Raw genomic sequence first — 576,716 nt, forward strand, 5'->3', positions numbered from 1 at the left:
CAGCTTTTTAAAATAAGATTTTATTTATTTATGAGAGAGAGAGAGAAAGAGAGAGAGAGAGAAATAGAGCATGCATGTGCATGAGCATGGGAGGGAGAGAGGAAGGGGTAGAGGGAAAGGGACAAGCAGACTCTCCACTGAGCCGGGAGCCCAACTCAAGGCTCAATCCCAGAACCCTAGGATCATGACCTAGCCAAAGGAAGATGCCCAACCAATTGAGCCACTAAGGCATCTCTCAATTCTAGCTTTTATTTTTTTTATTTTTTTTAAATTTTTATTTATGATAGTCACAGAGAGAGAGAGAGAGAGAGGCAGAGACACAGGCAGAGGGAGGAGCAGGCTCCATGCACCGGGAGCCCGACGTGGGATTCGATCCTGGGTCTCCAGGATCGCGCCCTGGGCCAAAGGCAGGCGCTAAACCGCTGCACCACCCAGGGATCCCTCTAGCTTTTATATTTGGCTACATTAGCTGCCTCTGTCCCTAAGTAAGCTGCAAGTGTCAGACTCTTCTGTAACAAAATCTTAATGAAAGGGAGAGAGACACAGTATGATCAAGTTTTCTTTTATATCTTCTCTCCTTTCTGCTCCTTCAAGGGCAGATGGCTAGGACTTAAGACAATAGGCAAAAGGGAGGGGCCTGGATGGAAGTGAAGAAGAAATCGAAGTTGTTCATTCCAAAGCCTTACAAATTGGATGGATAACTGCACCTTGATAATCATCCGTTGACAGCATGTAGTTTACTTTGTAGGATTCAGATACAAGGTTATTTTGGATATGAAATTTTCTCAAGGTTTTTTGTTTTGTTTTGTTTTAAATAAAATCAGGGACGCCTGGGTGCCTCAGCGGTTGAGCATCTACCCTTGGCTCAAGGAGGAATCCCAGGGTCCAGGATCAAGTCCCAACCACATCGGGCTCCCTGCAGGGAGCCTGCTTCTCTGCATATGTCTCTGCCTCTCTCTCTCTTTCTCTCACTCTCTGTGTCTCTCATGAATCAATAATTAAAATCTTAATAAAAAAAAAAAGAAAATCATACTGTGAATTTAGTTTATTGAATGAAGGGAGCCATCTCAATTACTTGGTATGATCAACATGATTATTCTGTTTAAAAACAATGCTGAGAAAATAGTCAACTTTTGAGAATATGCTAAATTGTCTCTACATGTCCTGGTTCCTGACAGCCCTTGTGGTGGCTACAGTCCCACCCTGAGAAGCAGCCCTTTAGGGAGTAATGATTATAGCAGCCCCCCCAAAGGGGGATGTGGGCAGTGGCAGGCAGTAGGGAGTTAACACTTTGAATTTTAGAAATTTCTCAGCTCAAAGTGGTGTTTTTAAGCAAGATAATAAAAATGAAGGTTCTTTTCTCTCCAACTCTTATACACAACGGTTATATTGCCACTATAACAAATTGCAGAAACTTGGAAGCTTGAAACAACATAAATCTATTTTCCAGAAGTCAAAATTCTGAAATACCTCTCACTGGGCCCAAATAAAAGTGTCAGTAGTGAAGAATCTGCATTTTTCCTGCATTTTCTGGCTTCTAGAGGCCTCCTCGTATTTCCTGGTTTGTAACACACTTCCATCTTTAAAGCCAGCCAACAGCCAGTACATTCTTTCTCCCATGGAATCATTCTGACACTGATTCTCCTTCCTTCCTCTCTCACTTATAAGGAATCTTATGATTACAATGAACTCACCTGGATGATCCAGATGAATTGCCTTGTCTTGAAGTCAGTTGATTAGCAACCTTAATTCCCCCTGCAATCTTAATTTCCCCTTGCCATATAGCCTATTCACAAATTCCAGGGATGAGGATGTAGACATCTTTAAGGGCCATTATTCTGCTTATCACAGTACAGAAGATGACTTAACAAAAATTCTGTTTATGAAGAAGAGTTTGTGATGAGAGCAGTCATGGGAAATACCTCTCAAAGATTACAAGACTTGTTGAAACAAAGGCTTTGATACTTGGCAGAGCAGAAAAGCAAGAATAAACTAAAGATAAAGGAATCAGTTCAGAGAGAGAGAGAAAGCTCATGTGACTGCCTTGTCCTAATGTGGGCTTTATAACATGTTATAATCAGAGTCATGGTTTTCAGATTCAAGCATTAATAAGTGACTCAGAGACTTCTGTTTTGTGTCTACTTTAGTCTCTCCCCTCTGGGTGCTCTCCACATGAATAAGTAATTAAAAAAACTCCTTTGTTTCCAGGTTTACTAAGTTTTGAAACTATTCACCCACCAAAATATTTTTCCTGGTCTTGCAGGGAAAAAAGAGAAAATGAATCACCAAGGTCAATGCATTCTTTTTCTGGTCACTTCTGAAATCAGCTAGCATCAATGGCTGTTGTATTTTTAGCCTGATTTTCTACCTGAAGGAATCAGATACTAGATTTGGCCAAAGGGATTTTCTTCTTGAGTGCTGGCTGCATTTTTTGTCTTTTCAGAAAGAGAGAGGGGGGCTCTGGAGGGGCAGAGGGAGAGAAAGAGAGAGAAACTCAAGCAGGCTCCACGCCCAGCACAGAGCCTGACACAGGGCTCAATCTCACCACCCTGAGATCATGACCTGAGCCGAAATCAAGAATTGGACTGAGCCACCCCGGTGCCCCATGCAAACAATTTGTGACATGACTCTTCTTCTGGAGTTACTGGCTACATTTGAAATTCAAAAGAGTAGTAGGTATAGAAACATACGCTTATCACACTGTTGAAGTCCTAGTTTCTCTGTATTTTTAGTGTGACAGGAACATGAGACATGGAAGTTTGTTGTGTGAATGCAGAAGCAAAGAGAAGTGTGCTCCTTTCCTTTCCACCTTTGGAGCCCACAGAATACTGGGACAGAGAAGGGAAAAACAGAATGCGTCCATGGAAAAAGAAAGGAAGGAGGGACCAAAATAGAAATCTGAATGGACTGTGGCTTCTAGTTTTATGATTAGGGATTATCTAGAAATATTTCAGAATACTGGAACAAGTGCATTGTGCTCATTCATTAGAGATCAATTGGAAGCCCAAGAAAGAAGCTAGAACAGAAATCAAAAGGGGTTTTAACTGTAGAAGAAAGGCCAGGAAACTGAAGCTAGAACAGCATCTCAGCTCTTTATTCTTACACCTAAATTCAGTTTCTTCTCAATGAAAATTTTAAACTTCAGATAGAATTTAATTCAACAAACACTGGTAGTGGTCTAGTTTTCTTTGTAGCCATTCTCCACATTCGTTGGCATGAATGACAATCTGTGACCTCAAAGGAGCATCTGATCTTATTGAGAAGATATTAACCTAGAACAGGTAATAGTGTGAGACGCTGTGTGAAACTTTTTATTCTGGAAACTTCCAAACATACACAAAAGTAGAGTGGCATAATCAACCTCCATGTACCCATTACTTGCTTCAGTGATCATCAATATATGACCAAGCTTGTTTCATTCAAGCTGCTAGAATCAAATATCTGCTGGATTATTTTAGAACCGATCTGAAATATCCCTGACGTGTTGCATTTAAACTAAGTCGCGTAGATAGAGCTAAAGGAATTCAGAGAAGACTGAGATGTAGAGAAGTCTTTATGGAGAAAGTATGAGCTGACTTAGTCTTAAATGCTGAGTGAAGCTGGATAAGCAGAGCATGGGGATGGTACATTCCAAGTAGGAAGGAATAATATGAATAGAAGAGAGAATATTGAAATGGAATGGCGTACTGATGCCTGCTACAGCATGGACGCACCTTGAAACCCTTCTGCTAAGTGAAAGAAAGTGGACACAGAAAGTTCCATATTGTATGAAATGTCCAGAAGAGGCACATCCAGAGAAAGAGAGCAGGTTGGTGACTGCCAGGGGCTGCAGGCAGGAGAGAATGGGTGGGTGGGGGGTCACTGTTCAGTGGATACCGGGCTTTATGTTGGCATGATGAAAATGGTTGGGATCCAGATAGCGGTGGTGGTTCCCCAACATTGTGAATGTACTAACTGCCTCTAAATTGTTCACTTTAAAATGGTTGATATTATGTTATGTGAATTTCACCTTGATTTTTAAAAATTATGATTCTTTAAAAAATGTGAATGATTAGTTCCTCGAGGCCCTTTACCAGGTATGCCAGGAATGGTGCTAGGAACTGAGGATAAAAAGAAGAAGGAATGTGGTTTCTGGGGCTTGCAGTCCTGTCTGAGGCAACAACCCAGGAAGGAAGTGTGTGCAGGTGCTGAGAAGAGGACCATGTTAGGATGCATAGAGCAAGGGCACAAAAAAAGGGGCTATTCTTTTCCATCCGGGTAGTGCTGTTCCATACAAATATAATGTGAGCCACAAATGTTAATTTAAAATTTATTGGTAGCCATAGTAAAAAAAAATTAATGAATAACAGTTGAAATTACTCTAATACTATGCACTGTTTAAGTCAATATATCTAAAACATCATTTCAGCATGTAACCAATGTAAAATTATTAACAAGATCTTTTACACTCTTTGTGTCCTGTAGTCTTTGAAATCCAATGTTTACTTATAGCACATGTCCCGTAGACCAGTTCCTTGCAGGCACTCGCTGGCTGGTGTAGTGGACAGCAGTGCCATAGAGGGACCAGAGAAGCTTCTCTAGTGGGTGAGGCTTGGCCTGGAGCTTGTGCTGCTCCAGGCAGAGCAAGTTGTGGAAGCCACAGCCCAGAAGGGAGCAGGGGCCAGAGGGGTGCCGCGGTCTGCCAGCCGTGAGGGTGACATGCAGTCAATGGGGAGGGTCCAGCCTGATTTTGATGGAAAGAGAGTGTAATAGGGAGTATGTTTTAATGCACATCTGGTATTTTTTTCTGTGACCGATTTCCCAGGAGAGGAGATAAAGGAGAGGTTGAGTTGTCAGTACACATAATTGATTTAATGACTGTTCCCTGCCCCCAACACCCCGACTGTCAGGCTCCAGCTTCTTTTCAAAGTGGAAATAAATCTTGCAAAACTTAGTTGTAAAACTTGTTCATCTCAACTTAATAATCAGTGTCTTGCTCAAGGTAATGTTTCAGTGTTAGCCAAGAAGGGAATCTCTCAAGGCAAGTGATTTCAGAAGTGTAATTTTAATTTCATTTCAAAATAATTGCAAACACACTGAAGAGTTACAAGAAGAGTACAACTCCTATATGCCCTTTACCCAGATTTACCAATTTCAACATTTTGCCATATGTGTGTGCGAGCTTACAGATACTTGTGTGTAGACATTTATGCAAGAAATTGTTATTATTAGTATTTTTTGTATGAAACAAATTGTAGACATTAAGCTCCTTTACCCTTCTTTTCTTCAGTTGGTATTTCCTAAAAACAATGGCAATCTGTTAACAGTAAGTACAGTCCAATTATCAAAATCAGGAAATCTAACGTATACCATCTAATGCCTAGTTTATTTTCAAATCTTCCTTGTTATTCCAATAACATTCTTTACAGCAATTCCCCTCCCCCATCCCCCATTCAGGATCCAAACCAAGATCTTGCCTTGTATTTAGTTGTCACACTCTTTAGTCTCATTTAAACTAGAACATCCCCTCAGGCCACTTTATCTTTCACATCGTTAATATTTGTGAAGATTATTGGCCAATTTTTTATGGAGCGCCCCTCACTTTGGAGTTGCCTGATGCTTCCTCATGCTTAGGTTAAGGTAGTACATTTTGAGCAAAAATACCACCTAAGTAATCGTCCTCCCTTTTCAGTGCATGTCATCTTCCAGTATGATTTAAGCAGAAATACATGCAATCTCTTAGCACAGGGCAAGGCATGGGGTAGGCTCTGGAACATTGTTGAGGTTTGGAGGCCTTATGTCAGTGAGAGAGGCTAGTCCAATTGTTACATGAAATTTATAAAACAAAGTTTCATTTGCATAAAAAGCAGCACACTTGTTCTGATTTTAGTATATATGAGGAAATGCCCAACGTGTTTAGAATGTGACATCATTGAAAATAATATTTATATAGATGTAAGGGGACATAGCTCACATACACAAGAGCCGTCTCTTCCTTGTTTTAGCAGATCAGTTTTTCTAAAAGGCTACATTCCAGAAGTTTCCCAGCTCACCCTGTTTACCTTCAGCATTCTCTTAGTTCATTAGGTTTGGACAATAACACCCTCACATATCTACTCACCATTCATTCATTCATTCATTCATTCATTCATTTAGTACAAGGTAGTGAGTGGGGTGACTAGAAGGAGAGGGAAAGAGAATCTTAGCCAGGCTCCATGCCTAGCACAGAGCCTCATGTGGGGCTTAACCTCAGGACCCTGAGATCATGACCTGAACCAAAATCAAGAGTCAGATGCCTAACTGAATGAGCCACCTAGGTCCCCCTCTTTCTTTTATTAATTGTGTGAATTGTAAAGCTCTTTTAGCTTTGTTGCTAAATGGTATATATTCATTCATCCTTTATAAAATGAAAGAGGGTTTTTGCTCAATACCTCTAACTAAATATGGAAATACAAAAGTAACATGGCTCAGCGCAGACTGCCCAGCTGTATAAAATAAAACAGGATGGTGTTCCTGAGACCTCTGAGCAGAGTCAGATTTAAGGCCCAGCACCACCGCAGCCTCATCCTCGCTTCTCCCAGAATCCATGGATCCCAGCTGGGAGATGGGGTAAGCCTGGAAAACCAATGCCAGCTCTCTCAGCTCCCTTTCTTCTCACCCATTCACCACGGAATGCAAATTCTTTTTTTTTTCCGGAATGCAATTTGATTACGATTTTGAGTGTGTGCATGCGTGTAGGTCGAGGGGGCTGATAATAATGGGTCATGAAAAGCGCAATGTTTGAAGCAGAAAGGACCTCCACAGCTGAATTGAATTTCTGGGAGAAGTTTGGATAGACCAGCTTCCTTGCAGTCACCAATGCTTTACAGTTTAAAAAGTTTAAACATGTCTTGTTGTTCTTTTGACCAACTCCTCACTACTTTCTGACATTAGGAACCATCTACAAAGTCAGGGCTATGCACCCGGCTGGTCAAGGCAGCTGCTTTTGTGAAACAAAGTGTTTTATTTGCCATGTATGAGTTTGTAATGTCTCATCACACCCCTATTTCCTCCTAGTTTCTGTGAGGACTGTGTGGATTGACTTATTTATGCCTTATGGCTCTAAGGCAGGTGGGGCTGCCAGAGCAGGACAGGGAGAGAGAGTGGGGACAGATCCCACTGAAGTCACAGGCTGAACAGGATTTGGGAAACAGTGATACAGAGCAAGCAGTGCAACCAAAAGTTTCCCAAATATAAAACCCGCCGTATCATAACTCTCTCTATATGGAGTTGGCGTCTCAGGATTTCTTTTCTTTTTTTTTTTTCAAAGATTTTATGAGAGGCATAGAGAGAGAGAGGCAGAGACATAGGTAGAGGGAGGAGAAGCAGGCTCCATGCAGGAGCCCGATGTGGGGGACTCGATCAGGGACCCCGGGATCAGGTCCTGAGCCCAAGGCAGACACCCAACCGCTGAGCCACCCAGGCGTCGCGGCATCTCAGGATTTCTATCTCTAAAAGTTGTATTTCCTTCCCTGTTAGTCCTTGACAGTGCCCTCATTTGCACCTCTGCTGAATGGAGTGCGCAGAAGCGCATAAACAGCACGTGTGGCCCCGGAGTCTGGAGAATCAAAGGAGCCACCTGTCGCGGCACGCTCGCCTGCCCACGGCTCTGACTCACCAGGCCCCCAGTCACAGGCTGGGCCCCGCTCCTGTCTCCTCCACGCCTGTGTGTTCACGTTCAGGTCTTTCTTTTCTACATGCAGCAGTGAACTTTCCTTGTAAGTCATTACTTACATTTGCACATTATGGTTCTGTTTGATTGCTGTTTAACCAAGAGATGACTCCAGTAATTCTGATGAGCCAGTCATTGGGAATATGAGCACAAGGGGGTCTGTGGGACACTTTTCAACCCACGAGGGTACAGCGGCAGAAGGCTCCTGACTGCGAAACATTACATTTTATTAGAAAACGCCAGGCAGAGGGGTTCCTGGATGGTGCAGTCAGTTGGGCATCTGACTCTTGTTTTTTGTTTTTTAAGATTAAAAAAAAAATTTATTCAGAGAGAGAGGCAGAGTCACAGGCAGAGGGAGAAACAGGTTCCATTCAGGGAGCCCGAAGTGGGACTTGATCCCGGGTCTCCAGGATCACACCCTGGGCTGAAGGCAGGCGCCAAACTGCTGTGCCACCCGGGCTGCCCCTGATTCTTGGTTTTGGCTCAGGTCCTATTGCAGGGTTGTGAGATCCAACTTTGTGCAGGCAGGGGCACAGCGCAGAGTCTGCTTGGGGTTCTCTCCCTCTCCCTCTGCCCCTTCCCACCCTGTCTCTCAAATAAATACATCTCAAAAAAAAAAAAAAAAAAAAGAAAGAAAGAAAAGAAAAAAAAAATAAGGCCAGCTTGAGCTTGTAAAAGCTACTCAGTTGATTCTGGTGCTTCTATGGTTTGAAAACCATCTAAAACTATTTGGGAAAGCTACACTCTTTTTAAAATGAGTTACAGTCTTAGGAAAGATTGGAATTAAGCTACTGCTTGGTTCTCCACACAACAAATCCTTCAAATTTCTGGGTTGCCTTTCTAAGGTGAAAACTCAACCTCACCATTGGCCTGGGGGTAGACACTATTTATTGCCTATCCTAAAGGCATTCTCCTATTCCTGGCTCCCTGATGCTGTTTGAGTTCTGCGGGGGCAGGAGGGGGGTGGAGGGGAGGGGATCGCTACTTCTCCAGGACCAGGAAGTCTGGCCTCTGGTCCAGCATGTGATCCACTTCTGGCTCAAGCCATGAGAGGAGGGCTGCTGGGGAGCCTCAAGGAATATTTTCCTTTCCTATTAAGTGGAGGGCATACTAGGTCAAGTTCGTTGTTTAAAGACACTGAAATTTGTATTTTGTGTATTGTTCAAGTGTCACAGAATATTCTTTTTTCCCTCAACCATTTAAAGATGTAAAAACCTGGGGATCCCTGGGTGGCTCAGCGGTTTAGCGCCTGCCTTTGGCCCGGAGTGCGATCCTGGAGTCCCGGGATCGAGTCCTGCGTCGGGCTCCCGGCATGGAGCCTGCTTCTCCCTCCTCCTGTGTCTCTGCCTCTCTCTCTCTCTCTTTCTGTGTCTATCATAAATAAATAAATAAATCTTTAAAAAATAAATAAAAATAAAAAGTAAAGATGTAAAAACCTTTCTGTACTTAACAAGAAGACAGGCTGGATTTAGCCCATGATTACTGACCCCTGTGCTGCGCAAAAGGGGCACCTACAAGAAAGAAATCTTTTTGATTTACAGGAAGGAAAAACTGAAAGTAGGGAAACGACAGGCTTTAAAGTTGTGTTGTTCTACTTTTTTCCTTATGCAGAAGAAAACCTCTGGGCAGTTGTGAAGGGCTAAGAGATAGGAGAGGACTGGAAACCAATGTGAACAGAAGAAATGTTCAAGGACTATTATGTTTTGTTTTTGTTTTTTTTTAATTCAGGAGAGACAGAGAGAGAGGCAGAGACATAGGTAGAGGGAGAAGCAGGACTATGGAGGACTCGATCCCAAGACTCTGAGATCATGACCTGAGCCAAAGCCACACACTCAACTGCTGAGCCACCAGGTGCCCCAGGACTTTTATGTTTTTGAGGTATGGCTGAAGCAGCTCTCCCTCCCTGCCAACCCAGGCCACTGAGATATCTACCCACATTTTCTTTTATGAATCCCATTGTTTCAGCTTTTGGATTTAGGTCTTGAATCGAGCTCCAGTTCACTTTGTATGCAGTGTTAGGTGGTGATTCCATTTTATTTTTATCTATGTAGTAGCAAGATTTCCCAAGATCATCTTCTTTTTACCCCAATTTGTTGTGGAGGATGGTTGGGGGCAACCTGGCTGTCTGTCACCCAGGGTGGAGGGTTGTCAGATGTCAGGATATGCACCCAGCAGCACGGAGAAGAGAAGCCTTGAAGTCCTCATAGGATCTTAAGACCAGAGGGACAAGGTACAGGCAACACTTATGTAACCAAAGGACACGTGCATTCACCAGCACACCCCCTTTACCAAACATCGGGAAACTGGGAGTCACTTTAAACATAGAACAGTGTGTCGGGGGGGATATGGTAGTGAGGAAAGTAAGACAAGACATAAATAAATCAAGCAAGGGAATGAACATGTAGAGATTAGCCATATACCTCAAACAGAGGAATAAAATTAACTCTCTTTATATGGGTCAATATATTTTTAAAAAGTACTCAGCATCTTGGGGCACCTGGGTGGTTCAGTTGGTCAAGCTCCTGCCTTCAGCTCAGGTCATGATCTTTGGGTCCTGGGATTGAGCTCCACCTTGGGCTCCCTGCTCAGTGGGAAGCCTGCTTCTCCCTCTATCCCTCCCTCCTGCTCGTGCTCTCTCTCTCTCTCTCAAATTCCTAAAAAAACTCTTAAAAAAAAAAAAAAAGTAATGAGCATCTTGAAAAACCAGCTCTAGTTCATGTTGTGACCTGGGATTTCCTGATCATGCCTGCCTTCCAGTGGAAGTTTGCTAGTTTACCATGCCACCTCAAGGCAGCTTCCTCCTAGGGGGAGCAGCAGACCACTTGAATGAAACAACACCAGAGGTTTTCATGAGACACAGATAGGTGTTAGGAAGCAAGAGTGTGAAGTAGGACTGGGGCAGCGTTGCGGGAGGACCACTCTGGTAGGGGTGTGAAGCCGGATCAGAGAGAGGGAACATTCATTTACCCAAGATGTTAGTGACAGCAATGACAATGCTGGTTGCTTTTCACTTGCTAGACCTGTAATCTGTTTTACATCCTCATAGCAACCTGCCTGAGGTAGGCTTTTGTTTTTTTGTTTTTTAAATTTTTTTAGAGAGGGGAGGGGAGAGGGGTGGAGGGAGAGAAGGAGAGAGAAAGAGGGGGCATCTCAAGCGACTCCCTCCTGAGTGGAGCCTGACACAGGGCTCCATCTCATGCCCTGAGATCATGACCTGAGTTGAAACCAAGAGTTGGAGGTTTAACCAACTGATCCACCCAGGCGCCCCTGGCGTAGATTCTTTCTTTCTTTCTTTCTTTCTTTCTTTCTTTCTTTCTTTCTTTCTTTCTTTCTTTCTTTCTTTCTTTCTTTCATTTATTTATTCATGAGAGACACAGAGAGAGAGAGAGGCAGAGACACAGGCAGAGGGAGAAGCAGGTTCCATGCAGGGAGCCTGATGCGGGACTCGATCCCAGGACTGGATCACGCCCTGGGTTAAAGGAAGACGTTCAACCACTGAGCCACCCAGGCATCCCCGGGGTAGGTAATTTAATTGTTCTGATTTTTCAGAAGAGAAGGCCAGGGCACAGAGAGGTGAAGTAATGTGTCCAAAGTCACACAGCTAGTAAGTACTGGAACTGGAATTTGAACCTCTGCAGTCTGGTTCTAAAATCCGCCCCTGAATCCTCTCCCTGCACTGAGGGTTTCACTCTATCACCTGCATTACTTATACCATTAGTGGTTTAATTATAAAAGGCTTAACTTCTTGAAAATATGGAGGCATTCAGTATTACACGGACAATACACAATTTTTTCTGCTTTAAATTTTTTTCAAAAAGACTTGCTCCATGGTTTTATTTTTCAATAAATTAATATACTACTAATTTTAAGTAAAAAAATATAGAGGGCTGTGTTCTTCACTGGTGCCACATATATACTATAGCGTGAATATTGAGAATGACAATGGGGAGAGGAGTCCAGTTTGATGGAGTTATAAATATGACAAGTTAACAAGTTAGCTGGAGCTTTTAATCTCGAATTGTATCATTTGTAACTCAGTCCGTGGAAAAGACCTGGCATGTCTTCATTAGTCTTGAAAATAAATGATTGCATTTTACACAACCAAACAGATAAAAATACTGTCAGTGAACAGAATAAAATGAGGAGAAAAGAAAACGATTAGAATAATGCCAGCGAGCTGTATACAAGGGAAAGTTAAAGATTCTTGTATTCAGGGCTCTCCAGCGTTAAATTGATCTTTCAGGCCAATGCTTTGGAGTGTGTTCAAACCAGGAAAAAAGAGCGACATTCTTCATTAGCTGGAGATAACAAGAGGCATTTTCAGTGAGATTTAATGCTGGGTAGAGACTGCAGCAAGCATGGAAATATTTGAGAGTCTGAACTCATTGAACTGATTTGTGCTGTTTACTGATGTTCAAAAATAAAAAGACCCCATTGATTCAAGTTCTCTGCCCCTGAATCCTTTCATCAAGTGTGCAAGGAATTGGCATGACACTCAAGGCCAGAAAGAGTGACACCATGAGAAAGAGACGCGTAAAGGAAGTGGACTTTTCTGGCAGGAACACCTCTGAGCCTGTGAAAGGGAACAGTGAGCGTCTGTGGGGCCAGGCCAGGGGCCACAGCTGTCAGATGGGGCCCGAGTGGAACACGTGGCTTCTGCAGAAGGAATTGGGTTTCTGAGAAAGAATGAAGGCCCTGGCTGAGGTGGCGGAGGAGAGCTCAGAATGGTGAAAAAGACAGCTGGGCTTGGCACCAGGAGAGCACACCAGCCTCCTGAAAGGCGTCCCTGCTGCGAATGAGGGCCATTGTTTCGGGACACGTCAGCCCCAGGGCCTCAAGCAGACCTGCTGCAGGGAGGTGCCTGTCCCTCTGGGTCAGCTCACACCAGACTCAGTGACACACAGGGCTGCAGTTTAAAGGCTTGGTCCAACTTCTAAGAGGAGAGAATTATGAAAATGTTCTTTAATAGGTACATCCTTCAGAAAGACAGCAGGCCAAAGGGGGACCCCCTCATAAGGGAGACAAATTAAAGGGACAAGAAGGAAGCGATATGAAGGAGGAGGAGGAGGGGGAGAGGAAGGGAAAGAGGATTTAAGACTGAACTCTTCCTCTCTAAGCACACATATCTATATGCACATATATTTATATTTTATTATGAAAAATTTCAGAAATACATAAAAACAGAATAGCACAATGATTCCCTGTATATCCATCACCTGGGTCTTATACCAACAAGATTATGCCCTATTTTCTTCATCTATTTTTCATTTATTCATTTCTTCACTATTATTTTTTAAAGATTTTACTTTTTTATTTGGGAGAGAAAGAGAGAGTGTGCAAGTAACAGGGGAGGGAGAGAGAGAGAGAGAGAGAGAGCACCTCAAGCAGACTTCCTGTTGAGCATGGAGCCTGAGGTGGGGCTCCATCTCAGGACCCTGAGATCATGACCTGAGCCGAAATCAAGAGTTGGACACTTAACCAATTGAGTCACCCAGGTGCCCCTCTTTATTATTATTTTAAAACAGATCACAGACAATTCCTGAATACCTCAATATGCATCACTAAAAGAAAAAAAAAAAGAACAGTTTTTTGTAATTCCCAATTGCAATAGTTATAGTAATTCCTTACTATCGCTTTATACTGAGTCCATTGTATTAGTTATCTGTTGTTGCGTAACAAATTGCCACAGACTAGTGGCTTAAAACAGGGCAAACTCATCGTCATCCAATTTTGATGGGTCAGGAGTCTAAGGCTTACCTGAGCCCTTTGCTCTGGGTCACACAGACCTCGATTAAGGTGTCAGCTGGACTGCATTCCTTTCTGGACCCCAGGGTCTTCTTCCAAGCTTGTGTGGTCGTTAGCAGAACTCAGTCCTTTGTGGTACTAGGACTGAGGTTCCAGGCTTGCTGGCCAGCTGCTATTCCAGTTCTCTGCTGCTCTTTGTAGCACAGCTCCTGGAAAGCATGTCCCTATTCACAGCATCCACCACTTTCCTCTCATTCCCTTCTGAAACCATTTCAATCAGGGTTTTTACCTCACCATATGTTGGAACAGCTCTTATCAAGGTCACCATGACCTCCATGTTGTCAAATCCGATGGTCCATTCTGAGTTTTCATCTTATTTTACCCAACAGCATCATCAAACGCAACTGATCCCCTTCTTCCTCTGTGTACCATGTTTTCTTGGAGTCCAGGACCCCACCGTAGCTGTCACAGTGCTCCAATCCTCTACCTGCATGCACTCCTTAGGTGAGCCCATCTACTCCCATGGCTTTAAAGGCCTGCTGCATGCTGATGTCTCCAAATGATCTCCAGCCTGGTCCTTTTTGCTAAACTTCAGATACATAAATAACAATAGTAATAATAATGAGAACAGCAACAACAAAAATGAATAAAATACAGTGTATTGTACATTTGCATTTGTTATATTACTAGTTAAAACAATTATTATTCTATAGAAAATGCAAACACATATACAGTGCTTATTTTGTGATAGGTACTGTTTTAAACATTTTATAAACGTTAACTCCTGTATTGTGTTCTTGTCAGTTTCTCCCATTTTTCATGAGAATATTCATCGTGCCCAGGGCTGTCTTCGTAGGTGTGTGACTTGTGCAGTCCCACAGGACTCCATCCTTACAAGGGCACTGTGGTTGCTTTATTGCTCTGCTGTTGCCATCTTGAAAGTCTTAATTTTTGAACAAGGGGTTTTGCGTTTTCACTTTGCACTTGGCCCACAGATTATATAGCTGGTCCTGATCCTGCCTCCAGCCAGGGCCTTAGAGCACATAGCAGGCTGTGTCAGAGAGGGCTTCCTTGAACTCATTGACACTGACGAGTTTGCCGAGCTGGCTTAGAGAGAATGGCTTTGGAGTTACAGTCAGACCACCCCGCTAGCCCTCCAAAGCCCGCCTGAGACGTGTTCTCACAGAGCATAGTCTTGGTTCCCTGTAACATCGATTACCAACACTTGCTTTGGCCTGAGGCCCTCTCCTCTGCTTCAGCATGCTGTACAAAACAGTCCTGTGAAGCCACTATAGGGCATCCCAGAGAAATTATTGAGGACCCTGTTGACCGCATCACACATACACCAGAAACTTCTTTTTGGTGTCAGCACATGGGATGGTTAGCTTTCTCCTGAGCAGTGGTTTGTGTTCTATTTTTAGAAGAAAATGGTAGGGTCACCACGGACCACACACATCATTGTTCCCTTCGTTGTCTTGCTGTGAGAAAGCTGAGCCAATTCGGCTACCACTGCTCTACATTATTTTGGTGACAGTCCTCATTCTTGGCTCCACTTTATCCTTACTGCCTGCTTTCCTTGGGCCCATTTTCCTCACCTGTTGAAGTTTTATCTTATTGTATGTATTTTTATAAGTCATTTCATATCCTTTCTAGAAAAAAGTTATAACTCAATAAATTAAATGACAAGTGTTACAATAAATCAAATCCTATAAGATCAAGTGCCCTCTTCTCATAAAATTCCTTTAAGATAAAAATATTTTTCAGGACCTACTCATCTAAGCAGTATCATTCACAAGAACATTCTGGCACAACAGTGACCCAGGCAGTCCTATGGAGTCATGGGATTTGCTTTGCAAGGGCCTGAGCCTGGCATTGAAAGGCTGCCAGGCCAACAAGCCCGTGACACTGAGTCAGCTGTTCAGGGCTCCTGGGGAGAGGATCACTACCACCCTCTTCCTCTTTCTCAAAAATAAATCAAATCCAAGTCAATTCACTGGCCACAGAATCAGATAAGTGCCTGACAGCCCTCTCTGATCCACAAATGTAGCACATTTAGTGCAGCAGGTGGGTTCTGCTTTATGGCACCAGCTATGAAAGAGGGGGGGTGCACAGAAAGCCAGCCCCTGGGCTACCCTGCTCTGCCTATAGCAGCTTATTTAGAATATCGCTGGAAGAAGTATGGACAAGGGTCAGGCTCACATTATTGGACTCTGACAAAGCACCATTCTCATACTACCTTTGTGGTTTTTCTCATATCTATGCACTTTTTATTATGGTTTTTACTTAATATTTATCTTTGAATCTACATCCATACTTTAATCCTCTCCTTACCCTGAATATAGGAGTCTGATATACTAATTATTTTTTTCAATCTCTAGAAAAGTAATGTACTGTAATCTATCGTAAAATAAATATTGAAAACTTGCTGAAATAAAACAAATGTGTTCATGAACCTTCTAAAGTCTTCTTATTACTTCTAGTGGTAGGTGTACCATACCCTGGGACACACTGAAAGAGAAACTAGATTCGGGGTTTCATATGGCTGCCCAGAACAGTGTTGGCTATGGTGGAATTTGGGAGGAGCAGAGAACCTGTGCTGTAAGTGCCATACGTACATACACACATTATTATAGATTGAAAAAAATTCAGGTTTTGAGAAACCAAAATAATCATAAGTTAGGATCTATAACTCGTACACCTTTCCTGCTTCTGTTTCAAGGCTTCTTTGGGTAAAACTGTCTTTAAAACAAATATATTGGAGCATCTGGTTGACTCAGTTGGTTAAGTGTCTGCTTTCGGCTCAGGTCATGATCCCAGGGTCCTGGGATCGAGCCCCACATGGGGCTCCCTGCTGAGGGGAAGTCTGCTTCTCCCTCTCTTCTGTTGCTCTCCCTGTTTATGCTCTCTCTCTCTGACAAATAAATAAATCAAATCTTTAAAAAAATAAAACAAAGGGATGCCTGGGTGGCTCAGCAATTGAGTGTCTGTTCTTGGCTCAGGGCATGATTCTGGAGTCCCGGGATCAAGTCCCACATCGGGCTCCCTGCTTGGAGCCTGCTTCTCCCTCTGCCTGTGTCTCTGCCTCTCTCTCTCTCTCTCTCTCTGTATCTCTCATGAATAAATAAATAAAATCTTAAAAAAATATATGTTTACTAATGCCAATAGAGCAGCATTTGTAGGGCCCTTTAGAAACAATGCTGGCAGTTATAAAAAGTTCTATGTTGTATGAGTTGCACTTGTTCATTCAGTTTACCAAGCACCAGTAAAAGAACGTTTAGTTATAAAATACAGGCAAATGTGGCCAGCAGGAAGACTGTATTCTAGAGTGGTCTGGGGCTTCCTCTGGGAGCCCCCATGGAGCTGAGCATGCTGGGAAAAGGATGAGGATCTCATCAGGGAGAGGTTGGAAGGAGACTATTTTAGGGCTGTTTTCACTCCATGCTGGGCATGGGTGGGGGGAAAGGAGGTGAAAGAGAACCTCTGTTTTAAGGGTTAGCAAATAGTTGGAAAAATTAATTTTCTGCAAGGTCAAGGAAGAGAAAGTTTATTTGTGAGCAACAAAACAAGGATGGGAAGTGTAACTGGGTCTTAACTGGAGACCTGGTCAATGGGAGAGCTGGGTACTAAAACTTCAAAACTGAGGCTAGCCCAGAGAGGTTTGTGAAGTGACTATCTTTTTTAAAATCAGGCATCAGAAGCAGAAAGGACACATGACATACTTCTGAGAGATGCTGCATTCATTTAGCCAGAAGTGCTGATTCATGGCTTCAAGGTGGTAGGTTGGCAGGATAAGGGCATTCTGGGGCAGGCAGGGCCATTCCCTACAAAGCCAGGGGACCAAGACAATCGCTGAGAAGTCAGGTATTTGTCTGGGGGTAAGGTCACCTCTTTGGGGATGGATGTTGGAGGGTCGTGGTAGTGGCTCTTTCTTTGGCTTGGGTCATAGTAGCCCTTAGACAATGACAAAAGAAGAGAAATGGGAAATTTCAAGGCTTTTACAAGTTCTTTTGAACTGTTATGGTAGGAGTAGAGGCAGAGAAGTTTAGGAGAAATTTTCCCCCACCACTTCTACCATCTTGACTCAGAGAGATTAGAAAGCGAATGGGACTTCCACAGAGATTTGAAGCATTTTTTTTCGTTCTAACTTTAGGGGAAGCTTCAAAGAGCCCCTCTATTAATAGCTGGACTACATTTGGTGAACTGAAGACAATGACAATGAAGAAAATGTCTAGAAATTGCAGCCTCCAGGGTCCCCTGGCCCTTCTTCTTCCTCAAAGTGGTCACAGGAACATACATTGTGACATGCTGGTGGTGTGATTGGAAGTTCCTTAAAATCACAAAAAGCACAAATCAGCAGTCATGTGCTTGATGAAGTTGATAAACAATTGTATTATGTGAGTGTGTAAGTAGGTGGTCAAGGTCCTAGAATGTGCATCCTGTACAACATTATTTGTGTTAGAAAATTGCTAGAAAAATCCAAAGGTCCTTCACCAAAGGAGAGGTTAAATAAATTACGATACATTCATGCAATGGAACATTATGCATTCTTAGACCTTTGTATCAGAGTTTGGTCAGGTCATCAGAAGAGTCTCTGTGTATTCTGCGACTGACTTAGTTAGGATGGGCACACAGTCTTGATCAGAGCCAGTGAGAGGCTGTGAGGATTTTGCTGGGAATCCTTTGAAGGAGACCCCTTTTCTTCACTAACTTGTTAAGAGCTGTAGGGTCTGGAGCTGTTGTAGGAATATTCTCAGGGGGCAAAGGGAGCCTGGAAAGAAGCCTAACTGGTATTGAGAACTTAGCAAGGCTAGTTTCAGTGGAATGAGCAGTGAGACAAATTGAAATGGATTGAAGAGTGAGGTGAAAATGGGTGGGGGAGGAGAGTGGCCAAATGAAACAATGTTCAGAGAAGTGTGGCTTTACAGGAAAGAGAGCTGGGGTATTTGTTTTGGAAGACAAGGTCAAGAGCATTTTTCATTTGTTTTCTCCCAGCAGAGATGTGCTACAGTATGTGTGATGTTTACTCAGTGAAGGGGAGCAGGAGAGTGGACAATTGGAGGTGTCCCATAGCATGCGTGGAGGGCTGGCTTCAGAGTACAGAAGACAATGACCAGTGTCCTGTCTGAGGCTTCTGATTTCTCACTAGAGGATGAAGAGGGTCATTTCTTGAGAGAAGGCAGTATAGACAGTTTAGAAAAGGTAAGGAAAAGCTTAGGTGGGGGCGCCTGGTTCAGGGGACCAGGAGACTCTTGATCACAGGGTGGAGAGCTGGAGTCCCATGTTGGGTGTAGAGATGAAAGAAAGAAGGAAGGGAGTAGGGGAAAGAAGGAAGGAAGGAGGAAGGAAGGAAGGAAGGAAGGAAGGAACGAAGGAAGGAACGAAGGAAGGAATGGAGAAAGGGAGAAAGGCTTAGGTGGGAGCAGGTGCTGAGCCCCCTGGAGGAACTCTGTGGCTTTCCCGGCAGTGTTACTGAGATGTTTAAGGTCATGACTTTACAGTGTTGCTTTCTATATCAGCTACACTGCTCGGTGAGTGTGCTGGTCACAGAAGCCAGCCTTCCGGTTGGCAGGCAAGCCCCTAGAGGAAGGCATACAGAGGAATTGCAGTTATGTATCTTCAAGAGTGATTGGACTGATGTGCTGTGGAGTCTAAGCTAGAAGAAGAAACAGGTGAGGCCCGAAGTGCCTCAGTGACTTGTGGATAGATCCGCCCCCCCCCCCCCCATAGAGTTTCATTTTCCTTTCCCTTTTGCCCATTTTGGTCTCAGGTTTGGCTTGTGAGAAGCTGCTTGGCCAGTGAGAAAGCTGGAGCCGTTTCTTAGAACTACATCTCCCTACTTCTGTCCCCACAGCTGAGCTACCATAGGTGGTAATTTCCACTAATGTTTCTTTTTTTCTTTGTGTTTTGATGAGATTCATCTCTCTGGTCAATGAAAGGCTTGTACATTCAGCCATCAAACATTATGAAAACCTATCTACAGGATAGATGGCATCTTCAGAGCACTTGGAAATCCAATCTCTCTGGGTCTAATTTTGATGGAAAAAACCCACTAAACCTGAAGCACTGTCCATAAACTAGGGGATCCAGGGAGCTCACTGGAAGGGATTGAGGAAAGATTGCTGATCTAGCTCCGACTCCTCACGGCTCTTATTGGTGTATATAGTCAATGACAAGAAATTCACTACCTTTGAAATATAAGTAGGTTATATCTTCTGTTTTCAGGACCCACATGGTGGGAAGGATGGGGAAGGGGAGGGGATAAATCAATAAGACATTTCAAAGATCAATTTAACACAGTCTATTAAAATAAAAGTATTCGTACTTTCAACCCAGCATTTTCACTTCTTACAAAACACTTGCATAATGGAGCAAAGCTATATGTTCTAGAATGTCCTATTGAAGCATTGTTGGCAATGAGTAGAGGCATAGTTAATTAATTAAGCAATGGATACACAATGGAATACTATCTTTAAAAATAACAAGGTAAGCCTATGCATGCTGATTTGGAAGGTTCTTGGTCTAAATACTTGGTCAAATACTTGGTTAGGCGACAGGATGAAAAACAGTATGATAGCACTGAGAGTAACTATTAGAATGTGCATAAAGTATGAAAATGAGAGAAACATACACAATAGTGTTAAAAACAATGCTACAGGGTGGGTGGAGAATAATTTTCCTCTTATGAATGTCTATGTGGTTTGAATTCCCTATTGTGAACAAACATTATTTTTGCTCACTAATGGAATTATCAAGCATAATTTCTCTGCTAAGGATGTTACATTCATTACTGATCCATTAGGTGGTAGACACACCTGTTCTACAGATAAGAGGATTGAAAAAGTTAACCTGCCAAAGCTCATCCGGTTAGTAAAGATTCCTTATCTAAAGAGATAAAGCAGCTTTTCAAACTCTATATAATAAAGTAAATGTAATCTTCCTGGACTCAGCTTACCTCTAAAAGCTCACTTCTGACTGTTTTGGCTATTTCTCCTTCCCATTATGATTTCACTTCCATCTCAAAACTATTAAAATTCATTTCCTCTGGGAAATTACCACAGGCTGATGATGGCTCCTTATGATTCATTCTCTTTACTCTAGCATTCTGATGTCCTCATTGCATGCCTTTGTATACATGCTACCACCTGAATTTACATAGATGACTCGATTCTTGTCTTCATCTTGATGATGAACTCCTTGAGAGACTTGACACTTTGTTTGGAACTATCCATAATTCTCCAGGGTCATTTCCAAACCTGCTCAGTAGGCCTTAGGATTGAATCCTCTGTGTTGCATTTGCATTTGGTGGGTCCTTAATATCAGAGAACAACAATTCCAATAAATCAGGCAATCTTTTTCTTATACAAGACTGTGTTTTCTCTACTGAATTATGTAAATATCCCTGAGTTGAATAGCTTCTGGATTAATAAATAATTTCAGTAATGTCTTCACTTGACTCTTTTTTTTTTCCTGGTGGAAAGGAGATGTGAGTCATGCAGTCACTAGAAGCTTTCCAAATAGAAAAAGCTTGACAATCACTATGTCAAAAGAAACATTAATGGCAGAGAATCTCTCTATTCCTCTGCTTCACCATGGAAGAGATTGAATAGTGTTTACATTATAAAAGACAAGGAAACAAGACGAGACTTTCAGCTGGTTGATGACATGTTGAAAACAAGAGCTTCAGAGTAACTGGTTAACATGTAGAATCTAGATTATCTTCCTTGTCTGGTGTTAAGTAGAAAGACAAACTAGTGTATCAAATATAATTTTCATTTTGCTCCACAAATATTTGACTGTGTACCCTAAACCTTTTATCAGGATGGCAGCAAAAATTACATTGTCTACATCCACAGTTTTCCTTTCTGTGCTTCAATATTTGAAGACAAGTTTCACCAAGGTGGCATATTTAATCAAAAAGACTTGGATACAATTTGACAAACCAGTTCATTCAGAGTGATTACTTCACAAATCTAAAAGCTACTTGATAACTTACAATTTAGGGTGGAAAAGAAGGCATTCCTTTTTTTTTCCTAAATAAAATCTTTTTTTTTTTAATTAAATCTTTATACATGTATAACTTATTTCAAGTATGTGGAGAAGTATAGAAAATAACAATGAATAACTATGTACTAATCATCCAATTTATTAAATATTACCATTGTTATATTAAGTTTAGGTTAAATGTCACAAAGATAAAGCACCCTTATGTGTCTCCAAAATCTCATTCTTTTTATTTCCACCCTAATCAAACTCTATTCTGAATTTGGTTCTTATTATTCTCATGCTGTTATTCCTTTACTATGCTTATATATTCACAAATAATATGTAATACTATTTTGCATTTTGTACTTTAAATGGTATACAATACATATTTTGTACCTGTGCTTTTTTGGTTGTTTATACATGTAATTCAAATTGTTGTACAGATATATCCTATTTTATCAAGTATCTGTTCTCCTGTGAAGGGACTGGTGGTTTTCAATGGTTTCCTACTACAAACAATACTGTGTATAGATTTGCACACGTTTTCCCACATACAGTTGCTTCTCATATATTCAGGACCATACAATCAATCATCTGGCAGATCTTGTTAACTGGCAGACTCTGGTTCAGTAGATTTGGGATGGGGCCTGAGATTCTGCATTTGTATTAAGTTCCCAGGTGCTGTAGGTCCCAGGACCACACTTTGAGGAGCAATGGTCTTATAGAGGAGTGGAAGTACTAGGTTGTAAGATGTGTGCATCAACAACATTACTAGATATTGCCAAGTTGCTCTCTCACCTGCTTGTACCAACACACACCTGTATCAACGGCTCATAGAGTCTATACGGTATTATATCTTCCTCAACACCTCTTATCATCAGACATTAATTTCTGCCAATTTGATGGGCATGAAGTGGTATCTTGTATTAATTTGTCTTTCATGAGTATTTTTGAAGTTGGACCACTTAAGTTTCTTTTTATGTAATAATTCTCAACATAAACTAATATGTGGAGCAAAGAAAGTATCTTCCTCCATCTGTTTCATACTTTATTGATATTTTTAAAAAGATTATTTATTCATGAGAGACACAGAGAGAGGCAGAAACATAGGCAGGGGGAGAAGCAGGCTCTTCGGAGGGAGCCCCCATGTGGGCCTTGATCCTATACCCCAGAATCATGCCCTGAGCCGAAGGCAGATGCTTAACTGTTGAGCTACCCAAGCATCCTTGATTCATACTTTAAAGCATCCTTCTTAAAAGATCCCCTCACATTTTTAAAACCTTCAATTTTTCTTTTTTTTTAAAGTACTAGAAGGAAAAGTGGAAAGGAAAAATTGAAAGAAGGGGGCTGGAAAGAAGTAAGGAGAAATGCCTACCATCACTCCAACTGGAAGATCTTTTTCTTACACTATTCCTTGGTTGAGGGTAAGAGAAACAGAATTGGAAGCTTATGGAGGGAGTAAGGGGTAAGAAGTTTGTACTTTCTGAGTACTTCATTTATCTTGAATTTTAGGGGAATGAATTTGACTGCAGCAACTAATCCTGCTAAAATTAAGCCTTTGCCATATAAAAATGCTAAGCTCCATCCTACAAATTGCAAGTCTATAAGAAAAATAAGAGATAACATGTATTGCCAAGGTAATACAGGTATATTGTAGAAAAAAGCAAAAGGAAAAAAAAATCGCATAATCTAATCTAATATAGCAGGGTAGTTTAAAAGCATCCACTTGTAAGTCCTGTGTTTGAATTCCAATTTAATCATTTGCTAGTTGAGTGACCTTGAATAGGTCATTTTCTTACTTAGAAAATGAGGATCATGATAATAGTACCCAGATCATAGGGTTATGAAGGTTAAATTAGCTAACAGATGTAAAGTACTTAAGATACTATCTGAAACATTATAAAGTGTCATAAAAACTAGAGCTATTGGAAGTGACATCAGCAAGATGATGAAATAGGAAGTCCTCCACCCTCCTTCACCTATGGAGATAGATTTAACAGCAACGAATGGACCAACTGTCTAAAAAATCTAGAACCCAGTGAAGAGATCCTGTACTCCAGGTGAGTGCAAAGCCAACCACATTAAAGCCTGGTAGGAAAGTTCATGGCACCAGAGTCTGCAGTACCAGAAGTAGATACTAGGTGGAGCTCCAGTACCATGGCGTACTAGAGCACCAGTGAGGGATCCCTGGGTGGCGCAGCGGTTTGGCGCCTGCCTTTGGCCCAGGGCGCGATCCTGGAGACCCGGGATCGAGTCCCACATCGGGCTCCCGGTGGGTGCATGGAGCCTGCTTCTCCCTCTGCCTGTGTCTCTGCCTCTCTCTCTCTCTCTCTGTGACTATCATAAATAAAAAAAAAAAAAAAAAAAAAAAATAGAGCACCAGTGAGGCCACAGTAGCGCAGGCAAATATTGGTGGGGAGTACTGAGTAGAAATAAGCAAACCTCTTCAATTAGGTTAGCCCAAAAAGGACACACCCCCAGAAAAGGCTTGAGGAATCTCCAAAATCTCTAGCAGCGCTGAACTGAGACTGTCACTACTGTACAAAACCAGACTGTGATGTTGGGGGGAGGAATGGCTGATTTTTCAAATGCCAAAATCCCAACAATAGATGATAACAAAACATACAAAAAAACAAGGAAATGTGGCTCATTTAAAGGAAAAATTAAATTTCCTGAAACTTACCCTAAATAAATGGAGACTTATGAGTTGCCAAAGAATTTGAAATAGCCATCATAAATGCTCAATGAATTCAAAGGGAGCACAGACAACTAAATAAAATCAGGAAAATAATGCATAAACAAATTGAGAATATCAATGATACAACAGAATTATGAAGAAGAACCCAACAGAAATTCAGAAATTTCTGAACCCAACAGAAAACAATAATAACTGCACTGAAAAATTCACTATTCAACATCACACTTGACAAGGCAGAAGAAAGGATCAGTGAACTCAAAGATAGGACTTCCAAAATCACTTAGGCAGAGGGGCAAAGTGGAAAAAGACTGAAGAAGAAAGGAGAGAACCTAAGTGACTTATGGATCACCATAAAGCAGAACAACACATACATTATGGAAACCTCAGAAGAACAAAGAAAGGGGTACAAAGCCTAATTGAAGAATACTTAATGGCCATAAATCCCCTAAATTTGAGACTAGAAATGGACATACAAATTCATGAAATTAAAAAAACTCCAAGACAAACCTAAAGAGAACTACACCAGGGCACATCATAATCAAACTGTCAAAAATCACAGAGAATCTTGAAAGCTACCATAAAATATCTTAGCCTGGGTGGCTTAAACAGATATTTATTTCTCACAGTTCTGGTGGAGACTGAAAGTCCAAGATCAGGGTGCCACCATGGTCAGGTGCTGGTAAGAACCCTCTTCCTGGCTTGAGATAGTTGCCTTCTTGCTGAAAAGTCTCAGTGGCCTTTTCTTGGTGCATATTCATGAAGATAGAGACTTCTCTCTTTTTGTTATATGAACATCAATCTCAACATGAGGTTCTCACCCTCAAGACTTTTTTTTTTTTTAAATTTTTATTTATTTATGATAGTCACAGAGAGAGAGAGAGGCAGAGACACAGGCAGAGAGAGAAGCAGGCTCCATGCACCGGGAGCCCGACGTGGGATTCGATCCCGGGTCTCCAGGATCGCGCCCTGGGCCAAAGGCAGGCGCCAAACCGCTGCGCCACCCAAGGATCCCTCACCCTCAAGACTTAATCTAAACTTAATTATTCCTCAAAGGCCCCACCTCCAAATAACATTACATTACGAATTAGGGCTTCAATATATAAGTTTTGAACTTGAGGGGAGACATAAACATTCAGTCCATAACACCAACTCTTGATTTTGTTGGAATTTTTTCTATTGTTTTTCTATTGTCTACTCTAATCCTTATTATTTCTTTCCTTCTAAATTTGGATTTAGTTTGTCTTTTGAAAAGATTGACAAAATTGACAATGCCCTAGTTAGACTAAGAAAAAGAGGTAGAAGACTCACATAATTAAAACTAGAATTGAAACAGTGCATATTACAAAAATTAAGAGGATAATTCTATAATAACAAATTGGATAACCCAGAAGAATTGGATAAATTCTCAGAAATACGCAACCTATCAAGACTGAATCATAAAAAAATAAAAAAATCTGAAGAAATTTATAACTGGTAAGGAGATTGAAGCAGTAGTCAAACACCTCCCAACCAAGACCAGATGACTTACTTAAGGATTCTACTAAGCAATTAAAGAAATTAACACCAATCCTCCTTACAATCTTCCAAAGAATTGAAGAGGGAACACTTCCAAACTTATTCTATGAATCCAGCATTATTTGACACCAAAACTAGATAAAGATCAAGAAAATAAAACTATAGAAAAGTATTCCTGAAGAGTAACAACGTAAAAATCCTCAACAAGGGGATCCCTGGGTGGCGCAGCGGTTTAGCGCCTGACTTTGGCCCAGGGTGCGATCCTGGGGATCCAGGATTGAATCCCACATCGGGCTTCCGGTGCATGGAGCCTGCTTCTCCCTCTGCCTGTGTCTCTGCCTCTCTCTCTCTCTCTCTGTGTGAAAAAAAATCCTCAACAAGATACTAGTAAACTCAAGTAAACCGCACACTACAAGGATTATACACCATGATCAAATGGGATTTATGTTTGGAATGGAAGAATAGTTCAACAATAAACAAATCAATATAACACACCACATTAACAAATGTAGGACAAAAATCCATATGATTATCTCGGTTGATGCAGAAAAAGCATTTGATAACATATAACACTCTGGTATGCACACATATTGCTGGTTTCTATTTGTAACCTTTTTTTTTTTTTTTTTAGATTTTTAAAATTTATTTCATTCATGAGAGACACGGAGAGGCAGAGACATAGGCAGAAGGAGAAGCAAACTCCCTGTAGGGAGCCCAATGTGGGACTCTAACCTGGAACTTGGTATCATGCCCTGAGCCGAAGGCAGACACTCAACCACTGAGCCACCCATGTGTCCCATATTTTGTGAACTTGCTTTAGTTTCTCACACTTTTAAATAGCCCACACTTATTTGTGCTTTTTGACAACTATACTATTTGACCACCTTGATCTAAGTTCACCACATTGTGTGGGTGTTAGTGCACAAGCACATAAAAATAGACTTGGTAATTACAACAAAACTCCCAAATTGCGTATTACTAGCCTAAATGCAGCTAGATAGGCTCCTATTTCCCAAACTTGCTTTATAGAATCTCATGAAACACTTGGTAAAAAACACATCCCCAGGCCTAGCCTAGTGGATTCTAAATAGGGAATTCAACAAATACCTCATGCGATGCTTATAATCAGGCAAATTTAGAAACACTATGTCCTTAATCTACATCTTTGGAGCCTCCAGGACACTGGGAAGTTCAATTGGGACTCATAGGGGACTGGTAAGCCTGGTAGCATAGGGTTCACTCCATCGGGTAGGAAAATCCTGGGAATCAACTCTAAGTTGGAATAAACATTGGAAAGCCTTTAGAGCTTGAGACCAAAGCAGGAACTTAGCATCTTTTTACTCTTTTCTACACCAAGGATGGTTTCAAACACACATCCCTTGGCTGTACAGATTCTAACCCAAATTTTGAGTTTCCAGAAGTGTCCTACAGTTCTTTGAAACTGTATGACAGGGAGTCATACAGTTCTTTGAAAGAATATAGAATCTGGATCCTCTGAGGACTGAATTCTTTGTATAAATACTAAAATTATTTGGGGTACATATATTTTATTAGGTAAGGTTCTATTTTCACATAAAAAATTCAGCTCAATACCAGATCTGTATCATGTAACTATTCTGTAGTGTGAGCTATGTCATTATGGAGGCTTGAGAGAGGAGAACAGAACTCTGACACATGCCTCAACTCATGACAAGTCTTTGGCTTCTTGGATCAATTGTATTTAAGATATACAAGATATTACTCTTTCAATCTGAGGGCATAGGGAGATCAAAACATATCTGAGATTCTAAAAGAAACTCACCAGAGCTGGTGAATCCTGACCCCACCACATACACTATTCACAAGAGACCACAATTTCCATTCCTCTTACAATCTACTAACTTGATGGGATAGAATTAAGTATAAATAGAATTATACAAAAATTAGGCCCAGATAAAAATCTATCTAAAATTGTTGAAGAGGGCCCCCTGGGTGGCTCAGTCAGTTTAAGTGTCTGCCTTCGGCTTAGGTCATGATCCCAGGGTCCTGGGATTGAGCCTTAAGTCGGGATCCTTGCTCAGTGGAGAGTCTGCTTTTCCCTTTCTTTCTATCTCTGACCCCTACTTGTGCTCTCTCAAATAAATAAATCTTAAAAAAAATTGTTGAACAAAACTCAAATGGTGGCCCATGAGAGTCAAAATTGAAGGGGAACAAAATTGTGAGGGGAAAATGCCTTCTAGGTCTGAAAAATAGAAGTTCTTACCCTTTAAAAACTGTTATCTCTCTAAGAGAGTTTTATTTAACGTGAAGGACAGTCATGCTACTGATTTGTTAAGCTAAATAAATACTTAAGCATTTCTCCCCTTAATGGCTTTAGAAATGATTTTTTTTTTTTTTTTTGTTAAAGATTTTTATTTATTTATTTCCAGAAAGAGAGAACACAAACAGGGGGAACAGCAGGCAGATGGAGAGGGAAAAGCAGGCTCTCTGCTGAGTAAGGAGCTCAATGTAGGTCCTGGGATCATGATCTGAGCCTAAGGCAGATGATTAACTGACTGAGCCACCCAAACAACCCGAAATGATTCCTTAAAAAAAAAAAATAGAGGCAAACCTTTAAAAGACAGTAAAGTGAGATAGAATGAAAATAGCACTTTATTCAGTGCACAATGACAGTTTTTTTCAGTTCCATTCATAATTAAAGTAAAAAAAAAAAACTTCTTGCTGAGTATTTCATATACTTTACTTAGAAAAAAATAATTGAATTTCAAATCCCCTAAAGTTATTATTGAAAGTTTATATCCCGTGTAAGTATATGTACGTATACATATATACGTATATATTTGAACCACTCAAAGCAATTTTATACAAACCACTCAAGACAATTTTAAGAGCTGTTCTTTTCTGTATTTAGAATCGTCCTTTCAAATATTTAGAAGTTCCATAGGTGGTGGCTTTAAAGGAATTTTTCCCAGAGTAAATTTCTTGGATTGAAATTGATCTAGTTCTTCTGTTGTTAGTTGATCCTTCGGTGTGAATAATACATTATCTGTTATGGTGCTGCCATTTGAGGTTGGGAGAGAGGTGGATATGCTACTATTTCCAAAGGTGTCGTTGGATGACTTGGAAAAAGCAGTGTGAGAATGTGAGCCTAGATTACCAAAATTAGCCACAGAACTGCCACTTCCAAAGGCTGGGGCCCCTGGAGCTCCAACAGAGCCTGTTGCCATGGAAGCTGGAAATCCTGAAAATCCAGGTGACCCAAAACCAGATGCTGCAGGACTTTTAAAAGAAAACGAAGCAGCAGATGTGACTGAAGATTTCCCAAATCCAAACGTTGGAACAGAAGTAGTGATGGCAGAACTGGCAGAGGATGCAGCTCCAAATGCTGGAGTATTCCCAAATAAAGAAGGACTTCCAGAAGAGGCAGAGGAAAACCCAGAGCTTGGTTTAAAACTAAAATTCTGAGCACTAGTACTGCTGCTATTTCCTGGAAAACCTACAAAAAAAAAAAAAAAAAAAGGAAAAGGAAAAGGAAAAAAATAAGCTACAATAGTCAGAAAATGTAGCCATATTAACCACCCCTCAGTTTTTTCTTATTTCTGCCATGTTTAAATGTGAGAAGCTTACTGAATGGAAGGAAAAGTGAAAATAAGAAGCTAGGACAAATCTACTAAACCTGTTGTTCTTTCTGCATACTGATCTCATTTGATTATCCTCACTGGATGGAGATAGCTTTCAGAAACCTCTGGGATTAGGAGGTGGACTTTCACTTTCTGCCTCAACCCCATATAAATCAGCTATGTCAATTATCAAAGAAGTTGACTCTTTCCTTAGTTATATTCTTTTAAGCAAATGTAGTCACTTCATGTCAGTTTCCTCCTGTATACACAAATAGAGTGATTCTCGAGGCCCTTCTAGCTTTCAACTAAGATGAATCTGATGAAATCCTACTCTAATAACTGACATCTTTAGTTTTCGGCTAAAATACTTCCTGAGTTGCCACTTTTATTTTCATACTTTTTATGACAGTACAAACTCCTCAGTCCTAATTTGCCTTTTTATTGGTCTCTGAGAACCACTATTTTTACCCCTGTATCTTAAACAATTTTTCTTTTAAACTAAAAAGAAAAAAAAGTGACATATTGTCACTTGAGACAAAACTATGCTGTTATACTCAGTGAAAAGGAGGTCCTCAGTGGTGCTGCTACATAGTAGCCATAAACTTTTGAAAAACCATTTTCAAAATATACTTTGAAAGCCTGAGCCATGGGGTCTTTCAAAAATCATGCCGTCTGACCCCTATTTCACAGATGACTGATGAGCCAAATTCTTTGAAGCTACATTATGGAAGGTAGTAGAATCTGCAAGGATGATTTAAAATGCCACTTAAGGAGAGGGAGGAAGATGGCAGAGGAGTAGGAGACCTAGTTTTGTCTGGTCTCAGGAATTCAGCGAGATAGCTATCAAATCATCTGAACACCTGTGAACTCAACTGGAGAAAAGAACTGTTGCAATTCTACAAATAAAAAAAGCAACCACTTTCTGCAAGGTAGGAGGTGCGGAGAAGTAAATCCAAGGCACTATATCGGAAGATAAACTGCGGGAGGAGGGAGCCTCTGTAAGCCAGCCACCAGAAAGCCAGCTTTATCAATTTTGCAATATAGCTGGGGATCGCAAAATCGGAACTTTTAGAAGTCCGCCATGGTGAAGGATGTCCCCGTCTGAAAGGCACTCAGGTGGTGAAGTGGGACAGAATCCTAAGTTGGGGTAGTGTGGTCAGGATCCCCAGGGTCACAGGAAGATACAGGCACAGGGGTGCCTGAGTGGGGCAGAGTTCCCAAGCACTGGAGTAGGGAAGCTGGCTGCAAACAGCGAGCTCAGGAGTGGGCTTTCTGCTCAGTGTTGCCATAAACTAAGAACCAACCATGGCATGTTCAAGTGACTGCTCTTGCAGCAAGAGCCTAGCAAGGGGCAGACCTGTAGTGAGACTTTCCTTCCTCCTCACAGGGAGGTGCAGTGGGTATGTGCACTGCAGGAGTCAACAGGGTTTGGAGACTCAAAACAGTTGTGTGCCTGAGCAAAAAATGCTCAGTCACAGGCTGGGTGAGCACAGAGTGTGACAGAGACCAGGGAGATGGGAGTGACTGATTGATTGCTTTTTCCTGAGGGTATACTGAGGAGTGGGGCCCTGAGCTTTCCGGTCAAGATTAGAGATTGGGAGGCTGTCATTTTCATTGTCATCTTCTAAAGCAGTGTGGACAGACTTCATGGAACAAAAGCCCCATAGAACAATCTGGAGCAGATTACGTAGGCTGGCCCCCAGGCAAGGGCTGTGCAGTTCTGCCCAGGGCAAAGAAATCTGAGAATCAATGCAACAGGCCCCTAACCCAGAATTTCACCAAGAATATCTGGCTAAGACCAAGTTTACGGATCACACAGAACTGAGAAACTCCAGCTCTAGGGGAAAACAGTATATAGAATTCATGGTATTTTCTCATGATTTTTCAGTCTAATTTTTTTCTTTTTCCTTTTCCAATTTCTTATTCCATCAACTCTTAAAGTCTTTTTTAATTTTCATTTTTACAGTTACAACGTCTTCTTTCATTGTATTTAATTTTTTTACATATATGTTTTTCTTTCTTTACAATTTTGGGATCTAGTTTTCTAACAAAGAGACTAAAATACACTCGATATATTGTATTACTCTATTATGTTCAGTTGTTTGATTATATATTTTCTCTTTTTTTAAAATTTTCTTTTCGGTTTCAGGTCTCTTCTGATTTGTGTATACTTCTCTGGGGTCGTTGCTATTTTAGCATTTTGTTCTCTTATTCATCTACTCTATGGACAGAATGACAAGACAGAAAAACCTCAAAAAAGAGACAAGAGGCAGTACTGACTGCCAGGAACTTAATCGGTATGGATATAATAAGTAAGACATCAGAACTAGAGTTCAGAATAATGATTATAAAGATACTAGCTGGGCTTGAAAAAGGCACAGATGACACTAGAGAATCCCTTTCTGGAGAAATAAAAGAACTAAAATTTTACCCAGTTGAAATAAAAAAAAAATGAGATGTGTTAAAAAATGGAGACTCTAATTGCTATGATAAATGAGGCAGAGGAGAGAATTACTGATATTGAAAACAAAGTGATGGAGAATAAAGAAGCTGAGAAAAAGAGACAACTACCGGATCATGAGGGGAGAATATGAGGGATAAGTGATATTATAAAGCAAAACAGTATTAAAATAATTGGGATCCCAGAAGAAGAAAGAGAGAGGGAAGGTCAGAAGGTAAACTGGAGCAAATTATAGCTGAGAACTTCCCTAATCTGCAGGAAGGAAACAGGCATTCAAATTCAGGAGGCACAGAGAACCCTCCCTTAAAAATCAATAAAAATGGGTCAATTACCTTGAAATTTAATAGTGAAACCTGCAAATTTCAAAGACAAAGAGCAAATCCTGAAAACAACTGGGGACAAAAAGTCCTTAACCTATAAAGGTAGAAACATTAGACTGGCAGCAGACCTATCCACAGACCTATCTACCTGGCAGGCCAGAAAGGACTGGCATGATATATTCAGGGTGCTAAATGGGAAAAGTATGCAGCTGAGAATATTTTATCCAGCAAGGCTGTCATTCAGAATAGGAGGAGAGATAAAGAGCTTCCAGAACAAACAGAAATAAAATAATATGTGATTCCTAAACTAGTCCTGCAAAAAATATTAAAGGGGATCTTTTAAGCAAAGAGAGAGCCCCAAAATAACAAAGACCAGAAAGGTAAAGAGACAATATATAGAAGCAGTGACTTTATAGGTAACATAATGACATTAAATTCATATTTTTCAATAGTTACTCTGAATGTAAATGGGCTAAATGCCCCAATTAGAAGACACAGGGTATCAGACTGGTTAAAAAGCAAGACCCATCCATATGCTTTCTGTAAGAGGCTCATTTGAGACCTAATGACACCTTGAGATTGAGAGTGAGGGGGTGGAAAACCATTTATTATTCTAATGGAAATCAAAAGAAAACTGAGGAAGCAATCCTTATTTCAGACAAATTAGAATATAAACTGAAGACTGTAATAAGAGATGAGGAAGGACACTATCCCATAATTAAGGGTCTATCCAACAAGATGATTTAAAAATTGTAAATATTTATGACTGTAACAGGGGAGTACCCATTTACATATAAACCAATTAATAACAAAATTAAAGAAACACATTGACAATAATGTAATAATAGTAGAGGACTTTAACGCCCCACTTACAGAAATGGACAGATCACCTAAGCAGAAGATCAACACAGAAACAAGGGCTTTGAATGACACACTGGACCAGATGGACTTTGCAGATATATTCAGAGCATTTTATCCTAAAGCAACAGAATACACATTCTTCTCAAGTGCACATGGAACATTCTCCAGAACAGATCACATCATGGGTCACAAATTAGGTCTCAACTGATACCAAAAGACTGAGATCATTCCCTACATATTTTCAGACCACAATACTTTAAAACTGGAAATCAATCAAGAGGAAATTTGGAAAGAACTCAAATACATGGAAGTTAAAGAGCATTCTACTAAAGAATGAATGAGTCAACCAGGAAATTAAAGAAGAATTAACAAAATTCATGGAAACAAATGAAAATGAAAACACAACTGCTCAAAGCCTTTGGGATGCAGAAAAGGTGGTCCTAAAAGGGAAGTACATGGCAATACAAGCCTTCTCAAGAAACAAGAAAGGTCTCAAATATACAACCTAATCTTACACCTAAGTGAGCTGGAAAAAGAACAGCAAATAAAGCCTAAAGAGAATTAATAAATCCTGAAGCAGAAATCAATGAAACAGAAACCAAAAGAACAGTAGAACAGATCAATGAAACTGGAATCTAGTTCTTTGAAAGAGTAAGATCGATAAGCCTCTGGCCAGATTTATCAAAAAAAAAAAAAAAAAAAAAAGAGAGAGAGAGAGAGAGAGAGAAAGAAAAAGTGAGAGAGAAGAGCCAAATAGATAAAATCATGAGCGAAAGAGGAGAGATCACAACCAACATCAAAGAAATACAATTATAAGAACATATTATATGAGCAACTATATGCCAAAAATCTGGCAATCTGGAAGAAATGAATATATTACTAGAAACACATAAACTACCAAAACCGAAACAAGACGAAATAGAAAACCTGAACAGAGCCATAACCAGCAAGGAAATTGAAGCAGTAATAAAAAATCTCCCAACAAGAGTCTAGTTCCAGATGGCTTCCCAGGGGAATTTAAACAAACATTTAAAGAAGAATTAATACTTATTCTTCTGAAGCTGTTTCAAAAAATAGAAATGGAAGGAAAACTTCCAAACTCTTTCTATAAGGCCAGCATTACCTTGATACCAAAACCAGACAAACACTCCACCAAAAAGGTGAATTACAGACCAATATTCCTGATGAACATGGATACAAAAATTCTCACCAAGATACAAGCCAATAGGATCCAACAGTACATTAAAGGGATTATTCACCACGACCAAGTGGGATTTATCATACACTGTAGGGATAGAGGGAACATACTTCAATATCATAAAACCCATATATGAAAAGCCCACAGCAAATATCATTCTTGATGGGGAAAAACTGAGAACTTTTCCCCTAAGGTTAGGAACATGGCAGGGATGTCCACTATGACCCTGTTGTTCAACATTGTAACAGAAATCCTAGCCTCAGCAATCAGACAACAAAAAGAAATAAAAGGCATCTGAATAGGCAAAGAAGTAGTCAAATTCTCACTCTTCACAAATGACTTGAAAGTCTATGTGGAAAGCCCAAAAGATCCACCCTAAAATTGCTAGAACTCATACAGGAATTCAGCAAAGTGGCAGGATATAAAATCAATGCACAGAAATAAGTTGCATCTCTACACACTAACAATGAGACAGAAGAAAGAGAAATCAAGGAGCTGATTCCATTTATAATTGCACCAAAACCCATGAGATACCTAGGAAAAGAACTAACCAAGGAGGCAAAAGATCTGTACTCAGAAAACTGTAGGACAATCATGAAAGAAATTGAGGAAGACACAAAGAAATGGAAAAATGTTCCATACTCACGGATTGGAAGAACAAATATTGTTATAATGTTTATGCTTCCTAGAGCAATCTATACCTTCAATGCAATCCCTATTAAAATACCATAACTTTTCTTCACAGAGCTAGAACAAATAATCCTAAAATGTGTATGGAACTAGAAAAGACCCTGAGAAGGAATGTTGGAAAAGAAAACCAAAGCTGGTGACATCATATCCTGGACTTCAAGCTCTATTACAACACTGTAATCATCAAGACAGTACGGTACTGGCACACAGAAACAGATACATAGATCAATGGAATAGAAGAGAGAAAACTAAGAAATGGACACTCAAATCTATGGTCAACTAATCTTTGACAAAGCAGAAAGGAATTTCCAATGGAAAAAAAGACAGTCTCTTCAACAAATGGTGTTGGGAAACTTGGACAGCCACATGGAGAAGAAAAAAACTGGACCACTTTCATAAGTCATACACAAAAATAAAATAAAAAGGGATTAAAGATTAAATGTGATATAGGAATTCATCAAAGTCCTAGGAATCCATCAAAATCCAACCTCTTTGACCTCGGCCACAACAACTTCTTGCTAGACAAGTCTCCAAAGGCAAGAGAATCAAAGGCAGAAATGAACTATTGGGACTTCACTAAGATAAAAAAAAGTTTTGCAGGGCACCTGGGTGGCTCAGTGGTTGAGCATTTGACTTTGGCTCAGGTGGTGATCCTAGGGGCCTGGGGTCGAATCCCATAACAGGCTCCCTGTGGGTCCGGGTAGCCTGCTTCTCCCTCTGCCTATGTCTCTGCCCCTCTCTCTGTATCTTTCATGAATAAATAAGTAAAATTAAAAAAAAAAAAAAAAGGTTAAAAAAGTTTGCACAGCAAAGGAAATAAATAGTTGACAAAACCAAAACACAACTGAGAGAATGAGAGAAGATATTTGCATACATCTTATCAGATAAAGGGTTAGTATCCAAGATCTATAAAGAGCTTTCCAAATTTAGCACCCAAAGAACAAATAATCCAATCAAGAAATGGGCAGAAGACATGAAAAGACATTTCTCCAAAAAAGACACACAAATGGCCAACAGACACATGAAAAATGCTAAACATCACTCAGCATCAGAGAAATACAAATCAAAACCACAATGAGATACCACCTCACACCAGTCAGAATGGCTAAAATGAACAAGTCAGAAAATGACAGATGTTGGCCAGGATGCAGAGAAGAGGAACCCTCTTACAATGTTGGTGGGGAATGCAAACTGGTACAGCCACTCTGGAAAACAGTATGGAAGTTCCTCAAAAAATTGAAAACAGAGCTACTCTATAACCCAGCAATTGTGCTACTAGGTATTTACCCCAAAGATATAAATGATCTGAAGGGGCACCTGCACCCCAATGTTTATAGCAGCAATGTCCACAATAGCCAAACTATGGAGAGAGCCCAGACATCCACGAATAGATAAATAGATAGAAGATGTGGTATATATATACACACAATGGAATACTGAAATCTTGCCATTTGCAACAACATGGATGGAACTAGAAGGTGAAATTAGTCAATCAGAGAAAGACAATTACATGATCTCACTCATATGTGGGATTTAAGAAACCAAACAGAGGATCATAGGAGGAGAGAGGGAAAAATAAAACAAGACAAAATCAGAGAGGGAGACAAATCATAAGAGACTCTTAATCATAGGAAACAAACTGAACGCTGCTAGAGGGGAAGCAAGGATGGGGTAACTAAGGAGGGCATGTGATGTTATGAGTACTGGATGTTATACAAAGACTTATGAATCACTGAACTCTACTTCTGAAACTAATAAAACACTGTATGTTAATTAAATGAATTTAAATTTTAAAAATAAATAAAATTATAAAATAAAATGCCACTCAACCTTCATACTTTATGTTTATGATCTAAAACTTAAAAATCCTATGTTTCTAAAATTAATGAATCTTGCATTACTTTATCATTTACCTGGTGATCCAAATGTTACTGCTTGTGTACTGCTGAATCCAAATGCAGGTGCTGCTTGATTTATTCCATCCTTTAGATCTGAGAGCTATCAAAAAAAAAAAAAAGTGGGCAAATAATAAAGTAATTGATGAGTAGTTCTCAGTTACCTTTTCTTTTTCTTTTTTTTTTTTTTCAGTTACCTTTTCTATACACTTTACAGCCAAATTCAATTTTAAAAATGAAAAAAAATAAAAATGAACACTTAAAAATATGTTTAACATAGAAAAGTGCTCACAATATGAATATGCATAGAAAAAAATGGACAAATCTCAATGAAGTAAGAGCAACTGGCTGATGAATTATGGGTGATTTTATTTATGCTTCTAAAATATTTTCTAAATTTCTTCAATGAGTATATATTAAAATCAGAAAAAATATTTTTGTAACTTCTTTTCTTTCTCTCTCTCTCTTCTTTTCTTTTCTTTTCTTTTCTTTTTTCTTTTCTTTCTCTCTCTCTCTCTCTTCTTTCTTTCTTTCTTTCTTTCTTTCTTTCTTTCTTTCTTTCTTTCTTTCTTTCATTCATTCATTCATTCAAGATTTTATTTATTTATTCATGAGATACACACAGAGAGAGATAGAGAGGCAGAGACACAGGCAGAGGGAGAAGCAGACTCCATGCAGGGAACCTGACACGGGACTTGATCCTGGGTCTCCAGGATCATGCTCTGGGCTGAAGGTGGCGCTAGACCGCTGAGCCACTCAGGCTGCCCACTGTAATACATTTCAATGTCTATAGGTTGATTACCAAGAAATCTAGAATTCAGGTAAAGGGCCTTTAGAGACTACCCACTCTGCTTAGTCTAATACTTGAACTGAAGCTGATTCACAATTACATTATTAAAAGCTTACTATTAAAATTAAACATTTCCTATTTCCTGAGAATACTTTCTGTTTTTGCTATTTTCTACTCTAGAAATGTTTTTCATCTCTGCATACTGAAATCCTAATCTCCCTTTCAAGGAACTTTTCCTTTACTCCTTATCTCCAAGAATCTTTTCCTAATCAACTCAAAACAAATATGATTTCTCTCATTTGGAAACCTTAAAAGCATTTTTCAAAAATCAATTTCATTGAGGCATAGTTTATATGCAATAAAATGCATCCATGTAAAATTTATATATATATATTATTTAAAACATATACATATAAATTTTGATGAGTTTTGACAAACTTATAGCCACCGCCACAATCAAGATTTAAAATACTTCTATCACCCCCTAAAAACTCCCTTGTGTTCTTTTTCAGTCAAAACTCTCCAAATCCCTGGGCATAGGGAACCACTCATCCTTTTCTGTCACTATAGATGAGGATTATTTTCTTTTTTTTCCTAAAGATTTTAAAAATTTATTTATTGGAGAGAGAGAAAGAGACTAAGCAGGAGGGAGAAAGAGAGAATTTGAAGCCGACTCTGCATTGAGGGTAGAGTTGCTTCTCAAACTCAGGGCTCCTGAGATCAGGACTTAGGCCGAAATCAAGAGTCGGATGCTTAACTGACTGAGCTACCCAGGCACCCTGATGAGGTTTTTCTTTAGTTTTCTCTCCTTCAGTGTAATATTCATTGATGGGTATATAGATAAACATATTATACACAAACACTGAATTAAAAGAACAAAGAATGAACTATTGATATATGCTAAACTCACTGTAGGTGGACTAAGATAAGATCCTCACCTATGGAGGGTCCCCTAGAAAGCTGGCAAAGAGCAAAGAACTTCTAACCCCAAGGGAAGTTCTGCAGTTCTTTGGACTCAGTTACCCCTTCTACATTAGCAGTAGGGATGGTGGGCCACCTCTCACATGGGGAGAGAATACTTCCAAGAAGTCCTACTAAATTTAAATGGCATTATAACAACTAAATGGTGAAGAAATTAGCTTTCCCAAGAGTCTGTCTAGAAAGTACATACTTAAGGCGTGGAATGCTGGAACGGTCACCCAGTCATTTACTAAGTTAGGCAGCTACAACTCTCATAGCCTTTTCAGAAAGTAGAAACATAAATCGCCTGGGAAACTGTAAATTTATCTTATTTCAAAATAAGGTTCTTAAGAAATTTTTATGGGAATAGAAACATCATAATTTTATTGACAGAGATAATACAGTCAGAGATAATATCTTTGGAAACAGGTAGGTATATATCTACTAAAAGTATTTCTGTATAAGTCAGGGAACATATGGTGAGTGTTTTCCAGTCATAAAAGTATACATTAGTCTAAACTTATATTCAGATCATTTTTCATAGCAATTTCTTTGTAAATGTTGATAATCTGGTATTCTTGAATTTATGTGATATTTTCAAAACTAGACCACCAAAGTAAAAAACTTTACCCTAAAAATCATTTTAGGAAAGCAAAGTTATCTGAGCTTTTCTGACTAAGGAACAGAGAGAAAGCAATTCTAGGGCTGTGACTTTAAATGATGATAGTCTTGAGAATGTGTGTATCATAATTCTTGACAGAGAATTTTAGCCTTGCTTTCCAAATCCAAAGTGAAATTCTCTGCAAAAAAAAGCAATAGATAAGATACTTCCCACAGAAAATTTTTCAATACTCACCAAAGCTATATTAGCTGATGTATTCAGACTTTTCAGTTCATTTATTCTGTTTCTCCATTGATTTACTAACTGTTGAAGGGAATTCAGCTGAAGAGAGAAGACAGAAAAATAACGAGTCAATATTGAGTGTTTAGAAGTTTGTTTCTCCAACTTTATGTCTTTATTTGCTCAAATCACAAAAAGCTGATGAAACATTTTTATGGCCCATAACTTATACATAATTTGTCCAAGATGTTCCAGCTGTAGTTCCCTCCCTGTTCTCCAACTCCTTGTGTCACCTGGTTCAGAACCTCAAGTATGTGAAAGCACAGAGAGTTTTATCTGGATGGGAGGCAAACATGTATACTAGTTGAAATGCTTGATCATGACTGTAGAAAACACAAAAATACAGTTGATGTTATTTCCTTTAAGCACCAAACTTATTCAAGCCCAACTTTTTTATTTTTTGACATCTGATATGTGAGAATGTTAATCTGTACAAACAGATTGTGTCCTATTTCACTTTGTTTTTCTAGAATTCATCATGGTGTCTGTCGGCACCTAAGAGATGTTCCATAAATATCAAATGATGAAATGAAAGAGTCTGACTTCTAGGACTGATTGCTGGATAATTTGTAATAAAAATATGACATTCCTACTTGTATAGTCAAAATATACTATTACCATTTTAGATAACCAACCAATTTCAAAGAAATTAATTTAGAAAATAAAAATAGCCTTGTCTTGAGAAAAATTATAGACCTCATCCACTCTGCCAACATACAAGCAAGCCACTACAAACAGAGAAGACAGTAATTAACAGCTAATCTGGTATCAAGGTAGATGAATAGGAAACAAACTTACATAACTCTGTAAGTTATTGCTGGTTAAGAAGTTATGGTATTCAAGCCTCAACTCCTCTGGTGAAATGTCTGTAAAACCTGAAGTGAGGAATCAATTGGAATCTTTAAAATAAATGTCAATACTTTTAATAGTAAAGCTAGAAGTGCTAGACAAAATATGATGTTGATCATAAGAAAATTTTCATTATCATAAAGAAAAATTTCAAAGCCTATATTCTAATGTTTAATAAAGTATAAAATTAGAATAAAATATGGTTGGATATTTGATCTTCAAAGGGGGAAATTTTCTAAAGATAAATGGAGTGGAAGGAATGACAAAGAAAAAGAGTTGACTACATATACATTCAAGCTTCTTGTTTAATAAATATTCTGTATGCCAGAAACTGTAATAACCAAAATTAAAAGACAAATGGTAAACTGAGAAAACTGTAACTGCAACATATATGACAGGAGAAGAGCTAATGTCAATGTATAAATAGTACTTACAATCAATAAGAAAAATAAGTTAATATGGGCAAAGATAATAAACATCCAACTCAAAAAAATTCAAAGAGACAGCAAATAAATCAAATAAAAAAGGTGAATTTAAAAATCAACTAAAAATGGAGATAAAATGCTTTACTTAATGGCAAAAATTAAAAATGGATGGTATTTATCGTTATGAAGGGTGTGGTAAAATGGATACTCTCCTAAACTGTCGTTAAGGAATCAAAAAGGTACTTTTCTGGAGGAAAATTGTCATTAAGCGTCAGATGCCTAAAATATGTTCATACTTTCTGTCCTTAATAAAATTTCTAGATTTAACCTCCAGAAATATAGACGTATAAACAAAGAGTTTAATGTATGAAAATGTTCATTCTAGCATTTTTAGTAGTAGAGACAAACTGAAAACAACAAAGTATAATACAAAACTAGATTATGATCCTAATTATATGTATTTTATATATATATACAGAAAATATGATTATACTTATTTTTGAAAGAAATAACTCTAAAATGTTATCATTGTTTCCTCTGTGATCAGGTGATCTTTGTTTTATTTACATATTTCTGTGTTTTTCAAGTTTTCTATAGTAACAGCTGTAAATTTATAATTAGAAAAACTTTTTAAGAAAGGAAAAACAATGTTCAGGATATTTTCTACAGAGAATTACTTGTAACCCAGATATCATTAACTCTATGGACATCTACACCCCAGTGGGGTGTAAAGAAAAAGACTAAACTTTCAAATTAGAACTTTGGATTCCTCAACACTTTGTCTTTATACCATCTTGATTAACCGTTCAGGCCAAAAAACCTAGGAATCCTCCAACATTTCTCTTTCCTCACATCTAATTAGTCAGCATCCTGCCGGTTCTAACTCTAAAACAGAACACGGATTTGACCAATTCTGTCTCCTCTGCTAGTAACTATAACCCTGTCAGTCACCAGCATTTGTCTCCTAACTCATCTCCTTGTCTCTATTTTGCTTCTTAGGCCCTACCACTCCCTACAGACCGTTTCTTTTCATACAACAGCCTGAGTGAGTTTTTTCTAATCAGATCATATCCTTCTCCTGCTTACAGCTCCACATGGCTGCTCAGTACAATTAGGTCCAACATGACCTGGCTCCTGGCTAACTCCATGGCTTTACGTCTAGGACTCTTTCCCTTGTTCACTCTCCTCCAGGGTTTCAGGCCTCACTAATCCTCAAACTTGCCAACCTTATTCCTACAAGGGCCTATGCATTAGCTATTCCTATTGCCAGGAATGTTTTACCCAAATATTCCCAAAAGTGACACCTTCTTTTCACTTAGGACTCAACTTTAATAGCTTCCTAAGAATGGAAAACCACTCTAACTAAAGGAATAATATCCCTCTAGTTACTTTCTCCTTCTTCCAGTTGTTCCTCATCTGAAATCACAGGACATGGAAAATTATGTGACTATGTTCTCAATTCTCTCAAGGGTGGTACAAAAGCAGTATCATTTTAGATGCATAGGAAATTGGTATCTAAGGACAGTAGTTCTCCAACTTTTTTTGGCCCAAGACCCATCTATATTCTTAAAAATCATTAAACAGTCCCAAAGAACTTTTGTTTACATAGGTTATATACATCAATATTTGCCATATTTAAAATGAAAAAGAAGAAATATAGACCATATGTATTAATTCACATAAAAATAAGAAACCAGGGGTGCCTTGGTGGTATAGTCAGTTGAACATCCAACTCTTGGTTTCAGCCCAGCTTGTGAGCTCAGGGTTGTGGGATCGAGCTCCATGTCGGGCTCCGTGCTCAGCTTGTAGTCTACTTGAAATTCTCTCTCTCCCTCTCCCTCTGCCCTTCCCCCTGCATGTACTCTCTCTAATAAATAAATATATCTTAAAAAAGAAACCAATTACATATCAACATAAATAGCCTATTTTTAAAGCAAAAAATAAACATTTAGTAAGATGAATAGCAATGTCTTATGTTCGTAGTATTTTTAAACATACCTTTATTTAAAAATATTTTATTGCTAAAAATCTTGACCCTCTTCTGAACTTTCAGTGGGTCACTGGCTTTTTGCTGACTGAGGGACTGTAAATTTTTTAACACTTGACTTTAAGAGAAGATTGCTGGATTAAATCTGCTTCTACATTCAATCTGTTGCAATATATTGCCTGGTTAAAATATATGAAGACAATCTGTTCTAACATAGATAAGTAGCTAGAAATAGAAGACTTTAATAGCTTTTTCAGATAATTGTCGATATTCTTCTCTGACACTACCCCAAAACTTGACAGGTTGTAATTCCTTAAAAATTAGCTAGAATGCAAACTTGAACCATACTAATTAACTTTCTGCACTATTATATTAAATCCAGTGGTTTATCTTGCACTTAGAATGGATTTTCAACCATGCATAATTTTACAATATCATACACTGGTCATTTGGAAAATACTGGTCCATTGAGTCACCTAGAACTTCTAAAAGCTGACATGTGCCATCTTACAACATAAAAAACTCATATTTGTTAATATCACTATCCATCTCATCAGAAGAGACTTTAAAAATATTAAGAAGTCATTAAGCTTACAGTGGCAGAAAACAGTTTTCTATCTAATTTTCACTAGAAAGTTCAAATTTTGTCACTGGCAATAGTCAGTTGTTTTCTTTGAAGTGATAGACTCACTTCATTAGTTTAAAAAAAAAATGTTGCCAAGTACCTTTCAAGTAAAAAAATATGAAAAAAGTGGCTAGTTCAGTTTACAATCCATATAACTTCAGTGTCTTCTCTAAAAATAACCATCATATGTGAGTTTGTGGCAGAAGCACTTTATGTGCACTTCTCATTTTTTTTTAAAGATTTTATTTATTTAAAAAAAAAAAAAAGATTTTATTTATTTATTCATGAGAGACAGAGAGACAGAGACATAGGCAAAGGGAGAAGCAGGCTCCCTGCAGGGAGCCCCATGTGGGGCTTGATCCTGGGACTCCAGGATCATGTCCTGAGCTGAAGGCAGACACTCAACCACTGAGCCACCCAGGCAATCCTGTGTCCTTCCCATTTTGTCACAAAGATTAAAAAGGTATGCACTCAAGAGTCAAAATTAATAAAACAAGTATTTTTACCTCTTCATCAAAAATTTTAAGTGAAAATGCATTAAAAATTTTTTTTATTGGAGTGCCTGGCTGGCGTGATCCAGAAGAGCATGTGACTCTTGATTTGGGGTTATGAGTTTGAACCCCATATTGGCTGTAGAGATTATTTAAATAAAACTTAAAAAAAATTTTTGTATTGACTATTCTAGTCTGCTAGTACAGTGTGTTGCCTCTGCCTTGATTCATGCTAAAACACAAGTTTTACTCATGAATGCCTTTGCACAAACAGTGCAAATGTCATCAGAGTGACATTTATAATGTCTTAGTACTATTATGAAAATATGAATTTGTATAGTTTTTAAAAGGGTCTCAAGGATAGGGTTGCCAGGTTGAGCAAATAATAATACAGGTTGCCCAGTGAAATTTGAATTTCAGATATACAACAAATAACTTTTTAGTAGAAGTATGTCCCAAATATTATATGGAACATTCAAATACTAAAAACATTATTTTTTAGAGGAGCCTGGGAAGTTCAGTTGGTTAAGCATCCAAATCTTGGTTTCAGCTTAGGTCATGATCTCACAGGTTGTGGGATCAAGCCCTACTTTGGGGTCCCCACTCAGCAGGGAGTCTGTTCCCCTCATCCTCTTCCTCTGCCCCTCCTCCAGCTTATGCAGACTCTCTCTCAAATAAATAAATAAATCTTAAAAAAAAAAAGGAAAACGTTACTGAAAATTATTTATTTGTATTATTTATTTTCTCCTTCTCTCAATTTTTTTTTAATTTTTTATTTATTTATGATAGTCACAGAGAGAGAGAGAGAGAGAGAGAGGCAGAGACACAGGCAGAGGGAGAAGCAGGCTCCATGCACCGGGAGCCCAACGCGGGATTCGATCCTGGGTCTCCAGGATCGCGCCCTGGGCCAAAGGCAGGCGCCAAACCGCTCTGCCACCCAGGGATCCCTCTCCCTCTCTGAAGAACATAAGTTTTGTAAGGGAGGGACCTTGTCTGTCTTGCTCATCACTATATCCTTAGATCTTAGAAAAGGGCCTGACACAAAAATTCTGTATTTTCTTGAACTGAGTGAATAAATAATGACTGGTGTGACATCACTGCTCACAGGGAATGAATAGGTAGAGCTGAGAGAGAGCAGGGATCCCAAAGTTCTGAGGGACTGCAAGGGCTCTCATTTGTTAGGTACCTGCTGTTTACTCAATAGGGCAGAGGCCCAGGACCACCTGAAGTGGGATTAGAAACGTGTGGCACTTTAGGTTTCAGTTCAGAAGGGGCTTAGGGACTAAGGACCAAAGAAAACGGGAAGGGAAAAGAGCATTCTAAAGAAATGCTATCTCTGTAGCCCAGCTAAATCTCTTTATCTTCACACATTATCTCTAGGATAGGTCTCAACATGCTTTATGAAAAATAACTATCTTTGGAAGAAAATATAAAGAAAGGGAAAACAGAATCAGGTAGCCGAGGCCTTAATGGCAAGTAGGATGTGAATCTTCTATTCACTCCAGGTAGCTAAGAGGTTCTGAAGTTGTACCTACAGGGAACCCAGAAAGCAGAGATTCTTTGGGCGCTTACCGAATGGGAATTGTGGTGGGTACTGATTTCAGTATTTTTTCATGAGAACCAGGTATCTTAAAAGAATTGTATCTTCTAATCTCTGTTTCTGAATTATGAAGTTCTGCCAGAATACTGGGATACTTTAAACAATGTCCAAACTCTCCTAACAGTGGCTAAGTTTGTGGTTAGTTTTTTTGGCACGATCTTGGTTTTAGAAAATAAGAGTTGTTAAGTGTATTTTAAAAACACAAAATTTCTCAATTACCTGAAATATTAGGTTTCTTTTTCATTGGTGAATAAACAGAAAACATCCACTGCCCTGATGATTCCCAAATTTCCATATCTTTTATAATTCCTTCCCTGGGGGAAAAAAAAAAGAGCAAAGGATCTTTTTTATCTGCTTGTTAAAATGTATCGTTTACAATCTTCAATGACTAAAATTTTAAATTGTAGTAAGTATGTAATTTTAGTTTTTTAAAAATTATTTTTTAAAAAGTTTATCTGAGAAAGAGTGAGAGAGAAAGCACAAAAAAGGAGGGGCAGTGGGAGAGGGAGGAGCTGACTCCCCACTGAGCAGGGAGGTAGCCTGTGGGGCTTGGTCTCAGTACCCTGGGCGAAGCCACCCAGGTGCCTCCCCCACCCCTTTTTATTAAAAGATTTTATTTATTTTTATCGAGAGAGAGAGAGAGAGAGAGAGAGAGAGAGAGAGAGAGAGGAGGGAGGGAGGGAGGGAGAAGAGAGAGAGAGAGAGAGAAAGAGTACACATGCAAGGGTGGGGGAGGGCAGAGGGTGCAGCAGACTCCTCCGTGACACAGGGCTCAATCTCTGACCCTGAGCTCATGACCTGAGATAAAATCAAGGGTTGGATGCTTAACCGACTGAGCCACCAAGATGCCTCTAGATTTTTCCACTGTATTTTCTGAAGAGTATTCTTTAAAGCAGAATTTATGGAATAAGAACTCTATTTCATGATTTTAAATATTATAATATCAAAAGAGTTCATAGTTTCAGTTTTCCAGTAAACTAAACCATTAACATTTAGTCAGTGAGAACTATTAAACTATACATATTTTAAAGAACTATAATATTATAAAATATACAATACTAACTCCAATCTTTCTTTGTTCATTACCATAAACATCAATGATAATTTAACTGGAAAAAGACAGAAAGCACCATAAAATAGAGAACCATAAAATTTTTAAAGTGTGTAGGACTTTAGAGATCATTTTGTCCAATTCTCACTTTTGGAAAAGGGGAAAACAGACCCATGTCCATAGAGCTAATTTATTGGCAAAGCTGTGGTTAGATCTGACTCTAAATTAAATGTTCCCCTCCCCCATCCAGAATGCTACAATTAATAAAACGATAGTTACCACAGAGGTACTGGATTAAAATCAGGATTTTTAGAACATTGAATATAGGAAGGAGGGCTTTGTTTGCTCTTTGACCTTTACAAAAAAATCAACTGTATATGGTACATGGCTCAAAATGTTTACCATTCATTCTAATTTATTAAGGGAAATAAAAGACTAGACTACATTTAAGTTCTGTCCCAGGAGCCAAGGCAACAGTTACAGAGAGAGAGCCAGGGACTATTTTGGCACCAGTCATACATTCTACCATTATTAAAAATGATAAGGAGGGAGGATCCCTGGGTGGCTCAGCGGTTTGGTGCCTGCCTTTGGCCCAGGGCGTGAGTCCCGCCTCGGGCTCCCTGCATGGAGCCTGCTTCTCCCTCTGCCTGTGTCTCTGTCTCTCTCATGAATAAATAATAAAATAAAATCTAAAAAAAGATAAGGAATCTGTGCCACAGTAATGAAGGAAATCAAATGAAACTTTTTTCAAGAAAGTAGTTGAAGTTTTAGGATGAAAAATACCAGATATTATAAGTGATCACCAAGAGTACAAATTGCTTTAAATTACCTATATTTTGTAAAGAACTAATTATTACAACAAACTTAAGCAGAACTACCTTAAAAGATATGCACAGTGTTGATAGTGTTATCAATGTTGATAGTGTTTAAAAAAATATTGATAGTGTTATCAATAGAAAAATGGAAAAAGCATAATTAGCCCTGAGAAGTCAATGTGCTGGTTTGGAAGGGTGACCTATTTTTAAGTGAAATGAAGTGTACTATGACATATGCAAAACAATGGTTCTCTCTGAGTGATAGGATCATGGGTACTTTTTCTTGTCTTTGCTTATTCTGATTTTTTAATAATGTATTACTTTTCTTAAAGAAAATATTGTAGGTATTTTTGAAAAAAGAGCAAATGGGTAGTAATTTTTTCTAAAGACTTTCACTTACAGAAGTTTCTTTTCATCTTTCTGCCCATCAGAACTGGGTGAAGCAAATGGGTTCTGGGACAATCCAAACCCCCTGTTCCTGCTAGTTGAAGCTCCAGAATCGAAGGAACCAAAAGATGGCTTTTCTTGATCTCTGCTGCCCCCCCATGGTGTTGATTTGGAGAAGCTGGATGGCTGAATAACGCTGGAATATCTTTGGCTGGTGGTATTCCATCCACGTCTGTTACTACCTGAAAATAAACGATAAAATAATTTTATTGGCAACTTCTCTTTTAAGTCTCAAAAATTTTCATTATATTGTCTTATTATGTGCAGACATGATGCAAAGATTCAACAAGCACCATACTTCCACTCATTTTAAATCACAAAACTCTTCATTTTTGATTTATATAGTTACTTGTAACCAGCAAATCAAGTAATGGTCTAATGGTATTTTTTGTTTAACAAGATTGAGAGGACTGTAAACCCATCGAAAAATAATGATATATTACTAAGTTCAGTGATATAAGTTTATTAAGTAAACAACTGCTTGATAGTGGGTTTAGGATGTAACCTAAGTCATAAGCTCCTTCAGGATAAAAAGCTGTCTTTACCATTCTTTGCTTTCCCACTAGGCCCTATATAGCAGTAAAGGCTGAAAAATGGACAATGTATTAAAGAGTTGCTGGACATAAAAAATTAGATTCCACCCTCTGTCCTTGAATAGATGCTTAAATCTAGTTGATTCAATCTTCTCTCAGGGAAAACACTTACCCACCTATCTTTCATAGAGAGATTGTAATTTACACATGAATAAAATGCACTCAGTTCTTCTATTATGAGCAGATTCTAATATTTCATAATTATCACAATGAGCCAACAGGACTCTCTCCTCTCTATTTAAAAAAATCTTATCACTTAGACTACCTCATTTACTCATCACTCCCTAGTTGGGGCCAAGATAATTTGCCTTGTTTCTGACTAAATTAGGAGACACTCCATTAGATTATATTAAGAACTAGAATGATGGGAGATATACTCCTTCATGAAAGTTCATCTCCCAACTCTACAACTACCTAACAAGAAAACAGATCCCTCGTGTGAGGGTCAATGGTATTTTATTTTTCTTAAGTTCCAAATCCTTTGAAGAAATTCATAGCTTTTGGCCTTCACTGATTAATTATAGAACATTCGTTTCTGGGAGATAAATACTGTTTACTTGATGAGTTTTATCTATGCTTTCTTCATCCATCAATCCCATTCAATATTTATTTTCTAATTACTACGTCTAGAGTGAGTCTCTATAGAGTGCCAAGTATTAAGCAGCCCCTTCCCAGGAAATACACGCACAATGATCAGACCCCAAATCCTAAAAAAAGAAAAAAAAAAATTTGCTTTGGAATATTTCACGAGGTGAAGTGTGGGTGATGCAAAAACGACTGTCTTTCAAGAAGAGGCATCGGAGGTGAAATCACACTGCAACATAGATTATGGGTCAGATGGACAATCCTGAAAGAGGGAAGGGAAGAGAGTGGGGTCAGCATCTTGTGACAACTTTAAGGACTTAAGCTTCGATCCTAAACAAAGAAAAACCTGACTGTTCATCTGACCTTTAAAACTTTGTATAAACAAACAAACAAATAAATAAAACCTTGTGTTGGTTTCATTTCTGGTTCCTCCTCTCCTTGAGCACAATCCTTCCGCATCATGCACAACTGGCTTAAATACTCCAAAACCTCTGACGATGACTCAGACCCAGCTGGTGGGTCCACACGGTCCTCCGACACCCCCTTCCCTCACAGCCCAGAGTTCTTAACTGGGGCAACACACTCTTCCGATTTTACCTTCAATGTTACGAGCACGTACATTCGCCAGAGCAAGAGCTTTGTAGCTGACATCACACGTTCAAAGGAGTCTGCGACTTCCCCAAAGCCAAGAATCCAGACTTTGGCCCCCAGCTGCGAGCCTCTCTCTCTCGGGAAAAGTTTCGTAAAAATTATACTTAGAGTGTCAAGGGTGAAGAAAAAAACAACAAGCACCCAGAAGGTGGGGTTTAGGTAAAGCGAGGCGGCGTCTGGGTCGACCTAGACCAGTTCTCCGGACCTTTACCACCCACAGACAAGGCAGTTACGACACGTACTTCCAACTTAGAAACTCATGGTTTCGCATTAGTACCAAAGGCCAAGACTCTGTCTTCATCCCCACGGCAGAAATCAGCGGGACGCCCACACAGCGGGTAGCGGCGCCGGGGAGAGCCTGCGCCGGGCCCGGGGGGCGGGGCCGAAGGCCGGACGACGCGGGCACGTCAGCGTCACTCGACTGCTGCGCCGCCGCCGCGCTGCGCCGAGCGGGCCCCACGCCGGACGCCCGTTCTCCGCCCGACGGCCCTGGCGCCAGGCCTTCCCCCGCTCCGCTAGCGGCGGCGGATGGAGGAGAACGTCACCTGAGGGCTGTTGCTGCCGTCCTCCGCCCGCACCCCCGGCGCCGGGATGTTCGTTCCAGCACCGGTCTCCAAAGCGGCACCGGCCTTGAAGGAAGAACTGACAAATGGTCATTGCGACGGCGTCGCCCACGGAACGGTCTTCTGTCAGCACCCTGAGCGGACGGAGAGCCCGAAGCAACCGAAGGTCCCTCCCCGCTGCCGTGACGTCATCTTCTCGCGCCCTTTCGTCTCTCTTGCCCGGCCCCGGGATGAGAGGCGTGGATTTTGCCCAATAGGGTTTGAGAAGAGCGGGGCGGCCCCTGCCCTCGGGTCGAGCTTGGGAAAGCTGAATGCTCCGAGAGTTAGCGTGGCTGCGGATTTCGAGGGCGGCTTGAGGGTGCGAGGTGATAGGGAAGCGAGTTAAGGGAACTGCGGTCTTCAGCGGGGACCTGGAGGGGAGGGATAGCTGTGGCTTGAGAGACCCGAGTTGTGTATTTCGTTTGCACCGTTGAGAAAGCAGAGATCTGCGCAGCCACTCATCAGGCGGGAAACAGGAAACACCGGTTAGAGGGCAAACGGAAAACTGTTTCCTTTAAGGGCAGACTGCAACTGAAAAGTATCCTCACAGCCCCACCTTTGGATGAACACTGCAATTCTTACGCTCTTAGAAAGCCAGTTCTTTAAGGGTCAGGTGCGCGCTGCTGTTTGAAATTGTATCAAAGAGAATGAAACATTCTCACTCTCGGCCGGAGGAACGAAGTCACTTGGACACCGGGAAGCAGCTTCGACTTGTGCCCAGGTGCAGAGCTTCCGATCAGGCGGCGTTCCTGAAGGGGGCATTCCTTATTTTTCTTGAATTGGTAATTTCCGAGGAAACACGGTCCTACCTCCACTTCTCAGTCCAGATCCGAGGTTGATGCCTTCACCCACAGCTCAGCTTTGCTTTGAGCTTATCATTTTACCTAAGCTCATGCCCACAAGTCTTCGTTGTCTTTTTTTTTTTTTTCCTTTGTACGGTGAGACACCCTACGGGTTCTTCTGGTTCGCGGTCTCTGTGGTTTCCCAGAGGCAACAAATAGGACTTTGGTGGATCACAGGTTTGTTCCTGCTGGTTTAGGATGATTGGTCATTGTTCTTGCTCACATCTTCGGATTTTGGATACAGTGGAATCCACAGGAGCACTGGGAATAACTGCTAAAATGTAAAGTTCTTATTTAAGTAATCTCTAAGCCCCAGGTGGGGCTGGAACTCCCCATCCTGAGATCCAGTTGCATGCCCTTCTGACTGAGCCAACCAAGGTGCCCTGACCTAGTTTATTAAAAAACGAAAACAGCCATGTGGGGCACCTGGCTGGCTCAGGCAGTAGAGCATGCAACTCTTGATCTCAGGGTGGTGAGTTCAGGATCCACGCTGGGTGTAGAACTTACTTAAGAAATTAAAAAAAAAAAATTCGCTTACTTTGAAACTTACTGAACATTTACAAATGCAGTATAAGAGACTATAATGCAGACATGATGCTCCATCACCCAAATACTTTTATTTCCTACGTAACCACAGTACAATCACCAAAATCAGGACGTTTGTATTGATACATTACTACTATCTGATCCTTGGATTGTCTTGCTTTGCCAAATGTCCCAGTGTCTTTAAAAAAAGGATCCAGTTTAGACTTATTGTTGCCTTACTCATACTTTTATTTAGCCTTACTCATATTTCTTTCTTTAGTCTCCTTCATTCTGGAACATTTCCTCAGTCTTTCCATGACACTCAAGACATTAACACTATTAAAGATCACAGCTGGGCAGCCCTGGTGGTGCAGCGGTTTGGCACCGCCTGCAGCCTGGGGTGTGATCCTGGAGACCCGGGATCAAGTCCCACGTCGGGCTCCCTGCATGGAGCCTGCTTCTCCCTCTCCCTGTGTCTCTGCCTCTGTGTGTGTCTATGAATAAACAAATAAAATCTTAAAAAAAAAAGATCACAGCTATTTTGTAGAAGTTCTTCAATGCAGATTTATTTGATATTTTCTTGTGACTGGATTCAGATTAAACATCTTTGGCAGGATTACCTCAGAAATGATGCCATGGTCTTCACATTGCACCTCTCAGGTTGTGCACAGTTTCAAGTTGTCCCATCACCTGAGGTGTTCACTTCGATAACCTGGTTAAGGTGGTGTCTGCTGGGCTACTGCAATGACTCTTCGTCTTTGTTATTAATAAGGACTTTGTGAAGAGATACTTTGAAAGTATAAAAATGCCATTCCTCTTCAAGCTTTTTGGTTCACTAATTTATTCCTATCAGTATGGCTTGATTTCCGTGGGTTATAATCTATTACTGTCATTATCTTGAAGTTCAAATCCTCTTCAATTTTGCCAGTGAGAGACCTGTAAGCTTCTTTGTGTTCAGATGCATCCCATGATTCTTTGAGCACTCTCTACTCCTTGGCCCAGAAGATGCTCCAGGCTCACCTTACACCTTTCCCTGGTCCAGTCCTGGAATCAGCCATTTCTCCAAGGAATGCTGGGTCTTTCAATGATACGTAGAGGCCAAGATCTGAGCTTTAGGTTTTCTCATTGTGAGGTCTTTGCTCCCAAACCCTTTCATGGGCATTGCTAGGAAATATATACTATAGACAGACATATACATCTGTACAGATTTCTGTATCTATATTAGAAACTATGAGTTTACACTGATAACCACCAGTTCGAGCCCAAGATTGCAGGATTTTATTTTCCTCCTGTATTTGTAACTTCCTCCTTGGATAGTGAGAAACTTGGCTCCTACTGTTTTTTTCTAAAGATTTTTAAAAAGATTTATTTATTCATGAGAGAGAGGCAGAGACATAGGCAGATGGAGAAGCTCCCTGTGGGGAGCCCAATGTGGGACTTGACCCCAGGACCCCAGTAACATGACCTGAGCCGAAGGCAGTCACTCAACCACTGAGTCACCCAGGTGCCCTTTGGCTCCTACTGTTTATACTTATTTTGAGCAGTTCCCTTGTATTAGCCAATTTTTAATTGTGGCCACTGACTTCTTGTCTTATGCAAACACCAATATATCGAAGGACCCTGCTGGGATCAAAGACCTAAAATAATTTCAGTGGTGGCTGAAGTTTAAATGAGAGTGAGCATGGTGCTGTGTGGAAGTGGAGGGGTAGGCAACACCAGATCTTAACTGAAATAATCTAAGTGGAGTGCTGCATGAGGCAATGGGAGACAATGGGAATCTAGGGCTGAGGAATGCAGAGTTCAGTAGTGATCAGTTGGGGGAGGGGTAGGTGAAAATCAGGAGTGGGGTCACAGGAAGTAAACTTCTAATTTTAAGATGGCAAAGTAAATATATTTCTGCCTCCCTTTCCTCTTGAGAATCCTCTCAAAGTAAGAGAGGAAACAAGATCTTTGATTATACCAGGAGATAACCACAATCTCAAACCACATTTTCTGAGGACTGAATTGCACATGGAGGAACAGTAATGACTTAAAAGAGCGAAGTAAGGTCAAATTCCTAAAAGGTACACACTGATATCCCTAGAGAAGGCTGAAAAGCCTCAGAAATTAAGAGCCACCAGGTACCTACCATAGAAAGGTAGACTGAAAATCTCTATGTGATGCAGTTAGAATCTCATGTTGAATGATGCAACCTGAAAATGTCTTTTCATACTATCAAATTATTGGGATTGAGTTTGGTGCCATGTTCGAATGGATTGAATTGTATGACATTGTTGGTGTATTAGTTAATGGTCACCCTTAAAAAGCAAAATTTCTGGGGCACCTGGGTGGCTTAGTTAAGTACCCAACTCTTGATTTTGGCTCAGATCATCTCAGGGTCGTGGCATTGAGCCCCATATCACACTCTGAGCTAGGCATGGAACCTGCTTAAGATCCTCTCTCCCCTCCTCCCTCTGCCCTTCCCCCATTTCTCTCCCTCTCTTAAAAAACAAAAAAGCCCATTTCCTTTAAATACTCCTTTAACCTGGCCTATGCAGGAAATTTTCAATTTTTGCTGTTAGTAGTATATAAGGTAAAAGGAATATAGACTGCTTGGCTAATAATTGTTTAGTAAATGGCTCATTTTTGTGATTCAAAATTTCCTTAAAGACTATAATGTCAGGTTTCTGAAAGCTAGGTCAGAATTGTAATTCAGTACTTTTTAAAATTTTTCTATATTTATTTTAAAGATTTTATTTATTTATTCATGGGAGAGGCAGAGACATAGGCAGAGGGAGAAGCAGGCTCCCTGTTGGGAGCCTGATGTGAGACTCAGTCCCAGGACCCCAGGATCATGACCTGAGTCTAAGGCAGACGCTCAACAACTGAGCCACCCAGGTGCCCTAGGTACTGTTTTTTTATAGCAAGTTTTTTTTAAAGACACTGAATTTTCAGGGCGTTTGGGTGCCCCAGTCCGTTAAGCATCTGCCTTTGACTCAGGTCATGTGATCCTGGAATTCCAGGATCCAGTCCCACATCAGGCTCCCTGCTCAGCAGCGAGTCTCCTCCTCCCTCTGACACCTCTCTTGTGCTCTCTTTCAAATAAATAAAATCTTTTAAAAAAAAAAGACATTAAAGTTTCATGTTCAATTTGTGATTTTTAGAAGTATATACTAAAAACTGCTGTGTCTTCAAATAGTGTCACTGCGAAGGATGAACATTAACATATCACATGCTTACTAAAAAGAAAGTAGAGCTCTTTATATAAAGGACAGGAATTTTGTGAGGGGAAGAAAGGAATAGAAAAAATACTTGCTAGGGTGTCGGACTTTGGTTTTGGTTTGGGTCAGGATCTTGGACTGGGGGATAGAGCCCTGCCTCTGGCTCCTTGCTTGGACAGAGGGTCTGCTTGAGGAGTCTCTCCTTCTGCATCCACCCTGCCCTCCAGTGAATAAATCAATTTGAAAAACAACAATTTGCCAATATATTGTGCCATTATCATGGGAATGACCATCATAGAATATTTCCAAGGCAGAAAATAGGTATTTACTAACTACTGAGATTACTAACGCCCCCCTAATAACCCCCACAACCCCCCCAAACCCACTTTATTATAACCTACATCATACCTGTCTACATACTTATCATAGTGTGTTCTAGTCAGTTTACACAGCCTAAAGAAAAGGCTAGTCCATTTAAAATATTTCCAACAGTGCTGCACATTCCACATGGGAAGTATTGTATTAATAGAATTAAATTATAATATGACAAATGTTCTTCACTCAAAAAAATTAAACTGGACATTTTTTCAGTGGAGTACAAAATTGAAAACCCAATATAAAAATGTTCAAAATAGGCAAATCTAGGGACAAAGATTTAATGGTTGTCTAGGGCTAGGGTGTCTGGGGGGTATAACTGGGTTGGATAATATCCCCCCAAAATTCACGTCCACTTGGAACTTCAGAATGTGACCTTATCTGGAAACAGATTCTTAGCAGATGTCCTTAGTAAGATAAGGTCATACTAGATTGGGAGGAGGGTTGGGTAAATCCAATGACTGCTGTCCTTATCACACCATATGAAGACACAAGGGACACACACAGGAAAGGCGGACATGTGAAGACAGAGGCAGTGATTGAAGTGCCCTGGTTATAAGTCAGTGAATGTCAAGGATTGCCACAACTACCAGAAGCTAGGGGAAAGCTGGGCAATTTTTGCCTCAGAACTCCATGAAGCAATCCTGCCAACATCCTGATTTAGGACTTCTGGCTTCCTGAGTTGTGAAAGAAGTTGTTTCTGTCGTTTTAAGTCACCAAGTTTGTGGTAATTTATTTCAGGAGTCACAGGAAACTAATATAGAGGAAAATGGGGAATGATTGCTAATGAGTATGGGGTTTCTTTCTGTGGTGATGAGAATGTTCCAAAATTGGGATGATGATTACACAACTCTGAATATATTAAGTACCACTGAATGATACACTTTAAATGGGTGAATTGTATAATACGTGAATTATATTTCAGTAAAGCAGTTTCATGCATAAAAACCTCAAATAAAAAATATATTATGCTTTTTTAAAAGACATTTATTTTTTAGAGAGTGAGAGCGACAGAGAACGTGCATGCATGCGTGCACGCAGAGGGAGGGGCAGAGAGACAGGGAAGAGTCTTAAGCAGTGGAGGAGCCCCATTTGGGAGCATCACTCCCAATCCTGAGATCATAACCTGAGCCAAAACCAAGAGTTGGATGCCTAACCGACTGCACAATGCAGGCACCCCTATCATTATGTTTTTTATTATCTCTTTTTCATTTAAACATTTTTAGGATTTAAGATTATGACCCCTATATAAAAAAAAGAATGAAAATTAAAATAGAAACACAGCTTCACAAATTTTAAAAGCAACCATTGCCTAACACGTTTAAAATGTAGGATGAATAAAACTTAGCAGTCTATTTTAAGTTAAAAAATATTTAATATTGTTGGATAAAAACACTGATGGTGACAGCTTTACATGGCTCATTCCATACATTCTGTAAGGTAAAAGGGCAAAACATTACTAGGAAAGAAATGAGTAGTTGGGTTTGTAAAAGATTTATTGACCACATAAAAGCAATTAATACGAGATGACAAACATTTAACTCAAATCATTACAAAACTTTTATGGGATAATGGTCAAATCTCTCTGATGTGTCCTGCTAAGGAAAAGAAATCATGTATATTTTTAATCCATAAGAAGTTCAAAGTCAACATTGATATTGTATAACTATCAGTGCTATTCTAGTAACCTAGAAATTTGCTATAAATAGCTTTGTCTTTTGCTAATCATTCTTACTATGATTTTATTTTATTTAACAGTGAGGACTGAAGAGGCATAATCATTTTTTAACCACTGGATAAAACAGTACTATAAATTAATGAGGGTGCTAGGCTTGGCATTTTGTGTTTAAAAGATGGAATATATTTAATTGGATTGAATATATTTCATGAGGACTTGGGTACATTTTAAGCCCAAAATGTGTTTATGAAGCTCAGTGAGAGAATATGTATACTTGACTCACTGGCTTGCTTTTAAAATGGAATAAATTTGGCACTAAATGGAACAAATGAAGACAAGCAAAATTAGGTGAGACGAAGATGCTTCATCAGGGTTGCCTGTCTTGACTTACAATTCATACTATTTCTTAGTTCTTGACTGAACAGAAACAAATAGACCTAACTACATAGCACTTCTATGATGTATGAAAATAGAATCTAGAGCTAAGATGAGATCGCTTCACTGATGAGCCAATCCCCCACTCTGCCATAATCATAGTTACAAATGTGAAATTCATTCAAGAATTCATATTTTCACCAAATGCTTATGATTTTTCAAGTTTTCTTGCTAGATACGTCTTGGTAGTGGCCAGCTAAAATATGGTCTTTGAATTAAGCAAGGAAATTCATATAAAAGAAACATCTATCTTATAGCGATCTTACTTTACTTGAAATTTCCTTTAAAAAAACAAAACAACAGAAACACCAAACTAAAACTTCGTAACCAAACTCTTGGAACAAAGCACTGTTGGCCATATTTTTGAGTCTCCGATAAATCTTGAAGTCCATTCACTTTTCATGTTTCAAGTGTTTCTTCATTTGCTCCACAAGTATCAACAACACAAATTAAACAACTTGTTACTGGGAAAGCTCGGACTTTGGAGTTGGCAACCCATTTGTCTGTCTCAGTATTATATTCAAGGATGTGTCCTAATCGACCCACACCTTGAAAACCAGCCAAGACATAAACTATAGAGCCAACTGCTGCACACTTCACTGTTACACCCTTCCATGGCATTGGCGAGACCATCTTCCACTCGTTTAATTTAATATCATAATATTCCACATTGTCCAGACCACCTTCAAAAGAATGAGATAACATGAACAATAGTATTAACAATTCTAAGATCTCTTAAAGTAATAATTCTTTGCATCTTCCCAACATTTTATTAGGAACATTTTCAAACATGCAGAACAGTTAAGAATCTTACAATGAATGCCCATATCTACCATCTATTTTTATTTTTACTTTAACAGAGTAAAAACTTAATTTTTACTTGAATCCTAAATATGTATATTTATTTTACAAAATGAAAAATGTTCTATCTGTTCTGGGAAAGTAAACAAATAGTGGATTTTCTCTCTGATTAACTTTGACTATAATTATTCAAGTCTTTATCCTGCCATTTATCTTTTAGCAGTTGATGGAAAACAGCAATGGCAAGAGATAGAAGGGAAGGAAGGTATTTGTTATACATAAGTAATGCCTAAAGGTATTGACTAAAATGAAGTTTACGGACTATAGATTCAGTTCAGATTCTTTTTAAAGAAATTATTTAAGATTTTTTCTACAAACTATTTAAGAAAATAAAAAATCAAATTTACTCATTTAAATAATAGTGATATCGATATTTTCATGCAATGTTTAAAAAATTCAAATGTTTCTGTGACTTAACAGTTCTTTAGCTAGTGTGATACTATCAGCCAGGAGGTATTTGGAAATGTGTGAAGCTGAGACTGTCACAATGACTGGCCATTACCTACATTTCATGGATAGGGATGTTAAACATACTGCAATGTTTCATAAAATATATTAGTTCCCAGAAAATATAAATATAATCCCATATGTGACAAATGCTTATATTTAGATTTTAAGAAATGTTTCAAAGATTTATGAGGAGAGATCATGCAAACCACTAGGTAAGTTGAACAGTGAATAAATGTCACATACCCAAGCCGTTCTGACCACCTACAGCAAATATCTTGTCTTTTACAAATACCAGTCCATGATTCTTCCTGGCCTCAATCATTGGACACAGCTCAGTCCATCTGGAAAATAAGCGAAAGCTTTTAGAGTACTTGTTCCCAGGAAGTGAAGTACTCATACTAATTCATTAGAAAGGTTTGTTATCCCAATTAAGTACTCATTTACTACTCACATGTGTTCACACCCATGCACCTCTGAAACATTAGAAAAAAAAAGGTCGATGTGGTTTTGAGTAATTTATTTATAGGTAGGTAAATGGGGATTTTATTCCTTTCAACTCCTGCAGAATATGAGAAATAAAGAATATCTAGAGACGACTAGCACATCTTTAGAAGAAATCCACTTCCTAATTCATAGTAATTTGTTAAGATAGTAACAAAAAAGAAAAGAAAGATACTTAATATAAAATACGAATATCATCACATACGGTTTTAATTAATATTTATGTATGAGTAAAACACAAATTTAACATTGGGCCCTAGCAATCAGCAAATTAGTAGTATCTGTTACTATTCATATGTCCACCTTCAAATGTACACTTACAACTTTAGGCAGCACTAGTAACAAAAGTATTTATTCTGTCAAATTTAATAACTTACTAGCATGTTGTTTTGTTCATGGCCACTATTATAAATAATGAGATTCAGAACATAAATGTGGACATTTAGTGTTGAAGAACACTAATTTAGGGATGCCTGGGTGGCTCAGTGGTTGAGTCTGCCTTTGACTCAGGTCATGATCCCAGGGTCCTGGGATCAAGTCCCACATCAGGCTCCCTGCATGGAGCCGGCTTCTCCCTCTGCCTGTGTCTCTGCCTCTCTCATGAGTAAATAAATAAAATCTTAAAAAAAAACAAACAAACAAACACTAATTCATAGGTAGCAGCCTCATATACAAAGACAACTGTATTATTATTTTTTTCTGTGAGACTCAATCCCTTCTTTTATATTCAATCCCAAACACACAAGTGACATTTGTGGTTGTGAAGGTAGTACTGGGACACAGGCTTGTTTCTCAAGAGCTAACATAAACCAAAACTAGCCAACAAAAGGGTAATATGACATAAGCGTAACTCTCTAATATGGTCATTTATCTCTCTTTTAAATAATTTACTAAATTTAACTTTTCAAAATATAATTAAGACATAATGATTAACTCTGAAATATTAACAACTGTTTGCTTTATATTAATAAAATTTTGTTTTAAAAGTGGTTTGACAGTTGCCACATTCATTTTCAGAGCACTCTGTAAGGTGAGGTGGGCAACACTGTTCCTTTTTTTTCCCTAGGGTCAACACACGTGCTCCTCTAAGTAAAAAAACCAGCATATAGCTCAGAGGTGGGAGCCAGTACGGGGCCTCCACTGTTTCTCTATGCAGTGAGCTTCAAATGGTGAGCTGTCAAAGTGTATTAAATACAGTCTTTAACTTGGAAAAATTCAAAATATATACCCCTTTCTTCTACACACATGTCCATGATATAAAATAAGAGCGTATTTTTAATGTAGGGTCATCTTTGACTTATGATGGTTCAAATTAGGATTTTTTGACTTCATGATAATGCAAAAGTGAAACACATACAGTAGAAACTGTACTTCACATTTTGAATTTTGATCTTTTTCTGGGCTAGCTATATGTTATTCATGATGAGCCATTCTGTACCAGCCATTCTGGTACAGAATGGAAAAAATTGGAAAGAATTCCTATAAAATTCCTTTCACTGAAAGTGAAAGCCATTCACTTTCAGTAGTCAATACATTACATGAGATATTCAACACTTTTTTGTAAAAGTTTTTGTGTTAGATGATTGTGCCCAACTATAGGCTAATGTAAGTATTCTGAGCATGTTTAAGGTAGGCCAGGCTAAGCTATGATGTTCAGTAGGTTAGTTGTATTAAATTTATTTTCTTTTTTTTTTTTAATTTATTTTCAAGGTAACAATATTTACAACTTACAATGGGTTTATCAGGATGAAACCTCATTATAAGTGGAGGAAACTCTTGAAGGTTTAGAGTTTAGGTCCTTGCTCTCCCTGACCTGAACTTCATTTTTTAAATTTTTAAAAATTTTAAAAGATTTTATTTATTTATTCATGAGAGACACACAGAGAGAGAGGCAGAGACACAGGCAGAGGGAGAAGCAGGCTTCATGCAGGAAGCCCGATGTGGGACTCGATCCTGGGACGCTGGGACCACTTCCTGAGCCCAAGGCAGATTCTCAACTGCTGAACCACCCAGGCATCCCCCCGACCTGAACTTTAGTGTTTAGAAGCTTTTCTTAAAATTCTGACTACAGAAACTGTCATGTTATTTCCAAAGGTTTCGATTCTTAGTAGCTTCCAATTAAACCACTATAGTTACAAAACACTTAAAACGCAAAAAAGGGGCAGCCCCGGTGGCTTAGCGGTTTAGCGCTGCCTTCTGCCCAGGGTGTGATCCTGGAGACCATGGGTCGAGTCCCACGTCAGGCTCCCTGCATGGAGCCTACTTCTCCCTCTGCCTGTTTCTCTCTCTTTCTCTCTTTCCCTCTCTGTATCTCTAATAAATAAAAAATCTTAAAAAAAAAACAAAAACGGAAAAAATTGGAAAGAATTCCTATAAAAAATAACTTAGGTGGGCAGATCACATATTAAAAAAAGGAAATCATGGTAGCATATTACTTTTCATTTTGACATCTGGATAATTATAGTCACACTAGCTTTTTACTTAGGAAAATTTAAAAGCATTGAAGAGAATTTAAGTTTCACACATAAGCTCAATATATACAAAAGAAATGCAAACTTGTGTGAGTTTTAAGATATTCCCCAAATTAAATGTATTCACCTAGTTTTAAAAAATATTGAAGTTACAGAATTCCTTTATACTTTTCCCCTGCTACTACGAATAAGAATATATTGATTTACACTCATAGTGTCTGATTAAAGATCTTAAAATTTAGAATCCTAGAGTTTATCTGATATGTGTTCAACTTTAAGAGATTTTTTTATAAATGAAAAAATAGGAAGCAGGACAAAGAGACTAGTTTTCCAACTAGTATGTTGTAATACTTTTTGAGCATAAGGTGTCTGAGAGACTGCCATAGGAGGGTAAAGAGTTGGCATATAACTCTATAGTTTGGGACAAGATGGGCCAGATAGCTCAACTGATGGATGACAGAATGAGATAAGGGGTATTCTCAGCATGCCCTGGCAAGTACTAAAGATACATTCTGAAAAACACTGAGTAGTAGTAAATGTGATGATCTCAAAGACATTTTCTAGTCTCAATACTTTTTTAAAAGATTTATTTATTTTAGAGAGAGAAAGAGAGGGAGAGGATCTCCAGCAGACCACCTGGTAAGTGTGAAGCCCGATTTGAAGCTTGATCTCATGATCTTGAGGATCATGACCTGAGCCAAAATCAAAGAATTGGAGGCTACCTGACTGAGTGAGGCACCCAGGTGTCCCTAGTCTAAAAAGATCAGTTTCAAGATAAGCTGCTTTCCGTTCTAACACTGGTAAGTAACCAGTTGAACAAAAAAATGAGAAAAGAACAATTGTAACTACAGTTTTGTTTGGGAGAGAAGTTATTGATTTTAAATCCTTTAAAAGTAGGTGGGAAGCATAAATAATTGCACAATGGTTAATCATAGTTTATAATTAAATTCTTACTTTTCATTAAAAAAAACAAAACCAATACCTGGATTAGAAGACTTCTATGTTTTGTAATCTGGCAATACTTCCTAAATATAAAACTTGAGCATAAAAACTTTGGCATAGCATTTAAGTTGAACATATGTACCCAATAGCTTGTTCTGGTAAAGGAAGAACAATCCTTTCAAATCAATAAATAACTTTTCTTATCAAATCTCTTTGGATGTTTCTGAGTATCAACAAAAAATCTGACTGGGGTATTACCTGTAGTCATTTCCTTAGAAATGTACTTACTCCATCCCTCACCCCACCCCTTTCTGTAATTGGCATATCACCTTTGGCTACATTGAACAAGTTCCATCATTAACTACAAGGTCAGAAAATCTGGCTAACCACTTATTTCGTTAGCATTTTGCCTTTTAAAAAGCAACTATTTACATGCCAGATTTAAGAATAATCATACTGACTAAATATGTATCCAAACATACTTTAGTAAGCATGAAATCAGAATTAAGACATTATACCTAGGGGTATGATTTATTAATGACACTAATCAATATATAGTATTTCCAATTAAAGGCAAATTTACTACCAATCATAAATTCTTGCCCCTCCGTCCCTACATTTCCTGACCTCAAACAAAAATATTTTATGAATTTGATGAATCAGTCAGAATTGTCTCATTCATAGGCAACTACTGCAATATTGCAATTATATGCAGGAACAGAAAGAGAGGGGCTCCCACAGGGTATATAAGACAAAACACAGAGGAAGGGTCCAGGCCATAAACATGTCCCTAAACCAACACATTCAAAAGTGTGTGTGCATTCTTAATACAAGAACTAAATTTTTCTGTTGAGTCCTTCTGCTTTTTGCCATCTTCTTCCTCTGAACTTACAGAATACATTTAACTGTGAAATAAGACTTTTTTTGTTTATACACAGTGTAGTTTTAATGAGTTATGCATAAGGTTAGTCCCACACACTTCCACAAATAAGTTTATAAACACTTAAATCTAAAGAAAGAAAGAAGTTATTTGAAAGGTGAATTATAAACATTGTAACTTCACTGATTTAAGAATAGGTCCATTCCCATATGATTTTAAAATTAAGACTTTTAAATGGATACATACGTTTCTGTGGCAGGATCATAAACCTCACAGGAATTCAGCACTCTCCCAGAAACATTGTTCCCTAAACTTCCACCACAAACATAGATCAGGCCATTGGCTTCCACCATCCCATGGCTGCAGCGCTGAGTCAACATGCTGGGCTTTGTGTGCCAACTTTCAGTTCTGGTGTCATAGCACTCAAATAAATATAGAGCTGAGTTTCCTGTTTAAAAAAAAAAAAAAAAAAAAAAAGACTCCATCATGCTTAATTTAGTGTATGTGTGGGTTTGGAGCAAGCTGATGGTAGAGCCGGGTCATTAGTTCCTAGAGGAAAGAATTTAAAGTTATAGTCTTCTCTAAACTTAATTTACACTAACAGCAAAATGGAGGAATAGCTTAAGAAAAAACTAACCCTCAATTTCTTTCAGAAATGGGCCCTCAACTTTATGGTCAACTAATATTCGATAAAGGAGGAAAGACTATCCACTGGAAGACAGTCTTTTCAATAAATGGTGTTGGGAAAATTGGACATCCACATGCAGAAGAATGAAACTAGACCACTCTCTTTCACCGTACACAAAGATAAACTCAAAATGGATGAAAGATCTAAATGTGAGACAAGAATCCATCAAAATTCTAGAGAACACAGGCAACACCCTTTTTGAACTTGGCCACGGTAACTTCTTGCAAGATACATCCACGAAGGCAAAAGAAACAAAAGCAAAAATGAACTACTGGGACTTCATCAAGATAAGAAGCTTTTGCACAGCAAAGGATACAGTCAACAAAACTAAAAGACAACCTACAGAATGGGAGAAGATATTTGCAAATGACGTATCAGATAAAGGGCTAGTTTCCAAGATCTATAAAGAACTTATTAAACTCAACACCAAAGAAACAAACAATCCAATCATGAAATGGGCAAAAGACATGAACAGAAATCTCACAGAGGAAGACACAGACATGGCCAACAAGCATATGAGAAAATGCTCTGCATCACTTGCCATCAGGGAAATACAAATCAAAACCACAATGAGATACCACCTCACACCAGTGAGAATGGGGAAAATTAACAAGGCAGGAAACCACAAATGTTGGAGAGGATGTGGAGAAAGGGGAACCCTCTTACACTGTTGGTGGGAATGTGAACTGGTGCAGCCACTCTGGAAAACTGTGTGGAGGTTCCTCAAAGAGTTAAAAATAGACCTGCCCTACGACCCAGCAACTGCACTGCTGTGGATTTACCTCAAAGATGCAGATGCAATGAAACGCCGGGACACCTGCACCCCGATGTTTCTAGCAGCAATGGCCACAATAGCTAAACTGTGGAAGGAGCCTCGGTGTCCACCGAAAGATGAATGGATAAAGAAGATGTGGTTTATGTATACAATGGAATATTACTCAGCCATTAGAAATGACAAATACCATTTGCTTCAACGTGGATGGAACTGGAGGGTATTATGCTGAGTGAAGTAAGTCAATCGGAGAAGGACAAACAGTGTATGTTCTCATTCATTTGGGGAATATAAATAATAATGAAAGGGAATAGAAGGGAAGGGAGAAGAAATGGGTAGGAAATATCAGAAAGGGAGACAGAACATGAAGACTCCTAACTCTGGGAAACGAGTGACTGGGTGACGGGCACTGAGGGGGGCACTTGACGGGATGAGCACTGGGTGTTATTCTGTATGTTGGCAAATTGAACACCAATAAAAAATAAATTTATTATTAAAAAAAAAGAAAAAACTAACCCTGTTTGTATAGATCTTAGAAAAAATTTTTCAAAAGGATCTGCAGGAGAGATTTATTCATTGGTAATTAATTTTAAGAAACTGGTTTGACTTCAGAAGAGAAATTAAATAAGTAACATTATGAATGTCTTCAAGCCCAGTACATATGAAGATAATTATTTAAGCTTCAAATGTTTATAGAGGAGAAAAGTGTAGTGATTTATAGATGGTAACTCCATACCTTAAAGTCTGAAAACTCCTATCTGATAATATTCTAAGGCTTATCATTTAACATTCTATAATAATCACTGCACCAGTAACAAAACTATTCTTCCTGACTACTCTCTGGCTCTGTGAGTAAGCCCTGAAGTCCTGCTGGCCCGTTTTTTTTTTTTTGTTTTGTTTTTTTTAATTTTTATTTATTTATGATAGTCACAAAGAGAGAGGGAGAGAGGGAGAGAGAGGCAGAGACACAGGCAGAGGGAGAAGCAGGCTCCATGCACCGGGAGCCCGACATGGGATTCGATCCCGGGACTCCAGGATCGCGCCCTGGGCCAAAGGCAGGCACCAAACTGCTGCGCCACCCAGGGATCCCTGGCCCGTTCTTAAATATACTCTCAAGGTTGTATCACTGCATGTCTCTGGTGTATTTTGATTATATACATTAACGGCAAAACATATACATCCTGTCTTATAACTTCTATACATTATAAGGGCTCAATAAAGAGTTTTAGAAATGATACCAAAAGGGACACCTGGGTGGCTTGGTGGTTGAGTGTCTGCCTTTGGCTCAGGGCGTGATCACAGATTCCCAGGATCGAGTCCCACATTGGGCCCCCGGTGTATGGAGCCTGCTTCTCCCTCTGCCTGTGTCTCTGCCTTTCTTTCTCTGTCTCTCTCATGAATAAATAAATAAAAATCTTAAAATAAAACAGTTTTAATTTGGTAGATTCAGTTGATACTAAGAGGAAATAGGAAGTATATGGCAGACATAAGAAACTAAGGAAAACACTGACTTAGTAATTGCTGAAGAAATAGTTACCTACCCTACTTTTTAATAAAAAGTGTTTCTATAGAACAGTTACTTTCTATTTTCTTTAGGATTTATTGTATTTGAAATATGCTTCATTAGACATTGTATAAAAAAGGCTTTTAAAGAGGAAAAGAGTCATTTCTTAAGTCACATTTTTAAAAATCTTTAATTCTTCCCATATTAATTTGATATCTTATGAGGGGAGTAAAAACTTAAAACAGACAAGTTTGCTGAACAAAAGTAATACATTCTTTGGCCTAATATAAAAATCATCAAAAAAAAAAAAAAAAGACGGGGTGCCTAGGTGGTTCAGTGGTCTGCCTTTGGCTCAGGTCATGATCCTGAGGTCTTGGAGATCTAGTCCTACATCAGGTTCCCTGCATGGAGCCTGCTTCTCCCTCTGCTTGTGTCTCTGCCTTTCTCTCTGTGTCTCTCATGAAGAAATAAATAAAATCTTAAAAAAATAAAGAATTAACACTTGAATTCCATACCATAGGTTTATTTGGTCTTCCTAGTTTTCATTATAAGCCCATTATTTAACTAAAGAAATTATATGAAAAGGTGAAAGCATGTTAAAGCTATTATGTATCTAGTCTACACCTAGAATATCCATTTAGAAAAATTATTCATTTAGAAAAAGATCACCACTGGACAGTAACAAAGTACCCATCAATGAGAAAGATTTTTTACAGCCAAACCCATACCTTGTTGTGATCAGTAAGCATAAAATACCACTACCAGTCATTATATTAAATAGTTAAAGAATAAAAGCAAATGAGAAAGATCATTCTTACTTTTTTTCTGATATAAAGAAAGAAGAGGCAGTAAGGTATAAAAAAATCTTAAAAGCATGAATGTAATAAAGAGATTTTAAAGGGTCTATTAGTAAGCCAAACTCTGAAATCTTTAAAGTAAATAATAATACGTATCTAAAACTAATCTAGGGGCGCCTGGGTGGCTCAGTTGGTTAAGTATCTGTCTTTGACTCAGGTCATGATCTCAGGGTCCTGGGATCGAGCCCCATGTGGGGCTCCCTGCTCTGTGGGGAGTCTGCTTCTCCCTCTCTCTCTGTCCCTCTCCTCATTCTCCCTTTCCCTCTCACAAATAAAAATACAATCTTTAAAAAATAAAAAATAAACGAGGGCAGCCCGGGTGGCTCAGTGGTTTGGCGCCGCCTTCAGCCCAGGGTGTGATCCTGGAGACTGGGGTTGAGTCCTACGTCGGGCTCCTTGCATGGAACCTGCTTCTCCCTCTGCCTTGCGTCTCTCATGAATAAATAAATAAAATCTTTAAAACAAAAACAAAAACAAAAACGAATCTAGATAGAACTAAAATCCAGATGGTATGAGAAAAAAACGGGACAATTAACGTAATCTAGGAAGCTGAAGTTCTTGTAAAATGATTTATAAAAAAAAAAGTAAGGTAAACCTTTAGGGAAATAGGCTCTAAAATATGACAGATATGTATTTAAATTATGTCAAAAAGACAATTGTTTATGTAAATATGAAAGCCAGGAAACATACTTGGTAAAACACCTTCTCCCAAACAAAAATACTGAGTAAATCCTTACCGACTTCGGAACCTCCAGATGTGTAAATTTTGCCTTCTGCAGCACAGGCAGCCAGGCTGTCTCGAGGTGTGGGAGGGCCCAGTTTAGAATACCAGCTATCCTTCACAACATTATAGCAATCCATTCGTTTTATAGGGAAAAGCTGAGAGCCACCCAAAATATATACTACATTGTCCCAAAACACGCATGCTGCATCTCTTCGTTTTTCAAAGGGGCAGCGGATGTCTGTCCAGCTATAATCCTGTAACAGGAATGGAGGAAGCAATCAGTAATGAAAAAATATAATTGATACAGATGAGACAAAGATATAGTTGAGAAAGTACAAAATGTTAAGAGTATGTTAATTTGCTAGAGTACATATAACAATGTTTGGCTTAAGACAAAATCTAATTTAATCTTGTGTGATTTCTTCAGAATGTTGGTTAGTTAGGGCAGAGGGCAAGAGGAAGATGGTGACTGCTTTGGGTGTTTTCTGGTTCCAGATTAAACTCTAATACATTTGGATGTATCATTATTATCACTAAGTCTTCAATTCCTTCTGTTATTAAGGACGTTATTAATACAAGAAAATTCTAAAACAAGTTTTGTTATGTAGAAAAAAGCTTCTTTCAAATGTAAATTGGGGTGCCTGGGTAGCTTAGTTGGTTGAGCATCTGACTCTTGATTCTGGCTCAGGTCATGATCTTGGGGTTGTGGGATGGAGTCCCATGTGGGGCTCTGTGCTCAGCAGGGAGTCTGCTTGGGATTCTTTCTTTCTGCCCCTCCCCCTGCTCGCACACTCTTTCTCAAATAAATAAATCCTTAAAAACAAAAACAACAAAACCCCAAATGTAAACATACCCAACCCCTTCCCGCCAGATATATAGTGATAATAACCATTGGCAGGGCACCTGGATGTCTCAGTCGGTTAGGTGTGGACTCTTGATTTGAGCTCAGGTCATGATCTTGAGTCGTGGGATCGGGCCAGGAGTCCAGATCCACGGTCACTGTGGAGTCTGCTTGAAATTCTCTCTCCCACTCCTAACTCTGGGAAACGAACTAGGGGTGATGGAAGGGGAGGTGGGCAGGGGGTGGGGGTGACTGGGTGACGGGCACCGAGGGGGGCACTTGATGGGATGAGCACTGGGTGTTATTCTATATGTTGGCAAATTGAACACCAATAAAAAATAAATTTTTATATATATAAAAAGAAATTTTCTCTCCCTTTCCCTCTGCCCTTCCCCCAGCTCTCACACACGTGCACTCTCTCTAAATAAATAAATAAAATCTTTTTTTTTAAAGATTTTATTTATTTATTCATGAGAGACATAGAGAGGCTGAGAGATAGGCAGAGAGAGAAGTAGGCTCCATGCAGGAAGCCAGATGTGGGACTCGATCCTGAGACTCTCAGATCACACCCTGAGCCAAAGGCAGATGCTCAACTGCTGAGCTACCCAGGCAGCCCTAAATAAATGAAATCTTAAAAGAATCATCAGATAATATGAAGCTTAAACTGCTGTTATCCTACTGATGTCTAAAGCTAGAAGGTATTTTGTGGACTTCTGTGATATTAACTTTTTTAATGAAGATTTTATTAGAGACAGCAAGCAAGAAAGAGAACATAAGTGGGGGGAGAGGTAGAGGGAGAATGAGAAGCAGACTCCCCAATGAGTGCCGGGAGCCCAATGCAAGGTTTGATCCCAGGACTACAGTATCATGACCTGAGCTGAAGGCAGAGGCTTAACTGACTGAACCACCCAGGCATGCTGTGATATAAATTTTTTAAAAATATTCAGTTGAGCCAGTATATTCAGCTGAAATCTTAAAGCCGTGATATTTACTATGAAATATTAGACTGGTCTGGAAACTCACTTTTTTCTTCTGGATTAGAGATGAGCATGTATCAGTACTTCACAATAATGGCTGTTTGTTCACATTATCATTTAGTTTCCTTATTATGTTTGGTACATCCAAAGATACCTTTTTCTATGTAAATGTATGGGGATTTCTCCCAAAGCCACAGTATCTTGGATCCTCCCCTTTTTTTTTGAACAAGGCGGCTACATTGTTCCTGCTGCTTTCTGAAAATATCTGAACACAATTAGGGTCAGACAGAAATCCAAACAATTCCTGATCTCATTGAGCAAAGCAGTGGTATGATTATTAACACTGAGTTCCCTTTGGGAAAATCTGATGGATATCTACCACACTAGTATCCAATGTTTCATCCATTCATTAGATTAGATCAAAGCATCACAGAATATAAAGAATGGTCTCAGGAAAAAAAAAGAGCCTGTCATATGGAATACTTGACTCCTAGTGATGATAAACATTTTTAAGTGACCAAAAAAATAAAAGTCTTAATCCTTGTTTTATTCTCAGATTAGGATCTATGTGGCCCCCTCGGTTACTCAGTAGTATACCTACTGGCATTCACATAAAACTATAGGGTAAATATAACATTTTTCTAAAGTTTTACTCAATGGATACCGAATAACCGGGGAAAATTATTATTTTAAGATCTTATTTGAGAGACAGCGAGAGAGAGAGAGAGAGAGAGAGAGAGAGTGAGAGAGAGAGCATGCACAAGTGAACACACGGAGGGGAGGGCAGAGGGAGAAGCAGAATCCCTGGTGAGAAGGGAGTGTGACTCTGAGATCATGACCTGAGCTGAAGGCAGATGCTTAACCAACTGAACCACCCAGGCTCCCCCTGGGAACAATTATTGTTAAAATTTGTTTTCTTAGAGTTGCATACCACAGAATGAAAAAAAAAAAATAAGAGAAAATAATGACCATACTCTACAAAGAGTGATCCCTCAAGAGTGAACTAATGCTTCTCTTACATATTCTATAAATCTACTCATAATTCCTACCTGACCAAGATCATTAGCAGAGATATAAAATTATTAAGATAGTGTTAACTCAGTGAATCTCAAACTCTTGCCACTCTTACATCCAATTTGTTTGATACTGATCATTAGAGAGCAATATGGAAACTTTTCTATAGTTTCTAAAGATATCCACAGGAACACTATCTTTCCTTGCTCTTCCTTAATTTCAGGATTAGAAAATGGGTGACATATTCTTTTAAATGATCTCTAAGACCTGCTACTCTTCACATTAAAAATAATTGCTGGGATACCTGGGTGGCGCAGCAGTTGAGGATCTGCCTTTGGCTCAGGGCCTGATCCCAAGTCCGGGGATCAAGTCCCACATCAGGGTCCCTGAGAGGAGCCTGCTTCTCTCTCTGCCTGTGTCTCTGCCCCCCTCTCTCTCTCCGTCTTTCATGAATAAGTAAAATCTTAAAAAAAAAAAAAATTGCCGATGTAGGGGCTGGAATTAAAATACAAACAAAATACATTTAAAAAAAAAAAAAACAAAAAAAACAAAATACATTTTAACTAAATGCACTTAACATTTAGATACTAGGATACGGAGTTCCAAAAAAAGGGGAAATAACTCCCCAGAATTTGGCAGAAATAATTCCCTTAATTTTCAAATACTATTCAAGAGTTTTAGAAAGGAATAAGTGAGTGCTCATATGTACCTGTCATTTAGGGCTTTGCTAGGCTTCAGATTTAAGAATTAAAATAAACTGAATAAATTGCTCTCTTGGAACTATAAGCCCAAAGGAAAAATGATTAGCCAGTGTGCGCAGTGTGTACGTGAGTGCATGTGGGACAAGAAAAGCACATGCTTCTACTAGTAATTTGGGCTCCATTTCCTTAGATATCCTCAAGTTTTTAAATCTTTTTCAACTCTCCAAACACTGTCATTAGTCAAAGTACATGTTAGACACTAAGCGTGATCAATTGTGACATTTAATATTCTGCCTAATAGTTTTCTTCTAGGCAGATGAAACGACCTTTGCAAGAATTTTACTTAGAATGCAAATATGATTTCATTTTAGCTAAAATTTAATGTTTTACCTTGAGCTCATTAAATACACCCGTCAGGTATTAACTGCACCTGTGTTTGAAAATACCTGGCTTTGATTGTATGCCTGTATGTAGGGGAGCTTTTTTCCTGTATGTATAGGTAGATCTCACTGGAAAGTCTAATTCTCCCAATCTATACCTCACCCAAAACAGAATACCAAGAAGGTGATCTGATGTTTACCCTTTAATAATTTGTACTGCCTAAAAGATAACATATGTGTAGTTGAGGAAGCAAGCAGAGAAGCAAAAATATAGATGAGAAGTCAGACTTATAGGCTCCATAGATTTGAATGCCAGGTTTTATCTTAGTAGTGATGGGACTACCCCCAATCTGGGGCCTGTTTACCACTCCCTGAGCTCCAAGGTTACACCTCAAGCTAGAGGGAAAGGTAGCTTTCCTGTTAGCAACTAGATAGATACATAGCAATAGCAGTAGAGTTACAGTGTATGTGTGTGGGCAGGGAACTGTTACTCTAAAAACAATTTAATTCAGTTAAGTTTTATTGAGTATCTATTTCATGCAAAGTTCTGTGCCTGGCTGAGCAAAAGATATGAAAATGGTAAAACTGGAAAGCCTGGAAAAGACAGAGGTAGGGGGCAGCCCTGGTGGCTTAGCGGTTTAGCACTGCCTTCAGCCCAGGGCGTGATCCTGGAGACCCGGAATCGAGTCTCATGTCAGGCTCCCTGCATGGAGCCTGCTTCTACCTCTGGCTGTGTCTCTGCCTCTCTCTGTCTCTAATAAATAAATAAAATCTTAAAAAAAAAAAAAAAAGACAGAAGTAGAAGGAACTTTTGATATGTTACCTGTCTATGCATCCACATACATACACATTCATGTATAAAGTCCTGTCTTCCCTGGTCCTAGTCAGACTTTCTTGTCTCTGCTGTGATATACCAACACTCTAGACTTTTTTTTTTTTTTTTTAAAGCTGAAGGCTCTTTTTCTTGTTGTAGGCTTCCCTGACTGCTTTTTTCTAAATCCCCACCACACTAAAGTCTGGGCTTCAAGAATAAGCATTCCTATATCTTGCTCTGTGTGATTTTTCTAGCAGTAGTACAATGCTACAGGATAGTGAAATGCTTCTTGAGGTAAGGAGCTGTAATAGCTCTCTAAATTCCACAAGGCAAAAATATCAGTCTATTTTCCTTGAGAGTAAGGACTGATTTTATACTAATCCACATTCTGAAAACACATGAATCTTCAAATAATAGAAATGGCACAGATGGATTTTAATAAGACAACCAAAATCCAAAATAAAAGAAATACTTATTTTTAAGGCTTGAGAATTTTATTTTGGATCATTTTGAAAGGATACCAAAGATAGGGAAGACTGGTCTTAGAAAAAAAAGGAAGCAAAATGAACAAAAATGGCAAAACCTTAAGCTTTCTGGCAGAAATTTCAAGGAGTCCATCTGAGTTTAAGATGACCAAATCATAAGCACTTTTTGTTAAGCCATTATCTGATTTATTTTAGTTTCTAAAGGCTGTTTAAAAATAATCACAGAACTATGGCAACAATCTATATAGAAAGCAGGCTTATGCCAGATGCAAGAATATTCCTGGAAGTAGTTTCATGAAAAATACATAAAAACAGTTCTAGCTTCATTCATTTCACAAAATCACAAAGAATGGACCTCTAGGGAGTTGGGAAACACGGGCACTGAGCAAGGCTGTGGAGAAGCCTTGGGATGCAGAGTCACTTATCTTTCAGGGATGTTAGTTCACTTCCCTGTAAAACAAAAAGCCTGAACTGGATGAATTTAGGGCTTCTCCCTTTCAGCCCTAAAATCCAATGATCTTAGGGTCCAAATGTTTTAGAAAGTACCTCTGAACAAAGAGCTACTAATTAACTTATTCATTATCAAGCACTTCCCTTTCCAGGAATTATGCTGAAATATCTTAATCATTATTTTAAAAGATACCTGAGTGGCTCAGTCTGTTAAGCATCTACCTTCAGCTCCGGTCATGATCCTGGGAGCCCTGATTCTGGGCTCCCTGTTCAGCAGGGAGTTGGCTTCTCCCTCTGCCCCTTTCCCCACTTACGCATGCTTGCTCTCAAATAAAATCTTCAAAAAAAATTTTTTAATACAACAACTAGGCAAATGGTACCAAAAGTATGGCACAAGGAAAACAACTTCTTAGAGCAAATGCTTTTAATAGTGCTAAATATCTTAACAAAAAGGTCAAAGTAAAACTAATTTAACGTTTTAAGATCTGAAAAACAGCTACTTTACTATGAGGCTGCATTTCAGCTACAAGACAGATCAGAATCAGTCTTTGCCATCCTTCCAAGTGGCACACTTACTAGGGCATTCTGGTTTTCGGAAGTAAACACTTGATCATTCCCAATAATTTCACAGGTTTTACCCATTTTGAAATACACTAATTTTCAAGAGGGTCATGCAAATATCACTGGAAACATATTAACCTCTCCAAGTACAGAAAAGGGTTTCATAAATCAGCCATTAGAAGAAAACATTTTAGTAACCCAAGTTCTTCAAGAAATATAGCATTGTAGTTAGGAAAAAAGGCTTCCACAGTGGAGGCTGGATGGGGTGGGAAGGCATGACTGTGCTATTGTAAACTGCTAGATAAAATTAGGAACAAACCCGTAAGTGGTCATTTCTCAGCTGTCAGTGATTATTAGCATTGACAAGGAGTCTGAATAAGGCCAGAGACCAGCTTAAAGGGAATTACTGGTGCTTTATCGGATCACAAAATGTTCTTGCCTTCCACTCTCAAAAGAAAACCATACTACCAAAAACCAAAAACTCAAACCTAAACTACTCAGAAATTTAAATATGAAATGAAATTCGATCCAAAAGTGAAATCTAAGAAGGATTATGCTTGATAATACCACTTGTCCTTTGAATACAAAATAAATGAAATAGGAGGGAAGTATCCCTGTGTTAGCACTCTGCCAGGTATTTCAACACAAGATTTGCCTTTAGATGAACTCTGCTTTGTTATTTTAATTCTTGGCACAAGAAGGCATATTACCCCTTAAATGACTATCCTGAATCTTAAAATGAAGAACTTTCACTTTTAAATATGGAAAATGAGGAATCCTGAAACTGAATTAAGATCAAAGATGGAGGGATCCCTGGGTGGCTCAGCAGTTTGGCGCCTGCCTTCGGCCCAGGGCGTGATCCTGGAGTCCCAGGATCGAGTCCCACGTCGGGCTCCCTGCATGGAGCCTGCTTCTCCCTCTGTCTGTGTCTCTGCCTCTCTCTCTCTCTCTCTTTCTCTGTGTCTCTCATGAATGAATAGATAAAAATCTTTAAAAAAAAAAAAAAGATCAAAGAGGGAGTCAAGTGAACATAACTGATATTCACATAAATCCTGAGATTTCAACTCTGTTAACAGACCAAAAAACTGACCTTTAGAAAGATAAACTGATTTGCCTAAGCTCATCTAGCTAAACTTGAAAGGCTCCCTGTGGGGGAGTCCTATGTGGGACTCTATCCTGGGCCCCAGGACCACGACCCAAGCCAAAGGCAGACACTCAACCACTGAGCCACCTGGGCACCCCTCTAATGTCTTTCATTTTTTTTTTTAAAGCACAAAACTATTAGATTCCATGCGGTTAAATAATACTTGAGAAGCTTATATGAAAAATTTTAATAACCATACTTATCAAGCCAAAAAGATGCATTCATACTTAGGATTCAATATATTCTTGTCTTTTCTCTTTCTTCCTATCCAAACTCTACCAATAAGTTTCCTTCAAGAAAACCTCCATGGACAAATTCAACTCAGAGTGAGCTCTTCAAATTAACAAGGCTGTTACTGCCTGTCATATTGGGGCTTTTTTTTTTTTTTTTTTTTTAAAGTAGGCTCTCCACTCTGGGTGTGGAGCTCAACATGTGGGGCTTTGAACTCAATCCTGAGATCAACACCTGAGCTGAGATCAAGAGTCAGATGCTTAACCAGCTGAGTCATCCAGGCATCTCCGTACTGGTACTTCTTTTTTAAATTAATTAATTAATAAACAAATTAATTAATTAATTTAAAGATTTTATTTATTCGACAGAGAGAGCAAGTGCACAAGCAGGGGTAAGAGCAGAGAGAGGGAAAAACAGGCTCCTCACGGAACAGGGAGCCCAATGGTGGGGCTTGCTTGATCCCAGGATCTTGAGATCATGACCTGAGCTAAAGGCAGATGCCCAACTGACTAAGCCACCATACTGGGACTTTTAAATGGCTATGTTCAGTCACTGCCTCAGTGACCTCAGCCTCTAACTGCGTCATGCTTCTATACATACTCCATACAATAGGCTCTGTTGTTTATAACAGCTGAGGATAATTATCTCATACTGATGATCCATATTCAAAGAAAATAATCATACCAAACTTATTTGGACATGTTTTAATACTTCTGTGATGACAGATCTTATTGTGCCTCTGTGTCATATGAACAATTACCAAGGTAGCTAAGAGAAATTTTCAAGTGACATGGTATAGTAAATAGTGATAATTTATTTCCTTCTCTGCTGGTTATCCTTAGCCTGACCCTTACCCCTGTAGCCCTGTGTTCATATGCCTACTACTTTCCAGTTAATTCCAGGATGGCTGGAGTCTTTTAAAATATCACCACACTGAGACCATTTTTAGTTTCCTCATTCCTTCCCACTTATGGCCCTCACTCAAATACCTACAGTTCTATTTCTGCTCGCTCCCCACTTTTTTAGGGGACTGATCTGTTAATTTATGATAATTATGGCTTAAAGAGAATGAGTCTGACATTACCACTCCCATGGTTACTCATATTTCCCTGGGGTTTCTTGCAGATGGAGTGACAAAACGAAACAGATCCTTGAAGGGGAACTTCGTGGGATGCAAGGGGCTGTCAGGTTGATTTTATTTTATTTTATTTTTTTCTAAATGGAAATTTATTTATTTTAAGATTTTATTTATTTATTCATAGACACAGAGAGAGAGGCAGAGACACAGGCAGAGGGAGAAGCAGGCTCCATGCAGGGAGCCCGATGTGGGACTCAATCCCAGGTCTCCAGGATCACACCCCAGGCTGCAGGCGGCGCCAAACCGCTGCGCCACCGGGGCTGCCCTGTCAGGTTGATTTTAAAATAAATCTACAAAACAGTGTGTGGTGGAGATGCCTGAAAAAAGAATAGAGGCTTCCAATATTTTGGAAGACATGTTAGGAAGGCAGAGCACTCTGCTGAGAATTTACTTCAGAATGTGTTCCAATCTCTCCTACCAAATATGAGGACCAACCGTCTAACCAAAATGCCTGAAAACAACCAAGCTTGAGGAATGCTTACTATGCATCCACTGCAGAGGACACTGTTACCACTGGGTGCCAATTATAATGACAAGTAAGGAAGCTTACAGGAAACGCATGATGACCCACACTTGCATTGTAACAATGTCAGTCCCTGAGCACACAGCTAGAGGACCAATCCACTTGGGATGACTGCTGCCCACATTGGATATTTTGTTCCTTTAGACACTCCTGATCATTTTAGCAGTGCCCATCTTCTTACCTCAGTGTACTGCTTCTATAGTACTCTTGAAGGTACCAAGGACTACTGATACACTTTTATAAAAAGACTTACTAATTTTTTAACTTAAGGTTTACATTTCTCTGTGCACATCTTTCACAATCACATGCAATGTATAACTGCCCATTTCCACCCTGATCACAGAGTAGGACCATCTCTTCAGGAGAGGGCTGTTTTAAGAGGTAAAGTGGCTATGATACTGTGAGAAAAAGGACTGTGATGCCTTTATTAAACAATATTTCCAACAGGAAAGTGTGTTCTGAGTTGAAGGTAACTTCATTTCTTTTGATTTAGGGACCACCTAATTTTAAATCCAGTTCTATAAAATTGCTTGTGAAATGCTATATAAAGTTATACTGGTTTATTCATCCTTTTGAATTTGAGTATCTACACTGGGCCAGACATTAAGCTCAGTGATGAGTCTACTTAAGAGTTATGAATAAGAAAATGTACTCAGGGTAAACCTTCCAAACCTGAGAGTTCCATGTGATACAGCACCATATGGTTTTCTGTCTTTGTAATTTGCAGATTTTGACCCTTACCCTACTGGTCTTAGTCTTTTTTTTGTTTTTGGTAGGGAATATGCAGAATCCCCTTTTCTCTAGGGCATAGTATCCTATTTCTCCACCATATTAGAGTGGTGAGCCAAAATCCTTACAAAGTTCTAAGTCCTTAGAGCTCATCATTTCATTTATAAAGTCCAAATAAAAACTGATCAGTTAAGTCAACTTTTATTTAGGCATCAATATCATAAGACATTCTCATCCTACAATTTGAGAATATCAATACTAAGAGAATAGAGCACTGGGTATACATAAACAACTTTTTTAGTACTTACTAAGCACTTGAAAACTTTAAAAACAGGTACAGGTGGGGAAAGGGAGGCTCAACAAGCTCTATATGGACCATAACAAGAATTACATAATTTCAATTTAGACACAGCAACCCATAACTTCTTTTTCTGTTAATACTCAGAAAAGAAAGTTAAGATTTTTATCATTTTTCAGTCAACAATTAATACAAATATTTGCCTCTTCTCACCAGTCATATCCAAGGAAAATTTAAAGATAATAGCTTATAGGGATACTGTTTTAATTCTGGATAATTCTATTAAGTAACGCTACTTAAAGTGCCCCCCTTTGAAGGAGATCAATTCAATAAAAACGGTAAATTTTTGGCTAGTATAGGGCACAAATGGGTCCCACTTAATGAAAGTCAAATCTGAATTTATGAATTCTGAATTCTAATTTCTGAGATTAAGTTCAAAAACTTTAAAATAATTCCAGTATAGTACTTTTCATTAAGCAATCTATTTGAATTGAATAATGAAATAATGTTCTCTTTGGCAGAGTCAAGATAAATAATAACATATAATAACTTATAATGAAATCAGCCTTCTCAATTATTTTATTAGAATAAAGACTAATCAACTTGTATTAAGATACACAAAAATAGTAATGGGTGAAAGTTTTCTCAAGGTAAAGTTTTAAAAGAAGGGAGGGCCTGGTATTTCTCACAGACACATTTAATAAATAGTTAAGTGGGATTATACTTATGTTAGCTTCAGGACCTAAGAGATATTTGATATAATCAATCAATGGATATTTTTATTGGTAGTTATATCCTCAATTTTTTGAATTCTTCCATTGAAAGTCTAAAAAATTGTGGTTGAGTATACAAAAGAGAAGTATGTATGGGCCATTGATAATAGCCAATAGGAATTCTGAAGTTACAGTCTCACTTCCAGGCTTGTAGAGAATACGCGTCTCTTTTCAACTGTCCAATAAAAGAAATAAAAAAAATAAAAATCAAGGAAAGTGTTAGAACTACAGACCAAAAATAAAGTGCTAAGAGTCATTCCACGTTTGCCATATACTAGAAACAATGCTATGGTCTCCTAAATGAAATCATGATTCTCCTGTCTCTCTATACATCAAAATAGCCACCTTTATTTTAATTTAAAATATTTTATATCAAAATGTAGTTTAATTACTTTTTTAAAAAAGATTTATTTACTCATGAGAGACACAGAGAGAGAGAGAGGCAGAGACACAGGCAGAGGGAGAAGCAGGCTCCATGCAAGGAGCCTGACGTGGGACTCAATCCCAGGTCTCCAGGATCACGTCCTGGGCTGAAGGTGGTACTAAACTGCCGAGTCACCCAGGATGCCTGTTTAATTACCTTTTTAAAAAACTGAAGTATAGTTGACACACAATATTACATTAGTTTTAGATATACAACATAGCAATCCAACAAACCTGTATGTTATGCTATGCTCACCACAAGTATAGCTAGGTTTTTTGCTTTTAACTGTAAAAATAAATACTATAGTTAGGCTTTGGAAAGCTGTAGTATATATAGACTTATAAACTATGATTTCAATTTTTAAAAAAATATTTTATTTATTTTAGAGAGAGAGAAAGAGAGAGAGAGCGCGCGCGTGCACACAAGCAGAGAGAGCAGCAGAGGGAAAAGGAGAAGCAGGCAGGGAGCCTGATGTGGCACTTGATCCCAGGACTCTGGGATCACGAGCTGCACCAAAGGCAGATGGTTAACAGACTGAGCCACCCAGGTGCCCTTGACTTCAATTTTTGCTTGGAAAGAAGCATCATATTTATAGATTCCCTGCTCTTGATTCAAAAGGATCCTGAAAAATTAAAAAAAAAAAAACAAAAAACGCTGAAGTTAAATAGCTACTTAAATGTCAAGAGTCTTAACATTATCTGGTGTGAAATAGATGAGTAGGTATATCAATCTCTTAAGTACAATGCCATTTGTATTTATTGGACTGTGCTGCATAGGCCATGAAGCCTTGGGGTACCTGCCAGATACCCAATCTTTACTGAGAAAGGAAGCCAGATGTCTTTGTAAGAAAATCAGCCTACAGAGATGGAGGAATGTGCCAGAGACAGATGAGCTGAGAGCAGCCCAACAGATGGTGTTTAATCAATCCAACTCTGATCTTCCTTACTTGGAGAGGTCTTTTTGTTATCTGCCAGCATATTTACTCTATGAATCATGGTGTTAAGTATTACAGTAAGAAGGAGAAGCCTTCTTTGGTAAGTCCTTCTCTCCCAAAATAGAGGAGGAACTGCTGCTTTGTAAGAACTGTCAAGACCGGTACTTCTAATTGCTGTGGCAGCACCAGGCCTGATCTTACTGGACCAGACTGAAACGACGACTAAAACTTGGCATACAGCTAACACTTTGACTAATGTGGATTTCTGTTAGTCTACTCAGATAATTAAATGGGATTTCTTTTCAGCTGGCAGGGAAAATAAAATAATTTCATGGTCTGACCTCAAGCATCTCTCATGGTCTGACCTCAAGCATCTCTTGACTCCCTATATGCTATAATCTAAGCTGCAGTAGCCTTGGTCTATCTCACTTTACCAAAGGTAGTCATATATGGTTTTGTATATTCATGTCCATAATATTGATCAGTTCTGGAGAACAGGACATGGTAAGACAGAGGTTTATCCTAGAATACAATCGTCACTACAAAGTTCCTAGATGTCCACAGGTCTAGAGATTGGGTTGGCAAATTATGACCTGTAGACCAACTAGGTCTAGCCCACTGCCTGTTTTTGTCAATAAAGTTTTATTGGAACACAGCAATGTCCATTTGTTCATGCAGTTTATGGCTGCTTTCCTGCCACAGCATCAGAGTTGAGCAGTAATGACAGAGACTGTGTAGCCTACAAAACTGAAAATATTTATTAAGTGGTCTTTTACAGAAAAAAGTTTGTCAAGTTCTGCTATGGCATGCTGGTATATAGCTCCTTGGAAACAAAGAATATACCTTGTTGCCCCAAGTATCTCCTACATATTACAGATGGCATATCCTGTAACTGGATGTCCCACTTATATACTTTTACTGGGTAAACCAAAAGGCTGCCAGTTGCAAGTAAAAGCAAGAGCAGGAGACAGCTAAGAGGGACAGGCTACAGTAAAATAGCTTGGCTGCTCAGATTATTTTGTGATCTCGGGACATCAGGATGCTGCTTAGTTTGGGTCATGTTCCAACAGAACTACAGAACGTGATGGCTTGGATTCTGGAGCCAGGCCTACCTCCTTTAAGCAGCTACTATTTTCTTCAGTAAATAGCCCCTGGCTAGCCACTAGGTCTTGACAGACAGCAAATGTTTGACCAAGGGAAACCAGATGGCCATATTATTAACACATTTGAACAGTTTTACCTAATCTACCAAATCACAAATAACATGCCTTCGACTAGTAATTTGGGATTTAAACATAACCCTGGGCTTTTGGAGGTCTCGAAGGTGCAGAATACAAAATGAACTAATTCTACCCTTTCCTAGGAGGCCTTCTGCCTCAACCAGGGCTGTGTATTCATAGAGGCAGTCCCTATAAATCAGCTGATAAACATGAGACTGAGCCCAGTTCCTCCGTGACAGTACTAGCCAAGAGTAAACTGCTAGAGCATTATAGTCTGTTCCAAAGTGGTACTGAAGGATGATTCAGAAGCAACCTTCTGACCTGGCAGAATTTTAAGCAGTGCCTTTGATCTTCCATTATACCATTCAGGAGGGAAAGGCTAAGGTCAGTTTTTACCAATTCTAGATAGTGGCTAATGGTTTACCCAGATGGATGCAGACCTGAAATAAGTAACAATGTAAGACTGTGGACAAAAAGATTTGAGGAAGGATAATGTAGATGACCCTTTAAAAAGGACACAAATTTGCATCTCCTATGAATTCTTACCAGAGTGCCCACAATTGCAGCAAAGTCTCTTAATAATCATGTGGATAGTACTGCATCTCTATCTTCCTTCATCAATCTGAGGCTTGCTCAATGGGTTTATGAGTGACTACAGGGTAGTGATAGAGGCTGCATAAGCCAGCCGCTATGGAAGCTAATGTACTTCCTCTCCCTAAGGCCACTGTGGCTATCCACTACTGGACAGTGCCCACTTTGTCAGGAATACTGACCAAGCCTGAGCCCTTGATTTGTTACCCCATCTTGAGGGAACCAGTTAGTCACCCAATACCAGGCTAACTATACTGGGACCCCCCCCCCCATTGTTAAAGGGACAGTACTCTGCCCTCATTGGAGTTGATACTGATTCTGGATTTGGATTGGCCTTTACTCTGTTTTACACTCTTGACATCACCATATGTGTTTTTATAAATGTTTTGTTCATTGCTACTACAGTATTAAGTATCAGATAAATACGTGATATGAAGAGGATGCTCTGGACTCATCAAGTATCAACCAAAATGGGCCAACAAAATGATGAAAGAGACCGTTACATGCTTAGATTCAACACCAGTTACAGGTGATATCTTTTAGGACTGTGATATTTGCTTTGCCTCAGCAATACATGCAGTACCAGCAAAATACGGTATTATCTCTTTCATAGCCAAAACACACAGGTCTAAAAATCAAGGAGGTAGTAATGTGAGTGGACTCAAAGTTTTAACTAATAATCCATTAAGAAAAATTGTTTCTAGACCCATGACTCAGACTTTGCTGGCCTAAATGGCATAACATATACTGGAAAACACATTAAAATTGGTGATCATTTCTAGATGGTGGAGTTAGAGGTAACTTTATCTTTTTGTTATTTTCTAGGTTTTCCAATTTTTCTAGAATAAGTACATTATTTTACATTAAAACATAATTACTAAAGAAAAAATAAACACATATAGCTTCATAATAAATTCATTGAAAATAGCACATGAGGAAAGCAAAGAGTTGCTAACAAAATGAGATAAAATACAAGAACTAGTTTTCCACTTTCTCTGATAGTGGTTATTATGCAGTGCTCCAGGGCAATTATGGAAACATTTAAAATCTGACTAAGCCTCAATTGCCTTATTTGTTAAATGAAGAGAATTCTATATCTCAAAAGATACGTGAAAGAACACATAAACTAACTTCTCTAAAGGAAAGAGCTATTATTACTAGTGGTGGGTGAGTGGTTATGTGCTCAGAGCTTTCAAAAGCATAAACAATAAAAAGAAGTTACCTTTGGGTTAAAATATCTACAAGACTGTGGCTGGGAGCCTCCAAATAGGGCTATGCGGTAGTCATGTTTCTTTCTTCTGGGCCTTGTGCCTTCTACCAATTCTTCTCGATCCTCTGGAGACAGCAGATGATACCTCATTCCACCTGTAGAAAAACACATGGCAACTTTTCAAGAACTTCAGGTAGTTTAATGCTTTGAAAAGGAAATAACCAATATCCTAGTGCTTTCGTTTCTGTAACTGTTTTTCTATTATCTCTCTATTGCATTTAAGGAAAGAGTGAGGGGCAAAGAGGCAGGAAAACGTGTAATGGGTTCTGAGTCCTAACCAGTTTATTATTCTCAGCAGTCACTAAGAACTCCCCCCCCCCATCCACTTACTACATACTGGTCAATTATCTGGCTCTTCAAGCAATAGCTGCCAAAATAATAATGACAAATTTAGATATCCTAACCTAGTAGTTTCTCAATATTAACTGTGCATTAGAATCACCTAGAAAATCTTTGAAATGGCCACAGACTCATCAAATAAAAAATTCTGTTGGTAGGGTCCAGGCACTAGTATTGTCACTTAAAATGTGGTTCAAAGGCCAGCAGCTTCAGCATCTGGGAGTTTGTTAGAACTACTGAATCTCAAAATCTACTAAGCTTAGTGAATCAGAACCTACATTTTTTTTTAAAGATTTTATTTATTCATGAGAGAGAGAGAGAGACAGGCAGAGGGAGAAGGAGAAGCAGGCTCTGTGTAGGGAGCCTGACGTGGGACTTGATCCCGGGTCTCCAGGATCATGCATGCCCTGGGCTGAAGGTGGCGTTAATCCACTGAGACACCCCAGAATCTATGTATTTATTTAACAAGATTTCAAGGTAATTCAGATGCACATAAAGCTTTCAGAAGTAGATGCCTTAGATGATTTTTTTATATTTATTTATTTATTTGAGAGAGGAAGTGAGAGAACACATGAGAGTAGAGAAATTAAGCCATCAACTCTTGGTTCTGGATCAGGTTTTGATTTCATAGCTGTGAGATTGAGCCCTGTTGTCTGCTGGAGATTCTCTCTCCCTCTCCCTTTGCCCCCTCCAGCTTGTACTCTCTCTCTCTCTCTCTCTCTCAAGTCAATAAATAAATCTTAAAAAAAAAAAAAAAAAAAAAAAGACCCCAGGGGAAGCTAAGGCAAAAATCACAGCCATGAAAAAAAATTCAAACCACATAAAATCTTAAGTTAAATCACTGCATGCTGCAGAAAAAACCAAACCAAAAGACAATAACTAGCAAAATATTAATCATATAACAAATTTGAAAGATAATCAATTAATAAAATTAAGACCAGTTACTAATAGAAAATTCCATTAAGTAACTGAACACAGTTACAAACAACTCTTAGCCATATGAAAAGAACTTCAAGCTCTAGTTAGAGAAATACAAGTTAAATCACACTTTTTCACTTAATAGATTGGCCATGATCAAACTGTCTGGAACACAGGGTATAATATACATGTGGGGAAACATACAATGTTTCCTACACATTGCTGGTGGGGACATGGACAGGTACAAACTATTTGGAGGGTAATATATTATGATCCCCTCAAATTACAAATGCATATACACTTTTTTTTTTAAGGTTTTATTTATTTATTTGATGGAGAGCATGAGCAAGCATGAGCAGGGGGAATGGCAGCAGGAAAAAGCAGACCCCCTGCCAAGCAGGGGCCTCAGAGCAGGGCTCATCCTAGGACAGTGGGATCATGAACTGAACCGAAGGCAGATGCTTAACCAACTGAACTACTCAGGTGCCCTGAAATGCACACACTCTTTTGTCAGTAATTCTTCTAGGAGTTTATCAACCTAAACTTCAGTCAGGGAAGTGGTTAAAAATTACTGTATATTCATACAATGGAATATTATATGTGGCTGTTAAGAAAATAAAAAAGAGTAATATGTACCCATGGAATGATCTCTAAGACCTAATCTGGTATGAAAAAAAAGCAGTATGTAGCAGAGTACACAGTAAAATAACATTTGTTTTAAAATTTTATATTTTATGTATATATACACATAGGTATAGATATAATTTGTACAAGTATATGTAAGCAAATGTATATGCAAACTACCTGTGGAAGGATATATAAGATAGCAATAGTAACCTTCAGCATGAGAGGATAAGGGAGTAGAGAGCAGGAGTACTGGAGATATCTACTTTTCGCTATATATCCTTTTGTGTCTTTTTGAACTATATATGATGTGCAGTATTACTGATCCAACAATAAAATAATGTCAACAATTCTTAACACATGCAAAAAAAACACTCTGAAAAAAAAAGAAATATTTAATTACTATTCAAAACTCATTAAACAAATGATTAGAAAAGAAATAGATGAAAGAAGAATTAGTGAGCTGGAATATAGATTTCAAGAATTATCCCAAATGTAACACAGAGACAAAGAATGAAAGGAAAGACTTGCCAACTTTTCTAATTAAAATTCCCAAAGTAGTGGCATTATTTGAAATGGCTGAGAATTTTCTAAACGATGAAAAACACAGATCACTGGACTCAGGAAACAAAGAAATATCAAGCAGGATAAACCAAAGAAATGAATGTCCAGAAGCATTTGGTGCTAAACACCAAATATGAAGAAAAGCTCTTATAAAAAGCTACAGAAAAAAATTCGGATCATGTACAAAGAATGACAACCAAACTAACAGCAAGGATCAACAAGAATGATGAAGGCAGGATGAAATAATATCTTCAAAGTATTTGATCTAGAATTACATGCCCAGTTAACCTTTAAGAACAGCATGAAAAAAAAAGGCATTTCCAGATAGCCAAAACAATTTATAACAAATAGACTATAAAATGTATGAACTTTGTGAAAGATGTTCTTTAACAATTCTTTAGTATTTACTGAAAGTTGTGAAATTTTGTAAAATTGTCATTTGTATTTTTTATGATCTAATTTTTTTATCTAGTTAACTTATCAGTCACTGACAAAGTTGTATTATATTCACCCACTGTACTAAATTTGTTTCTTCTGTAATTCTGATAATTTTTCTTTTATATATTTTGTGGGCTTAAACTCAATATGAGTTTAGCAATGTTTTCTTCCTAGTGAATGGAACCTTTTCTCTTTATGTAGTGATCTTTTTCCCTAATAATGATTGTTGCCTTCCTATATTTTATTAGATGGTTATATAACTAACCTATCTTTTTATATGGTTAGTGTTTTCCTGGCTTATTTTTATCCTTTTATGTCTTTTCAAACACTTTGTGTCTTTATGTTTTAGTTAGATCTTTTGAAAACAATATATAGCTTGATTTTCTTTTTTAAACCCTATCTTTTAACAGGTAAATTATATTCCATATAATTTAAAGTACTATTTATAATTTTTTCTAATACCTTATTTTGCACTTTTGGTTCATCTCAAGTTTTCTATGTTTCTTTCTTGTCTCCTTTTGGGTTGAGGCTTTTTCTCTTCATTTTTCCTTCTACTAGAGAATTTTTATATACTGTGTCAGTCTTTTTAATAGTTATCTATTTTAATATATGTACCTTAGACATTAATATTTCTACCCTCCTCCAGAAGAAAACAAGGATCTTAGGACAATTTAATTCAATTTATATATTTATGTGTTTAGTTGTTCTGTATTTTTTTATTTAAAAAAAATTTTTTTTTAATTTTTATTTATTTGTGATAGTCACAGAGAGAGATAGAGAATGAGGCAGAGACACAGGCAGAGGGAGAAGCAGGCTCCATGCACCGGGAGCCCGACGTGGGACTCGATCCCGAGTCTCCAGGATCGCGCCCTGGGCCAAAGGCAGGCGCCAAACTGCTGCGCCACCCAGGGATCCCTGTTCTGTATTTTAGTTCTCTTTTTTAACCTTCCAAATGGGGCATGATAATTTCATTTTTTAAATTTTTAAATTAATTTTTAAAACGATTTTATTTATTCATGAGAGACACAAAGAGAGAGGCAGAAACATAGGCAGAGGGAGAGGCAGGCTCCCCATGGGGAGACTGATGCGGGACTTGATCCCAGGACCCCAGAATCATGACCTGAGCCAAAGGCAGATGCTCAACCACTGAGTCACCCAGGTGCCCCTATTTTTAAAATTTATTTGACAGGGAAGTGAAGGAGAGGGGACGTGAGAGAGAGAGAGCGTGTACAAGCAGGGGCAGTGGCAGACAGAGGGAGAGGGAGAAGCAGACTCCCCACAGATCATGGAGCCCGATGCAGGACTAATCCCAGGTCCCCAAGATCATGATCTGAGCTGAAGGCACATGCTTAACTGACTGAGCCACCCAGGCACCCCTAAATGTGCCATTTTAAGACCTTTTTTCTTTTTTCTTGAAAGCCATCCCAAACAAGGAAGCAAGAAACAAACACAAACTCTACCTTTTTGATAACAGAAGATCTGTAACCCTAAAACTCAGTTAATGAAGAGAGGTAGCAGATAGAATGCTAAACCAAAATGGATATGGAAGGAGATACCAATAAGCAGCAAGCCAAATTATCCTGCAGAACTCTGGAAAGATTTATAATTAGAGATAGGAAGTACCCCAGAGAGTGTACTGGGGATGAAAATAAGAGAACTCTAAAATTCTGAATAAACAACATTTGAACTGCCAGTCTCCTTCCCCTCCTACACAGTCAGGTAACCTGCCATGACTTTTCCACTGTAGGATATGAGGACTGGTCTTTAGAGATATTCCAGTCTCGAGGAATCACACAGAGAAGGGTATGAGCCTGAAGACAAGGATTAAGTCAAAGTTTATGTATCAAAATATTCACTACCCAGGTCTCAAATGCCTGCACCCAGCTACCTGAGAAAATATCTACAGATACTGACACTTGAGGGCTCCTCAATTTAAAAACTGTGTTTACACGGATTATTCTATGGTTCAGCCCAAGAAGTGAGAAGCCCATTCACATATACAGCGTTATCTACTGATTTTATAATAACTTACTCTTATAACTATGACTCACAGATGATACCAAACATTTAAGAAAACCTTCAATAGCAATGAAGAAAAAAACAAAATTCAAAAGTAATATAGAAAAGGCAGACAAGGAAGCATGAAAGCCAACATAATGCTATTTCAGAATAAGGTATTACAGCCATGAAATAAGAAGTTCTAGAATAAGTTAAAGCTCACAGAAATTAAAAATAGCTGAAATAAAAGTGTTGACAGAAAAATTAACGCTATCTCCCAGAAGACAGAACAAAGAGAAAAGATGGATAACAAGGGAGACAAGAAAAGGGCAGCCCCGGTGGCACAGCGGTTTGGCGCCGCCTGCAGTCCAGGGCGTGATCCTGGAGACCCTGGATCGAATCCCACATCAGGCTCTCTGTATGGTGCCTGCTTCTCCCTCTGCCTGTCTCTGCCTCTCTCTCTCTCTCTGTCTCTATGAATAAATAAATAAAATCTTAAAAAAAAAAAAAGAGAGAGACAAGAAAAGATTAGACTCATCTGCTGAAGAATCACAATAATAATAGAGAATAGAGAAATCTATTGAAAAGATAGAGAATACCTAACATGATAACTTAAAAAAAATGCATACCCAGTTACCTTATTGTGAACTTCCAAAACATCAGGGATATGAAAAAAAGATTTTTTAAAGATTTGTTATTTATCTGAAAGAGAGAGTGTGCATATCCATGAGTAGTGGGGTGAGGGACGGAGGGAGAGACTCTTCAAGCAGACCCCCTGCTGAGTGCAGAGCCTGAGGCCAGGCTTGATTTCAGAACCCAAGAGATCATAACCTGAACAGAAACCAAGAGTTGGATGCTTAACTGACTGAGCCACCCAGGTGCCAACCGCCCCCCCCCCAAAAGATTTGAAATGCTTACATAGAAGAATAAAAAATAAAATGATCAGATTTCTCAATAACACTGGAAGCTAGTTAATAATGGTACAATGCCTTCAAAATTCTAACTGAAAATTATTTTCAATATAATTCTATACCCCATTTAAGAATCCTTCAATGTTTTATGATAAAATAAAGATAAGAGATTCATCAAGTCTCCAAATATTTACTATCATACCTACTTTCTCAGGAACCTTTTAGGGGATATATTCCATTCAACAGAGAGAATTAAGAAAAGGGAAGAAATGGGGTCCACAAAGATAGTGGGTCTAAGTAAAGCAGAGGTGTGATAGGACATCCCAAGATAGAGAAGGGAAGTCCAGGACAAGTGTGCCTTAAGGTTAGAGTGCAAACAGTCCATACTGTAATATGTAGAAGGCAGTCTCTATCAAGGATGTTTCTAAGAAATAAAAGAAAAACAACAGACTGTCTAATTGTACAATTTTATTAAGGAGCATTTTATAGAGGGGTTGGGACTTAGCCTGCAAATCAAGAAAAACTAAGTAAAAAATATCACAGTTATTAACTCTGGGCCAAAAAAGAAAAAAGAAAAATGATCACAGTATACTATCTGGCTGAATATAAAGGAAACACTAGAAACAAAAGTGCACGAAAGTTATCATACACAAAAGAAGATAAGGTAGAAGTAATTTTTACCTTCTATCACACACGTCCCTAAAAAATAAGGGCTAGGGCTAAGTCTCCTCCAAGTAGACAGCTGAGAACCCCAATGGACTAATTATCTAGAAGAGCTAAGTCTTGAATGTTTCCCCTGGTGCCGAGTCTGATCCATTCTAAAGGGCTGAAGCTCAAAAGAAACTGGCTACAGGATCAGGTTATAAATGGACAGTAAGGCAACTTACTTATGACCATCTTAAGGCATTCAGGATTGTCTTGAATAAGTGGTTCAGCTTGTACTGTTTTACTTAAGAAATTCTTTGATATAAGAGGAAACCTGACTTTAGCAAGGATATCAACCATAAATGGCTGGCGATTAGGCTCATCGTATTTCAACCATCTGACAGCAGCATCATAAACCTAAAGGGGGAAAAATAGCATAGTAAAGTTCTTAGAAGGTAGCAACATTTCCAATGACCTACATTTACTCTTACACTGAAGGTTGGAGGAGGATATCAAAGACACAACCATTTATTCCCAATATTTTATTCAGATATTTTCTTTCATTCCCAAACACTTGCCTGTACTTATATACTGTTCTACTGATTCTCATAATGTTTTTTAGAACAAATTATTACTATATAATGTAATGATAGGAAGGATACTGAATTTATGATTTTTTAAAATATAGCTTTTCAGAAGGAGCTATGATGTACATTTCTACTGGAAAAAAATCTATTGGTCAATGACAGTTTCAATATATATTTACTTGGTACCAGGAAAACAGGTTAATTTCTTAAGGGGACTTCTATTCCAAAAGATATGAAGGTCATCTATGATTTTATTTTAATATGATATTCCTGAACTGTGAATTGATAGACTTAGCTGCTTTCCAGAAACTTTAAATTTTAAAATTTAAAATTAAAAAAAAACATCATAGGATATTTATATTTGAATTATTTTCAAAATAGTACTATAGCATTCATTTACCTTTACCAAACAAGTCCAAGTTTATCAACACAATTTAATGTGTAAATCACTCACTTTTTGTTTTTGTTGTAAGTAGGCTCCATGCCCAGGGGTCCCTGGTGGTGGTGCAGTCAGTTAAGCATTTGACTCTTGGTTGTGAGCTCAAACCCTGGGTTGGCTCTGTGGTCGGTGCAGAGTCCGCTTAAGACTCTCTCCCTCTATCACTCTCACATCCTCTGTCCCTCCCACTCATGCGCATGCTCTCTCAATAAATCTTTTTTTTTTTTTTTTTAAATAAGTAAATAAAGTAGGCTCCATGCCGCCCAACATGGGACTTGAGGTCATTGCCCTGAGATCAAGAGTTGCATGCTCTACCAACTGAGCCAGCCAGGCGCCCCACAAATCATGAATTTAAACACAATGAAAACATAAATATACATATCTGCTACATACATACATGTCTGAGCTGCTTAAATTGGTGTTAATATGGCCTAAGTTCTAATCTCCATATGAATTTTTAATAGGGATTGGCCTATTTTTTTTAAATAAACTTTTAATTTTGGAAAAATTTTAGATTTACAGAAAAGTTGCAAAGATAGCACAGAGTCCTCAAATACCCTGGACCCAACTGTTAAAATGTTACACTAGTATGATACTCTTATCACAACCAATAAATCAGTATTGGTCCATTACTAACTAATGTCCATACTCCCAAAACTTCAGTTTTTTATCCAATTTTTTTCCTCCATCTCATAATCCCATAACAGATACCACATCACATTTACTCATCATGTCATCTTAGAATCTTCTAGACTATGACAGTTTCTCAGACTTTCCTTTATTCTGATGACTTTGACAATTTTGAGTTCTGGTCAGGTATTTTGTAAAATGTCACTCAATTTGGGTTTGTCTGATGTTTTTCTCATGATTAGATGGGATTACAGTCTTCTGGGAGGAAGACCATAGAGATGCCATGCCATTCTCCTTACATTATATGAAGGGTGCATGATATCAACATGACTTATCACTGAAAATATTAACCTGTGAGTAGTGCTCATCAGGTTTGATGACCTGTATGTAGCATTTGCCAGCTTTTCTTCAAACTCAAGTGACTTTTTAGTTCGCTTTCTGTAATGCATATAAGTCAGTTAATTTTAAGGTCATAGAACTGAGGTGATTTTTGTTTTTTGCCTCCAGATTCAACCTGTCAACGAATATAACTTATGACTGCGCCATTAAGAAGACCAAAGAAAAATGGCTCAGTGCAAATCTCTTATCTTTAGAACAAAAGTAACTCAAACCATATGATCTTACAGAACCTCTATTAGTTTTCTATTGCTGATGTAACAAATTATCACAAATTTATTGGTTTAAAATACAGAGAAGGATGTGGGACTGCAAATAGGAATTAACTGAATGTCAGAGTGTCTGTGTTAGTCCACCTAGCTCCCAAATGCCTGTGCCAGCTTATACCTCTAGCAGTTTATTTGACAGTTCTGGAGACTGAGTCCAAAATGGCTCACACTGGGTTAAAATCAATGTGTCAGCAGGGCTGCCTGAAGGCTCTAGAGGAGAAAGTATTTCCTTGTCTTTTCCAGACTCTAACAGCTACCTGCATTCCCTGGCTTGTGGCCTCTTCCTCCGTCTTCAAAGCCAGCAATCACTGACTCTTTCCCACTCTTGACACTGACTCTTCTACCTCCCTCCTCCACATTTAAGGACGCTCATGATTACACTGGGCCCACCTGGATAATCTCATCTCAAAGATCTTTACCTTAACCACATCTGCAAATTTCCAGTAGCCATGTAAGGTAACACACTCATAGGTTCTGGGGAGTAGGATGTGGACATCCTTGGAGGGGAAGCACTGTTCTTCCTATCATGGTATCCAATAGTTTTATTTCTATCAAATGGCCTATCTCTCAAATAGAAAGCCCGTAAAAGCACCGGAGAGTTACTTTTCCTATGTAAGAGATTTTGGAATATTCTGTTTAATGTAAAGAACACATACCCTCCTAATATGATTCTTTTCCTTGTCAGGTATCCAAACATGAAACCTAAGAAATCAATAAGGATATTTTTACTAAGAAAAACATGAGAAGACAATTTAGTCACCTGATCCTCTGCTCTCACAGTCAGAGTGTCCTGATTGAGGAGATGTGTAACTCGCTTGACATCAAGTTGCAGAAATTCATCAGTTTTATAAACTTCAGTAAAATGCTGATGGATAAAGTCATCTGCAGTTGCTTTCAATTCAGGACAATCCAGACACTCAGCTAACACACTTATACCTAAATACAGAAGAAAATAAATGAATAGAAAATCACTTTAAAAAGCCCCCAAACATACACTGAAGAAAAAGTATGACTCTGGGAAAGTGAGGCTGAATGAATTTCATAAATTTGGATCCTTTTCTGTTCTACTGATTTGTTTATTCTTATTTCAATAGTATACTGAGTTAAGTATGGCTGATTTTGTTACTTTGTAGGAAAAGTCCCTTCAATATTTTTTCACATTTTTCTTAACTGTTAAACATTTTCTCTTGAAAATAAATTTTAAAATAAGCTTATAACATTCTACTGTAAAAAATCCTGATATGATTTTAATTAGGATTGCACTGAATTTCTGGATTACTTTAGGGACAGCTGATTGTTCCACAACATGGAGGAGCTACTCTTAGGAACATGGCATGGATCTCCATTTATTCAGATTTTTTATGATGTTCAATGTAATTACACAGCTTTTTTAGGATTTATTTTTAGAGAAAGAAAGGGAGCACGAGTAGGGGATGGGCAGAGGGAGAAAATCTTGAGGAGACTCTCCACTGAGCACAGAGCCCAAAGTGGGGCTTGATCCCATGACCTGAGATCATGACCTGAGCTGAAATTCAGAGGAGGACACTTAAGTGACTGAGCCACCCAGGTGCCCCTATACAGCATTCTTTTTTTACAAGTTTTTATTTGAATTCAATTTAAATGACATATACTGTATTATATATATATATATATACTGAACTGTGTATATATTATATATATATATATACTGTATTTTTACAAGTTTTTATTTGAATTCAATTTAAATGACATATACTGTATTATATATATATATATACTGAACTGTGTATATATTATATATATATATATACTGTATTTTTACAAGTTTTTATTTGAATTCAATTTAAATGACATATACTGTATTTCGAGGTAGAATTTAGTGATTCACCAGTTAAATATAACACCCAGTGCTCATTACTGCAAGTGCCCTCCTTAAAAAAAAAAAAAATAATGCCCATCACCCAATTACCCCATCCCCCCTCCCCACCTCCCTACACAGCTTTCTTTATATAAACGCTTACACATTTTCCATTCAGCCTTTTCCTAGCTATTTCGTTTTTTGTTTGAGAAGGAAGTGTCCCCTCAATTAGTTGTTAATATTAAGGAATCTGAAAAGTGCTGTCAATGAACCAAATCCAGCCCACAGCCAGCTATAGGGGTCAGCAGCTGAAGATAGTTTTCGTATTACTAAAGGGTCATTAAAAAAAAAAAAAAAAGTGAGGCAGAGGGAAAGGGAAAAGGAGGAATAGTGACAAGGACCACATGTGACATGTGCATGGCATAGAGTCTAAATTTTTTACTATCTGGTCTTTTACAGAAAAAGTTTGCCAATCTTTCTAAATAAAGTCACTGATAATTGTGTGTGATCCTTTCGCAGGCCTCCCTTCAAAGTCATAAGTCGAATTTTTTTCAGTTCATTATCTTTGATTTTCCGTGTTTCAACTCATGTTGTCTTCAGGTATAAGTTTTGATGTTTTCAGATTTATACCATAGAGGTTCTCATAACTGATGCCTGCCAACGAACTTGTCAAATCACTAGGCATTTTCGAATACTAGTCAATGCCATGGCATGCTAGATGCTCATGGTGAGGAGTCTGCTATATCTGTATACTTATGCTATCAGCAACAAGATGGTATTTTCACCAAGAATCAGTATTTGTTTACTAACTAATTTATGGCAGTTGAATGTGTTGTCATTATACAACCCAAATAAATACCATGCAAATCAATAAAACATGAATGTGAAAAGAAAGTAGTTACTCCTATGAAAATTAATCTTAAGGTTTCAGACAGACTTGAGAAAAGCTCAAATTAGAAATGATGAAGATAAGTAATAAGATCTGAAAATATTGCACAATTCTAGGGGGATTCTTTTTTTTTTTTTTTAAAAGCTTTTAAGAGAGAGTGAAAGAGAATGAGTTGAAGGACAAGCAGGGAGAGGGATAAGCAGACTCCCCGTTGAGCAGGGAGTCTAAAATGGGACTCAATCCTGGGACCATGAGATCATGACGCAAGCCAAGGTCAGCCACCCAGGCACCCCTCTAGGGGGATTCTATACTCAGACTCTCTCACTAAATTCTCAATTCATTTCAAGGAAACTAAAAATTTTTTAAAAAATTATATATATCACTAGTGTGATTTATGAAAAACAAACACAGATAAGTATTGAAATAATAGGTATGGCCTCAAAGACTGGAAGACTGGTATGTAATATGTATACATAAGTATTAACATAATAACGTTAATACATAAGTATACACATTACGTTAAAGTAACACCTTCATAGCAAAGAATAATCACTCACTGTTTTAATGGCATTTTATGGATTATATGTATGGAGGCTCCATAGGGATTGAACTCACGACCCTGAGATCAAGACTTGAGCTGAGATTAAGAACTGGACACTTAACTGACACAGCCACTCAGGCATCCCTAACAACATTTTAATTTTTTTTAAAGATATGTATGTGGTAGGTAGGTATTCATTCATTCATTCATTCATTCAGAGATGGCAAACAGGGTAAGGATAGAGGGAGAGGGAGAGAGAATCCCAAATACAGTCTTTACGGAGTGTGGTGTCCCAGATGGGGCTCGATCTCACAACCCTGAGGTCATGACCTGAGCTGAAATCAACAGTCAGCTGCCCAAACAACTGACCAGGTGCACTGCTTAGTGACATTTTAAATTAGCCAACTATTGTTCTGATTATGCCTGATAAGGAAACTTTTATTGTTATTTTTTTCTCTTGACAGATTGCATTTATAAACTTTCCTTTTAAGAAATACTTCAGTCACATTCCAAAGGTTTTGATTTATTCTGTGCTTATTGTCACATATTTCTATATAGCCTGTAAGTTCAGTTTTAATACTTCTTTAAAAATACCTTCCTAAAAAATAAAAATAAAAAAAAATACCTTTCTAAACAATTCTTCAGTTAAGGATCTGAGTGTTCTGGATGGAGTAGGAGGAAATAGCTTTCCTTTTGACGTTAGTTCAGCTTTATTGCACTGTAAGAAGCAGATGTAGCCTGTGTCTCTTCTCTTTGAGGTGCTCCAGATTTTCTGTGGCTGAAGTATTTGTAAACACTCCAAGGGTATCCAAGAACTATTTGTATTCTTTGATTACTGGGTAAAAAATTCCATGATATCTACCTAAACAAGTCTGTGTTGTTCAAATCCTTATACTTTTTCTAAGCTTTATTTTTGAGATTTCTAGGCGATTCTTTTGTGTATGTTTAATTTTTTAAGTGAACTCCATGCCACACGTGGGGCTCAAATTCATAACCCCGAGATCAAGATTCACATGCTCCACCGACTAAGCCAGCTGGGTGCCCCTCTAGGCAATTCTATAAGTAACTCAAAAGCGTTCACTAAATTTTTTTTCTGTGTAAGTCAGTCAGTTTATTTTGCTTGTAACTAGGGAAGCTGACCAGCAAATCCCTATCTTGAGATCTTTATTACCTCTTTCTTTGCTGTGGTACTTCCCCTAATACTTTTCATAGAAGGCTATAGGTGGATTATAAGCTGTCTTTGCAATGTCTCAAATGAATGATGTTTTAAAATGTAATTCTTTTTTTCTACCTCCACCATTTGCATCTTATGCTATTATCTTATAACTTCATACTGCAGATAAAAAAGTAACATCATTCTGATTCTCTTTCTTTTCTAAATAAACTTTTATATTACTTATCTATTGCTACAGGAAAAACCACCCCAGAACTTGGTGGCTCAACGTAACAAAAATGTATTATTTCTTGCAATTCTAGGAGTCAAGTGGGTAGTTCTTTTGATCTGGGCTGGTTGATCTGTAGTTAGCTGGTTGCTCAGTTGGGAACTGGATGGTCTAGATAGGCCTCATTTACTTATCTGGTAATAGAAAAGCTGATTGGTACAGACATCAGTTAGTATAGCTCTTCTGTGCCTCAAATGGCCTCTAATCTGTTCATGATGGCAGAAGAGCCCCTGGCAGAAAGAAGGGCAAGCCCCAATGCACAATCATTTTTAAGGCCTTTGCTCATGTCACATTTGCTACATGGCCAGCCTAGACTAGGCTTGATGGAGGAGCTACAAAGTCACATACATAAATGGTTATACATATAGGGATGGAAAGAACTGGTGGCCAATTTCTGGCTAACCTACCATACCCCCATACCCTTTCTCTCTAAAAGCTTATAAATTCTTTTTATATTAATTTTTTAAAAAGTATGGTAAAACTGGGCCACTTGGGTGGCTCAGTGGTTGAGTGTCTGCCTTTGACTCAGGGTGTGATCCCAGGTCCTGGGATCAAGTACTGTATCAGGGTTCCCACCGGGAGCCCGCTTCTCCCTCTAACTCTGCCTCTTTCTGTGTCTCTCATGAATAAACAAATATTAAAAAAAGATTATAGTAAAACACTTGCAACATAAAACTTACCATTAGTGACATTTAGTTCATTCACCATGTTGTGCCACCACCATCACTATCTAGTGCCAGAGTATTTTTATCACTCCAAACAGAAGTTGTCTCGATTTTGGAGGCAAAAAAACATCACTAGGATATATCTAGGAGAGGAGTATCTTACTTCATCAGGTCTGTATTAGCATAATTTACTGTGAAAGGTAACGTTTTTTTTTAAGCTCAAATAAGTTTTATTATTTTTTTGATATTGCTTTTCCTTCATCTGTTCCTTCTGGACTTCCTACTTCATATCCGTGTCTTTCATGCTTTCACTAATGATCTCCACTTCTCTGCATTTTTGTTTTGTTATTATGAAGCAGTTTTCTCTGTTTAATCTTCTTTAAGTTTGATTTTTAGGAGTATTCATTCTACTTTTCAATGCAGTTGAACTTCATGGAAAATCACACCCTCCTCTCCACCCTATTCATATGCATTTTAAGTTCTCCATTTCTGGGGAATCCCTGGGTGGCTCAGGGCGCGAGACTCAGGGCGCGAGACCCGGTCCCACGTCAGGTTCCCTGCATGGAGCCTGCTTCTCCCTCTGCCTGTGTCTCTGCCTCTGTGTGTGTCTCATGAATACATAAATAAAATCTTTAAAAAAAGTTCTCCATTTCTTACAGTAATCTGTCTACAGGAGACATTCATTTCAAGCTGTTTAGCTTGATATTCTGTCTCTCAAACTACTGGGTTTCCTTTAATCTAGTATGATCTTTGCCCAATTCCATCAGGTACCATGGGCTCCTTTAGCATTCAAGGAAGCCAGCTTGTTGGGATCTTCTAAGCAACAGAGAATTGATAAGTGGTAAAAACAGAGTTCTCTGATCAGTTCAGGGAGAGCCATGCTCAGGGCTAAATAGAAAGCAGGCTGAATCAGTTCCCTTAGGTACTGAGAGTGCAGTTGGCAACGGGCTGGGCCACTATCTTTGCGCCAGGCTCAGTCAGAGAATCAGGCTCCCTTCTAAGCTGTTAAGCTCTTTCCTCTCAGCTTGAAAACAATGACAGAAGGCATCCAGAAGTAAAATTCCTAAATGGTCTCAGAAGCCCAAAGCCTAAGACATGGTTAGCACAAACCTGCTCTAGGTTCCACAGTATGGTTTGTACCACCACATCCACTCCCTACTCTGGCTGTTTTTCTTTCTAGTTGAATCACCTGGTTAGAAATTTAGAGTGCTAGGGAATTAGGGAAAAATACTTAAAGTCATCATCTTCCAAAAACTTCTTTGAATTCTCTCTTTACAACAAATTTTCTGAGAATATTTATTTATATAAGGGGAAATAAGTAAAATCTCAGGAACACAAATCTTATTGATAAATGGAACCTGAGACTATGGTCCAGAGAAATAGAGGGACTCATTCCAGAATGTTCCTGTTGCACAGGTGAGATTAGAGACTGGTCTTTCTAAAGATTTTATTTATTTATTTATTTATTTATTTATTTGGGAGGGGGAATGCATGAGGAGGGGGCAGCAGAGGGAGAGGGACAAGCAGACTCCGTGCTGAGTGTGCAGCCTAACATGGGGCTCCATCTGAAGACCCCAAGATCATGACCTGAGCTGAAATCAACAGTCAGATGCTTGACTGACCCACCCAGGCACCCCCTATAGCAGTCCCTGAATTAGTATCTTAATTTATATTCTAGGATTTTTAAGTCTTCTAGTATACAACAGTTAGCACATCTGACAATGTGGAGAGGCAACATAATGTAGTAGTTAAGAACAAGATTACCTAAATTCCAACCTCAGCACCTCCACCTCCACATACTAGCTATTAGACCTCAGGCAATATAAACAACCTCAGTTCTCATCCAAGTCAGACTGCAGCAATCTTAAGTGCTTCAACAAAGGTGAACATTCATATTAATGATATCATATTTCACACCACCACCAGATGCAATCCTTACTCTTCATTCTAGATACACAAAAACTCATTATTAAAGCTATTTTATATTTTGGAAAATGTTAACACAATATTTAATGGGCTTGTTGCTGCCCAGGTTAATAGGTATCCCCCCAAGCATCTCTTAAAATTTATTTTGAGTGTATTTTCTAGTGGACAGTGTCTTTGAAATTAAATGAGGATGTTCATAATAACCACACTTTTTAAAATTAAAATACACATTAAAATTTGGTTTTGTTTTTGGTTTTGTTTTTATTATTTTTTTTTAATTTTTTTCATTTATTTATGATAGTCACACAGAGAGAGAGAGAGGCAGAGACATAGGCAGAGGGAGAAGCAGGCTCCATGCAGGGAGCCTGACGTGGGATTCGATCCTGGGTCTCCAGGATCGCGCCCTGGGCCAAAGGCAGGCACTAAACCGCTGCGCCACCCAGGGATCCCTGTTTTTATTTTAAATAGGAATCTGATTTCTTACCAAGACAATTTGAAGCATCAACTTGTTCTTTCAAAAAATCGACACACATTTTCTTCACAGGTTCAATCTGGTACTGGTTTGCTGCATCTAACAAAGACTGAACGTTGTTGCTATTCACAGAAATTCTGCAAAGAAGTTAAAGTGAATATTAACTTCCTACAATTCTTTTTTATTATTTTAATAATGCTATTATAAAACGTATCCTACTAACCCCTGAAATTAAACAGAAAATTAAGCTTTTCAGTCCTTGCATCAGTATGGCATTAAGTTCCTCAAACATCCATCCCTGTTCTTGTAGTTTTTCATGTTGAAGAATTTGGAGCATATCAATGTGTCACCACAATGCTCTCTGCACAGTAGATCCCAATCTTACCTCTCTACAACAGAAATGATCCTTCTTAACTTACCTAGCAGTATAAGCAAATTCCACAAGCTGTTCGATAATGTCAGGTTCAGCATCTTTGAGTTCAACTTCAAAGGACTTTGATTCAAGCATGTTAGCTAAAATGAAGAGAAGAAATATAAATGGTATGAGTACTATCACCAGTTTAACTGAGGACTAGATCATTCCAGGCCATGTTAAGTATAGAAAACAGTAATAGGCAGAGATCTGAGAAAAAAAAAATACCCAGAAGGCCGGCCCAACATTCCTACAATAAATGTATATTGATTCTCAACATTTATGTGCCTTAAAATAAGCTTAGAAATTAGTGAATTAGTGTACTTCTTTAAAAAAAAAATAAAAAGGACCATGTAAACATATGCATAAAACTAGATTTAGTATTTCCCCAAGTCCTATAATAATTTAGTAGCACTCTTCTAAATTGCTATGAGAAAAACTACATCTGACATAGCCAGCAAAAATCTACAAGAACGACGACAGTTATATATAAATATAGTAAGCTATAGTTAGCAAAGCTCTCATTCTTTACCAAAAACCTCATAGGTAGCCAGAGCACCAAAGAGAAAATTTGAGGCAGATATATTACATAATATTATCAAGCTCATAAAACAGTACTAAGCAGAGGAACCAGGACTTGGACCCAGTTCTCAAACTCTAAATCTAGAGTTCTTTCTAGTATGGTATGCTATACCTCATATTTCATTTTTATTTAATTTACTGATAAATTATTCTAACATTTATTTTCTTCTTTGCCTTTCCACCTGAGGTTAAGAAGAAAACTGGGCATTCAAATAGAAACTGTATCTTCATCCATAAAGGGCCTGGGCCTGCAGGGCTAATGAAAGGATATTTTTCTTTTGCTCAATCCTCATCATAACCACTTTTCAATCTCTTCATTGTTTTATGGCCTTAATTTCTAAAGAGCTTTAAAAACGAGGAAGATATTTTCATTTAGACTCTACTTTATTCTGATGGGAAAAATACTATGTTTTACTTTAAGATACTTACTTGTGAACATTAAGTTAAAAAAATGACTGGCTGCTGCAAGGACAACTCGATGAGCAGGTATCTTTCTTTCCTGGACCATAAGGATTACATCACACAACGTTTTCTAGTTAAGAGAGATATAAATGAAATTAAAACGGGTTCACTGGGCGTGGCTTAGCAAATACACAAAATCAGCACTTGCCAAATGCTTTATTTCTATTTTCTATTCAAATCCAATCTTTGTCCAGCACAGACTTGGTTCATAAGACCCATTTAAGAAGGACTTACAGAGTTGCTATCATGATTTGCTGTATCAAAATGGCATTGAGCAGTATAAACAGGGGAAAATAATCTGAGAAGTAATCTACTAATCCCTTAAGGAAACCATTTTTTTTTTCCTGACACAAATTCTAAGGTATTTCTCATGGTGAGATTTTTACAGGGACATTAAATAACATAAGAGCAATGCCCTTGATGGTTTTTCAAACACAGCAATCTGGATTTTTAAAAAATTATCTATTCTTGATAGGATCCAGAGTGCACACTGTATTTCCCAAGAGAGTAGCCTACACAGATCTAATTTGAAACAAGAATAACTCTGAATGCACAGAGTGGACAAACTAAGTGACCATTCAGTACTCTTTCCTTAAGTAACACTTCTTTCAAATGCACGTCTGATAGGAGCTGGATAGCAACCACTTTTAAATTGTTATTTCTGTCCAAGGCCAAAATGGTATCTGTCACTCTAGGTTCCTGAAAGAAGGCAGGTATAACGTACAGGACAGTCTCAGAGAAAATTTGGAGCTTGCGATAGGTTAGGCACTCCTTATAACATTGGGAACGTGAGACAGTATTTTCAGCGTAAAAAAAAAATTTATCACAAATCTAAATATTGGCTTAGTAGCTCAGAGGATATGGCATTTTGTAAATGTTAAGTATTTACTAAAACTATTAATATAATTTCAGATACGTAAGTCATTACATTCTACTTTATAACTCCACGAATAAAAATCCAAATGAGATGGTAATGCTCAGAACAACAAAGGAAACAGGCTTTATTTTTTATTTTATAATGGGCCAAAAGATGAACAAAATTTTACTTTTTCAGCTATGTCAAGATTTTTCTATAAGGCCTAGGGCCTACTGCTTAGATATTACATGCAGATTACTTATAGCTTAAGCCATTATTATCTGAGTAGTGTCTTGAATTTTTAAATTTTTATTTCCTTTGACTTGGTGGGAGAGGTAGAGTAGGTAGGCATAGTTCTCAGGTGATTTTGCCACATACCACACCCAAAATAACAGGTAGCAAAACCAAGTCAACTATTTGATTACCACCAAAACAAGTGGATCTAGTTGCTAAGGGGAAAGAAAGAAAGAAAAAGAAAGGTGGAAGGAAAAGAAGGAAAGGAGTGAGAAAAAGAATTCTGACAGAACAAGCAAATAAGCAAATTAGATAAGGGAGGAGTCTATGGCTGCTGACAGAAGTTCCGAAAGATGTATAACTATTCTGAAATGTAGCAAAAAACCTTGCCAAAATATATATTCAGCAATAGGGAATTTTAGTTGCATGAATACATAGGCACTTCAGTAAGTTAAAGAAAGAAATCAGAGAGATCTCTGCACAGCAATTTAGTTAAGAATAGTCTCCAGCTAGATATTAACATTGTGGAAGGAATGGGAGGTACTTTTTGTATCCAAACGGTACATCTGACCGTGCTACACTAGATTAACAGGTTTCAACAAGAGATGGGATTGATTTAAAGAGTAGAGACTCTTCTCAGGAAGAGTGTATCTACAGACAGAAAATGGGAAGAGACAGAGATCTGGGTTACATTGGAGAATATATGAAAGGTAACAAGTCCTATGTGAATTGAAAAGAAACAAACAAAACTACCTTTTGTACATGTTTACTGGATAAAGGAAAAGAAAACCTTGCAATTTGTTTATATCCCCCTATTCTGTTACATCTTTAATATTTTTAGCATTTGAATTTTAGTCTCTTAAAATTGCACACAGATTTGTGACTTAATCTGAAATTCTCACCATCTAAAATAACTTTTAGTAGGATTTAGATCGAAGGATTTATTTATTACTGATGACTTATGTTTCATCATACATAGGCCATCTTCTTTTACACTATTTATTATGGTTCCTTGTCTTCTTTTTTCTTTAACTACCAGGTGCTATTTTGGTCACATTTTCTTTGCACTTTTGTACTTTTTTCTTGTTTTAGGAACTTACTTATAGATCTGTCAAATATTTGCAAAGTGAATTCAGCAGGGTTATTAGTCAAATATTCTAGGAATGCAAGAAGGTTCAAGAACAATAATCCTTTAATGCAATTCAGCATACTGACAGGTTAAAACTTTATGTAGAAAAACTTCAATAGATGGCAAAATGAAAAATTCACTTCCTTTTACACTCTTTAACAAAGAAAATGATGTATATGTATGCTGAAGGTGATTTGACTCAAGAGCAAACATCACATTTAATGGTGACACAGAAGAGGCAATTTCATTTAAGTCTGAAACAGAGAAACATATGCTATCATTACTATTATTCAATTATTATTCTGGAAATTTTAGCCAAACTGAAGCCTCTGCCTCAGCCACTCTGGCCAATTTACCAGTCTTTAAGAGTTAGCAAGCACCTTTAGCCCTTGTGATTAACTGAACCTTTCTTTGTATGGGAACCAAACCCTCTTGTACAATCCCCCCTACCCCTCACTCTGGGGCACCAATACACAATCTCAAACACTGCCATAATGTCTGTAGCTGGTACCACTGAGTCTAAACGCAACCAAGAAGTGTTATAGATCACTGTGCTTCCCTTTTACTGATTAACTGCCCTAAAATTCCTTTAAAAATCTTTGGGCCAGGCAAAAACCTCAGTGTTGGTTTTTAGACAAAAGTCTGCCTTCTCCCCAGGTGGCCAGCCTCCTGAATAAAGCTCATAATCCTTTCCAATCAAAATTTGTCTCTTCAGTATCAGCTTTTTGAGCAATGAGCAGCTGAAACTGGGTTTTTAGGTATTAAAATTGGTAAGAAAGTAAAGATAAACTTAACATTCGTAGAATTAAATAAAAAGTCAGTAAGATGGCTAGGCATAAATAAGATAAATATGAAAAAGCAATCAGCTAACCTATATGTGAGCAGTAAGCCATAAAGAAACATGAATGGGGGATAAACAACAACCCAGCATAGCAGCAACAAAATAATTAAATATTGAGAAATAAACCTAAGAAATGTGAGGGAGCTACCTTAAGTAGGAATTTGATAGATGATAAAGATACTATTTCAAAAATGTGTCAAGAGGGTGGAGCCCATGCAATGTTTAGGTCAGTGAAACTATTTCCTATGATACTGTAACAGTGGATACATGTCACTATACATTTGTCAATATCCACAGAATGTACAATACAAAAAATAAACCATAATGTGGACCACAGTTCATAATAATGTAACAATACTGGCTCAAAAATCTTAACAAATGTATCATGGCTATGTTAGCAAGTAGTTAACATAGGGAAAACTGGGAGGGGGAGAGGGAAAATGGGGACTCAGTACTTTCTGCTCAATTTTTTGGTAAACATAAAACTACTCTAAAAAGCAAAGTCTATTAATTTAAAAAATGTGATGTGAGAATGGATAATTGAAAAATGGCATTAGTATAACTGTTACCCACTGAGGGGAAACATTAGATTTCTCTTTCATAATGTAGTCGCTCTTCCTCTGGGCAAGTTAAGTACTGGAAAGGAAAGTTCAGTCCTTTTCTCCACTGTCACTTGTGGAAGACGGTCTATATGATGAACGAGAGTGAAGGAGAGGTCACTGACCACACACTGCCAGGCCTTCTGGTAGATTTTCTTTTATAAGTCTGCCCCAAAGTAGACATAACTCATCTCAAAGGTTTGGAACCAACAGTGGAAGAGAGCTGCTGAAACCCATATTCAACGCAGTAAAGAAACTTTGGTGATACTTTAGTGCCTGCAAATATTAGGGATTTCTTCAGGAACAGTTCTTTGGTTAGGAAAGATTTCACTTCAAAACAGGCAAGCATTTGAGGCAAGTGTTGGTAGAATGACCTTCTGCTGTCTTTACATGTTTGCCAGGTAAAACTGCAAAAGGCAGTAGACTCCATGTAAGCCCTACAGCATTGTAAGAGGTTCTATCTTTTAAGAATATGTGTTGGCGTTACTAGGAGGCATGCAATCATCTAATTCTATTCCCAAATTCTATTCTTCATCATATCCCAAGAAGAGGACTGAGGAATGACTAACCTTTGGATTTAAGTAGCTTGTCAACAAGGTTCTGCAATCAGTCCTGCCCAGCGTGATTTCAAGCTGGCCCTGGGTATAAATCCCTGAGTAGACTGTAGATTCAACTATAGTTGGGTGGTGGATTTAAATCACTGAAAAAATAAAGGGAAATGCAGCCCTTATTATATGGGGATAAATCATCTTCTTGGATTGAGATACTAGGAAAGCCTCAACAAAGCCATAATAAACTCAAAAGCTAAGAAAAAAATTAAAAAGCCCTTAGCAATCTTAATTGCTCAGAAAAACAACAGTGGATATACACATATATAATCACAATAAGGCAAGTGAGAAAATGAAAGAAAAACAAAGTTAGACATAAGATTAATAGAGGAAAAGGGGAATTTTTTTCTTTAAGGGAAACATGACAAGTTAGGTCAAACAGCTTTAAAAAGGAAAGAAGATACAGTTCGGTATAAATGCTCTTTAAAAGACGGGACTAAGAAAAAAAAAAAGTTACCTTTACTGTTATTTATTCAAGTAGGGTGACATATAAGCCAAAAAGACACATGGAGGGAGAAAAGTAAAGTTCAGCAGTAGACTAAAACAGTTCTCAGAAAAAGCCTGGATTGAAGAAATTTTTGTTAAGAGCTCTCTTAAAGCCAAAGGTAAGATATCAAACACGTAATCAGAGGACTGCCCTTAAAAATTGGGACAGTTGTAACAGGTGATTACATTAAATTCAAATAGCTTTGTACAGTTTCTGAAAAGGAAGATCAACTATAAAGTAGTTCATCCATTATGTATGTAATTTGCAAGGTGATATGGGTAGAAAGACAGGAAAGCTACATATATAGTGGAACATATCAGGGAAGTCTGTGGAAATAAGACTGTAAGGGAGAGTACTAGGTCATACTAAAGGGAAGCCAAGTAATGCAGATATAATCCAAGCCTAAGTTAGATGCTGAACTTGTCCATAATTGGAATTACTTTACTGTGGGTTGTGAAGACTGGCAGCAGCTCAATCAATCCTGAACATATGGACCTCTTGATTTCCACTATGACCGGGTCTGTAAGAAAGGCACTAAGAGGAAGAAGAAAAACATTTGGGCCTCAAGTCAAAAGGAAAAAAAAAAAAAGGAAGGAAGGTATTCTGGTCTAAACAATGTTAGCTCTTGGGATGCCTGGGTGGCTCAGCAGTTAAGTGTCTACCTTCGGCTCAGGGCATGATCTTGGAATCTGGGATCCAGTCCCGTATCCGGCTCCTGTGGTGAGCCTGCTTCTCCCTGTGTCTCCGCCTCTCTCAGTCTCTCATGAATAAATAAATAAATCTTAAAAAAAAAATGTTAGCTCTATACTATGTAGAAAGGAAAGGATTCAACTTGAACAGGTTAACAACTAAGCTGAGGATCCCTGAAAGGAACAAACAGAGGACAGAGACACAGCCCATTTTGACACACATAGGTAGCAAAAAGGAGTATGTCTGCTACCACTTAGTTTCCAAGGCCTGGAAAACTCAAATAATGAGGAAGGACAAGGTTTTGAGAGTACACTGTAAAGGCCATGTTAGTCCCTAAAGGGACCATAAACTTTAGAACAAAGGTCATTCTCCAGCTGAAATAAATGGAAAGGAAAAAAGACCCTCCCCAAGAGATAGGATTAGTAGATACAAGGAATTTCACTAAAGGACAGGATCATAATGGGGACACAAGGGTGCAGAATAACAAGGTGGATCAGAACTGTAGAGAATGCAAGGCCACAAACTGCTCTGCACGACTGCCTGCTACAAACGTGGATCATTCTCGCAAAAGAAAATACTTTGTCACTAGACAGAACTCAACTACTTCAGCACTGGGCTACCTAAGGTTCAAAAAAGAAATAAATATTGAGCTTTAAATGCACAGGACAGACAACAGGGGAAAAAGGGAAACTCTAGAAGACCTGGCAGCTGAGTAAATCCCCCTGGCAAATTTCTCCAAGAACAAGGACTATGCCAGTGAAGCAGATGAAATTCCTTCCCTATATGGTCAAGTGTCTCTATTAGCCTCTTGATAAGTGATTTCTCTCATCTGAGTTCAGAGTCTGCAAATTACAGACAGCCAACAGTCTGGCAGCAATCTGTGCAAGCAAAAAGCCAAGATATCTTTATGTTTTCTTTGAAGATTCTCTGTTCCCTAGAAACCAGAGTTTCTGTTGTTTTTGTCTGAGAACAATAATGTGGGTTAGGACTTTATAGTAAGGTGTCAACATCTGCACTATTTATTATAGAGATGGGAGATTTGCTTGTATCTTTTCAGATTTGTGGGGATGATGATGCTGCTGTGCTGATCTTAAGAGTCCTAGGAATCCTACAACATTCTGAAAACACATGGCACCAACTACTTTGAAATTAGAGAAATTCATCTTTGGAAGCACTAAACTAAATATATTCCAATGGAAGAAAGCTTCCCCAAATCTATCCAACACTTAAGAGAACGCCTTCTGGCTGAGATTGAGCAGCGAAGAAACCAAGGAAAGCACATATTTGGAAAGACCTTTAATTTTAACTCAGAGGGAAATCACAGGTGTGGGAATTTAATCATGAGTGGGTTCACAAGAGTCAAATTTGGGGGGATTTCATGTTGCTAGTATAGAATTAAGAGTCTAAGCTGTCATTTGGTTGTTCACTGCAGATAATCTGGAGAGCTATGAATGAAATCTTGGCTGAAAAAAATTTGAGATGGGAAATAGAAGTAAATTTCCAATCAGGAGTTAAGAGATCATCTACCCATTTAAAAGATTTCTGGAGTAAAAAAAATTAAACTTAAAAAAAAAAAAGATTTTATTTATTTGAGGGCAAGTGAGCATAAGTGAGTGAGAGACCAAAAGTGGAGGGGCAGAAAGAGAGGGAGAAGCAAACTCCCTGCTGAGCAGGGACCCTAATATGGGACTCACAGGAACCTAGAATCATGACCAGAACTGAACCAACTGAGCCTCCAGTTGCCCCTTAAATAACCTTTCTAAACTGGTCTACAGAGGATACACAAAAGAATAGTTATTGATAAAGGATCCCCATGGGATGCCTGGGTGGCTCAGTGGTTGAGTGCCTTTGGCTTGGGGCGTGATCCCAGATACCCAGGATCAGGTCCCGTGTTGGGCTCTCTGCATGGAGCCTGCTTCTCCCTCTGCCTGTGTCTCTTTCTATCTGTCGTGAATGAATAAATAAAAATCTTAAAAAAAAAAAAAAAAAAGGATGCCTTTAAGATAAAACAAAATGCTCCCTGTGCAGGGAAAAAAAAAAAAAAAACAGAAAAATCTTAAAAAACAAAATCTTGGAAATATGAATTTACAGCTAATTGGTACAGTTACCTTCTGCTGGGAGTTGAGATGGGGCTTTGATGCCTGAATTCTACCATCCAGCCATTTGAGATTCTCATCAGGGAGTTTATACAAAGATTAATAGCCAAGTGAGACATAATAAAACACATTATTGGGGTGCCTGGGTGGCTCAGGTAGTTAAGCATCTACCTTCCGCTCAGGTCATGATCCTGGGGTCCTGGGATGGAGCTCCATGTCTGGCTTCCTACTCAGTGGGAAGTCTGCTTTTCTCACTGCCCACTTCCACCCTGGCTAGTGCATGTGTGCCTGCTCTCTCAAGTAAATAAAATCTTTAAAATTATAAAACATTAAAAAAATACTATTGATAAATGGGTAAGTACTGGGTAACCCTCATCTACTCACACTCGTATATCCCAATCTAAATTTTGGAATTTGCATATTCATATGTTCAATAGTGGAAAAAAAGGATAGCTGGGCCCAAATCCAACTTACAGAGTCCATCATACGACATACTTTACATATCCTCTTTAGTAGGCGGAGACCTTAAGCAGAAGTATGTGAATTTCAAAATAGTAATCCTACCATTAATAGAAAATTTGTAGGAGAGAGGGATGAGCTCGTTATACCTCATTTTCTTTCCTTTGGGTGAGGTGAAGGTAAAAAATGTTTTCCCAGCCCCGGCCCCTTTGCCTGCTGTTCCCCACACCACATATAGACATATGTGTATATGTATATATATTTATATATATTTTTTCTCCTTTCAGGGAAAAGCCTTATAACAGTGGTTTTCAGACTTTTTAAGCGGTAGAATCCATTTTCAAATGATATGAATGGTTTCTATATAGTTAGGCTCAGCCTGGCAACCAAGGGATGGAAGAAGCCTCCTCACTATTTTGCTTAGATTCACTCACAAATATTTTGCTTCTGATCTCAGTAATTAGTCTTTCTGGAGGTGGATTCTGCTCGTTTAAAGATATGAGGACCCAAAAGAAGAATGCTTCAATCAAGCAACAGAATAAAGTGTCTATAGAATTAGAAGTTAAGACTACAACCTGGGCGTTTTGGCTTCTACTTGCCACTGGGTAAAAGTTACTACATTTGGCTAGGTGCCTGAACCTGGTCAGGAAGGGAAAAAAAGGTTGCTGTTCTCTATGGGACAGAAGATAGCTGGAGCTTACAAGATGACCTTGGGTACCTTCTGGTTGTTGGGAGAGAAGAGTTCTCCATGGGTCTCTTGAATTCCTACATATCTTCCTGGACATGCCAAAAAGGCAAGGCCCTGACACTTTTTACCTGGGCCACCACTTCTGAAGGTTATGTTGCCAGCAAGCAACCCCTAGGAATGAGATACTGTCTTCCCACAAGAGTTAAGGGCCAGGTTTGCTTATTGTTTGCTGTAAAATGGCAGATTCCTTAAGCTTGTGTTCATTCCGCAGCTACAGAACAAACACATTTTGTGTATGACATCCATCTGGGCCCCAGTGGGTCATCCTCATAGTACTCAGGAAATAAGGGGAACTGACACATACATGTGGATGCTCATGATGGTGTGCTTTGAGTAATCAAGACTGCTGTCTCTAACCTAGGAGTCTCATGTCTCCCGCCAGCATCCATTAAACAGTAACAGGCTAACTAATCAGCTTATAAATAACGTAAAATCAAATTCCAAGCCCATTGCTGGTATTGCTAAATCTAGTAATAAATGTTAATGAAAGACTAAAGTGACCCTCTACGACAAGACCAAAGGTTCAAGATACCTAGGAATAAAGGTCACCCCACCAGATAAAGAACCTTGAGGAGCTGTCTAAAGACAAAGAATAGGAACAGTGAAGGAAGAAATCATGAATACAATGCATAAAAATATTAACAAATAAATAACAGTGAAAGTGGCTATTTTTATTTTCATCCTTGCTCTTATATTTGTTTTATATAACTTATATATAATTTTTAACTATGAAACTTTTCCCTCCACAAAGAATTTTCCCTCCACAAAGAAATTTTCTCCATATAAAGAATCTATTAAGACTTAGGGGGATCCCTGGGTGGCGCAGCGGTTTGGCGCCTGCCTTTGGCCCGGGGCGTGATCCTGGAGACCCGGGATCGAGTCCCACGTCGGGCCCCCGGTGCATGGAGCCTGCTTCTCCCTCTGCCTGTGTCTCTGCCTCTCTCTCTCTCTCTATCATAAATAAATAAAAATTAAAAAAAAAAAAAAAAGACTTAGGCCTTAGAATCTTGACATAAGGGATGCCTGGGTGGCTCAGTGGTTAAGTGCCTGCCTTCAGCCCAGAGTGTGAACCTGGTCTGGGGATGAGTCCCACATCAGGCTCCCTGCATGGAGCCTGCTTCTCCCTCTGCCTATGTCTCTGTCCCCGTCCCCACCCCTGTGTCTCATAATAAATAAATAAATATAATCTTTAAAAAAATTTAAAACAAAATTAAAAAAAAAAGAATCTTGAATCTTGAAATGACTATAGAAGGAATGGTATCACACCACGTAATCTTGAACTTGAAGTTAGATATGGTAAGTGAAAAAACTTGATGACTTTTTTTTTCCTATGGATTCTGCAATCTAGCATCCAATTTCCTGCCTATTAGAACCCCAAACTCCCATTTCTGAAAAAATTCCTCATTATGAACTATGTTGGTGAGAGGGCAATTCTCAGGGTCTCCCTCTCATTATGGAAGCTAAAAGTCAGTTATTTCTTCTGTTCGCTTGGCAGAGCCAAACTTTGGCAAACCACCTAAGGCCAGCCAATTATATATCTACTTTCAGGATTTTGAATTTTGAGCAAATAACAGAAGATGGAGGAGATCTTTATGGCAGTGGCAGCAGCAACAACAGCAAGTAGTCAAGACTGCTCCTGCAATGTAATGGACTCCACGGTTTCTGAAGCCTAGCTAACAAAGAATGTCTGGTTTCTGCTTGTTTGTCCTGCTTGCTCATCTTCCAGCCTATGGTCAATACGGTAAGCTCCTGATAGATATAGATATATATATAATTTGTTTTGGGTTTTTTTTGGTTCTTATTTATTTATTCATGAGAAACAGAGAGAGAGAGAGGCAGAGACACAGGCAGGGGGAGAAGCAGGCTCTGTGCAGGGAGCCTGACATGGGACTCAATCCCAGGTCTCCAGGATCACACCCTGGACTGAAGGCAGCGCTAAACCGTTGAGCCACCTGGGCTGCTCGCTCCTGATATTCTTATAAATAAATTTTGACTTAAGAGAGAAGGTATTTCCATTGCTGGTAACCAAGAATTCCAGTAGATTCACTGTGATAATAACAATACCAACAATATTTGACAATGCTGAATAATTTATCAAGAGTTTTCACATTCTCTGTCTCACTATCCCCAACATTAGTAAGATAGGTCAGTATAGTATTATGATCATTGTCATGTGGATACAAACATAAAAGGCTAAAGAAGTTATGGACTTGCCCAGTGTCACACAATTAGTAAGACGACAGAGCTAAGATTCAAACCTAGATCTGTTTAATTACCAAATCCATGTTAGCTCCACTAGAGTATACTGTTTCCTACAGCAATAAGTGACTAAAGACAACACTACTAAAAGAAGTTTTATAAATGATACAAAGCCACTTTAGAATAATTTTTCATGATAAAAGCTTACAGTATTATGTTGTGATTCAATTTAAGTGCAATTCAAAGAGAAGGTCTAAAACAGAACTCATTTAATCCTGACACACCATTTTTCCAGTAGGCTAACCAGAAATTAAGTATAGAATTTATGATATTTAACACAGATTGCATATTCTTTTTTTTTTTAAGATTTTATTTTTTATTCATGAGAGACACAGAGAGAGCAAGAGAGGCAGAGACATAGGCAGAGGGAGAAGCAGGCTCCATCCGGGGAGCCCGACGTGGGACTCGATCCCGGGTCTCCAGGATCAGGCCCTGGGTGGAAGGCGGCGCTAAACTGCTGAGCCACCCGGGCTGCCCCCAGATTGCATATTCTTAAGAATGTCTCTCTTAAATATTAATCAACCACATTTTTGGCATTTAACAGAATGTAACTAATTATACGCTGTATATTATTACCTACTAAAATGTATTAATATGCCAACTATTTCAAGGACACGTATCTTTGTAGCAGATGTCAATTGGAGTAGCTACCTGACTTGTATTCTCCCTTCACAGGAAAGGAGTGAAGGGAGTATCAGTATATAAAAAGCCTTTCAAGATGTTTGTGCTCCATGACCTTGTTCTCCTTACCATAGAAAATTGATTCAAAGGGCTAACACTCAACCCAAATTAGGTCTATCACAGCCTCTCTATCCAGGATTTGAAACTCTGAAAGAGAAATAGATTAGCAGTAGTCAGAGCTTAAGTACAATTAAGGCAGCTCCTACAGAAAGGGTAGAAGCCCTTAGGATTGGAATAGTTCTTACATCTCCCAAATCTTGATTGTCTTCTCTGCAGAAGGAAATTTTTTTTTTAATTTTTTTTTTTAATTTTTATTTATTTATGATAGGCACACAGTGAGAGAGAGAGAGAGAGAGAGGCAGAGACACAGGCAGAGGGAGAAGCAGGCTCCATGCACCGGGAGCCCGACGTGGGATTCGATCCCGGGTCTCCAGGATCGCGCCCTGGGCCAAAGGCAGGCGCCAAACCGCTGCGCCACCCAGGGATCCCCCAGAAGGAAATTTTAATATAATCATGTCTCCCTTACGATATGCTTCTGTATTCATTCATTCAATACACATGTGGTAAGTGTCATGCTGTCAGTATGCACTTTATACTACTGGAGTTTATTTTTTAATTTTTTTAATTTGGAGATATATATATTTTAGTTTTTATTTAAATTCCAGTTAACATACTGTGTAATATTAGTTTCAAGTATACAATATAGCGATTCATCACTTCCATACATCACCTGGTGCTCATCACAGTAAGATCACTCCTTTAGGGCAGCCCCGGTGGTGCAGAGGTTTAGCGCCGCCTGCAGCCCAGGGCGGGATCCTGGAGACCCTGGATCAAGTCCCCACGTCAGGCTCTCTGTGTGGAGCCTGCGTCTCCCTCTGCCTGTATCTCTGCCTCTCTCTCTCTGTGTGTCTCAATGAATAAATAAATAAAATCTTAAAAAAAAAAAAAAGACCACTCCTTTAATCCCCATCACCCATTTAACTCATCCCCCACCCACCTCCCTTCTAGAAACCATCAGTTTATCCTTTATACTTAAGAGTCTGTTTCTTGGTTTGCCCCTCCCCTCTGCTCATTTAAAAAAATGTGCCTGCCTTCAGCCCAGAGTGTGAACCCTCCCCTCTGCTCATTTGTTTGTTTCTTAAATTCCATGAATGGCACCTAGGTGGCTCAAATATCTGCCTTCAGCTCAGGTCCTGATCCCAGGCAGCAGCAGCAGGCTTCCTGCTCAGCAGGGAGTCTGCTTTTCCCTCTGCCCTCCCCCCCAAATAAATAATTTTTAAAAATTCCATAAATGACTGAAATCATATAGTATTTGTCTTTCTCTGGCTTATTTTGCTTAACTTAATACTCTCTAGCTCTCTCCATGTTGCTTGCACATGGCAAGATTTCAATCTTTTTTCTGGCTGGGTAATATTTGAGTGTATGTGTGAGTGTAGGTGTGTGTGTGTGTGTGTGTGTGTGTGTGTGTACACATCTTCATCCACTCATCAGTCAAGGGGCATTTGAGCAGTTTCCATAGTTTGGCTACTATATAGATAATGATGCTATAAAAGTTGGGGTGCATATATCCCTTTGAATTAGTATTTTATATTCTTTGGGTATATACTACTGGAGTTTAAAGAACATTAATCCTATTCTGAAAAGCCTGGGCCAAACACAGGAGGCAGGTCCCTCTCCATGTACTCACCATTCTATCCATCCTTTGTCCTCTAAAATCTGCCCCTTCCCCCACCACTCCATTAAAACTTAACCATCACTTTTCAAACCCAGGGGACACTTTATCTTTTTTGGCCTCTCTACTACATTTGATACTCCTGTCTCTCCTTTGTCACCTGTATCTTGGTTTTAGTGATATTATTCCCTGCTTTCTTGCTTCCGTACCTTAATCTCCAATGTACTTTTCTTTCTATCCTTTAAAACATTGGTGTTCCCCCAGAGTTTCATCCTCTGTCCACTTTTCTCCTTACTCTGCCCTTAACCTCTGGGTGTTATCAACCATGACATCAATTATTTACTTAACAAATATTTGAGCACCTATGTGGTAGATGTTGGCAATACAGCACCAAATGAGACAGTGTCCCTGTCCTCATGAAGCTTAGAGCCTAGTAGCAAAGACATACATTACAATAAGAAGTGTTTCTTGCCTTTATAGAGATGATCAGTGCATGAACAAAAGGAATAGAATCTATATAATAGAGGCCCTTGACATAAATAACGTAGGGCATTCTGGGAGGAAGTGGCATTAAAGTCAAAACTGAAGCATGAGTAGGAGGGAAAAAGAATTACAGGCATTGGTACAATATTGCAGGCTCTGAAGGAAGACAGGTGCCTGGAGTGAAATGGCTGAGAAAAGTGGTATGAGATCTGACAGAAATAGGTTGGGATCACATCAGACAGGGTTGTAAAGGCTTGGTTAAGGATAAATATTCGTTAGAAATCCATGATACCTAAATTCAAAAAACCTTCAAAAATACTGCCAGCCATCATACCAATTCTACTCTTCACAAAAATTACTTTCCTCAACCTCTAGCTTCATCTTCCTCCTTCATTTTAGTGAATGATCTCATCTCCTACTTTTCAGAGCAGAAACACCTTTATTCTGATTCCTAGTGTTCAGTCCTCCTTAATGCCCATCACCCACTTACTCCATCCCCCTACCCATCTCCTTTCCAGCAACCCTGTTTCCTATAGTTAAGAATCTCTTACTGTTTGCCTCCCTGTTTTTGTCTTATTTTTCCTTCCCTTCCCCTATGTTCACCTGTTTTGTTTCTTAAGTACCACAAATGAGTGAAATCACAGAGTATTTGTCTTTGTCTGACTTATTTTGCTGAGCAGAATACCCTTAGTTCCATCTATGTTGTTGCAAATGGGAAGATTTCATTCTTTTTGATGGTTGAGTAATATTCCAGTGTGTGTGTGTGTGTGTGTGTACACACACATCTTTTTTATCCATTCCTCTGTTGATGGACATCTGGGCTCTTTCCATAACAAATGAATTCTTCCAGTTTTTAAGCACATTCGTACCTCTCCAATTTAAACAAAACCAAATGACCTTTATTTGACTCCCTTACTTCCTTCAGGGCCAAATTTCTCCAATAAAGCTGTTTCAATTGTTTCATATCGTACTCATGATAATCTGACTTCCATCTGTCTCCCATCAAAACAACACTCACTACAGTCAATAACTCCCCTGTGTTGCTATATCTTGACTTCTCATTGGCTTCAAAATTTGCCATGCTCCTTCCGAAACAATTTCTTCTCAGATTCTGAAAACTGAAACTCCTTTTCCTCTTACTCTTCTGGACATTTTTTTGGGGGGGGGAACGGGGCTCCTTATAGACTCATTCCCCATTTATCCTAGATTCTCCACGGTTTTAACAAAAAAGTTATCTAACATCTGCAGATAATCACAAATTTACACTTAATTTTTTTTTTTTTTTTTTTTAAGATTTGAGAGAGGGAGAGCGTGCGCACATGCAAGGGTGGGAGAAGGGGCAGAGGGAAAGGGAGAGATAATCTGAAGCAGACTCCCTACTAAGCTCAAACCTGACAAGGGGCTTGATCTCACCACCCTGAGATCATGACCTGAGCCAAAATTCAGCCAGACACTTAACTGAGTCACCCAGACACCCCTAAAATAAATAAGTAAATAAAATTTATTCACCTGAGAGAGCATGTGCATGAGTGGTAGGAGCAGCAGAGGCAGAAGCAGCAGCAGGTTCCTGCTCTCCTGAGTCCAATGTGGGGCTAGATCCCAGGACATGGAGAGCATGACCTGAGTCAAAGGCAGATGCTTAACCATCTGAGCCATTCAGGTTACCCGCCTCACCACCACCAAAAAGAGTATTTTATTTTATTTTATTTTATTTTTTCAATTTTTATTTATTTATGATAGTCACAGAGAGAGAGAGAGAGAGGCAGAGACACAGGCCGAGGGAGAAGCAGGCTCCATGCACCGGGAGCCCGACGTGGGATTCGATCCCGGGTCTCCAGGATCGCGCCCTGGGCCAAAGGCAGGCGCCAAACCGCTGCGCCACCCAGGGATCCCCAAAAAGAGTATTTTAAAGTAAACTCTACCCTCAATGTGGGGCTCGAACTCATGACCCCGAGATCAAGAGTTGCACATGGTATGACTGAACTAGCCAGGTGCCCCATGAATTTACACTTTTAACCCACAACTCTCCAGACCTGTCAATTCATCATATATACTTTAATGTCTCATAAGCACTGTGAATTGAACATACCTAAAATACAAACTATAATCCTTTCCCCAAAGCCTTGATCCTTTTCCAGTATCTCCTCTCTGTGAATAGTGTCACTATCTCCCTTGCTATGCATTCTAGAACCCTAGAGGTCATAACTGAAAATTTGTATTGAATCCCTCAGCATCCAGTCAACCATAATAACAGCAACAAAAATAGCCAACATTTATTGGGAACTTATTATCAGGTCCTGTTTTAAGTCATCTTAATTTGGTTATCTAATTTAGTCATCACATCCACAGGTGGAAGTTATTATCACCAAGTCCGGTGGATTTTACCTCCTAAATTTCTTGAATATGTCATCTTTTCTTCATTTCTATTGTAGCTACCACCTTAATCCAAAGGACCATCTCACTGAGTTACTGAGTAACTTCCTGTTTGGTTTGCCAACAACCACTCTGAGAGCTCTCTCATTTGCCACGGATCAGACCATCTTTTTCAAAAGAAAAACACTTGCAGATCCCTCCTCTTAGAAACATGCATGCACAACATACATCTGAAGGGGCTTTAGAATAAAGGCAACCCCTCCACCCAACTTGACTTATGAAACTATGCCTGGGCAGGTCTCTAGCTACTTCTCCAGATTCATCTTACACTATCATCCCTCTTATGTTCTGTGTTCCAGTCACACTGGCCTTAAGTCAGTCTCTTGAATTTGCCATTCTATGGTAAGCAGGTCTCTGACTTAGGGCCTCTGCATTTGCTGTTCCATCTACCTAAGAGGCTCTTCCTTAAGGTGCCTGATTACCATGTACTCTTTTAAAAAAAAGTTTATTTATTCATGAGAGACACAGAGAGAGGCAAAGACACAGGCAGAGGGAGAAGCAGGCTCCATGCAGGGAGCCCTATGCAGGACTCGATCCTAAGACTCCAGGATCACGCCCTAAGCCTAAGGCAGACACCCAACCGCAGAGCCACCCAGGCATCCCTTAACATGTACTTTTATTTCAGCTCTCAGTTCATTCACCAGTTCCTTGGGGGAAATTTTCCTAATGGTCAAATCATCCACTCATCTGCCCTCATTGTATCATGTTCTTCTCTTCAATAATACCTACCACTGTTTCAATTTTACATTTTTTTGTGTGACTGCTTGACAAATGTCTCACTCTCCTACTAGACTAAAACTACATCAGGGCAGAGATTGTCTGGTTTTGCTCATCACTTGCAAGTACAGAATCTAGCAAAATGCCTAGCATGCAGTGGCTCACTAAGTATTCACCCAAATGGATGTGTTAGAAAGCCAAACTGAGCTAGATGAATAAGTCAATAGTGAGCTAAAAGAAAAGGGGGCAGTGAGTCTACCCATCCTCTGGTTTTAACAGGGAGGAGAGAGGTATTATTTATAGGGGAGTGTTGAGACTAAAAATGGATGGACTGGTTTGGGTGGATGGTTAAAAAAATTAAAGAAGTTAAAACATGCCTAAATGCTAGACTCCGGTAGAGAAGAAGTTAAAGATGCTCAAAAGAGATGTAATAACAAACAATGTAACTTTTCTGACTAGGCTAATATTGAGGGATTCAAAGCCCAGGTGAAAACACTGGCTTTAGATGAAAAAGAGGCAGCTTCTCCATTGTAGCAAAATAAAAAATTGTCAAAATAGGTGTATAGATTTGGGGGTAGAAATCTAAGAGTTAGTTCCAAAATAATGTCTTCTATTTATTTACACTATCAAAAGGGGGATGATCTATTGAAAGCAAGCAAATAGAGGACTCATTTTAGAGGAAAACAGTAAAATTAACAGAAAGCAGGACTGATCACCAGTACTGACAGCTGAGTTGAAATTAAGACACCTGACAACGAACTGCCTAGTAATGGGATATATTCCAGCTGTGCTTGGAAACCTTGCACAAAAAAGGTAAATAGTCATCAATGCTTTTTGCCAGACAGATATGAAGAAAGGATGGAAGGTCAAGAAAGCCTGGGGGCATTGGAAGGAAGCGAAGAGAGAGATGATTATCTCCTAAACTGGGCAGACAAAAGAAGACAGCCTGGAGTCAAAAATAAGAAAGTCTGGATAATGGGAGTAGTCAATGGATGTTGTTGGTGGAATTAAATGAGACAAAGCATGTTAAACACATTGCAGAATGGCTGGTAGAAAATAAATGATCAAGAAGTGTTTCTATTACTGAAAATTTAATGCAGGAAGTTGTATTATTCACCCTAAAGATTAATGGCTAGTAGTAATTTACAGTCTTGAAGAGGTGAGTATACAGAAGTCATTTTAGTTAGTAAGTAAGCCTAGTTGACTGCTCAGCATCCAATCCTTAAATCAGCTTTTTTGGTTCTCTTAATTCTCAACAGGGTTTTAACATAAGGTTTTAAATTCTAATTATACTTTAATTCACTTAAGAGGGGGAAACTGTAAACTATAGTGGTACTTAGGAAGATCTTACGACATATCCCTTAAATGTTAAGGTTCTCCTACACTTAATTAACACAAGAGCAACAGCAATTGGACATGAGCAGTAGTGATTATGATCCAGCCCTACTTTGTAGAGCTCCTCTATAGTGTATCAGGTAATAAAATTAATATAAACAAAAAGGGAGGGTGGCGCAGCGGTTTAGCGCCTGCCTTTGGCCCAGGGCGCGATCCTGGAGACCCGGGATCGAATCCCACGTCGGGCTCCCGGTGCATGGAGCCTGCTTCTCCCTCTGCCTATGTCTCTGCCTCTCTCTCTATCTCTGTGTGACTATCATAAATAAATAAAATTAAAAAAAATAAAAAGGGAAAAAAAAGTGCTCAACCTATTTAAGTAAGATGCTCCTATATACCCAATATAATGGCTAACGTTATAAAGACTGACAATATCAAGTGCTGACAGGATGTAGAATAAAAGCCTAATACACAGCTGGCATTAGCATAAACTGGCACAACCTTCAAAACATTATGACAGTTATCTATTAAAGTTGAGTGTAGCATAGCCTGTGACTCCACAACTCCCAACTCTCAGGAGTACTTCCCAACAGAAATGCATACATGTGCACATCTAAAGACATGTACAAAACATACAAAAATGTTCAAAGTAGTACTATTCTTCATAGTGCCAAACTAGAAATAACTCAAATGTCCATAATGATAGAATGGATAAACTGTGGTGTATTTATACAATGGAATACTAAATAAGTAAATACAATGAAGATGAAGTAGAGCCACACGGAACATAATAAATCTCACAAAAATAATGTTAGCTTTCAGAAACCAAGACCCAAGAGTATGATTCCATTTATAAGTTCTAAAACAGGAAAAACAAATCTATGGTGACAGAAGTTAGAACAGTGGTTACATTTAGGGGGTGGGTAGTGATTGAGAAGAGTGTAAATGGAGACCTCTGGTGTGTTCTTCATGTTCTACTTCTTGTTGGTGGTATGTATATTTTGTGATAATTCATTGAGTTGCATGTTTATGATTTATATCCTTTAGTGAATCCTATACTTCTTTGGAAAGTTTACTTGAAAACTAGAAATGACTGCAAGGATGATGAAGGAAAAGGCTCCGTAAGAAGGAAAAGGCACCAGCAGAGACTGCTGGCTCTGAAGAACCCCCGTTCACTACTACACATAAAATTGGCTATTAGGCTATCAAGAGATGAAATGACCTAAATCATATTTATCTAAGATCACAAAACTAGTTAATGGTAGAGCAGGATTGGAATTCAGGTATTCTAATTTTACCATATGCTCAACTTCTTGTAAGAATGTTTCTGGGTGTGTACAGAGGGGTCCTTTTCATCCAGGCACTCGTTACTCTGATCCCCAAAGTGATGAGGTCATATGGGGAAGCAAAAATAGTCACAATATAATATTCACTAAAGAACAAAAACCCTCATAAAATTGGTTCTCACTCAAACATTCTTCCTCCGGCTCAGACCAGTTTCTATTTCTGCCAATTCCCAACAACTGCCCTTGTCAATCATTCTTGGTGAGTCTCTACTGTTATGATGTTAAACAAAACAAGTACAATGTAAATCAACTGCAAAGTGAAAACTGAAAAATCACACAAATCTTGCAAAAGATGCAAGATTCCACCAAGTTGGTAAAAGTTCTACTGGAGAATACCCGAATGACATGTAAAGCTATTGACAAAAAGAGAATCCAACAGATTAAGGTCAGTTAACCGCTGTGAAAGAGATCTCTGGTTGTTCACCCAGCTTCTATTTCCCCCTTCCTCCTCAGTAACAGTAACAGAATCCTGATTTTTTCAGTAACTTTATTTCTAACTTAATAAATAAACAGATGTTAATATAGTCTAACGCTAAGTATAAGAAAGGGATATGAATCAGAAATTTTCAAACCCAAAGAGCTAAGCATCCAGTTTCAGAAAATCACCTCTTCTTTCAAGTAAACAACTGATGCTGCAATCCCGTTGCACCCTATCTACATAAGGAATGAGGCAATGCTTTACCACGCTGGAGTCCACAGACAAAAACCACATATCTGGAGGGGAGTGGGAGGACTGCTGGAAACAAATGTGAGCACTGGTGAATGGTGTTGGACCTTTAGAAGCCAACACTTGTTAAATGCACCAGTAATTTGAAGCCGTTGGTGTTGTAAATGTAAAACGCTTTACATGAAAGGAACTTGAATGGATACGTGAAAGTTACACATAATACTGAATTCAGAGGTCCACAGCTACTTCAGCACCAAAGCCAGGAAAGGTTTAAAGGCATTTGGACAGATACCTACTGCATTCATGCACCACGCCAGCCGCTGATGAACAAAGACAAGCTCCCAGCAGTGAGAGTTTGCTTAATGAAACCAGAAGCCTCGGGTCTTCACACAAATCTTCAATCCCTGTACCGTTGTCCATATTCTCATCAGAATCACTAGATAAGCAAACCAGCTTTTGCCATTATTCATACTCACATCCTGCTTTTGTCCTCTTTAAAGACAGGACCACGATCACAAAACAGAAACACTCCCACGTCTCCTCAGATACGTATTATTATTATTATTATTATTGAAATAAAGCTTACGGAATAAAAAAAAAAAAAGTAACCAAGTGACTTTGATATGCTCTTTGGTAAAAGACGTCAGGGAATTAAAAGACAAACAAACAAACAAAACCCTCTCTAGTCTACATTCTCCCTGTTAAAATCCATTCTTTTCATAACCCACCTTTTTGCCAACGCGGAGACTTTCATTAATGCGCCATACATCAAAGGCAGAACAAAGAGCTCCTCTTAATCACAGAGGCGCACAGGGGCCTTAAAACACTGCGCGGTATTTATTTACCCGTGACTGTGTTTGGCTTTAAATGAACACGTACGGGAGGATTTGTCTTTGACTACCTCCACCGGGTGACACAGAGGAGGGGCGGGGAATCCTTATTTAAGACTAGCTGATTTCAGGCCAGCGATGCTTTTTTTTCCCCCCCTTCTTCGGGGGCCTGGGATTGGGCTGTGCCAATGGGCTCCTTCGCACAAGATCTCACGACACCTTGGAGCGGCTCTCCGAGGGAGGGATCCTCGCCTCACAAAGAGATAATAAGTAGGGCAGAGCTGTTACACAACCGACGCGCTTTGCCGAACGCCAGCCCGAGGAGTCAGTCCCCCGCAGCATCAGCAGACGGGCACGCTAGCGCTCGAGAACGGCCTAACGAGACCCGCCGCCACCACACCGCACACCGCACACCGCACACCGCAGGGTGGCTGGCGTGCGGAAAATGGCAGGAAGGGCGAGCACCGCGGAGGAGAGCCGCGGTCCCCCGGGCGCGAGTCCCGGACCCCCCCCCCCGGCGCCCGTCCCTCCCACAAAGGCGGTACCTGTTTCCGCATGTTATTCATGACGCCCATGAAGCCCGCCAACAATTTAGCTTCTTCTCGAGCAGCAAGTTTCTTCTCGGTCTTCTTCTTGCTGCTCTTCTCCACCCCGGAGGCTGCCATCCTCCGTCAGCTCGGTTCACGCCCGGGGTTGGCCGGGCCGAGCGAGGGGTTGGTCGCACGCTGCGGGCACGCTGGGGCTTCTGTTTACCAAACACCGCGGCCGGGACTGCGGCTGCAGCGCCCTACTGCCGGCGCGGCCACGGCGGAACGACAAGGCCTGGCGGGCCCCCTCAGAAACTCACCGGGAGGCGACGTCGCGGGCTCGGCGGCGTCCCGACAGAACCGGAGCCGGGCCGAGGAGTCTGCGCACTTCACTCGCGGAGGGGGCGCGGGGGCGGGGGCGCTACGGCGGGAGCAGGGGGCGGGGCCTGTGCGTCACAGCTGCGCGCGGCTCCCGGGCGGCGTGACGTGACGTGACGCGACGCGACGCGACGAGGCGAGGCGCGGCGCGGGCGTGTTTGTCGCCGTCGGGGGCCGGCGGGATTTCGACTTGCAGCGGCTCCAAGGGCGTGCGTGCTCTTCCGTTTGCCCAAGTCAGGTTTGACGAATTTAGATTTTTGTAGCGAAATTTTCTTTTCTTTCTTTCTTTTTTTTTTGGATACGTAGGCGGTAGGACGCAGGAGGATGTCTCCCGTTAGAGTAAGCACCGGAGGAACCGGGTTGGTGTTTTCTTCCCTGCAGCATCAGACACTGGCAAATTGTAGGCGCTCGATGTATACTTATTACAGGATGAAAGATGATCACGTACTGCAAACGAAAGGCATAATATATGCAACACGAGAGTTATTTACTTGGGATTCATAAAGCAAAAGCACCCAGTCCCGACGGCGTCTCCTTGATGTGGAATGCCTGCTTATTTAGGCTGGTTTACCTGCTGTTTCAGGTGTCAGCTCCAAAAAAAAAAAAAAAATCTTAAATTAGTCCAGTGTGTCTTCCCCAAGGATTCTACCGGGACACGAAGCTCAATCACAGAGCTCATGAAAAGGCCTTAAAAAACAACAACAACAAACTATAATAATTTCTTTCCAGTGTATGGTAGTATACAAGATGATTTGAAATGGTACATTATTTTACATTCTGAGCATTTTCTACATATCCTCTTAATTTTCTACCTAGGTCTATGCAGGTATAGACGGAGACATGCTTTATGGGAAATAATTTACACTACTGAAGTATTATGCTTTCTCTTGAGGACAAATGATACACAGTAACTCAAATGAAAGAGCAAGTGGCGCCTCCATTTTTATCAAAGAGTAAGGCATTTATTTATGCCTATGTGCTCTTTATCTTTCTTCTCTTAATCTAGAGGTTCTTAGATTTTCTATTTTAACTAGTCAATGGCTTGAGGTTCTGGAGTGGACCCTGGAGAGAGAAACCATTCGTTCCTCATGAAACGAGAAACAAGGAAAATTTTGTTTACTTTATTAAATGACCCAGAACGCTGAAGAATAGGAGTGTGTTTAAACATTTCTTTTAGGGATGCCCGGGTGGCGCAGCGGTGGAGCACCTGCCTTTGGCCCAGGCGGTGATCCTGGGGTCCCGGGATCGAGTCCCACATCGGGCTCCCTGCATGGGGTCTGCTTCTCCCTCTGCCTGTGTCTCTGCCTCTCTCTGTTTTTCTCTCTCATGAATAAATAAATTTTAAAAATCTTAAAAACAAATTTCTGTTAAAAATTGAAAGGAAGTGGATAAGCCCTTGGGAGACACTAAGGATCCATGATTCAAAGGTAGAAATGTGAGAGATGAAATGGAATACTATTCTGTAACAAGGCAAAAGAAACAAGGAACAGCAATCATCCTACTTGAAACATTTCTTTCACATACTGCAGAATATACCTCATTTTATTCTTCATTATACCTCACAGTTATTGCCTTTTTTTTTTTTTTTTTTTTTTACAATTTAAAGGTTTGTGGCAACACTTGTACTGAGCAAGTCTATCAGCAATATTTTTCCAACAGCATTTGCTCATTTTGTGTCTGTGTGCCACATTTTGGTAATTGTAACAGTATTTCATATTTTTCATCATTCTATATTTCTTATGGTGCTCTTGATCAGTGATCTTTGACGTTACCATTCTAATTGTTTTGGGGTACCACAAACCACCTTTATATAAGATGGTGAACTTAATAAATGTGTGTGTTCTGACTATTCCACCAATCAGCTGTTTCCCTGTCTCTCTCTTTTTAGACCTCCATATTCCCTGAGACACATCAGAATGGGAATTAGGCCAATTAATAACCCTATAATGACTTCTAAGTGTTCAAGTGAGAGGAAGAAGTCACAGGTCTTTCACTTTAAATCAAAAGCTAGAAATGATTAAGCTTAGTGAGGAAGGCATGTTGAAAGCTTGAGATTGGCCCAAACCTAGGTCTCGTGTACCAAACTATTGGCCAACTTAGGAATGTGAAAGAAAATTCTTAAAGGGAATTAAAAGTGTTACTCCAGTGAACACACAAATGGTAAGAAAGTGAAACAGATTTACTGCTTATATGGAGAAAGTTCTAGTAGTATGGATAGAAAATCAAACAAGCCACAGCATTCCCTTAAGCCAAAGCCTAATCCAGAGCAAGCTCCTAACTCTCTTCAATTCTGTGAAGGTTGAATGAGCTTCAGGAATTTTATGCTAACAGATTGGTTTGTGAGGTTAAGGAAAGAAGCCATGTCCATAACACAAAAGTGTAAGATGAAGTAGTGATGATGTAGAAGCTGTAGCAAGTTATTTAGAAGATCTAGCTAAGATAATTAATGAAGGTGGCTACATCAAACAACAGATTTTTCGTGTAGGTGAAACAGCCTTCTATTGAAAGAAGATGCTATTTGGGATTTTTATAGCTAAAGAAGAAAAATCAATGCCTGGTTTTAAAGTTTCAAAGGACAGAGTTACTCTCTTGTTAGGGGCTAATGAAGCCGGTGACTTTAAGTTGAAGCCAATGCTCATTTACCATTCCGAAAATCCTAGGGCCTTCAAGAATTATGCTAGATTTACTCAGCTTGTGCACTATACATGGAACAACAAAGCCTGGGAGATGAGACATCTGTTTACAACATGGCTTACTTAATATTTTAGGTTCACCTTTGAGATCTGCTCAGAAAAAAAGATTCCCTTCAAAATATGATTTCTCACTGACAATACTCCTGGTCACTCAAGAGCTCTGATGGAGCTGTAAAACAAGGTTAATGTTTTCATGCCTGCTAATACCACATCCATTCTGCAGCCTGTGGATCAAAGAGTAATTGTGACTTTTAAGTCTTATTATTTGAGAAATACAATTAATAAGGCTATAGCTGCCATAGATAGTGATTCCTCTGATGAATTTGAGCAAAGTAAATTGAAAATGTTCTGGAAAGTATTCATCATTTTAGATGTCATTAAGAGCATTTGTAGCTGAGTGAAGTAAGTCAATCGGAGAAGGACAAACATTATATGTTCTCATTCATTTGGGGAATATAAATAATAGTGAAAGGGAATATAAGGGAAGGGAGAAGAAATGTGTGGGAAATATCAGAAAGGGAGACAGAACATGAAGACTCCTAACTCTGGGAAACGAACTAGGGGTGGTGGAAGGGGAGGAGGGCGGGGGGTGGGGGTGAATGGGTGACGGGCACTGAGGGGGGCACTTGACGGGATGAGCACTGGGTGTTATTCTGTATGTTGGTAAATTGAACACCAATAAAAAATAAATTTATTTTTAAAAAAAGCATTTGTAACTCATGTTTTAGAAAGTATTTCTGAACAATGAGCTACTAAGTAACTTATTCATTATAGAGCACTTTCCTTTCCAGGAACTATGCTGGGACACCTGGGTGGCTCAGTGGTTGAGTGTTTGCCTTTGGCTCAGGGCGTGATCCTGGTCCAGGAATCGAGTCCCACATCGGGCTCCCTGTGAGGAGCCTACTTCTGCCTCTGCCTATGTCTCTGCCTCTCTCTGTGTCTCTCATGAATAAATAAAATCTTCTAGGAACTATACTGAAATATCTTAAAACATTATTTTAGAGGTGCCTAGATGGCTCGGCCAGTTAAGTGTCTGCCTTTGGCTCAGGTCATGATCTCAGGGTCCTGGGATGGAGCTCCATGCTCAGCAGGGAATCTGCTTCTCCCTCTCTCTCTGCCCCTCCCCTCTCCTGCTTGTGTTTTTTCTCTCTGTCAAATAAATAAAATCTTTTAAAAAATTTTTTAAAAGAGCATCACATGCTACAGAGAAATCAGCTGTGAAAGGAAGAGTCCATTGAGGCAGCAAACTTCATTGTTGTCTTATTTTAAGAAATTACACAGCCTTTAGTAGCCACCACCCTGACCAGTCATCAACCATCAACATTGAGGCAAGACCCTCCACCAGAAAAAGATTTTGGCTGGTTGAGAGTTCAGATGATGATTACCGATTTTTAGCAATAAAATTATATTTTTAATTTTTAAAAAAGATTTATTTATTTTTGAGAGAGAATGAGAGATCATATGCATAAGTTGGGGGAAGGGGCAGCAGGAGAGGGTGAGAGAGAATCCCAAGCAGACTCCCCACAGAGCACAGTCATACAGAGCTCAATCCCAGGACCCTGAGAGGAAATCCAAGAGTCAGCTACTTAACCAGCTGAACCACCCAGGTACCCCAATAAAAATATTTTAAAATAAGGTATGTATGTTGTTTTTTAAGACATAATGCTATTGCACACTTAATAGACTTCAGTATAGTACACAGAGGTTAAGCATGAAACTTTGCCTGATGCCAGTCAAGCACCCCCACTCTTTACTCATTCAACTTTGGGCAAATTGCTCAACTTCTCTTATGCCTCAGTCTCTTTATTTGTAAGAATATAACCTGCCACACAGAACTGATATAAAAATTACAAAAATGCTTAAGTTGGTGCTACCCTGAGACAAATAATATTACTTCACCGAGTTAATAATTTCACTATTCTTATTTAATCCAGAATTGCCAAAATGTGTTCCTCAGAATACTAATGCTATGAACCATCCCTACCTCCCCCTAAAATAGGATCCCTGTGATTACAACTTTGGGAAATAAGATAGCTGTTCTTAGAGAAAATCTACAATATATTTGCATATGAAGTGTTCGGCAAAGACTTTGCTGTACCTATTGCTTGAACCTAACCAACTTTGCCACAGTATTCTGTCTTTTGAGGCATCGGGTTAGCCCATTCTTATTTTCCATGAATTACTCAATTCTCCATCTACTTATAGTATGCAGCCTAAAGATGCACTTGTTCTACGGGACCTTACTTACACTTGGTACAGCTTATTGGGTCAAAGTTGAACACCTGAACCAAAGGAAGCTAATTAATAAAGTGCTTGGGAGTTTTTTTTAAAAAGTAAGCATATGCCCACTAGATAAATCACTCATTCAACCTATAGGTATTTACACCAGAGAAGTGAAAGCATATGCCCTATAAAGATTTATTTAAAAATATTTATAGGGATCCCTGGGTGGCGCAGCGGTTTGGCGCCTGCCTTTGGCCCAGGGCGCGATCCTGGAGACCCGGGATCGAATCCCACATCGGGCTCCCAGTGCATGGAGCCTGCTTCTCCCTCTGCCTGTGTCTCTGCGCCTCTCTCTCTCTCTGTGACTATCATAAATAAATAAATAAATAAATAAATAAATAAATAAATAAATAAATAAATAAATAAATAATATTTATAGAAGACTTATGTATAAACCCTGAAACTGGAAACAATTCCATGTTCAACTGTGAAGATATTAAAAAAAAAAAGAGTGATATATCCATACATTGGAATACTTTGCACCAATAAAAAGGAACAAATTTGGATACATGCAAAAAATGGATGAATATCAAAATAATTTTGCTCAGTAGAAGAAGGCAGGCAAAAAAAATGCATTGTATGAGTCTGTTTATATAATTCTAGACAATGCAAACTAGTCTGTATTGATAGAAAGCGGATCAGTGGTTGCCTGGGCTATGGGTTGGGGTCGGGGAGGGACAAAAGGGAAGGATTACAAAGGGGCATGAAGAAAAATTTGAGGAAGCTCTAATGGCGATGTCAGCAAGATGGTTGAATAAGACTTCCCTTACTTATATTCCCTCCTCAACAACGACAATTTGATATCCATTCATGAACAAAAGTGCCTTTGTGAAAGCTGCAGGATTCAGTTAGGAGATTGTAAAACTCCTATGCAGTCCAAGAATTAGGAGAGCTGTTTTGGGAGGACAGGCCTGCAACTAGACAGCTGACCTACATACTGTAGTCCCATACCTCTGAAGACTTAGCTACAGCCTTGTTTGGCTTTGGTTCTGTTACCAGCACCATACCCCAAGGGATCTGGGAAGGAACTTGCCTACTTGTGGGTTAGGTAATAGCCATACAGCCCTCAGTCCAGGCTGTGAAAACTGAAGTAGCCCTTGAACTGGCTTCTGCCTCCCTTATCCACAGTCAGGAACTCCTGGAGAACATCGATTCAAGCAGATGAGAGAGCCTTTGTGGAAGTCCAAGGGTCAAGCAGATAAGATCTAACACACTTTGGAGCCCAAACAAAATTCAAGACTGAATGCGTTGGTGAGGTTAAGAGGAACAGTTTGACTCTATTTGCATCAACTGTCCTACAAGGTAGTGCAGCTCAGTACTAAGAAAACCCATCTCAGCTCCTGATTTTCCCCCACAGGGGAAATTAAAAGTATGTGAGTGAACACCTAGCTTTTCCATCTGTGTAGGATGCTGCCAAAAAGACTCATTTATCCCTAATCCCAATCCAGAGTACTGAGTCAGGAGCTGCATGAGGGTGGTCGGTGGTGGTGGTGAGAGGGTAGAAGTGGTGAGTAGCTGGGAGAATAGCAAGCAGGAATCGGGATGACTGTAAGGGACACAGATCCTTTAACCCTGACATGGACTCCATTGGGAGGCTTTCCCATGAACCACTGGGGATGTCTTGTTTGCAGATCCCCCACAGTTGGCTCACAGGTACCCCCAGCACTCTCTTTGCCTCACCTACATACACTTATACCCCATGGCCAGGTCCCTGAGCACACTCCCGATAGTAGTGAGAGAAAGCTTTTGCAGACAGCTAGTGAGCACATACAGAAAGCCCAGATCTGTAAGCCTGGGAGAGACCACAAATTTGAGAATTTAGTGCTTCCTTTGGGAAAACATAAGGGAGGCTGTCAACACTTGACCAAGACAAGGCATATGAATTTAAGAATTCTGCCACAAGAGGGAGCAATAGACATGAAGCAAGCATATTCATAGAAGGTCTGAGACAGCCTCAGTATCCCTAGTATCCCTAGCAGCCTCAGTATCCATAGCAGGGCCTAGCAGGTACGGCTCTTCCAGTCAGTCAGTAAAGACAGGGGGAAGGGGACTGCCACTTCAGATGTAAAGATAGCAACACAAAACTTCAAGAAACATGAAAAATCAAGGAAACATGACATCACCTAAGATCACAACATTTTTTTAAAAATTTTATTTTTTAAAGATTATTTATTTGAGAGAGAGTGTGTGAGCACAGGGAGAGAGGCAGAGGGAGAGAATCCCAAGCAGACTCAGTGCTAAGTATGGAGCTTGATGCAAGGCTCAATTTCAACCTAAGAACAGAGCCAAAATCAAGAGCTGGATGCTCAACTGACTGAGCCACTTAGGCACGCACCTTTTTTATTTTTTATAATTTTTATTTTTATTTTTTAAAGATTTTATTTATTCATGAGAGACACACACACACACAAAGAGAGAGAGGCAGAGGGAGAAGGAGAAGCAGGCTCCATGCAGGGAGCCCGACGTAGGACTTGATCCCGGGTCTCCAGGATCAGGCCCTGGGCTGAAGGCGGTGCTAAACTGCTGAGCCACCTGGAGTGCCCACCCACCTTTTTAAAAAAGTAGGCTCCATGCTCAGTGTGGAGACCAATGTGGGGCTTGGACACACGACCCTGAGATGAAGACCTGAGCCAAAATCAATAGTTGGACGTTTAACCAATGGAGCCACCCAAGTGCCCCTCACAACAATTTTTCAGTAACCAACCCCCAAAACATGAAGATCTGTGATTTACCTGATAAAGAGTTCAAAATAACTTTTTAATTTTTTTAATTTATTTTTTTAAACATTTTATTTATTCATGAGAGACACAGAGGGAGGAGAGAGAGAGAGAGAGGCAGAGACATAGGCAGAGGGAGAAACAGGATCCATGCAGGAAGCCCAATGTGGGACTCAATCCCGGGACTCTGGGATCACGACCTGAGCCAAAGGCAGATGCTCAACCACTGAGCCACCCAGGCATCCCCAAAATAACTTTTAAAAAAAATATATTTATTTATTCATGAGAGACACAGAGAGAGGGCAGAGACATAGGCAGAGGAAGAACCAGGCTCCCTGCAGGGAGCCCAATGCAGGACTCCATCCCTGGACCCTGGGATCACACTCTGAGCTGAAAGAAGATGCTCAACCACTAAGCCACCCAGGTGTCCCTCAAAATAATTTTTTAAGGAAGCTCAATGAGCCAACAGAAAACACAGAGATAATTCAATGAAATTAAGAAAACAATACATGAACAAAATGAAAAGTTTACCAAACAGATAGAAATCATAAAAAAGAACCAAACAGAAGTATTAGAGGTGAAGAATACAATGAATGAAGTTGGAAAAACTGTAGCAACAACAACAGAGAACATCAACAACAGAATGGATCAAACAGAAGAAAGAATCTATGAAGTGGAAGACAAGACCTTTGAAATTATCCAGTAAGAGGAGAACAAAGAAAAAAGAATGGAAAAGATGGAACAAAATGTACATGAACTATAGAATACTATCAAAAGAAGTGGTCTGTGAATTACTGCAGTCACAAATAGAGAAGAGAGGAGAAGAGGGGTTGTGGGGGAGAAGGCTTATTTAAAGAATTGATGGCTAAGAACTTCTCAAATCTGGGGAGAGATTTGGTCACCCAAGGCATGAAGCTTTATAGGTCCCCCTAAGAATTCAAAAAGATCTCCAAGATCCCTGGGTGGCTCAGCGGTTTAGCGCCTGCCTTCGGCCCAGGGCGTGATCCTGGAGTCCTGGGATCGGGTCCGCATCGGGCTCCCTGTGTAGAGCCTGCTTCTCCCTCTGCCTGTGCCTGTGCCCCTGCCTCTCTCTCTCTCTCTGCCTCTCATGAATAAATAAATAAAATCTTTAAAAAACAAAACAAAACAAAACAAAACCCAAAAAGATCTCCAAGACGCAGTGTAATAAAAGTGTCAAAAATCAAAAATAAAGAGACTATCTTAAAAGTGGCAGGGAAAAAGAAACTTGTCTCTTACAAGGGGACTCCCATGAGTCTATCATCAGATTTCTCAGCAGAAATTTAATCTAAATTTAAGTAGATTTAAAGTAATTTAATTTAATCTAAATTTAAGTAGATTAGATTATCTAATCAAAAGGCATAAAGTGGCTGAATGGATGAAAAAGCAAGACTGGACAATATACTGCCTACAAGAAACTCACTTCATTTTTAAGGACACACATAAGCTCAAAGAAAAGGGTTGTAAAAAAATTTTGTGCAGATGAAGCCAAAAGAATACAGGGTTAGCTGTACTTATTATATCAGATTTGGTCACCCAAGGTCATAAAGCTTTTTAGGTCCCCCTAAGAATTCAATTCAAAAAGATCTCCAAGACACAGTGTAATAAAATTGTCAAAAATTAAAAAAAAAAAAGAGACTATCTTGAAAGTGGCAGGAAAAAAGAAACTTGTCTCTTACAAGGGAACCCCCATAAGTCTATCAGCAGATTTCTTAGCAGCAATCTTAAAATAGCAAGTAGGATGATATATTCAAAGAGCTGAAAGAAAAAAACCTGCCATCCAAGAATACTTTATCCAGCAAAGTCATCCTTTAGAAATGAAGGACATAAAGACTCTCAGACAAACAAAAACAGGGAGTTCATCATTACTAGACTTGCCTTGCAAGAAATGCTGCAAGGAATTTTTTAAGATGAAATGAAAGGATGCTAATTGCTAATTGGTAACATATGAAAATATACAGCATGCAGGTAAAGGTAAGTATGTAGTCAAATTCAGAATATTCTAATAGGATAATACAGTGATGTGTTTACCATTTAACCCTCATAAAAAGGTTAAAGGATAAAAGTATTAAAAATAACTATAGCTACAATAATTTGCTAATGAATAAACAATATAAGAAATATGTGACATCAAAAACATTAAAGGCTAAAAGGGTAGAGTTTTGGTATGCAATTGGAGTTAAGTTGCTATCAGTATAAAATATACTATAAATATACTATCAGATGTTTTATATAGCCTCATGGTAAAATGTAGAAACCTACAATAAATATACAAAAGACGAAGAGAAGAAGTCAAAGCATACCACTATGGAAAATTGTCAATTCACAAAGAAAGTGAGAGAGGAAGAAAAGAACAAGAGAATTACAGGGGCACCTGGGTGGCTTGGTCGGTTGGGTGTCTAACTCTTGATTTTTGTCTCAGGTCATGAGACAGGTCCTGGGATTGAGTCCCACATCAAGCTCCAATTTCAGGGGGAAGTCTGCTTAGGATTCCCTCTCCCTCTTCCACTGCCCCTCCCCCCTCAAGTGAATAAATAAATCTTTTTTACAAAGAACAAGAGAACTACAAAATAGCCTGACAACAATGAGAAAAATGGCTTTAGTAAGTCTTCTGTATGAATAATTAACTTTAGGTAGATTAAATTATCTAATCAAAAGGCATAAAGTGACTGAATGGATGAAAAAGCAAGACTGGACAATATACTGCCTACAAGAAACTCACTTCATTTTTTTTTTAAAGATTTTATTTATTTATTCATAGAGACACAGCTAGAGAGAGAGAGGCAGAGACACAGGCAGAGGGAGAAGCAGGCTCCATGCAGGGAGCCCGATGTGGGACTGTATCCTGGGTCTCCAGGATCACGCCCTGGGCTGCAGGCGGTGCTAAACCACTGCACCACTGGGGCTTCCCAACTCACTTCATTTTTAAGGACACACTTAAGCTCAAAGAAAAGGGTTGTAAAAAAATTCTGTGCAGATGAAGCCAAAAGAGTACAGGGTTAGCTGTACTTATATCAGACAAAATAGATTTTTACTCAAAAGCTGTGACAAGAGACAAAGAAGGTCATTATATAATGGTAAAGGAGAAAATAAATCCAGAGTATATAATGATTGTAAATACATATACACTCAACATTAGAGCACCTAATGTATTAAGCAAATAATAACAGATCTAAAGGGGAAAATAGACAAAACAAAAAAACAAAAAAACCACAATGATACTAAGTGACTTCAATACCCTCCTTTCAACAATAGATAGACTATTAAAAAGAAAATTTTGAACTTAAACTATACATTAGACCAAATAGACAAATAGACCTACTAGTATATAAAGCATACACAGAGCATTCCATCCAGCAACAGTAGAATATACATTCTTTTCAAGCACACATAAAACATTCTCCAGGATAGATCATATGGGAGGTCACAAAACAAGTCTTAGCAACTTAAGAAGATTGAAATCATACCAAGTATCTTCTCTGACCACAATAATATGAAAACAGAAATCAATAACAAGAGGAAAATTGGAAAATTCACAAAGAAATGGAAAGATATCCCACACTCATGGATTAGAAAAATTAATATTGTTAAGTATTCCTACTGCCCAAAGCCATCTATAGATCCATGCAATTGTTGTCAAAATTCCAGTGGCATTTTTCACAGAAATGGAAAAAAGAATGCTAAAAATTTTATGGAGTCACAAAAGACCCTGAATAACCAAAGCAATGATGAGAAAGAACAAAATTGGAGGGACCACACTTAGCAATTTTGAACTGTCCTATAAAGCTGTAATACTCAAAACAGTATGGTACTGGCATGAAATATGCTCATAAAGCAATGGGATAGAATTGAGAGCCCAGAAATAAATCCTTACCTGTAAGGTCAACTAATAGTTGAAAAGGGAGCTATAATAAGTGTCTTGAAAAAGAACAGGATAATCTCATGCAGAAGAATGAAATTGGACCCTTAAATTTCACTACTGATAAGAATTAACTCAAGGTGAACTAGGGAATTAAACATAAGCGTGGAAACTATAAAATTCCTAGAAGAAAATGTTGGTCAAAGATTCCATGACTTTGGTCTTGACAATAACTTTTTTGGATATGACATCAAAAGCACAAGCAATCAAGGCAAAAATAAGTAAGTGGGACTACACAAAACTAAAACGTTTCAGCACAGCAAAAGAATTAACAAAATGAAAAGACAATCTACAGAGTGGGAGAAAATATTTTCAAACAAACTAGTTGATATTAATATTCAAATTATATAATATTCAAACTATATATGTAATAACCATACAACTCAATTGCAAAAAACAATCAGATTTTTAAATGGGTAGAGAACCTGAATGGACATTTTTCCAAAGAAGACATACAAGTGGCTAATAGATACATTAAAAGGTGCTCAACTAAACATTAGGAAAATGCAAATCAAAACTGCAGTGAGGGATCACATTACACCTGTTAGAATGGCCATCATCAAAAAGACAAGTGATAACAAGTTGCAAGGATGTGAGAAAAGGGAATCCTCTTGCACTGCTGGTGAAAATGTACAGCAACTATAGAAAACAGTATGAAAGTTCTTCAGAAAGTTAAAAATAGAACCACCATATGATTCAGGAATCCCACTTCTGCATATATATCCAAAGGAAACGAATCAGGATTTCAAAGACACATCTGCACTCCCACATTCATTGAAGCATTAATCACAATAGCCAAAGATATGGAAACAACCTAAGTGTTCATAATGTGATATATATATATTTGGTATTAGTATTATTACATATAAATTATCAAATTGTATACTTTAAATATGTGCAATTTATTACACATCCATTATTCCTCAGTTGTTTTAAAAAAAAACAACTATGAGGTCATGGAGATTTTGTATACATGTGAGCAAAACACTGTTATTTGAACTGCTCAGTACTTTTATTTTTATTTTTTAATTAATTTTTTTGAACTGCTCAGTACTTTCAAAGAGTATCTGAAGATTTTTTTTCTCTTTAAGTGGGCATCTGCTTTGCCTGGTATTTTATTTTTCAACTTAAAATCATATTCATTTTTTAAAAATTTAAATTTTTTAAAAATTTATTTATGATAGTCACACAGAGAGAGAGAGAGAGAGAGAGAGAGAGGGAGGCAGAGACGTAGGCAGAGAGAGAAGCAGGCTCCATGCACCGGGAGCCCGACGTGGGACTCAATCCCGGGTCTCCAGGATCGCGCCCTGGGCCAAAGGCAGGCGCTAAACCACTGCGCCACCCCGGGATCCCCATTTAAAAAAAATGTAAAACCAATTAACATATAATATATTACTAGTTTCAGAGGTAGAGATCAGTGATTCATCAGTCTCATATAATACTTAGTGTTCATTACTTCAAGTACCCTCCTTAATGCCCATCACCCTAGTATCCATTTCCCCACCCACCCCCCTCCAGCAACCCTCAATTTGTTTCCTATAGTTAAGAGTCTTTTACGGTTTTTCTTTCTCTCTGATTTCATCTTATTTTATTTTTCCCTCCCTTCCCCTATGTTTATCTGTATTGTTTCTTAAATTCCACACATGGGGGAATCATATATTTGTCTTTATCTTAGTTATTTTGCTTAGCATAATATGCTCTAGTTCAATCCATGTTGTTGCAAATGGCAAGATTTCTTTTTTTTTTTTTTTTTTGATGGCTGGGTAATATTCCATTGTATATATATAGCACATCTTCTTTATCAATTCATCTATCAATGGACATCTGGGTTCTTTCCATATTTTGGCTATTGTGGACATTGCTGCTATAAAAAAAAGCATCTAAAGACTTAACAGGTTTGCATATTACAGCTTGTTTACAAGATAATTTCTCAAATATAATGTTAATTGGGTGCATACTCTGTGTCAAGAACCATACTACCATCTCCCCATTTTACAGATAAGAACACAAAGCTTAGGAAAGTCGAGAAGCAGCTAATAAATGGCAATATCCAGATAGGAAATTAAATCTGCCCAATGCTGGGCTTCAGGTGCTTAACAACCATGCTATCTCTACACCTTTCTGAATTAAATTTATTTTTGAAATTTTTATGCTGTGTGGAAGGTAATCAAGAAATGAATGAACATTTATCTCACATCTTCTGTGTGAGAAATACTATAGCAGAAGTCAAAGATATGTAACATAGTCCTGGGCTTCTTCCACCTTCCCTAAAAAGCTTAGATTCTATTAGGATTACAAGACACCTGAAAGCATCAAAGACATCATGGTAGCAAGTGAAAATAGTCAGGTGAGTGTTTGTAAGAGTGTCTTTTCAGCTCTTATCCAGCTCTTCCACTGCTCTCAGGAGAGAGTGAAGTAATGAACATTTAGAATATCGGTTAATTTTGTTGGACCCATACTGTTTTCTTAGCTTTTCTAAAGTGTCAGAAGACCTCCTTTGATCCTTTTGTGAAGATACTTGATGAATGGAGGGATCATTCACCTGGAGAGAAGAGTCCCAAGTGGACAAAGGAAGCTGGTAACAAGCTTGCAGACATTGGGATCACCTTTTTAAAAAGAGCTTTAGATTTGAAATAGGACAGTGGAAACGTAGGTTTTGGGGAAATCCTTATCAATATGACAGGCAGAAAGAATATTTTTCAGTGCTATTTAAAAAATTCCTAATGAGATTGAATATCTTTTCATATGCTTATTGGCCATTTGTGTTTTTTCTATCATGGATTGCCTATTTATGTCCTTTGTTCACTTTTTAAAAAAATTTTGTAAGCATTTTCTGCTGAGGTGAGTTTTAGGCAAATTGAGTTTAAGAGAATGTAAATCATTGAAGATGCATAATGAAGTCTCCAAGAAAAGAATACAAATGAGCAAAAGTAGATTACTGATTCATAGCTCAAAGAGAAAAAGGATCCTGCAGAGGCAAAAGGGAAGGATTTAGAGTGACCTGGAAAAACATGTCCCTATATGATCCTTCCCAGTCACATTTCCTTTTACTAACAATTTAGTGTGCCATGCATGACTGGGGGAGGTCCAGTCTTTTTGAGTTTTCTTCCTTGAGTATATGCAAGAAGCCCCAGGGGTGCCGATTTATGTCCAGATGTTTGTCATTCTAACTATATATTTTTTTTAAAAAGATTACATTTATTTACTCACGAGAGACACAGAGAGAGACAGGGACACAGGCAGAGGGAGAAGCAGGCTCCATGCAAGGAGCCTGATGTGGGAGTCGATCCCTGGTCTCCAGGATCACACCCCGCGCTGCAGGCGGCGCCAAACCGCTGCGCCACCGGGGCTGCCCTATAATTTTTTTTAAAGCAAGCCTAAAAGTCAGTGTACCATGGATTCCATGGTACACTAGAGGATTCCATGGAACTGCCCTGATGCTGTAACTCCAGAATGAGCTGCTGATGCAGGGTTGGCTAAGACACCTGGTATACTGTTTTCTGGAATCACAGCAGTTTGAAGACATACCTTGACTAGGTTATGTTTCTGGCGCCCAGTGATCATATGTATCATCATTACTGTTGCTGGAGCTGAACCTCAGCAGTGCTGCCTGCTGACCGTGGCCAAGACAAACAGCTGTGGCTCAGAGCTATGGCTCTAATTATGCCACCAAGGATATTGTAGATCCTAACCCAGACTATGGTTGTTCCTCATTGTACAGGGGAGAAGAGAAATGCACAATTCATTGTCAGATGGGATCTATGCAATATAACCCAGCCTTACCACCTTCAAATGCTTATGGTACACGCAGGCCCAAGTCTGCCTCCCGCTGGCTGTGTTAGGGTACATTCAGTAATGAATCCAGATATGGGATTCACTTTTCCCAGCTCATCTCTTCATCTGTCTTTCCCTGTTCTCATGGTAAATTACCTCCTAGGGAACCTTGTTGCCTAATTTGGGTTGGGCTGTTTAAGTTCATCAAACAATTTTGATTCTTTTGAACTTGAGAGGGAAAGTTCTCACTTCCATTCCTCCTAAAAGTACTGTCAGGTGTTGGTCAATACACTGTCTTTCCCAGCAGCATCTAAGTTTTCAACAGCAGTGAATACCTTTGGGGATTGGAGGGTACTATCAAAACATCCTGTGGCATTACAAAAGCACCTTCTCTCGCTATTAATCAGGCAAAGTTAACCTGAAATGTTGAATTCCCAACAGAGAGGGGCTATATCTATGATGTTAATGAAGCTTAAGTGTTATTTACTCTGACCCCTTCCAGATGATAGGAAGGGCCCTCACAATATATTCACATGCTTGTATATTTTTATAAAAATTGCAAAAGATATTTTTGTATTGTTTTTCTTAAAGAAGTTTTCTCCCGCCAATTATATGACCATTAGACCCTGGATCTATCCTTGATCTCAGGCAAAACTTTTTTGTTGTTTAACTTTTAGGAAGCAGAGTGGCATAATAGCATCAAGCCATTCTGATTCCATCCTGGCTTTCACTTCTTACTAGCTGTGCAATCCTAGGCATGTTCCTTAACCTCCCTGAACCTGAGGTTCTTCAGCTAGAAAATGGGGATGACAATCTGTGTCTTGCAGGATTGTTGTGGGAATTAGAGTACCTAGTATGGTGTTTGGTACATAGTAATTAATCAAAACCATTGTGTGTTATTACTTTGTCAACTGCAAAAAGATCTTTGCTTTGGTGGAGTGGATACTTATTTCCCACATTTCTTACATATCTCTTTATTCTCTCGTCATACCTACGGCTGATCAAAAAGAGTCTTGAACATGATAGGACAGGCCAGGTGAATGGGGCTCTGCTCTGAACTCTTAACTGAGTAATTCAGTTGCCAAGCAGTATTCTTTTTTCCAATCTCAAATTTGAGGTTTTCTGGGTGGCTAGATTGCCTTAACTCTCTCAATGTTATATTACCAAAAAATTAATTAATATCTGATGTAGAAGAGATGCTAGGGATTGAAGCCAATGGCCAAGAAAGAATTCTTGAGACATCCTTTGGTGCAAAAAGGCAATTTCATTAAAGCATGGGAACAGGACCCACAGGCAGAAGGAGCTGCACCAGGGTTATGAGGAGAGGCCAATTACATACTTTCAAGTTGGGAAGGGGCCAGGGAGAGTATAAATCTCTCAGGAATTTTGAAAGCAAGGTTTCTAGGACCTTGGTGTGTGTGTGTGTGGGGGGGGCGGCTAGCTATTATTGGGAAAAAGTCATTTATTACCGTCTAATAAAACCTTAGTCATGAGATCCTTCAGATGTCTATCAGTGAGCCATATGCTTGGAGGATGATTGCCAACACGTATCTTGGGGGATAGAGATAAAGAAAGCTTCCAAAGGAATTTTTTTATATTAAAGTAAACTACAGGATCCTGGGGATTGGGCTAAGATCGCCTTATGTCCTTAGCAAACTATTGACATCAAGGCAGGTGAATCCCTACAGGAAGGTCACTCTGCCTGTTTCAAGGATTTGTCAATGGGCTGTAAGTAGCTAGGAGACTTAATAATTTTTCTTCTGCCATTGTTTCCCACATCAATATCTAGGCAAGAAGTTTAGAAAATGTCTTTCAAAACCATTTATATTGGGTCTAAATCTCAAAGAGAAGATTCGATATTGAAAGTATTATTAAAGAGTCAACGTTCTTTCGAATGTGTTGGGAAAGGGACAAGGCGGTGGTCTTCAGCCCATATGCCAATAGGTTTATTCAAGTGGCCATGACCAGGAACACAGTTGTTCTTTTTTTTTCAATTCAAGTGCCAAACATATTTAGTCTTCCAAGCTATATGATGGTAAAAAACTATAGTCACACCCTCAGTTTAAAAAATATGAAATATACACATAGGTGCTCTAATAAAAAAGACTTAGGAATCAAAGAAAATATCTCAAATGCACTCAAGGAATTATTTGGAACACAGGAAATACAAGAAGATTGGTACATTTCTTATAATTGCTTAATTGACTGTTATGCCTGTGGGTCACACTCTAATTCACTGTAACTATAGCTTGTAATTGAAATGTTGTTTTAGTTAAGAAGACAACATGACAATGAATCCTTCTATGAAAGGATTTCTGCCTGAGGCATTTAATTCTGCCTCAGAACTCAGGTCAAGTGGGTAGAAGAAGCACATGCTTCTGAATTCCTTACTACTGAGATTTAACATCTTTGTCTGGCTTGTTCTGAATATGCATCTGCTGTCTCTTTCTCCCAGTGCACATTCCCCGCCCCAATAATGGTTGTTCTCCTGCACTTAGATTTATCTTCATTCTTCCTCATTGCCCTCCTCTCTACCCTACAAACACACAGGAGAGTGGCCCTATAAAGTCAGTGGGAATTCTGTCCCCCAACTCCCTTCTCACTGGGATCTTGCAGACCAGACTTCTAGGTAGCACTTTCCAGCTTCTCTAAACTTATTTTCTATTCTTTTCCCCTCCACTTCCATCTATCTTTCCCCATATTCCACAAGCATTTCCAGCAATAGGCACAACAACTGGAAAAAATACAATGATTTTCTAAATCCCCACAAAGGATGAATTCAGTCTTCAAGTGTTACAATGCTGTACCAACATTCAAAATTTGTTGGGAAAATCTTTCATTATTGGGATGCCTGGGTGGCTCAGTGGTTGAGTGTCTGCCTTTGGCTCAGGGTGTGATCCTGGAATTGTGGAATCAAGTCCCACATCGGGCTCCCTGCAAGGAGCCTGCTTCTTCCTCTGCCTATGTCTCTGCCACTCTCTGTATATCTCTCATGAATAAATAATTAAAATCATGAAAAAGGAAATCTTTCATTATTGTGAAGAAGTGGTTCAAAAAGAACCTCTTGACATGGCAAGATAGCGGAATATATTGAAAATACATAGGAAATCTGTCTGGAAACCAAATTATAAACCAAATTGCTAACAACGCTTAAATAAAAGGGATGAGAGATCTTAGAACAGAAATAAAAAAAGGAAAAATATTCTCATAACTCCTCAACATAAGCTCCTCTTATTTTAAGTTTTGCCACTAATTCTAGGAAAATGAATAAGAAACAGAAATAGCACAACCACAAAGGCATCAACACTATCAAGAAAGCAATACTCTGGGGATCCCTGGGTGGCGCAGCGGGTTAGTGCCTGCCTTTGGCCCAGGGCGCGATCCTGGAGACCCGGGATAGAATCCCACATCGGGCTCTCGGTGCATGGAGCATGCTTCTCCCTCTGCCTATGTCTCTGCCTCTCTCTCTCTCTCTCTCTCTGTGACTATCATAAATAAATAAAAAAAAAATAAAAAAAAAAAAAAGAAAGAAAGCAATACTCTGAAGTGAATGTTAAGATGGTTCCCTTCTTCATAGTCAGGGTGGGAGCTAAGAAGAAAATGACATAGGTTAAGTACCTATGAACCTCTGTCAATTTTTTTTTTTAAAGATTTATTTATTTGAGAGAGAGAGAGAGAGAGAGAGAGCAGGCGCAGGGAGGGAGAGGCAAATGACATGGAGAGAGAGAATTTCAAGCAGACTCCCAGATGAGTGCAAAGCCCAATTCTGGCTCAATCCCAGGACCCTGAGATCATGACCTCAGCCAAAAGCAAGAGTCAGATGCTTAACTGCCTGAACTACCCAGACATCCCTCTATCAGTCCTGGAAAAGCAGGTAAATATGTCAGATAACGTGTGGTACAATGCAGAGCTTTAAAAGCAAAGTTCTTAAACAGCTGTTTATCAGAATGTGTCTAATTTTAATTAAATTTTGTAGTGAAGGAACCAGAATTAGACAAATAGATAAAAGAGCTGATTTCCATTAATGCTTTCACACATACATACATACACAAATGTCTGCACGATTAGCAAAAAGAAGGCATTACTAATGGAGACACAAAACTGGTTCACATTCTATAGGGCAATAAAACCATAACATCTTTAGGGTTAATTTCTCTAAAGGCTATAAAATCATAACATCAAGTCCTTCAAGGGTAAACTTCAACTTTTTTTTTTTTTCTTAAGATTTTATTCATTTAGCTATGAGAAACACAGAGAGAGGCGAGACACAACCGGAGGGAGAAGCAGGCTCCTTGCAGGGAGCTGGATGCAGGACTCCATCCTGGGACCTGGGGGTCATGCCCTGAGCGGAAGGCAGACGCCCAACGGCTGAGCCACCCAAACGTCCAGGTAACCATCAAATTTAAAAGGCTGTAGCACTATTTGACCTTTTATCAGTTGTGAGTTGTTGGGCAAATACACTTTTTTTTTTTGAAGGCGAGGTTTATTTTTAAGATTTATTTATTTTATTCAGAGAGAGAGAGAGAGAGAGAGAGACTGAGACACAGGCAGAGGGAGAAACAGGCTCTATGCAGGGAGCCCGACATGGGACTCGATCCTGGGTCTCCAGGATCACACCCCAGGCTGCAGGCAGCGCCAAACCGCTGCGCCACCGGGACTGCCCCGTCAAATACACTTTGAAAGCAAAGTTATAATGGCCACTAGAATCAGTTGAGGGTAAACCAGGACTGCTCAGTTTCACTCTACCTTGCCTCTACAGAGTCTCCTAGTAGTATCTGTGAAAGTTCTCAATTTATTCTGTAAAGGAGCCAGTATTTTCCTATACCAATGATGTAGTTTGGAATGTTGGTGAGGTCCGGAGCAGACAGCCAAGAAAGAATTCCTGAGATGTCTTTGGTGCAAAAAGGTGATTTTATTACAACCTGGAGACAGAACCTGTGGGCAGAAAGAGCTGCTGCACCAGGGTTGTGAGGAGTGGCTGATTATATACTTGAGGTTTGGGCGAGGTGACAGAAAAAAAAGGGAGGTGTTCAAAAGGACTTTCATGTGCTAAAGAAGATTTACAGGATACTGGAGGCCTGGCCCATTTAAGGTTGTTTTTCTTCTAGTAAGGCAATAACATTAAGACAATTAGGAGCTTTCTGAAGGAATGTTCTACTCTTTCTGTTACAAGTCCTTGTCAATGGGCTGTAGGTTGCAAAGAAACCTAACTTTGTTTACATTTTCTTATGCTTCTGTTTCCCACAATCACTCATGAAGGAAAGATGATGTTAGAGCACCAGGAAATTGAGGTAAGAGTCTCTGAAAGTTAGGCTATTGATAAGAATGCTTTTTTCTTGTAAGTCACCAAGACGTTGGTAAACTGATGGAGACTTAGGTTTTGTTGGACTGTGATCTCTATTAGTTAACCATTTGTTTTTTCCTTCCCTTAGTTTTAGGGCAGCCAGGAATGCCTGAGGAATGTCACACATATCCCATCTGGGAGTGGGGGTGGAGAGGTTGTGGGGTGTCATCTTGTGCTTTGTCCTCAGCTTGCCTTCTGCTCTCTCATCACTATCATTGCTAGACTTGTGTGTAAAGGAAGAATAGATAGGAGGAGCCATATCTAGGGATTCAACCCATGACTTTCAGTATTTGGAATGTGTGAAATCAATTTTGGCTCCTCAGAAACCTCTTTTGCTTACCAGCTAATTCCTCACTGAGGTCTATTTAGACAAAAGGACTGTTCCTTTTCTAGCTGCCTTCACTACTGATGCTGCTTCTCCTCAATGCAAGAGCCAGAGAACAGTTTGTAAAACCAGGACCAAGAGAGATCTTGGTGGCAGGGATTTTTTTTTTTCCCTCCTTATCTTTTTAAAAATTTCATTTTACTTGAGAGAGAGAGAGAGAAAGAAAGAAAGAGGGAGAGAGAGAGAGAAAGAGAGAGCATGAGCAGGGGAGCGGAGGGAAAAGGATATCCCAAGCAGGCTCCATGCTGAGGAAGGAGCCTGATTTCGAGCTGGATCCCACAATCCTGAGATCCAAGCCACCCAACGCACTGAACCACCCAGGGACCCCCCCTCCCTCCTTGCCTTTGTATCTCTACTCCTAACATAGGGTCTGCCACATAGTAGACATACAAATGTAACTTTGTCCATGAACTTTGTCCAATACTGGAATGTGGTGAAATTGGAGAAATGGAGTTTGTGAATTTACCTGTTCAAATTTCAGTATCTTTTCAAAAAGTAGGGCAGTGAGGTATCCTGTTAACCTCAGAGACAGTAATTTAAATATGTTCCCAAATTTGATTCATTTGTGATTATTGGAGGATAACTCCTCTTCCTTGGGGGCAGTATTAACTTGTGATCAAGTATGAACCTAGCATTTTGTTGCTTCATACTCTCTTGGCATTAACTGCTATATGCTTCAGACAAGCAAGGAAGAAGCCATTTTCAAGAGTGAAATATAATATCAGTTTTAGACCCTATCGTATTCCTGCAAAGTTTGTAAAACTCATTTGAGTTTATTCTTTACCTGGTAATCTGTGATATAGTCTTAGGAAGAATCTTATTGTAATGCAACAACATTTACCTATTTTGCATGTGCATTCGTGTGTTTTTATGTGTGAGCATCTCTGTGTAAGAGAGAGAGTGAGCACTTAACTGTTTGATTTGGCTGTTTTTGTTCAAGGAACAATCTAGATTTTGAGAGAAAGGTCAGCTCAGGTTATGTGAGCTCTGTGCTAAGGCAAAACCAATCCGTGATACTGGAGCCGGAGCCTCTCTCCACCCTCTGGCTGCCTTCCAAGAGAACTGAGAGGATGCTGAGCCCTCTAACTCAGATGTGGCTATATTTGCTGCTTAGATCCCACAGACTCACATTAGTCATGGTTCCTTGCCCTCTGGGTGGGGTAGAATGCAATTTGTTCTGATGAAACCTGCACTTACTGGGAGGAAACTCAGTGGGGGAATTAGCTGGTGAGAGGAAAACTCTTTAGAATCAATAATACCTGATTTTCATGGGCAAACTGAAACCCTCTTTCTCCTCTCCCACCCACATTGGTGTAAAAAAATTGTATTTCCTACTTTAGAGAAATCTCTAGGAGTTTGTAAGCCACAGTTACAGTGTCCTTGAAGAAAGTGGACTTCTCTCTCATTGCCAAGGAGGAGGCTAAAATGAATATCATACTTCATCTAGTTTGTGGACCCAGTTTGAACCCAGAGGAACGAAGATGGTTTGAGACAGAATATTTGAGTTCTTGCTCATGGCTCCTATGTTGTCCTTATTCTGTCTCTAAAGCAATTTTCCCAAACCCTTTTCCCTTCTCTGGTAATGTAAGTAACTCTCTATACAAGAATAGAGCAAGAAAATGAACGACAATTAAAATACAAACCTTTGTTTTGCAGCCATCCCCCAAAGTCTGCCTCTTTGCATCTGGAAACCTTGGTTTCTGTATTTTTCTATGGGTTTAGCATCCTTTCCTTTTTTGTTGTTGTTTAAAGATTTTATTTTATTTATTTATTCATGAGAGACATACAGAGAGAGAGAGAGAGAGAGAGAGAGAGAGAGGCAGAGACACATGCAGAGGGAGAAGCAGGCCCCATGTAGGGAACCCGATGTGGGATTCGATCCGGGTCTTCAGGATCAGGCCCTGGGCTGAAGGTGGCACTAAACTGCTGAGCCACCGGGCTGCCCTTAGCATCCTTTCCTTAGCAGAAACATGGTAGAAAGACTTAGAGCAGATAAGAAAAGTAGAATGTAGTAACTTAATAGACTTGGGCAAATCAGTATGAACTCAAGACTTTAAAAAGCTGTGTATTTTCCAGCTCTGCGTCTTGTCAAATGCCCCAGCTGCAGTAGTGTTTGGTCACTCACCAACTCTTCCTCTGTCAACAAATGCTCAGATTTGGGTCTTTGATACTTTCTCCACTAGAAGGGGCCTGGATTCCTTGGACTGCAGCAGTTTCCAAGATTAGTGACAGGAAAAAGAAAATGCGTCAGAAGATATCCTTCTATTGCCAGAAAACAAGAATTCTTTAAAAACACATTAGCACCAGTGCTGAAAGGGCAGCAGAGCAAAATTAAAGATGGCCCACTGACTAAATGTTGAAAAACTAAAAATGAAATGATTATTTTTATCAAGTTAATCATAATACTCAAAAGGTTTAAAGTAAGTGTCAAAAAAAGGTGAATAAAAAGATGGTGAAGCTGAATAGACTTGTTCAATTTTTACTTTTTATTGAAACTAATTGGTAAAGACAGGAGGTAGTTTTTTCTTTTCAATTTCTATGTCTTGCTAAAAGATACATTTTATTTTTTATAGATTTTATTTATTTATTCATGAGAGACAGAGAGAGAAAGAGGCAGAGACACAGGCAGAGTTGGAGAAGCAGGTTCCATGCAGGGAGCCTGACGTGGGACTTGATTCCAGATCTCCAGGATCATGCCCTGGGCCAAAGGTGGAGCTAAACCACTGGGCCACCGGGGCTGCCCACTAGAAGATACTTTTTAAAAGAGGGCATTCTATCTATATGATTTTCTCACATAGGTATACATATGCCTATGAGAAAGAGTTTATTTAACTCATTAATTAACGAGAGAACCAGCCCTATGTTACCACTTGGTCAAGGGACAACACAAAGAACTACATATTACAAGCAATAAGAAAAGCTGAAATGAATTTACAGATAGATGCAAAATGGGCCTATCTAGAGGCATTAGTAAATTGCCTTCAACTATTAACTTGCATTTGCATGGACAAAATTATTTGTACTATTACTAGTTCACTGCAATTGCCAGAGTTGCAAAATAGTTTGTAGTTGAGGAATAAATATATTATTTTTCTATCATTCAAAGTTTTTGGCTGAGACCTCTGTAACAAAAGACATTCACAAGAGTTTGTTTACTATAAATTCTATGTGACAAGAGAACCTTCATAAGGAAATGAAGGCCTGAGGAAATGGTTATACCTTAGGGTTTTAATGCTAGGTTTGATGAAGAGTGGAGAGTGGTAGAAAAATGTGAGGACAAAAAAAAGAGTATGAGTTTAGTATAGTCAGCAGTGGTAAACAGGAAGACCTGTTTGTTCAGATTCCTCTTGGAGTCTCTGAGATCAAGGATGTTCTTTTCCTCAGCGTATGGGGGGAGGGGCAACCTCTTACATGAATATTTTATGACTTGCTTCAGAAGGTCAGAAAGCCCTTTCTACACATGCCATTTCTCAAATTCCTTCAGCTTAAAATATTCCACATGTCAAGATGCCATATTTTGGGGAAGTGTGTCCTGAACTCCATCAATTTCAAAGACAATGAAACTTGGAGAAATGTGGTAGACAGGACAGACAATAATTTTTATTTTTTGCCTATGTCAAAGTCTTTCACAATTTTTCACAAACAGACTTCTTGATAGTCTCTTTATAAAATATGTTTCCTTTTTTTTTATGTTGCTGTTAACCTAAAAAATAAAACTGCCAGTTACAAGAAAAATAGGTTTATTTGGGAAAAGCAGAGAATTGCAGTCTGGGACAAGCAACCATGGCGAGAACTATAGGTAAGTCTGCCAAACAAAGCAGTATACTTTTACAGAAGACACAGGGAAGTTGAAGGGCTGTTATAAATCACAAGTCCATCAGAGTAAACTGGGAGTTTGAAGTATAGTGGCTTTTCATTGGCTGAGTTGTGACTCTCTCATTGGCTGGGCTCTTGGGCTAAAGGGGAAAGCCTTTTTTCCTCCTGCTGGGATATAAAGTAGCATTGGCTTGTAAGGTACATCTCTTCCTGCTGGAGTTGCAATTAACTACTGGTGGTAGAGCATGAAAACTGCTGCTTAAGCTCCTGATTCTATTTTTATTTTATTTTATTATTTTTTGCTCTTGCTTCTATTTTAGTGAGGTTTCCCATGATTAATTTTTCACATACAAAGAAAGAATGTATGGAGGGAACATCAGAGGAGGTAGATATTCCTAGAAAGAGAAAAACTGGCCCAAACCAGCAGCTACATGGAGTGACCAGAAGAATAGAGATTTGACCTTTATTCAGCACATATAATAGGCATGCAGGAAGATAACATAGTCCAAGAAAATAAAGAAGCCAAATTCTCCCAAAGAAGAGAATTAACTATGTAGGCTTAATCCTTGACTACCCAGGAGAAGAAAACTCTACATCCTTGCAATGCAAAGTATGGTTCTAGGACCAAGAACATCAGCATCACTTGCAAGCCAATTAGAAATGCAGAACCTCAGGTCCTACTCCAGACCTACTATACCAAAGTCTGTATTTTAACAATATTTCCTAAATGATCTAACATAAAGTTTGCAAAACCCCAATCTAGATATTCTGCGAATTGCAAGGAGATACTCATGAAACAGAAGTCTCCAATTACAGCTTTAGGCCACACTATTATACCATAGTGATAAGACTATTGGTTACAGATACTGCCAGCGTAGAAAACATGAAAGAATGTATCATTTTATAGAAAGAAACTATGAATCAAAAACTTAAAATCTATAGATAGAGCATTTAACTGAAAGTAAAAGTGAGTTTTAACTGTAGATCGTCCTTGACTTATGATGGTTAGACATGATTTTTTTGCCTTTATGATGGTGTAACAGTGATATGCTTTCAGTAAAAACTGTATTTCAAATTTTGAATTTTGATCTTTTCCTTAGCCAGCAATGCCCTATGACACTCTCTGGTGATGCTGGGCAGAAGGAGTCCCAGTAGCCACCCAATCACAAAGGCAAACAACTGATACACTTAGAACCATTCCGTACACATAGAGCTATTCTGTTTTTCACTTTCAGCACAGTAGTCAATATGGTACGTGAGATATTCAATACTTTATTATAAAATAGGCTTTGTGTTGGATGAGTTTGCCCAACTGTAGGCTAATGTAATTGTTCTGAGTATTACAGGATTTCTCTGGCTTTAGTGCCTGCGGTTCTTGGTCACACTGTTTGGAAGAATGAAGACATAGAGCAGACAGTAAGAGTGGTGGGCAGCAAAGCAAAGGTTAAAGTTTATTTATTTATTTATGATAGTCACACACACACACAGAGGGGCAGAGACACAGGCAGAGGGAGAAGCAGGCTCCATGCACAGGGAGCCCGACGTGGGATCAATCCCAGGTCTCCAGGATCGCACCCTGGGCCAAAGGCAGGCGCCAAACCGCTGCGCCACCCAGGGATCCCGAGGTTAAGGTTTATTGAGCAATAGTACAAAGCTCCCTAAGAGGGAGGGGACCGAGAGGGTTGCCTGTGGAGTTTCTCAGTTTAGGGGTTTTTATGAGCTCCTTTGTGGAACTATCTTAAGCAACCAGGGTGTGCTGAGTCATGCCAATCAGGGCTTTGATCACGTATCCGTCTGCCTATTAGATTAATGTCTACATGCTGATGGTCTTTTTGGCTGACACCTGGTGTCTTATGTCTTAATTGCCCCTTGTCCGTGATAACGACAAATGCCTTGTGGTTAGCTATCTTATTTTAGGATGTTTTACAGAAGTCATTTCTGCAAATGCTGCAAAACAGAATGCTGGTGTGGTCCTGTCTAAGCTGCAAAACAGGATGTTGGTGTTTTATATGAGCTGTTCTGACTCCATATTTTCTTGTTAGGGACCCTGGCCCTGACCACCTGTCTAACTAACTCCTAACATGAGTACGCTTTTTTTTTTTTTAAGGTTTATTTATTTATTTGAGAGAAAGATGGGGAGACCACCAGTGGGAGGAGCAGAAGAGAGAGAATCTGAAGCAGACTCCACCCTGAGTGTGGAACCCGATACAGGGCTCAATCTCATGTCCCCAAGATCACGACCTTGAAATCACGACCTGAGCTGAAACCAAGAGTCAGATTTTGAGTATGTTTATTTATTTTATTTTTTTTTAAAGATTTTATTTATTTATTCATGACACAGAGAGAGAGAGACAGGCAGGCAGAGGGAGAAGCAGACTCCTTGCAGGCAGCCTGACGTGGGACTCGATCCCGGGTCTTCAGGATCACACCCTGGGATGAAGGCGGCACTAAACTGCTGGGCCACCGGGGCTGCCCCTGAGTATGTTTAAAGTAGCCAAGGCTAAGCTATGATATTTACTAAGTTAGGTGTATTAAATGCATTTTTGACTTATGCTATTTTTGAGATGTAACCACATCATAAGTTGAGGAAGATTTATATAGTAGAGGTTTAATTTGATAACCAGTGGTTTGGAGTAGAATCATTAGACTGTGTGATCAGATTCCAAATCCAATTGAGAAGCAAATCCTGCAGTCCTGGTAGTCAATATTATACTGTGCATCTGTTTTATTTCTAAGTTGTTTGAGACATTTATAAGAATTTGATACATTAAATTTGTGATTTTAAGTAATTATTTAGAGAATATAATTAAATAAGTTTATAATCAATGTTTGAATATCTGGAAAATTTTAACTTGTTACATCTGTCATTTGGTTTATCAGTTGTATGAATAGTGTGTAAATGTTTAGGATAACGTTCATCACTTAGTATTTAAAAGGATGCTAAGGGGGGCCTGAGTGATTCAGTTGGTTAAGTGTCTGTCTTTGGCTGAGGTCATGATCCTAAGGTCCTGGGTCCCTCTGTCGAGATTCCCTGTTTAGTGGGGAGTTTGCTTTTCCCTCTCCCTCTGCCCATCCCCCTGCTTATGTTCTCTCAATAAACAAAATCTTTAAAAATAAATAAATAAATGCTAATTTCTTAACGCATCAGTTAGTTTTCTCCTGCAATACTGATGTATAAAATGTAACCCCGAGGTCACTTATTTCATATTTATGGCCTTCAGGCAGTCTGGGTGGCTCTCTTTCAGAGTTGAGTTGAATTCAGACATGCTCCATGTGTTTCTATTGTGGGACCAGTGGGCTACTCAGGGCTTTTCTTAAGGCAGATGGCAGAAGTGCAAGAGAGGAAAGTGGAAACAGGTGATTACTGTAATTCCTTGGCTCAAAACTGACAGGCACTCTTTTCTGTCCACATTCCATTGTCTAAAGCAAGTCACAGGGCCAAGGCCAGTGTCAAAGAGGTAGGGAGGAATGCTCCGCCTACAGTAAACTGTGGCAAAAGAGGGAGGGCAGGGAAATTCTGAGCAAATAATGTAATCACATTAATACACATATTAGATCAAAATATTAGATGTTACACAAAAGCCTCTCATAAATAGAAGACTTTATCTACAACAAAGTTCTGAGTAGTGAATGATTATTATTATGCGGTCAAATGCAATATGATGTGAACTTAACATTATTTGATCTTAGTGTTTTTGAAACAGGATTGCAAAATTACGAATGACACGGAAACTTAAAGGAGATTTATTTTGTTTATTTTGTCTATAATGAGTTGGTCTTGTGGCCTGGCAGGTGGTGGGAAAGATAAAACAAAACCAAACAAACGTGATTTAATCTGGTTTAAAGTGAATTCTGATCCAGTAATTTAAGCCACCTCATTAGGTAATTCTCAGATTTCCCACAGTTTTACTCCTTACTGCTCTTTTATCTAAGAGTTTCTAGGGCCTTTTATATGAGAGTACATGGGGAAGGAGTATAGCTTATTGTATTCTTATAGTATGGGTAGGGAGAGGGATCCCTATGACCTTGTCTTGGTTCTTGATTGTGCACTGGTCAGTTCATCCAAGTTTTGGCTAAAAACTTCAGTAGCTGCTAAAGTTGTCTGTCTTTTCCAGTGCAGAAAGGCCTAATTACCCTTCTTGTTGGCTTGGGCCCATTTCAGCTCTCTTTGGCTGTAGACCTTTTGAAGTCTCCTTCCATCTAGATCCTGGCCAGGCTGAATCCTGAATACTTCTACTGTGGGATCATCTCTCCCATTGCCACAACAGGTCACAAGGTAGGCTGCTGGCTCTCAACAATGTGTCCATGTTACCAAGGTCTGCTTTGGAGTATGAATTAGGTTCTCCCCCCTGACCTCTCCATTTCTCCCATGGACCCCAGCTACCGAATTTCCTCAACATGCTGGGGGACCTCATGTTGAGATGAAGTCACTCAATGTAGCTCTCCCAGAATCCCACATTGGTAAGATGACCACCTTGGAGCATGAGCTTCTCACTGTCCACCTTTCCATTCCTCTGACCCTCTTTTCTTTCTCATGATCCCCTAGACTACCAGAAAAAGGTTTACTCTACTTCTCATCACATTCTTTTTCTACCACCATTCTTTTTCTACCAGTTTCTTGGTATGGTTTTATAGGCAACAGAGGAAAAGTTCTATGATTTGGTTTGCCCAGTCTAGTTTTTAACATGTTAAGTGGAGCCAAAGAAATGTAGAAAATCTCTTTCATCTTGACGGTTTCTTATTGCAAAATACTAGTTTACATGTCAGAAGCTGACTGTTATTCCTTTCATTCATAATTACCATCCTTCCCACAACAGGTACCCAGAGGGATGCTTTTAGCTTGTTAAAGAGAAACTCATGACTAGTCAGAGCAAAAGAGAAGAGCATGTGGATGTTTCAAAGTCCTGCTGTTACACTGACACTTTGTATTTGTCAGGACTCAGGTTGAAAATAATATTTCAGAAAGTCAGATTTGTTTCCACTTTCAGATCTATGATCTTCTTAGGCAAACATAGTAGAGAAGAATCTAGAGTATACAGGACATGAAAGCTGATATTCACTTGTAAAGAGCCACGAACTTTTTATACGTGTGTATTTTGGGGACTAGGAAGGGGGTAGCCAGGAATGATGAGAATTATCTAGTAGGAAAGAAAAATAGTCATCTCAAAATTACCTGTCCGTGTAGGTTAGACAATAGGTATCCTTGTCATATCTGTCACTCACGCTTAATCTCTGATCTAAAGAAGTCTCATTTGTGTTGTCATGATTCCCTGTGCCCTCTCTCTGTGGCCAGGCCCCGGGATAAGCAACTTTGGAACAATGACCCGCTGCTCATTAAGCACTTCAGAAGGAGGTAACACCTCTTCCCTTTGTTGACAGCCCCTGGAAGATTGGGAGCACTATTCCAACAGGAGCCATAAATTGCAGAATTAATGTTGCTTTTGCTCTTTAGGGCTTTTAGGAAATGGAAAACATGTCATACATACCATTTAGCTTCTCAAATCCTATCCAGAGTAGAGTTCTATAGAATTTCTTAGAGGAGATTTCAATACAATCCCCAACTCCACCAGGACTTGCTAAGATCTGGGAAATGAACTGATTTTTCCAATGAGAAAGAAACACTGCATCTACTGCTTCTATTCTATTACTGAGCTGGCACCTAGGCTAACAGAGACACCTTGATAACAAGACACTTTGATAGCATCATGCCCTGTGGAGCGATACTCTAAGAGTTACAAGCTCCTTAGTAGAAGATTTTATCTCTCTCATATATCTCCCTGGGCCTTTAAAACCCTTTAAAAACTCAGAATCTTATTGATGTACACTTTATGGGAGAATCTGGACTCTTGGATTGATAATCCAATCAAGAGAAGAGCTGCGACTATTTTAGAACCATTCTGGGACAAAGGGAGAAACAGCGTTCCAGGGACCCCGCTGCATTTCTCACTAGTCTTTGCAATAGGAACCCAGTTGGCATGAACAGAAGGCCAGTGAGGCTAAAGTTGTAGGTTCAGATCTCTCTGTATCTCTATGATACAGTTACCTTGGCCTTATTTCATGGCCTTAAATGAGCATCCCAACGTCAAGATGTTCCTAGTCATAAGAAAAGCAAAGCAAACGTGATTGGAACCATGTCTCAAAGCTCAGGTCTTAACTAATCCCGTAGACAAATTCTTTACAGTCCTGTGAACCTAAGGGACCCTAACAGTAGAGGGCCTAAGAGTCAGTTTTTGCTGTAAACCTTGTCAAATTCAACCACCATGTACAGCTCACCAATCTTAGAAATTTTGTTATATCTGGGAAGAGGTCTCTCCTGATCTTTAATTCCAGGCACTGAATTTAGGTAGATTCAAAGATGCATGAAGCCACAAGGAGAACCTCAAGGAAATTTAATATTGCTTTTCATGTATAAAACAGTGATCTTCCTCAACTAGATGGGAGTGAGCACCACCCCCAGAAGGGGTATTTAAGAGTCTCTGAGAGAAGATATTAATTTTTCAAGCTTAAATAAGCTATTATTTAATACTATAATACTAGTATATATTATGTACTAATATATATAATACTATTAAATAATACTATAATATGCTTTGGGAACTGGATATTAAGTGAACTTTTCCTGTTATCTTGGAGTTTCAGCAGAAGCTTCAAAGGCCAAAAAGAATACGATACCAAGTGCTCTCATGCCCTAAAGCAAAGGCTAGGCTACTTCAGGATTGCCTTATTCTGCTGCCATCAGCTCATGACCCACTCCCAGACTATTTCAGAGCATGAGAAGCATTAAAGTTAAAGGGGGCTTGGAAAGGGGTGCAGGATGTTATGCATTTCTTTTTCTTGCCTCCAAGAAAGGAAAACACAGAGGGGAGAGACTGAAGCTTCACCTGGAGCTAAGTGAAATAGTTTCAGTGGAGCCATATGTAGCACTTGGCATGTTAGGGTCAGAGGGACACACAGACTGACGCTGGACTCACAGCTGAATAATCTGAAGTTGAGAGGCTGCACCTGGGTCTGACAGGGTAGAAAGTGCTTCAGCAGGTCAAGAGCACCTGCATATTTCCTCTGGGTCAGGGAAGGACCCTGAAGATTAAACCTGGGTGTGGTTTACATTTTTGTCTTGCAAGAGGCTGTGCCCCAAAGGGCCTTCCAACAAGAGCGAGGCAACCATAGCAGGGAGAGGCTGCCAATGACCCTTGAAGTGTAGGCAGGCAGCTGGAGAAGGCATCAAGGGAAGTGGAGATCACTGATTCTGGAGGAAGAAAGGTACAAGGATAAGGCCTGGAGCTTTACCAAGGAGGCCAAAATGGTATCCCAGAGAGAAAGAGCATGCATTTGGAAAGTTGCACACCCAGATACAACTGTATTGGTCACGTGGGACCATTCCTGCCCTTATCCTTCTCTGCACCCCCGGCCCATACCTGTACCATATGGGGTGCTAAATTGCAGCCAGCAGATGTGCGAAAGGATTACCTGAGATAGAGGAAATTGAGGCAGCACCCCTGTGCGTTCTAGTTCTAATTCCACCTGAGCAGAAAGGAGGGACAAGAGACATCTTCAATTAGATAGATGAGAGTTGAGGGTTTCGATATTTCACTGAACTGGGTTACTTAAGACTTGGAAAAAAAAAAAGGAACATCTCTTTATTGCCTGAGAGGGGTTAGAAAAGTTATGAGATATGCTAAAACTTTTATCCAAAGGACAGAAAGGAACAATTAGAGAGGATTTGCAAGGGCAGTGGGGAGAAAAAAAAAACACACACACACACAACTATGCTGTTTTCTGTTTGTTTCCCATGGAGTCTGGATTGTTCAACAAATGTTATAATTTTATATTTGGGGGACACTTGGATAGCTCAGCAGTTGAGTGTCTGCCTTCAGCTCAGGGCGTGGTCCTGGAGTTCCAGGATGGAGTCCCACATTGGGCTCCCTGCATGGAGCCTGCTTCTCCCTCTGCCTATGTCTCTGCCTTCTCTTTGTGTCTCTCATCAATAAATAAAATCTTTTAAAAAAATTTATATTTGGAAAAAATTTTTAAAGATTTTATTTATTTATTTATGAGAGAGAGAGAGAGAGAGAGAGAGAGAGAGAGAAAGTGGGTGGAGCAGCAGAAGGAGAGGGAAAGAGAATCTCAAGCAGATTCCCCACTGAGTGGGAAGCCCATCGTGGGGGCTGGATCTCATGACCCCAAGATCATGACCTGAGCTGAAACCAAGAGTTGGATGCTCAACTGACTAAGCCACCCAGGCTTCCCAATATTTGGAAATTTTAGAAATTGTTTCTCTAAAACAAACTACAGAAAGGATTGAAATACTTGTTTATTAAAGGGAGGCATGATATAGTGAATCACTAAACACTCTCTTTATAGAAAGAGTATATAATACAAATATATAATGTATTTGTTTCCCAAATTGCTTTCTATAATATAGTTGTCACATGTTTAAAACAAAAATGATTCAGTTCTCTGTTGCCAGCATTTGAGGATAACAATAATAATCTGGGATAATTATAATCTGGGAATAATGATCACATACGTATAACTTTTTTGCTTTTTGTAATATGCTCAAGTTAAAGGATATTTCCCATTCAAGCAATTGCTCAAAGGGAAAAAAAAGCATTTTAATTCTTTTTGCATGGTAGAGGGTATTTGCACAGAATTTTACCTTTATTCCAGAAATTTCCTGTAAGTCATTTTAGTTTGCTCTATAACAACCCTGTGAAATCCATCTGTAAAATGATGCTATTAGAGGCACCTGGGTGACTCAGTCCATTAAATATTTGACTCTTGTTCTCGGCTCAGGTCTTGATGTCCAGGTCATGAGTTCAAGCCCTACATGAGGCTCCATGCTGGGTGTGGAACCTACTTAAAAAAATAAAATAATGCTATTAAAAATAAAGAGAAGAGGAGTGGGTGCTCTCATTCATATTTTTCAGATGGAAAGGCTAAAGTTGAGTGAGTTGTCTAGGGCCCACCAGCTGGTTAGTATAAACTCTTTGAAGATGGATACTGGGTCTTAAAAATCATCATAATCCCAGCACATGGTACAATGCTGGATACAGGAGAGGTTCTCAGTAGAGGATGTTGAATGAATAAATGAATGTACACCATAATGACAGAGAAGGCAATGGGACCCAGCTCAGCCAACTTCTGAACTAGTGTTTTTCCTGCTCACCAGGATCTGGGTACACAATTTATACAGAACTTAGAATCAGGGGGATCCCCAGGTGGCTCAGCAGTTTAGCTCCTGCCTTTGGCCCAGGGCGTGGTCTTGGAGTCCCGGGATCGAGTCCCACATCAGGCTCCCTGCATGGAGCCTGCTCCTCCCTCTGCCTGTGTCTCTGCCTCTCTCTCTCTCTCTCTGTCTCATATGAATAAATAAATAAAATCTTTAAAAAAAAAAAAAAAAGAACTTAGAACCAGGGCTGGCTGCAGCCTCTAATGTTGTTCTGTATTTTGGGTGATCAGAGGCTGGTTTTTGGGTGATAGTATACCTGAGGATAAACAGGGCTTGGTAGATGCTGGGGTCATTTATCTAGTTCTGCTGGCTGGAGAGTCAGAACTGAGTAGCCTGAGACTTGGTGGCCCAAGGCTGCTGGCCTGCTCAGAGCAGGTGGGACAGTTTTAGGGAAGTTCATGGGTGTGGAGGGCAGTGGAGCCTGTGAACATGCCTCACTAAATCCCTGCAGAAGGTGAGGTGGTCAGACTTCTTTCATAATTCACTTAGTTCCCTCATTTGGTAAAATCTTATTGAGTATTCACTATATATCGGACTCTGCTTACAAGAAGGGAGAAGGAGCACTATCTGCGATTAGTAAATTTTTCTTTTCCTGGATACCCTGTCATCTCCATTATTTCTGCCCTGCTTTTGGCCAAGGAAGATGGGACTTGAGGCCAGAGGCACTGGTCTTTGTCCCATTTCTGTCACCCACTCCCTGGGTAAGCCACTGTGCCAGATTTCTTTGAATGCCCCCTACTGATTTACTTTCTACTCTCTTCTACCCTCCTCACCCTGGGAGGCTAGCCTGGATGAACTGCCCTAGAAAAGACCCCTGTTCTCTCTGGCTTTGGTTAAATTCAGCAAAAGCAGGGCACTGGCTGAAGATAGGGAGGAGGACAGTGAGGTCAGGGTATTTATTACTCTCGCTCCTTCCATCTCAAGTGACCAAAGCTAAAGCTGGCTGGGTCTTCCTGTCAGGAAGTCCTTCCGATATAGGCCCTCTGGTTTTAGTAACTGCTCCCTATTCTCTCTCCTTCAGACCTCAGATGGTAAAGCTTTTCCACGGATGCTGGCTCTGTTGCTTTTCTTAAGCCCTGGCCACAGGTTTATTACAGACAGAGTATGTCTGCCACACTTGGGAGAGAAGGTAAGTCCTGCTGAGGGCTTGCATGTGAGCTATGGTTAAGATTTGGAGGGCAGCCCAGGTGGCTCAGCGGTTTAGTGCCACCTTCAGCCCAGGACCTGATTCTGGAGACCTGGGATCGAGTCCCACGTCAGGCTCCCTCCCTGCATGGAACCTGCTTCTCCCTCTGCCTGTGCCTCTGCCCCCAGCCCCCTCTGTGTCTATCATGAATAAATAAAATCTTAAAAAAAAAAAAAGATTTGGGGCTAGGGGTAGGCTCTATCATACAAGGGGAAGGACAGGGAAGGGGAGATGAAGGCAACAAAGTGGAGAAAGTAGGCAGCAAGAGAAAGGCCAGAATTAGGCAAAGCCAGCAGAAGTCCATGGTAGCAACCCAAGCCAGGAGTCTTTTAAGAATGAAGTGCCTAGGTTACTTAAGTGTAAGCTCTCCCTGTCTCCCCTGAAATCTTAGGTGGAATATACTTGATCTGGAATATTATATGTGGGCGATTTTGATTTTGATGTTGTGGAAACTAGAGAAGGTGACAGGTTTGACATAAGAGGTAATGTGATGTGTGGTGGGAACTGCTTCAGAGGCCACTAGAGACTGGACCTGAGGGGTCCCGAGGTGGAAAGTCACTGAAATCCTGGAGAGAGCACTGAGTTTCTCTTGGCCAGGAAAGTGGCAGGAGGAGCTGGAAATACCTGCATGCAAAAATGAAGGGTTTAAATAAGATTATTTCTAAATTGATGACAGATAGACAAAGAGACAGAGAGGGAGTTGGGGGCAAGAAAGAGAGTGCACTTGTGAAGCCTAAGATGACTGTAAGTCTTGATTGCCTGAATGAACCCCAGTTTAAATAATAAATTACACAGGCATCCAATTAAGGCCCTCCATGTGCCAGGGTCTGCATATTCAATGGAGAGATTAAGTAACAGAATGTTTTCTCTGTATTTCTATATGACCCTTACCACAAAATGCTACCAGGTAAGTATTGTTCTTTCCGTATGACACATTTCAAAAATGAGGCTTGGAGTTGTTAAATAATTTCCTTAAATTTGCACTGCTGGTAAATGGCAGAGCCAAGATTCAAGTTCATACCTATTTCATTCTATAGTTTTTAAAAGGCTTTTATTTATTTATTTGAGAGAGAGTAGGAGAGAGGGAGAATGAGCGGGGCAGAAGCAGAGAGAGAAGTGGACTCCCTGCTGAGCAGGGAGCCTGAAGCCATATGGAGCTTGGACCCCAGAACCCTGGGATCATGACTTGAGCTGAAAGCAGACACCTACCCGACTCAGCCACCCAGGCACACCCATACCTGTCTCACTCTAAAGCTCATCTTCTTTTCACTCTTTTTTCATCCTAATGTATGAGGGAATTTGGGGTTATATGACAATATGATGTGATTGGGTACTGGTTATTGCCTCATATCCTTTACATAGAGAGCTTTGGAATTCTCTTAATTCCCATGAAATGGTTTCAGCTTAGAACCAAATGGATTATGGCTTGAATTAATTAGAAGATGGGTAAGTAACAGATTATCTGACTAACAATAGGAGTCTTTTATCTAACATGAAAAGAAATTTAGAAGTGGAAGGTCTCAGAAGCTTAAGGATACTTGAGCTCTTGGTCAGTTAGGCTGCATTTCTCTTGGCTTTCTTCTCATGGTCACATGATAGCTGCCACTATTCAAAATGTTCTGCCCTCATCTGACAACACTAGCAAAAGGAAAGGGTTTTCTTCTCATATGAATTTCTCTTTTATCAGGGAAGAACAACTTTTTACTATCTCCCAGCTGATTTTTCCTTAAAATTAATTGACCCCCCTGTTGTGTCATACTCTCATCCTTAAGCCAATGTAAATGAAGGGAAATGGAAATACCATGATTGGCTTTGGCTGCTTATGATTCATTCCTGGAGACAGAGTCAACCTTCCCTGAGCATATTGCTATCTGATACTTGGACAAATTTGACATTCTAGTAGTGATGGAGACGGGAAGAAAAAGCACTTGGATCTACAATGCCTGTTATAGGATCCTATGCCAAAGATTCATAACGGTGGATCTGTGTGAGCAAGGCTACTCTGATGAGTCACTGTTCTTATGTGTTGGAGAAGATCCTCCTTAATAGCTAAGGCTCCTCTCTCATCCCTGCCCCATGGATTAATGCAATAAATTGGATTCAAATTTCTGAGTTTGCACTTGTGAGAAATAACTGCCATTCGTTGGTACATGGTGTTTTAACATAAAGCATACTATTGTTCCAAATTCCCACTCTTTGCTTCAAATGTTTTTGAGAAAGAACAATGAGTCATTTTTCACAGGATTGGAAATCTGAGTACTTTCCTTTGGAAAAGCACACAAATATATGATAAAATTAGCAAGCATCCTCATCATCATGTTTTGTGTTCCCAGTATAATAGTAACACAGATTGATATAATTACAACAGTGATGATGATGATGATGATGATGATATGTACCATTTATTGAATGGTGCCAGCCACTGGGCTGAGAATATTTATACACGGATGCATTTTTTAAATTTCACAATAATTACATGAGATAGTGTTGAATATATCTCATTTTACAGACAACAGAACTAAGAATTTGGGAGGTTATAGGGCTTGCCCAATTTCACACAGCTGGGAGATAGGCTCTGTATCTTATCTGCTGACTCTACTGAGCCCGCTTAATGACTATGGAGTGTTGCTTTCATTAAGCTCATGACATCATCTGCTAAAGATGAAGAACCAGAGTGGGGAAAGGCAGTAGGAAGACAGATGTTTTATAATGGCTGAAACTGACTGAAACTTAGGAGGAATTCAAAATTCATTTGTAAGGAGAAACTCCTTTTTTTGTTTGTTTGTTTTTATTTAAATTCCAGTTAGTTGGGGCACCTGGATGGCTCAGTGGCTAAACCCTCAGGTCATAATCCCAGAGTCCTGGGATTGAGTACTGCATCAGGCTCCCTGCTCAGCAACAAGTCTGCTTCTCCCTCTGCCTGTGTCTCTACCTCTCTGTGTCTCTCATGAATAAATAAGTGAAATCTTTTTTAAAAAATAATAAATTCCAATTAGTTAACACACACCGTAATATTAGTTTCAGGTGAACAATATAGTGATTCAATTATTCCATGGATGTTAGAATCCATGGATGGAAGTTGACCAGCTCAAGATAGAAGTGACCCCGGAAAGAATGCTAGTTTCCAAATGTTGTGACGAAGTAAGGGATTATGTGGAAGAAAGATCTGGGGAAGATCCACCAGTAAAGGGTATCCAGGAGGAAAAAAATCCCTTCAATGAGCTCAAAGGAAGTTGTGTGATTTCATAAGAAAAAAAGATTCCTTGGAATATCTTGAGCTTTAATGACAGTACTAATTTTTGGTCATCTGTAATAATACTATTAAGCATGTATGTAATCTTTAAATTTATAAACTTTTTTATATGCTTTCCTCTAAGATTTTATGGTTTCAGGTCAGGTCTCACATTTAGATCCTTAATCTTAATTTATTTTTGTGTCTGGAGTAAGAAGGTGGTCCAGTTTCATTCTTTTGCATGTTGCTGTCCAGTTTGCTCAACATTATTTGTTGAAGAGACTTTTTTTTTCCCCTGCATTGGGTATCCTTTCCTGCTTTGCAAAGATTAGTTGACCATATAGCTGTGGATCAATTTCTGGGTTCCCTATTCTGTTCCATTGATCTATGCATAAGAAGACAATTCTTGAACTACAGTTTAAGAGAAGCAGTATTGTATTTTCAAGGTTACCTGGAATCAACCCCAAGCTTTACTGTTTACTAGTTGCAAATTATTTCTGCTGCTACTGCCTTATTATCTTCATGTGTAAATAGGGTTAATATTGCTATCATCTTCACAGAGCCTCAGGGAAGATTAAATGAGTTAATGGATAGAAAGCCCTTAAAACAGTGGCTGAAATTTAATGGTTCATTGAGAGGATGTAGAAATAATGTGGGTTTCAATCAGATGGGTTTGGGTTTGAATCCTGCCTCTGCTCGTTAAATATCTGTATGATCTGAGCCAAAATTCTAGACTCTCTGTGCCTATATATGCTTGTGTTAATAAATGGGTTTTAAGAATAAGACCTGCTTGTAACATTATGTCTACAACATTTCTTCTTCCTCTATACTCATTTCTTCCTATTTTGATAGGTCTGGTTGATAACAAGGGATTAGTAAAATCAGGTTGATGCTGCTTTGAGTATAGTTGCTCAGACTCTTCTGCCCTAAAGATAACTAGATCTGAGTGTAGTATTTGAAATTAACGTCTGGCCAAAGGAGTGCCACACTTAAAATGTGGTTTTAAGAACTAAAGGAAGAGGGAATGTTAGGAAAGATAACAGTTATCCACTAAGTATTTTGTCTTCTGAATATCTCAGCAAAGGAATCTGGATATTAAGTAGGAGGCAAAGATGCATGCCTCCTTGCCGTTGCTACTTATAATAAAAATCTTGAAGGAGAATGGCTACTGCTATGGTAGATTGGGCAATCTTCTGAGGGTCCCAATTCTTTCTTCTTCCAAAATTATTCCTCCTCTCTCTTCAATAGATATATAAGAGATGATTACTCAAAGTAAAGGAAAACACTAATTGAAGAAGTTATATGCACCCCTATGTTTAATGCAGCATCATTTACAATAGCCAAGGTATAGGAGTAACTCAAGTGTTCATGAATAGATGAATGGATAAAGGTATGGCATACACACACACACACACACACAAAATAGAATATAACTAATCATAAAAAAGAATGAGATATTGCCATTTGCACAACATGGATGGTCCTAGAGGATATTACGTTAAGTGAAATAAGTCAGAGAAATAAAAATGCCATGATTTCACTTACATGTGGAATCTAAAAAACAAAACAAATGAACAAACACAGGCTCTTAAATACAGAGAATAAACTGGTGATTGTCAGAGGGGTGAGGAATGGACAAAATAAATAAAAGGGATTAAGAAGTACAAACTTCCAGTTATAAAATAGATAAGTTACAGAGATGAAAAGTAAACCAAAGGAAATAAAGCCAATAACATTGTAATAATGTTGTATGGTGACTACACATTTCGTGGTGAGCATTGGGTAATGTATAGAATTGTTGAATTAGGAGGGCGCTGGCGGCGAGATGAAGCCGGCGGCGGACGAGATGTTCCCCGAGGGCCCCGGGCCCTACGTGGACCTGGACGAGGCAGGAGGTAGCACAGGGCTCCTGATGGACTTGGCAGCCAACGAGAAGGCAGTTCACGCAGACTTTTTCAATGATTTTGAAGATCTGTTTGATGATGATGACATCCAGTGAGACGCCATCCAGGAGCACGTGTGCTCATGCCTGCCCTGTACTGCACTGTACTGCTGTGGTGGAGCTCCGCAGAGGACAATTCCAGATGGCTCTAAAGAACTTGTGGACATTACTTAAAATTAGGAGGTGGTTACCAAGAAAGAGAAGGATGGTTTTAAATATCTGCATGAGGCCTGCTGATCTCTGAATGTGACCAACTTTTGTCTTTCAGTTAAAAGAAAAAGTGATGCAAAAATAAAATAAAAAGAATTGGTGAGTTATATATTGCACACCTAAAGCTAATATAACATTGAAGGTTAATGATACTTCAATAAAAAAAGAAAAGAGTATGTGATTTCTTTAGGGCTCCATTCTTAGCCAGATGCTACAGAAGAGGGAAATCTGGACAAATGAATTCACTCAAGAGTATTTGTGATCTCTATAACTGCAATATATAGTGAGTAACCAGAACTACAATTTACGAAATAAGATAAATAAATGGATTTCTAACCAGAGGTTAGGCTGGTAGGAGACTTTCTAAGGCTCCCCACATCTCACATAGTCTGCTTCTCTCCCAGAAGCTCCAATAGACTAAGTTTTGTATATGCATTAGGGTATGCCCGAGCAAGCTGAGTGCAAGGTACCTCCATGGGGGTACAGAGATTCACTTCCTTTGGTTTTATGTCTTCATTTGGGACAGGGTCTTTTCCTTAGACACATTTAATAGCATGAGACCAAAATAATATCTTTTAATGTGAATAATATGAACAGTTACAACTATGATCTTATCTTACAATTGCTTTTTTCTGTTTGCTAAGGTTAGGCCTACTCAATCCTAAAGGTAGAAAGTTATTATTTTGTGAAATTTTTACTTTTGGACCCAAACTCCAAATAATTCAGGCCAGAAGATAAAGTTCTTTCTTGAACTTACTCAAGCTGTTGCCCAAATGTCTACTTCCCTTTGAGTTTTATGGAAACGAATGAAAAATATTTCCCCTTTGGTAAGTATTAGGAGTTCAGATGAGGGCATATAGAAATCATGATTTGCTGGCCCACCATTCTGCCTTCTGGGATAAAATGATAATCAATTTTAAAGCCTAAGCCTTTTTACAATGGAACTGACAGGCCAAAAGCAATTTTCAGTTTTTCACAAGGACTCAAGAAGTAGAACTCCCTACCAGCCTATTAAGCATTTCTTGGCAGGGCCTTGCTAGATATGCCTGAGAGCTCTTGGCAGAAGCTATAATGGAATCATTCTTTTTCCCTTTATCACTCCAGCAATTCACGGTTGATTTATAGTACTTTCTGAGAAAGGCAATTCCCAGTCCTAAGGGGCATCAAAATGAAAAGCACACCAAATGAAATGTTTAATTTCATCAACCCAAGGATTAAGTAAAAAGTCTTTTTCTCCTTAGGGCAATAGCAAAATAATAGCAAAATAACATTCTGTTAGAGAGACTTGCTTACACAAACACATAAAATAAACTCCTGGCATAGATTATGTGTCGTTTAAACTTGTAGCAGAGGAAAACATGGGAACATAAACCTGTTCAATTCCTTCCTTATGGGACCACATGCATTTTTTTTTTCCTGTAATAAAGAGATCCTTCAATGTCAATATAATAAAAGTTTATTTTTTTCTTTTTAAAATTAATAGGAATAGGCTATTTTAAGAGCAGTTTTAGGTTTCAAAAAATCAAGCAGAAAGTAGAGAGTTCTTATATACTTCCCTTCCTCCTTACCACCTCCCCCCTCCTCATAGTTTCTCCTATTATTAATATCTTGCATTAGTGTGGCACATTTATTACAGTTAATGAACCAGTATTAATCTATTACTGTTAAAGTCCATAGTTTACATTAGGGTTCACTCTTTGTTTTGTACATTCTATGGATTGAACAAATGTATAATGACATGTAACCACCATTACAGTATCATACAGAATAGTTTCACTGTCCTAAAGATCCTCGTTCTACACCTATTCATTCTTCCCTCCCCATTAACCCTTGGCAACTACTAAACTTTTTCTGTCTCCATAGTTTTACCTTTTCCAGAATGTCATATAGTTGGAAATATAAAGTATGTAGCCTTTTCAGATCAGTTTCTTTCACTTAGCAATATGCATTTAAGGTTTATCCATGTTTTTGTGACTTGACAATTTATTTATTTATTTTATTTTGTAAGATTTTATTTTACACCCAACATGGGGCTCAAACTCACAACCCTGAGATCAAGAGTTGCAAGCTTGGGATGCCTGGGTGGCTCAGCTGTTGAGTATCCATCCGCCTTCCGCTCAGGGCATGATCCTGGAGATCTAGGATCAAATCCTGCATCAGGCTCCCTGCATGGAGCCTGCTTCTCCCTCTGCCTGTGTCTCTGCCTTTCTCTGTGTGTCTCTCATGAATAAATAAAATCTTAAAAAAAAAGAAAAGAGTTGCATGCTTTACTGACTGAGCCAGCCAATCACCTCGTTTATTTTTATTTCTGAATAATATTTTGAAGTATGAATATATAATAGTTTGTTTATCCATTCATCTACTAAAGAACATCCTGGTTGCTTGCTTTTGAGTTTTGGCAAATGTGAATAAAGCTGCTGTCAACATTTGCACATGGATTTTTTTGCGGACATAAGTTTTCAACTCACTTGGGTAAATACCAAGGAGTATGAGTGCTTGGTCACACATATGTTTAGTTTTATAAGGAATGTCAAACTGTAACATTTCACATTCCCACCAACAATGAGAGTTCCTGTTGCTCTACATACTTGCTGTAATTGATGTTGTTACTGTTTCAGATTTCAGCCATTCCAACAGGTACATAGTGACATCTCACTGTTGTTTTAATTTGTTTACATGCATTTTAAAGTGTCTCAAAACACTTTGGTAACTTCTGATCTGTTTTTTTTTTTTTTTTTTTTAATGACAGACACACACACGGAGAGAGAGAGAGAGAGAAAGAGGCAGAGACACAGGCAGAGGGACAAGCAGACTCCATGCAGGGAGCCCATTGCGGGACTCGGTCCCCGGACTCCAGTATCGTGCTCTGGGCCAAAGGCAGGTGTCAAATCGCTGAGCCACCTTCTTAACCAAGAGTTTACAGATCAGATTGAGACTTTTGTGTGATTGTGTGTAAAATTGTGTGTGATTTTTTTTTGAAATATGAGACTTATTTTTATTGTTAGATTTTAAGAGAAGTTTATCAACCACAAAGACAGAGTCTTCATTTTAGAGCATTTTATTATTATTATTATTTTATTATTATTATTATTATTATTATTATTATTATTAAAGCTAATTAACTCTTAGAGTATTGCTCAGATTCCAGGCTTTTTAAAAGATTAGATTATGGACGATTATGTTCATGATCATTCAACACATTTTAGAGCATCTTTAATGTGACAAACATACATTTTTTTGCATTTAAATGCTTTATTCTAATTATTAATGTTCTCTTTTGCAAAAGGTACAGTTAGATCCAGAGCATCTTGAGTGCTTTTGTGGAGAAGGGTCCATGGTCACAGTTCTCCAATCCTGAGATTTTCCAAGAGAGGAAGAACTATTCGTTGTAACATAGAAGGAGGCTTCTGTTATGTAGAAGAAAAACTGACCAAGTGTCCTCTCCTACATGGCTGCCATATCAGTCAGGTTCTCCCTGCAACTCTTCTAATCCTCCTCTCTCTTATGCCCTGCTCCATTCTCTTCAGGTTCTTTGTCCAGCCCCCAATCTCAGGCCATGTTGAGCTAGAGATAGCTCAAAAACTTATGATCTCTTAAGAAATTCAGGCTGGTATAATTCAGGTTATCACTAATCATAGGGGAAGATTCCAAACTGCTCTGTCATTTTGAAGATTAACTCTGGGTGCTGAGTCCTGCTTGTGCCAGTAGATGTCATTGTAGTGTAGGCCAACTAACTGATGAGTTAGCTTTTTTTTTTTTTTTTGTCTTGATGCATTATGTATATACATATTAAAAAAGCATCATGTGGATTTTTTGTCTTACATACAGAGCTGTCACAAGTATAAAGTTGTGGTTATTTTGAAAGTTAAAGGAGATTTTTTTTGTTAAGATTTTATTTATTTATTCATGAGAGACATACAGAGAGAGGCAGAGACACAAGCAGAGAGAGAAGCAAGTTCCTTGTGGGAGCCTGATGTGGGACTAGATACCAGGACCCAGGGATCACGCACTGCGCTGAAGGCAGACACTCAAACACTGAGCCACTCAGGCATCCCAGTTAGTGGAGATTTTGAAGCCTAAATAAAAGATTATTTTTGCAGAGGGAATATGTATACCAACAATGTAATTTCTTTTTTTTTAAGATTTTATTTATTCATGAGAGATGCAGAGAGAGAGAGAGAGAGGCAGAGACATAGGCAGAGGGAGAAATGGCTCCCTGTGGGAAGCCTGATGTGGGACTCAATCCCAGGACCCCAGGATCATGACCTAGGTTGAGCCAAATGCAGGTGCTCAAACACTGAGCCACTCAGGTGCCCTCAACAATATACTTTCTAATATATGTGTATTATTATAAAAAAATATATGCGTAGTTGGAAAGTTGAGCTTGTTAAGCTTTCAACATAATCTTCAGGTTTATTACAGCCTTCATGTAAAGAAAATTCAATAATAACTATTACTTACATTTAATAACATTTGGCTTTTCTCCTATAAAATCTGAAGGCAAATTAAATGCTTCTAGTTGCAGTGAAAGATTTAAATTTTAGTGTTTATGACATACATTTTGTTTCCAACAGTATTCTATTGTAAAATAAGAGCTTTGTACAAGGAAAAGCTGAACTAAAAAATCAAAAGCCTCATTTTCATTTTTAAAGTACTCATTAATTTATTAAATAAATTATGCTAATGTCCAAGATTTTCCAAGCTTTTTGTGAGCATTGCAAATGCAAAGGTGAATAAATTATATACCCTGCCCATAAGGAGATTTTTTTCTGATGAAAGTGATTTTTGTTTTTGTCTTTGGAAAGAAGAATTAGATTAGCAATTACATAGACCCAGCCTCAATCTGATTTAACATGTGTTTTAGCTAGTAAACCAGTAAGAAATTAATGAGGTACACTAATATACAATTGTGCTGAGGCTTAGAATTTTTCTTTAATACAAAGGGCTTAGGGTTCTGGAGCCAGTTACTAAACCAATGAGTATGTCTAGTTTATTGCTTGGCATCCATATCCTAAAAGAGGTCTTGCTAATGCACACTCTTTTTCATATAGGAAGTCACCTTGAAGAGACTGCTTTGTTTTAAAATGCTCATCAAGTAAGTGGGTGAAAATTGAAAAGCTGTCTAATTTGTAGTGGGAAGGTTGACATAAGAAATTCATTTTGTGAGCTCAGCATTGCCCGGATACTGAAACCAGACAAAAATTGCAAGAAAATGAAAACTAACAACCAATATCCTGCATAAACATAGATCCAAAAATCCCCAACAAAGTATTAGCAAATAAAATCTTTAAAATAAAATTTTTTTTAAAAAGATTTTCTTTATTTATTCATGACAGACACAGAGAGTGAGAAGCAGAGACACAGGCAGAGGGAGAAGCAGGCTCCATGCAGGGAGCCCAACGTGGGACTTGATCCAGATCTCCAGAATCACACCCTGGGCTGCAGGCGGCGCTAAACTGCTGGGCCACCGGGGCTGCCCAGCAAATCAAATCTTAGGCAAAAAATATAATACATCCTGAGCAAGGGAAGGCAAGGTGGCTCAATATTGAAACTGAATCACTGCAATTCATCATATCAATAGACTAAAGAAGGAAACCTGTTTGATAATCTCAATAGAAGCCAAAAAAGCATTTAACAAAATTCAGTATTTATTCATGGTGAAAATTCTAAGTAAAGGAGAAATGGAAAGAAACTTCCTCAATTTAATAAGAACATCTATGAAAAACTTCACAGACATCATACTTAATGATGAAAGACTGCTTTCCCTTAAGATCAGGGACAAAGGAGAACTGGATACTCTTACCACTGCTATTTAATACTTCACTGGAGGTAGTAGCCAGTGCAATAAGGAAGAGAAAAAAAATGCAAAGAGATTAAAAAGGAAGAAATAAAACTGTCTCTATTTACAGATGATATGATTGTCTAGAGAAAAAAACCCCTAGAATCTAGAAAATGGCTACTGGAACTAATAAGTGAATTTAGCAAGCTTGCAGAATATATGATCAATACCCAAAAATCAATGATATTTCTATATATTAGCAATGAACAATTGAAGTTAAAATAAAAAATCACTTAACAATAGGACTGAAATAATTAAATACTTATGTATAAATCTAACAAAATATGGGTAAGATTTGTATGCCGAAAATTATAAAATATTGATGATAGAATAAAGATCTTTATAGAAAGAAGTATCTGTGTTCATGGATTGAAAGACTCAAGATTGTTAAGATGATAATCATTCCCAAGTTGATTATTGATCCAGCACAATCCTAATAAAAATTCCAGCAGTGTTGTTTTTTTTTGTTTGTTTGTTTTTGTTTTGTTTTTTGTTTTTTTAGGAAGTAAGGTAGGGGAAGGGCAGAGGGAGAATGAGAGAGAGAATCTTAAGCAGGCTCCATGCCAAGCACAGAGGCTGATGCAGGGCTTGATCTTACAACACTGAGATCATGACCTGAGCTGAAATTAACTGAGTTAACTGATTGAGTCGCCCAGGCACCCTCGGCAAACCTTTTCTTTTATAGAAAGTGGCAAGTAAATCCTAAACATAAATGGAAGAGCAAAGGATAGACAAACAATTCTGCAAAATAATGGCTAAAACAAAGGAATAGTCAAAACAATTCTGAAAAAAGAAAAAATTTGGAGGAATCACACTACTACCTGATTTCAAAACTTACCATAATCCAATTAAAAAATGGGCAGAAGACATAACAGACATTTTTCCAAAGAAGACATCCAGATGGCTAACAGATACATGAAAAGATGCTCAACATCACTCATCATCAGGAACATATAAATTAAAACTATAATGAGATATCACCTCACACCTATCAGAATGGTTAAATTAACAACACAGGAAACAATAGATTTTGGCAAGGATGTGGAGAAAGGGGAACCCTCTTGCACTGTTGGAGGGGATGCAAACTGGTGCAGCCCCTCTGGAAAACAGTATGGAGGTTCCTCAAAATTTAAAAATAGAAGTACCCTATGATCCAGCAATTGCACTACTAGGTATTTACCCAAAGTATACAAAAATAATGGTTCAAAGGGATATATGCAACCTGATGTTTATAGCAGCCTTATCAACAACAGCTAAATTATGGAAAGAGCCCAAGTGTCCATTGACTGATGAAAAAAATATATATAATGGATATTATTCAGCTATAAAAAAGAATGAAATTTTGTCATTTGCAATGATATGGATGAGACTAAGAGTATTATGCTAAGTGAAATAAATGAATGAAAGAAAGACAAATACTATGTGATTTCACTCATATGTGGAATCTAAGAAATGTATCAGATGAATATAGGGGTAAAAAAAAAAGAGAGAGGCAAACCATAAAACAGACTGTTAACTATATAGAACAAACTGATGATTGCTGGAAGAGATGGGTGGGGAGATGGGTTAAATGATTGATGGATATTAAGGAGGGTACATGTTGTGTTGAGAACTGGCTGTTGTATGTAAGTGATGAATCACGACATTCTATACCTGAAACTAGTATTATACTGTGTATTAACTAATTGGAATTTAAATAAAAATTTTAAAGAAAAAGAAAAAACAAAAACCCAGAAAAAACCCTTACAGGCCACAGTAATTGAGATAGTGTGGTATCGGGGCACTGGGGTGGCTCAGTTGTTGAACATTTTACTCTTGATTTCAGCTCAGGTTGTGATCTCAGGGTGTTGAGATCAAGTGCCACATTAGGCTCCACACTCAGTGCGGGTTTGCTTGGGATTCTCTCTCTCCCTCTAACCCTTCCACCACTCATACTCTCTCTTTCTCTCTCTCTCTCTAAAATAAATGAACAAAACTTAAAAAAAAAAATAATTGCAATGGAAGCAAAAATAATCATTAAAAAAAGAGTGTGGTATTGATAAAAGGATAGATGCTGATTAATGAAACAGACTAGACAAAAATTGTCAAACTATACCCTCAAGCCCTAATCTAGCTCGTTGCCTATTTTGAAATATAGTCAGGTTCAGGGTTTCTGGGTGGCTCAGTCAGTTAAGCATCTGCCTTCAGCTCAGGTCATGATCCTGGGGTGCTGGGATCGAGCCCTGACATGGCCTCCCTGCTTGGGGGGAGTCTGCTTCTCCCTGTGTCCCTCTTCTGCTTGTTCTCTCTTCTCTCTCTTTCTCTCAGATAAATAAATAAAATCTTAAAAAAAAAAAAAAAAAAAAGAGAACTCATATAGTGACTAGGCCTTTAAAAAAAAACAAAGAAATATAGCCAGCCTCATTTCTTTACATGTTGTGCTGTAATGATAGAGTTGAATGGTTGTAATAGAGACTGTATGGCCTGCAAAGCCTAAAGTATTTATCCGTCCCTTTACAGGAAAAGTTGTCTAACTCCTAAAATAGAATCTAGATATAGAACAACTCATATATGGTCAATTCATTTTTGACAAATGTGCTGAGGTAGTTGAATAGAGAAAGGATAGACTTTAAACACATGCTGCTGGGAAAATATATGCTGGATGTATATGTATAAAAATAGGAACCTTGACCCATATCTCTCAGCCTTTTAAAAATGTAACTCAGAATAGATCATAGATCTAAGTATAAAACTTAAACTATAAAATCTCTAGAAGAAAACGTGTGAAAATCTTTGTGAACTTGAGTTAGGCAAATAGTTCTCAAATAGCATCCAAAAAGTACAGACCAGAAAAGAAAGAATTGATACACTAGGTGTGATCAAAATTTAAAACTCTTATTCCTCAATAGACACTGCTAAGAAAGTAAAAAAGAAGCCACTGGAAAAAGCATTTATAAACACTATCTAATAAAAGACTGATTCCTTTAATATGCAAAGAATTTGGACAACTCAATAATAAAAAAAACAGACAATACATTTAAAAAAATCAGCAATATATTTGAACAGACATTTTACAAAGCAAGAGATGCGGGTGGCAAATAAACACTGAAAATATTTTTAGTCATTAGGGAAATGTAAATTAAAATCACAGTGAGATATTACTACAGTCTACTTACTGCTGCCAAGGATCTTGTGCCACTGGATCTCTCATATATTGTGGGTGGAATATAAAATGGTGCAGCCACTTTGAAAAAACTATGTGACAGTTTCTTATAAAATTAAACATGTACTTACTACACAACCTAGCTTATCTTCTAGGTCTTTACCCAAAAGAAATAAAAACACAAATAAATACATAAATTCTCAAATAAATATATAAATAAAATCTTTAAAAAAAACAAAAAGAAGAAACTAGAAATAGAGAAACTAGTTTTACAGCTGCTGCAAAAACATGATTGTGAGATGCTGAAGACCTGGCCTCTGACAATGAAATTATAGATTGAGGGGCACTTTCAAAAGATATCTGAGAGAGGAAGCTGTTGGACTTGTGAATTAGTTCCAAGTGTGTGGGGGAGAGGAGGGAGAAAACGGAATTCAGTGTATCTATCAGAGCTCTGGTTTGAATGGTGAGATTGTGAAGCCAATAGCTGGGTTAAGTTATTATAGAAGAAAGCAAATTCTAAACATAGTTGTCTAATAAAAATCCATTTTCATATTGGAAATCTGAAAGCAGTATAAACAAATTAGAAAAAGATGTAAAAAATATATTCTGGATTTTATTCTCCTCTTTGCCAGTCAAGGACATATTTCTTTGCTCCTTCTCGTTCAAATACATATGAAAACAGAATGGAATCTGAGACCTTGCAAACCATGTGCAATTTACTCCTGAACTATTTCACTAGTGATACAATGGTTACCTTAGAAATGAGATAAATAGAAAGTTGTTCCTTTTGTGTTTCGAATAATTGTCTTGTTGCCTAGGAAGATAAGTTCTAACCTCTGGCTCTCTGTGAAAGGCTACCACTTTTTTCTTTGTTGGTTCATTTCATTCTGCTTTGAGATTTCTTTTGAAATCTCAGAACATGTTGTTCCAAGTTTCTTTGAAATGCATATGTCTTCAGTATTTTCTATAATTATAATAATAGCTACCAAGTGTCTAGTATATGTCAGGCACGGTGCTAGGTGCTTTAGAGATATTATTTCTTTTAAATTTTATTTTATTTTATTTTATTTTATTTTTTTTCGAGAGAGAGAGAGAGAGAGAGAGAGAGAAGGCATGTGGATGATTGGGGGTGGCAGGAGAGGGGCAGAGGGAGAGGGAAAGAGAGAATCTCAAGCGAGCTCAACGCCCAGGGCAGAGCCTGATGCAGGGCTCTATCTCATGATCCTGTGCTCATGAGGTGAACTGAAATCAGGAGTCAGATGCTTAATCAACTGAGCCACCCAGGCACCCTGAGGTTTTCTTTCTTTCTTTCATTTTATTTATTTGAGAGAGAGAGTGTGAGAGATGAGTGGGATGAGGGGAAGAGGAAGAAACAGACTCTCCTTTGAGCAGACAGCCTGATGTGAGAGGCTTGATCTTGGGACTCCAGGATCATGACCTGAGCTGAAGGCAGATGCTCAACCAACTGAGCCACCCATGCGCCCCAGTATTATTTCTTTTAATTCTCGGTAGCACTATGAGGTAACATGTTAGTTATTTAAAAGATGGAGAAGCAACTCTGTGAGCTTAAGAATCTTGCCCCAGATTCCCTAACTGGTTAGTGATGAACCAGTATTTGCATGTTGATCTTTCTGACTCCCAGCCCTTGAAATTTACAATGTCACACTGATTAGATCTATATACAGTAAAATAAAACTTAAAAAATGTTATTTATTTATTCGAGAGAGAGAGAGAAAAAGAGAAAGTGAGTGGAGGGGCAGAGGGAGAAACAGACTCCCCAGTGAGCAGGGAGCCTGACATGGGGCTCCATCCCAGCATCTTGGGATCATGACCTGAGCTGAAGGCAGCTGCTTAAACTGAGCCACCCAGGTGCCCCAGAAAAATAAAACTTTTTAATGGAAAATTTTAAACAGAAAAAAAAGAATAGGGGATAGTGTAATGAAACTCCCTATTCTCTTCACCCAGCTTCTCCAAATATTAATTCACAGCCAGTCTTGTTTCATCTTTACCCACCTATTTTTCTCCATTCCTTCTTTCTACTACTAAATTATTTTGTATCAAATCTCTGACATCATATCATTTCATCTGTAGATATTTTTGTATGGAGCTATAAAAGATAAATATTCTTTTTTAAAAACCCCACAATACTGTTATTACATCAAAAGAAGTAAGCAATAAATTTCTTAACATCATGAAATCTGTAGTCAGTGTCCCTATTTCCCTGATTGTCTTTTTTTTTTTAAAGATTTTATTTATTTATTCATGAGAGACACAGAGAGAGAGAGAGAGAGAGGCAGAGACACAGGCAGAGGCAGAAGCAGGCTCCATGCAGGGAGCCTGATGTGGTACTCCAGGATTACGCTTCGAGGCAAAGGCAGATGCCCAACAGCCGAGCCACTCAGGTGTCCCTCCTTGATTGTCTTATACATTCTTTTTAATGGTTGGTTGTTTGAATTAGGATCATTGGAGCTAGTTTTTAGTTGAGATACATAGTTTAACCTAGTTAAAACACCAGCTCATTTCGTCTATCTATCTTTGTATCCTCATGCATAGGAGCTAGGAGGAACTCGGTGACAAATTGTAAATGAACTACTGAATTGATGAGTTATTTGTGGGTCTCTCTTTTTTTTTTTTAATTGAGATATAATTGACATTATATTAGTTTCAGGTATATAGCATAATGGCTTGGTATTTGTATATATTGTGAAATGATCACCACAGTAAGTCTAGTTAACATTCATTACCACAGAGCTACAGCTTTTTCCCTTGTGTTGAAAACTTTTAAAGTCTACTCTCTCAGGTACTTTCAAATATACATTATTATTAGCCATAGTCACCATACTGTACATTATAATGAGCTTATTTATTTTGTAACTGGAGGTTTGAACCTTTTGATCCCCCCCTTTTTAAAATGATTTTGTTTATTTATTCATGACACACACACACACACACACACACACACACACACACACACAGAGGCAGAGACACAGGCAGAGACACAGGCCTGTGAGGCAGGCCTCCTGATGCAGGACTGGATCCCAGGACCCTGGGGTTACAACCTGAGCCAAAGGCAGACACTCAACCACTGAGCCACCCAGGTTCCCCTTGATCCCCTTTACCTATTTCTAATGTAGACCAGAACAGACAAAGCTGAAAGTCAATCACATTTGTGATCTTTGTGAAATGAATCATTACTTTGACACCTTAACCAACATGCAAAGTTTCACAGTGTTTGACCACCTATGACAAAATAGATAATCTTCATTTCCTTACTAACTGCTTCAGTGTTTGACCACCTATGACAAAATAGATAATCTTCATTTCCTTACTAACTGCTTCAAAAACAAGATGAAGAATTGAATAAATGCAGAATTTTAATGTAGATCTTCTATCAGACGAAAATGTAACACAACAAAAAAATGTAAGAGCTGTACATATTTAGTTTCCACACAACACCTAGTGATACCCAAATATTAGAATCTGTTGCATGGTGGTCAAGTTTTTGGAGTAGGTAATGCTTGTTTCCTGTGCCTTCCTCCTTGTTCTTCTTCCCTAGCTCCCTTTTGGCTGGGGCCCATGTTTCCCTAGAGACTTCTACTAAAAACAGACTTGATCTGGTTCTGAATTCACCCATTCTCTAAATTGCCTATCCTTTACTCATCCTCTAGTTAAAAGCCCTTTCCTGGGATGCCTGGGTGACTCAGTGGTTCAGCGTCTGCCTTTGGCCCAGGGCATGATCCTGGAGTCCCGGGATCGAGTCCCACATTGGGGTCTCTGCATGGAGCCTGCTTCTTTCTCTGCCTATGTCTCTGCCTCTCTCTATGTCTCTCAAGAATAAATAAATAAAATATTAAAGAAAAGAAAAGGCCCTGTCCTAAGGACAGGCAAGTGTAGTGGAGAGCCTGTGAGCTCTGGAGTCAGACAGGAATGAAATTGAATCCCATTTCCACTACTCCACGACCTTGGCCAAGTTGGTTAACCTTCTAAACATAGGTTTTGAGAATCACCATTAGGTTGTTGGCAGGCATAGAATATTTATGCACCCTATAACTTTCAGGTAGCACCTTTGACCAAATACTTTTTTGTATGATGAATCAAAAGATTAGTCCAGGTCCCAAGCTCTGGATGGGTGGCTTGGTGGATACATAGACTAATGGCAGACAGTCAGAGGTGGGCAGAGAGGATGTGTTGTTAATGAAGCTTTCTTCATTTGTTTGTTTTATACTTTTATTTTTACTTTTTAAATATTTTATTTATTTATTTGAGGGAGAGTAAGGGGAGGGCCAGAGGGAGAGAGAATCTGATGCAGACTACACACTGACCATGGAGCCTAATGTGGGACTCGATCTTACCACCAAGAGTTCATGACCCGAGCTGAAACCAAGGATTGGTCGCTTAACTGACTGAGCCACCCAGGCGTCCCTTGTTTTGTTTTTTAAAAAGACCAAGATTCATATGCCACATACCCACAACTACTTCCTCAAATCACCAAACCAAAGTAGGCCAAACTATCCTCCCTTGTTCTATACATCCCCTTTCGGCTATATGTTCTATACGTCCCCTTTAGGCTATATGTTGCCCTTTTGTGACTTGTAATCGTTTTCAGATCCCTTGGGAAGTTCTCTGAGACCCAATTTAGAGGCAGGAGGATGGTATGGAGCGGAGCATACAGTATGGTTTGCTTCGTTTCACCACCCATTAGAAAAGGCCCCACTTAGAACTGTTCATATCAGGAATTGGAGGAAAGCAGTTTAAATATCCATGCTTAATTGGTATTTCATAACATGACCAGAGGCAAGTAGAGGTCAATTGGGGACTGCCTGAATGAAGCTGCCTATTGTACAATTCAGTGTATTGTTCTGGGGCCCTTCCTATAACATTTGAAATAAGCCTTCTGGAAGCCACTAAGTGAGACAACTAGGTTCTCTAACATCTTACAGGCAGATTTTAAAATGGTGCCCTGGGAGCCCTGGAGTTCCAATAATGATGGAGAAGAGGGTAGGAGAGCAGAGGGGGCTGTAGGCACTCCATTTCTGTTCTGTAACTTCTGCTTGTTCAGTCTTCTTTATTTAATCTCAAGGAAATATTTGGAAAAAGAACAGAGGTTTTCAACTGAACTCTCTCTCTCTCTCTCTCACTGGCAACCAGTCTTGGATATTCTACTCAAGAGGAAGTTAAAAAGGGATAATGGGGAGAGGAAGCAGGCAGGGAAGAAACAGCAGAGCCCTTGAACTTGTCTTACTGTGAAATTGTATTACTAGTATTAGGTGTTCCCATTGAAGTTAAGACAATATATGTGTTCATGTTCATGTGTGTTGGTAGAACCTTTTGAGTGGTTTTCAATTCTGCTTGCATGCTGTAATCACCTGAGGAGCTTTAAAAAAAGAAAAAAACAACAGTGCCTGGGGGTTACCCCACAGTCTCATAGTGCTTGGTTATTAGCTTACCTCTGGTGTCTAGTAATTAAAAACATACATCCATATTGTAATATTTGAGAAATTATATATAAATATACATATATAAGGATATATGTATATTATATATAAAAGTTTTATAGGGAAACCTGACACAATTATAGAGCTGAATCATTAAGAATGACTACTGATAATGGCATTTTTGGATATTTTCTCAATTTTATATTCTTCTCTGTTCATGAAGACACAAGATAAATGGCCATAGGCTTTCCTGGCATTGTGTTAAAGAGGGGCCATAAAACAAACTTTTATCATTTTGTGTTTTCTTTATCAGGCAGAGGGATAATAACATACATTCATCTTCATGATCTATTCCTGCCTCATGGTTACAATGAAAGCATTTTAGGGAGTTATTCTCTGGGTGAATTGTCTGATTTCAAACATTTGCTTCAAAATATGACTATAAGGGGTATTGGTCATGGTCTTGGAAACACAGGCCATTCAAGCAGAGTTTGAATAATGCTGCTTGAATAATGTTGCAGGAAAATACAAGCTTGAATAATGTTGCAGGAAAATACAAGCATTAAATAAAATCGGAAGCCATTTACTGTAAATTTATTCCAAAGTTCTGTTATTTTCAAGATGACAAAATTAAGCAGCTCACAATGAACTATAGCATTAGAATATGAAGCAAACATAGGTGCTTCTTACTTTTCAAGTATTTGAAAGAGCTAAATTTCCTAATTCTATTACTTTTCACCATTAAAAATGATGTGATGATAGAACCATAAAACAATTTGTCCTGAAGAACCCTTTAAACCTCATGAGAATGAATCATGGGATGCCTGGGTGGCTCAGCGGTTGAGTGGCTGCCTTTTGCTCGGGGCGTTTTCTCAGGGTCCCCAGATCAAGTCCCACATGGCTCCCTGCATGGAGCCTGCTTCTTTCTCCCTCTGCCTATGTGTCTGCCTCTCTCTGTGTGTCTCTCATGAATAAATAAATAAAATCTTTAAAAAAAGAGAGAATGAATCATAAAGTATTTACAACACATACCCTTCTGAGCCCAGAGAGTAAAATTCTTCACTTCTTTTTTTTTTTTTTAAAGATTTTATTTATTTTTTCATGAGAGAACACACAGAGAGAGGCAGAGACATAAGCAGAGGGAGAAAGAAGCAGGCTCCATGCAGGAATCCAAATGTGGGACTTGATCTGGGGACCTTGAGAACAACAGGGCCTGAGTCAAAGGCAGCCGCTCAACTGCTGAGCTACCCAGGCATCTCAAAATTCTTCACTTCTTAATGTAGTTGCTTTGAGGGGAGCATTCTTTCCCTGGGATTCATGGCCTTTGTTGTCATGAGCCAAATAACTTCCCCTAAACTCTGTCTGTGGGGGCTGTTACCCCTCCATTGCAAGGGGAGGGTGACTGTGAAAGGAGAGAGTGGGCTCTTTATTGCAAAGAGATGTTCTATTTTGAGATTGACACAGGTTAAGAAAAATAGTTCTGAAATTTGAAATGTTTTTTTAAATCCAAATGTGGACCTGCATAGCCCACTTGAAAAAACTCTGGGAAGAGATTGTTAGGAGAATATGAATCCGAGGGTGCTGATGGAAGGTCCTTGACAAGTTCCTTTATCTGGGTTTTTACATTTAGAAAAGTTTTAGTCAAAAAGTCACAGACAGAATTTTTCCATTCCTGGTGTTACTTAATAAGGTCACTTGTGAATGAAAAATATTTGGGGAAATAAATGAATTAAAGAATGAATGAATGGTCCTCAGGGGAGAAAATAAACATTTATTGAATACCTATTATAATCCAGGCACAGTGCTAAGCACTATTATATGTATTATTTCCTTTAATTCTTACAAATGTCATGCAAAATGTTACTTTATAGATTAAAAAATTAAAGTTTCAGAGAAGCTAAGTAATTTTCCCAAAGTCATATATCAGGAGAGTGGTGAAGCCAACATTCAAATTATAGCCTGAATTCAAAGTCCACATTCTTTTCATTATACTAAACCCTATCTGTCCTAAAAAGCTTAATGAGTTAAACCATATGAAACCAAATGAATTACAGAATTACAGAGTTAGTTTGATGGGAGTGGGGGAGAGTGGGCCAGGGTAGAGTAGTGGCTTGATAAATGGACTGTGGGAACAGATAGATCTAAATCCCAGATTCTTTACTCAACAGGCCACTGAGTCTGGGCAAGTCATATACTCCATAGGGGCTATTCTTAGTACTAAATGGTAAGTGTGCTAAATAAAATCATTACAGTGCATGGCACAAAAGTGCTCAATAAATTCTAGCTTTAATTGTTTTCATTTTCAGGAATTTAAAGACCCTTTATTCCAATACCTTAAGGAAGTAAAAGCTGGGGTTCTGAGAGTCTAAGTGAATTTCTAAAAGACATAAAGTTCATCAGAGGCAAAACTAGAATTGGAACTCTGATCTTTGGGTTCCTGATAGAGTCTTGCTCTTTCCAAGACATAGTACATTCACAAGAAGATTTCAAGAAAGTGAATTATTTTAATGATGACTGCATTTTGCAAACCCTATGGAACAGAATATTGGAAATACAAGAGAATATTTGAGATACTTTTTTAAAAAACCCAGATATGAATCCTGTTAGTATCTCAAAAGGCATATCTTCCTCTTCTTCCTTCCTAGCATAATCCCAATTTGGTCCAGGTGTCCACCCCTTTCCCAACCCTAGGAGTGGATTCTACATAGTTTAGGACAGTGAACACATGGAAAATGTGTTTTATAATATGTGGAAGGTTTGTCAAAACTCAGATTGCTGGATCCCAACCCCAGCATTTCTGATTCAGTAAAGCTGGAGTAAAGCACAAGAATTTGTATTTCTAACAGAGTTCCAGGTTCTGGATCCCAACCCCAGCATTTCTGATTGAGTAAAGCTGGAGTAAAGCACAAGAATTTGTATTTCTAACAGAGTTCCAGGTTCTGGAAGCTTCAACTGCTGATCTGGTAACTATAGTTTGAGAATCACTGGTTGAGCACAATCAATGCCATTCTTCTGTTCTGGGGATGGGTGGGTATAGTGAGTTGGTCCATTCTGACCAAAGGCAATGATTCATATTCCTTGGTTGGAGGATTTACTTTGTTCTGTTGCAGATGAATAATGAACAATTATTGGTTGCTGGCAGCCATCTTCTTACCATGAGGACAGAACCATGAGTAAAGAGGCAGTGTTGTAGATAGCAGAGAGAGGGATAGAGCCCAAGCCTTTCATAACATTGAGCTGCTGAATCAGCCAAACCAGGGGCTTTCTCTTTCTCCTTGCCTCCTGGTATGCGAATGCAAGATTGTGTAAATTTTCCTTGTTTAAGCTACACCAGATGAGAGTTTCTGTTATTTTGGCCATGTGGAACTGCTTAATGTCAGATCCATTCCTAAAACTCAACAAAATGAAAATTAATGTATTTGAAATTATTGTTTTTATTTAACGACTACATTTCCTTTTCCAAATAAGTGACCATTTTATCTTTCATTAATGAGATAGTAAATACATAAATCTATTTCTGTGCTTTAAATCACAGAAAGTGCTCAATAAAAACATGTTCTTATTCCTAATGCTTTTGTGATATACTATGGATAGGAAAACCAATTTTCTTTCAAAAGATTCTATGTTACTAGTTAGTAGTTGTAAGAAACATATTTTAGTACATTACTAAATTAGGAAACACTTGCAATTCTTAGATAAGAGAAATTCCTTCTGAGGATGTTGATCCAAATAATCTTAGTAATTGCAGTTTGTTAGAGTCTCCATTCTGGTTTTTAAGTCCAGAAAGGATCAGAAATGAATTACTTCACTTCTTTATGTTTTATATTTTTACTGTCAATAACTGCAACCATGATAAGGATATTAGAAACTAAAAAGCAAAACTCTCAAGTAACATATTAGCTCTTCCTTTTAGGATCATGGAACTGAATTTTTTCTTTGCCCAGTTCATTTCTTCCTTGTAGAAACATGCCATTTATTGCTTGTGACTGTAAGCAAACAATTTTTAAAAAAATATTTTATTTATTTATTTATTTGAGAGAGAGAGAAAAAACACAAGTGGGGAGAGGGGTAGAGGGAGGGGGAGAAGCAGACTCCCTGCTGAGCAGGGAGCCCAACATAGGGCTCAATCCCAGGATTCTGAAATCATGACCTGAGCCAAAGGCAGATGCTCAGTAGACAGAGCCACCCAGGTGCCCCAGCAAACAGCATTTTTGCCTGTGATTCTGATACATTTTCTGTGTAAGTCTTCTCTCTGTGGAAGGTTATTTTATTGTGGCATAATCAATTAGTTCCCTTTCAGAAAATGTATATTACCTGGGGACAGAGCCTGTCTAAGTCTTGAAGTTATTTTGGAGGTGGCCAATAACGAGTTTTGAGTTTTTCTGTTTCCTTTAAACCAAAGATCATGATGAATTGTAATAACAGCTTTTATTGCTACTTAGTCTGTGTTGGGCATTATGCTAAGGGCTCCACAGGGATTTTCTTATTTCATTCAATTATTAATTCATTCAACAAACATTTGCAGAATGCCTAACATTTGCCAGTCTGGTACTACAGACCATTTTCAGCTAGAATGTTCATTGGGATGGAAAAAAACAGCAGTCTGATTTTGGATCCCAGGGCAAGAGCCACATTGCTCAGAAGGTAGGAGGTGGAGAAGATAGAAATCATATTCTCTCAGGGGTGCCTGAGTGGCTTAGTCAGTTAAGCATCTGACTCTTTTAGCTTAAGTCATGATCTCAGGGTCCTGGGATCAGCAGTGAATCTGTTTCCTCTCTCTCTTTTTCTGCCCTTCCCCCTACTCATGCACACTCTTTCTAAAATAAATAAATCTTTAAAAAGAAATCATGTTCTCTTTTTATTACCTGGGTTTCTGCTCGCACTGTGACACACCATCTTTCTCAAAGTTTGTTCCTTCATATTTCCATAAAAGAATAAATAGGTATTATTTAAAAAGTTTCCATGACTAAAAAATTTGAGGAGAAATGTGGGAATTGAACCATGAAACACAATCCTTGACTACAGAAGTTCTCTATGCCTTTAATGTGCTTTGGGGCTTTCCAATCAGGTGCCACATTTTTCACGTTATGTCCCAAACTTATTTGACCATAATGCCCTCCCACCTCTACCGCCAGAGGAGGTACAGTATTAGGGTTCCATGGCACACATTTCAGGGAAGTCTGATCCAAGCTATTTCTGCTTTTAAAAGTGTTTTTTTTTTTTGGGATGCCTGGGTGGCTTAGCGGTTGAGAGTCTGCCTTCTGCTTAGGGCGTGATCCTAGTCCTGGGATCAAGTCCCACATCAGGGTCCCTGCGAGGAGCCTGCTTCTTCCTCTGCCTGTGTCTTTACCTCTCTCTGTGTGTCTCTCATGAGTAAATAAATTAAGTTAAATTTTTTAAAAAAGTTTTTTTTTCATTCCTCCTTCCACATCAAAGCTCTCTGGTGCTCAAAAGCTCCACAATGGCAAATTCCCCACCTCCCTGCCAATCTTCTGCATCTTCAACACATCTAGTTTTCAGACCTCACAGACATTTCTAGTTAAATTTGAGATAGGTATAATAGATAATCCAATTCCCAAACCCCTTCATTCCTGCCTGATATAGTGGCTGTGATCCACAATGACTAGGGGAGAAAGGAAGAAGACATAGGGAAGAAGGTTATAACCAGGAAGGAAGGAAAAAAAAATGTATATTTCAGTGAATAAGTGAAACTTGGCATGGCCCTTCTGAAAAACTGCCAACTCCTTACTGAAACCAAAATGTATAAAAATTAAAGTCATGAATCGTGTTTATCCTGGATGCAAAATGAAAGGGAAAACTTGGAAACTGCCTGCTTAATCTTGTCATGTTTCAAAGTCTTGTCCAATAATTCTTGGAGGAGGAGGTGTGGAGAGGGAGGAAAATGGTCTTTGGAACTTGGATTGCACAATTTGGCATTTATATTAGCTAAATACCTTAACTATTTCGAAACCTGGATTTCTTTTGTGTGAAGTGTGTAGCCGCATACTGTTGTGAGTTGCTGCACTGATGAAGTCCACTTGGTAAATAGTAGTATAAGTAGCAAAAAGAGGGAAATTTCTTCACTCTGGATAACTTTCCCTCCTCTCAGTAAATACATCCATCAGATTCCATCATTCTCTGGAAAAAAGAATAATAGTATGAAGTTGGGGAGATGGGGGACTTGTGAAGTTCTGTAATTCATCGCTTCCCTTTTGCATAAACTGGCAATCTGATTGGAAACTGAATTCCCCATTCATTAGAAGAGGTTTTAGTAAAGGGAGTATTTACAGAGATGAGGGCATGGATAAGGGAGCCAGCAAGGAAGTTGAAGTACCCAGGGACTAGCAACAGTGAGAAGCTATTACCATTAATAGGTCTGATGAGACAAGGAAAGGAAAGGTGTTTGCTGGAGGATGGACTGCCCCATAGAAGCTGGACTTGTGAATATAGGACACCCAAACAGAAAGGAGGTAGGAAAGAAACAGTTCTCTCTCTCTCTCTCTCTCTCTCTTTCCCTCTCTTCTCTCTTTCGGTCTCCAGTTCTTCCAAAGTATCTTCCACAGGTCAGAATGAGAATCAGAGAGCAAAGGAGTCCAGGAGCTGTATGTAGTATGAATAGTAAGATCACTTGGGCACCCAGAGAAAGGCTCTGGGGAGGAAATGGAGAATAACCAGGACTCTTTGCCACACTTCTAACATCTGGGTAAAAACTTTGAACAAGAATCCAATATGTCAATAAAGAGGAAATTTTAATTTTGGATCAGAGGTCAGTCCCCTCATTTTATAGATGAGAAAACTGAGAACCACAAAGCTTATTCAAAGTCACACATCTGGGATCCCTGGGTGGCACAGCGGTTTAGCGCCTGCCTTTGGCCCAGGGCGCGATCCTGGAGACCCCGGGATCGAATCCCACGTCGGGCTCCCGGTGCATGGAGCCTGCTTCTCCCTCTGCCTGTGTCTCTGCCTCTCTCTCTCTCTCTCTCTCTCTGTGTGTGTGTGACTATCATAAATAAATAAAAATTAAAAAAAATAAAATCTTTAAAAACAACAACAACAACAAAAACAAAGTCACACATCTTACAAGATCAATGTAAGGTTTCAGCCCAATGGTGACTTCTAGCTTTGTGATGTGTGTTTTCCACTCTACCACTCCGCGTATTTCAGACCCTCTGTGTCCACTCGTTGTTTTACTTCTGCCTCAAAATTCAATTTCTCACATCTCCTGTGTCTTTTAGAGAAGGAAAAATACAGATGAAAATTTCCTCTCCAGGCAGACATATGCTACCAACACTGGGCTATTCATTTTTTTTAAGATTTTATTTATTTGGGGGGAAGTACGAGAGGGAAGGGGGGGAGAGAGAGAGAACAAGTTGAGAGCACAAAACAGGGGGAGGGAGAAGCAGACGCCCTGCTAAGCTGGGAGCCCCAGGTGGGCTCCATCTCAGGACGCCAAGATCATGACTTGAGCCAAAGGCAGACACTTAACCGACTGAGTCATGCAGGTACCCCTGGGCTATTCATTTGAATAAGGCGCACAATGTACAGAAATGAAAATATGACTATATTCATGCCCAGATACATCTCCTTGGGCAAGCTGAATGGATAAGAAAAAATTGGCTCACCAGGAGAGGTCAACTTGATCCTTCCAAATGTACCATAGGTGTGTTGTGTGACAGTCTGAATGGATAATTAACATGGTTGAAATCCTGCATCTATTATTAGGTTCAGTTGTGGCATTAGCCTCCCAGAGAATGCAGGGCACTTTAGGTTTCAATACTTTAGGGTCAGCCTTAGGGAAAATTGGGAAATGGTTGATCTTTGTCTTAAAGTCTCCTGGTGGCCACTCCATCCAAGGTTCATTTCTTTCCTGTTGTCATGAGCTAGTTCCCAGATTAGCCAGAAGCTAGTCTTTCCCCTTCCACCCACAACTTGAGTATGGCCTCCTTGAAGGTGGCCCAGCATTTCCGACTGCCCTTTGATCATCAAAGCCCTTGTGTCTTTTAGGGTTTCCCTGTCAGTGAGATTTCAAAAGGAGATCTGCTAAATAAAACCATGTCTAACTGCCCAGAGTTGTTAGTGTGTTAACATGTTACCCTTTCTCAAATACTCTCCCCGTATTCTCATTCCTGGCCACTGCTTCCACATTTAGAGATTCTCCATATTTAGAGAGAGTCCATGATGAGGTATTCATAGACTCCAGTCAACCTGTGACAGAGGCAGCAGGGGGAAGATAATCTAGCTACCACCTCTTGGTTGAGATGCAGAGGTTTGAAATTCTCAGTACAAGCTCCCCTCCTTTCTTAAGTAGGCTCCATAACCAGCATGAAGCCCATCATGGGGCTTGAATTCATGACCTAAGATCAAGACCTGAGCCAATATCAAGAGTCAGGCACATAACCAATAGAGCCACCCAGGTGCCCCTCATAGCCTCTTTATAAAACAGAAGAGAGCTTCTCATCAGCTCCTGTTGCCAATAGGAAAATAGGGGAAAACCCAAAACCTCTGCCAGGTAGAATTTGGCTCTCATAGAACTCCATATTACTAGAGGTTCACCCACAGTTTCAGAACACCTGTTCTATGAGTCATTCAAATAAAGATCTTTCTGGGAGATTTTTATTTTACAATGACCAAACACCTGTCAAAGTTCACTTTTTCCTTGCTTATAAGAACTAGGATTATCTGAACTGGTATTAATCATCATCGTATTTTATTGCTAATAGGTTAAGTTATTTAGCTAGAGAAACTACCATCAACTATTTTCAAGATATAAAATTTGAAAACTCAGCTGTTTTTCACTCTTTGTACTTAACTTTTTTCCTGTCCCACTGCTCCAGCCTCTGTTGGTACATTCTTCTCCCAGAAGTGTTACCTCAATAATGTGAGTGACAATATACTGGAGCTAAACAGCAGGATGACCAGAAGTCACTTCATCCAGAATCTCTCACTGGCACTTTCAGGCCAGGCACATCTAGGTAATTAACACATATAGTCTTTGGTTCACAGTAGGGACCTAATAACTAATTATTGACCTTGTAATTAGTAGATAAATAGGTCCTGGAGATCTGATGCACAGTGTGGTGAATATAGACAACAATATTCTTTTATCTTTTTAAAGATTTATTTATTTATTTATTCATGATAGAGAGAGAGAGAGAGAGAGAGAGAGAGAGAGAGAGGCAGAGATACAGGAGGAGGGAGAAGCAGGCTCCATCCAGGGAGCCCGACGTGGGACTCGATCCTGGGACCCCAGGATCGTGCCCCCGGCCAAAGGCAGGCGCTAAACCGCTGAGCCACCCAGGGATCCCCTAGACAACAATATTCTATTATAATCATCAAACTTGCTAAAAGTCTGGATCAAAAAAGAAATGATAAGTATGTGACATGATGGAAGTACAAACTGTAGCTACAATAGTCATCAAATTACAATATGGAAATATATCAAGTATATATTTGATGATATACATCTTAACTTATACAATGTTATATGTCAATTATATTTCAATTAAAAAAAGAGTGTTCAATCTGAATCAAAATGTGGTGAGCAGTGATTTGTAAAGAAACAAATATGCAGAGATACTTGAGAATTGTAGAGCATGGAAAGGTCTGAATTAGTCATTAGGGAAAGGCAAATTAAAACCACAGTGAGATACATTTACAAGCCCACCAGGTTGGCTAGAATTTAAAAGACTGGTAATACAGATATTGACAAGGATGTGGAGCAACTGGAACTCTTGTATTTCACTTATGGGTGTGTAAATGATACAATTACTTTGGAAAATGGCTTGACATTATGCAAAGAACAGCATATGCTGACCCTAGACCCAATGATTGCATTCTTGAATATAGACCACAAAAATGAACATGCCTATACTGAGAGTCATATACATGACTGTTCCCAGAAGCATTTTTTGTAGTTAATTGACCTCCTCTGAAAACAACCCAAATGTCACCAGCTATAGAATTGTCAGATACTTTATAGCATATTTATATGGGAGAATAACACACAAATGAAAAAGAATATAATCACAACAAGAAATATGGATGGGCTCCACAAACATAATATGGAGAGAAAAAAATATGGAGAGATAAAAGACTCAAAGCATATATTTTCTTTTATTCCATTTATATAAAATGTAATAGGTATGGATACATGAAAACAATGGGAGTCAAAGCTGAGGTTGCTTTGGAAAAGAGGGAGGGAGTGGTAACTGAAAGCAGGCCCAATGGAGCTTCTAGATGGTTGTCAATGTTCTTTATCTTGACCTGGCTCAGTGGTTGCAGGGTTCACCTGTGACAATCTGCTGATGTAATCATATTTCTGTTTTATCTATTTTTCTACGTGTATCTACACTTCAATTTAAAAAAAAATACAGTTGCAGTGCTGGAGAACTGATCCAAGTTAACAGAGCCTGCTCCTCCTTGATCCTTTCAGGATATCTTATTTCCTTCAATAGTTCTTCTGATTGTTTTCAGCTCCTGGTACTGTCTTACTGCTCATGGTCTCCAAAGTGAGAGACCTTCCTAGGTATTGTCCCAGGCTCAGTCTATATCTACATCCTTTCTTCTGCCCTCTCTATTTTCTTTCCTACAGCTCTGCTGTCTTCTTGGGGACATGATCAATTAACTTTTGCTAATTTTCTGATGACTGATATGACTTCTCTTCCTGGTGAAATTCAAATTTGAAAAAAAATTATTGGGATGCGTGGGTGGCTCAGCGGTTGATTGCCTGCCAGGCATGATCCTGGAGTCCTGGGATGGAGTCCCATGTTGAGCTTCCTGCATGGAGCTTTCCTCTCCCGCTGCCTATGTTTCTGCCTCTCTCTGTGTGTCTCTCATGAATAAATAAATAAAATCTTTAAAAAAAAATTCTTAAGGGTAACTTTAGGGGGGCTGCCTGGGTGGCTTAGTCATTAAGTGTCTGCCTTCAGCTCAGGTCATGATCTCGGGGTCATGGAATCGAGCCCTGAGTTGGGCTCCCTGCTCAGCAGGGAGTCTGCTTCTCCCTCTGCCTCTGTGTGCTCTTACTCTCTTTCTCAAATAAATAAAATCTTAAAAAAAAAGACAATATTTATCCACAAGAAGACATACATTAAAAAAAAGTGATTTTTAGGGATTAGTACAATGGTTCGGCCAGAGGGTTTTGTTTGTTTGTTTGTTCTTTGTTTGGAGACAACACCCTTTAAATAACATAGTATTGATAATTGGGCCTGAACATGTATTCCAAGCCTGTGTTGAGGACTTGCCTCGGGTGAGCAGAGAAGTCCAGACAAGGTTCTGGACTAGCATAGCAGGTATCAAGAAAGACCAGCCTGATGGCAGGCTGAGTCGATTCAACATGGTAGAAGAAACAGGTGCTGGGCTTGTCCTTACTGAACATCAGTGATGATGTTGAATTCGCTCACTGGATTTTTTTTTTTTTTTTGGCATAAATATCAGGGTGTGGTGATGATGACTAAGTAGATGAGAACAAAATTGAAAAATGGAAGTATTACTCATACACTGAACTCTCTAAACTCAAGAGTTACAGACCAAAGTAAATGCACTGGCCAGACTCTTTGGGTCTGTGCCTCTTTCTGCCATTCCTTTTCATCGCTGTCCTTGTAACTGGGCTTTCAGTTCCCAGGTTCATTTACCCTTCAACCAGTACTTGTGCTTGTTGAATTGCTTCAGGGGTACCTCTTGGCAAGGAAACCAACGAAACATGTGGCCCAAATTGCTGTCTCTACTCTCTGGGTATGAGGTTAACACAGGAGAAACAATTGTGGAAATACACAGGTGATACACAATTAAGTGTTACACTGAATATGGCTGAAAGAGTTTGCATCTGATGAATACAGTGAGTGGTCAGAAAGGGGAGAAATTGTGTTTCCATTTGGCCTATGGGATCTGAAAATGATTCATAAACCAAACTGAGACTGGAGAGAAAACTGCCAAATTTCACGTTCTCCTTTAACTTTGTGTTTCTGAAGTTCCTCCGTGGGCCAAGCAATTTTACTATTGTGGGAGACCCACAGATGACAAAACACAGTTCCACTTCCTCTGGGGTGAGACAGTGGGGAGGAAGTGGGGAGTGTCACTGTTTCTCACAGATATCTATAGATTTTTTTTTCTGTGTTTTCTGTTCTCTGGGTCTCCATTTAGAAGAGAAAAATCTACATACAAGTCTGTGCTTTTATACTAAATACTAGTGAAGTCTTTTGCTTGTCAGCAGTAATAAGAGTTTCTCTGCAGAATTTATGACAGCACTTTAGAGAATTTTGAATAATGCATTGGCTACAAGTAAAGGGAAGAATGTTTACCTGAGGTTTACTTAGGTAGAATTAACAATAGGCAGTATACTGTCTGGTGTCTGTTCATTAAAAAAAATAATATGCACTTCCTTTTTTTTTTTGGTCATAAAACTGTACCTGTTTTATTGTAGAACATTTGGTAAATTGAAAATATGTATGAAGAAGAAAATAAAATTCACCCATGATTTCTCCATGCTTCTATGTTGCTGATATATTCTCCTGACCTGAACATTTGAAGATTATGATCGTGTCATATATGCAGTTTTTTAATCATCTTTTTCCCTTGTCATAAAATATTTTTTTCAATTGATAAAAGCTACATAACAAGACTCTCCCAAAAATAATTCTTCTAGAAGACATTGGTTAATAAAATGTCTTGGGAGATATATGTGGACATTTTTCAATTCCATATCACTTCAGTATAGCAGTTAGTCATTAGGTTTTCCACCCTGCCTGCCTCTATGGCTTTCTCATAAATAGGAGCTACATTGGCTCCACTAGTAAGAGATAAGAGAAAAAAGACTTTTTCCTTTCAAAATATTTGTTATAAAGACATTGCAATTTTAATTTTAATTTATGAATCTTTTTTTTAAGATGTGGAGGATGTTTTTTTTTTTTCCTGGGATGTTTTTTCTAGAAAACTTCGTAACCAACCTTGAGGATAAAGTTCTCTTTGTAAAATGCAATTGACCTGGCTTCTTTCACATGGTCCACAATTCTGGGAGTCTACTTTTTGGCTTATACAGGACTAAAAGGTACAATAATTTACTTAGAATATTTTAAGTGATGCTGATGGGAATCTTAAGGACTCTGGGAACAGCTGGGACCTCACAGATGTTGAACACAGATGGGAATTGGTTTGATTCAGTGCAGCTGTAGGAATGGGTTATCTCATCCCCTTGACAGCAGGACTTCATTGATCTCTGTCTTTATACAGTGACTCATTCTACTCTGTCTCTACTTCTACTGTCCCTTGTTACCAATTACTTCATCTTCTATGTCTCTTTTCTGCCTAATGGCTTCACTTTATTCATAACTTGCCTTTCTTAGGGCTTCTAGGGTGTCTTTCTAATAAAATTTCTGCTCCCACTATGTGATTTTCTCTTCACACTTCCAGTTCAAATTCTTGAAAGAGAATGGGTATAGACAGTCACCACCATCCCTGTTTGAGTGGAGTGTTCTTATCAGGTCACCTTTTAGGCCTGGCTGCCGCAGGTTCTATGGTTTTATGAAGGAGATTGTAAGGCACAGACCATGCCTCAACCTGCTGCCTTAGCTAGGGGTGCTGGCTGGAGTAGTTGTTTTAGAAGCATAATCTGTCACAGCAGACAGAATGACCTTAGGCACATTCTTCTTGTATTGAGTTAAAAAAAAATTTTTTTTAAATATACCACTAAAGTAACATATTTTTCATGTTTTTTTTTTTTCAAGACAAAATTCTCCTGACCCTTTTGTTTAAAATAGTCATGTTACATGGAAACAGAGAATAGATTGGTGGTTGTCAAAGGTTAGAGGTTGGGGGAAATGGGGATATGTTGGTCAAAGGGTACAAACTTCCAACTGTAAGGTGAATAAGAACTGAGGCTATAATGTATAGCATGGTGACTATAGTTAATAATACTGTACTGTAGTCTTGAAAGTTGCTGAAAGAGTAGATCTCAGATGTTCTCACCACAAAAAAAAAAAGAAAAAAAAAAAGGAAACCAGTGAGGTCAAAGATGTGTTAACTAACCTTATTGTGGTAACCATTTCACAATATATGTATATTAAATCATCATGTAGTACATCTTGAACTTAGACAACTTTATATGTCAATTATATAACAATAAAGATGGAAAAAAATAGTCATGTTACCTAGCTGTTTCCCAGCTGACTCTAATAGAAATATATTTGAGCTAAATCTTTCTTAAAGTTCCTTAAATTTAATATTATGGGGGAAATGTTCATGCTTTATAATGTTCAACTGACATTTTATTCTTTTTATTACTTTTTAAAGGTTTATTTATTTATTTGACAGAGAAAGAGAGTGCGCGCACAAGCAGGGGAAGTGGCAGGCAGGAGAGGGAAAAGCAGGCTCTTCGCCAAGTAGGAAGCCTAATGTGGGGCTCAATCCCAAGACCCTGGGATAATGATCTGAGCCGAAGGCAGACACTTAACCAACTGAACCACCCAGGTGCCCCTTACCTGGCATTTTAATAAGCTTATTTGCAAGAGGTAAATACATTTTAATAGTTAATAGAGAATTGTGTCTACAGATATTAGAGATTAGCAAAGATGGGTAGGGAAGGTCTGGAATATTTTTCAGGAAGCGGGTTAAAAACATTTCCCTTTTGAAACAGAATGTTCTCAGGCATTTTCCTGGCACTTTGCTGCTAAAATATAAATGGTTATGTGTAATAGTTAACTGCAGACTGTTATTGTTGGGAATTATTTTTATATGTACAAATTGTGATGCAGAATGGATTACAAACATAAATTTGTGTTTTGGTTTTATTCTGACTTAGAAGGAAGACTTAAATTGTCTTCTATATTATCTCACCACGGTGATAAAACAGGAAGTGAAGTCAAGCAAAAAACTGCTTCCTGTCTTTTTGCAGAAAGGAAACAAATATGTAAAGATACATACATAGGCAGCCTTCTGTCTCTCTCTCTCTAGTCAGCCCATTTTATGCACAGTCCTGATTTAGCATTAGTAAAATATTTTGATGTCATTCTCCTGTTCTTAACTCTGGCTTTATATTAGAATCACTTGGAAAGCTTTTAAAATAAACCCTATTTCTAGGCCCCTCCCTCCAGTTTTCTGATTTATTTGGTGTGGGTGTGGTTCAGGCATTTTTTTTGAAAGGCATCCTAAGGAAAATTCTAAGGAGCAGACAGGAAGCCACTAGGCAAGAAGACAGACTCTGAACATTTGCATTTGCCTTCAAGGCAAATTTCCAACTCCTCCCCCACCCCCCACCCCACTTAGCTTGCCAGGCACGGGCCCTGGGTACGTTGCTTGTGCTTTCTTCCCCTCTTCTATTCCTTTTTCAGGCATTCCAAAAGTTTCCTCCTCACACATTTTTTTTTTTTCTGATTCAAATTCCTAACCGTTTTTTGAGATCCAGCACTGTTTTTACCTCTTCTATGAAGCCTTCCCCGATCAATGAGAGGTCTTGCTTCTCTTCTGAACTCGTAACAGCAGTGATTGCCTTGAAAATCATCTCAGCAATGCATCAGTCATGCACTGCTTTGTGTCATCTCTTCTGTTGTGTTAAATAGATTAATCCCACTTTTTTTCTGTGTTACTCAGCTACTTACACTGTAAGCTTCTAGCATTACTTTGTATCTTTGACAAGCTGAAGGCCTTGCACAGTGTATAGGAAGTCAGAGATACCTCTGCCTCCCTTCCATCCTCGCTTCCACAGGTGTGGTTCAGGTCTTGATTTCTCCTGGAGCCTTGCCTGGTCCTACTATGCCTTTTTGATTCCAGACTCATTGGCTCTTTAAATCAGGCCAACGCCTCAGTGGCTCACATGGCCAATGGCCAGTAAAACTAATTGTATGCTTTTACTCTGCTCATTCTTGCTCTCTTCCTGTTTTATATACTCTAGGTGACCCTTCAGCTTCCTTTTCCCCCTCTGTTCCCTCACTCTTCTACTCCCTATTCCACCAGGACTTGATGGAAAAATTCAGTTTCTCAGGTTTTGACCTCTTGTATTCTTTAAGATGTCAGAGTATAACATACTTTCTGGATCTTCCTGTCCCTATTCCTTTGGGCAAACACTTTCCCTGGTCGGGCTCTGGCCCAATTGACCTGAATTATTTTTCCAGCAACTTGCTCTGATCTGTCAAGATTCCCCTTCAAGAGAACAGACATTCTATACCTTGTCTTCAGGATTCTCACCCTTTGGGAGAAACCTGATTGAGTTGTCCACATGATTGAAAGTTCTTGTTGGTCCCTCATTGCCTGCAGAATAAGTGTAAACCTGAGATGTCCAATACGGAAGTGATTAAAACCCAGATAAACAAGTCAGTTCCTTTTTAAAAAAAATATTTTATTTATTTATTTATTCATGAGAGACACAGAGAGAGAAAGGCAGAGACACAGGCAGAGGGAGAAGCAGGCTCCATGCAGAGAGCCTGACATGGGACTTGATCCCAGGTCTCCAGGATCTGGCCCTGGGCTGAAGGCGGCACTAAACGACTGCATCACCCGGGCTGCCCAACAAGTCAGTTCCTGATGTCAGAACAATCTGGCTGTGACATCTGTCATCCTAATGATTGCCAGGATTGATTTGGTTGATCTGTCTGGCTGGGTGGGTGTCTCCTTCCTCCCTCACCATTCCATGTGTTCCCCTCCCAAAGCTGAACATAGGTCGAAGAGGACAACTTGCCGTGATAGAGGAAGATCCTTCTTCCAATAGCTGTGCTCTCCTGCTAGAACCTACAAACAAGCTCTCAAGATCCATTTGTAGGAGAAGGTAGGGTAGTTAAGCTTCTAAGACTCCAGACACGTTCAAATGAGGCGCTGTAGGTGGCAGTCTGCCTTTCTTAAAAAAGAGTTCCTTAGCTATGTCATATTATGTAACTAGTGGCTATTATATTGGACAATACAAATACGGGATGTTTCTATCATTGCAGAAAGCTCTGTTGAACAGTGCTCTTCTAAATACCTTAGTGTAGCTCATGTGGCCTTTTACAATTTCATCTCAACCTTTTGCTCTACTTTAATTTTTGGCTGCTACTCACCTTCAGCCCCACCTACTTTCTCAATGTTCCCCGATCACTCAGTGTGCTTTTACAACTCCATACCTTTGAATATGATGTTTCTTTTTACTGAAATGCCCTTTGACTTTCTTCTCTGGCAAACTCCTATTTACCTTTTAATATCCAACTCAAACATTACCTTCCTTGTGAAAATCTTTGCCTTCCTAAACACAATAATTTCTTCCTCTGGGTTTCCCTTGCTCACTGAACCTAGCGCTATTGCCCTCTCACTGTATTTTGTTATTCACCCATCAATTTGGCTATCCTCTTGGAAAGGAGATGCTGACTGCCCTGATGGTTACCTGAGATTGTTTGCTTGGTGCCTGTTTGATATCAAGTATTTTCTTATTTATGTGCTTGTTATTCATGTGTTTGGGATGTTTAAAAAAATTATTTGGTACTTTAGAAGTCCTTCCCCTTTCTGGTGTAAACCTGGGACGACTTCCTGCCTTCCAGATTGATGTCCATTTCTCTTCTAATTAATCCTGACTGCACTTGAAAGGGATGTGGTAGGAGGAATTGACAAAAGTCAAAAACAGAGGGACTATGTATGTAGGAGCTGGTTCAGATATGCTCACCTTCTTGTAGCCACAAAAAATATTCAGTATGTGTTTGGAAGAAGAAGAGTAGGGAGAAAATGCGGAGAAAATAAAAACAGCCCATGGAAAGAAAGCTGGGGGACTGTGTTTGACCTTTTCTAGACCAAGGCCAAAAGCAATGTATAATAAGGTGGGAAGAGTTTTTAATGACCATTTTGGAAAAATGTACATTTCCCCCCCCTCCTGGTATTTGATAAGATTCTAATAAATTTTTGCGACTCGAATTACTGGAGAAGTAAATCCTCCTGCCCAAGAAATTAAAATATCAGTTGGTTCATCTTCCGTGATTGTGGTTAAGGCTTACACCCTCCTGAGGGAGCCGTAAATCCTACGGGCCCGGGTCTGAGAGACGCTAGCCGAGGACTCTCCCTGGCCCTGATGCAAATCCTACGGTCAATCACTTTTCCTTTGGCGCCCGACCACGCCCCGTGACCGGGCCACGCCCACCGAAGCCGCCCTCCCGCCCACCTCATGGCTCCGCCCCAGGCGTAGCAGAGGAAGATTCCTATTGGTGAAGAAGTTGCTCGGGTCCCGCCCCGGAGCACGGCGATAGGCCGCACCGGAGTGGGGCGGTGGTGGTTGGCTGCCCGGGGACGGGTCCCTAGCGGTGCCTGTCAGAGCGGCTGGCGGCAGCGGCGGCTCTCGGGGCTGGGTTGTCAGTCAGTGAGCGGAGGGGGAAGATGGCTCGCCGGGACGCGTTCTGTTAGCAGGAAGGGGGGCAGGTGGTGCTGCTACTCGGGAGGAAGCAGAGCAGCCGCGGTCGCTGTCGCCGCGAGGCACACTAGTCGAGGTTCTGAGGTGGAGCTCGGGGAGCCGCTCTGGTGAGTCGGGCCGCGCTGTACCCACGCGGGGGCCCCGGGGCGGCCGGCGACCGGTAACTTTTTTTGTCAGGGAGGAGCCGGGGCGAGGCGGCGGCGGCGGCGGCGGGGAGGGGACCGAGACCTGGTCCCCGGGGCGGCGCCTTCGTTGGGGGTAACGGTTCCCTCACGAGGCGCCGCGGGTGGGCGCGAGAAGGCGCCGGGCGCTGGGGAGCGTCTGAGGGGCCGGAGCGGCCGGGCGGGGTGAGTGGGCTGCGGCCGGCGGCTGCTCGCCCCGAAGTTGGGCGCAGCCCGTGTACCGCCGGGGCGGCGGCAGCTTTGTGCTCGTGGACCCGGGTCTTTTCTCTTGCCCCAGCGAGGAGCAGCCCAGACTCCGGGCGCGCCCGGGGTGCAGCCGCCTCGGCCGGACCCGCCGCCGCTCTGAGGGGGCCCCGCGCCCCTCGCCCCTCCCCCCCGCCCCATCCCGCCGCAGCTGATGCCCTGGCCTGGCCTCTCCCACTTCGGGGAGGGCTCGCCGCTTTCCGTCTAGTGGCCAAAATGGTCACCGTCGCCCACCCCCGCTCTTGGAAAGCAGCGCTAGCCCGGTGTCCCTCGCAGGGCGCCGAGGTCGAGAAAGCAGCCAGCATGCCTTCCTCGGCCATTGCCCTGGAGAGCCCCCCCTTCTTGAGCACTTGCTCCCCCTCCCCGCCCCCCGCCTCTAGGAGTTATGCCTCTTCCGAGGCTGATGTTCAGCCTCCTCGAGAATCCGTCGGGGTTTTGTCTGAAAATGGTTGCGATCGAAAGACCCCCCCCCCACCCCCCAAGTTTGCACGCTTCAGCAGAACCGCGTATCCGCCCTTCCGCGTGCGCGACTGTGCGGTGCAGCCCTAAGTTGAGGCATCCCTGAAAGGTCTGGGTTTTGCCCTTAGTGGTCTCGTACAGCCCGGGAGAGGGGCTCCGGGACACAACGCTGTTCCACGCCCGGCTGGCAGGGTCTCCGCTCTTCAGGTAGGGGCAGTTTGTTCCACCCGCAGCTCCGAATTTCCGAGACCGTGCGACAGGCGGCAGGACCAAGCCGTCCTTTTGCAAATTCTAGGTCCTTTGGGTCGCACAGTAGTTTTTTGGAGCCGACATGCCGCCTCTTGGGTTCGTGTGGCATTTGACAGTTTAAGATTTTTCCGCTTTTAAAATCTTATCTGCATAAAGTCCTAAGGATCAGTGTAACCTTGAGCCAATGTGATAGACCCAGTAGGATTGTTCTCCATAAGGACGTTCTCCTAACACCCCCAGATTAGACCTCCCTCCAATTTCTAAACCTCCTGTCTTAGCGTTAATACGCTTCAAGGTTTCCAAGATGAATATTGGTGCCAAACACCATTTTTTCTTTCTTTCTTTCTTTCTTTCTTTCTTTCTTTCTTTCTTTCTTTCTTTCTTTCTTTCTTTCTTTCTTTCTTTCTTTTCTTTCTTTCCTTCCTTCCTTCCTTCCTTCCTTCCTTCCTTCTTTCTTTTCTTTTCTTTTCTTTTCTTTTCTTTTCTTTTCTTTTCTTTTCTTTTCTTTTCTTTCTTTTCTTTTCTTTCTTTCTTTCTTTCAAGTGTAGGGAAAGGCAAGAAAGAAAAAGAATATTAGGATCTGCTTGGCCAGTAGTAGCTTGCTTGCTTGCTTGCTTGCTTGCTTGCTTTATTTATTTATTTATTTATTTATTTATTTATTTATTTATTTATTTATTTATAGTATGCTCTACTTATTTTTTTAAAGATTTATTTATTTATTCATGAGAGACACACACACAGAGGGGGGGAGAGAGAGAGAGAGAGAGAGAGAGGCAGAGACACAGGCAGAGGGAGAAGCAGGCTCCATGCAGGGAGCCCGACGTGGGACTTGATCCCGGGGCTCCAGGATCACGCCCCAAGCCGAAGGTGGCGCTAAACCGCTGAGCCACCCAGGCTGCCCCAGTAGTAGCTTTATTTATTTATTTATTTATTTATTTTAAGAGATTACTTATTTTATTCATGAGAGACACAGAATGAGAGAGGCAGAGACATAGGCAGAGGGAGAAACGCTCCATGCAGGTAGCCCGACGTGGGACTCGATCCTGGGACTCCAGGATCACACCCTGGGCCAAAGGCAGGCACTCAACCCCTGAGCCACCCAGGCATCCCCCAGTAGTAGCTTTAAAGTCAGTTATTCAAATAACTCATTTAAAGAAAGTGGCTCAGGGGAAAACCATCACATATTTAGATTTAAAAATTCTGAATTTGGCTTATTTTATTCTTTTTTTTTAAATTTACTACAATTATTATACCATAGAGGGATTATAAAACCTCTTAGTTATCAACATGAACAGTACTTAGATATAGACATCCAGATAAGGTGTCGGTTAGGTCAGTATGTTATTCCTGCCATGCATTCTTTTTTGTGTTTTTATTTTATGAAATCTGATTCCTGGTTGCATTTCTTAGACTGGTGTTGTTTTGACAGAGTTTAAACATATCTTATAGTCAGCTGTTTTATTCAGGATCCTGTTGCATGCTATTTATTTTGTAGACATTTATAATGTTTTAAATGAACATTTAAAAACTTTGAAAAATGCTAATATCAGGACCATTTGGGGGGGTATCAAGTTTACACTTTGTAAATAATTGAAATTATATCAAATAAATTTTATTTTGCACTGCCCTATTCAGCCTGGCTGAATAGGTTCTAGGGCAGAAATGAATGTCATAACTCTTGTCATCAAGGAACTTACTCTGATGTACAAGACAGATAAGTAAAAATTATAATATCATCTGATACATGTGAATAGAGATATGCCTAGTGTAGTAAGGGAGAGTAGGACATGGTAACTCAGTTTGGATGTAGGTAGAGTGAGGAGCACACAGTATGGTTTTGAAATATATAATTTAGCCCAGTGCAGGAGGTCAGTAACTTTCCAAGAGGCAAATATAATAAGTGAGAAGGCAAGGAGGCATGAGAAACTATGGCAGTTTAGAGAAGTCATTGTCAGTTTCATGTCCAAAGTCAATAGCATTGACATTAATGTGACTTAAATGCAGGGGTTGGTAAGGAAAGGTGGAAGATGAGAATAATGGTAGTGCTTCAGACCAGGGCATGGTGTCTTGGCTATGGGTATTGCATTGAAGGTGATGAGTAAGAAGCCATTTAATGAATTTTTGTTTTAGACCCTCACCCTGGCAGAGTGAGGTAGAACCTGATCGGTCTTGTCACGTTTGGAAAGAAAGAAGGAGGAATTGGGACCCTGAGGATTTGAATTGGTTCTGAAATTGGAAGTGAGGGAAAATGGAAGGAAGATGATAAATTCTATTTTGGGTTTTTTGAAATTGAGGAAGCTGTGGAGCATTCAGGTGGAGACGTCATTAGATGTTTGGATCCATGGATGTGGAATTTATAAAAGAAATTGGGATTATAGGGCAGATTGGGGATTGAATTGAAGCTGTATTGATTTGGTTATATTGAAATGATTCAGGGAAAGCTTTTAATATCATCAAAGCAGCGGCGAGATAAAAAGCAGACTGATAAAAAGCAGAAGTGGCTAGAAGAGTAATGTGAAATAGAAGAGTAGTAGTTAGGAGGAACATTAGGAAAGATGCTAAAGATGGAGAGAATTTCAACTAGAGGTAGAATGGGTCAACAATTTTGAATGCTGTGAAGAGGTGGCAAGTAAGGAGAGGACTCCAGGGACCAGTGAATTGGTCAGGATTCCATAGGTGACTTTAACAAGTACAGTTTTAACTAAGTAGTTCACAGTAGTTCAGTGGTTCAGAAGCCAGTCTTTGGAAGATTGAGAAAGAGTGGATGGTGATAAAGTAGACCTGCTTGAGTGAGGCATTTCAAGGAAACTGAAGAAGGGAGAGAATGATAGCTATAGAGCAGTGGTTCTCATTCTTAGCTGCACATTTACAGTCATCTAGGGAGCTTTTAAGAATGTTGATTTCCAGGGGAAAGCTCATCCTAACTTGGGGTTGAAGTGTAACCCAGGCATTAGTATTTATTTCAACAGCTTTGTTGTAATATAATTGGCGTGTAATAAACTACACATACTTAAAGCGTGCAATTTAATGTTTGATATAAGTTTTCATTTATGAAACTATAACCACAATCAAAATAACGAACAGTATCAGTCACCTGCAAAAGTTTCCTGTGTCCCTTTGTAATTTCTCCATGTCATCCTCAGGAAACTGCTGATCTGTTTTTTTGTCACTATAGATTAGTTGCACAGGTATATTAAAGTTCCCTGGGTAATTCCAACATGCTGGCAAGGTTGAAAACCACCGAAGAGGGATATAGGTTGAAGGAATGTTATGTTTGTTTCTTTACATGAATAAAGAAAGTGAGAAGTAAGAGACTTAGGAAAAATGAGGTATTTACCAGAACTGAGTTTCTCAGGAGATGGATGAAATTCAGAGCTTTGACAAATAACAAAGGAAGACAATTTGGAAGCAACAAAGAATATGATGTTAAAGATAGCGCATTTCTTTGTTGTCAGCATCTAAGTTATCATGTAGTATCAAGATTGATTTTTTGAAGTACTCAAAAGAAATTAGAGAGCATCTTAGTATTGTGGAAATGGATGCTATTCTGGAAGACTCCTTAAATGGAGGCTGGGACCTCTGGCACCACCATGTAATGCTTTGTCATTTTTTGGATGGGAGCAGATGGAAATAACAGTTTGACTATTGCTTGTTGTTGAGACCCAAGTACTGCCAGAGTTTTTTTTTGGTCCTTTTGGAGTTAGGCTGCATATCTGCTCTGAGGAAAGAGAATATTTAACATTTGAAAATAATCTTTTTGCACAGAAGAAATCCTATTTGTTTGCCCTTTGGATATATGCCCTTTAAATACATTGTAGGATTAAATCATTCCTCTGTCTCCCAAATGGGACTAAGAAGAGTTGTGATTAGAAGTTGTCAAAGGACCCATACTTTCTATCCTGAGAAAGGTAATATTTTCCTCCCTTCCTCTTTCCTTTCCCTTCCCTTCCCTTCCCTTCTCTTCTCTTCTCTTTTTTCTTTTCTTTTCTTTTCTTTTCTTCCCTTCCCTTCCCTTCCCTTCTCTTCTCTTCTCTTTTTTCTTTTTTCTTTTCTTTTCTTTTCTTTTCTTTTCTTTTCTTTTCTTTTCTTTTCTTTCTTCTTTTTAATGTCTGGCTCAGGATTTGGATGTATTTAAAAGTTGAGCTCTACTGGTTCTGATGTTCAGGGCTTATTCCTCACACTTGATTTTTAACTTTGTCAGGGAGCTGAAAGCAGAATGGTTACTTTTTTTTTTTTTTAAGATTTTATTTATTTGAGAGAGAGAGAGAGAGCGAGCGAGCGAGCATGGATCCACAAGTAGGGGGAGTGGCAGAAGAAGAAGGAAAAGCAAGCTCACAATGGGGCTAGGTTCCAGGACCTTGGGATTATAACCTGAGCAGAAGGCAGGTGCTTAGCCAACTGAGCCACCCAGGCACCCCCAGAATGGTTAATTCTCAATAATATTGGACATTGTATTTGATCACAAAGAAAGGTGGAGTGAAAACTTTTGTCTGATTTCTAAAGTTCTGAAAATTTCTTTCATTGGGATTAGAATATCAAAGTATGATCTTAGACAGTAGGCATCCTTAATTTTGGTGTAGTCTAAAAGAGTGGGAAGATCAATGCTAGTATGATTTTAGATACTATTGTTACTATAGAGACAGCAATTTTGTAAACATTCTCTATTTTCTTAATTACTGATGTAAGATAAAATAACGGAAATTTGGAAAATTTAGGAATGCATAAATGATAAATAACACTTCTAATGCCTCTACCCAGGGATAATTACTAACACTTCGGTGAATATCTTTACGGGTTGTTTATAATGAATATTTACTTTTTTTTTTAGCAAAAAGAAACCATACTGTATGTACTGTTTTTGTTTTTTGTACATGTTGCTTTGTTACTAGCTTATTTTCTACTTTTAAATACGTAAATGCCTATCTGAGTCAATAAAATATTCTTTTATGGAAAAGCATCATTTTAAATCTATGATTAATATTTCAGTATATGGATTTACTATCATTTATTTCAGGTGTTGAAAATTTAAGCTCTTTCCAATAATTTTGAATGAATACTGTAGCATTTTGCTTCTTTTTTTTTTTTTTTTAAGATTTTATTTATTTATTCATGAGAGACACACACAGAGAGAGAGGCAGAGACACAGGCAGAGGGAGAAGCAGGCTCCATCCAGGGAGCCCGACGTGGGACTCAATCCTGGGTCTCCAGGGTTAGGCCCTGGACTGAAGGCGGCGCTAAACCACTGAGCCACCTGGGCTGCCCAGAAACTGCCATTGTGACATGAAAAATTGTATCTTCTATATTTTTAAATTTCATTGATTATTAATGACATTAAATATTTTTATTTCTTTTGTGAATCATTAGTGTCTTTTGTGTATTATGATATTGGAGATTCAAAAAACTGAGTTATGAGAATTATTTCTTTTTTTATGAGAATTATTTCTATGTAAAACTATTAGATCTTTGCCAAGTTAAATTGCAGGTAATTTCTCCAGTTTGTCATTTACATCCTAAATTTTGTTTTTGGTGTGGGTTTTTCTTTTAAGTAGATTTTTTAACATTTTTGGTGTAATTAAATATATCAAATTTTTCTTTTATGTATCTGCCTGCTTAGAAAGGCCTTCCTACATTCCCAAATTACATAACTATTTACCTCTGTTTTTTTGTATTACTTTCATAGTTTTTAAAAACATGTACAGCTTTAGTATACTTGGAGTGTGTTTGGTGTAGCGAGGTAAGTCAATTATAACACTAGTGAGCAATTCTCTTTTACCAGAGGTTTTTTTTTTTTTAAGTATGTATGTATGTATGTATGTATTTATTTATTTATTTATTTGACAGAGAGAGACCGCACAAGCAGGCAGAGTGACAGGCAAAGAGAGAGGGAGAAGCTGGCTCTGAGCAGGGAACCCTTATGTGGGGCTCCATCCCAAGACCTGGGGATCGCCACCAGCACCAAAGGCAGACGCTCAACCATTTGAGCCACCCAGGCACCCCTTTTCCCAGAGGTTTTATATGTCATCTCTATTATATACTAAATCATGGTTTATACATATATACATATGATTTTTTTATAGGCTTTCTATTCTGCTTCATGGGACTGTTTATTTTTTGCTCCAGTAATTACAGTTTATTGTAACTTCTTAATGTATCTTACTATATGATTGTGTGAATTCCTATTATCTTTCTCAAAACATTTTTAGCATGTCTCATATATTTCTTTTTTCTGATTACCTTTAATTCAATTTATTAACCTCTCAAAAAAACCCCAATAGAATTTCAAAGTAATTTTTTTGAGATAGCTGTTATATCTTTACAATATTTTCATAATTTATTCAAGTCATTTTTAAAAAAAATATTTAAAAAATTTAAAAAAAAATTATTTATGATAGTCACACAGAGAGAGAGAGAGAGAGGCAGAGACACAGGCAGAGGGAGAAGCAGGCTCCATGCACCGGGAGCCCGACGTGGGATTCGATCCCGGGTCTCCAGGATCGCGCCCTGGGCCAAAGGCAGGCGCCAAACCGCTGTGCCACCCAGGGATCCCTTAAAAATTTTTTTATTCAGTGAACTCAGCCCCCAATGAGACTGAGTTCTACTGACTGACTGAGCCAGCCAGGCACCCCCAAGTCATTTTTAAATGACTCAGTGTTTTATAGTTTTCTTCATGTGGTTCTACCTATTTTTAAAGTAAATTTTTGGTATCAAAACTTGCTATTGTGAATGGAATCTTTTTTTCATTGTATTTTAAGAAGATTGTATTTTCCCAAAGGCACTCAAAAAAAGTTGGTGATTTAGGTAAACTGTTTTCTAACCGGTCATTTCATGAACTTTTTAATTATTATAGTTTTTTTTAAGATTGTTTAAATTTATTTATTTGAGAGAGAGAGCAAGCATGTGCCAGCATGGGGATGAGAGGCAGAGGGAGAGGAAGAGAATCTCAAGTAGACTCTTTGCTAAGCTGGGAGCCAGGCTGGGGCTCAGTCTGACAACCCTGAGTTCATGACCTGAGCTGAAGTCAAGAGTCCAATGCTCAACGGACTAAACCACCCAGGTGCCCCTTAATTCTTAGGTTTTATTGCATTTTGTAGTAGGTCAGTTAATAGCATTTGTAAATGATGATAATTTTGTCTTCTTGTCAATAATTATTTCATTTTTTCATTAAACATATAGAGTAATATTAAGTTGTATTAGTGAATAATGAAGCATCTTTGATTCATTTCTCATTTGAGTGAGAATACCTTCAGGGTTTCACAGTTGTGTATTCTGACAACTTTTTTTTTTATGTTAAGGAAATAGTCTTCCTTAATTCCTTTTTGGAATTGAGATTTAATTGGAAAAAGATATTAAATTTGATCACATAGTGTCGTGATGTACATTGAAATGATCATATAGTTTTTCTTCTTTTATCTGTTGGTTGATGAGTTACGTTAGAGGACTTCCTAGTAGATTTCACCAAACAATTGCTGTCTTTGGGGTAAAGGCAATTGATAATAGCATACCTTGTAAAGTAGTGCTAGATTTGATTGCTTTGTAACATTGTCTTTAGTATTCCTCTTATATTCTCTCTTTCAGGTGTCGGTTTGTGAATATACTAGCTTTGCAAAATAAAAGGGAGTGCCATCTGGGTGACTCAGTGGGTTAAGTGTCTGACTCCTGATTTCAGCTCAAGTCAGGATCTCAGGGTCATGAGATTGAGCCCCATGTTGGGCTCCCCACTCAGCAGAGAGTCTGCTGGAGATTCTTTCCCTCTCCCTCTACCCCCTCCCTCCATGCATGCTCTCTCTCTTTCAAATATATAAATAATCTTTAAAAAGAGAGAAGCTTTCCATCTTTGGAAATTAATTAATTGCTCTAGCAATTAATATTGTCCTTAAGATCTGGAATAGTTTAGCTATAAAGATGTCTAGGCTTTTGGATTGAATACAATTTATTGAGATTTTCATATGTGCTGCTTTCCAAGTACTTTGCATAATTAATTTCATTTATAATTATTTATATTTCATTCATAATTAATTTCATCTGTGTACAACTTTATGCCATGTAAGTATTATTATCCTTACTCTACAGATAAACTGAGACTCAAAGAGGTTAAAATACTTGTTCAAGATCACCAACTAGAGGCACCTGGGTGGCTCCATGGTTGAGCAACTGCCTTTGGCTCAGGTCGTGATCCCTGGGTCCTGGGATTGAGTCCTGCATTGGGCTCCCTGCCAGGATCCTGCTTCTCCCTTTGCCTATGTCTCTGCCTCTCGTTCTGGGTCTCTCATGAATAAATAAATAAAATCTTAAAAAAAAAAATCAACAACTAGTTAGTGGTAGAATTTAAGCTGAATTGCTATCTGATGCCATATCTCATATTTTTAAATCAGTAACCTAATTTTTTTCCTAATCATACTCTTTGCTTATTCTTGATTGTTGAGAAATAAATTTAGTCATTTTTGAGTGTCCTATTGTTTTTCTTTTTGCCTAATTAGTTTCAGGTTTTGGTAACTCATAATTATTACTAGTCTGTTCTATGTGATATCATATCTTATGCTATTTTAACAAATAGATCCAAGTATGGTTATGATAGAAGATCCTGGAATGGGAATGGGGTGATAAATATATAATGTGTTTTATATAATTTACAGTTTAATTTATTGGGGGTTCAAGATCAATTTGCATTCCTGAATTCTGTTTGTACCTTGTAAAGAATATTAAGTGCAACACAGATAAAAGATCAAGAAATTGTGGACATAGTACTTTTCCATTTTAGTTTAAATATTTGTCATTGTTGAGGCTTGCATCAGGGTAGCCTTTTAGTAGTAAATGTTAAGTGATATTTGTTTGGTGTGTGTTTTCCTGAACAAAGAGTCTTTTGATTAGCTGCTGAACATTAGTTGCTTTCTCATATAAATGCATAAGGATTCATTCAGTTATTTGTACTTGACTTAATGAAAACATTGTATATGAGTTCTTAACTGTACTATGAAAATTATTTGAAGCTTCAGCTATTGGAAGATTTACATTTACTCTCTTATAGAATGATGTTTAGGCTTGGAAATTTGAGAGAATAATGTAATCCTTAAAAGTGCTTAAATTGGGCAAGCAGTTATAAACTGTTTCTTTAAGATTCTATTTATTTATTGAGAAAGAGAGAGCAAGACCATGAGCCGTGGGGCGGAGCAGAGGGGACAAGCAGACTCCCCATTGAGCAGGGAGCCTGACATGGGGCTCCAGGATCCTGGGATTATGACCTGAGCTGAAGGCAGATGCTTAAGTGATTGAGCCACCCAGGTGCCCCTTATGAACTCTATTTTAATCTTTTTGAGCTTCCCTGTTTTCCCCTCCCTTTCAAATATAAGGAACATTTAATTAATTTAGGGTATTAATTCTAATCAACATACACATCCTGTACTCCCCACTTCTGCCCATGGGCATATAAAAAGTTGCCAATCTGGTCTCTTTAAACTTGCCAGGTATATATATTCCCTTTTAAACTAAAACTCAATGTTCCTGTGATTTGTTAATCCATAGACATTACTGTGGTGGATGGAGTGGCAACATAGCCCCCAAGCAGTGCACGCTTCAGTAGCGTAGAAGAGGGAGAGACTATTTTGGGAGATTATGAACCTTCAAGTAGGTCCTGATAAGGGAATAGAGAGGAAGGTGGAAGTAGGTAGGAGGGAGAAGTGTCAAACTAAATAGGGAAGGTACAAATGTGCATCCCGAATGGACTGGTCAAGAAGTACAGAAAGTCAGAGTGGTTAGTTACATGGGTGATAGACCAGAATATTGAGGACAGTGAAGTCTTTTTAGAGTTTTGGAAGGGAAGATGCTTGTGGCAAGGTTAAAGAGAAAGAATATCAAGAAAAAAAGAAAAACCCAATAGATTTGTCATTTCTAAGGGGATGGAAAGTATGTGATGAGAACCAAATACATACTGTAAAGGAGGTTAAGGAATAAACTGGTGGTGAAATAAATGGAGGTGGCAATAGCTTATGCTACTAAATCAGAAAATTAATTGGTGAAGAATAAATAAGGATAGAAGTAGCTGGAGAGCATTAGAATCTAATGAAGCCTCCTTCTTATCCCCAGCCCTGCAATCTCCCCTTTCAGGAACTGTAAGCTTCTGAAATACATTCTCAATTGTCCACTTGGTAAATATTTTGTTAGTGAAAATTAGAGCTATTCTTATTGAGCATCAATGGTGTGCCAGTGCTTTATTTATATTATTTTTAATCCCTAAAACATTCCTGTGATGTAGATCTTATCACTACTTTTCACAGTGGAGGAAATTGAGATTAGAAAGTTTAAGTAATTTGCTGGAAGGTGAGCGTGAGTTTTTTGGACTCTATTGTGCCATGTTGCTTTTTCTATTTATTGAGCTTTGTTAAAACAGTAGGGGGAAGGGTGCAAAAGGACTATAAGGTATGATTACTGTCTAATAGAGAGGAGTGGAAGAGAAATTTTAGCTATGTTCACTGTAATTTATGTTAACTGCAATTTGTATTGGCAATGTTTTATAAAAGGATTCCTTTCAATAAGCCTCTCTATCATATATGTAACAATTTTTAACAAGTCCTCTTTTTGGGAAGATGAAAATTTTTTTTGAAAAATCCATTATAACAGGTTGAGGGGAGAGGAAGGACAGGCCAAGAAAATTGACATCAAGAAAAGTAAGAGTAAAACTTGTTCTTTTCACTATGAGAACTTCAGATATGCTACATAGGTGTATGTTTTAGGTAGCACCTCTGGAAGGCCAGACTCTTTATGGAAATGGTGTTGAGCTGGTCACTCATGTAATCAGGGCAGATACTTTTCATGTCGACAGATTGTAAAGTTCCAGAGTTCATAGTAATATAATGTGATTTATTGCACTTGGATTCCATCAGTCAGGAATTGGTTATTGGTGAAAGGGTCCAAACAGTCGTTTAGTTTTCTGTTATAAACCCTTTGTTCAGAAACAATGCATAATTGAAAAAGAAATGCTTAAACTACGTTAGAGATTCTAAACATTCTTACAGGACTTTCAAATACCTGGGGGAGGAACCAAGATAGAAATTTTTGTTGTACTACTTTTAGTTTCGTATTCAATTGCAAAGCAACATCTAAGTTATATTTTGTTATACTGATATAAAATATTATTGAAAACTTTATTTTTAAAAAATGTGTAATTCAGCCTCTGCTAAAACAAATGGATTGTTACCCCAGCTAATATGAATCAGCATGATCATACTGAACTATTTATTGCTGCTTTGTTTCCTATAATTTTTAAACCAAGATAAACAAGTATTTTAATATCCACTGAGTTTCTGACTGAGAAGAATCAAATGGAATTTTGTAGCACAGTCAAGATCTGTTACCTTTATTATTATAGTTCTACTAGTACCTTCATTAACTAGTTTTCCACATTATGTTCTACATTACCTTCATTAACTGTGTTTACTTGTGTTTTCTCATTGTACCCTCCCTTTGCCTGTGTCATTTCCAAGTTGAACATCTGAGCCTCCATTGGCCGATTTTATTAATGGTTGAGAATTTCATTCCAATTTATGAAAGGGCAGTGACTCACTCTAAGACATCAACTCAACCCACAAGTCAACTGGGATTTGGTTCTCTTAACATTTCTCTTTTCTTTTGTCCCCAAATTAGAGCAGGGAAAACGGCCACTTAGAATGCAAAAAGCTTTAAAGAAATTAAAGTAGCACTGTGCTTTGGAAAGTGTATTTCTGTATGCTATTATTTTGGGGAAAGAGCGAGGAAAAAGGGGCAAATGATATCAAATTGACTGCAAGATAAAATTTACATTGGGCTTTCTTTTACATTCCCCCCCATTTCCTCATAACATTTGTTTTTATTATTTGCTTATACACTGATTTGCCTTGCTTTGTTTCAAAAGGGATTAAAAGATACTCACTGTTGCTGTGTTTTAGATTTAGTGGACTAATCTAGTGGACTGTGAATCCCTCAAGTCAGGGACTATGTTATATTCAGCTTTGTAAACCTAGCATCCAGAACATTGTAGACACTCAATAGTTTATGAATAAATGGATGATATTTAAACACCTCTAGTATAAGAAGAGAGAGTGAGATTACTTGCTTCAACCCTAGTTTATTGCAGTTGAATAAAGTGCAGAATGGGCTGAATCATGTCTCCTGTCCCCCTTTTTATACATTGAAGTCCTAATACCCAGGACTTCAGAATGTAACCATAATTGGAGATGGGGTCTTTATAGGGGTAAGTTAAAATGAGGTGATCATGGTGGACCCCAATCTTATATAACTGGTGTCCTTTTTTTTTTTTTTTTTTTTTAAGATTTTATTTGTTTATTCACGAGCGACACAGAGAGAAGGCAGAGACATAGGCAGAGGGAGAAGCAGGCTTCCCACAGGGAGCCTGATGTGAGACTCTGATCCTGGAACTCCCGGATTACACCCTGATCCAAAGGCAGAAAAATGCTCAACTGCTGAGCCACCCAGGCATCTCTAACTGGTGTCCTTTTAAGGGGAAATTGGGACATGACTTGTACAGACTGAAGATGATGTGGAAACACCGGGAAAAGATGGCTATAAGCCAAGGAGAAAGGCCTGGAACAACAGATCCTTTCTTTATGACTCTCAGTAGGAACCAATCCTGATGACATCTTGAGGTTGGACTTCTAGTCTCCACAAATGTGAGGAAATAAATTTCTGTTATTTAGGCCACAGTCCGTGGTACTTTTTTACAGCAACGATAGCAAACTAATATGGGTGACTTGTCTGTTTGGATGTAGCAAAATCCCAAATATTCTTAATTTACCTATCCCCAAGGAACAATTTGCAGTGCTCAATGCTAAAACCTTAACACTTTTTACATCCCACCCCTGGCAAGATATGGGAGAGAGAAATTTGGATGGCTCAATAGAGAAAGTAATAACTATTCATCTCTTTTCAGCTCCTTCTACAGTACAGGCAATGGCAAGCAGCTGGCTGATTCTTTAGTTCAATTGAATTAGTTTGGTTTGGCAAGGAGAAGGTGTTTATGGGGTATTTGTGTTCTTAAGTGTTCAAGAGCATCTGCCAATAGACCTGGTTGCTTTTTCAAAGTAGAAACTGGAAGAGGAGGACTGAGTAAAATACTTTTTAATATAATGTTAATTTGAACTAATTGCTTGTACATAATCTTAGCAACATTATTTTGCCCGTGTATGATCAGCATGGGATAATCAGCAGGGATAAAGCACTATATCCTTTGGCTCATGCCTATTGTTTTGATAGTTGCTGTACCCTCAGATCATTACACAATCATACTGAGTTGCCTCAATTATTTTCAGCATTTTTTAAAAGGATTTATTTATTTATTCATGCGAGGCACAGAAAGAAAAAGAAAGAGAGAGAGAGAGAGAAGCAGAGACAGAGACATAGGCAGAGGGAGAAGCAGGCTCCCTGCAGGGAGCCCAATGCTGGACTCGATCCCTGGACCTGGGATCACGACCTGAGCCAAAGGCAGACACTTAACCACTGAGCCACCCTTTGTGGGGTCTTTGGTTTGGGGACCAAGTTAATGCTGGTCTCATAGAATGAATTTGGAACTTATCCCTCCATTTCTAATTTTAAAGCAGCTTCAAAAGAATAGGTATTAATTCTTCTTTAAATGTTTGGTAGAATTCTGCTGGGAGGCCATCTGACCCTGGGATCTTGTTTGTTGGAAGATTTTTGATTACTACTTCAATTTCTTTGCTGGTTATGGGTCTGTGCAGATTTTTTTCTGTATCTTCCTGTTTCATTTTTGGTAGTTTATACATTTCCAAGAATGCATCTATTTCTTCCAGATTGACTAATATGTTGGCATATAATGGCTCATAATATTCTCTTATGATTGAATTTCTTAGGTGTTGGTTGTGATCTCTCTCATTTGTGATTTTACTTATTCGGATCCTTTTTCTTTTCTTTTTGAAAAGTCTGGCTAGGGGTTTAATGATCTTATTAATTCTTCAAAGAACCAGCTTCTAGTTTCATTGATTTGTTCTGCTCTTTTGAGTTCTTTATCATTGATTTCCATTCTGATCTTTATTATTTCCCTTCTGCTGGATTTAGATTTTAATTGCTGTTTTTCTCCTAGCTCCTTAGGTGTGTAAGTTTAGGTTATGTATTTGAGACTTCTTGTTTCTTGAGAAAGGCCTGTATTGCGATATACTTCCCTCTTAGGACCACTTTTGCTGCATCCCAAAGGTTCTGTCATGTTTTTCATTTTCATTTATTTCCTTGTACTTCTAAAATTTTTCTTTACTTTCCTGGTTGACCCATTCATTTTTTAGTAGGATGTACTTTAACCTCCATGTATTTGTGTTCTTTCCAAATTTTCTCTTGTGATTGAATTCAAGTTTTAAAGCATTGTGGCCTAAAATATGCATGGCATAATCTCAATCTTTTGATACTGTTTGAGACCTGATTTGTGACCCAGTGTGTGATCTATTCTAGAGAATGTTCCATGTGCACTCGAGAATCTGTATTCTGTTGCTTTAGGATGAAATGCTTTGAATATATCTGTGAGGTCCATCTGGTCCAGTGTGTCATTCAAAGCCATTATTTCCTTGTTGATCTTTTGCTTAGATGGTCTGTCCATTGCTATGAGTGGGGTGTTAAAGTCTCCTACTATTATTGTATTATTATCAATATGCTTATTTAATTTTGTTATTAATTGGTTTCTATATAAATGGGTGCTCCTGTGTTAGGGGCATAAGTATTTACAATTGTTAGATCTTCTTGTTGGATAGACCCTTTCATTATAATATAGTGTCCTTCTTCATCTCTTATTACAGTCTTCAGTTTAAAATCTAATTTGTCTAATATGGAGATTGCTACACTAGCTTTCTTTTGATGTCTGTTAGCATAATACATGGTTCTCCACCCCCACCACTTTCACTCTGTGTGTGTCTTTAGGTCCAGCATATAGATGGGTCTTTTTCTTTTTCTTTTTTTTTTTTTTTTAAATCCAATCTGATACTATGTATTTTTTGATTGGAGCATTTAGCCCATTTACATTAACTATTAAAAAAGATACAAATTTAGTGGCTTTGTAGTATCTGTAAAGTCACTTTTTCTGTATATTATCTCTGTTCCTTTCTGGTCTTTGTTATTTTTGGGCTCTTTCTTTGCTCAAAGGATCCCCTTTAATATTTCTTTCAGGGCTGGTGTAGTGTTCACAGATTCCTAGTTTTTGTTTGTCCTGGGAACTCTTTATCTCTCCTTCTATTCTGAATGACAGCCTTGCTGGATAAAGTATTCTTGGCAGCATATTTTTCCCATTTAGCACATTGAATATATCATGCCAGTCATTTCTGGCCTACCAGGTCTCTGTGGACAGGTTGGCTGCCAGCCTTATATTTCTACCCTTTTAGGTTAAGGACCTCTTGTCCTGAGCTGCTTTCAGGGTTTTCTCTTTATCTCCGAAATTTGCAAGATTCACTATTATATTTCAGGATGTTGACCTATTTTTATTGATTTTGAGTGGGGGTACTCTGTGCTTCCTGGATTTGAGTGCCTGTTTCCTTCCCCAGATTAGGGAAATTCTCAGCTATAATTTGTTCAAGTAAATCTTCTGCCCCCTTCTCTCTTCCTCTTCTCAGACCCTTATTATTCAAATATATATATTTTTTTATGGCATCACTGATTTCTTGAAGTCTTGATTCAGTAGTTAATTTTCTCTCTTTTTCTCAGCTTCCTTATTTTCCATCATTTTGTCTTATATATTACTGCTCTCTCTTCTGCCTTGTTTATCCTAGCAGTTAGAGCCTCCATTTTTGACTGCATCACAGTGATAGCATCTTTAATTTCAGCCTGATTAGATTTTTAAAAAAATATTTTATTTATTAGAGAGAGGAGAGAGAGAGAAAGAGACCGGGAGAACAGGAGTTGGTGGGGTGGGGGAGGTCAGAGGGAGAAAGGTAAGCAAACCTTTTCCTGAGCAGGGAGCCTGATGTGTAGCTCCATCAGGACCCTAGGATCATGACCCAAACCGAGGGCAGATGTCCAACTGACTGAGCCACCCAGACATCCATGGCCTGATTAGATTTTAGTTCCTTTTTTCTATAGTAAGGCATTCTTTACTGTCTTCTATGCTTTTTTTCAATCCCAGGTAGTATCTTTATAATTATTTTGAATTCTAGTTCTGACATCTTACTTATAGCCATATTGATTGAATCCCTGGCAGTGAGTACTGCCTCTTGTTCATTCTTTTGGGGTGAGTTTCTCTGTCTTGTCATTATGTCTAGAGAATAGATGAAAGAGAGAGAAAAGACAAAAATAACAAAAACAATACCAGAAAAATACAAACAAAACAAACCAGAAGAAAACAGAAACAAAACAAGAAAAAATCAAACAAGAAGTAAAAAAACAGAAAATAGTAAACTAGATCCTAAAATAGGAAAGAAACATATATATACAAAAATTAAAGAAAATACAATGAAAGGAAACTATATATATATTATATATATGTGTGATGTATATATAAAAATAAAATTAGAAAAAAATTGATAAAATAAGAAAATAGCTGAAAAAACCCCCTGAAAGATGAAAGAATAGTAAAACAAAACAAAAACAAAAACAAAACCCCCATGAATGCTAAATACTGTTTTCCCCAAGACCTGAAGTTTTCCAGTTCTCTATGATTGGTAAATTTGGTCTTAGCCAACATGCTGGTCTCCTGGGGGAGGGGCCCTGTTGCACTGATTCTCAGGTGTCTGCCCTGGTGGAATTGTTACCCCCCTTGCCAGGGGACTGGGCTCAGTGTAAACAGCTCTGGATTGCACTATGTGGAACTGTTTTGCTCCCTGAAGGCTTTTAGCACCGATAGGGGGAATTAAAATGGCAGTCCCTGATCTCTAGCCCAGAGCTGAAAGTTTGTGCCCCACAGTGTTCAGTGAGCCCTCACAGAAAAGCAGTGAATCACTCATGTCTCCCTGGTTTCCCACCAAACTGTGTTCATCTAGCCTGTGACTGAATGTTTTTAGCTAGTCACCCACCCAGTTTCCAGTCTCTAAACTGTAGACTCCTGTGGCACTGATGCACACCATTTCTCCCTGGGGAGGGAGAGGGATCTCCCTGGTCTTCTGCTGTTTGCTGGGCTGCTGTTTGCTGGGCCCCTGCTCGGAGAGCGGTCACCCTGCTAGTCTCACAGTTTTCAGCTGGCTTCCTCGCCCTGATGCTTGGGAACTCTGCTGTAGTTAGACACCCTTCTTCTTTTTGTGACCCCAAGGACCCCACGACCATGTTGTCCTGCCTGGGAGACTGTCACACTTTGCTACCTGAGCACCTTTAGGCCAGGGACATCCCCAACTGTAGCAGACTTCTAAAAGTTCCAGTTTTGTGCTCTGCTGTTTATAGTACTTTCTGGTAGCCTCCTTATGCAAGCTTCTTCTCCCTGGGGTTTATCTTCCAATATATTTCTCCAGATTCATGTCTCTATACCTCCTCCTACCTTGCAAAAAGTGGTCACTTTTCTATTTGTAGAATTGCAGCAGTTCTTTTCTTAGATCGCTGATTGATTTCACAAGTGTTCAGAATGATTTGATAACTATCTAGCTGAATTTCCAGGGACTAGACAAAATTGGGTCCTTTATTCCTCTGCCATCTTAACTCCTTACCTACAAATATATTTAAAGGAAAAAAATAGACAAAATATGAGTAGGCAATTCACAGATGAAGAAATAGAAATAATCAATAAGCATTTGAAAAGATTTTCAAATAGATGCAAATGGAAGTCTGCAGTGTGGTTTTTTTGGCCCATAAAATTGGTAATAATTAAGAAGATTAATAATATCTACAATTGGTTAGGGTATAGGGAAATGAGGGCAATTAAATTTCAATCACAAGTAACCTTTGATCCAGCCTCTTCAGTTTATCCTCTGGAAGTACTTGCAGAGATATAAGAAAATTTATCACAGCATTGTTTAAATAGCAAAAATTGGAGACAACCATTTTAAAGGACTCAAAAAATTTTCAAAAATGGGAAATAACCCCTAACAGATTCAGTTAAAATTGTAAAATTCAGAAGTTTGCTTTTTTTTTTTTTTTCAAAAGAGACCAATTTCTCTATATGTGTTCTGTGGTATATTAATTATCTGTGGCTGTGTGACAAATTACCCCCAAATTTAGTAGCTTAAAAATAACACAGATTTATTGTTCTCATGATTTTATGGGTTGACTAGGTTCAGCTGGGCAGTTCTGCCTCTCTATAGTTGAGATCAGTCTAGCTGCAATCACTTGTGCAGCCGCGTTCATCTGGGAGCTTGCATGAGGCTGAAATCCCCAAGGCGGCTTCTCATCTTCCGAGATCTTTCTCCATGTGGCTTCTCCTATATGTCTGAGCTTTTTTTCTTTTTAAAGATTTTATTGATTTATTCATAAGAGACACACAGAGAGAGGCACAGTCATAGGCAGAGGGAGAAGCAGGGTCCCTGTAGGGAGTCTGATGTGGCACTTGATCCCAGGACCCTGGGATCATACCCTGAGCCAAAGGCAGATACTCAACCACTGAGCCACCCAGGCATCCCTGCCCCTGAGCTTTTATAGCATGGTGGCTTCCTTCTAAGAGAAAGTATTTCTAGAGGACATGCTCTAGGTGCAAGCACTTATTAAGCCTCTGCTGGCATCATGCTTGTTAAAGTCCTTTGGCTAAAACAGGTCACATTGCCAAGCCCAGTATCAATGTGGGAGAGGACTGCATGAAAGTGTAAAGAGTAGAAGGGGTGGTTTGTTGAAGGCCATAAATGCAGTTTAGTTTACTACACATGGGGGGAGAAAAGGTTCAGAGTATATTAGGTAAAAAGGATCAAGTTTTGGAGAATCAGTCTGTTTTTTTTTGGAGGGGTGGTGAAAAAAATCAAAATTGATTATCATATCAAGTTGAAGGCAGGTGCAGTTATGAGGATCCAGCTGAGTCCTATTAAGGCAAGACATTTATAGAAATATAAAGAAATTTATACAAATGTGAAGCAAAACCACTCTTCTCAATAACTTCTTTTGTTTGTAGGAAAATTGTTATATTTATTTATTTCTGATTATTTTTTGAGTATAGTTGACACACAATGTAGCATTAGTTTCAGGTGTTTAACCTTAGTAATTTGACAAGTTATATACTATGCTATGTTCACTGCAAGTATAGCTACCATCTGTCCCTTACATTGCTATTATGATATCATTGACTGTATTCCTTATGCCATGCTTTTTATTCCCATGATTTATTCACTGAAGATTGTTATTTTTAATAAAAATGTGTTATGTTAAAAAATGTTATTGTTACAGGTGTTAAAGTTTTGTCATTAAACATTTAAAATGCGATATCAGTAAATATGTAAATATAACCACCATAGAAAAAAGCTATTTGGGATTCACAATACTTTTTAAGAGTAAAGAATTTTCAGGGACGCCTGGGTGCCTTGGCAGTTGAACGTCTGCCTTTGGTTCAGGGCGCGATCCCAGGGTCTCTGATCGAGTCCCACATTAGGCTCCTTCTGGGAATCCTGCTTCTCCCTCTTCCTATGTCTCTGCCTTTCAGAGTTTCATAGATTTTGACTTACTTAGATAATACTTGAGTCATTTAGTACATACTATATATTTTGTTAAAGATGCTACAAACATTTTGGAAAATCTTATTTCAGCCAATAATTGCTTTTTTTTTTTTTTTTAAGATTTTATTTTTTCATGAGAGACACGGAGAGAGGGAGGCAGAGACACAGGCAGAGGGAGAAGCAGGCTCCATGCAGGAAGCACGATGTGGGACTCGATCCTGGGACTCCGGGATCATGCCCTGAGCCAAAGGCAGACGCTCAACTGCTGAGCCATCCAGGCATCCCCAATAATTGCTCTTATTGAGTTCTATCCAATATTAAGTTTAAAATCATTCAATTTGTGATACATATTTTTAAAAATATTTTATTTATTCATGAGAGACACAGAGAGAGATGCAGAGATACAGCAGAGGGAGAAGCAGGCTGCATGCGGGAGCCCGATGCAGGACTTGATCCCGGGACTCTAGGATTGGGCCGAAGGCAGGTGCCCAACTGCTGAGCCACCCAGGGACCCCCGCCCCTGTGATATATATTTTAATGAAATTTATAACTTGTGAGTTTGATTTCCACATCGAGTAGTATTTAAAGTAGGTTGTTAGTTTAAAAGAAACTGAAAAGCTCTTTAAGTTCAATGTCATTTTCTCTGGTAAAGCCAATGGCGTGAAGTGTGTATATACCCATCAAAGAGCCACATTAATTATCCTTATAATATAAAAGAATATATTCTGTAAGTAATATAGATAATACATAATAGTTTGCATGTTGGAATATAAACATAAGGGCAGAGTGAAACAATGGAGGTAAATCGTCGTGTTGTAAAATTACATCCTAGCTTGCTGATGGGTAAGTCAGACTTGAAAATTTAAATTTAATGGTATTATCTCCATTTACAACAAGCAAAAAATAACTTTTGTTGCCTTACCTTTGTAAATATACTGCCTACATCATTGCTTTTATTTTTCTCTCCATTAGGTCCCAGTGAAAGCCCACGCTTTCAATGATTTCATTCCATTGGAATAAAATTGTTTTCTGTTTTGTCTTCCTGAACACTCATCAGATTCTCACACACTTTTATTGCTTTTCTCTTTGATATTTCTGTTTTCTATTTCATAGATTTCTATTTGCGTGGCCCATTTGGAACCTTTCTTATCCTAGACGCCTATTCCTTCTTTATACTAAACATTAGAAATGGCTTTTCCTATGTTTGGCCTATGTCTACTTTGGAAAAAGTCATTTATTGTTATTGCACTCATAATTACTTAATACATAGATAGCTTTACAATGGGTCTTTAGCTCTGATTTCTTACTTTTTCTTTAGTATAACATTCCTTGCATTCAGGATGACTTATTGAATACCATAATGTGAACTATCACAAAGGGCTAATTAATAAAGTAAATGTTATATTAAAAACTCACAATGGAATTCAAGGCCCAAACTAGTAAAGATTCAAAGGTTTGTTCATTTATTCATTCATTGGGCAAATGTTTATGAACCTGTTATGTGTGAGCCAGTTTTATTTTTTTTTTATTTTTTTAATTTTTTTTATAAATATATTTTTAAAGATTTTATTTATTTACTCATGAGAGACATAGAAAGAGAGAGACAGAGACACAGGCAGAGGGAGAAGCGGGCTCCACGCCGGAAACCCGATGTGGGACTCAGTGATCCCATCCTGATCCAAAGGCAGACGCTCAACTGCTGAGCCACCCAGGCATCCCTCAATAAGTATTTTTGTTTTTTTTTTTTTAATATTTATTTTTTTTAAATTTTTATTTATCTATGATAGTCACAGAGAGAGAAAGAGAGAGAGGCAGAGACATAGGCAGAGGGAGAAGCAGGCTCCATGCACCGGGAGCCCGACGTGGGATTCGATCCCGGGTCTCCAGGATCGCGCCCTGGGCCAAAGGCAGGCGCCAAACCGCTGCGCCACCCAGGGATCCCGTGAGCCAGTTTTAAAAGGCCAATTGTAACTTAGATTTTTAAGAACTGATTAGATCAATATGAAAAAGATCTTGGAGTTTAGCTGATTCTAAGCATAAAATGAGCTCTTTCTGTGAGACTTGATTGCTGAGCAAAGTTAAAAAATTTGAGGTTTCCCTGATTAAAATACTGTGCCTCATATTCAGTTTGTTAGGTTTCTCCTGGGATATTATATTTATAGTAGATACTGGATATATTTACCATTTTTACCTATGTACAGCCCTTTCTAAATAAACCTGTATTTACATGAGTCTATATCATTCATCTCAACCCATTGGACCCAGGGGAGATATCTGTCCCATGGATGGCCAATCTCCAGGCTTGCTAGTGAGTTGTAGTCAGGATCAAAGTAGGAATCTGGTGCAATCAGAGATTTGTTAAAAAAAAATTCAAATTTTGGAAACTGAGAAATACAGATTTGGTGCAAAGGAGAGTGTGTGCCTGGAGCAGAAAGATCAAGATAGTTAGAACTAGAATAGCCATAATGGAACATAGGCAGGGTGAGTAAGTTAGGAAGACATTCAGCAAATAAAGAATGGCACTGAGAAAATCAGAGAAATGAAAATATACTGCCTTTAGAAGATAAAGATTTAAGTTATAGTTTCTAGCTTTTAGGTTCAATTTCCTTTTTTTTTTTTTTAAATTTTATTTATTTATGATAGTCATCACAGAATGAGAGAGGCAGAGACACAGGCAGAGGGAGAAGCAGGCTCCATGCAGGGAGCCTGACGTGGATTCGATCCTGGGTCTCCAGGATCGCGCCCTGGGCCAAAGGCAGGCGCTAAACCACTGCGCCACCCAGGGATCCCTAGGTTCAATTTCCTTAAGCCCCTTTTGTGTTGGTGTTGCATTTCTTACCCTTGGATTTCTGCAAGATTCTCTTTTTTTTTTTTTTTTAAGATTCTCTTTTTTAGGGATCCCTGGGTGGCGCAGCGGTTTGGCGCCTGCCTTTGGCCCAGGGCGCGATCCTGGAGACCCGGGATCGAATCCCACATCGGGCTCCCAGTGCATGGAGCCTGCTTCTCGCTCTGCTTCTGTCTCTCTCTCTCTCTCTCTGTGACTATCATGAATAAATAAAGATTCTCTTTTTTAAAAAGAGCATCCAAATAGCCTTGACTATGTTATTTATATTGTTTAACAGCAATTTATTGGCAAATTAGATTTCTTTTAGGTAAGAGCAGGCAAGATGATGAGATCTCTGGGAACCCCATCACTGAGATGAGCACTTTTTTTTGACATTAACATAACACATGCCTTAGTGGTTCAACATTATTCTTAAGTGTTCTGTTTTATACTGTGGTCTGTGATGGGTTTTATGACCTGTGGCTTCCTGACAGTGAAAATGTATTTCTGGTGGTTTTATTGTACAGTTAGCACTTCTGTAGTCTTTATCTTTCCACCCACCTTTTGTAGAATGATAAGAGTTTATGAGTTCCAGTAATCAGGATTATTTAGTTTAAAGGCATTTTACATAGAATTATACTCTGAATTTTGCCATGAAATAATGAAAATCATCTCCTTGGAAAATAGCAACACTATGAAAGCAACCTATATTAATCCTATGCTTCCTATGCTTTGCAATATGGGTATTGGACATATGGGTTTTGTGGTCTTCTATATATATCCCTATCTAACATTAAGATAGTACATTATCTGAAAATGTCTAACAATGTAATAACATTTTGCTAAACTTTATTTTGAGTAATTTATTTTTATATATGGATGTGGGATGAGCAGGGACTTAAAAAATCTTTTAGATTATCCCCTAATTTTCTTTCTTTAAAGATTTTTTTATTCATTTATTTGAGAGAGAATGAGAGCGAGAGCATGAACAGGGGGAATGGTCAGAGAGAGAGAGAGAAGCAGATTCTTTGCTGAGCAGGACCCTGCGATCATGACCTGAGCCAAAGGGAGATGCTTAACTGACTGAGGCACCCCTATCCCCTAATTTTCATGAGAATTTTATTTACAAATTTCTAGACAGATGAAAGATCTATCATTGTTTTAAAGAATTTGGGAAATTGTATGTTTTCTCTCAGGAGCCTATTTTATATTGAAGTTCCCAGGAATAGGAGTTATTAATTATTCTGCCAACCTGGATCCCTTAGTATATCATTTGACTTAAAAATTTATATTTTGTCATCTCAAAATTTGCAAATGTCCTACACTACACAAAATCAGATGAAACTTCATTTTTCTTAACTGAAAGTTTCAGTGGAGTCATTGACATCTCAGGAAAGTTTTGAGATGCTGGCATCAGGATATGTGCAAAATGAGATTGTTTATACCTAATGAATAAAAGTAACTTTTATTAATATAGTGGAAACTGTGAGGGATGCCCGGGTGGCTCAGTGGACGTCTTTGGCTCAGGGTGTGATCCCGGAGTCCTGGGATTGAGTCCTACATTAGGCTCCCCAGAGGGAGCCTGCTTCTTCCTCTGCCTATGTCTCTGCCTCTCTCTCTCTGTGTCACTCATGAATAAATAAATAAAATCTTTAAATAAATAAATAAATAAATAAATAAATAAATAAATAAATAAAGATAGTGGCAACTGTGATGGTTACTATGATACATTGGTTTCATTGATTAAGCATAGGACTAAAGATGGGGTGATTATTATTAGTCAGTGAGTTTTGTTGGAATTCTAGCCAACCAGTGCAAAATATCTGCCATTATTAACAATAGGATCAGGTAAAAAAGTATACATATGCAGAATATAATCACATTTATTGAAGGTTATGTCTATTTATGGTAGGTTTTACTATCATAAAAGCCTAATTTCAGAGAAAAATCTAATTCCTTGATGGCAGGGACCATGTTTTGATCAGCCTAATATTCTCTGATAGAGTTAGCACAATGCCTTGCACTAAAAAAGTCTGTCCTAAATGTTTGATTAAGACAGTGTTTTGGTTATCCATTGCTGCTTAATGAACCATCCCCAAACTTAGTGAGTTCAAACAGCAAATATTTTTTATGTCTCACAAATCTTAGGTTGACCTAAATTTAGCTTGTTTGGGCTTCTGCTCCATGTTGTCAGCTGAAGCTGCAGTCATCTGGAGACTTGACTTGGCTGGAATGTCTAAAATGGCTCAGTCACATGGCTGATACTTAGTGCAAACTCTCAATTGGTGGCTTTGCAGTCGCCTCTGTTCTTTTTAATGTAGACTCCCATGGTAGTTTGGGCTTGTTATAGTATTAGCCTGATTCCAAATGCGTGCAAGTGGCGGATTTCTTAAGGCCTAGCCTCAGAAGTTTTACAGTATTTTGTTCATTGCATTCTTTTGGTTAGAGCAACTCATAGGGTCAGTCCAGATTATCAAAATGATTGTTGACAAATAGTTTTTTTTTTAAAACTTTTATTATTTCAGTTCAAATCATATATCCTTTCCCTAGATAAAATATTCTCCTGAAGTCCTGGAGGATTTGAGAAGAATAGGAAGATGGGAATCATAAATGAGAAGAGAGATTGTTATATTTCTTTTAATTGTCTTAGCTTTTCCAACAGAGATATACTTGCCTGGTTGCTAGAGCACATTGATATCCCAATATGATTTATTTGTTCTTGGAGTAGACACAGGTGCTTTAATCAAAACATGTTTCCCATAGTTAAAAACCTCTGCTCAATTTTTGATAACCAGACACTTGTTTTGTGATTTGTGGGGAAAATAGGCCTAAGTTATAGGTCTTTGGAATGACTTCCCATACTGCGTCCTATAAATTATGTTTCTTCTCCCTGTGCTTTGGAGGATAAGCTTTTATTCACTTGAGGACACAGGTAGATTGTGAGGCAATGAGCAACTTCTTTTTAAACAGCAGCATAGATACCCTGTTCTTTCATAGGATATTCCAGTTGACTGGTTAGTTTCTAAGCAGAAAAATCCCTGAGAGTAAATTAATTTTATTCTGTAATGTAATTTTATTCTGTAATCTAAGCATTTCCTTCTGCTCTGTTTTCCTGAAATTCGGCTAAGCTTCTTGATACTCTTCTGGTGGCACTTAATTTACTGTTATGGCTCCATTTCATAAGACAAAAGTTTAAAACTTCATGATGTTTCACAATGCATTTATAAAAATTTGGTTGTTCTACAGATTTATAGGAACTTGATTTTCATAATGACATAAGAAACAAATTATTATAAATGATTTGGTAGTAAATTATGGTTAATACTTCATGATAAAGGGGATGATGTAAAATAACAGTAAAACTAAGGAAATTTTTATATATATATATTTACAATGTAAATATATAAATATTTTAATTGAAGCATAGTTGTAATTGTAAATATATATATTGTAAATATATATATTTTAATTGAAGCATAGTTGACATATATTAGTTTTAGATATATAACATACTGATTCAACAATTATATACATTACAAAATACTCACCATAAGTATAATTATCCTCTGTCATCCTAAAGTTATTACAATATTATTGACTGTGTTCCCTGTGCTATACTTTTCATTCCCATAACTTATTTATTTTATAACTGGAAGTTTGTATCTCTTAATCTCCTCCACCTATTTTACATATCCCCTCCACCCACTCCCCTCTGGCAACCACTAATTTGTTCTCTTATTTATCTGTTTCTTTTAAAATTTTGTTTTGTTTGCTTGTTTGGTTTTTTAGATTCCACATATAAATGAAATCATATGATATTTGTCTCTCTCTGATTTATTTATTTATTTATTTATTTTTAAATATTTTTTTAAATTTTTGTTTATTTATGATAGTCAGAGAGAGAGAGAGAGAGAGGCAGAGACACAGGCAGAAGGAGAAGCAGGCTCCATGCACCGGGAGCCCGACGTGGGATTCGATCCTGGGTCTCCAGGATCGCGCCCTGGGCCAAAGGCAGGCGCTAAACCGCTGCGCCACCCAGGGATCCCTCTCTGATTTATTTCACTTAACATAATTTCACTTAACATAATACTATTTTTTTAGGTCCATCTGTGGACCTTGTCCATTTGTTGTCACAAATGGCAAGATTTCATTCTTTTAATAGCTGAGTTATATTCCATTGTATATATGTATACCACGTCTTTATCCATTCATCTTTTGATGGATGCATGGATTGCTTCCATATTTTGGCTATTATAAATAATACTGCAATAAACATAGTGGTACATATATCTTTTCAAATTAGTATTTTCATTTTCTTTGGATAAATGCCCAGAAGTAGAATTATTGGATTGTATGGTATTTCTGTGTTTAGTTTTTTGAGGAATTTCCATACTGTTTTCCATATTGGCTGCACCAATTTATAATCCTACTAACAGTGCACAAGGGTTCCCTTTTCTCTGCCGTCTGACTACAGTTGTTATTTGTTGCCTTTTCTATATTTTTCTTTTTATGTTCTTCCCTAATTGGATAATAATGAAGAAATTATAATGAGTATTTGTCTCTGATGATAATGCTCTTATGTATGCTTTCTAGAAAGCTTGAGGAATTTAGGAATTGTTGTTAGGGTTAAAATAAGAATATAATGTGGTAACTGAAGAACAGACACTAGGTTTAGAAAGGTCTTATTATATATTGAAAATATTAAAAAATTAATTTCACACAAACTGTCAGCTTATGAAATACTACATAGAATCCTAGCAAGCTTTCTAATATAATTTTAAATATTCTATTACAAGATATATTTGAGAAAGATAGGAAGTTAGTTACGTAGCAAAAACAATCCATGTTTTGTTCTTTTGCCTTTGAGAAGAATAAAGATTTTTAAAATATGAGAGTATATTTTGAGTATTACTTGGGACATCTAATCAGGTTTATAAAGCTGCAAAGTTACATAATCAAGACTGCCATAAATGTTAATATGTTACATATTAGATATGAAATGTGGAGGTAGGTTAGCAACTATAGAGAGCCTCTTGCTGAGTGTTTGTAGAAAGAAACAGTTTTTTAAATCATAGTTCCTATTTTGTGGTCACTTTGCTTTTTGCTCTACCTAGTCTTTTTTTTTTTTTTTTTAAAGATTTTATTTATTTATTAATGAGAGACAGAGAGAGAGAGGCTGAGACACAGGCAGAGGGAGAAGCAGGCTCCATGCAAGGAGCCCGATGTGGGACTTGATCCTGGGTCCCCACACCCTGGGCTGCAGGCGGTGCTAAACCGCTGCGCCACTGGGGCTGCCCTCTATCTAGTCTTTAGTGGTAACTTTAGTCATAACTGTTACTCATCTTTGAGCCCAGGGCCGATGAAGAGAAGATTTTAAAAAAAAATAACATTACAATGTATGGCAAGGACAAAGAAAAGCTTCTATCAACTGGAAAACACTGTTGGTTTTTCACCTTCTTTTTATTTTTAAAAGATTCTATTTATTTATTCATGAGAGACACACAGATAGAGGCAGAGACATAGGTTAGAGGGAGAAGCAGGCTCCCCATGGGGAGCCCGATGTAGGACTCCATCCTGGGACTTTGGCCCTGAGTCCCTGTTATAAAATTCTTTTGTTCTGTTTCCCATAGAATGCATTGATATTTCAGGTCACATTTAAGTAATTTTTTGATTTTTTTAATTTCTGTTTTTTCTTCCAAGATTTTATTTCGATTCAAGTTAATTAACATAGAGTGTAGTACTGGTTTCAGGAGTAGAATTTAGTGATTCATTACTTACGTGCAACACCCAATGCTCGTCACAAGTGCCCTCCTAGTGCCCATCACTCATTTAGCCCATCCTCCCACTGCCCTCTCTTTCCCCCAGCAAACCCTCAGTTTGTTCTCTCTTTTTTAAAAATAATATTTGTTTATTTCTTTGAGAGAGCCAGAGCACGAGCAGGAGGAGAGGGAGAGAGAATCTCAAGCAGACTCCATGCTGAACGTGGAGCCTGATGCAGTCTCTGTCTCAAGACTCTGAGATCACAACCTGAGCCAAAACCAAGAGTCAGATGCTTAACTGACTGTACCACCCAGGCTCCTCCTTCATTTTATTCTCTATACTTAAGAGTCTCTTATGGTTTGCTTCCCTCTCTGTTTTTATCTTACTTCATTTTTTCTTCCCTTCTCCTATGTTTATCTGTTTTGTTCCTTAAATTTCACATATGACTGAAATCATATGGTATTTGTCTTTCCCTGACTACTTATTTACTTCGCTTAGCATAATACACTTTAGTCCCATCCATGTTGTTGCCAATAGCAAGATTTCATTTTTTTCTGATGGCTGGATAATGTTCCATTGTGTGTGTGTGTGTGTGTGTGTATGTGTGTGTATCTTTATCCCTTCATTAGTCAGTGAACATTTGGGTTCTTTCCATAATTTGGGTATTGTTGATAGTGCTGCTATAAACATTGGGGTGCATGTGCCCCTTCAAATCAGTGTTTTTATATTCTTTAGATAAATACCTAGTAGTGCAATTGCTGGGTTGTAGGGTAGTTCACTTTTTAACTTTTTGAGGAACCTCCATACTGTTTTCCAGAGTGGCTGCACTGGTTTGCATTCCCACCAACAGTGTAAGAGGGCTCCCTTTCTCTGCATCCTCACCAACATCTGTTGTTTCCTTTGTTGTTAATTTTAGCCATTCTGACTGGTGTGAGGTGGTATCTCATTGTGGTTTTGATTTGTATTTCCCTGATGATGAGTGATGTTCAGCATTTTTTCAGGTGTCTGTTAGCCATATGTATGTCTCCTTGGGAGAAATATCTACTGCTTATTTCTTAACTGTATTATTTATTTTTGGGGTGTTTCAGGTCACATTTTTAATGTTTATACATTTTATATTTTTCTTAAGGTACTTTTCCTTTTATAAAATTTTAAAAATTTATCATTTGCAAGGATTTTTGGTAAGTTTTACCGTATTTAGATTTGCTTTGAACTATCTTGGTTTGGTAATCTAAAATTATGTAAATGCCATTTGAGTTTTTCACTTATTAGCATTTTTTTGGCATAGTTTAATATTTCTATGAGATTATAAATTTAATTTAAGATATGTCTACACTGTACTGAAGATTTTTGACTCATTTTATTTATTTATTTATTTTTAAATTTTTATTTATTTATGATAGTCACACACAGAGAGAGAGAGAGAGAGGCAGAGACACAGGCAGAGGGAGAAGCAGGCTCCATGCACCGGGAGCCCGACGTGGGATTCGATCCCGGGTCTCCAGGATCGCGCCCTGGGCCAAAGGCAGGCGCCAAACCGCTGCGCCACCCAGGGATCCCTTTGACTCACTTTAAAGACAACTAAAATGCTTTGAAACATTTCTGTTCTTAAAGAAAAAGCCAACTAATGACAAGCCAACATGATTTGAATTTTCATTCATGTTTGTAAATCAGCACTATAATGATTTTCTTTTTTTAAGTTACAGCAATAACTGGAGAAGAACTAGTATATCTCCTTTATAAATTTGTTTCTTTGTCACCTCAATTTAGTGCAGAGAGTAAGGTAAAATGGAAAATAATGTGCCCTTTGGCAATAATGTACCCATCTGAGAAGCCCTTGTATAATCAAATATTATGAAAGTATTGAAATCAAAGCTTTATGTGTTCTTCTATATATTTTAAAATAAGAATGATATAGAATGTCATCAGAAGTAATGAATATCTTTGAAGTGATCTTAATCCCATTTTTGGAAAGCATGTTCAAATTACATTTGTGGCAGATAATAGGCTACATTATTCTTTATTTGACAAATTTACCTTTAAAAATCAGAAATGTCTATACTAACTTTCATTTCAGATCTGCCCTACATAGTGGCTAATATATTTCTACATTATGCAGACATTGAACATCAACTAGTCATTAGAGAAGTGCAAATTAGGACTGCAGTGTGATATAACCATACACCCATTAGAACCGGTAAAATGAAAAGTAGTGGCTACCACATGCTGGCAAAGATGTTGAGAAATTGAATTAACTTGAACATCTATAGGCTGGAAGAGAGTATATCTGGAAAATAGTTGGGCAGTATCTCAAAAAACTAAATATACAACTATCACATGAACCAACAATCACACTCCTGGACATTTATGTCAGAGAAATGAAAACTATTATTTGCACAAAAACCTGTATGAGAATACAATCATGGCAGCAGTAATAGTAAAAAACTGGAAACGATCCAAATGTCCTTCAGTAGGTGAATGGTTAAATAAACTATGGTATATTTATGCCATAGAGTACTAAATTGCAATAAAAAGGAACAAAGTACTGATACATCTAACAACTTGGCTAGATCTTGAGGACCTTATGCTGAGTGAAAAAAAGACCATCTCAGAAAATCATGTAATATATGATTTTATTTATATAACAGTCTCAAACAAAATGATAGAGATGGAGAACAGATTAGGGCTTGCCAGGAATTAGGGATGATGGAGGTGAAGAAGGTAGGTGTGACTATAAGGGGGGGTAGCACTAGGTAGATCTTTGTGGTAATGGAGTTTTATATCTTGATTGCACTGGAGGGTTGCAACAATCTACATATATGATAAAATGGCACAGAGTGAAACATTCTTTTTGTAGCAATGTCAATTTCCTGGTTTGGTATTATATTTACCTAAAATGTAACCATTGAGGGAAACTGAATAAAGAGTACATGTACCGCTCTGTACTACTTTTCTTTTCTTTCTTTTCTTTTCTTTCTTTCTTTCTTTCTTTCTTTCTTTCTTTCTTTCTTTCTTTCTTTCTTTCTTTCTTTCTTTCTTTCTTTCTTTCTTCTTTCTTTTTTTCCCTTCCTTCCTTCCTTCCTTCCTTCCTTCCTTCCTTCCTTCCTTCCTTCCTTCCTTCCTTCCTTCCTTCCTTCTTTCTTTCTTTCTTTCTTTCTTTCTTTCTTTCTTTCTTTCTTTCTTTCTTTCTTTCTTTCTAAAGATTTATTTATTTATTCAGAGAGAGAGAGGCAGAGACACAGGCAGAGGGAGAAGCAGGCTCCATGCAGGAAGCCCCATGTGGGACTCCATCCCGGGACTCCAGGGTCACGCGCCAGGCTGTAGGCAGTGCTAAACCACTCCACCACCCGGGCTGCCCTCTGTACTACTTTTCTAATGGGGTAAAATTCACATAAAATTAACCATTTTACATTGTACAATTCAGAGGTATTTAGTATATTTACAGTGTTGTTCAACCATTGCCTCTAATACCAAAACATTTTTATCATCCCCAAAGGAAACCCCATACCCATTAAGCCTCTCTGTACTCTCCTTCTGCATAGACCCTGACAACCACTAATCTGCTATCTTTATGGAGTTACCTATTCTGAATATTTCATATGAATGGAATCATATAATATGTGATTTTTGGGTTTAAATTATCCTATTTAGCATAGTTTTTTTGAGGTATATTCATGTTGTTCATGTATCAATCTTCCTTTTTGTGACTGAAAATATTCCTTTGGAGAGATATGCCACATTTTGTTTATCAGTTCATCTATTCATGGATAATGTAACGCCTTTTGTTTATTGTGAATGGTGCTGCTATGAACATTGGTGTGCAAGTTTTTGTTTTAACATCTTCCTTCCTCCCTCTCTCCCTCTCTCTCTGTTTCCCTCTCTCCTTCCTTCCTCCCTTCCTTCCTTCCTTCCTTCCTTTCTTCCTTCCTTCCTTCCTTCCTTCCTTTCTTCCTTCCTTCCTTCCTTCCTTCTCCTTCCTTTTCCTTCCTTTTCCTTCCTTCCTTCCTTCCTTCCTTCCTTCCTTCCTTCCTTCCTTTTTCTTTCTTTCTTTCTTTCTTTCTTTCTTTCTTTCTTTCTTTCTTTCTTTCTTTCTTTCTTTCCTCTCTCTCTCTCTTTTTTCTTTCCTTTTCTTTCTTTCTTTCTTTCTTTCTTTCTTTCTTTCTTTCTTTCTTTCTTTCTTTCTTTCTTCTTTCTTTTTTTCCTCCATTCATTCTGTCTTTTCTTTTTTAAAGATTTATTTATCTATTTAGAAACAGAGAGGGAGACAGTGAGCAGGAGGTGGTGCAAAGGAAGAGAGAAATCCCCAAGCCAATTCCCCGCTCAGTGGGGAACCTGATGGCTCTATGCCAGGACCAGAGATCATGACCTGAGCTGAAACCAACAGTTGGCCACTCAACCAACTGAGCCACCCAGGCACCCCTGAATATCAACTTTCAGTTCTTTGGAGTATTTTCCTAGGAGTGGAATTGCTAGGTCATATGGTAATTCTATGTTTGAATTTTTGAGAATTACTAAACTGTTTTCCATAGTGGCTAAACCTTTTTACCTTCCCTTTGGCAATGTAAAAGGTCATAATTTCTCTACATGCTTGCCGACACTTGTTATTTTATTTATTTTTAAGATTTTGTTTATTTGTTCATGAGAGACATACATAAAGAGAGAGAGAAAGAGAGACAGAGATTGAGAGAGAGAGGCAGAGACACAGGCAGAGGGAGAAGCAGACTCCATGCAGGGAGCCCGATGTGGGACTCCATCCCAGGACCCCAGGACCAGGCCCTGGGCTGAAGGTGGCGCTAAACCGCTGAGCCACTCAGGTTGCCCTGTTATTTTCTTTATGAGAGTAAAGTTGTTATTGCATATTTGAAAGTTTCTAAGAGAGTTGATCTTAAAAGGTCTTATTATAGAAAAAATTTTCTATATTTGTAACTATGGTGATGGATGTTACTAGACTTATTGTGGTGGTCATTTCATAATAAATATAAATATTGAGTCATTATGTTGTATACCTGACACTAATATAATGTTACATGTCAATTATACCTCAAAAAATTATTACAGTGTCCTCATGAGTAGAAAGTGGTATTTTGTGATTTTGATTTGCATTTCCCCAAAGACTAAAGATGGTATACATCTTTTCTTATGCTTGTTGGCCATTTGTACATTCTATTTAGAGAAAAGGCTCTTCAGGCCTTTTTCCATTTTTAAATTTGGGTCTGTCTTTTTTTGTTGTTGTTGTTGTTGAGTTGAAAGAGTTCTTTATATATTCTGGACACTAGATCTTTATCTGCTACATTATTGCAAATATTTTCTCCTATTCTTGGAGTTGTCTTTTCACTTTCTTGATAAGTGTTGATGAAGTCTATTCCTTTTCTTTGGTTGCTCTTACTTTTTAGTGTCATATATAAGAAATTATTGCCAAAAACAAGATAATGAAAATTAACCCCTATGTTTTCTTCTAAGAATTCTACAGTTTTAGCTTTATATTTAGGTCTTCACTCATTTTGAGTTAGTTTTTTTTTAATTTGGTATGAAGTAAGGGTGCAATTTCATTTTTTTTCATGTATATATTCAGTAGTTCTAGTACCTTTGTTGAAGAGACTATTTCCTCTCCATTGCATGGTGTTGGTACCCTTGTTGAAAATCAACTGAAGTCTCAATTCTACTCCATTGATCTGTATGTCTACCCTACGCCAGTACCATGGTGGTTTGGTTAACTCTAGCTTTGTAGTACATTTTGAAATTGGGATATGTAGGTTCTCCAATTTTGTTTTTCTTTTTCAACATTGTTTTGACTATTAGTTTATTGAAATTCCGTATGAATTGTAGGATCAGCATGTCAATTTCTGCAAAAAGGCATTTGGGATTTTGAGAGGAATTACATCAAATCTGTAAACCATTTGGGGAAGTATTGTTATCATAACCATGTTAAGTCTTCCAATTCACAAACATGAATATTTTCCATTTATTTAGGTAATTTTTAATTTCTTCCAATAATATTTTGTAGTTTTCAGCGTACAAGTCTGAGTTCCTTTTGTTAAATTAATTCTCAAGTATTTTATTCTTTTTTAAAGATTAAATTAAAGATTTTATTTATTTATTTGACAGAGAGAAAAAGAGAGAGCACAAGAAGGGAGAGTGGCAGGCAGAGGGAGAGGGAGAAGTTGGCTCCCCGCTGAGCAGAGAGCCTGATGTGGGGCCTTTTTTTTTGTTTGTTTGTTTTTTTACGGACTTCAGATGAACATTTATTAAGAACCGTCTCACTCAGCTACAATAAATTCCCCTTTATAAAACTTTCCCTAGTAGTAAAAATAACCCGACCCGGCCTCCTCTGGCAGCCCGTGAGCCAGGGCTGAGGCTGGGCTTGCCGGCCCTGCCCCGATGGCCACCAGCTGAGTCCCTCACCTCAGTGGACAACAACAGCTGGGGGGGTGGGGGGAAGCGCCCTTTAGGGCTCCACGCGTGAGCCCCCGCACTCCACCCCCCACAGCCACGTGGGCCGGGTTACTCCTGCCCTCCCCATGGGCCACCAGGAATGGGGAAGAGGCATGTCATTCCACTCCAGGTGCAGACCCTGGTATCATCACCTGAGCCAAAGGCAGATGCTTAACTGACTGAGCCACCCAAATGCCCCTTGAGTACTTTTTTTTTTTTCATGAAAAGGTGTTAGATTTTGTCAAGTGCTTTTCTTTTTCTGCATTAATTGATCTTGTATTTTCTTTCCTTCCTTATATTAATATAGTGTATTGATTGATTTTTGTAATGTTGAATCACCCTTGCATTCCTGGAATAAATCATACTTGATTGTGATGTTTCATCTTCTTAAAATGCTGCTTGATTCGGTTGGTTAATGTTTTCTTGAGGATTTTTGCATCTATATTCATAAGGGATATTGGTCTATAGTTCTCTTATAATATCTTTGTATGGTTTTGTTATCAGAGTAATTCTGACTTCTTAGAGTTAGGAAGTATTTCCTCTTCTATTTTTGGAAGAGCTTGAGATGGATTAGTCTTAATACTTTAGATGTTGGTAATATTTATCAGTGAAGCAGGAGCATTTAAAAGCTCTGTTCACCCATGTATCTCCTTTCCCAACAGCTTCCTTTCCAACAGCTTTTCAGTTCTTGTCTTGACTGTTATCCCTAGTTCCAGGCCGCTGTGGCCCATTGCCTTTGCCTTTATTTTATTTTATTAAAGATTTTATTCATTTATTCATGAGAGACACAGAGAAAGAAAGAGGCAGAGACACAGGCAGAAGCAGGCTGCATGCAGAAAGCCCAATGTGGGACTCGATCCTGGGACTCTGGGATCATGCCCTGAGCTAAAGGCAGCCACCGCTGAGCCACCCATTTGCCACCCAGGAAACTGCTGTAGCCCAGGTCATATCACCACATATTGGGCAAAACAAAGGCAGCCCTTTGCAACAGTCCTTAAAGGAGCCATCATACATGTTAAAGCAGTTGCAGTTCTTTGAGAATAAGGTCTGTATTACTTTCTGTGTGTCATTAGCAACCTGCACCAAGAATTTAGGCTTCTCTGTCTTCATGACCACTGCTGATCTGAGAAGTTTGGGATTGTAGATGAGCAGTTTAAAATGTCTCAGTGCTTGCTTATCACAATGCAGCAGCTTCTTTCTTGACCAATCTTTCATCAGTCTTACAGGTTTTTGATTAGATTAGAGAGTTCTACCAGAGTTGATTTGACAATTTTTCGCAGCTTATTAGTTGTTTTTGTGGAGAGATAGAGCTCTGAAATTCTCTACTCCACTTTTGGTAACATTATTTCCGTACTATTTTTTTACAACTTTTTATAAATCTATGAGTATTTCAAAATAAGTTTAATTCTCTGACCTTCTAAGGGAACATGCCATTATAAATTCATAGAAAAATAGTCTTAGTGATTGTTTGCAGACATTAGTTATAGAAAGTATTTTCTGTATATATCCTTAATAATTTGGTTTAGAATATGACAACAGAGGAATTAAAAGAAAGAGATAGTGATTACTACCCTGATTTGAAGATTTCTAAATTTTAGTGTAATATTTTCTTGAGTCCCTAGTTTTTATCATATTCACCTCTCATCTTGGTGAGGTCAGTTTTCTTTGTATTAATTTATGTGTCACCTGGATGATACCCTTTTGTGGATGTTGAGGTAAGTATGATATGGTAGAGTGGAATTTGAAGGATATTTTATGAATATCTTCTATATTGAAAGGAGGGTAAATAGATATGAATAGCAAGTAAGGCAGATACAATTAGGATTTTTTTAAAAGATTTTATTTATTTATTCATGAGAGACACACAGAGAGAGAGGCAGAGACACAGGCAGAGAGAGAGGCAGCCTCCATGCAGGGAGCTGGATGTGGGACTCGATCCCAGGACTCCAGGACCACGCTCTGGGCGAAAGGCAGGCACTAAACTGCTGAGCCATCCAGGGATTCCCCCCAATTAGAACCCAGCTTGGGACACTTGATTGGCAGCCAGTTGAGTGGAGGACTCTTGGTTTTGGCTCAGGTCGTGATCTCAGGGTCATGAGATCAAGTCCCATTCTGTGCTGAGCACAGAGTCTATTTAACAATCTCTCTCTCTCTTCTTTTGCCCCTCCCGCCCCCCAACATGCTCTCTCTTTCTCTCATTCATAAATAAATAAATAAATAAATAAATAAATAAATAAATAAATAAATAAATCTGTCTTTAAAAAAGAACCCAGCTTGGGTGCCTGGGTGGCTCAGTTGGTTGAGCGCCTGCCTTCAACTTGGGTCATGATCCTGGAGTTCTGGGATCAAGTCCTGCATCAGGCTCCCTGCTCAGCAGGAGTCTGCTTCTTCCTCTACCTCACCCCATTCATACTCGCTCTTTCTCTCATTCTCTCTGTGTCTCTCAAATAGATAGATACAATCTTAAAGAAAAAAAAAATGAACCCAGCTTAATTACTTTTCATTAGTAATTATTAACTTTTTAAAAAATTGATTCTCTTCTTCCTTAACACTGTCACCTCTTTGTAGAGAATAGAGTAAAAATCTCTATTTATTCACTTTGGAATTAGCTTTCAAATTCTTGGTTCAGATTGGAGTCAAGGAATCTGAGCAATTTTGAAAACTTGCTGAACTTGCCTAACCAATGTGTCAGCTTTATTATATTGACATTAACTATAATATATGTATAAAATATGATAAATTGGTTTTTAAAAAGAGCTTGCGATGTATGTAAATAGGGGCTATTTATTAACTGAAGAGATCTTTCTGGAATATATCCCATCTGATAGGTACCGGATTAGGTGCTGAGAATAGAATGTGGGCAAAACCAGATTTAGTTCCTGCTTTTAAAAGCACAGTACAATCTCTACTTGGTATATTATTCCCCTATGTTGTAAAAACAGACTGCCTGTTAAATCTCTACAGCAACAGTTTGTTTCTTGCCTAGTGATTGTTGATTAGTTGTTGCTTTGTCTACATGTCTCTCCTTCCAGGATGAAAGAGCCACCTTTATCTGGGACATTTGGGTCTCCCATCACTCTCTGCACTCTAGCCACATGGATTTTTTTCTTTTCCTTGAAAAACCCAATGATTCTTTTTCCAGGGCCTTTTCCTATAAAATTCAGCTTACCTGGTACACCATACACCATATCGTACCTTCTCATCGGGTCCTTTTAAACTCATACTTAGTTAAATCTCAGCCAAAGTGTCAATTACTTAGGGAAATTTTTACTGACACCTAAGTCTGTGTCAGCCTACAGTAATTCAAAGTGATTAGCCAGTAATAATTGATTACTAGAACAAAAGTCAATACTCTTTAGAAGATTATAACAGAAACCAGAATCTCTGTAACTTATCATCCATAATGTCCAGTATATGATCAAAGTTCATAGTCATTCAAAAAAGAAGGAAAATGACACTCAAGCAAAATGAACAGTCAATAGATATCAACTCTAAGATTATTAGAAAACTGGACTTAGCAGAGAAAGGTTTTATTTATTTTTATTTTAAGATTTTATTTATTTATAGAGATGCAGAGAGAGAGAGAGAGAGGCAGAAACACAGGCAGAGGGAGAAGCAGGCTCCACGCAGAGAGCCTGACGTGGGACTCGATCCAGGGTCTCCAGGATCACGCCCTTGGCTGCAGGCGGCGCTAAACCGCTGCGCCACCAGGGCTGCCCCAGAGAAAGGTTTTAAAACAGCCAGTATAGGGGTGCCTGAGTGGCTCAGTCGGTTAAGCATCTGCCTTCATTCAGCTCAGGTCATGATCTTGGGGTCCTGGAATTGAGCCTTGCATCAGGCTCTCTACTCAGTAGGGAATCTGCTTCTCCCCTTGCCTCTGCCTCCTCCACTCTGCTCATACTCTGTCTCGGTCTATCTCTCAAATAAATAAATAAAATCTTAAAAAAATAAAGCAACTATTATAAATATGCTGAAAAATTAAAATAATATTTAAAGAGTTAAAGGAAATGAATTAATAGGGAATATCAGAAAAAAAAGGAAAGTGTAATAAGAAAGTGAAATGCAAATCCTAGGTCTGAGGAATAAATAAATGAAAATTTTCTTGTATGGATGGATATGAGGGTGATCTGGTTGTGACATCTGTCACCCCATTGATCACTAGGCTTGATTTGGCTGATCTGTCTGGCTAGGCCATCCTCTTCCTCCCTCACTGCTCCATGTGCATCCCTCACAAAGCTGTGTGCTGTATTGAAGAGGGTGACCATCCCAGATAGGAGAGGACCATTCTTCTGTCAAAGGTATACAGGTAGCTGTGCTCCCCTGCTAGAACCTCCAAATAAGCTCTCAAGGTCTATTTGTAGAACATAGGGTAGTCAAGTTTCCAAGACTCCAGACACATCCAAATGAGGTGCTGCCTGTGGCAGTCTGCATTTCTTAAAAAAAGAAAAAAAAGGAAATTTTTCTTTCTTTCTACAGGAAAGATTTCCTGTATGAACTTAGCTGCCTGTGCAGTCTGCATTTCTTAAAAAAAGAAAAAAAAAAGGAAATTTTTCTTTCTTTCTAAAGGTAAGATTTCCTGTATGAACTTAACAGCAGATTGGAGAAAACAGAATAAAGAGGAAATGTCAGTAGAAATTATCCAATCTTAGAAATACAAAAAAAAAAAAAAAAGATTGAAAGAAAATGAATAGAGCCTCTAGGATCAGTGGAAAAATATTAGTTTTGCATGTGTGTAATTGGAGTCCTGGAAGAGGAGAGTCATGATGATAGGAAGCATTTTTGAAGATATAATGGATGGATTTTCTCAAATTTGATCAAAAATATTGATAAACAAAAAAATATATTGATAAACTACTCATCAAGGAAACTCACATTACTATATGTTCTACCAGTTCTATTCATAGATGTTTTACCAAGATAAATAAAATGTGCCCACAAGATTTGTATACAAATTGTTCCAGTTACTATTGCTGCATAACCATCCCAGATTTAGTAGCATAAATAAAGCCGTTTTATCATGGTCTTGGATTCTGTAGTTAAGAATTTGAGAAAAGACAGGTGAAGATGACTTTTCCCTTTCTCCAATGTCTGTGGTCTTAGCTAAGAGTGCTCAAAGGCTAGAGCTAATTGGGGGCTGGAATTATCTGAAAACTCACTCTTAAGTCTGCTGGTTGATGCTGACTCTTAGCTAGGACTCAGTAAGATTGTCTGTGGAGAACACCTACAGGTGGCATCACCGTGTTAGTCCTTGGGCATTTTCATAATACAGTGGATAGGTTTCAAGAATGATGGTCCCACAGAGAATCAGGTGGAAACTTGTATGACCTAGTCATAATACCAAGCTTACTTACATTCAAAAGGAAGTTACATTGATTCCACTTCTTGATGAAAGGTATGTGCAAGTTATCTTGTAAGGAGATTATATTGTGATTATCTTCAGAAAATACAGTCTATCACATGAATGTTTAAAGCCTTGATTCATAATAGCCCCAAACTGGAAGTAATCTGTATGCCCATCAACCAGTAAATAGGTAAAATAAGAAAGAACAAGTCCGCATAAGACCAAGCTATAGATACACTCAATGGCATGAATAAATCTCAAAAACATTATGATAAGAAGATGAAGCCAGAAACACATGTACATAATATATGATTCCATTTGTATGTAGAAGCTCTTATGCATGCTGAAGTAATCTATAGTGATAGAAATCAAATCAGTAGTTGCCTGGGTTAGGGGGTTGGAAGGTTGACTGGAAAGGATGGCTACATAGAACTGAACACTTTCAATGTGTACATTTTAGTGTATATAAATTATACCTCAAAGTTGATTTTTAACAATTTAAAAAAATATTTAACAATTAAAAAAACTAAGGTCAGGTAGGAATTAGAAATAAGCATACAACTCTTTTGAGGAGTTTTAATGTAAAACAGGAACAGAGAAATATGAAACTAGCTGAAGAGGAAATGAGGTTAAGAATTTTTTGGGGGGAGTGAATGTTAGAGAGAAATTTAATTAGGGAGAGACAGAGACTTGTTAAAACAATTTTGTTAGGTGGGCAAGAGAGGATGGTTGCAGTTCATAATTCAAAGGATTGGCCTCAGGATTATGGACAATTCATTTGTAATTAATAGAAGGGAAGATAGAGCAGAAAGATACAGATGCTTCTAGATAGGTAGACATTTGGGAATTTGTGGAAGTTCTCTTCTGATTGTTCAGTGAAATAGAAATTAAGATTATCAGCTGAGATTAAGAATGGGAAGAAGGTTTTAGAGTTTTGAGCACCAGGTAGAATGAGCAGGGGAAAGTGAACAGATTGTGAAGCAACTGCATGATTGGCACGCAGCATTGAGGGCTTGCTTAAAGTTTGTGGTCATAATTTGTAAGTGTTGTTTTAATTGTTTTTTTCTACCTTGTTAAGCTGCATGGGTACTGAAGTGGACCAGGTGGAGAGTCGGATTTTACCAGGGGTGTATAAACAATTAAGGGCAAAGTAGTTGAGGGAGTACATTAAAAATGATGATTAGAATTGACTAAAGAATTTGAAATGGTGAGGAGAATATTGGGAAGCAACATTAGGTCCTGGAATGGTCAAAAGGTTTTGGGGTCTGCATGGAGGATGTGCTGGAAAGATAGGAGAAGTCAGAGGGGATAATAACAAAGGCTAGGGCAGTGGTTCTCAAAGTATCATATGTGGACCTCTTGAGGGTCCCTAAGAACCTTTCATATAGTCTACAAGCTTAAAACTATTTTCATAATAAAATGGGCTTTTGTCTTTTTCACTCCCATTAATGAGTATATAGTGTTGGTTTCCAGAGGCTATGTAAATGATGACTAAATGGATATATGCTTATAAGTCTTGTGTTTTAAATTTTTCTTTTTTTTTTTTTTAAGATTTTATTATTCATTCATGAGAGACATGCACACACAGAGGCAGAGACATAGGTAGAGGGAGAAGCAGGCTTCATGCAGGGAGCCCAATGCGGGACTTGATCCTAGGACTCCAGGATCACACCCTGGGCTGAAGGCAGGTGCTCAACCGCTGAGCCACCCAGGGATCCCTGTTTTGTTTTTGAATATAGTAAATATCAATAGATATTAACCTACATAAATAAAAAGCGATTTCAGAGCTTCAGTGATTTTTAAAAATAATTTTATGTACAATTTTAGATATATATATTTTAAAGATTTTATTCACCAGGGCTAAATATTATTTAGATATTATTAAATAAATCTGGGATCCTATTATTTATTTAAAGACTGAGAGAAAGAGAGAGCACAAACAGGAGTGGCAGAGGGAGGAGAAAGAAACCACCAGACTTCTAGCTGAGCACAGGGCCCGGCTAGGAACTTGATGTCACAACCGTGGGATCATGACCCCAGTTGAAACCAGGAGTCAGACAGTTAACCGACTGCACCACCCTGGTGCCCCAGTCACCAAGAATTTAAATAGGAGTAGCTTGAAAGACAGACAGTGAGCCAGAGCTAAGGTCATTTAGAAATGAAGGGGAAGATGGTAGGGGAATTGATTGATAGACGAAAACTACATGAGTTTCAAAGAAACGTCTGGTGGATGGTTTGAAAGGAGAGAGAAAGAATGATCTGAAATGATAATAAGGAGGAAGGAAGACAGACCTAGTGGTTTCTTCCAAGGCTATGTGAGGAAAAGCAGTCATCTGAGATGACCACAGGGAAAGCAGTGTCTTCAGAGAAGAGACCTGGGTTTCATACTAGAAAAAGAAGAAAGAGACATTCAGAGAATTGTTAAGGACATAGAGGATTTTGCTGCTAACAGATTGTCAGTTTCAGAAGGCACAGCGAAAAAACTTCCTTCCAGAATTAGGGTGGGATGGGAGATGGCGGTAAAACCGAGAATATGCAAGAGTTAAGATTAGTGTGTGAGGGCTGAGTGTAACCTGGGAGCTGTAGTTTCTTGTGGTGGCCAACATAAACGAGGATCCAGGGGTGAAGGGAATGATAACTTTTGTCTTGGTAGACCTGAAACACATAGTGGTGGTGAGGCTGTGAAAGTTTCAAGGGTGGGGAGGAATTTTGAAGCCTTTCTTTTGAGCAGTGCAGAAGAAGGCAAAGAGGACAATTTTACTTGAGCTTGAGCACATGCTAAACAAGTCAGTATTCAGATTAACTCAGCTATGCAATTGGGGGCTCCCATTTGATCTCTGTCAAGTGGAAGATAAGAGGCTTGAACTGTCTGGTGTTACTCGTGTATAATATACACACAGAAAAATGCACAAATTAGTGTGGGGCTTGTTGAATTTTCACCAAATGAACACACCTGTGTAACCAGCCCCTACATCAAGAAGCATAACATTACTAGAACCAAAAAAGTATTCCCTTAAGGGCAACCGTTATCCTAGCTTTTTTTTTTTTTTTTTTTTTTAAGATTTATTTATTTATTCATGAGAGGCACAGAGAGAGAGAGGCAGAGACACAGGCAGAGGGAGAAGCAGGCTCTACGCAGGGAGCCTGATGTGGGACTGGATCCCAGGACTCCAGGATCACACCCTGATCTGAAGGCTGATGCTAAACCGCTGAGCCACCCAGGTGTCCCTTGTTACCCTAACTTTTAACAATTGATTAGTTTTGCCTGTTCTTGAAGTGTATGCAAATATAATTATAGAGTATATTTTCTTTTGTCTGCCTTCTTTTCCACAACATTGTGACACTATTATAATTATAGTTCACTTCATGTGTGGAGCTGGATGCGGGACTCGATCCTGGGACTCCAGGATCACGTCCTGAGCCCAAGGCAGATGCTCAACCGCTGAGCCACCCAGCCATCCCTGTTTCTACTTTTTATTTTTTTTTTATTTATTTTTTTAAATGTTTTTTTTTTTAAATTTTTATTTATTTATGATAGTCACAGAGAGAGAGAGAGAGAGAGAGAGAGAGAGGCAGAGACATAGGCAGAGGGAGAAGCAGGCTCCATGCACCGGGAGCCTGATGTGGGATTCGATCCTGGGTCTCCAGGATCACGCCCTGGGCCAAAGGCAGGCGCCAAACCGCTGCGCCACCCAGGGATCCCTGTTTCTACTTTTTAACTATTTACAAAAACTGCTGCTATGAAAATTCCTAAGCACATCTTTCAGAAAACATATATCCATGTTTCTATATGGTATATTTTTTATGGGTGGAATTGCTGGGTCTATGGAAGATGAATGTGTTTTAAGTTTAGAAGATATTGCCTAAAGGTTTTCCAAGATATTGTACTTATTTATATCCACACCAGCTTGTATGCGTATTCTGTTTGCTCCATACCTTTTTCAACACTTGGTATTATTTGTCATTCATTCTAGCCATACTTTGAAATGTGTGTGTGTGTGTGTGTGTGTGTGTGTGTGTGATATTTTATTGTGGGTTTTAATTAATGAAGCTGAACACCTTTCATATGTTAGGTTTCCATTTGGGTAAGTGACGTGCTTGTTTTTCCTATTGGAGTTGTTTGCCTTTTCCCTACTAATTTGAGTTCTGTATATGTTTTGGATATGAAGCTCTTGTCAGATATGTGAAATGCAAATATCTTTATCCTACCCTGTGGCTTTACCTTTTTATTCTTAGTGGTAACTTTTAATAAATAGTAGTTCTTCCTCCCCACCCCAGCTTTATTGATGTATGATTGACAAAAGTTCTATATATTTAAGGTATAAATGATGTTTTGATATGCCACAATCAAACTGATTAATATATCCATCACCTTACATAGTTATCTTTGTGTGTGTGTGTGTGTGTGTGTGTGTGTGTGGTGAGAACACTTAATTGAGATATCTACTCTTAGTAAATTTCAAGTATACGTTTTTAACTGTAGTTACTATACTATATGTATATTGGATCTCCAGAACTTACTCATCAGATGACTGAAAGTTTACTCCTTTTTTTAAATTTCATTTTTATTAAATATTTTATTTATTTATTCATGAGAGACAGAGAGGCAGAAACACAGGCAGAGGGAGAAGCAGGCTCCATGCAGGGAGCCCGACGTGGGACTCGACCCTGGGTCTCTAGGATCACGCCCTGGGCTGAAGGCGGTGCTAAACCGCTGAGCCACCTGGGCTGCCCCAGCATTTGTCTTTCTGTGTCTGGTTTATTTCACTTAGCATAATGTCCTCCAGGTTCATCTGTGTTGTCACAAATGGCAGAACTGCCTTCTTTTTAGGACTGAATAATATCCTGTTGTGTGCTATATTTTCTTTATTCATCCGTTGACAGGCAGAAGTTCTTACTTACTTTTAATGAAGTCCAATTTATTTTTTTAACTGCCTTATGATTAGTGCTTTTGTGCCTCTTTTTTAAGAAACCTTTGCATACTCCAAGTTTATGAAAGTATTCTTTTTTTTTGAAAGTATTCTTTTATGTTTCCTTCCAAATGCTTTGTTTTACCTTTTTTCACTTAAATCTATAGATCCATGAAACTGATTTTTGCATAAAGTGTGAACTAGTAGGCCATGGTTCTCTTCCCACTTTCTACCCCATGTTACTGTCCATTGACTTAAGCCTCATTTAATTTAAAGGCTGTGCTTTTCCTACTGAATTACAGTGTCACTTTTGTTATAAATCAGGTGACATATATATGTAAGTCTGTTTCTGGCTACTCTGTTTCATTACTGTTGTTGTTTTTTTTTTCCTGGCCCTTCTGATAATACCACACTGGCTTAACTACTATGATGTTGGTAAGTTTTCTAGTAAACCCTGATATTTAGAAGTTCAAGTCCTATAGCTCTGTTGTTCTTCAAGATTGCTTTGACTATCTTTGATCCTTTGCAAATCCCTCTTGATTCCTTTTAACCTTTAAAAAATTAGTCTTAATTTTAAGTAGGGAGTTATTTTAAATTTTATCTCCCCAATTCTCTGTAATTTGATGTAGAATGGTTTTATTTGTGATAATTTTCTGTCCTACTAGATAAACAATGCATAAATTTAAAAAAAGAACACTTATTTGCATTTATATTTACTTCGTTCCATTTTGTTTCACAAATAAGTATAATATAACAAGATAAAAATAAGTAGATCCTGGGGTACCTGGGTGGCTCAGTTGGTTAAGTGCCTGACTTCAGCTAAGGTCATGATCTCAAAGTCATCAGGCCCCGCCCTCCCTGGGAGTCTGCTTGTCCCTTTCCCTCTCTCTCTGCCCTTACCCTCACCCTCCACTCATGCTCTCTCTCTCTCTCTCTCTCAAATAAATAAATAAAACCTTTTAAAGAAAAAGTAGACCCAGGCAGAAAAAAAGTGAAACAAGAGAAAGAATTAATTCAGGCCTGCTTTTTTATGTATAGGCAGAAACTGTGACTCCCATCTTATTAAAATCAAAGCAAAGATAGTCAGTTATGAGAGTCACAGTATCCATATGTAAAAGCAAACTAATTATTCTATTTTTTTAAAGATTTTATTTATTTATTAGAGAGAGAGAGACAGAGAGAGAGAGAGCTAGCATACACACAGAGTGAAAAGGAGAAACAGACTTCTGCCAAGCAGGGAGCCTGTCGTGGGGCTCAATCCCAGGACCCTGGAATCATGACCTGAGCCAAAGGCAGACAGACACTTAACTGAGCCACTCAGGTGCCCCACAAACCAGTTATTCTAAAGAAGAGTTCTTGCTGGTGGTAAAAACTGAAGATGTGAATTTTCTCCTCTTTTGGATTTTTTTTTTTTTTTTCCTCTTTTGGATTTTAAAGGTGATAACATATGATCTAGCAGGGTAACATTTAGGACACCATTGCAAAGCCCAGTTTATCTGAATGGACAATTCTATAAAATCAGTAGAATGATACAAATATGTGGTTTTTGATAGTTTGACTTGACCTAAGGATAAAATTTGGAATAAAAAATAAGTGGGCTATTTTTAATTCTAAAAAAGTAACATGCATATCTCTCAATTCTTAATTAATGGATGAATATATGTGTGTGTGTGTTTATACGTATTTTTCTTAACCATAGTTTTATTTATTTATTTTTTAACCATGTTTTTAATGAGAATTGGATAATAGAAACCTTAGAATATATTCTTTGGCAAGAACCTGTGTTGTTCATTAAGGCATATCTGTAAGTTGTAAACAAAAATGATTAAATAAAACTTTCACAGTAAAAAAAAAGGCCTCTCTGTACACTTTGATAGGTAGCTGAGAAGAGGCTATATGAGTTGATATTCTTCAATAGTAATATTTCATAGTATTAAAACTTTATTGCCACTGTAATAAGTGCTTTAATTTGTATTATTTATTACTGTAATAAGTGCTTTTATTTGCATTTTTTATTTTAATCCTCACAATAACCCCTTGAAAGTAGGTACTGTGGCTATCTGTATTTCACAGATGAAAAAAGTAAGGTAATACTACAAATAAGTAATAGAATCAGGATTCAGTTTCTGGCAATTATGCTTTTATTTCTACTACCTGATAATGCTGATGGAAATTAAGAAGCCTAATACAGGATTTGTGCCTGAATTAGGAGGTTAGGAAATTCAGATAGAGCTAAGATTTTTCTTCAAGAGGCAGTTTCTAGGTTTACTCTCATACAAATGGTGAAGAAAACCACATTGTACTTTCACAAAAATTTTGCTTGAGATAAATTTGTTTTGTATTTTCTTTAGCTTCTTTTTTTTTTCTTATTTTTATTTAACTAAATCCCAGTCTTCTGAATAACTATTGTTGAATATGATCATTATCCTGAATATTATCACTTTTACTCTTGTTTTATGAGTATTAAGCTTTCAGGGAACCAAATCGCTGGTCTAAATATATTATAAAGAATCAAAATATAAGCAAATTGAATTACTTAAATGCTTTCTATGAAGTCATTTTTTAGCATGTCTTTTTATATTTTTACAGTTTTAAAATATTTTCTGCAATTTTCTTAAAACGCATAATATTTTGGAACTATTTCATTGAAACTAGGGGAAAGTGTTCAGTATGTTTTGCAGCTGGCATTCCTGAAAGCTAAATGAAAATTGCAGAGCCAATTTCATTACGTTGTGATATTTATACTTTTATTCAAATATTTGTGTTTGAATGCTTGTTTGTGTACATTGTTTTGAAATGAGCTTAGTAATTTATGCTTGAAACTGCTTTAATTTCACAAATAAGAAGTAACTACATTTTAGAGGATTAGTTCTATTCATTGTAATCTGACTATAAAATGTATTTAAAATTTTAGCATTTTTCTATGTTAACTTCCAGGTCGAAGGTCTAGAACAGATGTGGAAAGATGTTCACTTCAGAAAAAGGGGCTGTGGAGGAATGGTTGTCAGAGTTTAAGGTAATATTATTGTTTCAATATAATAATTATATACCAAAGAAGTTTTTTTTTTTTTTTTAAAGATTGTATTTATTCATTCATGAGAGACCCAGAGAGGCAGAGACATAGGCAGACGGAGAAGCAGGCTTCCTGTGGAGAGTGTAATGTGGGACTTATCCCAGGACCCTGGGATCTTGACCCAAGCCAAAGGCAGATGCTCAACTACTGAGTCACCCAGGCACCCTTGTTTGGGGCTTAAATCTCAGTGGCTCTTTTTAAATATTATTTTACTTCTTATAATTTTTATTTTTTTATGACTGAAAGGCTAAGAATCTACGGAAGCAAAAATATGGGCCAACAAATCTTAATAAGGAAGTATTTACACATAGTAATTTTTTCCAGAAAATCAATTCCTTTTTTATCCCAAGTGGTTAAAAGAGTTTGTTTTCTCCTTTTCATAGCAACACCACAAAGAATGGTTAAAGTTTCTGAACGTTAATGTTACCCTCTCCAACCATCAAAGATTTGTGATTGAAATGTGTCTCCCAATTTGGAGGGCAATGAGAGTGGGTATGATCAACAATGAGAAGATGGGAAGGTATCTGCCCACCTTTCTACCAATGGATCCTTCTCTAGCTGGCTGATTTTTGTTTTCTTACGAATTTTTCTCTATAATAGATAAAATTGTGTTCTTTTTTGGGGGGGAGGGGAGCAGCAGAGGGAGAAGGAGAAAAAGAGGGAATCTTCAGCAGGCTCCACACCCAGTGCAGAGCCTGACATGGGGCTCTGTCTTTCAACCCTGAGATCATGATCTGAGCAAATACCAGCAGTTAGTTGAACCCTTAACAAACTGAGCTACCCAGGCAACCCTAAAACTGTATTCTTTAACTAGTTAATTGCTTGCTCCTGGTCCTCTGGGTCTTCTTACACATAATTATGTGAACTTCATGTTGATGAACCATAGGAATGAGGGTTTGGGCTGTAACTGTCACTGTCCAGCCTAGTTAGCCCACAATGTTCAGGGACAAATGTATAGTCTGTCAAAGTCAGACTTATTGGCTTGTTTCCAAGAGGGAGACTGTACAACAGGCACTGTATGGGCATCTTGCCAAACAGAGGACAAGACAAAATTACAGGATTTGGAGGAAAAGTGAAGTTTAGATGAAATGTAAATGAAGTAGTATTTTGATGAGCTCAAAACAAAGCAGGGCTGTGTATAAATCTGGTGTGGACTTCAAAGTGGACCCAGGGTCATGTTGACTTGGAAACTACAAAGTTAACATCTATGTGGAATGTTGTGTTCAGAAGTTCTGGCTTCTTATCTGAAGCTCTGGCTTGGTTGGAAATCAAGCCTGCTTCTTGGCGTCAAGGTGACTTAGATCCTCCAGGCAAGAGTGAGATGTTTCATTCTTACTGATGTATGTTCGTACAGCAAAGTTTTTGATATTTATGATTTTAGATAACAAGTCTTCTCAGTGAGTAAGAATACAGTTAGTCACTCAAAAAGGGAGGTTGTTATGAAGCTTCAGCTGCAGTGTGTCCTTGAGAAAAGTAATGTTTCCTGTTAATTTTGCAGCTGGCCTTATCAGCCATTATTACCTCATTCTAACAAATGGCTGGGCAGATTTTCACTTTGTCAGTTATTATAGTCATGAGTTGATTATCCTTCTATGGATCCCCTAAGTTATCATAAAGTGATATAGAATCTTATAAAAGTGCACTGTATATAGTGCCTTCTACATATTTAATATTTAATTTATTCATTCATGAGAGATACACAGAGAGGCAGAGACATAGAGAGAAGCAGGCTCCATGCAGGGAACCTGATGTGGGACTCGAGCCCAGGATTCCAGGATCACGCCCCGGGTCAAAGGCAGACACTTAACCACTGAGCCACCCAGGTGTCTCGCCTTCTACATGTTTGAATAATTTGATTAAACCTTCCGCATATGTTATTTTTATGAGTGTTTAGAGTGTTTTCAAGCTTTTTTTTTTTTTTTTGCTTCAGAAGTGTTTAACATGGTTCATTATATCATGATTTTTTAAAAAAATAATTATTTGTGAAAGAGAGGGATAGCCACATGTGTGTACATGCATGAGTGCAGGGAGAGGCAGAGGGAGAAACAGACTCTCCTCTGAGCAAACAGCCGGACATGGAGCTTAATCCCAGGACCCTGAGATCATGACCTGAGCCAAAGACAGACTCTTAACTGGCTGAGCCACCCAGGTGCCCCATCGTGATTTTTTTTGACAAGTTGATGGAAACTGTCAAGTGTAAGAGTTGAGTACTACTTCTAGGGCATTGTTATGTTTAATAGTGAATACAAATTTGCAAAACAAACATAGCCAGCCAGTTAGCCATGTTTTAGTATGGGAGTTGAGGAAAGGGGGCATGTTGAAGGATGGGGTATCGGGGAGGGTTCAACTATTAAGGCAAATAATTGAAAATCGTGACTTATTCCCTTACTTTCCTGTCCATTTATTTATTCCCTTTCTTCTGGCTTGGATATGTGACCCTAGCAAGTGTTGCAGTGAAGGGTAATGGGGCAGTGCAGTAATATGGGCAATAGTTTGCCCCAGTGTTTGAGGAAGTGGATAGTTGGGCAGAGGGTTGCAGAGGTAATAGGTAGAAGACTCAGCCAGAGTGATTACATTGGTAAGTTGGTTACTTTGAGTAAGTAAGTAAATATATGGAGGATAATGAGAGTTAGGTTACTCTGTGTCTGAGAAAGAAATTAGAAACATGGACAGGAAAAAACAAGAAAGAATGCTAAGGTGTTAATCTGGAATTGGAACAATCAATATGAACTAATGGTTCTAAATATGTATATGATAAAGCTATACATGTAAAACCACATATATATATATATATGTTACATGTTTTGGTTAAAATATTTAAGAAAGGAAGTTTGGATTCATTTATATATATATACACAAATATATATATAATATATATAGATATATATATATAGATATAGATCTCTCTCTCTCTATAGAGGGAGAGAGAGAGAGAGATGGGGGGGAAGCCTCTCTTTGGCTTTTTTTTTTTTTTTTAAGATTTTATTTATTTATTCATGAGAGACACACACAGAGAGAGGCAGAGACATAGGCAGAGGCAGGCTCTATGCAGGGAGCCCAATGTGGGACTTGATCCCAGGACTCCAGAATGACACCCTGGGCCAAAGGCAGACTCTCAACTGCTAAGCCACCCAGGCATCCCTGGTTGTTTAATTTGATAACTATTGTGCTATTAAGGCTAAGATCATCAGATTGACAAAGGTATAGTACAAGCATATAGGGCTGAGAAGTCAGAAACACTTTGATGTAATTATAATTATTCTGCTAGGTAGTTTCATGATGTTGGAAAAATCACATTAACTTTTTTAGGTTTCAGTATCCTAACCAGAAAAAGTGAAGTGGCTGGTCTATGAGGATGATTTTAGTTTTATATTGTTCCATGGCCGAAGTCTGAACCCTCAACCCTATAACTTTATTCACCACACTTCTAAGCGCACAGACAACACAGTTTGCTTTGTGCAAATTTTTTTTTCCTCTTTGGAAAAACTATTCAGTATCTACTCTAGCTATGGGCCCTCATTAGTATTTCTTTTATATACCAACAAAGTGATTAGACTTGAGACTCATTATTTCAAGAATTTCATGAGTAGTTGTTTCTTTCTTTTTTTTTTTTTTAGATTTTTCAAAAATATATATTTATGTGAGAGAGAGAGAATGAGTGAATGGGTTTTGTTGCGGGGGGAGGTACAAAAGGAGAGGAAGAGAAACAGACTCCCTGCTGAGCAGGGATCCTGGTGCAGGGCTAGACCTCAGGACCCCTGAGATCATGACCTGGGCCAAAACCAAGAGTCAGATGCTCAACCAATTGAGCTATCCAGGCACCCCAAGGTTTTATGTGTTTATTCATTTGAGAGAGAGAGAAAGAGAGCATGCACATACATAAGTGGGGTGTGGGGCAGAGAGGGAAGGAGAGGGAGAGAGAGAATTTCTCAAGCAGACTCCACCTGGAGTGCAGAGCTGGATGAAGGGCTTAATCCCAAGACTTGAGATCATGACCTGAGCCAAAACCAAGAGCTGGCCACTCAACTGAATGAGTCTCCCAGGCACCCTTCCATTGTAATCTTTTCAAAGATTTATTTATAAAGTATTATCTTTCAGATTGTATTGTGCTTTTCTTAATGCTATGTATATATTTATCTAGCAGATTTCTAGACTCCTAACTTTTTAAATTTTCCTGTAGTCACTGAATCTTAAAATCTAATCTTGTGTATAATGTTGCTGAACAGAGTTGTTTTATTTATTGGTTCTCCATCCATCTGTCTGTCTTCATTAATTCTCTTCCACCCAACCCATATCACCTCCTTACATTTTAAAAAGCCATCTGCCAAATGATACTTTAGTATGAAGCATCTGTCTTCTTCAAATTTTGCCAAGACTAATTTCCCATTATTTTATTTTATTTTTTTGTCTCCAGTTCTGCCTTCTGAAAAGTGAGAAAACTTAGCTGATATTTCAGGCTAGTAGCTTTGAACTAGTACAGTGCAAGAAAATGTAAAGGTTTGTTGTAATAGTATTTAAATCCTTCAGTCTCTATTAGATTTTAAGTTTTTCAAAGCATTGTTCATAAACACAGCAATTATATTTCCTCCCCTTCTATAGACGAAAGTAGCTTTTCTCACATTTACAAAATGAAATAATGACAGAATTGTGCACTAATTTTTAGAAGACCTTTCCTCTCATTTAGCAGTATATTCCTAGACCCAGGGTATTTTCTGGGGTTTATCTTTTCAGAGAAGAGCTATCCTTTTGCCTTTAGTTGTTTCACAGAAAGTATTTTACAAAAAAAAAAAGAAAGAAAGAATTTTACCTCATGAAGGTTAATTGGTACATAAACTAAAAATTGTAATTCACCTTTTTTATGAATGTTATGGCCTAGGTAGTATATGTAATATTATAATATTTTTTATTCACTAATCATTTTTTAAGATTTATATTTCAATTCATTTAGTTTTAAATTTTATAGTTAGACACACATGTAATAGTGTATTTTTTTTGTGATAGTGTATTTTATACATATAAGTCAGATTCACTTCCATTCAGGGACTTAAAAATCTGTTGTTTATTTGACCATTATTCCCTTTTATATAAATTCCCCTAGTATTAGGTTACTCTTGATCAAATAACGGAAATTAAATGTTGCCTGGAGATCTTTTGTTACATGGTTTTGAAATATTGAAGAATGCCCTAATCTCTTTATGTAAGTAGTTGCTGTGAAACTTTTTTTTTTTTTTTTTTTACTTTGGAGAATGGTGGAAGGTTTCCAGGTAGTTCACATTTACTTAGCATTCTGGTAAACAAAACTATTTTATTGACTTAAAAAAAGAATCTATTCGCTTATATATCTTAAGATGAAATGTGACCTATTTTTAAAGAATCTACTGAAGTGTAAATGGTAGCAATGTTTATTTCTTATTCTGTTCACCTATAATAAATCCCTTCAGCAAAGGTTTGAATATGAGGCCTTGTGCTGAGTGCCACGGATGGAGAGATGGATGATAAAATAGTTCTTTCCCTTAAGGAGCTCATGGTAAAGTAAAAATGAATCACATATCAATGGTATAAACATTTATGCTGTTTAATTTTCTATGTCTGTTTATGGACATGTACACTTACATGCACTAACCATAACTGTTTTAAATTATGAAATACTAGGAGGTGGGACATGTAAGAAAATAGTGTACATCTTGGAATGACTGTTAGGAATATTTTGAGATATTATATGTACTGCAGGATTAGTATTTGTTAATTGATTGAAGTAATTTACATAAGAAAAAATAATGACTTGGAGACAGATATTAAGAAAGGGGTATACTCTAGAAGGGTAAGTTTTTTCATTTGTTATAATGAAGTGTTTTGTTTTTGTTTTTGTTTTCAGATTTCACAATTACTTTTACCCAAAACTGTCTGACTAAAATTTTATTTCTTCCCATTCCTCTCTGGTCATGGTGTCTTTTCTGAATGGGTGGTGCTGGCAAGCTGTAATTGGTTGTCCATGTTTTAATGGCATTAGGAAAACTAGTTTGAAAAAAAAGAAAAGGAAAACTAGTTTGTTGATAGTGTGGCTTTTTCTCTAGTTCTGAAAGGTCTAAAATTTGCCCCTTACTCCTAAATTAATAGTTACTATATGTAACTCAGTAGTTACTTTGATAGATGATCTGTGGCTTTAAGGTTTGAAACATTATTAGATTCTTATATAACATGTTTATTAAGAAGTAGGATCAATATCACTAATGAGATTTGTAACTTATATAATGCTACAAAGAAATATATCTTTGGATTTACACATGCTTTGTATTCTCATTTCTAACACCAAATTGTGATCAAAGATGAAATGATAATGTTAATTTCTATCCCGGTTGATGATAAGAAAATTAAATATATTTTTTGTTGAGACATGATTCACATAACATAAAATTCATTGTTTTAGGGTGAAAATATAGTGGTTTTTGGTATAGTAATAATGTTGTGCAACTAACACCAGCATCTAATTCCATCACACCAAAAGGAAACTCCATACCAGTTAGTTACTCCTAATTACCCCTCCCCCTATCTCTGGCAACAACTGATCTACTTTCTGTTTATGGGTTTGGGTATTCTGGACATTTCATAAAAATAAAACCTATTTTTTAAAATTTGTTTAGACACTACCAGAAACATCTTTATCAAATTATGCTACAAATTTGAAAGACAAGAGTTCTTTAGTTTCATCTCTGTATAAAGTTATCCAGGAACCACAAAGTGAGGTAAGTACTTTTACAGTTTATTGTACTAGTAGTATTCAATTGATTGATTTTAAATTTTTTATTATGAAATATAACATATATATGGAAAAGTAAGAAAAGATATGTTTAAGGAACTTTAATATATATTATGGATTTTTATCTGATTACATTTGAGAAATGGGTTGGAGAGGATAAGAGTAAAATACTATATCTTCAAAAACTGGTAGAGTTGAAAAAAAAAAGAACTATAGTAACATGAACTTCACTGTACCATCTCCTAGGCCAAGAGATAAGATTACTACCATATTCTAAAAGCCATCTCTGAACATGTTCCTCCTCTTCCTCTACCTATTTGCCTGTTTATCTATCTTGTTAGAGGTAGCCTAGAAAGTCAAGATAATTATATGTATTGACAGATTCAACAAATATTTGTTTGCTCATTATGAGCTAGCTTCAATGCTAAGCAATAGAAAATCAAAGATAAATAACACATGGTCTTTATTCTGAAAGAAGAAAGAGGGAGAAAATAAGTAAATACATGTTTTCAAGGCAATGCCTAGATAGATATACACAATTCCAGGTATGCAAGGTGAAGGGACATTCCAAACTGTTGGATTAGTATATAGAGGGCTGAGAAAATGCAAAACATTTAAGGATGGCAACCAGTTTGGCTCAGCTGGTGTTTCTCTGTCCTTCCTTCTTTTCTCTTGCCCCCATCTTTTTTCCTTCTTTAGAAAGAAAATGTAGTTTGAAGGTGATAAAATGACCTATACTCCAGATCCTGGTGCTTACAAATCCCACCATTCATAGTAGAAATAGAAAAGGATTGGAGATAGCATGGGAAAAAAGGCATGGCATTTGGGGAAAAAATAGGCTAATGCAATAGTTAACAAGAGAATAAGAGTGGTACTGAACTAAAGCTGGAAAGATTGGTTTAGGCTGTAACCATGGTGAGCCTTGAATTCCATCATAAGCAGTTTAGACTTTTTTTGCACTAAAGGCATGACTTGATCAGATTATTGTTTCAGGAAGTTGACTATGTGGAGGATAGATTGGAGAATAGAAAAATTGAAAGCAACAGATGCTAGGACAATAGCCTAGGAGGGAGCTATTGAGAATGGAAAGAGATGGAGTAGAGGGGAGGGATATGAGGTATGTAGTTCTTTTTGTACCCAAGTTTGGTAGATCACATGGCAGGTCTAACACCACTAATGTTATTATTCAGTGGTAAAATAACATAATCTTGAGTCTGGTCCCATGTGGATCTATGCGTCCTTTGGATGAAGCTCTTAAAACTACAGTCTATTTTATTTATTTTATTTATTTGGAAAGGGGTTCTGGAAAAACCCATCTTCTACTGATGATGCTATAAAGTGCATCATGACTTTTACAGGCTGAAGAAAAGAGTAGGGATGAAATTGATAAGCCCAAAACTTTATTTGGAATAACCGAATAAAACAATCATATTTGCTTCTTCCTTCCTTCTCCCCAATGTTAAATTTGTGTAGTACGTATAGGTAGCTTATTTTCTTGAAGGGTTTTAGTTTTTAATTATTGGGTGGAAGGTATTTTACAGTTTTCATGTTTGAGAATTATTTCACCAAATAGAATAAGAATAGATATATGTTTTATTATTTTTTTAATTAAATCTTGTTTCTAATAGACTAGCTTGGTTCATAGCATTTCTTTTATTCAAAATGAATACAGTTCTCATGGTTCAGAGTAGTACTCAAAATATTTGTGGTGAAGGACCAGTTTTTTAAAAAGTTTCAATCTGTCACAGACCTATATATGTAGCTAATATACATGATGAATGTGCAACTCACATCATATGTGAAGTACCACACAAATTTGATAAACCCCTACTGATCTATACTATATCCTGTTCAGTAAGGGTGCTGATCACCTACTTGGATGTAAAAGTTTCTTTTTTTTTTTTTTTTTTTTAATTTTTATTTATTTATTCATGATAGTCACAGAGAGAGAGAGAGAGAGAGGCAGAGACACAGGCAGAGGGAGAAGCAGGCTCCATGCACCGGGGGCCCGATGTGGGATTCGATCCCGGGTCTCCAGGATCGCGCCCTGGGCCAAAGGCAGGCGCCAAACCGCTGCGCCACCCAGGGATCCCGGATGTAAAAGTTTCTAAATGTTTCCTCGCAATTTCTGTATTTACATTGTTGGGCACTGGTGACATTTGTGGATAGTCTTTGGTTCATGGACCACACTTTTAGAAACACTGGTTTAGGAAGTTTTGCATGTAAGTTTGTTTTATGTTTTTAACTTGATTCATGTGGTAAAGATGGTGTATTCTATATCTTAAAACACAACTCAATCTTAAAAAATATATTTAGAAGTGCTTCTAAAATATAATGGTGTAATCTAATATCATAACCTCCCTTTTTTCTCTTTAGAATATTTTGTATCTTAATTTGGAGATATTCCTAAAATGTTGATATTATTCATTGTCTTTTGGCATTTTTGAAATTTGGGACATTATTTTGGGTGTTTTTTAAAGTTTAGCAAATTTAGTATTTGGATTTTATTAATAGAACTTTTTTACTATTCAGTTTATTTTATTTAATAAGTATTTATTGAACCCATATAATGTGCCAGAAATCACTTAGAAATGTAGCAGTGAACAATATAGTCCTAATTCTTGATCTTTTGGATTAGAACTTGTATTCTGGTAGGTAAAATAGACATTAAGCAAATACTTAAATGTATAATACAGTGTTGGGTAGTGATAAAACCATGAAGAAAAATAAAGTGGAGTAGGAGGAAGTTTGTGTTGAGGTTCAGGAGGTATTGGTTGAATCAGCTCTGAATGAATTAGGGAGAAAAAATAAAACTAGGGGCAAGAGTTTTCCAGGAGAGGGAGTAGTTGTAACTGCAAAGACCCTGTGATAGAAAATGTGTAGTATGTTCAAGAAATTATAGAGGCAGTTTATGGGTACAATGCGGTTTGCCTGAGTGGTCCTTTTAATTGACTGTAACTTTAAGACAGGCATATGATTAGAGGCTAACAGACCTCAAGTGTGTTATGAAATCAGTTGTTTTGTGAAAGAGCCACATAGTGTCTCTTTGGTGTTCTGGGCATAAGGAGCCCAAAGTATGGAGCGACCACTCAGGGCCTACTAACACCTGAATGGTGGTATCCTTCCAACTTTTTAAAAATCTTTTTCCTACCTATGTTCTTCAGGAATAGCTCAATGTAAAAAAAAAAAAAAATTAATTTGCAAGATTTTCTTAACTTTTCCCCAACTTCTATCCCTGCTTTAGTCATTGAAAGGCATTTTAATGTCACATTTCTATTACTATTAGAAATCTCTCTGAGGATAGTCTTCTTATCTGCAAATGGATTTTTATAAAAGTTTATTTGTAACTTAACTTGTTTTAGAATCCATAATGTATTTTAGAATGGAAAGAAGGTACATGATTTTTAGGTTCTCATTAGACCCATAAAAAGCCCATTTAATACCTGAAAATATACTTGAAGTGCAGCTCTCTTAGTAGTACTGTAAAATCTACCCACCAAATATAACAATATGTCCATGAGAAAATACGTACAAAAATTCAAACCAAATACTGTTAATACATCATATTCTAATGTTCCATTTACTTGTCTCAAATATATTCAAGTTAGGTAAGTCAAATACTGCCTGTTTTTCTTACATTCTATATCTTTCCTGATATTTTTCAGGTATGTTTGTAAAGGAGTCAAAAAGTGTTAGCTCCCAGTTCTGACCTTTGTGAGCTGCATAATTTTGGTTATAGTAGATAGTCTCTTTGTCTCAATTTCCATATGTAGAAAGTATGGATAATGATATTTTACCTACAATGTTGTGGGAATTGAACAGGTTCAGGTACTTTGAAAGTACTTTGCATGTATTAAAATACTGCACAGATAATGCATTTCCCTCTGTCTTGGTTTGACATGCATAATTTCATCTAACCTCACTGTAACATAATGATTTCTCCACCCCTTTGAAGCTGTCTTCATTTGGTTCTGCTTTCATAAAACAAAAGCTCATTTAATTTTGGATTTTAATTGGCTATAAGACCTTTTGAAAGTGTTTTGATTAAAATTGTGTGTTCATGCAGACTTGAATAAATTTTTTTGAATAAATTTTCAACATATGATTTCATAATTTCCCAAATACTTGTTAGAAAATATCAATTGATTTAACCAAAGTTTTCCCAGGTATTTAAAGATGAGGGATCTTACACAACAATACAAGATTGCTGATGTTGGTCCACGAAGAAATTTAAAAAACCCTACCTTGAAAGCCAAACATTTCCCTTCCAGTTTTTCTTTTTTCCTACCACCCTGAACCCAATTATTCCAAATTCCTACCTTAAAAATGTCTCTTGTGACATAGGAATGGGGTTACTTTGCTTCCAACCCTCCACTTTCCTGTTACCCTTGCTGTGCCACAGTAGACGCCTGTTGCCTCTTGACAACCACTTTGGGAGTGAGAGAAAAATATTCCTTAACTGTCAGAAGTTAGATAATTTTTCAACAGGAAAGACTAGTTTGACTTAATGTTTATTGAAGTGTAACTTTCACTACATCTTGTGTAAGTAATACTGACTTTAATTGTACCCAATATTTACATATTTAGCATATTTGAAATAAAAATATCCACTGTATGTTAGTTTCTATTCATTACAATTACTGGAAATAGAAAATTTGTTTAGTAAATTGATTTAAATCTATTGCCTAAGTTGGTTAAGTGAATGAATTATAGTTCATGGAAAATACAATAGTCTAATGTTTTGAAAATTCAGTACCTTGTAAATCTCTTCACATATCTATGACATGTGAGTGATCATTGTATATGCTTTAAGATGGTATTTTTTTTTTTTTGTTAAGATGGTATTTATAAATAAGAGTCTCTTATGTTAACTTTCTGATTTAAAAAAAAGGTCTATGATATAGATTCAGTCAGCTCTGTTAGCTGGGTAATGCTGGCATGTGGTGGGAGAGAAAAGGTTAGAGATAACTCCAAATTGTGTTTCAAATAAAATGACAGCAATGTTTAGATTTCCCAGGGGCAATCAACCATGGTTACGATAGGGATCTAGATTTAGGGGTGCTGTAATTATTCAGCTATTCCACATACATTGCTGTTGGATGCTGCCTAATTATAAGCTCAGGAGGGTGATATGATGATAACTACCTAGGGTTCCCATTTCAATTTCTCCAACTCTATACCTAATCATGTATAAATTGACATGTTTTATCAGGAAGATAGGATATTAAGGAAGAAACTTCTTACAACCTAACTATTTTAATAAGTTAAAAAGATATGGTATAAATAACAATATCACTTTAGAATTATAGATTATTTTAAAGTTTACAAGTACTTCCAAATACATTTATTTTGAACTGTTTGGCCTTCCACTGGAAGTAAACTTGCAAAGGTTTGCTAAATAGCTTAAGCAGTAAATAGTTTTGCTTTCAAAAACATGAAAACATTTATATATTTCAGTAATTACCAATCAGGGAAAACGATTTATATTTCATATGTCGATGTCATTCAAATATAATTTAATCCTTGAATTAACACTGCCTTTTTTCCAGTTGCTAGAACCTGTCTGTCACCAGCTGTTTGAATTCTATCGCAGTGGAGAAGAACAGTTGCTTCGATTTACACTGCAGTTTCTTCCAGAATTGATTTGGTGCTACCTTGCAGTCTCAGCCAGCAGAAATGTGCATAGCAGTGGATGTATTGAAGCTCTTCTTCTAGGGGTTTACAATTTGGTTTGTATTTAATGCACTTAACAAATGTTTGCAAAAAGCAAATATATAACCTTTTAGGCAAAAATGAATACATAGTATCAACTACTTTTCAGTTTAGTAAAGCTAATATTTGTTTTCATACATCAAATGATTCATAGTTCATTCTCTCAAAAATAACTCTATGGAGGTTGAAAGCTATATGGGCATACATATAATTATGTAAATAAAATTTTTTGGATTGATTAAAGACTAAAAATCAGACCATTTCAGTTCTTTTATGGTGGTATCTAAAAATAATTAGTGTTGAATTTTAAATTTTTCAAATTTAAAATCTATTGTCTGTAAATTGTCTTTTAATGACCTTCATAAAACGCTTGGGAGAAAAGATCTAGTGAAATAGGTAACACCAAAATTTCATAAAATCTGGACTGTCTCATGAGTTCATACTACTGATTTAAATATAGTTTTCATTACTCTTCTCTTTGTGTATCGATTAGTAGGTATTCTAGATATTTAAGGTTTGTTATTTTTAAAAAGGAAAAGAAATTTAAGGCCTTGTCTTGACATATTTCATAATTATGTTAATTGGTTTAGGAAATGTAACTTTTTACATGAGAAAAATCAGTGATTATTAACATACTACACATCTCTATTTCAGCCATCCTGTATTACTATATCTTAAAGAGGAAGATTAACTCTTAGTGTTTATAAATAATTCATAATTGATTACCATAGTTTATGATTTTTAGCTAACTTTAAAATTCCTTTCCTTTCAGGTTTCTTTTTAGACTAACAGTTTAAAATTAGTTTTTAAGCTTATGCATAAGAAATAAATATTTTAAGATTTTTTTTTCACTTTTATAGGAAATAGTTGACAAACAGGGACATAGCAAAGTATTGAGTTTTACGATTCCATCTTTATCCAAACCATCTGTATATCATGAAGTAAGTGACATTTTATCAAAGTAAATTTTTTGGTTCTAAGATTTGTAGGTCCTATAAATGAGAGTCTGGTTATTGAGGCTCCTCCCCCCAAATTGATTAATTTATTGGTATCTTAAAAAGTAAAAAACGCCAGAAAAAGTATTTACTATTCCCAAAGTGAAATGAGGAATCAGAATCATAAAACTTTAAAATCTGATTGTTTAAGAGATCTATTGAAATATTGATTTTGAAATATTTTTCTCTTCTGATGGATAAAAGTAGTCTAATATTTTTATATGTGGCAATTATGTATTTCTGGAGTTGAATTTTTTATTAAGTCCTTATTTTAATTCAAGTGTAGCTTACATACAATGTAATATATTCAACAATTCTATATATCATCTGTATTGGTATAAAAGTTTTGAAGTTAAACTATTTTTATTTCTATTTGTGGTTTAGTTTTTAATTATTTTTAAGCCTTTGAGCAGAAAATTTAGTAGGGAGTCACAATATTCTTAAGAAATGATGTTCATGGAGATCATTCTTAGTGGTGTATATATTAACATATTTTCAACAGAATGGCTTTTTTTTTCTTTATTCAAATGTCTTTAGCCTTCCAGCATTGGGTCCATGGCTCTGACTGAGAGTGCACTATCCCAGCATGGTTTGTCAAAAGTTGTGTACAGTGGACCTCACCCCCAAAGGGAGATGCTGACAGCACAGAATAGGTATACCATGGAGATATAACTTACTATCCCACTACACTGATATTTAAGAAAATTGTTTTAATAGATTTATAAGTAATGTTTAATAAACTCTATGTGACAATTTAACAAATATTTGGTCATTTAATACAAGAGAAAAACACATTGTCTTGCTTCTTTATACTTCGATTCAGATGTATTTTTAAAATACATTTTTAAAATAAGTTTCAGATGACTGACTTGAGAAGTCTTTTTTTTCTTTTTAGTTTTGTATTGTTATTGATATGGTTATATTGTATGGGTCTATTCTATAACATAGTATCTTTCCATAATGTCTGCCTAATTATGGTTGACTTCTTAGAATTCTAAAGGCTTGTAAATATTGTTTTCATTTGTCTTCAGGTTTGAAGTGTTAACATTCCTTTTGTTGTGTTACAATGCTGCCTTAACCTACATGCCCAGTGTTTCTCTTCAATCATTGTGTCAAATTTGTTCAAGGTAAATAAAAATTCAAATTTTTTTAATATTGAAATATATGAATCTAGGATTGCTAGTTTGTTACATACCTAAGTTATTTTTGTTTTGTTTAATCCTTTGTTTAAAACATTCAAGAAGTTAATATAAATCTCAGCCTAGCCAACATACAGAAAGCTCCCAGTAAATGACAGCTCCAAAAAACATAATGAAGAGGGTAAAGGTGAATAACATTTTAGTGGAATATTTATTTTTTTTTTATTTTTTTAAAGATTTATTTATTTATTCATGAGAGAGAGAGAGAAGCAGAGACACAGGAGGAGGGAGAAGCAGGCTCCATGCCGGGATCCCAACGCGGGACTTGATCCAGGGACTCCAGGATCGTGCCCCGGGCCAAAGGCAAGGCGCTAAACCGCTGAGCCACCCAGGGATCCTTTCTTTTTTAAAGATTTATTTATTTATGCATGAGAGAGAGAGAAGCAGAGACACAGGAGGAGGGAGATTAGTTGAATATTTAATCAGAAAAGAATCATGCCGTATAATTAAAAGGATGGAACTGTTAGGACCTTTTGATTTTTGGCATGTGTTTGGTTTTTGTTTTGTTACTTTGTTTTTATTTATTTTTATTGTGCTCTAATCTGGTACCAAGAACAAGTAAGAGATACTGGTTTTTAGGCTCTGTTTGCTAAAAAAAAAAGAAAAGAAAAATTGGGCCAAGAGGTTGCTTAAATAAATTATGATAGTTCCTAAGTATACTATGCAAATGTTTAAAAATTGTATTTTAAATGGGTATTTAATGATAGTATATATGGTATGATTCCAGCATTGACTGAGTATGACCAGAATATTAATAATACTTATATCTAATTAGTGGAATTGTGGTTTATTTCATTTTCTCCTGTATGATTTTTTATCATTCTTTAAATTTTCTATGGTGAACATATTACTTTTTAAAAAAGAAAACAAAACAGAAGACAGAAAATGCCTTTGGTAACTCAAGTAAATAAGGGAAAAATGGAATTAAGGGGTTTTTAGACTAATTTAGTTTTGGGGAACTTATTTAGAAGATGCAATTTTGTTTTTTTAAAAGATTTTATTTATTTATTCATGAGAGACACAGAGAAAGAGGCAGAGACATAGGCAGAGGGAGAAGCAGGCTTCCCCACAGGGACCTGATGCAGGACTTGATCCCAGGATCCTTGGATCACAATCTGAGGCGAAGACAGATGCTCAACCACTGAGCCATCCAGGCACCCCTAGAAGATGCAACTTTGGAAAGTTGGTAAGAGGGAGGGTGTCTAGAGCAATACTTAGAAATCAAATCAAAACAAACAGAAAAGCAGAAATTGATACCTAATAGGATAGAAAACCATGCAGGACTAGAGGGAGAAGGGAAGTAACAAGGCAGAAGACTTGTTAGAGAGAGAAGTGGGGAATCTTTCAGATGACTCCTGAATTGGAATTTAGTTATATTTCCTAGACCTTGGAAGGCACCAATTTGCTGATATTCCTATTTGCTGAGTCTTTCTAACATGTTTCTCATTTTAAATCCTTTAAAGGCAGAGGTGTCCAGAGTTTTGAATTTCACGGATCTATAAAATTTCAAAAAAAAATTAGACTGGGTGGGGTATCTACATAACATTGCCACCCTTTTATTTGTCAAGTCATTATGTTATAAATATCTATCATGAACATTATTTAACAAAAGGGAGACCATTTTAACACCAAAAGAGGTTGGTGGCGGGGAGTAGAAGAGAGGGACAACAATTTATATGTTAAAAATGGGATGTTTAGCTTTTCTTGTTTTGTATTTCACTGTGGTCTAGGGAAAACGTTGTTAATGGACTAAAATGAATGTGAAGACCAGTCAAGTCCTTCAGAAACATTTATTTAAGGGGTAACTTGATGCAGCAACTTTTACCTGTAGAATTTAAAATGTACTACAAAGCCCAGGTTCTGCTCTAAAGTAGTGTCTTACGTGGTAGGACCCAGGAATAATGTTCTAATACATTTGAAGTTCTAATGTTCTAATATAGATAGATGTCCTAATATAACCTTCTAAATAAGAACAACTATTGATATTTTCTTGAAACTACTGATACAAAAGTTAGGAAAGAACATGTGTCACTGGTTTCTGTCCTGTGTAACTCCTATGAACTGCTCTCTAATACAATTACTTTTACATTCTTGGTAGAAAATTGTTAACATGCCAGTTTTAACTAATGAGAGAACTGGATAAGCCTTCAAAAACACAAGTATTACCTGGTTTTAAAAACAAAGAGAAATACAGATTAAAAACTATCTTATAGGGTTTTGGCCAAAGAAGATTTTAGTAGAGACATTAGATTAATTCTATGCCAAAGAAAAATTGAAAAAAAGAAATTTTGTATAGATGTTCACCAGTTGTTTTTCTGTTTTTTTGTTTTTTTTGTTTTTTTAGATTTTATTTATTTATTCACGAGAGAGACAGAGAGAGAGGCAGAGACATAGGCAGAGGGAGAAGCAGGCTCCCTATGGGGAGCCCGATCTAGGACTCGATCCCGGGACTCAGGGATTGCTCAACCACTGAGCCACCCAGGTGTCCCAATGTTCATCAGTTTTAAGAAAATGAGGGAGGAAAGAGATCTAACTAATTCAAAAGACATGAGCTATTTAAGTAATGCTAACTCTTAAGCTACAGAAGGTGATAGAAGAGGAACTCTCAAATTTGTCATTCATATCTTTTTTTTAGTTTGCTTTTTTTTGATTCCCTATTACTGTGTTCTCAGTATCTTAAAATCTAGTTATTTCTCTTAATTCCTGATTTTCTTAATCATTTATCAAATATTCTAATTAAGATATTTTGTACAATTTTAAGACTAATAGAAAAGAATTAGAAAACACTTGTATCTAATCAAGCAAAGCCTCCTCCATATCTATTGAAAGAAAATTGATTACAGAACTGTGATGACAATAAGTTATAAATGGTTATGATATTTAAAGAACAAGAGCTTCCTGATGATCTTAGTCCTAGTTTAGATTTTCCTACAGAATAAAGTCATCACACTGTTTTATGGCTAATCCAGCTTTTTGGCCACATGGCAATTGTTTGAATTTGCTGCTCAGTTTAGTTGTTGATGACTATGCCAAAATGATTGAGTGGGTCATCTAGGAGGAAGGATATATATATATATCCAGAAATATGTCATGGAATATTTGAGCTAGATTCAGTGACAATGTATCCCATTCTTTCTTTAACTTTCGGATTATAATGAATTGTGGAAGTAATTAAAACAATCTTAGACACTTCCTACCCTTCACCATACATACAAATCCATTCTACTCAGCAAAAATCTGTTTGGTTGCTGTAAGCTTTGCTTTCCTGATTCAGGCTTATGGCCAGCTCGATAGCCTGTTTTCCTGCTGTATGGCATGTACAGACACTCAAAGAAGAGACCTGAGAAGAGTCAAAAGAACTAGACTGAATGAGTTTCAGTCAATAAATTTTTGTTTTCCCTAATACTAAACATTATATATGGCCCTCCTAAAAGAAATGTAACCACCAATACTGCAAGTAAGCTTTGTTGGTATATACTGAAGTCCTCTAAACTGTGGGAAATAATTTTCTTTTTTTACTGTTGACTTCTTTTGTAACACAAGGCTGTTTAACAAATGGCTTATCTTGCCTTTTGATGTAGAATATAAATTTTAAAGATGAAACTATACTAAGCTAGTAAGTTAAATTCTTTCCCACTGTCAAAGGGAGTCTCCTGATTTTCTTTACCTGTGAGTCACCTAGTTGACTGACTAGGATGTATACTCCTATGAATTCTTGATCAGTGTATTTGTTCTTATATATCTACAGTAAAACCCTGCCTGTCTCCTCACTACTAAATCAGCCTTCCTGACCATATAAACAGATTTCTTCTATTAAGAATACCTTTGAGCAATTAAACCACTCTGTGGATTAATTCTCCTGATAAAGCTATATATATGTGTGTGTATGTGTGTGTGTGTGTATATAATATGCCCACATAATATATATCAATATATATTTTTATATTTATATACATACACACTTAACACAGTAATGCCACCTTATCATCATTTAGTAAATGACAGCTATTATATATTATACAGTAATTATGAGCATACATGTTCACTATGGATGCTTAGCATCTCTTTTTTCTTGCCTGTTTGCTACTACTATCAACAGTTCTAGAGCATATCTTATACTAGATCATTCCTTCTTGAAAGAACCTATAGTTGACTTTTCACTTCTTATTTTATTTATAAACTTTTTTTAACCTATTTAAATATTCTCCATCCTTTACAACCCAATTAAAACAATCTTTTCTCTTCCAACTTGAGCACAATTTTGTGTGTGATATTCTCTTGAGGAAAGTGATAGGAGATTCAGACTTTATTAAGCTCCTCATTCCAAAAAGCAGAAGCATGGGAACAGAATAGTGTCCAATACTGTGCAACAGTTCTTCTGTTTTCTTTTTTTTCCCTACTTCCCTGTTTTCTCTTCACCTGAACTTCTTATTTCCCTTTCCCCACTACTTAAAAAGCAGAGCAGAAAAGGAAGAGGATTTAAAATTGTTTTGTTTTATTTCATATCTATATCTGTTACCCAGCTGGAGAGGAAGTAGAACTGGACCAAGTTATAAATATTTCTCAAATTAAAAATTAGAAAAATGTTTTTCCCTTTATTCAGCTAATTTTTACTACCCGGTCTGATGATCTGTTAGTAGTTAATCTATTTTCTTTTCTAGTTTAGATTCTGGCATATTCATGAATAAATACTCCCTCCAGTTAGCCTCACTGGAATTGTGCCTTCCGATTATTTTGTGGTTTATAACTCAAAATATTTTGACAACAATCTCAAAAGTTTACTTTCAGGCTGGAATGAGACAGTGTCTTTCAACAGTGTCATGGCAACAGTTTTCCTCACTAAAAATTGATACTTAGAACTTCCTACCAGAAATATATTTACTGGGGATCCCCAGGTGGCTCAGAGGTTTAGCGCCTGCCTTCGGCTGGGGTGTGATCCTGGGGTCCCGGGATCGAGTCCCGCATTGGGCTCCCTGCATGGGGCCTGCTTCTCCCTCTGCCTATGTCTCTGCCTCTCTCTCTCTCTCTCTCTCTCTGTGTGTCTCTCATGAATGAATAAATAAAATCTTAAAAAAAAAAGAAATGTATTTACAAAATATGCCTTCCAAAAGGATTTTTATTTTAATGTGGTCTATGAATTTGGGAAACATCTATATGTGACTGAAGAGTAAATTTAATACAGAAATAGGAGTTATATCACTCAGGTGCTTTTGTGTAGGGTTGAGTCCCTATGTTTTGAATTTGTAAAAGAAAACAATTTTAGGATACTCTTTTGAAACAGAGGAGTCAGGCATTCATAGGGCATTGATATTTTTATTTTGTTCTGCATTTTATTTAAATTGAATAAAGGATCTCTGAGAAAAGAATATCCTTTTTTTTTTTTAATTTTTATTTATTTATGATAGTCACAGAGAGAGAGAGAGAGAGAGAGGTGCAGAGACACTGGCAGAGGGAGAAGCAGGCTCCATGCACCAGGAGCCCGACGTGGGATTCGATCCTGGGTCTCCAGGATCGCGCCCTGGGCCAAAGGCAGGCGCCAAACCGCTGCGCCACCCAGGGATCCCGAGAAAAGAATATCCTTAAATAGATCAGAGAACTAAAGAGTAAATCAGAGAATTCTTGATTAAAAGGAATGGAGAAAGGAGGGTTAAGAGGTACTATTAATGATGCAGCTGGATAGGACTGGATTATTTTGTGTCTCAGCTCAAATGTCACTTCCTTGGAGAGACCTTCCATGCCATCTTTCTAAAGTAGCACCTTCTTACCTCAATTTATTTTCTTTTAGCACTTCTTATAACACTATAATTACCTGGTTTCTTCATTGGGTATATAGTCTATCAACTGCTGGAACTTCACGAAGTCAGGAACCTTTGATGTCTTGTTCTTTATGGTGTTCTCAGAGTTTAGAAAAGTGCCTGGCATATGGTAGAAACCTAGGAACTGTTTGTTAAATGAATGAAAAATAGATGATCTCTTCCCCCTTCAGATTTATGATCCATTAAATACAACTAAGATTAAAGGAAATAATTTGGTTTTTGCTTTTTAAAAGTCTTACATTGATAAATGCAAAATTCCTGCAGTCAGTTGCCACAAATGTGTAGTTTTTGTAGTTATAAAAAATTAACTGCTATGGTCTAAAAGTTTGTATCTTCCCAAAATTCATATGTTAAAATATTAATGCCTAATGTGATGGTATTAGGAGGTGTTCTCATAGCCAAGAGATGGTACAAAGTTCCCTTGTTCCTTCTGCCATTGAGGATATAATGAAAAGTCTGTAACTCTGAAGAGAGGGCCACCGCATTTTTTATATTTTGTTACAGCTGTCTGAATGGACTAAGACTAATCCTTTGCATTTCTGAATAAATGTTTTAGTATAATCTCTAACAGATTTCCTCATGGGCAGCTAGTAGAGGAAATGAGAGAACCTGGAATCTTGTTTCTTTTGTTAATCTTGCAAGTGTGTTAATATTTGAGAGAAATGTTTCTCTAGTTCTTACCTAAAGTAAATTTAAAAGTTGATTGACCATTCTAGACCTAGGGCAAAGTTGTTCTTTAAAAAAAATTGTGTATTAACTGCAATAACATTTTTTTGTTCATATTGTGCCTCCTGAATCTTATACTTATTTCCTTATTTCGAAACCCGTATATCCAATCCAGTAGCCATCTCTATCAAGATGTCCTACAGATACCTTGTAAAAGTTAGAACTCTTTCTGCTGCAACTAACTGATAATCTATATAAAACTAGATTATACCAGAGAGAAAAATTTTTGGCTCTTTGTACCTGGGAAGAGTAGGGATGGAACTGGCCTCAAGATCAAGTAGATTTAGGGACGCCTGGGTGGCTCATCAGTTGAGCATCTGCCTTTGGCTCAGGGCATGATCCCTGGATTTCAGGATCGGGTCCCACGTCGGGCTTCCTGCATGGAGCCTGCTTCTCCCTCTGCCTGTGTCTCTGCCTCTCTCTCTGTGTCTCTCATGAATAAATAAATAAAATCTTTAAAAAAAAAAGATCAAGTAGATTTAGAAGCTCAGTTGTTATCTGGATATACTCTCTCATCTCTCTCATCTCATCTTCTTCTGTTGGCATTGTTTTTTTTTCTTTCTGTAGGTAGGCTTCCTTCATGTGATAAAAATGGTGACCACAAGGAGCTAAAAGCTTACATTATTGTCTACCTTTAATGAACTCAGAAGAAAGCACTCCTTTCCTGTTTTTACTGTGAAAAACCAGGCAACAAAAGACTGGCGTTGCCAGCCTGAGGCTTCTACAAACCCCTCTGAGGTCATGTTTGTTAGTGTTATTAGAAGAGTACTTATCAGTTTAAATATTGGTTTGGCTGTTAAAGATAAATAAGGGTAACTTAAATGATATTTATTTTTCTTTCCCATAAAAGTCCAAGTTGGCAGATGTTTCTAAGGTGTTCAGTCTCCTTCTTTCTTGAGATTCCGCCATTCCGTAGGATGTTACTCTTGTCGGAATGGTGATGGATCACTGTTTTTACATCTGCCTTCCATCCTGCAAGAAGGGAGAAAGAGAGAGTGGAAGGCATGCAACTGCTCTTTAAGGGTGCAACCTAGAAGTCGCACCATTTCAGCCAGCACACTGTTGTCCAGAACTAATTACATGGTCACACTTAGATGCGAGGAGGGCCAGGAAATGTGGTCTCTTGTGGGTGGCCACTGTTCTAGTTAAAATTAGTTGAGGAGCATGGAGGAGAGGGTACCTTATCTATGTTATTAAAGGGAAGAAGGGAAAAATAGATGTTAGGGTACTGACCTTGTCGCAGGTGATTTTGTTATTTTATTTATACCACAATCACATAATTATACTTGACGATATAGGGAAAGACTAGTTCCTAAAGGTAAGAGGAGTAGAGGTGCTATTAAAATAAGACATTAGGGTGGCTCAGCGGTTTAGCACCTGCCTTAGGCCCAGAGCATGATCCTGGAGTCCTGGGATCGAGTCCCACATCGGGCTCCCTGTATGGAGCCTGCTTCTCCCTCTGCCTGTGTCTCTGTCTCTCTCTCTCTCTCACGAATAAATAAATAAAATATTTTTTAAAAATAAAATAAGACATTAGTGGCAGGGGGAGAGGTCATGGTAGACAAAAGTGACATCTATACCATATACCTACAAATCAACATATCTGAAACTTAGCATCTTCCAAAACAGTATTCTTATTCGTCCAAGTTCATTTAATCCCACTACCATCCAGCCAGCTATCCAAACTAAATGTGGGAATAATTATACACTCCTCTTGTTTTTTCAGTCTTAAGCTATAATTATACTTCCTAGGTGGGACTCCAATCCCACCCTTTCTCCTTCTTCCCACAATTATTTCTTTGGTTCAGGTCACCTTCATCACACTCGCGGGGTATTTTGACACTCCACTCCAGTTTCAGTGCACTGTTCCAACATAGCCTGAGTGATATTTTGAAAAGACCAGTCTGATCATGTCACTCCCTTGTTAAAATAACAAAACAAAAAACCTTTAGTTGCTTTCCATTGCCTGCATGATAAAACCTTGCAAGTTATAAGATACTGAACCCTAGTTAGCTTCTCTGTTATTTTCTAGTGTCTGAGCATTCCCTCCTACTATTATTGTCCCAGTCTCCTTGGTGTCATGCTCTTTTATCCTACTCTGTTTTCGCCTATTCCTATATTTTCACCAGGAAAATGCCACTTTTTCTTCAAGGCTCATTCTGGGAAGCCTTCTCTGACCCTCTGCTTCTTCCACTAGAGTTTACCACTGTCTCCTTTTGCTACCTCTGTAACTTATTCATTACAGATATTTGTTTACTACACAGTCTCCATGATTAAATTGTGCATCCCTGACGGAACTACATCTTTCATCTATATTCCTAGTGTCTGACACAAAATAAATCTTTAAAAATATTTACTGAATGAATAAATGAATTAATTGAAAAAATCCAATCTTTTATATATTGGTTCTTAGTTATTTACTACCATCCCTATCATAAGGGTATGTAAGGTGTGAGAAAATAAAATTTTCTGCATTTACTTTTTTAGATAATAAGAGGAGTTTCTAGTCTATTTTGAATATGTTTTTATAAAATCTAAATTCAAGTTGATTTTATTTCATGTACAGTTAATTTTTTTTCAGTTTTTATTTTAGTGGACTCTGGTTCCTTTAACAAAATACCATAGGCTAGGTGGCTTAAACAGTAGATGTTCATTTCTTACACTTATGGCTGAGCAATCTAAGGTCAAGTAACCAGCAGATTCAGTTCCTGGTGAAGGCCTTCTTCCTGGCTTACAGGAAACTGCCTTCCTCACTGTGTCCTTCACATGACAGAGAATGAGTTCTAGTCTCTCGTACTCTTTTTTTAAAAGGGCACTAAACCCATCATGGAGGCTCCCATCCTTGTGACCTCATTTAGTGTTCTACAACCAAATACCATCATATTGGGGTATTAGGGCTTCAGGAAATGAACTTGGGAGGGAACACAAATATTCAGTCCATAAATATCCCTGCTCCTTTCTACTCTTGTTTCTAAAAAGAATTCTAAGATCCTTTCAACATCAAGTGAATTTTTATGTTTACTTTAAAGTTACTTTGAATTAAAAAAAAAAATAAAGTTACTTTGAATTGACAATATTCTCAAGGGACCATTTTGAAATGGTCTGTAGTATACTCGGGTATGTTTAAATGAAAGCTTAGATTCAGTCTATTGACTGTACTATATTAGGTGAAGGCTTATTATATTACCCACAACATATTATGAAAAAACAGCTTTTTTCCAGTTTTATTAAAATTAGAAACTTAGTATTTTAAAAGTAGTGCATGTTGATAATAGAAAATTTAGAAAATATATATATAAGGAGGAAAATAAGTCTATAGTCTCAGAACTCAGAGCTCACTCTGATTTTATATGATCTTTTTGTAGTGACAAACAACATTCACCTATTTGTTTATTACAGAATGGGAGTGGGTTTCATGTATTATTCTTACAGTTTTTCTCCCCCCTGCAATTTAAATAGGTTTTCAAAACATCAAGTTTAATTATTTCATCGTATTCCCTGAATTATTTATATAATTCATCCTCTGTATTGGACTTTTAGGTAGCTTCCTATTCACTATAGTAAATACACCTTAATGTTAATAACTTCTTAAATATTCTTCACTATAATAAATGCTTTAAATTTCAGTTGTGTTCATGGTAGTTTCTTTTTTTAAAAAAAAAAGTAAAAATTCGGTCTTTCTTTAGGACTCTACCTTTGCTGTCATGTTTAAACTTGCAAAGGATATATAATGATTTGCTTATGTTTTACTTCTCTTATGGTTTTTCAACATTAAAAATTTCAATCTGTCTGAAATGTATTAAGGTATATGGGGCTTGAATCTACTTTTAGAGTGTTCTCTTGGAGGTTGCAATATGTGTCAAGAACTTTGTTAGCAATAGAAGATCATACCATAGATCTATTTATGATAAAAATACCAACTTTCATGTATTTCAGGTTTTATGGTAACTAAAAATTATTAGTTATTGAACTGTATGAGATTAGTGAACCAACTCTGAGAATCTGGTTTACTTACTATATAATACTATACCTCTAGCTTTATACATTTTTTCCCCTGGTTTCTCTTACTCAAGAAAATGTTATAGACAAATGTTCTGTTTGGGAAGATTATTTGTTTCATAGCTGTTAGGTTTGTTATGGGAGCATATCTAGTACATTGTTGGCTTATACATGTAAAAAATAAATTACCTAAATTTTACCAATATATTTATTTTGTTTTTTTCTAGAATCTGTGTTTGTGGCTATCCCCGACAACATGTAAGAAAATACAAAGGTATAAGTAGCAGGATACCAGTTTCTTCAGGATTCATGGTGCAAATGTTAACAGGGATTTATTTTGCCTTGTAAGTTTATTTAATATGAGAAATAAATCTTTGATCTCTGAAAAATCAGTCTGTTGTTTTATTGTTATTACATTATAATCTCATTGGATAAACAATCAGCATATCTTTTGAATCAAGATTTTTTTTTAAGATTTCATTTATTTATTCATGAGAGACACACAGAGAGAGGCAGAGACATAGGCAGAGGGAGAAGCAGGCTCCATGCAGGGAGCCTGATGTGGGACTTGATCCTGGGACTCCAGGATCATGCTCTGAGCAGAAGGCAGAACTCAACTGCTGAGCCACCAGGTGGTCTTTTTTTTTTTAAGATTTTATTCATTTGAGAGAGGTACAAGAGAGAGCAAAAGCAGGGGGAGGGGCAGAGGGAGAGGAATAAACAGATTGCCTGATGAGTGAGTAACCTGACCAGGGCTGGATCCCAGGAACCTGAGATCATGACCTGAGCTGAAGTCAAGATGCTTGACTGAGCCACCCAGGCACCCGAATATGAATCAAGATCTTAATAGTTTTATTACTTAAAACATATTTCTTAAAAAAAACTATTTCTTTAAAAAAAGAAAAAAAAACAAAAACAAAAAGACAAAAACAAAAACATATTTGTTAATGTTCTGGAGAATTTGTAACCAACTCAAACATTCCATCTCTCTTTAACTCAAGTTCAGAATGAAAATTAGCAACACCCTTACATACTCACAGATTCTTTGTTACTCTTTTTTTTTTCCTATAATTTTCGAAAAGCTTTTTTTCCCAATGAAGATCTTTTCCATTTCCAGAAATTTTAACTCTTAAAAAACATCTTAGAGAACTTCCTTGATCACCGATAGTTTATTATTAACTTATTATTAATTTCTAATATTAGTGCTCAGTCTTACTTAATACTTAGTAGTGTTTTTCTTTGAACCCTATCTTCTACTACACATCTTACACTTTGCATTATATTCATTTGATATATTAATTTTTTATAGTAGATTATAAGCATCTTAACTGAAGGTCGAATTTATGATCCTTTGAACTAAATATGGCTTGCTGCCTGTTTCCTTAAAAGCTTTATTAAAAGACATTTACATCTGTTTGTTTACATATTGCCATGGCTGATTTTGTGCTACAGTGACAGAGATGAATAGTTGCAATAGGGATTGTATGGCCCACAAGCCTAAAATATTTATTATCTAGCCCTTAAAGAAAAAGTTTATTGACCCTTGTGTTAGACCATTAATATTGTTCCACAGCTCTTGGATGCTCTGATCTGTTTTATTTTCTGTCTTTATTGCTTTGTGTTTCAGATTTAGTAATTTCTCTTGACCTATCTTCATATTCATTAATTCTTTTCTTGATGATGTTGAGTCTATTAATGAGCCATTGGAAGGATTCTTCCTTCATTTCTGTTACTGTGCTTTATTTCTAGTCTTTTTATTTGACTCTTTCTTATGGTTCCCATCTCTCTGCTGAAATCACCATCTGTTCCTACATGTTTTCCATCTTTTCCACTAGAGCCTTTAATATATTAATTATAGTTATTTCAATTTCCCTGCCTACTGTAAAATCTGAATCATTAATGAATTTGTTTCTATTGTTCTTTGTCTCTTGCCAGGAGGTTGTTTTCTTGCTTTTTGTGTGCCTTGTAATATTTGATTATCATTTTTTTTCATGGATAGAACAGTAGTGACTGAGGTAAATATCATTTATGCCCAGAAATGACATGTCTCTTTTCTTATAGGCTTTTGGCAGCATTATTATAGGCAAGAGTGAGCTGAGGTTGGATTTTATTGTTGCTTGTTTACCTTCATGGTACCACCTACCTCAGATTCTTCTTGTGGTACCTGGCAGTTAGGGTGTGAGCTGGATTCCTGGAGGGTTTTTCTCAGTATTCTTACTCCATCCTCAGCTTTTAGCTTTCCCTGTGTGTCTGCACCAAAGAAACAGTCTTTCTCCATGTTCTTGTCCCTCCTTCAGCAACAGAGTGCAGTTGCTTGTTTCTGAATGTGTCCTGGCCTGGGTGGACATTTGGAGGGAGACGCGTTCTCTGTTGTCCTGGTCCAGTCTCAGTCGTCTCAGTCGTAAGCAGGACCTAAGTCCCTGCACCTGTGGTTGGCGGGAGGGGGTAGCTCTTCAGTGGTCCTTCCCTCCTCCAGCGGTAAGAGATCTCTAGTGGTCTCAACTGAGGACAGTTTCCTGATCCTTTCCCACAGATAGAGTTTTTTTTTTTTTTTTCTTTCTTTCACAGCCATAGTCAGTCTTCACCCCTTCCCTTGGGGTGAAAGGGTTTGTTGGTTGCTCTTTCCCCAAAGGCTTTAAAACTTTTGTTTCACGTGAGAAAAAGGTCTGGCTGGGTCTTCAGGCTTTTCTTGCTCAGGTGGCTTACTCTCTCCTTCAGGGCCACACTACCAAGAGCAGCTTTTTCTGGTCCCTTGCCTTGCCCCCAGTTTTTCTTATGAGGGCCTAGAGGTGGTTTGTGAAAAAGAACTTATAAGTGGGCGTGAACTCCTCTTGTATCTATTTCTAGAGATTCTATACACTCGTGCTGGCCCATACTGGGCTTTTAGCAGTTTGTTTAAAAATTTAGCTGAAGTCTTATTCGTGCATTGTGGTCTGTCTCTTCTTAGAGGCATCTCTCTGTCCTTAGGTTTCAGGCTACTTGGATGCCCTGATTTTTACCTCCTTGCTGAATTCATGGAAAGCTATGATTTTATAGATTATCTGACTTTATTTTATTTTTAGGGTGGGAGCAATGCTCTTTCCATTTTCTAGTCCTCACTTGCACTCTCGATATAATTCATTTTAGAGTTTGGCCATATCTTTGAAAATTAATATACATACACACTTTATCCCCCAATATCTCTCTGACATTTGCAAGATACATCATGTACACTTCTAAATGACCATCAGAATGCAAAGAAGTAGCTACTTAAGATACTCTAAGCCACAGTAGTTGTAGATTCTCATTAAAAACTGTAGGAGTTACAGAATAATTTGACCATAAAGTGTTCTGAACATTATTCTAAGGTATATAACTTATTATGCTCTAACTTGCTTTGAAAGTGTAAAATGCTTTGAGATTGCCTCACTTTTGATACCTGGTCTATAAATAGACATGTTCATTAGAGAAGAAATATATATCTATAAAATTTTCTTTGCTATTAATAGGCTTTCAGATACAATTGAAAGAAATTCAAAGACATAAAAATATGTTTCTTAGGAGGGTAGAATGCTAAGCAGTGTGCTAATCATATGTTTTAAGGAGGGTAGAATGCTAAGTTTATTCAGTAAACAGTTCTCATATTTTGTTCAAATTTATAGAATTAATTAAAAATAATTATACTTTATTTAATTTTACAGTTATAATGGAGAATGGGATCTAGCTCAAAAAGCATTGGATGATATTATATACAGAGCTCAGCTAGAATTATATCCAGAGCCATTGCTGGTAGGTGCCTCATTTGTTTATGTAAATTTGATAATTTAAAATTTCTCAATTTAGAACTATAAATTGAGAAGTAGCCATTCATAATGCATTAATGTCATTAAACTCAGTGATTCATGCTTCTGTTATATTAGGAAAATTTTATGCTTGAAAAGGTATATATAATTTGAGAATTTCATTAAGCTAACTGCTTAGATACCAGTAATAGTCTTTTAAACTTAAAAGAATGTTCTCCTTAACATACTAGAGCTGCATTTATTAATTAGCATTAGGCATGTGGAAATATAATTTCGATGTTTTGGAATTTTAAATTTCATCATTTACATATTATTATTATTTTTAAAATATTTTATTTATTTATTTAACAGACAGAGACAGTGAGAGAGAGCACAAATGGGGAGGAGAGGGAGAAGCAGGCTTCCCACTGAGCAGGGAGCCCAATATGGGGCTTGATCCCAGGATCCTGAGATCATGTCCTGAGCCTAAGGCAGAGCTTAACTGACTGAGCCACCCACGCACCCCATTTACGTATTATTTTTAACTCTAGTTTCTGAGCTCTTACTCTTTATTCTAGAAGATTTATATATCATCTTAGGAAATACCTTGGAGAAAGAATTCTTCTTAAAAACTTGTTAAAATTTGGCACTTTGTGTTCTGTAAGGCTGTAACATATCTGTTAATGCCAATCTTAAACCATATTTTTTTTTTCCTTAGGTTGCTAATGCCATAAAGGCTTCACTGCCTCATGGTGCCATGAAATCTAGTAAGGAGGGTACAAGGTGTATTCAAGTTGAAATCACACCAACTTCCTCTCGAATATCAAGAAATGCAGTAACCAGCATGTCAATAAGAGGTCATAGGTGGAAAAGACATGGTAAGAAGTAAAAAAGTCTTCAAATTAGAGGATTGTTGATTCTGTCACATTTTTGTCTTTACTTGCAATGCTATAACTTCTAACTTTAGTAAATAATATTGTAGTGGCACGGAAGAAAGAGCTGTTGGATCACCTTTAATTCCTAAATTATTATCCACAAGTGATAAACAGTAAGACAAATACAGTCCCTTATGTTACATATACGAATGAAAATTTATTTAAACATTGTATTGGTTTTTAAATCTTATTTCAATAGAATAGGAAAGTAGGAAAATGCATGTTAAAATTATTCACACATGGATTTCTATTCAAAAGCATTTGCAAATATTGTTTAGTGTTTCTTATTTCTCAAGAACTTTTTCACAAGTAAACTTGCATATTGAAGTCAAACAACTAATAGGGACTTTGACATTTTCTTTTGTACTTCCTGGTCAAGTCAATGCCATCAAATTGATACAACTCTAGCTAAGCCTTATTATTTCTTGGATGTTAATTTTCTTCCAGGACTGTTTGTTTTAATATTCCTCCTTGACTGCTTCATTTTATTACTTAAAAATTCTATGGGAATTAATTTTATTTATCATGGCCTTCTCAATGCTTTCCCACTTCTCTATCTTTTCTTATAACTTATTATTTTTAATTTAATTTCTTATTCTTTCTATTGACTCCCCTCCTACCTACAAGTTATTGTAATGGCAAGAATCAGTGTAAGAAGATTACTATTACCTCCCTCAGAAGGTAATCATAGGACAAGAAGCAAAAAGCCACTTCTTTGCCCCAAGCAAACATATATATTACTCTTTTTTCTTCTTACTTAAACTGTGGTGAAAATGTAGCTCCTTTTGGTATGTTTTATTTCAGTTGTCTCTGTGGTTCTCTGCAGAGAAAATGCAAAAGTGAGACGAATATTATTCATGGTGAAAAAGAAAGTTGATGATAATATTGTTCCTACTTAGGAAATCTGGGAGACAGTATGTCACAGGGAGTGACGATGGAAAATTCCAGCTTAACCAATAAATCATTTTCAGTCTTTTTTATTTTTTAAAGGAGTGTGCCAATTGTTGAAATTTCTTTAAGATGACATGAAAGAGGTGGTAATATTTGCCATTATTAGCAAGGCAAATGATGCTATGATATAAAACATATAGAGGCTAAACATACTTCAGTTTCTTCAGTGAAATTTACACTACTGAACGGGACTAGATTACAGGTAGAAAGTCATTTACTTAGTATGGTGGCATCTTAGAGATCAATTTTATGTTTTGTCCGAAAGAGGTGAAAATGGCACAAAGACAATGAACCAGATCATATGGGTCACTGTAGCTATAATTGTTCCTAAACTACTACAGAAGATGCGAGAATGAATTTTAATTCCTTTTCCGCATTCCCTTCTTGCTCCGTAGTGAATGTATGGGAAATGAGAAAAAAATATATAGGTTCTGCAGTTAATAATATGAAATATTGAAGTTTGATTGTATTTGTGCATGTGTATGTTACAGAGGTGTGTGTATGTGTCCATGCATACATTTAACAGAGTAAGATCTTTACCCTGTAGTAAAAAGAAGCAATTTTCTAGAAATATTTTATAGGAATAAATTGCCAAAATAAAGAGAAAAAAACTACTTGAATATGTTGTATCTATTAGAGTCTTACATATCTTCCAGGGTCCATTTTGGCTACAATTTGAGGGATTGGTCCTGTGTCTTAAGGCTATGGCCTCATTAAAGTAATCTTCCTTATCAACTGCCCCCTACATTCAGTCCAACCTTCAAAACTCTCACACTTAGGCAACTCTATTTATGGTGACAAAAAAGTCACAGATGAGAATTTAGAAGCGAATGAACTATAAAAAAAAGCAAGTCAGGTTCATGGAGCAGATGTAGAATATGGCTTATCTTGTTTACCACTCTTATATAGTGTGAATTCCCTTTATCCAATGACCAAAATATGCCTACTCTAAGACATTTATTTATCTCTACAGATAGGTTGCATTCTCCCTTTTGACAGTAGTCTTGGTTTTCCTTGCCAGAGTAGTATTTTTCATTGTTATCCTGTCCTGTTGAATTAAAAACTACTGTTTTCCACTTTTGTGATCCTGATTCCTACTTTGAGAACCTTATTATTCTGAGCTCTCTAATTGACACTGGCTTCTTGTGGGGAAGATAGGTAACTTTATGATAGCTGTTAAATATATAGAGAATTCTCAAGTTATAAATGGATTTTTAAGTTTGTTTATATATAAATTATATTTATTCCATTTATATGTTAATTATATAAATTTTAACAATTTAATTTATACATTATTTTTTGTAGAAACAATGTTAAGGGGTTTGTAGATTTCGGGGTGACCTACAAAAGCCTTTAATCCCATAATGTTTCTGAATCATAGGATGTAAGTTTAATTTAGAACTGTGTGAAAACACATTTAGAGTTTCTTTATTTGATAAACCTCTGCATTGTTTGCCATTCCACCTGTATTGCTACCACTCCCTTACTACCTCAACCCTCCCAGAAGGATTTCTTCTCAGACCCAGAACTATATCATACAGTAGAAACATGGAATATGCAACTTTAAGACAGTGATGATGAGAACTGAGGAAGGAGAAGGGACAAGAAACATGAACTTTAAGGAATATTCCCCTTTTCCCCCCCTTTCTCTTTGTTATCACCAGTACCAGGAAAGAAGAAAGCAGTTGGTCCTTTTTTCTTTCCTTGGGTCTCTTTCCTTTTTCTTTTTTCTTGTATTTATGTCTTTTTAAAAAATTGAGATATAATTGACATATATTAGTTTTTGGTGTACAACATAATGATTTAACATATGTATATATTGCAAAAAAGATTACTACTCTGGAGCCTACCAGGTCTAATTAATATCCATTGCTACACGTAGTTATACATATTTTTGTGTGTGTGATGAGAACTTTTAAGATCTACTCTCTTAGCAACTTTCAAATATACAATATAGTATTAACTATAGTCACCTTATATCCTAACATCCCCAGGACTTACTTATTTTATAACTGGAGGTTTATTCCTGCTGACTATCTGTACCCATTTTGCTCACCACACTCTGCCTGCCTCTCACCTGCCTCTAACAACCATCAATGTGAATGTGTTGCCTGTATCTGTGAGCATGGTTTGTTTGTTTGTGTTCTACATGTAAGTGAGATCATGTGGTATTTGTCTTAATCGGATTCATTTCCCTTAGCATAATGCACTCAAGGTCCATCTATATTATTGTAAATGACAGGATTTTCTTCTCTTTTATGGCAGAATAATATTTCATTATATATATATATGGCACATTTTCTTCATCCATCCATTGATGGACTTTTAGGTTGCTACCACATTCATGTCTTTATTTATAGCCTGTCTCTTTTTTTTTCCTTCTTCCACCCTGTCTGGGGAAATGAGGGAGAGGACTAAATGAGGTTCTCCTGTGGAAGCAGCAGAGCAGAACTTTCTTTTTTTGTTTACTTTCTTTCCATTTCTTTTTTTTAAGATTTTATTTATTTATTCATGAGAGACACAGAGAGAGAGAGGCAGAGACACAGGCAGAGGGAGAAGCCAGCTCCATGCAGGAAGCACAACATGGGCCTCGATCCTGGAATTCCGGGATCACGCCCTGAGCCAAAGGCCGACGCTCAACCACTGAGCGACCCAGGCGTCCCTCCATTTCTTTTTATTAGTAAAGAATATAAATAATTAAGCCATATGAACATATTAGTATGTTTGCATATTTGAGTCACCCAAAATTATACATGCTAACAAACATGTTAAATTGGAACAATTAATCACATATATTCTTTTGTCTTATTTGCAACAGAAAAACTAATTTTCCTTACAGTAATAGCCAATCGATATTTTAGTGATTTTAAAATTAATTTGGAACAGTTTTAATTTCTTACATTAAAATTCTTTTTCTGGGCAGCCTGGGTGGCTCAGCGGTTTAGCGCTATCTTTGGACCAGGCCGTCTTCCTGGAGACCCTGGATCGAGTCCCACGTCGGGCTCCCTGCATGGAGCCTGCTTCTCCCTCTGCCTGTATCTCTGCCTTTCTCTCTCTCTCTCTCATGAATAAATAAATAAATAAAATATTTAAAAAAGTTTTTTTCTGAGCTCTTCTAGAATTTATTGCAGATCCACCATTCTTTAAGAATTATCCAAAGCTTATATTTTAACAGAAAGCATTCTTTTAGAAGGTAAAAAATTAATAGCTTTAACACTTCCACACATTTCAGAACATTTAATCCTTGTCATGGTCTTGTTACTATTGAATAACAACCCAGATTTCTAGAATTGTATTTTGACCAGTTTTATTTGCTTGGGCCTGTATTTATTATTTGATAGTAAGAGTAGGCTTTATTTTTTAGAGCAGATTTAGGTTCACAGCAAAATTGAATGGACCCTCAGACCATACCCCTCCCATACACACATATGTCCTCCTCCAATATCAACACCCTGCACCAGAAAGTTATATTTGTAAGGTCCTGTAATTTTAATTTTGACTAGAAAGTGTATCTTCATATCAACTAAAAAAGGGTAGCTTTTAAAGAAAGGTTGGTTTCTATTGAGATATTAATTTAAAGACTATTTGACAATTAGTATGTTTGCCTAATTTTCCTTCTTACTTGATTATCTTAATATTGTACTGACATGGCTTGTGTTTTCAAACTTTTTAAACTTTGTATATAAATTTCTGAGAAAAGTTTAATGACTTTATAATTCCATGCCAATATGTATTATGTTCGGAAAGTGAAATTACAATGTAGAACTGCTGCTTTTAATTTCTAAGGATCATAATTTCAGAATTAGTAGTTTTATCTACATATTGTTAATTATTTTAAGCACACTGTTTCATTTAGTGTATATTTTTAATTTTTTTATTTAAAGATTTTATTTATTTATTTATGAGAGACACACAGAGGCAGAGACATAGGCAGAAAGGAGAAACAGGCTTCCCCAGGGAACCTGACGTAGGACTCGATCTCAGGACTCAGGATCATGCCCTGAGCTAAAGGCAGACACCCAGCCACTAAGCCACCCAGGCGTCCCACATTTGTGTCTATATTTTAAACCTAGATTTTCAGACCATCTAGAGATTGAGGGCTATTTAGAAGGTATAATTTGAAGGTAAGATGCACCTAGGAAAGGTTAATAATAGAATAAACATTTGAAAAGCATTAAGGTAAGGGAGGAATGAATAGATTATGACCATAGCAAGAATCAAAGTGAAAATTCCGATAAGAAAAAGAAGATAAAATAATTAGATAATTTATTAATTTTTAAAATAACCAAAAGGCAATTGTATTAAATATTTATTTCCTTTAAAAAATAAATAGAACTAGCTAAAAGGAAAACAGAAAATATTTCTCTACAATTATGCTTCAGTTCTATAGTCATTCTTAAATGTTACTTCTAAAAGCGATCTTCATCATTTACCATTTCAGCTATAGCACTTTTTCTTAAATCCCTGAATGATTCTTTACTACTTCAAGATTCTACTATACAATCTATACTTGTTTATTTCTTTGTAGTTTTTCCATTCCCTCTCCTCTTCCAGAGCAAATTTAATTGCTTTTTTTTTTTTTGGTCTGTCTCCCTACTACTGCCACTATTATGACTCATTCTTCTTCTTCCACTTTATAAAGAATTACCTATATTTGGAACAAGGTAATCAACTTTTCTCCTTTCTTTTAAAATACTTGTTGAAATGCCACCCCTTTGTTCTGTAAAAGCCCCCTAATTAAATTATGGTTGCAAATAATGAGTGCTTGTAATTTTTGCCAACTGGTTATCTAATAAAAAGGCTTATCTAATGAAATCTCAATTCTTTATTACTGCCCACCATTCTTTCTACCTGTGCATTTATTTGTGAGATAATGAGGCAAGTAAGTGAAAAGCATTTGGTATGCTTGAAAGCATTACATAAAGTCTGATTGTTAACTCATTAAGAACTATTTACTTTGTTTTATGAGCTATACCATAACTGTATTCTTGATAAGTTTTTATTAGCGAGTGAATGATCCTGCGATTGATCTTTCTCATAAAATGATGTTTTTGAAATTTATAGTTTGGATTTTCTCAGTTTGAGATGAACATTTAGTCTGAGTTAGTATCAGACACAGAAGTATACATGTGTTATATAACAGTAACATTCAATTTAATAATTTTTTTTGTAATTTTTGTAGACCTGAAATATAGTACCCTAATCTAACATTTATATTACCATTATAATCAGGACTTTTTGGAAGGTTGTTTTAATACCTGTTATCTCACTTAATCCCAAATTAATGTGAAAATAGAATAGATTGAATCCAATAGATTGGATTTCTCATATTTACCTGTTTGCAGCAGGTAAGCATCAATAATAAGAACAATATTTATAAACTAGATCCTTTGAATTTTGCCCTACTTTTGGTCCGGTCCTGGCATATGTTAAATGGTTTATTTTTATAACATTATATTTCATTATTTTGACTTAGGAGATCCAAGAGTACAAAGTGTTAAGTAGTGAAAAAGAAATAAAAATGAGAACTATGTATATTTTTTACATCTTCAGCATAATAATACAAAATAAGTACCCTGGGAATTTTAGAGTATTTAATTAATTATATGAAATGTTTCAGTGAAAAATCAAAATACAATTTACATAGATTAAAGAAAGGGAAGTTTCATGTTATTATAGCAGTTTTATTGCATTTTTAATATTAAGTTTCTATTGAATGGATGCCAAGATATTTAAATAAATTTAAATGATTATAACAGAGTTCAATGAGACCTGTGATTATGTTTTTTAAAAATAATGAAAAATGTGATTAATTTGCTGAATAGTTTAGTACTAACTTATTAGATGAGAAAAGAAAAAGAACAGGAGAAAAAGATGCAGTTCATGTTGGAAAATATTGATTTAGAAATTATTGATTATTGATTTAGAAAATGTTAATACGTTTATTGCATAATAACATATTGATGAAACAGAACATTAACTTTCCAACTGTTGAATAAATATGAATAATTATAAGAGGTATATTTCAGTTAAATATTTTAAAAAATAATTATATGTAAATATTTCAAAACCCTTGAGGTAGTCTTTTCCTAGATTCCACAGATGAATGTCATAAATCTTGAAATGAAACATTTATTTTGTGAATCTGATTTTATGACTTTATAAGAAAAGCATTTATTTGAGAAACAAAATTGCTAATAGTTACTAAAGCATTTTGAAAAAACACAGAAATCGGGATGCCTGGTGGCTCAGCGGTTGAGTATCTGCTTTTGGCTCAGGGTGTGATCCCAGATTCCCAGGATCGAGTCCCTACATCAGGCTTCTTGCATGGATCCTACTTCTCTTTCCTCTGCCTGTGTCTCTGCCTCTCTTTCTGTGTCTCTCATGAATAAATAAATAAAAATCTTTTTTTTTTTAAAGAAAAAACACAGAAATAATTTTAAACTCAAATGTGGCAAACTTTTAAGGATTGGCTATTGGAATTTCACACCTACAAATAGAAATGTATAATGCTAATGTTTTTATTTTAAAAGTTGTCTTACTCAAAAAAAAAAGTTGTCTTACTTGTTAAGAAGATTTAGAAAAAGTTATCTGGCAGTTTTATAAAAGGGTTTAAATGTTTTTAGTATCATTTTGAGAAGCTTCATTATTTTCAGATTCTAAAATGCTATTTGAGGAACAAAATTTCCTTTCCCAATATAGATGATAAAACATTTGAACCAAAAATAAGCGTTTCCTTTTGACCAAAGTTAGCATCACATGAATTTTAACTGGCAGTCTTTTTTTTTTTTTAAACTGGCAGTCTTGATATGGAACTTGATACTCATGTAGGACAAAATAAAATATTAGGAAATATTAGATGAGTCAAAGAAAAAGGACCTGTTAACCAGAGCTAAAATATCACGTTGTCCAATTAACACATATAAACATTAAAGAGGAAAGTCTCAGAATCCTGGGTTAGCCAACTTTAGAAGAAAACAACAAAAAATCTTAGTTTATTTCTAGATTAAATAAAATACTTTTCTACACAGAGAAGCAAAATATTTCAGAATTATTGGTCTTATGAGGCAAAAACACTTATTTGTAAATTATTGTGTTCTACATTTTTTATTAAGGAGGCTTCATGAGGAGGAGAGGAGTTTTTGCTATAGTTAAGGAATTTATTATTTAATGTACCTTGTCATTGAGCACCTACCTTGAGCACTACCTTTTTAGGAGCATTTGTTAGACATTGCACACAGAGGAAGAAATAAGCTTTTGTAGGTATTTTTGTAAGAGATCTTGCTTACCTGCTTTTGGTCTATCTGGCCATGAGGATCTTTAATCATCAGGAAGGATTCACCTGGTCCAACAGCATCCATATGTTGCAGATCTCAAAGGGATTTTTTTTTAACCTGAGACTTAATAAAGATGACAAAATTAAAAAAAAAAAAATAAAGATGACAAAAGAAGTTATTGAAAGTGACTACACCCACCTCAATAAGAACTGTATCATTTGTTATATACACAACAAAAGCTAAAGACTTGACTGATCTTTACTTAAGAAAATTGGGAATAGCTCCTAACCCAGTATGTTTTATTGTGTTTTTCTTTGTGCCCCAGGCTGCTCTTTTCTTGCCTGGAAAGTCTACTTCTGGCTTCAGGACCTGTATATCTAAGTCTTAGTGTTTGTTAACATCCTTGCTCAGAGTACAGCCCTTTAACTTCAGGGTCCTTACTTTGTGTTTCTGTGGCAGCTTTGATTGCCTCTAAGCTGCTTTACAAATTCCTGGCCCAGGTTGTAGATTGTTATAATGTTGTTGTTTTTTCTAACCCAGGACACACTTCATGCTCAATATTATCTTACACAAATATGTTTTCTGTTGATAAATGCTAATAAAATACACACAGTCTATCTATGTTCCTGTCAATGGCTGCCCATTGCAATCAGAATGAAATCCAAGATCCGTGCTTTGGCATAGGTGGCCCTAGTCATATGATATCTTGCCTATTACTTTGACCCCACTGGAAGACCTCTCTCACCTTTCTAACTCTTCAACACACTGAGGAATTTCTGTTTTAGGGGCTTTGTCCTCCCAGTTTGAGTAACTGAGCTAAAATTTAAATGATGAGTAGGTGGCAGCTTGAACTGTCTTCTTCCACATCCTTGAATAGCCAGTGATTTATCATCATTCAAATCGCAGCTCAAATGTCCATTCCTCAAGAAGGTGTCCCCAGACCACCAATCTAAAGTAGACTTTCCTTCTTACCACGCTTCCTACTCTTTCCCAATATACTTATTCCTTTATCTCATTTTCCACTATCTAAAATTCTGTTGTTTCCTTAATTCCCATACTGCAGTGTAAGCTCTGTGAGGGCAGGGTCTTTGTCTAGTTGGCCATTGTATCCCCAGCGCCTAAAACAATGTCTGGCATATAATAGGTGCACAATAAATAGGAGCTGAATGCCTGAATGAGTGAATGAATGATAAATTTATAATAGAGATTGAGCAATTCATTCCTTCTTTTTTTGAAAAACGGTGTAACATGGTAGTAAACTGGGTAGAGGGGTACTCACTTATAATCCCAGTAGTTAAATAATTATCATTTTAAAGGTTTTTCCCATATGTATATGTCTTTTTCATAGTTGTGTTCTATTTAAAACGTTCTGATGTTCTATTTTTGTTCAGTTAACATTGTCAAACATTTTCCTAAATTCTCCTAATAAGTCCAATTGTTTTAAAGGCTACATAGTACCACATTGAGTTGATATTCCATCGTTTACTTAATCATTTCCTTATTATGCCAAATAATTTGTTTCTAACTTTTTGCTATTATAGATAACACTGCAATGAATAGCTTAATGAATATAGATAGGATTTTTCTTCCACTGAATAGGATAAATTATAAACATAAACTGATTGGATTAAAAGTATGGAGTTGTTCAGGTATATTATGACATTTAAAATATTTATATCTTATAAATTGTAAAAGAATGTGTATCACTTTCTTTTAGAGTTACTCTAAAATACTTTTCATAATGTCAGTATTGTATGATGCAGACATTTAAGGATTAGATTAATTTTTTTAAAGCTTTCGCTTATTTTATTAATTTCACAAGGGAATTTGTAAGTAAGTGCCTTGGGTCATAAACCAGATTCCTTTAGATTTACAGAGTAGTCTGAATACAGAGCTGTGTAAATTCTATGAATAAATAAATTATTCCTTTACTAAGTTGTCACTTTTAGCAAATAAGGTAGCCATAAAAAGAAAAAAAAAAAAGCAAGAATAGCTAAAATAAGGAGTTTCATGAGTGATGGAATAGATATTTGGGATTATAAAATTACATATGAAGGAAATCACAACTTTTCATGATCAGTTTTAATGATATTTGCAATTTGTTTTACCCTTTTTTTTTTTCTCAAAGCCAGAAGAAGTTTTATAGGGAGAAATGATTTGAGTGCCTTTGAGAACCAATTTGGAAAAGTCTATTAAAAGTATTCTTTAACTCTCCTAATTTCTCTGTGTGGAGAGAAGTTTACCTGTTTATAAAGGTCATACAAATAAAATATTCTCTGAGACGTTTCTCTTTGGATCTTTTTTGAACTTTTCGAATTATTTGAAGTCAAATGTAAGTATTGTTTTTTATAGGTATAAAACAACTATGACACCTTTTGCATAGATTTAAGTTTGAGGCTTTTGAACAGATTCTATTTTCTTATACATTTATATTCCCTTACAACATCTCTTGTAATTTTTTTAAACAAAGATTCACTTCTTCTCCTTAGCTATGTTATCCAGAGGATAGCATAATAAAATAACTGTAGATTTAAATATATATAGCATTATTAAGCATTTTACTAAACCTGAATTTGGAGGTGGCTACTTTACTTTTCCAAAACAAAGAGACTTTACTTTCTCTGCCATCTAAAACTTGTTATTAGTATAAGCTGTATAGTATATTTCCCTTTTTACCTAGTCAAGTAGCACATTCCTAGATTACCTTTCTTTTTTTTTTTTTTTTAAAGATTATTTATTTATTTATTCATGAGAGACACAGAAGAAGAGAGAGGCAGAGACACAGACAGAGGGAGAAGCGGGCTCCATGCAGGGAGCCTGATGTGGGACTGGATCCCAGGTCTCCAGGACCACACCCCGGGCTGAAGGCGGTGCTAAACCACTGAGCCACCAGGGCTTCCCCCTAGATTACCTTTCTCATGTCTTCTCACCTTCATTTATTTTAATAATTTCACCATGTAACAGGAGATTCATTTAATTTATCAGACAAATATTTATTGGGCACCTACTATATACAAGCTACTTTTTTCAGGTATTAGGTATGCAAGAGTGACCAGAAAATCCCTGCCCTTGTGGAACTTATGTCTAGCGGACAAGATAGAGAAATAATTGTAGTTTAGAGAATAATTAAGCGCTTAGAAGAAACAAGGTAAGGAATAGAGTATATGAAATATGGAGGATATTGAAACTCGATAGGATGATCAGGTAAGGTTTCATTGAGAAGGAAATTTCTGAGAAAAATCTGAAAGGAGGTGAGCCATGTAGGTAGCTATGTAGGGAAGAACATCCCAGGCCTAGTTGGAATAGCAAGACCAGTAAGAAGATGTGTGCAGGGAGATTGGGTCACATATAGGGGAAGAAGTTGGAAAAATAATAGAGAACAATATCATGTAACAAATGTTTGAGTCATATAGTTATCTTTATTTCATAATTTTCCTGAGAATTATATTTGTTCTTTCTAGCTCTATACAGAATTACATGCTTTTCTTTTGACAAAATTACCTTAATAAGCAGATTAAAATTTGCCACTTTTACCGTTTTGAGTGATAACATTACATAAATTAATCAAAAATTTGTACTTGTGGAAAAACATAATCTCATTTTCTACTTGCCATTTATTTTAATAGTTTAAAAAATTTTAATATCGTTTTTGGAGCTACAGATCTTGACCAGTATCCCAGACATGTGGCTGGCAAACCCATTGCCTAGTACTGCTTTATATATTATTCCTCTTGTCATTTTCTAGTTTTTCTCACAAAATTTTCATCATTGCAGCACCATTTTAAATTGATGATTTTCACTGATGTCTTTTTAGAAATAAGCCAAATTTAAAAAAATGAAAAACTAACCTTGAGAGTTATTGACCTGTTTAGGTTTTCTTGCCCACTTCTATCTGCTCTTGCTCTCTATTCAGCCAAAATAAATTATTTGCTCTCTATGAGAAGACCAGGAATCTAAGCAAATAAGTTAAACCTAATTGAGGGATGTCAGAGTATATTTAACTCAAATGGACTTTAATGAATTGAAGAGTTAGATTTTGTAATATGTTAGAATGGACATTTGAAGTCAAGAGATTTTACTGTTTAGCCTACCCACTGAATAGTTATTAGCTCTTTCTAAACTTCGGTTTCCTTGTCTGTAAATGGGAGTCATTGCCTAATTCAGAGAATATAATTGAAGAATATATATGAATGCTTTCAAAAAAACTGTTTAGTACCATTCAGTGTAAGTAGTGTTGTTTTCTATTAGGCCACCTATGCTTATTTTTTATGTTCATTGGCTTTGCTATGTCTGGATAATTTCTTCAGCTTATTTTTGGGGGGAGCAAGATGGTTCCTTTAGTAGATCTTTTGTGAAATTTGCTTCTGTAAGGTAAATGGACAAGTCTTGCTTGTCACCCAACAATGCCATGGTGATTTTACTCTCAGTTCCAGTGGCCTCTGGCATTTATCTCAGTTAGATATTTACTTGCCCTCACTTTGAAGACAGCTATTAGCAAGGGGAAGTAGGCCTTGTTGGAACTTTTTAATCTCATTTAACCTTTATTAGAGGTGATACTACCTCACCAACATGCTTTGGCCTGTTTAGGAAGTAAACATTTCATTTCAAGAACCTTCAGTCAAAGGTTTATGAAGCACTAGTAAATGGAAAATTATTATACCAGCACATTGGCCCACCAGTCCAGGGCAACATGCAGCTTTGAGGGTCTCCTGAAGTGCATATTGCTGCTGGGTATAGAATATCCAGGGCATTCATAATAACTTTTCCATTAAGTTTTCAAAATTTGAAAGAATTTGAATAGAGCAGTGGTTCCCAAAATTTGCTGCACATTAGTCACTGGGAACTTTAAAAAATCCCAGTGTGTGGGTCATACCTCATACTAATTAAATCAGAATGTCTAGGGTGAGAGCCAGGTATCAGTAGTTCTTAAAGATTACCAGGTGATACTAATGTGTAGCAAAGCTTGAGATCCTTAGGAGTGTGTGGCTCTGACCTCCATTCTTTTACAACCTGTTACTGTTACACATGCTTTAGCACCGTGAGTGATGATAATCCTATCATGAGAAACATTTGAAAGTAGTAGGTAATGTCTCTCAAGCAGATTTGTGTTCTACATTTTTTAAGATATATACTGTTTTACGTAGTCTTATGTTGTTTTGAACTTTAATTTTCATTACTGACCCAAGGTAGATATGTTCATGTTTTTTTTTCCCATTTATTACAGATATTTCTTTGACAACTTTAAATAAAACCATGCTTTGTGGTTTAAGATACAGAAAAAATACCTACAAGTAATAACTATTTAGGACTTTCATTCTTTTGTTTTGATTACAATGGCTGTTTTCAGAATAAAGGACTAACAGTGAAGTTGGTCCTTTTTTATTTTTCCAAGTCCATTTTAATTTTTCTCCAGTTTAGTAATGAACTATTACAAGCTGGCCTAAATTTATGGTATGAGTATGAATCTGAAGGAGTAGACTATTTAATTGTGTCACAGCTGCATTAATATTTGCCAATACACACAATGATTGGTGTGTTAGACAAAAACTGTACTTGCAGCATTGCTAACCATGATATTATGAATGAATAATCATTTTCCCAATATTGTAGTTTATTAAGTCAATCTCCATGTAATCTAATAAAAAATAGAATTTTAAATATGTGAGGGGAATTCCTAAGTGTTTTGGTTCCTAATGTTGACAAGAGCTAGAGTTTTGGCTGTACATCCTGGAACATTTGCCCAAGGCTTGTCCTAAGTTCAATGGTCACGATGTTATCTTTAAAACAATAGAAATTCTATTTTGATTTATTAAAAAACTTCTGTTTCATGGTCTGTGTCAAATATGTGTGTGAAAAAAGTGCAGAACATGAATTGATGCTCTGTGAGTTTTTTCACTATCATTTAAAATTATAGTATGTGACCCTACTTGTCTCCAATACTGTCAAAGTAATGTAAATTATAGAAATTTCTACAGTGCAGATATTTGACTTAATCCATAACATTCAGTCATCCAGTTTTTGTTTTGGGTCTTTTGTTTTTCTTGTTTTGCATTTTTATTTTGTTTTGTTTTCAGCCATCATTTTGTCTTATCATCTTCAATTCTAGAGCAACCTGACAACAGTAATGATACTACTGAATTGGGCATCCTTGTCATTCCTGAGATTAGTGTCACAAATGTGGCCGGAGAGAGAACCGGGAATGGGGAAAAAGGCAGAACACTAGGAGACATTGATGCTCAACATATACAGGGTGTGCAGGAAACAGCCACAGATCCTAGAACTGAGAGCAAAGGCTTGCCAGAGATCAGGAGGCAAAAATCTGTAAGAAAAATGATGGAGGATGGAATAAACTCACCTGGCAGAGTGCAGTTTTAGCAGAGCACTTTCTAGCTGCCCTCCAAGGTATCTCATGGCAAAGGACCACTGCTGCATGTCTTAAGCAACAGTTGCACAATCACAAAATTATGCATGTCATCTAATAATCAAAATGCATGAATTATGCACCACAATTTCTCAATGATCTAATGCTCTTTGGAATGGTTGTACCTATATTTTCTCTGAGTAAATTGTTGTGAAAACTAAGGCAGAAAATTACTTCCAAAATAATTTTCTGCTTATGTTTTGAGATCTGAAATTATTTTTTATCTTTGTATTTTTGCCATTTTTGATTTGAAGGATAATGTTTATAGAATTTTAACAAGATTGAGCTCATGATAGTTATGGTCTATTTTTTTTTAAATCTAAGTAAAATAATCTAGAATGTAGAATGCAACCTTTAAAAAAAAATCTTTAAAATATTTTAACACCATTTGTTTTTTAAAGTTCCTTGGTAAGAGCTTTGATTTTATACTGTTTTGCTACCGGGGAAGAGTTTACCCCTAGTTTAACTGTGTGGTATTTTTCCTAATTATTTCTGATCTTTTGCATGTAAGAGAACTCTTTCTAAAAACACGGGTCGGGGTGGGGGTGGTTTATGGCATGCTTTTTGTTTAATACACCCTAAATTACTCTTATTTAATTACAATGAACTGTTTTTTATGTTTTATAGAATGTTTTGATTTATCTAATTTTGGTCTATAATCTGTTACTTTATGTAATTATGCTAAAGTTTATAATTGATTTGGTATTAATCATGAAACAAGAATTACTTAAAATACTTGATATTAATTAATCTTTGTTATTTCTTTGTCTAGGAAATACGGAATTAACAGGTCAAGAAGAACTGATGGAGATATCTGAAGTTGACGAGGGATTTTATTCCAGGGCTGCATCTAGTACTAGCCAGTCTGGTTTATCAAACAGTAGTAACAATTCTAGTAACAAGACAAGTGTAGGAAAGACTCAGAGACGCTCAGCAGGAAGCAAAACTGGAGGAAAAGAAAAAGAAACTACAGGGGAGTCTTGCAAAGATCACTTTGCCCGAAAACAAACTCAAAGAGCCCAGAGTGAGAATCTTGAGCTTCTCTCTTTGAAGAGACTGACATTAACTACCAGCCAATCTCTCCCTAAACCTTGTAGCCATGGTTTGGCTAAGACTGCTGCAACTGTGTTTAGTAAATCCTTTGAACAAGTCAGTGGTGTCACAGTCCCACATAATCCATCATCTGCGGTTGGCTGTGGGCCTGGGACAGATGCCAATAGGTTTTCTGCTTGTAGTCTCCAAGAAGAAAAGCTTATTTACGTTTCTGAAAGGACTGAACTTCCAATGAAGCATCAATCAGGTCAGCAGAGACCTCCTAGTATTAGCATTACTCTGTCCACAGATTAATTTGTAATAGTTTTCCCACCTGACCAGTGGATCTAGAGATACGACTTTCCTTCTTTATTGAAAGAGCCTAGGGTCTGTCATCCTTATTCCAGACAAGAGCCCTGATGTCTTAAGTTCTGAAGGCTACCTTGATTATGAAGGGAATAATGTGTAGGTTGCAGTAAGTTGAAATATGGTTTTGTTATTTCTTGGGTATATTTTCCCCTCTTGATTTGATTTTTTTTTTTTTCCTTTCTTATTTGTTTTTGTTGCCCTAAGATTGTCAGTGTAACAGTACATTTTGGCAAATTGTCTGGTCAGATTGGTTACATTTCATGAGAGGTTGTGAGTTCTTATTTTTTAATAACTCCTACTTTGGTAGTTGTGTGTTTGGCCTTTAGAGTCAAAGGGAATCTCCATGTATGGGAACTGTTTTTGAAAGAAGGAGGCAAAGGTACAGCTCTGAGAAATCAACAGCTGATGTGAAGCATAGCAGTCTGAAAAACAGGCACATGAAAAAAACAAAAATGATGTTTATGAAAAGTGCCTGATAAAAATGCTTATAATCAGATTATCCTTCAGATTAGTGGAATTATTTATATGAAGCACTGGAAAATGCCTACTAACTCAGTACTTAGACTAATTTTATAATTCCAAGGGCTAGGTAGAGGAATTTCTGTTGTTATCTTTGGAACATTTTTATATTAAAAGTCAGATTGCTAGTAGATGTGTAGTTTTGAAGTATTTGATCTGGATTTAGCAGGTGAAAATCCCCTTCAATTCTAAAATGTAATAAGCTATAAAGCTGACTTTCCCTGCTCCTTCACTTTGGAAATCCTAGGTAGGTTGTTTTCCTATAATTCAAAGCACACATCATTGACGACTTCCTGGAAATCATTGAAAATCGTGCAACACAGCTCTCAAGATACCAATGTCAACCATATAATACTGAATTGTTTGTCGGAAAATGAAGGATATTAGGTAAATTTTTTGTTTATAAAATGTCATAATAGAAAATATAGAGAAATATGGACAAAGGACAATTATATATTAAGTAATTTAGGTTATTTGTATTTGTGTTCTTAAAATTAAAATTATAAAATGTGAAAAAAAAGTTTTGTTTGTGAACAAGCCTATTTTAAATATTGTTATGATAGAAAGAATAATCAATGTAGTTGCCCCCAACCAAAAAATAAAAATTAAAAAGGCAAAATGGCAGAAGCTAAACAAACCAGTATGTACTATGGAGAACATGTGACCTCTAGATAGACATAAAAGTTTGGTGTTTGCTAGTGGTGGTCATTTTGGCTATGGTTGAGGTTCTCTGTAAATTAAGTATACTTAACTAATAAGTCAGAGGGAGAGAGAGAGAAAGCAAGAATGAGGATGAGAGTAAGTTGATTAGGAAGGAAGACCTAGGACGTCCCCTCTTTGTCGTTTTCACTGTTAGTACACAGTAGTTTCCTTATTCCCAGTCCCTAGCTGTGGTCACACAGAACATACTAGTTTTCATTTTGTGCCTGCTTGTGCAGAGCTCAAATGTAAAAAATTTGTATGTCCTGAGGAGTACTAAATCATACACCATGAATGTAATTTTGACCGTAACTGCTTTGGCTACCATTTTAAATCTAGTTCTTAAAAAAGCATGAACTAGTTTTTATTCATTAATTCTGAATAGAATATGGTTTTTAATATAAATGAATTTGAGGTTTTTAGTTCCAGTAATAGAGATGGAATAAGATCTATTGGTATATATTGTAATAGTTTAAAAAAAAAAAAAGACAACTAGACAGTGAAAGTTGATACTGTATTGATTTAACAGGAATCCTGTGTACAATTTAAAATATTTTAAAATGTCACTGTGAATTTCCTATTGTCTTTTTGTAATCCTTTAACAAAGAATTTCCCCTAAGCATGTAGCTACTAATAGTATTGATAGTCTTAAGAACTAATTTAGAAGATTGACATTTTAAGCAAGTTAAAGTGCTTAGGAAACTTGTAGAATAAGATTGAGGAAACAGCTAGCACAAATGAGAGATCAGATTTTAATGATCAACTGCTGTAATGATCTTCATTTTGGTATTATTCTAGATCATTGCTGCTCCTATGATCTGAGGACCAGTATGTAGTTGGCATCACTAGGCATCTTGTTAAAAATGTAGAATTTCAGAGCCTCTTTCGATCTATTGAATCATAGTCTGCTTTTTAACAAGATCATCAAGTGATTTTTATGCACGTTAAAGTTTGAGAAGAGAGTATCAAAGTACAAATTACCTAATATTTAGAATTCTCAGTGTCTCACAATCCTAGATCAAGTATGTTAGGTACTAAATATCGTAATCTTCATTGTTTTTAACAGCCAATGAATTTTTTAATAGTGTCCATGATACTTATTAGATCCTTTAATTCTAAATTTTAAATGACTTTCATTTATTTTTACAATAAAATGTAACATTTTATATTTTTCTTGTTAACTATAAATGGAATCAGCTACAGATGCCTACAATTTTAATGCAAAGGGTACCACCCTTTTATACAATGCAGAACAAATCTGCATGTGTATATTCTTTTAAAGACTCTGAAGGCTTACTTAGTGGAGTGGATCTGAATTTTTGCTTCAAATAATTTGTAACAGTTGATTTTCTGGGATGCAATGCTACGTTAACAGTAAAATTATTTTATAGTACCTTTGATACTGTTTCAAGTGAAGATTATACATTTGAAATTTTTTATAGCAATTATTAATATTGGATAATGCTAATCCCTTTACTCTCTTCCCATTCATCTTTCCATATTGAGTTGAAGTCATGTTTGTAGGTTGTTTTCTTATGAAAATCCTAGATGTAGCCATTTGGTCGCAGATCTCCTACATATCCAGAATAATACCCTTTACCACAAGAAGAATTCTGCCCCAGCATGGGTCCTTACACCCCATACTTCGAAATTGTAGTTCCATTCCACAGTTTAAGCCATTAGAGGTTCTTGAAATTACCCAACCTCTTACTCTTCAAATACCCAACTACTGGGATATTCTAGTGAAGCTGGGCCCCAGCATTTGCCTTTGGAATGAAGTAGGGAGAGAAAGTAGAATTTTCAAGAGGATCCAGGACAGTTGAGCACCCTGGAATCCCTTGTACACCACCATGGAACTTTTTAAGGCAGCTCTGTAGACTTGAGGGGTAGAAATCCTCAGTCCTTAAATGATGACAATTTGTTTTGAAAAAGCAATATTTCATGGCCATTTTCAATTATGAATCAACTGCTTAGCAAACATTACTTACATAAAAACAAATTGAATTAAAGGGAAATATATTTTTTAAACCAAAATAGATAAAAACGATCTCAGTTTTAAGGGATTATGCCTATTTTGGAAGAAAAAATTAAAATGTTAAAACTTTTACATTTAAATTATAAGAGAAAAAATGTACTCTGAAACATAATTTTAAACAAATATTTAAAATAAGGCTGTTTAACATTTGAGTATAGGCACAATAAATTTACACTTTATTAAAGGGAAGCACATCAAGGAATCTATATGGTAAATAATGTGACTGAAAAAATGTTTTTAAAAAAGCCATTTAAAAGAAGGATAATAATTTGATGGGTATATAAATTAAGCATTGTAGATAGAAATTAATGTAAAATAGTATCAACCCAACCTTTGGATGAAAAATAAAAACTCACTATTTCTTTAATTAGCATGAATTTATACTTTTAGATTAGTTGCTTAGTAAAATTATACTCAGTGCTTTGAGTTATTCACATTTATGTTTAATTTTGTTAAATTCTTTATCAGAACATAAATATGTTGTCTTCTGTACTTTGTAACTTGTGCATATCTAAAGAGACTAGCAGTGAACATTTTGGAAGATGTTTTTGTGTGTTTTTTTAATAGTAGAGTTCTAGAATACTTGTGTCTTGATATGAAGTTTCTATTAGTAAACTCAAGATCTTATTTTGCATACCTTTGCTTCCTCTAATGTGGTGTTTTTTGTGTACCTCTTATCTTCTAATCATATAGTGATACTAATCTTTTCATAGTAAATATACTTGTTTCTAATTGTATTCCTAGAGTTTACATTCCTGAAGAATAAACTATGACTTTGCATATTTTTATGTGCTCCCTACCTTTTTAAGGCTATGGAAATAAACTGGAGTTTAGCTTTTTGAAGTTTTGTATATTTGTGTAAATGTTGTCCATATGCAATACTTTATACAGCAGTGTTGCCTTTTGTTTTATTGAAAATAAAAACTGAAAAAATATTTTTTCCAGATCATTTTACTCATTAAAAAATGTCATCATAAATTTTTGCAAAAGTCATGATGTGGAGGAAGAAAGTAAAGGAGGAAGACTTAGGTGAGTTGAGCCATTGAGAACTTTTGGGAGTAAGCCATAGGACAAAGACATCTCATTTCTGGCTTTATGTTTTACCTTGCTCAGAGATAGGAAGTACAATAGGTCCATTGGTGTCTATCCAAAAGAAAATGAGCTCCATGGGTCATGAGCGATTGATGGATTATTTATTATACCAGAAGCACGGGCTAATTCAGATGAGTTATATATTTTGTAGAACTTTAGATAATTGTATTTCAGTGGTAAACTGAATGCTGTTTATTCTATTAAAAACATGGTAAAAAGCAAGTTAAGATTTTATTTATTTATTTATTTACCTGCCAGGTAGATAAAGATGAAAGAGATTGATACTAGTATTATATAAGTGTGGGGAAAACATTAGTCTCCAAGATAATTGGCAGGACAATTAGTGCAGCTAAGTTGGTGAGCAATTCAGCAAGATCTATCAAATTTTAAGGTGCACATACCCTCTGACCTAGCAATACTACTCTTCTATGTCCTTCCATTCTTTATATTCTATAGAAATTTTAGCATAAATGCATAAAGGTATTCATTGCAGCATTATAATAGCAAAAAACAAACGAAACAAAAAAGGGAATCTAAATGGCCATTAATAGAGGAGAATAAATTATGGTACAGGCATATAGTGGAATAAGATGTAGCTATTAAAAACAATGCAAATCTGTATGTGATGATTCAGAAAGACTATATAATGTTCCCTGAAAAAATGTCATATATATGTGTATGTATGTGTATGAGCCCATTTTCATAAAAAGTATGCAGAACATTTAATATGAGTGTTATTTTGTATGTTTCTATATACATATATAGTATATATAACATGTAATATGTATATAATGTATGTGTATATATGTATAATATATAATATACACATGTACACAAACATATGTTTGCTGGTATGCAGAGAGAAAAGCATTATTTTTCTAAGCATGATCAAAGTATAGCCTACATTAAGAAAAAACTGGCGCTTTTAAAAATAGAGATTCCTGGACCTTGTGCTAATCCCCCTAAATCAGAATCACTGTGAAGCATGAAGTATGGAAACCTATATTTCTAACAAGTTCATCAGTTAATTCTCATACAAACTTAACATTTGGCCTAGTAGCTGATAGCAATGAATTGATTATTTTTGTATGTCTGGTAGTGGTTTGTAGTTAGAAAAGACAAACTTCTTTTAAAAAAAATAATCGATTAAGTTTTAAATTGAGGTATAATTGACATATAATGTTAAATTAGTTTCACCTGTAACATAATGGTTAAATACTTGTGTATATTGAGAGATGGTCACCAAAAGTCTAGTTAACATCCATCACCATACATAGTTACAATATTTTTTCTCTTGTGATAAGATTTACTCAATGTTAGCAATTTTCAAGTGTGCAGTAGAGTATTATTAAGTATAGTCATCATACTGTACATTATATCCACAGAGTTTATTTATTTTATCCCTGCAGTTTGTACCTTTTGGCCCTCTTTACCCACTTTGCCCACCCTTTTTCATCCCCACCTTCTGACTTAATTTCACTTAGCATAATACCCTCAGGATCCATCCATGTTACTGCAAATGGCAAAATTCCCTTCTTTCATATGGCTGAATACTATTCCATTGTATATGTACAATTGACCCTTGAACAACACAGGTTTTTCTTTTTTTTTTTCTTTTTTTTTCTTTTTGAACAACAGAGGTTTGAACTGCATGGGTCTCCTTTATGCAGATTTTTGTCCATAAATATGGTACTGTAAATGTATTTTTTCTTATGATTTCCTTAATATTTTCTCTAGCTTACTTCATTGTAACAATATGGTATATAATACATATAACATACAAACTATGTATTAATTGATTTTTATGTTTTGGTAAGACTTGTGGTCAACAACAGGCTAAATTTGGGGGGATTCAAAAGTTGGTATGGGGATTTTCAACTGCATGGAGGGTCACCACCCTTAACCCCTGTTGTTCAAGAGTCAGCTATATACATTTTCCTAATCCATTCATCCATATCAATGAACATTTAAGTTGTTTCAGAAAGGACAAACTTCTTGAAGAGATCTTATTAATAAAAGCAAAACGAAGTATGAAAACTTACAATAGGAGAGTACACTGCTTTGATGTGCTTAGCAGTATCTCAGAACTAGAAAATTAGATATTAGAGGTTTGGGATCTGAGCTCAGATGGTTTAAGTAGGTCTGTCAAGAGAGGAAACTTCTCAGATTTGACAAAGTTAATGAAATTAACTTTGGATTGGTGGACACAGTAAGCAAGGGACTTGAAAAATCTTGATAAACTATTGTTTGATAAACCAGCTGTTTGCCCAGGTAAGCAAATTATTGTCTCCATCCTATCAGAATTTCTTTATGCAAACAAAAAATTAGGGACAGTTTCTGTTTGGTTTTTTGTTTGCTTTGTTTACAATCCTATCTGTCCTAGGCAAAGATTTTCTGGAATAAACAACTAAATCATGTTGACACAAGTGAGCTCAAGTTTTATCTAAGTCATATTGATACTAATGATTTCAGGTCTGTTTCTCTCTTCCTATTCAAAGATTGTAAGTCAATATTATAAATACAGCATATTGATAATGTCTCTTAGTGACTTCTTCTGGTTCTACTAAAAAACTCAAAGATTTCTTCTAAAGCTTCTTGACTCCTATAACATTCTTGGTTCCTACTTGGTAAGTGCTCTAACATAATCCTCATTGCAATGTATTGTGATTATCTTTCCATACTCTCTTCCACGCTGGACTATTGCCCTGTGTGTTAATTTAGTATATCTACTACATAATAGTAAATAAAGATTTGTTTTGCTAAATAGAATGTGAATTCAATCCAGGAAATGCATGACAAATAGGAGATCTGTGTTGCTCCTCTTCTTCAAGAGAATTCTGGGAAACTCCTTTGATTCTCCAACATACATCCACACAGAGATAAAGGTGAAAGTTTAAAACCTGACTACTTTGGTTCTTTACAGTGTATCTGCATAAAGGTTTTTTGAGAGGCAGATTACAATATATAATTTTTCAATATTTAAAGTAATGAATAGCCTGAAGATTTTTCTGGGTTAGCATTTGAAATTTATTTGTTTCTTCTATTCTTTTCTTTGTATCTATGCTATTCAGGAAGTAAAGTAGGAAAGACTTAACCTCAATACTGTAAATCCTCACTTCTTGTTTCATTTGCTTCCTTTTATGGAAGCTACAAATATATTTAACTTTTGTATCCCAGGTCCATTACTGCCTAATGAAGGTTTGTAGCACATTTATCTTAAAACTTTTACTCTTTTTATTTAGCTGAGATGCTTTTCCTTCTATCCTGCCCCCGCCCTCATGCTATAATTTTTACTAACATTTCTTCTCCAAATCTTTTAAAATATAACCCTGAGAAACAACATGTCACCACTTCCTCTTCTGTTTCAATTCTACTCTAGTGTAGAATCTTGTTTCCATATCCAATTACATCCATCAAGTTGAATTTAATGAGGCTGGATGTCTGAAAGAAGGAGAAAACAAATGAGCAAGCAAGCAAACCCATGAACTATATTTATAGTAGGAAGAATACTATATTTCCCAGTTAACTGAGGAGGAAAAAACTGAGCCTGATTATACAAGCAGTACTGCAGAGTATGCTGGTATTAGCTAGAAGTAGACAGTAGTACTACAACCCCACTCAGTGATGGTATGGAGAACAGTAAGGAAAGAAACTCAAGAAGTCACTAGAGAAATAAATCTAAGTAGTACTTCTTGTCTGCTTTGCACAGAAGGTGAGATTTCTAGGACTCCACCATCTTATGACATAGTTGATGAAGGACATGAAGTAGTAAGATAGGAACATGAATGATAAAATTTGGGAACTAAATGTATGGTTGAACTTCTCAAAATTGTCTCAGATTATAAGAATAATTGTTTTCCACATAAATACTGAACAAAGGCCCTATTGTGAAGGAGATACTAAATAATCAGATGGTCAAGTTGATTCTGAAGATGTTGGCAGATCTTTTTTGATATCCCAATCCTTGTTCAACCAGCTTATGAACAAAGTGGCTATCCTGGAAAGATTGGGGCTTTACATGGACTTCAACAATATTGCCCTCCTTTCGTCAGGACTACCCTAATTACTGTGACTGCTAAGAGCCCAGTCTGCAGGCAGGAGGGACCAATCCTTAGGTGTCATTCCTTAAGGTGAACAAATAGTTGGTTAGTGCCAGGTTGATGCTCTTTTCTCCAAAGAAGCAGCTGTTCTTCTTCCTCATAGACTGGACAATGTGAATCTGGATTTAGATTAGCCTTCCCTATATGCTGTGCTTCTGTGTGCAATGCTAAACACCCTATTTATCATGATTTTCCTCAAAATGTTGCATCTAAGGAGCTTATTTTATAGTGTAAGAAATAAGGTAGAGGAGGAGTTCTATCTCCAGTAATGGCAAACTATGTAGTTAACATCAAAATTTCCATGGACAACTAGGTAATCTGAAAACCATCTTTTTAAAATATAAAAATCTCAAAAGCAATCCCAGCTTAGGGCCCTTCTTACCTGGAGTTGTTGGCTGATTCCAGAAGAAGTACTTAAGGGGATAAACAGTGTTTTTTACTATCTCTGGCAAGATAGGAAGATAAAACTTGGATACTAGTGCCTGCCAAGTCATGGCAGAGAGCCTGGGTTCCCATGGTTGGGTACCAGACCCCATAAAGATCCACCAGAGAAGTAAAAGTTACTTGAAAGTACATTTACCACCTCCTCTACACACATACACAAGGACTTATCATCCCTTGTTCCTGAAACTAGATTAAAGTAATCCTATAGGTGCTCAATAATAAACAAATGAATACTCCATGGTGGAAAAAAAACTTCATCATTCTACAATTTTTCAAATTAAATGTCCAGCAGAGAAGAAAAAGTAACCAGACACTTGTACAGCACACCACCACTCAATGATAACAACTAGTGACATAGATAATATTATTTAAAACCAGTGTTTTAAGCCATCAAAGAACTTTTAGGCAAAGAGGACTTTTATAAGCCAAAATCCCAGAGAGAAGGTGTGCAGAAAAGAATTAACACAGCAGGCCTGAGGCACTATCCTTAGAAAGCCCTGCTTATAATGGTGGACTTTGGCTGGCATCTGGAAACTTGGATTATGAGAATTTTCCTACCATTCCTTAACTGATAAGATAGCTTACTATGTATAAACTATTTATACAAACAGCATAGTTTATGCTGAACACCTACTTTCCTTCTGGGAGTCTGTAATTATGATACATGTTAGGCAGAAGGTGCTTATGACCAGCTTCCAATACAAACCTTGGGCAATCAATCTAATCAGTGTCTGTGGCAGACAACATTTCACATATGTTGTCACAATTCAATATTGGAGAAATGAATCACATCCCGTGTGTGATTCCACAGGTAAAGGATTCTTAGAAGTTGATGCCTGGCTTCCTCTGGATTTCACTCCATGCACATTTTCCCTGCTGCTGATTTTGCTTTGTATTGCTTTGCTATAATAAACCATACTCATGAGTATGCTGAGGCCTGTGAGTCCTCCGGAATCATTGAATTTGTGAGTTGTCCTGGAGATTTGCAACACAGTAATCAGAGAAGTGAGCAAACATACTGCAGCTATTTCTTCCTTTATGGAATTATCAGCTTTTGACACAAATCTGAGTAGAAAGGCCAAGAAGAAAGTTACTGCTAAGAATCAGAGAGGCAAACAAACTATGGCAACTGTGCCAACCAGCATTTGGGAGACTAAGATCTCAATAAAGCAGGAAGGTTCAAGGAAATGAATCTGACGCTCTGCTGATTTTCCCCTTGAGTATTTGCCTGAATTCTTGGATTGTTCAGAGCAGGATTTTAAAAAACAAAAAGGGAGAAACTTGAAACCCAAAGCAAAGATATTTTTTAAATGTATACTGCATTATGGTATTGAAGAGGCAAAAACTGGATTTCAGGAATTTTAGAACCTATCAAGAGAAGCTCTAGAACATATTCCAGAATCTCATTTAAGAACTCTGAGAGTTACACCTTAAGCACAGGAGAGAATCCGAGTAAATTAAACCTTATAAAATTGCAACCTAGTTTCACATCCACTGAATTATAGATTGGATTAATGTGATCTGCCTACACTATTTTCCTAGCAGGGCATATGGTGATCCCTTTCTGTAGGAAGGTAACATCCAGAGATTGTACAGTGTATTATGTACAATACCAAGTATTAAGTAAAAATTATGGAGAATACCAAAGAGCAGAACCACAAGGAAAAACAGGCAATAAAACTGGATCCACAGATGGCCTGCTTATGAGGCTTATCAAAGATGGACTTAAAAATAGCTTTGATTAATGAGTCAAGATGGAGAATTTCATGAGAACCAGAATCTGTTTTTTAAAAATCAATTTAAAATTCTACAACTGAAAAATACAAAGTCTAAAATTAAGACCTCAATATATATGCTTAAGCAGATTGGAGAATGTATTAACCCATTCTAAACAAAAGAGGGAGATTGTTAGACTTGATTAAAAAAAAATCAACTATATGGTGACTACAGAAGATATGCTTTAGATTCAAAGACAGAGGTTCAAAATAAAATAATCCAAAAAGATTTACAATGCAAATAGAAACCATAAGAAAGCCAAAATGGTTATGCTAATATCAAACCATTAGATATTAAGATAACAAAATGTTATGAGAGATAAAGAAGTCATTTTATATTGGTAAAAGTATCAATGTGTCACAAAGTTATAACAATTTTAAACATATGCACTAAAAACAAAACCCCAGAATACATGAAGTAAAAACTGTCAGAATTAAAGGGAGAAATAGACAATTCAGTAATAGTGGTGCCTTCAATACCATATTTCTTTTTTTCTTATTTCAAGTATAAGTAACATACTGTGTTATGTTAGTTTCAGACGTATTCAATAGTACACTTTCAATAATGGATATAATGACGAGGCTGATGATCAACAAGAATTTGCCCTAGTAATTCAAGGTTGGTGTATTAATTTCCTAGAGCTGCTGTGACAAATTACCAAAAATTGTGGCTTAAAACAACAGAAATTTGATTTCCAGAGGATCCTAAGCTACCTTGTCTCACAGACAGAACTAGATAACAATCACATCAGTGTAAGTAGCCCAGAAAATGCCCTGAAGACTGACAGAACAAATTTCACAACTCAATGTAGAGAAGAAGCCGCATTGAAGAGGATAGGAGGATTAGAGATGCGGTAGAGAGCTAAATGGACAGGCTGCTGAGAGGGGAGAGAAACAGACCTGAGAGGTCAAATGGGGAAGATGAATCCTTGTAACATTTGGCTTTGAAAACCAGAGGGACCAAGTTTTGTTGAGTTTTTACAACCAGCAGCCTGGAACTTTAAAAATCAGTGAGTTCTGTCCTGGGAGTGCCTGGAAGGCAATAGCATACAGTCCCTGTCCTTAAACAGAAAGCAAAACAGCCTGTGGAGAAAGAGCATAGAAACAGGAGTTTGAAAAATATGCCTGGGGGCATATGAGAGGGTATTAGTTACTCATGTCAGAGTGTCCCAGAAGGACAGAGATCTCTGGGTGACTCCTCCAGAAATAAAGGGGACTCTCTGTGCATAACTGGTAGAGGATTTAATGTAATAATCTTAAAGATACTCACTGGTTTGAGAAAAGAGTGGAAGACATCAGTGAGACCTTTAACAAAGAGATAAAAAAAGAACCAATCAGAGATGAAGAGCATAATAATTGAAATAAAAAATACACTAGAAGAAATAAGTAGTAAACTTGAGGAAACAGAAGAATGAACCAGTGATCTGGAGGACAGAGTCATGGAAAGTAATCAGGTTGAGCAGGTGAGAGAAAGAAAATTATGCAAAATGACAATAGAGTTGGGGAACTCTGTGACTCCATCAAGTGTAATAACATTCACACTATAGGGATCCCAGAAGAAGAAGAGAGAGAAAAAAGGGCAATTTATTTGAAGAAATAATAGCTGAAAACTTGCCAAATCTGGGGAAAAAAACAAATTCAGATCCAGGATGCACAGAGAGTCCCTAACAAAATCAACCCAAGGAGGTCCACACTAAGAGACATAGTAATTTAAATGTCAAAAGAGTGGGATGAAGAGAGAATTTTAAAAGCAGCAAGAGAAAAGAAGACCGTTATATTCAAGGGAAACCTCATAAGGCTATCAGTGAACTTTTCAGCAGAAACTTTGCAGGTCAGAAGGGAGTGGATGATATATTCAAAGATATATATGAAGAAAAAGAATCTGCAGCCAAGAATACTCTATCCAGCATGGCTATCATTCAGAATAGGAGAGATAAACAATTTTGCAGACAAAATTTAAAGGAATTTATGACCACTAAACCAGCCCTACAAAAAATGTTAATGGGAACTCTGAGTGGAAAGGAAAGACCACAAGTAAAAATAAAAGTAGAAAGCACAAAATCAGTAAGAATAAATCTATCTGTAAAAATCAGTCAAGGAACTCACAAAATAAAAAAGATGTAAAGCATGACACATGGACACAAGAGAAGTAAAGAATGGGTTCCAACTTAAGCAACCATCAACTTAATATAGACTGCTATATGCAGAAGATGTTATATACAAGCCTACCAAAACCAACAATAGATACGCAAAAAATAAAGCAAAAGGAATCCAAGACCCACAAAACACAAATAAAAATATCAACAAATACACACTTATCAATAATTGCTTTGAGTGTAAATGGACTAAATGCTCCAATCAAAAGACATAGGGTAATGGAATGGACTTTTAAAAAAGATATATGCTACTTACAAGAGACTAGTTTCAGGCATAAAGACACATGCAGATTGAAAGTGAAGGGATGGAGAAACATTTATTATGCAAATGGTTGTGAAAAGAACACCAGGATAGGAATACTTATATCAGACAAACTAGACTTTAAAATAAAGACTGTAACATGAGACAAGAAGGACACCATATAATAACAAAGGGAACAAAGCAACAAGAAGGCATAACAATTATAAATATTTATGTACCTAACATGAAGGCACCCAAATACATAAAACAGCTTATAAAACACATAAAGGAAATAATCAATAGTAATACAATAATAGTAGGGGACTTTAATACCCCACTTACACCAAATGGACAGACCATGTAAATAGAAAATCAACAAGGAAACAATGACTTTGAATGACACACTGGATGAGATGTATTCAACAAAAATAGTCCAGACGTTACATCCTAAAACAGAAGAATAAACATTATTTCCAACTGCACACAAAACAGTCTCCAGAATAGATCATTTATTAGGTCACAAAACAAGTCTTAAGAAATTCAAAAAGATTGAAATCATACCATGCATCTTTTCTGACCCCACAACACTATGAACTTGAAATCTACTACAAGAGACAACATAAAAAGAGCACAAACACATGGAAGTTAAATAACATGCTACTAAACAATCAATGGATCAACCAAGAAAATAAGTTAAGAAACAAACGGAGACAAATGAAAATGAAAATACAACATTCCAAAATCTTTGGGATGTAGCAAAAGTAATTCTAACAGGAAGTTTACAGCAATACAGGCCTACCTCAAGAAGCAAGAAAATTTTCAAAAAACCTAACTTTACACCTAAAGGAACTAGATAAAGAACAATAACAAAATCCAAAACCAGCAGAAGGAAGGAAATAAAGATGAGAGCAGAAATAAATGATTTGGAAACTTAAAAAATAATAATAAAACAGATCAGTGAAACCAGGAATTTGTTCTTTGAAAGATCAACAAAATTGATAAACTTCTAGCCAGACTCATAAAAGAGAGAGAACTCAAACAAAGTCACAAATGAAAGAGGAGAAATAATCAATACCACAGAGATACAAAGAATTATAAGAGAATATTATGAAAATTATATGCCAACAATTTGGACAACCTAGAGGAAATGGATAAATTCCTGTAAATGTATAAACTATCAAAACTGAAGCAGGAAGAAATAGAAAATTTGAACAGACTGATTATTAGCAATAAAATTAAATCAGTAATCAAAAAACTTCCGACAAACAAAAGTCCAGGACCAGATGGCTTCACAGGGGAATTCTACCAAATATTTTAAAAAGAGTTAATATCCATCCTTAAACTTTTCCAAAAAATAGAACAGGTAGGAAAACTTCTAGATTCATTCTATGAGGCCAGCATTAACCCTGATACTTAAACCAGATAAAGACACCACAGAGAGAAAAAGAGAACTACAAGCCAATATCCCTGATGAACATAGATGCAAAAATCCCCAACAAAATATTAGCAAACCAAATCCAACAATAAATTTTAAAAAATCACTCACCACAATCAAATAGCATTTATTCCTGGGTTGCAAGAGTGGTTCAATCTTCACAAATTGACATGATATGTCACATTAATAAGAGAAAGGATAAAAACCATATGATCACTTTCAATGTAGAAAAAGCATTTGACAAAGTACAACATCCATTCATGATAAAAATCTTCAATAAAGTAGGTTTACAGGAACAAATCTGAATATAGGAAAGGCCTTGTATGGAAAACTCACAGTGAACATCCTACTCAATGGGGAAAAACTGAGATCTTTTCCCCTAAGGTCAGGAACAAGACAAGGAAGTCCCCCTCTCACCACTTATCTTCAACAGAGAATTGGAAGTCCTGCCATAGGAATCAGACAACAAAAAGAAATAAAAGTCATCCAAAGGTAAGGAAGAAGTAAAACTTCACTATTTGTGGGTGACATGAGTCTAATATAGAAAACCCCAAAGACTCCACCAAAACTACTAGAACTGATCAATTAATTCAGTAAGGTTGCAGGATGCAAAATCAATGTACAGAAATCTGTTGCATTTCCATACACTAATAATGAAATAGCAGAGAAATTAAGAAAACAGTCCTATTTACAATTGCGGCAAAAATAATAAAGTACCTAGAAATAAACTAAAGAGGTGAAAGATCTGTACCCTGAAAACTATAAAACTCTGATGAAAGAAATTGAACATAAAGAAATGGAAAGGTATTCCATGCTCATAGATCAGAAGAACAAACACTGTTAAAATATCCATACTACCCCAAGCAATCTATAGATTTAATGCAATCCCTTTTATAATACCAACAGCCTTTTCCACAGAACTAAAACAAATATTCCAAAAATTTGTAAGGAACTACAAAAGACCCTGAATAAGCAAAATGATCTTTAAAAACGAAAAAGTTGGAAATATCACAATTTCAGAGTTCAAGTTTTATTACAAAGCTATTGTAATCAAAACAGTATGACAGTGGCACAAAAATAGACACACAGATCACTGGAACAGAATAGAAAGCCCAGAAATAAACCCATGTTTATATGGTCAATCAATCATAGACAAAGGAGGCAAGAACTGCATATGCCAGATTGTATCTCTGCACTTATCCCACTTGGAGTTTATTGAGTTTCTTGGATATGTAAGTGAACATTTTTAGTACATTTTAGTATTTAGTACATTTTTAGCCATTATTTCTTCAAAATTTTTTCTGCTTCACTCTTCTTTCTCTCTTTCTGGTACTCTTATTACTTGGAAGTGTCCTTAAAGGTGTCTCATATTTTTTCTGAGATTCTTAATTTTTTCATTCTATTTTTCTGTTTTCTGATTGTATAATCTCTATGAATCTACTGATTTTTTTTTTTTGCCAATTCAAATCTATCACTGAGTTTCTTTAATGACTCTTCATCTCAGTTATTCTGCTTTTCAATTCCAAAATTTCCACTTGGTTCTTATTTATAATTTCTATTTATTGATATTCTGTATTTGATGGGACATTGTCATCATAAGTTCTTTTAATTTCTTTATGCATCATTACCTTGAATTCTCTGAGTATATTTATAAGGAATACTTTGAAATCTTTGTTTGTTAATCTGACGTCTGGTCTTTCTCACAGGCAGTTTCTTTAAAAAACTTCCCGTGTATTGCCCGTACTTTCCTGTTTCTTTGCATGTCTCAATATTTTTTTTGAAAATTGAACATTTTAGGTAATGTTTTGTGGCTATGGATTCTGATTTCCCTCTCCTCCCTCTGGGGCTTGTTTTTGTTGTTGTTTATGGGTAACATTGGTGGTGGTGATGGTGTGTATATGGCTAGATTATTTTAGTAAGGTCTGTTTTCTCTCACTGTGTGGTATCAGTCTTTGAGGCGCACTGCCTTTGGCATGCACACAGTCCCTCTGGAAGTCAGGGGCCTGAAGCTTCCACTATTAACCACATTGTTGGACTATCCAGTGTGATTCAAGGTCCATGGGTAAACAAAGACCCTCTTATTAAGCAGGTCATTTTAAGGGCTTAGAGATCACCTCCCAGGACTTCAGGGAAAAATGCAGACCTCTCTTTGGGTAAGGTTAATTCTTTACCACTCCAAGCATGTAGATTCTATGCTGGTGGGAATGCAGGATGTATTTGAGGGTGGGAAGGTTGCTAGTGGCAGGTTAGAGAATTACTGATGTGGTGACAAATGGAGAGGGAGTAAATGCCATTAACACAAGACATAGATTAAAGACATGCATTGAATTACCCAGCATACCCTCAACATAGTGCCAGGAAGACCACAATAGAGATATAATAAAACCAAAATAATAAGCAAAAGAAAAGCTAAGTTATGTCTGTGTGCTAGAATATTGGAGTATATGTTTTATAACAGTGCTGTACCAGAATATCTAACCAAGGAAAGCTACTTAAATTGAGCATAAATGGAACTTAGAGCAAAAAGTTACAGCAATGGTCATTAAAGCTTTCATTATTTAATAAAATCTAACTAAATCCTCCAAAAGAAATTTGTCAAATAGACCTTTGTGCTACTCCACTGTACAGTAGTATGCCTTACTCATTTCCCCATTTTTCATCTAAAGCTATTTCTAAGTTTTAAATTATTAAAAACAAAATTTTAGACTCAGGGATACCTGGGTGGCTCAGCGGTTGAGTGTCTGCCTTTGACTCAAGGCATGATCCTAGGGTCGGGACCGAGTCCTGGATCAGGCTCCTTGGTGGGAGCCTGCTTCTCCCTCTGTCTGTGTCTCTGCCTCTCTCTCTGTGTCTATCATGAATAAATAAAATCTTAAAAACATTTCTTTTAGACTCAAAAATTGGGGGCAAAAAAGATTTTAAAACTCTTTTAAGTCCAACTTTTATTTTAAAGGTAGCATTCAAACTGCCCGTGTAAGAATCTTTTGGGCAGATTTTCCATCCTCATCCACAGAGAATCTGGTTCAGCAGATGAGAGGGGTTGGGAGTGGAGCATGGGAATCTGCATTTTCATAAGCATGTCACTCTGGATCTACCTATGTGTCCTTCAAAATGTTTTGCACACACAATTACTTCCTCATGATGATTTGTTTAAATAAGCCCCAGGAAAGCATTTGCTTCAATGAAGTATCTGACACCTAGAAAGCCCTCAAAAATGTTTTTCAGATAGTTAACTCTCCTAACAGATCCCCTAGATTCAAGGATTTAGACGGAAGGGCTAAGAGCTTCTGTATTGAGGTCACCTAGACAGACCTAAGTAATGAGCCAGCCTTAGCCAGTCTCTGTCTGGATGTCACCAGGTGGTGATACTTTTTTTGTCGTTACTTTTTTACCTTTGTTTCATAATAAAAATTTATTTTTACAAACCCAGTCATGTCTTACCTAAACTGAATAAGGAGAAGAGGGAAGTTTCCTCACCTCTCCTAGATACACTTGTTCTTTGATGGGAGCTTAGACCAGACTTGGCCAGGTGATTGATTTGCAGACTAAATGTAAGAACCATTGCTTTAGACCAACGCATCATATATAGTTAAACAAAACCAAGAATTAAATGACTTGTTCAGGGTTATAGCAATACTTTGAACATACTGGTTCAAATTATTACCTATATAGTCCCCTAAATGGAATTACCATCTTAAAGACATTAGTTCTTTCATGGCTTATTGCTAGGTAGATTTTCTGAATGATTAAAAAAATTCTTTTAAATTGTATTTCTACAAATTATGCATGACATCTAGGCATTAGCAACTATACATTTTTCCCCTACCCTCCAACCCCACTTCCATCAACCAGTGCTCCCCACCTTAGGCTTTGGTTCACTTTTAATTTTTTAAAAAGATTTATTTATTTATTTCAGTGAGAGAGAGAGAGAGAGAAAGAGAGAGCAGTGGGGGTATAGAGAGGGGAGAGGGAGAAAGAAACTCAAGCAGACTCCATGCTGAGTGTGGAGCCCAACCTGGGGCTGCATCTCACCACCCTGAGATCAGACCTGGGCCAAAACTAAGGGTCAGGCACTTAACCAACTGTACCACCCAGGTGCCTCTAATCTACTTTTAATTTTTTAAAAAGATTTTATTTATTTATTCTGGAGATGCAGAGACATAGGCAGGGGGAGAAGCAGGCTCCCTGCCAAGAGCCCAATGCAGGACTTGATCCTAGGACCCTAGGATCATGACCCAAGCCAGAGGCAGATGCTCAATCACTGAGCCACCCAGGGGTCCCTTACTTTTGATTTTTAATAGATGTGCAATTATACCCTAGAATGTCCATTTCCTTAATAAAGAAGCACAGCAAGACTGTGCATTTTTTATTTTGGTAAGTTGATGTCTGCAAGTTTGTATGTGTAAATGGTTTGTCCATATTGACTGTAAATCAGGAAGAATGAGATACTAATCTTATATATTTGAAATTGCCGTTCAATAATTTGGATAGTAAACTTTTATCAATAGTTTATTACACATTTCTCTTCTTTGACTTTGCTTTAATATTGTATACTTTACAAAGTTTTATATTTTATGTATAAATCTGAAAATGGCCCCCATTTTATCATGTACTGGCCTTCTATAGCTGAGATAAATACACCAGTCCATTCCACCCCCCCCATATTTAAAAATAATGAGCACTGGGTAATATATAAGACTGCTGAATCACTACTGAACACTACTTCTGAAACTAATAATACATTCTTTGTTAATTAATCGAATTTAAATTTTAGAAATTTATTTTTTTAAACTTTTTTTTTAAAGATTTTATTTATTTATTCATAAGACACACACACACACACACACACACACACACACACACACACACACAGAGGCAGAGATACAGGCAGAGGGAGAAGCAGGCTCCATGCAGGGAGCCCGATGCGGAACTAGTTCCCTGTCTCCAGGATCAGGCCCTGGACTCAAGGCGGCACCAAACCGCTGAGCCACCAGGGCTGCCCAAATTTTAGAAATTTAAAAAATAAAAATACATTCAATGTTTAATGCTAGCCTATTTGGAATTCTTTTTAAATTTTGATGTATTAAAAAATCTCTTATCCCTCTTCTTGAATTATTTCTGCCCTACACTGCCTCTTTGTTTACAGTGGTATGTGAATTTTCTCCTCTTTACTAAGGAGTCAGTGGAGATGAAAACAGTTGAATCGAATCACTGACTACCAGTGTTATTCTGGAAAAAAAGGATGCCAGCATTAAGATTATAATGATAATATTGTTATTACTACTACTATGATTATTAATCATCATCATCATTATCAAATAATAATGGAACTACATGATAGATTTGTTTACTATTTTCTCCAGATAAATTTCACTATTAATTTTTCAAGAGAGTGGGCTGGAGAGTATAACTGGTATTTAATTTAACCTAATTTAGTAAACATGTTAATATTTTACTTAGCTTTCTTAGACAGGAACAAGTCATATGTCTTCATAAATTTATCTTTTCCCCCTCTATTAGAGTTTTGTATTTTCCTGTAAATAAATCCATTCTATTAGTGAAATTGTTAATCAGAATAAAGAAGATCTCCATAACTAATATATTTCATTTTTATTAAAAAACATGTAGAAATTAAACATATTTGATATCCTATGTGAAAAGCCAGAATACATAATGCCATGTAAAAATATATCTGCATTTGGGAAAAGATTAGAAAGATTTATATGAAATAAAGACTTAGAATATTATGGTAATTTTTTTCTTTTTGGCAAATTTCCTTTAATGATATTATTAAATTCTTATGAGAAGAAATTAAACATGATGACTTTTATGAAATATTTTCTTTTACAATATGACTTATACCCTTTTCCTCTTGAAAACATGAAGAAGCCTGCTCTGTTTCACTTTGCATTCCAGAAATAAGCACTATGAGGCTCCAAAGACAAATTCTTTTTCAATTTCAATTACTAAGTTTTCTTTAGGATTTGGAACTTTTACATTACCTATTTTTATTGCTCTTACCATGTTATTTATTTCCTTGCTTTTATTTTATCAGTTTTAATATTGTATTTATAGTATTCTGGTAGCTGTCTATTCCTAAGTAGTAATAAAAATCTTGTTAGGGTATAAGAAAATTATATTCTCCTAATTTTTCTTCTAAAATTTATAATAAAAATTTCAAATATTAGAAATACTGATTCCTTGAATCAACAATTATTTATGTTCACATTATATATATTGTACATATAAATTATATTTCTCCTGTTTTAACTCACTTTTGTATTTGCTGTCTCTTAGTTTGTTCTTCAACAAATAGTTATTAATGCAGCAGTTAATTCTACTGACTGGCATTTTCTTTTTCTCTTCTCATTGCTTGTGTTAATGGGTTCTTTTATTAAATTTTTTTGGTAGAATCAATGGTGTTATTAATTTTAGTTTTTCTTCTCCTCAGAATATGTTTATTCTTATTCTTATTACTTCTCCTTTCCTACTTTCTCTTGGCTTGCTATTTAGTTTGTTTTATTTCTCAAACTAAAGTACAAACCCAGTTGATATTTCTCTTTTTATTTCTTAGTACTAGAAACCTCTAGAACAATACAATATTCCATAATGTTCTGCTTTTGTAATATACCATAAATTTTGACTTAGTGTATTTGCATATTGTGTTACTTTGTAATTTAGCCAAGCATTAGGAAAACATATAGAAATATATTTCTATTTGGGCACTTTTTAAAAAAAAGATTTTATGTTTGAGTAACCTCTACACCCCATGTGGAGCTCAAACTCACAACCCGAGATTAAGAGTTACTTGCTCGACTGAGCAACCCAGGTATCCCTTCTATCTGGACTTTTTTTTTTTTTTTTTTTTAGATTTTTTAAAAAAGATTTTATTCATTTATTCATGAGAGACACACAAATAGAGAGAGGCAGAGAACACAGGCAGAGGGAGAAGCAGGCTCCATGCAGGGAGCCCGACATGGGACTCATCCCGGGTCTCCAGGATCAGGCCCTGGGCTGAAGGCGGCGCTAAACTGCTGAGCCACCTGGGCTGCCCTATCTGGACACTTTTAAATTCTAATGTTGTTGTAGATCATTTTGTTGTGATCTGAGTATGTGGTTTGCTGAATTTCTGCCTTTGTGCATTTCCTAGTTATGTCATTGTTCCCCAAAATGTGGTTACTTTTTGTGAAAAACCCACAATAACTAAAAGAAAATGTTTTCTTGCCTTATCATTGTTTTTTTTAAATGAACTGGGTTATTACTACATAATGTATCATTTTATTCAACTTTTAATTTTTAAGAAAACATTTGTCTATGTGTGTATTTTGTCATATTCTTTCTGATAATCAAATATTGAGGTTTTAAAGTATGTTTTAATTTTTATTTCTTTTTGCATTTCAGGCACTGTCTAGATTATATTTTTGTGGCTATATTGTTTGGGATATATAATATCAATGTTAGATTTTCTCTTTTTATTTTATTTTTTATTTTATTTTTCAAGTTTTTATCTAATTCCAGTTACTTAACATAGACTGTAATATTGTTTCAGGCGTAAAATTTGGTGATTTTCACATATAACACCCCGTGCTCATCACAGGTGCACTCCTTAATGCCCACCACCCATTTAACCCAATCCCCTCACCACTTCCCCTCCAGCACCCCTCAGTTTGTTTTCTATAGTAATAAAGACTCTGTTTCTTGGTTTGCCTCTCTTTTCCATTCCCTCTCTTTTAAATATACCTTATACAATCATATAGGGATCTGGTTTACTTCATAATGCTTTTGGTAAGATCTCTGCTCTATTCACTATCATGATAGTAATCCCTACTTTTCTTGTATCAAAAAATTCAATTTTCTTCATTTTCAATTTAAGCCATCCTAATTTTTAGTTCCTCTGTGTATTTGTGTTTTTAAGATGCCTTTTAAACGCATCAGATTTATTGGATTTCTTTTTAATCCAGATATTTATCTTTTTTAAATTGAAGTAAAGTTGACATACAATGTTATATTATATTATATATAATGTTATATTATATTAGTTACAGGGGTACAACATAATGATTCAACAATTCTACACATTATGCTCTGCTCACCATAAGTGTAACTACCATCTATCACCATACAATGTTATTAAAATACTATTGACTATATTCCCTATATTGTACCTTCTCTCTGTATGACTTATTCTATTACGAGAAGCCTGGATCTCCCACTCCCCTTCACCCATTTCGCTCATCCCTTCACCCCTCTTCCCTCTGGCAACCATCACTTTGTTTTCTGTATTTATAGGTCTATTTCTGCTGTTTGCTCTACACATAAGTAAAATCATGTAGTATTTATCTTCTTTGTTTGACTTATTTCACTTAGCATGATACCCTCTAGGTCCATCCATGTTGTTCCAAACGGCAAGATCTTAGTCTTTTTATAGCTAAGTAATATTCCATTGTGTGTGTGTGTATATATATATATATATATATATATATATATATATATATATAACATATTTTTTTAAGATTTATTTATTTATACATGAGAGGCACACAGAGAGAAGCAGAGACATAAGCAGAAGGAGAAGCAGGCTCCCTCTGGGGAGCACAATGTGGGACTTGATCCTGGATCCCGGGATTACGCCCGGAGCCAAAGGCAGGCGCTCAACCGCTGAGCCACCCAGGTGTCGCTATATACAACATCTTTATCCATCTTTTTTTTTTTTTGTTTTGACAGAGAGAGAGAGAACAGAGGGGAAGGGCAGAAGAAGGAAAGAGAATCATAAGAAGACTCCCCATTGAGCACAGAGCCCAATGGGGGGCTCCATCTCATGAATCTGAGATCATGACCTGAGCTGAAACCAAGATTAGAGTGCTTAACTGACTATGCCACCCAGGTGCCCCAATCCATTCATCTGTTGATGGATGCTTGGGTTGCTTCATATTGGCTATTATAAATGATGCTGCAATAAACATAGGGATGTGAGATACTTATCCTTTTTTAAAAGGAAGCTTAGTCAAATCATATTTCTTCTTTTAATCAATTCCATTGCATTCACATTATTTTATTTCTATATAAGCTTAAATATTGTTACTACACCTTTTTTTTCCCCCTTAAAAAAAAAAAAACTAAACAAGTTTTTTTGTACCTCTTTAAAATGTATCCCTCCCAGGGTGCCTGGCTGGCTCAGTGGGTACAGCATGGGACTCTTGATCTCAGGGTTGTGAGTTTAGGTATAGAAATTATTTAAAAATTAAAGAAAATCAAGTGTTTATCTCTCCCTCTAATTCCATCAGGAGGCAATCACTGATCTGCTTTCTGTCAGTAAAGATTAGTTTCCATTTTCTAGAATTATAAATGGAATCATAAAGTACATACTTGTTCTTTTATTCAGTATAATTGTCTTGGGATTCACCCATGTTATGGTGGGAATGAATAGTTTATCCTTTTTTTGTAGTTAAGATAGCTAAATAGTGGTCCAGTGGATGGATATATCACAATTTGTTTAGCTATTCACCTGTTGATGGACATTTGAGTTGTTTACAGTTTTTGTATATTACAAATAAAGCAGATATGAATATTTGAATGCAAGTGTTTATGTGGACATATGTTTTCCTTTCTCTTGGGTATATGCACAGGAGTGTGTCTTAGTCTGTTTGGGCTGCTTTAACAAAATACCACAGACTGGGTGGTTAATAAACAATAGAAAATTATTTCTCACAGTCCTGGTAGCTGGAAGTCTGAGATCAGGATACCAGCATAGTTAGATGAGGGATTCTTCAGGGTTGGAGACTTCTCATTGTGTCTTCATATGGTGGAAGGGTCTGGGGAGCCCTATAGCATCTCTTTTACAAGAACACTACTACTATGCATAAGAGCTTCACCTTTATGACCTAACCACATTTCAAAGGCCCCACCTCCTAACACTATCACATCAGGCATTAAGATTTCAACATATGTGGCAAATTGAACACCAATAAAAAATAAATTTATTATTAAAAAAAAAGATTTCAACATATGAATGGGGTAGGGGGGTACACGGGAGATATGCTAACATTTAGAGCACAGCTGAGAGGTATTGTTGGGTTGTATGGTAACTCTATGATTAACCTTTTGAGAAATCACCAAACTGTTTTCTACATGGCTACACCATTTTATACACGCTCCAGTAGTTGATGAGAGTTGCTAGTACTTCACCTTCTTACCAACACTTGTTATAGCCTGCTTTTTGTTGTTGTTATTGCCTGTTTTTAAAAAAACTCTAGCCATCCTAGTTTATGTGAAGTGGTATCTTACTATGGTTTTGATTTACGGTTCCCTAATGACTAATGATATTGAGCATCTTTTTATGTGCTTAATGGCCATTGATATATCTTCTTTGGTTGTTGAAGTACAATTTATTTTATTCCCTTTACGATCCATATTTTAGTATTTATATCTAAGAAATATTGTTTATCCTGAGATAAAAAAAAGATTTTTTTCCTTTGTTTTCATCTAGGAGTTTTATAGATTTAGGTTTTATGTTTATATTCTGTGATACAGTTTCACCTAATTTTATATGTGATTTGAAGAAAGAATTCATGTTTATTTTTCTCCATATAGCTATACAATTACTCCGGTACCATTTGTTGAAAAGATTTTCCTTTTTCCATTGAATTACTTTGGTACTTAAAGAAAATCTGCCAACCTTATGGTTCTATTTCTAGACTGTATTCTCTTCCATTAGTCTATTTACTATACCTTTGCCAATAGCAAAGTGTCTTGATACAGAGTTTCTCACCTCAGAACTACTAAAATTTTGGCTCCAATAATTCTTTGTGGAAGAGCTAAAAGTTGTCCTGTGCATTGTAGGATGCTTAACAACATTTATGACCTTTATCCAGTGTTCTGCACCCACTGTAGACAGCAGATAGATAATCATGTTCTTTTATTCATTCTGCCAATCTTTGTCTTCTAATTGGCATATTACAGCATTTGCATTTAATGTAATTATTGATATGTTAAGGCTTAAGCCTGCCATTCTATTTGTTTTCTATCAGTTTCCTCTGTTTTTGTTTGTTTTCTTTTTTTTTCTTAGTCTGGGTCTCTTAAACATTGTTTTAGAATACACTGTATTTCTTAAAAATTCTGTTTTCTTTCAAAACCTATTTGTATCTTTTTGTTTAGAGTATGCCTTTTGTAGGGAGCATATAATTGAGTCTTGCTTTTAAAAAAAAAAAAGTTATTTATTTATTTATTTGAGGGACAGAGAGCACAGAGGGAGAGGGAGAGGGAGGAGAAGGCTCTCCGCTGAGCAGAGAGCCCAAAGTGGGGTTCCATCCCAGGACTCTGAGATCATGACCTGATCCAAAGGCAGGTACCCAACCAACTGAGCTACCCAGGCACTCCAAATCTTGCTTTCTTATTCACTCTCACAATCTTTTCCCTTTACATGATGTGTTTAGATCATAAACCTAGTGTAATTATTGATATGGTTAGATTTATTTCTATCATTTAATAATTCATCTTTTGTAACCCTTGTTTCTTATTCTTCTGTTCCTACACTCTAGCTTTTTAAAAAGTTTTTTTAGTATTCCATTTTAATTTATCTGCTGATATTTAGGCTCTTCCCCTTTATGTTATTGCTATTTTTAGTGATTGCTCTTGGCATTGCAATATACATCTCTAATTAGGCTTTGTTTTTTTAATACAGTGGGTCAAAGCTATTCTGGAAGCTCACCTAACAGATGTCTATTTATATCTCATTGACTAAAACTGGCTCTCATCTCTACTTTCATAGCAATCATTGTCCACAGGTAGCAACTGCGTTACACAAATTAAGATTCACATTATGGAAATGGTATAGAAATCCATCTACATTGAAATAGAGGAGTCTCTGCCTGCTACCTGAATAAATTGGTGTTTGTTAGCAGAGAAAGGGAAGTGAATATAGGATAAACAGTCAGTGTCTACCATAGTGATTAATCTTATATAATAAACCTAGTTTGCCAAACTTTTAATCTCAGTACACTGAAAAACAGTTCTTTTTTTGTTATTAATAATTTATTTTACTAAGGAAATCTATCCCTTTCAAAGTAGTATGCAAACTCTAACTTTTAATATCTGTTGCCACTATACCTCCTATTCCCATTTTGTTGTTTATTTGGGTTAGGAGTGCCCTTTAAGACAAAGTTTGTACAAAGCTCCTCTATAGTAGATAATAATCACAATCTATTAATGAATGAATGAGTAATGAATGAATGTATAGAAGTAGATGTTTTCTGACTATAAAAATAAAATTTGATAAAAGATCAGTTCAAACTTACCCTAGCGGATCAGAATTTCCTCCAATGAGATTATTTTGCCATAAAGGAGACAATCATGATTAAAACAAAACAGGGAAAAAAAACAAACAAACCTTAATTGACCATTGGGTTGTTTCCTTTCCCATTTTTATTTTTTTTAATTATTAAAAAAAAATTTTTTTATTGGTGTTCAATTTACCAACATACAGAATAACCCCCAGTACCCGTCACCCAATCACTCCCACCCCCTGCCCTCCTCCCCTTCTACCACCCCTAGTTCGTTTCCCATTTTTAAAAGAGAGTAGGTGTCATAAACAATGTTGCTTGTGACTTTGTTTTTAAAAGGTCACATAGCCTTTTTAGTGTCTTTTATTTCATATGTTTTAGTACAATAGACATACTTGAGAAAATAAGCTTAGTTGGGGTGGGGGAAGAATTGGCATTTGCAAAGTTTAATTAAATATAAAATGCTTGACTTGTAAAAACTGGGCCTGTGGTTTTGAAAACACATTTCCTACTTTCTTCTCTAATGGGAACTTGCAGCTCTTTTTTAATGATGATTGAATTATAAATTCTCTAGGGCAGAGACTGTATTTTCTATCTCATTAACAACTTGTGTGTGTATAGAGATAGGTTGTTCAGCCTCATGATGATTTATAATTTAATAAATGCATACATGGGCATTATTATCTTATTGAATTTCCTTAACCTTCCAAGGAAGTAGTCAAGGAAAATTCTCCCACTTTATGGATAGGGAAGCTGAGTCTTAACAATGAATGAAAAATTTAAATCCACATGACTTGTATTGTTGTAGTTGAGACTAAGATCTGCTTCTCAACCCAATGCTCTTTCCTCTACACCAGCATCCTCAGGCTTCTCTTCCCCCATTGCAAACTTCCCTGGAATTGGGCTGCTACAATTTGCATGGAGACTCTCCTGCCACCTAAGTGTTTCCCAGAGCAACAGCATGGGCAGTTTGGGTAGGAAATCATTTATTGTGTAGGGCTTTCCTATTTAGCTTTGCTGGACCTCACCCACTAAGTGCCAGCACAGTCCCTCTGTTGTTGTGACATCCAGAAATTGCCCCCTCATTATCAGATGCTCCATGGAAAACAATACTGTCCAGAACTCTCCACCAGTCTGCTTATCTGCTACCATAAATGGCAGGACTGGCAACCACAATGAATAAAAATAGCCTTGACAAAGCGTTTTGAACTTTGACCAAACACATATACCCTCCTGTATGCAGAGCTGCTCTAGGACACAGGACGACATGTTTAGAGGGGATAAAAAGAATATTTGAAATCCTTCATGCAAAGGATGTGCCAAAGATTAGAAAATTAGCTACCAGTTGGGGTAGGGGAATCACCCCAAAATAATCCTGATGATAACAACAATAATGCTAACGTTGAGTTGTTGCTATATATTGATGCTATGGTGAGTCACTTACATGTATTATCCGATGTCATTCTCCCATGCAGGTGTTGCTACCATTGTCCTTGTGTTATAGATTAGTGAGCTACCATCATCCCTTGCTGTAGCCATTACTATAACCTTTCTGGTCTTTCTGCTTTCATAGTTATTCCCATGTAGTCCATTCTCCACAAAATCCATCGGAGCCATTTTACATAACATGAAATCAGGCCATGTCACTCTTCTGCTAAAACTCTCCAACTACGTCCTGATACTGAATAAAATCTAAAGGTCCACAGTGGCTCATGGGCACATATATGCCCTGCCCACACCCCCTCACTGCTCCCCCCAACTCCTGCTCTGCCTCACACGGACCTCACTCCAGCCACACTAGCTCTTTGCCCTTCTCCAAAGCTTTGTTCCTGTCTGCAGTTGTTCTCTCCCCAAGATATGATGCCCTTTCTTACTGCATTTTGACTCTGACCTAATCTCATACCCAACAGAGCCCGTTTCTGATGGCTTTCTCTAAAATTGCCCCCCTTCTTCACTCTTTTCCCATCATCCTGCTTTACTTGTCTTAACAGCTCTTGGTGCCACTTGACATTCCATTAACTGCTTCTTTATCCATGCGCTCACTATTTCTCCTTTCATTAGAATGGGAGCTTAGTAAGAGGGTGCTTTGTCTTGCTCTCCCTTTAGAAAAGTATTTGGCATATAGTAACTCAATATTTGTTGAATACATGTGGCTTAGAGAGCTCAAGTCGCTTGCCAGATAGAGCTAATAAAGGGTAGATTTGCACTGTGAACTTCCAAAATGTCAGAGAAGACTCCTCTTTGGGAACGAAAAAACTACAGATGGTAGAGAAGCTCAGAATGGGAGATGGGAACAGAACAAGGTCTTTCTCCTCTCTGCCAGGGAATGTTCAAAGGAAGTTGTTTTTTTATTTTTTTAAGTATGCAATAACCAAATAGAATTGTACAAAAGGTAAAACGAAGGTGCAGATACTTTCAGAGGCTTCAAGTCAGGAGTCTGCAGGTAAACTGAAACTAAAGCCCATTTCTCTTCCTGGGCTGTGCATTTTGTTAGATAGCCATATGCTTTAGCCTTGGTGCTTAATTGTTATATGAAAGAAATCCATACAGCTGGGAGCTGTGTGCCCTTAAAGCAGTTCTGGAGGGATCATTTTGAACAAGTAAATTCTAGCTTAGTTCAAAAATAACCAAACCAGAATTGCAGTCTGCCCATTAGTTTTTGCTTTGTTCTGTTGCTTTAGAGTTATATTTAATTTATGAACTTTTCTCTTCCAGTTCTTGGCATCATATCTTTTTGTCCCTTTCTCCTTCTATAATATAATTCCCAGGAAGCCTGGGTAGCTTTATGTTGAATAGTTAAATAATTTTTTTTAACTTTACAAATTTTTAAATGGTTTATCTTTTTGGCTAGGGGGAAGCAAGGGAAGTCGACAGAATAGAGCCTCAAGTGATGATGTGGACTCAGTTTCTTGCTGGAATTTGCAAAGCCGATTTAAATATGATCTTAGTTGTCAGAAGATTGCTTTTAAGATGTAGAAATCCAAGAAGACAGCCTCTGAGAATACAAATTTTGAAGAACTTGGAACCTTTTTCATTTCAAATACAATATTAACCACAGAGCTCATCTAGCTGGATATCACAGAGTGTGCAACATAAGGAAATCAAAATAATAAAAACAGCCTCTCTACCGTGCCGGTGTTCAGTGCTATCTTTGCCCTATGCCATCTCCTGCATGTTACTGTTTCCAGAAATAGCAGTGTGTGCAAGAGATCTAAAGGGTGGAATATGAAATCATGATGACTAGTAAGACGCAATGAATGGATTCCTCAGCAGCAGCAATATGAGGACTTGAAATTTGGAAATGATGCTTCCAGGGTTGTTTGTCTCACTGTCGAGGCAAAGCAAAGTTTATGTGAGGGGAAAAAAGAAAGTAATAAGAATGCCTGAAAGTCACATAGTGTTTAAGACAGAAAGGCATAGCAGTTCATAGGGAGGGTTAAAGGCATAAGGAAAGCCTTTGACCGGAGGTGGCCCACACATCTGTGGGATTCAGGGGTCTGGGCTTCCAGAGGGATGACTTGGTGGGCTTCAGCACTTAGTGGGACTGTTTGCAGAGCTCTTACATTTCTGTAATTCCCCCCCCACACACACACCTCTGGAGATGTCTTGGCAAGGTATCATTTACATATAAATGCCTCAAATAGAACTAAATTTTAACAGAGGCTGGTAGTGTGGAAATGGTTGCAAATGAATAAAAATGAGGAAGTAGTCACATTAGACCATTTATTTACTTTCACATATTCATCTTTCCATCACACCTAAAATGCCCTTCTTAGTGACAGTGGAAATGAATTATAATTCTAAAGAAATTATTAAGTGTACACATGCACTCATACAACATAAATGTGCATTTTTAACTATCTAAAATGAAATTTATTTTCAATAATAAATAGTTTCACTTGTGAGGGAAATATCAAGATCAAGCCAGTTAGAACTTTTTCTGACATGATATTAATATGAATAGAATGGTTTATCAGAAAAGGAGTGCATGTTGTACTTGTGAAATATTTTTGGGAATTTCAGTTTAACACAGACATAGTGGTTTTATTCATTGCTTTTCAAAGTCCTGAGTATTTTTTGCCAAAGTGTCCACATAATCCATTAAAAAATATATTTTATTGAGAGAGAGAGACAGAAAAAGAGAGTGCATGAGTGCCAGTGGAAGGAGGGGCAGCAGGAGAAGGAGAAAGAGAATCTCAAGCAGACCCCCTCTGAGCTCAGAGCCTGATGTGGGGCTTGATCTCATGACCTGAGATCATGACTTGAGCTGAAATCAAGAGTCTGATGCTTAGCTGACTGAGCCACCCAGGTGCCCCCATATAATCGTGTTTTAATTTGCTGATAACTAAACTTGTTTTCAGTTTACATAAAAGATAATTTATAGCTTGCAGTCCATGCTCTCTTGGTGAACTATAGGCATCTAACAATTTCAGTCCCTGGTTTTAGTCCTCAAGTTTTGAGGATGAAAAGAGACATCAGGAAAACTTAAAGAATAATGAATTACCATTATTTGCAGGGCAAGTGGGAAGATTTGAGGTGCTTCACGACCAGAAAACTTCAACTCCCTTTCACCTGTTAGTGTTTGAAATATATGATTAAAGACAAAATTTTAAAAAACAGTGTTGCCTCCAGGGACCCTCTTATACAATGGGACTCCTATGGGAGGGCGTGGTTGGCCTGCATTCCCAGGGCTGGGGGATGAGGATGCATGTGTGTGAGCCATCCCAGACCCTAGAAAGGGGCACTGTGGTGGAGGTGAGGCTGAGAGGGGTCCTCTACATCCAGGGGCCCTGGGACGGCACAGAGGGAGGTCACTGCAAGGGAAAAGGAGCTACAAAACATCATCCAAAGGGGCTACCTTAGAGCTTTACCTAAGATGGGCCTTGAACTCTGCAGGCTCTAAACCTCTGAATAGTGTGGGGAGACTGGGGGATGGTGGGGAGGTGGCGTTGAAGGAAGGGAAGGTTTGCCTTGCTTTTTGTGAATTTATGTTTAGCCTTCTGTGAAAACAAAAACAAAAACAAAAACGAGGGTTCATTCCAATGCCCACTTAACAGTAACTCTATTTGACGCAGGGAGTCTACGGGCTGGAGGCTATGAAATGAAATTCCTTAGTCAACTAGAGAACCAGATAGGGTTGACAGCTTCTGTGCTTTGTCTCTCTGACTCAGTAGACAAGGCTGATCCTGGAAATAAAGTGAGAAGTAAGTTCTGGAGACCCCAGTCTTGGAGTTCTGGGAGTACATCTAGGGAGTGGGGATGCAGCTGGGGATATGAGCTGGTCCAACAGAATATTGGAGGGGTGGGGGAGTGGGAACTAGCTTCCAAGGGCTCAGCATCAGAGAGTATGGGGCAGGTCATACTAAGGACGCCCAAGTCTTCACAACCTACTGCAGTTCAGAGGATATAGGGGAAAAGGTAGGTGATGGTTTGCTGAGTCTTTCTCTCCTGCTCATCGAACACTGCAGCCCTCAATACAACCTCCTCACACACTCCAAATTTTATCACTGCTCATCCAGGCCATAATAGGTCCCAGTTTTCTGTTTTCTAGTGAAATAATATTTCCTTTTGGTGTTAAAAATGATAATTTCTTTATACATTCCAGAAACACAGATAGTAATAAAATGGTCATTGTCAACCACCCCTCTCTTCTTTACTGATTTAAACATTGATGGTTGGGTTGAAGGGAACCTTATTAAAAAGACTTGCTGACAAGCAGTTCTTAAGGTCACATCTGAACAATCCAGCAGGAAAAATATCTTGGTGATGGACTGGAGAGCAAGAGAATCACCCCATAACGCAGACACCCTTCAGGTGAGGAACGCTGGCTAAGATTCTGGAAGCATACAGTTCTGACAGTCTTGGTTCTTTGTTTTACTCTCACCCCTGGATATGGTTGTTCATTACTTATTGACTAAACGAACAAACCTTTTTAGGGCACTCAGAATCTCTCCCTTTTAGTACTCACTTCCCCAAACCTGCTCTCTCACATCCTAATTCCATCCCCAATAAGCAGCCTAGATGCAAATACTTTCAACCAAATTCTACCGGAGTAATTTGGGTGTGTGCGTGACTACTTAAAAATATCTTGACTCCTGTGATATCAAACAAAGCCCACATCCCTGCTATGTGTGCATTCAAAGAATGAGGGAAACCAGATGTTAGTTTAAGAATGGCTCTAACTTTGTGGAAAGCAGATACCTGTTTGCAGGAAGAACGTCTTCAGAACTCATCAGCTTCTTCCCACTCCCACAACCTTCCTCATTCTAATACTGAAAGAAATATTTTTTCTGTCCCAGTACCCCAAACCCTGATGACTGTAGTTGTACCAGAAATTAGAACCCATGTAATTCAATTCTCTCATTTGCTAGATAAGGGGCCTGAAAGTATCTATCCCGAGGGCCTTAATGATGATCTCAAGGTCTCACTTCTAGTTAGAAGTACTAGAACCAAAGAACAAATCTCCAGACTCTCAAGCTAGGATCATGTTGCCCACAAAGGACAGACAGAAGCGGGCAAGAGATGGGCTGTCATGGGACCTATTAAGGCCCCCCATTCAGTTATTAGGAATAGACACACCCTGAGAAGAGTGAAAAGGTCAGAACCATTTATATATGCCAATCTGGAAACATCCCTAGACATTATTGAATGAAAAAAGCAGTTGCCAAATGGGACCTAGAGTGTGAGTCCTTTTCTGTGAACCAAAAGGAATAGTGTATTTTCTATGGACAAAATCTGAAGGATGCGTTCCGCCCTGATCACAGTACTTACCTCTGGGCGGCCCTAGAAGTAGAGGATATTAGTCAAAGGAAAGCTTGTCTTTCCTTATTCTTGAATTTTTCTGTAGAGGATATTGGTCAAAGGAAAGCTTGTCTTTCCTTATTTTTGAATTTTTCTAAGGAGAAACTATTTAGAGAGTAATTACTTAAGACTTAATTCCAAAGAGTAAAACTAGTCTTGTTGTACTGCATGTCACCCTGACAGCTTTGTTTCTACCACTGTGGGTCTCGCTCAGAGGGACTCAGGGCATTACCTTAATCCCCGTGAAAAGCCTAGATTAATCCCAAAATTTCAGGGTTGATAATCTGACAGGAGGGGGTGGGGCAGGAAGGAGAGAGTGTGGATTTAATTTTAGTTTCCTCAAAACTTCTCATTACTTCTCCCTCAGGATGACTGCCGCTCTACACCTCTACCTCAGGTCAGGCCAAACTCCTTGAATATAATAATAATGAAGATAACACTGGAAGAATGCAAATCCTGCTAATAACACATGACAAGAGCTATGCTCTTTTGAACACGAATTCTACCCCAGATACTCCTCCATGAGTCTTCTTTCATTATCATTCTTTTTAAAATCTTTATCACTACTCTGAGGGAAGGACTATTATTAGGCCCATTTTAGAGGTGAGAAATTGAGGCTCGAAGAAATCAGTGAACCGGACTGCAGTCACCTGGCTGTTGAGTGGAGGAGCCTGGACCAGAACCCAGACTGTTTGGCTTGAGTTTGTGCTGGGGCACAGGTGTTGGCATTTTCCGTGCTTGAAGAAACGCCGGCTGCTGGTGTCTGCAGGAGTGCATCCAGGTTGGAAGATCTAACTGGTCAGAACTAGAATGTGCTTGCCTTTGGAGGGACCTTCTGTGTGATCTGGCTCCCCGTTGCTTCCTCCTTTGTGCTCCTCTGAGCCTTTCAATTTGAGGTTTCAATTGCTGCTGGGTTCCTACATCAAGTGCATGATTCTATCAGTGTGTAGTGAGGGGAAAAATATTCTCCTTTGGAGAGTAAAATCTCATCTACTGTCATGTATAAGCCTCACAACAATTTCTCAATTGCTAACTCCTCTTACTTAAAACGGCAGCAATAGAAAACATCTTTTAAAAGAGAGAAGGGCTGGCTTCCTGGGGGGTCAGTGAATAATCTCTTGGCTCTTTTTGAAAATATTGACTGTTTGTGTCAATTTTGTTCCTTAAAGGCATGAAAAGCCAGAAAGTGGTGAATTTTGAAATGATTTTTATGGTTTATGTAGAGAAAGGTACTATTTAGGAAGCTGGTTGTCTCATGCTAAATAAGGAACCATTTTTCCCCCACCCCTCCTCCTCTCTTCCCCTCCCCCAATTCCAAAATTTGAGGATTATTTCCTTATTTCCCTACTGGTAACCAAGGCATTTCTAATTCATCATGGACAGCTTGAGGTAAGTCACAGGCATCCTTGTTTAAATACATATGAATACACTGATGCATATAGTACGTATGTATATTGCTATCATATTATACTTGTAAACATAGCAAATGGGCTCGATTCTCAAGTGGCTGCTCTGGGCCTGGGCCTGGGCCTGAGCCTGGGACCTAGGATAGGGTGGTGAATAAAGTGGGCACGAGCCCTGCCCTCATGGGGTCTATGTCACACCCTGCCAGCCTGCAGAGCTCTCAGCTCTGCTGAGCTTTCCAGTTACCAGGACTACAGCATTTTCAGAGGGGTGGAGAGTTTTGACAAATGTGTGGTACCATACATATTTCTACAGGCAAAGCCATTTATTTTAGGCTGAAGCTTCGCAGCAAAATTTAAATAATTTATCTGGATGTGTCAGATTGAATGTTTTATGATATGTTTTTGGCTTTCTTTGGTAGAACATTTGTAAAGTAAAAGCTTTGTTATCTTTGATTTCTCAACTGTCTGCCATCAACTGCAAACAAGATATACGGACTTAACGTGGAGGCAGGCTCAAAAATCTGAGAGCTTATCTGAAAGAAATATTTTAGATCATTATGAATTGAATCAGATCCTTAAGGCTACCCAATGCTCTAAGGTCTTGGAACTGAAAACACACAAAAAACGATTTTTTGGGGCCACAGCTGCTACTAATGTTACCCATTATGTTATGAACCAAAGAACCGGAAACTCCCCAATCCTACCCTTCTCCACCTGAAAGAAAAGACTGATTCCTAAAATTCTCATTAAAAAATGGAATCCTTTTGGTTAGGTTGGCATTGCTGTAGGAAAGAAGGTCAATCAGCCTAGGAGGACCAATCCCCAAATTGTGCTTGGCATTAACCATCAGGAGGATTTCATCTGTGCAGTTTGCTGAGGGAATGAGGCACCACAGATGGGCATCAACGCCTCAAAGCCTGGAGGGAGGAAGGCCTGGAGAACCATGGCCCTGAGGGGCACTCTCTAGCATGGAGGTGATCTGCAGACCGGTTGTCACTTCACTCTGCAGGGGGTCAGCTTGTGTTGGCCTCTAAATGGTTTAAGACCTACTTCAAAGTGCAAAATAAAAATTCCTTCTTTAAGAATCTTAACGAATGTTAAGGCATCTTGTGCCAGGCTCCTGCATGGGTCCACAGGGATGCTTTGGATAGCTCTTATCCTTGTCCAAGCTGAGGTAAGAGAGGTGGTATGTCTATTTCTCCCAGCACGGTGGCCTACAGGCCCAGAAGGGTCCCCGCCAGAGCATATCGTACTGGGAGGTCAGAGGTGACGGAAACTGCTCACCTCTCTTTTGACAGCCCACATGGAACATTTGCACCTCCAGCACTTTCTGCACAAAGTGGTCCACAGTAGCCGTTCCGTGGGGATTCACAAGCTCTTCCATGCACTGCTTTGTGATTCACCATTCTAGAAGGACTCTGCAAGTCTAATGAAAGAGCCAAACCTTCCTGCTGTCTCCGTTTGGTAAACAGAATGCTTAAGTTTTAGAAATTCCTTTTTTTTTTTTAACTGTTTACAGGTAAAATAGTCATTAGAAGAAGCAAGCACTTGCTCTTGCAGATACGTGATTGTGAAAATGCATCAAAGCATTTATTTATGATTTGTATCTGTTATACCAAGCTTTGTAAATTTGCCTTTTTAAAAAACGAAAGTTGGAAAAATCATCTGTTAAAGGAGGACACATTATTTACACCATTGTTCCTGAGTTAAACGATGGTACATACAATGTAGTCAAAGGTAGCTTTAACCAGTTTTGGTGTGTGATAAATTTGTGAGTCTCTAATTAGAACTGGCTAAACGTTCCCCTCCCCCCAAACTGGTTTTGAGCATTAATAATACACCTCTGTCAACAGCAATTGCTCTGACTTTATTCACATGCAATAAATAAAGCCCTGATAATAGATTACACATTAATTTTGTCATTGAAATAAATGAAATATTAATGGTTTTAGAAGAATCCAACTGGGAAGAAATTAAAACACATCAAGTTCTTCCAGTTTATGACCATACTATACTGGTTTAAAAAGATTTGAAATCTTTTTCTCCCAGCACATAAGAATGGTGGGAGAATTAAATGACATTGAAAATTCTAGAGATGAAGGAAAACAGACTAAAACCTCAAGCACCAGATGGATGAAGAAAGAGAAGAGTCGTTTAGGTAAGTTCTGGTTAGATGTTCCTTTAGTGAACTCTGCCACAGAAAGGGGGTGCATCGCCACTGGGTGGGGTTGGGGGGGGGCGATACTGGAACAGTCACATCAATCTGAAATTGCCTAGTGCCTCTGAGTCATGGTGGTTTCACTTAAAATGAGAGGTTAAGAAAATAAGCAAAGATAATCAAGCAACATTTGTCCTTTTACATAATGTGTTCTACAAAAATCCAAATTGATTTCACTAATTTAAATGTCACAAAACAATTAGCTTTGTTTTCCTGTCTCTCTCTTCCAGAGTCTGGGTCCGTCTCATTTTTTCCTAATCATGTTTATAAAGAGTGTTGATATTTCAAACGCACAATTAGTGTTATAATTACCACCATTGTGGGTAAAAAAAAAAAAAAAATGTCCTCTCCTGTCCATTTTTTTACAATTACATGTAAACTGTGGAGTGGATGTGTGGGGTCATTTGGAGAGGGGGAACTAAAGTCAGGTCCCCAAACTAGAGAGGCTTGCCTCACAGAGAGGATGTTGTACTCCACACTACATGTCCGAGGCCTTTGCCTCACTGAGAAGAGCATTTGTTCACCAAGAGCTCAATCCTGAATACGTTTCCAAATGGGAATTCGGGCAACACTTTTGGCTGAGGTTTTTAGGTGATTAGTTATCCTCTCCAAAGCTTTATTCACATCGTCTTAGGGGCTCTCCTGGGCTCAGAAGCCATAATGGGCTGGACAATGAAACTATGTTTTTACAAGAAGAGGAAGCAGTGAATCTTTTTTATTTAAAGAAAAGTAAAAGTAAAACAAAATCCCAATTTCCATTTGTACCATTTATTTTTAAAAAAGATTTGGTTATTTATTTTAGAGAGAGAGCAAGCGAGCATGTGAGTGAGTGGGGGGGAGGTGCCGTGGGAAGGGGAGAGAGAGAATCTCAAGCAGGCTCCATGCTGAGCCTAGAGCTCTATGCAGGGCTCCATCTTGCAACCCTGAGATCATGACCTAAGCTGAAACCAAGAGTCAGATGCTTAATTGACCGAACCAGCCAGGTACCCCCACTTGTACCATTTAAACAGAAGTTTTCTTCAAGTACAAGAAGAAAATGGCAGAAATTGAATATGGATCAACTTTCAGATAATATCAAATCTCAGAACTGGCAATGTTTTTAGGAGGGATAATGGCATTGTGGTCATGAAGGAAACTGCTTATTTTTAGATCTGTGCTGAAGGGATAAAGTATTATGATGTTATAACAACTTATTTTCAATATATATTGATGATATACTAAGAGATAAAGTGAACGTGGTAAATATTAGCAGTAGTGAAATTTTGATACTGGATATATGGGCAGTCATTGAACCCCTAATGAAAGATCTGTATATCAGTTGGAAATGTTTCCGACTGCTCGTAGAAGACAACTGACAAAGGGTTAAACTTTAAGAACATTGTTTCCTTGCTACATTAGAAGTCCAGGGGTTATCCCTTCAGGGTTGGTCCAGCAACTCAGTGATGCCAGCAGGATCCCAGCTGCCCATCTGCCTTGTGACCCTGAGCCAGCTGGTTTCTGACACAGTCACGTCATGATGGTGAGGCAGCTGCGGCAGCTCTAGGCCTCACAGCCACATTCCAAAGCAAGGGGATGGGAATAGGGAACAGTAAATGCAAGCTCTCCTCTTGCACTTGCCTCTTTTATCAGAATGCAGAATCTTTCCCAGAAGCACCCCAGAAACTTCAGCTTACATGTCAGTGGCTGGAACAATCAGAAACCAATCCTAGCTACAGGGAGTCTGGGAAATGACATCAGAGCAAGTGACTTCATCCGTTGTGATTCATCCCCTTGGCTATGGATGCACTGTCTCCCTGGACCAAACTGATGTTCTATAAACAAGAAAAAGGGAATATGGTGACGATTTTCTGTTTGTTGAACAGATGGCCTTTTCCTCTAGAGGGGAGATAGCCTCGTCTGAGTAGAAGTGATTTCAGATGAAAGCAAAACTACAACTCTCTTTCCTCTATCATGTTGCTGCTTAAGAGAAAGATGACTGGTGTCTAAGAAGAGACTTCAGGCTTCTTATCTTTCTGCACATGGTCTCTTCAGCCCAGTGTGATAGAAGCATTTTAACCATGCATGAAAACAATCTTTTGTTTCATTTTCAAGTTTGATAATCAATTTCAATGTACACATTACTTTTAAAGGCTGTTCTCATTGTGATAGACACTCTGCAGCAGAATAGAAGATCTACTACTCATTATATTATTAGCCAGAGTTGATCCTCTGCATGTGAGGGCCTGTACTGGTGGGCCAAGTGTTTTCTCATTTAGAAGGGAAGAAGGATATACCTGACTGTTATAAAAAGTCTCAACTGAGTCTGAGTTACCAGATTTAAGAAAGAAAGAGAAAACGGGAAGTTTTTAGCAACTTTTCCAATTTCTACTTTCTCCCCAGTCTTTGTGAAGCCAATATAATAGGAGACTTTTGACATCTGGGTTAATGGAAGCCCATTTATTGACCATAGTAAAAAAAAAGCCATAACTAGAGTTTCCTCTTGTCCCCTTCACTATCCTGTTGTACGAGAGTAAGCTTTCTTTTAGGAGGGATGGGCACACTCACCGTAAATGCGTTGGAATAAATTCCCAGACTAGTAATAGCCACCTAACATCACTGGGATCAATCATCATGCATCCTTGGAAGGCACAGAATTGCATGACCTGGGTTTGAAAGGTCTTTTAGTGTCCAGAAGTCCCTCACCACTACAATGGCCCATTTGTCTGATGATTTAGCATTTGATATTGATGGCTGGCATTGTACTCAAGTCTATCATAGCTGGCTGTCCCCTGTTTCTGGGTATTCTCTGCCACGTGACTGTGACATTGACTGCTACACGGAGGTTCTGCTGAGTGGCTGGCTTGGAGCAAGTCCAAGAGCACCCTTCTTTACTATCAAGGGTAAAGTCTCCCTGACTCAAGGATCTTCTTGGGGCTGCACCTGTAACCTGTGGCTTGCCATCTCCCTGCAATCACCCCTTGGAGCTGTTCTGTCTCTGATAGAAGCCATGTGACTGTTCTACCTCCAAACTTAGATTTAACTGTCAGGATAAATATTTTAATTGATTTGCCCCAGTCTTTTTATATGAAGCATTTCCTTTTAATTTAATCTTAATATGACAAGGATATATTATTTTTTAAAGAAGGGTTGATGTCCCAGAGAGGAGAATAGAGAGGTATGGTGAGGAATTGACTTTTCTGGGAGCAGACAGGCACTCATAGAAACAGGAAGGAAGGTAGAGCACAAGTGGGGGCAGGTGTGGTGATGGGAACTCAAGGAAGTCCTCTTCCACTGCTTTTGTATCTTTAGTGACACAGGAAGCAAGATCACCAGCTCAGAGGGAGGGTGGGAAGGATTGCAGGAAAAAGGAGAATGGGAAAGAAATGCATAGGAGAAATGTTGTATGAGGGTGGGGCAGCCAGAGGACCCACTTGTGGTTCTGAAGTGAGATGAGCCCAGCATGAGTAATAAACCACTGCACAGACTCTGTCTCCTGGCTGGGCCAGATGGAAGATCTGCGAACATTCCAGAGAATTTCTGATGTGAGAGGTCAGCTCCTACTAAGTTCTTGCTACCAGCTGGGGGCCAGTGGGACCGGCTGAATAGGCTGTGCTGCCAGCCAAAGACCTTGCTCTTCAGTACAGTTCCTGTCACTGTGCTGGGGTGTGATATGGACAGCAAAATCCTGGAGCCTCGGGCGCTGACCACAGGACTAGTGGGCTCTGAGCTGTGAAGGACCAGAGTACTAGTCTCCAGCTTTGGAGTGGGTGACTGGGTAGTGCTCCTGGGTCAGGAGATGGTGTGTTCAGCTTTAACATCCTTCTTCAGTGCCTTATGCTGCCCTTTCAGCTCCAGGAGGCCTCTTAAGTGACCTACCATGGTTCCTCCTTGACTGGTTTGTGGGGTAACTCTATGGCACCCAGCCCCAGCTAACATGAAGCTCATCATAGTGAGTTATAATTCATTGTCTCTTGTCTGTTATCCCTAAAGAACAGAAGAGTAAGAACTCGAACTTTTTTACCATGTTGTCCTCAGTGCCTGGTAAAATACCTGAAAGATAGTAGATGCTCATTAAATTTTGAATGCAGGATGCCTGGGTGGCTCAGCGGTTGAGTGCCTGCCTTTGGTCCAGGGTGTGATCCTGGAGTCCCAGGATCGAGTCCCACATCAGGCTCCCTGCATGGAGCCTGCTTCTCCCTCTGCTTTTGTCTCTGCCTCTCTCTGTGTGTCTCTCATGAATGAATGACCAATAAATAAATAGATTTTGAATGCATGAGAACCTAAAAGAGGGCAGGTATGCAGGCAGGAATAGATGTGGAATCCCTGATATTCTGGGTGACAGTTGCAAAGGTAGATCTGAACTGGTGGTAGCATCTGTAGTAAATTCAGCAATGCAGGGAGGTAGAGGGTTGGTGGGAGCTCAACAGAGTTCTCTAAAACAAAGAAGATGCACTGGAAGTTGCAGGAAGAGACCACAAAGACCGGAGCTGTCAGTGGCTAGCACAGATGGGATCAGGTGCCATTTTGGTGAGAGTGTCAGAGAGGCCAGAGTGAGGAATGACGGCCAAGATGGGCAGAAGGGGAGCGGAGAGGGTTCCAGGCCCCAGCCCTGAGAGCATAGTGGGTGTGTTTAACAGGCCAGAGATGAGGCCGCCTGCAGCTGAGAATCCACAGACAGGCACAGTTGATGATTCGCCTCTCCTCCCTGTTCCTTTTAAGAAAGAGGGAACGTCTTTTGGACTGCTTCATTCTCCCTACTTCCTAATCTAGCTTTTGTGCTTTGCACCCCAACCTCTGCATTTTTTTTTTTTTTTTTTTTTTGCATTTTCTTGTTTGCAGTTATGCTTTCTCTTTTCTCCTGGCTTTTGCCCAACTTGGAAAGCTATCTCCACTCTCAAACCTCCTTATGAGCTCAACTCCCACTTGGCCCTCAGATGTTGCTCAGGAGTGACTTCCATTCAAAACCACCGCTCTGCCTCCCCAGCTGGAGCTGCTGTCATTTCCATGTTCCTCCCTTACCCTCTGGGCTGCTTGTTTTAAAGCCTGAATTGAAAAAAAAATAAAAAAAAAAAAAATAAAAAAAAAAAAAATAAAGCCTGAATTGTAGTGTCAAGTCTTGCTTCCTTCTCTGCCTCCATCTCTAGACTTGAGAAGAGGGAGATGGGCAAATATTTCCCTAGTGGTCACTCAAGGGAATGAAGATTGTTTTGAAAAGCATAACAGGAGCCCTGAGAATCCCCGAAGGTGTTTAGTAAAACCACCTTTTCTGTTGCCTGTATTTTTGGTTAGCACTGGGCTATACTCACAAAATGAATTCACACCAAACTTTAACTTCTCTGAGTTAATGGCCAGATTTTCAATCAATCAATCAATCAATCAATAGCTAGCTAGCTACTTAATGATGTTTATCATTTGGAGATGTGTGTTTTAGGAGCAACTTTGATCTACCTCAAAGTCCAAGATTTTTGATTTATGTAAGCTGTGCCTTTCAATGTGGGTAAGATCAAATTGAGATTAATGAATTTTGAATGGTTAAGAGAGCCGTAATAGGCAATTAGGATGTCTCAAAATATCTGATACAAGATGCCTGTATATTTTTGTTAAAAAGTGTTTTCAATTACCAACTGTGGCACATAGAAAAGTACGTAAAACATGTTTGTATGAGGAATTATAAAGTGAGTACATGAAGTCACCACTCAAGTGAAAAAGGTGTAGCCAGCACCTAAGAAGTCCTTCCTGGAGCCCTTCTCAATCTCACTCCTTCCTCACCAATAAGAAGTCACCATGAGCCTCACTTTTCCTTGCTCTTCTGTGTAGTTTTGTTTAGTTCAAATTTGGTTGGAGCATTCTGTAAATGTAGTCCTTCCGTATATGCTCTATTATGTCCTCTTTTGTTCAACATTATTTTGTAATATCCATGTTGTTACAATTAGCCCTGGGAGGATCCCTGGGTGGCTCAGTGGTTTAGCGCCTGCCTTCGGCCCAGGGTGTGATCCTGGAGTCCCGGGATCGAGTCCCGTGTCGGGCTCCCTGCATGGAGCCTGCTTCTCTCTCTGCTCTGTGCCTCTCTCTCCCTCTCTCTCCCTGTCTCTCATGAATAAGTAAATAAAAATCTTAAAAAAAAAAAAAAAACAATTAGCCCTGGGTTGGTGCGTTTCATTGCCATACAGTATTTCACTGTATAATAAACCACAAGGTATCTTTAAATTAGTTTTGCCAAGGAGCCAAATTTTGGCTTAAGCCTTTTTATTGTACCTTCATTTTTCTAGATCATTAATTTCTGCTCTTTATTATTACTTTTCTTCTATTTTCTTTTTTTTTCCTTTTTTTTTCCTCCTATTTTCTTTGTTTTTTTATTTGCTGTTCTTTCTTTAACATCTTAATATAGATACTTAGCTCATTAAATTCAGCCTTTCTTTCCTAATATCTGTATTTAAGACTATAATTTCTGTTTTAACAGTATTTCAGCTGCATCTGACAAACTTTGATATGCTTTGTTAAAAACATTTTATAATGTCCTTTGTGATTGCTGGCTTGACCAATGGATTATTTTTAAATATATTTTAAAATTTACAAACAGATGAGGAATCTCTGGTTTTTTTTTTTTCTTATTGTCTTTTAGCTTAATTGCCTTGAGATCAGAGATTATCCTCTGTGTGGTTCAACATTTAAAATTAAGATTTGCAATGCAATCCATTATCTGGCCATTTCCTACAAATGTTTCATGTGCTTATAAAGTATGTATATTCTGATATTACTGAGTACAGTGTTTTTTATATAAGCTTCGAATAGAATACACACACACACACACTATATATATTTTCTTGTTCTATCAGTAACCAAGAGGTTGTGAGTTAAAATCTCCCACAATGCTTATATTTTTCTTCTTTTAATTTTTACACATTTTTGAGTCCTATATTTTGAGTCCTTGTTATTAAGTACATACAAAACTGGAATTTTTATATCTTCCTAATGGATTAAATCTTTGTCATTATCAAGTAATCCTTTTTATTGTAAGCAACACTTTCTTTTTTCCCTTTAAACTCTACTTGGTCTGATACTAATTTAATGACAAAATTCTTTTTGCTTACTGTTGGCATGGTATATCATTACCCATCTTTCAATCTGATTTTTTATTGTTTTATTTTTTTTATTTTTTATTTTTTTGATTTTTTATTGTTTTAATATGTCTCTTGTAAGTAGCATCTAATTGTATTTTATTTTATTTTTAAAGATTTATTTTTATTTATTTTAGGGAGGAAAGAGAGAGTGTCCTAAGTAGACTTTGCACTGAGCACAGAGCTCAATGCCGGGCTCATCCCATGACCCTGAGATCATGACCTGAGCTGAAAACAAGAGTCAGATACTCAATTGACTGTGCCACCCATGGGCCTCTCTAGTTGTATTTTAAAATCCAGTTTGTTCATCTTTATTCTTTAACTGGAACATTTAAATTCATTTATATTTAATGATAACAAGTTACATATTTAGTCTAAACATATCATGTTATTTTGTGTTTTCTATTTGGCTCATTATGTTTTTTTCTTCTTTTTCATCTTCTGTTCTTACCATTTTCCCTTCATTTGTCTTTCTGTGTTCTAGTGTGGATTTTTCTTTCCATATATCTAGTTAACTGATTTTTCTTTAGTTATAATCTGCTATAGAACATACCAATTGGATTTTTAATTTTAATTTCTATTTTTATATTTTTTGTCCTGGAATTTCTATGTAGTTCTTTTTCAAACTGGCTATATCATTTTTTTTATGGTTTCCAATCTCCTGCTCAGATTGTCAGACTCGGCATTAATTTCTTTAAAAAAATAATCATTGTTTTTTATGGCCTATGTCTGTTCATTTAAATGTTCGAAGTCTCAGTAGATGTTTCTATTGTCTGTTATTTATGTAGATCATGCTTGTGATATTTCATTTCTTTGTATAACTGTTTATATTTGATCATGTGCTAGGCATTGTATTTAAAAATTATTGTAGGAGTATTTTGAAGCCTAAGATGATAGTATCTTTTTTTAGAGAGGAATTTAATTGGCTTTTACCAGATACGTGGTAGGCACTCACCATTTGAGACCAGTTTAATCCAAATTCAAGGCTTGTGATTTCCTGGACAGTGCAGATGATGTAAGGCTAGACTTCAAGTCCAGGCAAGGGTCGGAGTACTGTGATTTACCCTGTCTTACCCTTAGGGTAGAGTTATATGGGATCTCAGCTTAAAGCAGGAACTATTTTGTCTTTGTCTCATCTTTGGTAAGCATGGACTTCTATCATCTGACTTTCTAATACCACCCAAACTGCAGTTCTGTTTTACAGCTAATTCCTCTGAATCAGCAGATGTCTCAGGGGGACCTGGGCTTACCTCTTAGGGCTTTCACGTCCTTAGAAGTATTTATTTGATATTTCTCATGGGATTCTTGGCTCTTGAGGTTTTTAGGTTTTAAAATATATTCTGTCCAGCTTTTTAAAGTATAACTACATTGCATTTTTAAAATGTTACAGCTGTACTGCATAAAAGTAAAATTTTGACATTCTGATTTTACATCCTGCATATTACATTCTTTGGGAGAAATATATCTTTCTGTATTTTAAGTTTGTTCCATCTTTTAGGTCAATAGTTAAAACATGCTTTGCTTCATCGCCTTGCAGAGAGATGGAATGTGGCACTTTGCCATTTCTGTGTTCCTGATAGAATTATATGGATACAATATTCTCCTAACAGCAATGTTTGGCTTAATGGTGGCTGGCTCTATATTAATATTTGGGGTCTTAATTGGTGATTGGATTGACAGGAAACCAAGAAACAAAGGTAATACTCTTAACCATGATGCATAATTATGAGGTAAGTTATGATCTCAGTAGCTTTTTTTGTTGTCTATTTAGTGAAATAAAATATGATATGAACTTAATAGAGAGCATAACTTTTAAAAACTAGGAAAGGGTTATACTGCTTTGTACCATTTTCTAGTATTATGTGCAAAATGTTTTATTGTAGTTTTTGGATACTTGCCCATCATAGATTTTTAATATTAAACTCCTGAAAACATGCTTTCTTTTTAATACTCTAATATTACCTATGTATAATATACTTGTGCTATTTTTTATTAAAGACAGTTTCTATGCGTAAAAGATATCTTTGGTACCAAGTAATCTCTCTAAATTAGGAACTAATACTTGGAGACTTAGTCATTCAAATGTAGATCTATTTTTAGCTTTTGTGCATTAAAAAAATATTTTATTTATTTATTCATGAGAGACATAAAGAGAGAGGCAGAGACACAGGCAGAGGGAGAAGCAGGCTTTCTGCGGGGAACCCAACCTGGAACTCAATCCCAGGACCCCGGGATAACAATGCTCAACTGCTGAGTCACCCAGGTGGCCCACTTTTGGCTTTAATATCTTTTTAACCCTCTTTTACCAAGTAAGAATGTAGGATTTCAAATTTTTCTTATTTTGATTACTAGTCAACATTTCATTCCTGCTTAGGTGGCTTGGAAAGACATTCTCTGAAGCTGTGCCATTGGAAAAGCTAACTTATTTAAAGTTGGTCCTTTGACTATACTGATAACTTCAGTCACAGGTCACGTCCAGAAGAGTGTGATGTGTCAGTGGAAACACTTTAAATTCTCTGACTTACCAAGTATCTTGCTTTTCATAGAATTCTTCTCTCAAAGTATGTTTTCACTTACTTGTAAAGCTCAGGTTTGGTGGTTTGTTTTCTTTTGGTTGCAGAGGCTTTGCCTTTAGAGAGCATGTGAGCCTCCTCTTTGCCTCCTACTCAAGCCCTTGATTGCTGATGAAAAGGAGAACTCTAGCGGGCCCAGGGATTTGGTCAAATGTGATTGATTACTCGGCATTAAATGATAACGTAGCCGTGACCTGTCTCTTAAGACCAAGAGTGAATATCGTGGCCATTCGCAGTTGCTCATGCCTGGCTCTCCACTCAGAATGCCTGCCATGGCCCGCGCCGAGGCTGTGTCCTGCAGGAGGGAGCCGGGCGGCTGGCCAGCGTGTGCCGCATGTCCCTCCCTCCTGGGCCCTACCAGAGAATGCCAGAGACAAGCCTCGCGCCCCTCAGGGAGTCATCTCACCGTTTGGGATCTGGTTAACCTTGAGGCAGGGTCTCCTCGCCCCTAGTTTGTGAATCAGAGCCCCAATCCCACAGACACGGTGGCAGCCAGAACAGCAGGGGTCGTGTCTACAAGGCACAAATTCGCCTCAGGTCCAAAGCTGATGGGCTGGGAAGAAGGAAATGGGAAGACTCAACACAGTCGCGTTTGGCTTTGAACCTGCATCAAACGTCTTTCTGTCAAAGGTCTCTGCGTGCTTTGTGGATGTTCCTTGACCTGTCAGATTAGTAAGTGTGGTATGTGCCACAAGGCACTGAGAAGGTCTGTTTTGGGGATTCCAAACTTGGTTTCTCACCCTCACCCCCCGTAGGGGCCTGCTACATGGCTGTGACACCCCTGGAGGTCTTGGTGAGGCTGACCAGTGCAGCCCGGGTCATCACCCCTCAGAAGGACTGGATTGTGAGCCTCACCAGGGATGACAGAGGCCAGCTGGCTGGTGACCTGGGTCACACGGGGGCATCCTGGTCCTCTGTTCAGTTGAGAAGCAGGTCTGGCTCAGGGAACAGAAGTGCTGAGTCAGGGCTCTGAGATGGGCAGTAAAGTGGCCTTTCAGAGAAAGACATCCAGAGCCCAACAGCCCTGGATTTGAATCCAGCTGAATTCAAATTCTTACTGTCTTACTGGCTGCAATTGACTTAACTTCTCCAGACTCTACTTTCCTCATCTGTAGAATGGGAGAAAATAGGCCTCATACCCACACCCCAGACTGAGGCCCGCTCAGCGTGGAGAAGAATTCTGTGAGAAATGGGATTTGTAAAGCACTTAACACTACATCTGCACTCAGGCAGAAATGGATGACATTGTTATTATCAAAAAGATATATAAACTGTACCTTGAGGAGAGAAGCCCCTCAAAATATGTTATGGAAGTTCCATGGCAATTTTAGTCCTGCAACATAAGTGAATTAAAAGATGTCTTACTTCTGGCCGGTGATAAGGTGCTGCTTCCCCCAACAAAAAATGCATCCGTAAATGTGACTTGATTATCACTTATCACTGATAGCGAGAGGAAGAATTTTTTTCAACAATGGAGCTAAACGGAAGGATCTGGCATCTTCTTTGTTTTTTTTCTTCCGTTTCTAACTTGGATCCTTCACATCGTGATATATTCAAATTGCCAACTTAAAAACTGGAGATCTTGTCCAACCCTATATTTGCGGAATTGGTATTCTCTGCTAGAAAATGTTGGTGAGTTGGTAGCCAAGATAAAGGAAGCTATCACGGAGAAGTCTATTAAAATACACTCCTTACAAAGAGTAGAAGCCCCTTATAATCATGTCTTCTTCTAAACTACACTTATTTGGATGTACTGTGGCTTAAATAACACCACCCAAAATAAAACAGCTATGTGGATAAAAGCCGGGTGACATGGTGTTGAGAGTGTCCTCTGTTTCTGGGTAAAAGAAAATCTTCCTAGCCTCTCTTAATTACCCTTAAAGAAATCTAAAAGTAAGCACAGAATCTGTTTTGAGGCTCACTATGATTTATTTTTTTAAGATTTTATTTATTTATTCATGAGAGAGACACACAGAGAGAGGCAGAGACACAGGCAGAGGGAGAAGCTGGCTCCCTGCAGGGAGCCCGATGTAGGACCTGATCCCGGAACTCCGGGATCACAACCTGAGCCAAAGGTAGACATTCAACCACAGAGCCACCCAAGTGTCCCTCACTATGATTTTTAAAAGTGATCCTGCAAACATGTTCCTCAGCAATGGTGAAATAGCTAAGAGAGTAAGCTTTGGAGTCAGACCGCCCGGACCTGAACCTTGGCTCCACCACTTACTTACCTTCTCTGTGACCCTGAGCAAATATGTTCACCTCTTCGTGCCTCTACTTCTTAATTTGTAAAATGGAGCCCCGGTGGTTCTCTTAGAGTTGTTGTGAGGAGGACATGAGCTGGTTGTAGGCAGAAGGCTTAGAACTCGGCGCCTAGAACTAGGAAGTTTTCAACTATTTTTGTCCTATGTCCTCCTCCCCCTTGTTGACAGTCATAATGTCAGTCATAATAACATCATGACTAGTTAATATCGTTGTTGTTAAGATAGTGGGATGTGACAGAAAAGAGAAGGCAGGAGACAGGAGTTAGAGTAATTAGCTCCAAGCAACCTTGTTTTCAGTTTACTCATCTGTTAATTGTTCAAGTTCGACAGAGCTGACCTTGAAGTCTTTTTTTTTAGGTTGAAAATCCAATGAAGAATCCATAGTTAGACTGAAAGGGATAATTTCTGTTTTCACCACAGTTTACCCAGTGCACGGCTAGCAAACCTAGCAAATGCACCATGTTAAATTCACTGGGAGGAAGGACTTAGCCACTGAGTTGCAATGTTCCCTTCTCGCTTACAGGGATGAACCCAGCCGTCCAGCAGCTGGACCAGATCATCAATATATTTGCTCCCCTGTCCGTGGGCCAGGTGATGACATGGGCATCTCATGTGATCGGTTGTGGTTTCATTCTTGGATGGAACTTGGTTTCACTTCTTGTGGAGTTTCTATTTCTGTCCAGAGTTTATCAGCTAGTTCCCCAATTGGCTGTAAAACCCCAGCAACAAACAGGGGGCACTTCCAAGGAAGGCAATAGGAGGCTAAGAACATTCAAGGTAAGGTAAACTCAGAGACAGCTATTGTTCTTTTTTCCTCCTTTATGTATTTCATTTCTTCTTTCCAGAGCTCGTGTCTGATTATAATCTCCACATTCTGTCTGCAAACGTGCCTAGAAACAGTGAAAAAATAAGAAGGTTCCAACTATGCCATTGGTCATATGGTTGATCTCACTGGTGGGGTTGTCACGTGCAGTTACACAGGTTGTACACTGCCTCATTCCAGGGTCTTTATTTAGAGAGACTGCCATGTGAGTAGCGCTCCCATGGAACTGTGCAGTAATTAACCTGTACAACCTATTTCATGATTCTGGGGGCAAATTTCTTCTTCCTTTCTCACTCATAATCCTCCTTCTTAAAGACGCTAAGTTAGAAAGACAACCATCTCAGAGAGTGTGGGCTGCTCTTTGGTCAAGACAATGTGATGAATTGACCGTCTCTGCTATCAGCAGTGGGTTTTGTTTGTTTGTTTTAAAAGATTTTATTTATTTATTTGACAGAGAGAGAGCACAAGTGGGGGAGAGGCAGGCAGAGGGAGAGAGAGAGAAGCAGACTCTCTGCTGAGCAGGGAGCCCAAGGCATGTCTCGATCCCAGGACCCTGGGATCATGAGTTGAGCTGAAGGCAGGCGCATAACCAAGTGAGCCACCCAGGCACCCCGTTTTTTTTTTTTAAAGTAGGTTCCCATCCAGCATGGAGCCCAATTTGAGGCTTGAATTCATGAACCCAAGATCAAGACTTGAGCTGAGATCAACAGTCAGATGCTCAACTGACTAAGCCACCAGGTGCCCCTCTGTAGTGGTCTTTAAATCAGAGATTCCTTAGCATTAAGGTGAAGATGGGAGGAAGGGGGGCCTGCCCATTTGCCTGGCATAACAGAGCTGAGGCCTTGCTTCTGAGATCAGTTTCTTTTTCTGGACTTCTTATAATTAATTATCTTTTCTCTCAAGTTGCTTTGCAAGTGAAGCACACCAGATCTCATTGCATGAATAAAATATATGTATTTTATAGAGTGAGATAGATAGACGCATTGAAATGATGGATGGACAGGTAGGTAAGTAGTTAGTAAGTAGTTAGAGACAGATAAATAAATTGTGCTGTATCTTCCCCTCTGTCCCTTTTAGCCGTGTAACCAGGCCGAGCCATTTTACTCAGACTCTGTGTCTCACTGTCTGTACAGTAAGAGTAACAGCGGCAGGACCGATTGCGGGCTTGCTGTGGTGGAAAGATCGCCTCTGCAAAACCCCATTTTTCCCTGCAGGTGGTGAAACAAGTCTGTGTTAGCTGGTTTTTCATTGGTGTTGTTATTGTTATTAGCTTTTTTTTTTAAGCTGTGCTGGCAATAAATTATTTTCTACAACCAAGAGCTTTCCCCTCCTCATAGTTCTGATAGACTGACCCCCTCTCCTTCCTTCACAGCTCTCCTGACTCCTGTCATTTTTTTCCCCCAGAGCTTGCCTTCATCTATGCTAAACGGCTCCCACAAAGGGTTCTTTGTTTTTTAAATCTGCTTACAACCATTGCCTGTTCCATCCTGGAAGGCCAAAAGCTATTATCATTTTCTTTTCACAAGTATCTGTTTCTTCAGAAACCTAAACAAAGGAAACATCCATCACTATTTTTAAGAGTTCATTACCATGTTTCAAGCCATGAAAATTTGTCTTTCATGCTCTGCTGTATTTTCTCTCCTGTCAGTGGCCGCCTTCCCGACCTCACTGTGTGTCTTAATTCCGGTTCTCTCCAAAGCAATTCTTGAGAGGATTTGGGATGAAAAGTAATCTCCTTGGAAGGTGATCCTAGGAAGAATGGAGGGGGGTGGGAAATGAGGCCAGGGAGGGTGAAGAGCCAAAATAGAGCCAGGAAGGGTGGGAAATGAGGCCAGGAAGGGTGAAGAGCCAAAATAGAGCATATTGGCACGCAGGTTACTGCGACTGGGGCTCAGTCTTGCTAGGGCCCTGTGAGACACTGTGTAGGATTTACCTCAGAACTGTCCCACCAACAGCCAAGCAAACTGGGGCATTTCTCTGCCAAGTGCTGTTCCCAGAGGTGTGATGTCCAGGCACATCCAGTACAGCCTGCCCTCTGTTCGTGGAGCTGGAGAGAGACTCTCAGAAAGACACGGCGCTTGGGCTAGGAAGCCATTGTCACCCATAGGGAAGTTGCCCACCAAGGAAGCACATAAGGGCAGGGCTGGGCTGAGGGCATTGGAGCAGGGCACTGACATAGTGCTTATTGGATTTTATTTCAGGTGAAATGGACTCTGGGAAACCACCGATGGATTCATCAACAAGCTCAAAACTTTGGGAGGGTTAAAGTATAGCCAGTCTAACCTTGAAGGACAACAGGCCACAACCTGTGCTTCCTTGCTGCCTCCAAAACCCCTGAAGGCTGCTGCGCATGTGCCACGAGGGGTGGGAAGTGTCCTACATACAGGCAGACTGTCTTCCTGGTGGGCTTGGGTTTGGCCTTCCTCTACATGACGGTGCTGGGCTTTGACTGCATCATCACTAGCTACACCTCTACCCAAGGTATCAGAGGCTCCCTGCTTAGCATCCTCAGGGCCCTATCAGCTCTCTCTGGCCTGATGGGCACAATGCTCTTCACCAGGCTCAGGGAACATTCTGGCTTGGTCGCCACAGGAATCATATCCAGCTGTCTCCGTGTAGGTTGTCTGACGCTCTGTGTGTTTTCTGTCTTTGCTCCTGGAAGTCCATTTGATCTGGCTGTTTTCTCCCTTTCATTAAGCAAAACCTCTTCTTCAAACCATGAGTTGCTAAAAGAGGACCAGGTCCATGTTTATGTCTTTGTAAGAAACGTGAACCAGCCTATCCTCCTAGATTGCTCTTCCATCCACTGGGTCAATAACACAGTTCTGTGTGAAGGCAAGCAGGACCCCAGGCATCCTGAGTCTTACATCTTCATCATCTTGTTATTCTCAGGTGTGGTCCTGGCAAGATAGGTGAGTAGTGGGTCAGGTGAGACATGGGATTCTGCAGACTATAATAGTGTTAGGTAACCTTAGAAGCATTTGATGGTCTCACCATTGTACCATTGTTAACTCTCTGTCGTTCATTCACCTAGGACATGTTATGTGAAAAGAACTGCCCTACACACTGGGGATACAAGAGTGGTTTAATCACACACTCTTAGCCCCATGGAGCATACAATTGGGATGGAAGGTCATTGAGTGAACAGTCAACAACAGTCAACAATACAAAGCAAGAGGACCTATGTTGTGGAGGTGGGGGGAGAAAATTGAGAATACAGAGGAGGGACACCAAGCCTGGTCTTGGGAGTTAGAGTTAGTCTTCCTAACTTGAGACTCAATTAAGAGATCCCCGAAGAACAAACTGAGCAGGTGACATGAAGAAAGAGTGTTCTAGGCTAGACAGTTGTACAAAGGCTAAAATGTGAGGACATGGAAATTTGGAGAAGTGAGAATAGTTATTTCCTAGGTATCAGGCATGTCAATGCTATAGATGGCATCTACGTTAAAGGAGTAGTTTGACCTGGATTCTTTCTCTGTGGAACTGGGATGGAAAGACAGGAAAGAGGACAGCTCAGTAGCGCCAAAACCTTCCTTGGATGCTTAGGGGAGGGGAGGGAAATCTTTTCTCAGGACAAGGTGCCTAACTTTGAAGGTCTACAAGCTTGTCGGCCCCAAGAACTTGGACTTGGAACTTTGCCACTAACCATGTGTCATTCATATGTGCCAATGAGAACTTACTTGATTTATTTTTTAAAGAATTTATTTATTTATTTAACAGAGAGAAAGTGACAGAGAGCAAGAGTGGGGAGGACAGGGAGAAGCAGGCTCCCCACTCCCCTCACTGAGCAGGGAGCATGAGGCAGGGCTCCATCCCAGGACCCTGGTATTATGACCTGAGCTGAAGGCAGATGCTAACTGACTGAGCCACCCAGGCACCCCAGAACTCACCTGATTTAGTAAGGGGGTTTTATTGTTGTTTTTTTCAAGTTTGATCAGTTGCTTTGTAAATGCAACAGTGACATATTGGGATCAATGGTGATGGCAATAAAAATCACTTAACAGCTTATTGACCCCTGTGATTAGACCTGCAGATTCCCAACCTGGGCAGAACCTGGGCCTCACTTAGACATGGAATCCCTGAGATCAAGTTTTCCAGCCAAGCCTTGCCCCCTTCCCGAAATCCAAAGTCACCACCTTCAAAGCCCCTCCCTGAGGTCATAGCTCATCACCCGTGGATTCCCCAAGCCAAGGTCAGAAATGGAGAGGGTGGAAAGTGTGGTAGTGGGTAGCGGAAGGTGTGGATTAACAACCAAATCTATCTTCTTCATTCATTCAACAAGTCTTCCTGCAGGCCTCTTCTGTGTACCTCCCCTGCTGCACTAGGTCCTGGGCTTCAGCAAAGTCCCCAAGCTCCAGGAGCTCAGAGCTTTACCTTCTCACCACTAGAGCCACAGTGGGGGGAGATAACAGGAGTGGAGGGATGTTTTCCTTATTTCTGCCATGAGACCCAGAACGCCTTGGCCCACAAAAGCTTTGGAACATTGGGAGAGAGGAAATGAGGGTTCTGCAGATCAGATTCAAGAGGTTATGGAACCATGGGCTGGCCTGGCAACCTCATTCCTCTGATGAAGTCTGTGTGTGAGAGAGAAACTGTGTTCCCAATTCTAAATGACTGAATTAGAAACCTGTTCTTTCATCAACTTCTGAAATATTTTAAGTGAGGTACCTGAGAGGTAGATTATTTTTTATTAAGGTATTTGGCGTGTACTTCCGGCCTTTAGTTGCATGAACAACTGAGAGCAGATTGACCATGTAAGATTTATGCAGTTCACATGATGATAATAAACTATTTAGTTCAAAAGGTGGTGGTGGGGGGTCCCCTTGACTCTTCTTGACACAAAGGAAATGATCGCCTTTGGAGAATGTGGAGTGTCATCGGCAGTGCCTATAATCCAGAGAAGCATTTAGCATGACAGGCTTCCAGCTTTTCTCTACTGCAATAGCAGTTCTTTTTGCTGATCCTGGATGAGGATTCCAGAGACACAGAATACTCTTGACACTCGTGAAGGAGACAGCTCGGGACCTGGAGCCAGGCTGCCTGATGATATTGGCTTCACCTAAGTTCCCTGGGTCACCATTTCCTTTTCTGTAAGATGGGGACAGAATGAGAGGTCCTGTCAGGGAAGTCACAAGCATAGGAGCTACTTGTTAAGAACGAATATTAACCCTCATCTCCATTATCCTATGTTGGCTGTACTTCTGGTGCTTTCACGAACATTGTTGTGTAAGGGCGGGGTGTGGGCTGGGCGGTGACATAGAACCACAGTGCCAAGCAAAATGGATGCTGCGTGGCTCCTGCACACTCACTGCCAACAGGTGCCCTTTATCTTTATTCCTGGCAGAATTCCAAATGGCCCAGGGACTGTGCCATTGAAACTGCACACATTAAAAGCACCAGTGCCCAAAAGGATGTCTTATGTGTTGCTTGGCACGGTCAGCATGGTCGGATCTGGTGACTGGTTCTCTCACCAGGACGAGGGGCCTGTGGCCAGCCTTGGCGTTTCACCAGGTATCCCCAGGCCAGGCTCATCCTAGGCATTTGTTGAGTAAATAATTTGTTTCCATTCTGACGGAAACTAAGTTATAGAACTCTGGCTACAAGAAGATTTGGCACATTGCCCAAAAGTCACTTTGCTTTTTTTTTTTTTTTTACACTAAACATTCTTTTTTTTTTTAATTTTTATTTATTTATGATAGTCACACAGAGAGAGAGAGAGAGAGAGAGAGAGAGAGGCAGAGACACAGGCAGAGGGAGAAGCAGGCTCCAGGCACCGGGAGCCCGACGTGGGATTTGATCCCGGGTCTCCAGGATCGTGCCCCGGGCCAAAGGCAGGCGCTAAACTGCTGCGCCACCCAGGGATCCCTCACTTTGCTTTTTAAGATCTAAGAACCGTGAGGGCACCGGGTGGTGCACGGTGAGGATCCGACTCTTGGTTTTGGTTCAGGTCATGATCTCAGGGTCGTGAGGTGCAGCCCCACACTGAGTGCTAGAGCCCAGTACGGGGTTTGTGGGAGATTCTCTATCACTCTCCCTCTGCCCCTCCTGCTCATGGTCTCGCTCTTTCTAAGATAAATAAATCTTTAAAAAAATCTAAGAACTGTAACTCTTTATGCCCTCAATGTAGAAATAATTCTGTCAGTGAATAACTGGCCCTCACTTCTGGGCACTTCCATTGTGTCAAGGGGGCATTTTACAGATGCTTCCTAAGCTCTGCTTGTTGAGGGTTTGACAGGCAAGTTCCAAGTCAGAGTCTAGCACAGGGCAAGGCCTTTGGCAGGCCACATCCCTAGGGACTGAGAGACCATGCTGGTCAACACAGCTCAGAGGATGGGGGACTAGTCAGGGCCCCCAGGTGGAGGTTACAGCAGGGTGGCAGGGGCAGCACAGGAGGTGGAAGGCCTGGCCGGTGCTTTGCAAAGGCAGATCCCAGAGGACACAAGCCTATCAATCCACATAATTCTGAAGTTCAGAGCTAAGTCCAGGGATCAGGACAGGCAACCAGGAGGCCTCTGCAGAGCCAACGCTGGATCTCAGGGAGAATCTAGAAGGCCAGCTGACCAGAAAACCAACTGGGCAGACAGAAGCTGGGAGCAGCGCCTGTGGAGGCAGGCACGAGAGGCCCCGGTGCAGCCGCTCAAGGACAGCACTGTCGTCACCATGGCTGGCTTCTGCCCTCTTTGATGCCTCTATAGCAGGTCCTGAGGCTGCTTCTGAAGTAACCAAATAGGGCTTCTTTATGTGGTTGAAAGGGATACAAGGAAAAGAGAGGCTAATTCCTGCTGTGCCAAACCAGGAGCAAAGAGAGGGAGTCTGGAATTGGAACTAGATTAGAAGCTCAAGATGTTGCTCCCTGGAGTGGAGGCATAAGTTACCCCCCCGCCCCCCCCCCCCCCCCCCAGTGAAGCTATATTGCTAGGTAGTGATGCTGTGGTGATGGTAATTCAAGAAATACTTATAATACTACAAATTATGACGGTAACTACCACGCAGAGATGGTCAGGCTATACACCTCACAACACTGTCTCATCTAATCCTCCAGTGAGATAGTGCTCTAAATCTTCCCATTTCCCAGATGAGGAAACTGAGCCACGGAAAGCTTCATTTACCCAACGTGACAATGCCATTCAGTTCCGGAGCTGAGATTCTCACTGAGGTCTCTGATATCTGTTTATATTCTCCCCCAACACTGCTGGCCTGTAGGTCTCTGGTCCTTTGACCTCACTGTGACCCAGCTTCTTCAGGAGAACATTCCAGAAGCAGAGCGAGGGGCTATGAACGGTGTGCAGGGCCCCGTGAACTACCTCATGGACCTCATCCACTTTGTCCTCGTCATACTAGCCCCATGGCCTCAGCAGTTTGGAGTGCTGGTCTCCATCTCCATACTGTTTGTAACCATGGGGCACATGCCATATATATTTTTTAATGCGAGAAAGTATAAGATTACAAATGGCTATGCTCAGAAGATAGCAAAGAAGGGCACTTTAATCTGAGAGGTAGGCAGCACTCCTGACTGCTCAGAGCTCCAGTAACACTGGCCCCATCTCACATTGTGTGCAGTGATAATTCCACATTGCTACTGGGCACCTGCTTTGTCCTGCTGCTACGTCTCATAGCAACTGCACTCAATGCATCTTTGCAGTGATGGGTAGTTTGAGAGGGCTCTCGCTCATGGGGTGCCCATTAGCTGAACCCAGATTCAGACTTAAAGGGGATTGTTTTACTTTGCCAACAGAGTAATTCAATGTTCTCAGGTTTTAATTGTTCCTTGAATTATAAAATTAGAATCTTTTGGTCAATGTTAAAATTAGAGAGAGTGGAGCATGGTCAGTGATGTTTGGTCTCGATTCCTTGGATATGAGTTTTTGTCTTACAGGTGGATTGAGAATGTTCTTGTGATGTGCTAAGGGCTCCTTGAGAAGCCTGAAGCTATTTATCACAGAAATAGATCATTATAACAATTTTGGGGTGGTTTTTGGACTCTTATGGCCTGGCTAGGGACCCGACAATCCCTCAGCAGATTTGGGGCAAGTTCTGCCTTGGTGATCAAGCTAAGACTTCCAGTTCAACCACCTCTGGTTAAGAAAACCACAATTTGGGGGGCACTTGGGTAGCGAAGGTGGTTGGATGTCTGACTCTTGGTTTTGCCTTAGGCCATGATCTCATGGGTTGTGTGATCGAGCCCCATGTCCAGCTCAGAGCTCAGCACATGGAATCAGCTTAAGACTCTCTCCTCACCCACCCCCTCCAACTTGTGTATACACATACACTGTCTCTGTAAAATAAATAAATCTTAAGAAAAGAAAGAAAACCACAAGTTTGTGATGAGCAAATTTTGAGTTTCTGGCCACTTAAAATCAATGCTAAAACTATATTTTGAGAGGCTTAGAAGAAAATCCATATACATATAGTTCCTTGCTTAAAATAATTACTATTTTGTAAGTGCTGTGATAAATAAGTTCACAAAGAAGTGAAAACAATGAAGCTAGTGAACAAACTCCTGCAGGCCTCAAAGTCCAGAGAACCTTTCTGTTCATGGGAAAGTCACATTTTGGGATTGGCCTGAGCATAATCAGTAGCACCTTAGGTTGGCATTGTTGGGCATGTCATTTTCTAAGATATTTTCTCAACCTCTGCACTATTAGCATTTTAGTTTAGATAATTCTTTTTTTGTGGGGGCTGTCCTGTGCATTATAGGATATTTTGCAGCATCTCTGGCCTCTGCTCACAAGATGCCAGTAATATCCCTCAGCACCCAATTGTGAGAATCAAAGGATGTTCAGACAATACAAAGGTCCCCAAGGAGGACAAAATTGTCTCCTACCCCAACCCCTCTAAAGAATCACTGCTTAAGAGAAATGTGAAAACTAAGGGAAGAACCCACTACTTTCTGTTAAAAGACAAAATGACGAACCTCAACTCTATGGTCAGCTGATCTTTGACAAATCAGGAAACAATATCCAAGAGAGAAAAAAAGTCTCTTTAACAAATGGTGTTGGGAAAATTGAACGGCAACATGCGAAAGAATGAAACTGGACCATTTCCTTATACCACACACAAAAATAAACTAAAAAATGGATGAAAGACCTAAATGTCTTTCAGGAGACAGGAATCCATCAAAATCCTAGAGGAGAACACAGGCAGTAACTTCTGTGACCTTGGCCGTAGCAACTTCTTGTGAGACACATCTCCAGAGGCAAGGGAAACAAAGGCAAAAATGAACTATTGGTACTTCATCAGGATAAAAAGTTTTTGTACAGCAAAGGGAACAAAACTAAAAAGGAACCTACAGAATAGATTTGCAAATGTCTTATTAGATAAAGGGCTAATATCCAAAATCTATAAAGAACTTATCAAACTCAACATCCAAAAACCCAAAAAATCCAATCAAGAAATGGGCAGAAGACATGAACAGACATTTCTCCAAGGAACACCTACAAACAGCCAGCAGACACATGAAAAAATGCTCCACATCACTTGGCATCAGGGAAATATAAACCAAAACCACAATGAGGTACCACCTCACACCAGTCAGAACGGCTAAAATTAACAACTCAGGAAACAACAGGTGTTGGTGAGGATTCAGGGAAAGGGAAACCCTCTTGTACTATTGGTGGGAATGCAAACTGGTGCAGCCACTCTGGAAAACAGTATGGAAGGTCCTCAAGAAGTTGAAAATAGAACTGCCCTATGACCCAGCAAATGCACTACTACATATTTACACAAAGGATACAAAAATGCTGATTTGAAGGGGCATGTGCACCCAATGTTTGTAGCAGCATTATCAACAATAGCCAAACTATGGTGAGAGTCCAAATGTCCATCGACTGATGAATGGATAAAGACAATGTGGTATATTGGGACTCCTGGGTGGCTCAGTGGTTGAGCGTTTGCCTTTGGCTCGGGGTGTGATCCTGGGGCTCAGGGATTGAGTCCCACATCGGGCTCCTTGCTAGGAGCCTGCTTCTCCCTCTGCCTATGTCTCTGCCTCCTTCTGTGTCTTTCATGAATAAATAAACAAATCTTTTAAAAAAAAGACAATGTGGTATATATTTATAATGGAATATTACTCAGTGATCAAAAAGAATGAAATCTTGCCATTTGCAACAATGTGGATGGAACTAGAGGGTATTATGCTAGGTATAAGTCAGAGAAAGACAAATATATTATTTCAATCATATGTGGAATTTAAGAAACAAAACATGAAATTAGGGGAAGGGAAGGAAAAATAAGGTAAAAACAGAGAGGGAGGCAAACCTAAGAAATGGTGAACCCTAGGAAACAAACTGAGGGTTGCTGGAGGGGAGGTGGTGGGGGGATGGGGTAACCGGGTGATGGGCATTAAGGAGGACACATGATGTAATGAGCAGTGGGTGTTGTATGCAACTGATGAATCACTAAATTCACCCCAGTAACTAATAATACACTATATGTTAACTAAACTGAATTTAAATAAATAATTTTTTAAAAAGACAAAATGATAAAAAGTCATTATTAGTAATAGTAAGGAAACTACCAAAGGGGATTTTACACAGACCAGCTTTTTAGACCTAAGTGAAATGAGGGAAAGGGAGAATTTTGTGGAACATTTTGCCTAACATAAGATATTCTTTAAAAAATTGTATTTTATGTAAGTTCTGGTAATAGTTATGGTGTCACTTCTCTCAATCTTTCCCTTTTCATCAAACATGAAAGACACATTGCCATGGACACACACACACACACACACACACACCCGAGACTAAAGAGGTCAGGGAATCAGCACTGTTCTTCATATGGATTCTTCACTAAGGAGGCTATATTTTGACAAGATGTAGTACACCAAGTCCTTGGGCCCTTTATTATTCTAATGAACACACAAGTACTTGCACATAGTCTTAGGACAAAAGAGTATTTAATAAACACATCCTTAAGCCTTTTATTTATGATGCCTAGAAGTGCTAGCAGCTTGAGGGTAGAATTACGTCAAGTCTTCTAGGTGGCATGGACTCCATACTCCTGCTCCCTGCCTGGAAAGAAGAGCTGCTTACCTGTAAATTCTGTATTGGGAGTGCTAATTTTACTATTGCCTTTCTTCCAGGTCCTATAGTAGGATGGCAACACCTTTTTCTCCATGGGACTCTGGAAACACTAACTGCATGTCCCCATGAATATTTTGATTCTTTAGACTAGGACTACCTGACAGAAATATGATGCAAATAGCATTTCCATAATTTTCTTATTTAACCCAGTATACAAAATATTATAATCTAACTTATAGTCAATATAAAATTGAGATTTTTTTTTGCATTCTTTGTTTATATGAATTCTTCCAAAGCTGATGGTTTTTTATGCCTGAGAGCATGTCAGTTTGGCATAGCCAGGTTTCAAGTGCTTAAGTGACATGTGGTCAGTGCCTACTGCATTTAAGAGTGCAGTTTGGACCCTATGATGAGTCCCAAAGTTCCACATATTTCTCTATCACAGAAGGTCTATAAATGATACCGTGTGCTCCATTCTGCATGGAGGTAACATGCCAGGGCATTTGTCCAGCTGGAAAATCAATGGTATTAGGCTCTGATCCATCAACTGCACTGTTCTGCTCTGCTCTTAGAAACAGATCATTGTAACATATATCAAACTGATTTGACTGGATTTTATCTCTTTATCTCTGAAATAGATTGATGTGGAGCAGTCCTTCTGGAAATGCAAATGGCAACGGAGGAAGAGTACAAGGAATTAGCCCCTTGCAGTGCAGATAAGCTCCACGAGGGGGCCCCCTAGTCACGGTTCCATAGTCTGCGCTAAATCAGAATTTTGTAAGATTGGAATCAGGACTCTTGCTCATGAATATGCAGTAGATTTTGGAAAGGCAAACTTTATGAGTACAAAATAAAAATAAGCCTTTCCAACACATATCTAGCTGTCTGTTTACACAATCTCAACATGGCTTTTTTTTTCCTCAAGAGGTGTTATCCCTTCGGTTTGACAATGAGCTGGGGTCACCAGTGACAGACCTCATTATTCTGAGTCAAATTCATTAGTCTCCTTGATCTCTAAATCCTTGTCTAGTTATGCAGACACCTTTTCTGTTCTACTTTTCCCTTCAAGGTACTTGAGATCTTGAAGGGAAGAAAAACATCTTTTCATTTTGGTTCCAAGGAGCTTAGAATGCAAATGGCCCCACTTCCTCCTCCATTTTAAGTTTATATTCAAGTGCCTAATGACAAATTTGCCAATTGGCTCTTTTCTCCAGTTCCTAGGAGGCTCAGAGCCAAATTGGCAGGAGCCTAATGCATGAGGTCTAATGGCTTGGTTTTATAATCCTGCTCTCTTCTTGCTGGGCTTTTATCCCCTCTTCTAATTATTGTATTGTTTACTGTTTGTTTAGAAGCCCTAAATCATTCCAGGAATGTGGTAGTGATGTGTGTTGTGTAAAAATAGATATAACAGCCTCTTCAGAGTTCGTCCTAACAATTGGATCTTTCAGATATTGACTCAGATACGAAGTTATTCCTTATAACAGAAGTTGACTGGGGCATATTCTAACTGGCTTCATCTTACATAGTGATATGTAGAAGTCACATTGTGCAAACACCATAAAGGCAGGAATCATCTATCACAGGATTTCACACACAAGAGAAACAGTGACTATTTGCCAGATTATGAAAATATTTAAGGTTTTAGAAACCTCAAAAATACTTAGTTTGGAATATTCACTTGAACTACAGAGATTTGCTTGCTTTTAAGAACAAGAAACTACTTGTAGTCAGAGCTTAAGAATACTGTAGAGTGCCTACGTCAAAAACGGGATATGTCCATTCTTGAAATCCAATTACATGACTCAATCTACCTGAACCAACATAAGCAACAGCATTCCCATGATACTGGGCATGTCACATCTGGGGAAGATAGTGACTGGAATTATGTTCAGTTACATTAGCATTAGCATAAAGTTATATCCCTATTACTTTTTCTTTTATAGGATTAAAGATTCTCTTCAAGCCCAACTTCCTCCTTGGAATTAATAGACCCTTTGAGAACTTTTCACTCAACTCCAGTTTCTTCACTTCTCAGGGTACTTGAGCACAAAATGGCTGGTAGTTGAATAGTCCTATTGGCATAGTCCCACTCTCGCCTTAGCTCTGCTCAGCATGCAGGCATGTGCTGTGCCAAGGAGGGCAAGCTGACTCTGCAGAACTGTGGGACGGGCTCCAACTCCTAATCTCATCTTCCTTGCTGTATGCTAGACTTATTTAACCAAGGTGTTGGGCAACTGTATTGCTATCATAGAGGGAAGGGGATGGGAGACAGCAGAGAATGTATCAAACCTGGAAGCACACAGGCATCTAAAGGGTACTGCTTGGCCTGCAGGCGAGATGGCATCACAGCCCTCAGTACACATGGTGGGGGGGAGGGGGCAGGTCTCCACAGGCTCTGTGGTTACAACTACTTATTACCTACAGTGAAGAACAATGACTCACAGCCAATACTTGGCCCATCCTTCCTTTCAAAAGCATCCTTGAATATCCCTTGAGGAAAAGGGAGAGTTTAGACTCTTCAGGAGTAAACCATGTGGCTTATGCATCACACTTTGAGATCCAACCCAAGCCCAATTACTCAGCAGCTAAAGCCTCACTTCATTTCCCACATTCCCGGGCTAGTCAGTGTCAGTCAAGGCGATTCTCAATTTTCTTAGAATGGGACACTGACAGTGTGGAAACAAAGCTAGAAGAAACCCAAAGTAGTGCCAATCAAGGCTACAGGGCATAGAAACATAATAGAAATTTCACACTCCTTACTCTGCCACCCTGTGGCCACTAGAAGGGACTGTCCAGAGATTCGGCGAAGTGCCTGACTGCTGACTTTTAAGATGCAGCTGTTAAAACAAGGAAGGGACAGTTGTGTGGCTCAGTGGTTGAGTGTTGGCCTTCAGCTGAAGGCGTGATCCGGGGGTCCCCGGCATCACGTCCCACACTCCCTCCCTGGGGGGAGCCTGCTTCTCCCTCTGCCTATGTCTCTGCTTCTGTGTCTCTCATGAATAAATAAAATCTTAAAAAAAAAAAAAAACCCTTTAAAACTAAAAAGAGACAACAAGGAATATGTTAGTGCCTGAAAGATTCATAAAGAGAAATTTTATAACCTTGATGGGTAGCTAACATAAACCTTTGATCCTGTTTCTCAGGTATTTATTACATGCACAAGTCATTTAGGTGACTTATATCCCCAAAATGATTTTGATGTTTTTGCCATTTTAACATCTCAGGAACTCATTCAAGTGCTGATCCAAAACTGTCTTGCCAGAGATTTCATTGGAAAGGTTATTAAAATACCAGGAAAGTTTTAAAAGTCACAATTTATTGAAGTGTAATTTACATGTGGCAAAACTCACCCCCAAATTTGACAAATGCCATCACTACCATAGACAAGATATGGAACATTTCCTCAAAGCTCCCTCATGCCCCTTTGTAACCAACCCCTTGCTAATCTTTGAGAATCCATTGATCTGTCCCCTGTCAAAAGGATCACATTTAATCATTAAAATGATCTATTATGGAAAAATCTGTAAGCATATAAAACCAAATTTTTAAAAGGATACTTTGAAACATATCTTCAGGACAAATCAAAAGAATAAGATTTCAGTTGTAGAATAGCTTGTCTGGTTCCTATGCCAAGCTTCAGGCTGGGGCTGGTTGGTTGGTAGAAAGACTACATTAAATAATAAACTATATTCTACAAAATTCTCTATGGGAGCAGGTAGGGATAGGTTTTTAGAGATAATTGTCATCACAAAATTCACCCCTGCTACTACCACAAGAGGGACAAGGAAAGCAAAAGCTTCTATGTATCAATTACATGTTCAAATACACTTTTTCTACTTGAAAAGCTTCTTTCAAGCACCCCAATTGTCTTTCAAGCACCAGCCCTGTAAAAGAAGTAACACAGCAGGGGGTTAGATCAGCAAGTACCGAATAAGATGTGCTGTTAAGAAAATAAACAAGTTTCTAGACCATGTTTATAAAAGCGATGCAAGTTAAGTAAACAGAATTCCCTAACATACTATGTATTGTCAACTCAGGGCTCACAGCTCAGATTTAGCAACATTCTGACATAAAGGTGAATGTTTAACCAAATCCTATCTTACCAAAGCTAACAGTTCACCTCAGCCTTCTGGAAGACTCCAATGCAAAATGGCCACCATTGGAAAAGATCCTTCGAAAGATTGTCAATTACTTAAAAATCCATTTAAAAAATAACCTTTTCTTGGCATAATTAAGTATTACCTGTTTTCTAGAGGCTTTCCTCCTTCCTATTTAAAACATACTTCCTAAAGGGAGGAGGGACTGACCAAGTAATCAATTCCTATCACATTGGCCTCAGGTAAATCCTTCAACGCCATCAGAGAAGCATATCCAATCAGATTAGATTTCTCATCCTCGGCCAAGAATTCCATTCAGCTCTTTAATAATTCAAGGCAAAATTCCCTCCATTTGGTCCATACCTGAACTTCATCAGCATCTTGAACTGGACTGAGCCTGAGGAAGGTGAGAAGAACAACGTTAAGAATTATGTGGCTTTTTATGGTTTGGGTTTTTGTTTGTTTTGTAGAGTGTCTTTTATTGTAATTATCTAGTAGCTACCCCCGATGAATAAAAAGCTCCCTGTGAATAGAGTTCCTGTAAAAAGGCTACATTCTCCAAAACGTCCTCACTCGGGAAATCTCCTTGGTAACTTTCAGCCGGGAGTAAAATGAGCAGTGAATTAAGCTCCTATCCTCTGGGATTCCATAGAATATAATGTCCCCAGCCAGGATCTTTCCAACTTGATCTCTTTGTTACGTTAGCATGGAATAGTAGCATTTTTTTTTTTTTTTGGAATAGTAGCAATTTTAGAAAAAAAGTGACTACTATTGGCAACAGTTTGTACCTAGGAAACACTGTCACAAACTCTAAACAGATTTAAAAACCAAAGGAAGCCTGGAACTTGTTTACCCAGAGCAGAGCTAGCAAGTTGAGAACAGTCCCCGCTCCTGTTCAGTTTCCACAATCCTTAAATAGACTCTGGCTCAAGCTGCGGCTTCCTTGTCATGCTGTCTGGCTCTCTCCGCCCATGTTTCGGTCTCAGAGGGAAATGTTGAAACAGTTGGGCCCCAGAGGGATCCCCCACACATAAAGCAGTTGTAAAACAGCCTGACCGTCGTGCTTCCCGGTGTCATAGTGGGAGTCACCAGATTGAGGGACTCCAAGCAGGGAAAGTTGGCCCTGGGCTTTGGGCTCAAACACACGGCTGCTAAAGGGGTGCCTACAGCACAGCTTGCAACGCTACTTTTTTTTCCTTTTTTTTTTTTTTTAAGATTTTATTTATTTGTTTGTTTGTTTATTTATGGGAGAGAGAGAGAGAGAGAGAGAGAGGCAGAGGGAGAAGCAGGATCCTGGGTCTCCAGGATCACACCCCGGGGTGAAGGCGGTGCCAAACCGCTGGGCCATCGGGGCTGCCCTTTTTTCCTCTTTAAAAGCATGATAAAATGGATGTCCCACTCAGTGTCCTAATCAGTAAAATTAGGTATTTTCTAGCAAGTGAAAAGGTCTCCAATAACGGTAGGCCAAACCTATAAAGCCCCCCAGCCTCACATCTCAAGAGGAGATCACCACGTGATGCCTAGGAGATACCGACGACGAGTCCTTCTTTCCACTCTCAGTGTAGATCTTTGCAAGTTTTACTAAATTCGGAGAATAACCCTTTCTGCGGCAAGGTGTGCCAGCGTCTCCGCGGACACAGATCAGAACCCCAATGGTTCAGATTTCTTTCCCCAGGACACAAACCAAGACGAGCCTCACGCCCTGAAAATGCTGGAAGCGAGGGTCCTGAGCTGCACAAGGCACCTCCGGAAAAGGTGGGGGATGGGGGGGGTGCTGCAGGCTCCCTCCCGAGGGCTCCCAGCAGCCTGCGGCTCCCGCCGAGACTCACCCCGGAACTTTTAAAAAAGCCCAAGTAGGGGATCCCTGGGTGGCTCAGCCGTTTAGCGCCGCCTTCAGCCCAGGGCGTGATCCTGGGGTCGCGGGATCCAGTCCCGCGTCGGGCTCCCTGCATGGAGCCTGCTCCTCCCTCTGCCTGGGTCTCTGCCTCTCTCTCTCTATATATATCTCTATCATGAATAAATAAACAAATAAATCTTTAAAAGGCGTTGGTGTGGGCGGCGGTGCCCGCGGGGTGCCCGCCAGGTGCCCGGGGAACGCCCCGCCTGCTGCCGGCTCCGCACCGAACCTTCCAGCGCTGCGACCCACCACCTCGCTCTGTCCACACCCGCCGGGTCGGGGTCGCCTCGGCAGGTGGGAGCCCGGCTCCGCGCCCCCCTCCGCTCCCCCTTTTCGTTGAAGTAGGAGGTTGAAGCTCCCTGGGGCCCGCGGGCCTCGGGCGTCGGGGCCACCTGCAGGGGCGGGGCGGGGCGGCTGCTTCCCGGGGTCCGGGGCTCCCCGGCTCCTCTGCGGGGCTCCTCTGCGGGGCTCGGGGGCCCCGAGCTGAGGCTGGGGCGCGCGCCGGGGCTCCCCCGGTGGGTGCCCCCCGAGACCCCGGCCACGTGGCCCGTCCCGGCGTCGAGCCGCTCGGGAGACACTTACCGGGTCGCGCGCCGGGGCGGAAGAGCGAGCGCGCGGGAGGGACCAAGGTTAAAAGAGGCCTCGGCGGCCCGGCGGCCGGGGGCGACCTCCCGCGAGGTCCCCGAGCGCCCCTCCCGGCCGGGACCCGCCCCGGGGGCTCTCGCTCGCCCCCTGGCGGCAGCCCGCGGCCCCGCGCCGCCCGACGCCTCTGCGAGCGGCGCCCGGTGCCCTCCCTGGCGGCGGGTTAGCTGAGGCTCCGGGCGCCCCACACCGCGGGGGTCTGTCCCCACCCCGCCCCCGCCCCCGCCCCGCCCCGCCCCCCGCGGCCCCGCCTTCCCGCAGCGCGGTCCGCAGGCGCCCGAGCACCGCCGCCCCGCCCTGAAGCCCCCAGCCCCGGGTGACACCTGCAGCCTTAGTCGGCTTTGGGATGTTGAGATGCGGGGCTTCCTGGAAACTGGGGCCTCGAAACTGGGACACTTGAGATTAGCTTGGTTGGAGGGACTGACTACTTCATTTTATTATTTTTTAAGATTTTATTTATTTACTCATGAGAGACACAGAGAGAGGCAGAGACACAGGCAGAGGGAGAAGCAGGCTCCCTGCGAGGAGAGCCTGATGTGGGACTCGATCCTGGGACTTGATCCCGGGACTCTGGGATCATGCCCTGAGGCGAAGGCAGATGCTCAACCACTGAGCCGCCCAGGTGTCCCTACTTTATATTTTTATTTAAGATTTTATTTATTTATTTATTCATGAGACACACACACACACAGAGGCAGAGACACAGGCAGAGGGAGAAGCAGGCTCCACGCAGGGAGCCCGACGTGGGACTCGATCCAGGGACTCCAGGATCACACCCCGGCTGCAGGTGGCACCAAACCGCTGCGCCCCCGGGGCTGCCCCCCTCTGTTTTATTTTTTAAAAATTTTTTATTTACTTATCTGAAAGGGGGAGGGAGAGAGAAAGCATGGGGGAAGGGGAGGAGCAAAGGGAGAAGCAGACTCCTCGCTGCGCTGGGGGATCAATCTGAGGACCCTGAGATTTAAGACCTGAGCCTAAGGCAGAGGTTTAACTGACTGAGACAGCCAGGTGGCCCTGGAGGGACTGCTTAGTGTGACAAGTGTTTTCTGAGTGCTGACTGTGCCAGGCAATGAGTGGAGCCAGGGGTGTAAAGTGGAGTGAGAAACTGCGCCTGCCCTGAAGGAACATAAACAGACTTTTACCTGCTGACAAAAGCCCACACACTGAGCCAGGGGCACAGCAGGAACCACTGAGCCAAGCCTGCTAAGGGGTCTGGGAAGGCTCCTTGGAGGAGGGGTACAGAGAGTGAGTCCAGCAATGCCAGCAGGAAGGGGGCGGCGCATCATACATAGGAGAGGTAAAAATCAGAGGCCAAGAGATTTAAGGAATCCTAGAGTAGAAGGGACTGTATAGATGAGCCAGAATTTTCTCTGGTGGAGTAAAGCCAGCCTTAGGGTGTTCTCCAAAAGCAGAGTTGTCGTGAAGTTGAAATACGAGCTCCATTAGGATTTTGTTTTCTTCTCTACCGGGTCCCTAGGACATAGCATTGTGGAGGCCGAGAAAAATCAAGGCCATTCCACCTCAAGTTTAGCATTAGCACAAGTACAGCGATCTTAGGCCCCTGTGAGTAAGAGCTGAACTTTACGGGGAAAACTGCAGAATGTCCTCAATGTCCTCGGCAGAGAATCCCATATCAGAAAGACAGCAGAGCCCACCCCCGTGGTAGAAAGTCCCATATTAGAATGAGAACAGAGCTCAACGCCCTTGAAAGCCCCATATCAGAATGTAAACAGAACTTGAGAAATTCCTCCGCCCCTTCTGAGAATCCCCTAGACCAGCCTATAAAAACCCCAGCTGTAACCCACTTCGGGGTCCAAGTCCCTGCTCCGCCGTGTCGGGTGTATTTGGACCCAAGCTCGAGCTTGCTAATAAACCCTCGTGCGCTTGCATCGGTGTCGGCTCCTTGGTGGTTTCTCGGATTCGCAATCTTGGGCACAACAAGCATACTGCCTGGAATGTGTTTGGCTAAGGGGGAAATGACTCCAGGAAAAGATACCATTTATCCCCAAAAGTAATTGAGTATTCACGGTGGCAGTGATGGGATCTTACCCCAGGCTGTAACTTTCCTGGGTCACCTTGACTGTGAATTTATCCCTGCATTCCCAGTACATGGCCTGGGGGCTTGGTGCCCTATAAGGACTTGATAAAACCTGCTGGATTTCCTTCCTTGGCATGTATTTGGCCTGCTTTTTACACATACTTGATAGAGAAGGCATCCTGGGCCTCCGGAGGTGTGGGGCATTTCTCTGGCTAGTTTTGCTGCTGCTAGAGGGAAACCTTATCACCCACCCATCCTTTATCTGGATAATGCCTCAAGCCTCTGCCCCACTGCTTCATTCCCTTTCAGAAAAGGAAATTCGATAAAATCCAATGGTAACGTTAATTTTGAGAGCATGCAAACCAGGGAAGGCATGTTGGCTTTCATTTTCCACCTGCCACCTCCTCTCAATAGAAAAGGCTGATTCTTCTCATCAGGGAGGGGGAACAGGGGGTAAGAAGTGACCACTTGGAAGCCACTGAGGGTTTTCTTGGTTCAGTATACAGTCCACTGGGTACATTGTAAGTGTCATTACCTTTACCTCTGTGCTTTTCTGATAGTCCTAACAAAATGAAATGTAGCATTTCTTGTTAACCGTATGATAGCATGATCCTGCATTTTACTCAAAATTTTTGGCACCTAAGTACATCATAGTGGGTAACATCTAGTGGTTTATCTTCCTCAAAGAAAAGCAAATCCATTGAAGGCTATAAACTGAGAGTTTGTGTTCTTTTTCTTCCCTCACTGCCCAGGATCTGTGTAAGGCAATTGTGACTCAAGGTCTGGATTGGGATGGGAGTAGAACAGACTAAACTCCGAAGACACAATCTTATCTGCAATAAAGCGAACACTTCAATTTCCATTCTGTGTTTTGTATCTGTGTTGGTTCTGGATGTGGAAGGGGAAGAAAGTACATTTTTCACCTTCCTCAAGCCCTACAGTTACCTGATCCCTATACCCAGGAGATCCTGAGACTCACTTGTTTTCAATGAACTGACATCAGACACAGATCTAGGGCATTTGCTTTCACAAATTAATTGGCCCGTTCATTTACTTTTGTCTCTGTGTTGAGGGCACATTTCTTTGTTTTGTTGTAGTGGAGAGTGAGAAAATAAAGGAACGGCAGATATTATTTATGATTTACATGATCACTCCAGCCGGGTAACAGTTTAATTGGTCATTGGGCCATTTGCCACACGCAGGTCTCTCTGCCCAGCAGCCTGCCTTTTCCAAGCAGCTGGAGGCTTGTTTTCAAGCCAAGAGAGAATGCCTGCCCACACTGAAGTCTGTTGGTTTCATCTGCCTAAATAAACTTGTGTGGCTGATTTTGGCAATCTGAAGGTGTACTTGGAAGTGTCCTGGAAGCACTGGGATGTGGATGTGCTTGTTTCTGATCCCCACGTGGGTACAAAACAGATTATTTAAAAAAAAAATCCTCTTTCAGGTTTGTTATTTACAAACTTGAGCATTGTTCACAATATTTCTAGGAAGTATACGAATAAGGGTATAACATAGAATTTCATTTGGTTACATATCAATATATCCAATGTATTACCTTTATTTTTTTATCTTTTTATTATTATTTTTGTATTACCTTTATTGATAAGAATGATCTGGTTTGTTGTAAAACAAAGAAAACAAAAACATTCTTTAACTCTACATACTCCTACAACTAACCCCTCAGTTCTTTGTTTCTCTTTATAGCAAAACTTCTCAAAAGTGTTGTCTATATTTGTCTTTAATTCCACTCCTCCATTCGTTGCTCGATCTACTTAATGCTGGTCAGCCTGTGAGATGGTCCCCAATGACCTGCTCTCCGTGCCTTGTAGAGTCCTCTCCCCTTCGGTGTGGGCTGGACCTAGTGAATTTCTTCCAATGAATAGAGTACAGCATAAGTTAGGGGTTGGCATGGGGGAAGATGCTCCACATCATATGTCATTAGGGAATTGCAAATTAAAACAATGAGATGTCATTATATATCCACTGGATAGCTAAATTCCAGACAGGGACAATACTGAATATTGTTGAGAATGTAGAACGTGAGGAATTCTCATTTACTACTGGTGGGAATGCAAAACAGCACAGCCATTTTGGAAGACAGTTTGGCAGTTCCTTATACAACTAACATAAATATAAACAAAACATGGTAAGAACCACATAATGCAATCATGATCCTCGGTATTTACTCAAAGGAGTTGAAAGCTATAGCCACAAAAACCCCCTGCACACTGATGTTTATCATAACTTTGTTCATAATGCCAAAGCCTGGAAGTAACAGATGCCTTTCAATAGGTGAATGGCTAAATAAATTGTGGTACAGCTAGACAGAGGAATATTATTCTGCACTAAAAAAAATTAGCTATCAAGCCATGATAAGACATGGAAGAAACTGAAATGCATGCTATTAAGTGAAAGAAGCCAATCTGAAAAGCCTACTTAGTGTATAATCCCTTTTGGAAAAGGCAAAATTATGGAAGCAGTGGAAAGATCAATGGTTGCCAGAGGTTTGGGTGAGAGAGGATGAATAGGTGGAGGACCAGGGATTCTTAGGGCAGTGAAACTATTCTGTGTGGTATAAGGGCAGATACATTTTATTACATATTTGTCAGAGTCCATAAAATCTGCAACACAGAGTGAACCCTAATGTAAACTATGGACTGAGGTGAATGATGATGCATCAGTGTTGGTTCATCACTGGAACAAATGTTCCACACCGGTGAGGAATATTGGTAGTGTCCTGAGGATATGGGAAGTCTCTCTGCTTTCTGCTCAATTTTCCTGTGAATGTACAGTTGCTCTGGAAAATAAAGTCTTTTTAAAAACTGGTGGGATGTCCCTTCAGAGATTATAAGACACTGAAGCTGCCATCGTGGGCTGCTGTTTCTTGCCTTTTCTCTCTTAGATTCCTTGCTCTAGGGGAAGCAGGCTGCCATGTTGTGAGCTGCTTTATGGAGAGACCCACTTGGCAAGGAATAGACATCTTAAGCTATTAGCCAACAAGGATCTGAGGCCTGCCAACAGCCACATGAGCAAGTTTGAAAGTGAAGCCTCCCACATCATACCTCAGGAAGACTCCAGCTCTATCCAACATCTTGATGGCAACCCTATGGGAGACCAGGAGCCAGAGGCATCCAGTAAGCTACACCCAAATTCTGCCCACTGATGCTGTGAGATAATACATGCGTATTGCTTTACACTGCTAATGTTTGTGCTACTTTCTTATGCAGCACTAGATAACTAATACACCAATCCATCACTCTATGGATACAACTTTTTCCAAGGGCCACAGTGCTTTTAGTCTTGACCTTAGTTGCTTTGTCAGTTGCAAGAGTGAGCACCCTCTTCTTGAAATACTTCTCATTCGGCTTCCAGGTCACCACACTTTGTTTTTGTTTGTTTGTTTTCCCCAGCCTCATAGCTGCTTCTTCGCAGGCTCTGTGACTGGATCCTTTTAATTTGTCCACCTTTACTCTGGAGAATTCTCCAGGGCTCAGTCCTCAGATCTCAACTCTCCTGATCTACTCCTATCTAGGCAATGACTTCATCTAGATGTACAGATTTATTTGTTTGTTTGCTTGAAGGAGAGAGTGAGTGGGAAAAGGGGGGCAAAGGAGAGGGAGAGAGAGAATCTTAAGCAGGCTCCATGGTCAGCGCAGAGTCCCATGCAGGGCTCAATCTCACTACTCTGTAAATGCAGAGACTTGTTCTTACCAATGCCCGGCACCATGTGTGGCACATCTCAGACCCTCACTAAATGGTTGTTAAATGCTCAAGATTGGACTGGGGCAAAGCGCCCCATGGAATCAAGATGGGAGGGGGGCAAAACGCCCCCCTCCCATGCTAACATAGCTCCAAATTCCTCAGACAACTGCCAGTGCTCAAAAAAGGAAAATACTATCAAAAAGTGAGCTCTAGTCACAATGACCCCCTAACTTATAGAGAGCCTCACCTGCATAACTCTGAGAATCAATCAGGGATTGTACATGGCTATATATACTAAATAAATATACCAGGGCTCAACTGAATGGCTATCTTATTTTCCTCACATAACAATTCAGAACCATTGCAAAGGGACCCAGTTTCTTTCGATCTTTCTGTTTAGCCATCCTTAGGATATAGCTCCAGCCCTCTGAATGACTCCTTGTGGTTACAAGATGGCTCCTGCACATCTAGCATTTCATTCATATTCCAGGCAAGATGACTGGAAGGGCCTGAGGGTAAAGGCAAATGCCAACAGAAGTAGCTCTTTTATTTTTTATTTATTTATTTTTTTTTTAGAAGTAGCTCTTTTAAAAAGCACTTTCCCAGGGATGCCTGGGTGGCTCAGAGGTTGAGCGGCTGTCTTCAGTTCAGGGTGTGATCCCAGGGTCCGGGATCCAGTCCCACGCCAGGCTCCCTGCAAGGAGCCCAGTTCTCCCTCTGTCTATCTCTCTGCCCCCCTCTCTCTCTCTCTGTCTCTCATGAATAAATAAATAAAATAAATGAAAATAAAGAAAATTTATAAAATAAATTTAAAAAAATAAAAAGCACTCCCAGAAGCCTTGTTTGGTGACTTCCACTTATATCTCATTGGCTGGAAATGTGTCACGTGCCCTCCTCCAGCTGCAAATGATAATAGGAAATGCATTAAAAAGAAAAAAGAAGGGCAGCCCGGGTGGCGCAGTGGTTTAGCGTCGTCTGCAGCCCAGGGCATGATCCTGGAGACCCTGGATCGAGTCCCACATCGGGCTCCCTGCATGGAGCCTGCTTCTCCCTCTGCTTGTGTCTCTGCCTCTCCCTCTCTCTCTCTCTCTCTCTCTGCATCTCTTTGAGTGAATAAATAAAAATCTTTAAAAATAAAAAAAAAATAAAAAAAAATAGAAAAGAAAGTTGGGTATATTACCACCCTGAGCAAAAGTGGGGTGCTTTTGTAGAAACGAAGTGACAGAAAAATGGAAATCATGTAGGTATTCAACAGTCTGAGCCTCTTCCTTTTGCACAAGAAAAGCAATTTCCCCAATTTTCAGTCCTAAAAGAACATGTATAGCCTCAACACCATGTTCCATGTTTCTGCTTTAATCTGAATGGAGTTTTAGGTAGTGAGGACAGCATGCACAGAACTCCCGAGTGGTCGGTGAGGAACAGCCACAGAACATGAGCATGTGGGACAGAGAATGATTGCAGATGAGTTTTGTTTAGTTGTATATTTATGTGATTTTTCAAATCAACACTGCCAAGCTTACATTTCAAGAGGGTAGGGATGGTGACTGTATATAAATGTCTATATAAAACCCGGGCTGCCTGAACCTCGTGCAGGCTAATAAATGCCTTTCATAGAAATGTTGATAAATATGTGAAGCTGCTTGATTGCATTGTCCATTTTGATGAACATGTATTTATGACCCACATTTGGAAGTCCAGAAATAGCTGCCTGGCTCCTCCAAATTTGTGCTGGGTAATTGAATGCAGCAATACTACAAATGGCTTCTCCTAAATCATGCTTTAAGCTTTAAAAAAAATTATAGTGAAACAATGAATGATCCTTTTGTTCTCTCCAGAGAGACACGCAATATGGGTGTCTCATTCCTAACCCTTGATGTGACTAACCATCTATGCAACCCTAACTGCTCCACCTCAAAGGCAAGTGACAGGATCTGTCCACCTTCTCTTGTGACCGCCCTGTGTCCTTTCTTCTCGCCTCACCAAATGTAGCCCTTTTGGTGGGGGCAGTGGCATCACAAATGTATCTGTGTTCTGCTAGATGGGGCATGAGGTGCCTGAGGGGCTTCATGTTTAGAGAGTCAAGTACATTTATTCAGATTCAATAATTTAAACAGGGCTTTGAGGTAAACCTTCAGTCTATTTTTGTAAAGGGCTCAGCCTTTCAGGTTTCGGCTCCCCTTCCCTTCTCCATGGCATCTGGTGGGGGGGGGGGGTCCCTGGGAGGTGCTCAGTGCACCAGAGGGGAGACAGGCTGACCCTAACAATCTGTCCCCCGGCTTATCTTTGTTGCAGTGGAGGCTGTCCGCGGACAGTGACCCTGAGATGTGACTCTTCCAGTCCTGGCTCTTCTCTGGGGTTTGCAGCTGAAACCTGGGGCCCCATCACTCATGTCACACACTTGCTCTTAGGCCTTAGGAACCTTCCCTGGATGATTTCCTGGTCACCTGCCCTGGCCACCCTGACCACCCTCACACCTGCCCCATTGCTTTCTTTGTAGCATTTACTTGTGTAGCTACCTACCTGTCTCTTGACTGCCTTTCTCTACTAAAACTTTAAGTCCCTTTCCAGATTATTTACTTCAGGGTCTCCCAAGCCTTGGGAATGTGGACAGTTAGATCCTTCTCTAGTCCTTTCTGTGTCTCTATCCCCATCTCCATGCCCAGACCCATATACGTACCATTCTTCATCAATGAAGAACATGGACTTTAAAATTTTTGGAGTATATTGTGTTTTTCTCTTTTTGTTTCCTGACACATTCATTTATTCATTCATCCAACAAATGGTAATTAAGTGCCTCTCCATTGCATAAGGATCTGGAGATAAAACAATAAAAAAGACAGAGAAAGCTTCGGTCTTCTTGGACTTTACATTCTAGTAGGAAAAGCAGTCAGTTAAATAACAGCAAATACTTCAAAAAAATATTACCACCCTTTCATACTCCCTCTGGTAAGATCGATGTCACCCTCAAGATTATTTAGCCCTGTTTAGGACTCTCCTATGGTCTAGGAAGGTGAGAACTAGGTTTAAGAGGTTAATGAGTTTTTTTTTTTTTAATTTCCAAACTACTCTTCCCTGGGGTTTCCTGGTTGACTGGGCAGCCAGGGGTCAGAGGAAGTCTCACACCTTGATACTCAGGAGTCCTACTCTTTCTGTTGCAGGAATTTTCTGCCTTTGGTGCCCACCATCCTTGGTCACACTGCTTCAAAGAATGAAGAGGTAGACCAGACAGAGAGTGGTGGGCAGCAAAGCAAAGTTTATTGAGCTCCCAAAGAGAGAGGGGACCCGAGAGGGTTGCTGGTGGAATTTCTCAGTTTAGGGGTTTTTATGAGCTCCTTTGAGGAACTATCTTAAGCAACCAGGGTGGCTGAGTCATGCCAATCAGGGCTTTGATCACGTATCTGTCTGCCTAGTAGGTTAATGTCTACGTGCTGATGGTCTTTTTTGCTGACATCTGGGGTCTTATGTCTTAACTGCCCCTTGTCAGTGATAGACACAAATGCCTTGTGGTTAACTGTCTTATTTTAGGATGTTTTGCAGAATTCATTTCTGCAAAGGCTGCAAAACATAATTCTAGCGCGGACCTGTCTAAGCTGCAAAACAGGATGTTAATGTTCTTTTATCTGAGCTGTTCTGACTCCGTATTTTTTTTCCTGTGGACCCTGGCCCTGATTACCTAACTGTCCAACTAACTGCTAACATTTCCTCACAGGGAGTGAGCACTGTTCTCTCCTACTGGGAGGAGAGTGGGGGCAGGGTGCTTAGAGTGTCCTCTGTGTGCATCTCTGCATGTGTGTCAGGGATGGAAGGCAGGTGACAATGCGCAGCTCTCACTGATTATCAGCAGTCATTTTCCCACCCATGCCTTCTTTCCTCCTCCGGTTCTCCTAATGGTTTGTGGACTTCTGCGTCTGGCTAAACAGAGACTCGGTCCTGGCAGAGCAAGCTCTCCTCAGGGCTCTGTGGCACTGACCACTGTGCCCTCTGAACATCCTAGCTGTTGCTTGACTAGCTGGAGGCTCTTGTTCCAAATATGCCCCAGGTCACCCCATTAGTGGCAAGAGTTGCTGCTTATGGAAATGAGCTTCCTTTTTGATAATAGGCTCAGAACCCAAAGCATTCACTTTGAATTTGAACCAAATTTGAATCGTGATGAATCCTTTAATCACTTCTTTATCTGCTGTCTGCTGGCTTTCCTGTCTCTGCCTCCTCAGGGCATGACACATCCCTCTGCAGGACTTTGCTCCAGATGACTTGGATGTCATCTTTAAAGTAGGAGTTCGTAGGGGCATGTGGGTGGCACAGGCTGTTCAGAGTCAGATTCTTGGTTTCAGCTCAGGTCATGACTTCAGAGTTGTGAGATTGAGCCCTACTGGGGGCTCCACGTGCAAGCTCTACATTCAGTGTGTGGTGTCTGCTTAAGACTCTCTTTCCTCTGCCTCCCCCTCCCCCCACCAAATAAATAAATATTTTTAAAAAGGAAGTAGGAGTTCATGATTAGCCCACAAGGTATAGAAGTCAGCCCCACATGTAGCGGGGGTGCGGGGGGGGGGGAGGGTTGACCACTGTCTGATCCCACCCAAGTGTAGAGTTAGGGCTCCATCTGTTTGGGTATTTTCTGGTTCTGTTCAGGGGTGTCCCAGGGCACCAGGGACGCGTTCCCATGTGAAAGTTTGGAATGGTTCAGCAACTACTGAGATGTAAGAGGATTTTCTTCTGCTGGGAAAACCGCAGGGGTCCTGTAAGCCCCTGTGGACAGAAGGTTCTCACCCCACAGCAAAGAAAAGAATGATTAAATTGACTTTTCCATCCATGTGCTCCCAAGGGCATAGGCTGATCTTTAGATGTCAGCATGGTGTTTAGGTTCATGTGGCCAGAGATAGAGAGAGCACCCCTTCTCCTTGCCAGAGTTTTATATTATTCATTAATTGGTTCTTTTTAAAAGGCAGTAAGAGAGGGATTCTCTCTGGGAGAAAGATACATAACATTTTCTGCAACTAAAAAAATGGTTATTTTGTTTTCTGAGAGATAATGCATACTTGCTACTGTGAAATATTTCCATTAGAAATTAGAGTCATGGTTATTCAATAAGATGTTAGATGTTAACCACACCGATTCTTTGCCCTCTGCTGAGGTTACTTTGGTTTCAAAAGTCTGAATGATGGAGAATCCCTGCTCTCCATCAGACCCCTGTCTTAGAAGAGGCAAACAGAGGGTCCTCTGTGGAGAAGATCTGTGGATGTGACCTGGCCACTGTTTCCAAAAGGTTGAGGTGACCCAATCCTGTCTTTTTTATTTTTTAAGATTTTTTTTAAGGTTTATTTATTCATGAGAGACACACAGAGAGAGGCAGAGACATAGGCAGAGGGAGAAACAGGCTCCCTAAGGGGAGCCTGATGTGGGACTCGATCCCAGGATCCCAGGATCATGCCCTGAGCCAAAGGTGGTCAACCACTGAGCCACCCAGGCATCCCCCAACTTTGTCTTTTAAAACCAAAGTTACTGTGCAGTGACATCTAATTTCAACTTTTCTTTCTTCATTTGGGGGTTCTGAAAGGGGAAGTTCTGTCTTCCAGCAGAAACATTACCTTGTATTAAGCTTGCAAAATTCCTCAGAAGAGAGCAAAATGTGTAAGTGATATTGTAGAAGTTTTAACATTTTTGTTTCTTTTATCATTTTTGTTAGGAAAAGAAAATCGTAGGAACTCTGTATCCCCTGATGTGTACTATATGCGTTAGGCAAGTAAGTAAAATCAGGGAACTGGAACAGAGAGAAACGGGGGGGAAAGGAGGTCCTACTTTAGATAGGATGGTCCACTATGAGAGGCTGATATTCGTGAGGAGATCTGAAGGTGGGGAGGGACTGAGCCATGGGAAAGCAGGCAGAGGGAGTGTAAATGCAAAGGCCCAGAGGTGATAAAATGGGAACATGGTGATCTCCTGATCTGACTCCTCGAACCTGGGGCCTTAGAGCAGGCCCTCTTCTCTCCACATCAGGGTTCCAGGCCCCCATATCTCACTTCCTTTCCTACTCCTATGCCCGCCTCCCCCCAAGTGTCCTGGAAGCAGGGGCCTCTTCCTCCTTTTCTCGCTCCCGGACTCCATTGCTTTGGTGTTAGCTCTGTACCTTGCACCCCACCCCCCCACTACCCACCCCTGAAAATTTAATTTATAAGGCCACTTATGGAAATATATTTTAGGGATGAAATAGTTTGCATGTCTTTTCACTTCAGCCATAGCAATCCTGCTTCTCTTTGAGGCAGTGTGAATACCTCCACCTCACTATCTATAGTCACATTACAAGGCAAAGGGGTGGGGGAGTGGGACATGGGGAATAACAGCATATTGCCTTGGCTTTTCCTGCCCCCCAACACTGGAGATGTGGTTTGCACACCCTTAATTTGACAAATCTGCCTTCCAGAATCATGACCTGTGACTCACCCATTTCCAAAAGCAATGGCTTTGTTCTTAGTCCTCATGTTACATTGATTGTTCTGCAGAATCTGACACTATGGAAGCATTATGTTAATGCTTCCAGAAATTGACTACCTTCCAACTAACTCATTTTTTAAAAAAAGATTTTATTTATTTATTCATGAGAGACACAGAGGGAGAGGGAGAGAAACAGAGGGAGAGACATAGGCAGAAGCAGGCTCCATGCAGGAAATGTGATGTGGACTTGATCCTGGGACTCTGGGATCATACCCTGAGCCAAAGGCAGATGCTTAACCGCTGAGCCACCCAGGCGTCCCACTAACTCATTATTTCAAAGTGCATACACTGAGTGGAGAGGTGCCACTGCAGAAGCTGCTTATGAGGAGAAGCACACCCACATCCTGTTCCAGGAGGAGCTACAGTCCAGTAAGAGTGGCAGCTGAGGGGTGGAGGGTGCTAAGGGAGTATGCAGGAGGGGTTCCTCACCTGACCTGGGGCTGGAGTCCGGAAGGTTTCCCTGGACCTCTGAGTGTGAGTGTGCTCTGACTCTAATTTCGCACAGCCCTGGTTCTCCTCCTGCCTGACTTTTCTGCACCACCTGCCTGCCTCTGCCATCTTATCCTCATCTCTTGATTGGACATTTTATCTGACTGCTTTTCTGGTCACATAATCTCTCCATATTATCTCCCTCACAGCTTTATCTTTTCTTTTGCTTCTCCCATAGATAAATCCCACACCTCTGTCTTCAGTCTCTTTGGCTCCAAAGTCAGCTCTTGACTCACCTGCTCTTTCCAGCTTTTTACTTTTGGACTTCTGGAATATCCTTCCTTTTGACCTAGTTTAGCCTCATTTTTGAATCAACCTTGACTAAAGTTCCCCTCCTACATTCAAAGTGATGTTGGGAGAGACAGTCTACCATAGGCAATGTGCAACCCTGCATGTTCTGAATATGCCAAGAATGCAAGAGACTGATGGTACTTTACCCAAGCCATTACTCAGGGCTATGTTTATGGCAAGCAGCCTTGAGGGAGGCGGTAATGCCTCCTCCTAGGCAAAAAACGGGCTTACTTCTGCTCCTATAAAAACAGTGAATTGGGCAGCCTGGGTGGCTCAGCGGCTTAGTGCCTCCCTTCAGCCCAGGGCCTGATCCTGGGAGTTGGGCTCCCTGCATGGAGCCTGCTTCTCCCTCTGCCTGTGTCTCTGCCTCAGTCTGTGTGTGTGTGTGTGTGTGTCTCTCTCTCTTATGAATAAATAAAGGGATCCCTGGGTGGCACAGCGGTTTGGCGCCTGCCTTTGGCCCAGGGCATGATCCCGGAGACCCGGGATCGAATCCCACGTCGGGCTCCCGGTGCATGGAGCCTGCTTCTCCCTCTGCCTGTGTCTCTGCCTCCCTCTCTCTCTCTCTGTAACTATCATTAAAAAAAAATAAATAAAAAAATATAATAAAATAAATAAATAAATAAAATCTTAAATAAACAAACAACAGTGAATTCTCCAGCTCAGTGTTCCTCTCCCATAACACAATGCTCTACATGTGCAGGCAACCTGGATGGATCTGTTGTGTCATCATTATGGAGGAATAGGGAACCCCTGAAAACCAATACAAAACTCTGGCTATTTTTTTTTTTCCATGTATAATAAATAGAACTTTGGTCTCTGACCCAAGGGTCTCATAACTTTTGCCAGCATCCATGGGAGACTAACATGCAAACTTGTAAGTAGGGTAAAATTGCAGACCCTGCACAGTTCTTAGCAAGTGTCCTCCCTAAGACAGTAACTCCAGTGTACCGTTTGGTATTGCTAGGCAACCAGATTGCTTCTTTTGTTCTGAATGGCTTTTGAGCGCTGGTTTTTCTCCATTATACCCTTTCCCACCATTGTTGGCTTGCTGCAGTTCTCCTCTGGGCTTGAGATGAGTATTTAAAAAAAAGAAGAAAAAGAAAAATAACGTGGGTTATAGGATGCAGCTCTTTTTAACACTGAAACTGAGATTGAATTTGCCATGAGAGAGCTCCTACTTCTGATTATAGACAGAGGATTATGATATAGGCTATCAGTAACAGTATCCCTGTCATATTTACTAAACCTTTTGTTTGCATGGTGGATTCAACTTAAGTAAGGTTCCATCTATCATCTCATCTCACCCTCAAGTTAATTGGGAGGTAACTAGGGCAGGTAATCCCAACGTCCAGATAAGAGAGCCAGGATTGGAGGATTAAGGGACCTGCTCAAGGTCAAATAACTAGTAAGCATCAGGACTAGGATGAGAGCTGGGTGCTCGTCTGGCTGGGCATTTCCTATGGAATCTTTATCATGGTTACATAGTTTGATACATCGATCACTTTTAACTGTGGAGTCAAAGACTGTATACACTCGGATGCTATTAATTTTTAGTAATTTTAAGGAAATCTGGATATTTTGCCTCCCTGGGGCAAGTAAAATAAATTATTAAAAGTACTATTATGCATTTATAAAAAGGGAAGGTATTTCTGTACTGACATGGAATGATCACTAAGAAATGTTCTTTTTTTTTAAAAAAAGATTTATTTATTTATCAGCATGATCAGACTATTGCATTTAGCAATCAATAGCATGCTTGCAAAAAAAAAAAAAAATCTACCTTAAAACCCTTTGTTGGAATGCTTTCCACTTTCCACAGAGCAGAAACTAAAATAACCCGTTATACAATTAGTCACAAATCCAGTCCTCAAGTTTTTTGCCCATATACATGACTATTATCTGAAATAAGTCTTCTGTGTGGCATCGAGGCTCTGCCACCACTGTGCTTGGCTAAGGTCACAAATCTGTTGTAACATGTAGCTTCCCTGTCACTTCTCAGGCCCTCCTCTCTTGCTAAGTTTTGCTCCCTGGCAGTAATGAGAACCACCTGCCACTGCCATTGCTACTGCTGCTGCTGCTGCTGCTGGAACTGCTGTAGCTGCCTTGGTTTCGTGGTTTGGCAAAGTATTAGCTTTTACCACCATAGGGGCAGAGCTTCTGCCTCCAGAATTCCCTCCTTTCATGGGTCCAAAATTTGAAGTTTGATTGTTGTAATTGCTAAAATCAGTATAGCTTCCAGCAGCTCCAAAGTTGCTTCCATCATTACCAAATCCGTGATAATCTTCCCCCACTGCCACTGTATCCACCACCACCTTGACTGCCACCAAAGCCACCTTGCCCACTATAGTGTCCTCCACCACCAAAGTTGACCTTCCCACCAAAACCACCTCCACAGCCACCACCAAAATTTCCACAGCCACTCGACCTTTTTGGATGGGTGAAGTACTAGACATCCCTTGCTCAGATAGGGTTTTCCTTACTTCACAGTTGTGACCATTCACAGTATGGTGTTTTTTGTTTTTGTTTTGAAAGGGAGAGAGCATGCACATGAGTGGGGAGGGGGAGAGGCAGAAGGAAAGGGAGAGAGAATCTTAAGCAGGCTCTATGCTCATGGCAGAGGCCCACAGGGGGCTTAACCTCATGACCCTGAAATCCTGACCTGAGCCAAAACCAAGTCAGACACTCAACTGAATGAGCCATTCAGGTATTTTTGAATGACGTTCTTGTCTACAGTCTTGGTCATCAAATGTTACAAAAGCAAAACCTCTCTTTTTGCCTCTGTCTGGGTCAGTCATGATCTCAATCACTTCCATTTTCCCATACTGTTCAAAATAATTTCTTAGATGATGTCCTTCAGTGTCTTCTTTCATGCCACCAACAAAAATCTCTGTCACAGTTAAGTGGGCACCAGGTCTTTGAGAATCTTTTCTTAAAACACCCCTCTTTGGTTCCACAACTCTTTCTTCCACATTGTGTGGCCTTGCATTCATGGCTGCATTCACTTCCTCCATGGTGGCATACGTGACAAACCCAAAGGCTCTGGAGTGCTTGGTTGGATTTCTCATTACCACAGAGCATTCCTCAGTGCTCATAATGGCACTTAGACTCTCATTGGTTGTTTGAAAGCTCAAACCTCCGATGAAGATCTTCTGCAGCTGTTCAAGCTCTTTGGGAGACTCTGATTTAGGCATGATGGTGGTGGGAGGGGAGCTGATGCTTACTTGGCGGCGTCCACAGACAGAAAGGAGTAGTCTAATGAATGTATCTCACGAATATTCTTAATACTTATTATTCTGACATATTTTAAGACTACAAAAAGTTTCAAAAATTGAACAGAGAATTCCTGTGTGCCAGAAACCCTCTTCACCCAGCTTCCCCAATGATAGCATTATACATAACCATAAATGACAGCTTTATAACATAACTGTTAATTGACATTGGGGCAATTCTATTCATTCATATAAATACTTAATTTGGGTTTCTAAGAAACAGTTTTAAATGTCTGAGATAGTGAATGTATAGTATGTATCCTATTTATTTTAAAAGAGGATGGGAAGATGTAGATGTAGTTCTTTGTTTCCAAGATGTAAAAGAGGGGAAGGATGTATATGTATTTATCTGTTTCCAAATACTTAGAATATGTCTTAAAGGATATATGTGAAATGAGATACATTGAGTTGCCTCCAGGAGAAACTGGGTAGCAAGATGTCAAAGAGGTGGAGAGTATTTGAATTCTGTGTTCTTTGGTATGAATTCATCTATTTTTAAAAAGGAAATGAGAAATCTTTTTGTGTATTCATACAAAATAATCTCTAAGTTACATTTTTAAATGAAAAACACAAGGTAAATAAGTGTATATGCATCCCATCTACAAAAAAGGTGAGGGGAGGAGCTCTGTGTCTTTGCCTCCATATAACAGATTTCTCTGGAAGGATGTGTACAAAATTGGTAACATTGATTTGCCTCCAGGGATTAAAATGGGCAGACAGAAGTGAGAGGAAGACCTTTTGTACCTTGAAATTTGTACCTTTTAAATTTAGACTATGTGATTTTATTTCCTTTGCAACAGAATAGAGGAAATTAAAAAAAAATAAACCCTAAAAATAAATTGGTTTTACCTTATAATTTTTCCCCCTCTAAAATACTTAGTGGCTTTTCAGTTACTCTCTGGCTAACATCCAAATTTTTTAACTTGACATTTAGGTTCTTTTTATAACTTGGTCTCATTATTTCCTGCCTGGAGCTTTCTGTTTTACCTACTGTGTTTCATTTTCTCTCCTCATAATCATACACTTTTCTGGTATTTCTTTATTCTTCTCTTCCTGCTCCCCAGCCATCAGAAATCAGCTCAGGCTCACTTCTGAATCACATCGTGCCCCCACAGTCCAGCCCTCTGGGATTTCTCTGTCTTCCAAATTCCTATAACAATGTCTTGTCTGTTCTATACATTTTGCTCTTAACCCATACTCTCTCGCCTTCTCTAGGGTATGTGTACTCTGTCCCCAAATAGGATTACCAACTCCTTGTGGACAGTGGCTAAGTATGTGAGTTTTCTGAAATTCCCTTTTCCTGGCAGAGTGTTACACTAGGTTGATGGACCAGTTGATGCTTAAAAAATTTTTTTAATTCTGGATTTTTAAAAGATTTATTTATTTATTTTAGGGAGAGAGTGTGCGTGTGCCTATGCATGTGCATGCGGCGGGGTGGGCAGAGGGAGAGGGAGAGAGAGAATCTCAAGTAGACTCCCTGCTGAGCGGGAAGCCGGCTGGGCTGTGGGGCTCCATCTCACAACCCTGAGATCATGACCTGAACTGAAATCAAGAGTTGGTCACTTAATCAACTGAGCCACCCAGATGCCCCAAATATTGATATATTTTTAAATACAACATTTCTGGAAAACAAGATACATGATAAAAAATTGTTTTTCTTTTTGGCTCATGTATTTGGCTGTGATGTGGAAAACAGGCCCTAGTTCCCTGGTAACCATGGTGAATTAATTAGCTTTTCTGATATGTTATCAACTACTTCTTGGGGTTCTCATTTTGAGTAAATGACAGAGCTGGGTTCAAATCCTGGCAGGTTGGGGGATCCCTGGGTTCAAATCCTGGCAGATTGGGGGATCCCTGGGTGGCTCAGCGGTTTAGCGCCTGTCTTTGGCCCAGGGCGCGATCCTGGAGTCCCAGGATCGAGTTCCACGTCGGGCTCCCGGCATGGAGCCTGCTTCTCCCTCCTCCTGTGTCTCTGCCTCTCTCTCTCTCTGTGTCTATCATAAATAAATAAATAAATAAATAAATAAATAAATAAATAAATAAATAAATAAAAAATAAATAAATAAATAAATCTTAAAAAAAAAATCCTGGCAGGTTGGATCTCAGAGCTGTGTAACTTCTAACCTACATTCTTTACTTCATAGCAACAGATGTTTGTTAGCTTCCCCCCGTTGCAAAACACTGTATGAAGATTTAATGGAGATGAGTGTAAAAGATCTTCCTCCAGGAGCTTATATTCTATTGCCTGTTGCATCAGTCTGGCCCTTGCCCATTTTATGGCTGCCTGTGTAGTAGGGGCAGCCAGTTCTCAGGAGGCTCCTCATAGGTATCCTTAGAACTAGAGAAAAAACTTCTGGAAAAGATCAATTTTTGAATCTGAAGCCAGTAAGAATGAGGAAGCAAACAGCAAATAAACAGTAACAACTTAGTTTTTAATTAAATGTTCACTAGACTCTATGTTGCAGCCCTATTGTCTCTCACATTATCTTTACCTTAACTGATTAAAGTGGGTGCTATTGTCACCCTCTTTTGCAGAGGAGATAAGAGACACGACGGTGATCACACAGCCCAGTGACAGAGCCATGATTCAAGTGCAGAGCTGTTGTGCCTGGGTCTGTATGTGTAGTCCTGACTTAATGTCATTATTTTTCCAAAGATTAGCCATGTGGACAAGTAACTTGTTAATTTATTTGTCTGACTAGATCATAAAATCTTTAAGTGGAAAGCTGTACCTTATTTTCTTGTTTCTCCACACACAATTATCCACATTTGTCTGTACTCAATATGCCAGAAAAATACATGGAAAAATGCATAGAAAACAATTACGGCTTATAACTGTGATGTGAATAAGACTAGGATATTCAGATTTGAAATTCAGCAAGCCAACCATGTACCCGGCAATGTGAGGTGGTACAAAGAGCATGTGTTTTGGGAGACTAGAAAAGAGGCCTCTGAAGTGCCTGGCACAGGGAGGTACCCAATACATGGTACCTCATTAATACATTTTTTAAAAAGATTTATTTATTTATTTATGATAGACATAGAGAGAGAGAGAGAGAGAGAGAGGCAGAGACAAAGGAGGAGGGAGAAGCAGGCTCCATGCCAGGACCCTGACGTGTGACCTGATCCCGGGACTCCAGGATCGCGCCCTGGGCCAAAGGCAGGTGCCAAACCGCTGAGCCACCCAGGGATCCCCTCATTAATACATTGATACTATCCAATTTAATTTTTCTCACACACAACCTGTTAGGTAGTGTTGTAGTCCACTCAGGCTGCCATAACAACACCACAGACTGGGTGGTTTAAACAACAAAAATTTATTTTCTCACAGTTCTGGAGGCTCAACATCCCAGATCAAGGATTCATCAGCAGGCAGGGCTTCTCTTCCTGACTTACCAAAAGCCTCCTTCTCCCTGTGTCCTCACAGGGCCTTTCCTTGATGCTTGCATGTGGAGAGAGAGCTCTTGGATCTTTTCTCTTAGAAGGACATCAGCCCTATCAGACAAGGACCCCATACTTACGACCTCATTTAACTTTAATTACCTCCTTAGAGGCCTTATCTCCAAACCCCTTCACTAGGGTTGAGGCTTCAACATCTGAATTTTGGAGGGATATGGTTCAGTCCATAGTGGTAGTTACTCTTACCATTTTACCAATGTGGAAATGGATAGTCAAAGGAATGGTCCAGTTTTTCCAGGAACCCTGGCTGTGCTGTCAGATATTTTTTGACGACCCGTATTTCCATATGTTTCTCCTTCCTTGGAACCAAAAAAAAAGCTCAACCATCTAATACTTTCTAGAGGTTTTTTTTGTTTGTTTTGCCCCAAAGAAAAGAGTCAGCAGCATCTTTTCTTTGGATAGTGCTGGTGAAAACCTGACAGTTTCCCCCTCTTATTTTCTGACCTTTATGCCTTCACCTCTCTTCTGTTATTTTATAATTAGCTGAGGCCACAAGGGTTATAATGTGATTGATTCGTTCCACTTTCCTCTACATCACAGAACAGGAACCATGACATAGCCAGGCTTTGAAACAAAGCTGGGAATAGAAGGTTGTTGAGCATACGACAAACTCTAGGTGGCATTATCTTTTTCCCTCTCCCCAGAAATCATGTTATTCTTACTCTGAGGGCTGTGATATCATTATAATCCAATATTCTTTACAGTTTCTGCCTACCCATGCCTTCCACTCCCCATGTCATCTATTCTCTCTGTTTTACCAGCTTCAGTCAAATTGTTATTTCTTTCCGTCTTGAGTTCAAATCTTACTTAGAGGATCTGATCTGGTTCAGCTAGTCAGCACCCCTTTAGGTTATTCATCATCCCTTTAGGTTTTGGTCTAATCATATGTGTTCCTCCAGTACAATGGAAAGACTTCTTTCATCTGTCACAGCTTGAGGAAAATATTCTTTGCAAATATGCAGTGGCTTTTCTTCTAGTATTGTGTTTATGCCTCTTCTATAAAGCAATCTAGTGTTGTGGCTAACATTCGACCTCCAGATTAAGAGCATCTGGGTTTAGACTCTACTTCTGCTTACTGGCTATCTGAAATTGGGGAAAGTTTTAAAAGATTTTATTTATTTAACAGAGAGAGACAGTGAGCACAAACAGGGGGACCAGCAGGGAGAGGGAGAAGCAGGCTCCCCACTGATCAAGGAGCCCTAGGTGGGTCTCAATCCCAGGACTCTGGGGCCATGACCTCAGCTGAAGGCAGATGCTTAACCAACCAAGCCACCCAGGCACTCCTAAACTTGGGAAGATTTACTTCCCTCTGCCTCAATTTCCTCGTTTATAAAATGAGAATGAAAATACAGACCCTGCTTCACAAAGCTGTGAGGATTCAATGAGTTAAAGCATGTGTGCATTTAGCGCAGTGTATGCATATAGTAAGTTCCTAGTAAGTATTAATTATCTTTTTTTTTTTTAATGCAGGCACACACCCAGCATGGAGCCCAACGTGGGGCTTGAACTCATGACCCTGAGATTGAAACCTGAGCTGAGATCAAGATTCAGATGCTTAACCAACTGAGCCACCCAGGTGCCCAATTTATCATTTCTAATTGATTGTCTAAGTATTCATGCTCACTAGGAAGGAGAATGCCAGTTCTTTTGCTAAAGATATCCTTAATTGTAAATTTACAAATAAGCATTTAGGTACACGCTCTGTGGTTTGGTTTTTATTATTATTTATTTATTTATTTATTTATTTGAGAGAGAGAGAGAGAGAGGCAGAGACACAGGCAGAGGGAGAAGCAGGCTGCATACAGGAAGCCTGATGTGGGACTCAATCCTGGGACTCTGGGATCACACCCTGAGCCAAAGGTAGACACTCAAACGCTGAGCCACCCAGGCATCCCAAGCTCTGTGGTTGATTAAGCAGCATGATTAAGGCTGTTAGTTCCTGATGAAATTCATACACCAATTCTACGAGTGTTTATAAATACAGTCATTGGGGATATAAGATTAACGAGATAGAGTTTCTGCCTGTAATCTACTTGGGGAGATAGGCATTTAAATAATAAATCAACTCAAAAGTGGCAGCACAGAGAAAACAGAGTGCTCAACTTGCCCTAGACAGGAGCAGGAGCAAGTCAAAGGAGATTACATCTTGGAGGAGATACTTAACTGGCTCTTACAAAAGAAGAGGGTGTGGGAAAACATGTCTGGCAGGGGTAACAGCGGAGATGAGAAATAATATGAGGTTTTCAAAGACTATGTAGGTTGTGCAATGGATCTTTAATCTTTTATCCTAAAGGCAATCGGGGGGTCCTTGGAGGGTTTTATTTTGTTTTAAAATCCACCTCTATCGTTTTTTCTTTTGATAAGAGTTGTATGCACACATTATGAAAAACAACACATACAGAGATATATACATGGAAACTGAAGATTTCCAATAATTCCTTCCCCTGTCCCCTGAAACGATAATTACTACTACAAAGAGTTTGAAGTATATTTCTCTATTTTTCTCTCTATGCACATAGTAACAAATATATGACGATTATTATCATAGGAGAGAAATCTCTTGTGTGTGTTTTTAAATACATCTTTTAATGATTTAGTACTGAAATAGGATATTGAATTTGGAGGGAAAACTAGAGAGGCCAAAGCTGCAGATAAGGAGTCAGTCTTTACTTCAATAGATAAAATTGAAATTTCTGGACCTGTAAACTCATCAAGGTCAGCTAGGTTCCATCCTCTCTATGAAGTTTTTTCTGATCCTCTCAGTTCACAATGCTAGCTCTCCCTTCCTAAAATTCATCTGCCTTCCCATCATATGTTGTGTATCATTTTATTATAAAACTTAGCACATTCACTTTGCATTGCAATCATCTATTTACTCCGGTCTTTTCCACCCAAACATTAAATTCTTAAGGGCAATGCCTGCCTTTCTTTTTCTTTCTTTTTCTTTCTTTCTTTCTTTCTTTCTTTCTTTCTTTCTTTCTTTCTTTCTTTCTGCTTTCTTTTTTTCTTTTAAGGGCAATGCCTTTAAACAAAAATCTTCTATCTCTAGTTCCTAGCATACAGTAAGGCTCAATGAATGTTTGATGAAGGCAAATGACTTTGGTTTTGTTTAGCCTAACTGAAAGAAATGTATCCTTACTATGTATCAGGCATTTGGATAAAAAGATGACAGTTTCCTTATCTGTAAGATGAGGACTAATATATATATATATAATATATATATTATATATATTTCTCTTTACAGTAATTAGTGAAGCAAGTTTAATGCAATGCAATCTTAAATTCTTTCAAGGATTAAAATGAACTGTTGTGTTTGAAACACTTAACACAGTGACAGGCGTAGAATTCACACGTTATTATCATGAAGATGAGCCAAGTACAGGAATAGCCATAAAGCCACGTGAAATTTTCAGTGCCACTGGGCACTGAAATGTCATAATGGATCTTGGGGATAATCCAGGAAAGCCTTCAGGGACAAGGCCTTAGAAATCTCCTACACCCTTAGAGATCAAGAAGTCCTAGGATAGGGTCAAAAGCTCAAATAACAACAGTGGTCAGGCAGTTACTGAATCACAAGCTGAGAACTCTGGCTACACATGAGAATCACTTGGGAAACTTCAACGGCAACCCAATGGCCAGGTCCTATCCCTCAGTAACAGACTTCCTAGGGGTACATCCTCATCAGGCCCCCCGCACAGAGCCTGCCCCTCTCTGTGTGTGTCTCTCATGAATAAATAAATGAAATCTTTAAAAAAGTTTGGCAAGTAATATATGATGTTAAATAAGAAAAACAACCAAACACTGGAGGAGTCCAAGAAAACATGGATCATAACCTCCCTTGCAGCTCAGCCTTCACTTGAAGAAACCGATACTGAGAGAGGTTAAGTAGCTTGTCCAAGATTACACAGCAAGTCAGACTAAGAGCCGGAAACAAAACAAAACAAAACAAAACAAACCAACAAAACCCACACTCCTTTTGAATTTAATGTTCCTCCTGCATCAAGCGAGGAACACCTGGAGGTGCACCTTAAAAAAAATAGGTAATACTGTGGGAAGAGAAAGGGCATTCCAGGCTGAAGGAGGCTCAAGAGCACTGCCTCCAGTATCCCACAATCAGCCAAAACAGGCGATTCCTAAAACGTAAGGAAAGTAAAATTCAGACTTTCAGCAGACGCGGGACGGAGGGTGGGTTGGGATGAGCCACGCATGCGCCGTCCGCAGGTGGCGCCTGAGGCGGGTCAGGTCGGGCAGTGAATTACGACCTTTGCCGGCGACGCTCACGACTCCTGCCGTAAATGCCGTGTTTGGCGCGTGCGCATCTCTTTCCTTGTTCGGCGTTCCCTACGCTGCCGCTGGGGTAGAGAGTTGTCGCTGCGCCGCCCTTGCCGTCGCCATGGTGAAGCTGAGCAAAGAGGCCAAGCAAAGGCTGCAGCAGCTCTTTAAGGGCGGCCAGTTTGCCATCCGCTGGGGCTTTATTCCTCTCGTGATTTACCTGGGTCAGTAGGAGAACCTGGGAGAAGCCGGGAGGAAAGGGCGTGTGGAGGCCTCGCCTTCATGTTTTGGCTTCCAGGGCGGGAGAGGGAGGCCGGACCACGCGGCGCACGGCCTTGGATGCTTGTCTAGTCAGGGGGGTCGCTCTAACCGGAGTTCGAGCCCCTGTTCTGTTCTTTACTGTTTCTTAACGGTCTTTGACAAGTCACGTAATCCTTCCCATTCCGTTTTTCCACGTGTAAAACGGAGGTGATCTCTACCTGTGAGGATAGGTGGGAGACGTAGACGACCTCGATGTGTTTGAAAGCGGCTCATTCCCTCGGTTACTGGGGGTGGGGGGTGGGCGTCGGGCCGTTTGTCCTCCCCTCTTCAGGTGGTCGGTCCTAAGTGGAAAGAGGCCTGTAGACCTCGGGGGTGTGCTGCTGCCTTGGAGCCTGAGTGCGACGGTCTGTGTTGGATTTCTCTCTGCCAGCTGAGAAGCTGTACGGCGAACAGTTTGGATGATTTTTGTCATAGATCCCATTTTATAGGTGAGAAAATCGAGTCAGAGAAATTTCGTTGCTTGCTGAAGGCCACAGAGCTGTTCACCGGGGAGCTATGAACTCAAGTAACGGGGCACCAGGGCCCATACCCTTTTTTTTTTTTTTTCTTTAAGATTTTATTTATTTATTCATGAGAGACACAAAGAGAGAGGCAGAGACACAGGCAGAGGGAGAAGCAGACTGCGGGGAGCCCGACGTGGGACTCGATCCCGATCCCGGGTCTCCAGGGTCACGCCCTGGGTCGAAGGTGGCGCCAAAGCCAGGGACGAGCCACCCAGGGCACCCCGACCATACTCTTAACCACTATGCTGTACCGCAAAGATTTGTTAAGTGCCAGGCAAATATTTTCTTTTTTTTTTAAATTTTTTTGAAAAGTTTTTTATTTTATTTTTTTATTTTTTAGTTGTTTATTAAGAGAAACTATTCCATAACCCAGTGTTCGTGTTTCTTAGCTCAGGGACCCCGGACAGTCAGTGACAAGCTTCAATGAAACGCAATCCAAAGACATTCTTTATATTCCAAATTCACTTTGCACTCTGAAAGATATCGGCCTTCTTCATCTCCTCAGAATCTTTCATGGAATCATAATTTCTGTAGAAATCTGCATATGCCTTCTTTCTTGGTTCGGCCACAGCAAACTTCTAGAAAGCTGCAACCCCCAGGGATACAGCGAAGGCTCCAACGATATGAAATCGCAGACGCTTGGCCAAAAGGCCTCGCATCTGAGGTTAAGGCACTTGAAGTCATGGTAGTTACTCTCCTTAACACCTACCTCAAACCTAACGGTCTTCCTAACAGAAATGGACGGCCCAGGCAAATATTTTCACCTATAGGGCTGCACATTGGGATTTTATCCTATTTCTAGCCATGGGCAATTTTTAATTTCTTGAACCATCAAAGTGTAGGAGACACAATGTTATGTTAGTTTCAGGTGTACAACAGTAGTGGTAAGGAAAAAGCCCCAGCTGTCAGTTGGCACAAAGTTTGAAATTTTGTTAAGACTCAATTTCACACTCTTTAAAAGAGTCCTTCCTATTTGTCTTAGGTGTCCTGCGTTGTTCCAGGTAAAGCACAGTCGCTCTTAATCTTGATGGAGCCTTTGATTATGCCGGATGTTTTCCAGGTGGCTGTGGCTCAGTTTCCCCATGAAATTCGCAAACCATCGGATTATCTGGGGACTTCTATGAGGACTTAAAAAAGATCCTTTTTTTCCCATCCATTTCAACCCCTCTCCCCCTTTTAAAGCATTAACCTCCAAGATCTTAGCGACTTTGTATAAGTGTCCAGGATTGGACCAGGTAATTATGATAGCCTGCTCTTCTTGCAGGCTGTGTTCCCCCATCTCCTCCCCCACCCCTCAAGTGTTTACTTGATGGTAGAAGGGCCAGCTTCATTGTCAAGCACTAGGACCAGCTCTCCTTTTAGCTAAGAAAGATATGGGCACTCTGATTCTTCCCTTTCTTTGTTCCTCCTCCTCTTCCTTTGTTTGTGTGTGTGGCTCCTTTTATAGCCTGCTCTTGCCTTCTTGGTTCCCCTGGTTTCTTTGCTGCTCTATAAGTCTTGACCTATACCTTTCCATCTTTCTCCCTTTTTTTGTGATTGCTTTTCTACGCCAGAAAACTAGCTGATTGCTACATTCTGTGTATCAAGGGTTTTGGTCTGAAGAGAATGTTTGTTTGTTTGTTTGTTTGGTTTTCCTACCCTAGAGTTTATTTTTCTTTTTGTGCACACTGGCTGTATTCTCGTTCTTAGGACTGCCATTACCGTGATTTTCAACCTAGCTTCCACTCCAGTTGACCGTAATGTTAGAACTGTCTTTTCAGTACTTTTTCCTTGTTAATCATTGTCTTTTTCTTCTCACATCCTAGAAATTTAATTTAATTTCTAACCTAGTTCCCAGGTAGTTTCTTTTTCTTCTCCATCTACACTCTCACAAAAACTTAAAAACTGCAGATTGAATTTCTTGTGTGATTTATATATAACTTTTAGGGCTTCAGGGAGTACACGCGCATAAAGTGCTGTAAAGTAGAACAGACAGTGACATGATAAAGAATCTGTTGGAAACTGACCAACACAAAGATTTTAGTGAATCACCTGCTGGAAGATAATTTTTCATGGTGTCTTGAATTTCTACAAATCTTGTAGAAAAGAGGCAGAGGTTCTTACCACCCTTTGTTCCATATTCTTAAGGATGTTTGTGGAGTGAACAGCCTTGGAAAATAGTATCTCAAAAAAAAAAAAAAAGGAAAATAGTATCTCCTTTAGAGCAATGGGGAGACAGTGGTCACTGCCCATTACAACAGACTGGTTCCTTAAACTCAAGTTTTATCGAAAAATGATGACATTTTAACTATAGTTACTGCTGGGAGTAATAAACTCTCCCTTGTTTCTGACTCAGGATTTTGTGTCTTCTACCAGCATCTGTGAAACTGGCAGGCTAATTTGTTGTCTTGAAAATGGGGTAAAAATTCATACCCCCACAGTTCTTGATGCACTCTAATTTTGATCAGTCAGCAAATTAGCATATGTTATCCAGTTAATTAGTAAATATATTTTAAATGGCAAAAGGTTTATATGATCATACTTGTAATAAATGTGTTGGCTTAATTAGGTTTTTAAACAATAATTTGGTTTTTTTTCCCACTCTTTTTTTCTTCCAACGTTTGTTGCTTTATAAAAAGGGGTTTGTGGGGTATAAAATAAGGTATCCTCAATTGTTTATTAAAAGTGTAGTTTTAAAAAAGTCTTTTTTGCTCTTTGTAGTTTTTATATCCAGTATAGTTTGGTAGCTGTGTCATCTTTTTTCTGGGTAATGACTAAGAATGAAAGTGTATGCTCTGGGCTATGGTGCTAATATATACACAATTATATAAGAATAAGGTTATTCGTCCTCCCTACTGATTAGTCCTGGACATAATCTCATACTCTAGTTAAAATTCAAGACTAGGGATGTCTGGGTGGCTCAGCGGCTGAGTATCTGCCTTCGGCCCAGGGTGTGATCCTGGGGTCCTGGGATCGAGTCCCACGTCGGGCTCCCTGCAGAGCCTGCTTCTCCCTCTGCCTGTGTCTATGGCTTTCTCTGTGTGCTGCTCATGAATAAATAAATAAAATCTTAAAAAAAAAACAAAACAAGACTGTTCTGTAGCACACAGGTAAATTTAGATTTAGTAGATCATTCTAGCTACTGTAGGTTGAAGAGAAACGATTATAAATGTTATGTCTGCTAGGGTTTTTAAGTTATAATTTATTCTGTTTCTCTCTCCTTCCCCCTCTACCCCAGGATTCAAGAGAGGTGCAGACCCTGGAATGCCCGAACCGACTGTTTTGAGGTACTGCTCTTACAAAGAAATATTTCAGGGCAAATATTCATTTATTAGTACTTAGTAAATTAGTTCAATTATTAGATCACTGGGAAGCAAGAATCATAGTTGTAGGCATTGTAATGGGGCTGTACTAGTCAGTATAGTTTTGGGCTGTTGGGAAACTGCAGCAGTTTGCAGAACAGTTTAGCTTTTGTTATTAGGTTAATTGCTTTCTATCTCCTTCCTACTTTGTACTTACTCTACCACATTGTAACTGTAATGAAACATATTTACAAGAAAAAACTAATCATCCTACCATTTTGAGAGGTGAATGAACTCTTTAATTATCCATAGTTCTGTTTTCTCATTCAGGTAAGTACAGTCTTTTAGATCATTCTAACAAGAATATGTAGGATTTTGTTTTCTTCACCTAAAACTACAGTTGGTATCCCATGTTTTTAACTTTTGTTGATCACTTAGGTTTTTCAGTTTTTCAGTTTACATAACAGTACAATGGATATTTAGATAGATTTTATAGGTTTTGATTTATTTCCTTATAAATTCTCATGGGTATAGTAAGTCAAAGTATATAAACATTTATGACTCTGAAAATGCATTGTCAGATTTCTTTCTCAGAAACAGTCTTGACAGTGTTGGATAAGCACTTGTGAAAATTTTACACACACACCATACATATTCATGTACTCACAAGTGTATGTATATATGTATACTTGTGAAAGCTGTATGTGTATGTGTCTATATGTACATACATATATATAATCAGAAACAGGCAGGTTTGCTTTGTAGGAAAGACTGATATTTATGTCACGTTGGTGACCAGGACCTGTACAGGTGCTATGTGATTTCATCTTGACCCTCTGTCTTACAGATCTTTCTTTTGGATTGCCCTAATAGACTTTGCATTGGCTCTTCTAGGTTTTCTGTTTCTTCAGATTCCTACTCTAAGCCACTTTTTTTTTCTAGAATGGGCAGAAAGTAATAGTAATACTTATAACAGGTACTTTTCATAGTTAACTGTTTTAGGTGCTTTATATACAGTATCTCTAGTTGTCACTTCAGTACTTCAGAGCAGGTCACCTAATTGATAGGTGGTGAAGTATATCTGTCTCCAAAGTCTACACTCTTTCCACTGGGTCCTGTGGGCTTTCCCAGATAATCTTACCTCTTTTCTTATCGTGGTGGCATCTGATAGGAATTTTCCTTCACCCGCTCTGTCTAACTGACCTCTCCTTTATCAGAGGAAGGGGTTTTTCTTATAAGTTTCTAGTGTATGTGCCCTCGACTTGTCCATTTCTAAGATTTTGTTTTTAAGTAATATCTACACCCAATGTGGGGCTTGAACTTAAAACCCTGAGATTAAGAATCACATGCTGTAATGACTGAGCCAGCCAGGAGCCCCTCAATTTGTTCATTTCTGTAGTTACTCTCTTTTTCCCTGATAACATTCTTTAGTAATTTGCTGCTGCTTTTCTTCACTTTCCTCTCCCTTTAACCATTTGTGGTGTGGCTTCTTAAAACTGCTTTCAGAGATCTCCACTATGTTTCTTTTTCTTAGCCTCTCCCTTTTGAACTGTAAAATGGGGACTTGAGGTAATGTATCTGCTATTTACTAGCCAGATGACCTGAGAGCAGTTCTTTTCATAGGGATTTCTTACCTTAGGAAACATCAGAGAAGGGACTACCTGGTCAAGTAATGTGAACATTTTCCAGGTACTGGAAATTATCATCTAATACCTTTTCCCAAGAGGCCATTAGCCTTTCTGGAGTGAAGTTTCCTTTTTTGTAAGTTGGGTATAATATTCACTTCATAAAGTATTCATGAGGATTGAATAAAAATATTGTATATAAAGTGTTATGAGTATTTGGCAAGTGAACAATTAACTGCTAATTTTTAATCTTTTCTGTGTCATCTTCTTTACCTCACTTCTTTCTTCTGTGAGAACTTGTTCCAGCTACCATATACTGCATGCTGCCGCAGAATAAACCACGTATTTTCATGCCTTTATCCCAATGCTTGTGCTCCCTTAACCTGGAATGCTCTTTCTCTTGTTTCCATAGGTTGGTGAAAACCTATGTCTAGAAAAGCCCAATCTCAAATGTCATCACTTCCTTAAATCTTTTCCCCCTTCTAGCTGAAAACTCTCTGAATACTTGTTTGTGTGCATCATTCTCTGCCTTACTTATGCTTGTTGTTGATTTACATTACATTTTGTCCTGTAAGCACCTAAAGTAGCTGCCAACAAGAAAGAGTTGGATTAACTTAATTAATTGCCTCTGACCTCTTGGTGTTTTTTTGGACAGGAATTAATATCACATTGCATCTTTTGGTAGGACTTTTAGATAGGATCTGCAAGATGGGAAATAGCATTTTTGTGCCCCAGGTGGCTGAGGATCCAGAGGTAGGACTAGAATGTGACTTTTTATTGTACCTTTTTTTGGCTTCAGTTATCCCACGAAGAGTTGACCCTTCAAAGTTGCATTCTGGATGGAGAAGCCACCCCCTGCGTTTTCATTTCTTCACCATACACCTTATTAGTAGTGCTCTGTCCTCTCTGGTGTGCTTTTTCATTCTTTTCCGTCATTAGGGGCATCTTCTAGTTTTCTTCCAGTGGTATTTGAGATTTAGGGGAGAATTGATAGAGTGCCTGGAAAGGGTTGTTCAGTTTTAGAATTTCATATACCATGCTGCTTGTGTTGTGGAAACTGACTAGAGAGGCCTTCCTGGCTTACCTGTACTGGACCCTGAAAGGGACAAAACTGCTAGGACATATCTGCTAGGATTACTATTAATATAAATGTTTTATTAATATAGAATTTATTATTCATTAATGTCAAGTTTGTTGTTTGTGCATAAATTTATTTGTATAATACTTATCTAAATATTAGCTCATGATTTACTTGTCTGCTTCCCTTGCTAAATTGTTGGGTTCCTAGGAGTTAGAACCACATTGGTCTTAGTGTCTGTCCTCTTTCACCCAGATGGCACCTTCTATGTGGTCAGCAAATGTTGGTTGAAATGACTCCATACACAAAATGCAATACTTTAACAAACATGGAGGAGTAATTAGTAAAACATTATTTAGACAAAATACATGAACACTGAGGTTAACTAAGAGAATCATTGTTCCCATTGTCTATGTAAGGCCAAGGAAGATCTGTTTTCTTTATTTTGAATGCTCATTACCACTGAGAAGGAGACTTTCATAGATGAAAAGTTCATTTTTATATCAACCATATGCACAAATATTTGAGGTTTAATGGAAGATTTTAATATACTTTTGAGAATTAGAAATAGATGAGTGTTTGGCTTTTTCCTAGGCAAAGGGAAATACTTAAAAAAAAAACTTCATAGAATATTCAAGTTATTTTGTAATGCAGTTTTATTTTACATGTCATATTACTAGCAACCACATTTTTAATCAGCAAGACTTAGAAATAAAACACCTCTAGTCTTCCTCCAGAGTCGTGTTAGTTAGGATATGGTTTAGGAATTTGGCCAGAATGTTTGAAGTAAGATTTATTTGAGGCTGAAATTAAGGCTAGTAATTGCTCCTGGGATGTTTGTTGTAATGGTTAAGAGCACCTGGGTCAGGGGTGCCTGGGTGCCTCAGTCGGTTAAGCATCCCACTCTTGATCTAATCTCAGGACCCTGATCTCAGGGTCATGAGTTCAAGCCCCTTATTGGGCTCCATGCTGGGTGTGGACCCTACTTAAAAAAAAAAAAAGCACCTGGGTTACATCCCACTCTGCCACTTAAGATAGGTAACCATCTCAAAGCCATGGTTTCCCTGTAGTTAAAATAAAGGTTAGAAGAGTTGGGAACTTCCTATACAGTACTGACCCATAGAAGCATTCAGTAAATGTTATTTTCAGCTTTACTGATGTGGTATTTAATAATGATGGAGTTTTATATTGTGGATTCATCAGTCCTTCATGTTAATGAAAATCATTAATCATTTATCTTTTGACAGACCTCAACTTACATTTTCCTTTGTGTTTATAATAGGTAATCACACTCAAAAGTAACAAACCTGTATTTAAGTATATATCTTTCTTTATTTGCTCAATGAGATCAATCCTTGCCTAGTATCTCTGAATTTGATAGATGAGTAAACACAAATGTAAATGTATATAATCTTCTAATTCTTAAACCGTTTAAGCTTTTACTTTGGGGTTTAATTTATTTCTCCTCTTCACAAACATTTTAGCTTACTTTGGGGATAAAGGTCACCTGGATTTGGAAGCAATCAATGGACAGGAACAACATGGAAGGTGTGCGCTCTGGCTGGGATAAGAGATGGGACACCGTTCAGACATTCACCGGTTGAATGGCACAGGGCTCTTCTCAGATGAATCTGTGGCAAGAGTGGAACTTCTACTGACTTATTTATCATAGACTGTATCAAAATAAATGTTTTTAACAATGTTATGTCTTGAGTCCTTTTTGAATGAAACATAATGGACTATTAGGTAAAAATTTAGCCTTTTGTCTTTTTCAAAACAGTGAATTTATATATATGCCTAGATGCTACCCTAAAAAATAGAACTTTCAAGTTAATTCCTGGCCATTCACTTAACATGTAGATTCCATTTTCCTTTTGCATTGAATTAATAACCTCTGGGATTTTCTAAGGTAGTAAGAATATAGACGGTTCTCAGTTTGGTGAGCTGGCCCTTACTTCCTGCATGTCCCTGGAGTAAAGTTGTTAACTGAAAGAAATGGATTCTCTGGCTCTGTTGGTAGAGATGGGAATGGCTTTGGGGAGTTGTGGGTCTGATTTATTTGTCAGTTAAATACGTCTAAGATTTCCCTCACTGCTGTTTGGAAATTAGACCTGTCTGGGCAAGAGCCATGGATAGTTACATAGAATAGTAGCACTTTCTACTAAAGCAGTTAATGGGAATTAGTTTTCAGTACTGGTTTCCTGGACCATTAACTGTATTTGAAGCCTATTTTTATTTAGCTTTTTCCGTAAATCTAACAAAATAGCTCTATTTATTTAGTTTTGAGAATTGTAATTCATGTAGGAAAGTAGGCCTGAAACCAGATATGATAGGATTTGGGAGGAGCCTGTTGACTTGAATGTTTTAAACAGGCGGTATTTAATTAGAGAATGATCATGAATGTAATCTCAGGTGACAGGGCTATCATTCCCAAAAATTCTTCCTTATTTCTGATGTAAAACCCTTCAGCTATTTAAGCCTATTTCCTCAAGTTTTGTTAACTTTACCATGGAGACGTAGGAGACTATTGAGGCTTATTGCATAAGGAGATTTTAAAGTGGAATTCCAGAGAGCTAACTGCAGGAAAGTCATTTTTGGCAAGCACTTGATGTAATTGCTTCAACATCTCTATGAATCTAGGCACTTAATGATTTTCCTAAAAACTCTTAGCAGTTTTTAAATTCCATAAACTAGCTTAAGAATGTGCCCCCTCACCCTACCCCCCACCCCCCATGGCTAAATTTTAGTGTTGTTTGTGAACTTCTTAGAATTGTGGTGCACATTAACTTCTCTTTTTTGCTCAGGATTTTCAGAAATTGAGATTGAGAAATAAAAACTGTCAGATACCCATTTTGATAAAATACTACCATGGATAGCAAACAACTGGTTTTGTGTTCATTGAGAGTTCATTTGGAGCTGTCTAAAAACCCAGGAGATTTTACAGTGAGAAATCCAGAGTTGGGTAGGAAGAGACCAGTTCCTTGATCTCCCATCTGAGGAAGCTAAGGGACAAGAGTTTAAGCACTTGTTCAAAGCGTAGGTAAGAGCTAAGACTAGTACACACTTGCATGTGTGTATCTTAAAGTTTGTGAGATGTTTACAATTAAGCTATGTTTTATTGAATTTTCGTTTTTAAAGCAGTGCAGTCCTACTCAAGAAGCATTGTTTTCTTCTGTGCTAGACACTGGAGAGTCCTTATAATTAAGATTATTCCTGATCTTGATTTGCTCAGGCAAAAGTACTGACCTGATAGGATCTGGTTTAAGGTCTGGTTCTGCCACTCAGTTTCTAGCCTTTGGTGAATTCACTTAATCTTGAGGCTTCAGTTTCTTCTACAAAATAGGAATAAGACTTGCCCCAAGGTGTTCTTTTCTAAATTGCTTCTCATAGCTGTTGCCAGACTAGCATCACCTAGAAACTTGTTGTATGTTTTCATGTCTGGAAACGGGTGAGGCCTAGTGGTTTCTATGATTTAATTACTTCAACTGTTACTTTGAATTAACTTAGTATTTCCAGATGGTCCTGGAGTTGCATGCAGTGTAAGAAATGTTACAGAAAGATCTGTGTACCTTTACCTAGTTTCCCTCAATGATGACTTGTAAAATTATCAGTGCAGTATCAGGGTATTGATTATTGGTGAGTCAATTTTTCCATCACTCTGTGGATGCCTCATGTTGCCCTTTGGTAGCCAACCCTCCTCACCCACACCCCACCCCCATCCCTAGCCCCTGGCAACTAGTACTCTGTTGTCCATTTCTTTAACTTTGTCATTGCAAGAAAGTTATATGCATGGAATTAATAAATAACCTTTTGAGATTGGCTTTTTTCACTTCGCCTATTTATTTGTAGAGTCACTTAGGTTGTGTGTGTCACCTTATTCCTTTTTATTGCTGAGTAGTATTCCATGGATGTACATGGAGGACATCTGTGTTCGCAGTTTTTAGCTTTTAGGAATAAAGCTGCTACAGTTGTGTACGCCTTTTTGTGTGTTCAGTATGTTTTAGCAAGTCTTCTGGAAGACTGACACAATTCAGGTTTGAGAGCTGATGCCCTAGACTCAAAGAAGCCTTCCTCCTTCTCCTATACATTTAAAGTCTTTTCTACATAATATCCACAGTGACCTTCTCATTTTAATTAAACACTTTATTTTTTTATACTTTATGTAAGCTCCACGCCCAGCATGGAGCCCAACACAGGGCTTGAACTCACAACCCTGAGATCAAGACCCAAGCTGATATCAAGAGTCGGACACTTTAATGACTGAGCTACCCAGATGCCCTAGCGTGATCCTTTTAAAATCACACCCCATCAGAACTTTCCAGTGGCTTCCTATCACTGGGAATAAATTCTGAATTTTTACTTCCTGTGACCTATAAGACTGTAATCTGGTCTCACACATCTTTGATCTCTTCATTGCCTAGGATTCTTCCCTCCATGTTCACTTCCACTCTTGCTGTTTTGATCTCTTCTCGTTCCTCAGTAAGGCCAGACGTGTACTTAACTTTAGTGTCTGAGTTGCTCTTCTCTCTGCTGGAACTCTTCTCCCAGATGTCCGCATGCCTGGCTTCCTCTCTTTAATCTCTGCCCAGATGTAACTTTGACAGAGAGGGCTTCTTTCAGAAGAGAGTTTGTAAAATAGCAAACTCTACACTTGTCTGTTTCCCCATCACTTCCTTATTTTCATCTCACTTTTTTTGGAGAACTTTTAACCCATCTGTGTGCATGTAAATAATCTTGGCTCTCACTCCTAGAATGTAAACTTCATAAATGCAGAACTGTATTTGTAGCTTTAGAGGCTAGCACAGGTCCTAGTAATGGTATATACTCAAAAGAATAATGAAAGAATTGTAGGATTGTATGTATTAAGTTAAAATGCTTTGAGAACTGGAAACTTACATAATATGGATCGTTGTAAAGGACTAGTCAGTATTTTTCTGTTACCCAGAATTAGTAACATAGTGCTGGCCAAGGACTTGACATCAAAAGATGTTGGAAGGAGGTTAACATGGGAAAGGGAGTGTTGGCTATGACTTGGCACTTATTCAGTCGCCACAATAATCCTGTCAAGTAGGGCATTCTTTCTGTTTTGCAGATGAAACAGGCTTGGGTCATTTCCCCTAAATCACATTAGAACCTAGAGTTGCTAACTAAAAACTTATGATCCTAGTACTGATAACATGGCACATTTAAAAATAATTTTTGCAACTGATGAGATGATACAATAGACAATTACAACATCTACAAAATGTTAACATTTCAAGTTCCACAGAGGGCCCATACACTTTACCCAATATCCCGCGGGTACACAACAGCACATGGAGTAGTCACATTCACATTCTAAATTTAACTTATTTGAAATTACTATGTATACTACAATAAACCTTAAACATTGTATTATCTTTCCTTGAATGACTCCATTTCTATTGAGGTATGTTTTACATACAATTAAAAAGATCTTAAATGTATATTTTTGATAAGTGGTGTCAATTATATACCCTGTAACTACCACACCAAGATGGGGACCAGGATCTCCTTGGACCTGGGATCCTTAGTATATCACATGTGGTAGGTGCTCAACAAAGGTTTTTGAGTAAAATGTATTAAGGTTTTTTGAGATTGACAGATGAATTGTAATAGAGAAGTTTGAATTGATGTTTTCTTCTTCCTGTAAGAAGCAAATATATTAAAAGGTAAAATCAGAGTTTTACTCAAAACTAGAATGATAAAAAAGAAAGGTATTGTAGCATTTTCTTTCCTATTGTGTCAAGGATAGTCCAGAAGAGGGAAGTAAGGAAAAGATTATGGAAACAGGAAAAGACATTTTTCTCCTGAAGAAAACTGAGACTTGTGCTACTAACAGGATATAAGCCATGAAATGTCAGCAGCTCCCCCGGGTTCCCTAAGGCATATTGAGGGTGAGACCAGAGACTAGAAGGAAGCTCCCAGGAAGCAATACTAGAGGCTCCAGAAGGAGTGTCCTAGAAAGCAGAATTGAAGGCCCCCAGAAACTTCCAGGAAAAGAAGTTTCTATTTCTGCCTCATGGAATTTCATATTGCTGCAGACCAGTGACCACAGCAGATTTTCCTTTCTCCCTTTTTCTGAATCATAATTTTAATTTGGTTATGTTTCTCCTATGCCATCTTTTTGTATATTAGTAAATTGGAGCAAGTTAACTTGACTTAAAGTTTTCTTAGATTGCTGGACCATGAGGCAGCCCAGGTGGCTCAGTGGTTTAGCGCTGCCTTCAGCCCAGGGCCTGATCCTGGAGACCTGGGATCGAGTCCCATGTCGGGCTTCCTGCATGGAGCCTGCTTCTCCCTCTGCCAGTGTCTCTGCCTCTCTTTCTCTGTGTCTCTAATGAATAAATAAATAAAATCTTAAAAAAAAAAAAAAACAAAACCAGATTGCTGCACCATGGAGAGCCATTTGGAGCAGATGGGAAGTACACGTTTCCTAGACTTTCTGAACTTTGACCTGGATGCAATGTCTAGATGAGACTTGGGAATTATTTCCTTGGGAGAGGATTTACTGTGAGTTATATATGAGCATTAGTACATATAAATATTTGGTCAGCAAAGAAATAGACACTTCAGAGAATGTTAATTTATCAAAAATTTATTTTCTGTTTCAAATTGTCAGATTTAGCTGCTCATTGCAAACAAGATAAAAGTGTCTCAAACTTCTTTGCAGTTAGTTGTGACTCCTTAACTAATAGTTTGATCAGTGAGATGTAAGCAGAAGTGTTGTGTGGTACTTCTGAGAAGTCTCCTTAGGGAAGTATGTTTCCTGGAATGGATATGAAATGACAGGCTTACAGTTAGTTACTCTGGGCCATGAAGATAAAGGCCAGGCCCTAAGGAATGGCAGTGTGTACCATTAGGAGTCTAGGTCTCTGAAGACTTTAATGAAAAACCCCTGTTTTTCCACACTTTCACTGACTCATGTGTCATCAGATTTCCTGGTCTTTCTAAGCAGATGAAATATGATGTTTTGTAGTTTTAAATATCATTTTTCTTATGAATGGGATAGAACATATTTTCATATATTTAAGGACCATTTGTGTTTCCTTTAGTCCATTTTCCTGATGGAGTATTGATCTTTTCCATATTGATTTATAGGCACTTTATATTTTAGGGAATTTATTTGTATCTGTGATATGAGTTGTAGATATTCCCCAGTTTGTCATTTGAATTTGCTTGTGATCATTCTTGTCAAACAGAAGCTTTTGAATTTTACAAATCAGATTATTGACTTTTTAAAATGCCTTAAAAATTTTATACCATACTTATAATAGTCTTTTTCTATCTTGAGATTAGAAAAAAACGTTTTCCCAAACTTTGCTATATTTGGTTTACATTTCTATATTTTTTCCATTTTTAATTAATAACTAAGACGGTTTCTCATTTTACTTCACCATAATGAAGTTATGATCTTTACTACCTTGAATTCTGGTTCCAGGGAGGAGATAAGATCAAATAGATTATCTAACATAGATAGGATCAACTAGACAAAGTACGGGCACAGTGAAGTAAGAAGTTTTAGTATAAATTTCAAAAGAATCTGATTAGTTTCTTGTGGGCATCATACTGTCTTTTTCCTTTGGGCCTCAACAAATGCCCATTCATTAATTCTTTCACTATTTCTTATCTCTATCCCAACCCTACCCATTTGCTTAGATTTCTCACTGTAAGGGCCAGGACCTAGTCAATTTCTTTACTGCTATATATATCCCTAACACCTAACATTATGCATGGCATAACCTAACATTAATGAGGTCTTAATCTTTGGTAGGCAAAGAAGTAGATGTGGTATGGAATAAAGCCTACTGAAATCCATTTTTGTGTAGTCTCTGAAATCTTTGCTTAGCTCAGTTCTCTGGTGTTCCAGCAACTGTTCTGTGTTGGGTCTCTGGGAGTCTGACTCTGCGCTCATACAGCTTGGGACCAAGGATTGGAGAAGAGTTTCTGTAAAGATTCATCACTGAATACATTTTTTCGGTGGAGTATATCCAAGACCCACGTGCAGTGCTAATGTGAGGAGAAGTATATGTAGGGGTCTGTAGTTAGAGACATGTGGGTGAGTTAGATGGAAGCAGAAAATGGGGAATGGCAGAAGAAAGAGTCTGGATGTTTTCTGATAGGTGATGGAGAGCTATTATCTGTTACAAACTTAAAAAGACAAGTGTTTTGTTAGAAATAGAGTAAAACTGTTCATGAAATGCATAGTATTTGTCTTTCTCTGACTGACTTATTTTGCTTAGCATTATACTCAGTGGCTCTATTCATGTTGTTGCAAATGGCAAGATTTCATTCTTTTTTATGGCTGAATAATAGTCCATTTACATGTACCATATCTTCTTTATCCATTCTGCTATCCATGGGTATTTGGTCTGCTTGCATAGTTTGGGTATTGTAAATAATGCTGCAATAAATATAGGGGTACATATATCCCTTTGCATTTATGTTTTTGTATTTTTTTAATAACTACCCAATATTGGAACTACTAGATTGTAGGGTAGTTCTGTTTTTAATTTTTTAAGGAACCTCCATACTGTTTTCCATGGTGGCTGTACCAGTTTGCCTTCCCACCAGCAGTGTAAAAAGGTTCCCTTCTTATGGAAGGGAAGGATATGGAAGGTTCTCCATATCCTTGCTAATGTTTGTCTTTTGTATTTTTTATTTTAGTCATTCTGACTGGTGTTATCTCATTGTAGTTTTCATTCGCATTTCCCTGATGATGGATGATGTTGAGCCTCTTTTCATGTGTCTGTTTTCCATCTCTATGTCTTCTTTGGATAAATATCTGTTCATGTCTTTGCCCATTTTTTAATTGGATTATTTGTTCTTTGGGTGTTGAGTTGTATCAGTTCTTTATAGATTTTGGCTACTAACCTTTTATCAGATATGTCATTTGCAAATATCTTCTCCCATTCCATAGGTTGCCTTGTCGTTTTGTTGATAGTTTCCTTTGCTGTGCAGAACCAAGGCTAATTTTTTTAAAACAATTTTATTTATTTTATTTGAGAGGGAGAGAGCAGATTGAGAGAGAACATGAATGTGAGGAGGGTTGGGGCAGAGGGAGAAGGAGAAGTAAACTCCCCACTGAGCAGGGAGCCTGACACAGGGCTCAATTCTAGGACCCCAAGTTCATGACCTGAAGGCAGATGCTTAACCAACTAGCCACTCAAGTCCCCCCCAAGACTAATTCTTAATTATTATGTTAGATATTTCTTAGTAGGTGAGTATTATTTTAAATCCCATTCCTAACCCTACTTTTTGTTTTAATAGTAGAGTAACTGATTTGGGAGAAGGGATAAGAAAAAGAAAGGTAAATAAAAGAGTATTTCCCAATAATGGATTTAAGATGACTTTTTTTTTCTATTACTCTTTTCTCTGTTTCAGTGTGGTATGTTTTATTGACCTGTTTTCAAATCCATTAATTGTGTTTTCTGTTGTGCTGCTAACCCATCTGATAAATTCTTAACTTCTGATACTTTATTTTGCAATTACTGGATGTCTACTTGGTTTCTTTAAAAAATATTCTAGGGATGCCAGGGTGGCTCAGTCAGTTCAGCATCCGATTCTTGTTTTGGCTCAGGTAGTGATCTCAGAATCTTGAGATTGAGCCCTGGGTAGGGTCTGTGTTGGGTGTGGAGCCTGCTTAAGATTCTCTCTCTCCCTCTCCTTCTGTTTCTCCTCCCCTAAGCCCCTACTAATGGGTACACTCTTTCTAATTCTCTGTTGATGTACTCCGTCTTGTCATCCTCATTGTCAGTCTTTACTTCAATTTGAACATATTCATTATAGTTATTTTGAAGTCTTCTCTGCTAACAACAATGTCCGGATCATCTCTGTACCTTTTTCTAGCTCTTTGCTATTAGTAAGTTCACCTTGACAATTCTCACCTGGTAAATTTTTTTTCATGGTAGTTATTATGGATGTTACTTTGTAGAAGTTCAGATTATGTTCACTTCCTCTAAAAAGTGTTGAATTTTGTTCTAGTGGCCAGTAAAATTAGTGGCAGTTCACTTAAATTTTGATGAAGATTGGATTTAGACTGTTAAGGGGGGTTATTTCAGTTTTGGCCTTATTCCTAGGGTATAGCCATTCCTCCTAGAGCATGATCTATATTTCTAGGGCATGACCTTTCTTTGTAACTTATCTGAAAGTCTAGAAACCAATATCACTCTACTCTGGTTGGATTTGAACTCTGTCATCTTCCCAGAACCGTGCAGGCTCTGAAATTTCTGCTCAGTTCTTCCGGCTCTCAGCAGTTATTCTGTGCTAGGCCTCTGGAGTCTCACCCTGTGGTCGCACAGCTTGGGACCAAGGACATGAGATTTCTGTAATATTTTAGGAATTCCTCCTCTGGAATTTTCTCCTGTGTATTTCACTCATCTCCATCACCTGACCTCCAAATCCCAGCCACTGTGGCAGTCTCAAACTCCAGTCTCTGTTTCCTTGCCTGATGAGAATGTAACTTTATTCTTGTATTCAACTTCCCAGGCAGGATGAATGTAAAGTTCACATCATTTCATTCTTTCATCCTCTGTTTTGGTTGCTGTCCAATCCTGAAGATAGTTATTTTATATATTGTGTCTATTTTATGTCAGGAAGGGTAAGTCTAATACCAGCCATTCTGTCAAGTCTGGAACCAAAAGTCTAAGACAAATTAATTTTTCAATTGATATAGTTGTTAGTGAGAGGTGGAATTGGTGCATATGCTTGGCTTAATCTTATTTTTCTTTTGATTTTTTTTTTTTTGTTATACTTCCTTTCTAAAAAGAGGCTCTAATTAACAGTGTTGATGTGGGTGGGTAGCTGGATTATTAGAATTTTAAAATGCATTGAAGAGAACTCCCACAAGTTATTTTCCTTGAAAAGGTTTCCATAGAACTGTTAATTTCTTTTTCTTACAGAGCAAGACTCCTCTCTGAAAGACTAGCTGTAGGAAATCAGCATATATCAGTCCTTTTTAAAAATCTCAGCTGGAAGAAAGCATATTACTGTGGTTTTGCTTTCTGATTAGGTGAGAGAATGCCTAGGGTATGCATATCTAAGAATGATGGCAAATGAAATAGGTCTGATCTCAAAACGACTTTTTGAACTATAACAAATCAGGACACATGGCGGGGGGGAAGCTAAATGTCTTTTTAATATTCTGTTCTCTGAGACTGAAGTTCTGAATGTTTAAGAATGTTAATTCTAGCAATTGACATCTCTACAAATGACTTGTGTAAATCACAGAGCTTACAGTTTCCAGAGTACAGGTTAAGATTGTTTTATTGGCTGTCAGGCTACTATTGCATATTGGAGAATGTCAAATGTGTTGTTTTCTACAGAAGTGGAGGATTCTCCTAAAAGATTATTGCATAAAAGAGCTTTGACTATACACTAGTTCAGTATCATCTGTGGCAGCTTCTGAAATGGCTTCCAATGATCCCGGCCTCATGGTATTCATACCTATATTAGTTTGCTTAAGGCTGCCATAACAAAATACCAGACTGGGTGACTCAAACACAAAAATGTATTTTCTCACAGTTCTGGAAGCTAACAGTCCAAGATCAAGGTCTTGACAGGCTTTGTTTCTCCTATGGTCTTTCTTGCCTTGTAGATGGCTGTCTTCTCAGTGTTTTCATAATCACTATCCTCAGCTCACATGTCCCCAGTGTTTTTTCCTCTTCTTATAAGAATACTAGTCCTATTGGATTAGGGCCCTGCCCATATCTCTTAACCTTAATACCTCTCTAAAGGTTCGGTCTCTTAATACAGTCACATTCTAATGAGAATTAGGACCAAATTTTAGGATGACTCAGTTCAGTTCCTGACAATACCCTTGTATAATTCCTTCTCCTTGAGTGTGGGATGGACCTTGTGACTTGCTTTTAATAAATCAAATATGGCAAAAGTGATGATATGTCATTTTTCCTATTAGGCTTCAAAAGACTATTGCTTCTGTCTTGCTCAATCTCTCTGGCTTTGCTTGCTTGCTTGTTCTGATGGAAGCAAGCTATCAAATTGAGATTTGCCTTGTGGAGAGGCCCAGTTGGCAAGGAACAGAAGATATCTGCTGGATGGCTAGCATCCAGCAAGGAATTGTGGCCCCCTTTCCAATAATCCAGTAGGAACTGTATTCTGCCAATAGCCACATGAGTGAACTTGGAAGCAGATTCTTTCCCATTTGAGCCTTGAGAGGACTAGTTTTGGGTAACACCTTGACTGCAATTTGGTGAGAGACTGAGCCAGAGGACCCAGCTAAACTGCACTGGATTTCTGACTCATAGTAACTGTGAGCTGATAAATGTTGTTTTAAGCCACTAGTTTTGTTATAATCATAATATAAAATAATGTATAATATATTTTGCTATACTCTATAAACTCTATACAATGAGAGCACCTAATATACTCTTATGTTGAGAATAAGTTCCACTTATGGACTATCCATGTGTACTACAATGCTGTTTCTTTCCATTATTATCTTCTTTAATTCTCATTACAACCTGTTTCATCCTCAGTTTACAGAACAGAAAATGGGTTAGATAAATGCCTTGGGTCATATTCCTAAAAGGTGATAAATGGGGATCTGAACCCATAGGCCTACTCTAGACCTGGCACCAACACAGGCTTCATAATTTGTGTAGCCCTGTGAAAAGCAAAAATGTGGGGCTCCTGTTTAAAAATTGTTAGGAATTTTAAGATGTTAGCTGTAGAGCATGAAACCAAGTTCAGGGCTTTTTTGAGTATAGGGTTCTGGGTGGCTACCCAGGATGTTTGCCATTAAGCCTGCCCTGGCTTACACTCTTAACCTAGTATGACAATATTGCTTCCCACCACTAAGTAGGAAAATATTCTAGATAAGCACTCTGAAGCCAGTGAGACAAAATGACATAGAATCAGATATCCACATTCTCAGACTGTAGTTCCCTTCTCTATATCACATTGTCTTCTTAGAGCAGTAATCTTGTGTTCTACTCAACACCTTGCCTGGGCTTTGAAGCTTCTGTGAAGTTTTCTTCCCACTGATGGACTCTTCATCAAGGATGAGAGGAACACTGATGCTGTTCCTGCTTGACTGACCATATTCTAGTATATATTCTACTGGGGGCATATTGCCTGAATGGGAAGGGAGCACACAGAACCAAGGAGTTCTGTGCCCAATTCCAATACTATATGGTGAGTTTCTTCCTATTTAGGCAATTGTTTCCTCTGTGGCTTCTTGTGTAGTAAAGGGTTAACTCATCAGTCCTGGGTTGTCCAAACCTCATACATGCCAAAGGTCTTTAGGACTGATCCTTGACTATCACAGGAGAGTTAATCTCTAAGCCCTTGGGATATCCTACCTGATAAGAGTGTATTTGTATACTTGGGGTCTTGGGCCAGGCCAGAAAATTTATACTAACAATGTGATTTAGGCTCTGTTTTTTTTTTTTTTAATTTATTTAATTAATTAATTTATTTTTTACCTGGGACCCTGGTCTACGCTGTATCAGCTTGACCTCTGGAGGGAACTGAAAACTGAGTAGCTAAGGTCAGTCATGTGAGTGCTTCATAACAATTCTAGATACTAACCCTTGGGTGAGCTTCCCTGGTAGGCAATACTTCACACATGTCACACATCATTTCTGAGAGAATCAAGAAGTGTCCCACTCCACTGGGAGTAAACATCTGGAAGTTTGTATTGGTTTCTCTTGGACTCTGTCCTGTGTGACTTTTTCCTTTGCTGATTTTAATCCCTATACTTTCACTGTAATAAACCATAACCATTAATATAACAACTTTTCTGGGTCATGTAAATCCCTCTGTTGAGTTTGGGTGTCCCCATTATATTTTATTATTATATTATTTGCTTATATGATATTCTTTTCCTCTGACTTCTTTCAAGATTTTCTCTTTGTCTTTGATTTTCTGCAGTCTGAATATGATATGCTTACCTGTAGGGTTTTTGCATTTACCCTGTGGTTCTCTGAGCTTCCTGGATCTGGAGTTTGGTGCCTGTCTTTCAGTTTGAAAAATCTCTCAGCCATTATTAATTCAGATATTTCTTCCACACTCTTTCTTCTCCTGGTATTCCCATTATATGTATGTTATGCCTTTTTTAATAGTCCCACAGTTCTTAGGTAATCTGTTCCTTCCTTTCTTTTTTTCTCATTGATTTTCAGTATGAGGGGTTTCTATTGACACATCTTCAAGCTCAATAATTCCTTCTTCATTCTTCATTTCACTGATGCGGCCATCAAAGGCACTCTTCATTTCTGTTACAGTGTTTTTGATTTACAGCTTCTGTCCTAGAGTTTCCATCTCTTTACTAACATTACCCATTTGTTCTTGCGCTTTGTCTATTTTTTCCATTAATGCCCTTAGCATATTAATCATAGTTACTTAAAATTTCCTATTTGATAATTCTAAAGTTATCTATAATCTCTGTCATATCTGAGTCTGATCCTGATGTTTGTTTTGTCTTTTAAGACTGTGTGTTTTACCCTTTAGTATGTCTTATAATTATTTGTTGATAATTGGGCATGACATATCAGATAAAAAGAACTGAAGTTATTAGGATATTAGTTTGTTTTATCTAGCTAGGAGTTAGGCTGTATTTGCCTTTTTTTTTAAGAGTGGGAAAGTTGGGGGGGTACTTAGGGGCAGTGGGAGAGAGAGAAACTTAAGCAGGCTTCAAGCCCAGTAGGGCTCCATCTCACAATCCTGAGATCATGACCTGAGCCAAAATCAATTGGACACTTAACTGACTGAGCCACCCAGATGTCCTTGTGTTTACTATTTTTAACCTTAGCTTATGGTTATGTTTTTAAGCAATATTGATTCTGAGTGGACTCTTACAATTTTCAAGAATGGGAAAATATTTGTTATAATGATAAGCAAAATAAAATAGCAGGATTATGTGTATATCTATCTATCCATACACACACACACACACACACACACACACACACACACAATCTAATCTTAATGTGCTGCTTTAAAAAGCACAGGAAACCATATGGTGTGGATATTATCAGCCATATTTTGGAGATGAGGAAACTGAAAGCCCAGGGAAACTCCGAATAACTTTCTTAATATCAGATAATTAGAAAGTAACAGAATAGACATTTAGATGCCAGTCTGTCTAACAAGTGGTTCATGCCTTTTTTCACTGTGGGATACTCCCTTTCCGTAATATGGCATTGAAGTTAATGAAATATGATTGGCCAGTATGGCTTTAAAAAAGAATTCTTTTACAATTTGAGGCATAAATGGTGTCAGATCAGCCTGGGACTTTGGATAAGTTGCAGCAGGACCTGGGTGTCCAGCAGGGGGAGTGGGAGAGCAACATCTGCCTGGCGAAAAGGTCTGCGCTATAGACACTATAAGGTCACGGTGTTGTTGCTTTGGTGGTTTTAGTGTTCTACTTGGCTCCTAGCTTGGAATTCATGATCAGTGCTTTGCCTTTGTTTCCTTTTTGTTGAGAGAATTGTCTCTGTCACTATTGTTGCCTTGTCTAAGAAGGGAGTGAGAATCGATATCAGAAAAACTGTGTCTTTGGACCCCATGATATGCTTGGTGGGGCATATATAGAAGCTTAATGAAAAGCCAAATGGATTAAGAATCCATCTGACAAAACTTGATAGGACTAGAGTATATGTTATCTTAAGTCATTTCTAGAACAAGGCCAATAATAAATAAATAAAAACAGAAAATAGGAGATAATATAAAATAGTCATGTCCTGGAATGTTATATGTAGGAAGACTGGGCCCCTCTTAGGCAGAGGCAGAGTGTAGGAAGTAAATGGTAGAAATAGGCCAGAGGATCCACACTGAAGGGTTAAGAGACAGGTTGATGAAGCCAAGAGGATCCAAGAGGGTAACAATGGGCTGCATGACCAAGCAGCTGGACTGCATGTCGTGGGAGCTGGACTGCATGTCGTGGGAGCTGGACTGCATGTCGTGGGAGCAAAATATAGATCAGGTTTGGTCTACAGAGATGATGTTGGAACAGAGATAGCAGTGATGCAGTTGCAGTTGAAAGCAAAGAGTAGCTGGATAAGGATGCAGAGGTGAACCAAGCTCAGAAATGTGGTTATAGTTGGCTATGAGATAGGAAATGTGAAGTCTGGAGAGATGAACTGAGGTCTGGTCTTAAACTTGCCAGGGTAAGGATGGAATATTTATGGAATATTATGGGATATTTATGGAATTCCCAGTGCCTGGATACAGGGAGCAGTCATATACATTATCTCAATAGGAACTATTTGGGGATAGGAGCCATTCTTTTTTTTTTTTTTTTTTTTTAAGATTTTATTTATCCATTCATGAGAGACACAGAGAGGCAGAGACATAGGCAGAAGGAGAAGCAGGCTCCTCACAGGGAGCCTGATGTGGGACTAGATCCCAGGACCCTGGGATCATGCCCTGAGCCCAAGGCAGATTCTCAACCACTAAGCCACCCAGGCATCTTAGGAAGCCAATCTTTATACAATGCACATTGCTAAATATCCTTAGAAGGCTGTCATATGAAACAAAGGCATCCAAAACAGCTGGTGACCACCATGAATTGTTTCTCAGGAAGATTTTGTTTGTTTGTTTTGTTTTGTTTTGTTCTCCAGTCTTTGGCACACATACATTCTTCTTTTGATTTGTGTCAGGCTGAGGAGAAATGATTAGATTTCTGTTATATTCTTAGTTGGGATTCAGGCATAGATTAGAGCCTTTCTGATGACCTGGGGAATGGTTCCAGCTAATTAGTGGAAAGGAAGCAACCATTTCAACTTATGAGTTCTACGGGATTTAAGGTGGAGGGAGGGTGAGGCATAATGCCAAGAATTCGTCTCCAAATGGCTAGTGAAACCATTAAGTACTTTCAGCGTGGGACGTTAAATTCAGAACTTACATAAGCCAAGATTCATCATTATTGGCTCATCAAAATTATAGTTTAAAAATTCAAAGTATTGAAAACATTTTTTTATTAAAGCAAAGCTGAAAAAATACATCTAAATGTTTTTGTGTTACAAAATTCATGGTATGTTTTTTAAAATATTATGTTTCTAATTTTTAAAAGTGGTAGATGCTTATTGAAGGAAAAAAACTCCTGGGAAACATAAAAGTGAGAAAAAAAAAGATAAAGAAAATATCACCTGTAATCTACTTAGAGATGATCACTTTTTAAATAATTAATTAATTAATTTTTAACTAACATATAATGTATTACTAGTTTCAGAGGTAGAGGTCAGTAATTCATCAGTTGCATAGAATACTTGGTGCTCATTATATCACGTTCCCTACTTAACGTCCATCACCTTGTTACCCCATCTTCCCACCCTACTCCCCTCTAACAACCCTCAGTTTGTTTCCTGTGATTAAGAATCTCTCATGGTTTGTCTCCCTATCTGATTTTGTCTTATTTTATTTTTCCCTCTCTTCTCCTATGATCCTCTGGTTTCTTAAATTCCACGTATGAGTGAAATCATATAATACTTGTCTTTCTCTGATTGACTTACTTTACTTAGCATAATACCCTCTAGTTCCAACCATGTTGTTGCAAATGGCAAGGCTTCATTCTTTTCGAGGGTTGAGTAGTATTCCAGTGTGAGTGTGTGTGTGTGTGTGTGTGTGTGTGTGTGTGTATGGGGTGTATACCACAACTTCTTTATCCATTCATCTGTTGATGGACATCTGAGCTCTTTCTAGCCATAGTTTGTCTATTGTGGACATTGCTGCTATAGACATTGGAGTGCAGGTGTCCCTTTGGATCATTGCATTTGTATCTTTGGGGTAAATACTTACTGCAATTGTTAGGTCATAGGGTAGCTCTATTTCAACTTTTTGAGGAACCTCCATACTGTTTTCCAGAGTGGCTACACCAGTTTGTATTCCCATGGCAGTCTAAGATGATTCCTTTTTCTCCCCTCCTCACCGACATGTCATTTCCTCAGTTGTTAATTTTAGCCATTCTGACAGGTGTGAGGTGGTATCTCGTTATGGTTTTGATTTGTGTTTCCCTGATGCTGAATGATGTCAAGCATTTTTTTCACTGTGTCTTTTGGCCATTTGTATGTCTTCTTTGGAGAAATGTCTGTTCGTGTCTTCTGCCCATTTTTTAAAAAAGATTTTATTTATTAGAGAGAGAGAGAGAGAGAGAATGAGAGAGGGGACACGCCAGGGGAGTGGGAGAGGGAGAAGCAGGCTCCCCACTAAGCAGGGAGCACAATGCAGGGCTCGATCCCAGAACCCTGGAATCATGACCTAAGCTGAAGGCAGATGCTTAACTGACTGAGCCACCTAGGTGCCCCCTTCTGCTCATTTCTTGATTGGATTATTTGTTCATTGGGTGTTAAATTTGATAAGTTCTTTATAGATTTTGGATACTAGTCCTTTATCTGATATGTTACTTGCAAATATCTTCTCCCATTCTGTTGGTTGTCTTTTGGTTTTGTAGACTGTTTTCTTTCCTTTGCAGAAGTTTTTTTATCTTGATGAAATCCCTGTAGTTCATTTTTGCCTTTGTTTCCCTTGCCTTCAGAGACATGTCTAGCAAGAAATTACTACCACTGTGGTCCAAGAGGTTGCCGCCTGTGTTCTCCTCTAGGATTTTGATGGATTCCTGTCTCACATTTAGGTTTTTCATCCATTTTGAGTTTATTTTTATGTATGGTATAAAGAAATAGTCTGGTTTCATTCTTCTCCATGTGGCTGTCCAATTTTCCCAACACCATTTGTTGAAGAGATTGTCTTTTTTCCATTGGATATTCTTTCCTGCTTTGTTGAAGATTAGTTGGCCATAGAGTTGAGGGTCCATTTCTGGGTTCTCTATTCTGTTTTATTGATCCATGTGTCTGTTTTTGTGTCAGTACCATACTGTCTTGATTACAGCTTTGTAACAGAGCTTGAAGTCTAGGATTGTGATGTCTCCAGCTTTGATTTTCTTTTTCAACATTCCTCTATTTGGGTTATTTTCTGCTTCCATACACATTTTAGAATTATTTGTTTCAGCTCTGTGAAAAAAGTTGATGGTATTTTGTTAGGGATTGCATTGAATGTGTAGATTGTTCCAGATGTGGAACAATATTCTTTCTCTTTTTAACAATATTTGTTCTCCTAATCCATGAGCATGGAATGTTTTTCCATTTGTTTATTCCTCAATTTCTTTCATGAGTGTTCTACAGTTTTTTGAGTACAGATCCTTTGCCTCTTTGGTTAGGTTTATTCCTAGATATCTTATGATTTTTGGTGCAATTGTAAATGGGATCAACTCCTTAATTTCTCTTTCTTCTGTCTCATTGTGAGTGCATAGAAATACAACTGATTTCTGTGCATTGATTTTATATCCTGCCACTTTGATGAATTCCTGTATGAGGTCTAGCAATTTTGCGTTGGAGTCTTTTGGGGTTTCCACATAAAATATCATGAGAGATGACCACTTTTAACATTTTAGTGGACTCTTTTTGGGCTTTAATATAATGCATGTACTGTATAACTTACATATTTGAATTTGTACTTCATAATCATAATTCACATTCTGGTCTTTGTTTTTGTTTTTTTCTCTCCCACAATGCTGTATGATGAGGATTTTCAAATATCATTAAGATTTATAAACATTTTTATTGTTGCATAATCACTGTATGAATATAACATTATTTAATTGTTTATTTATAAATTTTTCATCTTGAAGTAATTTGTCTTACCAAAAGTTGCAAAAATTGTACAGAGGTTTTCATTATACTTTTCACCTGGCTTTTGCAAGTGTTAACATCTTACATAATCGTATACAATGGTCCAAATTAGACAATTAACATGATACAATATTATTAACTAATCTTCAGACCTTATTCAGTTTCACCAAGTATTCTTTTTTTTTTTTTAATTGGAGTTCAATTTGCCAACATATAGCAAAACACCCAGTGCTCATCCTGCCAAGTGCCCCCCTCAGTGCCTGTCACCCAGTCAACCCAACCCCCTGCCCACCTCCCTTTCCACTACCCCTTGTTCGTTTCCCAGAGTTAGGTGTCTCTCATGTTTGTCACCCTCACTGATATTTTCACTCATTTTCTCTCCTTTCTCCTTTATTCCCTTTCACTATTTTTTATATTCCCCAAATGAAGGAGACCATATAATGTTTGTCCTTCTCTGACTGACTTATTTCACTTAGCATAATACCCTCCAGTTCCACTCACATTGAAGCAAATGGTGGGTATTTGTTGTTTCTAATGCCTGAGTAATATTCCATTGTATACATAGACCACATCTTCTTTATCCATTCATCCTTCGATGGACACCGAGACTCCTTCCACAGTTTGGCTATTGTGGACATTGCTGCTATAAACATTGGGGTGCAGGTGTCCTGCCATTTCACTTCATCTCTATCTTTGGGGTAAATCCCCAGCAGTGTGATTGCTGGGTTGTAGGGCAGTTCTATTTTTAACTCTTTGGGGAACCTCCACACAGTTTTCCAGAGTGGCTGCACCAGTTCACATTCCCACCAACAGTGCAAGAGGGCTCCCCTTTCTCCACATCCTCTCCAACATTTGTTGTTTCCTGTCTTGCTACTTTTCACCATTCTCACTGGTGTGAGGTGGTATCTCATTGTGGTTTTGATTTGTATTTCCCTGATGGCCAGTGATGCGGAGCATTTTCTCATGTGCTTGTTGACCATGTCTATGTCTTCCTCTGTGAAATTTCTGTTCATGTCTTTTGCCCATTTCATGATTGGATTGTTTGTTTCTTTGCTGTTGAGTTTAATAGCTTCTTTCTAGATCTTGGATACTAGCCCTTTATCTGATAGGTCATTTACAAATATATTCTCTCATTCTGTAGGCTTTTAGTTTTGTTGACTGTTTCTTTTGCTGTACAGAAGCTTTTTATCTTGATGAAGTCCCAATAATTCATTTTTGCTTTTGTTTCCCTTGCCTTTATGGATGTATCCTGCAAGAAGTTGCTGTGGCCAAGTTCAAAAGGGTGTTGTCTGTGTTCTTCTCTAGGATTCTGATGGATTCTTGTCTCACATTTAGATCTTTCATCCACTTTGAGTTTATCTTTGTGTATGGTGTAAGAGAATGGTCTAGTTTCATTCTTCTGCATGTGACTGTCCAATTTTCCCAGCACCATTTATTGAAGGGACTGTCTTTTTTCCAGTGGATAGTTTTTCCTGCTTTGTTGAATATTAGTTGACCATAGAGTTGAGAGTCCACTTCTGGATTCTCTATTCTGTTCCATTGATCGATGTGTCTGTTTTTGTGCCAGTACCACACTGTCTGATAACCACAGCTTTGTAGTACAACCTGAAATCTGGCATTATGATGCCCCCAGCTCTGGTTTTCTTTTTTAATATTCCCCTGGCTATTCGTTTTTTTTTCTGATTCCACACAAATCTTAAGATGATTTGTTCCAACTCTCTGAGGAAAGTCCATAGTATTTTGATAGGGATTGCATTAAATGTGTAAATTGCCCTGGGTAACATTGACATTTTCACAATATTAATTCTTTCAATCCATGAGCATGGAATATTTTTCCATCTCTTTGTGTCTTCCTCAATTTCTTTCAGAAGTGTTCTGTAGTTTTTAGGGTACGGATCCATTACCTCTTTGGTTAGGTTTATTCCTAGGTATCTTATGATTTTGGGTGCAATTGTAAATGGGATTGACTCCTTAATTTCTCTTTCTTCAGTCTCGTTGTTAGTGTATAGAAATGCCACTGATTTCTGGGCATTGATTTTGTATCCTGCCACACTGCCAAATTGCTGGATGAGTTCTAGCAATCTTGGGATGGAGTCTTTTGGGTTTTCTTTTTTTTTTTTTTTTTAATTTTTTATTTATTTATGATAGTCACAGAGAGAGAGAGAGAGAGAGAGAGAGAGAGGCAGAGACACAGGCAGAGGGAGAAGCAGGCTCCATGCACCGGGAGCCCGACGTGGGATTCGATCCCGGGTCTCCAGGATCGCGCCCTGGGCCAAAGGCAGGCGCCAAACCGCTGCGCCACCCAGGGATCCCTCTTTTGGGTTTTCTAAGTACAGTATCATGTCATCTGTGAAGAGGGTTTGACTTCTTTTTTTGCCAGTTTGAATGCCTTTTATTTCTTTCTGTTGTCTGATTGCTGAGGCTAGGACTTCTAGTACTATGTCGAATAACAGTGGTGAGAATGGACATCCCTGTCGTGTTCCTGATCTTAGGGGAAAGGCTCCCAGTGTTTCCCCATTGAGAATGATATTTGCTGTGGGCTTTTCGTAGATGGCTTTTAAGATGCTGAGGAATGTTCCCTCTATCCCTACACTCTGAAGAGTTTTGATGAGGAATGGATGCTGTATTTTGTCAAATGCTTTCTCTGCATCTATTGAGAGGATCATATGGTTCTTGTTTTTTCTCTTGTTGATATGATCTATCACATTGATTGCTTTACGAGTGTTGGACCAGCCTTGCATCCCGGGGATAAATCCCACTTGGCATGAATAATCTTCTTAATGTATTGTTGGATCCTATTGGCTAGTATCTTTTGAGAATTTTTGCATCTGTTCATCAGGGATATTGGTCTATAATTCTCCTTTTGGGGGGGTCTTTAATTGGTCTTTCTGGAATTAAGGTGATGCTGGCCTCACAGGACAAGTTTAGAATATTCCATCTCTTTCTATCTTTCCAAACAGCTTTAGTAGAATAAGTATTGTTTCTTCTTTAAATGTTTGATAGAATTCCCCTGGGAAGCCATCTGGCCCTGGACTTTTGTGTCTTGGGAGGTATTTGATGACTGCTTCTATTTCCTCCTTGGTTATTGGCCTGTTTAGGTATTCTATTTCTGCCTGTTCCAGTTTTGGTAGTTTGTGGTTTTTCAGAAATGTGTCCATTTCTTCTAGATTGCCTAGTTTATTGGCATATAGCTGCTCATAAGTTTTTAAAATCGCTTGTATTTCCTTGGCATTGGTGGTGATCTCTTCTTTTTCATTTGTGATTTTATTAATTAGAGTCTTTTCTCTTTTGTTTTTATTAAGGCTGGCTAATGGTTTATCTATCTTATTAATTCTTTCAAAGAACCAACTCCTGGTTTTGTTGATCTGTTCCACAGTTCTTCTGGTCTCTGTTTCATTGAGTTCTGTCTGCTCGAATTTTTATTAACTCCCTTCTTCTGCTGGGTGTAGGATCTATTTGCTGTTCTTTCTCCAGATCCTTTAGGTGTCAGGTTAGCTTTTGTATTTGAGTTCTTTCCAGTTTTTGGATGGATGCTAGTATTGTGATGTATTTCCCCCTCAGGACTACTTTTGTTGTATCCCAGAGATTTTGAACAGTTGTATCTTCATTCTCATTAGTTTCCATGAGTCTCTTTAATTCTTCTCTAATTTCCTGGTTGACCCTTTCATCCTTTAGCAGGATGGTCTTTGACCTCCATGTGTTTGAATTCCTTCCAAACTTCTTCTTGTGGTTTAGTTCTAGTTTCAAAGCATTATGGTCTGAAAATATGCAGGGGACAGTCCCAGTCTTTTGGTATCAGTTAAGACCTGATTTGTGACCCAGTATGTGGTCTATTCTGGAGAAAGTTCCATGTGCACTTGAGAAGAATGTGTATTCAATTGCGTTTGGATGTAAAGTTCTGTAAATATCTGTGAAATCCATCTGGTCCAGTGTATCATTTAAAGCTCTTGTTTCTTTGGAGATGTTGTGCTTAGAATATCTATCAATTGCAGAAAGCACCGTGTTCAAGTCTCCCAGTGTAAGTGTATTATCTAAGTATGTCTTAACTTTGGTTATTAATTGATATACTTGGCATCTCCCACATTAGAGGCATAAATATTCATGATTGTTAGGTCCTCTTATTGGATAGATCCTTTAAGTATGATATAGTGTCCCTCTTCATCTCTTACTACAGTCTTTGGAATAAACTTTAATTGTTCTGATAGGAGGATGGCTACCCCTGCTTTCTTTTGAGGACCATTTGAATGGTAAATGGTTCTCCAACCTTTTATTTTCAGGCTATAGGTATCCTTAGGTCTAAAATGAGTCTCTTGTAGACAGCAAATAGATGGGTCTTGTTTTTTATCCAGTCTGAAACCCTGCGCCTTTTGATGGGGTCATTAAGCCCATTCACGTTCAGAGTTACTATTGAAAGATATGAATTTAGTGTCATCATAATACCTTTTCAGTCCCTGTTTTTGTGGATTGTTTCCTTGGACTTCCTCTTTCTTTTACAGAGTCCCCCTTAATATTTCTTGCAGAGCTGATTTGGTGGTCACATATCCTTTCAATTTTTGCCTATCTTGGAAGCTCTTTATCTCTCCTTCTATTCTGAATGAGAGCCTTGCTGGATAAAGTATTCTTGGCTGCATGTTCTTCTCATTTAGGACCCTGAATATATCCTGCCAGCCCTTTCTGGCCTGCCAGGTCTCTGTGGAGAGGTCTGCTGTTAACCTAATACTTCTCCCCATAAAGCTTAGGGATTTCTTGTCTCTTGCTGCTTTAAGGATCTTTTCTTTATCTTTGGAATTTGCAAGTTTCACTATTAAATGTTAGGGTATTGAATGGTTTTTATTGATTTTAGATGGGTATCTCTCTATTTCCTGGATCTGAATGTCTGTTTCCCTCCCCAAATTAGGGAAGTTCTCTATGATTTGTTCAAATACACATTCTGGTCCTCTGTCCCTTTCGGCGCCCTCTGGAACCTCAATTAAACCTAGATTTTTCCGTCTGAGGCTGTCATTTATTTCCCTTAACCTTTCCTCATGATCTCTTAATTGTTTTTCTCTTTTTTCCTCAGCTTCCTTCCTTCCTATCAACTTGTCTTCTATGTCACTCACCGTTCTTCTACCTCATTGTTAGGACCTCCAGTTTGGATTGCATCTCATTTAACTGATTTTTAATTTCAGCCTGATTAGATCTAAATTCTGCAGTCATAAAGTCTCTTGATTCCTTTATGCTTTATTCCAGAACCACCAGTAGCTTTATAATTGTGCTTCTGAATTGGCTTTCTGACATCGAATTGTAATCCAAATTCTGTAGCTCTGTGGCCGAGAGTACTGTTTCTGATTCATTCTTTTGTGGTGAGTTCTTCCTTCTAGTTATTTTGCTCAGTGCAGAGTGGCTAAAAACAAGTTGTACTGGATAAAGGAAGGAAAAAGAAAAAAAAAAAAGGTGGGGGGGACAAACAAAAAACAAGGAGGGGTATCCTCTGATTCTATGTACTGTAAGTCCCTCGACTTCCCCTGGAACTTAACAGCGCTGCTTGGTCAAGAACTTGCTCTCTTCACTTGTCCTTCCAGCTGGTCTTCTGGTGGGGGAGGGGCCTGCTGTGCTGATTCTCAGGTGTGTGCACCTGGTGGAGGAGCTGCTCCGCCCCCTGCCAGGTGCACGGCTCAGTGGGAACTGTTTATCCTGTGAAGCCCCTGCTCCCTGGGGGCCCCGCTCAGTCCCAGGCACAAGGTGACACCAGGGGGACAACATCAGTGGCGGCGGCCAGCTCTCCAGCCCTGGGGTCAGCTCCAGCAGCAACTAGTCTCCCAGTCCACAGGGGCCTGGATGCTCTGGGGGTGGGGTCGCTGATCTGCACAGCTCGGCGGGGGGCCCCCAGAGGCAGGAGTGTCCTTGCTGTCCTGTGTCCTCCCGGCCTCCGCCTGTCCCGGAGGGAGCGCCGGATCCTGGGCTGTGTCCCCCGGTGCCCTGAGCTGCTGGGGCCTGAGCTGCTGGAATCACGCTCCTGGGACGGTGCAGCCCCCTCTGTGTGGAGCCGCCGCCTGAGATGCTCCTGGGGTCCCGCGAGGTGCGTGCTGCAGCCCTTTAGGGAGCTGGGCCCGCGGGGTGTGTCACGCTCTCCCCCGGGGGGCACTTCCTCTGTAGTGACGCGGGAACCTGGGGTCTCCCCTGCCCCTCCTGGAGTCCTGTTCCCACTCCCTGCGAGCGCCTTTCGTCTGGGAAGATTGGTGAAGTTCCCGCTTCAGATTATGCAATTGGGCAAAAATACTGTAGAGTGATACTGTGTTCATTAAGGTGAGATACCACGTGTTCATTAAGGTGAGATACCATAAGTTACGACGTTACTCATCTATAGTTGAACACTTAGGTAGTTTCTGATTTTTTTTTTTTTAAAGAGCGATCTATCTATCTATCTATCTATCTATCTATCTATCTATCTATCATCTATCTATCTAAGAGAGAACAGGAGCACAAGCCAGGGGTGGGGAAGACAGAGGGAAAAGCAGACTCCTCCCTAGCAGAGAGCCCTGGACTAGGGGCTCGATCCCAAGACCCTGGGATCATGACCTAGGCAGAAGTCAGACGCTTAGCGACTAAGCCACCCAGGCACTCTGAGGTAGTTTCTGATTTTTAAATATAATTCTGCATCTCTCTGTATCTAATATTTTATAAGGAGCAATTCTTAAACATTGGATGATGAGTCAAAAAGTATCAACATTTTTAAGAATTTTGACCCCATAATTATGAATTGTTTTCCAGAAAGTTTTTATCCATTTATTCTCATGTTAGTAACAACAGAATCCTTTCCTCTGTCCTTACCATGGCTGAATGCTATTAACTACAAAATGAAACAAAAAACTCTGTTAATTTGATTACTATTGAAGCTGGTCAACTTTACATATATATCCTATTTTTCATTCTAATTTCATTACATATCCATCTAATTGGTTTCAAGCCCTTTTGCACAGTGCTAAATGCTTTACATATTTCATATTATCCTCTTAGTCACTTCCTGAGGATGATATTATTATTATTCACATTTTACATATTAAGAAACTAGGGCTCAGAATATTTAAATAATGTGTCCAAGTTCTGGCAGCTATTAACTGGCAGAGACATAATTAGAACTCTGACTCTATGACTTAAAAAGTACGTGCAGATAACTCTAATGCTACTCTCTCTCTCCTTTTTTTTTTTTTTTTTTGGATTGCAAAGTACTTTCATAAGTGATGACAGCTTTTATATTTAATACTTCCCACATCTTGCAAAATACTAACAGAAAAATCTGTGGTGAGTGGTTTATTTTTTAATATGTGTAAAAAACTTTAAAACCGACAACACAGGAGAGCTTATTCTTTTCATTTAAAATCTATAATTTGTGGACTTCTAAAAATTGATAGTCCTTTTAAATGATGGCAATAAAATTGCTGCTTTAAAAAATTGTTGCTTTTTTTTTTTTAAGATTCTTTTAAAAATAAAAAACTCTTCTTGCCTCCTTCAGTTTTAAGAATGATATTCTTATGGAAACAAAATAAATGGCTTGTTTTTGTTATTCAAAAGCATAAAAGACAATAGAAACTCTAGACATTGGTTTGCCTCTTCCAGTTTTAAAATACTCATTGGTGAATTACCTACCCTTTGAGTGAGATTGGATTTCTATCTCCATGAGGAACTGGAAGCTGAGAAAGATTGGGTTATATTGTTAGTTAAACAGCTAGTTTGCAACATATTTGGTGCTAAAATACAGGATATGCAAATTCCAGTTTTTTCCACTAGATAAAACTAGTTTAAAGGTGAGCTGTGAAATACTACAATTCTGAACATTCCTCAAATTTGAATATTTTGATATTGTACAAGTATATCGTTAAAAGAACATGCCAAAAATGAAACTTATTTTTCTTCCTAAATCCTATTTCTTCAAAATGTCCATAAATGTCTCTACCACTTTTCCATTTGCTTAAGCCAGAAACACAGATCATTTTAGCTCTTTTCCTCTTTCACCTATTCCTCATACTCTGTGGTTTTACCTTCTAAGAACTTTCTACTCTATTACCTACCTTAGTTTATACCACTATATTATAGTCTCTTTCCTGAATTTTAGAAGTTACCCAATGCGATCTCCCTCTCCAATCTGGTTTCCAATCTAGTCCCATTTTTCCTCATGCAGCATCCAGAAAGACTTGGTGCTAGGCCAGTAGCATGTGCCACTATATTGGGGTTTGGGTAGAGTACATCTCAGTTGGCCACCCAAGGTGATGTTAATAAGGGTGATTGTCTTCTCTCCATAAGATTCGATTCTGTTTTTTAAAAAATATTTTATTTATTTATTCATGAGAGACAGAGAGAGAGAAAGAGTCAGAGACCTAGGCAGAGGGAGAAGCAGGCTCTCTGCAAGGAGCCCAATTTGGGACTTGATCCCAGGACCCTGGGATCATGACCTGAGCCGAAGGCAGACGCTCAACCACTGAGCCACCAGGCATCCCAAGATTCAGTTTTCTTTCTTTTCTTTTCTTTTCTTCTTTTCTTTCTTTTCTTTTTTTCTTTTCTTTTCTTTCTTTTCTTTCTTTTCTTTTCTTTTCTTTTCTTTTCTTTTCTTTCTTTCTTTCTTTCTTTCTTTTCTTTTCTTTTCTTTTTTCTTTTCTTTTCTTTTCTTCCTTTCTTCCTTCCTTTCTTTTCTTTCTTCTCCCTCTCCCCTCTCCCCCCTCCCTCCCTCCTTCTTTTTTTTGAGACAGAAAGAGGGAGACAGAGCTATTGGGCAAGGAGGGACAGAGGGAGAGAGAGAACCTAAGCAGGTTTCATGCCCAGTGAGGACCCCCAAGTGGGGACTGATTTCCCTACCCTGAGGTCATGACCTGAGCCAAAATGAAGAGTCCAATGTTCAACCCAACTGAATTACCCAGGCCCCCAGATTATTTTCAATTATAACAAACTTCATCATGTCTTTTCATATCAAGGACACAGTAAGGGAGTTATAAATGGATGAATGGATGTGCAAGAAGGCTACAGTCTGACCATCTTAAGCAGACTTAACCAGGACCTAATGAGACAATTATTTAGAATTTTTGCCAGTTTAAAGTTCTGGTCTTCCTGGAAGCTGAATCTAACAGAAGGGAAACTGCTAATTGTGATTAATGCTCTACTTAGGGTTTTGTATGAGAGAATGTGTTGGTGTATGCATGTGTGTGTTGTCTTAAATAACACATGGTCTGGTATCTAAATCCTGTTGATTTTATGCTTTGTTGTCATGTAGAAATTCTTTAATCTGTATGGGATAAAGTTAAACAAATAGTTGAATTCTTTGAAGATTTGAGGATTTATTTCTTTTTAGCTCAAAAACTGTGTATTAGACATTTTGAATCTAAAATGTGTTAATTACCCTGTCCCTGCCCTAATCAATATAACCAGTATAATTTATTGGTGTCTTGGTTACTCAGCATTTTATTTATATTTTTATTATTTTTAAAAGATTTTATTTATTAATTTGAGAGAGAAAGAGAGCACATGCAAAGTGGGGTGAGGGGCAGCAGGGGAGAGGGAAAGAAGCAGACTCCTTGCTCAAGACTCTGAGATCATGATTTGAGCTGAAATCAAGAAGAGTCAGATGCTTAACTGACTGAGCCACCCAGGCACCCTTCCTTTGCCCATTTTTAAATTGGATTATGCATTTTTTGTTGTCATTGAGTTGTAGGAGTTTGTTTTACTGTATCCTATTTTAAAATAACTCTATTTCATGTAAAAAGAAAAGAATGAGAACTTTAGGGTTATGATAGCAGCCTTAATACATTTATCACATTGATTTATTTTTTTCTCCCCCTAAAACCTCATTAGATCTAACATAAAGGTATTTAAACATAGTCATAAACCCACAAGGGCAAGAAGAACAGGGAGAGGGAAAGCAACAATCATATTTCAGAAACTAGAAAGCAGGTAGATGAGTGGGTAACTGAATGAATAACTCATGACAGTGGAACTTTGAGCTGGTAGTGGGGAAAATTGATAAGATCCCGGTCAGCCCAGGTGGCTTCATGGTTTAGCGCCACCTTCGGCCCAGGGCATGATCCTGGAGACCTGGGATGGAGTCCCACCTTGGGCTTCCTGCATGGAGCCTGCTTCTCCCTCTGCCTGTGTCTCTACCTCTCTCTTTCTCTCTCTCCTCTCTCTCTCTCTCTCTCTCTGTTTCTCATGTGTAAATAAATAAAATCTTAAAAAAAAAATCCCTGAGGTACACAGGTGTTAACTGGCAGCACCGAGAAGCCTCTCGCTCTAGGAGTTGTGGAGGAGTGGGTAAGAGCTATTTGAAAAGCTGCATTCTCTCTTCCACTCCATGCTGCTTGGCATCGGCCCACCCCACCCTAGCAGGAGCTTAGAGGTTAAGGGATCTGCAGAAAGATCATTTTAAATAACGAATTCACATCAATGACAATGTGTGGCTGAGCCTGACTAATGAGCCAATGTGGTGTGTTTCTTAAGAGTGATTCCATCAAAGTCTGGTGCTTCCTGTTTACCTTAGCAAGACCTTTCTAGTCTTTACAAACTGACATACAGAAAAAAGACAAATATGCCTCAGGTAAGGGGAATCCTTTTGTCAACCCACACATGCTCCTGTATATGTGGAATATCTCTGGGAGACTGTATAAGAAGTTGGCATTCGGTGGATGCCTCTGGGTGGGGGGAATTCATGACTTCGGGCCTAATGTGAGTGAGACTTTTCACTTTTCACCCTTTTGTGTCTTGAATTTTGTACCATGTGCTTGTGTTACTTTTCAAAAAAAAAAAAAAAAAAAAAGAATAAAATAAAATACTTGCCTCTAGCCCTAAAATAATGCATACAAAAGAAATCAGATAATTTAAAATTGTCATTTGTTATGTGGCCCAAGGTAAACTTTCAATAAATATTTGTCGAGTAAGTGAATACAACAGAGAAAATATATTCCTCACTCCCATTCCTCAGAGGTAACCATGGTAATGAGTTGTTGTACGGCCTTTTAAACTCTTTTTTTCTCTACATATCCGAGCATACACATTTTAAACAAAAATGGCATCATGCAATACATATTATTCTGGAATTTCATTTTTTCTCTTACTCTTATTTGATACATTTGGCCAGGTGAGAATACATAGAGCTATCCTACTCTATATGATGATACAAGATTTCATTGAATAGCTGCCCTGTAGTCTATTTAGTATTCCCCTAATTGGTAGATATTTGTGCTATGGTAAAGAATGTTGTAGTGAGTGACTTTCTCTAAATATATCTCTTTGAAAACGTATGCAAATATTACTGGAGAATTTTATGGCAATAGATTCATCAATAACTAATATCCCGGTGTTAAATGTAGATAGCTGTTGCTAAATTGCTCTTTTAAAAGGTTATATAATTTTTTTTTTTTTTGCTAAAAAAGGTATGTGAACTTTTTCATTTATAATTTCTTTCTTTTTTGGGGGGTGGGTGAGGAGAGTGGTGGGGGGTGGAGGGGCAGTGGGAGAGGAGAGAGAGACTCTTAAGCAGGCTCTGTGCTGGGCATGGGGCTCAGTCTCAGGACCCTGAGATCATGACATGAGCTAAAATCAAGAGTTGGACACTTAACTGACTGAATCACCCAGGTGTACCCCCCCTCCTTTTTTGGTTTATAATTTCTTAAGAGTTTCTTTCTTTCTTTTTCTTTTTTTTAGGAATGAATGTTAAATTTTATCAAAAGTCCTTCTTGGAATCTATGATATTTCTTTAACCTATTAATGCAAAGTGTTTAATTGATAGGCTTAATATTTCATCTTTCCATTCCTGGAATAAGTGCTACTTATTTATAATGCATTATTACATTTGATAATCAGCTAAATATATTTTGTTAAGGTTTAATCTTTATTCTTAAGTGAAAATGCATTTTTCTCTTTTATTCTTTGTCAAGCTTTGTTATTAAGATTATACTAGCCTCCATATTTTTTTTTTTGAAACAAGTTAAATAACTTAGGAACTATGTTCTTTCAGTTTAAATAAAAGAACTTTCCTTTAAGACTATCTAGACTTGATGTTTTTCAAGACACATGTCTTTAACATTACCTCTTAAAACTATTAAGTGGTTATTGAGCTGTTCTCCTTCTTTTTTCAAGTTATTTTGGTCATGTGTGATTTCCTGAAATAGAATCCATTTAATCAATAAAAACATCATTGGCCTGAAGTTGTAGATGCCATGTTTTCTTACAAGTTTTTTTTTTTCATATTTTTTTATTTATTTGAGAGTGAGAGAGCATGAGTAGGGGTGGGCGAGAGGGAGAAGCAGACTCCTCAATGAGCAGGGAGCCCTCACTCAGGGCTCATTCCCAGGGCCCTGAAATCATGACCAGAGCTGAAGGCCTTTTCTTAACTGACTGAGCCACCTGAGCGCCGCTGCACTCCCCCCCCCCTTTTTTTTTTACAATTTTTAAATCCTTGAAACTAGGTTGATGTTTACATTCTCAGCACTGTGTACATGCATGTGTATGTGTGTGTGCCTGTTTTCTCTTTCTTATTCTATCTTGCCAGAGATTTATTTACTCATTTATGTCTTTACAGAACTCTCTTCTAGTACTATTAATGCTAGAATTGTAGGGTTTTCTTTACCTTTTTGATTAATTTATGATTTCAGAAAAAAAGTTCCTATATAAAAAAATTTATTTTTTCTAACTTCTTAGTTGAATGTTTTTTAATATTTCTTTGAAATAAAGATTTTCAGGTTAAGAATGTTTTTATTAGAATGCTCCTAAACGAAATACAAATCAAAACCACAATGAGATACCACCTTATACCAGTGAGAATGGTGAAAATTAACAAAACAGGAAACAACAAATGTTGGAGAGAATGTGGAGAAAGTAGAACTTTCTTGCACTGTTGGTGAGAATGTGAACTGGTGTAGCCACTCTGGAAAACTGTGTGGAGGTTCCTCAAAGAGTTAAAAATAGAACTGCCCTACAACCCAGCAATTGCACTGCTGGGGATTTACCCCAAAGATACAGATGCAGTGAAATGGCAGGATACCTGCACCCCAATGTTTATAGCAGCAATGTCCACAATAGCCAAACTGTGGAAGGAGACTCGGTGTCCATCGAAGGATGAATGGATAAAGAAGATGTGGTCTATGTATACAATGGAATATTACTCAGGTACTAGAAACGACAAATACCCATCATTTGCTTCGACGTGGCTGGACCTGGAGGGTATTATGCTGAGTGAAGTAAGTCAACTGGAGAAGGACAAACGTTATATGGTCTCATTCATTTGGGGAATATAAAAATAGTGAAAGGGAATGAAGGGGAAAGGAGAGAAAATGACTGGGAAATATCAGAGAGGGAGACAGAACTTGAGAGACTCCTAATCTGGGAAATGAACAAGGGGTGGTGGAAAGGGAGGTGGGTGGGGAGTGGGGGTGACTGGGTGACGGGCACTGAGGGTGGCACTTGACGGGATGAGCACTGGGTGATATGCTATATGTTGGCAAATTGAACTCCAATAAAAAAAATTAAAACAACAAAAAAGAATGCTCCTAAACCTCTCCATTGCTAAGTACAGTATCATTTCTCAGACAGGTTCCTGCTAGACCTCCAAGCAGCTCCTGGCTCAGCTGATCAGTCCTTCCCTTTAGAAACATGTTCTTCTCTTGGCTTCTATGCATCACTGTGTTTTCATCCTGCAACACTGGCTGCTCCATCTCAGTCTCTGCTGGTTCCTTCTTTTCTCCTTAGTGATACTTAGTGTTGGAGAGCCCTGAAGTCCAGCTCTTTGTTTTCTTTCTCTATTGGTGATCTGTTCCATCCTCATGGCTTTGCTCACCATCTGTAGGACTTAAAACGCTCATATGTATGTATTCTGGTTTTCTTTCTTTTTTTTTTAAGATTATTTATTTATTTATTCATAGACACACACACACACACACACACACACAGAGAGAGAGAGAGAGAGAGGCAGAGACACAGGCAGAGGGAGAAGCAGGCATCATACAGAGAGCCTGACTTGGGACTCAATCCAGTGTCTCCAGGATCATGCCCTGGGCTGCAGGCGGCGCTAAAACGCTGTGCCACAGGGGCTGCCCGTATTCTGGTTTTCTATATTGAAATACAGAGTACATACCACTTAGCTCTATGGTATCCCCAGAGGGGTATCTAATGGGCATTTCAGATTTATCATGTTCAACACCAGACTCCTGATCTTTCCCTGAAAATTATTTCTCCTGTAGGTTTCCCATCTCATTCAGTGGCAACCTCATCCTTCCAACTGCACATATATATTTAATTTCTGTGTTTGTAACTTTCTGAGCCAGTTATAATATAGTTTTGGAGCATGAATGGTACTAGGAATGTAGGTTATCTTAGACTACTGACTTGTGCTCCAGTTCCTAGCTGGGGCAGCAGGAATAAAGCAAGGCTTCCAGATATCATGTTTCAAGTGCCCTTGCTGAGGTTGGGGCACTGCACTTAATACGTCTGTCTCTCTCTTTGTATATATAAAATATCATATTTATATTTCTGTAAAATAACATGAAAACTGTAGGGAATTTTATTTTTGAGATGGATCTGTGAAGTGAAAGCTGTGTCTCTCCCTGAAATAAAAACCATGTTAAGTCTTCACACCTGGCTAGTTCAGTGTGATCTCTGGATGTGCTGGATGACAGAGCCCTCCACCAGCCCCTAGAGGGTAATTCTGAGTGTGCCAATCCTGTTTAACTGCTTAACGGCCACATGGGCCATGGGGAGTTGGAAAAGTTGACAAAAGCCTCCATGGGTGTAAATTTTTGTATCTTTTATAACAATGTAGGCTTTTGAGAACAATAACATTATTCTAATTTCTAACATCAAGAATGAAGATTTTTAACTTTAAAAAAAACAAGAAAAGGATTTAGATGGGGTTTTCAGGTGATAGAGTGGCATTTTCTCTGAAGGCAGCTATAATTCTTCCTCAGTCATGGGAGTAGTTAATCCTCTGGCAGGAAAAGAGGTGACCTTGGAACAAGGAGAAAGTCAGAGAATTCTAGCGCTGAGGCTTACTAGCCGTGGGGCCTAGGCTTGAGGTCCAGCTTCACCATTGATAAGCTGTGTGGCCTTGGGCAAGTTACTGACCTTGAAGTTTCAGTTTCTCTCACCATGAGTGGTAATATTTACCTCATAGAGTGCTGAAAAGACTAAAGTAAGCATGAGAAATGCTTAGCATGGTGCTGGATTTTAGAATGAGCCCTCAGGAAGCATATCTGTTATCATTAATCATTAATGGAGTGTATATTGTCTTCAGCTTCCTCTTCTGGGTTCCCATTTTGAGAGGTGTAACAGGAGAGTGAGCTGCAACTGTGGTTTATGTGTGTGAAATACTTTTTTTCCATTTATGTTTGATCTGTAACCTGATCTACATTTGAAGTGCCCTCAAATTCCAGTAGGGAGAAAGGTGTTTGCGTGCGTGGGGTGTATGGTATGTGTTGCGGGGGTGATGGGGTGAGGTTTAATACACATTAACCCCTGAATCCGTGTAGACTGGGGGCTTCAGGGTTTGGAGAGAATGTTTCTTAGAGTAAGGCATCCAAAGTGCTGAAATTTTGAATTACTAAGGACTACTCTATCAAGTATTGAATTGCTGCTTCTTATTTAGATATTTGTGAGTTATATGAATATATATGAATATATGAATATATGAATATATATGAATATATCAATAGACTATAACATCCAAAAAACAGATTATTCAACTAGCTAATTATGAACACTACTGTATCTTACTTAACCCATTAATAAAACCCCATAGTAACTTAATAATTTAACCCATTACTTAACCCCATAATAAAAAAAATATTAACAATGAAGATAAAATTGACAAAACAAGCAAATTGGATTGAATTGTTCACCAACTTTCAGGGAATATTTTCATGTTATAAATAATGATACTGTTTGGATGCCATTTCCAGGGTGCCTCTGAGTGATTCAGGTGGTCAGACTCTAGTGAGGTCGTCCAAGCTGAGTTATCAGTCCATTACCCAGGAGGCCTACTGTGCAGGCTGACTTGCTTTCTCTTTAGGGGAAAATGAGTTCATTACAAAGAGAACAGTATGTATCATACAGCTTCCAGGAATCTCAAGTGTTTGGTTTACAATATTTAAAAAAAAATAAATGAACACAAGTATTCAGAAGCCACACATTGGGGGTCTTCTCCTGAAAATAGTTACAAGGCTACATAAGTTAAGATTCTTTGGGTTGCAAAAAATGGAAAATAGACTCTGGCTAGCTTAAGCAAGAAGGAAATACACTGGATAGACACAAAATTCTCTTACTCATCTAAGGAGTCACTGACTGGGCAAACCTTGGGGAGAACAGGGACTGAGGGTTCAGTAGCAGGAGTTTGTAGAATCTTGCTATCTATGTGTTCTGCTTCAGTAAACCACAGTCTGAGTTTATTTCTGGAGAATTGCATAGACCTGGATTGAGCCATTGTTTGAGTTTATCCTTGGACCAAGCAACTATGACCAGTGGTGGCATCTTCAAATCCAGACAATGTAGCTGAGCACCCAATTTACACAACCCTGGCAGCCCCTGGAGAAGTGAGGCAGGCAGACCCCACAGGGTACCTCCACAGGGTATTTCACCTTTGAACTACTTTCTTTTTCCTCCTACCTTTAAAGACATTGGTGATTTTTTTGTTCCACTCTTTGCTTGGGAAAGTTACATGAGTCCATGCCCCTATTCCTGGACACTTGGCCAATGATTTTCAAGAAGTTCTATCAGAGTCAGCAATTCTACTTACTCAATTGAGTAAGAGCAGTGTTTGGATAGTTCCTTTTGTGACATTTGTTCTTCATGAATTTTTTGCTTACACTTCTTTTTTCCTATATTGATGTTTGCAGTTTTTATGTATATAGTTCTATGTTGATCAATATCTGACTTTTACACATCTTTGAATGGGCTGGCCACCAGATGAAGAGAGTGGATGGGGTAGTGAACTATGGTAGTCTGTACCCCAACTTGGGTTTATTGTCTCAAATATCCTCTCATCAAATTTGTTACTGTCTTCATCTTAAAGGAACATGTTCCCTCAGTTGTCATTTCTCCCCCTAGCCTTTTTATTGAGCCAGACTGTTCAATAGGAAGGTACTATTTCCTCTTTCTAAAAAGTTATGGACTATATAATTCATACAGAAGAATAAATAAGATATATGATTATTAGTCTGTAAAGGCTAACAAGAAAAGGAACATTTACATATAAATAGAACATTCCAATGTCTTAGAAATCTTCTGTGTGCCCTGCCCTGATCACACTATTCTTCCCCTGATGGTAACCATTTGCTGACTTTTGTGTTCATTACTTCCTCACTTGAAAACATTTTTAAAATCACCTATGTATGTATGTATGTATGTATGCCTAAGAATATGTAAAAACATGATTTGTCAATACAAACCTAGCTGAATAGGAAAAGAATTATAATGCTATCATTTGAAAAAGTCTCCTGGGAGAAAATATACTGAACAGAGTTTTTTGGACATAGTTTATAAAAGACTCTTCTGAGGAAGTCTTTGGGCAAAGGCTCAAGGGAACCCTAGGAAAGTCAAAACATCTGGCAGGCCAGGAGTATGGGCCAGGGGTGTCCAGAGGCAAAATGGGTAGAGAAAGTGGGATTCTTTTGTTTGTTGTTTCCCAGATCACCGTGATCAACCCTAAGGTTGATAAAAAGGTAGGTGAAAGCATATGGTATGCTTTCTCAAAGTATGGTTCCTTGGCCAGCAGCATCAGTATTGCCTGAGAACCTGTTAGAAATTCCTAGATCCTAGCACAGACCTACAGAATAGACATCTCTGGGGTTGGAGCCCAACAGTCCGTGTTTTAACAATCCCACCAGTGATTTGATACATGCTAAAGACTGAGATGCACTGGGTAAAAGCATATACTCTGCAAATATCCTCAGTTGATCCAGGGTGTAGGGTATGGAAAGGAAAGAAGGAACTCAGTTAATTAGCATATGGTCAAGATAGGCTGGGTATAGAAAACAATATAAGCCAGGATCACTAGGTATTCTATCCTGGATTAAAAAGATAATACATGGCAGCTGGTATTTGTGGGGATGACAGCCCTCAACTTGGCTTCTTTTGGTGACACTGTTTCAATCTGGACTGCTATCGTCTTCTCTGCTTCACTGATGATATTGAGTTTTTTTTCCCCATAATTTTTTCATTTTTGTTGTTTTCAGGAAAATTTGTGAAAGGGCAGTGGAGTAGTGATACTTGAGAGCATTTTACCCACAGTAGAACTTCTTTCAAAATTAGAGTCAGTCCTTGCAAAACCTGCTACTGTGTTACCAACTAAGTTTATGGGATATTCTAAATCCTGTGTTGTCTTGTCAGCAATCTTCACAGCATCTTCTCTAGGTATAGATTCCATGTCAAGAAACCACTTTATCGGACAGCCCTGGTGGCTCAGCAGTTTAGCACCGCCTTCAGTCCAGGGTGTGATTCTGGAGACCTGGGATCGAGTCTCACGTGTGCTCCCTGCATGGAGCCTGCTTCTCCCTCTGCCTGTCTCTGCCTCTATCTCTCTCTCTGTGTCTCTCGTGAATAAATAAATAAAGTATTGGGAAAAAAAAGAAAGAAACCACTTTCTCTGCTCATCCATAAAAAGCAACTCCACAGCCATTTAAAGATTTTATTTATTTACTTTAGAAAGAGGGAGAGAGAAAGAGCATGGGGTAGAGGAGCAGAGGGAGAGAGGGAGAGAGACAATCTCAAGCAGACCCCCTGCTGAGCACAGAGCCCTACTGGGGCCAGATTTCGTGACTGTGACATCATGACCTGAGTCCAAATCAAGAGTCAGATGTTCAACTGACTGAGCCACCAGGGTGGCCCATGAGCAGTCATATTTTGAAAGGAGTGTTTTTCTCTAAGCAGTAGGTCTCAACAGTGGCTTAAAATATTCAGTAAGCTGTGTTGTAGATAGATGTGCTGTCAGCCAGGCTTTGTTATACCATTCTTAGAGCTCAGGGAGAGTATTTAGCATAATTCTTAAGGGCCCTGTGATTTTTAGAATAGCATTTGCTTCACCTTAAAAGTCACCAGCTGCATTGGCCCCCTAATAAGAGGGTCAGCCTGTCCTTTGAAGCTTTGAGGCCAGGCATTGATTTCTCCTTTCCAGCTACAAAAGTCCTAAATGGCATCTTCTCCCAATATAAGGCTATTTCATCTATGTTGAAAATCTTTTGGGGGACCTGGGTGGCTTAGTTTGGTAAGCTAAGCCTTTGGTTCAGGTCATGATCTTGGAGTCCTGGCATCCAGCCCTGCATTGGACTCCCTGCTCAGCGGGGAGTCTGCTTCTCCCTCTCCCTCTGCCTCTCTCCCTGCTTGTAAGCTTTCTCTTTCTCTGTCAAATAAATAAATAAAATCTTAAAAGAAAAGAAAAGAAAATCTGTTGTTTAGGGTAACCACCTTCACTGATTAACTTAGCTAGATCTCTGGATAACTTGCAGCTTCCACATTAGCACTGGCTGCTTCACCTTTCACTTTTATATTATGGTGATGACCTGTGTCGTTAAACCTCATGAACCAACCTCCACTAGCTTCAAACTTTTCTTCTGCAGCTTCCTCACCTCACTCAGCCTTCACAGAATTGAAGAGAGTTAAAGTTTTGCTCTGGATTAGGCTTTGGTTTAGAGAATGTTGTGCCTGGTATGATCTGCCATGTAGACCATTAAAACTTCCTCCATACTAGCAACAAGGCTGTTTCACTTTCTTATCATTTGTATGTTCACTGGAGTAGCACTTTTAATTTCCTTCAAGAACTTTTCCTTGCATTTACAACTTAGCTAACAGTTTGACACAAGAAGCTTAGGTTTAGCTTATCTTGGCTTTTGACCTGTCTTCCTCACTAAGCATAATCATTTCTAGCTTTTGATTTAACTGGAGAGACATGGAGCATTTCCTTTCACTTGAACACTTAAGAGGCCATTATAGGGTTATTAATTGGCCTAATTTCAATATTGTATCTCTGGGAATAGGAGGCTAGAGAAGAGAGAGAGACAGAGGAATGGCTGGTTGGTGGAGCTGTTAGAACATACAACATTTGTTGATAGGATGCAGAGACACAAAGTGAGCAAATGCTGTTGAAAAAATAGTGCCCATAGACTTGCTCAGTGCAAGGTTGTTATGAATCTTCAAGTAGTAAACAATTCAGTGTCTGGGAAGTACAATAAAATGAGGTATGTCTGTAGTTCCTTTTCTTGGTCTGTAGCATTTTACAGAGAAATGTAAAAATTCCTGTAACCACTTTATCTGCAGTAGTTCAACCACTACCTAATTAAATTTAATCTATGCCTTTAAGCATAGAACGAATCATGTATTGGGCCTTTGACAGTTATTACTGCTTTTTTGACTCTTACTATAAAACCCTTGATTTTCACTTTTCTTTGGGGTTCTTTTTCAAAGGATGGAGATTTCTAAAACCTGAATTGTTGCCATGCCAGAACTACCTCTTATTCTTTATGGCAATTTGTAGTTAATTATTATTGCAATGGAATAAAGCTTCATTAACAATTGAAATGTTAAAAAAAAAACAATTGAAATGTTTGTGGATATTCTAAACAAGTTTCATTAATTTATTTATTCAAATGTACTTAGTCTACCAACCCTACTAGAAAACTAAACTCTCTTATTTGAATATTTCTGGTAATTTTGCCAACATTTCTCTATTATTTTATTATTCCATAATAGGCATGAATCTTAGGCTCTCAACATAGATAGGTAAGCCCTGTCTTTTTTTTTTTTTAATTGAACTTAAGTTCTATGTCAAACCCTCATTTTATAGAAGTTTACTTCACCCTAATCAAGGTTTCTTTAGTCAATTCAGGCTCTTGCTTCCCCTACTGCTCATATACCTTCAGGATTGAAAGTCAGTCACAGGAGTGCCAAGACTTCCTAGTGGGTAAGATGGGGGTGGGGATAAGCCATCTGCCTTCCAAGTGGTTGTCCCCTGTACCCAAGGCCTTGAATATAAATTGGTCTTCATTGATCAGACAACTTTACCCTTGTTTCTGCTCTGTCCTATCCCAAGACCTCTCCAAGCTATTGTTACTTGTGACCTTCAGACACATACAAAACATTTGGATGCCCTTCTCAGAGGTATTTATTAACAAGTAACTCTCTTGTTTTTCCACCTTATGACTCCCTATCTTCCACAGCTAAGATACAGAGAGTCTGTATCTACTCTAGGATAGGAAAAACTGGATTTTATATCATGCATTTTCTCCAATCCATTTGGTAATGCATACTTTTTGCCACATACTCAAAAGATCAGGCTATTACAGCTGAAAAAAAAAAAAACCCTACTTTTACATACATCTTCTCTTCTCTTTGGAAGTAGTAGAGGCCTTAATCTCCAGTTTGAGTGGGAGAAATGTCATGGGACAAAAGGGAATTACTAGAAATGAAAAGAATACAGTTTAATATGTGAAATATTATCCACAATAATTATATTGGAACTTATAATATATGATCAATACCTATTGTGCACTATAGATTTTTAATTTTAGTTTGGTATTGTTTTTACTTTATTGATATTATTTCTATGTGTTCCTGTGAAGAAAGGGAAGGCTTTCTTCATCAGTGAGAGATGGCTTACTGGCATGGATGCTGCATGATGAAGATGTGGCCTTGGAAATTTGATTCTGGGTTAAGAACTGGGAGTACCTGATATAAGTACATATGTTCTGCTTCCAGGAAGATGGAAAAGACATACTTCCCCTGTTCCTTCCACTAAGTATAACTAAAACCCTGGATATTATGTATAAAATATAAGAAGAGTCTGTAGAGAGAAGTGGCAGATCTGCGAGGGACCTTAGGACCTGAGAAATGATATGATGGTGAATTCCTTGGGTTTTCTTTCTGTCTCATATTTTTCAGACTCAATACTAAAGTAAACAGCAACTTAGAAAATGCCAATGGATGCAAATTAAAAAAAAATGTCTTGAGAAAAGTTTAATCTTTCTAGCCAAAGGACTAGGGAAGGGGCAGTCTCATAATGCAGAAAACTTTTTGATAATGGCCACGGGACTCTACTCAAATACCACAGAAATATCTATGGTCCCACTATACCTTCTCTAGCTGAGAGCAAGTGAGGAGCATGAGACTGTAATGAGGCACTACAACACCCCCACAGGGATGGTATCGTCCTATATAGAAGGCTATATAGGGATTTGGGACTAACATCCCTGCTGGCAGTAATGAATCCCTCATCTTCCTCCCCTTTCAGCCCTTGTGGTGTCAGTGGACCACATGCAGAGCCTGGACTTCTTCTCCCACCAGATGGTAAGGAAGTGGCTCTTCTCCGCCCCACTAGCATGATATAAGAAGGGGCTAATGGAGAGTCAGAACTTTTGTCAACCCTCCGTTGGTAATGAGGCCACCTCCTCCTCTCACCATGTTAGTGGTATCAAAATGAGCAGCAGTAATAAGGCACTCCTTTTCAGCCAGCATGGCATCAGTGAAGGCATAGAGGGAAGGCTGAACTCCCATCCCTGCCAGTAGTAACAAAGGGCACTTTCCACCCTTGGTGTCAGTCAAGGATAAATAAAGGACTTAGGCTTTTTTTCCCACCTGAAAACTAGAGACAAAGAAAGACTCATGAAAGCAGCCAGAAAGAAATGACACATTACCATTGCCTATAGGGGGGGAAAACCCTCAATTTAAATGACAAGCAGATTTTTCATCAGAAACATAAAACACTGGAAGGGAGTGGCAGACATTTTTCAAGTGCTGAAAGAAAAGAACTGTCAACCCAGAATTCTATATTCAGTGAAAATATCCTTCAGGAATGAAGAGGAAATGAAGATATTCTCAGATGATAGCTAAGAAAATTTGTTGCCAGTATACGTAAAGCCTAAAAGAATGGCTAACCAAAAAACAAAACAGAATGGTGAAAGAATCTTAGAACATCAAAAGAAAAGAAAGAAATAGTTGAATACAATAGATTTTCCTTCTAGAGTTTTAAAAATTATGTTGGATTATTGAAGCAAAAATGATAACTGTCTAATGTAGTTCTCAATGTATGGAGAGAAAATAATGAAGGCAATTATAAAATGAGGGATCATATAAAGAGAAATAAAGTTTCTGTCTTTGACTCAAATTGGTAAAATGTTAACCAGTGGTTTCTGATCAGTTACTTAAAAATAATGTAATGAATGCCTAGAGGAAATGCTAAAAGAGCTCAACAAAGATATACACTCAAAAACACTACAGGTAAATCAAATGGAATTCTAAAAATGTTCAAGTAACTACTGGAAGACAAGAAAAAGAAAATAGAGAGCAAACACAAACTAAAAAAATAAAATGGCAGATTTGAGGCTTAATGTATCAACAATTACATTAAATATAAATGATTTAAACATACCACTTAAAGACAGAGATTCACGCTGTGTTTTTTAAAATTTGACCCAAACAAGAAACTCATTTCAAGTAGTTCAAATGATGTATGTAGGTTAAAAGTAAAAGGATGGAAAAATATATACCATGCATATCTTAAACAAAAGAGAGCAGAAGTAGGTGTATTAATATCAGATAAAGTAGACTTAGAGCAAAGAAAATTACCAAAGCAGAATTATTACATAATAATAAAAGGCCAAGCTACCAGGAAAACCTAGTAATCCCAACTGTGTGTTCACTGTATCACAGAACTGCAAAATATATGAAGCAAAAACTAAGAAAACTAAAAGGAAAAATAGACAAATTCACAATTCTAGTTGGCAACATCAGTACTCCTTTCAACAGTCAATAGAACAACTAGAGAGAAAGTCAAAGATAGAAGAATTCAACTAACAGGTGCTAACTGACATATAAAACACTTCACCTAACAGCAACAGAATATATATTCTTTTCAAGAAGCCATGGAACATACCAAGATAGACCATATCCTGGACCATAAAACAAACCTCAACAGATTTTAAAGAATAGAAATAATATAAAGTATGTTCTCTGAGCACAATGTAATCAAATTAGAAATGGGTATCAGAAAGATGATTTAAAAATTATCTGAATAATCCATGAGTCAAAGAAGTCTCAAGAGAAATAAAAAAAATACACTGAACTGAGTGAAAATGGAAATACAGTATATGAAACTTTGTGAAACAAACTATAGCAGCACTGACAAGGAAATGTATAGCACCAAATGCTTAAATTAGAAGGAACTACATGGATTGTTTGTGTAAAATCTTCCTGAATGATAATACAAAAGGGCAATGAAAGAGCAAGAATTGAGCTTTTGGGATTTAGACTCTGCCCATACGGACAATGTTACCAACTGGCATGTTCCCTGATTAAAGACCTGGGTACTAAGGGAAGCTGTGCTACTTAGATATTCTGAATCTGCTCCTGTCCTACAGTTACTTTGCTTCATGCATGTTTTTCATCTGTGGTTAAGAATAAATCATGAGCTATGTTAGAGTACAGGGTAAGCTGCACTAACAAGGATATCCTCAAATATAGTTGCTTAAATAAGATAGAAGTATGTTTCCTTATCATCTAACAGTCCAGTAATTGGTGGTCTAGGGTGGTGAGCTTATTCAACTCCATGAGGTCATTTAGTGATCATGGTTCCATTCATCTCTTTGCTGCACTAATTTCTAAGGCAGGGTTGTCCAGTAGAAATGTCTGCAATGATGGAAATGTACTTGCATTGCCCAATATGATAACCACTAGCATGTGTGAAATTGGAGGACTTAATTTTAAATTTTACATAATTTTAGTGAATTGAAAATTAAAATTAAATGCACACTGGTGGTTACTGTCTATCTACCACATTGGACAATGAATGTATGAGTATTACTCTGTTCGGCGTGATTGAAGCTGATTCACAACATTTGTTTCTAATCCTCAGAAAGGTGAAACATTAGAAATGAAGGGCAAGTAATATCTTTTTTGGCAAGTGAGAGTAAAATTACAACATCAATTCTACTCACGTTTCATTGATGAAAACTTAGCCACTCTGTTGGGGGTTCCCAGCACCACCCTCAGCTTCAGTGATTTACTAGGGAGGGCTCACAGGACTCAGTGTAAATGAGTCACTGGACTCATACACATGGCTATGATTTATTACAGCAAAAGGATGAGGTGCAAACTCAGCAAAAGGAAGAGACACATGGGTTGAATTCTGGAGGAAATCAGGCACAAACTTACAAGAATCTTCTTCCAGGAGAGTCACACAGGATGCACTTAATTCCTCCAGCAACAAGTTGTGATAACACCTGTCTACCAGGGAAATTCACTAGCAACTCCATGCCCATAGTTTTTAGTGGAACATCCTCTGCTTTGCACATATTAAAATTTCATATTCTGAGAAGGAAAGCAGATGATTAATATGAATGGTTTGTACAGTTTAGGCACTCTTACCATTGGGGAAAGTTTTAGATTGATGTAGGTAAGTATTTGCCAGTCAAGTTGCCAGATGCCAGCTAAGGGCTAAGCTTACAAGCAGACTTTTCGAATGAGCTATGTGCTTTTTCCAGCATAGTCATACCTACCTGCAAAGGAGAATGGGAAATGAGCCTCTAGATGGGGATCCACAGGTCCAATTCAAACTCTATTACTCTGAAGAAGTAGAGAACAGATTTGAAAGGATAACAGGAAGTGTGCTATGGAATTTACACACTTTGTGATTTTACACAAGTTGCTTAGACTTCCTGCTCCTTTGGTTAATAAATGTGTCTGAAGTAATACGTACATTGAACCAAGTGTGGCAAATGGTAAGTACTCAATGATGCTTATATTGCTATTATCATTAATAATATAGTCTATTCTTAGAGCATGTGAGTTGGTTTATTCTTTTTGTTTTAAGATTTTATTTATTTATTTGAGAGAGGGAGAGTAAGTGAGAAAGAGAGAGAGAGCACAAGTCAGGAAAGAGGCAGAGGGAGATGGAGAAGCAGACTCCCTGCTGAGCAGGGAGCCAGATGCAGGCTCCGTCCCAGGACCCTGGGATTATGACCTGAGCTGAAGGCAGACACTTAACCGTCTGAGCCACCCAGGCATTCCTGGTTTGTCCTGCTTGCCTGGCCCCTCTCAGCTCTTGCCTCTGTGAACCTTTCCTTGCTCAGCAGATTCTTCTCATGGAGGAAGAAGTATATGGTAGCCAGAGTGAGGAAAGCTTTATTAGAAGACAGAATCTTCATACTGCTGGGGCTGAAAAGGGGGAATCTTTACTAAATTCCCAGCACAACCTTGAGATGGGATAGAGGGCCTCTGGTGCAATTACTCAGATTTCCTCTCTTACCATGAAGAATACTGCTGGTGGGAAAGGAAATGGTTGTAGATATATACATACTGACTATTCATTGCCTGTTCTAGAAGTTCTTAGACTATTTCTTCCAAATTCTTGCATTTTTTTCTTGAAGGTGAAGGTATATAAGGACACCGTACTTATAATTTCTCCACTCATTGACCAACAGTTCATGTCCCCCCAAATTGAGATGTCTTAGAGTTTGATCACCTGTGTATGGTTTCTTCATTTAACAAATGGTTATTGGGGCCTCCTATGTTCAAGTTCTGAGCCATGGGCTCAGGATGCAAAGATAAATACAATAGTCTGCCTTCTTGAAGAAAGAAGCCTGGCTGGAAAGAAAAACCCATCGGTTTTAAGACGTTTTTAAATCTAGCAGAGAAAATGTTATGTCCTGATGTTTGATGGTACATGACTTATACTGGCAAGACCTTTATAGCCTCCTCTAACAAGACCTAGACTACACAATGTGGTAGGTGCTTTGATAGGCAGAGAGGTGTAATGTTTAAGGAACCCAGAGGGGGGAGATAGAACTTTTAGTTAATGTTTGGAAGTGCACATTGCTAGGTCTTACATAAGTGGTTGTCATTTCAAAGGCTTTTGATTGCATCTTTACATGCATTCCCTATGTTAACATGTCTTGGGATTTTCTACATCTTTGAAAATGTTCCCTGGGAAGCCGTGGGACCCTAAAGGTTAAGAGTAGGACGCCCGGAGGCAATTAGACCTGGATTTAAAATCTGGGCCTGTGCCTTACCTTCTAGCTGGGTGACTTTGGGAAGTCCCTTCTCCTATGTCCATAAAAGTGTGTACAGGGGCTGGGATTGAGCATCATAGATGTAGCATATACAGCACGTGCCCGCCATGCAGGAGGTGCTCCTTTCTACCTTTCTCCAGGTGACTGTAGCTCTTTCTGGCTGGTAGTGGTGCCCGTGACAGAAATTTGTTCACATTAAGCTTCACAGGACACATAGAGGCTTAGCTGCTGATTTTTTTTTAAAAAGGTGTTTATTGGTATAAAAACAATTTAAACATTATATAAACACAGTATAAATATTTCTTTTAAAAATATGCATAAGTTAGCCATGTATTTGAGGTAAACCTACACATTCCAAGAAATGACCTGGCTCCGAAACATCGAGGATATTCAAGCCGCATAGCATTTTACGTTAACTTTTTCAAAATGAATACATAAAATATTTCAAGTGGCACTTCATAAAAAATATAAATATCTATTACTTATATAAATTAACTCCATATCACATATTTAAATATCAATAAATTAAAAATAATTAAAATAGTGTCCTAACGCTCATACTTTTAGTTCCTCACAGAGAACAACATAAGTTTTGTGCCCACTGCACAGGTTTCTGACTGGAGAAAGGAATGCCCATGAACTACAGCAATCTTAGATGCCCAGGCTACATTATCCGAACAGCCCTCAGACTGAACTGCAGGAAATCCTCCAGACTCCGCAGGATGAGGTGAATTGTTGTGTGCTTCAGCCACTCATCCTGCGACTGCAAGATAGCCTGCAGGCTGGCGTCTGTGGTTGGGTCAGGAGTGGTCACTTCATCCTGATTCTTTACCTGAAAAGAAAAGGAAGCAAAAAGAACTATTTAAATATTGAGCAAATTCTTTGCAGTGGAGGGGTGCTCAGGGCTGAGGGAAGACATTCAAATTTGGGATGAAGGAGACTACTTGGGCTGTCTGCCCTGATTCACCCAGGTAGGGTGAGGTACCTCTCCTCAGAGCCCACCCTATGTGCAGCCTTTTCATGGCAACTGAATTCTAATCACCCCTTCACTGCTCTATCTCTGTTAGACCATGAGCATCTTGAGGGCAGCCACGGTATCTTGTCTTCCCTTATGCTAAATAGTGTGGCACATAGCCCATCCAGTTGGATCTGAGGATCTAATGGTGTAAGAAGGACCAGGAAATACCGTTCCACAGACCCACTGACATGAGTCTAGATAGTTGCGGGAGGCCTTGCACCTCCAAAGTGTGCTTCTCATGCACTGCAGCATTGGCATTACCTGGAGCTTGTGAGAGATGCAAATCTCAGGTCTCATTCCAGACCTGCTAGATCAGACTCTAACACTGTGACAAGATCCCCAGGGGTTTGGTATGCATTTTAAAGTGGGAGAAGCAGTGTTTTAAGGGAAACAGCTAGAAAAGGTAGTGAGTGGAAGTATCAATATCCAAGTGCCTGCTTCTCCATCTAGGGCCCTTCTCGTTGTGTTATGTTTGACACATCCACCCACTGTACCCTCAAGCCTCCATTCTGTGGCATTTGAATGGCTAGCTGGCAGTGCTCAAAGCTTTTGGTACCTGCTGTTCTAGCTTTTCACCATTTCTCAGTATTGACTCTTCTGGCAAAAAGTAAGGGGAAAGAGTCGAAGCTACCACAATGACAAGAATATCAGTTGCTAATAATTAAAATAAGTTTTCTTCCCTCTGTTCTTTGTTATGGATCACTGAGCAGGATCGGATGTGCTTCCTTCTGCCTCTATAGATTTTTTTCCTATTTCTTAAGCTGCTCTAGTAGAGGTTGTTGTTAAAATCATTTAATATAGTTTTAAGCATGATTATTGATGTTCTTTTGCAGAAGAGAGCCAAAAGGAAAAAAAAAAGATTTTATCAGGAAATATTTCTTAGATCCTTTCCTCCTTTCCTCTACGTGTGGCCATCTCTTTTGAATTGGCTTTGCATCTCCAAGTTGTCTAGGCTCTGGTCTTTGAGCCTGTCTTCCTCACATCAAGGGAGGGCACAAGGAAATGCTTACCTTGCTCTTTAGCATCTGGACCAGGATCTTGGTACTCATGTGCACAGACTTGACATTTTCCTTATCACCCTCATAGTTGTTCTGGAGGATATTCAGGTGTAGCTGAAACTCCACAAGACCGGTAGTGATTCTTGTCAAGCAGGTCTCCTAAGAGGAAAGATAGGGAAATCGATTATTGCTAGGAAGACAGAATCCATTTTAAAAGTTAAAATTGCTATAATTCAGCAACTTCTCCCTCTGCCCCTCCAGAGAAGTTCAAATACTTCTGAGCATCATATTTGAGATGTCAGACAGCATCAGCTGCCCCATTTTAACTATCTGGACAGAGATATCATTTAATCAGTTTTACCCAAAGCCTGATAGATGCTGGAAGGGGAAGTCCTTCTCTGATTCTCTCCTTAATACTCTTCCTTCTGGCTATACTCTTGCCCTTGTCAATATTGGGCTGAAACCTCCTTTTGTGGACTAATCTGAAGTCAGTTCAGGATATCTCACTGTCTGAAGGGAGAAGGGTGAAGAGAATGACCTCTCCAGGGAGGGCAGACCTGGATCCCGCTAAGGGCAGCCTTAGGAAGAGAATTCATTGTTCAGGATGAATTAGTTGAACCTGCTAGGGTTTCTAACGTTTGACAGGTGTGAAAATCCCAACACAGAGGGGCTATCCTCTAACCATGCCATTCCAAAATCAGTTGCCTTTAGAGAGATTTAAGTTGGCCTCCTCATGAAATGTACATTTATCCCCTTCTTTGTTGTCTGCCTTGGTCTATATGCATACAGATACTGCAGGTAAAAGGGAGAACTTTTGACTAAGGAATAGCTAAAAGTAAGTGTTATGTGTTCATACCTGATTGAACCCAGATTGGAAGCATCCATCTTTTCCCTCCAGTTTGGGAAGATGTAGGTTATTTTCTGCCAGTGCCTCTTTGCTGTCTTCACACTTGTTAAACTTGTCACACATCTGGGAAGGAATACCAGCAGTTATCACATAAGTGCCCCTAAAACAAACACCACTAGGGGGCCAAGTCATGTTTTACCAGGACTCAAGGTTCTCTAAGAAAATGAAGTCACGGCACATTAACACCTAGCCAAGCATGGTCTAGTGAAGATGGGCACACTTGGGTTCAATTCTGGGCTCATCAAGACTTCACACTTGTTACTTCTCCTCAGTCTTGGTGTCCCTACCTCTTCAAATATCTCTTCAATGAAACTCCTTCCTTGTAAGTTTTTTTGTGAAGATGAGACATAATATTTACATAAAGTATGTGGCACATAGTAGGTACTTGATAAATGACAGCATTTTGGATGATAACTAGGTGAATATAATTTGAACTATATCATGTTCCAGCTAGAAGGACCTATGAGATCATCTAGCCCAATTCCACAGTTTTACAGAGGGGAGCCCAGAGATGGTAGGGAACTTGCCAAAGATCACAAAGCTGGTTCAGGGTTCTCAGAACTCTCTCCTATGTTCTCTCCTTTCCACCAAACAGAGCCAAACTACCTTAAAACTACCTTTAAAACTTTGGAGCTGCTTTAACCTACCCATGACTTTGCCACTTCGGTAGGCTATCATATACGCATCTGGGATGACTCTGGGGAGTCCCTAACCACTGAACCTCCATAACCTAAAAGTCCTGTGAATGTCCTGAGAAGCTCACCATTTATTTCAGGTGGCACTTTGCTAACCCTTCCAAAGTCCAAAAGACACAAAGAAGATTGATAGACCTTATTTTTTGGCTAGGGAAAAGGAAGTCCCGAGAGTCAGTGCCGCCCAGCTCATGCCAAGTATGGAGCTGGGAATGGGCCAGGGGGCATGGATTTCAGCCCCACTGTGTATTTTCCAGGAGGGAAAGGAGCTCCCTGAGACCAGCAGCAGAAAAGAAGTACAATAGACAGTCTGGCCCTGTCTGTTCAGATTTCTGTGGCCTGAAATCTGAACTGCCCCGGAATCTAGCAAAGACCTCCCAGTGCAGAAGCCCTGGTCCACATCCAGGGGCCAGGAGATGAATGCCCACACAGGCCCTTTATCACCCTCATTTGAGCCTACCCACCTCCTTTCTCAGTGCAGAGATTTTGCCGAGGATGTACTTAATCAGTTCTTCCACTTTGTTTGCAGAGGTGAGTGGTAGACTATTTGAAGTGGCATCATCCTTGGAATCTCCTGCCAGGGGTCCCGGGGTAGGGAAAGCAGTAGCCATCACCAGGAGCAGCCCCAGGGAGAAGGCGCCTGTGCCGGAGGCAAGGGAGAGCAGCCAGTGAGCCGACTGAACAGCTGGGGGAGCTGTGCTCCTGGCTGCTGGCCGCCGGCCAGCCCTCCCAGCGGACACACACCCCTCCCTCAGCCAGGCCCGGCTGCCAAGCATGCTAGGGCTAGGGATTTCCTTCACTTACTTGTGGAGAGGGAGTTCATAGCTGGGGTCCTGGAGGGCAGATGGAGCTCTCTTTCGTTCCTGGTGGGCTCGAGGGCAGAATGAGCCTCAGACATCTCCAGTCTCATATTTATTGGGGGTTGAGACTCTAATATTGAGACTCTCGGGAAAAACCCACTTTGATAAATCTTTGTTGGGGGTGGGGCCAGGGCGGGTGGGGCTGATTGGAAACCTTATTAAGATTGTGCAATGTGACGTCCTTTAGCATCACAGGAATCACAACCGGGGGGGAAGAAGTGCCGCTTAGGTCATTACGAAGGCTAGTGCTAAGAAGCAGGATCACTCTCTTCCTTTACTTTCTTTTCTGCTTTTTAATTTTTTTCATTTATTTATTAGTGACTCAGCATTTTGGCACGTCTTAAGAAGGAAAGGAAAGCTGAAGTCATGCACGAAGTTTGGTGGCGGGGGTTGGGGCAGGGTGAGAAGCTAAGGCTATGATTAAAAAAATACTTTAATTACCAGATTAGCGGGCTAGGATTTAGCATTCCAGTTAATTCATATTTGTGAAAACCTAAGACGTTTAGACCTGAGCTTCCTCAGACCACAACACAGCCCACTAGCCTGGGGTTACAAGTAAGATGCCACTAGGAGCCATCTGCGGGACTTCCCTTCCCTGGCTGTCTCTGCTACCAGCTGTTGTTGCAGGACTACCTGACTGCCCCCAGATCTCGTGCAGTTGTCTCCAGGCATTTCCAGGCACAGTGTGCAGTGCATGTATGTACATGACCCCTTTGTGCCACCATGAGGCATCTGCCACTCTCTTGCTCACCTCTTCCAGCCCAATCCATCCAGGTCAGCGTCAGCCCTGCTCTCTGCGCAGGGGCCCTGGTGAAGACTTGGATCTCTGTGTCATGTGCTGCTGATGCTGTCCCACTGCTGGCAAGAGGGTGATCTTGCTTCTGAGGGGGGAACCTTGAGAAGCCCAGGTGAGTATTGTCTCTGCTGGAGCCCTCAAGTTAGCGATACCCATTTGGTTCGGGGCAGAAATGGAGAGAATATTACTCACCTCTTTGATGGGATGTCAAAGGAGGACCTTGTGACATTTTCCAGAGCTTGTGTTCATAGCTCCCTCCTGCTGTACGGCTTGTTTTGAGTCCAGAGGTGCCTGAGAAGGAATCTCCAAACACAGACAAGGCTCTGAGGCTCTGAATCACGCTTGCCCTAGGTTTTCTTATTCGGTTGAGCCTGTACTACCTTCTAATGACGTCTCTTGCTGGAGAGTCCTTGGTCTCATGCAAATGGGCTCTAGAACCAAGCTGACCTACCAGTCTCTCAGACATCCAGGAAGCTCAGAAGATTGGCTCCAGACTGAAACTAGGGCCTCTGTACAGCATTAAAAAAAAAAAAAAAAAAGAACAAAACAAAAAGAAAGAAATACAAAACACAGTGTTATCACAATCAGGTTCTTTGCTTTGCAAGGAAGATCTCATCAGGATTGCTAATACAAGGACCTCTGCTAGGGTATTTAAAATATGAATTGATTTATTCCAGTTTTGTTTTGTGAACAACACTAGGACCCACCTGCTGGGGAAAGTGAGGTCATCCATTCTTTTACTGACTTTCTTTCTAAACAGAGGCAGGTCCTGTGGCCATAGTGGGGTTTTTTCTTTGAAAATGAAAATGGGAGAGAATGATTGAATGTTTTCGCTTTTACTATTCTCTGGTCTTGAGCAACTCAGACACTGCCAGCCGAGTCCTCTCTCCTGCGCTGAATGAAGCCACCTCTCCCAGCTCCACTGTGATGCTTGCAAAAAGCCTCTGTAGTGTGGGATTGCTTTTTCTCATATATATCTATGTTTTAGAAAATATGACTTGGGGGCAGCCCTGGTGGCTTAGTGGTTTAGCTCTGGGTGTGATCCTGGAGACCTAGGATCAAGTCCTGCGTCAGGCTCCCTCCACGGAACCAGCTTCTCCCTCTGCCTGTGTCGGTGCCTCAACAACAACATACAGATTTTTCTTTTCAATTAAAAGTTTTTCAAGTAGGAAGTATACGTACATGATAAGATGTTCAAACAGGACATGAGGGCATAAAGAAAAAGTAAATCTTCCTTTCCAGCTCCTCTCCTTAAGGTAGCCCCTGACCCACAGTATTTTCAACGAAATTCTGTTACCCTGATCTGGGTGAGGTTTTCTTGGCTACCTAGGTACCTCTGCATACATGACTGGTTTATATACTGTACACACATGTATACAAATTTGTACACAAATATACACATGCTATAATTCCCCATTGTGTGGATGCCACGTAGGCAGTTCTCTACATTGTAGAGCACAGACTTTTGAGTCGTACAACATGGGTTTAACACCCAGCACTGCTGCCCCTTGCTGTATGACCTTGGCTAAGTTACCAAAGGATACGTGCCCTTATTTGCTCATCTAACAAAACTGGGATAATAAGCAATTCTTCTCAGATCGCTGTTGTGAAGACTGAATGAGATGAAGTATGAAAACTCCCTGGCATGTGGTCATGCCTCAGGAAACACTTGCTCTTTGCAGCATCCTGTGGCTGGGGGTCTGTGTCGGAGAGCTCCTTGAGCTCAGCTCCGCTGGTCCACGTGCGGGCCTGCCCGCTGGGAATGAGTGCAGCCACCGTGCCAGAGATCAGCTGGTCTCCCAGTTATTTTTCCTCTGAAGAAATGAAATTCTGTGTTTTGTTGAAAATGCCTTACAGCAAAAGTGGAAAATGAAGGGAAAATGGATTCTCCTCTTCTTTGAGAACATAAAGATCCTCAGATCTGGGCTCTAAATTTGGATATTGAGCCCAGTTTGTTTTTCCCCTACACCATTTCCAAGGCTTTCTGCCAAGTGTTTTTATGACACAAGCACTCAGCCTTCCCTGTCCGTGGTCATCATCATTATTCAAAGTCTCAAAAGTGGCCCACCAGGGTGAGGGGGTCTGATTTTATCAGATCCTATGCTTCTGGCAGCCAGGAAAGAGCAAGTTATGTGGAGATGAGAATGCAGAGTTTGGGGAGGTTAGAAGATATCTTGCATATCACTAGCCCTCTAGGATCTATATTAGCATCAATGCTTTGAGCTGGCATTTACTTATGGGAGAAATGGGCTCTTTTGCTCCCAAGCGTTAATGCAACATCTGCAACTCCACCATGATAGCTTCCTTTCTTTGGATCTCAATGAATAATCCAGCTGGAGAACTCATGCATCATATTTTAATACATACAAATGACCAGGAAAGGCCATGTTGTCAGCATTTATTAATTAATAACCTCAATTGCTGGATTGCACCATAGCTGTTTTGAAGTGACTGGCAGCTGAGACCAAGAGAGGCAGGACAAATGTGAACATATGGGCAGGAAGAAGAGAAACCAAGTAGCTTTGGTTTATTCAGGCTGGCTGGTCCTAGCTGTGCCCCTCAGAATACTGCCCATGATTGCTCTCCCACATGTGGTGGGGTCCCATTTAGAGAGTTCATCAGTGCATTCAAGGTGAAGGAGAAAAAGTAACTTCCATTTGGCCTTAGGCTCTCAGGAAAAGACGTGTTCTCCACATCTCACAGGTTCAAATGTGGTGTTGTACTGTCTTTATTCCAGGGATTGGGAGTAGGTGGGTCTGTGATCTAGTGAGAAGGAGGATTCCAAGAACAAAAGAGAAGTCACTGGGTACTAGGGAACTTGCACTGCTGTCAGAATGTAGTTTCACTTGACACTAAGTCATAAGAAGTTTACGGACTGAAACAGTGGATTATTTAACAGCTTCTTCCGGGATGGAGTCCTGCTGAGCTGACAGCCGGCCTGTAAGGCTCTGGGAAATGTCTGCTTTGGGAAAAGCAGTGGTATTACGTGGAGAGAGACTATGAGGGCCATGTGGTGTGTCTACTTGGAAAGAGCTGACTGATCTTGGAGGACAGCCAGGCCTAGAGACCAGAGCTCTGGACAGTTCCTAGCCTGGCCCTATCCCAGTCCTGGCCAGCACAGTCTCAACTCTGATGCCCGATTATCATTCCTGGTGACTTCTTCTGGCCTGAGCTTTCCTGAGGGCAAAGGTGTGCTGGGGTTGTGCCAAGCTCTCCCCATCCCTCGACAGGGGCACATCAGCCTGTTCAGTGCCGGATCCCACCTGTACGTGGAGGTCAATGAGGAGGCCCTTGCAGCTTTGCTGTCGGTGCTTTGCCTTGTTACTTTCCCCGACTGATGTGGAAAATCCCAGGCATTTTAGGAGGGAAGTGACCTCTCTTGGGGCAACAATGTAGACTCCCCTTGCCCTGGGGACCGCCCCCCTTCTAATGTCCCCTTTCCTCTGGTCTCCAAGCCTCGAAGAGAGTCCTTGGATCTCCAGATGTTAATAAGCCTTCTGCTCTGAAGCCAATTTGATGATGAGAACTTGCTTTGCTGGTCCTGAAGGAGGCGCTGCCCCCCAGGGCTGGGGAGGTCAGTCAGGCTCAGTTTCAGTGCTTCATCTCTTCTCCATCTGCGGGGTAGGCCTTCTGTGTCAGTGGCTGCTGGTTCTGCTTTACAATTAGGAAACTTCAACTCGTCAGCAAGGAGCGCCGAGTTAAATTATTCTCCCGAGTCATTTGAACCATCTTTGGTTTCTTCAAAGGTCTCAGTTCTCTTGAGTTCAGTGTCATGGGCAGAAACTAAGCATGCAAAAGCATTGGCTAGTTCCTTCCACTCTTTCCCTCAAAATTAGGTACTAAGAACCCATCTGAAAGCATCACATGTAATGGTAAGACCAGGGGATTCTCCTGGGCTGGCTATGATGCACTTCATCCCCTTTCCCTGCCCTTTTGTCTATTTATTTGCTAAAGAGAGAGCGTCTTTGTCTTTTCAAACTAAGGCTCATGTATGTTCTACTTAACAAGCTGAATCTATGAAGGTAGGGAAGGTCTCTCTAGTCTTCATGGTGGAATAATGTCCTTGATACACCTTGGACATGTGGAACACTCTGTAATTTTGAGTTATTGGGGTTCATTATTCCTGAAGAAGGGCCCACCTGGATTAATTAAAAATATTACAGAAGAATTCAGATCCAGGTAAGCAGGTAAAAGAATCAGAAGTGATTTCTATTGAGCTGTTGAGTTCTACATAACTATGTATGGGTGTAGTTGTATGCAGGGCAGAGCAGAATCCTTGACCTGAAGACCATAGCTATGGTTCTAGGGGGTGCTGCCCTCACTGTGTAGGGGTGGCTTTAGAGCCCAGGGTTCCCAGGAAGCCAGGCTGGTGGTCCACTGTCACTTTGCTCTGCTGGACCTGTAGCTCCTCCTGTACCTCAGGGTTTCCACAGTGGTCTGGGTCTGAGCAGCAGTAGTGTGTCCCCCTAGGGCTCTGTGGGATGATGGCCCTATATCCCCCATCCTGGAGGCCATGTTGCTTTTGCTGTAGGTGAAAGGTAGTGGCAGGAGGGAAGGCACAACCTGCTGTACTAGTCAGCTTGGCAAGTGAACAGGTTGCACAGAAATGGTTTCCTCCACTCTCAGATTTGACATTGTTTTCTGGTCAGAATTTTCTTGGGAGCTGATGAGCTTGTGAAAGGAAAGACTGCGTTCTGATAGGGGCCTCAGTACCTACGAAATTGCTGCTAACTGCCTCAGATTTTCTTGGTCTTCAGGACAATCAGCAAAGAGGCTGTAATATATGTTCCTTTCCCTGGGGTAAGTTTGTTGACTGAGGCCTCAGTAAAGCTATTGAAGATAGCAGGTGTGTAATACAGTCTGGGGCAAGTCAGGTATGAGAAGAAATTTGGGTTCTGGGCTTTTTCTATCTGATATTGTATGGCCACTCTGTTGACCAGGTTTATGAAAGTCTCTTTGGCCTTCCTGACTTGTCTTAGACTGCAGGATTCAGAAGAAGGTTCAGGCTTTTTGCTGCCAGCAAAAAACTTTTGGTTGAAGGTAAGATTTCCATGAATGAGGCTTGTCATTTCATTGCATTGCTGAATCTTTGGTTTCTTACATTTCTTCAGCGTTAATGCTGGCAGATATGAGCATTGAGATGGGAGGATTTGGGGCAAAGCACTCTCCGATCTCAGGGATCCATTAGAGAGATGCTCTTTACATTTCCTCTTAGCTCCAGTATTCAATAATTCTATGGGTCTTCATTAGCCATGCCTAATAATCCAGAGCCTACTTTTCATGAACTATAAGAGCAGGAGACTCTACATTGGGAAAATAGTTCTTGAAAATCCAAAAGTCTAATGCTGTCTTCCAGTTTGAACCCAAGTGTGACTGGTTGCAGTGCTGCCTATTTTGACATGCCCAGGTTCATGGTGGTCATGGGCAGAATAAAATGTTTTGGAAGATGCAGAGACATTTCAATGCAAGGAGGTAGCAGATTTATTAGTCATCATACAAGCAGGAACAGATCAATATTCAAACTTGTTTTTAACTTCAAAAAGAATTACACAAGTAGTACATATTCAATGTAGAAAATGAAGAAAATGGAGAAAGGCAAAAAGGAAAAAATTGCAAAATAATTTTTTAAATTTTTAAAAAAGATTTTACTTGTTTACTCATGAGAGACACACAGAGAGGGAGAAAGAAAGAGAAGCAGGCTCCATGCAAGCAGCCCGATGCAGGACTCAATCCCGGGACTCCAGGATCATACCCTGGGCAGAAGACAGACGCTCAACGACTGAGCTACCCAGGCATCCCTGCAAATTAATCTTATCACTGAGTGGTTATCCTTGTTATTGTTAGGTTGTAATCATCCTTGTTATATTTCTTTGTATGCAATCATACATGAATGTATGGGAAATAGAAAAATACCACATGTAGTGTGTTTTCTGCTTTTTCTTTCAATACTGCTTTCTATGTATAAACATTCTGGGTAATTCTCTGAGTAGAAGTGATGTAAATAATAGCTGCTGAGCAACCATCTCAGCATAAGACCAGGATGGAGCCCAGGCAGAGATGTGATGGGGTTGACTCTGTTAATTTCTTCCTAACTCTGCATTTAGTGATTCCCATTGGTGGCTTCATATTTGACAAGGTAGCAGTGTTTACACTATGAAATTGGCAAATGCTACAAACCAGCTTCCCCAGAAAGCAAGTTCCATCATACCAGTGGGCCCAAGGGAATAAAGGGATATTTTGGAGGCAAAAATCAATGCACTTAGGGATTGGTAATTATTATAGGGTACTATTTAGGGAATGTAGGAAAAGCATGTGTCAAAGGCATTATTTGATCTTACACTTCAAAGGCAGTTGGCCATGAAGTTTTTCTCTTTTTTAAGGAAAGAAAGTGTTATGGTCAAAGCATGCTACCAGCTGAGTTTGGGGTGTGAAGGGGTGGCGCAGATTGGGATGTGCACAGGTCAGCATTTCTGTTCTACAGAATTAGATGCCCTTAAGTTTCCCCAGATATGGGCTCATGCCATAGTAGATCAAGGAAGAGGCTAGGCTCAGCTCTTGAACCATGGCCAAGTGAAGGATGGGAGACTCGTCTCAGTGAGAGAATCAGACACAGCAAGGCAGCATCCCATGGACTTATAATTTCTGCTTTGTCACTGTCCCATTCTAACCAGACTGATGAGTCAGGAGTCCAGCTTTGGGGTCTTTAGTGGACAGGATGAGGAGAGCCCTGAAATATTCTTAAGGTCCCCAAAGGATTGCTTTGGGTCTTAAGTTTAGCTCTTAACTGTACCCAAATCACAAGGAATCACTTATCCTGCTGTTTTTCTTGGCACTGTGTCTTAGTGTACTGCGTCCTCCTTTTGATTCATCTCCGTTACAGTTCTGTTGCATATTTCTAGGACATTGCATTAGGAAAACAAACAGTGCCATTAAATCCAACCTCTGCCTCCTTTTGAGGGCATCCACATGATGACAGGAACCTGGTCGATCACCGTCTGCGTCAGAACCAAACTTCAGAATATTGAGTAAAATGTAAAACTCCCTGTTAGAAACTTGGTTCCATTTGCATGGCACAGCTCCCAGGCAGACCACATGAGACTCTATGCTATTTTTTTTTTTCCTCTCCAAAGGATGTAAGTTTTCTCAACAGTTTCAACCAGGATAGAATGACATCTTACAGATGCCATGACATCTCTCAGTTCTGAACTTCCATCAAGCCTCAGACTGTGCCTCCATCTTCCCAGAAGCCTTCGCTGACCCATTTCCAGGAATAGTGAAGGTTCTCCTCTGGGCTCTCCTGCTGCGTCATGTACTGTACTGATCAGTTTCCAGGCAGTGTCATGATGGCACAGGCTCTGGAGCCGGACTGCCTGGGTTCAAATCCCTGTTCTGTAATATCAAGCTGTGGTCAGCTGTGAAGTTACTGAATGTTCCAGCTTCATTTTTCTCCAGTGTAAAATAAGGGGTAGCAATTATACCTTACATCATACAGTTGTTAGAACCTCTGTAAAAATGCCTAGCACCCTGCCTGCCACATAGGAGGAGCCTAATAAACATTAATATTGCTCTCTCTGCAATTGACTGAAAGCCTGAGGGCTCCATCTTCTAATCTCAATGAGTAACAAACACAGTTTTGAGCACTTGCTAAATGCTTGGGGCTGATGAATGAATGAAAGGTGGAATATCCTTTCAATTGATCTGTCAAAAATAATCATCAAGAATTTAGAAATAGAAAATAGTCTAATACAAATAATTTTCTTTGCATGGGCATTTTTTATAGGTCATATAAAATGTTAAGCTTGCTTGATTTTCAAATTACAAAGATTGCAATGCTTTATTTAATAATTTAAAAATTATGTACATATGCATATTTATTCCATATTGCAGGCAGTACAGTTTACTAAAAGAAGCATGGATTTCAGAGGCAGATTTGATTTAAATGCCAGCCACATCATTTACTGCTCGTATGGCTTTAGGCAAGGTTTCAATCCCCTGTGCCTGAGTTTCCTCATTTGCAAACTGTGGCAAAGAAAACTTTCCTTCTGGGGGTGGTTGTGAAAATTGAATGAAATCACGCCCATAAAGCAGTTATTGGCTTAGACAAAATTGTCAGCAGATGCTAATTTTTTTAAAGTTGCTTTATTACAGGTGGGGCCAGGGACTGAGGGGAAGAGAAGGGAAATAGAAGAGGGTCAGGATAGACAAAGCATGAAGGAGAAAGCTAAAAAAATAAAAACTAAAAACAGCCCCCCAAAATAAGGACAAATAAAATGGCCTGTAAGTTCATTTTGTTTAAAATACCGTACTTTTTAGTTTTTGCATAGATGACACATACCCACGGCACAAAATTCACAAGGTGCTAAATTTTTCACTCAGTGAAAAATTAATCACTTCTACCCCTTCCTGAGCCAACCAGTTGATCTCTTTAGGAGAAAGTACTTCTACTGGTTTTTCCCTTGTGATTCCTTCCAGAAATACTCCATACATTTATAAGCAAGATATCCCTATTTCCTATGATTTAGCTCTATGCTTCTCCATAAGTGGTGGTGCACCAATGACACAGTTCTGCAGCTTGCTTCCTCCACTGAATGTGCTTTAGTGATCATTTCTTTTTGGGAGATGCAGCACTGCCTCCTTCCTTTCAGCCCTTGTATTCCATTTATTAACCAATCCCCCACTGATGGAATTTTAGGTTGTTTCCAATCTTTTGTTATTACAGATAAAACTACAATGAATAATTTTGTCTGTGATTTCACACATGTGAGTGTATCAGTGGGATAGTTTCCTAGAAATGGAGCTGCTTACTCAAAGTATACTGGCAACTTTGATAGACAGGTTGAGGTTGTACCAAGTTAACACTCCTGGTGAGGAGTGAGAACACTTGTTCTCATACCCTTGTCAGCACATAATAGTTTCAGTCTTGATCTTTGCCAGACCAACAAGAGAAAACCGTATTTCTGTGTCATTTTAATTTGCATCTCTCTTAATACTAGTAAGATAGAGTATCTGGCCAGATATTTGAGAACAATTTTTATTTCACTTTCCATAAACTGTGTCATATCCTTTGAGTTTTTGTAGGTTATTGATTTTTTTAAAATATTTTATTTATTTATTTATTTGAAAGAGAGAGAGAATACAAGCAGGCCGGGGAGAAGCAGAGAGAGAAGGTGAAACTGAGCAGGGAGCTGGACATGGGGCTCCATCCCAGGAACCCATGATCATGACCAAAGCAGATGGCACTTAACTGAAACCACCCAGGCATCCCATATTGATCCTTTTCATATTGACTTGAAAGAGCCCTTGATATGCTCCAAAGGGTAAACTTTTGTTTTTCATGTGTATTTTTAGTTTATCATTCATGTTTCTATTAGTTTATAGTGGCTGTTTTTTTTTTTTTTTTTCCATAGAGAAAGTTTAGATTTTGATGAAGTAGACTTTGTATCCTTTCTTTTATGGCTTCTGGATTTTGTGACACACTTGAAAAGTCTTAGTCTACTCTGAAATAACAATATTCTCCTAAGTTTTCCTTGAGTATCTTTAAATAATAGAATTTCAAAGTATTGAGCAAATAAGACTATGCTTGTCATACAAGATGAACTAGTCCTGTCCACATCCTGATATAAATGTGCATACACAGGAAAAATGCAGGTTTGTTGGAAGGCAGAATAATCTTTTTGTACTGTTTTGCAGGTTTTCTTCATTGGTCCTGTGTTACTTTGATCCTCAGAAAGGTATTGATTAAATTAAAATATACTTCTACCTCCTTTAAACTTTTTAAAAGATATCCCTTGTTTCCTGGATCTTTTGGAATGCTAGTAATGCTGCCTATTTTGCTTTGGAAGCAGTCTGTTTGGCTTCCACCCTGAACAGCTTTGGCCTGGTCTTAGTGACTTCTTTGTTGCTAAAATAGGGAGCATTTTAGTGCTAACCTTACTTTTCCACTCTCAGAGCCGGAAGCTCCTGACCACGCCTTCCTACTTGGCCTCCCTGCTGGTCCTTTCTCTTTCTTTCTTGCTTCTCAGTCGGCTGTCCTAGCTGATCTCTCAGATCTGTAACATTTGGAAGGCTCCCTATGCACCAGGTGCTCTGAATACTTTGCATAGATCATCTCACTTAGTCCTCACCACAGTTTTCTAAGGGAGCTGTGATTATCAGCTGTAGTTTTCAGATGAGAAAATGGAGAATTAGAAAAGTTGAGTAACAAGCCCAAGAGTGCCCAACTAGGGTAGAGCCAAGGGACTCAGTGTTCTTAACCACCTCTCTAAACTGCCTATCTTATGAGCATGCTAAACAGTTCCAAGGACTACTTCTGTGCTTTCCTTGGCCAGCTCAGCCTTCTATGGCTTTACTTACCCTTTCTCTTCTATACATATAACTCCCAAGTGTATGTACTTGGCTCAGATCCACCTTGCATTCTAGACTAACAGTCTAGATATTTTCCGTGTTTGGTGGACGTTTCCACTTGGATCTACCATAGACACTTTAGATTGAGCATGCCAGTATCTCCTAAGATTGTGTGTCTAGATAGGGGTTATTATTTTCACAGCTCCCAGTGGAAAAGGCTGGTGAATTAAAACCTGGGAGATCTAAACGTAATTATCCTATATCTGAGGTTAACATTCTGCACCTGCTAGGACTGCGGCCCCAGCCCTCAAAGAACTTTCAATGATTCAGCGTGATTGGCATGTCCTTGGTCTTTTAATGCCAATAAACCCAGTTGGAAGATTGGTTCCTTTTCCCCCACAGCCCAAAGTAATTTGCTTATCCTGATGGGAAGGCCCATTCATTTCCTAAAAATGAGCAGGGCTTCCTCTCATGGAATAATTAGCATTGAAGGCCCGGATCTGTTCAAATCCTCTGAGAGTCTAGGTCCAATTCATTGGAATTAGTAATCATAGTGAACTTGGAGATAGGACATTTAAGTTAAAAACATTCCAGTGGGAGGAAGAAACTTCAACCAGAAAAAGGATCTTCTACAGTTGATGATATCACCATAGGAAGGGTATTACTAATTCCAGTTCTCCAGGATGTTTTCTTTTTTCTTTTTAAAAAGAATTTATTCATTTATTTGAGAGTGAGAGTGAGAGAGAGAGAGAGAGAAAGAGCAGAAGAGGGGGGAAAGGCAGAAGGAGAGGGAAAGCAGACTACTCGTTAAGCTGAGAGCCCCATGTGGGGCTCCATCTCAGGACTCGGGGATCACGACGTGAGCAGAAGGCAGATGCTTAACCGACTGAGCCATCCAGGTGCCCTGGATGTTTTCTTTTTCATTTCTCTATTAATTTAAACAAATTATAAAAGTAACATATACTCGGGTGCCTGGGTGGCTCAGTCGGTTGAGCATCTGCCTTCAGCCCAGGTCATGACCCCAGGGTCCTGGGATCGAGATACACAGATCAGGCTCTCTGTTCCACGGGGATGCTGCTTCTCCCTCTGCCTCTCTGTCTCTCATGATAAATAAATAAAATCTTTTTTAAAAAAGTAGCACATAGTAATTGTAACTATAGCAAGACTGCCAGCCCCTTGAGATGGCCACCATTAACAGCTGTATCACCTTACAAACCCTGCCACAGGGTCACATGAATGGATACAAACAGGCACCATAATTACACCTACAGGGTTGGGTTATTTATTTTTCAGGTAATGAAATCATATAATGCATATTACTCTGCAACTTGTTTTTCTCACTTAACTCTAAAATCATGAATACCTATCCAGGTCAGTTAACATAGCTTTTTATGATTTTTAATAATACATAATATAGCATGTTCCATGATTCATTTGGCCAATTTCCTTTCGATGAACACCCAGGTTATTTTCAGTTTACCATCTCTACAGGCAAGGTTACAGGAGAGAGAATCCTTGTATATAAATTCTTACATAATGAAGCATTTATCACTAAAGAGCTCTCAAAGTAAGATTTCCAAGCTACAGAGTTGGCTAGTTTCTAGAACAGCATTAATATACGCGCAGGGAAGGGAAAAGGGAAGTGATGTACTTCTGTCTGCCAGGTACTACAGAAGGTACTTTCCATAAGTTGTTTAATCTCATCTTGGTCTCCTGCCTCTGGTTGTGCCCCAGCCTCTCCTGTACATGACCCAGATGGGCATGTCACCCCTGTGCTTGGAAACCCTGTGTGGGTCCCACCTCTTGTAGGGGAAAGGCCAAGCTACTAAGATGGCCTTCGAAGCTCTCCACAGTTGGATCTCATTTGCCTCCTCCTCCTGTCTCTCTAATGCTCCCTCACTCACTCCACATTCTTAGCACACCCCAACTACTTGCTGTCCCACCTTACCGGGTCACTGCAACCCTCTCTGCCTTTGCTCTGCCTTCCTCTCTGTTCTGATGGTCCTTTCTCCCCTCATCTCCTGGCTCCTCTCTCCCTCACCAATTAGCACTCAGTCCCTGGCTCCTTCAGAATGGCTTTTGCAGGCTGGTTTTTTGAGTTAATAAGGCTGGACCCTGTGGTAGTGAATTATCACCCCCAGAACTCAGTGGCTTAACACACACGTATTGTTTGGCCAGTCAAAGTCTGTTTCAGGTGTGGATCATCATTCTCTCCAGCAGATCCCCTCAGTGACCTGCATGAAGGAGCTGATGGAGGCTTCGCCATCCTGTGACACTTGGCACTCCTGGTCCAGTTGGCAGGTGTAGAAAGTACAGACAGTGGCATGCTGGCACTTAAATGTACTGTTACCTCCCATTCTTCTCCCACTGACCAGCCCTATTACACTGCCCTGCTTAACTACAAGGGGGGCAGGAGTGTAGTCCTCTCATGAGGCTGGAAGGAAAGGATAATAGGACACACATTAGCGATAGAAGCTTCTACTACAGGTGAAATGCTGCCACTCTTTATGTGTCTGTCTATTAAAGTTATTATGTGGCATTAGAATGATAATTTATGTAATGCCTTCTCTACTAGAGTAGGCACTTCTGGAGAGTAGAGAACTCTACCTTGTTCATCTTTATATCTCTGGCATCTGGCTGGCACTAGTCCAGCACATAGGAAATGCCTGAGAAACATGTGTTGACCAAATCAGTTCATACAAGTCAATAATCTACATATTATATAGATGAGACACTAAAGTTTAGAGAGGTCAGTTAACTCACCCATGGTTGCACAGCTGAGAGCTAGCAAAGCTGGATTTAAACCCAAGTCTGTCCGATTGCAAAACTCATCTTTCTAAGAAGTTAAGATTCCTAGGTCTGGTTTGGGGCAATGAACAGTTCACTCACTGGGGGTGAATTCAGTTTTAGAGACCCAAAAACCCTAACAGTCTCTTGAGTGTACCAAGTCTAAGATGCATCTACCAAGGGAATTCCTCTTTGTTGTTCTGGGAACCAAAAAGCAGCCCTTTATGACCCAAGATCTCCCAGGTATGTACTTAAAACAAGGTAAGAGAAACCATCCTCCAGCTAAACTGAAGGACATGTAAGCTCTGATATCCCTCTGTCCCCACTTAATATATTTGAATTTAAATAAAACCCCATTTCATTTAATGTGTGTGGGTGCAGAGTGTTGTAGAATTGGGGTTTGAAATTGAGTTTGAGCCCCAGCTCTGCCAAATCCTCACCCCACTGTTGGACCTCTGACCTCTGACCTCCCTTTCCTTATTTCACAAAGTAACACTGACTATAAGAATACTCACCTCATGTTTTCCTCCATTGACTCAAAGTTCCAATAGAACCTCAGGTAAGTATCCTACTGTATCATGGCTCTCTGGAGAAACAGAAACAACAGGAGATTATATATATGTATATATACACAATAGGAATATATATTTTATATATGTACAGTAGGAATATATATATAGGCTCACATGACTGTGGATGCTGAGAAGTCCCAAGATGTGTAGTTGGCAAGCTAGAGACCCAGGAGAGCCAGTGATACAGTTCTGGAATCTGAAGGCCTGTGAACCAGATTGACATAAATCTTGATCTGAGGGTAGGAGAAGACCTGTGTTCCAGCTTAAGCATTAAGGCAGAGAGAGGGCGAATGCTAGTTTGCTCAGCCTTTTTGTTACATTCAGGCCCTCAATGGATTGGATGAGGCTTATCCACACTGGAGAGGATGACCTGCTTTATTCAGTCTACTTATTCAAAGACTAATTTAGGGGGGATCCCTGGGTGGCACAGCGGTTTAGCGCCTGCCTTTGGCCCAGGGCGTGGTCCTGGAGACCCGGTATCGAATCCCACGTCGGGCTCCCAGTTCATGGAGCCTGCTTCTCCCTCTCCCTGTGTCTCTGCCTCTCTCTCTCTTTCTGTGTGACTATCATAAATAAATAAAAATTAAAAAAAAAAGACTAATTTAATCCAGAGACACCATCACAGACACATCCAGAACAACATTTAACCAAATATCTGGGCACCCCATGGCCCAGGCAAGTCAACACAAAATTAACCACCACACCTAACCTTCCTTATGTCCCATAATTTGCATTATTTGTTAATCTATAGGACTCATGCTTGCATTATTTCTCTATTGCTATTTTGTGTTTTAAAAACATTTAAAGACAGTACTGGAAGTAGAGCAATTTTACCTTCTAAAAATATTTTTAAGTGAAAATTTTTTACTAAGAGTCTTAGGAGAATTCAGTTCAAATTAAACCCCACGAATTTCCAGTTTTCCCTTACCTTGATTAATTTGCCTTTTTCTAAAAAAAATTACAACAAAGTATATTTCAGTGTTTAGAACAGTTTTTGGTTCATAGTAAAATTGAGTGGAAGGGACAAAGATTTCCCATTTAACCCCTACTCATAACCTTCGCTTTTAGCAATATCCTACCAGAGTGGTACATTTGTTACAACCAGTGGACCCACACTGATACATTAGTATCCCAAATCAATAGTTTACATTAGGGTTCACTCTTGTACTTTACATCATTTTGGACAAATGTATGATGACATGTACTCACCATTAGACTATATAGAGAAGTTTTACTGCCCCAAAAGTCCTCTGCACTCTGCCGATTTATCCTTTCCTTTCCCTATTCCCTGGCAACTGCTGATCCTTTTACAGTTTCTACAGTTTTGTCTTTTCCAGATATCATTATTATTAGATAGTATTAACCTTTATAAATTGGCTTCTTTCATAGTAATATGCTATAATGTTTCCTCTATATCTTTGAATGGATTGATGGCTCAGTCCTCATTTATTTTTACTGTAGCACATAACACTAGTTGAGATATATTACTTATCTATTTGAATGCGTGTTCATTGTTCATCTCTCCCACCAGTATGGACGTTTCTGGAAAGCATGGGCATTGTTTAATTTATCACTGTATCCTAGTCCTTATGAAAGTATATAGTATATAATAAGCTCTCAAAAATAGTTATTGAATGAATGAATGACCACGTGAATCTTTTGTGACTGTAAGCTCCTCATTTGGGGGAATTATTTTGGATATAGATGATATAAGAGTTAATCTGATACTGCTATTTCAATCAGATTTAAATGTGATGTAGTCTTACAGTCCCTTTTGGTTTAGATATGACACTAGAGAGCTCATCAGTGACCAATAAAATAGGAGAAATAATTTGTTTCCAGCAAAGTACTAATTCTTTTTAATGCAGAAATAGAGTATAAATGAAAGTGGATTATTTAATTTTCTATCATGAGAAGTGCTTCTGGTGATAACTATTTTAAAAGTTTTTAAATTTTCTATTATAAAAGTAGTAAATTTTCCCTCTCTGCATACTCATTGACCCCTATCCCACTCCCCAGAGAACTCCCCAAGAGTTCTGGAAGTTTTGTGCAATATATAAAATTTTTGTGTGAGTAGTCACAGATAAACTTAGTCCCTGCACTTGGATTTACAAAAGGCAGCACCTCTGTGTTGCTCTGACAGGTTACCTTTTTCCTTCATAAGTCCTTCCTCAATGGGCAGAAGGGAAGCCTAATTCTGTCAAGTAATGGGAGCTCAGTTTCTTCTGCTTTCAACAGTCTCCTGTTGTTTTGATATGGCTGCTTTCAAGGAAACACTTGGCCCTTTGGCACTCCACTCCCCGCCTTCTGTCCAAGATGACACCTTGGGGAATTTATCTGGGAACTTACTGGTCCTGTGGTGGGAGTGTGGGTCATATTTTGTCCACATGGTCAGGCTGCTAGTATCTGCTCCTGAAGCCACACTTAGCTGCTGGGAGGCTCCCTCAGCTGATCCCCCTGCTGGCAGCCTGTCTAGGATTTCATTGGGACTGGCCTGAGGGGTCTTAGCATGGCAGTCCCGCACTTTCACCCTTCCCAACTTACCACTTCCATGAAGACCTCCTTTATAAGCTGACCAGCCAACACTACCAGGTACCTTCTATGCCCCTTTCCAGAGTACAGCGGAACTCTCACAACACGTGGAGCTAAAAGAGCCCTGGGCCACTAGATTCAGGCCCTTTTTCTGCCTAAACATCTCTTGAAGTATTTTTATCTCTGATACAATGTATGGAGAACTGTATAAGGCAGTATCTTCCCACCTATCAAGTAGAAAAGGAACAAGAGACCCTTTCAACTTTTCCTTCAACCTAACACTTATTGTCTGGGATTTTGGCTTAGGAGGGAGGATTTTCATAACATACATCTGACCCTCTGCCTCTCCTCTCTTTCCTTTCCAGAGCCCACTAAGCTGAAGGTTGGGCTTTTATTTTCTGTCTCCTTCCTGTTGCTAGGGACTTCTCCTCTGGCATATTCTTCTGCATGTCAACTCTAGTGCTATGCCTTAGACTAAACACTAGGTGAGAATTCAGGGAGATAAATAAGCTTGCTGATAAGGGAACATACATACATTGGGAAATTCTTTAAAAAATGGTACCCATAACATGTGCATATCTTAGTTTAACTAGTCAAAGCAAGGTGATACTACATATAATCCTCTGTTTCTTCTTTTTCAATTTAGTATTTCTTGGAGATATTTCCATATTCACACACAAACACATATCTATCTTATTCTTTTTAAAGAGCTGCCTAACAGGGGCGCCTAGGTGGCTCAGTTAACTAAGTGTCTGCCTTCGGCTCAGGTCATGATCCTGGGGTCCTGGGATGGAGCCCACATCAGGCTCCCTGCTTAGTGGGAAGTCTGCTTCTCCTTCTTTCCCCTCTTTCCCCTGCTTGTGCTCTCTCTTGCTATCTCTGTGTCTCTCTCTCAAATAAATAAAATCTTTAAAAAAAAAAAAAAAGAGCTACATAATAGTCTTCAAAAACTAACATAGTTTACTTAGCCAGTATCCTCCTGAAAGATGTTTAGGTTGTTTCCAGTAATTTTCTATACAGATAGTGCTGTAATGATCATTACTATACATAGTTTTGGTTTTCTTGCATATTTGTGTAAATATATCTTTTGGCTCTATCTCTAGCAGTGGAATTGCAGAACCGACTGGTCTGTGAATTTAGGATTATCTAAAAAAGTTCTAGCACTTTCAGTCTCATCTACTGATAAGAAGGTCATAGTTTTTCCTTAAGATAATGGCTCTTCTAACTATGTTATAAAATGGTTATAAGTGATTAAGAGAGCATGAGAATACATTTGGAAGGAAGAGAGGAAGAAACAGGAAGGAAAGAGATGAGTCATTTGGCAAGTGCCAGTGTATTTGGAACCAAGTGTAAGGTTCATGGATGGAATCATACAGACTTGGGTGAGAATTCCAGCTCTGCCATTTATTAACTCTGTGACCTCAGTTTCCCCATTTATATGGGTTGTTGTGAAGATCAAATCAGATAATAGATAATACATGTGCAGTATTTAGTATTTGATAAATGCTTACTCTCCGAACCACTATTATGTGCCTGGTACTATGTTAGATGTTTAAAATGTGCCAGACAATGAAGGGAATGCAAAAGGAAACAGTAGACTTTATTCCAGATTAGTTGGAAAAATGCACCAAGCCTGTCAGAAACCATTGGGAAAAAATGAAGACCTTCAAAAGCTCTAAGTGCTCTAAAAATTCAGATCTACTTTGGAGATTATTTATATGGATAATTTAAAAAAAAAAAAAACCTGTCCCAGTGAAATAATTTCTTCTTGGGAGTTTGATGCTTTTAAAGAGCCCCCTTTAATTTCACATGACTTTCTTGAAAGCATCTCATAAATCATATGACGGGCTGATATGTCAACCTCATTTTTTAAAAGTTCAGTTACACATTTGTCATGGTTTCTATAGAGTCAACATCCTGAAGTTTTTTTAAAAAATATTACTGGTATCTGGGTTGAAAAGTAGCTTCAGACTAGAGTTGAGGTAGATTTGGTTCTTCCAGTTGGTTGCAAAGGGAAATTTTAGGCTTCTTTTAAGGATTATTTTGTAAAATGTCAGAGCCTTGTGTGTGTCTCTGGTTAAGGGTGCGGTGGTGCCTGCTTGGGGTCAATAGAGGAAATGATGAAATAATGAAACTTAACTGTGGCTCTGCTTAACTAGAGGCTGGAAGGACAGTTACAGCCAAATCTGGCCATATTACATCATGACATTCACTGGCGATACTGCAGATATGGTGTTTGGGACCTTCTTTGATCTCTCCTCGATTACTCATCTCACAGTTTTAGGGTGAGTCAGACCTGGAGTTGGGCCCTTCTTCTGGCTCTTACTACCTGTATGACCTGAGGGAACTCTTTTCAGTTTATGTTTTTTCATAGTCCAATGGAGACAAATGTCCATAAATGTGCATTTCAATAAGAGTTCAGGAGATTCTGATATAGGAGGAGGTGGTAAGGACCTTTCAGAGAACTAAAGTCTGGAGGTGTGGGGTGACTTACTACCTAAGACCATGAAACTAATCAGTGGCAAAGTCCAAAACTGATCTAGAATTTCCTGCTTCTGGATTCAAGCATTTTGCCTATAAAGGCAACAGCCTACAAGGGTTTGAAGGGATAAGAATCCTCTAGCATGATCTCCAAACATAAAGCAGTTCCAGACAGAAAGACCCTAGACAAACCCACCCATTCAGTTCCAAGGTGTACCACCTTATTTGCCTCTCCTTCCTCCCACATTTCCCAGTACTACTCTCCTCTTCTTCAAGCTCCAGGGAAAAACCTAGAAGTCATTGCAAGTACCTTCCACTCTCTCATCCCATATGGAATCTTCTGGAAGTCCTATCAATTTTCCCTTATAAATCATGTTCAAATTTATCTACCTCTGTCTGTCTTCAAGGCTACCACCCTAGTCCAACTTTCCAACATCTCTCACCTGGACTGTAACTTTCTGTCTGGTCTCAGATTGAACTTTCCACAATGTGATTCTGCTCTCTCTCTCTCTCTCTCATCTAGTTTAAAAACCTTTAATGATACCCTATGGCTATTAGGTTGGAGATACAACATGATGTACCCTCCAGTGCTCTGCATGGTCTGGCTCTTTAGTCTTATCTCGTACCATTCTTCTCCTCTTTGTGCTCCTTCTTCCGGTTCTCTGAATGTGTCAGCTCCTCCTCACCATAGGGCCTTTGCACAAGTTGCTCTTTGGCCTGAAACACTCTTTTTCTCCCTTCTTCCTTTACCTAGTCAACTCCTACTCATCCTTTAGATCTTAGTTGAAGGCTTCATGTTCCTATGAAAACCTTTCCTGACTGATTCCAGTTTGTCAAGTTCCTATTACAGGCAGCCCCTAGAACCATTTTCCCCCCTCTATGTATGTTTATCACAGTCTGTAATTCTTACACTCATTTATATAAATAATTCATTAATTTCAGTCTTTCCCTCCCTATCGTATGTTCCATGAGAATAGATAAAAAGACTAATTTTGCTCGCTGTTGTTCCCCTAGGAACAACAGCTAGGTGCCTGGCACATAAACCATTAAACACATATATCCTTAATAAATATTTGTTTAACGAATGAATGAAACTTAGGTTCAATTCTTCCTTAAATCTCCCCTTGATCTACCTCATCTAGCTCCAATCACCCAAGGCTATCTTTTATATACTTACATTTAGCTGGGCACGTGTATATATGTGTTTGTCTTTTATATTCTCTTTATTGTAGGTAACTTCTATATGCCATTTCAGCTATCTTTATCGATACTTTCTAAGTAGAGTGTCTCAGATAGGAAATAGCATGGGCCTCGTGACTATAGGGAAGGGAAGTATTTAGTAAATTACCCTTCCTCTCTCTCTTTTACTGAACTGCTGGGGAAATCCCTTTGACCATTAAAGCAAGAGACAGAGACAGGCTGGAGGCCACAGACTATCATGGTTTTCATCAAGGCCTGAACAGTAGATAACTCAAGAAAAGAAGATGGAAATCTATAGCTATTGCTCGTCCATTGAATTCCTTTACCTGTGGGAATAATAGTAAAAGGTTGTCCTCTGAGACTTTTTGGTCTCAGGGATTTCATACTATTATAAATCATTATTGCTAATTGCTTTCAACTATAACTTATACCTGGACAGGACTTAAATTGGTAGATGTTGGGGTTCCATGGTATAGGGCACCTCACCAAGTGTGTGTTCAACAGGCCAAACAAACTACTGGCCTGAGGCAGAGATGGGGTGGGGAGGCTCTGAGATCTTCCCTGGGGCATCTGGGAGTGTCCCCGAGAACCAGAAAGTTGGCATTGTGAAACTAGGGACTATCCGAGACCAGGCATGCAGTGCCTTTACACTTAGCAATGCCAGCAAGTCTATTATTGCTGTAGTGAACAAATAGGCACATTTTTGCTTTAGTGGGGGGAGGAAATAACATGCACAGCTCTCCTTTTCTCCAAGGCATACGTACATTGGAATTTGTCTGCTTGTTTATTGAGACACTCCAATGATTAAAAAACAAGATCTTTCTTTTAAAAGGTAATCCTAAGTAGAAGAATATATAACATGCTTCAAGTATTGGCTAAGAGGAAGCTTTTCGGAGTGTCTTTTGTTGTGTAACCACTGAATTCTTGCCTTAATTATGAGAAGTAGTTGAGAGACTGGTCCCCGTTGTAACTTATACTACATTTTTACTCTTCCTTTGTAAGTCTTAGCACCATGTGTTATTATTTGTGTCTTTTTTCTTTTTTTAACAAAATTGTGCCATTCTTACTAGATCTTGGGAGCAGGAATCTCTATTTTAATGACTTCTGTGTATATCTCTTTCTGGTACAGGATAGGTGTGTAATAGCCATTCACAAGGATCAATTCACTTCATCCCCCCAGGAGCCTCGAAGGCAGCTATTTATATCATCTTCATTTCGTCAGAGAGGAAGAAGCTATGGCTCAAAGAGGTGAAGTAATTTGCTAGTTGAGAGTGGAAACTATAATAGAACCAAATCAGTATGGATGAGTTAATCATTATGATTTTCTACCACCAATAAATGTTTTTTGTTGTTTTTGTTTTGTTTTCTTAAAGAATGAAGGCTCCATGGGAACAGACTTAGAGCAGCTTTGCATGTGTGATATATGAATCAAACAGATGTGTTAAGGATACAGTTAGCTGGGAACTACTGTTTGTGCTCAAGCTAGGGGAAGGAGTGAGGAGGGAAGGGGAACAGATGGGGAACATGTTAAGTGGAGTAGGCAAGTCTAGCCAGAAGTACTCCAGGACCTAAGGTTGTCTGGCCTGGTCTGTCTCCTAACACTATTCTCTTTCTGGATCAGAAGTCAAGATCTGGGTTGTTTCTCTACTTGGAAGCAGAATGACCTAAGTGAGGGATGTATTTTCTAAGATTCCTGAGGCCAAACCTAGAGCTTGGTGCTTTCTAGCTTCAGGATTGATTCTAACCCTTTCTGATACCATTGACAAGCTAGAGCAGGTAATGGGTTCAAGGAGGCTCATGGTGGCCTATGACATACTCTCTTTGGTTAAGATAATTTATTTCATAGAGCTAGGTCTTTAAAATATAATTTATATAAGTTCTTTACAAATTATACTCATGTTTTTAAAAAGGAAATTGACCAGTGTAGAGGGGCACAAAGTGAAAAGTGAGAGTACCCTTATCCAGAAGTCTTTTTTTTTAATATGGATTTTATTATTATTATTTTTTATTTATGATAGTCACACACAGAGAGAGAGAGAGAGGTAGAGACACAGGCAGAGAGAGAAGCAGGCTCCATGCACCGGGAGCCCGACGTGGGATTCGATCCCGGGTCTCCAGGATCGCGCCCTGGGCCAAAGGCAGGCACCAAACCGCTGTGCCACCCAGGGATCCCCCCAGAAGTCTTTTATACATCTATCAGTCTACATATAGTCTGATCTTTTTATCTCTCTCATATAAGTGGGAATATATATATATATATATATATATATATATATATATATATTGCTTCAAATTTCTTCTTTTTAAAAATAGATTTATTTTGGCAATTTCTGGGTATTAACCTAATATGGTAGATTGACAACATATTTTCTCTGCCTTCCAAAACCACTAAAACTACAGAAAGAGATTTCTTTTAAGGTGAAAACTTATAAACATGGTACAAATAAAAGGAGTCAGAAGTCATTAACATTTTGGAAGCAAAAAGGCAGTTGGAAGAGTGGCAACTGATAAAGACCCAGGAAGGCTGAACCCTATACTGACGATGGAGAAAACTGAGAGCCACCTGTTCTATCTCAGGATGCCCAAAGGCTCAGCAGCTTACAGCTGGAACATGAGTTTTGGGGTTGTAAGGAGAGTGTAGTTAGGGATGTGGGGATCAGGTTGTCTGGGGCTTGGAATGCAAGGCATGGGTGAAGGCATAGACTATACTGGAAAAGGAAGGATTATATACAGATATAATGCACATACTGAAGATTTTTTTCCCATTTGCCTCCCTGAGGTCAGCAGTCAGGACTTTATCTCCTAGGTAGGGGCTGGAAGAGTATACCATAGGGAACTTGACTTGTGGAAGCAGAAAGACACAAAGATATGGACACCGTATCAGCTAGATCACTCTACAGTGAAGCTAGAAGTCAATAAGCCCCATCCTCAAGCTTAAAGCTTCCCTTCAGCCATTTTTTCACCTTCATTTGAACATGAGTAGACAATCAGCTGTGTAAGGACAGCATCTAACATGAGAAAGTCCAAAATAAACAGAAAAGCAACAGAAGAAACAAATTGTATAGTTGGAAGAAAATCTGACATTAATGTCCTCAGGGAAAATATTTCATTGAAGAAGAATGAGGTGCTATAAAAAGTAATGTTTGGAAACAGAAATAATCCTCCGATGTTAGAAACATATCAGAAGTGAAAAAGCCAAAAGGAGGGTTAAATGAAAAGTTGAGGAAATCCCTAGAAAGTAGAGCAAAAAGGAGAAAGAGTTGAAATGGGACAAAGAAAAGAAAATTAGAGGATGAGTCCAGGAAACCCAACAACCCAACAGTACAAGTTTCAGAAGGAACAGAAGGAAAAAGAACACAGAGAACATGGAAGGGAGAACATTTTTCAGAACTGCAAAGACATGAATTTTGAGATTTAAGAGGCCCAATGATTGCCTTTTTATAATGAATGAAAGATGCGTCCACCATATTCATGAAATTTCATTACCTTAAGGATAAGGAAGTTTTTACAAGATCCCACAGATAAAAACAGGTCACATACAAGTGATCAGCAATTAAAACAGCTCTGAACTTCTCAACAGCAGCACTGGAAGCTAGAAGACTGGGCAATACAAAAATATGAAGGGTGTTTATTTATTTCCAACCGAGATGTCTATAGCAAGCCAAGCCTTGAGTCAAGTGAGAAGGTGAAAAAAAAAAAAAAAAAAGATACTTTCGGACAGGCAAATCTAAAAATCTTACAAAAAGTCCCCCTTTCCAGGAAGTTCCTAGAGGATACACCCCATATAGATGAGTGAAGAAGCCAAGAAAGAGGAAGGCATGGAATACACTGCAGAGAAGGGAAGGGAATCTCCTAGAGAGTGGTGGAGGGAGATCCCAGGACAACAATTGCACATCAAATGTAGAGGGCAAGCAGTACTTATTGGAACAGTATGATTCAGGAAGAGGATTGAAAGCTGTCATCACTAAGTCTTATGCTATTGTATCAGTCTTTTTTTTTTTTAAAGAAAATTATTATTATTATGATAAAAACACGTAACATAAAGTTGACCGTCTTGACCATTTTAAGTGTACCATTTAGTAGTGTTAGTATTTCATGCTGTCGTGAAATAGATCTCTAGAACTTTTCCATCTTACAAAACTGAGAGTGAAATTCTATAGCCATTAAATAACAACTACCCTTTTCCTCATTCCTCCACTATTCTACTTTCTGTTCCTATGAATTCAACTACTTTAGACACCTCACATAATTGGAATCATACAGTATTTGTTTTGTGATTGGCTTAGGTCATTTAGCATAATGTCCTCAAAGTTCATCCATGTTGAAGCATGTAACAGGATTTCCTTCCTTTTTAAGGCCAATAATATTCCATTTAATGTATGTACCACATCTGGTTTATTTATTTACCTGTTGATGGATGTTTGGGTTGCTTCCACTTCTTGGCTGTTATGAATAGTGTTGCTATAAGGACAAGTATACAAATAATCTCTTTGAGACTCTGCTTTCAATTCTTTTTGATATATACTCAGAAGTGGGCGTCCTGGATCATAAGGTATTTTTAATTTTTTGAGGAACCATTATACTATTTTCATAGCAGTTGCACCACTTAACAATCACATCAACAGTGCACAAGAGTTCTAATTTCTCCACATCTTTGCTAACACTTGTTATTTTCTGTGTGTGTGTGGTTTTCTATAGTACCCATCCTAATGAATGGGAGATAATATTTTATTGTAGTTTTGATTTGCATTATCTCTGACAATTAGTGACATCAAACTTCTTTTCATATGCTTGTTGGCCATTTGTAGATCATCTTTGGAAAGTGTCTATTTGTGTCCTTTGCCCATGTGTACAGTGTATGTTTATAGGGGTTCAACCACTATTTTGCACGTGGATATGAAGTTTTCCCAGCACCATTTGTGGAAGAAGCTGTCCCTTCTTCATTGAGTGGTCTTGACACTCTTGTTGAAGAATGTTTGACTATAATGAGAATTTACTTCTGGGCTGTCCATTATATTCCATTGATCTGTATGTCTGTCTTTATGCCAACATCATATTTTTTTGGTTACAGTAGCTTTATGATATATTTTGAACCCAGGAAGTGTGAGTCCTCCAAATTTTTATTCAGAATTGTTTTGACTCTTTGGGGTCTTCTGAGATTCCATATGATTTTACAATGAATTTTTTTATTTCTGCAAAAAATACTGTTGGGATTTGATAGGGATTGCATTGAATCTGTAGATTTCTTTGGGTAGTTTGAACATAGTATTAATCTTTTTAACTGTATAAAGCTACTAGAATGTGAATTTGATCAAAATGAGTATATAAAGAAGGAAAGAGGATGGGAGACTGGTGGGAATAGACACAGTCCATGATGAGATTGACCAGTGGAACACTTTACTGAAAGGCCATTGGACAGTGTGGAAGAGTTAGTATAATATATATAAGGATATTCAAGCTAATAAAAATAAGGTGATTATTGGGATCCCTGGGTGGCGCAGCGGTTTGGCGCCTGCCTTTGGCCCAGGGCGCGATCCTGGAGACCCGGGATCGAATCCCACGTCGGGCTCCCGGTGCATGGAGCCTGCTTCTCCCTCTGCCTGTGTCTCTGCCTCTCTCTCTCTTACTGTGTGCCTATCATAAATAAAATAAAATAAAATAAAATAAAATAAAATAAAATAAAATAAAATAAAATAAAATAAAATAAAATAAAATAAAATAAAAAAGGTGATTATTAAATTAAAGGAAAACAGAAGAACAAGAAAGGAAACACTATCATAGCACCTTATAGTGCTTGGCTGTCATTAACATTTGCCTGGGTATATAATGTAAATATTGAAGAGTTAGCCAAAAAGTATAATGTATACAAAGTTGTGAGAGAGAAAGCTGTGTTAGTAGAGCAAGACCATTGTTTGCCCATAATAGAAAGTCAGTAATGAATCAAAAGACAGCAGTATTCTATTTTTTAATTAATTTTTTTTATTGAGGCATAGTTGACATACAATTCTATATTAGTTTCAGGTGTACAACAGTTCTATACATTACACTATGTTCACCATGCATGGTAAGTGTAGTTACTGTCATCATACAATGTTATTACAATATTATTTGACTGTATTTCCCATGCTGTGCTTTGCATCCCTATGAGTTACTTATTTTATAACTAGAAGTTTGTACTTCTTAATTCCCTTCACCTATTTCACCCACCCTTCACTCCCCTCAGACAACCACCAGTTTGTTTTCTGTATTTATGATTGTCCTGCTGTTTTTTGTTTGTTCATTTGTTTTTGTTTGTTTTTTTTTAGATTCTACATATAAGTGAATCTTATGGTATTTGTCTGTCTCTGTCTGACTTATTTCACCTATCATAATACCTTCTAGGTCCATCCATGTTGTTACAAAGGGCAAGATTTCATTTCTTTTATGGCTGAGCAATATTCCATTATATATATATATTATATATATATATATGGAATATATATATATCATATATATATATATCACATCTCCTTTATCCATTCATTCATCTATTGATGGACACTTAGGTTGTTTCTGTATATTGGTTATTATAAATGATGCTGCAATAAACATAGGAGTGCATATATCTTTTTGAATTAGTGTTTTAATTTTCTTTTGGTAAATACCCAGTAGTGGGATTATTGGATTGTATGGTATTTTTATTTTATGTTTTTTTTTTTTGAGGAAACTCCATAGTGTTTCCCACAGTGGTTGCACAGTACTTACATTTCCCCCAACAGTGCATGAGGATTCCCTTTTCTCCACATCCTTGTCAACACTTATTTCTTGTCTTTTTGATATCAACCAATCTGATAGGTGTAAGGTGATATTTCATTGTGTTGATTTGCATTTCCCTGGTGTTAAGTGATGTTGAGCATCTTTTCATGTGCCCACTGGCCATCTGTATGTCTTTGGAAAAATGTCTATTCAGGTCCTCTGCTCATTTTTAATCAGATTATTGTTATTATTTGGGCATTGAGTTGTATAAGTTCTCTATATATTTTGGATATTAACCTCTTATCAGATATATCATTTGTAAATATCTTCTCCCACTCAGTAGGGTACAAAAGCCTTTTATTTTGGTGTAATCTAATAGTTTATTTTTGCTTTTGTTTTCTTTGCTTGAGGAGACATATCTTGAAAAATGTTGCTAAGGTTTCAGACCTCATATTTAGGTCTTCAGTCCATTTTGAGTTTATTTTTGTACAGGTATAAGAGAGTGGTCCAGTTTCACTCTTTTGCATATATCAAGATAGCAGTAGTCTTTCTTTAGTGCCATGCTACCCAACATGATAGTCACTAGCTATTTAGCACTGAAAATGTAACTGGTCCAAAATGTGATATGCTGTTAGTGTGAGCTATATACTGAATTTGGAGACTTAAAGAGAATGTAAAATATCTCATTAAGAATTTTATATGACTTATAAGAATGATTACTTTCTTGGTGGATTCTGGGAACTGTTGTAAATGGGAAGGATGTGTGTCCTCCTAAAAGAGGACCAATCCAGAGGTGTCTAATGAGGGAACAGGTGAGAATGTTTGGGTTGGTGACATTTTATAATTGGCAAAAACTATCATTTAAATACATAGAACCTCATCTGTCCTGGAAATACAAACAACCAAATCAACCCTGTTAAAATAGCAGCTAATTAATAGGGTAATAAAAGATTGTCTTAGGGGGAAAGTAATTCTGTGGCAAGAAAAATAGTGATTTTTAGTTTTTCAGATCTGTGTCACCTCCTTCCTGACCATTTTAACTTCATTCTAAGTTTTCATAATTTTTCTTTAGCCCTAACCTTATAAAAGTACTGTCTCATCCAGTCTGAATATTTACACACCTACACACTCTTGGTTTTATATTAAAAAAACAAAAACAACTATGAAATGGCTTACCTCCTCCACATTATTCTTTCCCTTGACTCCCTAGCAGCCAGCCTTCCAGAGCAGCAACAGCTACTGTGAAGAAAGGGTTTGAACACTTGACAATATATATGGTCTATTGAGTTAAAGTAAAGGACAGATGTAGGTTGTTAGTAGTCTCATTATTCTGTCAGAGGAAAGAGTTGTTTCTGATATAGCAGCAGCTGGAGATAACTTATCTAGATAACTTCTCTTTCTCTTAATTTAATAGTAAATATATGCATGAAAATAAACAAGAAAAATGTGTCAGAGGGGGGCAGAAGTATGTGATGGAGGTGCATAAGATGCAGGTCAACATAGAGAAGTAATAGCTTAGAATCTACAAATAAGCATCTCTTCATTGTTTATAGAAACACAGGACCAGAAAGTCCCATATAATGTCCGAGAGTATATGTCTTTATCCCTAGAGAGATTTCTTGTCAGCCACCCCTGACAGTGGGTTTGCATCTTTCTGCTCTTTAAACACCTCTGGAGGAGGGAGGACTCCATGACTATCCTCAGAAAACTATGCAGCAAATCCTTCTGTAAGTCAGAAGGGTCTTGCTTAACTTAGTTGAACTCATTTTCTCTTCTATCCTTTATGGAAAGAGACTGGACCACTATTTATAACCTGATAATCTTCCATGATCTTCTCGTAACATTTCTACTCTGGTTTCTTCAAATTAAAAGAATTCTTCTCAGTTATACATTTCTCCCCCTCTACATCCTGAATAATTTCAAAGCTATTCTCTGACTTGTCTTTTCATAATGACACTGAAATAATTCTCCCTTAGAGTTGAAACTTGCAACTGAGCATTTAACTATTTTAATGTAACTGGTGGTAGAAATTGAAAGTGTCTGGTTTTGTCATTACTGAAAGACCTAGCCATTTTTCTTTCATGCTTCCAACCTCCAACCTCCAACTGCAGCTCCAGCTACCAGTAACAATAGTTTCCAGGGCTTACAATATAAATACAACAAAACATAAAGGTGCTGGCGGTACCAGAAGCTTTTTTCTTATGGAACACTCCATAGAATAATCCATTGTTACAATAGCATTCTGTGAAGGTCTGCCAATGTAGGCACCAAAGTTTTGATGTGAAATCTGGGAGGGCTCATCCGGACACAAGGAGGAACCTCCCTCTCTAACTTCTGAAGACAAATAAGAAAAGTCACTTGAGAATGAAGAAGGATATACTGTGGAATTTGAGCTTGATGTAAATTCACTATGCAATTAACTCCAGCATAATTATGTTCAATATATTATCATTGATTTGTAGTGAGGTACTGATACTAACTTCTAGTTCCTCCTGCCTAAGATGTTGGTGAATCATGTCTTTATTCAAGAATGGTTATGAGAATTGCCTTCCTTCCACTCTGGCTTAGATCCCTCACTGTGTTTCTGTGATAATCTAGTCAGAGTGGGGGCGGTTACATTCTTGAATGAAAACTCTTATTCTCATCCTTTGTTTTTGTGCTCTTTCAAAGTTTTTTTCTAGAGTTTTTGCCAATTGCATGGCTAGGGAGGCTTAGCCTCCCATCCAAGAGTATGTGGTAAGCCTGTTCCTTGTCACGTATTACTAAGAAATAGCATGTCTTTCTTTATATAGAATCTTGTTCTGCTCTATTCTCTTTTCCTCTGGTATTCAGACACTGTTTTGTCCATTCTCCTTGGCTGGAAAAATTACTTCCTGCTTTTTCCCCTTAAGAAAAAGTGTTTTCACCCCCATTTTCAGAACGTGCTCAATAGAGAAAATTTGGAAAACACCAAAAAGCACGAGGGAAAAATTATTCCCAATTCTACTACCCAGAAGTCATCACAATCAATATTTGAATCTGCATATATACATATATATACATATATATGTATACACACACGCATTTTGATTCATGTTACAAAAGAACTGTCATACTATGCTTCCTGTGTTATAACATTTTGAAATTTTGCAATATGTTATATTCATTTTCCCATAGTATTTGTACCAAAAATGTATTTTATATCATTTTAAATAGATTTTATTCAGTTTTATGAAGATAGATGAATAATTTTCATTTTTCTATTTATACAGGGAACATGGTTACAGAGACATCTTTGCATTCATTTGACATTTTCTTCAGAAAAAAATCCTAGAAGTAAAATTCTAGAGTCAAAAAAAAAAAAATTCTAGAGTCAAAGGGCATATACATTTTAAGTATTTTGATAAATGGTGCCTGTTGCCCTTCATAAATGTGATATCAGTTTGCTCATACCAGCAGTATATGGAAATAGCCATTTCTCAAGACTGTGGTTAACAGTGGGCACTTATCTTTTTAATCTTTTTCATTTTGATAGGTATAACATGGTATCTTAGTGTTGTATATGGCATTTCTTTGATTATGAGTCTAAATATATTTACATGTGTTTCATAATCACATACTTTTTTGCGTGTGATTTGTTTCTTTAGGTCATTGGTCCTTTGTTTTGGTCATCTTTTTCTTATTTCTTTATGTTCATACATAAGGTCCACTAACTCATTGACAGAATAGTGGAGTGGTTATTAGTATGGAGCCCAACTGCCTGGGCCCAAATTCTACTCTATCTCTCACTGGCTGAGTAATCCTGGATAAATTACTTAGCCTCTCTGTGCCTCAGTTTTTTCATCTATAGGATAAAAAGTCATGCCTACCTCAGAGTATTGTTACGAGAAATAAATAAGTTAGTTAGTGCAAAGCATTTAAGCAATGTTGGGCACATAGTAATTGCTAAATAAGTATAAGTTATTATAAATACTTAAGATACTCTCTACATAGTAAAGATATGGATCCTTTATTATATAAATTGCAAATACTTTCCCCTACTTTCTCAATTTTGTATATTGCTTTTTACCTACAAACAAATTTATTATTTTTTATAGCTTATACCATGGTGTAATGCATTTAATTTTTTTTCTTATTCCAGGGTTATATAAATCTGGAAGTCACCATATTTTCATCTATGTTTTTGTTTGCTTTCTCATCTGTTCATTTCACTTAAAATTTTTATTTTTTTATTTTTTTATTTTTTATTTATTTATTTATTTATTTATTTATTTATTTATTTATTTATTTTTAATGATAGTCACAGAGAGAGAGAGAGAGAGAGAGAGGCAGAGACAGGCAGAGGGAGAAGCAGGCTCCATGCACCGGGAGCCCGACATGGGATTTGATACCAGGTCTCCAGGATCGCACCCTGGGTCAAAGCCAGGCACCAAACCGCTGCGCCACCCAGGGATCCCGTCACTTAAAATTTTTAATTACTTAGCCTATATGGAATTAAGTTTAGTAAACAGAATGAGGTAAGATGCTAATATTATTGCTTTTTAAAATCTCAGTACTGTTTATTGACTAATCTCCCATCTTTATTGTATGGTGAATAATTATATATACTTCTCAGTTTCTGGACTTCCTATTCCATTTCGTGGAGCTCACTGTCTCTACTATCACCAGTGCCACATTACTCAGACTATTATAGCTTTAAAATATATCTTACTTTCTGGCAGTGAAGGGGTACCTCCTTTGCTATCGCTCCTTTTATTTTCTTAGCTATCACATTTCATTAACTTTGGAATATTTTTTTTATTTCAAAAAACTTTTTTAATTAAAATTTAAATTAAATATATAAGTATTGTGGAATGATTTGACATCTTTACAATGCTGGCTTTTCTCATTTAGTAAGCTAGTTTATGTCTCTTCTTCAAATATTTTACATTTCAATAAAATTCTGTTTTGTTTTTTCCACCAAGGCTGATTTTCTCAAAAAATTCATGGTAAAAATACATTAAATTTTTTTTTTAATGTATAGGTCCTATGTATTTCATTTATATTACTTCCTATGTATTTTGATTTTTGTTCTGCTTTGGGAGTAGAAAATGTTTCCATCATATTTGCTATTCCAAATTCCAAAATTTGCTATTATTGGGGTGCCTAGGTGGCTCAGTGGGTTAGGTAGCTGCCTTTGGCTCAGGTCATGATCTCAGGGTCCTGGGATTTCACCTCACATTGGGCTCCTTGCTCAGTGGGGAGTCTGCTTCTCCCTCTGCTCCTCCCCCTAGCTTGTGCTCTCTCTCTCAAATAAATAAAATATTTTTTAAAAATTGCTCTTATTAAAGTTTACATCATACATGGGAGAATGTTTTCTCTTTTTGTATATTTTGTAACCAATTGTCTTACCAAACTGGCCTATTTATACTAGTAGATGTTACCTGATATGATTTTTACTAGTAATCATGTTATTCAAATAGTATTGTAGCATCTTTTGTGAGATTTATACTTATTTTTTCCTTGTCTCATTACTACTCAAATTCCTAAAATGTTAAAAACTTACAGTGGTTCTGCATATTCTTTGTCTGCCTTTAGTTTTTAGTAGGAATATTGGCTGCTTGTTGGAGGTAGCTATAAGATGTCTGGTGTCATAACTAAGAACAGATTTTTCACTGAGCAAAGTCATGAAGGCCTTGTCACATCCATGATAAAATCATTTCATGTCCCTTGTGGTTGCAATTGCACAAGGGTGGAACCATTTACCATCTCGTGTTCAGCATGACTTAATCTGCATGTATTATATGATTTGATTTTCCTAACAATTGTATGAAGTAGATATTGTTATCCCTATTTTTAGTTGAGGAAGCTAAAATTCAGGAGAATATATGAATTGCCTAATCCTCAATCACAGAGCCACCATATAACAACAGACATTTGAGCTGATCCTACTTGTTTTTTTCCTGGCATTTTATAAAGTAATGGGAATAGTGGGAGTTACAAATTTCACTACTCTGGGAAATCCAAAAGGAACGTAAAGAAATATATACAGTCTTAACTCAGTAGTTCTCAATTTTGGATGTGCGTACAAATCATCTGAGGAGCGTTTACAGTACAGATTCTGGGTCCTATTTTCAGAAATTTCAATGAGAGCAGCTGGGCTGGGCTGGGGACCAGAGATCTGTAGTTTTGAAAGAGAAAGTCCACAACCTTCCTCCCCCTCTTTAAGAAACATTTTAACTGTATACCTGGGGCTATTATGTCAATCAATCACATTGTATAACTATTTGGGATACAGAAATTCTGCCCAGAGCTAATATAACAAGGCACTCCCTGCTAGCTATTCTAAGGTTGTATTCTTACACAGAACAGTTCTCTTAGATCAATCATCAAGCCTATTGTTTGTTTAAGTCAAGGAAGAAGAAACTCGTGTTCTGAGTTGTGTGAGAAGTAAATATTTTATAGAATAAAAATTTTCTGATAGCATCTATCACGTTGAGAATGATATTGATTGATTGATTTTAGAGGGAGCTCAAGCAGGGAGTGGTAGAGGGAGAGGAAGAAAGAGAATCCCAAGCAGACTCTACGCTCAGCAGAGCCGGAGCTGGAGCCCACCTCAGGACCCTGAGATCATGACCTGAGCCAAAATCAGGAGTCCCTTGCTTAACTGACTGAGCCACCCAGGTGCCCCTTGTTGAGAACGATTTTTTAAAAGTCTTTTGTGAGGACCCTCATTTTACCCAAAAGTAATTAGGGAGTTTCTCCAATTTATTTGTTCTTTGTCTATTGCTACTTCAACCAAGTTCACATATGGAATTCCCTCTTTTACACATGGTTTAAGCCTATAAATTTGGGAGCCTTTAAAAGAAATTAAGTCATTTTATTTTATTTTTTAAATTAAGTCATTTTAATTATGGGATTATATTATCAAGATTGGTCACTATGTGTTCAGTTTAATTGGGAAGAAATGCTTTGCATTAATATCTAGGACACATTTTCTCTAGTAGTATGAAAAAACACAGACATGTGAAAGATACTAACAATTTGATCTTAATTACTTAATCTTGTGCATTTTGGAAAATAGATCTTACATAAATGTTACGTCAAGCTTATCTTCCCTGTACATGTCCCATATTTTCAAACATTAAATTAAAGCTCTCACCATTTCTAAGGTTGTAAGTGAGAACGATTTTATTTTAGTTTTTAGAAAGCAGCCCAAGGAGATGCCACAGCAAAAGTTTTTCACCTGGTGGGGCTTCATGAAAGAGTATTTTCATGGACTTCAAAGGATATCTAATTAAAAAAATAAATCCCCAAATACAATGTACCTTATGTACAGGAGTTGGAAAGCAGAATGTACCTGCTAGAAAAGGAGGGCGTGAAAAAAAAAAAACAGCACAGTTCTCAGCTGTCCAGGACTAGACCGACTGTGACTGAGCTCTTTGCAAGACCTCAGATACTAATGAATGGATCCAGATACCTTAACACGCTAGGTGCCTAGATGGGGCAATTCCAGGTTCCCAACTAACTCTGGGGTCTTGGAGCCTTGAAGTCTAAAATTAACCCTTGGAGATGACTTCCTGCTTAGATAGTCCTCTTTTCACAATGGCCTGGTGAGATGATTTAATCAGTCTCTAATTCTTTGATTTATCAGAATGATTTCTGTCCTGATGAGACCACCAGAAAGAAAGGCAGGGAAAGATGAAGAGCCAAAGTGGAGACAGAGCCTGGGAAAAGTTTAAGACCATGCTGGAGCCTGGCTAAGTTTCTGCCAGCCAGCGTCTTGGGAACTGCTGCCACCTTTGCTTGCTTTCCTTGAGAGGTGATCTGAAGTCCTAGAAGAAATCCTTACAAGTCAATTTTTTAAAAATGTTTTATTTTCTATTTTTTTAAGATTTTATTTATTTATTCATAAGAGACAGAGAGAGGCAGAAACACAGGCAGGGGGAGAAGCAGGCTCCCTGCAGGAAGCCCTGTGCAGGACTCCATCCCAGGACCCTGGGATCACAACCTGAGCCAAAGGCAGATGCTCAACCACAGCTTCCTTCTTGGATATGGACAGACTCTGATTCCCATCTGGGCTTACTTGAAAACCTTAAGTAATTTCTTTGCAGAGGAGTGAGTGCAATGATCATTGCTGCTGCTGCATTTTGGATCACAGTCTGATGTAGTAACTCAGGGACACTCCAGCTCGGGTAACAGCACAGGTATATAAAGGGATTACCAATCAGCTCCCTCCCTCCTTTCAACCCTGCCTATTGGGGAATGGCCCATTTTAGTACTTCCCTTTTAGGAAAGGTCTAGCAAGTGGTTTCCTCCTGATATTTGACTCTTGGTCTATTCATTAATTAGCTAGTTGCCTACACATCAAATAAATGCAAGTGTTTTTAAGTTTTAAGACATTTTAAAATTTTAAAATATTGGTTTCCAATAACCTTTCAGTGTCATAACTGCAGTTTACAGCCTTTAAAAATTTGAACCCTGCTTATCCCATTGTAGTAGTTTATTGCACTTTAAAAAATTACAACTAGAGGTTTTCTTTAGAATTTAGATCCTTCCTTTGTTCCCTCCTTTCTTTCCTTTCTCCTTTTCTCTCATTGAACACTCACTGCCCCCCAGGCATTGTGATGAGTTGGGGTGCTTTGCTAGGGTTACACAGCACAGAGACCTGTTGAAGCAAAGAGAAGGTGACTTAACATCAGTTCCTCTCTCCCTTCAGGAATATAATACTAACCTTTAACTTCATTTTTACTTAAAAACCTCATTTTTCAAAGAGTTTCTTACCCTAAACCTTTACTTTTTTTTTTTCCATTTTACTGTCATAATAAAAAACCATTCATGAATCACCTGAGTGATTTGCTGTTATCTCAAGCTGTCATCTACTCATCTCCTTGGCTACTTCCCCAAATGCCTTGAGATCTTTGCCCCTGGAATTTCCACTCCAGCCATCTTCTTCGGTAAGCGTTAGTGACCACGTAGCTGATCCTTGTAAAGTGCCTTCTCCTAGAGATCTCCTCAGTTCCTATGATCTTCACCTCTTTTCCATCATAGTTTTTCCCAACACAGCCCCATGTTAGATTTTGCCATGCAGGGGGGCCGCTTCACCCATGAAGTCTCAGAGGCCAGCAGCCCAACTTGATCATGGCTCCTGACCTCCTACTTTGTCATTCTCTTTTTATTACACAGCTCTTGGATCTCACCAGCTCCTTCAGTTCCTTCCACTTCAAGTGGATCAGCCTTCTTTTAAATTCACTTTCTTTCCTGGGTAACATAGACCTTATCGTGCATCCATTTGTTGTGTATGTGTGTGTGTGTGTAGGAATGTATGTTATATCTATTTCGTTTTGGATTGTCTATTTTTACTGATATGGAATTTGCATGCAGTAAAATGCAAAAATCTTAGATGCACACCCCAAGGAATTTTTATATACGTATTACCTATGTAACCACTACTCAGATCAAGATATAGAACATTTCCATTACCCCATAGAATTCTGTCCAACTCCCTTCCAGTTAATAACCACCCTGTACATGTAACCACTGTCATGACTTCTAATCAGCAAAGATCAGTTTTTCCTATTCTTGAGCTTTCTGTAGACAGAAAAGACTCTGCTTCATAGAAATCAAGATTTAAATACTTACTGGCCATCACATGGTAGGAGTTGGAATTTTAAATGTGTTCCACAAACTTCATACACACACACGCACATATGCACATACATACGTACAGAGCTCTTACGGTTAAAAAAAGTTTTTTCTTATGGAGAAAATAATTTTTCTCATGTTTTTGAAATTTTTGTTCATTCCTCGAGTTGCCTGTCCCTGGAGACCCTACTCTATCACTCTGGATATCTTGTGTCATTTAGCTCATTATCTTAATGCTCAGGGCTCATCCCCATATACAACTCCAGGAAAGGGAAAGAGTCCTTCTGTGTCTTTCTTCCTCTAACTCCACATTTATTCACAGAGGAATGCAGCTGGACCCAAGTAAAGATATCTTTGGTTGGGAACAAAAGATGCTTTTTGGGAGCCATGCTCCTATGCAAACAGGGCCACCTAGCTATAGGGCAAGCATGTTGTACCTTGATTTGAGCAGGAGAGAAAACAATTTGTTGTAATTTTGACTATGCATATCCCTTTAAGCCTTCTAATATAATATTTTACAAGTTATTATTGTTTCAATTTGTTCAGGACCTGTGTTGTAGGAAAAAGAAGATATAGTGTCAAGATCCAAAGGAGTCAACCACAATTATCATTTGTCTCAATTTCTGTGTGATTTCCAGAAGACTTTTCGTGTGTTACCAGAAATCCACCTTGGATCCTCTTTTCTCCTCCTTCCACATCTTCTCCTTGGGGAATTTGATCATTATCTGCTATGGCCTCAGTTACCATCTCTATGGGTGTGAATGTCACAAATGTTCATCTCAACCCAATCTTGGACCAAACCATTGACCCTCATCTATCCTTTCTGGATATCTCTATGTGCATGTCCCACAGGCATCTCCAAGCCAATAGGTCCTGAACTAGACTCAGATCCTCTTCTTTTCCAAATCTGCTCACCTTCCTGCAGTCTATGTATTGATGAGATGAGTTTCCCCATACTCTCTCATGAGTTATACTTAATCAAATTCTCCTTCATCTGTCCTTTTCTCTCTACTTGCAGCATCACTATCGTACTTCAAGGCCCACCATCTCCTGCTGGATCTTTCCTTAAAGCCTCCCTGTTCTTTTCCCTTCACCTGTTCTTCTCCTACTGCCGGGGGATCTTTCTGACACAATACCTGACCATATCACTCTCTGATTCAAAATGCTTCAGTGACTTCCCATTTCAACCTCTTAATTTGGCATGCATGCACACCTTTTGTAATCTGGCTCTTGCCTACTTGTTCAGACTTATCATCTTGCCACTCTCCTTCAAACTTTGACTATTCTCTGAATATACTATATGCTATACCTTTGTGCTGCTCTTGGTTCACAACCCTCTCAAGAGCTTCCATAGTGTAGTTTGAAACTGACCCTTGTACTCATACTCACAGCTTAGAGAGAGATTGAACAGGCAGGTGACTCCAGGTTACTTGCATAAGAGATTTGTCTTGGGTGGCAGCAAGATGAATGGATCCCCACACTCACCTGCCAAATCTTTAAAGTTTAGAAAGAGGCCTTAACGGGGTTTAGTCATATATGCTGTGCAGGTGTTCTTAACATCCATTACTATCTCAGTAGCAGGTCCTTAGAGCAGCCTCTGGGAACCAGGAAAGGCAAGCAGAACCCACATTCTCAGGACAGGGGAAAAGATGAGGAGCTTCTGAATGCCACAAGTCCAACTCACCTGTCATTTGGTGGTCATGAGTCTTCTTGATGATGTTCCTTAACATTTGCTGTTCACTTTCCCTAAAATGCCCTCTTTCTACTGTCCATCTGGGAAGAGTAGGGCAACCTCAATTCTCCTTTTTTGTGAAGTCTTCCCTAATTCCCTATTTCTTAAGCATAGGTCTTTAGTCCTACAGACACAAGGAAATGAATTCTACAAACAATTTGAGTGGGCTTTGAAAGCAGCTGCAAGGGGCAAGTATCTTTCTGTATTTATTGTCTACATTCTCTATCTCCTTCTCACCTATAGGTTCCTAGAGAGTAGAGAGTCTTTTTTTTTAAAATAATTTTATTTACTTATTCATGAGCAACAGAGAGAGAGAGAGAGAGAGAGAGAGAGACAGGCAGAGGGAGAAGCAGGCTCCATGTAGGGAGCCCAATGTGGGACTCAATCCCGGGACCATGGGATCATGCCCTGAGGCAAAGGCAGATGCTCAACTGCTGAGTCAGCTAGGTGTCCTGAGAGTAGAGAGTCTTATTCAGATTTGCACAGAGATGATACTGTCACTTGTTGAATGAGTGAGTGAGTGAGTGAATGAATGAATGAGGAATATAGCATGGTGTTAGATACTGCAAATAAGTTGGACACCATTTCTACCCTATTCAGACTTATCTGTAGAAAGAATGAGGAAGACTGGAGAGGTAAAAGAACCAATAAACAGCTATTCTTTGGAAAATACTTATCTTGGGTTTTTGAACAAGTGAAGGGCCTCTTAGGTAAGTGCATAATGGGAGAGACTCCAGGAAATTACCTTCTCTTTCCGATTAATCGGTGGAGCCTTGACAACTGGGAAGGCTGGGGCTTCAGGACATGGGGCTGGGGTGGTAGTGAAGGAGCCTGTCAGAGGGTGGGGATGGATTTTCCAAGCACTGGTTGTGTTTTTGGAAAAGGCCCCTATGTATGAGTAGAATGTTGCTAGGAAGGCACTGAGAGCAGTTTTGCCTGAGTAGTGGCAGGGGCAATGGCACAGGAGTGAGATGAACAATGAGATGGTGAGATAATTCAGGCTACACTGACCAAGATGCTGGGTCCTAATTGCTTAGGTCTCATTCCTTTCAAGTGTGCTCACATAGCCTACCCCTGGAGATCACATCTAATTTATTTGTTAATCTTAAGGGCTAATCTATCATAGTTGCCAACTAACTGAGTAGTGTCCATTCCTTAGTGTTACTGAGGACAGAAATGAAGTCAGGAAAAGCTTACTCAGCCTATTTACCACCCACATATGTACACATAGACACAAGAATGAGTACTCTTTCACATTGAAACTCACAGCATTTCAACTGAGAAAGAATGTGAGATCATAATATTTGAGACAATTTTAGGAGAGGCCATTTGATGTCATCTCTAAGATTTTCATTATTCTCTTCTGGAGTAGAGGCAGGTTAATGTGTAATGTGCCACATGTTTGTACCTATTTGTGTTCAGTTTGTGTAAGCACAAAGTTTGCAAACTTTCTGATGGCATTATTAGCTTTCTATGATAGAAGTAATTGAGCATCAGAAAAGTTAAGTGACTTGCCTTTGGTCACAGAGTAACTGTGGACAAGTTATAAACTTTCTGAGCCTGAGTTTTCTCAATTGTATAATGGGGGTGATAATACTATACTGGATATTGTAGTTATTGCTCCAAATTCTATTCTGTCCTCCTCCATTGTGTAGCAAGCAGCTACCTTTTTAAAAAGAGGGAGTAGTGGTGCCTGGGTGGCTCAGTCGAATAAGCAAGCATCAGACTCTTGATCTCAGTTCAGGTCTTGATCTCCGTGTCATGAATTCAAGCTCTGTGTTGGGTTCCAAGCTGGGTGTGAAGCCTACTTAAAAAAAAAAAAAAAAAAGAAAGAAAAGAAAAGAAAAGAAAGAAAAGAAAAAAGAAAAGAAAGAAAAGAAAAGAAAAAGAAAAAGGAAGAGAGAGCAGTAGTTGTTAACTTTGGGTAGTTATTCCCGAGATGTATCTGAAAATATGTGGGGGGTATTCTTGATTATCACGTGGTTAGAAGGGGACACTACTGACATTTAGTGGGATAGATCTACTCCTGGCCCTAGACAAGATTCTGATGGGTTTGAGTTAATCACGATAAAGCTTCTCCTTTGCCACAGTGAGGGATGGATATACCCTTAGAGATTGCCTCCCAAGATAAAAAACTGTGAAGGAGCAGTAGGAACAGATTTAAAGAAACATTAATAAGTGGTATCATTGGTGATGGAAGTTTGGCCCCTAATCATACCCACCTTGTACTGTTTCCTACTGTTTCTTGTAGGTTCATCTAATTCACTCCAAAGTCACCTCTTTCAATACTCTTTTATTTCCCATAGTATCAAAGCAAGTGCTTTATATATAAAGTATTCTCAGTAAATTATTGCTGAGTTCAATTACATAGATTTGGGGATTAAGATCTAGCCAAGAAATATGGATTTAGGAGTAAGTTTCTAGTTTTTACAAGCACTGCTAGACTGAGATCAGGGACAGTTGGACTGGATCAGTAATTTCTTAGGTGTTGAGGGTTAAAAGAGTCCTTAAATATCATGAGATTCCCGACATTCTCACCTATGCAGCAGTTCTGGGTAGCCTTATCCACCCTCCCCCAAACATTAATGGTTTATTTAAAAAGTCTCTGTATATGTATGAGTGTATATATTTGTATGTTTCAAAATTTTTAAACAAAAGATATCATATTGTCCCTTGCTCGGCAACTTGCTTTTTCACTTTACCATATTTTTTAATATATTTCTATATCATCAAACGTAATAATAATGAAAAAATAATTGCTAATATTTATTCAATGCTAAAAATAAATCAGAAATTGCCTAATTGCTTTATATATTATAACTCATTTAATCCTCACGACAGTTTTTTGAGATAGATACTGCTACTACCCTCTATAGCAGACTGACCTCAGAGTGCCCCCTATCCCCATGATCTCTGCCTCTTGGTGTTCACATCCCTTGTATAATTGCTTCCCCTTGAGTGTGAATGAGACCTGTGATTTGCTTCTAATAGAATATGGCAAAGATGATGACTGTCACTCTCATGATTATATAGCATTTTATAAGGCTCCATTTTGGTAGCAGACTAGCTTTGGACACTCTGCTGGCTTATTGGAGTAAGTGACTATGTTGTATGGAACTGAAGCCACCTTCTAGAAGCTAAGCAAAACTTCTAGGATCTAAGGGTGGCCCTTCAGCTAACAGCCAGTAAGAATCAGGGGTTCTCAGTCTTACAGACATAAGGAAATGAATTCTGCAAACAACTTGAGTGAACTTGAAAGCAGTTAAGCTTGCAGATGATAATACAGCCCAGCTCAATTGCAATTGTATGAACCCAGCCAATACCTGGAATGCAATTATATGGGATCCCACTTAAGTCATGCCTTAACTGCATGGAAGTTGTGAAATAATAAATGCTTTTTAAAATTTCTAAGTTTGCTGTAATTTGTTTGTAGAGCCTAGGAAACCTGTCCAACCCTATTTTACAGATGAGGTAACAGAGGCACAGAGGAGCTAAATAACTTGCCTAAGGTCATGCAGTGGCAAAGCTGGTATATGAATCCTGGCTTCAGAGCTCACGCTCTTAGTTACTCTACTTGTCTGCTTCCACAGCATAATTGAGAGCAGTGGCAGAGATATGATCTCAAAACACCCTAGGCTCTAAGAATTCTACTAGCCAGGATCCAACTTCCAAACAGAATAGAAAAGTATACTCTGGCACATCTTATTAATCCAAGAAGAAATACCTGATGTTTCTGATGTTGAAGGCTCCCAACCAAACAATCTAGCTAGGTTCCACTGTAATGAAACCAAAATTGGCCAAACTCCATTCAAAGGCCAGAGCTTCCAGCCAGTTTTTAAAAGTCCCTATTTAATATAAGCAGATAACCAAGGAATACCAGACCCCTAAGAATAACCTCAAATGAAAGAGACTTAATGAAATAAACACCTGGAAAAGCCAACTCAGAGAGGGAAAAAAAGGAGATTAATGCAAAGAGAAGAAAACTTCAACGAAAAAAAACTATTATTATCTTTAGAGTTATAAAAAAATATTTTAACTATAAGATAAAAATAGAATGCTAGAAAAAGCAATTAATAGAACAAAAATGCTCTCAGAAATAACAAAATGACATCAAAAGTGGATATTTCAACTAAAGGGTTGGAAGATGATGCTGAGGAAATATACCAGAAATTAGAAAGAAACAAGATAGAAACAAGGGCAATAAATTAAAGATAAAATAATAAGAGGATTAGTTCAGGAAGTGCAGTTTCTGAATAGAAGTGTCCAAAAGAGGGAACAGAACAAACCAAGGGGAGGAAGTCATCAACCAAGTAATTCAAGTACATTTCCCAGAACTGGAAGACATGAGCTTCCTGTCTGAAATTGCCTATTGAGTGTCCAGCACAATGCAAGAAAATAGACCTACACCCAAAGCACAGTATTGTGAAATTTCAGGACACTCAAGGCAACAATCTTAAAAACCTCATGTGAGACAAAACTGGCCACATACAAAGAACAGCTATTGGAATGACTCTAAACTTTTCGATAGCAATACTAGAAGCTGGAATGCAATTTAGAATCAAGTATGAGATAGAATAAAGGTACATTTAGTCTTGAAAGCATTAGAATTGTTTTACCTCCCACATAACCTTTCTTAAGAAGCTACTGTGGGATGAGCACCACTAAAACAATGGAGAAAACCAAATAAAAGTGAGACAAGTGATACAGGAAACAGGAGAAAGGCGAGGGGACTTTCCAGATAATGGTAAAGGAAGTTCTCAGATGTCATTGAGAGTAGCCAGTCCACATTAGAATCAGCCAGGAGGCTCTGAGACAGGCTTCTTTAAAGAGGTAATATGGCTAGAAAACTGACGTGTATGGATGTTTCAAGAAAAAATTCAGACATTGAGCAGAAAATGGAGGATGTGAATTGCCAAGTACATAAAAAAAATAAATAAATAAATAAGCAAAGGCAAAAAGAGAGACTCTTTTATTCATTCCAGAGGAATCGCAAAGATGTTTAAGAAAGGAAAAAAAAGTCATGGTTTGCATCATGATTCAATTCTGAATAGTGTTTAGTTATAATAATGTAAACACTAAATATTGATCTATCAAAAATAATTACATAAAATATGTTTGAACAGTAAAGAGATGGAAAGGGTATATTGTGGGTGAGGAGTGAAAAAGAACAAAATTATAACATTGTGGGAAGTTAATGGGGAATGCCTAATCCTGAAAAATCAAGAGGTAGCAATATAAGGAGATTATTTAGAGATACAGTGGTAAAATTTTCTAAAAGAATTACCTATGGAAGAAAATTAAAAGTAGATGCCTCTAGAGATGAACTTTAAATTTTCATAACAAATCTTGTAGAATCAACTCCTTAAATTATGTGCATGTGTAACTTTTATTTTTTTTTAAGAGTGTGCTTCCCCTGCTGTGTTCTTTATCTCTGAAATGTTTGAGGAGGGTTATGTAAAGGTGATTCAAACATCCTGAAGTTGATTAGATGAAATGTCTTTAGATTTTCTACTAAGGCCGGAGTTTGATGAGCTAATAATTTTCAGTAATGGAACCATCTAGTTTCCAAAGCAGTTGACTTCCCTTTGAACAGTGAATAAGTTCTTCCTGAAACCGAAATATAACTTTAGATAATCTCTACCATTGTTTCTAGTTTTACTTCTTGGGACACAAAGAACAAGTCCATTGCCTCTTCTTTATCAGCCCCCTTGAAACACAATTAGACATTAGACACGATTATCATCATTGACAAACTATTCCCACACCTACTTACATGGCTTTTGGTCTCCTCACATTCTGTTCAACCTCCTGTGATTACATTCCACTATAAAGAGAGTGTGTGTTTGTGTTTGTGTGTGTGTGTTCAAAACAGAACACACTGTGTTCTGTTCAACTGTGGCCTGACCATAGGATACGCCTCCTTGGCTGTGAAGCTTAGTGAAGAGTGGACTCCAGAGCCAGCCAGACCGGGTGTAGATCCAGCTTTGACACTTCCTGGCTGTGTAACTTAGAATGAACTGTATGACCTCCTCTGTCCTTCAGTTTCCTTGTCTCTAAAATGAGAATAATGTCAACATCTTTCTCATGAGATTGTGAAAAATTTTTAATGTGATATATGCCCAAGACTTAGAACAAAGACTGACACATAGTGGGTGTTCAATGAGTGTTATCTATTAACTTTTCCCCTATCATTCCATTGATGTAGCCTAAAATACTTATCCATAGAACAATCAATCAAACAAGTATTTATTTATTGAGTTCCTACTCTGTGCTAGATGTTGGGAATGAGAACAGTAAGACCCGCCCCTGATCTGGAGGAGTCAATAGGCCATCACCATGTTGATTCATTGAATTAAAAACTAAAGTCCTTTATACTTGTTTTATTTTTTCATTTTAAAAAAAAGAACACATTTTTACTTTTAAAAAATTAACTACTTTATCAAAAGTAAACATGTACATCATTTAGAAATTAAATAGTATTAAAAAGTTTTAAACAGGGGCACCTGGGTGGCTCAGTGGTTGAGCGACTGCCTTTGGCTCAGGTCGTAATCTTGCAGTCCTGGGATCGAGTCCCCTGGGGAGTCGGCTTCTTCCTCTGCAGAGACAGAGGCAGAGGGAGAAGCAGGCTCCATTCAGGGAGCCCGATGTGGGACTCGATCCTGGAACTTGATCCTGGGACTGCGGGATCACACCCTGAGCCGAAGGCAAACCACTCAGCCACCCAGGTGTCCCAAGTCAATAAAATCTTTTTTTTTTTTTTAAGTGTATAACAAAACACAGTAGTTTCTAGCATTGTTCCTTATATTCTTTCAGTGCCCCTTCCCAGGAGCAATCACTTTTGATTCTTTTGGCCATTTCTTCTGGAGTACATTATCTTGGCACTTCCAAATAATATGCCTAGATTATACTGCTTTGAATTGTGACTTTTACACATTTTCTACCACCTATTATGATAGATAAGCATCCAACTCTTTTACACCAACTTCCCCTCTGTTTCTGTGTTGCATACTCCTAGGATAATACACTTTTTGATTAAATCAACTTCTATACTTACATAACTTGTCTATGCAAATACAATTCACAGTTGAGCATTGTGGACTGTGGTTGTTTCTTTTTGCTTTTCCTGAAATTAATGGTTGCCTCCCCCACTCCAGCCATTTCTTAATTTTCTTTTTATCAGCCTTCTAGTAGACACAAGATCAATCAACATTAGGTAATCTACCAGTCTCCCTCTTTCTCTTAAATAGAGAGACTCCCCAGGCAGCCCCGGTGGCCCAGCAGTTTAGTGCCGCCTTCAGCCCGGGGTGTGATTCTGGAGACCTGGGATTGAGTCCCGTATCAGGCTCCCTGCATGGAGCCTGCTTCTCCCTCTGCCTCTCTCTTTCCCTGTCTGTCATGAATAAATAAATAAAATCTTAAAAAAAAAAAAAAGAACCTCCCCACCCCGACCCCAACCCTATTCTGTCTGGATTGAGTGTTCTTCATGCTGTTGCCATGCTGTCATTTTAGGACATTCATTTTACTATCAACCTTGGAATTCCTTGTTTTTCTTTGGAGTTGGGTTCCTTATCTCTTCCGCTTTCTTGGTTTACTCTCTTGTTTTGCTGGAAAACGTTCTCTAGTAGTCAAGACAAAAAGGATCTTCCCTTTGTCTCCAGTGTTCTGAAACACAATAAATGTTCCTGGGCATGGGCCTGTTTTCACCTATTATGCGGAGCCTTCAGTGGCCCTTTTAGGAAATCCGGAAACTCCCGTCTTTCACTTCTGAGAAATTTGCTTGAATTATTTTATTGATGATTTCCTCCCCTTGGTTTTCTGTTCCCTCTTTCTGAAACTCTTTTTAATTAGGTATTGGAAATCCTGCAGTTGATCCTCTAATGTCTTTATTTTTTCTTTTTGTTGTTCCCTCTGTGTTTTACTCTCCTTTATAGGAGAATACCTCCACTTTATTTTCTGACCCTTCTTTTCAATTTCTCATTATTACCATAATATTTATTAATTTCTAATACTTCTCTTTTTTGTAACCTGGATGTTCCTTTTCATAGTTTCCCATTATTGTTTGAAGGGTATGACATTGTGTCTTATTTTACTGAGAGACCTTTAATGACATCTTTTTTTTTAATTTGAAAGAGACAGAACACGCTTGTGGCAGAGGGGGCAGGGCAGAGGGAGAGAGAGTGGAGGAGTGAGAGAGAGAATCTCAAGCAGACTCCCCACCGACCAAAGAGCCCAATGTGGGCTTGATCACATAACTGGGAGATCATGACCTGAGCTGAAACCAAGAGTGGGACACCCAACTGACTGAACCACCCAGGTGTCCCTTAATGACATATTTTAATTTGTTTTAATCCCTATATATTTTATTTCCTCCAAGGTATTTTTATCTATTTGTCCTATTATCTAGTTTTAATGTTTTCAGCCTTCCTTAGATATCTGGTAATCCTTGGATATCTGCTCAGGATTAGAGTGGTTATTACTCTACATTGACAGACTATTCCTATTCCCACACCTACTTGCATGGCTTTTGGTCTCCTCACATCCTGTTCAACCTGTGATTATATTCCACTATAAAGAGAATGTAATTCCACTAATTGGAATCTCTGAACTTGTAGATGGGGCTTTGTTGACTTTGAGTTTCACTGTAGCATGATCTGGAAGCTGATTATTGTAGGAAACCTGATTTAGGTTTTTTTCTGGTCATTTTTTTGGGACTGATCACATTTTCCAGAAAGGAATTTATTTTTATCTCCTGTCAAGTTCACAAGGTTTTGCTGTTGGTGTTTTGGCAGCCAGTTGGGGAAATAGAGCTGGGAGTCTTAGCATTTTATGGTCACAATTTGCCCTAGTTGGTGGTTCTGTTCCCAAAACCAAAGACTGAGCCAGTTGACTTCCAATCCAGAAATAGTTTCTTCAAAGAATAAACCTACTATTCTCTAATGGTGTGGGGAAGAGCAGAGTGTAGACTCAGCGGTACTGCAGGAAGACAATAGAAGGCTCTAACTATTTCTCAAACAGCCTTTGTTCAGCTTTTTTTTGGTTTGCTTTGCCTTAATCCTCAGGTTCTGAAGTCCCTGAGTCTTTTGAGGACTGTACTATAAATTTTGATGGTTTTCCACTTTTGCTATTGTTGGCTTAATGTTCTATGGTGTGTTAAGTCACTTCAATCCTGACTACAAATGAACTGCATTATTTGTGAGGGTTACATTTCTTTCTTCCTTCCTCTTTCTGTTTTCCCTCCTTCCCTCCCTCTCTTTCTCTGTTTTCACTATTCCCTTTTTCTGAATATTGCCCTTTCTGGATTAATCTTATATTAAAACAAAAACAAAAACAACCAAACAAAACCATTTTTCTCTTCTCCATTTCTTTCTCTTTCTCCTATTCTCCAGAAGACTTGCTCAGCTTTATTACTCAGCTTGTTATTTATTATTATTATTAGGAGCAGCTTTATTATTTAATCCATTGAGCTTTTCATCTTTACTGTCATATTTAGAATTCCCAAGAGCTCTCTTTAAAAAAAAAAAAAATGGTGTCTTGTTGCATGAATGAATGTATCTTCTTTTAGCTCTCTGAGGAGCTAAAAATTTTCTGAGGAAAATTGCTATTGGCTTAAATTTTTTTCTTCGAAGTCTTTTTTTTTTTTTTTTTTTTTTAAATTTCTCCCAATTCTTTGTGTTTGGTCTATTTTTTTCAAGGGTTTGGCTTTTTTCAAATGCCTTGGTTACTTATTTGTAAGGGAGAGATACAGATTGGAAGTTTAATGTACTTGGGGCTTATTAGCTGGTGGGCTTTTCTGAAGAGAGATCTGGGAGGGCTCTGATAGAAGATCTTATACATCAGTATATGCAGCAGGTGGGGGCAGGTTTCTCCTGGAATATTCAGTTTCCGCAGAGAGGAATTGTCCAATCTCTTGACTGGAGGACATAAACCTGCCTTGCAAGTATTCTGATAGCTCAGTCTCACAAAGGTCAGCAAAAGGGGCGATGTCAGTGGGTGTGTGCATGTGCACCTGTATGTGTCTCATTATCCATTGTGAGCCTTTTAGTTAATCTCTCTGTTTTCTGTTGGTATTTCACTCTGCCCACACCTGTGGCTGAAGTCCTATGCAGATTCCCTTGGCTGCTTAGGTTTTTTTCTCCTTAACAACTTTTTTGTAATGCCATTTTAATAGATTTGGGGTGAATAAACATAAATCTTTAATTCTTTAAATGGACTAGAAGTTCTGCTGGTACATTTATTCTTATCTCCTCTGGCCAAGTCCTATCTTCTCCCTGAGCTTATATTATTGTTTACATGGAATCTTACTCTCCTAAATCTTGTATAATCTGAAAGAGCATATGGAGATTTTGACTCTGTCCTTTAATACAAGTGGGAATACTTAGGTATGGGGTTTCCATAGGATTCGGGAATATGGGTCAATATACCAGCTTCTACAGGATAGTTATTGTGAGAAGAAGGAGATGGACCTATTGAATAAACGTGTATGCTGTGTGTGTGCAGGCACCATGGATTAGGTGGGACCTGAACTAGTGTGCATGCTGAACTCACACAGCACATGCTCACCTTCAGACTGGGGTCCCTGGTACTGCTCGTGCACCTCTGGGAAGCTGCACTGATGCCCTTGTTTCATGCTTCACGCTGCTTTTGCTCTTGCAGATTACTAGTTGCCCCTTTGTCCTAGAGCAGGAATTCTTAAGAAAGTCTGGTGATGCAGTTTCCTTCTTAAAAGCTTATTGATGTTCTAATAAGAGGTCACAACCTAATTAAGACAGAGTGGACAAAGTAGTTATGATAAGTTAAACTGACAAAAGCCATTGCTATTATGTTGGAATGGGAATAGAATTTTGTTTAAAAAAAAAAAAGCTTAAAAACAGACAAACAAAAAGCTAAAAAAACAAATGGTTTCCAAGCTCTATTTGAACATTTTAAAATTTAAGAAATGACTACATTGAAAGTCTTTCATACCAAGTTATCAAGCAAGAGATACCCATAAAACAGTCCTTTGTTTAGCCTACCTTAGATTTACACCATGATTTTTAAAGTAAAAGTAATAAAACTACTTTTAAAAATTGTCCTATAAATCACATGAAAGCATAAAGGAGGTTTTTCACTAATTTAGAAGACTGGCTATCATCCTGTTAGTTCAAAATGGTCCATACCATCCAGCAGATTCTAAGGTTTTCTTTTGAGTACCAGTGGACTCTTTAATGGAGCATGAGGAATTTGTTTTCTGCTCTCATCCAGAGCCCAGGAAGCTTGGTTGAGGTCAGGGCAAGGCTGGGGTATTGTGGGGTGGGGCAAGAATAGCACTCTGGTCAGAGTTGTCATGGAGTCCTCAGCTCTCTGCACCACCTCCTTCATGTGGTGCCTCTCAGGACAGGAGGGAATGCCAATTCGTCCTGGCCTTGGATGTATTAAAAACATCTGGTGAGAGAACAGTTTTCACTAGGAGTAGAACACTTGTGACCTGAAGTTGTGTAGGTGGGATGTGGAGTTTTTATAACAGTTCCTAGGAAGCCAGTGTAGTTTCACCCCCATGATTATCTGCAAGCATTCTATGCATTGTTATTAATTTTGTAAATGTTCAATGGATTTTTTTGTGTGTGTGGCAAGGACAGTTACAGAATTCATTTTCAGTGTTTTACTTATCTATGTTGTGGTGTAGACTTAAGGCAGTTGTAAAATCTTCAATTGTTGTATTGTAAAATTCAACTACCGTGACATCATCATTCGCTAAGATGTTTTTTAGATAGAGGAATAAAATTTACTGCCAATAATAGTATTGCAATTTTACATGTCCTGGGAACCTTTACCTTTTAAGTAAGAGATAAGAATAACATCAGAATGCCTGTTAATATGTAATTTCCCTCTTAGAAGAAATGAACCTTTAATTTTAGGCCTGGTGAGACAGAGTTCCTTTATGGAAGCATTGATGGGATGTAAAATGCAAAAAAATTAAGCCCTACATCTACACCACTGAACAAAATGAGCTAGGATTTAGGGCCAAGAATACTTGTAAGGCAGGAAGCTCTGCTTTCAGTTTCTCACTTGTGGATGTCTTTGGTTGGACTGAAGAGCAGAAAGTAAAAGCATCAAAAGTCCTAAGCATATGAAATGCTGTTATTATTTATTTTTCTTTCCACTTATCATGGAAAATCTCAAATATACACAAAAGTAGAGAGACTGGTGTAATGAACCATCACTGCAAAAATTTATTTTCCACATAATGCCATCAATCTGATATGGGAAGACACAAAGGTGGCAGACCTGAGAAGTACATATACACACAGTGGAACTTAAAAAATGGCAAGATCGTAGTTGCCTGTCTGCCCAACTTATGCCTCCAGTGAAAACCAGTAGAATGTAAATGTTTTTAACAACAAAACACTTTCTGAACTTCTAACAAGTGCCATTTTTTGTTTTTTGTAGAACTCACACTCATTGATAGAGCTCAGGACAGGCTCCTGGGAAGACACATATCTGGACATGTGACCTCACCATCCACTGTCCTAAGCCAGGTGTAAATGGAGACAATAGTAGTAGACCCAGCAGGGGGGGCAAGATGCTGAAAGAGCACCATCACAAGTTCACAGTGGCCCTGGAAAAGCTGTCAGATGAGGGTCATGCTTGATTCATGGGTCTTAAAAATGCCAGTGACCTGCAGTACCCCAGAGCAGGTAGGGGTGCAACTGGAAACTGCACCCCGCCTCCAAAATTCCCACTCACCTTTCAGTCTCCTAATTATGGCTGCTGCAGGTGAGTGCTCCAGGGAGCAAAGCAAAGGCTGCACATTCCTTTTTCAGAGGAATGCCACTGTTTAATTTACCGCATGGAAAGCCCTAAAACCCCCCAGGGCCTTCCAAAAATAGATGGGATTAGTCAGTAGTGACATTTAGAGGGTTTTTTTTTCCACCCCTCCCTCCCCCCTTCTCAGGAATGACAAAAGTTTTTTTTTTTTTTTCTTTCTGCTTAGTAAACTTATCTCCCTTGAGGATTTTCACCTTAAAGAAAGAAAGACACGGTTAAATTCTATACTGGATTTACTGGATTTTATTGCAAAACTTAAAAAAAATCGAAATTGCTATAGCCAATTTGAGGAGGTGTTTCAATTATGTTAATAATGGAAAGGGCTGAAATGTAAACTATCTTTTGGAAAAACTTGGGGTGGATTAGTTGAAGAGGTGAGAGGAGCAAATCCTCTGATGTAGCAAGTCTGAAATTTCCAAATATTCCATTTGGATACTGAGTGCTTTCCACACAATAGGAACTGAGGAAATGTTTAGATAGATATTGCAAAAATTTTTTTTTAAGATTTTTATTTATTTATTCATGAGAGACAGAGAGAGCAGAGACCAGGCAGAGAGAGAAGCAGGCTCCCCACAGGGAGCCCCAATACAGGACTCGGATCCCGGATCCCGGGATCACACCCTGAGCCAAAGACAGACACTCAACCGCTGAGCCACCCAGGCGTCCCAATATTGCAAAATTCTTATCTAACCATAGTGGTAGGTGTTGGGACTCACACCTGCTTTACAGACTAATGAAATGTAACCATGTGTCTGGCAACAAAGAGGTGCTAACTGAAAAATAAACCCAAAAAGAGGTAGAGTGCCAGTAACCAAGGGTAAGGCCGACTGCCCATTCATTGGTCACTTATTCATTCACCCATTCCTTCGTTCATCCATTCATTTCTTTCTTCTTTCCAGCTTTAGGGTCTTTTGTCTTATGAATGCTCCTGGTAGAGTAACCTCCTTTTCCTTCAGGTCTTAGCCAGATTTCACTTCCTCAGGGAGCCTGCCTTGTCCCCTCACCTCCACCTAATAGGTGGATCATGTTCTTAACTGAACTACTCTCTCTGGTATATAATAGATATTCAGTAAACATTTGTTGAATAAATGAACAAGTTAATCCACTCATCCATGCATTCTTTCCTTTGTCTCTTTACTAAGCAAGAATTTTGTGAGTAACAGCTTTGTGAGAACCCTGGCCAGGTGGACCAGGATGGGAGAGCAACGTTTCACACCTGAGAACAAAAACAAGCCATGATCCACTTTCTTTAAAACCAGAGAGCTGAGAGTGAGATGGATTTCAGCCCGGTCTAGGGGTGGAGGTTCATGGAATTAACCAGAAGTGTCAGAGAGATAGGAAACAGTGGTAATGAAGATTACACTTGTGCCATACTCATTTTGACTCTTAGAATCTGAAATATCCTTTTCCTAGTAAGGAAGCTATGGCCTAGAGAGATTAACCAATTTACCTTGAAGTCACAGAACTGGCGAACTAGGTTCTCTGAGATCTCTTGAACTAATTAAGTCATTATGGATTGAACTATAGGAATCTGCAGTATGTTTTGGTGCCTTGGATTTGAAGGGAGACAAATATTTCCAGAGAAGTGAAAGGATCCAGTGTGGATATAATAATAATAAGCATATTCCTCTGGGATCCAGAGGAAATATCTAGATGAGAAAAGGAAATGTTTGGAGTTTCAGGACTTCTCTACCCTGAGGTGGTGTTGGCAGAGGGGGGCACCAGCAACCCCACCAGGAGAGCATTCTGGGAGGGGCTAACCCTTCAGCCATTGATTCAATCATCAGAGTTTTACCAAAAAATAAACTTTTCTCATGGCCTGCTGAAGCTTTTGGGTGGTTCCAATTCCTGCACACTTGTTCTGTTGAACTCAGCTATTCCATTTAATAGGTCATCCACTGTGTATTTTTGAAATAACTGCACCTCATTTGCAGAGTTTTGGAGGGTACAAAGCCTCTTCACATACAGTAGCTTGCATGGCCCTCTGTGAAGAAATTAAGACTAGAGACCTCATGGTTTGCCCAAGAGTCACAATGTGGAGGAATAAAGGCTTGAACCCAGGTCGTTGACTGAGGTCCTATACTCTGGAGTATGGGAGGCTATTGGAGGTAGAGGATGATAGATATGATGCACATGATAGAAAGTATTTCTCCCACTAGCTGGAAACAGCAAAGTATGACAAGGGCTTAGAAAGCACTCAGATCTTTTTTTTTTTTATGATTTATTTATTTATTTGAGAGAGAGAAAGAGTGAATGGAGGGAGGGGCAGAGGAAAGGGAGAGAAGCAGACTCTCTGCTGAGCAGGGAGCCCAACATGGGGCTTGATCTCAGGACTCTGTGATTACAACCTGAGCAGAAATCAAGAGACGCCCAACCAACTGAGCCACCCAGGTGCCCTGAAGATTTAATTTTTAATACTTCTCAAAGGTGTGCTTTACTCACCTGGAGCTTTTCTTCTTAGCACCATGTGCTATAGCAGGTGATAGAGGTGAGCAGCAACTTTTAAGGATAATGATTATTAGCAACAGATTATACAGCATTCACTGTAGCAAACACCAAGTTATTCATATACATTAGTTCATTTAATCTCACAATAAATCTGTGAAATAGATGTTATAATTGTCCCCATTTTCCAGATGTGGAAACTGAGGCATACAGAGAGAAATTTAATTAAAGCCTCACAGCAAGTTTATGGTCTGAGATCTGTCTTCCTAATCACATTTTTTTTTAACCTACTGACTTTTTACCTACAAGATTAGTGAGCTGTTTGCATACATAGGAAAGGCCTCAATATTGCATTCTCAAAATATTCTTAAAACTCTGGATTTAAAAAAAATTACTTTTCTTTCTAAAGTAATTTTCTAGAAAATTACACTTCTTGAATAGGTGATTCATATGCACAGTACAACCACGCAAGGGTATGTAAAAAATGTTAGTCTCCGGGCAGCCCGGGTGGCTCAGCGGTTTAGTGCCGCCTTCAGCCCAGGGCGTGATCCTGGAGTCCCGGGATTGAGTCCCATGTCAGGCTCCCTGCATGGAGCCTGCTTCTTCCTCTGCCTGTGTCTCTGCCTCTCTGTGTCTCTCATGAATAAATAAATAAAATCTTGAAAAAAAAATGTTAGTTTCCTTCCACCCTGCCTCCCAGCCCCTCTGTTCCTCTCTCCAGAGGCATCTGCTGTTAACAGTTTCTGGTACTGAAAATCATATTTAGAGATTTACTTTCTCATTTGTACTTGAAGGAGAAAGAAATGTTGTAGAAGAGACCCCAGCTCTGGCCTCAGCTGGATCCTCTGTCAGGATTTGAGGCACATGTGGGCTGTCTGGCAAGCTGGTAGGGCAGCCAGCCAGAAGTCAGAGGGCGGGTGGAGTAAAAACTATGCGGGAGAGAAGAGTGCCTAAGGGAGAGGGAGCTTGGCCCCACATCAAAGCTTCTAGGCTTTGTGAGGGGAAAGGGAGATTCTGAAGAAGAAGTGGTAATTTCCTCTAATCCCATGGCAGACCCCCATGGAGTCATTTCTGAGTCTTTTGATTTGGAGAGAACCCAGTCAGCTGAGATAAAGCCTTCAAGGGCTGTCTCTTTTAATGTTCTGGAAGACATTGAGCCCTGCTTGAAGACCCCTTCATCACAGCAGGCCATGATAAAGGGAGAGCTTCCTTCCTCAGCTCACCCCAGGTCACTGGACGGTGTTGGCACCTCTGAGGTTCCTGGGAGTGGTGATGAAGGGCCACTGAGGCAGTAGAGCCTTAAGAGAGGTAGCCACACGGTGGGAGTTAGAGGTAGTGCTTCACAGACCAACCTCTCCAAGGGACTCCAGAACAAGAGAGAAGCAAAATGGCAGGCTTGACTCACGCCTGACAAAATGGTAGCTGCATGTAAAAAACACATGGGGGATAAAAAGTGTTTGCTGATTCTCTGCACAGCACATTCTCTTGTTGTCTTGATTCTTTGTTCTGGTTGCTCTCTTTGCCTGGATTGGCCTTTTTTCTTCCCTTTGCCTGTCCAGTTCCTGCTTATCCTTTAAGACATAGTCAAGCAGCTTCTTCCCCTCACATCCCGCGCCCCCCTGCCCCCCAACACGCACTGCCCCAGCACTTGGCCCTGTATATTTGTCACCACCTGACTTGCATTACAATTATCTGCTAATGGGTCAATCTAAGACCATGCACTCTGTTTAGGGGTAGCTTTCAACAGTTTGGTAGTTTCAGTGCATGGCTTTCAATAAATATATAGAGGAAGTATAGAGTTCCTGCAGGATGTTCTGTACTATAACTAAGGCACCGTGCATCTTTGCAAAAGATCCCTCAGTAATAGTTCAGGCCATCTAATGATCTACTTTTTGTTAGCTTGACAGACTAGAAAATCTGCCTTTTGGTAGACAGTGGAGCTAAAACTCTAGGTGATTTTTCCAGACTGCACTGGAAAATGAGCTTCATTAACACGTCAGCATAACCATTTAATTATCTTAGATATCCATCAAAGTACTGGCTGTATGGATCATTGAAGAAAAAAAAAAGAGAAATCTCATCTTGTTTCTGTGAGGGAAATATTCTATGGGAGCGTGTCAAGGTAGCCTGAAGAAAGACTCCATATTATTGTTATGTTTTTCCCCCTCACTCTCTTTTTCTTTTTCTCTGATGTCTTTCTCCGTTCCAGACATGGTGCTTTAAATAAATGGACTTGGGAGCAAGATTGGTATATAAAACACAAGTCAATGTTGGGGAGAGGGGTGAGATAAGTAAATGCGTAATTGTTTCTAACTGACAAAGGGAAAATAGACCACAACTGGTACACTTTTGGCATATAACCTTTTCTGTCTCTTCAGAAGATTGTCAAGGAAATAGAAAAAAAAAGTCTGAAATCTCTGAATAGATTCCGCTTTGATGGTTTCAACCAAATGAACTAAATTTGTGCTTGGAGATTGCAAGACCACGTGTAAGCTGAAGGTTTTACACTGTGTAAAGATGGTAATTTCCCCTTTGGAAGTCAAGGAGACAGGAATGGGAGGGGTGGGTGGGGGGAATCAACGTGTAGGTCAAAAATTTGAATTTTAAGCACAATCTTCTTAGTCATCACTTTCATTTCTATCTTCTAGGGAAATCTGACACAGCTAGAAAGCAATGGAAAGCACTAGGGTTGCATCAGATATTGAAGAGGAACCAATCATTCTATGGAGATAACAATTATATCTTTGTAAAGAGGATTTTAAAAATCTGGTTATTTAAAGGTAACAATCTTTTTGGGGAAGCTAACGAGGGTTCCAGAGGCCAATTTACCCTTGTTAGCAATGTTGGCCCCATGTTAGAATGAGGAACGGATGTGTCTTGATGCTGTTTCCTCTTCCATTCAGTGTAGATTTTCAAGAGTGGGCTGCAAATAAATTTTCATCCCTTTTCAGGATGTTTCCCTGTAGAGAGCATCCTAAATTCATTCTGTGGAAAATGTCTATAATAGATTTAATATTATTATGATTTTGCCTTAATTCTGTTAATTAAGTGGTTTCCTTTTATTCTTTCTTAACTCTGCATCTAATATTAGCTTACAGTGTTACTGGCACTGTATGTGACCCAGGGGAGAGGAAGTAAAAGATGTGACCTCAGAGGGCCCATGGGAGAGAAACAATACAATAAAGATCATTAACACTTGTACAACACTTGAAAATGTAAAATCACTTCCCATTACTTTACCTCATTAATTCTCTCCATAAACACATTCTCCTATGTGTAAAACACATAGGTTTTACAGTCTCCATTTTACAAATGGGGACAGTGAGTCTTGAAGTACGAGGGACTTCCCTAGGATCACATTCCAGTAAAAGAGTCTTAGAAATAGTATTCTGACTCTAAAACTCTATCAGATTCCATTGAAAATTGGCAGTTATAGTCCAATATCTGTATAAGTGCATGTTGATAAGACTTTGTGGATGATTGTGGCAGCATGGGGGTCTCCAGGGATGCTATCTTGGGAAAGGGTACAATGAACATGGATGATTGAAGGAATCAAAGGAGGCCCAGATGTGAGGAGAAAGATGGAAAATGACATGGGAGTAGAACAAGCACAGGGATGAGCTGAACATATGGATCAGGGGAAGGAGCCAGACCTTCCCAGGCAGAAGAACTGGGGTTGCAAATAATGAGACCAGTCTAGGAGATACCAGAGGTGTTAATATAAGGGCTGGGGGGGTGGGAAACATAACACCTGGAATTTCTTTGTGTTGCCCCAAGGAATCCACAACAGAAGTTGCTGTAAGCACTCCTAAGAACATGTTCTGCACTGGTGCCTCAATGGGTAGAAAAGGGGGTTGCCAAGTGAGTTATATATAGAAGTTGTGCAAGGGAAGTTCTTATGCAAAATGACTAAACATGCTTCATTGCCCTACCTGGTTACTTATAAATGTTGTGTACGTGCAGAAGTTGATGAGAGTCTCTGGACATTGTCTAAGAGATTTCTCAGAGAGCAAAATGAGAATGAAGTTGTTCTAAAGGCAGAGGGCTTCTACGTTGCCTACAGCTGTTGACAATCTGTTTCTCTGCCACAGCAGAAGCAGTTTTAGCCACATTCCCATGAAGCATTTCCTATATCTAGCATTGACACTTTACAACCTGGGAGAGCCTGGGGGACAGAGCCTTACTCAAAGGAGGAACTGACAGCTTGGGGGTGAGGAGGAAAGAGAGACCTGATGCAGATTTGAATGATCTCTAAAGTTACATAACTTTTCTAGCCACAGATCACTTACTAAACCACTGAATTCATAAGACAAAGACTATTGTGCATTAGAGTCACCCCCATTACCTTGAGATTTGGGACTCATGGGGCTGGGGGTGGCATTTGGTCAGGTAGGGAAGATAGCATCCCAAGCATAAGAGAGAGCTCCAGACTCTTGGGAGTCAGTGCCTGACTGGCTACACCCAGATCTTTTTCCAGGGAGATATTTGCCTAATGATAGCATAAGGTTTAGACTTTGCTTATCCATTTTGAATATTTTTTTTTTTTTTAATTTTTATTTATTTGTGATAGTCACAGAGAGAGAGAGAGAATGAGGCAGAGACACAGGCAGAGGGAGAAGCAGGCTCCATGCACCGGGAGCCCGACGTGGGATTCGATCCCGGGTCTCCAGGATCGCGCCCTGGGCCAAAGGCAGGCGCCAAACCGCTGCGCCACCCAGGGATCCCTGCTTATCCATTTTGATTAAGAGTATAGGCTCGAGAACTGGGGAATGTATAAGTTTACACTCAAGATCTTAGGGTTTGAGTTTCCTCAGAAAGAATGATAAGAGTAAAACCTGTCAAGCTGTGTTGCAATTTGTGTTCCTTGTGACACAGAATGTCAGAGTTGGTGAGCAGAAAGGGGATTGGGGAGTCCTCTTGGGATCAATACTTTGGGGAAGTGAACATGGCGTTTCTGATGAACTGTGTGTGATGCAGTTGTAAGAAAAACTTCACTAATACCAAGTGGCTATGCAGCTGCAGTAGTCCTTCAGAGTTATCCTAAACCAAGACAAAGGGGGTCAGTCTGACATTCTCACAGTGTCCAGTCACTAGATGTGATCTCGGACAAAGAACCTCTTTAGCAGAGGGCAATGCCTCAAGAGGGATTCAGCTGATAGCTGTTAACTGTTGACACTCTAGTAGATTGAGTGCTAAGCCCTGAAGGAGGCCATAAATCTGAGCTCAAATTTTCAATATCAACCTGTGTCCTTTATCCTACAGTGCTGAAATTGTTTAGGAATTCCCCTTTTCCAAGTGTGCAACTTCCTGAATAAATGGCCATAGATTCCTTTAGGGAGGGATTGAAGTGATCATTACTATAAATACCATGCTGTGATAGGGTCCTCCTTCCTGGGGACTTTGCCTCTCTTTCAGTCAATAGGTTCCAAGTCAAACACTGGCTCAGATCCAGAAATTGAGCTAGGAACATGTCTTTTCATTGGATTGCCCCTAGTCTCTTGTTCACCATCCTTGATTTCTTTTGTTTGTATAGATTGAACATTACCCTATTAGTTTGCCCGAAATTCTGTATCCTATTAACCATCTACATGAATTATGGCAATTGTGACCAACGTGCTTCTGGTAGTTAAGGGTGGCTACCTGGCTTCTTTTCTGGCTGACATTATCATTGCTACCAATAAGTCTGATTATGTAATAGCATCTACTACCATCAGCCTGGCCCTGCAGAAAATGTTCACTATAGAGACTTCTCAGTGATGTTGGTGCCCCTCTAATAGAGCATCCCCTGTCACTGTCACTTTGGTAAACAAGAGTATCTTCTAGGGCTCCCATGAAACAAAGTTTTCTGGTGCATTTTCTCACCTTATTTAGTGTATCCATTTTAGCATGTCTACTTCTCTGAGTCCTTCCATCCTTTCTTCTACTATTTACCATGGCAGTTCTGGCATTTCTACTTCACACTTTTGCCAAATATCCAAGATCCATCTTAGATATGTCTTAGCACTGTTTCCTGAGGTATTAAATCTTCTGTCACAAAAATAGTATCATAGTTCCTGCTGGCACGCACTGGCTAGATCCTATAGTTTATTTGGGAGATATATGTGAATATATATATATATTTTTCTTAAAAGACTCAGAACTTCCTCAATTGAGTTATGTTGTCATTTAACCCTTGTTATTGGTCTGATGACCAAGAGGGGAGGTGGGAACAGATCCTGAGGTTGTATATTAGTTACCTATGCTGTATAACATATTACCTCAAAATCTAGCAGTTGAAAACAATAAAATTTATTATCTCACAATTTCTGTGGATCAAGAATTTGAGTGTGGCTTAGCTCTGTGTTTCTGGCTCAATGTCTCTCATGAGATTTCAGTTAAGATATTCCCCGGGGCTATAATCATTTCAAGGCTTGTCTGGGACATCTGCTTACAAGGCGGCTCGTAATATGGCTGCTGGCAGATCTTAGCAGCTTGCTGGTATTGGTTTCAATTCCTTGCCTTGTGGATCTTTCCATAATGCTGCTTGAGTATCCTTACAACATAGCACCTGGCTTCCCCTAGAGTGGATGACCACCCCACCCCTGCCGCCCCCCCACCATAAAAACAAGAAGGAAGCCACATGTCTTTTATGAGCTAGCCTTAGTAGTTATAGTTGGGTGCTTCTTCAATATCCTGTTGGTTAAAAAAGCCAGTTCCATTCAGAGCAAATGGAGCCTATAGAAGAGTGGCTATAGCAGGAAACAGGGACCACTAGGGCCATCTTTGGAGGTGTCTACCACAGAGTGGTGTTTGGTGTTTCTCAAGAAGATCCTCTCTCTGCATTGTCTTCAGGCAAAGGTTGAGTGCTAGCCTTTGGCAGAAGGAATGAACCAACTCTGCAGACCCAAAGTATCTAGGGAAATCTGGGGATTTGAGATTTTTGAGTCCATCAACTGAGATGTTCCCATCCCAAGTTTCAGGGGCTCACCCTTTCCTAATCAAGGATCAGATTCTGATGTGGAATACTTTCTAAGTTGACAATTCAATCTCCTCTGGGGTTCTGCTATTCTTGTAATTAAGTCCTGAGCCTGATACTCAGCTTTTTCTGCCCTATAGACATGAGAATTTCTATGGACTATAGGACATGAGAATTTCTTTCTGTTTCCAAGGAAGCCTTCTGATATTAACATTTAGCTTTAATTAGTAATTAATCACACCCAGTCTTTCATTGTTTTTCTCCAGTGCATCTCTTCTGTCAGCAATAGCCATCCAATTCCATAGTCCTTAAATTATTATCTACCCCATCTCCCAAATGGTTGACACGTTACACTTGCCAGTGCATTCCCTTCCACTGTTTCCCACTCTACTTCACCCTAGAGAAAGTTTTTAAAATTTCACTACTAATGTATATCAGGCTCTAAAGGTGCTTCATCTTATCACTTTGGACAAAATCCTCATTGTAGCCTATTTTAATGTCTGCTTTTCCAGACATCTCCTGCACCAGCTGTTGCCATAGAAGTTCACTAAGAAACAGGTTCTCAGATAAAGACTTGCATGCAAAAAGGTAATTAGGAAGTGCTAGGAAATAAGATGAGACAAGGAAAAGCTGAACTGCAATGCAGTTACAAAGCAGGCCTTAGTTGATCCCATGGACTGTTCTGGATGTGGGAGGACCCTTGCAGAGTTTACCTGAGTTGATGCAAAAGCGCTAGGGCTTCATACCTCTGCATTTAACAGGTGTTGAGTAGGGGCTGCTCCAAGGAAGGGGTGAGAATTCAGACAAAGCAGCTGTCTTCAGCTGAGGGTAATTCCCTTGGAAAGACATCAGTTTAGAACTCTGAACCACCCATAATCCCAACAACTGGGAAAATGGGTGCCTTCATTTCAAACAGAGTGGTAGGTCTGGGTGGCACAACACTGTATCAGTCTTGAAGTTAGGGTGAGGCACTTAAGGACCCTAGGGCAAAAATTTAAGGAGGCACTCACTCTCAAATGACAACCTGCATGTGCCCCACCCTGAGAGCGCATGTCTCCTTAAATTCTCTGCCTTGCTTGCCTTACCCTAGTTGTGTCCCAGCACAACATTCCCAGTTGTGTGTGATACACTTAACCCAGAGCCTGGCATATAGTGAGTGCTCAGAAATTGTTATTAAGTTGTCATTATTGCTCTTATTATTATCTCACAGTTCAGCTCAACTGCGTTGTCCATGTAGCTTGAACAGTACAGGTGACCGAGTGAAAGCAACTTTCTAATCCTGGTTCTACTTTGTTTGATAAGACAGGCATATTTTCTTTTCTTATTTTATTTTATTTTTCATGAGAGACACAGAGAGAAGCAGAGACATAAGCAGAGGGAGAAGCAGGCTCTCTGCAGGGACCCTGATTCAGGACTCGATCCCAGGACCCCGAGATCACACTGTGAGCCAAAGGCAGACATTCAACCACTGAGTCACCCAGGCATCCCAAGACAGGCATATTTTTAAACTGGAAATGCTTTCCTAAAAATTGGAACTATAGTAGACACTATTGGTTGTATACCCATAGCTCTTGCTGATAGAACTCCAAAATTTTGGGTATCAGGTAATCAGATGTGTCAGGGGAAACTAAAGCCCCTTCTCAGTCCTGGGAGTGAATTTTAATTGGCCTAAGCCAATCATGGTGGTCCTATTCCTCTTGTCTGTGATAGACTTAAGCTTGGGTGAATGATACAATTCTGGCCAATGAGATAAGGGGAGGTCTGCTGTAGGCTCCTTGGAAATATTTTCCTCTTTGATAAAAAGAAACTCTCCTGAGGAACCATCCTGGAGATGTTGCCAATACTTGACTCCTAGGGTGCAACTCTCTTACGCTCATGAGGGAAGCAGTCATCTTGGAATCATGAGGGTAGACAGCTAACAGGTTGTATTAGTTAGGGTTTTCTAGAGAAACTGATGAATAGGATATACATATAGGAAGAGATTTGTTAAAAGGAATTGGCTCATGCAATTATGGAGGCTGAGAAGTCACATAATCTGCTCTCTGTAAACTGGAGACCCAGGGAAGCCAGTAGTATAATTGAGTGTAAATGCAAAGACCATAGAACCAGGGTAACCAATGATATAGATTCCAGTTCAAGTTTCAAGGTCTGAAAACAAGGAATGCTAAGAGCTAGAAAATGCCCCTGCTCACACAATCAGGAATAAATGGTCAAATTCTTCCTCTGCCTCTTTGTTTTATTCTGGCTCTCATTGTATTGGTTGACACCCATCCACAGTAGTGAGGGCAAACTGCCTTCTGGAGTCTACTGAATCAAATGCTAATTTTATCTGAAATACCTTAACAGACATACCCAGAAATGATGGTTAGCCAAATATCTGGGCACCCTGTGAGCCAATCAAGTTGGCACATAAATTAACCAACACAAGTCCTCCCACTTTATCAAGTTGGCACCCACATGCATCTCCTTAAATCATACTTAATATCCAAATAAAGACAATAACAAGGTCATAATTCTATGTAACATGATATAACTACTGTGCATACAACTGAAAACGCACTAACCTCTTCCTCAGAAGTGGAGGTAAAGTCCTTGAATGGTATTTACTCTTTTTGATATCCTGCAACTTAACTATTATGATGTAAAATTAGCAATATTTAAATACTGTTATAAAGCCAATATATCTTAATTTACATAAGAGAGTAAGAAAGGAATGAAAACAAAAATACATACACACACAAAAATGTATTCACGGCATAATGGAGGAAATACTCATGACAGTTACAGTCCTTGTTTTTGTAACTACTCATATAGTCATAGCTGGTATTTATAAATACCTTCTTCCTCTACCCATTCTGCATTCCCTTCACCTTCAGTAAGCACCTCGGCGGATCATGGTTCTTTACCTAGTGAGGTGACCCAAACCTTTATTCCTGGACCATTGGTAGTTGTGGCTGGATTGGGTAGTTGTAGTTTTTCATTGACCTTAATCACAGGACAAGGTAATACTAAGAGATACCCTAAGGGGTTTGCTGCATTCCAGATATACTCTTCCTTATTTCCATAGTGGAGTAGCAGTCCAGTTTCTCCAGCCAATACAGTACTCCCTTATCTGCTTATTGATTTCAAGGCATGGGGAGTCCAAATGGGCTGGATGGCACCTCCAGTTCAATGAAATCATTGCTATATCTCTTACTGGAAATATCCCACTCTGTGAAACTAAAATATCTAGGCTGGTATAGGGATGTGGGAACAGAAAGCACAAATTTTGGTAGTGGGTCACGAGGGGTAATAGTAAGCAGTGCTCTTCTCATTTCCACAACTTGATTCCTGGGCCCATGAACCTTGGCTATGTGAGAAATAGCACCATATATTGACTGAGAGCATCTATAGCCTTCTGGGGAACTTTGCCTCAGCCCTGCAAGGTATTGCCACCAAGCTGGCACTGTAACTGAGTCTTCAAAAGGCAATTCTAATGTTCTATGAAGCCAACTGCTTTAGGGTGATGAGGAACATGGCAAGATCAGTGAATTCCATGAGCATGGACCCATTGCCAAATTCCTTTTATTGTGAAATGTTTTCCTTGATTAGAAACAATGCTATGTAGAATACCATGATGATTGATAAAGCATTCTGGATATCTGTGGATGGTAGTTTGGGGGAGAAGCATTGCATGCAGGGAAGGCAAATCTGTATCCAGCGTGTCTGTTCCACTAAGAACAAAACATTGTCCCTTCCATGATATAACCTACCTGTCACAGAACAGCTGGCTGACTCAGAAATGCTGAGTCCACGTTGCTGAGCCCATGAATAACCTCCATCCCTGCCACTATGACACATTGTGCAATGACAGTGGTGCCTGGGGAAAGAGATTTACTGGTATTCACAGAGTAGTTCATTCTGTCCATTCGATTATTAAAATCTTCCTCTGCTAAGGTTACCCTTTGGTAAGTATTTACATGGGGCACAAATATCTTCCTCTACTCCTTCAGAAAAGTCTATCCACATACTTCTCTTCCACGTTTCTTTATTATCAATGATCCAGTCTTGTTCCTTCTAAGTCCCTGGCCATCCAGCCAAACCATGGGCTATGAACCATGAATCACTATATACTTACATATCTGGTTATTTTTCCTTCCAAGCAAAGTGAACCAGGTGCACTATCCAAAGTTCTGCCCCCTGGGAAGATTTCCCTTCACCACTGACCTTCAGGGATATCCCAGAAAGAAGCTGTAATGCTGCAATTGTCTACTTCCTAGTGGTGCCAATATATCATATAGAACCGTCTCTGTGCCAGGCCTGAATTTCATATCCTCTGTCAGCTGATCATAGGGAATTTCCCATGAGGCCATGCAGATTGGGAGAGAAGGTAAGGTGGCAGGAATGGGGACAGTGGGCATTTGGGCCACTTCTTCATGTAACTTACTTGTACCTTCAGGGCCTGCTCAGGTCTGATCACATATACACGACTTCTATTTGATAATGGCACACCCAACTTTGTGACTTGCTCAGTCAGATAGCACCCAGTTCATGATGGGAAGTTCAAGTTGCATAGTAACTTGGTAACTTAAGCATTCAATGTCTGTTTAGGCCCAGTAGCTGGTCAAGAGCTGTTTCTAAGAAGGAAAGAAGTTGTCTGTGGAGGGCTGTGGGATTTTGCTCCAAAGTCCTAAGAATCAGCACTGCAATTTATGGAGGCCTGCCAGCAGCTCAAAACAGCATGCTGACCTGCCATGGACATTCCAAGCACCATTGGAACTGCCCAATCATATGGCCCAAGTGGCAGAGCAGCCTGCATAGCAGCCTGGACCTGTTGCAGGGCCTTTTCTTGTTTTGGGACCCACTCAAAACTAGAAGCTTTTTAGACCACTCAGTAAGTTGATCATAGTAACACATCCACATGAGGAAAGTGTTGCCTCCAAAACCCAAAGAAGCCCACTAGGCATTATGCCTCTTTCTTAGTTGTAGGAGGAGCCAGATGTAACAACTTACCCTGCACATTAGAAGAGATATTTCAACATGTCCCATACCACTGGATCCTTGCAAATTTCACTGAGGTAGAAGGCCTCTGAATATTAGATTTATTTCCTACCTTCTGGTATGCAAATATGTTATCAGTAGGTATAGAGTAGTTGCTAGTTCCTGCTCACTAGGTCCAGTCAGCACAATGTCATCAATATAAGGGAGCAGTGTGATATCTTATAGAAGAGAAAGGTGATCAGGACCCCTGTGAACTAAATTATGACATAGGGCTAGATATACCTCTGAGGTAGGACAGTGAAGTTATAATCCTGGCTTTTCCAGCTGAGAACAAACTGATTCTGGTGAGCATTATAGACAGGGATAGAGAAAAAGGCATTTGCCAGATCAATAGCTAGCTGCAGGCCAAATATTAAGTTTGTTCAAGCAATGAAACCACAACTGGTACAACAACTATAATTCAACTCACCACCTGGTTAAGTTTACATTAATCCACTGTCATTCTCACTGTCTCCTGTACAGGCCAAATAGGAGAGTTGAATTGAGATGTGGTGGGAAAACCCTTGTTTTCTCTCACTCCACAGGTCAGGAAACCAATGTGGGGATTTTGCCAGCTGCTGAGTGTATCTATTTCAATTATGGAATCTGGAACTGGAGAAAAAAAATCACAGAGCAGGTTCAGGGACCCACTGGACCCACTGTGAGAGGACCTGTGCTAAAACTCCATTGATCACCTGACCTCAATAAGCCCCTACTCTGACTGGTGGCCACAGTGACATTTGGGTCTCCTGGAATTAGTGTCGATTTGGAGAACGTTCCTGAAAGGTCTGATGATTTTCTTTTTCTCCAATGCATATATACCTGGAAAAAGATTGTAGGTCCCTCTGGGAAAGGCTAGGAGGAAAATTAGCAGTGTCAACTTTTGGTAGTATGCCATGGTCCTTCCTCAAGGGAAATGAAGCCTTTCCTTCACTTGAGGGGTTCTAGGCCTATAAACCAATCTGGGAATTGACTGAGAGACTATGATGTTCTGTTTTCATGATTCAGGTTGGACTTTCATTCACTTGACTTAGAATTTTTCTGCTTATACCTATCAAGAATTTAGTAAACTTCTTATCTATTTTACTTTTAGGAACACCAAGATCAAGTAGTCAATGCCATAGATTCATGTGAGTCACACTATTCCAATTTCTGATTTGAATCTGCTGTCCATTATGGTTATCATGTGCATCTTGCCTTTGGCTGTTGAGTGCTGCTACTTAGATCCTGCCACTTCAGCATTCAGTTACTCCCACTGAATTTCAGTTTCCCAATCGAGTGGCTGCAGTTTCCACCATAAGGTCTGGCCTACAGAGAAGAGTAATCATGGAGCCTGCTGAGACTCCCCTCACAAACTTATTTCCCACAGTCTTGTTAAAAGGTATATCTCGGGACCCTCCCAATGTGAGTAAGTAGGTCCTAAATGACAAATCCATTATAATGTTGCAATTCCTCTGCCTTTAAATCTCTTCTTCTATGTTAAATGAAGCAGGTCAGGCAATTCTAATTCCCTCACCATGAACCACTTTTTAAAAAATATTTTATTTATGTATTTGACAGAAAGAGATAGAGCGAGCACAAGCAGGGGAGTGGCAAGTGGAGGGAAAGGGAGAAGCAGCCTCCCCGCTGAGCAGAGTCTGACATAAGGCTCAATCCCAGGACCCTAGGATCATGATCTGAGCCAAAGACAGACACTTAACTGACTGAGCCATCCAGGCGCCCTGAGCCACTTTTTCATCTATGTTCCAGCCAACCAAACTTTTTTTTTTTTTTTTTTTTTTAAGATTTTATTTCTGTTCATGAGAGGCACAGAGAGAGAGACAGGCAGACACATAGGCAGAGGGAGAAGCAGGCTCCCCGCAGGAACCCAATATGGAACTCAATCCCAGGACCCTGGGATCACACCCTGAGCCGAAGGCAGATGCTCAAACACTGAACCCCTCTGGGTACCCCCCAAGCAAACTTTTAAAGCCCTTTCTAATTCCCCAAGTTGCACCATTAAATGTAGAATCTCTGCTTAGTGAGCTCATATCCATAAATTTGGTCCAATCTAACTTTATGGTCCTTCTACCATTATTCCATGTCCTTAGTGCTCATTCCTACTAAATGTTCCCCTCATTTCTATCTGTATAAATTGGAAAACTCAACTCTTGTAAAACAGTATACTTCCTTACTTTCCCATAAGGAAGAAGCAAAGAAGAGTGGTGGAGAGGGTTACTGAGGAGAATCAGCATTGCCTGGCATGGCAACTGCCTCAGGGGGTCCATTACAGGTTCCTTGGGCAATGCAGAGTTAAACCCTCCTAAGTGGAAAGGTCTATAGCACAAAGGGTGGGGAGGTCTTTTCCACTGACAAAAAGTGACCAGGGCAACCCCCGTGGCTCAGCAGTTTAGCGCTGCCTTCAGCCCAGGGCGTGATTGTGGAGTCCTGGGATTGAGTACCACGTCAGGCTCCCTGCATGGAGTCCACTTCTCCCTCTGCCTGTGTCTCTGTCTCTCTCCCTCTATCTCTGTGTCTCTCATAAGAAAGAGAAAAAAAGAAAGAAAGAAAGAAAGAAAGAAAGAAAGAAAGAAAGAAAGAAAGAAAGAAAGAAAGAAAGAAAGAAAGAAAAGAGCAATCAGAATTAGGGTCCCAATATCCCTGGCTTCATCAGGATCTTCTTGCATGTTCCCATCCCCATTTACAGGATCCCATTCTTTGCCAGGCAATGCCCTCACTTCAGTTGTAGACTCCCTGAGAGTCTGAGGGTTGAACTTGTGTTATAATTTTATTTTATTTTACACAATCTCAGCCCTGCCGCTACAGGAAATGGTTCCCTTCGTGGCACACACAAAAGCTCTTAGATCATTTATGTGGTGCTTGAGCTGGGAATTCAAATCTCTGAGCTCATATTTAAGGATTAATTTATTACCTATAATCAGCATATAATTTACATCAATTAGCAGGTTTATTGTATCGTGTCTTTATCAAAATATCAAAACTGGTTCAGAGTATGACCCAGATTCACTTCAGGCCTTATCTGCCTGGAACCACAAGGAAACTTGCATTTTAACATTCAGTCTTTGAATAATCTCATTTTATTCATCCTTTAGAAAGTAAACCACAGAAAGGAACTGGAATGAGGAAATAGAAAGCTGACCAGAGGCTAGACAGCTTCTTGTTCCTGACACTGGTCTGGATGTACCTGCACCAGAGGACAGGTACCTATACTACAAGTACTGTAGCTCCCGGGCGGGGGGTGGGGGGGTGGGGGGGGGTGGGTAGTGTCAGAGTAAGTTTCAGAAAAAGGCACCGAAGTGATAGGAAATGACCAGATACAGATTAGTGAGCTGACTTGAGAGATGAAGGAAAAAGTTTGCAAGAACTCCAACAGTTTAGCCTTGAGTCACTCTTCACCCTGAATATCTATTAAATGTTGCCGCTCGGCCTATGGATGGCTCTGGATAGTGAGGTTCCATCCAGCTCAGGCAGCCATTCCTGGACTTGGTGCTGCTGTTGGCTGACACTTGTATTTGTCACCATGTCTCTCTGTCTCACAGGTGAACATCTTCTGAGGTATCTGTTCAGCTCACAAGCCAGTATAAATTCTCTGTCATAGGAATGGATCCCTCTCCCCATGTGGTCTGCAGGCAGTCAGGGATTACTGACAGATCCTGGGGGTGGCTGACTGTGTAGGGGTGGGCTTAAGATCCAAATCAGAGCAGTCATTTCCTCTGCTGGGAATTTGTAGTCATGACCATGAGACCATGAGAGATGGGCATTCCCTGTAATTCTATCTTTGATGTATAAACTTGGAAGCTATGAGGTGGCCATCTTCTACCTCCCATGAACACGGATAAGCACAAATGGCCAGTGTGTAGAGAGAAAAAGACAATTTTCTCCTCGCTTCCAGTTTGGGCTTTTCCCTTGAACATCTGTTACACATTTTATCTTTGTCCCTCACTTGGCTACTGTCACATCCGGGCTTGCATTGACATTAGTCTTCTGTACATGTATTGCTTTTCTTCCCAAGTGTATTTATTCTGAAGGCTTTCATTTCCACGAGTTAGCACTTGATTTTATTTACAATCAGCAATTAGAATCACCTAGATTGGTACAAATGCCATTATTTGAGCACACAAAAGTAGTGCTAGAACAGAGAACAGAGGAGCTGTGATGCCTGGAATTTGATAGATACTCTCATTTTACCAAAGGGGCCCATGGTTCCCACATTCACAGGTTTTGCTCTTCATTGTGTATGCATTTATCCTCTCCACCTTTGTTCTGTTAGTCTTTGTGTATGCCCTTGCTCTTGCACTTCCTCTGGAAGCTCTGTTGCCAAGAAACAAGGAAAGGCCAAAACTCTTGATGTGAAACTCAGTGTTAATAAAAAAAGAGAGAAGGAAAGTTAGCAGACATCAGCTGTGCTTTGGGCCTGCTTCCTTCTGTACTAGAAATGATTTTTTTAACAGCAACAAGAAGATCAAGTAAATTGGGAAGGTGCGATGATGATGAGGGTAGTAAGGTTATTCTGTGCCAGGAGTTTTACAATCGCCAGAATGGAACTGATGCTCAGTCCTTGACCTCAACACAGAGTCAGTCCTATGTCCTAGTGGTTTTAAGTCAAGCAAAGGCATTGAATAGCAATGAAGAGTGATTTGGGAACATTGGAATTTGACACATGCACTTAATACCAGGATGGTGAGTGTTTAGATTTTCATTTTTTAAGTTATTTATATAATATTTAAATCTAGAATTATCTGATATGGAAAAGAGGCTATCAGATCCATCTGGATCATTGGTATCCAACTAAATACCTCAATTTGCCATTATTTCTAAAATTCTTAAGATAATTTTAAAAAATATTTTTATTTATTTATAGAGAGAGAGAGAGAGAGTGAGGCGCAGGCAGAGAGAGAAGCAGGCTCCATGCAGGGAGCCCGATGCGGGACTTGATCCCACGTCTCCAGGATCACACCTCCGGCTGCAGGCGGCGCTGAACCGCTGCGCCACTGGGGCTGCCCTCTTAAGATAATTAAAACAAATTCTATTTGTGTTTTTTTTTTTTCTAGTAATATTACCTTCTCACTGTCTATTACCCTGCTTTATACAGTGTGTGTTAAATAAGTACTTACAACTCTGTGCGAATGAATATCTAAATGCTAATTTAGAAAGGTACCTTCTTCAATTTAAATGTGCCTTAGAATCACCTAGTGATCAGGCTAAAAATGCAAATTCTGATTCCTTTAGTAGGTCTGGGTGGGGCCTACACTACTGGCCCACGGACTACATTTTGAATAGCAAGGATTTATAAGACTGGAAAGCAGGAACTTCATCTAGATCAACACCTTTTGATGTTTTTCCTCTTGTGCCCAAATCAGTGGTAAGGCCAGTTAAGCAGTGAATGCAGGTGGAGGTCCGGACACGAGTCCTACTGTTGATCCTATCACTAATTATGACTTTGGGCAGATCACTCACCCTCTTGGACTTCAATATTCAGTCTTAAAAAATAAGGGAATAGGGCTGAATTATGCTTCAAACTGTCCTGAGGAATTTTATAGCTCTACAGAAATGCCTCAGGGATTCCCCAAAAAAGTGTGAGGCTAGAGTGAAGGAGAAGAGGAGCAGCAAAAGACAATGGAGAGAGTGCCATTATTTAGAAAGATAGGAGAACAGCTGGGAATGTGTCCTGTCACTAAGAAGGTGGCTTTAAGAAAGATGCAGTGGTGGATGATGTCAAATGTTTTTGTCTAATTATCATTCAACACAGTATTGAATGCTGACATGGTTCCCACTTCTGGAATTTTAAGGCATTCATTGTTGTAAAGAAGCCTAAAAATTAATTCTGGACTTGACATCTTACTGGCGGTATCTTAAGATTATCCCTCGTGGCAAAGGGAAAGCGGGGAGGGGAGGGAAATACCAACTGAACAAGTCAGCAGCTGCCAAAGCTATCCTGCTGTCCCTGGGAACTGATCTATTCTCCCTCCTTACCTCTGGTTTCCCACTGGATCTTTTTTTCCAATGGCTCCTTGGGAACAGGGAGATGACTGATTCATTCAACCGCCATTCTTGGGCAGAGATCCAAGGGATGTTGATCACCCAGGTCAGACCTGGGTGAGGCATACATGCTGAGATTGCTTTTATGTCTTCTATTTCCAGGAAAGAGAGAATGGGAGAGAGAAAGGAAAATTTTCCAGTGACACATTTTTATAGCTCAAAACCATTTTTCCCCTCATCCATGACTGATTAGAATCACCTATAGTGTTTTAACAACATACCTACCTACGTCTGATTTAATTGGTTTGAGGAGGGACTCAGGCAGCATGTCTGTTTTTAAAGTTCCCCTGATGATTCTAATATACAACCAGGGATGAGAACTGGTTTAGCCCCAGGCTCAGCATTTCTCCTCTTTCAGTGTGTCTGGGCAACTTGCCCTGTATCTAGAACTTCCAGGTAAGCCTATGATTGATGTGGATTCTTTAAAGGCCATCTTGATCTGAACAGAACAGATAATTTTTTGTTCGAAAATAACATGATCCCAGGCTCTTGCAAGGTTTCAGCCTCTGTAGGCTCAGGTGAGCAAATGGCTCTTTTGGGGGGACTTCCAAGATAGAGCAATGGTTTTTTAGGGAGTAGGGGCTTCAAGTTGGTGTTCCAGCTGTGCCTCCCCTAACTTCAGTATACATGGGATGTTTTAGCTAAGCAAAAGCTCCCTGGGTGTCAGGGATTGCATCTGTCCCAATATGCCACACAGTGGGCAAATGTGTTGGAATATTCCTGCAATAAATTTTTGCTTAGGAGTGGAATTCAGAGCCAGATCTCACAGATCCTGAGATTAGGTTCCACAATGGAGGCTCAAGTATTGTATATGATGTATGACCTCATTCAACTGCAGTGTTCTTTTTTTCTACTACTTTATCTCTCCTCATGGTTTTAAAGTGAATTAGAATATACCACCCTAAAATATGCCAATCTGGCGTGAAAATTATTTTGGGCTAAAGACATTTGAGATTCAACAGGTGTAGAAAGAAACCTTTTTGGAGCTTCTTTTATCTGATTAAAAGCAGAAACTCCTGAGAAATAAGGACTGCCATCAATTCCCTCTCCTGGGGAAGTTTTATAGTTTTATAGATGAAAAGTCAGCACCAAGATGGACCTGCACAAAAAAACCTTCCTGGGATAACCTTTATCTTCCATTCTTCTTCTTTTTATATTTACTTTTCCATAGTTTGCAATCCCCAGAAGCCCTCAAAACCTTTTCCTTTGTCTTGTTACATTTCTACGATTCATCATTCTTTGTTTTAATTGATGTATAAGCTCTCAGGCCTATCCTCTTCTTTGGTTCGTAATATCTTTTCTAAAAAGGCCCTCTTAATACATAAAAATTAACATCAGATGAAATTCACATGTCTTTTCTCCTGTTAATCTGTCTTTTGTCAGTCTAATTCTCAGGACTCCAGTCAATGAACCTAAGATGGTAGAGGAAAAAGATTTTTTCTTCCTTTACAGTTTCAACTGTGACTGCCAATAGCTCTCCAATCTATAGGTCTCTCCCAGTTTTTGACTCATGACCTGTTAGAAAGCTACACCTGGATATTTCATGGACTTCCTTAAAACTTAACATTTATAAGACCAAACTCATTGCCTATTTCTCAAAGCATTCTTCTTTTCTCATCATTCCTATCTCAGCTGTCAATAGCAGTTCTATGAACCCCATCAATAGGGCTTAACTTATCAGAGTCACCTACTATGTGCCATCTGTTGTTCCAGCCACCGTACATACAGTGAATAAGCCAGAGTAGAGCCTGCTTTTATGGAGCTTGCAGTTTTGTGGGGAGAGAGTGAAGAGATAGTGAAGAGGTAATTCTACTTTCAGCAACAAGTAGACTATGAAGAAAGTAAAGGAATGGGAGAGAGCTTGATGGGGAGGCCACTTTAGGAAGTATGGTCCCAGAGAGCCTCTCAAAGGGACTACTTGAATGATAAGAGCCATGGAAAGCAGAGGGGAGGTAATCATTTACGATACGGGGAACTGTGAGATGCCTGTGTCTGCCTTTGGCTCAGGGTGTGGTCCCAGGGTCCTGGGATTGAGTCCCCATGGGGCTCCCCTCAGGGAAACTGCTTCTCCCTCTGCCCAAGCCTCTGCCTCTCTCTGTGTCCCTCATGAATAAATAAATAAAATCTTTGAAAAAAAAAAAAAAAGTAAAGGGAACTGCAACTGTCTGGCCCCTGAGACTGTTTGAAAAAGTCTGAGAGACCACTGTCTGGAGTCAAGGAAAGATGAAGGGAGTCGTATCATGGTGGACTTGTAGGACATGGTGGACATGCTGGATTGTGTTTTATTTAGTCCAACTCTTTTATCCACACCTTCCTTTTCATTCTCCTCCCCACACTCTTTGTCAAGATCATGTTACACTTCATGTGGACTATTTACCTTCCCAGGTTTTCTAACTCTTCCTCCTCCTCAGGCTCCTTAGCTACTCTTTTCTTTCTCGTCTTCACCCTTTAACTCTCAGCAGACTCCAGGCTTCTCAAATATCTTTTTCCGGGGCACCACCTTAGGCCAGCATACCCCAGATTTTGTTTTGGCCCTGAGAAGAAGTGTGTCTGGTTAATCATGTTCCTCAGATCTTGGCATATTATTGTATTAAGAACTGGCAAGTCCCTTATTTGGTTTGTTTTTTTTTTTAAATAAATTTATTTTTTATTGGTGTTCAATTTGCCAACATATAGAATAACACCCAGTGCTCATCCCCTCAAGTGCCCCTCTCAGTGCCCATCACCCAGTCACCCTCACCCCACCCCACCCCCCTTCCACCACCCCTAGTTCGTTTCCCAGAGTTAGGAGTCTCTCATGTTCTGTCTCCCTTTGTGATATTTCCCACTCATATTTTCTCCTTTCCCCTTTATTCCCTTGCACTATTTTTTATATTCCCCAAATGAATGAGACCATATAATGTTTGTCCTTCTCTGATTGGCAAGTCCCTTATTTGATAAAAAGATTGATTTCCTTTGTACCCTGCTCTCCTTCCTGTCCCCCACCCCCATTTTAATTGTATTTTTAAAAATATGGAGGTATTCTTGTGAAATGGGCATTTTTGTGTGCATTTCACTTAAAATTTATAAATGATATTATGTTCTAAGTCTCATTCTTTTTCTTGATTTTGCATTAAGCATTTTGTTTTTAAGATCAAGCTGTAGAGCTATGTATTTCTAATCTGTTGCTCCTAAGAAATGACAGTATTTCATGGTACACACATTATTCAAAGTGGGCTGGGCTATGCTGAAGTGACAACCCCCAAATCACAGTGACTTAACACATAAAAGTGAATTTCTTGCCTCATGTTGGGCTCCCTGCTCAGTGGGGAGTCTGCTGCTCCCTCTGCTGTTTGCCTTTTCTCGTGTTTTCTTTCTCTTAAATAAATAAAGGTTTTTTTGTTTTTTTTTGTTTTTTTTTTTAAGTATATTTCTCAGTATCCTGTAGGTTTGGCAGCTCTTCCACGTTGTGATTTGGGGATCTTCACCACTTGTATTTCATAGCTATGGCACTAAGAGCATCCCTTCCAGGGTTGCCGAGGCAGGGAAGGAGAGAGCATGGAAAATGCATACTTGCCTCAGATTAGAAGAAATACATGTCACTGCCACTCACAACACATTAACCAAAACTGTTATATGACTGTTACCAACTGTGTTGGGGCTGGGAAATGTAGGGCGCACATGGGTAGTCAGCTGTAAATGTCTCTGATGCAATGAGCATGACCATTTTATCTCCATATTGTCCTAGGGCTGGGCATCCATCTCCCAACCAGCACAAACAATGCTGCAGTGTATATCTTTGGTTTATACTTACATAACCTAGGGGAGAATGTCTCTGGGATATTGTAGTCAGTTGAAAGATGGCCCCCCAAGAGACACATCTGCATCTTAGCCCTCAGGACCTGTGAATATGAACTTATTTGGAAAAATGGTCTTTGCAGATATAATTATTAAAGAGCTCAAGATGAGATCATTCTGGATTATACAGGTGAGCATGCCCCAAATCCAATGAAAAGTGTCCTTTTAAGAGATAGAAGAGAAGAAGACCCAGACAAAGAGGAGAAGGCCACGTAAAGACTGAAGCAGTTCTTGGAGTGATGCAGCCACAGCCAAATACCTGGAGCCATCAAAGCCTGGAAGAGACAAGGAAGGATTCTCACCTTAGGCCCTTCAGAGGAGGAACACAACCTTGATTTCAAACCTCTGGCCTTAAGAACTATGAGAGAATAAGTTTCATTGCACTAAGTCACTAATTTTGTGTTACTTGTTAAGACAGCCCTGGGAGACTAATACAGATTTTGCTACCCGGAAGTAGGATGATGCTCTACCAAATACCTAAAACAGAGGGAATGGCTGTGGAACTGGGTAATGGTTAGAGGCTAAATGAACTGTGAAGTTCATTATAACCAAAGTGTAGATTCTGGTGAGAAACTCACCAGGACATGAGTGGCACGGTGCAGAAAGCATCTGTGGTCTTCGTGGATACATATATTGCCATGTATAGAAAACTGTTAGGAAAATGGACATTAAAGGTGCTTCTGGCAAGACCTCAAAAGGAAATGAGGGACATTTATCAGAAAAGGGAGCAAAGGTTATCCTTGCTATCTAGTGGTAGAAAACTTGGTCAAATTGTGTTTTCTTTGTTGTGTGGAAAGCAGAATTTGTGAACTATGAGTTTGGATATTTAACTGAGGAGGTTTCTAAGCAAAGAGCTGAAGATGCAGCCTGGCTTCTCCTTGCTACTTATGGTAAAATGTGAGAGGAAAGATCAACTGAGGATGGAACCATTGAATGAAAAGAAACCGGCACTTTGACTGGGGAGACTCTCAGTTTACCAGGACTACAAAGGACGCTAAACTTAGAAAATTTACTTTGGCAAGTGTGCTCTAGAGAGAAGGGTGAGATGTGGCTGGACAACCTTTTGCTGTAGAAATTAGCCATGTGACTCATGGATCCACTTGACTATCACCACAGAAGCTGGGGATAAAGATAGTGTTGTGCTGGAAAGATCTATCTTTCTTGACAGACAAGAATCCTCTTGTCTGATAGTAAGGACCCATATGACACGTAGAGGAGACTCACAAGGGTTCTTATGAGTTTATATCAGAAAAACACTACCAGCTTGAACTGAAAGAATAGAGATGGGATGAAATGAAGGAAGGCTATCAGACTTCCAAAATTCGACAGGACAGACAGAGAATTGGCTGATAGAATTACCTTACTACAAATACTTGCAACCTTTTAAAGAAAAAGGAAGAATGACTGTGGTGCCACTGTAGGCCCAGAGGACAGGGCCACCAGGGGCTTAGAGGGTGGGATCACTGCAAGCCCAGAGACAGAGCTCCCATGGGCCAAGAGGATGTATTGAATCATGGAGGATTATTCTCAGGCTTGAAAGGGAAAATGAAATTTGCCCTGTTAGATTTTTACTTTTTGGGGACCAAGTGTCCCTTTATTCCTTTTATTTTTTTTTCCTTTTGAAGTGGGAATGTCTATCCTATAACTGTTCAACATTGTATGTTAGAAGCAAATAACCTGTTTTCTAGTTTCACAGATCCACAGATGGAAAAGAATTTTGCCCCCAAATGGGCCATACTTCCAGTTTTACCCATACCTGATTTAGAAGATGAGATTTAGAACTTTTTCAGTTGATGATACTTAGATGAGATTTTTGAACTTAGAGTTGATGCTGGCATGGGTTAAAATTTGGGGAGATGTTGGGGTTGGGAGGTTGAATATATTTTGCATATGGGAAGGACAAACACTTGGGGGAACCACAGACTAAACTGTACTGGGTTTAATAATCCCCCCAAAATCATATCTATCTAGAACCTGAAATGTGATGTATTTGGAAATAGACTCCTTGCATATGTAATCAAATTAAGACAAGGTCATACTGGAGTAGGGTGAGCGTTAAGTCCAATGACTGGTATCCTTTTTTTTTTTTTTAAGATTTTATTTATTTATTCATGAGAAACACAGAAGAAGGGAGAGAGAGAGAGAGAGAGAGAGAGAGAGAGAGGCAGAGACACAGGCAGAGGGAGAAGCAGGCTCCATGCAGGGATCCTGACATGGGACTTGATCCCCGGGACTCCATCCCTGGGACTCCATCCCAGGTCTCTAGGATCATGCCCTGGGCTGAAGGCAGCGCTAAACTGCTGAGCCACCCGGGCTGCCCCAATGACTGGTATCCTTAGAAGAGATAGAAGAAGAAAAGACATAAAAAAAGAAGAGAAACCCATAGGAAGATAGAAGCAGAGATTAGAATTGTGCAGCCAAGGAACACTTGGAGCTACCAGACTCTGAAACAGACAAGGAAAGGTTCTCCCCTGCAGACTCTAAAAGGAGTGAGGCCCTACTGATATCTTGATTTCAAACTCCTGAACTCTACAACTGTAAGAGAATAAATTTTTGTTGTTTTAAGGCACCGAGTTTAGGGTACTTTGCTAAGGCAGCTAATACAGATGTTGACCCAGAAGTATGAATGTACTTTGATCATCTGCCAGATTGTTCTCGATACTACTTGTACCTGTTTACACTCCCACCAACAGTAAATAGAAGTTCCTACAACTCTGCCAACATTTGGCATCATCTAGCTTTTTTATTTTAACTAGCCATATAGGTGCAAAGCAGTATCTCATCATTCCTTCATTTTCCATTTCCCTGATTATCCCTTATTTTGAGTATCTCATGGTATGCTTATTAGCTTTTGGGGTTTGGTCTTTTGGAAATTGCCTGTTTATAGCTTTTGTTGATTTTGCTATTGGGATTGCTTACTGACCTCCAGAAATTTCATATGTATTCTACTTAACAATCCCTCATGGATTTTAGACATCGCAAATATCTTTATCTACTTTTTTAGCTGTCCTTTAACTTTATCCATAGAATCCCTCCTTGAACAGAAGTTTTAAATTTGTTGCATTCTCTCTTTGTTTGCCTTTATCCATGCCAAACAAAACTGACTCCTTTTACTGGTTTTGTAAACTAAATGACATGATAACATCTTTTTGATGACTTGTTCTCTGTTCACTTGCTCTTCAGCTGTTGTATATTATTTTTTTCTAAATCCAGTCAACTGTGCAATCATGTGTTTAGCAAAAATCAGGGCCGGAAATGGCAGGCTTTATTTTATAAGAGAAAAACTGCAACTAATCAGGAACATTTGGGACATCAGCACATTTCCTTATAGTCAAGCTATTCACATGTGGATGTGATGAATGGTTGGGCCAGAAGTTACACATCCCTCTCACCTCATGGCTCTCTTAGGGGACCTGCTGAGATGTATGAGGGCAAGTGACAAACAGCTCTTTAGCCAGTAGGATGAGAGCAGGTGGGTCTAATCTCATGGGGGTATTTTGAGGGGTGCGTGTTTACTGAATCATACAATGTGAGAGCTGGAAAGGACTTCTGCGATCATCCAGTTCTATACCCTCACTTCACAGGTGCAGGAACTAAGACCTAGGGAAATAAAGGGGCTTGTCCAAGTCATTGGGTTGTCAGTGAATTGCTGAGACTAGAACACAGATCTCTTGATTTCCATTTTGTATATTTCACTTTTTTTTTTAAACCTTACTTTCTGTTTAATTCGTTTTGCCAAACAAACACAGTGAAAACTTTAGTCTGACTAATTGTACAGAAAATAGAATTTTTAACCAGTAGCAAACATAACAGGATAAACCTAAGTCTCTGGCAAGCTGGATCTTAATCAGCAGGTCACCTAGATCCCCTTGTAGATGGCCTCCTGGGGAAGGAGGTCCTCGTAGGCAGAAGCACAGATCTGCCAGTCCCCATCAGAATCACAGGCTGCACCTGGGAAGGAAAAGCATGAAAAGGAGGAGAACTGATGTTACTTGTATCTCTTATCACTACACACAGAAGAGTTGTCTCAATGCTTGGGCTTTCCCCAAGAGGATGTCAGAAATCTTTTTTTTTTTTCCTGAGTGCTCTGGATCAGAGCTTGGACTTAATCCAGGAAATCAGATCCCCAGATACCTCCAGAATTTGGACCATTCAATCTGTAAGCCCACCTCTTGCCATCCTAGGGTAGTCTCTGTCTCATTCCTCCAATGTTCCATGCTCTACTCAGCTTTGACCCTTTGCTCATGCTGCAGTCATGCACAGGCATACCTAGCATTCCTTTCCCTATTCTTCCCGCCCATCTCACTTTTCAAGTCTCTTCATCTAGGCTCAGTCCTACTTCCTCCCTACCACTACTAACCAACATTAATATCTCACTTCTTTAGGTTGATATATCATATGTGATCTGCACAAGTACAATGACATGCTGCTTTTTTTTTCAGCAATGTTCCTGTGTACAACTCCCTGAGCAAGTCATTCAATGTCTCTGTACCTTATTTAGTTTACTTACACACGCAAAAAGAAGAGTTGATCAAGATCATTTCTGAAGACACTTCTATATCTAACATTCTATGTCGCCTTACAATTTTAAACTACCAAAGCCAAAGGACTCTGCCTTATATTTCTCTTCTGATTTCCTTAGTCTAGTGCTTCTCAACTGGGGACAGTTTTTCCCCAGGAGACATTTAACATTTGAGGCTAATATTTGGAGCAGAAGGTCCTGCTAGCATCTCATGTATAGAGGCCAGGGATGCTGCTAAACATTCTACAATGCACAGGACAGTATCTTCCTACCCACAAATGGATTACCCAGCTCAACATTTCATGAAAGGTTGAAAAACGTTACCTTATTAGTCTCAAACCCAACATCATAGACACACTTTTACCTTTCAGTCAAAGACAAATGCCCTCATAAAAGGGATCCTATTGGATATGGAGCTGTCATGGAGATAAGGGTGTGGGAAGAAAAAGAAGTGAACACCTATGCAAAACTAATGCTAAGTCAGAGGAGAGAATCTAATTTCCCTTAGTCAAGAGGAATAGGAGAGAGTACAGTGAAGAAGGAAATGCTAGATGGATGAAAACTGCAAGCTGAGAAATTATTTATTTGTAGGAGGTGTTGATTTAAATAGCTCATTTTCTAGGTATCTCTGGGGGACTAGTGGTGAATAGTAATGATAATATTGGAACACATAAAGGAAACTTCTGGGAACTATAATTTATGTTGTCAAGAAGATATGTGTTTATAGCATCCTCATTCTTACCTTCCCTTGAAATAAAGTCTGGATGATTAAAGGAGCTTTAATTTATAGAGGAGGCAAGAAGTTGGTCTCAGGGACTCTGAACTGTGATGTCCAAACAAATCACAGCCTCTCTTTCCAGACCCTTACTCAGGGTTTTCTGGGATTAGGGATGATGGATGTCTATTGCTTTTGGTGAGTCCTCCCAGCCTTTGCCTTGGCTGTGTTCCCCAAATTCTCCCTCATTATGCCATGTTTGGCTTTCCTTTTAGGTTGCAACGTACAAGAAAGCCAAATAGTTATTTCTTTATCACCCATGCCCACCCCCAACCCCACTCTCCATTATTAAATAAATATAATAAGAAACATCCTAGATATATAAAATAGAAAGCTCTCCAGGAAGTTGGGATGGGAGGGGAGGGAGGAATCCTTGACCCAAAAACTCTCTTGAGAGGGACACCATTATTTTTAATCTCGTATCTCAAACACTTGGCAGGAGATTGCGTTATTAGTTCTCCTGGCTACCAGAGGTATCTGGCAAGGTTTCTGTTTAGATTTCGCCTGGAGAAGAAATGCCTAAGTTAAACATTAAAATTCATGAGAATATTTCAGTTCCTTATAAACTCTTCTGATCACAGTCACTTTAAGTGAGGTGTCATTTGTGGCTCCTCACTGAGGAAAAGCTCTCCTGAGGGGACTTCCAGCAGTTCATTTCGGGAGATTGCTGAGTCTATGCTCAACAACCTTGCATTGTAAAACAGGCTGAAAGATGTATGTTAGCAACACTTATGAAATATTTTTTTGTGGTTTAGGTTCCTCCTTGTGGCATAGGATTATAAATTGGATCCATGGAAAAATGGGTGCTTCTCACCTAGTCATGCCTGAGTTTTGTCCCCTCCCCCCCCCCCCCCCCCCGCCCAGGTTTTCCAATAAAAGAAAAATCAAATAAGGGAATTGAAGCATCTCTTTCTCTTTTTAAAACTTTCCTGTAAAGGTCTTTGGGGAAATATGCTGGGGCAAAGGCTGTCATGGTAACCAGTGCTAAGCTCTATATATAATAGAGGTTTGATAAATGTGTATTACTGCTGTGTTGATAAGTTTTTTTAAGTTTTGTTTTGTTTTGGCAGATGAATGTATGACTTCTCCTTATAAAATGATCTGGGAAACACACAGTTATGAAAAGATAAAGGCTATAAGTGTGACTGCACATTTTTGTGGCTCAATCATCATTTCTATCAGTCTGGAATTTTGGATTTTGCATCCATTCTTCAAAGTTGCCTCTTTCACTTTTCCTCTTGCTTTTCCTGTACACCAAATAGCAACCGAGAGTAAAAAACTTGAATTACCCCCATAAGTCCCTCTGAGATCAACACCTGCATTGGTGGGTCCCCGTTTGGGATCTTTTCCCTCTTTCCCCTTTTGTGATTATTTTTTAAATGTAATGCCAAAGAGTCTGTGCAGCTCTTTGTTTGGTTTCTGGTTTTGCTTTCATAGATCTTTCATGCTTACTTGGTTTCAGACTGGTTTTACAAGAAGCTACCAATAAAGCTCAGAATGGGAAGAGATGAGTAAATTCTTACTCTGAAGGCAGGGTTTGTGGAAAGAAACAAAGGGAGATCCCCTTTACACTTTATGAGAATGCATAATTTAGCAAGGCTCTACTTAAAAGTGCTCCTGGTCTGTATAGAAAGGCATGGCTCAGCTACTAGCTACCTTCTTGTAATAATTAGGAAATTGTTTTTGCTCATCAGTTGATTTTTGAGCATCTCACTGTGATTCTGTTCTTTCTGTAAATATGGAGGATAACACCTTTTGCCAATAACCTGAAGAAACATGTGGTAGGGAGTTTCTAACATGGGCCCCAAGACTCTGCACCTCTCCCTTCCATGCAGATGTCCTGTGTAATAAATATGTAGAACTATGGGGAGCCTGGGTGGCTCAGTTGTTTTAAGCATCTGACTCTTGATTTCAGCTGGGGTTGTGATCTCAGGGTCATGAGATTGAGCCCTGTGTCAGGCTCTATACTCAGTGGGGATTCTGCTGGGATTCTCTCTCTCCCTCTCCCTCTGCTCTCCCCCCTCTCAAATAAGTAAATAAATCTTTAAAATAAATAAGTTAATATGTAGGACTATGACTGAAGGATTTTACTCCTGTGTTAGGGTATGTTATAGGTCACAGCCGACTTTAAGGGAAATAATTTGGTCGGCCTAACCTAAATACATGAACTTTTTCTTCTTTTAAGATTTTATCTATTTATTGGGAAGAGAGAGAGAGAGAGGGAGAGAGAGAGCATGAGCAGGGGGAGGGACAGTGGGAGAGGGAAAAGCAGACTCCCCACAGAACCTGATGTGGGGCTCTGTCTCAGGACAGTAGGATCATGAACTGAGCCAAAGGCAGACACTTAACCAACTCAGCCACCCAGGCACTTACATGAACATTTTAATAGCAGAGAGACTTTTTGTTTGTTTGCTTGTTTCTCCCCAATCAGTTGCAGAAGACAGAGGAGAGATTTGAAGCAGGAGACAGATTTGATGCATTTTGACCAACCCGAGAATGGAGGGGGCCACAGTGTAAAGTATGTAGGTGACCTCTAAGAGCTGAATATGGTTCCCAGCTGACAGACCTCAGCCTACAACCAGGAAATGAATTCTGCCAAAGAGCAGAGAGTTTAGAAAAGGCCACAAAGCTCTGGAGGAGAGTGCATTGTCACCTGACACCTTGGTTTCAGTCAGGTGAGACCTGGAATAGAGAATCTAGCCACACTGTGTCCAGACTGCTGACCTGTGGAAATTGTAAGATAATAAATTTGCGTTGTTTCATGCCACTAGGTCTAGAGCTTAAGCCTTCCATTTGACACAGCAATGAAAAACTAATATGAAGGAGGAGAAAGCCTTTGAGACACGAAAGCAAAGTAAAACCAACATTCATATCTTTGGTTTTAGAACAGTTATTGTGATGGTTAAGGATATGTTTCAAATTGACTAGACTTCATGTTACCATGAAGCTATGTTGTGGATGGAATTAACATTTATGATGAGTTGACTTTAGGTAAGGGAGATTACCCTCCAAAATATGAGTGGCCTCACCCAATCATTTGAAGGCCTTAAGAGCAAAAACTGAGGTTTCCCCGAGAAGGAGGAATTCTGCAAGTGTACAACATTGAAATCCTGCCGAAGTTATGGATTTCATTCAGACTTCCAGCCCCTACAATTCCACAAGCCAGTTCCTGAAAACAAATCTCTTTATATGTATCCATTGGTTCTGTTTCTCTGGAGAACCTTAACTGATGCAGTCATTAAACTAAGTCATTAGGTGCATGCAGATGGATGAGATGTGCTGGGTGTTAACATGAAGACAGTGGGGTGCCAAAAATTGTAACTGGCCAACAGCACTGACCTAGTACTGTCAGATCTTTTGATGTTTTTCAAAAGAAGCCAGAAATCCAGAATTTTACTCAAAGTTGCCTGAATTCTGAATGTAGGTTACTAGTTCAAAAACATATTTTTAAAACACATGAGTATACTGCAAGGAAATCATCAAACATATCCTTAATATGGGTTGTCCTATAAGACACATTATCCTGGTTCCTTCAATAAGTCAAAGTCATTTTAAAAAGAAAAGAAAAGAGAAGAGAAGAAAAGACCAGCCTGGGGGACTGTTGTAGATGAGAAAGATTAGAAGACACTTGGCAAACGTGTTGACCAAATGCAATAAGTGTCTTTGGAGCCTGTCTTGAAGAAAATCACCCATAATAAGCATCTTGGGGACAGTTGTGGAAATTTGAGTATGGACTGATGACATTAAGAGTTTCTAGTTAACTTATTTGGGTGTGATAATGGTATTGTGAATATATAGGGAAGTTCTAAATTTTTTTAGAGATACATACTGAGATATTTACACAGGAATATCTGTAATTTACTTAAAATTCCCTTCTCTCTATCTGCACACACACACACACACACACACACTGATTTTAATCTAGTTCCTGGATACATGTGTGCTTAAAGCTACTGAGTAGAATAGATCACACGTAATATGTGGATGCCACTGGGGTCCCAATTTGCAGTTGTGGCCTATACAGTTGGATCAAAGAACTGCAAGTCATTTGCAGATTAACTAGTCTTCTTTAACAGTGCTTCTATGATGGTGGTATGGCCAGCCTATCATTGTATATTTATATATGCCTCTCCCTCTAGACATGAGTTCTTCTTCGGCTGCAAGGGGACTTATTGACCTATGTGTTCCTGATGTCCATGCATAAGTGAGAATTTCTGCTGAATGGATAAGGTCCAGGATATATACAACATTAATTATAGGAAGAAGATAATGATAATAGCCAACATTAATTGAGCCCTTAAAATGTTCTAGGCTAAGAACCTCACAACAAGCACATGAATTAGATTGAATTAGATTCTAATAGTAGTAGCAGTTGGTCCTCTTTTACTAGTGAAGAAGGTGACACCCTCTGATGATTGGAAATTTGCTCCAGGCCGCACAGCAAGAAGTTGAGGCTAAGCAGCCTGGCCCCAGGGCTCTCCTTGAAAACAATTCCCTTTCATTCTTCTGAAGTCTCCACAGCTGTCTAACATATAAAAGTTCACTAAAATCAATCTTGGAGCATTCTGTGTGACAAACAAGGGAATTTCAGAAAGAACCAGCCATGGGAGATAGGAGGCTGCACTGTGAAACCTCATGCACCTGAGCAGAGAAGCAGCTTCTGCAGATTCCACAGAGCCAGCACTGGGATGCCAGGAGCAGCCGGAGCTAAGAGGGCCCTTGATGCCTGTGCTCTAGGATAGCCTGACCAGGACACAGGTGAGTGAGCCACCTCCCTTCCCAGGGCCCCAGGCAGTGGCCATCCTGCTTTCTTCTAATAGCCCAATGGCCTGCCTGGGCCCAGGGGTAGGGGGTGGGGAGGGTGGGGGAATGCAATGTAGGGGTAAGGGGGTGGGGATGGGGGTATTGGCCCCACTGAGTGTTAACTTCCGGAAAGAATAGTTCTGCTGTCTGCCAGGCCACCTGGGATCCCAGGGAACCTTAGCAGGTCATCTCACGAGGAAATGGGAGCAAGATTAATTGTGATGGTTTCATGACCACCCCCAAAAAAATCACCCCCAGGCTCATTTTAAAATTATGCCGTACATATTTCTAGAGACATTGTAAATAGAGCAGATTTGTTTAAATTTTTTGCTGTTGACTGGTCAGGAAAGAGAAAAAAAAATGTAAAACCAGGGGATCCCTGGGTGGCTCAGCGATTTAATGCCTGCCTCTGGCCCAGGGCATGATCCGGGAGTCCTGGGATGGAGTCCCACATCGGGCTCCCTGCATGGAACCTGCTTCTCTCTCTGCTTTTCTCCCTCTGCTTCTCCCTCTGCTTCTGTCTCTCTCATGAATAAATAAAATCTTAAAAAAAAAAAAAAAAAAGTAAAACCAAGTGTCAAGGATTGGAGTTTCCACCAAACTGTCTGCTGGATATGGTGTCCTTCACATTGAAACCTTCATTGCTGGAGGAGCTGACGCTGGGTCTCTGATGCTAAAAATATGGTCCCTTGTGCCTGCTAGTTCTTCTCCCATCTCCTCAAGCCTGGTGCATTCACCTGTCCAGAATACTGTTAGCAAAGCTCCTTACACAGAGACAGGAGATATGTATGATGATCTCGTTTATAAATGAATGAAAATTTTTGCATTTTACATGTGGTTTGGGCTAGACTAATAGTGTCCTACTGCTGCTGTTATAAATGATCCCAAATTTAGCAACTAAAAACAGCATACATTCATTATCTTATAGTTCTGGAAGTCAGAAGTCCAAAATTGGCTTTGCTAAGCTAAAATCAAGGTTTGGCAGGGCTTATTTCCTTTGGAGGTTCAAGGATTGGGGAGAATCCATTTCCTGACCTTTTCCAGTTTCTGCCTGCATTCCTTGGCTCTGCAGCCCTTTCCTCCATCTTCAAAGGCATTAGAGTAGTATCTTCAAATCTCTGGCTCTAACTCTCTGCTTCCCTCTTCATATTTTCTGCTCTCAGAACAGAGAGTCCTGCCTGTCTCTTATGAGGACCTTGCAATTATGTTGGGCCCACCCAGTTAATCCAGAATCATCTCAACATCTCAAAATCCTCAACTGAATCACACTTGTGAGGTTCCTTTTGCCATGGAAACTAACATTCACAAGTTCTAGGGAGTAGGACATGGACATCTTTAGGGGGCAATTATTCTGTCTAACATAATTATTATTTGGAATAGACAATAAGGTATTGTCTACCCTTCAGAGAAAAAGGTGTTTATTCTTTTGCTTGGAATCTAGGTCAAGTCCAGTTGACTTTTCGTTACAGCCTAAACAGTTCTTTTTATTCAGCACCACATGCTCCCTAGTTGTGGTTAACTAGTTGCCTGTTAACTATAAACATTTTTTTGTTTTTGCTTGTCTTACCAGAACTGCTCTTTCCAATTTCTAAGCCCTAACTTATTCCTCCCCCACTCCCATTATAAGCTGTCTTCCGGTATTTTTCTTTTCTTTTCTTTCTTTCTTTCTTTCTTTCTTTCTTTCTTTCTTTCTTTCTTTCTTTCTTTCTTTCTTTCCTTCCTTCCTTCCTTCCTTCTTCTTTCTTTCTTTCTTTCTTTCTTTCTTTCTTTCTTTCTTTCTTTCTTTCTTTCTTTCCTTCTTTCTTTCTTTCTTTCTTTCTTTCTTTCTTTTTTTTTTTTTTGCAAATTTTGGGGACAAAACTCATTAAGAATTTAACTACTTAGATGAAATAGGAGTGGCCATTTTAAAAGTATATAATCATGACTAAAAGAACCATGCCTAATAAAACCTGTCTGTGCATATTCACCATTATTTTTGAAAGTAGCCATTTTTTTTTCTTCTGTGTTTAAAGGAGCACAAGGGCTTTAATTTTTCAACGCAAGGAAAAACAAAATAATCTCCCTATGAAGGTAAAAGCTGCCTTGATGTTTTGACATTTTCAAACAGATTAGAATTTTGGAACTGTCAGTCTAAGGTCAAAGATCATCTGGAGACCAATTCCAAACAAGTTCAGTGATACATACATTTTTTAAACCTCATAAATACTTAGGATTTGTATGGTAAATATAAAATATGAATACCTGTTTTCATAAGTAAAAGGGACTATTTTGTATGAGATAGATTTCCTTTTACAGAATGTCTTATCTATTTTAAGATGCGAAATGTAAGGTCTTCCATTTACAGTAAGCAGTGGAGTCCATATGAACATACAAGCTGGCTATTTGTATATTGGGGGAGAGAAGGGAAATTCCTATGAGAGTTGCTTTTTCCAAATTGAGTATTGACATAAAATTATCTTCAGTTTGTAAATTACCATTGACTATGTTTTTAGTTCAAATATTTCTTTTTTCTTGTCACAAATAGCTTTAGTGTTTTCCTTGGAATTTGAATTAGTCCAAGCTGTTCGCAAACATTTTGGTATGTGTAAATCCAAGAGAGTTATAGTAAGATAGAGTATTTTGGGACATGTGGACAAAATATTTCTGTGATTTTTCAGCTAATTTAGAAGAGCACCTGAAATCTGCAGGAATGGAAATGTATCCATTTTTAAAAACCGATGTAATTCTTTTTTTTTTTTTTTTAAACCGATGTAATTCTTATCTGTGCCTTCCTTTGTATTTTCTCCATCCACCCACACTCCATAAACCCTCAACCAAACACAGGCAGGAATAGAATGCTACTCTCTTTCTTCCAGAGCAGATTGCCAAAGATCACATCATTGATTTGGAATTCAGAATGCGAAGAGCTACTCCTTAATAAAATTAGGATAAGACCTTAGTTAGCACATACTTGAAAAAGTATTGTAGGTCTCTGAAGAGAGGCTATATTTCCCATTAGGTTGTTTTGCTAACTAATTATTATTTGGATTCAAGGAAGATATGACAAAAATAGGAGGGAGTGTAGCCTCTCAGTCCCTTCAGTGCCCTGGATCCAGAGCAATGGTAAAAAATAAAAGACAATTTGACAAATTCCCAATACTATTTTTCACTTATTCACCCAGTCATTTAGATTGAAGAAGGGATAGTTAAGAGAGCTTTTCAAATATTTGGAAAGAAAAAAGATTGATCCCTACATTCACCCTAGATGAATGAATAATTTACAAAAAGTCAACAACAACAACTCCCAAGGATGAGTATTGGTGAAATAGGAAAGGCCTTTCTAAACATAACATAAAACCAGCAAGTTCTACAAGAAAAGAGCTACAGATTTGACTACATGAAAATTTAAAATATCTACATGGCTAAACAGGTCCTTGAAACGTTAAAGGACAAATTTCAAAATGTGCAACATATATAGCAGATGAAAGAGTTTATATTTCTAATATATAAAAAACAAGGGAATAAACAAATAGAAAAGAAATACTAATAAGCAATAAACTGCTAATATAATGTAAATTAAAACACAAATCTTATCTGCACAGATATAGGTATACAAACACACATACTTGATTTTGAAAATAAGATTTTTTTAAAATAAATAGCCAGCTTTTTAAAAAATATTTTATTTATTCATGAGAGACACAGAGGGAGAAGCAGGCTCCATGCAGGGAGCCTGATGTGGGACTCGATCCTGGACCTCCAGGATCACGCCCAGGGCCAAAGACAGGCGCTCAACTGTTGAGCCACCCAGGCATCCCAGCAAATCAGATTTGACAAAATTATAAACAATCCAATAATGTCAAATGTCTGATGTTTGTGAAAGTGGGAGAAAGTGAGAATGGTGATTCTCATAACCTTTTTGGAAGAAATTTGATAATGTCTCTTGAAGATAATAATATGCTTTCACTTCAGTGTTACCTGGTGGTCTCAGTCAGTGGAGCCTGTGACTCTTGATCTTGGGGTTTCAAGCCTCCCATTGGGTGTAGAGATTGCTTTAAAAAATTTTTTTTGAATCTAAAAAAAAAAATAAAAGAAGAATATTGTGCTTTCCTTCTATGGAGCAGTTCTTCTCTTAATAGATGAGAGCTTGACAGGGATGTTACAGAGGAATTCTGGCACCAGGCAGGGAGCTCAACCCCTTCATGTTTTTTGTCCCTGCAGTGCTGAGAACCTGTTTAGGACAGAAAGTAACTCGTACTTTTCTAGATGCAGAGCAGATCCCTCCTCTTTTCTAGTTGATTTGAGTCTCCATAACTGGAATGGGTTTTTAATGATGAGACCATCAGGACTGACTCTGCTCAGAGACCATCTTGTTCTGTCCTCACTTGTGAGGATCCCATGTCGACATGGGGTAGGATGAAAGTTGGCATAGGAAGACATGTCCCTGGTATGCTAAAGATGAGACAGCAAGAAAGTAATATTTTCATATCTGAGTAGTTTAATTAATGTTGAGATGCCACTGGGTAACTTTGTAAGTAATAGAACATAGGGAACACTAAATGCAGGACAACTTGGGGGAGAATGTACCTATTTTCTGGGTACTTTTACTCTTAAATAAATAAGACTATTTACCTTAGTGTTTTATTTTGCTCTCTTATGGATCAGAAATTCTAAAATTCTATGTTTGTCATAGAGATAGTAGCTAACCCTACAGTGGTAATCATATTGCAATATATAAATGTATCACATATCACATCAACACACTGTATGCCTTTAACATACACAATGCTAGGGATGCCTGGGTGGCTCAGCAGTTGAGCATCTGCCTTTGTTTGGCTCAGGGTGTGATCCCGGAGTCCCTGGATTGAGTCCCTTGATTGAGTCCCACATCGGTCTCCCAGAGAGGAGCCTGCTTCTCCCTCTGCTTATGTCTCTGCCTCTCTCTCTCTTTCTCTCTCTCTGTCGCTCATGAATAAATAAAATCTCTTAACAACCCCCCCCCCAAAAAAAAACCATACACAATGTTTATAGGCCAATTACATCTCAATTTTTAAAATCTACAATGAAAATTTTTTTAAAAATCTATGTTTACTTGGGATAATTTGTTTCATGTTATATCCAAGAGAAGACAACACTGTAGCTAAGAATTTTCAGAAGACTAAATGCTGTAACTCTCCCTTCTCTTTTCTTTCCTCTTTTCTTTCTTTCTCCCTTCTTCCCACTTTCTCTTTTACCAGACCAAGAACACTTAGAAAACACCTAACTGTGGTGGTTTACCATTATTACATCAGAAGTCCCCTTCCTAAGATTTATATTCCTTTATATTCCTGAGTATTAACCTAAGGGAGATGCAAGCAACTACTATCCGCCACTCATGTACACACAGATACAAGGCATTACTGAACCACCAGGAGTCCTGAGTCAGGTCTTTGGGCTGATCCCAGCAGGTCAAACTTTACATGAAAGGAGAGGGAGGGTGGTACATTCACATCGCATTACTAAACACCTACGTAGGGTCTGGAATCCTGTGAGAGCAAAGGAGCTTGGAAGCATTTCTATAGCATATTTGAATGTTTAAAAAATAGAATAAGGCAAAACAGGATTTCAAAATGAGAGAAAATAGCTTTAGATGGCTTATCTCCTCCATTTGAATTAAATTGACTATAACTAATTAACTTTTTACCTCAGTTCAAATACTACTCATTCCTTCTTGTTTGACCTTGTTTTTGCTCACCCTTTCCCCTCCTCCTCCCCAGTCAGTGTTGCTTCTGGATTTTCTCTATGAGGTCACATCATCACATTGAATTAAAATAAAAATCACACTACTGTTGTAGCACTCTATCTTCTACCCCCAGAGTCATTATAATTCTGTTTGTACTAGTGATTACTCCTGTGCTTTTGTAGCTTCTTTCAAAAGCCTCTACTAACCCCTGAGGCACCTTTCTGTGGATTAAATAAAACAAGTGCCCCTGAAGGATAATGCAGCCCAGAGCTGGTGGCCATGGTGGGTTCTGTTTCACTCACCTTTTGCCCCCTCAGTCAGGTGCCCATGTGCAGTGAGCAGCCTTGACACAGCTCACCTCCCTACTTCTCCTGCTCTAAAGTAGGAGAAAAAGGAATAGTTAGGGAGAAACATGTATGTGGTGCTGGAAGAAATAATTTTGAAATATTACAGAAATGTCACAACAGCTGCCCTCTTTATGCACTCACTCTTCTTTTTATGTGTTTCCTATAGACTATTAAAATGGGACTCTTGCTCTTAGAGTTTTTGCAGAGGCCCCAAGTCTGGGAACCAAATATTCTAGCATCCCAAAGAAAGGTATTAGACCACCTATGAAAGGATATGCTTAGAGATTGTGACTTCTGTTCTATTGGCTTTAGTCCACCAATTACCTCTAAGTGAGAATAAAAATGATAGATTTTAGGATTCAGGGTATCTTTGGAGAGAGTTGTCAGTGGGAGGTGGGGGTGAGGAAGGGAGCATTTCTGCCATTTCAAAGCACCTAAGGGGATCTATAAGAAAGAATCACAGAGAAGTTGTCATGTCTCTTATTTATTGCTCTACAGCCATGGAGTAGAGAGTTTTGTTGCTTATGAGCTGTACTTCTAGAGTTTGGCAAGACAAGGGTGTTTCCCCTTGGTCAGATGAGAACCCCATGGAAGGGATCAAAATGGGTCATTCTGTAATGGAATTGGCATTTAAATTCTGTACCCTGAAAAGGGCATTGATACCAAATTACAACTCACTGACCAGTTAAGGCCTTTGTTCCTCTTTTTTTTTTTTTAAGATTTTATTTATTTATTCATGAGAGACACACAGAGAGAGGTACAGACACAGGCAGAGGGAGAAACAGGCCCCGTGCAAGGAGCTCGATGCGAGACTCCATCCCAGACCCCGGGATCACACCCTGAGCTGAAGGCAGATGCTTAACCACTGAGCCACCCAGTTGTTCCTCTTAACTTTTTTCTTATCAGGCTCCAAACCTGCAAGAGCCAAAACTTGGCAGGTCAGACTGGCAGATGAGGAGAGCAAGCAAGAAGGAAGAAGCATTTTCTTCTCTATCACTTTAATTTCCTGGTGTTGGATAGGCCGGAGCTGGGGAATGGGAGAAACTTTATGTTATGTCAATTTGGGAGTATTGATTATATACTGGGTGCTAAACACATGGATGGATTTTTGAGAGTAACTGGTAAAGCTGTGAGATGTTCCAGAAGTTTTATCCAGGAGCAGGAAGTACAAGTTGAGAGATCTACCTAGTGTCATGGGATGGTGGTGGGAGAGAATAATGTTGCTTTGTGTTTCCACCTTTTCAAATTTCAGTTTATTTACTGAGCCAGTCCTGTATTAATACAAAGGGTTTTACTTGCAAAGAAGAATATATGTGTTCTCACCTTCTCAAGGATGTCAGCTCCACATTTGTCTCCTCCTTTTGTGCATTATTGACTTTTCCCTCTCTACTGAATCTTTCATATCAGCACATAAAAATAACTTTAAAAAATAACCCATCTTTTTTTAAAAAATGATCCCATAAACCCTTTAGTGACTATTCTATTCCCTATTTCCTGTCACTGAAAACTTCTTATTAAGAGTTAGATGACTTTGTGGTCTTTGCTTCTTCATCTCTTATTCTCTCCCTAGCCTATTCCAACAGGCTTCAACCTCCACCATACTCCCTTCCCCTATGGTCTCTTATCAGCATCAACAGGCCTATATCTGCATCTTATTTGGTTTCTCAACTGCACTTGATGTGGTTGACCAGTTCCTCCTTTCTGAGACATGTTCTTCTCCAGGCTTCTGGGTCATACATTTATCTGCACTTTTCCTACTCTACTGGCCATTCATCTTATCAGGCAGCTCTTCCCCCTCCACCAGTCCTTAACCTTGGCCTCTTTTCTCTGCCCCAATTCTCTTCTTAAACCATTATATCCAGTCCTGGAGGCTTTATTGGATAGTGCAAAAATAATACATTTCCATTCTTGCAGAAAGCTTTACTGGCCAGTGCTGGTCTAAAATAAGAAAAAAAAAAGTTCTCATTATTAAGTAAAGCTGACTTTAATTTGAAAGAAGAAGAAGAAGAAGAAGAAGAAGAAGAAGAAGAAGAAGAAGAAGAAGAAGAGGAGGAGGAGGAGGAAGGAGAAATAATAAGAGCATGCCAGCATGTGCTGGAAAACATTTTTTTGGTTCTAAGTGAAAGAAAACCCAACCCAAATCATCGTAAGAGGAAAGTATTAAGAGTTCCTCATAAGAGGAATCAATAAAGGAAAGTATTGGGTGATACATACTGAAGACTTGAAAGGTCGGGGGAGCTTCAGGTGTAGCCTAATTGAGGGCTTAGCCAACATCTTTTGGATCCCTCTGTCTGCTTCCATCCTCTGAGTTGGCTCCATGTTTAGCTCTGCCTAACATTAAGCACACATTGTCATAAAACCCAGTCTGGTAAATTTGTTTCCTTCATAGCCCACTCCTCACCCTTCCCTACCCTCAATCCTGAAATTGAGTCAGTCTCTCTCTTTCTGCCCCTCATCCCTATATCTTTCAGTAGGTATAGGAAGGACTACAGGCATACCTTGTCTTATCGAGCTTCACTTTGTTGTGCTTTGCAGACATTGCAAGTTTGTGGGAACTGCATCAGGCAAGTCTGTAAGCTGCCATTTTTCCAACTCATTTCCAATTTCTTTCTTTCTTTCTTTCTTTCTTTCTTTCTTTCTTTTTTTTTTTTTTTTAGATTTTATTTATCTATTCATGAGAGACAGAGAGAGAGGCAGAGACACAGGCCGAGGGAGAAGTAGGCTCCATGCAGGAAACCTGATGTGGGACTCAATCCCTGGACTCCAGGATCACACCCTGGGCCAAAGGCAGGTACTAAGCCGCTGAGGCACCCAGGGATCCCCATTTGCTCATTTCATGTCTGTGTCACCTTGTCATAATTCTCACAATGTTTTAAATTTTTTCATCAGTGTATTTGTTATGGTGGTCTGTGATCAGTGATTATGATTAGGTCAAAGCTAAGATGATGGCTAACTTTTTTTGTAAGAAATATTTTTTAAATAAACTATATAGACTATTTTTCTAGGCATAATGCTGTTGCACATTTAATAGACTACAATATAGTATAAACAAAACTTTTATAAGATTGGGAAACCAAAAAAAAACAAAAAAACAAACAAAAAAGAAAAAAAAAAAAGATTGGGAAACCAAAAAATTCACTTGACTCACTTTATTGTAGTGATCTGTAATTGAACCCTCAATATCTCCAGGGCATGCCTGTATTCAATCTCTTAGATACAGAATAATTCAGTATATAGAAGGTTTTCATTTATACTTTTAATTTCTTCTAGTGTCCCTTTAGTTAATTAAAAAAAGATTTTGGGGTTCCTGGGTGGCATAGTCGGTTAAGCATCTGACTCTTGGTTTCAGCTCAGGTCTGATCTCAGGGTTATAAGATCAAGCCCTGAATTGGGCTCTGCAGTCAGCACAGAGTCTGCTTGAGTTGCTCTCTCCCTCCGCCCCTTCCCTCACCTTGACCTCTCTCTCTCAAAAAAAAAAAATTTTTTTTAATAAAAAGATTTTATCTATTTCATATAAATTTTTAAAATAAAGTAACATAAGGTTGTTCATTATATTGTTATCTATTAAATGTCTATAATGATGACCCTTTTGTTTCTGATCTTGGTCATTTATGTTTTCCCAATCCTTTTTTCTTGATCAGTTTTGCCAAGGGTTTATCAATTGTATTAATATTTTCGAAGAACTTTTAGCTTTGTTTATTTTCTCTATTCTATATTTCTTATCTATCTCATTGATTTTTGCTCACTAATATTTCCTGTTTTCTATTTTTTTTGGATTTCATTTGTCTGAAAAGGGAATTAGATTCATTGTTTTTCAATATTTCTTGACCACCATTCCCCCTCCACCTGCAATATGCACAATGCATTTGGAACTGTAGTTTTCCTTTTGGCATCACTGTTTAATATGTCACTTTTATTATAATTTTGTTCATAATATTGCCTAATTTTACTTTTTTTGATCCTTAAATTATTTAGAAGTGTATTACATACTTTTCAGATATTTGGGGATTTTTCAAATTACCCACTGTTATCTATATATATCTTAATTTCATTGTAGTCAGAGAACATATTCTATATGATTTGAGTTCTTTGAAAAAAATGCGAGACATTCCTTAAGGCCAGCATGGAGTGTGTTTTGTTAATGTCTACTGTTAACATACTGATATTGACTCTCTTCTTGTTAGTGTCTATACCATATATCTTTTACCATCCTTTTACTCTTACCCTTCCTGTATTTCTGTATTTAAAGTGATTCTATTGTCAACAGCATATAATTGGGATTTGTGTTTTTATTTATTCAATCTAAGAATCTTCTTTAAAATTTGGATGTTTGGCTCATTGATATTAAATGGAATAACTGATATAGTTAGGTTTAAGACCACCATCTTATTTATTTTTTATTTGTTCATATGTTCTTTATTCATTTATTCCTCCCTTTGGATTAATCAGGTATATTTTTTTAATCAGGCATATTTTTCAGTTTAATTTTTCTACTCCATTATTAGATGGTTATAAATTATTGTATTCTTATTTTAGGATTTCTCTAGAGATTTAATACAGTCCATCCTAACCTCTGTGCTATTATTATATATTTTGTTTGTATATATGTATTATAAATTCCACTAGACATTATTACTATTATATGAAATAATAGTATTTTATGTGTACCCACATATTTATAATTTCTGCTGCTCTTCATTCCTTCTTTCAGTTCCATGCCTTTTTTTTTTAAGATTTTATTTATTTATTCATGATAGACACACAGAGAAAGAGAGAGGCAGAGACACAGGCAGAGGGAGAAGCAGGCTCCATTCAGGGAGCCCAACATGGGAATCGATCCTGGATCTCCAGGATCACACCACGGGCCAAAGATAGGTGCTAAATAGCTGAGCCACCCAGGCTGCCCAGTTCCATGCTTTCATATGATTATTTCTTGCCATTATTTTGGTAGTGTAAGTGTGCTGGTGAAAATTTCTCTCATATTTATTTTTCTGAAAATTTCTTTATTTTGCCTTCACTTTTGAATAATTATTTATTTTTAAAAAGATTTTATTTATTTATTCATGAGAGACACAAAGAGAGGGGCAGAGACATAGGCAGAGGGAGAAGCAGGCTCTATGCTCTATGCAGAGAGCCTGATTTGGGACTTAATCCTGGACCCCGGGATCACACCCTGAGTCAAAGGCAGACACTCAACCACTGAGCCACCCTGGCATCCCCTTGAATGACATTTTAAATAAGTATAGAGTTCTAGATTGACAGTATTTTATTTTAGTACTTTGAACATGTTATTCCATTATCTCCTGACTTCTATAACAAATGTTGAAAAATCAATCTTTAGTTTTATTGTTGCTTCTTTGAAGTTAATGGTTTTTCTCTGGCTGCTTTTAAATTTTTCTCTCAATACTTGATTATTAGAAGTTCGACAAAAATATGTCTAAGTATGTCTTTCTTCTTATTTATCCTGTTTTAAATTTGCTGAACTTCTTGAATCTGTGGGATAAAATCAACTTTTGAAAAATTTTGGCCATTATTTCTTCAAATGTTGTTTCTGCCCTAATTAATTTCTCCTCTTTGCTAGTCCAATGAAATATAGAGGACCTTTTAACTTTGTTCCATATGTCCTCAATCAGTTTTTTTTTAAAGATTTTATTTATTTATTCATGAGAGACACAGATAGAAAGAGAGGCAGAGACACAGATAGAGGAGAAGCAGGCTCCATGCAGGAAGCCCGACACAGGACTTGATCCCAGGTCTCCAGGATCACACCCTGGGCTGAAGGCAGGCGCCAAACTGCTGAGCCACCCAGGGATCCCCCTCAGTTTTGTTTTTATAGATTCTATCTGTGCTTGAATTTGTAGATTTTTTTATTGTCTTAAGAATCTGGTAATCTTGTCTTCTTCTCTGCTGTTCAGTCTGCTGTCAAACGCGGCCAGTGTGTTATATTTTTTAGTTGAAGAATGCCCATTTGATCCTTTTACATAGATTTCAATTCTTTGTTGATATTTCTTAACTTTTCATTCATTTTCCCATATTTTCCTTCTGTTTCCTGTAACACATTAATCAGTTAAAGTCCTTGTCTGCTAGCTTCAATATGTAGGTCTACTTCTATTATTTATCTTTTCTCTTGATTATTATTTCTTGCTTCTCTGAATGCCTAGTAATTTGTTATTGTTTGTTAAGAATTATTGTTTGTTATTTAAGAACACTGCAGAGGTTCTGTATGATGTTTTACTCTAAAGAGGGTTTCCACTTTCCCCATTAGGTGGATAAATGGGGGGTTTATCTTTAGATGGATAGAGTTTAAGTTGCAGTTTTAGTGAGACTTAGTCCACTTATGTTTTTTCCCTATTCCTCAAACCTAGCTCTTCTGGGCTTGTTTTGTTTTTAAAATTTTTATTTATCTATTCATGAGAGATGCAGAGAAAGAGAGGCAGAGACATAGGCAAAAGGAGAAGCAGGCTCCCTGTTAAGGAGCCTGATGTGGGATTGGATCCTGGACCCCGGGACCATGCCCTGAGCTGAAGGCAGATGCTCTACCACTGAACCACCCAGGTGTCCCTCTTCTGGGCTTTTGATTAAAGCCTGCAGGATGTCTGTCTTCTCAGTCCTGAAAGACTGGGCAATTTAGTACTATACTTTGAAAGTTTTGAATTTAGCTCTTTATCCTCCCATTCCTTGCCCCTTCACAACTTCAAAATCTGAAAGATGCCCTAAGAGGTGACTGGCTATACACTTAAATGACAAGACCTCTTTATCTAGTTACATTTTTTCTCCTTAGCACCATAAAACTAGAGGACATTGTGTCATGCCTTTTGGAAGCCTTCAGCCAAACTTCCCAGCTTCCTTTGCATAGTTCTTGAACTCAGAAGATGTCCCATGGGGAAAACCAGCTGTGTGTTTAATAGTTCTCAAGTTTAGTTTCTCTCACCAAACCCCATGTGACTACCAAAAACCTCTCTGGTTTCTCTTTCTTCAAGAAATTCTTCTTTACAAGCCAAATCTAATTCTCAGTCCATGCCCACAATTGTCAAATATCCCCAAAGAAGAAAACAACTGGTAATTTATGTAGCCCTCATTGCTTCCTCATTTTCTGAGACCCTTAAAAACATAACTTATGTAGTCTGTCTGACTTTTTCTAGTTGTTGCAATGGGAATTCTAATCTGCTGTGACCTACCACATTTTACTCAGGAACAGGAGTCCCCCAATCCTTATGCTTTGTGGTAAAGACTCACCAATATGGTTATGACTTCAAGAATTCAAAAGGGCCATAGCCTTCCTCTAGTATTTGGATTCCAGGATATAAAAGGTTATATTGGTGGTCCAGATTTGGGTTTTCAATTGCAGAGGCCTTGAGCAATTAAGTAGCGTGGCCTTGAGAGATATTGCTAAATTTGATGTAGGGAGGAAAGTTGTCAGAATGAATGGTGGCTTTTGAATGGACTATGTAAGCTTGTAACAATAACCATAGATAGCTATCAATAATCAAAACTGATGCTGTTGGATTCTGAATATAAAATGGTATGAATAGGGGTGCCTGGGTGGGTCAGTCAGTTAAGTGTCTGCCTCCAGCTCAAGTCATGATGCCAGGGTTCTGGGATCCAGCCCTATGTCGGCTCCCTGCTCAGTGGGGAGCTTGCTTCTCCATCTCCCTTTGTTGCTTCCTCTGCTTGTGCTCCCTTGCTCTCTCTCTCTCTCTGCCAAATAAATAAACAAATAATCTTTTTTAAAAAAAGAAATGATATGAATACCTTTATAATTTTTTGCTTATATTATCTTTTTCATATACATATTCACAAATACACACATACATATGTATATATGTAAGTGTATATTATATTTTTTTACTCTAGTCTCATTTTTTAGTCATTATTAATATATGGGGATTTATTATTTTTTATTAAATTATGCTTTGAAATGATATTATTCCTTTTCAAGAGCAACATTGACATTTTAAACTAGGTCCACATCTTTTATAACATGACTTAACTAGTTTTTAGTTCCTTTTTGGCTTCATAATTTAGTAGTTGCAGGATGCCTTTAAGTTATTTCTTCTAGAAGATACATCGGTATTTTGTAAGTGCTTTTGTGCTTCTGTCTCTTATTGTCTTCATGAATGAAAAAATAACCTTGAAATCTTCAAGCTCCAAATTTTTGCTCTCAGACCTCTAGAGCAGTCATTTTCAACGTTGGCTGCATATTCTCATCTCCCAAGAGCTTTGAAAAATGCTGATGGCTGGGTCCAATCACCAGAAATTCTGATGAAATTGGTCTTAGATGTGGCCTGGATATCATGATTAAAAACAAAACAAAACAACAATAAAAAATATGTTCGGGCCCCACTGTAGGTCAATTAAATCTGAATTTCTGAGATGAAACTTGGGAGTCAGCACACTTTTTCTCCTTTGTGTGAGAAATTCTCGTTTGCCAACAACACTGTTTCCAACAATGTTGGTTTAGTTTTTTATTGCCATCAGTGTGAATTAGAATTTTCCTTTATATTCTTAGAGTTTTTGCAATCCTTTCTTACTTGTCATCACCCTTTCAGTCTGATTCTGGTCTCTTTATGCCAACTGACTTCTTACAGCTCTCCCCTCTTTTGCTATGGAAGTGACTCATTTTACATCTTACAAAATAGTTTTCTGAAATTTTCTTTTATATTTTGCAGGAGATCATTTGTGAAAGCTTGTTTTTCTTTTATATGTCCAGAATGATATTCCCTTTCCCTTTTTCCCATAGTATTGTTTTGGTCAGAACTCTATTTTTATTGTTGTTGTGATTTTGGTTGTGCATGCTTTCTTTCTTTTTTTTTTTTTTTTTTTCCTTATCTCAAATAAGGAAAAACTAATCTTTCTGGCCTTACTCTCAGGCAATGTGGGTGATAGGTTTTTCATAAATCCCTTTTTGTAGTAGTTATAAGCATTCTCACATCCAAGTCTAATTCCAGAGTCTAAGAGCCTTTCTCTTTACATTGTTTTGTTGTATGAGGAAACATCTTTTGCCTCTATTTACCTGGTTCTCTCATACTCCAATTGGGCACATTGTACTTTTAAAAAAAATTTTATTCCAGTATAGTTAACATACAGTTATATTAGTTTCAGGTGTACAATATAGTGATTCAGTACTTCCATACAACACTCAGTGCTTATTGTGACCAAGTGCGCTCCTTAATCCCCATTGCCTGTTTCTCCCATCCCCCCACCTACTTCTTATCTGGTGACCATAGTTTGTTCTCTATAGTTGAGAGTCTTTCTTGGTTTGTCTTTCTCTCTCTTTTTTCTTTTGTTCATTTGTTTTGTTTCTTAAATTCCACATGAGTGAGATCATATGGTATTTGTCTTTCTCTGACTGACTGTATGCAAAAATAAACTCAAAATGGATTAAAGACCTAAATGTGACACCTGAAACCATAAAAATACTAGGAAAGAGCACAGGCAATAATGTCTGTGACATTGGCTATGGCAATATTTTTCTAGGTTATGTCTCCTGAGGCAAGGGAAATAAAGGCAAAACTAAACTACTAGGACTCCAAAATAAAAAAAAAACTTCTACACAGTAAAGGAGACAATCAACAAAACTAAAAGGAAACCTACAAAATGGGAAAAGATTTTGAAATGACATATTTGATAAAGAGTTAGTACCCAAAATATATAATGAATTTATACTCCTCAATACCCAAAACACAAATAATTCAATTAAAAAATAAGCATAAGACATGAGCACAATATACTTTTAAAAACTGTCCAGCATCACTCTTATACACTTTTTCTCCACCTTGCACCCATAGTGCTTTTCTTGTGGGGACCTCTTTTCTCAGGACACTATGCACTAACACCAGATACCTCCTGCTTAACTTTGGTTCAGTTGTCTTCTGGGGTTTTTTATGTCTGCCAAATGATGACATGGGCTGGAAACAATAGTCACCCCCAATAGCAAAACTAGTGGGCCAGGCAATGGCTGATGTGCTTCCTGTGGGTGCATGGCTGGCTCTCCATGTACCCACAAGGAGTGTCAGGGACCTATCAGAAGGAATAGATTTGTGCAGTGCCTCCCTGTCCTAATTCAGAGAGCTAAGTTGGGGTAGAAACTGGGTAGGCCATTCTCAATCTATCTGTGTCTGGATTATAACTAATGTATCCACTAAACTCCATGGGTGATTCTAGTGTATATAAGGTAGACAACCTTTATTTTCATCAGCAGTTGGAAGAAGCTGAAGGGACTAGTAGGGTACCATTTGAAACTTGGAAATCAGGCTGAACTTGAGCAGAGCAACCTGTGGAGGTGAGATTCGATGGGGACCAAGACAATAGGTGAATAGGATTTGTAGTTGTACGTGTAATGGTGGCACTGAGAGGGGAAAGAGGGGCAGATCAGAGAAACATACCAGAAGCAACATGGGTAGCTCTTGGATCCCAAGTAGATGTAGCAGGAAGAAGGGGAAAGAGTTGGTGACAGTGCTAAAGACTCCACCTTCCTGAATGTGTTTGTCAGCCAAAATAAAGAAATATCCATGTGGTCTTCTTAGAAATAGCATATTGAGGTTCAAAGACAACAGTGATTATTAATTAGCTTTATCCATTTGCTAACAAATATTTACTAAAAACCTACTACATGCCAGGCTGTGCTAGATCCTGAGGATTCAATATTAGTGAAAAAGAGCCCAGCCCTTGCCTTCACAGAGCCTTTCATCTAGATGCTTTAGGGACAGACAGCATCAACCAGGTAAATCATACCAGTGAATGTATATTATAACCTGAGGGCAATGCTCTGAGGAAAGGAAGCCTTTGCTCTGACAACTTGGTAATAAGGGAAGCTGAGGAAGGAAGAGATGGAGATCCAAAGCATAGTATTCCAGGCAGGAGTGCTCAAGAAGCCTCAAGAAGAGCCCAGGCAGGTGAGCAGCACCCTGTAGGAAAGAGGTCGCCGTCTGTCATTCTGTCTGCACTGCCTGACTCTGCATTGCTGACTTCTGTCCATGTATCAGCATGCTAAGAGGCTGCTCATCTCTTTGGCCCAAGTAAGCAAGCAGTTGTTTTAGGCACTTCCCATGAAATTCTATAGTATATGATGATTAATAAAACGATAAAACCCCTTTCTTTGCATAAAGCTGCTGTGAATATGTTGCAATCAGGATTGGAAGCTTCAAAGTTTTCCAATAAATCTACATTATAAATGTGGCCAAAATTACCTCTTTCTATAAATCCTAGTTTTTTTTAGTGAAGAAATTGCTGGAGCAGAGATCATCTCTGTCAAAAAATGAGCAAACAAAAAAAAAAAAAATGAGCAAACAAGGGATTCCTGGGTGGCGCAGCGGTTTAGTGCCTGCCTTCAGCCCAGGGCGCAATCCTGGAGACCCGGGATCGAATCCCACGTCGGGCTCCCGGGGCATGGAGCCTGCTTCTCCCTCTGCCTGTGTCTCTGCCTCTCTCTCTCTCTCTCTCTCTGTGTGACTATCATAAATAAATAAAAATAAGAAAAAATGTCAATCATTAAAAAAAAAAAAAGAGCAAACCAGCACTCAGGTGCCTGCATGGTACTTCCTAGGATTTATGAAGCCCTCTCTGTTATTTCACCTTCAAATAAATGTACTTGGGTCTGTGCTCTGAAAGGTGATTCCTCCTCACTTGTGTCTTTCTTTTTTTTCTTTCTTTATTTTCCTATTTCCTTACAAGTTGTATGATAAACTAGGTTAAGCCAAAGTGGGGAAAAATTATAAAAACCCACCAGAAAAAGATAAATCCCAACCCCTCAGGAAATACTTCTGATATCTCCCAGTTGGGAGACAAGTATGGCTAATGGCTATCAGAATAACTGTGGGCTGAATTTTCCTTCCATTTTTAAATTGATTTTTTTCCTACTGTTTGATTAATTGACCAATTTAGCCTGACTTATATCTTAAGTTTGGGCCTTTATGTGACTTTAGCCCTAGCAGAACTTCACTTTTCAATCTACGTCCTTGCTAGATAGCCCCAAATGCCAGTACTCCTCTCTTATTCTAATCTTATCTCCTGCCCTCATCCCACTCATGTCTCTTTCTCTACTCTCTCTCTCTCTCTGTTCTCTCTCTTTCTGTCTCTCTTGTCTCTCGCTCTCGCTCTTCATACTTTCCACATTCTGGCTTTTACTCTTATGTTGCTCTTGTGCTCACTCTCTTTCTTACTCACATTTTCTCTCTATTTCTCTTTCATGCTCACTGTCTCTTTCCTCTCTTTCTCCCCCTTATATTCTCTCCTGCAATTTGTAAAAAATGACCTTCCCATATTTGTAGTTTCACCTACCACTTACACCAGAGGTACCTTCTCTATATTTGTAGTTATGGGGCTCTTTGAGTTGCTAATAACAAAAATCAGCTTTTACTGGATGCAAAAAAGAAGGGGAAATTTCTTGGAAGGTTAGAGACACTCATAGAATCAGGAGTTGAACAGTCATGAACAGAAAAGACTCTAGAGTCCACTGCTAATATGTGAACTTAAAACCAATCTCCTTGCTATTCTATTCCTCATTTCAAATTCCTAGAAGAGAGAATATGACCAACTCAGATCGAACAGCGGATCAGTAAAATCTGGACAGAGGTACGCAGGCAAGACTTTACTTTGGATCTGCCTATGTCTATTGGGTTGTTCCCAGTGTTCACAAACTAGACAGCAACCCATGTTGTTATACACTGAAATCTAAATCCAGTTCTAGTTTTCTGCCTTTTGGGTGATAGACTCACCTGGATGAACCATAGTAGTGACTGAAATTCTCATTTTATCTCTAATACCCACTGTTATTCAATGGGATTCACTCTCACCAAGACAAGTCTTTTGCCTGGTCCTCCAGCTTGGGTATTATCACCAATCCCTGGTGATTTTCCCTTCACACAGCACATCCAGTAACAATAATACATTCTATCTGTGTGAAAGGAAAAAGAGAACCCAACTAGTAAAAAAATCTCAGGACAGAATTACAAATAATTCACAAATATTTTTCAACTGGAATTGGGCTTTGATCACAGTAAAGAGAACAGTCTATTAAAAAAAGAATTGTCTATTATTCATTTATTTATCCATTTAAAATGCTTTCTGAATACTGATTCTATGCTGATCTATGCTGATTTTTCCTAGGGACCATGAGCACAGTGGTAAGCAACATTAGCCAAACCCCTAATCTTAGCTCCTCTGGTCTAGTAAGGATGGTCAGAAGCTAAAGAGCCTTGCAGAGCTGTCTAATTTACAACCATTTAAGTGCTCCAAAGGAGAGGAATGAGGGTCTATGAGCACAGTAACTGGGAGGCCTGGGGAGTCTTTTCCTGAGGAACTGATGCTTGCACTGAGATCAGGAGGCTGGGAGTGGGGGTGTCAGGAATGAGAAATCGAGAACAGCCTTTGGGGCAGAGAGAGCAGGGAGTACGTGGGCTCTAGCGCATTTGAGGAACTGGGAATCTGGTGTGTCATGGGAGAGCAGAGATGAATGGAAGAGCAGAGTATGAGGTAGATAGGACAGCAGGCAGGGCCAGCCCTTGTGAGCAGGTTACAACCTTCGGCTGAGGGACCATCAAGAGATTTTCAAGTAGTAATGCAACAGAATCAAATTCAAGTTTCAAAAGGATTATCCTAGCTGCTGTGTGGAGAATGAGTTAGAAGGGACTGAGAGAGGATATGGGCAATGTGAGAGGCACATTGAGTAAAACCTGGAACCAACTCTTATGAAACATTCGCATATCCATAGAATTGGCAGAAAGCCAAAATCCTCTGATAATTTTCTGCCTATTTTCATTTTGAGCCTACCAGTCATCATAGTTCAGAGGTTATATGAATAAAGTAGTAATAACGTCAAGACAGAAATGTTAAATGACTAGGTTTTGCCCCAGATGATGAAATAATAATAATATGTGCGAATCAAGGATAAGTCCTAGGTTTCTGTCTTGAAAAATTAGGTAAATGTTTGGTGTCACTGCCTACACTATCTCTTTTTGAAAGAAGGTTAGCCAGTGAGAATCGGCCATCTTGGTTATGCTTTTCCTTCAGTTGATCAAGATCCTAACTAGCATACATATTTAATCAATTGTTTTTTGCCCCCCACCCTTGGAGATAATATATCTTTTTTTTATGCTTGTAATTTTTCTAAATGCCTGAAAATGTATTTGGAGGATTAAAGGAAATATTATATTTAGGTACTGAAGTCATTATGAAAGATATCCTTCCAAACCCTCTGATAGTTTATGACACATTCTAACTCAAGTTTATTAAAAACATATTGAGGCATTTTAAAAATAGCATTTTAAACATTGGCTGTTGTTTATGATGATAGAAGAGATGGCAGAAATCTGAGTATCCATTGCTGAAGACAGGGAAGGCAAAATGTGGTGGACGCAGAGAATCAGAAGAAAGAAATTGGATGACCACACAGCAAGAGCTGTTTCAGTGCACAACTATTTTAATGGGGAGCATGGGGTTGAGCTACAGAATTTCACCCTCATAGAAAAATTTAATTTCCCTACAAGATTTTAATAATTTCTTCCTTTTTTCCCCCTCTTTCCTTCCATTCACTCAGTCAGTGCTTTTTGAGGCTCAGCACTGTCTAGGTACTGAGGTAATTGTGAAGATAGCATGGACATTTCTTTCCTAGTGTAGTGGGGAGACAGACTTGAACAAAGAATCATATAAATAAATACATGAGTACAAGTTGGAATGTATTACTTGGAGAAAAAAAACAAGTTACTACATTTCAAAGAGGTAGACCTCTAGATGGATAGAGGATTTCTATCTGGAGGATAGGTGTCTTGGACAAAGTGACCTTTGAGTTGAGATGTAAAGAATGGCATTTCCTCCAAGAGAGGCTGGGAGGAGAGCATTTCGGTCCTCAGGAATAGTCTAGACAACACACCCAAAGAGAAAAAGGGCCTGGTATCCATGAGAAAATGAAAAGAGGGCCATCCCTGGGTGGCTCAGCAATTTAGCGCCTGCCTTGGGCCCAGGGCGTTATCCTGGAGTCCCTGGATCGAATCCCACATTGGGCTCCCTGCGTGGAGCCTGCTTCTCTCTCTCTCTCATTAATAAATAAACAAAATCTTAAAAAAAATAAAATAAATAAATAAACAAAATCTTAAAAAAAAGAGAGAAAGAAAATGAAAAGAGGTTGATATGAGTGCATACTGGGGGGAAGAGGACTGGGGTACAAGATGGGGCTGGAGAAACATGAGGAGGCCAGGCCGTTACAGGGCCTCTAAATCTTGTTACTAATCTTAGAGGTTTACCCACAGACAAGCAGCATCTGTTGAAGCATTTTGAGCTGAGGTGTAAAATGATTTGGCTGACATTGTATAACTTGTCTTTGCTATAAGGAGAAAGGATTGGAATAGAACAAGAATGAATGCGGTAGTTTAGGTGAGAGGTGGCTTGCACAAGGGAGTGGTAGTGGAGATGGAGAGATGTGGGATTTGAGGGATATCCTAACAGGATAATTAGAACTCAGTGTTACATTAGATATAATGATGTCAGAAGGTAAAGTCAAGGCTTTTTTTTTTTTTTTTTTTAAGCAGGAAAAACTATTTCACAGTAGTTTGAAGACAGGGCATCAAACAGTATTCTTTTGGGACCTTTCCAATAGAGTGGATTCCAACTCCTCATTAAGGAGAAGTGATATGTTCTTTCTATAACATCGCAGAACACTATACCACTTTGGCATGGTAAGGGCTACAGCACCCTAGCTGTGGCATGAGCAGCAGTGCCCAGGAGATGCCTGGGGGAAGATGGCAGAGCAATGGGAAAGGCCAAAAGAAGTGTCCTTGTTCACTGAGTCTGCATGAGGCACTCTGGGAATTTCTGGAAACACTGGTAGACTAGAACTTGAAAGGGAGGCTGAGATCCATATAAGCACGTGGGACAGAATCAGCAGCACCTGGTTTATTATTGTTAGGGTGACCTCATTATATGAGTAAATTGTATAGGGGCTCAGAAGATTAGCTAGGGATATCGGGGAAGGCTATATAGACCAGGTCAGACTTGAGCTGACTTTGTGGTTTGGGATGTGTAAAAATGGAGGAACTGGGCAGGGCATCAAGGGGTGGATCTTCAGCCAGAAGAAACAGCTGGAGGCAAGGCCCCAGGCCATGACATTTTGACAGAAGCTGTGTATGCCTGAAAGAAGACAGGAAGAGGTAGGGTGTGGAAGATGGGCAGTTACTGAGAGAACTCCCAGTTGCTTGGAGACCTATCCAACCACCTCTGCTAAAAGGAAAGACACCCAACTCTTAATCAGGTCAGCTAATGTTCAGAAAAGATGTTTAATTCAACCCAAGGCAGATTTTGCCCCATTTTAGATTGTTCTGAAAGAGACAGTTGGTTCTCTAGCTCTCTCCCTAACCCCCAAGGGCAGCAACACCCACCTTTGGTTGTTGCAAGCCATCCCAGCTGGGTCTCAGCTGTGCTGCCTGGGCACCACAGGACGTGTCACATGCAGCTGTGGAAGCAGCTGGTCCATTTGTGTGATGCTCCCGGCCTCATAGGTACATCAGACAGGCCTTCTCTAGCACTCCTAAGCAAACAGATTCCAAGTCCAGCTTTAGAGAAATGGCCAGAAATGATAGCAAAAATCATCTGCAGGGAAAAAAAAATTCAGTGCTTCCTTCATATTGTTGAGCCAAGAAAAAGGAGAAAAAGTCCCTTACAGTAAAATGAATGGGGGAGAAAAGAATTTTCCGCTTGTGCTTCGTTTTGTCTACGGATCATACTTTGACCATTTCATAATTGTTCTTTGGTATGTTTTGTGGGAGACATTGAGGCATTTGGAAAACTCACTTAAAACCCTGACATTTGTTTGATACGAAACTTACCCTTTTGTTTCCCCTGGAATAAATCTAACAACTCTGGACTGTTGACAAACATTCCCTTCTGGTGTCCCCACTCCCCTTGAAGCCAAAATGAGGTAACGGAAATTTTCTACTCAAATATGTAATCACCCCCAATTTGCATATTGTTTGTATAATTAGGGATATAGGGATTTTTCTCCTCCTTCTGTGGGAGAAACCCAACCACAGGACCTTCTTGGATATCATCTTGTATCTGATTTCCTGCCTTAGACATACAGTGCTAAGAGAATTTTCCCAGACCTATAATAACCTGACCCCTATCTTCCAGCATTTCTGTACTAACCAAACAAAATTACTCAAGTCTTCATCCTGCATAAAAGCAGGAAATCCATTCTCTTCCAGATTATCTACTCTCTGGGACTCCGGAGAATGATTTCTTATCACCTAGTAACAGTTTCTGAAGCCTTTTGCTTCTCTCTCCTGGCTTTGCTCCAAATGTTCAGTTCCTCCTTTGCTAACACAATCTAAATTGCAGTGGTCAATTGGTTTCCTAAAGATGAAGATGGCAAATGGATTACGAAACACAAAGGAAAGCAGAAAGCTCTCAGGCCACATGGTCCTCTTCGCTGATTCTATTTCACAGGGAGCCCTATTCCTCCTTTCCTCCCCGGGTTCTGGCTGGTTGCTAGAATCCAAATCCCCAGCTCCCAGACTCTGCAGGGGAAAACGAAAATCTAATTAAGGCAAACTTTTGAAAACAAACACTTCTCTTCCCCTAGAAACCTCACTCACAACTCTGTTAAGGAAGACTCCCTTTTTCTTTATAAAGATGAAGTTCACCTCCTTTTCTAACCACTTTCCCCACTTCAAATTAGTCTTGGCCTTATCTTAGACAACCAAAAATTCCTTCAAAGCCTTCCTGAAAAAAGAGGTATTTCCCTTTAAAGATGAACCAACCACTCCCACTTTGCAACAGCCAGTCTGTAGGCAGATTTTTGTTCCTGAAACAAAACCAATTCTAAAACATTTATTTCTCTGCTGCTTCCAACATCCTTATTTATATTCCCTGGAACAGGAAAAGGACAAGAATTGCTATCTCTGGAACTTAGAGAATCTGTAAAGGAGAAAAGAGCTTAAGAAATTTATTATAAATAGTATTCAGACCTGCATTCAAACCCAAGTCTGATAACTATTTCCTCTGTGTCCTTTGGCAAGTTACTAATTTTTGTAAAACAAGAATAAACATACTTACAACACAGGTTGTTATGAAAATTGGGAAAACTTATGTAAAGGACTTGTTATCTAGCCGAGAGCTCAATACATATTTCTTCTCAAACCATTTGTCAGACTAGTAAACTCTTGAGTGTTAGCAATATAAACCAGGGCCTTAAATACTTTGGAATTAACCAACTGAATAAGAAAATGATCCAGTAGGCAGTTTAGAAGCCAAACCCATGGATTTTCTCACCTTTTCTCTATCTTTTTGTTCCTTTTTGCATCTGTCCTAACCTGCCTTGGTTCTTTCTACTAACACCTTCCCTACCTTTCTCCTCAATATCATTTACACTTGCTGTATAGTGGGAAAATGTCCACTGGACAGAGCCAAAATACAGTTAGTCCTGATTATAACTATTGAATAACATTTTATGTTCCCTCTTTTTTCTTAATCCAAGTAAAAATTTTAAAGTTGTCTTTCAAAGAAACAAAGAGAATAAATAAACTGGCTTTAAGTATACTGATCTCAGTTGATGTGGGGAGGTGGGGCTGGAGGGCTATTGGTTCTCTCTAGCAAAGAGTTTCTTTACTCTTAAACCACTTTGCTTCCTATTTTGTTTTATTATTATTATTATTCAATAGTCGCACATCTACAGACTTTGTGAAACAAACAAACGGGAAGATAACAATCACTCTAATTATCCCTCCAGGTGCTGCAAACCTGGGAGTCATCCCCGATGTCTCTCCTTCCTTCTTACCCCACAGCACGCTGTCAGTAAGTCCTTTAGGCTCTACTTCTAAAATAGATTCTGTATCCGTCTACTTTCCTCTGCCTCTTGGATTTTTCAAAAAGCCTCTTAAGGATTGCTCTGCTCCTACCTCTCAACCTCCCACAAAGTCTCCACGACAGCTAGAATAGGGTTGCTAGAACTAGCAAATAAAAACACAGGACTGGAGCACCTGGGTGGCTCAGTGGGTTAGGCAACTGCCTTAGCTCAGGTCATAATCTCAGAGTCTTGGGATCGAGGCTCACATCAGGCTCTCTGCTCAGGGGGCTTCTCCTCCCTCTGCCTGCCACTCTGCCTACTTGTGCACGTGCACTCTCTCTCTGTCAAATAAATTTTTAAAATATTTTTTAAGAATAAATAAAAAATACTGGACACCCAGTTAAGTTTGAATTCCAGATCAACAATGAGTAATTTTTCAGTTATATAAAATATTAAAAATTACTTTTCATACTAAAAAATTATTCACTGTTTACCTGAAATTCAAATAGAACTGGGTATTCTGTATTTTTTCTGGCAACCCTAAACTAGAATCAGCTCTTTAAAAAAAAATGTAGATCAAATCATACCAATCTACCAATGACTTTCCGTTGCTTTCTAAATAAAGGCCAAGCTCCCTGCCATGGCCTGCCAAGACTTTCACCATCTGACATTGGTTATCTCTTCAGCCTTGGCCATATCATTCTGACTCTGCTTGTCTTCATAGCCTCTTTCTGTTTCTAGACCCAGTCAGGTTCATTGGATGTGCCATTCCCTTGGCCTGGAATTCTCTTTCTCAGATCTTTACCTGGCTGGCTCCCTCCTGCCCATCAGACCTCAATTCATTTGTCTCCTCCTTAATGGGTAGCCTCTCTTTACCCAATCTAAAGCAGCTCCCTCACTGATCTCTGTTTTATCACTTGGTTTTATTTTCTTCATAACATGTATCTCACTGTGGGAACCTCTTGCCTACATTATCTATTTCCTTCACTGAACTGTATGAAATCAGGGAACTTTCCTAACCTTTTTTCCTGTTATATTCCCAGCATTTAGCATGGTACACAGTAGGTCCTCAATAAATACCTAATGAATGAATGGCTCTTTCTCTTTGTAACACTACTCTGTCAATCCATGTCACTGGTTCACTTGGCTTCTCTATCAGAACAGGCACCCACAGAGGTCCAGAGACGATGAGATAAATTGAGTTACTGTTTATTTAATTGTATTTTTTACTTTGTTGATCTAACTGTCTGCACTGACAGGCTGAGAATAAAATTTCCATGACCCATTGTTAAGTAAAAAAAGCAAGTTACAAAATGGTATATGTAGTGTGACCGTTGTAGTAGTCATAACACATATTTGTTGAACGAGTCACATTTTTCTAAAAACATGCCTATATAAAAATGTCTGAAAAATAGCCTGAGAAAAATATACAAATGGGGATGAGATTATGAGTAATACTTTTTTTTTTCTTTGTACTTTCATTAAATTTTTATACCAGGAGAGTATCATCATAATCATAAAACTTTTTATAATCAGAAAGCCCGATAAAACCATTTCCACTTTTAAAAGAAGAGACAGGACTTACAAGAAAAATTGATATTTGAAACTTTCTTTGATACAAAGATACAAATAAAAGATACAAACTGATGACTGACAGAGAAGCAAATGGTTATGAAGATATGTCCATTTTTAGAGAAATACAAATTAAAATTATTCTGAGATAGTGCTTTCATCCATCTGTTTGACAAAAATTTCAAAAACTCATTAATACACTCTGTTGACAAGGCTACCAGGAAATAGCAACTTACGCATTCATAGTGGAAGTATGAAGTGATAACCTACATGAAGGTCAGTTTGGTAATGCTTATCGAAATTTTTACTCCATAAACAGGAGGTTGGAAAGCTGGGCTGCTGTCTGTTTTTGGATAGCCCACAAGATAAAAATGATTTTTACATTTTTAAATGATGAAACAAAAATCAATATAAGAATAATATTTCATAACACATAAACGTGATGTGAAATTCAAATTTCAGTGTCCCTAAATAAAGTTTTATTGGAACACAGCTATTCTCCTTTATTTATATACTGTTTGTGGCTGCTTTCACACTACAAATGCAGAATTGAGATTGAGTTAGAGACCATATGGCCTGCAAGACCTAAAATATTTACTATCTGTTCTTTCTAGAAAACATTTGCCAATGTATTGCCAGCAGAAAGCCTATGACCAGTAATGACACTTTGAGCAATTCATTTTATGTACTTGGACATGTGCAAAATGAAATAATCAGCACTGTTTATAAAGCATGTCATTGGAAATGACCAAAATGACCCTTGTAGGATATTTAAGAACTTATAGTATATCCACACCAAGGCATGGCAGTGGCTATAAAAAAAAAGTAAAATATTTTTTTAAAAAAATTTAGAAAAAGGATACAGATTTTAGATGCTGATGTGGAAATATATACAAGACATACTGTTAAGTAAAATAACTACATATTGTGGGACCCTTCCATGTTGAACAACTCTGGAGCACACTGAATTCTATGTCAGCAGCACCTCCTAGAGTTGTGCAAGAGTAGGTGCCCCGATAATACACCATGAATGTGTTCATAGAAGGGGAAATGTGTACTCGTGTATGCTTACATATGTATACACAACTTTATTCTGCGAATGCTGCATTAGAAAATAGTAATAATGGTTAGCTGCTGGAGAGTTTGGGCTGGAGGGAGGTTTTTGATTGTATCCCTTTTAATACTCTTCTTGGGTATTAAACCATTGAATGTGCAGCCTATTCAAAAATTAAATAATTTTTTAAGAGATGAAAAACTATCTAGAAAAAAAACATCCTGGTAGATGCCTCAGTCTTTCTTGAGTTCATTGACCTCCTGGCCTATAGCAGGCAGTTGGAGTCAGCCCAGTGCTGTGCTGTGCTTGCTCCTTCCTCTCCCCAGCTGGCATTCGGAATCTCTGCTCTCACCTCACTGACTCCTATTGTTCTCCTCAAAACTGCACGCATGCCTCCTCAACCACCTTGTCCTTCCCACCACTTCCCATGTGCTTTATGCTCTGTGAAACTCCTGCTTTGCAGAGACAAGCGCACCTGAATTCTAACCAACAGCTCGTCCCTTCCCACCTTTTCACCCTCTTTCAGTCCACAGGTTACCCTGGCTCTCAGTGTCCTGGATCACCCCCGCTGTCCTTTCCTGGGCAGTTCTTACCTCCTCCCAGACCCGTTCTTGGAGGGCAGGACTTCCTCACTCCCCAGGGCCATTTCTAGGCCATCAAATCACAGCTGTCTTCCTTGTTATTTCATCTCTTAAACTCCAAATCATCTGTCCACACTGCACTCTTCCAATCAATGATATTGTGGCCTCCTGTCTGCTTGCAGGCACCGCCACACGTCCTCAGTGTTCTTCTTTCTCTTCGTGCAGGCCACCCCATCATCATCCATCACTACATCCATCATGTCCTTTTCCTCCATGAGGCCACAGGCCTCCACCTTCACTTCACCTAACAGAGAAGCAGCACCCTCACATCCTGGGCCTCCTCCTTCTAAATCCCCTCGAAGGATCTCTCATTTCTGAAAAGCTCACACCTCAGACTTGTCTCTCTCTGCTCACAGCTCTCAACTGTCTGCTCTTCCCCTCACTCAAGTCCACACTTCCCACACTGATCACCACAGAGAACTTGCTCAATGCCTCAGTCCCCTCTGATTAGCCTCTCATTGAGGCTGCCACACCCGGGCTGTTGTTGCCTTCTATGGTGGAAGCTACAGACCAGGCCTATTCTGGAATACTGCTGTCTGATTTCAACCTGCCATATGCTGTGTAGCTTACCAATCTTCTTTCTTTTCTTTTAAGCCCCAAAGCATCACCCAAATGGTGATGTCATCCCTCTGATCTCTTGTAATCCTTGTGTAGTGGTTCCCAAACCTTGCATTTAGTCCTAATACTCAGGTTGCACCCCATACCAACTAAATTAGAATTTGGGGCTTGGGAATCAGACACTGGTACTTTTTTGAAGATCTCAGGTGATTTCAATGTTCAGCAAAGTTTGAAACTACTGCCATAGCATTTCTGGTTTATGCTCATGCTTCAGGAGACCCTCGATGTTAAGCATGAAGATCACCTACATCAACAAAGCTTAAATGCCAGCGCTGAGACTAAGACCATCTCTGTCAACATGATCATTAATCTGTCCAAGGATTTCTTGTCTAGGAAGTAAAAGCTGTAAAACAATAAATAACCCTGTTGCTTTTATCTGGGCAAAGAGTTTGCTCATCTGGGTGAACAGCTCTCTTCTCAGGAAAATAGATTATTTACTTTGGCCAACAGTTCACTTGTCAAACAACTGTTTGCTTATCCAAGACTTGACCTTCACCTTGCTGGGTTCACCAGTATTAACTATCATGTCATGGATTTCTCTCTCTCCCAGTCAGATCTCCCTTTAAAAGACCTATGTTGAATCACTTGAACCCAGACCCGCAAACCCTTCCTTGCTTGATTAACAGGTTTTTCTGTCGTCTTTTGGAGGAGTTGGCTCTTGATAATGTAACTTCACTGGCCCTTTATCTGCACCCTCATTTTACAGCTGTAGGCTAGAAGAAAGAGGTTTCTGACTTCCATCATATGAAGCCCATTCTTTCCTGTAAGTACTGATTCTTCCAGTCATTTTCTCCTTTGGAAACTTCCCTCTGTCTAGGGAAGCCACTTCTATATATTCCTTTACCCACACACTCACAGTATTTTACTTCCAACATCAGATGTGTGGGTTTTCCACACATCAAGCAATTCTCTGCCACACCAGCTGGGTACCCTACATTTCAATTCTGACACCATCTACCCAGAGTTAGCCTCAGATCCCACAAATTAAGGGCTCAATCCTACAAGACTGTTCTCATTTCCGATGCCAGTCACAGGTCTGAAGTTGTCACCTGTACCTCTGTAAATGGGATTCCCACAATCCCCTACGTGGGCTCACTAATTTGCTAGATGGATAACAGAATTCAAAGAGACACTTATATTTACTGGTTTATTGTAAAGGATATAGATGAAAATCCAGATGAAGAGACATAAAGAACAAGATATGTGGGAAAGCTTCCATGCCCTCTGCAAGCACCTCACTCTCCCAGCACCTACATGTGTTCACCATGCTAGAAGCTAGAAGTTTCCAAATCCAGTACTTTTGGGATATTTATGGAGGATTCATGACATAGTATGATTGATCATTAACTCAGTCTCCAGTCCCTCTCCCTATCTTGAAGGATGGGAAATGAGGTGGAAAGTTGGAAGCTTCTAACATGACTTTGTCATTCTGGTGACCAGCACTTATCCTGAAGCTATTCAGAGGCCCATCCAGAGCTGCCTCATTATAACAAAAGATATTCCAAGGGATTGGGGAAATTCCAAGGAATTTAGGAGCTCTGTGTCAGAAACCAGGTAAAGATCAAATGTTAGAACAAAAGATGCTTCTCATGTTCTTATCACTTAGGAAATGACAAGTATTTTAGGAGCTTTGTGCCAGGAATTAGAGGTAGTTATGTATATCTGTTGTTTCCCACCCTTCCTTCTGACTCTTTCCCTCCCAATACCAGGCAAGCTGAGATTTGCCTAAATTGACAAGATCTTCATTTGACCCTGATACCTCTTCTCACTACAGGTTAACAATTTTCTCTTGTCCAAATCCTCGAATGTGTGAACTGTCACCTTAATGTCATTTTCCTGGGCAGCTACATCTTCCCTCTCTTGCTCCTTTTGACTCACCACACAGTTGAACATTTCCTCCTACATTTTACTAATGACCTCCTTATTGCCACATCTATTTGTCTTTCATCAGAGTTCTTTTTGATGACTCCACTAGATATGACACTATTACCTCACCTCTCTCTCTCTATTCTATGACATGTCACTTTCCCAGTGTCACTCCCTCATTCTCCTCTTACATTCACTCTCTCCCTCTTTTCTAGTTCCTCTTTCTTGCCCCACTTATCAACTATGAATATCCTCCAACTCCCCAGTCTATTCACACACCCTCCCTGAAAGCTTTCACTCTCATGGCTTCAACTCCCACCTCTGAGAACAACTCCTACTTCAGTATTTCAAGCATAGGATAGAGGAGGTGCTTCATGGGCAAACAGCAGTGAATTAATCAAATAGCTGATGAGGATGAGCACATTATTTCCAGAGAGTTTCACAGAAGCAGTGGGAATTGTTAGTAGACTCTCTATCTGGATGTGTGCAGGGATATGCTCAACAGTGGATCTGTAACCCGTGGTGAAGAATCCCAGTGTCTCTGTTGCATCTTGAAGACCCCAGGGCTCCATTCCCATGACTATAAATCCATCCCAGCAGCACTACCTACAGGACATCAGCCTAAGGTCTTTGGCTAACCCTGAGCATGACTGGAATAAAAGTTTACAAAAGGAAAATTAGAAATGCCCTCTTGAGAGTAAGATCGGAGTGGCAAGCCTTTGCTCTCACTCTGCCTAAGGTACAGTGAGAAACACAGGTGATCTTTCTGCTGTAGTGGGGACACCATGACTACCTTGCCTTGATGTAGTCATATAATAGGAGCTGAGAAATTCCTCAGAGGGTATGTTCATGAGCTATAGTTGAAATAGCCCTGGAGACATTTAGAACTGCCCTTGGGCAAGCTGTATTTATGTTTTAGCCACCCAACCAGCAATTATTATTTAAAAAATATATATTTAAAACAACATTCACCCCGTACTCAGTGCTGGTGATACAAACATTAGTAAAACTTGTCTCCTGCCTCCAAAGAGCTTATATTTGGTCCCCACACAACCACATTTTCAATCAAGTGTAATAGGATTTGACAGGTTTTAAAAGAGATAGTAACAAAGAGCTCTCATATTTGTAGTAATGCTTCACAAACTGTTTTCACATCCTTACTTCATTTAATACTTATAGCAGCACAATAACATAGCGTTGGTTTCATTTTACAGAAGAGAATATCAAGGCATAAAGAGGCCATATGCGAAATAATGTATGTACCATATGGCTGAGAGCTGGGGCAGGAACCAGGTGGCCTAGTCAAATTCCCTGCCTTCCTACCTCAGTTTCCTCATTGGTACAGGGAAAGTGGTAGGCTGCAGTCTTTCTTCCACAGGCTCTTCAATTATGAGATTCTCTGACTCTAGAACAAGGTCCTTCCCTCAAGGAGCTCCCAGTCCAGGAAGGACAATTAGGCCAAAACACGAACAATATTGTTCCCCTGCCTACTTCATAGGGCTGCTGTGAAGGTCACAATACATTATGCACTAACCAATCCAGTGAAAGCACTTTGTGATTCAAAAATCGAGGTGCAAATATTTTAGCACTTCATATGTGCCACTTTGGAGCAAGTCTTCTTCCGGGCTCTCAAATGTTTTCCAAGCATTTGCCTCCCTGAGGAGATTGCAGGGGCAGGGAGTGGGTTTCACCCACCATCACTGAGAACAGTGAGCTCAAGACTGTGGAAGAAACAACGAATCAGATGAAGCGGCCTGGTCTGAGGGAGAGAAGTGGCTGGATCCACACACCAAATGCTTTTCCCCTCCACACAGATTCTTGCGTGTCTCAAAGTACCTCGTTTAGTGTGCTGCTGGAAGGTCACAGTGGAAGTTCAATGCTGACAAAATGGGGCGGTGGGGGCAGATTTTGGGTGAGGGAGAGAAGGACGAGAAGTCAGAAGGAGGAAGAAGAAAGGAAAAGAGAAGGAGGAGAGTAGAGCATTACAGTTTGTAAAATGCTCCTGTCTCCATAGATGTCAGTGCCAGGACTTCATTTATCTTGGCATCCTCACATGTTTTCAGTGTTTTAAATGAGTGAGCTAGTAACTCCTGGTCTGCCGGACGAGAAGACGCATGGGAGAGCTCGTGACGACATTGTGTTCCAGGAAATCATGCTGCCAGACAGTCGCAGCAGCAGCAACAGCTTCCCGCCGAAATTCCTGGGCAAGGCCGGCGTTGTCCTTTGTGTTGTTTTAGGCTCTCTGGCCCAGAAAACCCTGGATGGAAACGCTCTGGCCCGCCCCCCACCCCCCAGCCAGCTCCCAGTGCTGTGCTGTGGTCAGTGAAGCACATGCAGTTCATGCCTCTTAAGAAATGTGGGACAGGAGGCTGCGTGGAGTGCCGCCAACGTGACAGTGGAGGTGCGTCAGCGGGCTCCGTGACAGGTGGCAGAGGCCAGGGGACTGGGGAATCACTTACAGTCATGGAGGTTTCTTAGCCTTTGTCCACTGATGGGAATGAGGTAGCAGGCAGCCAAGTCACATAATGGGAGCTGGAGAAAAGATGTTCAGGCAATTTGCACAAGCATTTCCTTCTTTAACTCACCACACAGTGAGTTAAAGTCAATATCCCTGAGGGCATTTATCAGCTGCCTTATTAGGGGTTTTTTGTTTTGTTTTGTTTTCGTATTGCTTTTTAAACTCAGATCTCTTAAAGATACCTCTCTTGGTTTTATACGCACTTGCTCAGGCTTGTCTTAGTCTTGTAACACTCAAGCTCTGCCTTTCAACTGTTAGGACGGAGCCAGCTTTGAACCTGGGAACAAGAGCAGCAGCACACGGTCAATGAATGAGACAGTGAGCTTGCTTGGTGCACGAGGGTCAGCCACAAGGAGTGCCATCGTGGGAGAGAAGTTTGAGGGGTAGGATGCACAGACTTCTAGCTGCCAGCCCCAGGGCAAACAGCTAATGGTAGCGTTTAGAACCCCAACTATTGGGAAAACTGCAAATTCGGGTTGCCCTATCTTACATGAAATATGGTGTCTACGTTGATTGTAAATTCTCCCCACATGGAGCGAGGCAATGGGGTGCTAGTAAACAGGCTCTTGGGAACTAAAAGATAAGGGGGAGGGCTGATCTGTAATGTTAATTTTCTTGGTGTAAATATTCCAACTCTGGCAATACTCCAACTACTCTGGTAGTTTTCAGCTACCAGTGGTTGACCTGCTTGCAGAATTCCTGAATATTTAACGCTCAGATCCCTGGAGTTGCTACCAGAAGCTCCAGCCCACCATTGGCTAAGAAACAAATCTCTATTTTCCACTTCCAGACCAGCGCTGAATCCATGTACCACATTCCACTCCCACCCCCGCCCCCCCGCCCCCCCCCGCCACTCCCAGATAAGACTGTCTTCAGCTTTGCCATTTATTAGATGCATGCTCCTTGGCAAGTATTTTACTTTCCCCAAACCACAGTTGTCTCTTTTGACAGTAAGAGTTCAGATGATGTAGTAGATGCCCTTTACAGTTTCTGCCAAGCCACTTCTCTGAGAACCACACCTTTCTCACCTTATTAGATTAAGAGACTCTGCACCTGTGACCTGGGCTGATTTAATCAGGGCTGGCCTCTAATCCTATCCTAGGGGAGTCAATTCATCAGTTGGCCAGTGGCCCATCAGATCTCTCCCTCAACTATTTGAACAGAGCAACTTTGAGCTTAGACTGGAGAACGTAGAGACAGAGACAGAGGAGATCTCGTCCCTCCTGCTGTGCTCCTCAATCCACCTGCTCTGCCACCTGATTGTTCCATTTATGAGTCTATCCCAGCTGCTCCAATATACTCTCTTCTGTACTCAGGCCAGTTCAAGTAGGATTTTGTAAATTAACAACCACTAGAGCTTTAAATAAGCCATAAACGACACGGCTTTTCTGGGCTACACCAAGCAGTTCTCAGGGTGTGAACCCCCAACCAGCAGCATCAACTTCACCTGGCGACTTGTCAGGAATGCGCCGCCTCAGGCCCCACAAGCTCTATGAGTGGGGCCCAGCAATCTGCATTTTTATAGGCCTTCCAGGTGATTTTGGTGGGTGCTCAAGTTTGAGAACTGCTGCATTACTATTCTAACAGGGGTATGCTTTATTTAAGAAAAGCATTTTCAGGGGCACCTGGGTGACTCGGTTGAGCATCCAACTCTTGGTTTTGGCTCAAGTCATGGTCTGAGGGTCTTGGGATCGAGCCCTGCATCAGGCTCCCATTCTGGCCAGGCTGGGCATGGAGTTTGCTTATGACTCTCTCTCCCTCTCTCCCCTCACCCCCCTCCCTGCTTTTGCTCACTGAAAAAAAAAAAAAAATTAAAATTAAAGGCATTTTCAGAAGTACTGATGAGGTTTTCTTTTCTGATTAATTTACTAGATTTAAGGCCAAAGATCATTTTTATTGGGAAAAATGATTTTGTTTATTTTATAAATAACATTTATTACTTTTACAACTCAAAAGAAATGACAACAAATTTTCTTTTTTAAAAAAGCTTTCATGTCAGTGGACTAAGAGCGGCATTTCAAAGATGAGCCTAAAAGAACACAGGAAGGTAAGTGTGGAGAATGAAAATGCAGCCCATAAAGAACAGAAGTAGAAAATAAGCACCAGGTAATTTCAAAATGGTGAAGGCTGGAAGCAAACACAGAGCAGATAACCCAGATGCTGTGTGGTTTTGCATTGGAGAGGGTTTCACAAAATGTACCAGTAAACACTGAAATGACTAATAACCCTGGCATAGGAAACAGTGTACTATTGGTCGATTTACATATGTATAGTAAGAAATGGAACAGGAAACTTGGACGTAATGTCATCCTGACATGTCTACAGTTTGGTTAGGTTTGGAGAGAGAGGGTCAGATGGGAATTTTCAGTACAACATAATCTTAAAGAGGCAGTTTGAACGGAGGGGGCTTGTTTGCAGGTTGGTTGTTTGAAACTAACTCGCTTTCCGGTGGAAAATCATATTGGTGGAGAGAAGATTGCAGGCTGGACAATGGAATCCTTCAGGTAAGGAAACAACAGGGCAGGCAATGGTGTAGGTCACTCCTATCCTAGAAATGACCTGCATTTTAACAGTTCTCTCACCGGCCTCTAGAGGGCAACCCCAAGGCTGAGGTTACAGGGGAGGGGGGACGACCTAGAGGGAGGGGAATCAGGCAAGGGTGGGAATCAGTTCTCTGGTGGAAGGAATGGGAGCACCCTTTGCAGCAGTGTCAACAGTAGCGGGAGGCTCTGCAGTTGGGTGTCCAAATGCGGGCATTATTAGCAAGCAGGATAACAGATGTCGAGAACTGCCCCTGTTTGTTCTTGAGTCCTATACCCGTTGTGGTGTCAGACTCTAAAGCAGGGCTGAAGGGCCCAGTGGCTGTGCTGGCGGGCTCTGCAGAAGATGGGTCCTGGTTCGAATCCATGTTCTACCAGTTAGCTACCTGCTATGCAATCTTGGGCTAGTCAAAACATGCTGTACCTTGATGTCCTCATCTGGAGAATCCTGGTGATGATACTAAAAGTGCTCCCCCCACAAAGTGGTTGTGTGAATTCGATGAAATAATGCCTGTGAAGCACTTGGCACATTGGATGTTTCTGTTAGATGCTGTCATCTGCAGTTAGTTCCTGAGATACCTTAGTTAAATTACTCATATTCTTTTTGTTTTGTTTTGTTTTAAAGATTTTCATTTATTTATTCATGAGAGACACACAGAGAGAGGCAGAGACAGGCAGAGGGAGAAGCAGGCTCCATGCAGGGGGCCCGATGTGGGACTCGATCCCGGGTCTCCAGGATCACGCCCTGAGCCAAAGGCAGACGCTCAACCACTGAGCCACCCAGGCATCCCCATTCATATTCTTTTTGAAAGAGAAAAATGACCTACTAGAGTTTAGAGAGGTTGTTTAGCTAAAACATGTAAGAAGTATAAAGGGGACTTGAATGATTGTGGGAAATGGCATCTACTTTGTTATGTGAGCTGGTGACCCACATCTCTGAAACTTCACAAAAGATCCCGCCAATTGAAAATCCTATTAGCAGTGTATTCCACAGGAATTTAGGAATTCTCGAGAAAATAAATATGGGAAAAGTTTCCATAATAATTCATGATGCATTAAGGATGTTTATTATTATAGTGGTCTTTTTTTTTTTTCTTCAATATGACTGTTCTTTGAAGGTGCTGGGATTTAAAAACAAAAACAAAACAAAGGAAAAAAAAAAAAAAAGCCCTGCCTAACAGTGCAGGGAAACTGCCTGGATATATTTAGCCATGCTTCTTGCTCTTCTGACAGTCCCAACTGCTGAAAATATTCACAACTGTGGTTTTTGCTTTTGCTGTTTTGCTGGGTAAATACAGATAATACACTGCCCTTCTGGGCTTTAGAAATGCTTTGAAAGTCCTGGAGAGTTACGGCTATTTGGCTCTGCCACAGGGTTTACCAGGGCCCTTGTTGTGGGCAAAGCAATCTTGCTTATGTGGCACTCGGTGAGTGTGCCAGCTACAGCCAATGTCATCTAGAGGACACTACTGAGACAGGACTTCCCAAGGCATGCATGTGGCCTTGGAACCACACAAGGATTTGGAACACATCTTTGAGTGGTGCTTCTGAGTTTGAGCCAGGAAATAGAGCCAAGGTTCTATTGGTGGTTCTCCTGTTTGCTGCAAAGGATTCTATCCCAATAATACACCCTTAAAGTCCAGGTATTTACATAGTAAAGAAACAAACTGCAAAAAAAAAAAAAAAAAAAAAAAAAAACCATGAATCTTTGCACTAGATGGAGTTTGAAATCTCTCTTGCTATTATTTCTCTGGGTCTGTCCTGGTTAGCTGTATGGCAGCAGGCACTGCATGGGTCCTCCCATGAGTGTAGGATGATTCAGAATAGAGTGAGCCCAAGGCAGAGTCAGGGAGCCAGGAGTTCTGGGTCTGGTTGGCTCACTTGCTAATGTAGTCATGTGGCCACTGCCAGTCAAGGACTATCTCCAGTTAGATCCCAATCTAAGTGATTTTCTGAAGGAGTCTGTGCCTTGAACTCTCCCCGTGGATGCCTTACTTAGAAAACAATAATCCTTTTTCTGCCAACTCTCAAGCAGACCCTGAGAAGATGGTACCTGAAAACTTGCTTGGGTTATAAACCCTTTTAAGAGTACTCATATTTTAATAAGAAATTAGAGACCTAAACATATCATTAGTCAAAGAAATAAATCTTTTATACTAAAATGTTGGGTTCAGTGGCAACCGATGTGGGAAATACTTTTGAATACACAAACCTGCCTGGTAGTCTTAAATGACTTCCATTATGACTGAATTTTTTCTTTTGTAAAATAAGATAGCAACACTTGACTTTACTGACTCAGAAGGCCATGTAATGACAAAAGGAGATAACAGGCATGAACTTTTAAAGGGATTAACACCGGGCATTTTATCTTAATTTTTAATAGGCAGCAATGTATTATTAAGGAAAAAGCGTAAGTTTAAGGTCAAGCAGATATGAGTTCTGTGTGCTCTATATTAGTTGTATGCCAAATTACTGAACCTCTGTGAGCTTCTGATTTTTTAATTGTTAAATAAGGGTAATAACCTCAACTCCCAAGTTTATTGTGAGAAAAAGACAGTTGTGTCCTCTCCATGGTGCTAGGCACCAGATTTGCACCAACAAATGCTGGTTGTTATCATTCCCCCAGATTACCATACAAATGTGAGGTTTTAGTATCTCCAAAGGGCAGTTACACCAGGAAATCTGGTCCAGTCTCAAGTTGATGGAAGGCTGAAGGAACTCTGAGGATCCAGGAGACCTCTGGGATATTAACTGGGAGAGCTGGGAGCTCCATTGCACACTCAGCGGCTGGAGTTATGGGCAGTTTCCTTGACATCTTTTGCCATTACTCCCCAGCTGCCTTATCTCTCAGCCATCCTTCAAAATGCCAGCTCTGGGTAGATGGAGCCCAATTTGTCTTCTTCCCTGCTGTAGCACCAGTACTTTTTACAGAGCCTGGGACAGAGTAGGGGATCTACTGACCTTAATTAAATAGATGAATGACTAGGGTCAGCCATCTAAATTTTTAATGGGCTCCTGAATAAAGTCTAGTCTGAGCCTGAGCTCCAAGAAGTTAAGATTGGGAGAAGGATTTGTGGTCACATACTGTAATACCCAGACAGTACTGAGGCCAAAAATTAATAAAGTAGAATATATGGGGATGACGTGTCCTCTCCACCCCATTTCAGCCTGGAAAAGTCATGTGTCTTGACGTTCAGAGCTGAAAGACATATGGAAAACATTAGCTTAAATGTCAGGAAGGCAGATGTGTGTCAGTACTTATTGACAATCTGGGAAACAGGTCTAGGGACCATTCATTCATCTACCAAATCATTTGTTAAGGGCCTACTATGTGCCTAGCATTATTCTAGGCATTGGTGATATATCAGTAAATAAAACAAACAATATCCTTGTCCTCATGGAGTTCCACTGAAGTGGAGCAATATAGACAGGAAACAAAGAGATCCATAGCAAAAGGTGGTGATAGAAATATGATAAAGAAGACTAAAGCAGCGTATGGGGATGTAGAAGCCAAAGTTGCTATTTTAGCTTCCTGGAGCAGAAGCAATATGCACAGAGAAGTGAATCAAAGGATCATAGTAATATCTCAAGAAAGAGCATTCTAGGGTAAGGGAAGAGTGTGTGTAAAGGACTTGAACTATAGATGTGATTGGCATATTCAAGAAAGAGCAAGAGGGCGTGTCTATCTGAAGAATGTGCAAAGGGGAGGGCAGGAAGAAATGAGGTCGGCAAGGAAATGGAAGCCAGATGCTAGAGTACTTTCTAGGTCAAGCCCAGGACTTTGGGTTTATTCTACATGTGATGAGAGGATTTTGGCAGAGAAGTGATTGCCATTTTTAAAGGAAGGCTCTGACTGCCTATCATGTGGAGAAGAAACACTGGTGGCAAAGGTAGAAGCAGGGAGTCCAGCTGAGCAGCTACTGCAGGAGCCTTGGTAAGAGGTCATGGTAGCTTTGGATAAAAATAGGAAGGAAAGAAGAAATAAGAAGTGAAGAAACTTGGGATACAATTTAGAGACTGAACCAACAGGATTTGCCAATGGATAGGAGGTAGTATTTGAGAAAAAGAAGCTCAAGGATGACTTCGAGATTTTTTTTAATCTAATTAAATGGAAGTTGTTCCTATGATAGACCCACAAGAGCAGAGTGGTTTTGTGAAGGGCAATGAAAGATCTGGTTTGAGATACTACTGTATTGACCTATTGCTGCATAACAAACCACCCTAAGACTTAGTGACTTAAAACTAATGTTTCCATAGGTTGCCTGGGCTAAGCTGGGAAACTCTTGGTTGTTTTTCTCTGGAAATTGTAGGGAGACATCTAGGGCTCACACCTATGGCTGGAAGTTGATACTGACCATTGGCTGGCAGCTCAGCTGGCACTGTCAATGGCAGTGCCAACACATGTGGCTTAGTCTTCTTATAGTAGCCTTCTCACAGCTGGGTTCCAAGAGGGCATATCTAAAACAGCTGCAGTCCAAAGAGCAAGGTAGAAGTTCCAAGTTCCATTCATATGACCTAGCTTTATAAGCACCCAAATGTTACTTCTGCTGTATTTTACTGGTTAACCAAACCACTAAGGCCAGTGTGTATTCAAGGAAAGGGGAATAGAACTTCACTTCTTGATTTGAAGAGCAGCTTGCATGTACAGAGCGGGGACGGGGCTGTTGGCAGAACTTGGACATCTTTGGACATCATCTATCACTGACACTCCATTTGAGATGAGTGTTGGTATTCAAGTCTCAGGAAGAGATTTTGAGTCACCAGAAATTGGGCAGGAAATTTCCCTTCAGAGATTTTATTTGGATTGTTAGTTAGACTTGACATTGTTAAATTAGAAAGAAATTGCCCTCCTGCTTTTTCTTTTAAAAAGTGACCTAGTTGGAACTATGTTATTCTATTATATATGCCTGTGGTAGCTAATAAATGAACTGCATTCTTTTTTTAATCATTATTAATAATTACTAAACACAATGCCTAATACTCTAGACACTTGTGTTAATCACCATTATTATTAGCTAATACATTTTTCAAACTTCCTTAGTCACATTCTTTCTAAACTGCATAGATGTCCCATGCTGTGTCTCAGTGGAAAGCATTAATCTAACTATACTCACATATTGTTCCTGAGATTATAAAACATCTCAGACCCATTCTTCCTTCTGACCCCATTATTAATGTATGTACCATTTCTCAGCCTGGATCTTTCTGACATATTTTCTGAGCCTGCAAAATCTATAGGATGAAACTTTTGGGGGTTTTCATATTTGTGATAATCTTAAAGTAATCTGAGCACATTTTAGAACTCCCAGACTACCTCCTTTTATTGAAGTACTCCATGCAATTTCATAGGAACATTTACATTGAACATATGGTCATATTAGTATGATGGAAAGCCAAATTCCAACAGAACATACATGCTAAGATTTTTGCAGTCATTCCATAGAGAAAGGTAGTGGGAGAAGGGAATGATTAATATCATTGCCATATGAAACTATAAAGACCCCAAAGCTGGTCTTAGTACATATTCACAAAATCATTGGCTATATTGTGAAAACTTTTCTTTGTATATACAAATTAACAATGGCTAGGTTGTAAATGCAGTAGTGAAAAACAAAGATTTTTTTTGTTGTTAAACAGTATATTTTAATTTCTTTTTTTTTTAAAGATTTTATTTATTTATTCACGAGAGACACAGAGAGAGAGAGGCAGAGACATAGGCAGAGAGAGAAGCAGGCTTCATGCAGGGAGCTTGATGTAGGATTGGATCCCTGGACTCCAGGATCACACCCTGGGCCAAAGACAGACGCTCAACCACTGAGCCACCCAGGTGTCCCATATTTTAATTTCAATATTATATTTTGAAATGTGCTAATTGGCCTTTATCATAATGAATCCTTTGGATGAATAATGGATCCGTTCAAATATGGAAGCTTATTTTTAAAAATGATGATCAAAGAAGATGATAACAATAATGACCCAGCTTTGCAACAAGTGAAATGAAACACATCAGTGCATAGTCCGCTGGTAAACCAAACATGGGCAATTTAGTGGCAGCAAATAACTAAATTAATATCAATAATTTACATTTTGTTGGTTTGGTAAGTTAGTTTGCCTTTAATTTATAAACTTGACTTAGTTTTAGATTTACATAAGATTTATGAACACAAGGCATTTATACTTCATTCATCTTAAAGGAACATAATTAAAATGATTTAAGTCAATGCTGATGATTTATATTTTTTTTCCTTTAAAAGAAAATCATTACTCATGCTTGAGAAATACTGATTTCATAATAAGCTTCTATAAGTCCAAGAAGAGTCTCATCATCTGTAGGAAAAAGGGAAGGAAACAAAACACTATAGGACTCTTTTTTTTTCCCCCCTCAGAGATATTTTTAGGCTTATAAAGTTCTGGTTCCATGTGGGGCTTTTTGTTTTTGTTTTTGCTGTTTGTTTTTAAACTATTTTCTGTTTATTTTACCTGCATGGAACAGAGGAGACATTTTGACATAGATCTCTAGGCCTGTTCTATGGTTTTCTAGAGAAATTTGCTCCTGTGCTTTGATTATATTGATGGACTTTCAGTTTCAAAAACATGCCAGGCTCTTTGTAACCTTAGCACCTTTGTACTTGCTGTGCCTTCTGTTGTGCCTAGAGCACTTTCCCTTGGCTTTCTGCATGACTTGTCCTTTTAAATCTGTAGGTCTTTGCTTAAATATTCCTTCCTCAGGATGCTCTTCCATGATCACCTCTGTTTAAAGGGGGCTCCTCTTATTTTCTCTCATTACCTTCTTCATTTCCCTCATAGGACTTAGAAGATCTCTCATGATTTCAAATGTTTGTTTTACTTGTCCATTGCCTGCCTCCCCCATTGGACTGTGAGAGGGAATACTACAAGTCTGTCTTTTTGACTACTGTAGCATCTAGTGCACTGTATGGCGTACATAGGGACTGAATAAGCATTGACCAAATTTGGAAGTATGGTAATCACTGCTTTAATGACTTAGGGTGTTCCTAGAAATCCTCTCATCTAGGAATCCATTGTGAAAGTACTGAGGATGTATATAAATGGTGAAAAACATTCAGTGAGTGAATTAAAGAATCCAGTAGAAGGTCTAGCTAGGTGTATTGGTTGAACTGAGTGGTGCAAAGCAACTAAAAGTGGGGATCAGTTTCCCAGTAGAGGCAGCTTTGCTAATTGAGCTACAAGTACCTAGCTGTTCTCCTGATTCTCATGATTTGCCTGCCCGTGTGGTTTGATGAGGAGGTGAGAGGGAAATAATGATCTTTTAAGTCCCTGTTCTATCAGATCATGCAGAGTGAGTGCCTTAGTCAGGGTAAGGACTATGCAAGTTGATACTCAATTGATGGAGTCAGTGATCAAAATATTGACTAGCTAAACCTTGGGTTTTATCCATTTGTCTTAGAACTCTGCTAAGTTAGATAATTACCATTTTTCATTATCTTGAATATGTCCATCTCCCCCACCTATTAATATCTATGGAATCAAGATGCATCTTAACAGTTTCTGCCATGTCCTGGTTTACTTGGTGGCCTTTTTATTTTTTAAACAATATATAGAACAATGTACACCTTACAATTAATGGCACTTTGGAGTCAATAAAATAAGTAACACTCTCTATTTTTTTTGAGGTAATTGGCTAATATTAATTGGCTAAATGAAGGAACTTACAAGCATTTTGCCAGGAATAAGTCTCTGTAGAAGCATTTCAGCAAAAAGTGGCTATTAACAATTTCTGTGCCACTGAGATACTTTCTGGCCAAGGAATGGGGTCTCTTTTTCCTCTACCTGAATCTAGGTTGACCCTGTGATTTACTGTGATCAACAGAATATGAGGGGAGTGATACTGTGTGACTTACGGGTTAAAGGACTTCTAGTTCCTTTGCAGAGCCAACTGTCTTGGTGTACATAACATTAGTAATGTCCTAACCATGTGAGTAAAGCCATCTTGGATCATCTAGTGGCACAAGATATGCCTCAGACAATACCATGAACCATCCACACCGAGCCTGGTCTGAATTCCTAATTCACAGAATCATGAACAAGAAAATGGTTTTTGTTTGAGTCCTCTAAACTTAAGGGTGCTTTGTTACATGGTAATAGATAACTGGGACAACAACAGAGTTAGGATTTAAGTCCTATAAACTATTTTTTCAATTTCCCCCAATTTGGAATAAATTCTTCTCCTCGAATGAAGAAATGTCCTTAATGGTATGAGCCTTAGAAAAATTGTCCAATTTTTTTCCCAGATCAGATTTCTCAGCACTAATAAAACAATCCATGAAGTACTATGAGAAGCCACAGTTCAGAAACAAATTGTACTGGAATCACCATGTCCTCAAATCACCTTTCTATTCACAATTGTTCCTATTCAATGTGATGTGCTTCACTGAGTATCTGGGGTTCCTAAAAGATGTCTTCCTGCATAGCCTAATGTAAAACTCCATAATCACCAGGGAATCACCTCTAAAAATGTCTAATGCTTCTAAACAAAAAAAAAAAAAAAAAAAAAAAAAAAAAAAAAAAAAAAAAAAAAAAAAGATTGCTTAGCCATGGTAAATTCCATAAGAGAACAAACTTTGAATGACAACTGCTATTTAAGACCGTCATTAGTCAGAAGGAATGATCTGGATCTGATAAACCTCAGAGCTCCTGGGGTACAAGGCATGTCTTCCAAAGCAATAGTCAGGGGGAATAATAGGGACACATCTCCTGAGGATTGCCACTCAGAACAACCAACCCTGCTGACCAAGCAGGATATCCTCAGTGTGTGCGGCAGTTTCTCAATAGGAAGTGTGAACATTAGGAACATTGCAAAAGGGAGGGCAAAGATTCTGAAAGATTAATATCCGGTGAGGTGTGAAAGGAAAACTAAAGCTACTCACTTTTGCAGTAACAGCCTCAGAATGGAAAGCTATTTTGGTAGCCAAGTGTGGAAAGTTAACATTAACCAAATAAAACCATGGGATCATAAAGCCAGGAATGCGCATGAATTCGTGAGTCTGGTTTTCCTAAGCTTATTTGCTCTTTCAGAAGAAATTTTCCTCTATTACTCCATGAAATATGAGTGTGTGTATGTGTTTATACTTTAAAATAAACCACATTATCTCTTAAGGTCCTATTATTCCTATTCCATAACTTAATCCATGTATGTAATCCAATAATTATAACTGTTTTAACATTTCTTTAAAAGTAAAAATAGTAGGGCACCTGGGTGGTTTAGTCGATTAAGTGTCTGCCTTTGGCTCAGGTCATGGTCCCAGGGTTCTGGGATCAAGCCCCACATTGGGTCCCTGCTCCATGGAGAGCCTGCTGCTCCCTCTGCCGCTCCCCCTGCTTGTGCTCTTTCTCTCACTCAAATAAATAAATAAATCTTTTTTTGTTTGTTTGTTTAAAGTAAACACTGCCTAACCTTCTTCATGGGACACTAACTTTGAGAATGAGTATCTCCTGCAGCCTCTGACTGGCACATAAGGCCTTCACCGGTGTCTAGTTGGGGTTAGAAAAATTTTCATGAGTTCCAAATCGATCTGTCATCCCAGAAAACCCAGACAGCAGTTCTACTCCATATGGAATCTCTCTGGACATTGATCTACTGATGGATGCAGTCAAGACAAGGATCAATACCACCCCTATTATGATTTAGTGGAGACTCACACTCAGTCTTGGGTTGCTACATAACATCCAGGAGAGATGTTCACTGAGAGAGAAAATTATGGGGTGGAAGCATTACGAGGAAAAAGCAAAACACAAAGGAAAGGAGAGTGTGGTCTTGGAAAGGTTCAGCCCGGACGATGCTACCACAAACTCAATGATTTGCGATGAGACAGAAAGAAAGGAATCCTCTTCCTAGCAAGTGCAAAAGCATACTGTCAGTTTGTGGTTGTTGGAAAAACACACTGATTGACCCTCAGCTGGCAACACCCCAGCAAAGCCTCCAGCTTTTTCTCTGGACCCCACTAGCAGACCTGAGGTAACAATGTCACATATTCTAGGCCATGCGTTAAAATTATCCTCATACGAAGCTGGAAGACCACTATTGGTTTTTCTGCAAGTAAATCTAGAAAAAATATCACCTTATGCTCTTTTCTAACAAAAGGAGTGGGGGAAATCCTACAAAATCCGAGACCCAAAGTTGAGTTCCCTGGGGCATGCTTCTTTCTTGACAAGAATCAGTTAAAGTGGCTTTTGGGGGTAGGCGTGTGAGATGTCCTTATAAACTCTCCCCAGTCCTCAACATTTCCCCTCACAGAACCTCAGTGTTTTGATTTCTCTTTGTGACAGTCTATTGCAGGATCACCAGTTAAGCCTACTTCTAAAGCTGCACATGGCCTTGGCAAAGAGGTAGGTCAGGAAGAACACTGATTTCACCCCAGGGCTAAGCACAGAGAACACGGACAAGGCCAGGCTTTGAAGTGTGTATATGGATTTGAACTCGAAGCTCGAAGGTTGAATGTACACAATACAGATTGCATTGAAACTCCCAGGTGAGGCACCAGAGTTTAGCTGTTGAGGCTAAGGAGAAGGGCAGCCGTAGTGGGGGAATGACTATTGGGGAAATTATGGACCCGAAAGATGAATGGATAAAGAAGATGTGGCGTGTATATGTATACAATGGAATATGACTCAGCCATCAGAAACAACAAATACTCACCATTTGCTTCCACATGGATGGAACTGGAGGGTATTATGCTGAGTGAAGTAAGTCAATCGGAGAAGGACAATCATCATGTGGTTTCACTCATACGGGGAATATAAAAAATAGTGAAAGGGATTATAGAGGAAAGGAGAGAGAATGAGTGGGAAAAATCAGAGAGGGTGACAAAACATGAGAGACTCCTAACTCTGGGAAATGAACAAGGGGTAGCGGAAGGGGAAGTGGGTGGGGGGATGGGGTGACTGGATGATGGGCACTGAGGGGGGCACTTGACGAGATGAGCACTGGGTAGGGTTTTTTGTATATTTTTTTTTATTGGAGTTCAATTTGCCAACGTATAGTATAACACCCAGTGCTCATCCCATCAAGTGCCCCCTTCAGTTCTTTTGATATAGGTTCTAATGCCTGTAGGTGAGAGGGTAGTGGAAAGCTGCTCTCCAGGAACCCTGTTGCTCACAGTTAACTACATAGCCCCTCAGGGCACCTCCACTCCTCTGAGTTAGCTTCTACCTCCCTTTGTGAGTCTAGTTGAAAGCCGGAATGCTTGTGTCTCAGAGTTCAGTACAGTGCATTTCCATGGCACCTCCTCACCCACAGTGGAGCTCGCCTCTACCTCCCGTAGGTGAGAGGCTAGTTGCCTGCTGTGTTCAAGGAATGCTTTTTTCTGGAGGTCTAATTGAGATGTAATAAGATAATATAACTACTAACCTAGTCTAGTGTGGTTTTCAAAGTGTGACCAGAAGTCCTCTGGGGAGTCCTGAGTTCTTTTCAGAAAACCCACAAAATCCTGCCTTTCCCAACTACATATCTGTATCAGGCTGGGTTTCATCCTATACTTCAGCTGAAACAGCACAACTAACAGATTGAATGCAGAAATAGATATGAGATTCTAGCTTTCTTCTCTGAGGCCAGATATTCAAAAATTTCAAAAAATATAACACAATGACAATCTTCTCACTACATTTTTTGAGGAAAGAAAATATAATTAATTTTCATGAAAAATAAGTTCTTTATGTTAATATGAAATGGGTAGTTATTATATTAAATGAATGAACATACATTACAAAGAATTTTTTTTAACTTCTAGCATAGCCAATATTAGTAGATATAAGTTTTATAAGCAGAAGCTCTTTAAGGTCCTCAGCGATTTTTAAAAATTATTTATTTATTTATGTTTGGTCCACCATAATTTTTAAGAGTGGAAAAGAGTCCTGATACTAAGACAGTTGAGAATTGCTGCACAAATCCTGGCTCATTTTCCTCAAGCTAATTCTCAGCTGGTTGCCACCTTCACTCCCTTCTCACTTTCCCTCCAAGAGCCATATGCTCATATGCAAGGGTAATATAAAAATACTTAGCAACTGGTATGACATGGAAACCCACCAATCAAAATGTTTGCACAACCAGTAAGCAAAGATTCTGTTTTAGAGCAATAGGATTAGTCCCACTGTCTTTGAGCTCCTCTGCCCTTCCACTCATAAATCCCATCTGCCTGTGGGAAGGGGAGGATTTCCTCTCCCACCAGAAGACTGTCCTGCTCATAGGTAAATCCTCAGGCTTCGCGGCACAGCACCTAGTACATTGTCAGCGTTCTCCAAAAACTCTACCTAAGCCCACACTTACCTGTCTTGAGTGCAAACTCTTCTGCTTCACCCAGCAGTGTCCCTCCAATTAGTCTGGAAGAACACGACATAGGGTTTCCCTGCAAGACACGAAGGGAAAAGGTCACCAAGTACTTTTATCACCATCCTGATTTGTCACTGGGAGATGGAACATCAGGTGGTCTAATATTGTGCAATGTATTGAACACCTGGAAAAGATTTGTTTAGGCTTAAGGAATGGGTGAAATGCCTCAGAGACCTTAGTCTACCCAAACCATTTAAGCCACTCTAGTTCAAACCTCATTAACACATTGCATAGAGGGCAGCAGAGTGAGCTTCTCACCAGAAATGCATGGAATGTATTTAGATGTCTTTTTTTTGGTGGGATGAGATTACGAGAATTGGGAAAACCAAATGCAGGGGATTTCCAAAGGTCTGAGGCCAAACTGATGACTGCCAACTCTGCACACTTAGATGGGGTTCTCCTAGAACATGTACTTCCTCATGCACTTGTCCTTTCCCTCTGGCTTGCTGTTGTGGATTGAACTGGGTCCCCTCAAATTCATATGTTGAAGTCTTAATCCCCAGGACCTCAGAATGGGACCCAGTTTGGAGATAGGGTCTGTACAGAGGTAATCAAGTTCAAGTGAGGTCATTACAGTGGGTGCTAACCCCATATGACTGGTATCCTTATAAAAAGGGGAAGTTTAGGGGACAGCCTGGGTGGCTCAGTGGTTGTGCGTCTGCCTTTGGCTCAGGGCATGATCTTGGGGTTCTGGGATCAAGTGCCGCATCAAGCTCCTCAAGGGAGTCAGCTTCTCCCTCTTCCTATGTCTCTGCATCTCTCTCTGCATCTCTCATGAATAAATAAATAGGAATCTTTAAAAAAATAAAATAAATAAAAAGGGGAAGTTTGGACACAGATATATACAGAGGGAAGACAATGTGAAGACACAGGGAGAACCACCTGTGAATGTAAAGACAGACATCTCTAAGGCAAGGAGAGGGGCCTAGAACACATCCCTCCCTCAGAGCCCTCAGAAGCAACCAATCTCGATCCTGGACTTCTCACATCCGGAATTGTGAGATGAAAAATTTCTGCTGCTCACATCTGTAGCTTACAGCAGCCATAGCAAACTTGTCTTTGGGTTTCTAAATCACAGCCCCATTCTTTCTGAGGAGAGAGAACTTTCTCTCAGGGGAAGAATTCCAAGGAGGTCTTTATTTGAATAAAGTGAGATATAGAAAAATAATGAGCAGTTTCCTCATTCGACAACTCCCTCAGCCCTGCATAGCTTATGAGATTGGCCTCTTCCTCTACCTCCAGGGTTTCAATAATTAGTAAGTGGAAGTATTTGGCCCCCTGAGTGGGGGGAACCAGAGTGTGGCCTAGCATACATGGAAGTTAGGCCCTTACAGCCTCAACACAGTTCTCATTTGGGGCTGTCCTTCTCAGGAACTTCTCCTTCTGCTCATCAGCCCTGCTTGAAT

General features: G+C 39.0%; 5 protein-coding genes, 2 long non-coding RNA genes, 1 other non-coding gene and 1 pseudogene across 29 annotated transcripts; 4 read left to right on the forward strand and 5 right to left on the reverse strand.

Moving 5' to 3' along the window:
* Positions 1-28,244: 28,244 nt before the first annotated feature.
* NUP42 (nucleoporin 42) lies at positions 28,245-51,917 on the reverse strand. 7 transcript variants are annotated; one of them, XM_072783795.1, is made up of 7 exons: positions 49,971-51,917; positions 47,550-47,778; positions 45,503-45,597; positions 40,105-40,181; positions 39,262-39,348; positions 36,674-36,758; positions 28,245-29,106 (listed from the first exon to the last, which is right to left on the reverse strand). In XM_072783795.1, the coding sequence occupies exons 1-7, from the start codon at positions 50,080-50,082 to the stop codon at positions 28,532-28,534; spliced, it is 1,260 nt and encodes a 419-aa protein (XP_072639896.1). In that variant the 5' UTR covers positions 50,083-51,917; the 3' UTR covers positions 28,245-28,531. The 7 variants fall into 7 exon arrangements, with proteins under 7 accessions (XP_072639896.1, XP_072639901.1, XP_072639900.1 ...); XM_072783800.1 differs by lacking the exon at positions 49,971-51,917 and adding an exon at positions 49,668-49,826; XM_072783799.1 differs by lacking the exon at positions 49,971-51,917 and adding an exon at positions 49,372-49,826.
* A 4,530-nt stretch (positions 51,918-56,447) lies between these two features.
* Positions 56,448-123,347, reverse strand: KLHL7 (kelch like family member 7). Of its 10 annotated transcripts, none has more exons than XM_072783791.1 (13): positions 123,231-123,309; positions 105,445-105,575; positions 103,407-103,689; positions 101,184-101,286; positions 100,180-100,273; positions 99,773-99,897; positions 92,749-92,924; positions 89,910-90,084; positions 83,183-83,325; positions 67,746-67,986; positions 63,434-63,635; positions 58,637-58,734; positions 56,448-57,765 (listed from the first exon to the last, which is right to left on the reverse strand). In XM_072783791.1, exons 4-13 carry the CDS (start codon positions 101,260-101,262, stop codon positions 57,482-57,484), a joined length of 1,617 nt encoding a protein of 538 aa, XP_072639892.1. In that variant the 5' UTR covers positions 101,263-101,286; positions 103,407-103,689; positions 105,445-105,575; positions 123,231-123,309; the 3' UTR covers positions 56,448-57,481. The 10 variants fall into 10 exon arrangements, with proteins under 10 accessions (XP_072639892.1, XP_072639887.1, XP_072639889.1 ...); XM_072783786.1 differs by having other exon boundaries at positions 122,929-123,302; XM_072783788.1 differs by lacking the exon at positions 123,231-123,309 and adding an exon at positions 122,282-122,646.
* A 27,002-nt stretch (positions 123,348-150,349) lies between these two features.
* Positions 150,350-170,391, forward strand: LOC140609485 (uncharacterized). The gene is made up of 6 exons (XR_012011309.1): positions 150,350-150,521; positions 152,400-152,513; positions 158,488-158,595; positions 167,323-167,504; positions 169,088-169,131; positions 169,373-170,391. It is a non-coding gene; the product is annotated as an uncharacterized lncRNA (long non-coding RNA).
* LOC140609484 (COP9 signalosome complex subunit 9 pseudogene) lies at positions 163,665-164,129 on the forward strand (annotated as a pseudogene).
* Positions 170,392-196,688: 26,297 nt separating the features above from the next.
* HYCC1 (hyccin PI4KA lipid kinase complex subunit 1) lies at positions 196,689-321,526 on the forward strand. Of its 7 annotated transcripts, none has more exons than XR_012010858.1 (14): positions 196,690-196,911; positions 245,677-245,755; positions 252,454-252,555; positions 258,119-258,298; positions 259,142-259,222; positions 259,814-259,929; positions 260,308-260,403; positions 271,244-271,360; positions 274,697-274,784; positions 275,496-275,655; positions 291,134-291,661; positions 292,529-292,668; positions 295,961-296,044; positions 321,388-321,442. XR_012010858.1 is itself a non-coding variant. In XM_072783802.1 (12 exons), the coding sequence occupies exons 2-12, from the start codon at positions 245,705-245,707 to the stop codon at positions 292,666-292,668; spliced, it is 1,659 nt and encodes a 552-aa protein (XP_072639903.1). In that variant the 5' UTR covers positions 196,689-196,911; positions 245,677-245,704; the 3' UTR covers positions 292,669-295,950. The 7 variants fall into 7 exon arrangements, 3 of the variants coding, with proteins under 3 accessions (XP_072639903.1, XP_072639905.1, XP_072639904.1); XR_012010861.1 differs by lacking the exon at positions 196,690-196,911 and adding an exon at positions 197,133-197,151; XR_012010859.1 differs by lacking the exon at positions 196,690-196,911 and adding an exon at positions 235,449-237,054.
* Positions 321,527-357,069: 35,543 nt separating this feature from the next.
* LOC140609609 (small nucleolar RNA SNORD93) lies at positions 357,070-357,141 on the reverse strand. Its single transcript, XR_012011378.1, has one exon. It is a non-coding gene; the product is annotated as a small nucleolar RNA SNORD93 (small nucleolar RNA).
* A 26,251-nt stretch (positions 357,142-383,392) lies between these two features.
* Positions 383,393-391,900, forward strand: TOMM7 (translocase of outer mitochondrial membrane 7). Its single transcript, XM_072783805.1, has 3 exons — positions 383,393-383,611; positions 387,429-387,477; positions 391,680-391,900. Exons 1-3 carry the CDS (start codon positions 383,509-383,511, stop codon positions 391,693-391,695), a joined length of 168 nt encoding a protein of 55 aa, XP_072639906.1. The 5' UTR covers positions 383,393-383,508; the 3' UTR covers positions 391,696-391,900.
* Positions 391,901-437,090: 45,190 nt separating this feature from the next.
* IL6 (interleukin 6) lies at positions 437,091-441,431 on the reverse strand. The gene is made up of 5 exons (XM_072784758.1): positions 441,278-441,431; positions 440,938-441,113; positions 439,731-439,844; positions 438,887-439,033; positions 437,091-437,690 (listed from the first exon to the last, which is right to left on the reverse strand). The coding sequence occupies exons 1-5, from the start codon at positions 441,381-441,383 to the stop codon at positions 437,523-437,525; spliced, it is 711 nt and encodes a 236-aa protein (XP_072640859.1). The 5' UTR covers positions 441,384-441,431; the 3' UTR covers positions 437,091-437,522.
* Positions 441,432-520,910: 79,479 nt separating this feature from the next.
* Positions 520,911-531,380, reverse strand: LOC140609487 (uncharacterized). The gene is made up of 2 exons (XR_012011310.1): positions 531,272-531,380; positions 520,911-521,165 (listed from the first exon to the last, which is right to left on the reverse strand). It is a non-coding gene; the product is annotated as an uncharacterized lncRNA (long non-coding RNA).
* Positions 531,381-576,716: the final 45,336 nt, after the last annotated feature.

The sequence above is a fragment of the Canis lupus genome, chromosome 18 (assembly GCF_048164855.1).
Source record: "Canis lupus baileyi chromosome 18, mCanLup2.hap1, whole genome shotgun sequence".
In the NCBI taxonomy this organism is placed as follows: domain Eukaryota; kingdom Metazoa; phylum Chordata; class Mammalia; order Carnivora; family Canidae; genus Canis; species Canis lupus.

Coding starts and splice junctions, on each gene's coding strand:
- KLHL7 (XM_072783785.1), bottom strand. CDS start 123,048: ATGGCAGCCTCCGGGGTGGAGAAGAGCAGCAAGAAGAAGACCGAGAAG. Junction 90,085..92,748: donor CTGTGAGAGCAGAGGATCAG/GTGACTAAATTG, acceptor TTCCCCCTTTAG/GTTTATGATGCTGCTGTCAG. Junction 67,987..83,182: donor GTAGATATTTTAACCCAAAG/GTAACTTCTTTT, acceptor TTCCTGTTACAG/GATTATAGCTGGACAGACAT.
- TOMM7 (XM_072783805.1), top strand. CDS start 383,509: ATGGTGAAGCTGAGCAAAGAGGCCAAGCAAAGGCTGCAGCAGCTCTTT. Junction 383,612..387,428: donor TCCTCTCGTGATTTACCTGG/GTCAGTAGGAGA, acceptor CCTCTACCCCAG/GATTCAAGAGAGGTGCAGAC.
- NUP42 (XM_072783795.1), bottom strand. CDS start 50,082: ATGACCATTTGTCAGTTCTTCCTTCAAGGCCGGTGCCGCTTTGGAGAC. Junction 45,598..47,549: donor AAAGATGAAAAGAAACTTCT/GTAAGTGAAAGT, acceptor TTTTTCCCCCAG/GGAAGGAATTATAAAAGATA. Junction 40,182..45,502: donor AAAGAAACCTAATATTTCAG/GTAATTGAGAAA, acceptor TCCTCACTTCAG/GTTTTACAGACATTTCACCA.
- IL6 (XM_072784758.1), bottom strand. CDS start 441,383: ATGAGACTGGAGATGTCTGAGGCTCATTCTGCCCTCGAGCCCACCAGG. Junction 439,034..439,730: donor TCCAATCTGGGTTCAATCAG/GTATGAACACAT, acceptor CTTTCCTCTTAG/GAGACCTGCTTGACAAGAAT. Junction 437,691..438,886: donor TCCAGATGCTAAAGAGCAAG/GTAAGCATTTCC, acceptor TTTTCTTTTCAG/GTAAAGAATCAGGATGAAGT.
- HYCC1 (XM_072783802.1), top strand. CDS start 245,705: ATGTTCACTTCAGAAAAAGGGGCTGTGGAGGAATGGTTGTCAGAGTTT. Junction 245,756..252,453: donor AATGGTTGTCAGAGTTTAAG/GTAATATTATTG, acceptor AAATTTGTTTAG/ACACTACCAGAAACATCTTT. Junction 259,223..259,813: donor AACCATCTGTATATCATGAA/GTAAGTGACATT, acceptor AAATGTCTTTAG/CCTTCCAGCATTGGGTCCAT.